The following is a 552,386-nucleotide window of genomic DNA, read 5'->3' on the forward strand; positions in this document are numbered from 1 at the left end:
TTTCAGGATGTGCTGCTTCCTGGGATGAATAGACATAACTGTGTTAAACTGTAGTTAACTGCATTTCCTTTTTTAAATTGTGCCAGATCAATAAGGCATCTAAACGTGAATTAACTCTTTCTGGTCTCTCTCTGCTTTAGCATGTACTGCACACTAATAGAATTCTTCCTATCAAGTTCAAAGTAGCAGGACTTTAAAATGTTTTATTAAACAAACAAACAAAAAAATACACAAAGGAAGTACCTGGAAATGTTTTAAATTTTACATTAAAAAAATACTCTGAAGAACAGAAAACACAAATTGATTAATATAAAGCTTTATGTGCCATTCTGATTTCCATCTCAATTAAGAGACCAAAATACATACTAAAGGTCCTTTTTCCTGTGGCAGAAGGCTTCCATCCTGTGCACCAGATAAAACACTTCATTCTGGCCCTGTGAGAGTTGGAGGGAGATCTGTTACCAAAATGGAAGGTCAGAATGTCAGAACTATGGGTGTATTTTCCATGAATTATTGACCAAGATTTTTTTTTCCAGTAACAGGATAAATGCCTTCAGAAAAAAATAAAAAAGAAAAAAAAAAAAAAAAACAAAAACAAAAAAAAAAAAAAAAAAAAAAAAGAAAAAACGAAAAAAGAAAAACAAACAAACCAACAAACAAAAACCCAACAAACCACTATTACAGAAAGAAGTTTTGAGCTTTATTTTCCCTGTGTGTGCTAGATGGAGGAGAAGAAGGGTGCCATTTCATTGTTTATTTTAAGAAAAGGGGTTTTTATATAAAGATAGAGATCCGTTATTACCCTGGTCACTGACCATACCAAAGTAAGAGCAGTTAGGAAATGTGGTTTTTTTTCCATTTCAAGTTAAAAATCAATAATTCCTATACTGCATTTAATCTGTATGCACTGACTTACATGCTCAGAGCTCAACAGTGCCAGTTTTCCTTCTGTATCCATGGAATGCATCTCCTGTTCCAGTTTTATTGTGTCTTATCTTTCCTCTTTGCACCGAAGAAAACCGTGACAATCAGAGTTTTCCGCCACGCACACCTCAGGTCTCACTCACAGCATTCACCATAAGCCCAGGGCAGCTATTCCTGACAACTACTTTCAGTGTCCAACAACATACTTTGTCTTTTTGCTCATTGCCTTTCCCACATTTATGTTTTCTTTGTGCACAGCCAGTGCCTCAAAAGAGCACATAAGACAGTGTATGGTTTGGGGATGCAGGGGGGCAGGAAGGGGTGTGTGCCAACTCAAAGTACGTTCTACTCTTTGTTTAAAACAAAAACCTGGGGAAAATAAGCTTAGTCTTCTGGTTGCTTGATAATATAATCCCCATGAGCAGACTTTTTCCCATCTGGATTAGAAAGACGAGAGTAGCCAAAGCTTGCCTGTTTACAAAAAAATAGGGTGCAATAGATACTACTTGGACAGTACATAATCATTTAAAACATTAGTAATAATAGATAATAGCCTATAAATTTCTGTGACATGAATGCCAAAAGCATTTTCTTGAAGCAGAAAATTTAGGTCCTAAAAGTTTTTGGTATTTTCATGTTTCTTCTATTTTTTCTCCATTATAAAGTAGATCAAAGAGTTTGATCAGAAAAAAAAATTACTCTAATTTCTGATTTTTGTATTAAAGTAATATATAGTTGGTGGCATCTTAGTATATAGCAAAGTATTCATACCAGGATATGAAGTGAATTAACATTTGAGCAGAGAATCAGAACATACTGTTTTTTGCCAAATATTTTTGTTCTGCAAATGAAACTAATTTAGTTAAGTCTTTTTAAGTACTGATGTTCCTTCATAAAAGAAAATATTGACCAGCTCTAAATATTGACAGATAAATCGAGTTGGGTAGATTGTTTGGTAGATTGAGTGGTGGATTCACTGACCTTCAAATCTACCATGTTTTGCAATGTATATTCAATTGCCTTACAGCAACATGCTTTTCTTTATTCTCTGTCAAGCCATACCTGACATAATGTGTGCTCAATCATCAAACAAAATTATGATTATTTCCATGGAGTATGGCAAGCAGGTGGGAGAGGAGGAGAGAAGTAAAGGTTATTTTAATTTAGTTCTCTGTTGCTTCCTAACTTGCTTAGCTCACCACAAATTCATCACTACACAGCTCAGCTATTCCTGATACGCTGCCTTCAAAAATGTATTATTTATGGATGCAGACATGTATTAACTCAGATGTCTGGAATGATTCCACGACAGAGATTCAAAAGGAGTATTACACATTCTCTACAATTTGTAGTACTCTTTTCTTAAGCTGATGAAGCAATTAAAGTTAAATGCACCCTGGTCTCTGTTGTTGCACATCTATGTTCAGAAGATACTATTTCACATCATTGCCTTTCTAAAACAGAGATCTCTGTCACTGCAGTAAGAGCATATAAGGGAACAAGGATAGCTACTGCAGAAGGAAAAGGCAGTCAGCATGATGCACAAGGAAAAGTTAATAGTGAAAACAGAACTGGTCTACCACATCTGCATTCAACAGCTCCCTAAAACAAAGTACTATTGGATTACATTTTCTCACTTGGGTGTTTGTGTGAAATTCTAGAGCCTTCTTTAAAGGATTAAATAGGATAAGAGTGTTCTCCATGATAATAAACATTAAATCCATTGACTGACTGACTGACAGACGGTGATCCTGTTTGTGTGTGTATGTGCACCGTTGCATGTGGTGGCCCCTGTAGGCTTGAGTGATTCGACTGCATTTCTGGCAGAGCCTATTATTCTGCATGCACACAGCCAAACACATTAAATATTTATCACATTGGAGCAGAGGGATGCTGCAAATGTGAAGTGCTGGTAACAATCTCGTCCAAGCATCTTCCTAATAAAGTGCAGATGTGATTTCAAAATGAACGGATGTCCAGAACACACGCATGCGCACACATGTGCATGCACACAAAATACACTGTGGCTTATTTATGTTATGCCTCTTATTGATTATTACCAGATGGGAGGGCAAAGCAATAGCTGACAGATTAACCATATGGATCTGCTTTAATTTACCCTGAGTTATAGGTTTGCAATTCTCTCTTCTCACTTTTTGGCTCAGAAACCTACAGTTTGCTAAGTGGGAAAAAATGTAAACTTACTGTAAGGAGCACATTTCCATTATAAGCCTCTTAATGTCACTCTCAGGGGCAGAGCTATCTTTCTCTACAAGAACTGCAGTTCCAGCACCATTTCCTAAAGCCACAGTCAGTACCATGAGCAGGAGATTTTGTTGCAGACTGATGAACAAAAGTGTTTCAATACTGATGAGCCTTGCAGACAATTGATCCTAACTGAAGAAGCTTTGTTTAAGATTCTGCTTTTCACAAAGCTGTTTCAGCAAGCTTCATATAACATTCCTACAAAAAAAATCCAGAGATGGCAGTCAAGGCATCGTTCTATTCTGAAAACTGGGAGACCTCAGCAAATGTTTTGAGCTTCAAAGCTTCAGCTCTGGAGACTTTCTATATACTTAGTCTTCCTACAAGAGTCAGGTACAGCAGGAGCTGTTTTTCATATCTAATGAAAACGCAGTCTCCCAACCCGTGACCTTCTGAGACTCGTGCATTATGCATTAGAAGGCTGGAGTGTAAATGGATACTTCAGAGAAGCTTAAGGGAAAAAAAAACAGTCTAATTGATGAAAAAAGCTTTTTGGTCTGTATGCTAAAAGTAGATTTAAAGCAATGTATTTTCAGTACAGTTTAACCTTTAATTTCTACTGTTTTGATTTTACAGTCACCTCTATCCCAGTTCCAAGGACAGAGGGCAAACAACCCTCTACGGCTCATAAGTTTTACTTATATATATACCGTTTTAGTTTTCTGTCATTTCTGCTTTTCAAATCCATCTCTTATGCCTACTGCCAAACAAGTTGCTGCAGACTTTTCAGTTCTCTCTAAATCCATAAATGAGCTCTAAAAACAGTGTCATGGGCATCAGAGAAACAACATACAGGGTCAAGACGCAAACTAGAAAATCAGCTCTAGAGAGAAATGTGTACCATGCTTCAACGTCTTATTTATATCTTCTGATGGTTACAGACAGATTCCAACCTTTTTGACACTAAAAGCCATGAATCCTTTCTTTCAGTACTTGAGTCAAGAAAAACTGTGATAGCCAGAATTTGCAATTAGTTAGAGTTTTGTCCCTCAGTTTTGCGACTCCTTCTGTGCAATCTTGGACAGCTGGAGGGTTTTATTCTATTTTCTTATCCCTAAAATGGGAATAAACACTAATTCATGCACAACAATTGCTAGGAGAATTAGAAAAGCATTTTCAAACTGATAGTTAAAAGCTATGCTCCATCTACTCTGCCTGGACATAATTCTAAAACCACAAAAAAGCTGAGAACATTGCACCCTATCTGGTAAACTATTCTCAGTTGAAAATTTAATAGCCTGCTGGAACAAATAGCAAAAGCCCTGCTGATTTTAACACACTTAGGATTTCACCCCACTAAACAAATTTCCTAATGGAAGTCATGCACTTCAAACATTTGCAGAGTAAAGCCATATATATTCAGTTTCAGAAAGGTATTTTGTAATTCGTGCGTGACTGATTCTTTAAAAAAAATAAAATAAAATGTCAGTGTTCTGTGGAAATTGTACAAAACATGGGAGTTGGCCTTAAGATCATGCTATTTGTAAAATCCTATTTTTAAATTCAGTAGCTGATAGAACAAAGAATTAATTTTCTCTTGTAATTTTTGATAAAAGCTAATGGCTTAACACTACAACTCATACAATCAATGTCCAAAGACACACTTTAGAAAACTTTTGTAGTATTTTCCCTTCCTCAGCACAAGAGTTCAATTTACTCTTACACTGTTGGTCACCTACCAAGGCTGTGGCAAAAGCAGTTTAGGAATCTATAGCTCTCAAATACCAGCTCTGTGCATTAGCAGATAAAGCACGGTTTCCTTTTTATGCACATGCTGCTCTGATGGGAGGTGAGACTGAAGCCATCTTACAAAAACTATTATTTCACCATAAATGAAGGAATATTACAGATGCTTCCCTGAAGGTGAACAACAAAGAGTAATATATGAGAGCTTCTCTTGACAGTGGAAGCTCTGTATGAGACGACTTGTGTGCCCAGGACTGTTTACACCTCTATGGAGAAACAAGATGACATCCTGGTGATACAACGTTGGTCATTTACTCAGTGACAAAACTCTTCATTACTGGAGCATGTTGGCCCTTATTTCTAAATGGTCTCCCTGGAGCCACACTGGCAGAAGCTTGGAAAGGAGCAGAGCTGCACTGAGCTCCTTCGGTTTCAGCCTAAAGCTAATGCATTGTGCATTACCTCTAAACCTCCACAGTTAGTGGAGCAATTAATAGAATGCAATGAGAGGTTATTTAGATTCAATCAGTGCTGTAACACAGAGGAGGAAAAAGAGACTCAGGTTGGTATATTAAATACAGGCAAAAGTGCACACTGGACACATTGGGTTAAAATCATCCAACTGCAGCCATAAAGTACAGGCATGCACCAAATGCCGCCTTCCAACAGAAGACAGAAAGTTTACTTGTTTTAGAAAGCAGCTTGGAGGACAATCTCAGGAAAGGGTATGACAGGGTAGATTTTTTTCAGCTCTATGAATGCATAAATCCAAACATTCACACCGTAAATGTGTGTTTCAAACTGCTTTCACCAAACCAGAAAAAAACTCAACCAACCCTTGACAGAGAGCTTTGCTTTTAATTTTCCATCTGTATTTCAGCTCAGAGTTTCAGGCATACCTATTCAATGTTAGGTAAATCATCATCAGAACACCTGAGTGGGATTTAAATGACAATGTGGGTGCAAGTCCCTCCAGTACAGACAGGGGCTATGTTATTTGCTTACATTTGAGATGCCACATGCAGTGTACTACACAAATGTTCAGATCACTGTTGTGTTGATAGAGCCCCTGAGTGTAGCTCAAATATGCTCAGCAGCTCTGCTGGGTTTCTTGATTTAGCTGTTCCTATATCAGGAGATCATAATATCACTTCTGACATCAAGCAAACATGCCACTTACACATCCATGTACCCATGTTTATTAAAAACATAAGGATGCCTCCATCCATAAAACTATGTAAGAAACTTCAGCTGTATCAGTTATATTGGTTAAATAGGTGTACTATTTTACTATGATTTGTAAAAATCCTTGTGACACTGCCTAAAGTCCTGGGTTTGTGTTCTGACACATGTGTGACAACAGATTAAAACTAGATTACCCAGGTGTCCTTCTGCACCTTCCTGACAGATGCTGCTAGCCAGTGAAATGGACCTAAATCAAAGTTGTGGGCTATAACCCCTTCAACTGTCTAGTTTTAATCCATTGCCACAAATCTGCTGGATACCATAGAAGCAGTTATATTGTCCAAAAGTGCTTTTGTCAGTATAGCTCATTTCACACATTGAACCACTGTAAACTATGCTAGCCCTAGCACTTTTTTGCTAGTATAACTCTGATTCCATTAGTAGGGTTTTATTGGAAAGTTATCCAGTAAAGCTATCTGTAAAGCCAGGTCTTTCATTAGGAACGAAACTGCTAACAAGTTTGACATTTAAATCACCATTACTAGCCAGCTGAGTTATCTTGCTGAAATGAATGGGCTATCTGGACCTCTCAGAAATACTGCTGCAAGCTCTTTGCTCTCTCCCCTATGATTCAAGTTCCTGATGGTTTGTTTTGGTTTTGGTTTTGGTCGGGTTTTTGGTGGGGTTTGTTTGTTTGTTTGTTTGTTTTTGTGGTTTTTTGGGTTTGTTTTGGTTTTGGGTTTTTTTTGTTGTTTGTTTTGGTTTGGTTTTGTTGTTTTTTTTTTTTTGGTTTGGTTTGGTTTGGTTTGGTTTTTTGCAAGCAGAACCCATAAAAATATCATTATTTTTCAAAATTCAGAGCATTAAGCCAATTAAGCCATTGATTCAAAATTGTGCCCAACGTGATCTGCTATCATTTTCAGGCCTTCTCCAAGCACTTTCTGGCAACAGGGGAAAAACCCGTAGGTTACCTGGAAAGCTACCAGGCTCCTGCTTTGCCCAAGAAAATAACAGCAAGAACAATCTTGCTGTTAATATTCAGCTTCTTTCCTATGTGACTCTGGGCAAATATTTTTATTTTATTTGCTGCTGCTTTCCTCTCTGGTGAAAGGGTCTATCTCTCTGCCTCTTACCAGCCTGCTGTGATGGACCTTGCAGGTCACTGCATGAGTAGGGAGAGCAACATTCCTCTTTCAAATGCTTTAAGAAAACAAAATGTAACAATTTACTCAAGAGGTCAAGAGACCGCTACCAAAACCAAATCTGTAAATACATCAGTTGTGCTCTTTCTGGCTGCTGCCCTACTGAATTGAATCTTTTTGGTTGAATTCTGCAGAAGTCCTGTTGTGACAGCCATAGGAACTCTCAGCTAAGATTTTGGCTACATGATGGAAGAGGCAATGATGCAGATGTTGACATGGATCAGAAAAAAATGTACCACGGCAGCTCCTGAGAAAGTAGCAAACTGCATTTGAAAGCCTGTGAAAGAAGCAAGCTGCACACTGAAATAAAGACATTTGATCATCCAAGAAACATGGCCCTGACTCATCCAAGGGTGCTCTGGGACAGCCCCAAGCTGTACTCAAGTCACGTGATGGCGCTGCTGCTAGTCAAAAATCAGGACAGCTCTATTTGCCTTGGGTTAACTGCTTCACATGTCCCTTGCCTACAAGTGATCTCATGTAGCTGTTCATTAGGATGTCAACTTCACACAAAAAAACAAAGCAAGAAACGATTACAGAAAGTAAAAACGCACAGGTTTAAGGATTTGATGGGAGGAAAGGCAAAATACACGGACTTCATAGGTAATAAATATCCTGGTTTCTTCAGAAAATTACTTGTTAATTCAATAGGCTGTTACAGTATAAAGGTAATTTCAGATTATGAAAAATCTTGAAAAATCAGTGGTTATTAAATGTAGGCAGCAGAATAGTGCTCTTGATTTTGTACATGAAAGGAGAAAAAAAAGACACAGAAGAAGGTTTGACATTGTTCTTCCATGGACTCTAACACAGCCCAGAATTACAGTCCCATTTCACCTGCTTTATGCTTCAAAGGGTTATGCCTGTGAAAGGAGGCAAGCCCGTCCCACATTTTTCCCTGTTTGCTTTCATCATCTGCAGTGTGCTCGTTCAGGGGCTGCCTAGTGCTGTGTAATTGATGGATATCCACACTCTGGAGCATCATAGCCTGGTAAGTAACAGCTGGGAAGAAAGAGATCCTTGTTAAATAAGTAGAACCAGAATTAGAAGGTAAGGATTTTAACTAAAGCTAGGTCTTCTGATGCATATTTCTGACAGCTCTTTCACTTGCACTAAATGCTTCAAGATGGACAAAAATCTGCATTATTTAAGACAGCTGGTTTTCTTTCTCCATCAAGTGTTTCTGAAGCTGCATTTTTACAGTGTGAAAGCTACTATGCTAACTTGGTGCCAGATATTGGAAAATTACTTGCTAGAACAAACAAATGAAACCAAAAAACACACTATTTTCATTTGCCGCCTTTATTTTTACAGGACACTGCAAAGATTCTTGAAGGTTAGAGAAAAAGGTGGCAGGAACATTTTCTAAGGGAGATAAACATAGATATAATTTTTCAGAGTTATGAGAGCTGCAGAGAGCAAAAACATCCACAAGGCCAGTCATAAAGCAGAGTAAGGTAGAAATGCAGAAAACAGGTCAGGCTTGCTATAGGGTCTCAAGGGAAAATGAGGAACACTATTAAGCTTTACCCTTTGGGTTCGTGTAGCTGCCAAAGATTAGGTGTTTGCTGAGTTTCACCCACACGTGGCCAGACAACATTTGGCAGTTTCACTTTAAGATGGCTTGTATTCAAATTTAGAGCCAAATATAGTGACATTCTCGTATCAGATTCAAGAGCTCAGTCCCTCCTCAGAGGGTGAAGAATTGGGGTAAAACACTGCAAGCCCACAGGTATTAAATCAAAGGAAATAAAAACTCTTTGGCAGATTTTTTCCTCTTTCTTTTTTCTACATTTTTTGTCTTCCTTTTCTTCTTTCAAATCTACTGTACTGGTTCTGTATGATACACAGATCAGACTGACTTAAGAATTTCACAGAGATGGCACTTGACGTAACACTGAGATATTTGTGCTTATCTCTCTGGGCACAGTTCTGCACTCCCTCCTGCCTATTCCACTCCAGTGACTCTGCTTGCAGAGCTCTCCATACAGCATGTATGGCTGGGTTGGTCAGCAATAAGTGTTTCGGTCACAGAGGTTTTGAAACGCATGGGAGAAAAACATCATGGTAAATTTGGGCATTTGCACCACAGGACTAATCCAAAAGAAAAATCCTGTCAGGTAACTCTGATAATCAGGCCAGTTTTAATCTCCTTGTCTTCCTTCTTCATCTACACTTTCACTGAGAAGAGTCACTAACCAGCTGAGTGAGTGGATGGGTGGTGGTATGGAAAAAGTGGTAACTCAGCTTGCTAATGACTTGAACTGCTCAACTTAATGACAGATTTTGGCAGGTTCTGAAAATCATGATAGTAGTTACTGTCCCATGTTGTATTGCTTCCATCTAAGCTTCCTGGAATACATTAAATTACCCATTTTTAAAATAATATTATTTTTTCATGTACTACTTGGAACAAAAAAATAGAGGATAAACTTTTCTTTCACTTTCTACCAAGCCAATGATATAAGTAGTTTATTAAGCAACACTGAGGGCATAAATCACATTTTGGTTTTGTCTACTTCCTTTTCATAGATTTATGGGAAGCTAGGAGTTGAACATTCATTAATATATCTTTTCTTTTCGAACAGAAAAGATTTTTATCAACTGCATTGAATGTCTTTTGATGGCAATAATTACACTAAGAACAATGTAAATAAATGAGAAAAAGATCATTTCACTTCCCATTGGAAATAAGAGACCGTATTAATGCAAAGATGATACTGAAAACAATTGTGAATGGATAATAAAAACTTCTGTTTACTTACATAGACAGTATTTAAGCCTAGAACAAAATTTATTGTGCAGTAATTGTAAAGTGTTCTTCAAAATACTTCATAAATGTTAGAATTCATATCCTAAAGCAGTCTATGGTTCTTCATTTCTTTTTTTCAAATTATTCAATTTAGGAAGTCACTTTAGAATAAGACTTTACAGGCTGCTAAGAAAATAGCATATACTTATTCATGTATATAGAGGAAGTGAACATAAAAGATACTACTGGCTGTCCAAAGCTCCAGCCTTCCACCTGCTGAGATTTAGATCGGACTAAACCACATTCTCTGTTTGTGTGGCTGTGTTTTCAGTGCTAAGAGTTCTTAGAAAAGGGGCCATCACTCTGAGTTTCCAAGAGTCACTTGGTCCACTTAACAAATCTTGTCTTCAGCATGCAGAAGCAGCAGAGTTTATCATGACTAGTGAAATTATAATTCATTATCAAGTGCTCCAACAGAATCCATTCACCCAGAGAATAATAGAAAAGTTTATATTAGAAAGGACCTAAAAAGATCAGCTACTCCAATGCCCCCAGCTATGAGCAGGAACACCTTCCACTAGACCAGGTTGCTCAGAGACCTGTCAAACCTGACCACAAATATTTCCAGTGATGGAGCATCCACCACCTCTCTGGGAAACCTGTTCTAGTGTTTCACCCCCCATCTTGGAAAAAAAATTATCTTATATCTAGTCTATATTCACCATGACCCCCACTGGTGCCCCATGTGCTAAGGACCAGCCTAAGGCATTTAATACCATGTTTTGTTCCTAAGGAAGAGTTCTGCTGGGAACAGGCAAAGTCACCAAGAATAAGTTACTCCTCCAGATTCATTGAGTCTGTTCTAAAGAAACCTGGGATAAACCAGCATGGGTGGCTGAACCATCTGCTGTTGGGCCTAGAGGCAATCTTGAGAAATTGAGGCTATGAATTCTCATCAAGAATCACCACACTCTCTGGTGTCCAGAAAACCATTTCAGAGACAGTTTTAGATCAGAGGCTGCAAGCAGAAAAATACTCACACCATAAATCTCAAATGGTATTAAGTAGCTCAAATATTTATTAAGATTCTCAGGTGAGAATCATAAACTGTGTTGAGCATTATGAAAACATTGAACGCAGTACTTGTAGTACTAAAGGTAACTAACTTTTAAGTTACTTTGAACAAGCCTTTGTTAACTAAAATGACTACAATATTGGCACACCCCTAGGTTTCAAGAAAGTAAGTACCCATTTGACAATCCACTGAGTAACTCACAGTATCCGTGCTAGCAAGAGCAATAGCACTCCAATGTCCAGCTGGGATTTTATTTACAAATATAAAGTTGGAAGTAAGTGTTGATAAAAACAGAATGTCAAATACTGTCAAAAATATTATTTTCATGTCGGCCCAGTGAAAAAACTGTTTCTTGGTTTTGACCAAGTGTTACTTTTTTTCATGTCACCATTAAAGCAGGAAATTCTCAAGAAATATAAAAGTACACATTGCAGACAAACCCTTCTGAAACTAATACTTCAAGGTCTCACAGAAATCTCTCTATATACTGCACTTACGCTGCTATTTTTGTTCTTCTTGCTTCTTCCCTTTAATTTTTTCAAACTTTCCTTCTTGAAGCAACTTTCCATAGTAACACATTCTCTGCCCATCATTCACCACCTACCTTCCTAAAATAATTAAGAGAAAAAATATGTCTAATTTGCTGCAATCTTGTATGAATTATTTTCTAATGAAGAGTACAATAAATAAATAAAAAAATAAAGCAAATGATGATTTTAACGGGTTTTTTTTTGTTTGGTTGGGGTTTGTTTTGTTTTGTTTTGTTTTGCTTTGTTTTTTTAAAGACTCAAAGAATGTGTGTTTGTTTTGAGGGTTTTTTTTTTAATTCTCCAGGTCACTATAACTTTTGTTGCCACAGACTCCAGGACTGTGACAGCATTTTTAAAAAGCACCTTCTAAACAAGTTAAAATCATGCCATACAGCAAACTGAAATACAGCAATGAATCATATCTCCCATGGGTATAAATCTGCAAAATTTCTTTTGGGTTAGTTTTTTTATACTGATCTGCTGAGAAAGTGGTGGTGGGGAGGGCTTAATCCCCTTCTGCATCATTCTTCCCTTCTGCTACTCTCCTATCCTCTTATCATCCCTTTTTGACTGGTAAGACTTAAAGTCAGAAATATTTTCAGGAAGTTTTCATAATGCTGGTGACACTTCAAGCATGCTAGAGGGAGTCAAGAGAGAGAGAGAGATTAGCTAAGTAACTATATTTGTCCACATTAGCTTAAAAAGCAATTAGCTCCTGTAACAGGAGACCCAACAGATTGGTGCCTAGCAAGAGTATATATGACTAATTCTGTGTGACTGTGTCAAGAAGAGCAGTTTGCCCACCACAGAAGCTACCGTGTTGCTATATAAGCAATCCATTTTGAATTCACATTTTTAAACTTGCAGCTGCTCTCAACATTTAGGGATATTTATTTTTTTCGTTTTCTGCTTCCTTTTTTCTATAATTAATTTTGACAATTCCGTCCCTCCTACTCAGCCCAGTGCAAAGCAATGCAGTGGAAAAAGCATTGTACTTCCACCAAGTAAATGAGTAGTTGTATACTTTCGTGTCTTTCTAACCCTTCTCCTCTTCCTCCTCCCCCAGGAAGGCCCAGATCCAAGATATAATAGAGGATGAAACCAGAAGATTCACTCTCCTAGAAAAAAAAAAAAAAAACAAAACAAAACACCTCCAGTGTCACTCCAGCAACAGCAACATCTGGCTTTGTGCTAACATTTTTCTCACATCCTTCCCACCCCTAGATTCTCCCTGGTGTAAAGTGACCATCCTAGATAGATGCATTTGACAGTTTCTCCTGTAATGTAAGCCATTACTTTGGGCTGTAAGATTGGCTAAAAGGAAAATTATTTTGCATGTGGTCCAAACCAGGCCACATCTGAGCTTACTTTACAATAGTACTTGTTCTGATGTGATTGCTTCTTGATTCAGTGGTATCTGATATTGTGGCAACACTGAGAAATCACCAAAGGCCTTGACAGTTTGTTCTTGTAGGTTTCCTGGCCTCTGGTCCTTAGGAGGAGGGAGATGGAGGATGAGTGAAATCCTGCACAGCTTCAGGTTGCACAGCTCTGCAGCAGCCCAACCACACACAGCTGTTAAGTTAAACATCTTTATCCTCCTTCCCTCTGGGCCACATTACTTAGGTCTGAAGTCACACATTTTGTATCAGCTATACATTACCTTTCTGGAGACAACCTTAGAACACAGATCCATGACTTTCCACCTAACTGAGGCTGGACAAAATTACACATCTCCTCTTCTTCAGCTTCCTTTTCAGTAATGCTATAAAATATTTTCAAGTCTTCAGTTCAACCAAGTGAAAAACACTTGAGGCAAGGCCTAAGCTAGTGATTATTAAGTTTCCCTGTAACACAGCTGATAGGTTTCTCACAAGCTTAATTGTATTTCTTTCTTTTTTTTTTTTTTTTTAATAGTACAGGAAAACTCCTGCTGTAACCTGACACATATTAAGGGAGTGCAGGAATTGATAAACAATACAAAGACTAAAGATCAATTGCTTTGAGAACAACTGATGAGATCATTTACTTATGAAATAGCAGCCTTGACAACAAGGATCGAGTGTCCCTGAGCTGGTTCCTGAAGTGTAACCATACCAGGTAATTAATATCAGTCCTGAGAGAGGCTAAGATTTCTGTTCAAATCACATTTCTTTCTTCTATCTATGAGCTTTTCTGCAGGCTCGAGGCACAGTGGAGCAGAACAACAGAGAGTGCAGTCACTATACAAGCTTCATTGTCTGCAGAACATGCTGCTACCTAGTAGTAAAAAAGGCAAGAAAGAGACTGCTAGAGGGTCACTTAGAAACAAAACAAAACAAAACAAACAAAAAAACAACAGGAAAAAAAAAACCAACAGAAAAAAAAAAAACAACCCACATTAAAAAAGAATCCAGAGCTGAAGAACTGGATATGCTTGCTATTATGATTTGGCTCAGAAAACAGAGCACTTTCCAGGGCCATTTCCAGCCTTTGCAAGAGACTGTGCTCTCTGGAACACAGACCAGAGCAGGCTGAGTGGGCTTGCCATGCCCTGTCACACTCTTCACAACAATTTTGCCTTTTTTAGCATTTACTTTTCTGAAAGGAAGGGTAAAAAGAAGTGTCCTAAACACTTCAAAAATATAGAAAATGCCAACCCAAAACAGCAAAAGTAATTAAAACCTAAGGCCAGCTTAAAAACTATGTTGGAAGTCATACAGCTGCAGCCTTCAAAGGCTTACTTTTTTCTGGAGAGGGGTGGAGAAGAGAGCTTTGATTTAAAAACCACCACCACCACCACAATGGATCATTTGATCTTTTGGTTCCTCCTGTTTTATTTTAATTAATGTTTCAAAGTAACGATTTAAAGTCAATCCAGCTTTATTATAGGTTCATTGCAGGATTAAGAGAGATTTGAAACCAAGCCCAATACAGTCAGCAGAGATGAGCTCAAAATGGCCACTCAGCAAATAAAAGGCGTAACATGCTGGTAGTGTTTTGAGCAATCGGCCAATAAAATCAGGCAGCATTTATAAATACTGTGTCATTTTTTCCCCCTGGCAATGAAAATCTTTTAAACTCTCAGTTAATAGGCTATTGTACCACTTGTGAAACATTTCTTTTCTTTTTCTTAAGAGAGCATTCATTCATTTTATGTTACTAATAAATAGAATCCTGCACATATGTGCATCAATACTGTCATTACCCAAGCTAAATGCAATGTGTTAGCAACATCATACCATTTGAATACACACTTTTTCCAGATTTTCAGGTTCATAAACATCAAGATTTTCTAGTTAAAGAGGGTGTCAAGGCTCTAAAATACTCATGACTGCACACTCCTCTACATGGACCATGTACAGGACGCAGAAGGAGCAAGGCTTGTGAACACAATGAGCTTATATTAAATCTTGCAGAAGCAGACATCTTTCTAACTCTTCCAGACAGATTGCATCCAGTTGACAGCCTGCCTTGGTGATGTTAGAACTTTGTCTAGGAACTTATTATTATTTAATATGGATTAGATGCCAACCCATTTATTTCACTCCCCATTAAAAGAGCAGTAAATCTGAGATCTTTTATGAAAAAGCGTTTTGTTTGTCACAGGTATGAAAAATGCCCCTTTCTCCCTTCCAGAGGTAATGTTATCGAAGTGAAAATGCTGAACTCCTCAGATCACACCTATAGTACAACTTCTGTTCGGTGCTTCTGGCTTTTGCTGGTTTTGAGAAGACAGGGGAGAGACAAGTCCAAAATTCACATGTGGTGTAATACCTTGGAAAGGATTATCCCCTTTCCGCCATTTCTTTAATGGACGTGTGGGAAAAGAGGAATTGCCCTGTGTGAGAGCTGGATCCAATGGTAAGGGGTATTATCAGGAAAGAGTGTGTGGCACAACAGTGTGGGCACTGGGGCTGCTGGGCAGGAGGTCCACGATGCGCCCTCATGGCTCATAATTCCTCTGCTTCATTTGGCACAACTACTTCCCTCTGGTTCAAATGGACAACACTTCACAGCTGTGGATGTATTTCCCTCATTCACTTTTCCCCTGAGAGTGTGCCTACAGAGGCTGTCGGGGGCCCTCGTTACATTAGTGCTGCTACTAAAGCAAGACAGTACTTACAGAAATGTATTTCAATCCTGAGTCCTCCAGACATGCTTTGGCTACTTTTGTCCACTTAATGAGAATATAATCTAGGGCCCAGCTGGTGTAAGTCAGCACAGAAGCAATGAGCCTAAGGAAACAGTGCCAATTTACCTCAGTGAGGATCTGGCCCAGGGGATTCATAATGGATGGAGTTGTCTAGTCAAGAAGAGGCTGGAACAGCTCGAGATGACTGCATTTCTCCCCCACTTTCACAGTTCAGACTGCTTCTGCCAAATGGTACGAGCAGCTGGACATCTCTTTCAAATCCATATTTAATTCCCTAAAGCTGCATTGAAATGAAGAATCTTACTCACAAGAAAAGAAAAAAAAAATCAATATTTTGCACTGCTTTAGCTTCAAATTTTAATGAATGAGGAAGGTGCTGTTGTAGTGTAAGAAGAAATCATAATCAGTCTCAAGGCTGAGAAAAACAAGAAACAAAAAGCATTTTAAAGCATTTCTTTTTTTATTGCTTATGACATAAATGTATTTATTAAACTAATTAAACACCTTTTTTACTCAAGAGTGAACAGTAGCAGGAAAGAATTGCAGTCTAAGAATTGAAATGATTGTGCAAATTAAATGAGACAATATGAGTTATTGTCATTCATGATATCACCATCCACAGACAGAGATACTATAAATATATCAAACTGCTTGAATTGGGATCAGACTATTACTAAGATTAATCTTTTTACTTGCATTTTCTCTTTCACCAAAAAGCTAAACAAATTTCAAACCAGTGAATTACTATAGTTGGATCTGGATGGATAATAGAGGTAATTTCAATTCTGATAGAAATTTCCTTTTTCACCTTCTTAATTTAAGCAGAAGAAAGTCCTCTTCAATACTGTTTGGTGCTAAAAAATTAATCAAACAGACCTGAGATGCATGTCAACAAAGGGAATGGAATATAGGAATGGAATAAAGATGTCAGGTAGTGCTATTGATTTTGTTGGGTCTATCTAAATTGTATGAGGGTAGATCATATTAGGGAGTGGAACAGAATCCATGTAATGTAGTGTCTTAGATTATATTTATAAATTCTAGTCTTAAGAATCTGTTTTGAGGTCTCTCAAGTTGAATTCTCACTCTTGTTAAAAAGGGCATTGTAATGGTATGCCCCACTGGATTTTGTTTACAAACTTGAAATAAACCAACCTGAAACCCTCAGGTTTCACTGCACTGGATTAAAGAAGTCTGGTTTAGGATGTAGATATTTCCAAAATTTTTGTTAGCACTAAGTACAACATTCCATCAAATTGACCTCTGATCTTTTCTAATGGGTCACATTTTAAAATTAACATCTCTACATCTTTTTAATTTTCATCGATAGTCTAGATCAGAATAATAAATTTGACACCCTACACAACATGGATGTAAGCTTCCACCTGAGACTGTAAAAAAACATTCAGACTTATTTTACAGATGGATCAAACCCGAAAAGCCCAAAAAACCCAAAAACCAAATATAAGATTATATGAATCTCAATTCCTCTTTTTGACAGTTTAAAGCTTGAAAGTGATATTTTTCCTCTTAAACCAGTAGTTCATGTCTAGAAATAAACAGGGAAATAGTTTTTCAGAGAAAGAGGCTCTATTTCTCAATCAGATGCAATTACACTGATATTTTCTGCAGTGAAACAGCATCACTTCAAACTTCACCAGTAAATAAATTGAAGGTGCTTTCTGTTATTTGGAAATAACTTCTACTAAAAGCTATGATATATAGGGTACACATACCTTATATACAGCCTATTTTTGAGCAAATGTGCCTGGGCATGTATTTCAGAACTTGCATTTTCCTGGTATACAAGGGATTCCTAATAGGGCCAGAGCTGGTGTGGTTTTGAAAGGTAAAACTGCCTAACCATGAGGCAATGAGAAACCAGATTACCTGCTTGACACAGCTTCAAGGACGATGTGCATGCTCTGTTCCAAATCAAACTTCAAAAGAATACCATAATCAAACAAACTGCACATATGAGGTATCCAAGGACAGCACAACAAAGGCTGCTTTACAGGGACAGAAAGAAAGAAAGGACTGGGAAGCAATATAGTCAACCCTCATGGGAAAAAGGATGTAAACTCATAAAGGAACTGAAAATTGAGGCATCCAAGTGTATTTGAACAAGGTAAAAAAAGTGGGGTGAGTCTTTAATTAATTGTGTAATTGAAAATTCTGTACACCTCCAGACTCATATGGACCAATCAGCTGTTCTTCTGAATGTTTTCTTCACACTTTAGAAAAAAGAGGAAAGTCAGACCTGTGAGTGACTTGTGTAGTAATCCAGTAACTGCAAATTCTGAAGATATCCCACCTCTGGTGACTATTCACACCAATAGAAAAACAGACTTTTTCCATTACTGTGAGTGGGATAAGATCCCTGATAGAGATCTAGAGGATCTAGCCTTGCAAAGCAAGCATACTTTTCTATAAGTCAATTTTGGGGGGGGGGGGGGGGGAAATCTAGAAAGCAACATCCAGCTGCATCCAAAACCTATTTTGATTGTTGGTTGAGTCTAAGAAAATCCAATTTGGAGGAGTGTTGGGTATTCCCTGTGTATAACTGAGGCTGGTGCAACGAGCATGAATAAACATGCTGGTTTTTCAAACCTAAGCATCTCAGTCAAACCAGATAAAACAACACCAAGAGTTTGAAAACTGCCCCTTCAGAATGAAGATGTGTGGGTGTGGGTCAGATGTGTTTGATGCAGGCCTGATACAGCACAGGAATGAGCAATATCCTGCTTCCTTCAACACCGTCAAGGAGCTAGAGATTGTTTCCCTGCTCACAGCTTCAATTCTTCCAGCCAAAAAGTTGTCCACAGAGGGGGACAACTCTCAGGGGACTGCTCCAAGGCTGTGCTTGGCCAGCTGTGCATCTGCTTTTCTTTCTTTATGTTCTCCCTTGAGGGATTTACTGTTGTTGTTGTTGTTGTAATTTTCTCTCTGACTCCATATTCCACCACTCAACAGCCCTGTGCCAGTCCACCCTATACATAGTCCTGGAAGGTGTTTGATACATTTTTAGTTTGGAGACTAGTTCCTCGCCATAAAGCAATTTAAATTTTTGCACTCACTGTGGTATTTATGTCTACCTACTTCTGTCTGCTTGAAGCCTTGATGCTGCTTGGGGTGGGGATGTACAGGGCATTTAGCAAGCACTTGCACAGGCTCCTCCCAGACTGCAGGATGCTGAGCAGGCACAGCAGCTCCCTCAGACCCCTGGGAGCTGCCTCTGCAACCAACGTGAAGCTCCCTGGCCAACTCTAATTGCATTCAGAGCAGTCACAAAGATTGCACACATATGATCCTTAGAGTTCTGCAGCTTAACACTCTATCTGTAAAGCAGCAGTCTCATATCTGAACCTTCCAAAGGTTGTGGGACAGTAACTTAAATAATGTTTGTGAAGTACACAGAAATCTTATTATCAGCAGTAGAGCCCACGCAGAAATTAATAATTGTTTACTCAGAACAGGCTTAGGTCTGAATATTCAACAAACAAAGGGCATTTGAACACTGAAGGCTAATGATAAAGGAAAAAAGATACGGCCACTTCCTCACCATCTCATACACTGAGGCACAAAGAACAAAGTCCCAAGTGATTAATAGTTGAAACACCTGCTATATCATATATGTGCAGGGATAAATTCTAGACTGAATACATACTATGTTCTTAAAATTCTTTTCTGTTCTTTTTTCTTAAATTATCTTACTTCCACACTATATAAATTTTGCAAATATTGCTTTAAATGCAATGCAAATAGTACTTGCGAAATATATTTTGCAAAATCAGCTGCTTACTAATGGGGTATGATGAATTTCACCAGCCAGACTGTCAACCAGTAGTCCAAAACTTGCAGACACCCTTTTGCAGGAAAGTCTTACAAGTGCCAGATAGTCGTATTACATTTCCTACATTTGCATAGTTAAGACGGAACATAACCATTTGATAATCTCAATAAGAATAGACGAGCTCAATGAAGAAGAGAAACAGCAAGAAAATGTCAGTGTCTGAGGGAGAAATTAGGGGAGAACACTGCAGGAGGATTGGGGATACAAAATAAGCCAGCAAACCAGAAAGTCAATTTTTTTCTCTTCCTCTGCCAGCTGCATGCCAGCTCTAATGAGAGGTGCAGCTAAGTAGTCCTGCCAGCCCTCCAGGTTGGAGACAGCTATGATGACAAGGAATGCGAGGAATGAAGCACTGCTGCTGCTGTTACATCTGTTTTAAAATCTGACATCAGCCTCTCTTCAAAGCTAACTAGCCCAGCAATTTTTGCAGCTATTAACAGAACACACTTGGTATTATTGAACTCAAGGTGCAGGAAGAACCAGACTCAAAATCATCCGGTTTCACAGCTGGATTGTTGGTATTTTACCCTTTAAGATTTTGCCGTCCATATCTTTTGATAGAGGTGGTTGGTTTGTTTTTTTTTTTTAATTATTCCAGGTCATTAAAAAGGGTAGAAAACAACAACTGTGAGAATGGTCTCCAAATATGTAAGAAAATTTTGAAGATTTGGCCTCCATAAAAGATATCAAAAATTTAAAAGAATGAAGACAAAAGTGGGAAATGAATGGCTGCAACTGGGAGTCCCCGGCTCCGAGTGCCTGTCGCTAGCAGCACATTATGCCATAACAAAAACAACCCAGCAAACTGGAAATTCCTCCTGCTGTGCACAAATGAAGCCAGAAATTACTGTCCCTGCTGCCTGTACAGAAAACATCAACCTCCATGTGATGCTTCACAAGCTGGGTATGTTTTGGTTATCTCTAGACAACAGAGAATGAGCAGCAATTTTCATGATTTAGCAGCACACTTAGGCACAAGGTGGTTTCATTTTCATTCTGATGTGGATCCTGTTAAAAGATCTTTTTGAAACCACAGGAGGATCTAAGATAGCCAGCGAGAAAAAAATAATTTTTTTTTTTTTTTTAGATTCCAGACAGAAAATGACTGAATGCCACTCACTGACATACTGCAAAAAACTAAGGCAAATTACCTTTGTTATAATGCTCTTTTCCCCATCAGTTGTTCCTGTTTTACCCAGAGGTAAAACCCTCTGTTTTAGAGGCAGAATGCTGCCTTTCTGGTCAGCAATTCTACAACTTCCCAGTGTGTACATTTGCGTGAACAACTGTTATTGACATAACTGCAAAATACTACATCTCTTCTTACAATGTAATTAGGCATTAGGCATGATAAGAGTATTATTGCTGAAAATTTATTGCCTTCCAGCATAGTTGCCACAAGTAATGTTATTGAACTCTCATATTAGCTGATTGTATAAGGTGCAACAGCAAGCTTTATGTTTTGTATAGGATCCACAAAGAGTTAAACACAAAATTTAGACTATTGAGCAGAAATTGCTACTGCAGTGTTACTTACTCTGTGATTTAGTGTCAGACCATAACCTAGAAGAGAAGTTTCGAAGATTTTTTTCCTTGATCTAATTAGAAAGTAGACAGTTTTCAACATCTGGCAAGATTGCTCCCCAAACGAATTTCAAATAGAACCAAAAGAATGCCTGACTGTAGAAACAAATGGAGACATTGCCATTCTTTTTTAATCAAGTTAGAGGGTGTATCTTAAGGGACAACAGAAGAAGCTTAAATGAAGAAAACCAAAAAAAGACAGTTAAAAATTACCAGGATTAAAATGATTTTAACCCTAAAACTATAAAGGAACTCAAGCAAACTGCTGGGGGAAAAAATTGTAATCTCTCTCCTATCATTCCTTTCATCAAAGGAGTGAGAAGTCGAAAACAGGGTGTCAATTTTTTTTAGGAATTTTCACAAGGGAGCTGCAGACTTCTAACTCTGGCCTTATCTATGTTGGGAAAATTAGTAGAAATTATAGTAAATAACAGAAATAGTACATATGTGAATAAGGATTATGTATTTGGGAAAAAAATAACAGGAGTTTTCACATGGTTCTGCCTAGCAAATTTATGGGAGCTCTTCACAGGGTCAACAAGTACATTCAGCTGATACAAACTACCTGGCTTTCTAAAGGTGCGCTTTTTAACAGTGTCCCTTAGCACATTTTCAGAAAACTAATTAGTTGGGGCATTGCGTGGTAAATACCTCATTAAAAGTCAGCAAACATAATATAAATAGAACACAACAAGATCATTAAGACTGAGAAAAATCTTATGTTGATGCTGCTCCATACAATGATAATCAACCAGAGAAAGGATGTGAGCATCAGGTCGAAAACATCTGCGGATGATATGGACTAGGAATAGTCCATAAAAATAGGAGAGAATGGGGATGAAAGAGTGCAGAGGTGCATTGGACACTGCATAATAAACAGACAGTTTTAGTTCAGTAGAGAAAAATGTAAAGGAATGTAAATAAATGCACAAGGGCAAGAAAAATCCTAAATTTGTATACAAAATCATGGGTTCTGAGCTGATTATTAAGAACAAAACATTCCACTGTAAGGAAACAGGGCTCCCTACATATTAAGCTCTGCAATTCTGTTTCTGCATTTTAAAAAGGACACAGCAGAACCAGAATAAAAGCATGAAAAAAATAATTAGAAGTGTGAAAGGGCTTCAATAGAGGTAATGACTAAGTAGAGTAAGACTCTCATCTGGCTCAGAGGGAATCCTGAGGAATTAAGATAAGGGTCTCTAAAACCACAGGCAGCAGGAAGAGGAAACATAAAGATCAACCATTCATATTTTCTTTTAACTTAAGTACTAAATGTCATTGAAAACATTGTAAGAGCTCACTTCAAGACAGAGGTAGTGCTTCACTTAGATATTGTTAACTATTGGAATTCCTTGACAGAACAGTTTGTGGACCCAGAGTTTACCTGTCTTGAAGAGAATATTAGTCAAGCTCATATGAGGGAAATCCCTCAATAATGACTATCTGTCCAGAAACCACATCTAGCTCATCTCTTTTTCAGGATACTCAAGGGGGGAAAGTGTCTTTCCCCCTGACACCTGGTCTGACAACCTGGAAGTTGGTAATAAACAAATTTGCCTGAGAGTTCTCTCCAGAGACCAGCACCAGCCAAAAAATAATGTCTTTGGAGAGCAGCAGGAGAGTTAGAAAGATTTTGAGATATATAATACTTTGGGACTGAGGCAAGGATGTTAGAAATCTGGACTTATTACAGAATAAGCTGAAAAAATTCATTAACTCTGGCAATACTAGAATTTTCTATGGAGTGAAGGGAGAAACATCACCACATGCTCGTCCTGTCCTTATATTTCTAGCTGTAGATATCTACCAGTGGATATAGCAAAAAGAACCAGACACAACTTTGGTCTGACCTGCTACAGGTCTTTTGTTTGATCTGAACTCTGTTTTTATGGCATGCTGCAGGCGGGCAGGCAGTGGCATGGCTTAAAGCACATCTCCCTACTCCTGTGAGTTTGACTGCTGGGCTCAGGGCCAGCTTAGAGAGAGCACAGCTTCTGACTTTGAAAGCTGCTGTGAAGAAAATTAGAAGAAGCTCCAGCAGATACTGCCTCTTCTTCCCTTGGGAACTGCTTTTAGCCGTGTAGTTGCCCTTCTCCTCTGCTGAGCTAGGTTGCAGCTGTGTTACAGCCACATCTGCCCTGGGCCATGTACCCCACTGATCAGTGTTCCTGCTCCTGGCCCAAAGGCTGACTGCCACTGCACCCCAGGACCTGTCTTGTCACCGTGGCTTCACGTGGCTCCCAGCTCTCCCAGCCTTTTCTCTGCTTAGCTGCCTGGGCATGGTGGATCTGCACCCAGCCAGGGATGGCACAGCCTCTGCAGCCTCGGGGCAGCTACCATGCCTTGCCCATAGCCCATGGCCCCTGATGTACCCCAGCACAGAGCAGCAGTGCAGAAGTTTGGTCAGTATCTCCTGTTAATATCTACCCTGGATCAGAAGAACACATAATAAAACTGGAGGAATTTGAACAGCCAGGAAAACTGCGACAACATCTTTCATCCTTAAAAGAAATATCTCCTAGCACGCTGTCACAATTCAGAAGAGCTTCATTTATGTAAAGATATCTACTGTGAAATTCCATTGATTGCATAATACAACATTTCCTTTTGGAATTGGCAGCTAAAATATATAAAGCCTTTTATTGTAGGAGACTTGTGTCCAAAGTTAGTATAGAGGAAAAGTGGAAAGAAAGCTAAATACAGGCTGTTCTCTTCTTCTTTGCAGTGCTTTTAGAATAATGTTCCTCATTCCTGTGCATTTCTTCCTCCTGAAGCACTGTGAGAAATAACTGGAACTATCTGCTCTAGTAGGATAGCAAAATTGTAAAGCTCTGGCTCTGAACACAAGTGTAAAAGTACATTGAAGAAGAAAAAAGAGAGAAAGGAGAAAAACCCTCAACTGACATTTTGCTTTCTGCTTGGTTTATAGCAGTACTTATTTCTCTAGATAATTTAATGGATTTCATTTTAAAATACTACAATTTTCAAAATGTTGGATCCTTCCTTCTGGTTTGCATACCAGTAGAGTTCATTTCTTTGATTTTTTTTTCCATATTTATGAAAATTTGAATTTTTCTTTTTAGTTTTATCGTGGGAATCTAAACTCATTTAGTCAGCTGACTCCAGGAACCAAGGTTTTAAAGGTAGAACATCAAACACTGACCAATTAGCAAGAAAGCTCTAAGAGTTGGCAACAATTACAACTGCAAGGACTCTTTGTTTTAGCTCTTAAAGTTTTAAAGTTTGGAATTAGTATAGTTCTATCATCCATAGTATGATGGAAACAGTAGAAGGCTTTTGATACTCTCTCCCAAAACCTCTCATTTTCAAACCAGGATTCCCATAAAATAGTGCCAAAAAAAACAACAAAAAGGGCTTTTATGCAAAATACCTGTTACAGGCACGTGTACTTTAATCCTGATCAGGCATTTCACATTTCTTACCTTCCCCACCCCTTTTGCTCATTTGTTTAATTGTCTCTTACCATTAGGTTTTTTCATGGCTTGGTAACACATGTTGCTAGCATTCAGCCAGTGAGTCTTGAGTTCAAGAATTTTTCTTTACAGATGATTTAAAAGTATTAATTCTGTGAAGTCAGGTCTGCATATATTATAAAGATTGGAAGTTAAAAATAGACACGAACAGCTTCCACTTTCCTCAAAAATATCTTTTGAGTTCAAGAAAGAAAAAAAAAAAAAAAAAGAGTGACGATTAGGAAGAGAATTAGAGAAGAAGACAAAGTTCAGAATAGGCTTAATTTTAATATCTGGTATCACTAGAACTAATTCCATATGAATCCTATCAAAACCAGAATGAGATTTCAGGTAAAGCTTTGTGAAATAAAATTACGTATGTAATTATGATAAATTACACAAAAGGAAAAACAAAGGTTTGTACTAGTAAACCTTGCTCTCCTTCAGGTATTACTGCAGATCAGAGCTAGGACATGTCTGGGCTCAGGAGAAGCTGCTGCTGCTGACCCAGATGAGTAACACAGGTTCCTTTCCAGATACATTTAGATGAGAGTTCACCTTTAGTAGCAACTTTCTGGTTTTGCCTTTAGTCTTCTGTTGCTAAGTAATATTTGGCTATTTCCTTCATCCTGCCTCTTGGGTTCAAGTGAAAAGGATAGGCTCAGCCTCTCCCAAGCATAACTGTGAAAAGTGTTTAGCAACCAAGGTTTCCTTGTCATTGCCCTGCAAGAAAAAATTCAGATACCTGATTTTCCATTTACAATGCCAAAAGCGAAACATTATGCCCTCATATAGTCTCTCTCACTCACTATCTTTTAAACCTCATATTAACAAGACTAAAAATTTCTTTCCAAAGAAGCCTTGGAGCATTTTGGCTGGCTCACATAGGGGCTGATTTCTTCACATGTAACAGAAATACCGTAGTAATCAATCCACTAAGGGAGAAAAATTAAATATTCCCCCAGCTATTCAACTTCTAAAGGATTCCAGCAGTTTCTGAATTTAATTACTGACAAGTTTAGATATGCTGGGAGATTCCAGGGCTGATTTTATGCACTTTCCCTTGAACCTCTCTTGTCAGACTTTCTCACAGTTCTTCATAAATGAAGGCCTCAATTGTTTAGACTAAATTGGAACACTGTGTTTATGTCCATAGAGCATAATACTAAACATAAACAAAATCACATGAAAATTCTTGGTATGAGAAAAGAAGACCTATCTCCAGTGTAACTGTTTTATCAAAGAACACATAATTTATCTTAACATCCAGAAAACAATATTGCTATTTAAATCCAAACAAATTATACTGCAATGTAAAAGAACATACAGATTTATTCTCAATAAAGCAAGTGAGCACTGATTTTTTTCCACCAAGTATTCAGACAAGTTACTGTGGTTCAAATATGTTCAATACTAACCCAAAATTCGAGACCACTGCTGAGGCTCAATTGCACAGAGCAAAGACCACTGAGGAAACTTGCACAAAGTCAGCTATACCAGTGCATGTATTTTCCAAGCTGAGGGGTGTTTGTGTGGACACAGGACCTTTGAATTTGAAATCAGAGTTCCCAGCTACACAGACATGGCAGCTCTTGGCTTATGACTACTGTAGCCTGAAGTCAAATAAATTGTTCAAAGACAGTGTAGCTGCACATTCATGCTCAGCTACAAAGGTCACATGTTTGAGATGCAGAGATCCAAGAAAAAGTGAACAAGAGTTTGTGGTTAGAAAGCAAGTTCTTGAAAATACTTTGTCTTTACATTCATAGCAGAATACTCTGAGTAGAGTCATTTCCCTTTTATTGTTATTAAAAATACCTTGTAATGAAACACCAGAAGTTTCTTAAAATTAAAAAGTAAGATTTTAAAATATTCTCTTTACCAGAAAAAATTTACATTTCTCTTCACTCTTTCCAATATCATTATAGAGCAGTCCTCTTTATTCTTTTCCTTGTACTAAAGTAAAAATACCAAGGAAGGGAAGATCACAACTAAACACATACTCAACTGTAAAAAACTGCAAGAATCAAAGACTGATTTCCTGATGTCTTCTACATTCATCCTTCCAGTCTTACTAAAGTTGTGGTCCGCACACCACCAGCAATTACATTTGTGGTCCACTGGTGTTTGAAATTCCAACAAGCGACAATGGCACTCAGGAATCACAGAAAGGTGAGGTTGGATGTGTTTATCTTAGATACTTGTTAACTTACTCTGTCTGGTTAATAAATTGTCAGCAATCACATTATTACCAGTGAGTTACTGAAAATGCTAGGAATAAGTGCAAAAATTTATGTAGCTTGAACATAGGAAGACTTAAAGGTGTTACCCTTTGCTAATGCCTATAGTGACATTTTCATTACCAAGAGGTCTAAATGGATGTCTCTCAATGTCACTTGTGACTTGAACCAAACCATAATTAAACCGGTACTTTCAACTCTGAAGAATCAATGAAGCATGCAGACACACACCACAAGAGAGAAACCAAACCATGGCTGTATTTTGGGGCATTTTTTCAAGATTCTTGACATACCTACTATGGGTTTATTACAAGGAAACAAACAACTGAATACAAAGGGATTTTTTGTTGTAAGAGTAAAACTCAGATCATTTACACTTCCTACATTCCCATGCATGAGAACTCATAAATCATTGCTGTACTTTCAAAGACCCACATTTTCAGCCTATGACACTGTGTCTTACCCTCAGCACCAAATACACCCATGAATCTATTTGGAGGCATTGGAAACACACTTAGCATGTGTAAGCATGTTTCAGATTTAATGAACAGTGAAATATTAAGTGACAATGACAACACTTCAACACAGTTTACAAACTGGTATTCAGGAATGTACATGCACTGTAAGAGCAGTGCTATATTTATTAATTGAAACAAAAATAAACAGCCTTAGTATGTACTTCCCCACACAAAAACACCTCATTGATGGCCTTACTTAATGTTCTGTAACACCATATTTAGAACACAGCAAGCAGCAGAGGACTATTCTGCAGAGGCAGGTCCTCTCAGGAACTAAAATAGATGCAAAAGGAATTTATTTTAGCTAGATCTTACCTTGCACCAGAACTCGTTCTCTGTCGGCAGGAAACAAAGATTAAGTTTCAGTTTATTTGTGAAGCTAAACTGCCTTCAGCATGAAGACCTGAGCAGGAGAGCTGACTCAAATTGAATGGAAAATCACCATTTCACTAGTAACTGTTAGCTAGCTGGATTCTCAGACACATCCTAAGATGAGTTTAATTTTTTAACAGCATTAAAATTCAACCAGTATATGGCATGACCTCTCTTCACTGTGATGTGCTAATGAGGCAAGAAAAAATAGGAGCTTCTCCCCACAGACTCTCATCACGCAGATTCCTTGGCTAGGTTTGAGGCCACCAGGTACCCTCTCATAAAAAGGACTTTAAACAGGTGTTATCATCATGAGGATAGAGCCAGACCAGAAGATGAAGTATCTTCACTTGAAATACATTAATTTTCTATAAAGGAGGTGTAAAATTGAGAGAACGGGAGTTGGTGAAGGTCACTGAGGTGAAAGTGGAAAAATACCTCAAGATAAAAGAAATCCAGTTGTTAAAGTTAAGAACTAGTGAATGAAAAAAAATATACTATATAGATGAAAAAAACGCACAGTCAAATGAAAGAGTTAACAAAAGATTTGAAAAAGGGAACTACGAAAGTATTTCCTACTGGGGATAGCTGGGAAGGATATTATTCTAACTCAGAGAAACATTATTATGCTCTCTTCATTTTTTTTCAACCCAGCATAAGAAAAACCACTGGATGTTTGCATTGTCCATCTAAATAGAGGAAACCCCAAAGAAAAATAAGAGAACCAATTAGAATATTCTTTAGGGGGAATCCAAATTACCATGGCTAGTGGTTCAGCATATACAGCAAAGAACAAGGTAGAATTGTTTCCTAAAACAAAAGAGTTTGGAACTCTGTATGATCTCAATTTTGAAGCTGCAACTAGGAGATCTGATCTATCTAGCATTTTGACTACTTTCAGCAGCTATTTTCTTTAGTAGATGGCTTCTCATGGACTGTCACATAGGGGGTACCAGACAAGAACCGAGCACAATACAGCCTAAGAGATAGTGCACTGGGATTTTATTGTAAAACCTCTATACCCGAGCTTACAGCAACAAATGAAAATCATTAAAATGTTGCATGAAAATGAGGTGGAACTCTCCAGTAGGCACGTACTGCAGGATATCTCAGTTAAAGAACTGGGAATGGGCATTTCCAAAGACTACAGAAAAAGAGGTGTTTGTACACACACCAACTAAAGTTTCCTTTTATAACACAAAAGCAAGAAACAGAGACAGGAAGGAAATCACAGGGAATAGCTTGAGTAATAGCCAAAATGCAGTTTCAGGTCTGTGTAAATGTCAAGGTAGAGGAAAGAGAGCGTGGACATCTCAGACAGAGGGGAAAAAATCAATTCTCCAATCAAATGAAATTTTGTAGGAAAGAGAGAAAAAGAAAGAGAAGGGAACAAGCACTTCCTTATTTTTCTCCCAAAAGTTATTCTTTCCATCTGTAAAAATAAAACTCAGAGTCGCAGCAGTGCCAGTAGACAAACTGCGAAGATTGGCTGAAAGAGCAAAAGTGTAATATGATAACTAAAATGCAAGGCATAGGAAGAAGAATATTCAGAGTAAAAAGTGGTCAGATAGAGAGCAATAGCAGATTTAAATTTTATAGTTTTTTATCTTTCAGGTTGACCAAAGGTTGAAAAAGGTTGACCAAAACATTAGAACAAAGAAGGAGGAAGAAACACTAACAAATACCTTTTCTTCCATTTTCACTGAAAGTAATGAAGACCAAAGAATATTAAATTACTGCCAAAGGCAAGAATTAATGCAAATAGGAGAACTATTTTTAAAGGAACATAAATAATATTAGAAAGAAGCACAGTGTGAAACCTCTCAGGTATCAGAGACAGGGAGTGCAGCAGATTCATTAATTTCCTGGGTTCCTTTTAATCTGTGCTTATAAAACACTATTTTAAAATTTCCAATTCTGGAAGTTTTAAAATTCCATTTTTAAATTTTCCAGTTCTGAACTCTTTTGCATACAGAGTTTTTCAGATGCCAGGAAAAAAATCTAACCTCAAAAATCAGAGCATCATCTCTCATAAGAAACTTTTATTTTCCCACAACCAGAAAAATGAAGCCTTACTGCAAGGTAAGAGAAAGAGAAATTAGTAACTGTAAAGTGAATATGTATCACGTGACTGTGGTGGCTCTGGTGCTGCCTTCAGTAATAAACAGGACACATAGAAACAGCCATTCCTACAAGATCAGTCCATGTGTGCTGCACAGAAACATCATCCAGAGAAATTCTTGCAGAGTGCTGGCGTGGGAGTCCTGTGCTCAATGTATCTTTCTGATTCTGCATCCTTGTCCAATATATAGCTGCTGGCATGCTGAGGCAAAATCTAAATATGGAAAAGAGTTAAATGGGAAGTACTAGAAATAAGATTTAAAATGAAGGCAGAAGATGTCTTGTACTAGATCTGCCTTTTAGACTTTCAGGGTTTAGCTTTCAGCACAGCTCAGAAGCTGTAGGACACTGGAAAATCCTTCTCAGGTCCATTCAAACCATAATCAACAAATATGATCATGAAGAATATGATGCAATTTATGCTGCTTCTCAGTAACCATGGTTGATATCAGAGCCAGACTACACAAGTAGTTTTAAAGTCTAATTTGAGTAATAGATTTTTGACAATGTGCTCTTTGGATTAACAGTGAATGTTAAAGCATTCATTCAGTATGCCTAAAGTTTCATCATTCTTACACAGGCATATGTAGAGCTTTTTGTCCCCTGAACTGTCATTTCACTATGTGATCCAAATGGTTTCCTTGCAGTGATCCACTGTGTGATCCACTAGGTTTCTAAATTATATCAAAAGATTTAGAAAATGAGGGTGAGTTTTCACACTACTTTCAGTACTGAAGAAGGAGGTTGACAACCTGAGATGAACATTTGGGCAATCTACACATTTGACCTAAATTAGGAGCTGTTTCTGACAGCTGGCAGAAAGTCTGAAGAAGCTGAAACCTTTTCATTTCAAAAGATTTGAAATACAAGTGGAAAAAACCCTATGTTTCCTTGAATAGGAATTTACATGTCTTCTTTTCTTTACAAGTATAAACTTAGAAATTGCCCAAGTACTAGGAACACAGGAGATGCTTAAATCAGGACTTGAAGCCTCTGAGAAAAAAATAATGACAAGAATAATCTGGAAGGCTTTTTTTTTTCCCTTTTTTTTTTTCTTTTTTTTTTCCTTTTTTTTTTTTAATTTAATTTTATTTTATTTTCTCCCTGAATTACTGTAGGTAGATTTTTTAACCTAACAATCCCCTTTAGTTTTTGAAAGACATTCTTCTTGCTTGCTCTTTTTTGAAAATTCAGGTCAAGACCAATGAAGAAGACTGTATAGATGGCTACATTTACTTTGGAAAAAAAGAGATGGAGTTAACAAGAAATTGCACAGAAAATCCTACTGCGAAGTTCAGATGGCACGTGGGCACTTTCACAGTCTTGGCTACTTACAGATTTCCTCAGTGAAGAAACCAGATTGAGGCCCACCATAGGTTTCCTAACATGATGCATTTCTGTGATTTGAGAAGGCTGACCCTGACACCACTGGAATGGCTGCCCTGCAGAAACAAACCATGCCCAATTAAAGATCCAGGCCTGGCGATTTTTAAGGCAAAAGATCAAAAGATGTAATCCTTTCCTGGAAAAAGGGAGTACAAGCTCTTTTGTCAATTAATGTGAGGAATAATTGACCTTAAAAGCCTAGAAATTAGTTATAGAACCACTGACTGCCAAGTTTAATTACGAGTGGAACAAACATTATGTGGTGGGAAAGAGGAGTTTCCTTTTCTGCTGCCTCTCCTTTCATACAAGCACCAACCAATGAAATCAGAATATGACGCAAAGTTTTTCTACATTCTCTTTTTTGCCAGTAAAAGGTAACATATTCATACATCATTTAGAACAAACACGGGGTAGAGATTTTCCACTCCAAACAGAAATTCTTAAATCTTTTGTAAGCACATCCAAAAGTTAAAATAAAAACACCCTGAAAGATTCTTTTCCCAGAAAGGGCACACAGTGGTTTCTCCTACTACCATGAAGTGAAAGGCTGAATTGTGTCTCCACATGAAACTAGTCCCAGAACACTACATCTCTTCCCCTGCTTCTCCTCAGCAAGAAAAAGAATGTATTAAACTTTCTCCAACACCTCTGGTGAAGTATGCTCATTTACATCTAGGTGTCCCATCCTGATCTCTTTTACCTTATCTTGCTGTCCCAATAAGAGTTATTCCAATGCCCAATAACCGTAGCACCTCAGAAATTCTGGTGGTGGCTGAAATGGGATAAATGGTCTTTTCTGAACCTTATATAATAAAGAAAGAAATTGTCAATGAGTCATGTCTGACTGACCATAATTTGATATCATACAGATATGAAGTTACTTTTGCCATTAATAGCAATTGAGCATCCCCAGGAAAATGAAAGCTGCTATGGGAAAGTAAGGATCACAGGACTCATGTGTCTTTTTCATCTTTGGCTGATATGTTCCAAGTCATATGGCTTTGTAAATTCTTACTGATCTCCATCAACATGTCTCTTTGATGTTTAAAGTCTCAGCTGGAGTCACATTTGTAAGCCAATAACTCCTTTCAAAATATTTATGTCCTTTGATTGAAAGTTCAAAACAGGGCAAGATTCACTTTGCATAATCACTTTGAGCAAGCACAGTGTTTCTTTTACAACAATTTGAGGGGCAGGCATGTTGTGTATTTTAAGACACTATACCTCATGCAAATTTTAGCACCCGTGCCAAAGAACTATAACCTTTTAGTGAAAGATAAAAATGTGCTCAGTTCTATTCACAGTAAGCCAGTTTTGCTGTACTGAAATCAGCTTCAGTGATCTGTAAGTTTTCCATGGCAAGAATCAAACTATAGTAACATTCTGAAAATGGTAATCGTGTACATACTTTACTGTGGCACCAATCTATACAAAAACTACCTATGAAAAAATACAGTGGAAAGAGACGGTGATTAAGTCAGTAGGGTTCATCAGCCTTAATCTCACAGAATTTAATAAATAATGACATCCTTCTCCAGAATTTTTAAGCCATATGTGCTTTCTCTAGTAGGAAACAAAATGGCGGGTTTCAGTTTCTAGAGCTCTCTGCAGAATGCAGATTTTACGTGTATCACCACAGGATTTGCTTTGCAAGACTTTTAGATTTATGATTCCAGTGCCCTTCTGCTTCCTAGGTATACTTGGCAAGATGCTGAAGCCCCCAACAGGATGTCAGTACTTTGGCTAGATGATCCAGAGAGGGTGTGAGACAGATAGAGAGGAGGAGTAGTGCCTTCATTTCTCGTCTATTTGCGTAGCTAGTTCTGTCTGGGCTGCAGGGCTCCAACCAGCTGCTACACAAGAGATGGCAATTGCCACATAGAAAGACACACTCCAAATCATTCCATAACCCACATTCCAGATACCCCTGCTCTCAAAGCCAGAGTCAAACAGAGGATTATATTAAACATTGGTGTCAGTTTCAACCTCTTTGCAGCTGAGCCCAAGAGGTGCTGCTGTCTTCCCTCTCTCATTTGCATTCGCCCATCTGTTCATGCTTCATTTCCTGACAGCCCTCACAAATTATTACACTCCTTTCTCGGTCCTCCTCCATCTCCTTCTCCCATTACAGCCTCTGTCACTGCCTTCTCACTTGCAGCCTTTACAGACTGCCACAATCCTTCCTCCTTCCCCAGCTTCAGCCACCACAAGTCCTTCCCTCCCTTGCTCTGCCTTGCCTCCCCCCGTCAGCAGCTGTGCCAGGGCCCAAAGCTTCCTGAACCTGATGACTTTATGACAAATCTGTACAAATGCAGCAAAAATGTGCTGGCCTATAAGCCTTTCATGACAGTACATTACAGTTTCATCTCTCACTAAACATACATATAACCTTGAAAACAGTGGTATAGATAAAAGATGTGTCACTTTAATGAGATGTATTTTTACTTAATATTTCAGTTATTCTTTCATGCATTGCAAAACAAGAGAAATATTTAGGTATTCTCCCAACCCCAGAAATTTTGCAGAAAATTCTGGTGAATTTGTGGCTAGGCTATTTGAGGAACATGGGAAATTACCAATTATCTTTCAATATGTTCAGTTTTTTACATCTGAAAACAGTCTACCACACACAAAAAAATAATGGAACATGGCTGCTTAATAAAATAAATCCCTCCACATTGTCCTCCCCATATGAAATCCATTAAAAGGCAAGCAGAAAATGCCTAGGCATTTTAGATGATCCAACAGAGAGCATCATGACCACTGAGGTGCCAGAGCAGGTCCAGACGTACTACAGAGACTGCTTTATGTTGAAACCACCACCTACTCTTACAAGGGGCTACCTTAGAGCTCTGCCCAGGGTATTGAGGATTTACTATGCCATACTACAAGGCAGAGCTTTTTAAAAAGCTTTTAGAGCTTTTTGGTTTTTTTCTTTTTAAGAGAAAACTGAGCTGACAATTACAATGCTGTGGTTCTTACATCTTATATGCTTTAATCCAACTGCAGCAATCCACAGAGAAATCCACTTTTCAGGACCTGCTTCTGCTTCTCTTCTGTTGCGTCCACATTCTTAATGTTTCTAGAGAAATGGAAAGACACAAACCCTCTGAAGCCAATGGGCAATTTTGTCCATAAAATAATGAGGCAGAAGAGAATTTCATGAGGATGTACGAGATGTACTTGTCTTTGCTAGAGAATGGCAGAGAGATGTGTGAGTCAAGTCAATTTTGTGAGGAAAATTAAAATTTAGAAAGAATTGCTGTCATGCAAACTGCCCCTGCTTTATTTCAGGAGGGCTCGTTTTTATCTTGTGAGTGATCATACAAGAAGGGCCAGTGGATTGTTGCTCTATGGAAGAGGTTGCAAAAACACAGAAAAGAAATGTCTCTGCTTAAGAAATTTCTTTCTTCTGTGATCTGAAGCATCATCCCTGGTCTTCAGACGTCTAAAGATTCTCAGGAAAAATTCATCAGCTTATGATATAGGGGTCCACTCCATACCAGGATTTTTACTGCTCACCAAAGAAGGTTGATAATCACTGCTCTAGAACCCTTTACAAGCAGGTTTTGTCTGCATGGTTGCATTCTGCCAGAATAGCAATACAAGAGGAATTAAACACATTTTCACAGCTTGTACTGTACTGCCCTATAGCTATGTGTCACTTTTCTTACCTAATTTTAGCAAACCCTGGCTTCAGATAGGGTCCAATGAGAGTGTGCAGAACCACCCACATAGAACTCCAGAAAGTTTGCTGGGATTTCCCACGCTGAATCAGGAACAGAAAATGTATCTGATGTGCACAGCTGGTTGTATTTATACTCCTCTGACAAATCACACATTTGGGGATTTTGGTGTCACAGAAGTTACGCAACTCTCTTTGCTATATATTAGGTGTCAAGGAAGAAAAATTGTACTGGATTGTAGAAATAAGATGGCATAAGCATCTACACTGAAAGCACAAAACCAGATCCATTGTCATAGGATGGCCTTGAATTATGCCCTCAAAAATTAATTCTACTTTGACATCTTGAATTTTTTCGTTGATTCCAAGTGAGGAGAAGGGGACTAACATGCATGACATAATTTGACTATGAATGCCCAAAAAAGAATTTCCTATGGCTATTTAATTTGTATGCAGTCTTGCATAGGTTTATTTTTATATCTGTGACATCTTTATTTTCTGCTGCCTCTTCCTAAAAACAATAAGCCCTTCCTGTTCTTTAGCAGGGCATTGTAAGTAAACAATTCTCCTTTTGGTTTTAAAATTATATTTTGCAGAAGAAACATTTGTCCTACATAACATTCAGTAAATTAAAGAGGATTTTAAATGGGAAATACATCTGTGTATAATATATTGCAAAAGTTTATGACTTCCTACATACTGACTTCTCTACTATTTTACTGTTGTGGGTCACAAGCCATTCTGGAGTGATCAAGAAGTCAGAAACTTTTCAAGTGCCATATTGTCAAAGAAAATTACAGCAGGAATCTGATGGTGTATGGAGATTTAGACCTTCACCACTTCCCAAGCTCCTCTTCCACATTGTCCAAAATGGACAGATTTTCAAAAGAGCTCAAACACAGTAGTAGACCATCTTGAAGACCTGACCCAAAACTTATAAAAATCTTGAGAGCTTAAAAAACTGAGCATCAGAAACCTGGAAATCCCGACTCTATCTAGTACCTGACCTAATATCCTAGGCTATCTCTTTTTTGGAAGTTTTCAAAATCACTTGAAAATCTCAAGGAAAATGTTGAAACTGTTTCTGCACAAGCCTTACTCCAGCTATATGGAATCCTTATAATAGAGAAAATCAAATAGATTTAGCCAAACTTTTAGCCAAATAGCTGTTTGTGAATTACATTTCTTTAGAGTATTTCTACTTCCTGCATCCTCACCACCACCCACTCAGCCTCATCCTTCTATTCTTCCACTTGCATCATTCCTCAGCTAAACTACATACTGATCCTTCTCATTTTCAGCCCACATTTCAGTAAGTATAAGTCCTGTACTCATGTATTCTCTCAGATTTTACCAACTATCATTATAGTCTTTAATTTCCATCTATCAGGCATGAAAGGGACAGTTCTGCTTGGTTGGATATGGTGAGAAAGAACTATTTGCTCTTCACCTTCCACTGTCCTTTCTGCCTATGTGGAAGTGGACAGACATCTCTGATCCATGCTTTGTGCTTGTTACAAATGCTGTCCGTTTTTTCCACTTTGAATACCTGCAGGTTTTCTGTGCAGAAAGAGACATGAAGGCAGCTCTGTGCTTAGAAGAGAGACAGAGGGTTATGCGACCACTGGAGATCAGTTTTGTTCTGAATTAGAAAAGCCTGATAGAGAGACAGCCTGTGAGCAGGCAAAGACAGGTTGAGAGAGCCAAGCAGGCTGTTGATCTACAGAAGCAATTATCAGAATGACTTTGTGAAGCACATAGAGCAAACAGAACATGCATGGGAACGGAAATCAGGCAGTGAGCCTGGATGAGAAGACAAGATGCTCTCTGGCGAATTCCACAGGTTTGTGGCCAGGGGTTGTCAGCACAGATGCAGACCAGAGGTGACAATGCAGACACTAGCCATGGAAACCTGACCTTCTAGTGTTGCTATCAAAATCACGGTGAGTTTTTGCTAACTACTGGAAAACAACTTCTGAAAGAGCCATGCTCTCTAATGCCAGCCAGCCTGAGCAGGGGGTGAGTCCTGGCAACATATCAGGAATTCAGACTTACTGTTTTTACCTATCTGTGACTTTTCAGCACAAAAATCCAACTTAACGTATCTGTCATGACTTATCACAACATACTCTGTGAAAACATACCAACAATACAACAATAGTCAGTCAGCACTGCTATTTTATCAAGAACTTCTTTCAAACATTGGTGAGGTGGGAAAAGGGAAAGGAGAGCTGCAATAAACTGATACATTTGGATCCTTTATTTTATTTTTGCTTTAATTATATTCATCAGCTTTTTACCTTTTCCAGTTTTGTCCTTAAAGCATAACTTCCCTGGTACATGTTATCACCTACTGTGGTGTGGAGTCTAAAAGCTTTTGCAGAGTTAAAAGTCACAAACATGTGCAAGCCTAGAGCACACAAGTTAAAACTAGAGGGTTGTATGGGTAAAAAAATGAAACATGAAGATATATGTAAGAAGGACACACACTGTTTGAACAGCTCTTGCCTCTTTTCTGTTCATAATTTCTGAAGGTCCACCAAACGGCATGTGGTTTACTAACACAAAAGTAGAATTTCCACATCCATGTCACAGCTTAAAGAAAATGATCCAGCTTCAGTTCTATTGAATCCAACTTCATTTTGCCATAGAAGCCAACAGACTGAGAAGAGGACCTGCCCATTAGACTTCCACTATATAAGTAACTCAGACTGAGCTTAGCCTCTGGCACTGAAGATGTCAAGTGGCACAGTGTGACTCATCTCAAATGGTGAGGCTTTCCCTCTCCAACACACAGCTGAATACCTTCACCCATTTTACTTGTCAGGAAAAGACCTCAGCATATGGTCCTCCCCAAACCATGCCATGGGTCAAACAGGGACATGGACACATCTATGCATTACCAAAGGCCAGTGCCTGACCTCAGTACTGTTTAGGGGATGAGCATGTAGCCTGGCACTACTTTTACAGAAGGGCAACAGGAGCCCACCTGAAATGAGACACAAATGAGGCAATACAAGAATTAGTAAAAACTCATTTGGCTCAATTTTAAGAAAAACAGCTGTGAGACCAGGGATGTTATTTTCATTATTTGTTCCTGTGACAGGCTCCTGTCATCATCTTCCCACACGTACCAAGTTTCCAAAATAGACAAAAAACCCCAAACCCACCAGTCATAAATGCAAAAAGTGTCACATACGTTGCAGAGAGTGTATTTTTCCTATGAAAAATGTTTTGCCTGATACAACAAACTTCTTTCCTCAAAGAGATTCTGTTGCCTTTCCCCTGTTAAATGAAAGTAAAATGGGGCCAAATAGAAGAAAAAAACACACAAAAATTAATGAAAAACCTATTAAGGTCATTTTTCTTTCAGACTTCTACAAAGTCCAATATAAAGTTGTTATTTGTCATTGAATACCTGCATCCAGTAGGCCACTCACTTTCACACAGCATGGAGCTCTTGAATGTTGAACTCAACAATTCCCAAAACTTTCCCCATTAATTTCAACTGATGAAAATAATTTGAAGTTGTGGATGTCCCATTTCTGGAAGTATTCAAGACCACACTGAATGAGGCCCTGAGCAACCTGGCCTAGAGGAAGGTGTCCCTGTCCATGGCAGAGAAGTGGAAACTAGACAATATTAAAGGTTCCTTCCAATCCAAACCATTCTATGATTCTATTCTTTGACTGTATCAAAATAAATGTATCAAGGAGAGCAAACCACCCTGGGATAAGTCTGGAATGAGCTTGTAAAGCCTGCACACTACTGTAAAACCTAGGTAATCTATATAATGGTGTTATCTAAGAGGTAAACTCTTAAAGCAGCTGAAGATTTCAAGGGGAACAAAACAGAGGAAATAGTTCAGGGGACAAAGTTTAAAGATTTCTGTTGGTTTAAGCAGCACCTTTTTATCTGCAGCTTCTCATTTAGAGTCAATGCTCAGAAAATGTTCTCATGTTGTCACTCCATTTCATACACAGTGAACCTGGTTTCAATTAGTATCCTCTCTTAGGTTTAGGCAGTAGTTTTACTAAACAAAACAGTGATCTTGTCTTTAAAAGTTCCATTAAGGAGCAGAATCTATGAAAGGAAAAGGTAATGGCCTTTGTACCAGGAAAACATACTTTGGAAATTTGCATTTAAAATGGATTGGGCTAAAAGCCTTCTGGTGCTGGGGAATCATCCCATTTTCCATATGTAGTAGAGTAACTACTGTTACCTATTGTTCAACTGGTAAAACTGCTGTTCCACTTTTTCCAGGGATAAGGCAACACCTTCTTTTCCACACCAATTTCATCACATGTGCCAGATCCCAAGGAAGGAACAGGAATATATATGAGTCCTACACTAAAGAACAAAATATAAATATACATTGCAAGAAAAGCTGTCAGGAGGAGGAGCAAAAAGGTGGCTAAAAGCATAAAACTTCAAACCTGCAGGAAAATGTCCTGAGGGTGAGACAGATTTGATAAGCATGGGGCATGGAGCTGATGGGACAAAGATACCACAATACAAAACGGTGAGAGATTCAGAAAAGAGCCAGGGGGATAAGGAACAAGTGACTAGAGGCCAGACACAGAGTGAAAAGATGGACAGGACAGAAAGGTGAGAGTAACATTGACAGAACAGCGTAGAGTTCTTCCTCAGGATAAAATGCTCATCTTCGTGAGAGTGTTGAAGATCTTACATGTGAAGGAAGGAAAAAAAAACCATAAACTAAAACGTGAACCTGTTTTGCCTATCTTTGCTTGTGCTTGTGGACAATTACAGGAAATTTGAAGTGATCTTACAGACAACAAAAATAATAAGTTGAGAGACAATATAGTGTAGTGCCTCAGCACGTAGGCATTTAAAGAGAGAATTCAGAGAACTACTCAAACAAAGGAAAACAACAAATTTCTTCATGACTCCAGAAAGTAGGGAAAGGAAAAAAAAAAAATACCACAAGAGGGGCAGATTGGTACAGTTGTTATGGGTGAAGGGTGTCTTATACTTTAGTGACATCCCACTACATCAGCAGCAGGCAGGGATAAATCTTGATGCTCCTGAGCATTTTAATTCATTAAAAAATCCTGTTACATGAAAGAATCCTTTTTGCATAAATCAAGAACCATCAGTGCAGAACAGTGGGTCAGAGTTTTGGCAAACTACACAAAGATGACTGATTCATGCAATTACCAAACTGTACAGGCTGAACTAATTGGTGATAGAATAATGGCAGGACAAAAATTCAGGCACTCAAATGTGAATGCTTAGAGATCCCATTAACTCTACAGAGAATCAGAGATGTGGACAGCTAGTGAACAAACCCATATTCAAATAGAGAACACAAACAAAGCAGTCACAAAGGTATTTAAGGAGGCAGAGAAAGGAAAGCATGAAAATGTACTGAAAATCCAGCAAAGAAAGACATATAAATACAAAGCAGAAGAGATTAAGAAAATCTGAAGATCAATGTTTATTGGGGGGTAAAAAAGATATTCATGAAATTCCCTTTACATAGGACCACATTCAAAAATTCTGACAAGTCATTATGCAAAAGATGGCAGACAAGAAAATAATGTCCCCATAATGAAAAAGAAATCAGTGACTCAGAGATCTTTGCATGTATGTGACATCAGTGAAGTGAAAAGAGGAAAAAAATAAATGGACTGTGAAGTTCAGACTAACACCAGATGCAAAGACAGAGCAGCAGAACACGGTAAGAAAGAGAATGCAAATGAACAATGGGCATCAATGTGTGTGAAAGGTACAAAGACCTCTTCAGAAGTGTACATAAAGAGACAGAAAAATAGCAGAACCAAATTTTTGACTCTCTGATAATATAATAACAATACCATGAGGCCAAGATAAAGTTTCACTTTAACTACTTCTAATATCAAGTTAGAGGTAGATAAAGTGAAACTTCAGGTAGTACATATATTAGGAAGACATTTAGCAAAAATAAGAGAGCTATTACCCATGCACATTAAACCTAAATTACAGGTGATTCCTGTGAGACACACACCAATGAAAACCACATTCTATGTGGCCAACACCCTACTGCATGTATGCAATGAAGGAATGGACTTTTGAGGCAAGACAGGAACTGAGATGCTTAGAGACAATAAATTACCAAGTATCCACTCTTAAGACAATAAAAAAAGTCAATATCTCTTTTTATTTGTTTCAGTATCAGATTCAATAGCAAAATTTCAGGAAGTGACATATGATAGGTGTCAGAAAGCCAAACACATACATTAAAAATCAAAAGAAATAAAATAGCTAAGATAATAACACTTCACAATTAAAGAACTTAAGATATACTAAAGCAAAACTCTTCACAATAAGATCAGTACAGGCTACTAAGTGAGAACAGCTATCTGTTTTGCAGTTGCCACCATAGATAATGACTTGTGCATGTTACACAGTGCAGAAATTCTGCTCTTTCACTTGGAAGCTCAGAAAGCATGCAGGAATGAGCAGAACTCAGTGATGTACCACAGGGCAAAAAGATGATGCTAGAGCAGAGGAGTGTCTGAGCACCCCAGCCTCTGAGAGAAAAGGAGCGGAGCCAATATAAGGAGACTATGGGGAGTGCACAACCTCCAAACCTAGTGGTGGGGATACTTGGAAGAAAAAAGACAGTGCTGAAAATAGGCAGAGATCAAAATCAGTCATTTTTACTTATAACATGAAACAGTAAATCATGCCTTTTATCACTTTCTCCTACATGACAGTCATCTGTGATTACACACCCAGACAGGAGTCTTTGTATCCACATTTGTAGTGGAAGAACATAGAAAAGGCATGACCCAGGGAACAACAGCAGCCGGCTTGAGAGCTGGCATCCCTGTGAGGGCTGTTGTGGCAACCCCACCAGCAGTGGGAGCTGAGAGGAGACATGGTTCCTGTTATGAGCTGTCCTTCAAGATTAGAGTAACCCAGGTTCATGTTAAAAGATCCCTTGGGGCATATTAGAGTGAAATGACACTGAATGATTGATGTTTATATATAAATATATATATGCACATACAGAGTTTACCTTGCCCAGCCATGAGCCATTGCCCCAATGAGTCAGACCACTCTTGGGTCCATATCCCAGGCTATAGTCTTGGCCCAATCCCAATCCTCAGGGAGGTCCCCAGTGCCAGGGCTGTGGCTGGCCCAGTGCCTCCAGATGCCCAGTTCCTGTCTGGAGAGCCTGCTTCTCTGCTGTCACCACCTGGGGAGCCCCTGCCATTCCAAACACTGATCCCCAGGGAGCCACCACTGGTAAGGTGCTTGGGCCACCATTTAGGCAAAGAAAATCTTATAGGTCCTGCATCCAGGTACCCACCAGGTTTTCCATGCTGGCAAGTCAAGCAGTGAGGACACAGCCTGGAGCCCTCACACACAGTAGCCCAACTGCTGAGGTGTCATCCTCAACCCCATTCATGAGGGGTGGAAACGAAGCAGAAGGACAGTTTTAACTATATGGAGGTGGACTGTAAGGCCTGTTTTATTTACCACTATCAGTGAAAGTCCATTATATGCCACACAGGTGGGGAAAGTTCAAGCTCTGTGTTCAAGGAGAGGGAACTATTCAGGTAAAGTTTCAATACTCATGACTACAAATCATTTTTAAGGACTGGTGCCTGTTACTCAGTCTGCAATGTTAGGAATTTAATGCATGGTACACAACACAGGTAGTGCTTACCAAGTTATGCAAAGCAGTCTTACACCACAAAATAAATAGCAACTAAGAGCATGAGATCTTTTGCCAGCAAGTACTTTCTGTCCTTCCAAAACACTATAAAAAGTAAGGCTAAGGGAATGTTCTACCACGCTGCCAGGGTAAGGGGATAGAAAGAGCCTAGTAACAAATCCTCTAGAGCAAACATGAATACACCTTCACATTTGTTGTGTTGGACACTTGAAGAGCAGCCTCACTTGTCTCTCCTAACAGCAGGATTTCACAAAAGCCAAATGCGTAGTATTTTCCCCCGATATTCTCTTATCATAATATCCTCACTAATGAGAGCAGAAAATCTCCTAAGAGATGAGAGCCATTCTGAAAATAGACAAGAGACAAGGACCATATAGAAGCCAACAGTGGAATTCATCTTCCTTAATTGTGGGCATACAGAAGTTACGCATCCTCTACACTACTTGCTTACTCTGCTCTTAGTTATAAACAACTATCTCTGGATGAGGTAACTCTCCTGGAGGCCCCTATTTCTTCCAAGTGATTTCAGGGGAAACCTTATAGCTAGTTTAGAGTACAGACTGGACTTTTTCAAAATAAAGAATCAGCAAAATCCAATTTTCCCAATGCCTGTCAGAAGAGCAAGCTAATTAAAATTCATTATCTACTTCCAAGGTGAAAAAACAAAAATTTGCAATATCATAGAATGGCCAAGGTTGGAAGGGACCTCTGGAGGTGACCTGGTCCAGCCCCTTCTCAAGCAGATTGCCCAGGATCATGTGGTCTTGTAATCCCTCCAAGGATGGAGACTCTACCTCCTCTCTGTGAAACCAGTGACACTCTCAATCACCCTCTCAGTAAAGAGGTGTTTCCTGACTTTCAGGTGAAAACATCATATGACATCTTTCTTGTATTACAAGAGATAATCATAAAAAACTTGGGCCAACACCTTTGTGACAAACTCCCTGTAACAAATAATAGTCTTGATGAAACAGGTTAGTATATGATCAAGCCTCAATTTTTTTTCTTTGCTGCCTACTGCACCAATGTATCACAGCTGATTGTTTGAAATGCTTGAGGCAACTTGTGGAGTTCATGGGGAGTTCATGCCATAGTAATTTATAAGACTGATTATGAAAGACATTCTGCACTGAGCAAGAAGAGGTTGAGTAAAACAGGACAAATGGCCTGATTAAAGACAACAAGTAAAACCAGAGCAAACTCTCAGGGAAGGGAAAGAGACCACATTTACTATACACGTTCTGTAAGAGAAAGAATTTGATGGCAAGTGAAGGTGGGTCACTTTGAAAGGAAAAGCAGTATATTTATATTCACAAAGTCTTCTATATGAGGCAACCCAGTATTAAATTTGTATTTTCACTGGCAAACGAGACTGCAACATGATGGAGAAGAATAGTAGGAAAAGAGAATAGTAGGATTTAAGGTGTTTCTCTGAAATTCACTTTCATTTAGTCTTTAGCAATAAGAAGGAACATCTTCAGAAAGTCACGATTAAGAAAGGGATCCAGATCTACAAACTAATAAAACACACTCAATACCTTGGAAACTGTCATCTCTGTAAGACTACTGGTAGGCCACTTCTCAGGAAATATATTTCCAAACAAGTCACCAAGTTTCAAAGGCTTGATGGAATACTTTCACTTAATTTTGTACAGAAATGAGATCTTTCTGAAAATGGGCCCATAAATTCCAGGTATGACTTTTTTCCCATTAGCAAAAAACTCTGCTTTTAGGAGTGCACAGATGCACTCCTGAAACACTTCTGCTTTACAAGTCCATCTTGACAACCTATACAGCAGAAGCACATGGCTTAGCACATGGCTGTAATGGTCAGCTTGAGTGATACTCAGGTAGAGATCAGGTCAGTACCAGGACAGCTCTTCTTTTGCTGTTTATGAAGTCCTTTGTCAAAAAGCAGATGACAGCTGTTAGATTGCAACTTTTTTTAAAAAACCAAACATTTAAACACAAATTGGATATCAAAGAACTCTAGCAACAGAAAATAGGCCCCACAATTTAAGGAGGACAACGAAACTGATGAAAGGAATGGAAATAATGTCTTCTGAGGAGCAGCCAAGGACTTTGGGGTTATGTGGTTTGAATAGAAAGAAGGAGGCTGAGTGGTGAAGTCATTGATCTCTACAGGTTCCTGAGGAGGGGAAGGGGAGAGGAAGGTGCTGAGCTCTTTTCCCTGGTATCCAGTGATAGGACTTATGGGAAAGGTTCAAAGCCATGCCAGAGGAGGTACGGTTTTGGACATAAGGAAGCATTTTTATTTTACAGAGAAAGTGGTCAAGCACAGGAGCAGACTTCCTAGAGAGGTGGTTGATGCCCCAAGTCTGTCAGTGTTGAAGAGGCTTTTTGACAATGCCCTTAATAATATGCTTTAACTTTTGATCAGCCCTGAAATGGTCAAGCAGCCAGACAAGATGAGCATTATAGATCACTCACAACCTAAAATATTTTATTATGTTCTATTCTATTCTAAAAAAAGCATTCTTCAGACAGTCCACCAGTCTGATATGAATAGAACATGAGACAAAAAGCAATAGATGACAAAATAAATTTAACATACCCTAGCACAAGATGAAGCAAGTACAAAGCAGTAGCCAGTCCTCAAAAGAAAGACTTGATATTTTTTACAGCATCTTGCTAAATAAACAAAGGCTTTGTACCAAAACAGAAGATATGATTCTCCAATAAAAACTATAAAACTCTCATGGTTTAGGAAGCATATTCCCCAATCTAGTAATCTAGTGTTCCTCCCCAGTTTCATGTTTCCCTGAAAACACTCCAAACCATGCGCTGCTCATTAACTTCCTCTCCCCTCTCTCTGCAAAGAGCTGGAGAGGAGAATTGGAGGAGCAAAAGTTAAATATGACTTGTGGATATAGGAAAAAATTTACTAGAAACAAGATAAGAAATGAACAGTTACAACAATATTAATGACAGAATGTACAAGAGAGGTGAACAAGTCACACACAAGAGCTCAACATGCAGAATCTGCCACTACCCTGACCACTCACCCTTGTGACCTGGGTTAATTGGTCCCAGAGTCAAGAAGAACACATGTATTCTGTGGAGTGGCACGAGGTTGATCATAAATCTTAATCTAGTTGGACTTGACAGTTCTGTAATAGAATTTAATACAAAGAATCTGTATCTTTCAGCTCAGCACTTCCTGAAATTTTCCCAAATGTGGAAGCAAAACCAAAATAAAATAAAATATGCATGCAGTAGGACAGAAGATATCCATAGGAAAATCTCATTCTCAGTTCAATTATAAAAGTGGAAGCAAAGCATGGAGATGCTGAAGACTAAGACTAATGTAATGAGAAAATAGCTTTTATCGGAGACAAAAAAGGCAATTAAAATGTTTACAGTCACAGCATTTTGCTTTTCATTGGCTGCATGAGAAGCCAATATTTATTCAAATAGCAGGGATAAGCCAATTCCACAGCTTCAAAGAAGTACGAGTGAGCAAATTCAAATAATACCATAGAAACAGCTCTATGATCACTTCAGTTAAAGAAAATTGGATCCCCCTGAATCACTACGTGAACACTCAAGGTATTGACACAGAAATCCTAAAACAGATAGAACTGGGTTTAATGCATTGCTTTCGTTTTTTTTTCCTGTAGTCATTATCTAATTAGGGATGGGATAAGTGTGTTTCCTCACCTTTCTACACTGCACTTTCCATTCCTGCCAGATTTCCCAGTAATTGATTCAAACTTGCTTCAGCCCTGAATTGTTATCAGTTACAGCCTGGTGCAATTCTGGTTTAAGTTCATAATAATCTAATATACTTTTGCAACACCAGTCATCATCACTATTCAATGTAAAGGGTAAAAGGAAAAATGTCAAGGTTATTGTTTCTGGCAAAAAGGAACTTATATATTTTTTTAAAGTTTTTAATCTCTCTCAAGATTAGATGAACTCACATGGGCTGGCAAGGAGATGTGCAACATCAGAAATCAGGGGTTCAAAACTGGAGGCAATCTGCAGGGGTCAGCAAAGAACAAATGTCAGACAGTCACATTTAAACACAAGTACACTGCAGCCAACTTCTGTGTTATTTATGGAATTCGCCTTTCACCTGCATGCCTCAGTGATCACAGCACCTTCCCTTTCCTCCTGTAGGAACCATGATAAGATGAGGTAACTCACTCACTTCTGCCTAACTGAAGAGTCTGCCAAAAAAAGATCTGACCAGGGCTGACACATGTAGCCAATGTGCCATCTCACAGCAGATGACTCAGCTGAACAGATGCTCATGATTGATTGGGTGCTTCATATACCAAAGTCAACAAAAGACAAGATCAATGAGAAAATAAAACAAAACCTGAGATCAGCTAAAAGTTGTACTTCATGACAAAACCCAGAAGTCTTAAGATGTGCATCCAGCCTGGAAAGAAAGCCCTTTGCTCATTCAGCATAACCACTTAATTTTGAAAGAGATTTAGTTTGATTGTGTGTGTCAATATCCTGGTCCTTAAATTTCCTGGCTTGAAATGGGTCTCCCAATTCTATGTAGGAATCTCTTTATTAGTAGCGCTATAAAGAGTGTGATTATTGTCTCTGCATTGCAAATCAAAACCTCATGTTTATTGTGACATTACAATGCTAAAATCTTTGACTTCTGAAACCCATGTCTTTCATTCAAATTAGTGATTCTCTCTACTCAATAGGTCAAAAAAATCTTACTCACAAAGAAAATTTAGATACCTGAAGAGAGATGAAGGTGTTCTCTAAATTAAATTAAATTACACTGATTTTATTTCTTGTCATGACTACAGGAGTTTAGAAGTACCCTTAGAAGAAGAGTCTTAAGATTTCTCTCCTTTGTAAAATTTTGACTGTATTTACTGCATAGCTGTGGCTGCAACTAAGAAATATTATTTCACCAATAGATATTTTTACTTATAAGCAAGTCAAGAACTAAAAAATAGGTCTTTTATAAATGCCCAAACATTACACATATTAAAACCATTTTTTATTCTTAGAAATTCAATATACACTGATTAAAAGTTTGGGAGTTCAGTTTTATTTTACTTTCTTGGCATTTCTAAAACTGATTTAGGAACGTCAAAAACCCTACCAAAATCTATCAAGTAACTAATATAAATGAAGAAAGGAAAATTACTAAATATTCTATTTGGATGCATAGCCAGCAGATATTATAGTCCCCTCTCTAAATAAAAGTTTAATATTCTATTGATAATACAGAGATTTTTTTTGCTTTCAAAATTTAAGCGATCCTATGACTGTTACACAATGTTAAACACACACATTTCCAGCTCCAGTAGAAGGATAAAATCTAGGAGAGCAGGATAATAACATTCAAGGATCCAAGATTTTGTTCAAGCAGTTCCAAAGAGCAATCATCTATTGCCCATTTTCCCTTTCTTTGAGCAAATTTTTAAAAGCTAAAAAATGAAGATGACATTTACAAGACACAGCAACAGCCATTTACAAAACAAACAAAAATTCCTGTTGTTAAAAATAAAAGAGACTTCACATTATAGATTTGCATTTCTAAGATATAAGAATATATTGTGCAGGATTTGTTACTGTCTTGATCCAGCTTTTATAACCATGCGGTCTGGGATCCTCATGATATCCTAATATTTACAGGATTCTCATAACATATGCCCAAATGGAAGCCCCTAAAATTTATTGCTTCCTTCCATATTAAATTATTTTATCTTAGCTGGTTTTTGATGGTCTGGTGGCCTTTTGAGAGAAGTTCCTGCAGAAAAAAATCCAGCAAAAGCACACGCTCTAATATGAAGTACAGTAACTATGTACAAAACATTTCTTACTTAGAAACAGGAAGCACTAGCAGAGAGGCAACATTTCACCTGATTCCAGCTGCTTGAAGAACTGTTCATGGTGAAGGAGAGTTTAATTTCTTACAGAACTGTTCTCTCTTCTTTGTCCCCAACTCTTCCCCAAGGTACCACCACAAACTGAAATTTCTCCCATTTCTTCCAAGTGGGGACATGATGGAAAACAGAACATGAGGTTTGGAGAATATGGATTATTACCTGCCTGTCAATGACCAGCTGCCCTTGGTGTTTTGATTGTGCAAGCTCATGCTCTCAAAATATGAAATTCAAACTCTTCTCTATATTCTCATGAATGCCTACCATGAGTAGGTGAAAGAGTTTGTTTACAACTCCTCTTCATGGCCTGTAGCAAATGTGTGTGACAGATTAGCAGAGCAATGATTCTTCTGCTAGGAGAAATGACTTCCCTCTTTTCAGACCACCTGTGTCATCTGGAAACAAAGCCATAACTAAATACAGACTATAAGTAACCAAAATTTGTGTTTTTCAAATGAGCTGGTGAACCAAAACAGTTTTATAGAGTTTGAGATTAAAAGAAGGTAGAAAATGTAAGAGATATTTTTTCCCAAAAATATTTTTTCCCAAAAAATATTTTTTCCCAAAAAAATATTTTTTCCCAAAAAATATTTCTATTATGTAGCAAAAAATCAAGACAAAACATTTTCCTTGAATCTATCTAGGACCATTGTCTGAGTATTACTTCAGAATGAAGAAAGAATTTGCAAATTTCATTCTTTTTCAGTACAGAAGTATGGTTCTGTTCCTGCTGGCTCACATGGTACATCTGCAAAGGTATTGGGGGACAGAATAAACCAAGCACAATCCATCCTGTTACTTGTTCATTTAAAAATCAAAGAAATACTGACTCATAGAAGGACAGAAAAATTAAATCTCAGCTAACAGAACACTGAGACCTTTGTCAGTCTGCTTGAGCAACTGAAGACCACTAGAAATACTTCTATTAATTTTTTTAAAAAATATTTTCCACAGGTAAATGATAACAACAGTTAATTACCTCCAAGATATTTGGAAAACAAAATTTGCACTGCAGTTCCACATATTAAAACTTAACATAGGAAGCACAATCCAACTGATGTAATTTTACAAGGAGGACAAGTATGTTGGAAAGCAAAATAAATTCTCAAATAAATTTTGGAATGAAATAGTTGTTTGACTTCACCCATTAGTTTCAAGGCATCTGCATTTCGATCAATCAGTGTTCCTGAGGGCTCATCAAAGACAGAAATACCTTCCAGAAGTTAAAATGGGAACCTGGGAGAAGTGAGAATTTGTTGGCCCACAAACACACTTAAAACAGCTATGATTGGCCAGCATTATTATGAAAATAAATAAAATAAAATTAAACAGATTTTTACCTAATTTACATCAAATTTGGCAGAGAAGATTGTGGTTTTCATCTTGGAACACAGTACTAGGCACCAGGTGAAATTTTCTGTCTCAGGCTGAGTGGGAGGTGAGATAAGCTTTTAAACTGATCATTAATTCAGAGAGTTCTTGCAAATCACAGACACCCATGAAACTGAGGCCTACTTTGAATTCACAGAAAATACTTCATCACAGAAAAATTAGAAAATATGACAATGTAGAACAGCACCAAATACCACAAACACGATTAAATTTCTTGTTCTGTTTAGCAATGTCCTCTAAGAAAATAACAGTAACAACAGAACTGTTGAACTGTTACAGAGAGATAGAAAAATCCCAGGATAATTCTTGGGACAAGTCAGGTGTTTCTCTTCTCTTTGTCAAAAAAAAGTACTTAAGTACTTTTCAGGCTGATACAGTATTCTAATTTTAGCAGCATTATTTTCCTATCAGAGTGTGAACATATTGATGAGAATATTTTAAACACAAAATATTCTTCATGTTGTAATATCCAGTTAGGAGTAAAACGTCTAAGCTAATTCCAAAGAACTACTGTTTATGATGGTGTTTTGGTAATTGCTACACATTGGAATGCTTAACTCTTAGCAGAGAAGGAGACTCCTGAGTACCGTATTTGACTTTAATCTGCTGCAAGAGTTCATTAAAAAGACTGCTGCCTGTAGACATGGCTAATAAAAATGAGTTTACATCTGATAAGGCTGTTGAATGTAGAACTTTATCCCACCTATATCTTGTTCACATTGAATTTATAGATATTTGCATATATGTACCTTGCACAGATCTATTTACTTGTATATGAAATTAATCTGTTCACACATGAACTGGGTGGCAGAAATTCCTCCCATTCTGTTTTCTTAAAATGCAACAAATACTAAAATAATTCAGAGGAAAAAAATAAGAACTTACAGAAATCTGAAAATATAAGTATGTATTAGTCTGGAGATTTTCCTCTCTTCAAAGCCAGGACTAAAGTATTTTTTTCTATCTTTTCTATAATAAGATTTTCTAACAATTACTGACAATGTCTTCCAACTTTTATCTGTTTATATTGAAGCATTTCTCATTCTTGTTTTTCAGAAGTAAATAAGTGATGCCCTCAGAAATTAAACAATATGGCAGAACCACCATGGTAGATCTTTTAAATGATATTTTTTAGGGCTCCTCTGTTCTTTTGAGCAGGAACTTCACATAGATTACTTCGAATAATTTTTTTTTCTGTTCTGAATGTCCACTCAAAGTAGTAGATAGGCCCTGAATGTTTCCATTTGTTTCTGCTCAGTGGTTTGATAGCTAAACCTATAAAACTCTATCCTCTCTGCTCAGATGTCTACAAAGCCTGAGGGACAAACAGGACTTTCCGTGGAATTGCATCTGCCATGGCACAGCACCAGCTGCAGTGGCAGAGCAGCTCAGTGGCTGTTCTAAAAAGACCCAGGAAACAGAGTGATGGAAGAAGCAGACTATCTTAGAGCAAATAAGAAAAGCAGGAAGTGAGATGCAAAACCACAAGAGATGCTGGAGGTGTGTGAGACAATGTGACAAGAAAGTAAACGAGCAGTAAGGAGTTGCAGAGCTGAGAGATAAAAGCAAGATTATTCCTCAGCACTGAGTATTTTCTGTGACACTCAACATACCACTAAGCTAAACGTTATTCCCACTACAGATGATCAGTGCACAGTCTTTTAAATGTCCATTTGCAAACTGATTTTCTCCACTCCCAGACTCCGAAGTGAAGTAGTGCAAAGTCCTCTGTAACTACTGAGGGCCATGAGAGCTGTATTCTGAGCAGAGAAGCTGCTTTCAGGGAAGCAGCTGCCTAACTTCCATGACTTCATTTGTCTGGGAACTGGAAATCTAAACATCCTTTTTTTGAGTTGGTTTTTTTTTTGGGTTTTTGTGTTGTTTTTTTTTTTTTTTTTTTGGCGGGGGTGGGGGGGTGTTGGGAGTTTTGGTTGGTTGGTTGGTTGGTTGTTTAAACGTTGAAGTTGTTGTTCCAAAAAAATAAGATCTTGTCCTCAGTTCCATCTGTCAAATGGCCCAGACTTTATATCTAGGACTGGTCTCCAGGTGTGCTGTATATTTTTCCAAATCTTTTTCACAAGTCTTGTTAGTAAGTAATCTGTTCTCAGAAAGTGTTAAAATGCAACCGCAAGGAAGAGATGAAGATCTTGATCACACAAGGTTTTCTGAATCAGCAGTGAGATCCCTTGAAAACACTGTACAGGCTACCACCCTGAAAGTCCTTACTGTTATAATGTGTTGTTTTGCTCTTTCACAGTATGGAGGGCACATAGTATGATATTCACCAGCTGCTTTTATTTGAGAAATGGATGCTATAATCACAGTATCAGTTTACTCATTTTTATAACAATTTTCCATCTCACTTGCTTTACAGTCTGATGTGACTGGATATGCTAGAAGAAAATATTCCTCCTTTGCTTGTCAGCTTTGTTTTATCGAAAGAAAAAAAAAAAAAAAAAAAAAAAAAAAAAAAAAAAAAAAAAAGGGAACCTTGCTCTGACTTAGCCTACAACTGCTGACCTTTATGCTATATATCATTAAAAAAAAAATCCCAATAAAGTGGAAATTTTCTCTGTGACTTCATCACATCCATAAAAAGTCCATAGAAGAATGGTAAATATGATGAATTAATTAGATATATAATTATCACTTCATCTGCTGATACTGCAATCCTGGCAGGAGGGAAGAGGAAAAGAATAAATCACTGGATATCAGACTTTCAGCTGGCAGCCTTTCCCTACAGAGAAGACACTCTATCTCTAGTTCCCACCACAGGACCTTTGCCCAGAGCCTAAGCCATACAAGTGAACCCCTTTGTCCTACACCATCCTCCTTCTCTGGAACCCCAGAGTCACTTGTTTTGTAGTAAACAGCTGTTTGGAGAAGCAGAAATCCAGGCAGGTAGCTTATAAAAAGAGCACTGACTTTGGCAAAATTCTTCAGCTAAAGTAGAAACTTTATTTAATTGATTTTGGGGTTTGCTTTTATCTCTGTATAATAGAGACCTATCTAACTATAATAAAGAGCTATCTGATTATATCACTGCAGTCAGAACACAATAAATCTAATATCAGGAAGCACTATAGCAAAAGCCTCTCAAAGCTTTCTCAAACCCTTCCTGAAACACTATTCAATCAACTAAAGTATTATTGTAACTTACCCTTCAAAGTAAAAACACTTCCTCTTCTAATCTCAGTAAGAAAATACGTGAGCTTCATTATGAAACAATTAGCAATTGACTTAAAGATGGAAGCTGCTAGCTGAAAAAGTGTACAACGATTGCAATGGGCTTAACTGAATAAAGTAACAGGTTTTGAGTGATAGTGTGAGATATTTGCAGGTTATAATGCTGATATTGCATTTAATGGCTGTGTACTTCCCTATAGATTCTCCTAATTTAAATCTGAGCAGACTTATATACTCCTTAATTTTCTGTTTATCCTGAGCCATTTGCCTCTGACTAGGTGTTTGACACCATCCATAACCCTCTTTCTCAGCCCTACATATTCCTATTTTTATATGCCTAATTTCAGACATCTAAATATTTCCTCTGTTGTATATTAATCATCCAATAGAAAGGACTCCAAGTGGTCTAATTAATCCAGAATATCAAAGCTATCACGTCAGAGAGACACATCATAATACAGAACTTTTTTTCATATGATAGTTCCTGGAGATAAAATCATTAGTTAAGAAGAATGTGATCTTATGTGGATATTCCTCTCTACTTCCAAAGTCATTAGTGTTCATGTAAAACTAATGTCTCTTCATACCCACTTCTATACTTTTTCCTTATTATTATAATGGTGTTGACACATGTTTCCATGTGCTTGTCAAGATAAGAGGTTACCTCTGATTATTTGAAAGCTTCACTTAATTGATTTTCTGATACATAGCTAAATTCTCTTCTGGCTCAAACAAGAACAGCAGCCCTGTATTTGATCCAGGCATTTAGAGGGCATTTTCAGCAGAGTTTATTGGTCAAATTCAGCTTTCAGTTGCCATAAATTGCAAGAGACTTAATTGATTTCTGCTAATGTATTTTAGAGTTGCACTTGTACATTTGGGGGCCAAATTTAGGCCAAGGGCAGTAAGGACTGCAGCCACAAAACAAATGTGACAGAGAAGTAGTATTTAAATTCAGCAGTTTAAGGGCAGGTAATAAGCAGAACAAGGCAACACCAGGCTGGGTAACTGACCTGTCAAAAAAGCAACCACAGGTAGTTTGACCCCAGCTCTGAGTTTCTGGCATTACATAGTGTATTAAGCTGTTAGAGAGATTTTTGTGTTGTACCTGCAGCATTGGTATATCCCAAGTTATAAGATTATAAAAAAACCCCACTGATTGACCAGTCACCTACTGCTGCTAATATTTTTTCAAATTAACTCCAAACAGCTCCCTTTCTAAAAGAGAGCTTACCACTTTCCCATGGTGTCATTTACAAAACAGCATGAAAACAACAGCCTCCAGGTGCTGTGAATTTCAAGCTGTTCCCTGTGAGATAAGTGCCATCAAGATTCCCTCATTTAGTTTTGGCAATCCCATATTTAACCACGCTGTTGAGCATACTGAAAGAAAAATCTTAAGGGTTTTTTTTTTTTCAGTATTCATGTGAGTGTTGCTAGAGAGATTACAGAATGATTATTTTTCAAATTTCCTTTGAAGTACACTTGTTCTTTGGTCTCTTTTCTTACACAAGAGCTGTTTCTCGGTTGTGTTTTAACCTTAGCTGAGAGCAAGAAAGGGCCTTTCACAGTTGCACACCAAGAGTACAGAATTTCTAAGACTGAGATACTTTGAAGCTGGTTTCAGATTCTAAAGGGTACCGCAGTATGGTCAAAACAAGGAAAGATAATCCTGTGCTTGAAAAACATACTCAAATATAGTTTTATAGCTACAGACCCTGAGTTTAACGTGACATATTTTAAATTCACAATCATCTTTTGGGATCCCACTCTGCATGAATTTCTGTTTTCTTCTTGAATTAAATAGAAACAAATACCAATGAGCCATGTAGAATCAAAACCCTATGCTTTTCTATTCATAATTGTAACAATGATCTTACCAAAATCTCAACACAATGCTCACTCAGTTTACTGGAGACTGATCATAGTTGTTTGACCTTGGCTGGATTCCAGGTACCCACCAAAGTCACTCCATCACCTGCCTCTACAACTGAACAGGGGAGAGAAAATATAGCAAAAGACTCATGAGCTGGGATAAGGAGAAGGAGAGATCACTCACCAGTTACTGTCATGAGCAAATCAGACTTCACTTGGGGAAATTAATTGAATTTATTTCCAACCAAAATCAGTGCAGGGTAACAAGAAGTAAAAAAAAAAATATTAAAAACATCTTCCCCCAACTCCTCCCTTCTTTTCAGGTTCTGCCACCTCCACCCGAGCAGCACAAGACAGAGAATGGGAGTTAGAGTCAGTTCATCACAGGTTGTTTCTGCTGCTGCTCAGGGAGGGATATTCTTCCCCCCAGTCCAGTGTGAGGTCCTTCCCTTGGGAGACAGTTCTTCATGAACTGGTTCAGTGTGGGTCCCTTTCCATGGGTCTGCAGGTCCCTCCCAGAACCCTGCTCCATCACAGTCTTCCCACAGTCTTCCCTTCTGTCAGGCATCCACCTGCTCGAGCATGAGTGCCCTCCATGGGCTGCAGGTGGATCTCTGCACCTCTGTTGGCCCCTAAGGTCTGCAGGAGCACAGCTGCTTCACCATGGGCTGCATCATGGGCTGCAGGGAATCTGAGCTCCAGTGCCTGAAGCACCTTCTCCTCTCCTTCTGCACTGACCTTTGTGCCTGCAGAGCTGTCCCTCTACATATTCTCACTCCTCTCTGGCTACAATTTCTTCTTCACAAAAACCTCTCTTTTCATCCTTAAATCTGCTATCACCAAGGTGCTACTGCTGTAGCTGATTGTCTCAGCTTTGGCCAGGGACAGGTCTGTCCTGGAGCCAGCTGGCAGTGCCACTGTCAGACATGGAAGAACTTCCTGGCAGCTTCTAACACAAACCACCTCTGTAGCCCCCACTGCCAAAACCTGGCTGAGTAAATCCAACACACTGATGGAGAGTAGCAGTGAGCACAGAGCTCTTGGTGAAGCCATCTGCCTTTGGGTCAGTAAAAAGGGAGAACTTTTGGGAGAATGGGGGATAAGCCAAGACCAAAAGGTGGTCCCATTAGTGGCCATGTCCTTGATGAAGGGAAACCAGACTGTGGCACCTCAGAAGGACGAGGTATGACAGAGAGGTCCCATCAGAGGCCCAGTGATCATCGAATAAATGCAGATGGGTGACTTCAGTCAAGTAAGGGATCATTCCATGAAATCATAACAATTCAAAATAATCACCAGTGAAACAGCTCAGGAAAGACCTTAAATGAGGTCTTTCAGAAATGAGGGCTATCTGAATCATGAGAAAAGTCCCAAGGCAGGCTAGGCAGACACAGCCATGGCTAACAGTGCCCTCAGATGTCATACAGCAGCAAAAATAAGGAATGTTTTGGATATTATGCATATGCTATGATTTTTGTATTTGGCTAAGTGTTACTTAAGTCAGAATTTAGTCCTCCATTCCAGGTCCAAATATTATTTTCATGCACAAATCCTAAGTCCTGAAAGCTACCATTCGCAGATATTTGAGAGAAGTGTTTAATCTACAGATGGATTAAGTAAGAACAGATGGAGTTTAGTCCGTAAACTAAAAACACTTCAAAAGTTTACCCCTTTATACTGAATGTACTCTTGCAACCGCCTGTAACAGTGATATCTCTTGCACATTAAACTTAGTATGTAAAATGAAATTACTTGATCACAAAAAGTCTGCTTTTAGCAGGTAGAAAAATGTCCTGTACCTCATGTTTCTGAGCCAGTAAAACTGGTGAAACCCAGTAAAAGATATCTCAGCTAAAGAGCTGCCATTGAGAGCTTCCTCATTCCTTCTTTATAAACTGTGCCCAGTTGAAGCATCATTTCCAAAAAGTACTCCAATTAGGTTTGGTAAAGTTTCCAAGTCACATTTCTGTGGGATGAGGAAGTCCAGCATAATGACTCTGAAACAGACACAGCACATCCATTGAGCTATGAATGCTGCTTCCTCTCCTGCTTTTCTTTGACCACTATTCATTTATTCAGTAAAAAATGCGCTAGTAACTAGTATTAGCAACTGCTGTGCTTTCACAGTTTGTCACTCCATGGCTCCAGAGATGAAAATCCCCTTTCTCCTTTCACACTGGGTAAGGAAACCTTCTGGTGTCTGTCTCCTGGTGACTTGGGGTTGTTCTGTAAAGCCCAGATACATCTGAGAAGTTGTTTCAGTGGCTTCAGTCCCTGCACATTGAGATGGTGGTTGCCATACGCTCCTGTACATGAAGGACACAGAAGCAGCTGCCCTGCTGCTGTCCAAACCATCATATATCACCCATAGATATCTGCAAACTCTTTTGTTTTCTGTATAAATGTCCACATGTCACTTACCCTTGATCTAGTACAGAACTTCCACTAACTGTATGTGGTTTTATGTGTATGACCTAATGATTTTATTATATATTTATCGTATCAGTTATTTATTAGTATTTATAGTTTTCACCTGGGAGAAGTGTTGATATTCTTAGTTTTATTCAGCCTCTTTAAATAAATGTAATTCAAATGTTTCTGAGCATCAAGCAGGGGTGATTCATCTGCAGTAGTATAAGTCACTGTGGTTCCCCAGAAAGTGAACAGCAGGGGAGCTATGCATCCATCCCTAGGCTTTCCCAGTCTCATACTGTACATTAAATTTCCTAAACAATTTAAAAACACAGGACTGGGATTTAGAGTAACACAGTCATGCTTCCCTTGCTACCAGAAGCATGAGAAAAGGACAAAGGACAGAGCAGAGAGAAAATATGGGTGCACGAAGCCAGCTATGTCTTAAGCTGACATGGTTAAATTCACAAGTATGAGCTAAGATCCAATGCTCTTCCTAAATGAAATCTGATTTAATCAACTTGATTAAAATTCCTGATTTGGAAATGGTTTGAGGTAAAAGAAAGCAAGGCAGTAAACCCAGCCTGGAGGAATGTCTCATCCTCACAGTGGTCTGGCAGGTTGCTTCCTGGGGATAGAAGACATAAGCCAGAACTACAGTTCAGGCTTGTGAAATGGAAAATGGAAGGGAGAAACTAGATAGCTTCATAGAAAGTTTCAATCTTAAAATAGAGTTGTTTTAAGCAAGCAATATCCTGCATAGAGTCTCTGTGTTTGCATTTATTTCTGCTTCCAAGACTTCTCTGCTGCCCGCCACAGGAGATCTGTATGAACACGATTGCTAAGGGCTGTAATTTAAAACCCAGAACAATGCATTAATAAATCTGACAAAGAACACAATGAGCACAAGTCAGACTTGGGAACTGCAGCAAATGCTGGAAAGCTGATGTGGCTACAAAAACTTTGTCTCATGACTGCCTGGATTGCTTTTATATGAGTCACCCGACCTCAGAATGTGGTCCTGCAAGGGCTGAGCTTTCCGATTTCCCTTATTAGGGGTTTATTGTTTCTCAGGTTTCATGCTGCAGGGCTGTCATTCCAGAAAATGACAATGGATCTTATGGAAGCATCCCCCAAGGGTGGCTAGTGATTCCTTTTGAGCGCTGTGATAAAATTGCATAAATATTTTGGTTACTAGATGAGCAGAATGTTAATGTAGTGACTACACTTTCAGAACCCTCTAATGTGGTATCAAGAAAACATAGAATACATTTATGATCATATTTTCACTACATATTAAACTTGTCTGCATCAGTACAGTAAAATAGGTCCACAGAACCAAATCACTGTAAAATGGTTGAACTAAAACCAGAAAAACAATATACTGACATAAGAATACAAATTTATTGAGGAACATGAGGATATCACACTTGCTAATAATGGACAAAAAATATCCCTTCAGAATATCAGTTCTACCACTGAATTCAAATCCTATCTTACTCAAATGCTGTGTCGTCAGACTGCAGATTTCAGCCTATATCACGAGATTTGGATTCTGAAGCCTGCCTAGATCCAGATCTGGGAATTCAATTCTAATCCATCTCAACTTATTACCAACTTCATACCTACTTTTCTCCCACAGAGCCCAAGACTATATTTTCTTTACCATCAGAAAGGAAATGTTCTCTTTGACAATTTCAGTCTTATTTCAATAGCTTTTAGCTATTGAAATCTGCAAGTCTGCATTTTAAGCTTCATTTTAATTTCTATAGGTATTTAAGCAGCTCCCCTACTCTTGTTTTTAAAATAAAAACTATTATCCATTTCTGACTTGCAAAGAGATCTACTGCAGGGGAAGCAGGCTTTGGCATGGAAGTGACTACAATTCAGAGGCCAAAATTTTTATTAAATGCTCTTTCACATTTTTTTTTTCCATTTCTAGGGCAGATAAACTACGAATCAAATCTTTAATTTGAGTGATTGATATTCCAACTTATACCTTCTTTGCTTTGATCTTTCAGTCCTACCACAGAGCAAATTTGGCCTCATATTTAAAACTTGGAAAATCCCATGGTTATAACGTCTGCTTTTTCTCACTTCTCATTCTAAAAGAGTAGACTTTTTTGTGGTTCCTTTGAGAAGTGTAGCCCAGCATCTCCCTTGAACTTAGTTTTCTCTGTGTATTTAGACAACTAAAGACCATGCTTCAAAATTTCTCTTATTATTAGTTTGCAGCAAATCACATGGTAGAGATGTTAATAAATTTGAAAAAATTGAGCATGCATTCAAAAAAATTGTAAGTGTGCATGACTTTTAAGTACCTGCTAAAGTCTAATTAAGCTCATGCCTGAAGTCAAATCCACCTAAGTATTTGCTGAACAGAGCCCTTTTGGATCAGATCCAACGCACATTGCAGCCAGTCAAAAATTCCCATTGACTTCAGTCGGCTCCCAGCCGATTCCTGGGAGGTATTGTGTGTGTGAAGTTCAGCACTTCTGCCAAACTTCAGTTCTTGCTCTGACATGTGTTCCTTAGCTTTTTTATACAGTCTCCTCTCAGCAGAAAAATGTAAAATGTTAAGGCCTCCCTGAAAGGTCAGAGGAGTTTTTTCAACACTGCTTTAAATGCACTCTGTTTAAAACTGAGGCATTTAAAAACCATTCCTTTCATCCTATGGGAAAAATAAAAGTAAATAATTTCAGGTCTAACATATAATCTTGAGTCTGATAAATGTCATTGCAGCTTTATAATTTTGAGGTTACATTAGTATTTTTATACAAATATTCAGGATATCCATTACAATTACCGTATACATGTATAAAGATAAAATGCAAACTCACATTAATGTACATAATCACAATTTTATAATAGTTTAAATAGTTAACAAAATATTTTTTTTCCAGAATTACAACTTTCAGAGGTTTATATTCTGTGGGAAATTTTAAAATAGAAATATTTTCAGTTCAGTTTAAAACCAAATTTCTAACTGTTCAATTTTTCATAGAAGAAAAACTTGGGTTTTTTTCTGTTGACACTTTCTAGAGTATTTCAGATGATATAACCTTCTATACTTACTTCTCCTGCAGCCTTTTCCTAGTAAACATGGAAATCCACTTTTCAACATCCTCCTTTATTAAAAATACTTCTTCATTATGTATACAACCAGTACCAGAATACAAAACTCAACTTGCACAAATGAACTTTCCAAGAGCACAATGCATCAGACATTTATCTTAAATGGGAACTCGTCGTTAATCACAGTGTAGTTCAGACTTGGAGATTTGTACTGTGACTATTCTGTTAATTAGTGAGTACCAGCACACATGGCACTTTCATTTGGCTTGCCTGTTTGAAGCAACTCAGAAACACTAATAAATTCCTTCTAAAAAAGCCTTGAGGTTAAATAAATGTACTTTGTGTACAATATGACAAGCTAAGCTAAATTCAGCAGAGGAGAGTTCTGTTTTTTGGGAACTGTGTTAATTTTGTAGCAGCTTCATTAAATATAAAAATTGAGGCTAAAATCTTAAGAAGTCTTAAGACCAATGGATGTATGAAGTCTAATAAGCTGCACTAGTCCAATGCAGCTGGACAACCTGTCCGTTGAATTTGAAATTGAATAACAAGAATGGAAGAGAAAAGGAAGGAAGGAAGGAAGGAAGGAAGGAAGGAAGGAAGGAAGGAAGGAAGGAAGGAAGGAAGGAAGGAAGGAAGGAAGGAAGGAAAGGAAGAAGAAAGAAAGAAAGAAAGAAAGAAAAAAAAGGAAGAAAGAAAGGAAAGAAAAAGGAAGAAAGAAAGAAAGAAAGGAAGAAAGAAAGAAAGGAAGATAGAAAGGAAGAAAGAAAGAAAGAAAGAAAGAAAGAAAGAAAGAAAGAAAGAAAGAAAGAAAGAAAGAAAGAAAGAAAGAATCTGAAGTTTCTCCAAGGGAATTTATTTCTCTTTTTCTGGGCCTGAGTAGTCACTACTGGCTTTGGATTGGCCTTTCACCATAGCAAGGGTTCAAAATGTGTTTGTCCTGTAAAGAAAAAATTTAAATCATTGCCTGTCATCTTCTTCAAACATTTTTTCTCCTCCGGCTTCTCTGCCTGCTTGTTATTTATAACAGTGACTCTTCCAGGTTGAAGAGAAAATCAGAGAAAATGGTAATTTGAAAAATCAGCCGTTGATACAACTCTGAACTTATCCTCTTCCACACCAAAATCAGAGGTGGTGTAAGTAATTCTTGCAGAGTTCTGCACAAGCCAATGCCTTGTTCTGCAAGGACCTTGTTCTTCACTCATTACTAGTCAAAGCAAAAATTCCCTCACTTTCATTCAGAACAAGATTAGGAAATATATTCTCTTTTCTTTCTTTTTTTTAACATGTGAAGCAGTACTCGGTAGGATAAACACAGATAAAGTAGGGAGGTTACTGGAACAAGCAAGTGCAGTGACTTCTTTTACTCAATAACAAAAACAGATTAATTGGGAACTTTGTTCCCCAAATAGAAGGAGGTCATATTCTTTCTGTCAAGATTTCAAAGTGTTTAAAAAACAAGCAAGCAAACAAACAAAAAAGCAAAACCAAAACCAAAGAGAAATAAGAAAGCCTTTAAAACAAATAAATCGGATCACCACTGTGAGCCCTGCAGCATGGGGAAAGTGGGATGCTGCTATGTAAGAGGAAAAGCGTAGATAATTTTTTTTTTATCATACTTGATGGATTCTTTAAAAGAAACAATGGTTAGGAGAGCTACAGAGTAAAGCAAAAGTCCACAACACAGACTCTATACTTACAATATGTCAGCAGTGTCTACCTGCAGAAGATCATAGAACTATTGCAAAGGGAGAAGTGCCAAAAAACTTCTGAGTCTATAAGTAAAGAGAGAAAATGAATAGGAGAAAGCAGAGGAAGCCTCCACCCTTCATGCTTTCCTGACCTCTTAAGTTTAGGTAGTGTTTTTAAATCCTCTCACTGACTGTTTCCCTGGTGCTTCTCTGGCAACTTACCTCTCTCACAGACTAGTTAAACCAACAGACAGTAATTTATACTTCTGTAATTCACATAATGACTCTTCATTGTCCCAGGATAATCCGAAACATTTTCTTTCTTAGCGGAGCATTAGCTTATGTTGTACAGATATCTACATAAAGGCAGCTTAACAAAATACTCAGTTGGAGCAGCATTGTACACAGAGGTTTAATAAATCTCTATACTTTCAGATAATTTAATAGAGCTGATATTATTACAAATACATGAAAGCATAAGCCCTTAAGCTTTGTGTCTCGCCAGCATTATTTCTCACCCTGTTTTATCAGTAGCTATACTGGTGGTACAGCACAGCAGACACATCACCTTTTTTCCTCCTCAGATGACACTACCTAGCCAGAGAAGAATACTTGGCTGCAAGTCCCCTGGACTCTGAGAGGCAAGGGAGGTGAGAGGAAAAGTGGGCTACATGAGAAACTAGAACATGTCTGATTCCAGAACAGCAGTTAATAATGAAAAGCATAAAAATCTTCTCCAGGAGGAGACTGTGTTGTTTTAAGTTTTATTTTCCAAAATCAAAGTGAATTAGGCTGTCATTGTGTAATGCACACTACTTCTTTACCTGCTGTATTACTGCTAGGCAGCTGAAGTCCAAAGTAGGGCTTTGATTACTTTAGACTGATTTCAAGCCTTGTCTTAGAGTGAGACCATTTTTTAACCTTCTATGTTATTTTTTGCTTCATAAAGAGTAGAGAATACATTTAAAAATATCTTCAGAATGCTTCAGACTCTAAAATTTTAAAAATAAGCCGATCTTCTAAATATAATATGTATTAATAAAGCAGCTGCTAAGTGCTGCACAATAAGAAATAAATAATAATAAAAATGTTTTCTCTCCCTGGCTTTCCACTGCCTGCTTCAAGACTCCAGCACCTCTTGGGAGGTGTTCTGATTATACTCCTAGGCAGTTGCTTTAAAACTAAGCAAATTGAGGGGAGAAAATTCTGAAAAATTGTTTTGTCTTTGTCCCAAGGTAGAAAAATATCTTACTAAACATAAGGTCATGATAGAGTCGGCATATCTGTGATTGTCTGGGTTACCAGCCATAGCATGTGGCTACACTTCACTGTACAAAATGACTGGGCCTACTGCAACACCCATATGTAATGGGTATACAAACACTGCCATTTATCTTCCAAAGAGAAATCAACATATGAAACATACCTTGTAGTCCATGAGTGGAAAATGCTAAAGTGCATGTTTTATAATTTCATTCATTTAATGAACAGAAACAGCATCACTTTTGAACAGTTAGTGCAGATAATGAGCATTATGAGCCACTGCAATCATTGTGATACCAAATACCTTACACTTAGGAGAAATTTGGAATACTTCCCTAAAAGAAAATTATGAGAACTAGAAATATTGAAATTTTCCAGAGGAGGAGAAAAATAATTAAACCACAGGGTTATTTCATCTCTCTCAGATCTTTGTTAACCACATCAGGAAGAGAAAAAGGAGCTGTCTTCTCTTCATTAACTATGTTTAGCCTTGATACAATGGCTCAAGGAACATGGCTCTCCCCTTAGTTATTCAGTAACTTCTCACGACGATTCCAATTGTACAGTCTGTAAGAAACTCATATTTCTTATTTGTAAAAGATAAAGCTGTTCAATAAAGATTAGGGACTTCGTGGGAGTAGTATAAATAGGGACAGGCAAGTATGAAAGCACTTCATGCCTGCCTGTATCTGAAAAGTGATAAAACAGTGGAGAAAACCTACACGGTAACAGCATAAGCCATCCACTGTTTCAGATACCAGGTGAGAGGAATCTTTGGGAACCACCCATGAATAAACAGTATAGACCTTGCAGAAGGGCATGGCTGATTGTTCAGCAATTCCAGATTTTTCTTAAAGATATATCTTGCCTACATGCAGGTGCGCCTATTGAACGAATTTTTCCTTTTATTTTAAATTTCATTCTGGTAGCTTTTATAATTATTTTAACAGCATAATTTTTCTGACAGCGTAATTTTCCTGACTAAAATCATGGGATGTTGAATGTGTAGTCTGGTCCATAAGTTCACTGAAATTTGGAAGAATTTGACAAACTAAGACAGGAAGCATGGGGGACACAAGAAATCTGTGTCAGTCTCCAAAAAATCTTCATAAAAAATCCAGAAGTTTCTGCAGATATTTTGTCTGAAGCTTTGGTGTTGATAGATGCCAGAAGTCAAGGCAAAGCTCAGAGGGAGAAGAACCCACGGAGTTTTCAACTGGAAAGAGTTTGAAACAATCCTCAAAATTGTTAGTTCCTGGGTTTTAAATGGACTGAATTACTCTGACGCATATGGCTGAGTCACTTATGAGCAGCTTCTTGTGCCCAAACGTGGCTGTGTGGAGATGCACGAGGACTCAAGAGAGTCTGACCTAGCTTCAGTTTCTAATCTGGTTGCTCCCTCCCCACAACAAAAATGAAAGGCTTAGAAAATAATTTTCAGGATAAAAAGAGAGAATTTAAAATTTTGTGGTTTCCCCTGTGCCTATCCCAACTCTGAATTAACTCAATGCTAGTATATCTATGCACAGGGCAGCACAAAGGAAAAAGCACAGAACAGCAATGATTGCTCAGCAGTCAGCACTGTACATGAGGCAGGGATTTTCCAGGTCATTTTTATCCAGTTCATCACTACAATTTGCTGGACCAATTCTGCTCAATCAGCAAAAGTACTTCTTAAAAGAAAGCCTCGCCCAGTTCTGCACAGGCAGCAGTCTAAGGGTTCGCAGGGTTACTGGCACTTTTCATCGGAGATCCATTGTGAATTGCATTTTTAAATAATACACACAAAGATTAGAAAATTCTCACTACTGCTGGACATGTCCATATTCCCAAGGGGATTTATAATGACTGATGATTTTGGCCAGTTGAAATAGCAACATTGTCCTTGCCTATGTCTCAGCAGGCTGAGACATGAAGCGAAGAATGTGTGTGGAGGCTTGTGACCAAAACACATGCTGTTGTTTCTCCTTTGAGGAGTGATTAATGTACACAAAAACAAAAAGTAAACAGTTTTGCCTATTGATGGCCTGGTGGAGAAAAGAATGGCTGGAATGAAATTATGTAAGGGGTGGCGGGGTGAGGGGGGGGGAAGTGAAGTAAAATTGAGAAATATTTCATTGCAGGCACTCAGACAACACTCCAAAAATCCACGTAAGAGTACCTTGTACTGCCCTGAGTCCTGCTGAAGGCAATGCAGAATGAATTATTATCCCATGAAAGCAGATACAGTCTAACTTTTATTCAGATGAAGGAAAATAGTACTTACTGGGACAACCTTTGGTAATCACGGAACCATAGAAAACTTGAAAGACTTTGACTTTCAAAGTCTTTTAGGGCTTTCCATTCCCTTGCCCTAAGGGAGAAGCAACCATATGCATGTAAATCCTGTCAAAGAGTTCTTCTTGCCATCCTTCAGCTCCCTCAAGGTGGTTCCACAGCCTCCCTGGATAATTTACTGTTCTCCAAGCCAAGTGTCTTCAGCAGGAGCTGGTGCAGCTACATCCCAGGAGGAGAGAAGAGCAGCTGGAGGGCAGACAGAGTCAGGGAGCCCTGGTGGGCAGCTCTTCTCACCTTCGTGGTCAGCCTAGGCCTGGCAGCACACAAGACTTACAGAGAAGCTGCTCATAAAATGGTCTCCACTGGTTAATAAGACGAATTTTTTTTTTTTTTAAGAAAAATACTAAAACACTACACAACTGCCTGTATAGTGATAAAACGGGAGAAAATCCATGTGGTACCAGGTTAAAGCATGTGATGGTTTTGGGTACCAGGTGAGCTGGTACCTTTTTGTTTTGTACATGGTTCAAGGTTGTACATGAAGCCTTTTCAGAAGCACAGGAGCTCTCTGGAAGGCATATGATACGTATCATGCTCCTTTTAAACAGGTACTTTGGCCACTTTAGGAAAATCTGGCCTATTAAATAAAGTATGTATTGGGGAAAAGAAAGAGATCCTTGGTGGAAAGTTTAGTCTGAAAGAGGAAGTAGTTATCAACATGGGAGGGTTGGAGTGAAAGGAAAATTAACATCAGTGTATGCCTTTCACTGCGCCTTCTCATGAAGGAAAATCCCTCTTCTTTCTTTTTTCATAGTATGGCTAACCTGCAACACATGCTATCTAGACTAGACTGCCAGCTTGTGTATTGCCTCCACATTCATTTAAAGAGTTGCTCTGAAAATCATTATCCTTGCCTTTAGCACTGATTGCAAACTTCTGCTGACATCCCCTGATGACTGACTCCTTCCCAGATGATTGTGTGACCTTGTAACGCCTTTTCAGTCAGCTTCTCTATCTACACATACCCTGTCACAGACTTGCCCCAGATAGATTGATTCTTACTTTCAATGTCATCAAAGTAATTCTGAGATTTTAAAACTGGACATCAAGGTATAAAATCAATGGAAACAACCATTCACATAAAAGTTGCTCCCTTCAAAAATCCATATCTATGGTGAAGCATTATGACTAGAATTGTCTGCAATCAGATCTGATTAACACTACCATTGGATCTGTCAGTATCTCATGACACTATCGCGAAAACAGGAAATTCACTGAATATTAGCTCAGATCACTGTATGGTATTGTCGTCACAGCTTCCATCCCCTTCTCTCATCTTTATTGGAAACACCGCAAGTATTCAGGGCTCTAAAGAGGAACTTGAACTTCACTGACACCAGAGTTCATTACACTCCTATATCCTGCTGTATAAAGGTTTTGCTCATATTGCTGAAAAATTTTATGGAGTAAACCAAAACATATTTCATTGCATTTGTCATCTAAAATCAGTCTCAGGAATTTAAAAACTTTCTGCCAAACTAGATGCTCCTCCAATCATTACCACTTTTGCTTTTGCTTAGAAGTGATATTTGTTCTTGTGGTAGCTACATTTTTATACTCAGCTTCCTCCTCTACAATACTGTATGAGACCCCATTCCTAAGGTGCTGATCTTCTCAGGACACAGCCCATGTCTTTATCAACTCAGTTTTATCATGAAGTTAAATATCACTTTTATGTTCATACCAGCGCTCAGGCTTTCAAACTCTTCCACTCTCTGCACATCTTGATCAAGGAACTGAATAGCTTTTTTCCAAGTTTTCAAACTTTCAGCTGAGAGAAGCACCCTCCAGCTCAGCACGATAGAATATATCAGCCACCTTTACTTTTGGGGAACTTGGAAAGGAAGGAAACAACACACAATAAAACCCTCTGAAATCTTTTCCCAGGCCCTGCCATTGGTACATACACATCAAAGCCAGAGGTAGCAAGCACAGGTGGAACCCAGTACCACAGAGCTAGTGTGAATGTTAAAGATTCATCTGATAGTTTGGGTCATCGCCTTTTTAGATCTCCATTAATGTAGGCATCTTGGTCCTGGCAGATTAAACAAGAAAAATTGGTATAGAATTGGGTCAGGTACAGCTAGAAAAAGTGGCAGTGTAGTGAAAAGTCTGGTCCAACATGTGTGATACAGCTAAGACTAGAACACCAAGATGCAGTGAAAGACAAAATTCAGGCCTAAGATAATTGCAGCATGACGCACCAGTTTAAATTTAACACTTACCAGGAAGTATAAACCACTTCTCCCCACTAGCATTTATTTTTATCTTTGTTTAATTTTCACGTGTGCATGTAGAAATATGCTAATCCTTATGTTGTCCCCTATGACTACCAGAAACACTCTGAATCATTCATTAAAACTGACTACCTAAAGTCTTAAATAAACCCTTTAAATGTGCTATTTCAGAACTTGTATTACTTTCCTAATTGGTATTCATACACTGTTTCAATTCAAATCCAAATCTGTCTGTTATTAGCTTATCACTAAAGTTAACAGTTTAATTCACTTGTATCTGACCATTCAGTGCTACATAATATAATGTGACATTCTATTGCTAATGCTTTTTTTTAGTCTGTATGAAATAACTGAAATAAAGTGATTTTCATACAGTTCAGTGGACCTAAATCAATAATTTTGTCAGCTGGTTATCTGCCCTTCCATGTTCCAGGTTTTCTTTACTTAGCCTGCAATGTGTGGCCAGACATCATTAGAATGACCATTTACCATCCATCAACAGTTATATTATAAAAGTATGATTTTATGAATATATCCTTGAAAAACTATCAAAAAATTATCAGAAAGCTATTCAAAATTTATTCCAGATAAAATGGTGGGAAATATTTCTAGGTAGTTTTAGAGCTTTACTGGGAAATGTTACTGAAGTTTTAACGGGATTGAAATTTTCTTTTGCAATGTAGTCATTATGAGATACTGTTGTTTGCCTTTAAAAAAAATGCTAGCTTAGGAAAGCTGTCTTTTATTTAAAAATAAAATAATGAAGTGCAGCTGACAAAGTTCAGATAATTGGACAGAGCAGCAGAGCTTAAACCAACAATGTATTCAGCATACTGACATGTGATTTCTTTTGAAATCTCTGTAGGGTCTTTTGGCTTACAGTGAGCCATTGCAGAATCCTGGACTATTGCAGAATAAAGCCTTTCCTCTTTCAGGCATGCACTAATTTCCAATAACACAATTAATTTTTTAATTTCTCCTTTCTACCAGATCAATTAATATTCTACTTGGTAAGCATAGAAGCTTTTGCCACCTCAGTCCAGAATCCTGCTAGTAACTCCAGAACCCTATAAAAATTTCAAATCCAGAAAAATGTGACTTGTGGAGCATCAGTAGGGACTGTCATTGCTGCACACTATTCTCATTAAGGCATAACAAACCTATCACTGGTAGAGAGCCAATAAAACAAGGATGGGGAAAATGGGTGCTAAATGAGAGCCACTGGAACAGACAGAACAAAAGACCAGCAGCTGTCCTCCTGCCACACCGGGACACCTCTAGTAGCCCTGCTTCTCAAGGGTGTGTGTAGCCTGTGATTAAAACATCTGCTATTCAAGTTTAAGGCTTGAAGAACTAACTGTAAAATTTTAAAGACCATTTTGTGGCTAGGAAACTTACAGTCTTGCTGCTATGAGATTTGCCCTGTTCCCAAAGTGAAAAGACCAGCTAGGGGCCAACCTTGTTTCTGAACAGGATGGAACTGAATGAAGTATAAAAAATTATTATATTAATTTTCTATTTCCTAGAGTGAACAGCTCTGTTTCTGTCCTTGAATTGACCCCAGTACAATTTGTTTGATTCTCAAGAGAGACCGAATGTCAAACTTTACAAAAGTGTTACAAATTTACTGGCCAGCTGAACCAGCAGTGATATTTAGCAAGCTATGCATTTTGCAGCACCTGATGACATTACAAAAAACAGATTGATAGGACTTATAGGAAGATTTGACACTCACCTCAGCAGGAATATCCTGTAAAGCCTTTAAATGTTTGCTGAGTAAGTGAAATAAACTTGTAACTCCATCAAATCTGCATCTTACTTGACTGAACAGTCTCAAAAAAAAAAAAATCTTCATCAAGCCAAGACATCAAGAAATTAAGTTAGCCTCCTGATGCAATAGGAGGTTCAAAGAGATGTCAGACCTAAATTGTGGAAGGAAGACAAGCTAAAGATAGAGACAGTACATTTGAACAGCCATGAGAGTAAGAGCTCGACTCAATATTATTGCCTAAAAGAGGGACAAGAATCCTGAGAAGTTGAAATGACTTGGTAGCCCTGTGGTGGCCAGCTAGCATACAATAGTGTTGTCTCCAGGAAACAAAAGGATTGTGTAATGTGTTGTATGTCCCAACTTCTGTAGCCATGTTTCAAAACATCCAGTCCTTTCCTCTCCTCCCCAACAACAACAACAAAACAAAACAAAACAAAACAAAACAAAAAAACCAAAAAAAAAAAAAAAAAAAAAAAAAAAAAAAAAAAAAAAAAACCAACACTCCTTCTCCTTACCTAACTCTATAGCCAGATCTTGACTCCACCATGATAAATGCAGCAAGCAAAGCTCTGCCAGTCATGAAGAAGATACTTGTTCATAGCAGTGATGGAAAAAACATTGCTGGCTATGTTTCTCCCATGGCTGGAATTCCATGTTTTCTAAATCTGACCACTTTACAGCTGATACGCATTCATGTTGCATGAAATATGGTAGGGAGGTTAAATATAAAACAGGATGTAAAAGTTTCATATGTACATAAATAATTAAATGGAAGGCAGAAAGTCAACCAAATCACAGTGAAGATAAATGTCAAGAGTTTAATGCAGAACGAAAATATGTATTGATAAATAAAAACAGAAAACCACCTGATTAGCATCTCAAAAATCTTTGAAAAGAACCTTAAATACTATGAATTACATTCAATGAGACAATAGTGAAAGCATGGCAGATGTACTAAAGAAATGTATTGTAAGGAAATCCTTTCTTGTAGCAGTGGCAACAAATCTGAGGCACTTCTCTTAGACAGTCCCTTATTAGGTAAAATAAGGATAAATTCACAGAAATGTGATGTAGTGATAAGAAACTCCTGAAGGAAGACTGAGGACTTGATGCACACACTGATTCAGTACACTTGCACAAAGCTGGAGTTCATGGTGGTCTGGAAAAGGCAATGGTCAGGGGAGACAGAGACCAGACAGAACTCCTTGTTCAATGCTGAGACAAAGGAAGCGCCAGCCAAAATTCAGAAGCCACTGACAGTTTAGATACTGGCAGGCACATAGACATGTGCCTGGAAATGCCACCACAGAGGACACTAACTGTAATGTTTTGTTGTACTGCTTCTTCAAGGAGGTGCCTATCCTGTACAGACACAGAAGTGTATGGAACCAACTACAGGGCAAGTAGAGGCATTGCTTCTAAGAAGCCATCTCATTATGAATAACTTAACGTAACTTTAGGGGTTTTCCCATCCCCAAAATACTACAAAAATAAAAAAAAATAAATATATAAAAATAGTAGCAGGAACAGTTCAAACACAGTTTAAAAAAGAAGAAAAAAAAAGAGAAGAGAAGAGAAGAGAAGAGAAGAGAAGAGAAGAGAAGAGAAGAGAAGAGAAGAGAAGAGAAGAGAAGAGAAGAGAAGAGAAGAGAAGAGAAGAGAAGAGAAAAGAAAAAAAAAGAAAAGAAAAGAAAAAGAATAGAAAAGAAAAGAAAAAAGAAAAGAAAAGCAAAGAAAAGAAAAGAAAATAAAAGAAAAAGAAAAGAAAAGAAAAGAAAAGAAAATAAAAGAAAAGAAAAGAAAAGAAAAGAAAAGAAAAGAAAAGAAAAGAAAAAGAAAAGAAAAGAAAAGAAAAGAAAAGAAAAGAAAAGAAAAGAAAAGAAAGAAAAAGGAGAGTGCAGGTAAAGTTGCTGTACATTTAAAGGCATCTGAGCTTCTCTGCTGTGCAAGTTCCATCAAAGTATGAGCAAAGTCAGTGGCACTGACCTTCCAATTGTTGAAGGGAAAGCAACAGATTCATGACAGTTTCCAGGGCAAAACAAGGGAGACCTTGCAAACATGTCTCTGTGGGGGCTCTAAACAATAGCAAAGGTTCTTTCCCAGGGTTGAATTTCTCTTTTCCTTTGGCACACTTTCACAAAAGGGTTGGGTCCTTTGAGGTTATCTACAATGTTCTTACGCTCAGAGCATTAACATGCCTGTTAGCTCTGTACCCTCAGCATACTTTTACTGTTATTAAAGAGTGATTATAATGCAGGAAAAATTAGTATCTTGGAGATGAGACACTGGACTGAAGAAAAGCAAGCCTCTAGGCTCTCACCTATTCTCATGGCTCTTCAGGCAAGCAACATGCATCACATTTCTGTTAACTATATATGTTTAGTTCATAAGCTCTTTGAACAAAGATTATTTCTTTTCTTCTGTATGTAGGTGTAGAATAGCTGCATCTTGGAGCAGTAGCCTTGGCTAGAATGCCTTTTACCATCAGTTATACACTAAGAAATGTATTAACTATGAAAAAACTATTTTGCAGGCCTCTCTAATAATAAAAGTACTTAAAGCATCATATGGCAAGGTTCTTTTTTTTATCTTTTGAGACTACTGAAGACTTTTAAGCACATCAATCTTTGGCTGGGCTGACTCTCAGTTTCCCAAACACAAGTGCATATGTCTTTGACCATATGCTATTGATTTCCAGCCATGTGGGGCACAATATTTCTTTGCAGTACTGACACTGTTGGAACGAAACTGCAACCAGCAAGAAGGTTGTGAGAACCTCAGCGTGTGTGTTCAGACTTTGCTGTCCTCAGCTGCAGAGGCTGCTGGGTTTGGATACAGCTCTGGAGCGCAGGCGTATTTTTAATTACACCAAAGAATTAAAGTAAGACTGCATTCAGCTTCACATTAAGGATGTAAAAGCTTCATGGTAGTGCAAGATTCATCGAGGTGAATGACCTGATCTAAACCCAACTGATGTTCCTGACTTTTCCAGTAAGCTTCTCCCAGGTGCACAGCTGCATAACAGTATTGCCAGCATGGTATAGAAAGTTTGTACTTCTGAAAAAAATTAGGATTAATATCATGCAAGTCTGTAGAGTGAATCATCCTCACTGCATGAAGAGAAAGTGTTTGAAATAATTTATACCATTTTAAAACACCATTTTCCTTATTTACTAAATACAAGTCTGCTCATCCCTTCGGTATGTGTACCAGCTGTGTTTCTATTTACCACTGCCCACTTCTTTCAGAACTTCTGCTCTGCCTAAAAGTTTACTAATAGGCAGGCAAAACATGCTGCTTTAACTGGTTTTGTGAATCCTGGGCTCTGCACTGAAATCGTTGTCCATATCCACCAATGACACCACTCAGCAGAAAGTGCGATTACTCAGCTGTTCTATTGAATGAAAAAAAAAAAACCAAATAGGCAAAAGTAATGAAAAATGTTTATGCAGGGTGAAACTCTACTCAGCTACACAGTGTTATCCATATTTGAAATACACAGGACAGGCCTTTTGTGCCAGCGGTGGTTAATCTCCTACGCAATAGTAATGGGGAAAAGAACCAAGTGTATCAGCACTAGAAATACTTTAATTGGACTAGGATTAAATTTAATTGCCTCATTTTAAAAGATCAGTTTATCAAATCCATTGTCTTAGTCCCAGTTAAAAGTCAGCATGCCTCTAGCTCTTGATAATAGCAAGAGAGTATTTTCTTTTCACATGTTAAGGCAGGCAAAAGCCATTTCTACTTTGACTGGGATAAAACATAAATGTGATGTGCTTGGCCATTTCTTCCAACCTCACCAAAGAACACTAGTGGCTGTTGGAGAGTGACTATTTATAGGAAAGTAAACAGCTCCAGATGTAATACTTCTTCTCTAAGAACATCCTTTGCCTAGTTCTCAAGGGGTGAAAGTGAAGATTTAATCAGTCTTTACACTTATATATTTTTTAAATTATTTAACTTTTATTACTGTTGCACCATTTATACAATTACATATAATTTCAATGCATCCATTGTACATTTTGTTTTTTTCATTTGTTTTCCAATGAGTGTGTGTTGGTGTCTGTGACACAGAATGGAAGAGAAACTGGAACTGCAATGAACGCAGACTTTTTCATTTCCACTGACCAATAAACAGAACTACAGGTGCACCCAACCACGGACATGCATTAACTCGTCATGAGAAATCTAGGTAGGCTAAGTAGGATGAGAATGCTTTTTACTCCCAAAAAATATTTGGAGAGGAAGAATTGGAGGATTGGCATTGAGAAATATGTGGACAGCTAAGTGGGTTTTGTCTGAAAGTTGGCATTCATCCACTGCATAAAAAAAATATCAAAATAAGAAAGGCTGTAAATAAAAAAAAAAAAAAACACAGAAAATACTGCTTTCATAAAGATCTGATTGCCTTGGCACAAACCTAGTGGGCAGAATCAAACGCATCACTCCCAAACCCCATTACAGAACAAAAAGAAGATTTTGATACACTGGTGGAGTGCATTTACAGCAGTTCAGATACAAAAGATGTGCTGTACTTTCAGACATCCATTTATTTATTTATTCATTTATTTTAATCCAAGACTTGTGTCAAGTTGGCAGAAAGTATATTAGATATTTCCCCACAAAAATACTATTTGGATTCTCCCCCCTCCCTCCCTCCCAACTTGATGGGACATCCTTTTCATTTTTTCTCTCTGTTTTGTTTTTTTTTTTTTCTCCTTCTTTTCTGGGCAATACATATTTGCTATTTCAGATCTGAAACGAGTTAGTATAGCTGAAAAAATAAAAAAAAGACACAGGTTGTTTTAAGTGGTTGTTTCAACAGGCTGTCCATTTTAATCTTGCACTGCTATGGTTTGATCCGAATTAGCCGCTGGAACTTCAGAAGGTTTCGCTTCCTCTGGAGGGGCTGCAGGGTCCGAGGCCTTAGCAGTCGAACTAGGCGCTGCTGTTGCCGCGGGCTCCTTGGAAGAAGGCGCAGCCTCGTTGCTGCTAGGTTTTGAGTCTGAAGCTGGGGCCACTTCACTTTTAGTTTCTTGGGCTGCAGGCGTCGCGGGAGCCTCAGTCTTTTTGGCTTCCCCTTCCTCTTTGCTCTTGTCATCTGCTTTACTGGGAGCTGTGGCTTCTGAAGGCTGGGAAGCTTTTGCATCGGTGCTAGGCTCAGAGGGTTTGGGTGCTTCGCTACTGGCAGCAGGAGCAGAGGCAGCAGTCGGCTCCTCTTGCTTGGGTGCCTGTTCGGTGTTCTTCTGTGGCTCTACTTTTGCATCGACAACAGCCTCTGACTTCTCAGGTTCTGTTTTCTGGGTTTCTTCCTGGGTCACTGTTTTCTCCTTCTCCCCTTCTTTTTCTTCCGTCTTATTGGCAGTGACCTGAGTATCCTTTTCTCCCTTCTCCTCCTTGTTGTTCTCCTTCACTTCTGTGGTCTCTGTGGTTTTCTGGGCATCCTCAGCCTCCTTTGGAGTCTCCTCTTCCTCAGTTGCTGCTCCTTCAGCCTTCTTGTCTTTGTCTTTAGCTTTTTCATCATTGACACTGTATCCCTTCTTCTTCTTGCTCAGTTTGCCTCCCATGTTGGAGCTCTGTAACAGAAAAGAGAAAGGGTTCATTACCCAAAGCCCAGAATTTGTCACTGAGAGAATCAACAGAGTGCAAAGGAAAAATTGATTCTGGCTCCTGGAAAGGAGACCACGTGAGCTTTGGTAAGATGTTGCCAGCTGAATGTACCAATGCTGCAGAGTACCACTGCCACTGAGCTTATGTCCTGCTCAGCCCTGCAGAATTTCAGTCAGCAAACACCCTTCTGCCACATCCCCTTACAAACAGCCCTCCAAACACCTCTGACCCTGGCTACAGCTCAGCAAGAAGAAAGGGGACAGAGTAGCAAGAAGTAGCAAGATGATGGAGGACTAACATAGAACCACAATCTTTTGTGGCCTGAGAAAGAGTGGAAGTAGAAAAAGGAAATATTTATATTTAGATTATGAATGAACTGAATTTGACTGCCAGTCGTGGCACCCACCTCTGGTTAACACAAAGTCCACCATCACTTTAGCAAAGGCTCTGAACCACTTTCACTGAGGTTTGTTTCATTAAGGTTTGGAAAAATCAATGGAAGCCTAGAGTCAGTGAGAAGGCTAATGCAGAAGATGGCATCTACACCCTACACCTCACAGCCTGCTACCTTCCCAGCCAGTTTCCCTTGGATATACAGGCTCTGTAGAGGGCTGATGGTCCCAGGGACCATGAGCATGTGCTTCCCTCACCCAGAGCGAGGTGGGCACCCACATCTGGCTGCCCCAGAAGCAGGAACAGCTCCCATGCAGAGTCCCACCCAGCCTTGCAGCTTCCACAGGGATTGCCCGCCCAAAGCCTTGCATTCCCACACTCAGCAGGATGGGAGACACAGAGCCTGAAGCACAGCAAGATTCTGACCATTCCATAAGACAAAAGAAACAAGTACAGGTACTTCTGACCACAAGTTTACACGTGGCACGTGACATGATGCAATAAAAAATGGGAGAAGAGAGGGGCATATTTGTAGCCTCTGCTCCCAGATTTCAAGCATGACAAGCAGTGAAGTACATTGCTCAGCTATTTAAAAGAAGTTGACCACATGCATAACCATATCAGTATTTATATAGCCTTTATGTGGGAGTCTCAACTAAGAATATACAAATTTTTTCACAGTACTTCGAAGCAAACTTTGTCTACGAAAACAGAAGGAGACACAGACATTGGGCCATTAATGAAAACAAAAACCTCTATGAATGGAGAAAAAATTACATTTCTAGTATTAAAGGAAATATTTAATTCATGATTAATGAAAGGTTAAGAAAAAATATTTCTGTGTTTCCTACTGTCTGAAAATAGGAGAAGGTTACTTTTTTCAAAGAACTGTCAAACAAATATTTAATGTAAGAACCTTTCCAAGGGAGATGAATCATTCTAATTTTCTGTTTTGCACAGGTAGATATAATTATAGGCTGTATATATTTCACACCCTTGCTAAAACTGTGAATACAAATCAGTAAAAATTTATAGGATTTCTCATAGCAGGCTGAATATAAAGTAATATTATGTACAGCTAAGAACTAGCTGCCTCTCAGTTGATTATCTGCTACCACAGATATAAGCCCCAGGCAGAGCCCAACAGCCAAATATCCACCGCTCTTGGGCAAAACTCAGATATTATGGTCAGCAGAGATCTTTCTGACTTCAGCTTTCAAAAAGAGTAAGAATTTGCAAATGCTGTTGAAACGTTATCACACAGCCCTGCAAAATGGTAATGTGATGTTACTGAAACACCGCTTTATTGTCTGAAATTTTACAGGAACAGCAATAAAAGGATTAACTTCCACAGAGTCATAGCTGAGCAATCTAATCTCTACCTTCATGGCAGAGTTATCAGGTTTTTAGGTATTTAGGGCAGGCTGGGGACATTAGTTTGTTATCTGACAAATGTATAGCCTTCTTGATTACTCCATAACTATTGCCCTGATGCTTGTTTATGTGCAGTTACAACCAAATAGTTTGAAAGGGCTTTTGCAAGTCACTTGGATTGGAGATTTATATTGAAGCCATATGTGCATCCCAATTTGTAATCCCTAATTAAGCCTTTATTTGTTTTCCAGCAAAGCCCAGGTACAGTGAGCCTAATTTAATTTGTCATGTCTTCTCTATTTTTCAAGATTTTGCAGTTTCATGGAGAGTAGTAACAAATCACAATTTATATTTCCCTCCACAACAATCTTTTGTCCTCAGATACAGTTGGATACAGAATGTCCATGCCGAAGGACCTTTAAAGAGTAGAGAAATATGCAAATGTGCTCCCAAACTAAGAAAAGAAGCATGCACTGTCTTTGCTTGGAGGTACACTGTGAAATCTCTGTGTCTCAACTGGCATCACAGCCAGCTGGCTCAAGATATTGGAGCAGAAGATGGGGAAGAGGTTTAGAGACTACCATTATGGTCCATTAGCAAATATTTACACTTACAAATGGACTGTCATTTTCCAGCATAGTTTCAACTACTTTGTAACAGAAAAAATTCACTCTTTGGGACACAGAATCTCCTATCTCCCTGTTAAAAAGATGCCTAGATCATCATGATAACAGCTGTGCCAGGCTATGATGCAAAAGCAGAGCAATCATTGAGGTCATCATCCAGGTAGTAATGTTACAATGTCCCTTTTTCCCTAGATCTGATTTACAAACATTCCTCCTGTCCCCAGACTTCTGATAACACATCTAGCCCTCCCTATAACCTTTTTCAGAAACAGCCCCACATGCTCCACGTCTTCAAATAGATGCTGGTCTCATCCCTGTCCAAGCCTGAAGCACAGCTCTGAACCATCCAGTGCAGAGTCCAATGGTGTGGCAGACACAGAGCAGGCCCTAAAAAGTATTTTAGAACTACAACCAGCTATACCTGCAAGAAGACCAGCATGTGGACCAATCCACCTAAGCATCTCTGTGATTGTGCTGGATGCTGCTGTGGGGATAATCCTGGTACTAAACGAAAGTGAATGTCAGTGAAATGTCTCCCAAGCGATGCAAAGTGCAAAAAGTCATTGAGATCCCAATTCATACAGTGTTAAATCCGCTCTGTGTTACTACCTACATGTGAACACTTCAAGGAGTACAGACATCTTTCCCACGCCCTCACCAAAGGACTAAATTATGAAAAAAGATAAAGGATGGCCAGCCACTTTTTGCCTCCCTCTGTCCCAGTGAGACTGGCTCCTGGCTTCACTGCTCAGCCTCTCCCCCTCCCTAATCCCATAATCATTGCATTCGCCTTGTGAATGATGGACCCAGAACCAAAGTTTGCGTACAACTATTGACCAATCTTTACAGGCTGAACCCTAGTATGCCTCCAGTTATTTGCACTTCCACTGACAGATACGGGTATTGAGCTAGCTTGAGCAGCTGCCAGGTGAACATAATGCTCTTTGTAGCAACCACATTCCAAATGACGATCCTTGAAAATTTTGGTGCTGAGCACCATTCCTATAAAATGGCACAGCATCTGATGGCTGTGCCTTCTTACTGCTGGAAAGAAAGGGGTCTAGGGAGAGACAGGCCAGAAGCTGATTTTATATAAGAAGTTGCAATGTATCAGTAATTTTCAGGGAACTTCGGTGAACAATTTTGCCAAGCAGTACTTTGGAAGAGTGAGGTAAAATGTAACACTTGGAAGCTACAATAGACTTTGTCTGCTTCCCAGGCTGCTCAGTATTCTTTGTATTGCTCTTCTTATGGAAAAAGAAACCGATCCAGAGATCACTGTGCCTCACTGTTGAAGAGCTACTCCTTGCAACAGGAGCAAGGATTTCTTCAGTTTCTAGAAGCTGTTACACCTTTTGCCCATCCTGAAGTTTCCATTCCCCTGCAGGGAGCAGGAACAGAACCAGAGAGTTTGCATAGTTATCTTTCTTATTGTATAGTAGAAATAATCTCTGGAGTGGATTCTTTAGGATAAAAAAATATCAGGTGTACAGGTCACTCAGAGAATGTTAAGCATTTCAAAATTTGTGATAATCAGGACTAAAAAATTCAATGTCCATAAGACCATAATGCAAGAAGAAGAAGAACTCATGAAACTTTTCCAATTTTCCATCAGAAGATTCATAGACATGAGTCCGTGGAACATGAGCAGCACATGTTTGTGCAGTTTGTAAAAAGAATTATTATTTGGAACTTTCATACTTCAAATTGTACTTCTATACTGAAAAAGTTCCTCCAATTTGACTCTTACTACCTCTTTTGTCAGTAAAGGTTTGCCTGCCTGATTAGTTTTATGTGCTCATAAACCTCTAAACTTCTAAACATTTCCTTTAGCATAGGCTTTCACACGCCATTTGAGAGTCTGACTATTGCAAGAACGGGCTTGCTACCACCCTCCCTCACAGTCCTGCGAGCAGGGCAACAGGAAAGGACAAACACACACAGATTGCACCTGATGTTACCTCAGTCTGATTGCCAGAGCTAAACTTCCAAAGCTCCTGTTCCACTGCATGCAAAGCCTGGGGAGTTCAGTCCATTGCCAGAAAAACCAGTTCAGGAAGACAATAGGAACCTCCTGAAATTCCAGTGCCTCCAGCACAGGGCAGGCACCAGCAGCGGGTCAGGCCAAAGTAGCCTTTGCACAAGCCTGTTCCCAGGCATGAGTTATCTCACTGCCTGCAGACAAGTGCTGTAAAACGCACATCCCTCACAAGGCAGAGTTTCAACACTCCAAATCAAATTAAATACCGGTCCCAGAAACTGCCCTGCCCCCCAGGTGCTGAAAAGAAATAGAAAGATCTTGAAGAAACCATTACATCTCTGTACCTCATTGATTCATCCTATACCTTCATTAAGAAAAAAAAATTTTAAAAAAAATAAAAAGGATGGGGGTAAGTTTAAATTAAGGGACACTTATGGGAACTGAAAGAAACAAGGGGTATGTAAATGCTGGTTTTGAAAGATTTTCTGAAATTTTTATGAAACAAAACCCCAAAAGTTACTACTTCTCAAAATATGCAGTAGAATTTCATGCTCCCATTACACATACACACACACACTCAGAGACATTCCTATCCTTTCCAGGTCAATCAGTTTTCCAGGTTAATGTTGGAAAATGTCTGTTTGCATACCCTTAGATAGATTTAGATTTGCTAGCCTTGCCAGCCTTGCCTTTTAGCAACAAAGCCATGTTTTTCTGTTCTTTCTCCATTATCTTCACTCATCTTCCTTTTTTTCTGATTTTACTTGGAATTAACAGAACAGAAATGCTAGGTCTTGTGCAGGTTCAAGCCTCTTCAAACCTTCAAACCTTTTCCCTCTTTTCTTTCTCTTCCCTTCCCTTTCCTATGCTCTTGCTCTGTGTTATGCTTCAGAGCAGTGATGGGAACCAGCTCTTCTACAGTCAGACAGGCTGTTGAGAGGGAGGCAGAAGGAAACACACCCTTGCCCACTTCTTCCTTCAGAGGAGATGCTGGGCACAAAGCTGTGCCAGGGGAGGCCAAGCACATCATGGAAATCTGCACCTGAAGGGCTGTGAGTGTCACCTGCACACCTGCACAGACCCCAGAGCAGCAAGGTGCTCTGACATGAAGTGAACGGACCAAAAAAAAAATTGCCCGGTTGCTCCTTAGCACCATACAACGTTGTGTGTTTTTTGCTGTGAGACACAATAACAAACTAGGAACATCTCAGCTTGGCACTTGAGCTGTTTTCTTCATAGACCACAGATAATTTTTAATGCCTCCCTCAATATGTGCACAGCCTTGTAACCACTGCATCTCCTTTCCTTTTTCCAAAGCCTTGTGAATCTCAAGAGTTAGAAAAGGAATATAGAGTAACAGTGAATGCTTAAAACACAGAAATTATGCTCACTTGATTTTCTAATACTAATCTTAAAAGAAGCTAATTTCAATTTTGCGACCTATTTGTTTTCTTTTAAAATGCAGACAATAAAGGATTTCTAGGAAGTAATGCTGCCAAGATTAAGTGCTTAATTCTCAGCCAGATTTAAGTTCTAGTTTTCTCTGGTGAGCAGTGGAATACATTTAATGCAAATTTATTAAAAAAGAAAGGAACTTCAATTTTTAAATTACTTTAATTTTCCCAAGTACATGTACACCATGCAAAAATGGGAAGCATGATTTCTAATATGAGCCATTTTATTAATATATCTAAGTTATTATTGTTGATATCAGACTTCAATTATGAGAGTTATAATAATTTAAGCACACTGAAGGCTGATATAAAATTATCTGTGTCCATTTAAGATCTTGTACATGAAAAACTGCTTCATTTGAGAAGCATAACTGCTATTAATACAGCAAGTTATCAGAAAAGTTAACAACCACATGACAATTTTTTGAGAGTAAATTAAAAAATTGTACCTGAAATACTGCTAAGATCTATGTGATTGTGGTCAGAGCTGTGTATTAATTAATCAATTAGAAACCAAATTTTCTGAGAACAGATGAAGGGTGGTGGTCAGCAGTTTCATAATAGGTAAAGGTTTTGCCAGAATTATTAATTCAAAGAGCATCAACCTGAAACCACAAATAGACATTCACATGTGTAATCCACCATTACAACCCATGTGTAAAAAAAGGTAGCTAGCTAGGCAGAATTCCTGAATAAAAGTAAAATTTGTCCATTATTTGATCAAAGAGTGATGAAGATTTTATGGGCTACTTTGGAAGCCAACGTTGGACACTCTGGACTTGCATCCTCCTGACTTGGAGGGCCCTACAGACAAAGAACCTGGATGCACAACAGTGACTGAAGATCCACTACTCAGCCTGACTGTACTTAGACACCAACACTGCCTTTGCTGTAGGAGAGTCTGTGGGAACCAGCAGAAGACAGCAGAGCCTCATGGAGTGTGTGTGTGTGCCACTCCATGGGAGAGCCACTTCAGTGAAGTACTGACCTGCGTGCTGCAGCCACCCTGGAGGAGCAGGTTCCCAAATATGATACACCTCATTTCCACAGTACACAAGTAGCCTCTCCAGCCACAGAGGATCTTGCAGAAAACACGAGCTGAAATCACAGGCCATTCTTGCTTTCTTGAACCAATGAGCAGCACGGAAGAAATGCTCTGCTGTGCTCAAGTTCCCTACTCAGCCCAGGCAAGGCTGTGCTTTGTAGGCAGAGATAGCATATTTTATTAGACCACCTAACAGGGATAGAGATAACAGCACCCCTATTCTCCTCAGACAATTTTCTACAACGGACACATTTTTGTGTTTTCTTCATTACTTTCCTATTGCTGGTTTCAAAGCAGAATTGCAGTGTTTTGCCACGTGTGGGCTTTTTTCACTGATCCAACACTTTGCCCAGCAGTGCAGATACAACTTCCAGCACGTTCAGTTTCATCCCTGGCAGCAAATCCAAGGCTGTTTTGCATTGTGTATAACAAAAACAAGTCGTATTAGAAACTGAGCAAAACAGAATCAGCATAAAACATTTACTTTTTACAGTGCAGTGGATGTATTGCTCAGCTTTGCATTCAGCTCATCTGATCCTCTGATTGTTTAAATCAAAAATGCTGCCATCAATTTCTATTTATTTGCCTCATCTGCTCCATTCTCTCTACCAGTTTTCTTACAGATTCAAGACTCATTCAAAGCATTTCTCCTATATTCAGATTAACTGCATATGTTCTTTTTGTTGAATAATAAAAGCAACTTGCAGACACGCTCATGCAAGCACACACATGCAGCCAAAAGTCAGCCTGCCCCAGAGTGAGATCTTAATCACGCTATTGTTAGGCACACGGTTGGAAGAGGAAACTCTGCTGTAAACACCTGCTTTGCAGAGACTGAAATTAACCTTACAAGAACACCTCTTATAGAAACAGCTTGCAGGATTCAAATAACCGGGAAGGCTAAGCCAAGATGTATAAGCATACGCTCTCTCCTTTCTAAATTGCCACATCATTTTGGGGTTTGCTCATGTGTCCTCAACCGCCAGTTTAATAAATGCTTTGCACTAGTCAGTTTTCTAACCTGTATCCTAGAATCAAGTGCCTTAATAGGAAATTATGCAAATTTCAGAGGTGGTTATAACCCATATCTTTGAAGATGTTTAAGTCCCAGGACAAGCAACACTGAGGGAGAGGTGAGATTCCACACATATTATTCCAATTATGGCCAGCCACTTTTTGCCCCCCTCAAATACCTAAGACACCACCACCATGTATAATTACAAAACCACATAAGGTGATAAAAGCCTAGATAATGGGATTATTTCCTTTTAAATCATGTTATGCTTGAATTCTGTCCCTCCTGTGCATTCCCTACCGTGGATCTCAACACCACAAATATGCCTGGCTTGTAGACCCAGGAGCAGTTCTTGCTTTGGGAACGTCACCTCCAAAGGCTACATTAAAAATGTAACAGGCAAATGCTAGCAAGCAATGAAAACATTATTCTCCTCCACTCTAGAGTCCTACTGAGCAGCAGTGGTGGGAAGACCTCATTCATGGAGGGATTTCACACTGGAAAATGGGAGCAAGCTTAACACCTATAGCTTATAGTTTTCTAGCCTCTTCCTGAACGAAGAACAAACAGTTTGGGGGAAAAGAGTTGAAACTCATACTTTCTGTACTAAAAAAAAGAAATTATCCTATCACCCTAATTGACATGTTTTCTTCAATAGCAAAAGTTCTTGGCTACTGTTTATATAAGTAGTAAACTTACCTGTTATTTCTTAAAATAGTCATGGAGAGCCACATTCACATTTTGAATAAGGCTTTTGGGTATTTAACTAGGGAACTCTCGCTGGAGAAAGTTATTTATGGGGATCTTTATTTACATTTTATTTGTCTAACATTCCACGCTCAAAAACACCTCTATTACTTTAATGCCCATTTAAATGGTCAAACTAGTTTTATTAAAACTTGAAAGAGTCCTTAGAATATAAATTACAGTATGCTGTAAAAAATAGATGCATTAGCTTCAAAATCTAGGAACTACCAGTTTTGCTTTGAAAATGGATTCACCAAGTCATTGCTAAATTCTTCCTCATTTTTGTTCTCCATCTCATGGTGCTGCTCACTGAAAAAAGCAATGGCTGCAAAAACACATTCTTTAACCCTGCCTGTAAGAAAGCATTCTATACCTAGGAACAGAATTTTAACACACAGCTCAGACCTATGATGGGTCATGGCAATCCTTAGACTATTTAATTTCCTTCTGTTTGCATGACACCTTCATCACAAGGAATGAAACCCCATTTACAATTATAAACCCAATCCAGTTCTCAGTTTTGTTTTTCATTTTTAAATATGAGGCACATGGACTGCAACACATGACTCCACAATTGCACCACTGAAAGGAGGAAAACAGGGAACCAAGACCAACCACCAAAGAATTAATGCAGCACCTGCTGCTGCTGTGAGTATCGTGGTGCTCATGAGAGCACTGCAAGCTCTTCCTTCCAAAGTACACAGGATTTAATTTACCCAGCAAAACAAAAACATAGCAATTTGAATGAAGTACTTATTGTTGACTCCTTTATTCCATAACATAACTATTTAAGTATTTTAAGATTTAGTATTTAGTTAACGCATTCTGTCTGCTTCTATCTGTTTTAACTCTATATTAAGCTGCAGGAATAACTTTTCTTTCTTTTTCCTCAAAAGGAAATGATTGCACATCTACTTGACACTCTTGGATGTACCACATTTTTTGGGTTTAGACATTAGAAGAGACTGGCTGATTTTAAAAGAACACTGACAGATCTTTTCTCCCAAAGAGCATGCATCTACTTCAGTCACTGATGATGTGCCTACCCTCCCAAAAACCTCAGCCCTGAACACAGCAACAGCATTCCTCACAAATTAAGATATATGCAAGAATTACAGGATAGAACCAATTTCATCCTCCACTTAATACACAATTGCTAATGAGAGTTAAATTAGTAATTGAAACATTATTCCAAAAATACCTGTACGTCTAACATGGCAGTAGAAAGCTGAGCATGCTTACATCTTTAGGATTGTGTTACACATCATGCCTCTGGTGGAATTTAACCTCCTGCAAGCAACCAGCATAAAGCCTACTCACCACCTCAGCAGCACTTACAGGGTATTCTACACCAACTCCCTGAAGAGCTGCTGCATTTCCCCTTGAAATAAAAACTTCTGACTATCAGTCCTGCGTAAAAAGTTTCATTTTAAACAAAAAATGTTGTACTGAAGTGAACACTTTCAAGTCAAGTCATGCCTTGCATAACACCAAAACTACCTATAATTAAACCTGTGAGACTTTGGGCCAAATTACAAGTATTTCTCACGTTGCTAAGAAAAATTCTTCCTCGTGATCACAGTATCAGTGTCAGCAGCTTATCAGCTCTCAGCTTCTCACAGCTCTGTTGTAACAACGTCTTCTAGTAAAGACATGCTCAAAAGAAATCAGGAAAATGGAAGACTGAATGCTGAACACCTTGGAAAACTTTCTGTATTTGTGTTTCTGAGCACTCATTTGTGCCATATACATTTTCTACCAGACTGCAGCTTGGTCTATTATATTAAATTTTTCACTTCGGTCTCTCTCACTTCCTGGTTCTCACACTAGCACAATATGTGTTTGTTTTGGTTTTTTTTTTTTTAAACCAGCATACATTAAGACAAAAGCAAATCTCATATTCTAGACTTTCTTTTTTGATCTTATTTAGAATGCATGTTTAGTACTGCATTTTGACTTTTTTCTTTCCCCTCTCTTTTTAAACAAAACTTCACATTGAAGCTGCTTTACCAGTTTCACTTTAGTCACTTGGGGAGGTTTATCAAAATAACATGGAATGAGTACTCAAAAATCACTGAAAGAAAAGAGCATTAACCAGTCTCATCTCTCCATCTTTTCCAGTGCTACTCATTTGCACTCCTCTAATAGCTGTCAAAAACACCAAGACATCTTATGCAACCTTCAATTAAGACTTGCAATATTCTCCAAATTCTGAGAAATGAGAGCTGTATTTCCTGATGCAGATGGAGAATCACAGGTATGTATCAATGAGCACTGTCAGTGGAGCCCTTTACACTCCTTCATAATGGTCATAAGGTAAAGCGTATTCTGTATATGCCAAAGGGTTGAGAGGACAGAACCACAGTTTGCTTTTTTGATTTCAGTGGTACAACTGTGGGAACTGCAGAATAAAACCAACATCTGTTAGAGAGTTCCACCTCCTGATCCAACAGAATAATTGTCAGCTTTAAAAAATTTGCTTTAAAAACTTAAAGTGTTTCTAATCACCCCACAGTAAGAGCCATGGCAGGCTATACCATGGGACGCTTTTAAGCCATTAGACGCCAGCTCGGATTCAAGACTCCCAGGCCCAGACTGATTGCCTAAATTTCATTCTGAAATCTTCACTGACTGTACTTTCTCTTTTCTTTTTGCTTGTTTTGGTTCAGGTTATATTGGGATGCCTGATCATCTCTGCTAGGGGGAAGGTTACGTAAGACCGGAGGCTAGCAAGTCCATTTGGCAAGATATGAAGTGAGCAGCTACTGCAATCCATGAATTCCACTAAGAGATTTATGTTCAAACCAGGAGAGGCAGAAATCCAATTTAATAATTACTCACCCAGTACCATTCCAAGATACCAACTACCCAAAAAGAAGAACAAACATTGCAGCAGCAATGAAAACTAAAAATCAGGAAAGATGATCAGATGATATCTTCTCAATAAAATAGCTTGGTTTATGTTTCCATTTAAGTATCAGTAGGAAATATGTCCATAAGAACTATCAAATGAAAGCAAAAATAACTTTGCAGGGATGGCTGTGGAGTTGGATGCAGTCCCTTTTCCACCCACCTCCTCACCTGAGCATTAACTTGTCTTTTATGTCAATGAATTTAGTTAATACCTAATATGGCCACAATTTAATTTTAGCAGTTCAGAATCCATACCAACTGTCTGATGATACAGCTCTTAGATAGACTTCCATCAAGGCTGTATGTAGGTCAGTTTGCAGTTTTGGTCACCTCATACCATATAACAGAAAAAAAGCTTACTTTCCAATGCCCACATGCTTTTTATAGAGAATTCTTACAGTCATTCCTTCAGCCTAAGAAGATTTCAGCCCATGGCTATGCGAAAAATTATTTATTCTAACCAAAGAAGGTAAGCAGACATCAATATAAAGTATAACTGAGCTATTTCAGGATTTAAATGAGAGAAGTCTATCAAAGCAATGGAAACCTCAGAAATATGGAAAATTGGTTTTCATTTTTCAAGACAGAGCCATAAATAAAAAGAAAAATACCACTAGAAAGGTTCTACTAGCTGTTTCAGTACTCATATATTTTTGTAGTAGCCCATGTTTCAAACGACCACTGCAGTTCCATTTCTCTGTCCTCCATACTAACAGATACATGGAACCCCTCTGTGCCCAGGAAGCCCATGTTGAAGGAGTAAGAGGATATAAACTCATTTTAAATCCACTAACAGAACACAGCTGCTACAACTCCCAACAGTAACTGGCTTTTCCAGAGGCCTTTCATAATCAGTTCTCCTGGCTGGTAAGGTAGCAGTGGTCAGACTGGCCAACATTTCAGTTTGGGGATTTTTCCCTTTCTGCTCTAGCAGGTCAGCAGGTGAGAGAGGGTCCCTGCATTTCCCTGTGGGACCTCATCAAGAATGTGAACTGAGTTAGTGCCTCTGCCCTGCTGCCTCAGCTCTGGCTCCCTGAATTTGGCAATTCATTTCCTTGGGCGTTGTGGAGAGAGAGCTGCACTTCATAAACACTGAGATGTTGGCTGTCAGGAGCCAAGAGGCATTTAGCTCTGCAAGAAATCATGTTCACAGTTCTGCTAACTGCAGCTTTCTGGGTAATCCCCCCAATATGCACAAGCTGAGCACTAAATTCACACATCCCAAACATAGAGGCTGGGTTGAAATATGATTCAAGTGCACAGAAGTCTCTTATCCATATTTGGAAATATTACTTTCAAAGGTCTCATGCTATATCAAAAAATGCTAAGCGAGCCAGTTTCAAGAAATACGTCACAAGTAACATGTAACTATTTTAAGGCTATTTGCAACCCCAAATATATTCATTTAAGTCTCTTAATCTACCACAAACTCTTACTTTCTGTATTTCTTTTCTTTTTAATCACAGGTAACTGGTAAGCAATACCACAGGTAAGATTATTCTATGATTTAAACATAAACCAAAATAAAATCTTTTTTTTTTTTTTTTTTTTTTTCCAGAAATGGCCAATTTCCCTGTCTATTTTCAGCTCAGCAATTCTTCACTATAAGTGGACAAATCTTCTATTCAAGTATTTACTAGCTCTTGCTACACAGTGATCAAAAAAAAAAAAAAGTTTTCAAATTCTACTCTGTGTGAATATATGAGTCTAAAAAGTTTAGATTCTTTTATGTTGTTTGACAATGACTGCAAACTTTCCTCATGTCACAAAGTGCTCCTCAGAGAATCTGACATAAGCCACTTCATTCCAAAACAGAAATCATATACAGAAGGAATTACTCTCCTTGCTCAGGACGACTTATATAAATAAGGCAAAATGACAACACCACCCCATCACATTTTCCCTAAAATCACAACATGCTGATTTACAGTAGGAGGCATCTGATTCTCAAGGTGAAATTGTAGAGCGTGGGACAATATTCTTTGGTTTAAGCCTCTGAGACTTGTCACAGTAGAAAAGTGTACCATGGTAAAAATGACAGAGGAGATTTCCCTTTCAAAGCAGACACATACCACTGCACTAAAACTTTAACACATCACAAAGTCATAAGACTACCTCTCTCCCTCTTTCTATTTTCAGGATCCACAGCAGCCTGGGGTAAGAGGAGGCAAGAACCCAAAACCCACTCAATTTTTCCAAGTTGCTCTTGTGTGGAAGGCCATCTAATTTGCATCCCAACTTCTCCACTTGCAAAATGGGATAATACCCCTTTTCATCCTCAGAAAAGCTCTGCCTGATGCCAACAGGTGCTCTAACGGCTTGGAGATATTTCTCTGTGTCGTAAAAAGCAAGCCCATCCCATATGACTCCTTCCCCCCAATTCACAGTTAGAGAAGGCTGTTTTTCTGCATATTGGCACTGCACTGAACTGCTCTCTCTGAAGTTTCCCACTGTATACCACATATGAGAACAGCATAATAAGCAAGTCACCCATGGTGATTTTACAGTACTGCGTGAATACTGCAATAGGCAGTTGTAAAGCATCTCTGACCAATTTCAGGTATTGCTGAAAAATCCTTCTGGAACCAAGCTCCTTCACATTTATGCCTCTAGGCTGAGAACATCTGTGCATGGACATTTTGATTTATAGTTCCAAATATGCACATTTCGCTCAGTTTCGGTTGACTTGCTGAGAAGGATTTTTTCTCAAGCTAAGAAAGCTCAGGTGTATCCAGCTGGATGAAGATGAAGCTACTGCTTGGCAGCCATCTTAGGGCTTTACTGAAGACAGATGTAAGAGAACAAAGTCATTTTTTATTAAACAGAAAATTCTGAATGCTTGAAAAACAACCATAAGCCCTTTTTAATCTGCTTTCATTAAGTTTCTGGGCATTGGACACATTCTGCTCACTGCTACATTTATTTTATCTTTATCAATTAGATGCATGTCTCTGTTAAAACGACATCCCTTTAAGGAATGATTATTCAAATTTGAACAGATGCATGCAAGAGGAAGTTCTAAATTGGTTCACTAACTTTCCAAGACCTTTTTAAAGATTACACAAGTTTGAAAATTCTGTGTTATATTTGTCACATTCTGCAGAAGCTTCCTTTCCTACCCACAGATCTGAGCTGTAGAGATTACATTATTACAGTCGTAGAAAGTCATGAAAATCGGAAGTGTCTTCCTTTAAAGTGTGGTTAAGCATCAAGTAGGCACTGCTGGAGATGATATTCAACAGAGCAGGATATGAAAGGATCATCAGAAAGAAATAGCAGAAATTAGGGATCTGAATGTGCCTACAAATTTAGGTGCACTCCCCTCTATCGTGGCACTCAAACTAGTTTCTATTCTGGAATTTCAGAAGACTTGGTGAGTAAATCAAGATCAGCAGTACAAATCTGAGCAGGTCAGTATCAAGGGAGTGAAGAAGAGGTCCCCGCAGCTCTCAGTTCCTAGTACCAGCAGTGAGGGATAGACAGACTGGCAAAGCACTGCAGGCCGGGCTCAGAGTCACAGATTGAATTTGTACACCTCTAACTTTGTACATTTTAATTTGGTGGGGTTTTTTCATTATGAATAGATTATGTCGCACTGAGGGACATGGTTTAGTGCTGAACTTTGCAGTGCTGAGTTGGACTCAATGATCTTAGAAGTCATTTCCAGCTTACATGTTTCTATGAGTCTGTTTCTACAGGTTATGTCAGAACATTTACATTACATATAAACACAAGTGTTCCGAAAACATACTTTCCATGTAAAAAGTCCAAAAGTTACAAAAGAAGAAAGAAAAAAATCAAGAGGGCTCTTTTTTTCCTTTAAAACTAAAAGAAAACTACTTTCATTATCATATTTGTCAAAGACCAGTCAGGAAAATATTCATGTGTGCCAAAAAACATTAGAGATTCTAGCCTGAGAAAGAAGAGAGGTTAAAGTAAATAAATAATATGGGATCATAACCAAGTGACACTCAGCTTCAAATTTACTCAGTTTCTATGAACTCTTGTATTTGTAAGTTGACAGCTCATAGTTTTATCATAAACTCAAAGCATTTGGATTTCTTTCAAAGCATCAGCTCTTGTACTCATTACAAAAATACTTTAGATTTCACTTCTAATCTTGGATTAAGCAAGAAAGTCTTGAAAGATTCCTAAACCATAAAGCAATTTTTGTCTCATGCTTTCTTACAACATCATCCATTTTAAATGTGCGTGCCTGGGAATACTGCATGCTTGCAAGGAAGCTATGTAAAACATCCATTTTAAAAATGGATGTCAAATTGTTTCAGTCATTCATACCTGTTAGGCTGGTATTGAGGTATGTTCAAGGAACACCAGAGTCCTTTAAATTTATTTTTAAATTTGTGCGAGTGTTCTTAGAGTGCCTTGTTCTGGCAAGTTAACTGCACGTACTCAGAATCCAAGATATGCAGCACCATTTGAAACATACCTAATAAAGAACTGTATAAGAAGGCCATAGAGTAAACCAAAGAACTGAAGATGGAAAGTAGAGAACTGAATCTCTGGTGACTAGCATGTCAGGAGTATGGAGATAGGAGTCTGTCAAAGTCAGCACAGGCAGAGAAAGAAGATATCTCTGGCATTTTTCCATTTCAAACCTATATATGAAATCCAAAATTGCCCTAAAAATATTAAATTAACTTTACAAAGTCGAGCAAAAAGTTGTCATCTACAAGTTGTCATCTATAGTGAATCACTGTAGGACAACCTATGCCATTAACTCTCCAGCTACAGAGTGTTCTGACATAAATTCCTTTGCTCCTTTGCATGTAACCGATATTTTTATTTTTGGTGCTCTTGACTGGTTTTCCAGCTGGAACACTATAACAATAATTGGATTTTATTTATTTTATTAAGAAAATTCAATTGATGCACAAATTAAAACATAGGAATTTTACCTGGCCATTTCAGCTTTCGGTCTATAAGGCCCTTTCAACTGTTTTTCCTGGATATTTTTTAACACCATTTTTGTATCTTATTTTTAGCAACTAGGAAATAACTACTTGCTATCAGAAAGATTAGAAGAGCAGTTCTTAAACCCATTCAGAGTAATGTGGTAATTAAGATATAAATCAGTGTGTCATTTCAGTATTACTGAAGAGATGGGGGCTTCCTCACATCTTTTTAAGTTCCAGATTTTATTTGCAAGAGATACATTTTTAAAATTCAGTTGAGTGGTCTTGAGAGTTTTTCCTTATGATCTTTTCCTCAAAGATAACTATAGATAACAGTGTAAAGCAAGAACTCAGTCTTGAAAAAAATGTCATCATCATTAAGAATACTTTTATAGTTGGACTTAATTACAAAATAATGCTTAGAAATGTCAAAAAAAGTAATCTGCAATGTATGTCTGTAATTCAGTACCCAAATAAGTATTAAAAAAACTAAGTTGTATATTTAGGAAAGTGGAATTTAGCTGGGATCTTTGATCACATCTCCAACATTTACTAGTACAAATTTCTTTCAGTAAAAAAATCAATAAGAAATAGAAAGATTCCAGCACTGTTCGTTTGTTCTATGAATGAAGTTAGAAGCTGGAGCAAAGAGTACTTAACCAGAGGCTCTGAAGCCAGTTGGCTTTGTTGAACCCAAAGTTCAACAATTTTTTTCAAAAATCAAATGTTTCAGATGCAGCCCAACTGTATGACATCTACAGTTACTCCAATGCAGTGCTCAGTTGCCAGAAATATGCTCATAGTAGCAAACAGCAGCTGGAAAACATTAGTCTCAATGGAAAACCTGGATGAATATCAGTATCTGCAAGCTAATAGCCAGAGAAAAGAAATATTGCAGCTATACATGACCACTTGCCTATACAGATTGAAAGCAATAGAGTCTCTTCTCAACTGAGCATCACTCTCCCCAGATCACTTTAATGACTTTCAAACAGGGTTTAGAAAGCTAGTGGAAGCAAATTTTTTACGTTTGCAAGATACACCAGCATTTCTCTGCTGTAAATTTCTGAGATTGTCAGCCTCCCCTTGACTGGCACCTCAGCACGATGCTGAGTAGCAGAACGCACCATGGAGACTATGAAAGCTCAGCACGTGGAATTAAGCAATGTGGAACAAAAGACTCAAAGCTCAGCTGCAAAAACATTCAACAATTAATTAAATATTTAACTACAGAAGGATGAAATTAAAAGCCAGAGTTTCCATTAGCCCTCTGTTACTCTACCATGGACTTACGTCCAAGAAAATATAAAGGCTTGTCATCTCTCATGTGACATGATCAACCACTTTACAGCTCTGTTAATAAGTAGACAGGAGGAGAGCGCAACAGGAGAACAACTTTGTGCACGTACCCATTTTTTCTATTAAAAGAGAGAGACATTAGAGCCTGATTGCAATTAAATTTGCCAGGAAACAAAGTCTGGAGTTTGTAAAGAGGTAATAAGATCTGAGAAAAGAGTGGTTTTTCCCTTTCCATCGGTACTGGAAAGGTAGAGGAAACAAAAAAATAAAAAGGAGTAAATGTCAAAGGTTAGCACTCCCTATTCCCATTCAGATGTGGGGACTTCATTGCACCTGTCAGTCTGCACTTATTTTGAATCAATGGTTACCCACAGAAAACAGCAATGCATCATTTATTTTCCCTTTCACACCTCATATGGGAATCTTGCAGCTCTGGAAAAGTCCATGCTCCACTGCTGATCTTGCTCAGTTTTGAGAGAGCATTAGCACTCCGGGGCTCTGTGCAAATTTAAGCACTATGGGATGAATAAAAAATCACAGCCTGAAACAATGATGTCTACATGAAGACACTTCCATAGAATTATTGTATGAACACCTCCAAGCAATACTTCTGTTCTTGGAGCATGATATTGCTGGGAGGTTTCTGTAGCACTAAGGAGACACATTCCTTTCAGATATTAGTATAACTTTGGTAGTATAGGTTCATGGAGGTTAATATTCCTGTTCATCTAAATCCTCCTAAATTTTCAACTGTACTTCAAATCCAAAAAGAAAATAAAATATACACTATCCCACCAAATTTTTCCCCTTGAGAAGACACAGGACTTTGCATCTCATCTGGATTAGTATCATGAGGTCACACTGCAAAGGAGACCTAGAAGCCTGAACAACCCATAGTTGGCTAATGCATCCCATGACAATGGGATATAACATTTGTTAAATATTTCTTTCATTCCAGACTGGTTTAACTCTTTTCTACAGCAGTGTTTCAGATCTCAAAATTATTAAGGTATTAGGGCACTAATCTGGACATTGTAAGCATAGTTACCAAGGAAAGCTCTTATGTAGAATCTGCAAGTTAGAGGTACAGAGGAAAGTTAAACCACGGATTTAAACCAAGACTACTAGCTAGAACATAAGGTACTGAAGCATGAGGTATGATTGTAATTCAGAAAACTAAGTTACTCGATGATATTCTCCATACTGAGCATGGTCTAACAGAAAATGTTTAGCAAACAATCACAGGAAAAGGTTACTAAACTGGTCCTTATGCTTTTCTGATAATTCAAATGTTGTATAAGTATTTGACAAATGGCAGACATCTCTGCAGCCCTCAGGATTAACAGTCATTTTAGGATGCCACTGATTATTTTTGAGGTCAATATGTGTAAATGTTAAAGAGTGAAACTGCTTTTACATCCAACAGCATTTGCAAAAGAAGGAGAAAGGACAAAAGGGTGACCCTTTCCCCTCAGAACATTTCTGAAGAAGGGATGTCTTTTATCTGCTTTTAATTGGATACTGGAAAATGGCAGGTCACCATTTTCTCACTGTCTTTCCTCTGTTTTTTTACCATGTTCCTCAATGCAAAAATATCCAGCAAATTATTCTAGCATGCAAGGTAGTTTGGACTGTCACACAGAGAAGGCAAGATGTCTTGTCTTCTAAACAAAAAGCCCAAATCTGCTTGAAAACAGGGTCAGTATGGTTCATATATCAGCTTTTTATTCTCTTTTTTGTCCCTCTCCTCCCCTCCCTCCCAGAGTAGAAGTGTGCATCATTCTCTGTTACCATGACAGAGCACCTCAGCTTCAAGCTGTCCTGTGCATGTTCAGCACAGGATGTGCCCCATTTTCCTTTTCCTGACACCATTTAACATCTTCCTGCTTCCTCTGCATTGGCATGTAGCAAAAGATCCCATGAAAAGCTGGAATTGCCAGAAGTAATGCAAACTTTTACTCTGGGAGGGAGGGGAGGAGAGAGACATAAGAGAGAATAAAAAGCTGATATGTAAGAAATCTATCCTTCACATGTTCAAAAAGAGCAAGAATATGCTAACACAAGATGAGCCTTCATCTCTTTTTCCATGGGATCTTTGCAAACAAAATGTTCTCCCCACTCTTCTAAGTGGAAGTTAGATACACTAGCTGTCGTACACAGGTGTAAGGTGATGCCCTGGACTAGATAAGAAAGGTACAGCATTAGCAAAACACCAAAACAAAACAGCAAATCAGCAAAGAACAAAAGCTCTCTCAGACCAGTAGTAGCAACTCTGGCAATGGAGCTTGGCATCTGTTTGGACACAAGGCTGGCTCACCCAAGTGCCTGGTGTCGTCAAGGAAGTGGCACAGTTTGAATGCACAAGGATAAGCCCAGCAAGGCATCAAGTGAAATATCAGCAAAGTGTCGAGAGAAAAGTGCTCTACATAACCCATTCTTGGTAAAGGGCTCTTCAGCGCACTTGGGCTGAGATGTAGGGCTGACCCAGGAACCTGAACAATCCACATTTGCCATAACATTTAGGAGAAAAGGGGCATGAAATTGTTAAATGGTTTGACAAAATCCTCGCTTCCAATTTAATCTGGAGCAGATAGAAAATAGTAGAGTTACTTAGCAACATAATTTTTTTTCTAAGACATAGATTAAATTAGGGACAATAATCTACATCTCTAAAACTACTTTTATAATTGTTCACATTGCTGTAGTTGCATAAACTTCATTTATATGCTGGAAGTGATTTCTGTGCATGTTTTCTGTGAGAAGCAGGGATAATAAACAACAGTCTTCTGTTCTTCACTGTCACCTTATGCTGTATGTCACATTTTGGTCTGTACAGTACTTTTCATAATTTACCCTTCCCTTTTACTTGCAGTGCCCCTTCACTTTTATAAAACACAGCTGTCAAGATCCTCAGTAACAAAGAAATTCCCAAATTCTCTCACTCTCAAGCATCTTCCTGTCTATTACACTGCTTACAACATCAGAGTGGTATTGTGTGGAACAAGGCTGCCTTAAGAGTATAGCTGCTACTATCTATTGGCACAGGACACTTTAAAATGAGAATGTAGTAAGAGACAGAGTTCAAGAATTGTGCACCCAGTCCAGCTGGAGAACATACAAACATCTTACAACTGTCTCATTAAATGAGTTCAGGGAAAGGGCATTGCTAAAAATGAAGAACAAATGTCTTGATTTACAGATCTACAGAGCATTTGCTGCAGTACATTAAACAGCAACAGAAGTTGTTTTTAATTTGGCCTCTTTCTCTGAGAAGCACATAATGACACCACATCACTGCTGCTAAGGAAGAGCCCAGAAACAACATGTACAGTGTAAGTCATCTGTGCTATCTTTTATTTAAAGCCCATACCAGTGGAAGGTGATCACGGCAGAATGGTTATGTACAAAATATTGCTGCAGTTACTAAAATTGGGACCTTCAATCCTTGCCCTCCCTTTGTGACCAATGCCTGTCCAACAGCCAGGAGATGCTCTCAATGGCCACTAAGTTCCATATAAGCAGTTGGATAGAGGATCAGAGACTGCACATTCATATTTTCACAGTAGGGGCATACAAATCAGAAGACTGATTTACCATTTACCAGCAATAACCAGCTGGTCCATAGCAATTGTACTGGTTGCTGAATAAAGGCAGTTTGCTGTCTACAGTGTGCACAGACCTCTGTGAAAGAGCTCTGTGTCAGGGCAATTGCTTCTGAACTGCTACTCCACTCTTCCCAAAAATGCCTAAGCAACTTCCCACACATGTTTTATTTCTCTGTTACTGCAAAAAGCCGGGCAGCACAGGGCACATAGCCCAGATCCCACTTGGATGGATGTAAAGTATTGTCAAATGCATCTGCCATGGTGAAACCAGGTCAATATGTTCATGGCTAATTTAAAAGTGAGCTGCTTGGATTTGGGATTTTGGGCGAGGAGCAGCTGCTCATTTCTTTTAGGCACAGCATTAGTTAACTTTCTGCAGCTAAGCAGACTATCAGAAAAAGACTCGCAGGATTATAAGGATCATGTATCCATGGTGATTTTAATAAGAAATCTTACTTGCAGTAGAATAGATAGAAGCAAGAAACAGAATCAGGCTTCACAGATGATTTATTTTAGTTCATCTCCTAGGAAGTAGAATGTTACTGGTCTGATTTGAAGCCAAAAATTGTAAGACTGGATCAAGTTCCTGAGGTTCAAACTCAACTATATTCTGCTCTCAAAAACCAGGACACTGTGGCTGTCTTTAATCTTGAATATACCAGTTCTCTTGGGTAAATTGCTTATAATGTACTAAGCCAAGTTTTGACAGAATCATGCTGCGAACATTAATTTCATCAACATAAGTATCTTACTTTAACTGCCCTGTTTCTTCTCCTGCAGCTTTCTGACAGAGCAATATTTATGGTGCTTCTGTTCCTTCCCAAGGGCACTAACATTTTGGAGTGCTCAGGTAAAGTAGCCTAATATAGATATACCAAATTTTGTTAATTTCTCAGCCAGGAAGGAGCAGGAGTTTTGCTGGATATGTCAGGATTCTGTGTAGGAAAAAAAAAAACCCACCACTAAACAGTTACAACTCTCATTACTTATACTTAAATTACAGTATTATAACTCTTTTCAGCTGACTGCAACATTTGTTGAAATAAGTATGTTGTTACTGTTTGTTTTGACAAGCCTGTCTATCAAGCATTTTTAAAATGCTCACTACCACTCTATTCCCCGAGATCCAGCAGTACCTGAACATCTCGACTTGCAATATCCATGGAATTCTGTGACTGAGCTGTCCAAATACAGGTGTGTCCTGAGCAGTGAAGCTATTCATGATGCTGTTCTATATCCATTTGGCTTCCCCTTTTGTCTACAGGTATATTTTACCCAGTGTCCTTGCTCAGTCAAAAAAGTAAGATTTGATAGAAAGACTGGTAAGAATACAGAGAAAAGAGACCTGTTTGCATTGAGACTGACTCTGTAGGAGGGAGATGCCATGGTTAGAATTTTAGGCCTGAATGAGCTAAGACTGGAATAGAAATTATGTTAAGACATCTGAAAAAAGGACTCTGACAAATGGCAAACCAGCAATGAAATGTTTGCATTCCTTTTGCAAGGTCCAATAGCTCTGTTCCCATAGCTACTGTATGTTGAGATGGATGATGTAGCTACAGCAACAGAGCCAACATCCATGTTCAGTGTAAAATTCCTAAGTCATTACTTAATCCTTCTTTTACCTCCCTGCAAACTTCTTAAAGAGGAAAAAAATAGGATTATCTTGTTCTTTGAATGAATTAAAACTTTGCTAAAAATATTAGAATTAAAAGGCCCACTGCAGAAAACTGGTTGCTAGAACATGCCTCCCTGACACAAATTGCCTCATCCCATGATTCCCCTCTCCCACTGACTGAAGCCCGCTGCTTTTTTGCTAAGAGAGAGCTTTCTCTGCCTTCCTCAATGGGTGATGTTTGGCAGTCTGCAGCTCCTCCAGGTCCCACTATATTCAACTGCAGCACACAATCACTTATAAGCCAGTCCTTCCATTGGGTATATTTGGTTGTTTCTTATCTACCACCACCCACTATGATTTTGAAGATAAACTCAGAAATTACGTACTTTTTCATAGGAATTATTTGCTTCCACTTAACAGTGCTAGTTCCCGACATAAAAAGGGAAACATTACATCAAGCACAGAAAGTGTTGTTTAAAGCACAGTCTTTTCATCTTCAGCATGTTGTTTGCCATGTGATTGCCAAGTGGATAACGTTTGGCAAGCCATTGGGCATATTTTGTTAGATGTATGTACAACCAAACAGAAAATAGTTTAAAGTTTAATCCAGTATAATGATTTTCAAGCCTCACCAAAGACAAGGAGTCTCATCTAGGGGGATTTATAGTGGGTCCTTAAGAGGAATAGACAGCACAAGCCTTGATTTCCTAAGGATCCCATACAAAAATATGCCTTAACATTATAAAATACCAATGTGAAAATACCAAAAGAGCCAGCACCCTGAGCTCTACCTAATTTTGCTTCAACGTCCTATTTAAAACTGGGGTTTTTTCTGAGCTACATAATCTTAGTCAAGTGGTCAGTCTTTGCTAGAACTCTAAAAGGATTAAGCAACACTTAAGCCCTGATTTAGCATAAATTAATCTGTAACTGTTGATTAGAAAAGCACTAAAGCAGTTTTATGTTAAAGTCAAGCTTAGAATATTCTGAATTAGAAAAAAAATCCTCACTGTTTAGAAATAATCTCACAAGAGTCCATAAGGCAACAGATTCTCAGTGTAAATATTTAAACTTTTAATAACAAGATGTTTAGGCAAGCTCATAAATCCATGTGTGGCATAACTACCCAACATCTACACTGACGTTGCTAATTTTGGTTTGTGTGGACAGAAGCAAGGCTCAAGTAAATACTGCAGACCATTTTTTTTCCATACCCTGTCTTTCTGCCAGGTCAGAATTGCTAAGCTTTTCAGAGACATTCAGTTAATGTCAGAATAAGGTTTTTTCCTGTTTGAAAAGGTACAGCACAGGTAGCTCAAATGCAAAGTTATTCCTTCAGCAAGTGTTATTAGTCAACAGTTTTCCATTAAAAAAAAAAAAAAAAAAAAAAAAGTGGAAAAAAATAATACAAACACAGCCCAAGCTTCAGCATTTTCAGGGGAGAAGATAGATGACCACACCACTTCTCAGGTTCTGAGAAATGACCATTTGTAGATGAGGCTGGTGTGCTTTTTTTCCCTCCTCCCCAGCATTACAACATTTCTTTCCCACACCCCGGGGCACAGCTTCTGAAAGAGGAAAGTTTCACAACAGGCTCCAGCACACCACACACCGGCCTGGGACGGCAGAAATGATGCAGGAAGCGAAACTACCATAAGTTCACAAGTTTTCTAACATACAGCTGAATACAGATACCATCTAGCTGGAAGGAAAGAAAAAACGTAGAGCTGATTGAGTTCATGCAATGCAATGAGAGACAGAAATACTCAGAGCAAAGAATTTATGGGGTTTTAAAGCACTTCACAGGTGGCCAGACTGGTTGATATTCTGCATGTATTATATTTTGTAAAGATAATTTACAAATAATATTTCTCCTTTTTTGTTGTTGTTTTCTTGACAAACTGTATGAGCTTTGGGCAGTCTAACAAAATGAGAACCTTGTAGGTCACCAGGTCATCACTAACCCTGAATACCTTTGAAGTTCTGCAGTAAAACTCATTTAAACATCTAAAGCCAGCTATCAGGTTCTCAATATCCACAAATTTAGGATGATTGTGGGCTCTGAACTAATTAGCAACAGAAGTGGAGATAGGCTGCTCCATAGATCTGTGTACAAGCAGGCATTCAGGCATGATTGGAATTTCAACCATAACCAGGAATGGCTTCCTACGGCACAGAAGTATTTGCCACCATCCTGAAAGAAACAGTTCTGAGGCCAAAAGAAAAATTAGGAGATCATCAACATCTTCTTTCAACATTTGAGATTTTACCTGCATACCACAGTAGAGTGAAATATGTCTGGGACAAGCCTAAGCAAGGAGAAAAGAGGATTCAGAGGGCATTCTGCTGCTCCAGACCTAAACACAAACAGGTTTTCACCTCAATTTTAACATCAGATTCTCTAAGAATCAATGATCTTGATGACCAGGACTTCTTCAAGCTGTGTCTATTCTATGAAACCAACAACTACACATAATAAGGAACTGGGTCTACCTCATCTGGATTTGGCTTGTTTTATTGCCTTAAAAAAAATTTACACAAAGAATCCCCATAGGATAGAAGGCAAGCCACAGTTCCAGAGAAAGCTCAGGTTCCTTCCTGCACACCAGCCACTGCAAGGGGATAGACAGGAATTCCAAATGAATATAACCTTCTCAGTATAGTGACAAAACCTATAAAAGTGAAGTGCAAAACAATTTGCTTTGGGATTGCCCTGGACACGCCAAAAGAAACGAGTATCACTTCTTCCCAAAGGAGAGATGGAAATAATTGCAATAAATTGGATTTCAATGCCAGAATATCAGTATGGAGACTAACAACAGGGAAAAAATTGTAAACTGTCAGTATCCTCAAAACTCCACACTTACCAAGATATTAGCTTTGTGTAATATAAAACAAATTTAGAGAAAGAAATCCTCCAAATTCAAGAGAACTTAAAGTGCCACTCTCTCATAGAGGCACCAGCCTTATTATTAAAAGCAGTTGTGGTATGTATTCCCCTGTAACAATAAAAATGCCAGATCCAGGATAACATTTCTTCTGTTCTTCATTAAATTTATTCCTTAAATTTTACACATTCATTCTTGGCATATGGTTTGAAGGTGTCCCACCTATCTGAATTACACATTCTGGTGTGTTCAGCATTTCTCACAGGAGTGCAGTGGACTCTTATTGCAGCAACAGAGACTCAGCACAATGATCTGAATGAAAAAGAAAGTAACACCTTACAGACCCAGTCAACACTATGGCTTCCATCCTGCATTTATTTTAAGAAATGCAGTAACTTACAGAAATGCAGTCCACCTGTGGCAGGAGAAAGGTGTTTTACACACAAGAACGTCAGAGCCACAGTATTATTTGATAAATATTTTCACAGCTTCTCAAGCAAGCAACTCGCATCTGTTCAGTGTGTCAAAAATGAAGCTTACATAAATGGAAATGAAAATTCAAGTATAAAAGCAGGTGATCTGCACCCATCCAGTAAAACTAGCAAGAGAATTAGTCAATATTCTGGTAAGGAATCTGCAAGTGAGAGAGGCAGCATGGGGGATCATCCCAGAGGCCATCCCAGTAGCTGTGACATAGCTCTAAAAAAGTTCGCAATTTTAAATGATTCAGCCTTCTAGTGTCTTCAATAAAGAAAAGTAAAATTTCAAAAGCACAACAGTTATATGGATAATATTTATTCAGTATTATTTTAAAGGAATCAGCCATGTTGTCATGACAAAAAAAGAACTTTATTCAGACATCTCCATTTTATTTATTATTCTTTTTGTGAGCACCAACAGATTAGAATAGAAAGCCCTTAAAGAGTCAAATGGATGCAAATAAAAGCTGTTTACAGTGAGTGAACTGAAGCAACTGCAGGAAAATTTGTTATTACACAGTGTTGACAGTGGTAGCCATGAGGTGTTCCAGGAATGGAAAGGAAAAGAATTAGGAGTTGCTGATATGGGTAAAGTCATCCATGTATAAGAATGTATTCCAAAAGGAAAGATGAAAAATTGAAATTGCTCATTAGAGAGTGAAAAACATCCTAATGGCAGTGGGAAAAGATCATAACAGATCTAGAAACTGTCAAGAGATGGCTAGTCTGATACACTTTTTATGCTTAATCGGTATTTTCAAGGTAAAAGCTAGAGAGCTTCATGCAGCAGAGCAGGGCTGAGCAAATTCAGGTCTCCCCACAGGTCTGTGAAACTGTGTTATGTAAGTTCTTTCCATTCTACATACCTCAATTATTCACTACTTCCAACATACCAAGCCCACAGGAAATTTTCTCTGTATCCAAATGAATGTGGTTGCCAGCTAAAAGTATTTTCTCCAGCAAAGGAAGTAATCCAGAGATAGAGACTTTTGCTTTGAGATACTCATTTGCACCTCCCACTTGTTGGGGGAGGTCGTGGGGGGTATAAACTATCACAGAGAATTTCTTAACCCATGAGAGGATTTCAGCTCAGTGCAGCCAAAGATGTGGCTGATGATCAAGGAGGAACAAAACAAGCTCCTTGCTCACAGATATGCTGCACTGGTGCATTAAGTGTGTGCCTCCTGGGCTCCACTCATTCCTATAGCCCACAGTGGAAAAGCTGATCCCATAAAACTTAAGCCACGTAAGAGAGGATTTAAAATAAACCAAAGGTAAGGAAGGACCAGTATTTTTCGAGATGCTGCAAATACACAAAAGAATGCCTGCCAGCTGGCAGGCTGGTGACCACACAGCCTGCCAGAATAAACTATCCTGTGCCCTGGCGCAAGGTTTTGGCAAGCTTTGCAATGTCTATTGGAAGTATATTTCCCGTGAGCCTTGGCAGCACTGGGCAGTCTCTCACCTAATCTGCATCCTGTGTTCACTCAGAGAGAGGGGATGAAGGAGAACAGATGAGCACAAAAGAGAAGCCCATGGTCAGTCAGGGGTCTGGGACTACCTTGGAGCATGTGGGAGGAAAAGAAGTAGAACTTAAATGGGAACTGACTCCAAGTAAAGCCCTAAGATCCAAAGACATGCAGAATTTGGGAGAAGGTAGAAGAAATTGCACAAGAGGGATTCTTAACGGCAGAGATGCCTGTGCCAATAGTTCACTAGAGAGGGTTCAGCACAATAAAGCAATGTATTTGAAAGAAGCAGTTTCTGTGAGAAGGAATTGTGACAAATTGTAAGGGCAATCTCCACAGAGCAGAAACACAGAAGCCCCAGACAGGGGAAAATCACCCTGTTAAGGGATAAGAAGAGATGAAGTTCTAGCCTGAGAGCCCCTAGGGTGAGTACAATCTTACCTACTTTCTTTGGGTTTGGAAACTAGAAGGTGGAGAGGCTCAAAGGGAAAGAAGACACAAGAGGAAGCAAACTGTTCAAGGTAGCAAGGCAATCCTTGATTCATACAAACAAATTCTGGTCTGTGAGAAAAAGTGCCTGTGCCTGCTTGCTGCCTTACAAAGATTCATGAGGTCCTGGAAACAGCTAGATTGTGTCTGGCACTGAACTCCATGGTTAAAACCATGGAGTTTCATACAATCAAGCTTCTCTCTACCAAGCCTTTCTCATCTGTGTTTTTTTCTTTCCCATTATATGAGCTAATGAAGAATTGTCCATTATGCTGGTCCAGTTCCAAAGCAGTTGTCCAAGAGGAACAGAGGTGAAACAATCTCCAGTATAGCAAAAAACCACACATATTGGCAGACAGCAATGGATTAAATACAAGCAAAGGGTTCATCTGTTTTTCCATTCACTCTAGTATTTAATTCTATTAATGTTATTTTAAATAAAGAGAGCTCTCACTCACTATTGTAAGGGAAAAATTTTTTGAAGTAATTCCAGGATATTTTCATTCTGCTTCTCCTTCTTTTTTTTTTTTTTTTTTTTTTTTTTTTTTTTTTTTTTTTTTTTTTTTTTTTTTTTTCTCTCTCACTCGAATGGGAAATCCTCACACACACAAACACACACCTCAATCTTAAGAAAATATGTAAATTCTTTTATGTCCTCAAGGACCTGGCAAACAGGAAGATTTTTCAAGCAGAGAAACGGCCAGGCAGAAACTTTTAGGTTTATGGACATAAAGGCCAGTGACATAAGCCACATACACTCTGTATCACAACTGCACAGTGTGATACAGTGGGTCAGTGACTTGATTACATAAATAATGGAAAATAAGAGATCAAACAATTCCCAACCAATTAATTAATAAATTCCCAGCCAATCTATTAATAAAATAAAGTCTTATTGTGTAGGAAAAATCAGGAATTGGCAGAAGATAATCTAGGGAGGTTCTGGGCTTAAATGACAGCACAAACCCAAATTTAAAGTTACTAGCTCCAGTAAAGTTGACTTAAATCAATTTTCATTTTCTAAAACTTTTTGAAATATGTTCAGCTTCACTTAACACTTGGTATTTAGGATTCTGGCTATTACAAAGAGGAAAAACAGTAACTTAAAAAACTTGTTTCTGACTCACACTTCTCATCTTTGCTTCAAAGAAACCCTCAGATCATTTTCATTGCTGTCATATCTGAGTTATAATAAACATGTCCAAAAATGATCAGCTAATTATCTTCAGTGGGTAATTAGGAGTACTGATGAACGTGACTTTGCCCACCAATGGCAGATGGCAAGGCTTCTCATTTAGGCATTTAAGTTTGCTTCCTAAATACTTGGCAAGAACTGCAACACAACGTTTTCAATTTTTGTAAAATCTACAGAACAGAGCAAAATCTTTTATGTAACAATGATGTGTTTCAGAGCACTAGGCCTTTGGTGCGAGGACCTTCACAGATGATGAATCAAGGCTTCAAAATACCATCTAACCCAGGCATGTAACTGAATTCAAATACCTGCTAACCACAGCTAAGTTACAATCCCCTTGTGACACCCAGTCACACTGAAGGCATAAAAAGAAGCAACAAAAAGGTAGGAGTTAAAACATCTTCTATAACAATTAGTTGAATATTTTAACCAGATGGTTTGTAATGATTTATTGCTTAGCCTAGACAATTCAACAAAAAAGTCAGGGTTTTATTTGCGGTCTAAGAAACTAAATTTCAGGTGTCAATACATAGCTATCTTCAGATGTAGGTAACGTGACACACTTTTCCTAGAAGAATGGTAAGAGAATTGCAAATTGCCACCACACCTTGTCAGAGGGAATCTTTAAATAGCACCTACAAGATACCCTGTGCAGTCTTGAAGTCTTCCATAATTCTTAAGGTAGCAGCCAGTTGAAAAACAAACATACTCTCATCTTTGTTTGATTCTTGATGTGCATGATATCTTTTTTTAGGATACTTTATGTGTTACTCTGTGCAAAAAATTGAGCTATTTGTCTGAAATAGAAATTCTCTGTAGAGTGAAAAAAGTTTTCATTTTTAATTTTCTTTTAAGATGATGTGAGGAAATTATTTCTGTAGCAGTACAAGTTACATGTACAGTTGAAATGGAAAATAGAAGCATTGCTCCAAGAGAAAGAGGAAACTGCCTCAGAATATACTTAATGAATTTTCCATGCATTGCTTCATCTGACCAGTTGCATTACTCACACCATACAACATGCACTGCACCTTCTCACCTCCCAAAACTGCACATATTTTAGACAAAAAAAAAAAAAATTAAACCCATCCAAAGTTAAGAAATTGCAAGCCCCTGAAAGTGATTAATGAGTCTTATCAATCACACTCGTAGCAGTGCTAAATTTGGAGAATATCTTGCTCTGAGCTTAAATAGATATTAGTGAGGGATTTGTCTTTGACATTCAGAGTTATTTTTTTATTTCTCTGCTGGAGTACTTCATAGCAGAAGTATCTGTACAAAAATTGTACTTGTTAGCTGGGACAATGCACACAAGCCAGTTGTTGAGGCCAACAATACCCCTGAAGCAATGCTTCAGCGCTAGACTGCGGAAATAGCAGAGCAACCCAAATGAACCCAGAATTTCAAGGCAGAGCTCTTTATATCCCTCTAATTGGGTGGACACATCAATCCTTGTTAGAGCACCTCAGTGATTCATTTGTTGTTTACTGAGGCATGTGCTGGAAGAGTCCACTGGCATGCCTTTAAGGGTCACAGAGAAGCCTCTTCCATTGAAATTAAAAATCTAGTTGTCTTTAGCAGCTTTTTAATAAACAGGATTTCCATTTGACCCACATTAAAAGCTTGCTTTGTTGAGATTTAGAAAGAAATGTTTGTCCTCGCAAAAGAGCAGAGGGAGCTGTTAATATTCAGATTAGATTTTTGCAGTGATTATGTATTATTAGCACTTGAGTTTCAAATCAAAATTCATATAGCTCCTTCCTCGTCTCAAGAAGTTCTTCTCAAAAAGTCACCTTTCTTCCTCTCAGAGGTAGCAGCTTTTATACCTACTGGAGTCTTCTTAACAAACAGCTCTTCAATCAGACATGCTAATGCAGGTGAGGAGCTGGAGTGCTCCAAGGCTTCATCAGGCACAGGCTCGCACAAGACCGCCTGCAGTGCCAAGGCATGCTGCCTGCCTCTAACACCAGCTACACCAGGTGCTGGTGGCCATGTGGCAACCTAAAGCACAGCCTGGGCCAATGTTTTGAGCATCTGCAGGGCTGCTTGCAACCTTTCTGCAGATTTCTGAGCCCTGTTGCTGCCATGCAGCTCTGGCATGTACCTTGAGCTAACTCAAAACCCCTGGTGGATCACAGAGACATCCCAGCAGCACCAGCAGTGTAGATGTGCGAAAAACCTCACAGGCAAAAGAAGAAGGAAGCAGGTTTTGATGCAGCAGCACAGTCGTGCAGCTTGCCCAGCAGGACCATTGGGTAATCTCTCAGACACTGCTCCTCAGATCCCAAATGCTGGGAAGATTCCCCACCAAGAAGCCACGTGCCATTGCCTGGGGATGGTCAGGTCAGAAAGCTTTGTGAGAACACAGCTCCACTCCAAGTCAAAACCTGCTGTTTTTTCAGTCTGTTCTCCTTGACTGCTTTTAGTATTTATATTAGGGATGATATGCTGGCCATACATTTGTTATATAAGTTACATCACAGTTTGTAGAAGCTTCATTCTTTCACTCAATGTGAGTTTGCTTTACAGAAGCAAAATCACTAGAAAACAGAGGTCAGTGTACTGCACCCTTTATCAGAGGGAACACTGGTGTGCTTTAACCTGCATTTATGCTGACTAACTGTGCTGAAAGAATGATACTGGACCCATTAACACTTGTAGGATGGATTCAGTCTCTGTAGTGCCATTCATATGTATAAGTGTGCAAATGTAAGGCAGCAGGATCTCCATCATTACTGTCATCTCTCATGTTGCCATTTGGTAATTACTCAGCTTTTTAAGACTGAAGAGGGTCTGTTAGATTTTACAAGCATTTCTGAAAAGCTGCATGTGCAAAAAGAAATTTTATAATGCAAGATAAAACTGCCATGATTACCAATGATATTTATAGGTTACTTTTGTTCAATTTAATTCAGTTGAAAAGAATGGAACAAGGGCACTTACTCCAGGCAAAGCAATACTGAAACTGGTACTGAAACATCCAGTTGGAAGGCAGAACTCCGGACACAGAGAAGTATAACATACTGGTGTCCAGGCTAGTGGGAAAGCAGTAGGGCAAAATGCATGTGAAATTCTACAGGAGGTGGTTAAAATTCTCAGAAGGATAAAATTAGCTCCCACAGAGCTTCCTCATGAATGTGGCTATGGTGCTGCTGTGAACAGAGCCAACTCCTGCACTTCTAAAGCTACCAAACACATGATGGACAGACTCCCACTTTTATGGCTGCAATATAAACAAGCAGAAAGCTGTAGATCTGATGGATGAGGCTGGTCCAATTACTCTCTACTTCCAGATAAAATCAGAAAATGCATTTACTTGCAGTTAGTTTCTCAAAAATCCCATCAATAGGCCTTTCTTTTTACTGCATTGCCTGAGGACATGGTAGAAAAGACTTCTCCGTGAGTTTCGGTAGGCAGGAAGTGTCCAATGAGTTACTGCATGAAAAGACAATATGATTGCTGGGCTCACCTCATAAAACACAGCTTTACACAAGAATAGCACACTTACCTTGCTGTCCTGACAAACTGTCTCATTTTTGGCTAACAGTGCTAACTTCCTCTCCCTTGAGCAAGTGGTACCGTTTTCCTGCAGCCAAATGGCTGACACAGTAGACATAAATACAAAACCCCTGCACAAAACGAAGGGCAGATTTACAGCTGTTTCATAAATACGCTAAGTGAGAAATCATAAATTATGCTGAGCAGCTTTCCACAGGATAAGACATTTCAGAAAAAGTGCTAAGTTCCTGTTTATGATAAAAAGGATTTCTTAAACCAGCACTAGTGTAGCAATTTGTTATGTGCAACATGTTTTGATTGCTGCTTTACTGAACTAATTCTATCAAGGAGTAGAGCCTGTAGTCTGAACGACCTGTTTTGTAGTGAGAATCAAGAATTACAGATGAAACTGTCAAGCTAAAATACCCTTTACCTTTTGACGCAAACTCTAAGTGACTCTTATGTTAAACAAAAAACCCAAACAAAAACCCCACAACTCCTTTGAAGAGATCATAAATATATATATTTGTAATTAAAATAGAGGCCTTTGATTAAAACTCGTGGAAATCCCCCCAAACTCCCTCCAAGCAGCATTAAGCAAACATTAAGAAACTTGAAAGTATGAACCCAAGTTTCCAGTTCAACATAACAGTTTTATAATAACAACCTACTCACTATTTTAATTACTCAAATCAAAAGGCAACGTGAAATGAGAATTTAGTGAGCCTTCTGCAACTCTACTGCAATGACAGGATCACAATATCCATTGAATGGATCTCCTGGCCAAGATACCAAAATGTCAAATGGTCAGAGGCATCCCTTCAGTCACCATACCAGTTTACTCACACCTGAGTTTTACACAACAATCTTCACTCAGATGTAAACAAAAGGATTGCATGATAAACCATAAGCGTTATTGCTTGCTTTAACAGGAAACTACTTCAAAAGACCAAAAAAAAAGAAAAAAAGAAAAAGCAAGCTTAAGATTTAAGTCAGTCTTCATTTACACAAAATAATGATGCAAGAGATGCAGATGGTCATTAAAGGTCACAGTTTGAGTTAACTCAGTTCTGATTTCCCTCACTGGACCTCCCTTGCAAGACCTACAGTGGTCTTTGGGCATATTTAGCCCTTCATGACTGAAGTAATTCACTTACTATATTTTAAAACAAATGCACTTTATTGGAAGACTTCACAATTGGGTTTAAAGGACAATTATTTTTCAAATTTCATAATGTGATGTTTCCATGTTCTAGTCATTAGATGAATCATCTTACAAATGAGGGTTTAGATGAAAAGCATGCTTAGATGAATAGCATTAAAAATTTTACAATCTTGAAATGAAGGTGTATTTAGGTGATAGACCTCAGCCAAATGAAGTAGTTTGCTGTCAAGTGGGACAGCCACTGCCAGCTCCTCTTCCCTTGCAGCTGGTCTGGCTCTAAGCTGAGCCTTGTGTGAGGTGATTCAGTTCACTGAGCTGTGAGGAAAGGAGCCCAGCCAGAAGAAAAACAAAACAAACAGGGGAGAGCATGAAGCCAGCCCACCCCATGGAGCTGCTGGTTCAGGTCAGCTGTCATACCTGCACCCTTGGAGCAGAAGTATCTAACACCATAGACGGGATTAGTTCTCAAATAAGGAAAAAACCCACAGATATTGTAATGTAAATTTTAAATTTTTGCACTATGTTTTTCATCTTCAATGTAAAGTAATGGGACCAGCTCTTTGATTCATGCCAGGCATTTAATTGGCAATTGGGGACTTGAACATCTTCCCAGTAACTCCTACAAATAAAATACTGCAAAACAGCATAAGGAGAACATATTTAATTATTAACTCAAACAAAGACATCTTCTTTATAGTAGAAAGATATGGTAAAAACCTGTTACAGTCCTCCAAAAGATTGGTGTTTATGGCACTTTTATATAAGCTTTCACAGTCCAACAGGCAAAAAATTAGCTGCTCTTTGCTTAAAGAGGGTCACTTTTTCTGTAAAAGAGCATGTTTCAATTCTCCCGTGCCGATTTTGAACCTGAGCTTTCAACACCTCAGTGAGGGCTCAGACCAGAGACATTCTCTTGCCAGCTGATACTTGGTATAGCAGAGAGTAGACAGCTCTATCAGCAGAGGCTGAGCCTGACCCAGCCAAAACAAGATTACAGTCTGCTGAATGTTTTATTGGAGACAAGACTAATACCCCAGCTGAAGTCAGCAAGAGCAAGGGTTGGTATCCTGACTGTCCATCTTGTATATGTCTTTCTTTAATTAACACTAACAAGTCCATAGGCTTTGTGCCATATTAGGTTTTAAACCTTGAAACTCTTATGAATTATACTCTTTATTAAGTGGCTAGTTACCTTACAGTAGAAAATGAAAATGCTTTTACTATCATAGAATGATTTGAGTCAAAAGAGATGTTAAAGATGAGATGATGATCTAGTTCCAAACCCCCTGCCAGGGGCAAGGACACCTTCTACTAAACCAAGGGCTGGGGCATCCACAGCTTCTCTGGATAGCCTGTTCCAGTGCCTCACCTCCCTCACAGCAAAGAATTTCTTCCTAATATCTAAACTTAATCTACCCTTTTAGTTTAAAGCCATTCCCCCTTGTCCTATCCCAAAGTATCCTTCTAAAGAGCCCCTCTTCTGCTTTCTTATAGGCCACTTCAAGTAGAGAAAAGATGCTCTAAGGTCTTCCTGTAGCCTCCTCTTCTCCAGCCTGAACAACCCCAACCTTCTCAGCTTGCCCTCACAGCAGAGGATGTTGCACATAGTAGTCTCAAAAACATACTCTAGCCCTGAAATACAAACTTGAGTGTTGATTTTAAAACGCCTGTTTATTTTTCTTGGCCTGTCTGCTCGGTAGAAAAGGTTTTTGTAAGAGTGACTCATTGTGTCAACCATATCTGACTGATACCTGTGAGATATTTCTCTATGACAAATCAAACCAGCTCTGAGTTTAAGCATTGGCATGCACATAACACTTAAAGACAAAAACTGTTTTCTAGGATTCATCAACCTGTAAATGAAGCTCCAACTGTTCCAACTGTTGTTTTCAGTCCTTCATCTTGCTTACCTGTTGCTCGCCCTTCAGAGCTCCATAAGGCAGCTGATGAAACAGGCTTGATTGGATTACCAGTGAACAATTTTAACGAAAACCAGATTAACCACCAAAACACAGCTGAAGGCAGCTCTGATGCAGGATGCTGACTCAAACCCAGGAGAAGCAGTGAAATCCCCACAACCACTCTAACCCACAGCCCTCATTCAGTAGCTCCCACACAGAGATGTCCTGCAGAGAAGAGTGCACTGCCTCTGAATACACTACTATACGCTCCCTACATACCATAGTACATGCTACTGCATAGTAGCACACACTTGCAGAACCTGGTTTATCCAGGGCACACTCCTTTTCCTCACTGCCACAATTACTAGGTGTGCTCTTTCTCATGTACAGGCCCATGAACTGGAAAAAAAAAAAAAAAAAAAAACCAACAACATTCCATTTTGCAGTACTTTGTGTCAGTTTAGAAGAGCTTATTAATATTAATAAGACCTAATGCCAGGGATTTTGTTTCCAATCAAAATAATTCTAACCTAAGGCATGTTTTTTTCTGACCTATCTTCTCAACATGAAAACTGCACTTCTACACACACTTACCTTGCACAGATTAAAAAGATAATGCTTCTTCCTCCCCAGGCAGTAGAAAACTTGCCTTCAACATCGATACTATTCAAATTAATCTACCACTGGTTTCTCAAAGGAAGCAAGGAGAAAGGCAGACAAGCAGATGGATGACAGAACACTGAGATTTAATGTTCTGGTAAATATTTTTGCATTATGACTGCAAACACAAGCAACTATCTATATCTATATCTATATCTATATCTATATCTATATCTATATCTATATCTATCTATATATCTATATATCTATATCTATATCTATATATCTATATAACTATATATCTATCTATATATCATAACATCAATCCCAATCAGTGCTGCCCACTCAACCATCCAAATTACAGTGAAATTCTAGTGGCTCACAGCTCTGACTTTATTAGTGCAACTCAATTAGATTCAAATCAGATACTCACTGATCAACATGAATAAAACCAGAACCAAGCCCACCACTCTAGTTCTGCTCCTAAACATGCCTCGCTCTTGAAAAAGTTCATTTTCAAAAGTGCCAACATGCTGCTGTGCACTACTTGACATCCACACATTGCTAAATCATCTAACAGTTAGCAGCTAAACGAAGGTGAGCATTCCCTTATCTCTAATAATACCAAGACATGGGCAGCTAGCCAAGAATCTGGTACATTAAACAGAAAAACAGAGGCAAAATCTGCAAGTGCCTCTTGAGAGTACACTATTTCCAGTAAGCACATACAGAAGCTAAATACCTCTTAGGTTGCCCCAGGTAGGAAAATTGATTGACTGATTGATTGATTGATTGATTGATTTCAAATATAGAGTCCAAAGTAGCATGGATAGCCCCTGATACTGAACCAGGAAATTCGACAGTAGCTGCCCACCTGCACACAAAAGATAAATTGCACAAAGATATTTGTTCAGCTAAATACTTTTTTTATTCAAAAGCATTTATGAATACACCAAGAATTTCTTTAGAAATTATATAAATTTCCAAGCTCTTGTTATTACACCATTAAATTTCAGTCACCATATGTTGAAAACATGTGAATAGCCTTCTCCACTCATCTGTGGAACAATCCAGAAAACGTTTCTGCAGCCTACAGATTAAGCAGCAAAAGACATCCTAGTGTCATACCAATCAGAAATATGCAACTGACTCAGATGCAGTCACAAAACTTCATTCTGGGCTTGAAGAGTAAAATTTTCAAACATACACACATGATTACTTATCACTGTCTTGAAATAAAACTTAGGAATTGAAAAGCCTCAATCATTTTTGTAAGCTTTACTCCCCTTCTTGCACATCAGTTCCAACTTGAAGAATAGCCTCAAATTTAAAGCCCATTTAAAGAATTCTGTCAAAAGTGCTATGAGAAATCTCCATTTAGCAACCTATGCTGTTCAGCATCAATAAACTAGACTCTTGCCAGCTCTAGGAAAGCCTTATTTGTGTGTTGATTTCCAGTGTATACCATGCCCATAAAGCATCTTATCAGAGGGTTTGTCTTTGGATCCCAATACTAACAGAGCTCAGACACACTGCAAAAATCGGTACACCTGGGAAGGATTTTGTTTCACCTGAACTTATTTTCTGCACTCAAGAACTGGCTCACTCCAAAGGTTCCCCATGTCTCTGATCACACAAACCACAAGACTGAAAGATACCTCAAGAGAAGTCAAGATATTTCCTCTCCTTGCCCCAAGGCAGAATGAGTCACATTTAAGCAATCTCCCAATGGTTATTTCTTACCTAGTCTTAAAATAATCATTTGCCTCTTCCCACTGCAGGACACCAGTGTTCATTTCTCCCTTTCATAGGTCCTGTTTGATCAGTTTTAATGTTTACATGTGCATCCACTTGAGCAGTAGCTCTCTTTTATGAGGCATATGACCCATGAAAGTAGCATCTTTGAATGTTCAAAGCAAGATACAAAAAAGGAAATTCCTCAATGTCCATTTTAGGATAGTTAAAAGGCAATTTATTCTATTCTGGTTCTAAACATTTAACTAAGGAATGGACCTCTGTTAGCCTTGTTTTCCCTTTCTTGTCAGCAAAATCTTTATGGTAATTCTGACCACATATTCCCAACAACTACCAAATACTGTCTTTATAAGAAGTTATTCCACAGTCAAGAATTTTTTACTATGATTTATTAATTAAAAATTATTTAAATAATTTAAACTCAGCTTACTGATCATCTGTCATCTGTTACAGAGCAAAGAGACACTCTTTTCCTCATGCAATCCAAAATTATCTACATGAACAATGGAAATCTCATTTCTCGTGTACAACCCGGGTACGACTAGCAAGTTACTTGTTGGTCCTTAGTGACAGAACACAGAAAGATGACTTCTTGTTTCCATGAAAGTCTTTAAAATGACTGTAAGCTGTGAGACCTATTGCTAAGATTAAAAAATATTCCACTGCGTTAGTTAAGATGAACTCTCTCTATTTTTTATTTCATATGAAGGTATGTGAAATTCCTGGCTGTGACTCTGTAACTTTGAAATACAGTCTCTTAGGAACCGTGAGCAGATTTAACCACAAATAGCTAAATGCGCCTAGATACATGAAGTTTTATTTAACTATCTCCCTAGCTAATTAGATCAGGGGACCAGGATCATATGGCTAGATTAATTAAGATAAAACAGGGCATCTGTAATAATTAAGTCATCTCTTTGGTCTTCTTTCCAGAGCAGGAAGTCAATGAACATCACTAGTGCAGCAGCCCATGACTTCCAACCACAGATGTAGTCTCACCAAAGCCACTGTTTTTGCAAGACAGCCCTGAAGGCTCCCTTGGACAGTCTGATTTTATTTGTTTGCTTTAAGAAGACCAGAGGAGTTCCTTCCCAAGTGGAATCCCTAAGGCTGATCAGAGATGAGGTTTCCAAAGACGGCAGGGTGAGACAGGCAAGAGATTCAAGTCAGGAACTTGAAGCTTAGAAAAAAAAAATATTAAAATACTGAGGACCAGGTAGTAGACCCATAGCCAAATTCCAAGGGTGTTGAAAAGGAAGCGCAGGACTAGGGAGGACTCTGCTTTTTCATTCTAATGCACAAAACTTCCACGTACTTGAAACAAGCATTAGTATTCAAAACTTGAAAGGGCTTGTGGGCGGACGTCAGGCTGTGAATAAACCTTATATTTATCTATTATTTTGGCTCTATCAACACTGTAAGTTTTCTCTGTGTACGGAGTCAGTTAACTGAGATGACTAGCTGTAATACTAATGAAAATAATATCCTTTGAGGGATTTTTTTGGGGAGCAAAATGTACAGCAGATGATCCAAATCAATACCTTTCAATTCCCTGACCCCCTACTTGGGGACCCTCTACAAAGACCAAAAACTATTTTGTGTCTTCACTATTTTGTGTAGCTACAAACTTGTCCCTCAGAAGAAAAGACATATATATCTGTCATCATGAAGTCACTTGATGGCAACATCCACAGTGTAGACAGCAGTCACATTGTCATCTCTATCATTTATGGATGTTATGCTTTATTTAGACACAATCAAAATCTAGAGCAATTAGAAGTGGATCCAAAGAATGGTTCTCTATAAAAGAAGCCCAGGCCAGTATGACTGTGACAGCTACTGGCCTTTATGCAATATGCAACCCAGCACAGCCACAGCTTGACAGACAAGCTTTGTCTTTCATAATAGCAAATGTTTCCCCTAAAACTGTGTTCTGGAAGGTTTTTCAACTCACTAATGCAGTCTAATTATGAGCTTGCAGCAATTTAATTTTCTACAGGAATCAAACAAATCTAGTTCTTCTTGAAAAAAAGACTGACAGTTCAAGCTATCACAGAAGGTTTTGGTTTGTTGGTGGATTTTTTTTTTTTTTTTTAGTTTAGTCAAGAGTCGCTTTTGTTTAAAACTAAAACAATGTGTAAAAACGAAAAATTCTCTCCCCTTTCAGTCAGCAGAGGAAATCACATTAATATTTCTTCAGATGGTAAGAAGTTTAAAACTGTTGAATGCTTTCATCTGGCAGAGCTCCAAGTTTTCCATATTGTTACAGGATTTGCATGAAACTTTGTTTAAGACCAAGTTCTCATGTTGATATGATCTCACTTTAGTGAACATCTAGATTTGGGAGCCATATGCATGCAAACCACTGGGGTCTGTTAGCATGAGTTATGGAGTTTAAAATTAAAGTTTTACAAGACGTGGTTCTGGACTCATACCTCTGCTCATTACATATGAATGCCAGCACACAATTAAGTTGATGACATATTTCTTCCTGTGTTCTGCATGTCTGCTTATGCACACATGTTACCGTGTGATTATCAAGGTGTTCCTTGAAATAGGCTGAGTTAGTTCATGGATGAAAATATGGACTTCTAGAAAGGATAAGCAAGGGAAATGGCTACATAGCCACCATGCTAATTTAATTTAAATGCAGATAAGTAAGCTACAGTAACATGGCAAGGAAGGGCACAGAGCCAAAGGTAGATGAAAAATTATTTTGAAGACAACAAAAAAAATTTTAATGGGATACATTTACAAATATGGACAGAGAAAATACAGTATATCCCAACAGGTTAGAATCCAGTTTCTAACATGAAGCATTTAAAACAGCTTCTTCAGTCAGGAGAAAACGTGCCAAAGAACTTGTTTTTTAAGTAGAAGGGAAATAAAAGCTACTGAGATAAATATTTCTGTTCTCAGCTGGTAAATTTACTGTCATTGTTCCACAGAAAACTCCTGGACAGACATTTTCTTTTGAACCATGAATCTGTCAGTGCAGAATCTCCTTTGCTCTCTATCACCTCCGTGTTTCAGATGGTGAGGCACTCGGATGTTCCTCACAGGGTCAATGGCTGTGAGAGCATGCAACGCCAGCTCATTTCCCTCAACACCATACTCCATATATCAACTCCAACTCAGAACACACATGGCAAGTATTTAAAGACACAGTATTTATCCTGCTTCAAGCATTCGTCGTCTGTTAACTGATATGTTTGCTCTGCTCCATAATGTCTTGGTAACAGCGACATTCCAAGAAGTGTTTGCAAAAACACCTGTAGGTGATTTGCAGTCCAGTTTGAACCCTTGGTAACAGAAGGTGCCTCAGCAGTGAAGGCCACTTTCAATACATCGTGGCCCAGTGGATTGTCAATACAGTGTGCTGTTCAGTCAGGAAATGAGACACCATAAGGAGTGCCATATTCCTATTGCTAGCAGCACCAACAATTTCTTCATGAATCTGTCAGTCACTGACTCATCCACAGAAGAGGATGACAGCTGAACTTTTAGTGACCTAATAATCATTCTAGTGCTTATAAAAAAATACTGTAATATTAGTTTTCTTGTGCTCTGTTGAGGCTTCTACTCACTATTACACGAACAGGAAAAGAGTGCACTCCGGTGAACTATCATATTTCTGTGCACATGGTAGTTCTTACTTAGCTTGGCTCTAAAAGCTAATTCATTAAGGTAATGTCATCCATTCAAGGCAACTGGATGGGAAGGATGGGCCACTATGCAGAAAGCTGAAATGCAGAAAGCTAGGTATCACTAGGGAAACTAGCACTGAATAAATCATTAAAATGCAGAATACTGGTCGAACATCAGATGGCTACAAGCAGCTTAAAAGGTTTCTGCTGGTACCTCTTCACTGGAGGATGGGTTTTTTTGAGATTAATATCTCCAACAGTAGGAAATGAGAAAAGGGAACAGCATACAGAAGCAGAGAATGGATAAATTCCTCTTACTAAAATTCTCTCCTGTGAGTAATACCAGATCCTTCAGAAAAAAAGATATCTTCAAGGACAACTTGTCACTCTCCTTGAACTCTCACATCCTACACGCAGCATTGTAGAGCTATCAGAAAGCTCTTAGCTATGATTGCTGGAGTTGCACAAAGCATGTGTGGACTGCAAACAAGGAAAGGTTTTCCACATTTCCATATTTGCTTTGTTCTGCTAATTTAAGAATTACAGGCTTAGGGGCTATCCTGAGCAGTCAGGTACCCTACAGAAGCCTCACATGCTCCTAGTGAAAGCTCCAAGTGAAATAAAGTTACCAACCAACAGTACTCTCCTACATCTCAAGCAAGGTGTGGAATGGAAGAGCCTGGAAAATCTGGACTGATTTTTAATTTTATCTTCTGGAGAACTTCCATCTCCCTTGCTTTTTGCAAGGCCTGTAGATCTGAAAAGCAAAGCAGTGGCCAACACACATCTTTCACCCTCTCTTCAGCGACACCAGCTATTCACAGTACGAACTATACATTCACTGGAGCAGGGTTTACATGCAGGGCTGAGTGAGGCTGCTGGAGGAAAATGAGCCTCACTATCTCAGCATATCTAGTTAAGAAATGTTGGATACAGCAGCTAGCACATCTTCCCCATTTGCTTTAGATTTCTGGGGACAGCAAGAAACCTAGAACTGCTTTCACCAGCTCAGATCTCCCTGAATTTGCCTCCTCCCACCAGATCTGCAAAATTAGCAGCAAAAGTCAATCATGCACTTACCAGCACTGGCCAAAATACAGCAACTTTGTGTTACTGGAAACTCTGTGTATGAAAGGGAAATGTAGAAATAATCTGAACACCTCATCCAGTGGTGACAGGTTTCACCCTGTCCTTTTCCAGACTCTTAATTTTATACCACCTCTACCCTGTTTTTGTTTTTGTTTTCGTTCTCTGCTAATGACGCGCTTCACTGCCTTGAGGAAGGATGATTACAGGAAGCTGATGTAGCAATTCTCTGGCTCCAGTCTATCTCAGACAAGCACATACCAAAGAATTTCTCATGGTGTAACTCCTCCATGTTGACTATGTTTGTAATTGGGTTTTCATTGCTTTCTACATCCCGATTCGTGCACATTTGGCATGTGTTTTTCTAAGGTATGAAGATGAGAGACAGTTGCATCAGTTCTATATAATTTTGATCATTCTTTGTTTTGTCTTTGTTTCATTTCTTCTCCATAGTTCAGCAATCATCTTAAATTTGTCTAGCAGATGCACATCTACTTCATCCTAAAAGAGTTAACCACAGAAAGATGAAATTTTGAATTTGAGCCCCTCCATCACCAACCAATCACACAAGAAAAATAGTAACAGCAGCAACTAAATTCAAAAACTATATGCAGGCTCTGTCCTTCTGCAGAGGTTATGTGCTGCATCCATCGAGTATTTTAAAGACTATTGAAACAGGAGATAGCCAGCAGCCCTGATTTCACTGTTCATACAGAACTGGCTTCCATTTGTCACGCAAAGTCATGATGGGATAGATTTCTGTCTTTAAAATCAATCCTTGGGAAACTTTGTCATTACAGATACTAGGCTTTTGCCTGAAGGAAAAGGCTATGCTTCGGCAGTGCATTCATATCCTCGTCATGCCAAGACATCAGTAGTATTACAATCACCATCGTGATATCATCCATCAAGGTTGGTAGCTAAGGCCCAGTCTTACTATACATTCAGTGTTGTATCCTTTGTAAGGACAGTAAGTCTCTAATCAAAATGAAGATCCTGCCACCAGTCCTATGGTTTACATGTAGTACCAGGTCATGCTGCCCTGAACAACTGGTAAGGCAGTGTACACAAAATAAAATCTTTTGAAAAGGCATTCAAATTCCTAAAGGTTAAAAAAACAGTCCCTGGATCAGCAGATCATAATCATATGTGGCACCACTTACCAGGCTAAAATCTAAACTATGTAACATGTGACTAAAAAGCATGTGGCTTTCCCAATGCTATCGCACTGGTGGGGTACTTGGCAGTATATACCCAACAAGTCAGGCAACTATACAGACTGCTTCATTCCTATTCTGCAGAAGACAATAACAAACACATCAAAAGAGATCAGTCTGTGATTTATATCCTAAGACAGAAGGTTTTTATTAATAAAACTGTTTCCTCAGAGTTAAATTCCATTAACCGTACTTAAGACGGAATTACTACACATCTTGCTCCCAGGCAAAACCTGACCATTCCACATGTGTTACAAATCAGTATCTCTTCACATTTATTGGTGTGCAGAAGAAAGTCAAAGGATTTATTTTCCGATTCTGGCAAGTCAGGAATCTTTCATGTTTGAGGAATCACATTGCTATCAATCTATTTCTATTTTAAATTTATGAATTTTCATACCAAGTAACCAATAGATACATTTTTATGTTAATCACATTTCTCCATCTTGAAGTAAGAAGCTTAGGTGGCATCACTTTTAGGGAAGAGAACTGAGAGATACAAGATATTGTAAGGAAAACTTTAAAGTCCATTCTGCGCAAGGTTCCCCCCCCTTCTTCCCCCTGCATATTTTTTTAATCTTGAAAGCATTTCCTACTAATGCATGAAGCCCCCATTATGCTGCATATGGTTTCTGTTATCAAGTCTATAATGCTTTCAGAATTTCTTTGATTTCTCTGGTTGTTACCTCATTCTTTTCATTCCTGATTGACACAGAAGAAGCAACCCAAGTCATTCCTAAGGATCTTTCTTTAATCAGTCTCCATACTTCTGTAGCATACCTCAAAATGATTTGTCTTTATTATCCTTGCATGAATGAAGGTAAAGCCTTGAATACTGGTTGATTATTATACTCTTCATTACATTTTGGAAGATCACCCGGTTTTCTTACTTGAAGAACTAGATTTTACTCATTAAATTAACACTGCACCCGTGGACACTACACTTACACCTACACACTTTAATCAAGACCCGGAATTTGTGCACAAATATGTACAAAAAAAACACTGCAGAATACTCTTCATAGAGATGGGACAAAAAAAAATAATTAAAAAATTAAAATTCTTGTTTTCAAAATTTTCAAAATGCAAGATCAGCTTTCCATGGCAGATTTCCAAATAATTACTAGCTCAATGTTAGCCAAGTGTCTGAAAATGTAACCAGACAGAACTCTCCCAAAATTTAATGGGAAGGCCTGCTTCTACTCTGCAACAAGCTCATTTTTCCTACCCTGCTCAGTGTGTGCCATTGGGCCATGGGTGGGTGCTGGCACAAGGGAAGAATTTACCATTGTTCAGGAGGAAGCCGCCGTGTACGCAGGAGGTTCTGCTGAAGGACTTCATGGTTCACTGCATGGGACAAAGCTACCAGTGGAACACAGCACAAACAGAAGAAGCTTCACTTGGAAAATACAATTTATTCCACAGACTTGATTTTGAAAGATCCGAACACTTAAGGACTGGAGACAGCTTTAGACATGGCTCAGAAATCATGGAGGTTGCATACCCTGTAGTCTTAGGGTAAGGATATGCACCAAAGGTGTTCCACTCTTTGAAATAAATCAACTTTGTATCACCACGTTGCTTCAGAGGGTGCTGCATTTCAAATGCAAAGACGTATGGAAGAGGGTGGGGGAGAAAGAAAATATTACACCAGATCATTGCTTCTGGCAATAACTTGAACAGTGATTTTACCATTTTTACCTTTTTAATGTTGATTTTAACTGAATACTATATACTCAGAGGTTCAAATCAACAGAAAAATACTGTTGCATGATTGCATTTTGGCAGCTACATACGATTTCCCTGTATTACACAACCAGCTATTTCATACATGAAGCATACAAGAATAGGCAGAACCACCATAAATTTCCCAACATTTTGTGTTTATTCTGTCCGCAGATCACAGTTAGTGCTCCCTGGCTAAACTGAAACAGCCAGACAAAAAGAAAATAACCACTGCATAGAATGCACTAGCAAGGGAGATCACAAAACAAAGCTTCTCCCTCACATGAAGTTCTGTGAGACAATGAGCAGACAGCAAGTGCAAAAAACCTTTGGCCATGTCCTTGCTTCTTCTTTTTTCCTCACCCCTAAAGGTTGCCTAGAATTCTCAGAAACACCTTGAATACAAAAGGATTGTGTGGGACAAGGCATCTCCCCTGGAGACAGCAGTAGCAGCAGATGCTGCATCTTCTTTCAGTGTGGCACTCCCACTCCAGACTCTCCATGGCTTAATGGGAACATCTACGCAGGGCAAAAAATCCTTCAGCGTTTGAAGCCTGGCCACCAGTTTAGGTGGTGCCTGGCAAGCATCTGGCAAGCAGAGAGGGGACATTTAGGCATATTTTAGGGCTCTGATGGCTTCTTCAGAAGAGATTTTAATTGGAAACACTGGAAATATTAAGTAATTGCTACGCAAGGGGCCTTGGGGTGTATGTTTTCTAGCGAATGTTCATCACCCTCGAGGGGAAGCAATAAAATCCACTGCCGTTGCCTGCTTAGCAGCCCACCGGCAATATTCTTTTGTCAGCTTTAACTCCAGCCTGACTAACAAACCAGTTTTCTTCTGTTGAGAAACTGTCATTAGCTTACAAAATTATCCATTTCAAACAGGCTTAAGCATGCTCCCTCTAAAGAGAGATATATATCCGAATTTTGGACAAGAGCTGAGAAAGACGAGTGGTGAAGAAGGAACAGGCACCAATGCCAGCATCGAGACGCAACAATTCGAACAAAAGAGATCTCAAGATGTCGCACTAACACGCACGCACACAATCTTTCTCTTGATAGATTGCTTCCCCTCGGCAGAGGGAGATGCTCCAGGAGACCGCCCGCCCGGGCACGCAGAGCACGCGTGTCTCCTGGACGGAACCCGGCAGGGAGCACGTCCCTGCGGCGTGCCTGCTGCGCGGGGCTGCCTCCTGCGGCACCCGCTTCGCCCTCTCCGCTCCAAGGGACCCAGGAAGGGCCCCGGGCTGCTGCGGAGGGACCCCCGCCCCCCACGGCCGCTGCGAGCCCGGGGCGGGGGACTCGCCTGCCGCCGACCGACACCCGCTGCGGGCGGGGAGGGGGCGGCCAGCACGGCCGGCCCTTTCCCCTTCCCAAATGCCAAATTTTGTGTCGGTGAGGGGGATGAGGGGGAACACGGGCGGGGGCGCACGGGTCCCCTCCGTCATCGCGCACAGTAAGAGACGCCAAAGCGAAGCCAGGCGCAGCCGGAGCAGGAAGGGTGCGGGCGCACCGCTGGGTCACGCCGATGAACCCGCGCTGGGGCTGGCGGCTCGGGGGAAGCGCCCGCGGGTCGCGGCGCAGCGCGGAGCCTTTGTTCCGCCGCCGGCCCGTCCGCGCCGCCTTCGCGCATGCGCCGGCCACAGACAAAGGCGCGGGCAGGGCGGCGGGGGCTTCCCGCATCCCCCTCCACTCCTCATCCCCCACCGCTCCGTATCCCCCCGCCACTCCGCATCCCCTTCCGCTCCGCATCCTCCTCCGCCCCGCATCCCCCTCCACTCCTCATCCCCCACCGCTCCGTATCCCCCCGCCAGTCCACATCCCCCCGCCGCCCCGCATCCCCCTCCTCTGCGCATCCCCCCGCGCGGCGCCCACCCGGCGTGGCAGGAGGTGGGGTGTCCCGGGGGTGTGCGCGTGTCCGCCTCCCTTTCCCCCGCGTGAGCCGCCACGCCCAGCTTCCCTGCGGGAGCCGCGTTTAAAAGACACGCGTGTGCGTGGGGGAGAGGCGACACGGCGGGTCGGGAGGGGAAAGAAAACGGTCGAGAGCATTTGTAGCTTTCTTTGGTGGAGGGAAAACGGGAAGCCAGAGGGCTGGTGGGGACCTGTGGAAAGTGGGGGCCGCAGTCGGTGAATATTCATAGAATAAGCGCATCGGGGCGTAGCGCGGCGGGCGGCAGCGGCGGTCCCTGTCGTGTTTGACGGCGGGTCCGTAGCCCCTGCTCGGGCAGCCGAGCCCCCGGAGCCTCGGCGTGTACTGCCCCGCCGGGAGCGGCGCTTCAAACCCACCGGCGCGTCCGCGCCTCCACGCGCACGCGTGACCGCGGAGGCAGCGCCGCTTCCGCGCCTCCCGCCGGGGACGATCGCGTTGTCGCCGTCCACAATGGGCAAGAGCCGCTTCCCCGCTGCTCGCCCGCCCCGACGCCCCCCGCACCCCGCGGAGCCCCCCAGCAGCCGCCCGGCCCCCGCGATCTCCCTGCAGCACCGCCGCCCCCCGCCCAGCCGCCCTGCCATCTTCCTGGCGCCGTGCGTGCTCTTCTCCCAGTGCTTCCTTTCATGGAGAGCTTGGGGCATCTTCCTTTTTTTTTTTTTTTCCTTTTTTTTCCCTTTTTTTTTTCTTTTTATTTTAGATTAATATTACTATATAAGCAGACTCCCTTTGGAAACGGGCTAAAAGCACAGAAAAGAAATCGGGCATAAACCACTATTATTCCCACCACACCCACCGCTACCCCCACCCTTGCCCAAGAGAGCCTTCCCGGGCATTTAAATCTCACGGAATCGCCTTCGGTCCGTTGTGTGCCTCGATCCCGCTCCCAGGTGGTCCCCTCTCGAGGAATCGAGCTCCTCGCAGCGATATTCCTAAAATGTGCCCTGGGCAGGCGCCTCCCGGGCTGCTCCGCTCTCTCTGCTCTTACCGATTCACACGCACATCTCCTCTCCCCACAATCGAGACACAACGGAAGGGGGGGGGGGAAATGATAAAAATGGCAAAACTCTCGCGGGCTGCTGTGTAAATGACATAAGTGAGACACACCGCGTCTTACCTTAATGTGATTTTCTTCTGTCCCTGTCGGTGTGTTTGTGTGCTGGGGTGTCACAAAGAGAGTCCCAGGTAGCCCAGAGCCCCCTCGCCTCGCTCGGAGCGCTGTGGCTCTCGCCCGCTCGCTCGCCGGGACTGGAGTGCCTAGTGCCTGCTGGAGCACTGCCGCCGCTACCGCGGCTGCTGCCTCTGCATTTCTCACTCTCTCCCCCTCCCTCTTTCCCTCCCTCCCCCCTTCCCTGTGACAGTCTGTGGGCAGTTCAAAAGCCACACGCTTTATTTATTTATTTTCGGTGCTGGCGGGCGGGGGATGCGCTGCGCGGCGCTGGCGCTTAGGGGGCGCACGGACCCCAGGTTTAAATATCAGCCGTGCAGGGTGCGGCGGGGGGGGCCACATCGCGGGGCCGCGAACGCACCTTGCAGCATTGCCCCCCCCACCCCCAACCCCTCAAAAAAAAGGGAAGAGAGCTGCCAACCTCCCTGCCCCGAGGAGAGCGGGCGCGGGGCACACACACGCCGGGGTGCGGGGCGCTCCGCGACCCTCCGCGCACCGCCCGAGCCGCGGATGGTCGCGGATGCCATTGCGCACCATGGGGCGGAGGGTCCGTCCCCGGCGGAGCTGGGATACTGCGCGGCGGAGGGAGCGGGCGAGCCGGCATCCTACACCTGCAGCCTTCTCGGGGAGCGGGAAAGCTGCTTGCACGGCGGAGAGGGGCGGCACGGGCGGAAGAGACTAAAAATTCCCGGGCCTGGATGCTCTTGGTACGCTTAAGGAGAGGGTCTGCCGGTTAAACACAAAAGGCAGCAAAAGAGAGGGAAGCAACACATTTCTCAGGAGAATGGATCTCTCCCGGGCGCTCCTGCAGCTGAAGAGCTGGCCTGAACGTCGCTGGGGCTTCAGGACTGGTACCCCTCCATCTCTCCCCCTGTTCCAAAGCACCCCTGAGGCCGCCGCCCGCACTTTCCCACCGCCCTCTTTTTACAGCCCGGCTGTGGCGGGGCCCGGGGGTGCCCTGCTCGTTGCTCCGCGCCCGCTCCGCGCTGCGGGAGCCCGGCGGCGGCGGGCGGTGCGCGGGGCTGAGGCGCCCTCTGCTCCCCGAGCGGCGGCCGGGCAGGGATGGGCTGGGCTGGGCTGGGCCGGGTGACCGGCCCCGGGACCCGCAGCCCGGGAATGCCGGTGGAGCGGAGCCGCTGGGAACGGACGGCGGTGGCACGTCTTGGGGAGACATCTGGCTCAAGGGGCGCGATCCGGCTACGCCGGGGCTTCAAAGCCAACAGCACCATCTTTCAGCAAGAACAATGGAAGCTGTTTCCCATTTATCTGGGGACAAGGACCGAGTGAGAGACGTGTAGTAGGGAGCCTCGTGATAAGGTTAAGTCCGATTTGCATTTTCGATGGATATGGAGCGAAAGGGGAGCAGGGCATGTGGAGAGGGAGGGCGCGGTCGCCAGGGTGTTCTGAGGGCCGTGGCGTGCCGTGTGATGTGCGGTGCGAGGAGTCGCGCTTCCCGGACATTCCCGTGAAGGAAAACTATCGGGCAATAAAATGCATTTTAGTTTGTGTTTCACACACCGCACCCTGCAACCTGTAGGTGTGCCGAGCATCCACCCAGCCGCTGCCGGGGCGGGGAGCCGGCAGAAACGCCAGAGGAGAGGCTCAGAGATGACCTGGCAGCGCGGCGGGAGCCCCCGCTGTCCCCCCGCGGTCACACAAAAGCCCCGGGCGTGAAAGGATGAAAGGAGGAGTACGGATACAGCCGGTTCACCGGGCAGGGACAGTTCCTCATATTTTCGTGAAAGGGTCCGCAAGCCAATCTTTTCCTCATATATTTATTTTATGGGGTTTTACTTTCCTAGTTCTCCTTCGTATCTCCGCATTTTCCCGGTGGTTTAACCCTCGCTCTGCAGCCGCCGGGGCGCAGAGCTCTCCATGCCACACCTGCCCCGATGCAGCATCCCACTCTCCCGGGGCGCGGTGCGGGCTGGCTGCGCCCTGCGGCAGCTGGGGGAGGGAGACAGGGAGGGAGGGCAGGCGGGACCCTTTCCCCCCGCGCCCCCGGCCGCGATATCTCTGCGCTCACGGTGACGGGCTCGGGGGGGGCGGCTGCAGCGCAAGGGCGAGGCATGCAGCAGTCAGCGTTAAGTCGGGCAGTCGAGGAAAAAGAAGAAAGGGAAAGGGGACACGCCCTGACACGTCCTCGGCCGTCGGAGAAGGAGGTAGCTGCTCCCCGCGGAGGCGAGGCGCGTCCCGCCCCCGCGCTGCATCCCGTAGCCCGGGGGAGCAGGGAGCCGCCCGCTTTCCCGGGAGCATCCCCGGAGAGGCAGCGGTAACGCCGGCGCCTGCCCGGCGATGGCGTGCTGCAAGGTCAAGGGAGAAAATCCCTCTCCTCAATTTCATTTCAAAGCCAGGAGTATTTGTGAGCCAGGGCTGGCGAGAAGTGGGTCCAAAATTTAGCTATGGAGTAAAGCAGAGGCGGGCAGAGCACAGCAGCATGTCCGCGGGCTCAGTGAGGGGCCGAGGGCCTGGGCAGAGCTGAACTCAGGGTGGGGCTCTGGGCCGGGACCATCAAGGCTAACAGCTCCCATGAGGCCATGACATTCAGACTGTCGACATTGTCTTGTAAAATTGCCCAATCACCACACTACTAGTGTGAAGTAATATTAGAGGGAATGAAAGAGGCTGTTATTTAAATTTCTGTTTAAATGTGGGCTTAGGCAATGAATGCTCACCTGCATGAAATCAAGCACTATCAGACTTTTGTAGCTGAATTACAGGTTACACAGAGTTCACAATATATCTCAGAAAGAAAAGTGTTCTGAGTCATTTGCTTGGAAAAGCCTGTACAACTGAAAATGGCACAGAAATAGTCATTGCTACTATCAGCTTTTAAGGGGTTTTGATCCTTTTACTGTTTTCAGCAGCTAGAGGGCTGAGAGGGTAACCACAGTTTACCAGCTAGTATTCTTTTAAATATACACCTACACGCTAAGTTATGTATCTCAGAACAGCCAAATTCAAAATTCGTCAAATGCTCATTTCAGTTACTTAGCTGCATCAAGGTAAGATACATATCTGAATGTCTTGTTTCATAAAAGTGATACTGTTAGGCAAATGGGTATTCTAAACAGCCTTTGAATATCTTTGTCTTAACTAGGGGTGTGTAAAGTATCCTCTCCTTTTTCTTCTGAAATGAAAGACGGAATCTGGAAGAAAGAAAAAGTGCAGAACAGAGACACCTGCAAAAAGCTGAATAATCAGGTCTGTTGTGGAAACAGGCAAGTCTAGGCCCTTTTGTGTGATTAACAGCTGCTTTTCTGAAATCCACACTGTTACTCTGCTTTGACAAATACCCACCCTCAAGCTACCTCCGTCTTCTTAGCCAGGTCCTTCTGACACTTCTTGCCACTTACTGTATCTCAGTGTTCTTCCCTCCAGTTTCAACGTTTCAGGCACAGCCTTGTTCAGCCCTGTCTCTCTTACAGGTGTCACCTGCTGTCATATTTCCATCTTTTCCAGACGGAAACAAGGCCAATCCTAAATACTCTTTCCTCATTTTTAATATCTATTATTTGTTTTTCCAGTTAATAATCAAGCCTTTGTTCTGTGATTGTATTAGGTCTGACAAGAGTCACAAACCACGTCTCTTAGCCCAGCATTTGCACAAGTCCAAAATACTCACAAGCCCACCTCCCATCTCTTTACACCCCTCTGCCTCTATCCCTGTCACACACAAACACATTTTTGTGTCTCATCACTCTTTGCACTTTTTCCTCAGAAGAAGCTAGGATCAGTAAGGAGTACCTATGCTGGGATGACTGGGGAGATTTCCATTTCACTCCATAGGAAGAGAGAGATGACCAGCAAACAAGAAAAGAGAAATAATAATAAACAAACCCCTCAAGTTAAAACCCTCACCTGTGCCCCTCTTTCGGCCTTTCAAATGAATCCCGCCTTCCTCGCACTTACAATCACAACAAAACAGAAGCAAGTCCAGGCTCCTCGCAGCGCAGAGGGCTTCCCAAACCTGTCATCTCCGGCTGCAGCTGCAGGAGCAGCCGGCCTCCCCCGGCCTCCAGCTGCTGACCTGTGCTCTGCTATTCCCGAGCTTACACCACAAGAGGGAGCATTCTGTTCAGTTTATTGGCAGAACCTGGTTTTCCCGGTACCCAGGCGAAGAGAACAACAGCAGTTTCCCGTATGTAGCGATTTTCCCGAGCCCGTTTAAACCATAAGCATTTTCGTAATAATAGAGAGGTTTTTTTCTTTCACCATGCTATGCAAATTTTAAGTATTTATTAAGATTATTATTCATGTAAGGTGAATTTTATAGTGAATATCTAAACTGTAATTACAATTTAATTCCCTGTTGATTCTCTTGCTTATAGAGTCATTTATTCTGGGGCAAATGTAAGATGCTATAGTAAGACATATCTAAAATTTTCTATTTGCAGTGGATATAATTCTCCTCTTCTATATAACTACTGGCTGCATAAATTACAAAAATTGACTGCAATGGCATAGGCAGACACAAGGTATTTCATAAATTTGCAGGCAAAGCACATAAAATAAAGAGCTTTGATCAAATCCCAAAACAACAACTTTGATAAGTCACTACTGGAACACCTCAATCCAAATTTAAGTCCTGACTCTTATGCAAGCCTCTGATAATAATTGTAACCTGGACAACCCAAAGTCCTATGGTGATAGGTGTATCTGAGTTTAGTTTTACTACACTGTTCTATTTATACCGTAAGAAGTGGTGCTTCATGCCTATAGCCAGGTAGGGATATGTGGGTTGTGAACCCTGCTTTACCCCAACGTTTCTGGCTTCAGCTCAATCTATAACACAAAGCATATGTGCCTCCCAGGAGGTCCTGCACTAGCCATCGATTTTAAAAGGCTTCTCTACTCCACTGAAGTCTGCATACAAGTTTTTCCAAAGATGGATATATTTGCTGTTCTGACAATACAATTATCTGGGTTATTTCTGTCTCTTACCCCAGTTACCCTAAAGAGTTAGTTACTTATGTGCAAAAGATGAAAATGTGTTCAACTACCATAAGCTTCCCTTATGATTTATTCATGCCAGACTTCTCCATGACCTTCTATAGGTTAGATCTCAGACTTTTTGCTGCATTTTCACTGGCAAGTTTCACTGAAGAAATAGCTGAATAAGGTATTCACTGTTTGGCTTCTATGACCACAAAAATGCCTTTCAGTTAACAGCTGGAGTGACCATATCAGTATCTTGATAGTGATCAGAATTGGCTTCTATTGTAGTATTTTATTCTCTTCTCATTCAGCTACAAGAATGTCAGTAATGCAGGAGCGAATGCACACCTGACTGGATGATCAAACTGATATGACAGCTGCCTACGATGTACCTCCTAAAAGGCAGGAGAAGTGAGTGCACAGAAAAGAGTGTCAAACACCCTCAGAGAAGCAAAACATAATTCTTTGTTCCAGTACTTGGTGTTCTGATTGCTGCAATCAAAAGTGCTTACATACTTTACTTATTGAACTAAAACATTATACTGTTTGAAACACAAATTTTTGGATTCCTGCCTTGAGAGAGAACTCCAGCACCATGACACCAAAGGTGCTGTTAGCCCTCACTGCCCCTGCCAAGCTTCCTCTGGGACTTCCCCCACCCCTGCCCATGACCTAGCTCAGCCCAAGCCATCAGTCCCTGTCCCAGCTACACCACTTTTGTCCTTGATCCCATCCCTGTCTCTGACCCAATCTTCTACTTCTTCTCACCAAAACTTCTGGATGGAACTTGGGCCTAGTTTATCTCCTTATCTTCCCCCTCTCTCAGCTCCTGTTTCCTTCCTCCCTTGTGGATTAGCCCTGTGCTTGCTGCTCTGCAATATCCAGTTTGTCACAGGGGCCTGCTGGCACCTCGATTGGCTGTGTAAAGACAGCACAACATGCAGTTCCTTGAGGGAACTCGACTGAAGTAATTTGGTTTACCTGGTGTACTGCTCCCTGGTGAAGCCACTCATGACAATGCTACCACAGCTCAGCTTTTGGATTCAGGCTGGGTCACATGGGGCCACTTGAGGATCACCTACATCTGTACTTTTGCAAACACAGTCTTGTAATTGAAACTCTCCTAACAGTGCCTGTATTACCCCAGAGTCAAAGCAGAGAAAGGAAAAGATGGACAAATTTTTCTGACAGGAGCAAATACTCCTGAGAGCCAGCTGTTGTTGCCACTGTTGACATCTGTTGACACCACTCCCATCCTGGAAGCTGACTCTGGGAAACCTTGGGGACTTATTGTAGGAAATAAACTTATAGGCTCATTTGGTTTTCTTTCTACTGTCTCCCTACTGCATATAAACTTATTTTGTGTACCTTGCCTGTCCTTTCCTGCCCTCTCACAATGAAGGGTATCTCTAGATCAGGAATTGACTGAAATTAGGTGTTCTGGGAATCTATGCTGACTGAAGTGGGGATGGAAAAGAGTTTAAACCTCCATAAATGACAGCAGCTCTAGTCCTATACCTATACAGCCACCTTTCTCAGTCCCCTTTATTCCTTCAACTTGGAGGAACTAGATTTAAAGCTGTTTCTTTATTGTGCTATTTGTGCCAAGAGCAAGCTGAAAATAGCTTGTGAAGTGTCAAACAACTACAGTTGAGGAGGCTAAAGCTAAAAAAATTTGTAAATGCTGAGACTGAAGTGGCTCCCCCAGAAAAAGGTTCAGATTGTACTTATGCCTCTAACCCATTATTCCTTGAATAACAAGTCCATAGAATTGTGGAGAACACTCCTGTGTGCAAAAAAACCTCCTCTGCTTCTAATCAAGAGCCAGTTGTGGAGATTTATCTGAACTCAAAATGTTTGCAGAAGATGGTCACACAAAGGACCCAGTGCTTCAGACTACCAAAAGCAAGTGTGAGCAGCTACGTGGTAAGTTCTGCACCTCACACCTAGAGGAGCTGTCTTTTCATACCAGAGACATTCTCAGAGCATGGGCCTTCCATTCAGCCACAGGGTTCTCCATGTTGGAGCAAGACAGGCTGTCTGCTTCCTGAATGCTTCTTTGAAATACTACACTAGGCTGATATTTTTATTTTCACATTTTTACGTGCCAAGTTTAGTTATAGGAGAGGATGGGTGAAAGTACTTGAGCTTTAAATAAGCCTTGTAATGTGCACTGCCAGCTGTTTGTAGCTGAATGACAGAGGGTCTGTAGCCAGGCTGTACCTTTTGCCTTTATTGGGTGAATTTTGTGGATGCTACAAATGAAAGACCATATGGGGATTCTTGACATATGGTAGGATCAAGGTTGTCACAGTACATAAATCTAATGCTTACTTACACAAAATAGTTCAAGCTTTACTGAAAAACTTTTGAAGCAGAAAGATGAAGGCCAGTGGGATCTATGGAGATGCAGAAGCTGATAACTGACTGTACCCCAGCACAGAATAATCAGACACTGCCTGCTTTATCAGCCACAGTTTGTTGACCAGTGTAACTGGACAACTTCATGTAGTAGAAGCAGATGCTGCTTTTGTTTGCCCAGCAGCTCCTATTTGTTTAGGGATTGGTAGCAGCCTTGGTGACAGGCAGGGCTGCTGTTGTCACCACACTGCCATTCTGTCCTTCACTGAAGATCACTTGATTTCAGTCACAACTACTCAGACCATGCAAACAACACCTTCAGCGTCTATTTAGGGAGTTAAAAAGCTGATAACTTTCTGATGGGACAAGGAGGGCATTATCTTTTCTCATCAAAATCACTAGAAGATGCCTCACTGCTGGTAGGTCTGACACAAAACTCAGAGGACAAGTCACCTGTTGGAATGGAAAGTTATAATTTTCTGCAAGTATTTTCCAAATGTTCTTCCTGGAACACCATCATTTTCCAAAATGGTAAAAGTCCCAAGCACTTTCCAGAAGAGCTGTGACCAGCAGACCTTACAGTCTAGACCTCCTCAACATTGGATTTCTGTGAAGAGGAATATGGTTTTACTTCTGGTCAGTCAAGTTCACAGATTGCAGCTTGCATTGACTCCATCTGCTCTTTGGTCTTAAGCAAATTTGTGTGTTTTAATTCATCAGTAAGGATAACAAGGCTAATATCACACCTGGAGGTAAGTGCCAGTTTAGTAAATGTGCCACAGGTTCTGTGAGCTCCATAATCTTGAGGCTGAGCTGTTAACAAGCAAAGGTTACTACTCAAATCATTAAAGGGTTTTTGCTCCAAATATGATAGCCACCGCATTATCAGGAGGGCTTTTAGGCAACTATTTGTTTGAACTGAGAAAGAGAACTGGGAAATGAGAGCACAAAACAGTGGCCAGTGAACAGTGAATTATTAGATTTTATGAGATATTTTAGCTCTTCTTTGTACTCTCCCTCTCTACTGTCTCCACTTCCTACCCTTACAAATCAGCACTTTGGCTCCTTGGCCCGAGTAGGGGTTTATACCATTTTTCACCAATGCAAAGGGAATGTAAGGGATCTACAGGAATTCATAATGTAAGTAAAATCGAGTCGAAATGGACTGAAAATCAAGTCACAGCCATCTTGCTTTTCAGTCTTCCATCTGTGCAGTCTGTCCTGTTGCAGTGTGGGGCCACTTTTCCCGGCCATACACACACCCGTGGACTGTAGGTCCTAAGCAAGGCAAGTGGAGCAGTAAGGCCATGGTGCTGGCCAGGCTCCTCAGCTGTGTGAGGATCACGAACAGCAAAACATGGCTGATGCCCCTGTAGTGGGGATAAAAGAGCCTAAGAGGCAACAAGGCCAGATTTAGAGGAGGTGTATCCCTCTGTTGTATTGGGAGCTGTGATGTTGGCTCAGTCACCTCCTGCTGCTTGTCCAAACAGCCAGATGACTGAAACTATGCACCAGGGAGGAAATACTGCTGCCAGAACTGCACCTAGAGCAGATGATTTCCTCATTGCAGAAGAGAACAAGGGTACTGGAGGGGTTATCAGGTCAGTTCAGGAAGAAGCTAACCTATACACAATTTTTGGCATGGAAGCTGCCAATACTAAGAATAAAAATCCTTACTGTTGCACACAGAAAGAAAAGCTGACCACAGCATTTTGGGCCAGTCATATTCTGAGAGAATATTGGTTTTCAAGAGCAGCTGTAACAGGCTTACTTTTGAGGATTTCATGGTGAATTTGCAGTGATGTGTAATGGATGCATAGGCATGTGCATATTCTGGAGCTCCAGTCTTGTTCAGTCTACAGTCTACATCTGGTTTTCTTGTTCTGCCACTTCTACTCAATGTCTGTTTATTTTGTGTGCTGAAGTTCGTCACATAACAAAGCAAATCCTCTTACATTATTTCTTTGCATATTATTTTTTAAAATCTTGTTTTTAAGAAAAAGTATATCCTAGCCTAACTAATTAGGCCTCTGAGCACAGGTGAAATCAAATAGCAGAGGACAAAATATAAGCTTTCCCATGTTGCTTTCTCAACCACATTTTTCTATCTATAGAAGCAAATATTTGCTAGCCTTCTCTATAGCATTTTGGGAATTCTGAGATTTTGAAATTATTTGCAGAAATTACCGGTTAGAGAGTAGGCTTTTCTCATGGAGGAACAAGCCTGTAGCCAGCAATTTATTTTACAGCCATGAAGCCATTTAGTCACAAAAGCCACAAGATGCCCCAATCAGACAAAGAAATAGGAAGCTTGAAGGAAGGATGACTTTTCCTCCTGTTCCCAGTAACCACTGACGTTTTTAAAACTCCTTTCAGCACAAAATGCAAAGGCACTTGAAGCTGGTACAGCTCATTCCCAACACCATACGATGAATGACAGATACTGAAGGTTTGCCTCCATTTCCAGCCTTCTGCTGAAGATAGAACAAGATTTACCTCAGTAAATAGCAGGAATGTTGAGTTCATTGCAAGGTCGTTGGCCTGTAAGAAATCATGGGAATAATATACTACAATCTCCTGCACTGTTACGAAACAAAGGCTGAACCAGACTGTTTTTTCCACAGTATGCTAAAGTTGATATTGTAAACAGAAATTATGTGTCAGCAGTTTGACTACAGGTTGCTTTCCATTTGATTGCTTAATTATCAATTTCTGGATTTATGTACAATCCAATTTTATTGATTACTGAGACCTTTCAAAATAAAGTGCTTGAATATAATATTTCCTCTTCTCTCACCAAACAAACAACTCTAAAAAATATCTGCTTTGAGATAAAGGGAGGAAAAAGGCCATAATCTGAAATTAGTTCCTCACCAATAAGTTTTCTCTGACAATCTGAATTGTATATCCTTCCCTGATAGACAGCCCAATAGCAAAATAAACTCCTTGAAATGCCAGATTTCAAGATTGGAAACGGATCACAGCATATTACAAGGCCTTTTTTGAGGAGTTATGTAGTTCCATTTTCCACTTCAGGGCAATCATTAATGCTATATTAGGCCTGTCATGGCTTCATTTGGAGAAGTCTTGAAAATCTCTGAAGTTCAAGAATCTACAACATTTTTCATAGCTTCTTCCAGCGTTGCTTTACTATCTTGGTGAATAATGTTTTCCTAATGTCTTATTTGAATCTCCCAAGTCACAAATTGTGGCCCTTACTCTTGTCTGCTTTGTGCTTGGTACTGTAAAAAGAGATCTGACTTCGTCATCTTCATGACTTCACTTTGTGTAGTTATAGGCCATAATCTCCCTGTTGTCTCTTCCTTACAAAACCAAACAAGCCCAGCTCCTTAAATTTTACTTCACAGCTCATGTCTTCTGTGTCCCTTGCCACCTTGGTAACCTTCTGCAAGACCATCTCCCTCGTGAAGTGTGTCCCAGAGCCAGACGTGTTAGTCCAGCTGTGGTCTCACAAGCAGCAGATTAAAGCAAGGAGATCCCTTGATCTGCTAGCCATGCACCCCTAAGAAAACCCTTAACCATTTGTTTTATTCATGATGGGAGCACACAATTGTCATATGTTCAGCCTGGCATTCACTGTCACACCAAATAACACCTGTAATCCCAGATCTTTGTCAGTGAGGCTGCTGTTCTTCCACGCAGTTCCCTGCTAGTGATACATTGGGTTATTCTGGTTATTCTGCCCCAGGTTTACTTGTCCATTTTGTTTACTGAGCCCATTTTCTCAGGTCCCTGTGAACCTGTGAAGAACTTTGAAGTTCTGCCATTTGAGGTGTCAGAAGCTGCCCCTTAACTTAGCATCATCCACCAATTTGTGGAGGGTGTGTGCATCATCAAGCCTGTGGGTAATACGGATTGTAGTGTTACCCTCTGACGAGCTGCACTAGTTAGCAGTCAGACCTCAAGCCATTGAATCCTTTGAGCCCAAATTTCTACTCTAGTCAAGTCCAAATATCCTGAGCTGCTAGGTGAGATTTGGGTTACAGTAGGAAGTGATGTCAAATTCCTTACAAAAGTCAGATTTTTTATTTATATAATTTATATTATACCCATCAATATTTTATTATTTATATTATACCCATCAATCTCTCCTTGCCTTCATAGTCAGTCATTTTGTCAGAGAAGGTAAATGGCTAGCAAAGGAGGATTAAACCTTTGGAACCGTTGCCTAGCCCTCATTGCCTTCTTGTCCCTGGGTTTGGAAACGTCCAGAGGACACAGTCCTCAGCTACCACTCCTGATTGTTATTATTTTCTATGGACAGAGGCACCACAATCACATCAGCCATCTCTGTCAGCATCCACCTTTTCCCATGAACTGAATATTTCTTCTAATGTGTTGTGCCCCCCTACTCACCATCTCTTTCCAAATATATGCTATATATAAGAGTACACACAGGGCTCTGGGAACAGGTTTTGTCTGTGAAGCAGAAAGGATTTATTACTTCAGTACTTCAGTCATTTCCATGTTTGTTACTAGATCCTCTCCTCATTCACCTACTGACCTGCCTTTTCTCTGAGCTTCCTTTTCCAGCTGATGTTCCTGCGACCTCTCATATTGCCCTTTCTGACTGGCCAGTTTTAGCTCCAGACCCACTTTCTGTTTTGACCATCCTGATGTTGTCTCTATAACATTTGTCCTAATGCATTGCTCAGCAATATTGTTACACACGTACTTAATTTTCTTTATTTGTTCCCACTTCTTGCGCACTCCTTTTTTGTGTGTGTTTTAGTTCATTGAGAAATTCCTGACTTAGCCAAACAAGCCTTCTGCCAGAATTCCCAGTCTTCCTGTCTAACAGGATGGTTTGTTCCTGAGCTCTCAAGAAGTTTTCTTTAAAAATTAGCCAGCTTTCCTGGGCATTTTTCCACTCCATGGCTGCTTCCCAGGGCACTCTGCCTAGCAATTCCCTAAAAATAAGCTGAAGTCTGCTTTCCTGAAATACAAAATCCTAACCTTGCTGCTTTCCTTCCCAGCCCTCCTTCAGATGCTGAGCTCAATCATGCTGTGGCTACTGCAGCCCAAGCTGCCAACCATGACCGCATTTTCCACTAGCTCTTGGCAGTTTGAGAACAATAGGCCTGGTAGAGCTCAACCTGTGGTTAAGCCTCTAATGTTTGTATTGTGAAATTATCACCAACGCAGTTTAGGGATTTCCTGGAATGTTGCCATCTTGTTGGCATCTAGAAGGTTGAAAAGCACAAGGATGAGAGCATATAACCAAGAAACCTTTACTAATCATTTTAGAAAGCTCATCTTCTATGTCTTCTTCTTCAGGTAGTTCTTACAGACTCAGTGTACCCTCCTCCTGGGCTCTTGACATAGAGACATGCTCAGTGAGCATGTCCTCCAGCTTCATGCTTGAAACACTGGACAGTCTGCCTCTTAATAAGTCTCCCTTCTCTTCTTCCTTGCTTGTCCCCTCTTTTCCCCTGCTCATCCTTCCTGCAAAGCATGCCTCTACTCCTGTCTGATCATGGCCTTTCAGTTACTGTTCAGCAGGAATTTATGCTATACAAGGGGGGAATACAGTATCGGCATTCAAGTTGTCCAACCTTGAAGCCTGTTTCTAGCTAGCTACCTGTTCACTTTCACAAGTTATGCAAAACCTGCTGTGTTAAATGCTCCATGTTTTGGAGTGAATAGAATTCTACAAGCTGTCCCTCTTACCCTTCTGCACCCGGTGGTAGATGTCATAGTGATCTGACAGTTCTTCCCTGTGACACAGACAAGGTGTGAAATTAGTCACCAGACAAGCCCCAGAACTCAGACTCACACCTGCATTTGCACCCTTGAAAATGCAAGAATGGTTAAAATAACTTTGTCTACGATGACTGTGATATTACAGTTATGCTGCACATAAGAACATTCAGTCTGAGGAAGAGAAGAAAGAGAACTTGCTCTCAACTTCAAAGTAGTCAGCACATTCCTTTAGCTCAGGAAACTCTCATAAAAATGTAAATATATCCTATTTCCTATTGTATTCAGTAGTGCCTATATACATACAGCAATACAATTCACGGCAATCTTTAATAGAGCTCCAGCCAAGCTAAATGCTTTTGAAATGCTAATGAACACAGTGAAGCAATTCTTCATAACTCAAAACACTGCCATGCACTCAATAAAAAGAAAGCATCAGTAGGAAAGGCTATCTGTCCCCCTTCACATGGGAAACACTGTACAGCTTGGGTCTGTGGAGCTTTTGAGTGAGAATCCAGAGCCATCTTCAAGCACTCACGTGGATTTCATTATATTCCTGATTATTTATAAAGCAGCTATTTTAAAATGTGTTTCAGCTACAAATAAGGAAAATTATACTTGCATCCCATGTAATAAGCTGTAAGTAAGACTGTATTTGGCTTGTGTATGCCTCTTGAATTTCTGATGCCAAACAACTTTCCTTACCAGTGGACTCAGGAATGCAGCATCCTAATGGAAAAGGTACAAATATATGTGTGAATACGCAGATGCCCCCCAAAATATTTAGGATCACTAATGTCAATGAAAAGGCATTTTAGATTATTTTGGATTTGTTGCCTCAATCTTAGGGTGAATGCCAGTTTTGGAGAATTCAGGTTTTCTGCATTTGCTATTTGCTGACAAAAGAACTTTCTGGACTTTAGGCCACAGGACAGTCTTGACAGTGCCACTGTTGATGTTCTTTGTGAATGAAGGTATGGAAAATAAAATGTTTGCAAACAGAAATGCAAAATTGAAACTTCTTTCCCCCATCCCCTTCCCAGCCTTGAACCTATCAGGCAGTTTTATCCAATGGTGACAACAGAAATCTCACATGAAAAGCTAGCATGTGTTCATTTCTGGAGGGACTCCAGTTTTGTTCCACTTTAGGAAAAGGTTTTAATGTCAACTTGCACCTCAAGAACATCAGAAAGTATTGATATGAGCACTCTGAATGCCTTGGATTTAGGAAAATGTTTGGGCACATCTTTAGACAGACAATTGAGTCAGGAGGCAAAAAGTTATTAAAGGCACATTAAAAAGGTTTCTCTTAAGGCACATGTACATAGCAAATCAGCATCTCACATAAATGAGACCAGATGTGCTGTGCAGATGTTGGATGGTCTGATTTTACTGCACACGTGCTTTGCAGTTGCTGTGCGCGCATGCAGCACAACATGTGTGTGTGTGGTAGACGCTGGACATCAGCCACAGGGATCTGGAAAACAAACTTCCACTTGTTACAGTAACTTCAATTGCTCACAGAGTTCCTTGTTTCCTTGCACAAAGCTGTTTCTCTTGATACTTTAAATCTAGCAAGGCCAGCAGGAGGATCACTTCCTTCAAACACTGTGAAGCTCTGTAGTGCAAAATTCTCATAGTTTCCCAATTGGCTCCTGCCTTTTAGAAGTGATCACAGAGCAACACAAGCTTGTGTGCTACAAGTATCACCCACTGCTGTCAAAGGAGTTCAAGGCAATGTAGTTTTAAGTCCAGGATGGTGGGTAGTCTTCCTAGAATCTTGGCTTTCTGCAGTGTGTGAACCCTCTCCAGTAGTCTTAAGTAAAATAAATTATTTGTAATGTGTCTGGTCCGTGCTTTGAAAAAGCAGACATAGCTTTCAAACTGCTTCCCTAGGAATAAGCTGAGCCACACTGTTTGCTGCAGCAGTGTGTCCTGCTCCATTAGAAACTGGGGATCTACCCAGTTGATTTAATGTTGGTGACAAATACCCTTGGAGACAGTTGATCACCACCATTCTATGCAGCAGGCATTCCTAGAAATAGCATTATCAGAAAGCTTAATGTTTCTGCACATCTACCAATCAAAAAAATCAAGGAAGATCCCCTTAGGGTTAGTTTTGATCAGTGGGGAACGACTAATTTCAACTATTTATATTTTGAATAAACTTTTGAAGGAGTAGAATGTTTAATTCATCCTTCAGTTCTACAGAAATAGGAGATTTAATAAGAATCAGACTCTCAGAGCATGAAAACAGACATTTTTTAACAATTAAAATTATTTAGTCTTTCCTAAAATGATTGCTGGCACTGCTGTGGGAAGTGCATTTTATGCTACAGGAACATGGTGTTTATAGTCAGTCCTTCAACATCTTTATAATTTCAACCCAGCTAACAATCACCAGAACTAAACAAGATCCGAGCAAGGTCATACCAGTGCTCTCACAGGTCTATTTGGGAAGCGTAAAATATCTGAGATTTCTCAATTGCATTTAAAAATTGGAACACAGAATGTTATTTTTGTTGACATTTGTTGGGCTTGTAGTGAACAAATAGGCTAGAAGGATACTAACAGGAAATTCTGTTCAGAAGATAAGCAGCTGCTAGCCCCCAAAGCTTTAAAAAGTTCATAAGGGCCAAAAAATTTTCTTTCTGTGCCGATTTTAATGAATAGTCAGCATTCCACACCAGCCAAAGGAAATGCTTTGGGGACAGTTTTTACAGAGGCAATCAAATCTTGTGTTTGTGTGAAGAAGGACAGAGCTTGCCGTTTGTTTGTGAAATAACAGTTTCAAAGGTTATGCTTTCACCACAAAAATCTTGAACTATTTTCATTCTAAAATGCTTGAGAACTAGCTATTTTGTAACTTACTGATTAGTTTCTGGAAAGAGTCTTAGTCCAGAACATGTCATTGTTTTCACTTTGGAAACCTTCATGATTTTAAAGCAGCTTTCTTGAAAAGTGTTCTGATCTAGCTTATGATCATTCACAAGCAGCTAACAGATAATTGCTTCAGTATTTTGGTCTTTTGTTTGTGACCCATAGATGATACAGCTTTCAAGTAAACCTCAAAAGGAAAGAATAAAAAAGCATATCAGTAGTAGACTGCATGATCCATTAGTGAGATCTTAAAATGGGTATGTCTTCAGCAAATTTCTCAAGGCTATGTGGTAAGACATCTTCAGCTGATGTAGATGACATAACCTCATTTATTACTTCTCTGCTTATTTATATCAGTCAAAGCTTCAGACCTTGTGAGTCACTGTTAACTTGAAATTCTGTTTCTTTGGAAGTATTTCCCCTCGGAAAAGTGGTGTTGGATTTTCATATATGAAATGTGTTCAAGAACTGTCCTTGATAGCAAAGAAGTGATAAATTTAACTTTAGACAGTATCATTTAATATGAAATTGTGAAATAAAGATGAAATGCAACAAGTTAATGCAGGTCCGGCATGATCTATTTGTAGATGGGTGGTGATATTTTAGAGCCCTGAATTCCTTCCAATGGAAAAAACAGGCTGTAAGGAGCTTGGCATTCATGAAATCTTAATCCAAAAGGTAATAAGCCATCCTGGTTGCAGGGAGATCAACATAATAACTTCAAACCTTTCAGAAGGCCAATGACAAAAAACATGGTAGGCCTTCAGTAAAATTGCTCTTTGATTGTTTTCAACATACAAGAAGAGAAATTATAAAATTTATGTTCTGCTAAAATTTTGGTAATCTGACAATGGGATCTGACAGCCTAGATAACAAAAAATACGTACATAATGCAGCATTAATTGCTTTCACAAACGGTATTATTAATAAACTGAGAATTTTCTCAGGGCTTACAGAATGAAGGGACAGAGGACCACACAGCTGCTCTGACCATGTCACATTCAAGCTGCTTCTGAGCCATGGCCATTCCAAATTGACATGCACTTGAGTATTCAGCTGGCTTGGACTAGAATGGATTCAATAGGTCTAACCATTTTCTCTGATTTCCCTATCAGTAATGCTGCCTCAGAAGGTGCAGGTATAAGTAATTTTGGAAATGACAATGTAAAAAGGGAATAAAAAAATTTCAGGAACACCTTGGTTTTTCAACAAACCAAATTATAGGGTGTTTTTCCTCTGTATGTAGCACATTGTTTTGTTAACAATGTCCAGAGTGCACAGAAGTAGAAACAAATTGTGACATTGTTCCTGCCTGCACATTTGAAAATATATTTACTCTGGAAAAAGTTGAATGATTTTATTTTCTTCTTCTCTGTTGCTTTTTCTCTTTCTTTTTTTTTTAATATAAAGTGTTCTTTTCAAAACAGAAATAGATGTTTCAGTTTTGTTCAAGCTTGAAATCTTGAATTTTATTGGAAGAGAGGATGGTCTTTGAATTTTGTTGTGTTTATGTGCATGTGCATTTCATTATTGTGTATTTATATAGAAAAGCTTGTATAAAATTTCACTAATTAAAATTCACTGCATTGCTTTATAAATATATTTAAATGTCTAGTCTACAGGAAGCTTGTATTTCACCTGGATCACATTTTAAATTAGTCATCTATAGTTTTGAATCAAGATTGAACCACTGCACATACCTCACTGAGCTCAGACAGAAATGACACCCTTTACTTCATGCCTTTTCTCCTGACCTGGGCTTTTGTGCTGCTTTCACTGCTTTCCTCCAAGTCACTACTTGGGTAAACTGAAGTTGCTGCCTTCCCATTGCTAAAAGCAGCCCTCTGCTTTAGCTGAATGCTAGCACATGGCATCTTCTTACAGTACTCTCACTGGATTAACTCGGTAGGTTCTTGTGCTTTTTATTTATAATATCATTTTCATTTGTGTCACTACATAAAAAGTGTTGAGGGGTTTTGTCTGTATTAGCGAAAAAGATAAACTTCCCAAAGGCTGCCGTGGAAGTCGTAAGAATCCCACTTTGTTCAGTGTGAAAATCCAGTCTGGCCTGTCCCTGGGGCCCAAACACAAAACTGAGCATATCACACTTGGCTGAGGTGCTGTCTGAGGCTGCCTGTCACTGCTGTTCCAGAAAATGCTCAAATTCAGCTTTCCAAGCTGTCCTTCAAGTTCATCCAAACAGCTGCCAGGAAGCTTTTTAAAGCAATGGCAAGTCTGAGATTTGCTGAGACAGAAGGAGAAGGCAGCTGGTTTTAGTCATCAGAAATCATCTGAATGTGCCCAGGTTTTGTGTGCTAGGTGTAGAGAGGCAAACCACCACAGGAACAGGGAGCAGTGGCTGGTACAGAGACATTAGTGCTTGCTTTTCTGTTCCTGGGCACAGTTAACTGAGCTCAGTCCATCTTTCTTCACAGAGGGAATCCAGAATTTGAAGTGGCATGCTTCAGTCTACACTGAAATACTCAGAGACAAGTCAGTTTTCCCTCTCATTCATTTAGTTATTCCTTCTCAAAAACCAGTCTGGCATTTTGTAGGGTAAATTTTCACTTCAGTATGGCATCATCCATGTCACTACTCCACGGACAGTCGCTGAGCTAACCCACACCATGCCACATCCTCAACCCTCATTTCTCAGCCAACCTTGGTAAGTACAGTTATCCAGAGGATGCCATTTGCTCCAGCTCATGAATAAACTTCTGCATAAACATTCTGCATCCACTTTTCAAGTCAATGCCAAAAGATTTCTTTTTCCCCTTCTCTACTCCTAAGTATTTGGTTACACACAAACAAACGCTGATGTTTTGTTGTTTGCAGACCACTTTTACTTGCAACTTCGAAATTCCTTCTTGTGTTATCCATACAAATGTGTGGTGTCCATTCATGTGGAATTAGAATAGGAAAGCTGTTGTAGCTGTGAGGCTCTTTGTAATGTAGTTAGAAATCCAGCTGCTCTCCTGCCTCCCTAACCCTTTTCCCATTGCTCATAATTCAAATTCCTTTTGGCTTCAATTTTCCACACTCAACCTCAGCCCAAAAGTGATTACATTTGACATCTGAACAAAATCTGTTGAGCCATTTTTGAATGATTCAAGTGTGAAAAACCTCTGCCAAATGCTCTGACCATATATAAATAGAGGAAAAATTTAGAGGTGTTTTTTTTTTTTTTTTTTTTTAATAATTTGTAGAGGTCAGTAAAGAAAGTTTCTCAAGTCTTGTCAGAAGGGGAAGTTTAGAATGGGAAATTTTGTCACCTTGTATAGCAGCAGCTTCCTAACCCAGCCTCACATCTCCTACTTTTCCCCAGTTCTACAGCCACACACTGACATTTTACCCATAAGTGCACATGGGCACACAAGTCAAGGGCTTTATTCCATTGGTACTTTCTGTGCTGACAGCAGCATAATTCAGGTTTCCTCTCTGCTTGATGGAAGTTTACCACTGTGCTAAAAAGGGAAGCCCAAAGCAACAAACTGCTTTCTGTTCCAACTGAACTTTGTTCATACAAACAAAGTATCTGAAGGGAAGACAGGGCAAGGACACTACCTGGCAAAGCCTCTCTCGCAAGGACAATCTAGAGCCCCTGGAGATCAAGAGGAGATGCTTGATGGCTAAAGACAGGAAAAAATCTTACTTATCTCAAAAACAAGAAATGCCAAAAGGTCAACCCAAAGAACTACAGGCTAATATGTCCCACATTAATGGTCTCTGGGGGAGTAATTAAGCATGGATTTTCTCAGTGTGAATCAGGCCTGACCCACCTGATTGCCTGCTATGATCAGGGTCTCTGTTTCTGGACAAAGGCATAACGCTGCATGTCACTTATCTTGACTTCACTAAGACTTTCAGCACAGCCTTGCATAATATTCTTGCATCCAAGTTAGAATGTTATGGTTTGGATGAATGGGCAACTATCCATCTAAAAACCTGTCCATGGGTAGGATAAGGGTAGAGGTCAGTGGGTCATATTTTATTTGGACGCTGGTAACAAATGGAATATTCTGGGTCTTTTCCAGCAACCTGTCCTGCTTCACAGCTTTCTCAATGGCCTGACTGTTCTTTCATCCAGCTGGGAAATAACACCAAATTTGGGGGCAATTTTTGACACATTCAAGGTATAGAATTTAAGGGTGTAATCCATAGGGAGCTAGACAGGTTGGAGAAATGGGACAGGAGGAATCAGCTGAATTCATCAACTTGAATACCAAGTGCTGTCCCTGGACAGGAAAGACAACGTGGTGTAAGGATCCTGGATGGTGCCTGCCTGACTGGGAGCAGCTCTGCAAGAAGGGACCTGGCACTTTGGCTGGCACAAGCTGGGTGGACAGCCAGCTGCACCCTGGGCTGTGTCAATGGCCAGGACATCGAGGGGAGGGTTCATCCTTCTCTTCTCAGCATGTCTTAAAGCACATCTCAAATGCTGCACCCACTTTTGACTTCCCTATACAAGAACAACATTAACAAACAGAGTGAGTTCAGTGGAGGACACCAAGCTGCCCAGGGTCTGGCCTTGTGGGAGAAACTGAAGGTTCAGGGCTTGTTCAGCCTAGAGAAGAGATGGCTTTGAGGGGATCTAGCAGTAGCCTGCCTGTACCTGCAATGAGAGAATCAAGCAAATGAATCCAGTCTCTTCAAAGCAGAGTGTGAGAGGACATGCACAATGAGCATAATATGGAACAAGAGATGTTCAGGATAGAAAATGGACCAGAAACAATTTTGTTTTGAACTCTGAAGACAGTTAAGCACTGAAACAGGTTGCCCAGAGAGGATATAGTGTCTCTCTCTATCCCTGGAGAATTTCAGGACCACACTAAATAATAAAGCCTTGTACAATTTGGTCTGATCTTACAGATGACCCTGCTTGTAACAGAAGATGGAAATACAGATCTCCTGAGATCCTCCCAGCCTGAATTATCCTATGATCCTGCGTTTTATTAAAGAGTAAATGTAGTCTTTTCTCCTAAGTCTGATGATACAAATCTGTTCTGCAGCCTGAGGGTAGCAGTACTGTGGCCAATATTGTGTCAGGAGGCAGAGAAAGAAACCATGAGAACACATTGTCTGCAGAGTGGTGTGTGCTCAGCACCTGCCTTTGCCTTTAGTCCCTCCTACAATCCCACATGCGGCATTTGGAGCCTTTTTCAATTTTATGTCTGAAAATCATTACAGAAAATTATTTTGTAATCAGCTAACAAGCTCTGTTAATTCCATGTGTAAGTATAAGGTCCAGCTACTGGGAACCTGGAGTATGCATATTGAAATTTGTTTCAAGAAGAGTAATTTGTTATTTCTAGCAAATTATTTCTAAGACACCTTCCCCTCGAGATCAGAAGGCCCAAAGCAGATTTAGCCAAATTCAGCGATACAGCTCTCCCTTTTTTCCCTAAAGTCAGCAGGTAACCATATTAGTCTAAGAATCAAAATGGGAATTCTAGGATATGAAACATTAGCTATCATAAAACATGAGGGCCACTATTATTCTTATATTTGAATATTTAAAAAATTAATATGCAAGCATATGATCATTTTCCAGACTCATTCCGAAGCTAAGTTAAGTAATTGGGTTTTCCCATCCACTGCCAGCTGGCACTGAGTCAGACTTAATGTGCAGTAGTGGAAATAACGCTGGTAGGTTTGAGTCATATTTCAGTCATGACAATAGATCAGCTTGTATTAGAGAAGCAGTGGACAGAGTTGTAAAGAAGGTTAATTCCCAGGCATATAAATTGGAAATGGATAATGAAAGACTGTAATAATGAAGGGTTGTGAGACAGTAAAAGGAAACCAAAGTTGCTAGATGAGCTAGTGAATGTCATATCAGAGATAGTTAGAACCTAACGTGAATAAATGTCTGGAAACAACAATGTAAAGAAAAGCTATGATCAAAAGGTATCAGGACAAGATCTTTTCCAAAAGCTTAAGTCCCAAACTGGAGACTAAGTAAGAATTTAGATGGCTAACCAAGAAGACTAAGCACTTAAGAATTCAGGAATAGTGCTGGATCAATGGTCTCATCTTCAAAATGTGGTCTGCAAAAAATTATTTCATCAAAATTATTCATTTCTATATTTGCATGTAGAAGCAACAAAACTGCTAAGTGTAGCAGAAAGCCATATACAATATGCAGTAAGTTTGACTACTCTCATGCAGTCCAAAACATTATTGACTCATAGTGGCGGTAGGTGGTGTCATTACAAGGTATTAGTCTTACCTACTTTTCCATAACCCAAGAACATCACAGGACAATTAACAGAGTGATAAAATTTCTGCAGCTGTGATAGCAATTTCTTTTCTTTTAGTTCTTTTTGAGTTATCCTGTATTTAAACGTAAGATTTTTTTTTTTAATAAAAACAAGAAAAGTGAAAAAATTAATTACCTGAATGCACTAGCAAGTGAAATATATTATTTGTATTTGCATCTGACTATTAAAAGAGGCTCTGAAAAGAACCTGCTTTGTCCTATAGGTCCCCCTCATTATCAGTAGAGCCATGGTGTAACAATGAACACAAAGATACTAAAAAATAATACAACTGATAGAACAAAACCCTAACAAGCAAGACTGTATTGCTTTGGAGTGTGTTCTTGTCAGACCTGTTTAAATACTTCTTAAATAGGAATTTTGACTTGGAAAGTGGGACTTACATCCACGATTTGAAGTCTGAAAACCATGGCTAGGAATGACAAGAGTAGATTCAGTCTGTTTAGTGTATTTAAGACTACAGAACTTAATCATTGTCCTGTGATATATAAATGAATGCCACTGTAACAGGACTTGTTAACAAAATTGGAAGAAGAGTAATTGGATATATTTTGCTTATTGTCAGAATACGTACTGATCATTTTCTGATGTTGTTCCTGACCCTGGTTTTGTTATGTTTTCTTCAGCACTGGAATAGGGCTGAGCTAGGAGCAACTCCACAGAAAATCAGTTTCACCTGAAATCATCAAAAACAGTCACTCAACTTGTCAATACCTATGGCTTCAGTTACCACAAGAGGGAACAAGAAGGGAATGAATGCTGCAGAGCTACTGTCATTTATTACTTAGCTTCACTTACAGAATTTACTTATCACTCATGTAAATGTGATATTAAAAGAAAAATGTTTCCTCCTCGGCATAAAACCTTAAGGCAACTTACTGGCAAGAAAAAATTTAAGTTTAGATTTTTGAAAGGAAAATGGCTAGCATTTTGAAAAAAAAAATAAAAAGAAAGACCTTGTGGACATTACTGGAAAGCATAACACTATCCAGTTTATGTTAAGGCTAATAGAGTAGGTATTCATAGACCAGTGCATAAAAAGGTATGGCTGATAAATAGAATTCCTTGTACAAATACTGTAAGAGGGAGGATGACAGTTCATGCTATCTGGAGGGATGCAGCATTCCCCAAAAGCTGAAGTACTGTTCTTTAAATTGCTTATCCCCATTTGCTCTCCCTGTTTTCTCTAAATGGCCGAGTTGGTTTTGTCCCTAGTACAGAAGGTTGAACCGCCTTGTTCACCAGGAAGGAAAAGTATCTCACAATTCTAAATGAGATGGCTGGCCTACACTGCAGTCTGTGCAGAAAGTGGCTTCAGATTAGGATTTCACCTTTCAGTTGCCCACAGGTTCTTCAGTTAAGTTATCTGCCAGTGAGACCCACAGTGAACTAAGTGCATTAGCAAGGTTGCTGGGATTGAGCTCATGCCATTCCTGTGCTCCTCACATCCTCTTACACCAATTTGTTTCCAGATGCAGAGATAGAAACACAGGGATGCTCAGCCAGGTAAATGTGCAGTGGTCTTAAGGCTATAGCCATTTTAGGTGTGAAGGAATGCATATCTACATCCTTACTCACATGTTGGTTTACATGAGCAGTTTCTTTAAGTAAAGACAAAAATAATGTAAACTTTAGTGGGAATATAATTTTGAAGGCTGTCAAATGAAAGGATAATTTATACTGAATAAGTGTTTTCCTAGAAAATATGTTTACTTGTCTAGAAGTGTTGTGGGTGCCAAAACCTAATTTTTAAAAGACAACTGACTCTGCAGGAAAGCAGAAAGACTGGAAGGACTGAAGTCAGGCCATGCACTTCCCTTAAACTACTACAATGATTGACTCAAATGTCTTGTTAGTTTAAGAGCATGCCGTATACTGTTTATGTTTTAAGAAAACATGGGCTATGTTGATTTACTGCTCTCTAGGTCTCTCCTTTAAGCAAAAATACAGACTCCAGACAAATTCAATAGAAGGGAAAAAAAAAAAAAGAAACACAAAATAAATGAACCCACACAAAATTCATAATTCTAGAGTTAGAGGACATTATACTCAAGCAAGTAGCAGTATTCAGTTTCCTAGTTTCGCCATCTGCTTTTCAACTTCACTCCCTATGTGCTAAGCTAGAAGTTTCAGAAGGGCAGAGGGTCACCATTACTTCAAATAATTGGTATTTTAAATATGTCAGAAATACCATGAGTGCTGGCAGGAAGCCATTAGATACAGACAAGGAAGCAAAATTTGTCTTCTCAGATTTATAATGAAAAGTCCATGCATTACACTAAATCCCGGCAAAGGAAGAATCTTTAGGGATCAGTTCAGTTCCCCAGAGTTTTACATTTTCATCAGACTATTCCTCTGCCTCGAGTATTTTAAATAGCTGCTTGTGCAAGAGAATTCATAACCTAGGGGAACGGAGCTCACACTGCATGAACTATGGTTTCACACTTTTGAGAACAAACATGAACTTAAATCCTTACATTCAAATGGCATTTGCACTGGGTTTTCATTTTCTTTTGTTTTTTTTCTTAAATTCTGTTAATCTTGTCATTCTCCCAGTTAGTAGCACAAAATTTTCCTTTAGCTTCATGAGCACAAAGTCTTCAATTTTGTCTGATTGTTAAGATACAATCTTAAAACCTTTAGCCATTGTATCACAGAGTGCGACTAAGTCTCTGAAGTCAAATATGCCACACCAAGATACTTTTCCACAAAGAGCTTAGAATTCAAAGGGAAATCAAGCTAAGCCTTTCAAAATGCAGTGCAGCCCAAGTGAGCCCAGTTAAGGAGAGACATGCAAAAGCAGGTCTTGTTTAACAAATATATTTCTTCACTCAGGCACTTCTGTGTGGTTTCTAATATCGCTTGACTGAAGAAAATAGAAAATGCACCCATTTAGTCTGAAGTGAAAATTCTACAAACATGAATGAGAGTCATACCCTCTCCACCAAGTCACATCTATTTTGTTTTACTCTGGGGTGATCCCATCTAGTCCAGTTGAAGGGAGGGGGAGAATTTAGCAGCAAGAACTTTCTAAAATTCCACACGACTTCTACCAGTCATTTTTAATTCACTGCTTCTTTCATGAAAATGGTACTTATTAGGTAAAATTTCATTTACCACATAAAATTAATTTGAACTAATAATGCTTAGACAGTTCTTAGAAATGTGATATTAGTGTTGGCAGAGTTTCCTCTATTGTCTGCCATGTTCTCTAAAATTATGCCAAGCCACAAGCTAGGTCATCATTGCTTATATAGAGTCAAGCAAAGCTAGCTAGCAATAGTATGCTTTTGGCAATTTTGGATTTGCTATTTTAAAGCTCCTTTGCCTGGAGCTATCTAGTCTCAAGGGTTACAAAAGGAATCCTAGACTTTCCGATACAGCATCCCAGACAAGGATGTATCCTGACTTTTCAGTAATTGAGAATAGCCACAGGATTAGACCACTATTTGATACTGTGTTTGGATAAGACCCTCAATTTAGATGTTATTCATATCAGATGTTTATTTTAAAGTGAGGTATATTTAGGGTTTTAGTAGCTCAAGCCAGATTCCACGTCAACTTTCTCCGTGCTATACATAGCCACCATCTGGCACAAGTGCCTCAACACAACCCCCCAAGGTTCCAAATGGTGTCTCTCTGGGACACCAGTGGAGCTTAACACAGCTCCAAGCAGGTGCAAGTTCATCTGGAGCTGCAGCTCAGCCTCTGCAGGACTAACACTAGAACAGACCACAGCTTGGCCAGTACCTGACGTTGAGGCTTGCGTCAGATGAAGCTCAGATATTTGTTCTCTGTTCACCAGCATTTGCCTAAACTATGGACTGAAAAGCTTCAAACTGGCTGCCATCTGATATGAATGAGCCTGCTGGGCCTGTTTTCTAACATCACAGTGCTGAGTCAGCTTACTCTTGAGCAGGGGTTTGCCCATCAGGTCTCTAGAGAAACAGCCAGGTGTACGAGAACTGTTACAAGAATACAGAAGAAGAGAACAAACTTCAGGTAGAGGAAAATATGTCATGGTGGGAAACTTAGTATTCATTTTTTTCATTGCTGGTATCTCAGATTGATAGAGTGTATTGGATGAACCCTTTAGGTGAGGTTGCTGATACTCAAAAGCTCAGACCTTCAGCTCTTAGCATTATCTTTAGACCACTCTTGAATACATGCAGCTGCAGCTCTGACATTAATTAGTGGTACCAAATATTTTATGCAACCATCAAAGATTAACTGTATATGCAAAATACACAACAGTCTGCACGAATATGCTTGAACTATCATTATACTTTTTTGCAAAATCCACGATGGAGTGCCCTTAAAAAAGTATACATTAGCTGTTTCTATTTCACATAGGGCAGCAACTTCCAGCCAGACCCCACAGAACAATGACTTAATTGGGCTATTAGGTAGTCAGCCCACATGACCATATTTACCACATTTTCTCACTCTGTTGAAAGGATAACTAATTAGAAGCATCCCATCTAAACATATTAGGAAAGAGCTGAACACAACACCTGCTGTGCATAGTTTGTGTGCTGCATACAAAAACAGTGCAGAATTGCACACTGGAGAAAGTCAACGTGTAGCTAATGAGTGACTCTGCCACTGCAAAGAAACAAAGCTTTTGGCGTCTCACAAATACTGAGGAAAGTGAAGGTTAACTGTTTAGGGATTATTTATTTTGTGCTAAAAGCCAAAACAATAGCTTTCTTTTTGATTTGTGTTCTGCTTTACATTGTGATGCAAAACTGAAAAAAAGGAATTAGAGGGATAAACCTGTGTGATATGCTTAGAGAAACACTTGCAAGGGGCCTGGCTTCTGCAGGTGTAACAGTTCTGCAGGGTTATACCAGGGATACGGCCAGATGAACAGCTAATACCTGGAAAAGAGTGCATCAGCACACTCATGTTGTGAGGCATTCCCAGAATACTTTTCCATTCTTTAGCAATTTGCAGTTTATTGGCTTCCAGAAGCAGATGTTGCAGGATTTGTATGTGATGGCCTTTGATGGATACATATCCAGGAATGCTTGGCTGCTTTTTGAATGCATGTACACCATCAGTGCCCACAGCACTCCTTGGCACGGGATTTCTTGCAACCATTTAGTTTTACATTGGATGAGGAGATACTTCCTTTTCCTTTTATTTGCAGTCTCCCTACTTCTAGTCTGGCATGCTGACTAATTCTTCTCTTGGGAGAACAAACAGCCAATACAACCTCACCATCTCCAGGGCACTGGATTTTTAGGATGCACTCTTTCTCCCTTTCCCAAACTGCAGTGTCCTGGTCTTAGTGGGGAAGATCTTCCACACCTTAACAGATTTTACTAGACCTCTTCTAATTTTGTTTCATCCTTTTTGTGTTGAAGGTGCAGAACTGCCCATCACATCTATTATGGGGGTGTGCCATGGAAGTATTCAGGGACATACTGATATAATGCCTTCTACATCTTTGCCTGTAACTTTCTACACCATCCTTGCTTTCTGAAAGCTACTAATGTATCCACACATTAATGAGTAAATCTTTACTTGTGTGTTATAATAGTTTGTTCAGAATCCATCAGTTAATATTTAAATTGGGAGCATGTATTTTCATGAACACTACTTAATACTGAACTAAAATTCTATTTCAACCTTCATTTGAAATTCTAGTCACTAAGTCCAGTAAGGGCTACCTGCAATTCATTCTTCCTATCGTCTAAAAACTGACATAATTTGAGGATTTTCTGTCCTTGCTGCTTGTGCCCTTCCAATTTCTTTATGACTCTGCTGAATGACCTATCTTATCACATCAGCCTTATCACATTTCACCATAATGTGATGCTGATGTCCCTCTCCATAACTAAAACCAATCCATAACTAAAACTAACTCTATCCTTGTATATTAGCTATTTCATTATCTACAGAGTTATCTTCCCTTGTATGCAAGGCCACCTCCTTTCCTTAAGAGCTCTCTGGAAATCCGGGAAGACTAAATCAGACTGCACCTTCAAAAGTTACAAGAGATTTCTGAGACGCGACTTCCTTTACAAAAACATTGATCCTTTGAAGTGTGTCATTTATCCATGTGTTGGTTATATAAAGTAGCTCTGCATCAACAGCCAACTCACTGATCGAGTTTCCTGAAACACCCCCCCACCCGGAATTTCTTCTTGTGAAATCATCAAGGAAGTTTATCCAAATGATTTTAACCTGTTAGGAAGAATCTGTATGCCAGCCCAAACATGAAGATATTTATAGGTTTCTTGCTGAAATCCTCTACAGATTATATCAGGAAAATCATACACTAGCATGCAAAGTCTTCTACATTGTACTTCATTAACTCAGAGTCGTAGTATAAGCAGGAGGAAAGAATTAAGAAAAAGCTGACAGTAAGGGGACAAAAGACCCTCAGAGCCCAACCTCAGGCTCAAGAGAGTCTGTCTTTATCTACAGCAGTGATTACAGAACATATGTAATATATATATAGGTATATTCCTGCAGAATCAGTATTTTCTAAAAGAGTATATAAGCTGGAGATGATAACTCCTATGTTATCTCACTTTCTCACTCTGAGGAAAAGAAATCATTTATGCTTGAGCCACATGGGTATCCTGTGATGCCCAAGAGAGGATGCAAGGCTCCAGAAAGAAGTAACTTCGTGATAAACAGATATATTTCATCTCATATTACTAGTTTAATATGAGAAAACAAAGTACTGAGGATGTATTTTCAGAGATCACAAGATCCCACCACTTCTGATCAGGTGGTATTTCAGATGCTTCAGTACCCTATGAATTGGGCTTTGTGAACATTTGCAAAAATGCTAACCAAAGACTATAAGGTCTTTTCTGGGCACCCTGGTTTGAAAACAGAATTATTGTGTGTCTACACTTTTCTTAAAGCACAGTGATTTTGAGATTTTTTTCCTTATTGCTTAAATATTTCAATTAGAGCATTAATTGTTGTCACTGACAACTGGAAATATGGCAACATTAAATTACGCTTTCTATTATCTCAGACTCATTACAAGCCCATAAGTGTGATTACAATTTGAAGAGAGACATACATTTTGCAATTCACGTTAATCAGAATACTGCTGCAAAAACTGAATGTCAGGTGACTTCAGTGCTGCAGGGGTAGTTGATCAATGGGGCATAACTACATAAACTGTGGTATGTAACTAATGCATAACTAACTTTCACCTTTCAGTCGGGATTACAGTGGGCAATGGAAGCTTTAACATTGGCAAGGTCTTTGCTGCACTCCTCTGATTGGAACGTTGGAACAACGAATATGTGTCATGGTTGTTCTGGGAATTAATATGGTTAAGGACAAACTGCAAATGTAAAAAAATTTCCAGGCAATCTAAATGTGTCATTTTACTGTTATTGTTACCCACTGGCTTCTCATGCTCCTCACTGAAACAAAGCTGTGCCTATTCATCTTGCAAATTTCAGTGAAAATATCAGAAATAAGAAGAAAAATAATTCTTTTATAGCAGTGATTTTCTAAAACAGGTTTAAAATCTTCCTGAAAAATCTGAAAACATCTCTGGAGTTACTGCCAGAGAACTGGATGATACATACACAGGGTTTACATCACATGTATGCAGAAGCTTCTCTTACTTTGGGTCTGGCCACAGTTCAACTAATTCTGATAAGGCATCTCTTTGAACAAGCAAATGGAAAACAAATCCATCAAATTCTATTAAGGAAAAAGACATGGCTTCCTTCTCCGTGAGTCTCAGCCACAAAATGATCGAGACTGGGAGAGCATTTAGAAGATGTGTCATTACATAATGGCCCCACTCTTGTATTTCCCCTCCGTCTGCTGTGGGTTATTGGTTTTCCCATAAGCACTGTAACAAGTGTCCTCAGAATAAAAGGGAAGGTAGAGAAACACCAAAAGGGAGAGGTACAGGCAGCAATCTCAAGAAAAAACACAAGTGAAACCACACAAGATAAGTGTTAAAAGGATGGAGTGAAGGACTAAAGAATCAAAAATGCAAAGTAGCCAGAGGAGGTGCTTAGCTGGGATGTCTAACAGCGCCCAATGCTCCAGAAAACGTATGAGGAAGCAGTGGATTCTGGCAGGGTATTCTACTCAGAGACACAACAGAAAAAGAGAGCAGAAACAGGATCTACATTTGCTGAGGTGTCCCTTTGTCATGCTACTTTTTAAGACTGCAGTGGGTGGTCAGTTCAGTTTGGACAAGCAGAACATGAATAAGGATGCCAGGTACCAAAATCGAGTGCGAAAGTGCAGCCAAACCTTTGGCAACAGGGTTTGGAGTCAAAAGAAAGGCTGGGGTATTTGATACATTCAGTATACTCCCTTTCCCACGAATTGGTAACACAGCCATGCCCATAACTCTGCAGTTGAGTTTTCAACTCCTCTGATCTGTAGAATAACATATATCAAACTTGGATCATATTCTAACACCCCCAGTCACAAGTCCAATGAGAAAGCTTTGGGTATAACCTTGAAAAAAATGTAATGTTCTGTACTATATAGGAGAGTATCCAGGCAGAGAAAAGAGAATAAAGCTGTTCTGAAAGCTTGGTTACAGCACATTAGGAAATGCAGAGGGTGTATAATTGGTGTATAAGATGTGACATTTAGGATATTTTTGCCACTTGTGAAGCTAACTGAAAGTTTCTGTGGCTGGGCAGCCAGTTAAAATTATTTAAATTAAAATTCTTCCTGTTATGGTACTCCTATGTCCCTCAGGAATGGTGATAGTTGTTTCATTACTCATTTTAGAGCACATCTGGATATCATGACAAAAAATTGAAATGGTAGGTACTATTTTATTCCAGTTCTTTGTTATTGAACATGATTATAACACCAAAAGATCTAAATACTTCTTACTGTACTATAGAGCTTTCTCTTCATTATTTGAAAGTGGCAATACTATCGCACTTTATTTTTAGAAATAGGACTGCATTTGTTTAAGTTTTGTCTGTTTAGTCTCCTTTATTCTGACTCCAAAATTCTTCCTGGTTTTGGTAATACGTGTCTCCATTCACATGACAACACTATGAGAAACAATAAAAAGTTGTATCTTAGGAACTCTGCCATATATGGATGACATTTTAGCTGTGCCCTTGGATGCACGTGGTAGAAATAATTGCTTCTTCAGCATATTGGTGAGAAATGCTTTCAGCTGGTTGGTGGCTGAAGCTCAGTCTTAATTTGAGCCTCTACATTTTAATTTAACATAGCTTTTCTAATAGGCTGGAAAGAATAGCTAAAATAATACTGCCTCTCCAACAATGACAGCCAAAGGTGTCATTTTCATGAAATGACATAAAATGGAGAGGAATTAAAATTAAAACTAAGTCTGAGTAGCTGCAAACATTGCAAGTGTTGGGAGTTCAGAATCCCAATTCAGCATGATATTGAATGTATGAGTTGGGATAAAACCATTGGAGAACCACATCAATCTAGAGATCAACCCTCATATTTCTCCTTTTGCCAAACCAAGACCAGGTTCCCATTGTCTCTGCCTTCAAATGTGAATCCTGGTATATATGTTACTGCAGCTGTGGTGTGTCTCTCACTTGGAAGCCTGGTCCCTTGTTCCCTATATCCAGGGTGCAGAGGAGCAGATGTGTGAGATGGGAGCTGTGCAGCCATTAGACCATATGATCATTCTCAGCCAGTGGCTCATATGAGCTCACTTTCCTTCTCCACATGAATAAAGAGTGCTTTGTTTGTACTGCAGAATCAAAGACTACATGCAGGCAGTTCCCATGGTATAGTGGGACTGCAGAAACTTGGCAGGAGGAGAAGCCAGTGCCAAATATGCTGTGTGGCTCCAACCAGCCTGCACCCTGTTTTGCATCCCACAACCACCCACTGTTGCAGACCAGGAAAACTAGTGAGAATTTTCTTTCAAAGCAGAAGTCCATGGAAAGGAGCCCAACTGTACCTGTCTGCTGTATGGGGGCCTAATCAGTAAGGAAAAAAAAAGCCAACAAATAAAACCAACCAACCTGGAAAAGAGCCCAACATCCCCACACAGCCTTCCTCCTCCAGGTTCTGCCATCCTGCTGCTCTTCTCTGCCAGCCACATTGCCCTGCCTTCACATCTATCTTTTGTCTCCTAGGCTCACCTCCATTTCTCTTTGCTAAGACAGGGAATTAAAATCTCTCTTTCTGGCCAGTGCCTGACACATGCTGCTGTTGCCAAGAGAGAGAAGCCCTTTTCAAACACTGCTCCTTCTTTTCTCTGTGCAAACACAGCACTTAATTGATTTTGCAAACAGTTCAGTCTGCTTTTCTGAGGTTTATAGCAGAGTGTAAAGTTTGCACTTTGCACTAAAACTTAGTGGGGAAAAAAACAAAAAAAAATTGATCATACTCAGGCCTTGAAGAGTTTCCACACTGAATGGCGAGAGCAGCATGTGCTGACAGGAGCAAGCATTGCCAGCTGTGTGTGTTGAAAGATGAGGAGATGTCCCATGCTAGAGAGCAGGGAGTGTTTCTCTTCCCAAGGATGTACTTGTGTGTTGGTAAGTAGCAGCTTCTGTTAAAAGAAAACATATTACCAAAGTCCATGATCCTAACTGGGAGTAGGGACTGTTACCGATCATCCCTGAGTGCCAAAACCTTCTAAAGTGCTTGATACGAGCTGCCACATGTGGGTAGGACAAGACTGTAGAGTCTGAAATCATGGACCCATATTTTAAGGCAGAAGCTTGGGAGTTTTTAGGCTAACGAAATTTTTATAGAAATCCCTTGGCAGAGGCTTTGGAGACTGACTTTCTAAAGATGGAGAGACTGTCAGTTTTTCTTCACGATAGAAATTAAAGGCAGGGTACACATTAGTTTGAGAGAAGCTTGGATATCCTGAACCAATCCCTTAGTTTGTTTTTCTGCTTCTCAGCTCCAAGTGCAGTTGCATTTCATCACTTACTTCCACATGGCTGCATAATGATTCCACACAGATTTGTATCCTCTGAGAAGAAGTACCTAGTACTTGTCTTTAAATGAGAAACGGATAGAAAAATTCTGTTGCACAGAGTCTGCATGGACTACCTCAATCAGGTAAATTCAAAGTTTATAAGCCCGAAGAAGAATTAGAGAATCTTTAATACATATGTTTTATTCCTTTTAAGTGAATGTCTTGATACTGTGGATTGCAGATAGGTATTTCAGTTCTTCTTGTGGATTATTTCATTAAAACTGAGTGAACAGAGGACATCTGATACCAAGTTTTCAGAACAATAAGGCACTGAACGCTTTAGCATGTAACTGAAGTTTAAAGATGTAAAAGGCATTAATGTTTACATTTTCTCTTTTCTTTCTATAATTATCCCTAGTTGGGAACATTAACTGATGATACATTGAAGTGAAAACAAGCTTGGTTTACAGAAGGCCTGTCCTTGCCCCTCATAACATTACTTCTTCTTGCATACACTTCTGGGATATTTACAAAGTATATAGTTTTAACAACAAGGCAAACCTTTGTCCAGAAGGTTTATAGTGGTGCCAGGTTCCCCATCCTTTCCTCTTTGATTTGAAACTATATTTCTTTGTGTATTAGTTTAGAGACAACAGGATACTGCATCATTACCTTCCCTGAAGGAAGCTTCTTTTATATTTCTGAAGCAGCCATGACTACCACCTCCCAGTAAACTGCTGCAACCAGCTCCTAATTGCCTTTCTTTAATAATAAATAAAACATATGATGTCTTTTTAACTTTTAAATTTGACATAGCCAGTGGATTTAGCATCACACTATCTGTGTGAGGTTACAAAAATACAGTTAAGGAAATTTGTATTTGGAAATCTCTGCCTTTTTGACTAAACTAGCAATGTACCATGCCCATTTTATGAATGGCAAAAAAATGGAAATTAATGTTGATGACACTGGTTTGTTCTTTCCAGCATAGTGCACATTCTGTTCCTGGCTCTTGAAGGTCCCATCACAAATGCTCCTGTACTGCAGCAGTGATAGATCCCTACTTCCTCCAAACTTTGTATTATCACATATGTGAGAAAGAAATGACACATTATATAACATTTTCTTATAATATATGTGTAGGCAACCATTTCTTGGCAAATATTCCCAGTTAGGACTGTAATTATATTCCCCAAAGGTTAAGGCCAAAATCAATTATTAATTACATAAAGATCAAAATGTAGAAATTTTAATTTTTTTATATATTTCTATTATGGTATATTGTACCATGTAACTACCTATTTTATAGTGCTTTCTTACTGAAGATGTAATAATTAGTATTCAACTCATAATTTTTTAAATTGACAAGTCCATGGTTTTCAGCATGTGAGAATTACTAGAAACTAATTAAAATTACATCAAATTTTCTACTGTAGCTGAATTCACTGTGTACTTGAAGAAGTAAGAATTTGATGCCATGTCTGTGGCAGAAACCTCAGTAGTTACTCTTAGGACAAGCAGTGACTAAAGAAGCTTTTGGGATGGGCACAAGTCCCTGCTGATGTACACATGGGTTTGGCTTGGTCAGCCAGACCTGGTTTGCAGAAATGTTTGGGCTGCAAAGCCCTAAAACTGGGCACTCTGCTGCTCATGTTTGAAACAGGGGATGATTACATGTTTCCTGTGCCCAAACAGGGTTAAAACCTGCAGAGGGACTGAGTCTAGATCAGTTTATAAAAGTACAGAAGAAGACTCAAACCTATAAGTCTCCTTCCCCTCCACTACTTGGCACAGCTGAGCACTAATAGTTCTGTCACAGCTCCTACAGCACCTTTGCAGTGGACTTTCCTTTTCCATTCTTCTGAGATTCTTATATCTCAGAAGTCAGGTGTAGCACCGCCAAGAACCTCCTCCTGCAGGAAGAGACCTGTTGAAGAATTACTATTGAGCATGGCTGAAGAGCAGCATACATATACAGCTTAGCAAGAGGGATACCACGCAAAAGCTTTAAAGAAGACTTTGGCTTTACTGGGGTGCCCGGAGGCAGCAGATTTTTTGAATGTGTATTTTTGGATGTTGCTGGTTTTCCCTGTTGCTCTTTGCTCAGTAAGGTTGTGTTCATGTCCAGGTCTGACATACCTTCCCAAGGGGCCAGCGGGCTGAGAGCTGGCAACTGAGTGTTTAGCAAAAACCTTTGGCAATTAAGTCTGATTTCTCTTACTCCTATGCAGCACAGAGAAAGTCCTTTTTTCCTCTGGAGTGTAAGCAAAGAACATCCAATTTAATCTTGTTTGATTTCTTTTTAGTTTATAGTGCTGCATAGATTCACAGAACATGCGGAGTTGGAAGGGATCCTCAGGACCTGTGCAAGGGTGAAGAATTGTCAACCCAAGAATCACAGCATGTGCCTGAAAGTGTTATCCAAACATATCCTGAACTCAGACAAGCTTGATGCTATGAAGACTTCCCAAGCAAGTAATCCTCTTCCCTGAAGCTATAGCACACAGATAATTGAGGGAAACAGCCCCAAGAGATGTAAATATCTTTAAAAATAGTCATGGAAAATCTTAAAATTAAACCATTTCCTTTTCAATTTGAACAAAATGTTTTCTTCAATCTGAAATCTCTCTTTTGGACAAATTCTTGCAACTTCCAGATCTATCAAAAATGTTGCCCCTGAGCACCATAATAAAAATCCACTGCTCAGGGCAAGATTAGGTAGCTGAAATGGGAGATACACTGAACCACTGTGATGATAAAAGGAAATGTCTTGTCTCTTTCCTACCCCAGGAAGTATAAATATCAAGTATTAATTGATATTAATACTTCAGGTGACCGTACACCTAAACAGTCAGCATGTAAAGCAGAAGAGATGCTAAAATAGCCAGAGATGGCTTTGGTTTACATTTTCTTACTTTGCTTCTATGTACTTATCTTTTGGTCTGACTGCACCAGCATGCACATGAAATGAGATCCTAGGCACTGTTATGGAAGCTAAGTAGAATACTAAACACCTGTTTCCATCACTGCTCATCCACACAGAGAAGAGATGAATGAATATTTTCCTAGAGAATGAAATAAAGTCATAAAGCAGAGCAAATCCCCGGAGCACAGCAGCACTTGCAGCATAATAAATAACAACATCATTACAGATGATCCTGTTGTTCCAGGTGTAAAGATTCCACATGACATTGCAGAAAGAAAGTGAGAGGGAGAAATGGATTTTTCTCCTATTGTGAACAAATTCCCCATCTGCTTTGCTGCTTCCAGATCAGGAGAGATTCCTCACCCTTTTCCTGATAATTTAGCTGCTGCAGGAAGCCTGCAGTGTTATCCTGTAGCCTGTCCTTCATGTGTGCTTCTCCAAAGAACGAGATGGCACAGGAGAGCAGGAGGCCAACAACAGTTCCTATGGCATCATTTCTCCAAGAAATCCTTTCCTCACCAAACAAGGTGAGGTTCATTTTCAGTCCATTTTTGCCATTTATCTGTCATGCACAGCACAAGGAATGTATCATGTTGTTTTTTACAAACAAGACTGGCACTAAGGCAGGTAAGCAGGCTTTACAGAAGACCCTCAAGTAAGCTCAGCTGGTTAGAGTGCTGTGATAATAATGCAAAGGTTGTGGGTTCAATCCCTATTCACTTCAAAGCTGGACTTGAAACCTTATGGGTGCCTTCCAAGTCAAAAAATTGTGTGATTCTATGTCATCAGTGTAGGTAGGTCTTAGTTTATCTTAATACAGACTGTGAAAATAGCTACTAACCATAAATGCAACAATGGAGATTAAAGAATGGATAAACTGTTTAGTCTGAAAATGCATGAGCTGGAGACTTCCAAGGTCTCTGAGGATGCAAGTGTCAGGAAAAAAATGCCAAACATCTTGAGCTCAAAGGTAGAGTAACTTCTGCCTAACAGGATGACTCCTTGCTGAGCCTCAGGGGAGGCAGGGCTGCCTCCCTTTGTACACCCCTGGGAGATGAAATGTTTGACACTGGAGTGCTGTGCACAGCATCTGCACAGAGCTAAAGGCTGATGGAGCTGTTTACATGGAGTGAAAAGGTTATGTGGAAATCAAGTTCAAATTTAAAAAAATTAAAAAGTCATGCAATATTGTGTTGGCCCTCACGTTCTGGGTGGCTCAGGTGTTAGACTTGAAGATCAGGGAGCTGTGTGAGAACTCTGTTTTCCAGCACACATTTAATGGTTAGAAGGACAAGTTTAAAAAGTGAGTTTCATTGGACATTTCTACATTGCATTTGCTCTGTTACCTGGTCTTGTTCAGTGGAATGGGAGACATCTGATTTTTATGTGCTGATCTGGGTGGAAATGAGGTCATCCCACAATGTCTGATACCTTTACTAACATGTTGGGAATGTGTGCTCCAGCCATACCATTCCTCCAAGAGAATAATACAAGTTTCACAGGTATGAGCAGAGCCAAATGAGCCAAGGGCTATTTGTTAGTCATGCTCATGTGAGAAGAAAGTCATAGGAGAAGTGTAGACAAGCACTATCACTCTAGTTATCATAGCAGTGCATTGGGTTTGAGACAGAATTTGACCTCATTCCAGTACATGGAAACTGGAGAGTTCAAGCAGGTCATAAATTGAATGTTTTAGTACCTACTGTAGCTCTCAGCAAGGGAAGAAAGTAACCTCTTTTTCAGTAGCATTTTGTGCTGAATAAATCCCGGTGTTTGTCCACCAGTTCCTTTGGGTAATTGGGCTGGGCAAGGAATAGCCAATGTCCCTGAACTGATTGTTAGCCTGAAATTTGCACTGGGAAATATTTGGAGACGTACAGCCCAGAACTGAACAGCTTTAAGGTTACACCAGGAATGCCAGCCTTCCAGTATATATTCATTTATAGAATATTAATGTATAGAAACAAGATGAAATGAAAGGGATGAAAATGTTTTACTCTTTGGTTACTAGGTCTCAAACCCTCAGGCCTATAAAAGATATCCTTAGGCAGAATCAGGTCAGTGCTATGGCCTCAAAGCCCTGAATGTCTCTGCCCAGCCTCTCCTGTGGTTACAGCCACACTACCTACCCATGGCTCAGGAACTCAACCCTGCCTGAGGCACACACACCTTGTCTGAGCTATGCCAGAGGAGTCCTGGTCTCCAGCCCTGCTTCATGGATGGAAGACCTATGCTACAACCTCATGTCCACTCCTGACTTTGTCTTTGCCCCTTTTTGCTCCAGAATGCTTCTCCTGGATGGACCCTGAGTTGGCTCATCTGTTGCTTTTCTTGTGGCTGCTGATGGACCCTGACATCAACCTGATGTGTTCAGATCTTGTGAGACAGGCACCAAGCAGAACCCCAGCTTCTCCTCTCTTGTGAAGCAGCCCCAGTTTCACTGCTTCCTGGCATTCTTGGATCATGTTTTGAGATTAAACAGCTCTGGGCTTGTATATAACAGCCCCTCAGCAATGTAAAATAACAGTAAGAAGTAAAAGTGAGCCTTAAGACCATGAGCATTAAGACCTTTTTTGCTAAGCAGAAAATTACCTACATTTTAAAAGCATTGTGTTATGTGTTCTTTCATAAACAAACTCCTCATTTGAAGATTTTTTCATAAGTCTTTCATTTCTAGTTATTTATCCTATGGGATTTTCCCAGTAAATTTATGCACATGCAACAATAACATCCGAAAGTTGTATATGTCATCCTGGCACAACAAAATCATGCCAGATTAAGCTGTCTCTGTTCAACCCATGCTTGACACTTCCTATTGTCACTGGGCCAAGCAAACAGCTGAGGTGTTGGTGTGTGCACTTCATATGTACTGTTCCATTTTTTCCTGTCTCTATAAATTCAACATTTAAATTCTCAGATATGGCTTCTTAACAGAATAAATTGTTCCTGTTGCGTTTTCAGTAAAGGATAAGGGAGAGACTTTAATAATTCAAAGGTTTCTGTTGCTTTCAGAGTTTTAAGGTGTGTTTTCTGATATTTTCCAAAAGGTCAAAGGCATGTTTTTACTGACAGTGAAAGATTTCACCTTTGGATGTTATGACTGCACTTTACATGAAGTGAGCAATAAAAATCTGACAGTCAATGCACTTTTAGAACATTTGTGTCAATTGAGTGGTTCTCCTGCAGATGATTCTTTTGTCTGTATCTACTAATCATGTGGCCAAGGGAACTTTTTTCATCAAAATGTGAAACACCTCAGGGAGAATAGCAGCCTCAGGCTGACCTTCATCAATGTTTTCCAAGGACTTCTGCTACAAGAAAAAATATTCTAATACATTTTCAGAGTAGCCCTAAGAACATGTGGTTAGGCTTTTCTAGTAGGATGGGAGTGCAGAGAACCAGCATTTTGTCTGCTGGTTTGTGTCCTACATATTTACTTACCTCTAGCATCCATCTGAAAGACAACCAACTAGTTAAAAATTGATTCTTCTATGGAGACACAAAAGATTAGCTTTAAAAAATAAAAATTGAATTATTTCTTGCAGTCTGGAGCATCTTCTCTGTAGCACTAACTTACTGCAAATTGAGAATGCACTCAATTTTTTTTAAAACAGGTAATGTAACCTAAGGATAAAGTAATCTTTAATGTGGCGTACCCACGAGAGCCTAGGCATCCAAACATGTAATCTCAGTTCACAGCCATGAATTTGGGATCATGACCTGGCAGAGAACACAAAAATCTCTGCAGCCATGGTTCAGCTGGGTATTAAAAACCCCAATAAATTCTCTGGATCATCTTTAGCAAAAAGTGAAGAAAGTAAATCCCAACTTAGGGTTGGGGTAGCTGTAGGATGTTGACAAACTGTGGGAGCCAAAACCATTAGAAGTTGGTCTGTTGACTTTATCCAAGTCTAATTAGGTTAGAAATCTTGAAAGATTTGGGTTCCTTGCAAGATTTTCAGTAATATGTGATTTTTGGCTTGGGAGGAAATACCATGAGAACAGTCTTTTCATGGACATCAAAGTAGTAAACTTTGGTTGGAGCCAACCACACAGAACATGATGAAGTGTTTGCCAAGAGGGAACTGGAAAAGTTTAAAAACTTCAAACATTTCAGGCAGAAAAATAGTGATGAAATGGAAGCATCAGGGACAACTCAAACTGGTTTGTGTATTACTTATGTGTGTTTCCTTTCCTCTTAAGGTGATGGCAAGGTTCCTGTTGTCTTTGTTGTGCTTTGAATTGTATCTTTAGCTTAGTTCCAGTACAGTTGTTTATTATAAATACTTCCAGTGAAAATTTTGAGGAAAAATGTATTCAACCCGTGCTTTTCTTCTGTAACACTTTTACATCGTCATCTCCTTCTCATACTTAATTTCTTCAGAGCTGTCTTGAGCATCTGATCACTTACTCATGAGCGCAGCCATATCCCTAAAGTCATTACCAGGCTTTCTTTGGGCTTAGCTGCACCACTCTGCCAAAAAATATCATGGATCTCCATTTTAGCTTATAATGACAGTTTTTGAAGGGAACCAATAATTCTTTGTAGAGTGGGGATGTATTGGTGGCATATTACAGTGAGGTTTCCCTGAGCTTCTAACAAGGCCTCAGCTGGACTACCTTTTATACTGTTTGTCTTGCATATTAGAAGTCTGTTGCTTAATATAGTATGTGATGGGCAAAAAAAGTATTGCTTCCGAGAGCTTACTGCTGATCAACAGTATGAAGTGACTAAACTAAGAAATAATGGTGCATGGAGGTTCAGTCTTTTAGATAGCAGTCCATTTGGCTGAGAGATCTGAGAATGCAAAAACATAGAACTTTAGAAACTGTTTGCAAATTATCTTGCGAACAAAGTTATTTTCAGACAAACACCTTTTGTCTCTGTTATAAATGTGAAAAGTGCTATTTATTATTTTGGCCAAATGAGGATAACTGGAATTAAGAGAAGGTTGAAATATTCTTGGAAAAAAATATCTAGCCTGAAGTACATTGCAATTTTAATCTATATCAATTCACTTTATTTTGAACTATGCTGTTGAAATAAGGATCATCATTAGCTTCTCTAAGATTATACACATACAAACACCAAGCTCTGCTTCCCTGGATATACTTATCTACTAAAGAAAAAACAGTACTTCTAACAGCAAAGTGAGATATATTTCCATCCAATCTATTCAGTATAGAAAAAAAAAGCATAAAATATCAATTACATCAAAACTGAATCAGTGGGAAAAAAAAATCTGGTTTAGAACAATATTACAGTATATCAGCCATGATCAGGTGTTTAAAGCACTGGGTAGATGGTATGTATGCTTTTATAAGGCCACATAGTTTTCAACTCCTTCTCTTATCTACTGATACCAGATTGTTTTAGGTTTGGGCTTATTTTATGAAAATATTTTACATTTCAAAGTGCTTGGGGGAGGGAGATTTTTTTTTTTTTTTTTTTTTTTTGACTCATCTTCAGAAGTCTTTCTGAAGTTATGGAAATTAGATAAAGGTCAGTAGAGGAAACCAAAATATTGCCAAAATGATAAGTCACAAAGTATCATCCTGTGCTTTCTGTCATTCTGTCAGCTCAAGCCTACCATGACTGTTCAACTTAACAGTGATAATTTATTTCCTCAGCTCCTGAAAATGTGTCCCGTTTAATTCCCTAAGAGTCTAAGCCACAAGTGGTTACACTGTCTTCAGCCAGTTGTGGCCCTATTCACCCTCCAAGTCTTTGAAATATTCCAGTCAAATTTACCACAGATGAAAACATGTACAATAACTACTGTAAGCTTCATAAAAAGAGCAACTCAAAAGTTTCTACTTGGATAACTGTAATTTCTTTTTGTTTGTTTGTTTGTTTCCTTACAAGATATCAGGAACCTCACCCAGAAGGAATGCTCAGAGCTGAGAGGACTATGTGCTCACCTGTAGGAAACCAGACTCCATTTGTGATCACAGCCTACTGATTCCTAAGATGCTCTGCAACATCTAGCAGTGGGTGTCCTCTTTTCTGGGTCATATATATCTCACTAGTCCCATAAGGCAAGAAAACAAAGAAACAAGCAATGAAGCCAGGGGGCAATACCCGTTCACTTCTTGAGTAAGATCTAGCAAAGAACAAGCAATACAGCTGAGGAGAGTTTCTTTTCCTGCCCAGGAGAACTACAGTCATCATCCTGTGTCCTCTTAAATCTATACAAAATGGATTAAAAGGCTTGGATTTTCAGACATTTAACACTTACTTCAAAATAATGTGAGCAAGGAGGTGAATTGTACACTTTTTAAAACTGTAAAACATTTCTCTTCTCACCAAAAGTATTTTCATTTTGTAAGAGGTTACTTGATGTGTTAATTCACATAGCAGCAGAATCATCAGAGGCAGAGGACTCTGCCTTAACCTTTTCCTCCTTCTTTTTTTTTTTTTTTTTTTCTTTTTTTTTTTTTTTTTTTTTTTTTTTTTTTTTTCCCCAAAGTATGAAAGCTTTCTAATTTTGGCTTTAGCAGGATAGCTTCCCCTACAATCCTAACACAAAAATAGTTTTCATCACTGTGCAGTCCAATACAAACAGCCCTAGAAAACACCTTCCAGGCTTCCAGCAGCCACTTGATATCCTCTTTGGATAACTGTTTGGCTGCAGTAGGGATAAAGAGAACCTATGAATCTGTCACTTACTTGTTTGAATTTTGCAATTGTACCTTCATTCAGTGCAAGTTATATTAGACTTACTTCAAAATGAAGATAGTGGTCTACATGTTACTTACGCAAGCACGCTTTCCACTCTCCTCCTTTCTTCCAGTGCTATGCAATTTTTACCTAGGGTATCCTGGATTTTTCTTTTCCTTTTAGCTCCACAAAATTAACATACCCTTCAATGATATTATAGTCCCTGTCTAAGCATAAATCCAACCATTCTTGAACTGAGTGGGAATTTATATCCAAGTTTTGGTTTTGAATGAAACCAAAATCTTACACAACAATCCAGTTGTCAGGAATAAAGTTAAAATCAGCTAGGCACCAAGGTCATAGATCATTAGAGTGCTTTCTATTAGCTCTATATGTGTTACATTGTAAACAGGGAGGTTTTTTCCATCTATTTCCTTTCTCATGACATTTTTTGCAGTGTTGTAGCCCTAGTGGCAGTTAATAAAAGGGAAATAAACATCGGTAAGAATCTGAAGTTTCATAACTCTTAAATCAAATTAACTACTGCAGTCAAGAATTAATCAATTGCCTTTCTCCTTTGTATGATTCAAGCCAGAAGCTGTGATTTAAGTTTTCTGTAATTTAGCTTGCTTTTTTTTTTTTTTGTACAAAGCCTTTAGAAAGACATAAAATTAGCACATAATAAAATGAAGTGCTGAATTAATGCCATTGAGAAAAAGAGCCATAACACACTCATACATATTATGTCTTATGCTGAAGAGAAATAAAACTCCAACTGTTCATGCCTAAAAATGAATGCTAAATACTTTTATTTTATATAGTTACATTAGAGGATTTGGACAAAGATGTTGGAGCTGTTACTACCCTTGGAGGCAAATTATTTTTTACCACAAAACCAGCTAGAAGTCATCAGAGGTAAAAATCTGGAAATTAGTTGTAATGGGGAAGAGGATGACCTTTTAATACGATCCTTCTCTTGGGTGCTATATCAAGAAATGCTGATCACCCTTTAGATCAGGTCTGATAGCTCATTAGCAAAATATTTCATACCAAATTTGGTGTTAGGCCTGAGAAGGAGAACAGAAGAGATTTAGAAAACTCAGTGGATGTGCAGTTATACTGGGGAAATCAATCACCTCCAGAACACCAGCTGGAGTAGGGGCTGAGACAGACAGCTGCTACCCAGCTCCCATTACACTTGATGTCAGGTTGCTGTAAGGTATGTTTAAATTCAAGAGTCTGTCACCTGCCCTCAATTTAACAACTAATCTTTCACCTGCTGAAATATTAAGAACAGGCTTTGGTGGTTTTAATTGTCACATCATTCCCAGCTAGCTGGATCTGCTGTCAGTGATTCCTAGCTCTTCTATAATATAAAGCACTTGTTTTTTTTGCAATATTCACTAGTGATTGGTGGAAGAACAAACATCAAGATGTTGGTGTGGTCCTGGGGATGTCTGAGAGAAATCTTTTTGACTACCTTAGAACTGGCAGTTGTGCAAACCTGATGATCACAGTTTCAGTTGGCCAGCAGAGACAAGCACTGTCCTCCAAAAACTTCAACCAACCTTATATCTACAAGGATTCCAATCCTACATGGGAAAAAGTGACTTGTCAGGAACTTCAGAAAATAAAGGAAAGTAACTACAAGTTACTAAGTTCCACAAAATGAGGTAGGCTTCATTTTAATTTCTGCTAAAGATGGCTATATTTTAACCTTGGATGAACATTTATTTGCACCAGGAAGTCAAGCATGCTGCACTCTAGGGAGTTCACATAAATTCAATATTGTGGACAAGAAGCCAGTCTCAGTGTCAGAGTCCAGATAAATTTGGTTTTGTAATATCTGCCTTTTTGTATGTTTGTGGGGAAATGGTCAACAATGGGATGTGGCAAGGACTTAATTCTCTATGTCTGGTTTCATGCTGCCAAACCACAATGCAGAAGGCTCTTCTGTTTTGGTATGGCAGGTGAAGTTAATAAAGAGGTGTTAGGCAATATTGTCAAGTGTTGGCAAGTACATCCATGTAGGTTTGAATAAGGTGAATTATAAAAAATGTAAGGATTAGGAAGTTTTCAACTTTGGTAATCACACACGTATCGGCTTTGATAATTTCACATAGTAGCCCAAAAGCAAAAGGTTTGATTCTTGACCTCATTAGTACAGGCAGCAGGCTGAACATGGACTTCAGTTGTTCCTGAGTTATTTCTTCCTGATGCACTGAGATGCACTCATCCTCCCAGGAATGTTTTGCCCATGTGCTTCTGTGACTTAGAAACCTTTTCAATGAAGAACAGGTCTCCTGTCCATGGTTTTTTGGCCTGAATTATGTTCTTTTGTGTCACAGACCAACAAAAATGTTTATGGCCAGAATCATCAGCACTGCCACAAGTCCCTCAGCAGTATTTGTGGCAAATCAGTGAGACACCAAGTGTCATACTGCAGGCTCTGGGCAGCCTGTCAATCACTGTAAGACAAACAAGTTTAAATACTGGAGCTCTGCCAAACACAGTGCTTCAATAAGAAACTTAAATGCGTATGTTTTGGCATGTCAATCATGACAGTCACTCCAAAACTGTACAAATTGGGAAAAAAGTAGTGGAAAGGAATCTTTTCTTCTGAGATCTGAAGTATAGCACAGACAATATAAGAGGTATCAGCTAGCATTTATACTACACTACTATGCTGTGGGGAGACTTAGAAAGAAGCTATGGAAGACTTGCAACAGTCTATTTTGTAAGGACTAAGCTGGAACTAGACTGGGATGTAAGTCATAACACTGTCACCCCTGAGTAAATTTGCTCACATGAACATGAACTTGCCCATCAACAAAGATGATTCAACCACTTGCTTTCTCTTTCAGGAAATAAAGAGAGTAATTAAGTAGTCCTGGGCTGTGGAAGTTCACAGAGTCTCAGCTGCATAATTTGTCAGCTCCTATTGCAGAAATACTCACACAATCACTGAGGCATTGGTTAGGGTCAACATCTAGATGTCAGCCAGTCCATTCTTCTGTTCAAAACAAGAATTATCATTATTCCTAGTTCATTATATCTCTCATTAGCTATCATTGACTTTAAGCAAAAGTAGAGCAATGGGTTTACTTAGCTGAATATTGAAAAGAAGACAAGTCCACCCTCTCTCTACCTAGCTTCTTTCAGTGTTGCACTGCCCTGCTTGTAAAGAAATTTATCCTAATATCCCATCTGAAAATTTAAAGTCAGAACACATGTTCCTTGCCCCTCGTTAGGTTCTCTGATACTACCATGAGAAGTCTGTGTTTTCCCTGTAATATCTGTAATATCAAATTTGTGGGCAACACTAAGCTGGGTCAGAGTGTTGATCTGCTGGAGGGTAGGAAGGGCCTGGACAGGCTGGATCAATGGGCCAAGGCCAATAGCATGAAGCTCAACAAGGCAGGGTGCCAAATCCCACATTTTGGCCACAGCCTTTTGCAATGACACAGGCTGGGGATAGAATGGCTGGAAAGCTGCCCCATTGAAAAGGACCTGGGTGTGCTTGTTGACAGTAGCTGAATGTGATCCAGCTGGCCAAGAAGGCCAATGGCATCCTGGCCTGTATCAGCAATATGGGGCCAGCAGAACCAGGGCAGTGACCATCCCTCTCTACTTGGCATTGGTGAGGTTCACACCTTGAGTTCTGTGTCCAGCTCTGAGCCCCTCAATTTGGAAGAACATTGAAGTGCTGGAGCAGAGAAGGGCAAGAGAGTTGGTGAAGAGTCTGGAGCATACATCCTATGAGGAGCAGGGATTGTCTAGACTGGAGAAAAGGAGGCTCAGGAGAAACTTTATAACTCTCTACAACTCCCTGAAAGGAGGTTGTAGCAATTGCCTGTAGAAGATTGCCTGGCATCTTCTCCCAGGCAACAACTGACAGGATGAGAGGACAGAGTCTTAAGCCGCACCAGGGGAGGTTTAGCTTGGACATCAGGAAGCAATTCTTCAAAGAAAGTGTGATTAGATATTGGAATGGGCTTCCCAGAGAGGTGGTAGAGTCCCTGGAGGTGTTTAAGGAAAGACTGGATGTGGCACTTAAAGCCATGGTTTCGTTAATATGGTGGTGTTAGATCATAGGTTGGATTCAATGTTGTCAGAGGTCTTTTCCAACCTAATAGATTCTTTAATTCTGTGATTCTCTCACCTCTTTGTGTAGCTGTAGTCTGCTACTCAATTCCTCTTTAGCCCTTCCTTTGCCAGATGAAGAAGTACAGCACCCTCAGGTTTTCCTCGAAGCTCATGTGATTTATGTCCCTGCCCATCTTTGACAGGTTCTTTATAGACCCTCTCCAAATTTTAACATCTCTCTTGAAGTGTATGTGGGTTCCCAAAAGTATACACAGTAGACCAGCTATGCTCCACTCCTCCAGCAACAGATTAAGCACAGAATAACCTCCCTTGATCTGCTGTGTTTCCTCTAAGGTAGCCCTTAGTGGCTTGCTTTGATCGTGATGGGAGCACATGGTTGGCACATGTTCAGCCTGGCATCAACTTCACTGATTGTTTAAAGGGATGTGTTATATCTGAATGCTTACAGTTAATCCTAAGCTCTTTTCCTGCTTTGCAAGGTAAAAGATTTCTCTCATGAATGGACTGGACCATAGGTGAATAACACTAAGTGAAGCAGGTGACATGTAATAGTCACCAGATGGCTTCTGCCCACATGGGGTTTTTTTAGAGGACTGTCCTGTGCTGCTTTCTTGCAAGCTGATCTACTTTAGCTCCTCAGAAAACAGCTGTGGCAGTTCTTAAGAACTGTTTACTGATTGAAATAATGTAATATTATTAGAAACATTTATAAGTATTGAAAACATAACAATGCTGAATGATCTAGCATCTTCATGGAACAGCTGAGATGCTAATACCATACTCTGAGATACGTTTTACAGCTGTAAACTGTGATTAAAAGAGTGGGGGGAAATGAGCACAACAGTGGGAATTGTTCCAAGGGCAGTGATAAAGATCTCCTTCCTCATCTGGAATTGCCCTTTAAGCCCTAGACTCTTAATCAGCAGCAAAAGGAAGCAAAAGCTTCCTTCCCTGACTAGACCTGATTCCAACAAAGATGTGAGAGTGTCTTTCACAAAATGCTCCCGTCACAATCTGTGTAAGAGGTGCTTTAAAAATAAAAATTAAAATAGCTTGATCGTTTGCTTCCTTCAGTTGTTAGACTAAATAATAAGGGACCAGCACCCTTTCTGATGGTCACTTTCATGAATACAAAGCTGCTCCTGGTTCACTGAGATAAAGCACTTCAGCAGTGTGTGTTCTGCTTCTCCAGATACAGTTTATCTTGTTTAGATGATGACATTTATGCAAGTAATCTACATCCAAAAAGTAAAATAAAATCATCTTTATAGGGAAAAAAGTACCTAAAGTTTGCTGGGAGATGATTGTATTCTTCAGATCTTCCCTTCAGTAGAAAAGTTTTCCAATTTCAGATCTGACAGGGAATAAGGACTGTTGTCCTAAAGTGTATTTCACATTGTGTCATGTAAAGAGCATAAATTTCTGTCTTACTAGCTCAGGACAGAGAAACACAGGACAGACTGAAAAGCAGAGGCACATCTGTACCTCATTATTATGAAAGAGCTTCTGGCCTTTCCAGTGCTAACATAGCCCAAAGACAGTGAAACACAACGGAATAATGGTGACTAGGCCTGAAGAATGATGAACACATATGGAAATGGGCTTTATGAAAGGAGCAAAGGAAGACTGACAGGAACTGGGGTCAGAAATAGCAGCAAAAGGTAGTCAGCTGCTGAGGCAGAATACCCTCTGTGTTTTCAGTGTGTGGCTTGGCAGGTTGCTTGAATACTCTGCTTTGCTTGAACAGAGCAATGGAAAAATAGCTACATGGTAGTATTTAAGTGTTTAAAGAGCATCCCTGCGTCTATATTGAAGGTAACTTCTATTCCAGGCATAGATAAGAATTTGGATACTTTCAAAGAGTCCCATTAACCAGTTTTGTAAATCATTAAGTGACTAGTGTGGTAAATTACTGGAGAAAGTCTTCCATTGTGTATGCCAAGAGGAAAGCTCTTGTGTTTTATACAGGATAATCATTATTCTAAATATAATGAGTCAGGCTGTAGATCTGTCATGGAGAGCTTTAAACTCATAGCAAAAAGCCATAATTCACAGCACTTACAATTTGGAATATTTACTTAGGATTGCATGTGGCTGTGGCTTTATAGAGAATAGGAAATGTCACTAAATCTGCTTAGTCAAACTGATTGTATTGTAGTAAGTGTTACTCCCACATTTCTTTTCCCTTTTCCCAGCACATTCTCAGCTCAGAACTAGAGCCCTGAATCTGCCTTTCCCTAAAGAAAAACATCTTTTCCTTTTGTTTGCCTCTCCTTGCTGCTTTTATGACCTCAGGCAGCTTCAGAAATCTGCCCCACAGAACACAAAAGAGCTATAGTTTCTGGTGTATGACTGATGAAATAGGCATGTAGGCATGTCTGTAAGAGTTGGGGAATGGAGCTGCAACATACTCCAAGTGCTTCTCTCTGGGGCACAGTTGAATATTATGCTAAATTAAGTTTGCTGACAAGTACCTCAGACCAGTCTATGAAACCTCTTTTCCTGTTCAGGTTTGCAAGCTTTGATGTTCTTATCTGTAGTACTTTCAAAATGCAAAGGCTACCCAGAGAAGTTCAACATCTGAAGTTAAGTGTGAATTTAAACCAGTATAAATACTCCCTTTTTATTTGAACCATTCCCATGGTCCTCAGTGTAGTTATCTTGATCTTGCAAATAGAGGTGAAATTTGTGGATTTGCACAGTCTGCGTTTTTGTTCCAAATAAGTTGTCTTAGTTTGCAGCTGATATTCATTTTAAGTGCTGAAGAAAGCACTTTACTTAAATATTAATTGGAGTGAGTCCAAAAAATATGTTTCAACTACCAGAAAAGCTGACAGTTTAAATTCCTGACCCAATTAAAACTTTTAAAATTAAGCATGTTGGTCAGTGTAATATGGTAATTTTCCTTGCCATGTTGTGTAAGATGCTTTAAGCAGGCTGTGCTGTTCAGCCTAGGCAGAGTATAGACAGAGTATGCATAACTCCAAGAAAACATCTCCCATCTGTTTGTGGGGTTTTTTTGCCCTGCAGCTTTAAACCAACTCCCAAATGACAGAAATGGGATGTTTGACAGGCATTAGGAGTTTGTATGGAATGAGCAGAGAAATAATGAGTGAGCATGACTGTTTTCAGCTGGAAACTAGAAGCTGAAGGGTATACAGGTGGCTGTGAGATATCCTTTGTTGCCTTCTCATGCAAATTGGATCAATAGGAAAGAGCTGATAGTAGGGCTCCAAAGGGCAGTGGTTCCAGTGAGTACAGGAACAGGGCTGACAGTGATGCCTCCCTACACAAGGGTAGTGTTGTTGCTGTGGGGTTTAATCTGAGTTAGATGCATGAATACAGATGTCACTAGGAAAGAATTTAAAATGCTCAGGTTGCCAGAGGTTGTGAAAGAAATTAACAAGGGGTGATAATGTGATTGGTCACATGTTTGTTCTCAAAGTATTTTTTCCCAAGAAAGCATTAGCCTGGGTCATTCATGCTGCGCAGAGTGGAGGGTGCCCATGATGGTTTTGACTACCCAATGTTCAATATCATGCAGCGCTCAATTCAGAGTAATAATCATGAATTATGGGGGTTCTTATCCACGTATCCAATTACCATTCATTAGCTTTGGGTTTGGGAAGGGGTTTATATGAAAATAGAAGCATATACAAGTGAATGTGTGCCTGCAGGGTGCCACAGTTTGTCCTTGCCTTTTGAAATTTTAAGAAAAAAGTATGAAATTACCACTTTCTCCACAGAGGCTGATGCATTGCACAGACATCACTGGGTGACCACAGAGCCAGGCTGCAGATATAGAAATGAAGGGGAAGGTTAGCTCCTAGATTTCATTTTTAATGATTGGATTCTAAATTAAATTTAGAGGGCCTTGTTTATCACAGGCTCTTCTGACACCGTCAAAGAATCAGTAAACTGCTACAGACAGTAGCTTGGTAGCTAGGGTTTTATATAAGCTCCAGTTTAACAAATGCTTCTGTTTTTCAAATACAATTGTGATTGAACTTCTTTGGGATATTTGCCTAAGGAGAAGTGGCTTTTGAGCATCAGCTTAAATATTGTTGTTTCTATGACCAATGCCACAGAAAAAGACAGAGTTTTGTTGATAGAAATTCAGTAAACTGGAAAAGATTGAGGGGAGAAGAATAAAGAGGAGAATATGGGGTATCAACAGGGGTCAGAGAGGGGAGAGAGGATAGTAAAGAGAAGAACGAGGAGTGGTGAGGGTGTGGACAGACAGCAACAGAAAATGTCCAGAAAAAGTAGGATTAGAAGGGATTGGATTCAACTATCTGAAAAGGTTCAGCAAAAGTCACATGCGTCTCCTTCAGTGATCTACCTAAGCAGAGAGGAGCAGTCTACTGTGGTTACTGTTGCCTCAAATGATAGAGGTCTGTGCCATGATATTAAAAACCCAGCTCTGTTGATAGACATTGCTAGAATTGTCTTTTATAAAATCTGGAAAATTGTCTTTTATAAGATCTGGAAAATTACTGCCTGTGAAAATATTAAGACTTTAAAATCAAACTCTTTTCAACCATGCCAAAAATAGGTACCTGAAATGTTTAAGTCGATTGTCTGTAACTTACATTATCATACTTTCTAAGCAGAGCATAGTATGTCTTTTTTTCCCTCCCCCTCACTGTCTTCACGGTTTTGAGTTACATTATGTCACCTTTCACGACTCTCAGGGGTTTGTTCAATATATTGAGAAGTATTAATAATACATTTTGGAGGTACTGCAAGTATTTTTAGAGGACTACTGATTTCTTATTCTGTAACACAAATCTGAGCCAAATTTCTCTACTGAATAATATCTTGAATTGAACCACAAAAAGACATTATCTGTTTAAAATAAACTGGAATTACTCTGTTTTCTTGAGAGGATTCTTCCCTGAGAGAGCTTTAAAAAAGGAAAGTCATTCATAAAAAAAAGTAAATGCATCTCATTAAATGACTCTTTCAGAAGTTAATTTGATGTTTTCAAACTCCCATGTTCTGCAGGCGTATCAAAAGATCTAGAGAGCTTGTAGGGATTTAGTAAAGTACCAGCTTAAAAATGAGCTAAAGAATGCTTAATGTCTCAGCTTTCTCACTGATTAATGTGTATTTTTAGTGTCTCCCTGTCTTTTAACTAATTAAAACAATGTATTAAAGCTGTATATGGTTGACATTCACCAAATAACATGTGAAACATATTAAAGTTAATTAAAGGGGAATTGCTGATTAATAGTTTATGAATGACAAAAGGATACCACTCTTACTTGTATAAATTACTTTTTAACTTGAAGGCTGCTAATGTTGCTAACATTGTTGAATGCCTGCAACAAAGTTTTTAGTACCTCTGACTTTCATTAGTACAAAATCCTTGAGTGGTTCTTAATCACTTTGCCAATTTTTAAGCAGCTTTGAGACACCAAGAGAAATTACTCCTTTTAAACCCAATAAGTCCTGACCTGTAGTTCTTAACCCATCCCTCCTTAGACACAGCCAGTGTCTAATTTTTAATGGGTGTACATGCAAGTTCTAATTTCAAATTAGGCATCCCTAATTAGAATAGTTTCAACTTCCACCATCAGTCTCACCCCCACCATCACCACCCCAGGGGTACACAGCCTCAAAAAGGGGAAATATGGAAAATTAGGAATTTGTTATATTGAACCTAAAGTGAGTAAATCTTTGCAGGAAAAGAAGGTTAGTGTAGAACTGCATACTGAAAACCCAGCAGTGCACCACCTGTTAAGAAGGCTTGAATAAGGGTGAAAAGGAAGCAAGCATGTCTAATCAAAACAATAAGTAGATTATTAGAATAAGAAGACATCTTTCAAAAAGACAGAATTGTATCCAAACAAGGAAAAGACAAAGGATTTTAAACTCTGGCAGATTAATTGTATAAATGCAATAGTGCATGTCAAAACAGAGCTCAAGGAACAATGAGCTAAAAGGATCAAATGAATATTAAATTTTTTTTCAGACATATGAAGAGCAGGAAGCATCCTAGAGAGGCTGCAGAGCCAAATGGTGTTCATGGCATTGAAGGAGCACTGAGGGGGAAGAACACTGCTGAGAAGCCAAATACATTCTTTACTTAAGCTTTCATTGTGAACTAAATTGGAGATCCATGTTAGATCCCTTTGGAGGGAGAAGATGTTCCTCATAGAGTACTTCTGATTTAAGTGGTTAGAGAGGTCAAGGAAACTGACTATGGAAATACTAACTAATGATGGGCTTCAAGAGAAGACAAGGATGAAATTAATGAATTGGTAATGTGTAATGGTATTGTGTAGCCACTCTCTTTAAAACTATTTTGGTACATGATGACTAGAATGATGGCAGATATCATATCAGACTTTAAAACAGGTTCCAGAGGGAAGAAAGGAAACCACACGTCTGTAGCACAAGATTTAAACCAAACAAGTTGACAAAACTCTGAGAAATAATTTAATTGATAGACATGTGAATATATGTGATTGATGTGGGAAGATTCATAATTAGTTTATAATTAGTTCATAATTGGTTCATAATTAGTCAAGCCAGTCTCCTTCAAAAGCTCTTCGAAATCCAGAGTCATGGGGTAAGACATGGATCAGCTGTGAGATGCGATGCAAGGGGTGAAGGGAAATGTTAATTACAGCCTTTCAGAAAAGTCACCAAAGTCTGTGGGTGTCCATGCTCAAATCTGTGCTACCTAAATGACAGAGGAAGGAGAAGACAAGGAAGATGTTGAGTAGGAAGTGAAAGGATTTACAGAGGATTTATGTTCTTTATGATAGTAAGGATGAACACAACAATGAAGAAGAATAGCATACCTTTCTGGAACTAGTGACAGGACAATAGAATGTTAGATGAATTTCAATGCAGGTAAAGCTAAGGTGAAAGGATTCCCTTTTGCATAAATAATGGATTCTGCACTGACCAGTGACATTCAGGAGTGAAGCCTTTGGATTATGAATGGCAATTCAATGGAAAATGCACAATTCAATCCCTATACAATAGAGTTCAAAAAAAGACAAAATAAGAGTTAGGTATGATTTAAAAAGAAATGAAGGGCAAATCATTAACATTATTTTGCATGCATAAATGCATTGTTCCCCCTCAGCATTAATACTGCATGAAATTCTGCTTCCCTTATCATTAAAAGAAACCCCGAAAAACTCAAGAAAACACATAAAATCATAGAATAGGCTGAGTTGGAAGGGACTCATCAGGATAACCAAGTCCAGCTCCTGGCTCTGAGAAGGACATTTCAAGAGTCACATCATGTACCTGAGAGCATTGTCCTAACACTTCTTGAACTCTGTCAGGCTTGATGCTGTGAACACTTCTCTGGGGAGTGTGTTCCAGTGCTCAACCCTCCTCTGGGTGAAAAACCTCTTCCTAATATCTAATCTAATCCTCCTTTGATTCAGCTTCATGCTTTTTCCTCAAGTCTGTCACTGGTCATGCGAGTGAAGAAATTAGTGCCTGCCCCTTCTCTTCCCTACATGAGAAAGTTGCAGACAGCAATGAGGTCCCCCCTCAGTCTCCTCCAGGCTGAACAGACCAAGTGCCTTCAGCCATTCCTCATATGACTTCCCCTTAAAGTCCTTCATCACCTTCATTGCCCTGCTTTAGACCCTCTCTTAAGAGCCTCTTGTCTTTTTTGTATTGTGGTGCTCAAAACCTTATACTGTCCTCAAGGTAGGAAAAAAAAAGAAAAAAAGTTTGACCAAAACTGGAAAACTTTTTCAAAGAAGATAAACAAAGATGATTGAGTACATGCCAGAACCATAGCCAGTGTAGGATTTCCTGATTTGAAAAATAATGGGTTTATAAGGCACTGTGATAGAGGTCTTCAGAATCATGCATTGAATAGACAAAATGGCAAAAATTGCAAGCTCCCTGTATTTTGCAGTGTATGGCAGGCTTCTAGTCAGAACTGAATCCAAAGCAATTGGAAGAAGGCAGGGTTTGGCACAGCTGGTGGCAGAGTTGAAGAACTTTCCAAAGAATGTTGTGGATACTTAAATTTTGTGTGAGTTGAAAAGGATAACTTGGAAAAAAGATCTATTTAGGGTTTTTAAATGGACTAATCATGTTAGGCCTAGACTATGTAGATCTAAAAATATGTGATGGTTAGGAGAGTATTTGAGATAAGTCTTGTGCCTTATGCTCACTCTTCACTGGCATCTGTTTATTGCCATTGTTGAAGACAGGTTATGAAAAAGGAAATTGGTCTGTATTGGAGTCTCAATGAGCATGCCTCACTGTAGGCTTTCCACTGGGATTATTCTGGGAGGATAAAATATATTGTTGTGATAAACCTCACTTGTTAGGAGACTTGAATGAATGATCTGTGCTGCTGAAACAAATTTAATCTGTGGTTTAGGAAGGACAGTCTTAAAACTAGAGAATCATCCAGGCAATGTGCTTTATTGTGGTCCAGGCTGCCTAGGGTTTGAAAGAGTTAGATGTGCTTAGTAGTCCAAAATAAAAATGGTACTCATTATTTAACTCTTGCATAATGCTTACCATGGCCAAACTCACCATCATTCTCCAGTCACAGGTGAAATTGGATCAACTGCATGGTGACAGACAACTTTATTTGATTCAGGATTTGATTAAGAACATAAGGAGAAACAACACTGATTCATACTAGAAGCCCATCTAATATTTTGCCTATGAGAGAAGCTAACAGAGAAAGGCATAAGGGATACCTTCCTTAAGTATCTAGATCTGCCCTTAGGCAACTTCCTATACGGAAACTGCTCCATGTGTTTTCCTTTCTCCACATCTCTTCCACTTCTCCTGCATATATTTTGAATGATAATTGATCTGTATAAAGTATTTTACGTGTAGGGGTACATTTAGCAGGATTATATAAACACAGGATTCTATATAGTTTCATGATATCTTCTGCCTTGTTCTCCATTCCTTACTCAGAATTTCCTAATATGTGTTTGGTTTTGTGATTGCTGTTGGACACAAAGTCAAAGCTTTTTGGAAAGTATAACTCCTAGATCTTGTTACTTCATGGAAACATTGATTTCAGATCCTATAGTAATGAGTGTACAAATTTAGGATTATTCTAAATTTATCTGAATTTCATCTGCTATTTTATGACCTAGTAAACCTCATAACAACTTTCAGCATGACATTTCTCTTCATTGTCCTCAACAAATTGACTTATAATGCAATTTTCTTGTCTTATCCTTTGTGTGTCTCTTCACAGCGACTTGCAATGAAAGATACCTCCAAAGAGAATACGTTTGGAGTCCTGCTTTATTTAATTTAGCCCTGACTCTGCTGTTAATCCCATGCTTTCATAGTGGACTCTGTCAGAGGTATTTCCTCTCCGGACATTATGCTATGAAACAATGAGCACACATGTAATGTAAAACAATTCCATTTATCATTGGTTTCATGCTATGCTTTTCTACAGCAGATAAGCAAATGCTCTGAAATAGTTTCTTTGTGGGAACTCAAGGGCTATGTAACTTAGAGTTATTAAGATTCTGACTGCTGTATTAAGGAAGGAAAAGCTTCAATGGAAACCTGAGGCATTTTCTACCAAAGTTAAATACATTTTATAACAGCATTGTTGGCCAAACCCCTTCAGGATCACAATGCAATCAAAATTAACTGGGTGCTGCTCAATACTGTGTTTCTCAGTGCATGATAACATGCCATTGTAGTGAACTATGAGAAGAAAACAGCATTTAATGTGTTTGTTACTCTACTCCATAAACTTTTATGCTAAATGGCATTTGACACCATTGGAGGAAAATTAAACACTGGTGCTAAGCAAAACCCAACACAGAATGAAACTGAGACTAATATATAGTTAAAATATTGTCTCAAATGTTTGGCATATTAGCCACAGCCTCAAGGCAGCCCAAACTTATTGAAACGAGCTACAATCCCCTACAATCCCCCCACTGACAATATTGATTAGGTGAATTCTTGGTAAAAGGGGTCTAGGGTGTAAAACATGTCAAACACCAACCTGGTAAAAAAAGTTCAAAACTTATTCTCTTTTACAACACAATTTCTTACTGTCAGACCAAACTGGCATAGATTTGTGCAGGAAGGGGACTGGGAATATGTGGCTAGAGAAAAAAGGGGGCACCTGTAGCAGCTGACATTCTGTAATTTCTCCCTCTCTGTGTATATATGCCTTCTTTTCTTATGTTCTTGCCTTATCCTACATGATTGCAGAAGTGTTTTTACTTTGGCGCTTTGCTTCCTTTTGCCATTAATTTGAAATCAACAGGAGATAGTGCTGTTATCTATCAACAAAATAAGAAATTAAGTCTAATAAATTAGGTTTTCTGACAAAGCAGTTTTTAAAATTTGTGTCTAAGTAAGGGGCAAATACTGTACTTTTCCATTTGTAAAAATTAAAGAATTTAATTAGCTTTGATATATTTTCCTTTTTGCTACTCACTTTTTGTAAGAATCATATAATATTAATTTTAGAGAATAGTAATTACCAGGGGGCTAGCAGTCCCATTTTGGTGGTTCTGCATTGCAAAGGTATCACTTGCAGGTAATGGGAGAGAAATTTCACTTGTGAAACTGCATTCTCAGACCAGTCATGATGTATAAGAAATAAAAGAACAGGTCTACCACAGTTAAAAGCCAAGTTTAACTGTAGCCAGAGCTGAAACACAATCCCATCTGTTTCATTCTTCCTCTGTTAAACTTTTTGAATTTTTTATAAATAACTAAAAACAGCACAGGCAAAAATTAATTCAGATGATTCATTAAACGGTCACACTGTTTAGCTTCATTTTTTTGTGGGCTATAGAACTTTTCTTGTCTGTAAATTCTGCCTGGCCTTAAATCCTGAGATCACAGGCATTGTGAAACTGTAAAACAGAAGATTTTCATTAAAGGTGACTGCTTAACTGTTGTGTCATGAACAATTAAAGAATTCAGGAAAAAGGTTTGTGCAGAAATTCTCATAGCAAGCATAGTAAAGACTGGCTTCTTTCATCAATCCATGCAAGATAAATGTAATCCCTGTTGAAAAAAAAAAACAAACTACAGGCTTGACATCAAAAAGGGAAACTAAAGAAAGTATAGTTTCACAGTCAGTGGGAGAATTGTCATTTCTATTTATCTTCTGCTTATGTTTTTTGGTATCACATTGGATGAATGGTTCACTTTATAGAGAATTATACATGGTAGTGGGACGATGATAGAATCACAAAATGTTTTGTGTTGGACAGGACTCTAAAGATCATTAAGTTGCAACCCAACTGCAATGAATCAACACATCTGCTATACCAAATTGCTCAAAGCCCCCTCCAGCCTGGATAGTCTCAGTCTCATCTGTTTCTCTATCCTCGTTCTTTTCACTTGTTGCTCCATTTTCCTCTCCTTTATATGAATCTACTTGAGGTCTTGCTTTGAAAAGCCTCTCTTGTTCCTAGTCCTTGTCCTCATGCTCTCCATTCCCTAAGCAGCAGTGTCCCAGCCTCCCAGTCTGGGTTCAGCAGCACTCCCTCAGGACTGCCCACCATGCTTTGACCCACAGGAGGAGAATACTACATTGAACTCATTTGTTAAGTACTGGAATGTACTTGCTGATGAACAAAACATACCTAAGGCAAGTTGTGCTTCACTGACCTGAAAGAGGTTTTCCATAAAGAAGTCCCATGTTCCTTACAACTCACTGATAACAGAATCCGAGTTCCTGCAGTGAACCAGGCAGGATGCGCTGTGGTCAGCCTGGAGCTATGAGGCTGCATTCCCTCTTGCAGCTGTCCAGCTGGCAGGAGAGTCAGCCTCAGCTTCTCTCCTTGGGGACCTCATTTTCAATCAGTTACTAAGCCTGAGGAAAGAAAACATTAATAGAAGTCTGTTCACATATACTACTTTAAAACTTTCTTTTTTAAAAGTAGTTAGTTTTCCTTCTTAAAACTCCCACACATAAAAGTAATATTGCTTACTAAAAAAAAAATGCAGTTTGGTTGTCTTTTGCCACGTGAGAGTGAATAACCCTTATTACCTGATAAACTCTAGAAGAAATTTAAGATTTAATTTTCTTCCTATAAAGGATGGTTGATTTTCTACATCCTAGGAATGGTGCTATTTACATAGTTTACAGTGGGGGTGCCACTGTACCACAGTTTTTGAATAGAGCCCCTTTTCAGAACTGCTGCCCATCTGATAGGTGCAAAATGAAACAAGGGAAATTCTCTCTCCTCCAAACTGTCTGTGCAGCCTCCTGACTTCATATACGAAAATTTCTCCTTTGCCATATGTAGTTTTAAAGAGATGGATGTAAGGAACGTGAAGAGACTCAAGCAGGCCTGTATGGATTAAACCTGGTAAGCAAGACTGGATTTTGCCTAGTCAGGAGTCACTGTTTTCTGCACTGTTTAGCAGAGGCCACGTAAAGTTTCTCAACAAGCAATTTCCATCCAGCATGATAATTTATGTAAACTGTAACATACTGTAAAACACTGCATTCTGAAAGGAAAACAATCTCTCTGCTTAAACAGTATAAACAGCCAAACTTATTTCAAAGCTTATACCTAATTTGTGGTGTGAACTTCATATCTGGCCACTGAATTTTGGAAGTCTTTTCTTTTGTGACCTCTCTATCAAATCTTCATCACAACATTTGTGACTCTTAACCTTGAAGCAAATAAGCAAACACAGAGCTCATATTTTTTATTCCTCTAACTTCTTTGTTTGACCCCTGTTTTTTCACCCTTAGCAACTTCTTCCAGTGCTCAGGATTTTTGTGTCATCAGTCTTAATTTAACCCGTAAATTCCAACCAGGAAATTTTTTTAAGTGTTGCCATGTATTAACACTACTGTTTAAAGTCAAATGTTCACTATTAGAATAAATTGTTGCACAACCCAACAATAATTCTAATACTAGTGTTTTGTTATTAGCCTAAATAAATATTCTGAGCGGTTTTTCCAAGCTTGCCACAACAGTTTAGGCTTTTTTTTTTTTTAGCAGTGGTCTTATATGATTTTTGGTCCAAGGACTTTCATAATGCTAAATTAAATATATATATGAACTTTACCTCCAAACCTGAAGTCAGTGAGATTGAGGAAGACATTTATTTACATAACACCCAGGAAGTAAAAGAAGAACCAGTGCTTCCCTATAGTTATGTCTTGGTCCTTTTCAACATTGATAAATCATATTTACTCAAGTTCCATATTGGAACTTCTAATGATGGCAATTTTTTTAGTTTTTTGCATTGAAGCCTTTTAGAGGTCAAAGTACATCATGACCTGAGGGTGAGGGAAGTGTATTCTTAACCATATATTTTGTAAAATGGTAGCATTTTGTGAAGTTTCCATAAACTGTAATTTGCGCTTGCATTATGAAGTTAAGGTTAAAATTACTCACTAGAGCATTTGTTTTACTAAAACTGACAAGAAGTATTTTAGATATGACATTACTTTTGACATGTTAACAGCAGAATATACTCCAGCATTTTTTCTCACCTAGTTATTGGATACAGATCCTATAAATCATTTACCAACTGGTGATAGCATAGGTGAGTTGTCTTTTTGATAGGAAAGTTTACTCAAATGCCATTTATATCAGAGAATTATTGGGAAGACCATAAGCCACGAACTCCAGCTGCTGAGCATGTGCCTACCTCTAGGTCTGTAAAAGTTTACGAATGCTTTGTTCCTCCAGTCCTGTTCTTGTAAAGTTCTTACTCAAAATTTGAATGATACAAGGAAAAGCACAATTCATTTATGCCTTCTCAGGGCTCCTTTGTGACAGGCTGTCTATGCTGAAGCCACTTCTCTGGAGACAGTAGAATATAGACCTGACTGAACTACCTGTAAACTGGTTAGTATGGCATGTGAGTAGCACAGCAGTGTAGGACTGCACTAGGCAGAAAATGCAATAGTTGTTCCATTACTGGGATAGCTTTGCAAGTGCATGTTTCAACATGGGTCACATCTTGTAGCTTGTTGGCCAGGCTAGCACAGGAGGTTGCAGCAGTATTCCCAGTGAAGATGTCCTCTTTGATTTTTGAGTTGAGCAATTCCAAGTCTAAAACTGTTGTGTGTCAAGTCCACTGATACTGACCACAGGGCCAATGCCATCACCAGGCCCTGAAGTATGGTGTAAGGAGCCATATAAAAGCTTGGGCAGACTGATATAGCCAAACAATGCAGTGAAGCAGCTGTGGGAGCAACGTAACTCCTCTGGAGTGGCACAGACAGGAAGCAAAACAAGCCTGTCTCTTGAACATGAAGCCTCTTGAACCTCAAACACAGAAAAGCTCTGACCATAAGCACTGCTTCCTATTCTGGACACTGCTTCTAGGATAAGCATGCCAAACTCCATCATGCACTTCCATGCCCTAGGAGAGCTTTTGTACAAAAATTCCAGTTCCCTCAGCCCATGCCTTGCATTAGCTTAAAGGCATAAAAATCACAAATATAAATTTACTGCAGATACTTGTCAAGTATAATAGAAGAACATCTTGTCAGACATTTCCCATTTCCCATAGTAAAGGAAATCAGATACAATATGAACTTCTTATCTACCTTCTGCAAAACTTCATCATAAATGCTTTTTTGTCATGTTGCCCTAATAGTCTTAAATAGTCTTAACATTCACTCCTTTAAATGTTTTTAAGCCTTCCAGTTGCATAGCATTCTTTTTGAGAGAGGATGACCAGGTCAGGTTGCACCCCCAGTTAAAGGAGAACTGACTCTGGCTGTATTTGCCCTGTCCCCTGCCCATCTGCCTTTTATTTAGCTTTACACCACTGGTCTGTCATCACAGACTGTCATCACGGTGTCCTTGAAGCACAAGTGGCAGCCAGCTGCCCTTCCTGCCATAATTTACAAAGCTGCAGGCAGGAGTCTGGCTGTGGAAGCTGCATGGGAAGGGCAGCCCTACAGGACAGAGATAGCTGAGTTTCAGCTAGAACATTAGAGGGGGAAAGCTCTTGTTTCCCAAAACTAGTTCAGGAGGTGGTTTCTGGAGGCAGTGGGGCTGTGGTAGCATCAGGCAGCAAAGTATGCCCTATGAAGTGCTGCAATGATTATTCTTGTATATCTCGCCCTTGCAGAACCCTTGAGGCACGTGTGAGTAGTGTAAATTTTGCCTATCAGTCAGTACTATAATTAATTTCTCAGCTTGTTGTCCATTCACTTACTGATGCCATCTCAAATTTTCTTACACCTCTTTTCCTGACTTTCACATAACATGAAAAATGATGCTATCCTTTCCTTGTTTTCTCCTATCTGCTGACACAGTGATACTAAGCACTGAAGCAGACTGCCTAGGGAAATTCTGGAGTCACCATACCTGAAGGCATTAAAAGATGTGTAAATGTGGCACTTGGGGATATGATTTAGTGGTGGGCTTGGCAGTGCTGGGTTAACATTGCGCTGGCTGATCTTAAAGGTCCTTTCCAAACTAAATGATTCTATGATTCATGACAGAGCTCTACTGCAAAATGGCCACATTCAGGAATCAGAAACAGGGCCAGACTACAAAAAAAGGGGTTTAGAAATATTGCCCAGACATGCAGAGGTGGGATTAAGAAAGCCAAAACTCCACTTGAACTGGCAAGGCCATCAAGGGCAAGACAAAGAGCTTCAGCCTCTGCATAAGCAAAAGAAGGCCAAACAAGATGTGGGCTCACTGCTAAGCAGGGTTCTTGATTTCATGGCTGCAAAGATGGAAAATTAACAGATTGCTTCTATATCCAGAATTATAAAAATAAATCTTAACCCATTAAATCTCAATAATATACATAATGAAGAAGTCCTTTAAGACTGGATAACTGTATATTCACTTGCCAACATATGGCACATGTTTTTAGCACATGACTCTTTCCTGACTGAAACTTAAATTCTTAAGGTCACACAGCTTATATTACTAACATTTGGTAAATCTTGTTTTATCATCAAGGATAGGCAAAGTGATAGGTGTTTTTAAAGACACCTCTTTTCTAGAAATGAAAGAATAAAATATATTTTCAAATTAAGTATTGCATGTTTTTATTACTACAGAAAAAAAGCTTGAGAACTTAAAAAAATGTGACGAGTAGCAAGCTAAAAAAAAAAGAGCCCAAATTATTACTCAGTTCTTGAAAGATAAGCTCATCACCTGGATTTTGAGGATCAAATGAATATTTTTGATTAATAGTTTGCCCGATACAAAGCTGGATTATATCAATGGACAAGCTCTCATTAGCTGTTGCGACATCTGCTGCAAAAGGAAAATTACAAAGTAAAAGTATCTTTGCTAAGGCACCATTAAGAACTGGTCTGTCGAAATGTTTTCTGATTTCCTTTTGGTATTAGGCAACATGTCATGTTTGTTGTTATGACTTCAACATAATGAAGTATAAAATATCTGCATGTGCTGCAACAAAAAGTATAATTTCATTCCTCGTAATGAGGTAGAACTGACAATTATTGTGAGATGCAAGGAAGCTTTAGTTCCTTTTAAATACAAAATAACTGCTTCATGGCACTGTGTCCCAAGGCAAGGACAGAAAATTCAAGTGTTAGAGGTAGTAGAAGATAGACCACTGGAGTCCTAGTTCTGCATCATAAATACAGTAATCCCTTCTGGGCTGCTTAAAAAAAATAGAAGAGTGCTTTGACATTTAGAAAGCTAATGTTTGAAGAGCTGCTGATCTAAAAAAACCATCAGTGATTTATTGCCACAGTTCTGTTAACCGATGAATTTGTAATGTGTTGGTTAATGAGAAAAATAGACTTAACCATCCTCCCATCCCCAGCCAGTGTTGCAGGAGGTTAACATCCCCCATCCTTTGATGGTTTACAGCAGCAGTTCATGCAGAATTGGGTGACTAACAGTATGGAGCAGATCCAGACTCAATGGACATGATGCACATTTCCTTCAACCTCTACAGCTCTTTGCCAGCACACTTCAATTATGATTTGCATCATCACTGCAAGTCCTGTCTTTCGTGTTTCCTGAATAAAAACAGTCATTGTTTGACACGTGTACAAAGGGCTGGAAACAAGTCCTCTATTATTTTTAATATTGTTTTGGTGAGAATGAGAGTAGCCTTGTTTATCCAGTAAGAGATTTAATTTGCAAAACAAGACTGGAACCTTTCTTCTGACTCACCTGTTTTGCACTGCGTATCTCCCATCTTAAGTGTTTCCTTTGCATTCCCTTTATAAATACCATCTGTTCTAAATAAAAAGTAAGTCAGGATGCTGTGTTTATATTCAAGTACTTTAGTGCATGTAGATACTACCATATGGTTTTATTTAATTTCTAAAAGGAAATTCCTTCAAGGTCCACCTGTGCAACAGCTGACTAGGAAACCTGCAAAGCTATTACAGTTCCCAAATAAGTTACTTCCTGCCCAGATTTCCATATAGAAGTCTTCCAAACCTTCAGAGAGGGTGTGCTTTTGACCAGTAGCTGATTTTCCAGTGTCTCCCAGCTTATCCACTTAATAAAACCCCAAACAAAGAAGCCAAAACCAAACCCCAAAACTGAAATGATGTCATAGGTATCAGAAGATGTATATGAGGGAGGAAGTTCTTCAGACTGGGACCTTCTTTTCATGGCATCATTGGCTAGAACAGCAGGACTGTGCCTGACATCAGAAGTCCTGGGAATTACTCCTATACAAATGAGGAGGTGGGCAAAGAAAAACAGTATCAAGTGAAATGTATAGTTTAAATATTGCCTGAACTGTTCAATATGCAGATGTAGAAGAGAACTTATCAAAGGTCAGAAAAAAATTATAGTAATCTCAGTGCAGGAGAATATTTTAAGCTAACTTTGTGTTTGCCCAGGTTCAGAGGCCTGGGAGCCAGATGAACTTTTGGTGTGACTCCATATAGCCACAGGGCTAGAACTGGGTGGGAATGTTTTACCTATACCACACTAGTTTGTGTGTTAAGAACTGTTTGAAATCCACCAAGATGATGAAGGAAGTTGTTTCAGAATAGCTAATGTGTCTGGGTGATCCTCTAGGCCACTTAGGGTAACTCCTAGTTCCGGTGTCTTCAATTATACCAGAATATGTTACCCCCTCAGGGTGACTGTTCTTGGAAAGAGTGGATTGGGCAGGACATTTCTATTTCTCCCATTTAAAGCTTTTTTGTGTCATTCATTAAATCTTTTGGAAAGCCCAGTCGTGAGGTCTGTAACTTGGGGCAGTGGAAACTAATGTTCAGGTCCTTGCTCCATAGAACATGATGAAAACCATCAGAAGTCTCTAATATTGCAGTATTAGAGATTGGGAAACCTGCTCAGCTTTCACCGTAGTCTGGTGTCTGTGTCGTGGAGCTGAATCAAACCAAGGAGTAATTTAAACATCAGCCTGGCTGATCAGCTATTTTAATGTCTATAACTTGGATCAAAAGTCTCCCCAAATGAAATTTCCATCAATATTAATACATTCCCACAATCTTTTCTAATCATTGGTATCTTCTGTCAGGTTGGTTGGAGAATTCCCCATCATCTATACTGGATGTTAACAATGGTGTGGTGTAAAAATAGCCAAAGACTCAAAAATAGCTGAGAATAAGAAGAGTTTAAGAGAAAGAGATGTGCTAGTTCTGGACCTGCTGACAGGGAGATCTAGCAGAGGATCACAACTGCAGCTTTTCACTTTTACCTTCCCTGTAAGGTGTACCTAGCACAAGGAAATGCAGGAAACAGCACAGTATAACCTTAAGAGAAGGATATGATGGCATGGAGATCAGAAAGCAATTATATGATAACAACTTGGTCAATGTGAAAAGTAATAGTAGGAAACCTATGTTCAGAATAATTTCACTTATGCCAAAAGATAATAAAATGCCTAGAAAGTCACTGCCAAAGAAAACTGAGAAATAGAAAGGTTTTCCAGAGGGAGAAGTCAGAGCTAGTTTAATTGTTAAGCTATTCATAAATTACTTTATGCAAGACAGAATAATCAATATTATCAGTGATGTTTATTTACCTTATCAGAATAATAATATTTTGTGTAGCTCAGGATAGGTTTGCATTATTAATAACACAGTAATAGAAGAGATACTTTCCTAGACATTGCCAAGCTGTATTTTGACCTGCTGCTGCCTTCAAATCTTCTTTGAAAAACAGACTCTGAATTTACATAAGAAAACCTTCCCTGTTTTATAGTAGGGGTTTGTTACTTGTTGTTTTCTTAAATAATATTCTAGTTTTTGAGCAAACTTTCTGTTCAGTCAATTACTAAACTTACATATGAATCATTGCTGTAAATCTCTATTATTATAAACCTCTCACAATACATCATTTTGTATTAATACTTATCTGGCATGTGCATATTTAAAAATTCAACTTATCTTTAAAAAAAATACATTGTTATGACAGCTTAAATTTTGGGAGATGGGTTCACTGAACTATTCTGATTCCCTGGTGATTAATATTTGTGATTTTTCTTGTTAGTTATTGTTCAGCTGTTCACTATTTACAAAAAAATAATTTTTTTCGTGAATGGCAAAGTATTGGTGGGTGATGAATGTACTCCTGTTCATACAGTATCATAACCAAGACACTTCCAAGTATTAGAAACCATAGCCATTTTACAGGTCTTTCTGGAATATTAGGTGTCTCATTTTATAATCCCATTTATCAGATAATTTTAACAGGGCAGGCTGAATACCTAATCCAAATTGAATTATTCTCTAAGATATGAGTCCGGGATGTCTGGGTTACATGTCCCTTTTTGTCAAATCACTAAACCCCTTTGTGTGCCACTGTTTCCTTAAAGTGGAAATAGCATGTGGAGTGTTAAAGAACATTTAATATTAGAAAGGGCCTTGATATCCTTGCATAAAAGATACCATAGAAAATTATAAACCTTAGACTCGTAGGTTCTTATCCATGCAGACTTTATTTTTGAAATTGCTATAAAGTTCCAGTTAACTGTGCATATGAATAGGTTTCAGTATGTTCTGCAAACTGAAAACAAAAATTCTAAATCTTCTTGAATACATGGGCTTTAGCCAAGCTTATACCAAACTTGCTTTTGAATTAAAAGGAGTTTGAATTAAAATTTATTTTAATTAAAGGGATTTTTTTTTCCAGATATATGGCTAGAGATGCTGAGATAAGTGAACTGATGTTAGGCACTGGGAAGCCCATGTAAATTAGCCCAGACAAAGAGCCCCAGGGGTGAGCTCACACAGTTTCCCACAGCTCAGAGTGCATTCTTGCAGTGTGCACAGGCAGGTATTTGGTGAGCTGCTTGCAGAGATGATCTTGCTGGGCCACCACTGGAATTTAATTCCTGGTGTTGCCAGTGGGGTTTGTGGAAATGGGGATGAGTGCTGTCTCTTTCAATTCCTGCCTTCAAGCCATTTTGTTACAGTTAATTTAAAATCTTAGCTGATTTTAGGGAGGATTTGCAACAAAGCTGTTCTGAAAAATGCTGAGATATGCATTTCATACCACTGAAAATCACCTTATTTTTACAAGCCATACTCCAGTATGTTAGTTGTAAACCAATAAAAGTGCCTTATATCACCATTAAGCTTTAATTTAAATTCGGACAAGCTTTTAGGAAATATGAGAGGTATGAAAACAACAACAAGCAACTTTAATATCAAGGATAATGGAGACTGCAAAATGTTGATACCTTCAACTGCTGACCTAGAGAACAAGCTGAGATCAAGAAGCTGAAAGAGCAAGGGAGATGGAAGCTCTATCAAAACCATTTATGAAAATACATTCATCATATCATGCATAAAATATCTAAATTATTGCAACAGTTTTATTTCCTCATGGGCCAAATCCTGTTGCTATTTTCACAATAAAGAAAAAAAAAGTGTTTACCTGAATGGGAATAGTAGGACTACTGCATTCTCATGGGGAAATGAGAAGAATGCAGAAACATAAATTCTGGTTATGCACATGGATGTAAATTTGATGGTGAGTGGAACTCACTTTCCCATGTTCTTCTTTACCATTTGGTATCTGGTGAATATTATTCAAGCCTTTATAACCCTAGAAAAATGTAGGTAGAATTATTAATTGTTAGGAAATAATCTCTCATGATTTTGAATTGATCTATTTCCAAGCAGGTCAAGTCCAGAGTTGGTTAGCTAATATAAATGTAGATTATTGCCCCCAAACCAGTTTCTTTTCCTAGTGTTTTTTGCTAAAATGATGCACTATAAATAATTCAGAGAATTTGCAAGAACATGAAGTGAATTTTGACCTCCCAAGAGTGAATTTAAATTTGCTCCTAGCATGAATAAGAAAACAATTAAATTAATAGCAAGAAAATCACATTCCCTAATTTCAAGTGGGATCTGGACTTTATTATCCCACATAGCAGATGAGCTGCCTCAACCACCAAACTGTTCGTTCTTCTGGCATGCCTTCCTCATTTCCAGCAATACTTTATTCTGGACTGAAAATATAATTAAACACCTTACATTTTTTTCTTTTGTCAGTATTTTAGAAAAACCAATTTGTCCAAATAAAAATTCTGAAGCTGTTTGCAAGTTTCAAATCTGCTGAAGAGGATTGAAGTAAATCTCTCTTTTAAACCTTTTGGTTACAATATACCTTGGTTGTGCCTTTGTCCCTGTCTTGGTTTAGGTATCTGCTAGGGAAGATTGGAATTTCTCTTGGAATGTAAGCCTCTCTCCTCTGCTTCTCCAAATTATTATAAATTTGCAATTAAAAGGCTGTCAGGCAAAGATTGGGGAATAGGTATAGCAGTTCTTTACTAGGGATATTAAAAATACAAATGTTGTAGTACAGAAGAATAAGCAAGCAAACAAACAAATAAGAAGTCCTAGAAAACTCTGAAAGAGTCAGAAATACAACCTGATGCCCTGTTGGTCAGGGTGTTGGAAACAGTCCAAAGAGTAAGCCCTCCTGGAGTGGCAGATGTGGTCCTGCTGGAAGCAGTGATGATCCCTTGGAGCCAAGTGTCCAGAGATGGGGCCAGTTTTCTTTTGGGAGTCCCGTGGGAACATTGGATGTCTGGTGACATTTTTTGCTCCTTTTAGGGAGGAGATTTGGTTCCTCCTCCGTGGGTAGAGCATCTTACAATAGTATGATGTAATGTGACATGTCATTGGTGATCTTTAATGGCCCATTAACAGAAGATATTCCCATGGGGGTAGTGGAAGAATGAACAAAGATAAACAACACTGACTCATCTGAGCAGAGATAAGCAACACGGCTCCACCCAGTTTTTAACAGCTGGCTTCTAATCAGAGAAGGCACTTACCCCCTCCCTAACAGATAAAGAAATCAGAGAAGGCACTTACCCCCTCCCTAACAGATAAAGAAAAATCTCCCCAACTGGGTTTCGGCCACCACTTGGTAACTTATGGGGAAAAATTCTTTAGAGTCAAAAAGAGACAAATCTAACCCCCAACAGTCCCAAATGAGCTTTTTTTTTTTTTTTTTCACATTGCCATAGGAGATCTCCTGTTGCTCACCAGTGCCTGGGAGAAGAGCTTGGGTTGGGGGGAGTAGAAGATACTTAACTTGTCCCACCCTCATCCTGCTCCTGGACATGGATTGAGTCAGTTGGATCCAACTCTCTGTATCCTCCTGAGCAGACTTCAGAAGCAGAGTAGCTGAGCTTTCAGGTGACTTTGGGTACAACCTGATGGCTACTTGATTTTTTGTGCTTAATGCCAATCTTCTAGCACTTCTTTTCTCTTCAGAAAAAGCAGCAGAAATACTGGCAGAAGAGGCAAGCCTGGGGAGGAAAGGTAGTCTGTGGGCACTTGGAACAGCCCCACTCCTGAGCCTGTAGGGCAGGGAAAACACTGTGAGCAATACCAGACCTACCTTAGGGAAACTTGACAAGGAGAGAGGCTTTTTCCACTCCCTTCCCATCTGTGAGCCCCTCATATCAGCCTCTCATGTCAGCCCATAGCATAATATCAAGGGACAAAATGTATGAACAGAGAGTTGAGAAAGTCCTTCATCTTCCCTATGTTACTGGAAAACTCAGAAAGCAACACTGCAAACCTGCAGCCCCTGTTGAAATGGAAGAAAAATATTAAGAAAAGGGGATTGTCATTAATAATTTTCAAACTCTGATTAATTACCTGATTTTAATTTTGAGGTTAACGTGCTAAATTTTAGAAAGATCTGCAAGAGATAAGTAACACCAGAAGAAACATGGGAGATTATTAATGGATGCCCATTATCTGCTTGCCTCATTTTTCAGAGAAATTTTCCAGATGTTGCAGTAGCTGCACATCAGCTTGAAAAGTTCTTAAATTAATATCATGCTGATTTATTATTACTTGATCTTTCCATTTTTGCTTATTACTGTTGCTAGTGTAGTTTTGTACTTTCTTTCTACAGAGGATACCCTAGACTCATTTTTCAAATGCAATCCTTTTGCTTGCTTCAACAGTAATAGATCTCAAATAATAGATCTCTTTTTTGAGATAAACACTGATTTCTGCTTTAGAACTTTGGTCTACCTGTAACTGCAAAATAGTGAATCTGAAACATGTAGAGCCCTTGTATTCACACATAAATAATAGGGTGTTTGATTACTCAGTCAGCATGCAGTAAATGCTGCAATTTAAGCAATATGGGTAATCTGGTTTTTACCTCTGTACCATCTTCACTGCTGTAATTTCGCGTGGAAGTATTTATAGTGGATAAATTAATAGCAAATTGGATCTTTCCTATCTAATATTTCATAAATGTTGATGCAGATATTCCTCAATTGTCCTAGAAGCTCTTAGTCTGATTACTAGCTCCACTAGCTAGAGAGGAGAGGATTATTATTTATGGGTTTAGTGCAGGGGGAAACCCCAGTTGCCAGTCTCCTCAACACAAAATCCTAGCACAGCTAATCCAGTGGGGGTTGGGATAACTGTCTTACTGCATTTCCAGCTGGGGTCTCTCTATAAAATTACAAAATCAGCAACTGTGTTTGCTATAAACAGCCACTATATAAGCAGTGTAACAGTTACTGTTCCTTTTTTGCCTTCACATTTGTGAGAGTTCCAGGGCAAGCTTCTCCCAAAAGGACTTTATAAGAAATTTGATCTTTGAAAACTTTTTATGTTGAGAAATGTTTTATGGTGTATTGAAAATAAATTTTTAATATAATGATTTTTCTTCCCATTTATGTAAACAAAAGCTTTTTTGAAAAATAGACTTGATGGCTAGGAAACCTTGAGAAACGGAGCTTGGTAGTGATCCAAACTGGACTTCTAGCAACATATCTGCTTTTAGATGTACAGAAGAATTGGACAAACTCTCATCAGCATCCCAGAAGTATCATTTATATGTAAGATGGACTTTGCATGAAGTTTTTAGTACTTTTTTTCCCTCAGTTTTCCTCAATTTTTGTACAAGAGAAAACTGAATACATAGGAACAGGGGTTTTGTTTGAGCTGAAACATTAACAAAGACTAGAAGAGATACCTTCTACCATGTGAGTTTTACCTTTTTTTTTTTTATTATTTTTCCAGCACAGACCACCTAGATACCCTAAACTTGGTGTTTGCTGGTGCTGCTCTACACATCTGGCAGAGAAGTCTGCCGAAGGAGGCTCGTTACCGTGTGATGACAAAATTAAAGCCTGCACAAATGGAGAAAATTAAGGTTGCCGAGGTTACCTTAAGGCATTTCCTGTCTGCTCCGTGCTTCGCCCTGCAGGCAAATTGTTTGCTCATTTGGATATGGCATCTGTATGTACGTAAGCTCCGGGACTTTCAAATTGCAAACAGAACTATGTCCTAAAGTGAAAGGTCCCAAAGATAATTCTGCTGCTCTTTTTCCATGCAACAGTTCCACAGCTGTTCTCAGCACGGATGAGGGGCTGGTGCTGCAGAAAACAGCTGCCTGGGGAAACTTGGTCTGTCAAGATCATTCAATAAAGGATTAGGGCCTGTTAGTGAAGGAAGTTGTTTTTCTCTGCCTTTCGTTACTCAGGATGACTTAAAGGAAAAGAGTATCTGCAAAAATCTTAGTTCTTACAGGTTTGTCAGAGACACTTTTGCATGCAAGGTAATCTTTCCTTTGAGGATCCAAATACATAAATGAATGCAGGGACACAGCATTGAAGACCTAATCCTTTCACAAGTTTACTAAGTCCCACAGGAGCCAAGTGTGCCTGGCAGTGGGCCAGTAGACCTTTTTAGTGAGTTGCTTAAGGTCAAGAGGAAAATCACTGACAAACACTCATGCAGAATTGAGGTGCACATATCCCACATCTCAGAGGCATGTTTCATTTTGGTAATGTGGATACACTGTTAGGGTTAGGCAGCTCAAAAAGCACAGTAGGTCTCCGATCTTGATAAAAATGCATGCATTATGCTCAGTTAGACATGTTGTAAATTATATTAAAACAATGTGTAACATTCAACATGGACATAACACTCTGCAGTGTCATAGCAAAGTGAAGATTATAGCTGCACACTATGAACAACTTAAAATTGCTTTCAGTACAAATTTTTATGATGACCTGAAGATCATTTTTGCTATTCATGTATATTTTAGGTATCTTTGCAGTTCTTGAAGTCAGTAAGTTCAAGGAAGCCTTACAGATTATTTTCCCAACATACACACTTTTAAATGTTACCATAATTTGCATTTAGTGCAGTGGCCTGGCACACTGGCCACTGTCAAGAGGGTTTGCCTTGTCTATGCCAGTTCATGATCCTTTTTGACAGATGCAGTTTCCACATTTTCCCCCAATATTTTTCTCTTGAAGTAATAGGATAAACATTGTATTAAAGAAAAAGAAAAGTCCCTATAACAACCATTTTGGTAGGAGCTTTTTTATTGCATTTTCTGATTTTAGGTAGTTATTTTAATAATATGTCTTGGGTTTATATATCAGACATCAACAACATCCTTTCAAAAAATTTGAATCTTCAAAACCCCTGAATCTTAAAATTTTTTTTCTTCATTGTTACAAATGCTCAAGAAAAACTGGACTATGATTCATTTTTAAATTTTCTATTGACATAAATGGGATTGTTCTTGTGTTCAACACCAAATTTATATATATTCTGAAAAAAATCAAATATTAAAAATTAATATGGCTTTTTTTGTAATGATTTATTTTCCCCTGACCAAGTACACTTCAAAGGAGCTAATAGACTGAAATTAGGTTGTACCCTCCTGCCCATTTATGTTCTTTCTTCTAAAAAATGTTGGCATATAATCTGGTGGTGAAGAAGGTGCACTATCAGTATGGGGGAATCATCTGAGCTTTGCTAATCCACTTTGACCAAGGTGATACATCCAGCAAGCCATTTGCTTTATGAATGTTTCTGGTCTCCAAAAGTGCTTACTGTGAAAGGTGAAAATCAGGTAGATGTAGTTTCCATTTTAAAATGGGAGTCTGCAGGTTTTTTAAATACTTTTTCATATCAGACTTCAAAATGGGGTCCTTCTGGTCTGCAGGGACTTTCCCCACTGCCTAATTACTGCTAATGACACCAAAACATAGCCAATGTCATGAGCATTATTTCACTCTGAGAAATCCTAGACTTGCAAGCACGGACTTTGATGATGTGCAGTGTCCCTGCACTAATTACAAGGGAATTTCAAGAAAATTTTAATTCAGTCCTTGGCTATGGTCACACACAGCTGTCATACTTCTGCACCTGTACAATCTGCATTCTAGTGCCAAATTCTGCAAGTCCTGGCTTTTTGCAGCTCTGAATTCCGGGTTTTATTTGCTAGCTATTTGGTTTATTTAACCCTTGCTAGCTATTAGAATTACTTAACATTTTCAATATCACCTGATCAGCAACATTTTCAGAAAGCTTTATATTGCTTATAATTGAAAAAGGTACTGGCACCCATTAATTTTAGTAATATATAAGGAAGATGAAAACTTGTATTTAGATGTTAGATGCACATGTAAACATCCATGCCCAGTGTGTTCCTTTGATGGTATCTTTTATAAAGACCATTTGTGCTAGAAAAGACAATCTTAAACTTCTTTTTCAGATCTGTGTCTGTTTACCCCATTGCATACATCATTGCACTTCATCTGTGCACCATGAGATTCTAAACCATGACACATGTGTTCCAGCAAACTAGAATATTTATAGACACCAAACATAAAGCTAGCTGTCATCTAGCCATAAGGAAAAGCAGTAAATATCTGATCTGGGAATGGGTCAGTGGGTATTTCATTGTCCTCGAGACAGATCAATAATAGCTTGTTTGCTGTATCTCTTGTCATCTTCCCTGGACTCGACGGCGTGCTTTATTGACCTTAATAACTACTGTAATACATCCAGTAGAAATGAAAAAACCCTCTTCTCTGTAATGAAAATCTGATAGCTTATCCGTCAAGCTGTCCTATGCAAAGAGCTACGTCCATTCTGCCCCATCCCCCAGGAAATTGCCATTAGATATGTCATAAGATTATGAACTACCACGGAATTTTATATGCGGTTCATCTTGTGCATTCTCTGTACAGTGGTATTTCTCCCAATCTCAGTTTTATCTTCAATAAATTGAATCCTGTTTCTTTCTGTCTTTTATTTTTATGACTTCTTCAGCTGAAGGAATTTTTCGTCAGGGAAAAGGAAAGCAAATGAAAGAAAAGTAGGGCCATAATGTACCTCACCACTATTCTGTTTAAAGAAAATTAAGATTACTACACGTGTTCAGAGACTAAATCCCCCATTGTCATTGCATAACTTTCAGCCCAGTAAACAGCTCTGAAGTGTAGATTTTCCATCACTGTATAACTAAAGTTCTTAAAACTAGCAATTTTCAAAGGTCTTTCAAAACATAGTTTACCTTCAGAATTATTTGGACTCCAAACCATTAGGTAAGAGTATGGTGGTACCAGTTTTGAGATGTGAATGTTTAAGGGCTATTTCAGAATTTCCATACTGCAGTATTTTCTTCATTTCACTCTACTTCTGAAGAATGAGAGACTGTTTGCTGGTTTTATCTAAAGTTTTTACTTGCAGGTTTTAAAGATCTGATGTTATTCAACTGTCACTAATTGGATGACCTATTCATGCCTGCAGGCCTCACTCTCACTGCCATCCCTGTGGACTGTGATGATCCCAACCAAGCACAGCTTTAGCACAGCTAAAGAGACACCAGCTGTTTCACAACCTACCTATGTGCTTATGTGCTGCTATCAGGAATATTCAGTACTGGTGCTGACCCTTCGTGGCAGGCTTCCAGGCAAAAAATAAGATTATATTTAGAAGCTGGATTGCATCTGGTTAACTGAAAAAGCTTCATGAATACTTTAATTTTGAAAGATTTCAAAAGCTGGAAACTGCCAGCAGTTGAGTCAAAAAAAGGTTTGCTAATTTTCATTTGTCCATTGCATGGCATCCAAGTTTGAGTGAGGGCAATCAGCCATAATTTGCCTTTTTTGGCTGCTGTTTTAACATGGTGAGCATAAAGACTGACCACAAAAAATGTCATGAGATTACTGTACCAGCAGCACTGATGCTGTTCTGTCAGCATTTCAAATTTTGCTACTGAGAAACATATAGATGAGTCTAAAGCTGAGGTCAAAGCAATTTGACAATAAACTTCTACAAAATGAAAACAATATTCTCTTTGTTGGCCTGTTTCTCTAGATGGGAATGCTTCAGTCTCCATTCTGTTTCCTACTGGCTCTTTTTTTTGGAATCTCAATTCTGCCTTTGTGAATTTTTTAGGAATAGTGTAAGACTAGAAGAAGAAAACCTCATGAATGGATCTGATGTATTTTGGACAAAAGATATTGGGGGAGGACTACAGAGCAAGAAGTGGTCACTGTGACTGTCCTGGTCATGCCACCCATTGTACGGTCTGGGTAAGTTAAGGTCACTCAGAAAAAAAATCTCCCACTCCCCCAGAGCCAAAAAGATACTCATTTTGACTGACATTTTTAAAGCAGTAGAGACATCTTAATTAGAAACCACCTTGATGTGTATGAACTGGGAAGTCTCACATCAAATCTGTGTTCTTACAGATTGAACCAATCCTTTGCTGTGCCAACATTGCATCACGCTTTGCAGTAACACTGCTCTGCCAAATGGCACAGGTGAGGCACAGCTCTCAGAGCTCAGACAAGTGCAGAAGAACATCAGAAGGACCCCAGGGTGTACTGAACAAAGCCTTCCTCTTCAGGGGTTACAGTTTGCAGCACAGAGTTCTGGCATGGCTTAGCCACAGGTGGAAGACTTACAGATTTGCCCTCTCCATGCAGCAGCATGTGGTAATGGGCAACTGCAGATTGAGGCCTGAGCAGCATTTACTCCACTCAAACTGGAGCTGCTTTCCGACTGCATCATTGTTCAGAGTGCTGTCCAACTACTTGAATGTTATTTTTCTGTAAATCCCAGCACATTTCCAATAGACCGTGGAAGTAACTTGCAATTAGATAAAAATAACATTGGGCGTATTTCATAAACATTGTTATCAACTTTCAATGTTTAAAACAGGAAGGATTTGAAAATTACTATTTAAAATAGCTCACACATCACTTCATGTTCCTGGGTTTTATTGCTGCAGAGTAGCTGTGTGTTTTAAGGACCACTTTACAAAGAGTTCTGTCCCTTTGGTGCAGTTTAGTGACAGCTAAAGCACAAGCTCATCTTCAGGCAGCTGAGACATCACAGCAGCCCTGACATGTAGCATGAAGGGAATATGTGATCTGCTGACTGCTGCCACTCATGCACAGGAAGGAATGCATGAGTCTGTGCCTTAGACAGAGCTCCAGGCAGTTCCAAAAGCCCACTCACATGGCAATAATTTGGAAACAAAAGGTACCTGGTAGCAACAGAAACAAAGAGGCAGAGGTGAATAAGAGAGGAATGAGAAAAAAAACCCCTGGGAGTGCTTCAGCAGGTTCCTAGCTTTTTGAGCATCTTGAGGGCATCTTTTCACTGCATGCATAACTAACTTGCTCAACAGAACCCTGCCCAGACTTTTCAAACTGCATTACCACTTTACATCTAAGTATGGAAACCTCATTGGTTTTAAATTTCCTCAGCTTTGGGGCTTCTATAAAACACACAGACTGCTAAAAATAATTAACTGCAAAATTAAAAATACATACTTTCTCTATAGGAATAGTTATGGATTGCTACCTTGCTGTGGTCAGGCCAAGTGTCAGGAAAACATACAATGACAATTCTGCAATTCTGACTAAAATGCACTGACAATGATAATCTTTTACCATCTTACCACTGGGAAGGTCCATGTCTGACATGTCATGTGCTTAGTGCAGCATGAAGGCAAAACAGGTCTTACAATTTCTACTTCAAGAAAGGTCCTGGTAAACATCTAGAACAATGGTAGAAGAAGGTGACTTCCAGTATGATGTTAGAATTATTTATCTCTTTTCCCTAAAAGCAGATGTTTTCCACAGCAGTAATCCTGACACCTGAGTAATAGGAAGAGTTGAATTTTTAACCAGGCTAAAACACCTAAGTGTAAACACAGCGCTGCATCAGACATGTGCAGCCCTTTAATCTATCATCTCTTACGAACAACTAGAAAAAGAACAACTGAAAGTGTGTTAGTGTTGTGCAAAGAGAAGACATGGCAATTTTCATTATAGAGAGGCTCTGAAGGCAGTCAAAATGGATGAGAAGAAATCAACCTGACTGGCTCTTGGCTGGCTCCTTTAACTCTCTTCCTCACAGCTCCACCACAGTCGTGGTCTCTCTGTGTCCATAGCTGGCAAAGCCCTGCTTTCTGGGACACGATGAATAGGTGAGTTGCCAAACCAATCACTGATCTGACTGAGTGGAAAAAAAGAACAGTACTCAAAGGCTGATGAAATCCTGATTGTTCCCTGTTAGAAAACCTCACTAGCAGCTGGATAACCTCACAAGATGGTAACTTGTTCCATTTTAGAGAGCCCTACTTAAGTGCTTTGCTACACTGTTTCTTGGTATTGAAGCACATGACAGTTGAATCTGGAAACTTCTTTACACTGAGAGAAGGGAAGAGCTTCTCCAGTTCTAGGAGGAGTGGCTCAGGATGGGTCCCAAGCCACAAGCACTTCCGTCATTCAGTGAGTCAGTATCCTCTGAGGATGACATTAATAAAAAGCAAAACATACAACCCTAATTTAGCACACATTTGGTTCTTAACAAAACCAAGCTCCATCTTTTGATGTTTATTTTTTAATGTTGACTTCTTCCCTGAGAAGAGATTCACCTATTTTTTTGAAGGTAAGAGGAAACCTTCTCCTGATGCTTCTAGGCAAAAGCTGATTCACTAAATGTACCTACAAAGTTGATCTACTTGTCTCGAATTTCAACTAGTAAAGCTTATTCAGGTCAGTCATTAGCAAAAGCTGCCCTGAATTCAGCCAGGCAGTTTTATTTTAGTCAGGACAAAATACACCTCAGATTTGTTGCTACCAAGAAATTTAGTATAGATTGGAATATAAAGACTCTCTCTCCAGCCCCGACAGAGTTCTTCTGCCACATTAGCCTTCAGCTGATGAACATTGGCTGCAGAGTGTTACCTGTGCACAGAGCAAGGGTGTGATCTTCTACATTTTTTACACTGATAACTGTGACTGGGAGGAATGGCACTATTCTGCTCACCCTCCAGATGATTTCCCTCCATCTGACTTGATTCTGCTGGGATTGTCCTACAAATATATCAGTTTTGGCTTCCTCTCTGAAGAGATTTACACTTGATTTTGAAGTCTTTAAACTCGAAGGAGAATTTGTGCTAGATGCAGAAGGTGTTAGTTGTGTTGCAGCGCTTCATAAAAGGGTTAAGAATGCTTCTGAGAAAAAAAAAAAAAAAACCCAAACCAAACCAAACCAACCAACAAACAAACAAAAAAACTCTAGCAAAAATTCAGTAGTTTTCCAACAGAAATATTACCAACATAACTGGAGGGCAGATCCCACATACACCACACTGTTGTACTCAAACCTCTGCCCAAAAATACAAAGGAAAAAAAAAATCTTTCCAGTTGTGGAATTCTGAACCACTTGGGGGTGGGGAGGGGAAGGGGGAAAACCATTCATTGGTTAATATATTCCACTTTATCCTATTTGTAGCAGCTGGGCAAAAAAGGCAAAAAGGAGCAAAGTTCTGGTAGTGCACACAGACAGGTGTCCCATGTTCCAAGAAAGAATTTGCAAAGATCCAAATGCAACTTATTTCCCAGTTTCTGGTTGAAAGCCCATTGGAATTAGGTGGCTTGATACTGTCAGGTTGTTGAAAAACATCATATTTGCTACCTTGTTTGTTAGTCAAATGTTAACAACTGTATTCATGGAATTGTTTTCTACTTCATTTTTTGTTTACAGCTTCCTGCTGCATCCTGTGCAAATCCTGTAATTCATTGACTAAGAAAAGAATTGCATTGCTACAGTTTTATGGGTGTTAGGGGACTGGTAAATGGTAAAACGGGATAAGAATCAAGGGAAACAGAAGATGAAGTCTCACATATCCTTTTAACCAGCCTGGTACTTAACATGACTACCATGTCTTTCCAGTCTACTGGAATTCTCATATGTGGCAAGTAAACAGAAACACCAAATGCTGCTACAGGCAGACTGCATGCCAAGAATGTAACTAGCACTGAACCCCCAACTTCCTCTAACATCTCACACTGGAGTGCTCAGTTTCTGTGTACACAAAACAAAGGTTTTCCTATTTCTAAATAGGGGCCTAAGCTACCTCAGCAGCCTTTGATTCTATTCTGGGACAACAGACTGATGTAAGCCAGGAACTTTGCTTTTGTTTATCACAAAGAAATGGCACGTTTATTCACTTGAACACATTCAGTAAATAGGCAAATCTATATAGTTATAATTTGACTGAGACCTAAAGACATCTTAAAATTATGCACAATAATATACTAAAACAAAACAAGTGTATTTGGGCGACAATTTAGCTACCAAAATTGGACCTACCACATTAGTTGCAATACCAGAGAAGGTTTTGAGATAATTTCAGAGTTGAAATTCATTAAATTTTAAGTGTGATTATAAAAAGATACAGTCATCACATTTCATTTTTGTATTACTAAATACTGTTTTTAACAAACTTCTAAAGAACATTCTCTTCTATAATGTGTAGGTTCTCAGTACTTTGAGTGTCTCACTAAGACTGTGTGGTTGTCATTTAAGCCCTCACAGACTTTGTGGGAAACTCTGTCTCCTTTGAAATGAATATTTAGCTCTGTGCTATGATGAGATTCCTTGATTTCAAACACAGGAAGGAATCTAGGGGCAAAGGGGAAGAATATTTCTTACCATAGCAGACACATGGAAAGAAACTTTTAACAGAAGAGCACTGATGGAAAGTATCAATTATCCCTCAGGCTGATAAAGCCTTAAATATGCGAAACAGATAAACTTTCTCCCAGGCACAAGAGACTGTGAAGGTCGTTCCTCCTGGCTCTTTGAAGCTGTGACCTGGTCCAAGGAACAAATGCTAGCAGCAATGCAGATAGAGCACCCTTGTTCCTCTACTTCTCCATGTCGCAACAGTATTTGTTTGCAAGGTATTTATTTATATGAACCTGTCAGGTAATTGATCAGAATCAAAACTTTTTCCAAAACAAGTTTTCGTTTTAAGAAAACAAACACAAAACCAGAACCCAAACCAAAAGAAAATTTGGATCAGTTGTTCCATCCTGCATTTGCTACATCAATCCACAGAGAAAAACCAGCTATGCTACACAAGTAAGGAGTGCAGGAAAATAAGAGCACATCTGTAGAGTGAAATATTGTGTTGAGGGTGCATTGCCCATCCTAGGTGCACTTCAGAGGCTGCATTTCAGACAAGCACTAATGTGGTCCTATATCCTGATCCTTTTTTGCCAAGACCATTTCTGGGCCATATCTTTTAGCTTAATTTTCCACAGAGGGCAAGCAGGTGCAATACTCTGGAACTGCTCCCCAACAGGAATCCAAGCATGAGAAGTGGGAGATACCTGGAAAATAATTTGTAAGGCGCCAAGCTACAGCACTCGGGTAGGCTTACCCTTCACATGTCACAGATGAGGAAGTAATAAATGGTGGGGAGAGAGCATGGGCATGGTTTAAACTGGCCTGACACCACAAGTGAGCAGGCAGCCTTTGATTTAAATTTGCTGGCTGAACAGTGCCAATTCCTTAAGGTATGACTGGCCCTTGCTGAGCTTTGATGCCCTTTTACTAAAGATTTTTCCTTCCAGTGGCAAGGAAAGTGTAGGTGTTGCTTGTCTGCCTCAGCAGAACAAGGCTGACCTACTTTATACTGCTAGGGGAAGTGCTTTGAACTAACCTGGCTTACCTTGCACTGAGGCAGCAAAAGGTACCCTTGTGGGCTCCCCTCTGGGCCCTGCTCTGTGGGCAGTGACCTACAGAGAGGTGCTGAGATGTTTTGCACAGGTCTGACTACCTGATAAATGAACATGTCATAAACTGTGACTTCAGGGTTTGCAACTACAAGTTGCCTTCATACACTTGTCTTCATACAGGCTTCCTGGGTGAAGGCAAGGAAAATGTGCTCATGATCTTATTCAGAAGGAGAAAAGCTTTCATTTCTATTTATGCTTTTTCTTATGTTGTACTACTGTCATTAGCCCTTAACTGATTCCAAGTTTTTGATAGTTTTTGTCTGTCATGTCACTGTTTTTCTTCCAGTGGGTTCTTTATGTCATAAACCAATACTCTCGTACAATACAGGTCTCTCTTTGTTGACCTCTTCTGTAAAAACTATATTCCAAGCTAATAACCAGAATTTAAATTAATAGGTTGCAAGTGAGATTGCAAGAGAAGACCAACTGGATTAAATGATGCTGGTGATAACTAAGTGCAGCAGCAATCTTAAACAAGATGAAGGGTCAGTGAAGCTCAGAACAGCAGGACTGAGCTGCACAAAGGCAATAGGCTACCACCATGAGCAGTAGTGCTGCTTGAGGGGCCCAGAAGGAAGCAGGTCACTTCATGATACAAAGGATGGAGGGAAGAGGCAGACGAAGGGTTGTAAGCCCTGAAGAGAAAGGCTCTGCAAAGGGGCTGAGCAGAATGCAGGAAATCTGTAAAACATGCAGAGTTAGACAGCTGTCTGTCTTCATATGTATGCTGCCACATGTTGAATGAGGAGATGGCTCTTTGACTTTGGGAAAAAAGTTTGGAGTCTGTGAAATCATATATTGAAATCTTGTAATAGAGAACATTTTCTTACATGGAAATTAAAACTTAGAATCTTCCAGGTGGAGGTTCTGTTCAGAAACTGACTATATCCACACATACTTAATGGCCTTCACCAGACCCTAAGCTGGTAGTGCTAAATATGCTGTCATATGGCAATCCAGCTCCACAGTAACAGTTCTGGATCCATACATCCCAAATAAGAAATAGGCATTCCTCAAACCTGGCATGAGGAAAACTGTATGCCAGCAGTCTGCCTGTACACTGCCACCCATTACAGAAACATTTGTCAATGCCCAATATCTTGTCTACAAAATGTTGGTTAGCTAAAACCTGACAGCAGCTGACAAGTGCAATAGCAGCCCCAGAGTGGCGATAAAACTCCTCTTTTGGAGTAAGTTTAAAGAAACAGAAATTCTCATCAGAATTATAGACCATAAGCAAGCCCGCTCAAAAATTGCGTGCTGCAAACAAAGACACCAAGGGGAACAATCTGAGAGCAGATTTTACAGATAATACTGGACGAAATGAGGCCTTGAGCCATGAACAAAGAAACACACTGCCTCATTTTGGTGAGAAGAGAATGTTAATTTAGGCTTCTTTTAATCAATATGATTGAATTAACTGAATATATAATTTAATTCTTTGACTGAAATCAATCCACAGAAGGGACAGTAGTGCTGTGGGTAGGGCAGATAACCGACTTCAGTGCCCTCAGCAGGGAAAAGAAAACTCCTCCAGAGGGTGATAAAGCTTCCGTGCAATAAACCTGACAGGCACGCAAAAGCTAAAATCACTCAGTTCACTGATACCACTGTGGAAAAATGGCAACTAAACATAAGATAAGTTAAGAAAGAGCAAAGCATCATGTATGTGCAATGAAAATTCATCAGCCTTTCCAAAAAATCATTGAATATAAAGCTTTTAGCATTAAGATGTCTCCCACAGATCTTGTGCTAAGGTTTGGGCAACAGGATGAGTCTTTGCTTATTGCAAAGAGAGCAGGATTTGTGAAATGCATAGAAACCATCACCATGGACAAGACAAGGACTTGCTACAGCCCAACCTGTTTGGTTTCAAACACATTTACCTTTACAACCCTGAGGGCACTGCCAGTCCTGGCCATTCCTGCCTGCTCCCAAGGGCTCCCCCTACCTCCCCATGGCCCAATGCCCTTGGCTGGGTGGAGGGATGGGTCCTGAATGTCAGGCTCTGCCATTATCCACCCAGGGTGCCCCCAAGTTTCTCAGCCCCAGGACCCACCAAACCTCATGTGGCCCTGATGGTTTTTGTAGATGAAAGCTGGGGGAAAAGTTACTTTTTAAAAGGGACATCTAGAATTTGACCAAAGTACTGAACAAGTTAACTGCTGAGATGTAATCATGTCTACAAACTCTGTAATATATGCAATAAATCTTTTAAAAGGCCCTAAAAATCTGGTCTATGGAAATTCCCTGTGAAGAAACACAGCTCAGGTGAAGCATATGATTTATAGATAACTGGGCTTTAGTCAGTAAGTTGGCTCTGCCTCTGGAGCAGAAATAGAAATCTGCATGTAATGGGATAGAGCTGTTGATAGATACAGGAGCAATTTAAATCTGTTTTAAAAGCCCAGGGTCTTACAAAAGCTCCAGCTGCTAAGAATACTTTGGGATCTAAGGAAGGAAGAGATGTCTGTTTTTGTCAGACATTTTGGTCATTAGCAACTACGGGGGGAGGGAAAAAATGCCAGAAAGACTGGGTGAAAATGAGTCCTGGCCCATGTAATGAAGCAAATGTAAAACTGAGGGGTACTAAAATACCCTAACAGAGCAGTTGAGAGTAAAGCCAACCTAGCAAATGCCAAAGCTGTGCTGCACGGAGCAAGAGAGAGGCTGGAGCAAGGGAAGGGGCCCGAGGACCTGATGCCCCACCACCTGCACGGGGTGGGAGGGGTGTAAGATCTTCACAGCCTGTGAGATGTCTCATCAGGGAGGTGGAACTGAGTTTTTGGTCCATTCCTGGTCCTCACCCGAGCTGAAAGCTGAGCCGGCATGCATGTGAGCAGCTTCAAAGGGACATAATTTACCTTAGGCACACAATCAGGGAAGGAATTTCTACCGATTAAAAGAAAGTCAGAGCTGTGCAGAACTGGCCAAGTCTCCAGATGTTCACAGAGCTTTCTACACTGTGTCCGTGGGGTTTTCCAAATTCCAAAACAATTGCATAAAATGAATAAGAGATTAGTTTGGGGTCATTTTCAGAGCGGGAAAAGGAAGCACCATGTTTTAAACCCCCTTTCTCATGGAACACAGATGCTAGTGCTAACAAACTGTGAGCAGAACTTACACAAAAAGACATAGAAGCAGAAAAGGAAAAGCTTGTTGGTGTGACTGTTCCCCTCTGCTCCCAAAACCCCTTTTCCTAGATCCTTCTTGCAACTTTTCAGTAATTCTAAATCTTAACAAAGTCTTAGGAGTTTAACAACCCTTTTGCAACGCTTCCTCACCACAAGAGAATACTCAGTCTTTCTGCTATGTATTTTTAGGTTGCATAAAACTGATCCTATTCTATTGGTAATGTTTTCTTGTAATTTACTGAAATTATCATTGAAAAAAACACAGGCCACTTTTATTCAAGGTTCAAAGTTTTCATTAATTCCTACGCCAGCTGTGTTCCACAGACCCAAGTACAATGCAGTAGCCAGACGTGCACGCTACATTTCAATAACATGGTGTCTAATGAAGTATTCAATCAGAAGCCAAAATAATTTAACAAATACCTCCAATCTGACTCAGCCCTTGCCAAACTAAGGCTTATATGTGAGAGGAAAATTTCTGGCACAGTGACTGTGGAAAAAAAACCTGTTTCCCTCGAGTAACTTAGGAAGTGCAGTAGTCTGGAATAGAGTTACAGATCTCCCACACTAGAATTTATTCCTTAGCCTAAATCATTATTTTTCTGTAGATTCTAACTTTTGTGTGAGCTGATACCACATAGTCAGGTGAACTCAGGTGAAATCCTTTGCAAATCTTGAGTTTCAGAGCAATCATAGGAAGGTAAACCTATTTACCTGGGAGTAGAGGTTAAGGAGGTGACAAGAGAAGTGAACAGTCCAGCAGTCCAGTCCCCAGGATGCTGCAGTGTGTCCAGCAGGATGTCTCCCAGCTGGGCTTGGCAAGCTGCAACAGGGATGCTGCCCAAAGGGCTCTGTGCGGTGTTACCAGCGAGCTGGGAAGTGTTTCTGCCTTTTCTGCCAGAAGCCACTGTCACTGGCCATGGGAAGGTCAGCTGGGGAGAGCTGCTGGTCTCTAGGAGCTGCCCACGTCCAAGGCAGTTGCTCTCTGCCTGAAAACTTCACCCCACCTTGTTTCTGTGTGATGGGACAGGCAGCCACAGCCCTCACATAGGCTGTAACAGGTATGTGTTTGGCAGAAAGTCCCCCTTGTGTTGGTTTGTCCCAGTGCTAACCTTGGCGGCACATCCATTTTCATGGATGTCACTGTGTGAATCTCCAAGACCAGCACAACCCCATTTTGGACATGACCTATCTCAAGGACAAACTTATTCAGATTTTCTTCTTTTTTTGACACAAAGGTGAAACTAGAAAGTTTTTCCTTGTGTCGTGTATGTATTTCTGAACTTGCTTTTTTAGTGGTGTTTGTGCTCTATGTGTTGGCCATTGAGAGTTGCAGACTCATGATTATTTCTACTACCAAGGGCTGGTCTCCCATACCTCTGCTCACATTCTCAAGCTCCCAAACCAATATGAGGGTTCTGCCTGTGGCACAAAATCAGAACACTGTATTTGCTTTCTTTATGGCTATGACTTATTTTTGCTACATTTCTTTCGGCAATGTGAAATAAATAGGCCCATATCTGCAAGATTTGATTCTCCTTTGCTGCGTTTCTTGGGCTGTTAGTTACTACAGATATGAACAAGGTACGTCTCCAAAACCTGAACACTTCAAAGCTGCTTTGCAGGAACGTAAAGGACTGTAAAACTATGTAAATGAGGGCTATCTTCATTAACAGCGATGTCTCAGTGAGTGGCTGCTGCAAAGGAACACGGATAAGGCTGAGGAGAGCTCGTACACAAGTTGGTACATATTTATCCAAGGACTGCCCGTCCGCAGCAGAACCCTGCAGGTACGTATTCTTTAGCCTCCTCGGGCAGCACGTCTCGCCGGATGGCGGAGCTTTGCGCGGCTCTGTGCTGTCGGACACGGGAGCGCAGCCGCCCCCAGACCGGGGCGAGCCCCCGCTGCCCTTCCAGAGCCCGCGCTCCTTTCACTCCGCAGTCCCACGCGGGTCCGCGCCCCGAGCAGCCGGACACGCGTCTCCAGGACCGCGGGGACGACGTACCAGGGGCAGCGCCGGGCCGGGCCGGGACGAGCGGGGAGCCGGCGGCGCTGCCCGCACTCGGGCCGGGGCGGGGCGGGGGCGCGGCTGAGCTCGGCGCCGGGAGCGGCGCGGCCCCGGCTCCGCCTCTGCTCCTGCCCCGCCTGAACGGGACGGGGCGGCCCAGGGCAGGAGCGTGCGGCGGCGGGAGCTTTCCTTGTGCTCCTGCTCCTCCTCCCCCGCGTCACCCCCGCTGCCGGCTCCCCGCGGCGGCTATGCGCTGCCGGGACCGCCCGGCCGAGCGGCGCTGAGGGCGCGGGCGGACAAAGGCTGCGGCTGCTGCCGGCGCTGGGGCGCGATGGAGCGGCGCGGCGGCTGAGGCGGCTCGGTGGGGCGAGCCGGGCCGGGCCGGGCCGGACGAGATCGGCACATGGTGCGCGGCTGGTGCCCGGCGCTGCGCACCCGCGGGCGGGCCGAGGGGCCACCATGGACAACTTCTTGGCGGAGGTGAGCGCGGGCCGGTGGGATCTTCCTCCTCCTCCTCCTCCTCCTCCTCCTTCTCCAACGTGGGGTCGCTTTGTGGGGCAGGATACCGGCGGCAAAGCAGCGAGAAGCTCACGGAAAGTGTTCGTTCCCTCGGGTAGTTCGGTTTGCAGAGTGTTCACGGGAGCAGCGCCCGGGGAGCGGGAGGCAGGCGGAGACGGAGGGAGCTGCGCCCCCCAAATTCCCGACCTCTGTGGCCGGGGCCGATCGCGGAGCCGCCGAGCCGGAGCGGTGCTGCCGCGGGCTGTCCGCGGGCGCTCGGCGCTGGCTGGGGCCGATCGGAGCCGGGGGATGGAGGCTCCGCTGCCGCGCTCGGCCCCCCAGCCCCGCTCCGGCCCGCGCTTCCCGCTGGGCTGCCTCTGAAACCGTGCCGGGGTGCGAGTGAGCGGGGAATCCCTCTCCGGGGGTGCCCTGTGGGAAAGCCGGGGAGCGCGCTTTGTCCGCCTTGCACGGGCACGAGAGGCTGCCAACGAGTGGAGGCTTCAGAGGCAGGGATGCCGCTGGGCACTCTTTTTTAAAGGTTTGTTTATTGAAGGTATGTTACTAAGTACAGATGAAATCTTTCATACGAAATGCAAAGGATGGAGGCTGAAGTCCTGGAAGTCGTATGAGCTTTACCGTGGTCTTGTGGATCTTGACGGTTTCAGTGTGTCGGCTGAGGAAACCAAATCAAAGGTGCTTTGCTCAGGATATTTGACATCCTCCGAACCTGGGTCCTCTTCTGCTCCAAGCTAGCTGAATTTTGTGCAACAGTATTTTACTGGATCAGTTTATCCCGCCTGGTGTCCACACAGCCTTAAGGAGCTGAAGTGTGCAGGATCAGTGTCTTCTCTGTGTGTGTGCCTGTGGTTTGCTGGCGAAGCCCATGACTGGGTTGTGACTTCTGGTGACTGCCTGCACACTTGCTTTAATTGCACCTCTTGCCGAAGCAGTTGCAGTGTCAGGGCTGTAAATACAGGCCAGGCATCTGTTTCACAGGGCTGTGATTAATCTGCAAAACTGTCCTTTGCCCTCATGAAACAACGTCCCTCGTGTTCTTGGTGCTGCTGTTGGTGCTTCCACAAGAAGAATAGGTGATCTGTTTACCGAAATAGTAATTAGTCAAATAAAAGAAGGTCATACGCTTTATTGCTTGTTGCCTTTTCATTTGTCAGACAACAAAAGTTCTGTCAAGTGCAATAAGAAGGAAGAAATGCAGGATTAGCTTTGATGAAGTCTGAGTTAAGTAGTAATACTGCTTTTTTTTTTCTTCTTCTTTTTTTAGAGGATGCAGCCCTCACCTTTCAAAAGCTTGTAAGCCGTGAGCAATATGGTAGTATTAACCTAGCTTTGCAAAATTAGTCTGAAGAGTCATTCGCCCCAACACAAAGCAGTGTGCCCTACATAAAGGTGAAGAAGAGTTTTCATGGTTTTGACTCTCCTATTAGGCAAAATTACTTGCTTCAGGGAAAATACAAGTAAATTTTGCCAGTCTGTGTTAGCATTTCAGCATATATTTATGTTAATCTGTGGTTGCTTCATGTGGACTTTGATGTTTCTTAAGAACTTTGACTCCCTTTCAACATGTTGATATTACTTTAAAAGATCAGTAAATATAGCACCTTGACTTTAATCTGCATCCAAAGTCCCACCCACAAGTATAAACATTTTCCTTCCCTTACTCTGGAGCAGAGCATATGTAAATGGAAAATAGAGAGCATGAGGCACAATAGCAGAAATGCACTGAGTCTGACCCAGCTACCACAGAAGAATGTCTGTTGAAGGCACTGGATTGAGCCACTAGGTAATTTAATTTGTGCGAGGCAGACATCCTGCAGCTGCTCTTTACAAAAATATTTGCTGACTTATCTAAGGGAATTACTGTTCTCGTTAAAATAAGTTATAGTGTGAGGAAGAAGGAGGAAGCTGGATGAAAGGCACAGGTGAAAAGCCCAATGTGCTCTGCTCTTCCTTGTCTGTGATGTAAGCCTGCTGATACAATTATATATTTTGGGAGAAAAGCTGATAGTAGGAAGGCTAAATACTGGCACTTCAGAGGTGTCATTCCTCAGCATTACCAAGAAACTCCTGTTCATCACACTGGAGGCAGAAGTGTCTTCAGTATGGCTGCTGCACAAAATATTTTACAACTTAAAGGTGTTAGTAGGAGAAAACCAAAACCCTGCAATATTATTTCTTCCCTATTTTTCCATAGATAGATGCTAAAACATAACATGCCTCAGTGATGCTTACTGAAAGAAAATGAAGCAACTGTATGAGACACCTCTGGAGAGCAGGAGGTGCATCAGATGGGAGGTACTCCTGTTGGGACTTGCTGCCCTAAGTGAGGTGTGGGATAACACCAGGCTCCTGCCAATCATCTGATGCTGCCATCATTTGTGACTTAGCAGCTCTTTGACTTCTCCATCTTTCTGCCCAGTTTCCTTTCTTTGCTCTTTCTTAGTATTCTTAGCTTTTGTTGTTAAAGGACAACAAGTGGTTGTACTTGTCTCCTGGGAAGCCTTGATTTTCATCCCTGTGTCAATTTTCTACCATGACCAATTTAAAGAAAACCCCCATGTCTCTTAAGTGAAGAATTAGGATAGAAGAGTTTGTCCTGTAACTTACTCCCCAACATGCTTTAATTGCTGCAAGGTATTAATGTAATACCAAAGTTGCATTCTAAATACAGAGGAAAAGTGTTTTCTGAGACTTTTTTAAAGGCTTTTGATTGGTCTATGCTACCTTACGGTCTTTGAAGGAAAGTTGGAGGTGGAATTTTAATATTTTTTGTTTGTTTTTGTAGTCTTATTTGCTTATCTAAAGTATTAAAACCTGTAGGAATCTTGTATGGGTATGTGCAATAGAGCCATTTGGCTGTGTTGCTTAAAACAGCCTGAAAAAATTGTTCCCATATGTTTTACCAACAGCCACAGTGCTCTCAAGGGAACAGGCTCCTGTGGTAGCTGAGGTCAGACTGTTTTCCAGTGAGAATGCTTCCCTGCTAAAAGGGGATGTATGCCATGAGGGAAGGAAGAAAGTAATTTCCAGATGAGGCAGAGGACAAGGAGAGAGGAGCTCAAACTGCCCCTTCAGCATCTAAAGTTCCCAAGCAGGGCTTATCAGGGCAGCAGGGGAAGAGGATGCAGAAGTCAGGTTTATCTTCTTCCTTTTACATGAGAGTCACTTTGACCAGTACATGTGGGATGTTGCACTGAACTGTAGTTGCTGTCCTTGTTACAGAAGAAATGTCTATTCGCTCACCCAGCAGATTCAGAAAGGCTTGATGTTGGGAGAAACTTCTGTAGGTCATCTTGTCCAAACCTGCCCTCCAAGCTGGTGCTGAGCCCCTGGGGAACTAACTTGCAGCACAGTGTGCATAGTGGTGGCTGCAGAGATGGGTTGGATTTAAAGGATTCTCCCCACCCTTGCAACTGTGGAAATTGAGGAGAAGGGGCGAGAATAACTGTGTCCTGCCTTCTGTGTAGCATGTTGGGTAGATGATGCTGAAGGAGATCACTATAAAAGCATCATCATCATGGACGCCTTGCTGATGTTTCTCCAACACTGCACAAGAGTTTATTTGGAACTGCAGGGTACTCTCGGTGTGTCCTTTGGGGCACAGCAGATACTCTGTGTCTACCATGCTTTTATTTTTAGCATTACCACTGGTACCTCCAGTTTGGAATGGTTTCCTTCATCTCTGCTGCCCACAGTTGCACATACTTGCTTGTGTACCCTGTTTTAAGGTGAGGGCTCCCAGCATGTGTTCTGAGGGGGCGAGTGTTGAACCTCCCTCTGTGGGAAGATATGGGACAAAAATTTCGCTTCCGGAAGCTGTCGGAGGAGATACCTGCTTGAGCATGGAAACTCTTAATTCATTTACACAGCTTGCAGCAAGCTTTTCCTTGGTGCTCACTTGTTGCAATGTTTGGCAGATCACACACTCACAGCACTGAGTCCTTTGAGGGGTTCTGCAGACAGGTGGCCTTGGCACCACCAAGGTTATTCCCCTAAAGAGAAAACCTGGTGATAAAAATAAATACTTGCATTGATATGCGTGGATTCTGGCTGTGCTGTGCAGCACAGTGTATGCATTTGGGATGACCTTTGAAGTCTCCCCAGTTTTAATTTACAAGTGTTTTGATGATAACACAAGCAGGGGTTGATTGTTCAAGCTTTTGGTATTAGTATGTGTAGCTTACACCAGCAAAACCCTCCTTTAGGCTGGTGGGGCAAAATCATCATCCCGTGAGTGATGGCCTCAAAGGTGTTTCTGGAGACCTTCTGAGCACCAAAACCATGCCAAGCAGAAACAGTGGCTCCTTTGGCTGTTGACATTGGCTGCGTTCTCCGAAGTGTCTGAGCTGTGACTTCTCATATTTAGGGTGTTTTTGAAAGCTGATGGTTGTTTTGTCTACAGTTATTTTTAGGTTAATTAGGGAGCACTGTGTTTTGAATAGAAGGTGTTTCAATGGGGCTTAGCACTACCTTATCAAGCCAGAAAGATAAACGTTTTTTTCAGTTTTATTTTGCCAAGCTGGAAATCACATTCAGCTCATCAGTATCATGTAATGGTTACTGCCCACCGCAGATATTTCACATGTGCCTTTCATAAGACAAATTTGTGCAACTGAAACATTGTCGTTGCTGGGCTGGAGCCTAGCAACCCTCCTGGCACAGCACATATTGTAAAATGACACGAAAATTCTCTTAAAGCTGCAAAATACATAAGTTTTGAAGTTGGCAATAGAGGCTCTACATTCTGCAGGGTCTGCTTGTGGTTTTTTGGGTATGTTAAGTCAGTCTCCAACCAAAGAAAAGCTGTGAAACCCACTATTACAGAAGACTTGGCTGCTTCTGAGTCTGGGGCTTTTTTTACCTTCTGGTGACACCTCACTGAAATGTTAACTTTTTTTTTTTGTCTTTTCCCTAATTGAAGGTTTGTGTTAGCACCTTGTGTGTAAGCTATTTTGCTCTAACAAGATGTTATTCTTTATACATGCTTTCATATGGCAAGTACTGTGTATGGGTGATATTGATGGTTCTGAACCCCTTCAGCTTTTTCTTGTGTTTCAGAGCTGTCACACAGCCTGCTGGCTAGTAAGAGGGAATAGTTTTTGAAAGCATGGCTAGTCCCAACTTATTTTTGAGGCCAAGTGGCACTGGCTTTTATCAGAAACATTCCACATTTTTTCCCATGATTCTGTGATGGCAGGAGAGGACAACTTTGGGGGAGAGAGGGAGGCAAAGAGGAAGAGTAGCTTGAGCTTTTATTGTCATGTTGGGAGTTTAGTGCACTTGTCCAATGAGTAACCTGAGAAACCTTGGAACCTTTCAGTGCTGTTGTTGCCCCAGTGTTCCTCAACAGACAGAAGGAAAAGTTTGGGGGCCCTTATCAATAATTATGCATGGTTGTACCACAGTGGGCTTCTGCTCTGGTGATTTCAGCTGAGTCTTCATTTTCAGCATGGTAAGACCAATATAATCCCATGAATCTGTTTTTTGACTTTAGAAAATAGCTGAAGAAAAACTGGTAGGTCCCTGGCTCTGTGCCCTGGAGCATATGTGTGAATATCTATATACAGTGTCACTGTGCTAACCAAGCCCTAGTGAGTGAATAATGTGCCTCCTTCTTTTTTTCTTTCAATATGGATTGTTAATATTGGTGGTACTTTAAAAAAAAAAATCTAGAAAGACAGATGCTTTTTTATGTCCCTTGGATGGGTGCAGACCCAGTGAAAGGTGCAGCAGCCTCCAGCCAAGAGCAGGAGCAGGAGCTCCATCCCTGGAGCATCCGGCATGTTGACTGCAGTGCAGTGGCAGTTCTGAAGGGAACCGTGTCCTCTGGGTAGTTTGATCTCACCAACCTTTTTGGCTGCAGGGCCAGTATTTTTCCTTAGTGAATCACTGTCTCCAGATGTGGTCAGAGGCAGGAAGATAGTTTTGGGTGGAGTACGGGTAGAAGGGCAGGAGGTAAAAGTCACTCTGAATTAAGACTTTTGCTGAGGGGGAAAAAAAAAAAATCAGGCTTAAGTCACTAGTTGTGACAACTTTACAAGTTTTGAGATGTGACCTCAAATCCTGCTAGATTGATTATGACTTCAGGCTTGTATCAGAGGGTCATGGCTCAGGCATTCTTGTTTCTCTTGGTTTTTCCTGGTATTTATCATTATGTGACATTTTAAACCATTAGTGAGACATAAATGAGGATGATTTGATGTTGGGACCATAGCTAATGGTAAATTACTGGGTTTAGGTATTATTGGTTCAAGTTTTGAATGGTGGCTTTTTTTTTTCCCTCTCTAATTATTTAAGATTTTCAAAGATGTCCTATGTCTGAAATATGAGCATTATCCATTGGCCATATTTTCTGTAATGCAACTTTGTTCTGGACAGCCCCCTGATTAAGAAAGGTTAAGTGGATTATCCTTTTCTTAAAAAGTCTGTTAAGTAGCTCAAACACTCCATTCTCATAAAGGCAGAACTTTTCAAAGTTTGAATTCAGAAGGGGAACTGGTATTGACTACGCTCCAGATCTGTCTTGTGAAATAAACTATATCCATGCTGAAGAAGAAACTACAGCTTTGCTATGTGGAAAATACAAGCATTATATTGGGGAAATATACAGGGAAATATTCATTAGGAGAGAAGAAATGAGTAAAGATCACTTGCATTTCTAAATGCTCCTGTAAGAAGAAGGGGGATGTTGGGGGAGAATATAGTGTCCACTTCTAGACTCATTTCTGCAGAGCTAGTGATTAACACTGTCATCTCAGGTGGGTTCAAGTATCATTTATGCTTGTTTCTGGTATCCTGAGCCAGGACAGCCAGTGTAGGGATGCCAGGCAGCTTTTCTGGAAGGTCTTGTTCTGTGGGCACTGTGACTGGATGGACACTTTCCCATTGCAGACCAGTGACTGACTGGGGAAGGCTGCTGGGTTGATTCAGCTGTAAATGCGTCATAGCCGTGCTTGTTTTACTCATAAATGTAAATACTTGCTCTCTATTTAGCTGCTGTTTTCCTTTGGGCCAAGTGACCTTTTTTCAGTCCAGCCTGTGAAAGCCTTCTTATTTGCTATAAAGTTTAGGGCGTTGGGGTTTTTTTTTTTTCATTGAAATTGCAAACGTGAGTGATGTTGGAGTAACTTAATAATATATGGGGTTTTTTTGTTGAACAGGTTACTAGGAACAGACACAATTTTGGTTCACATTGAAAGCATGGCAGAAATTGGGGTGTGTTCAGTTTTGCTGGCCAAAGTTAACATTTCTATTTTCTATAGGCTCTTCTGTAGAAGGGTTTAACATAAAACTTCTGTATGAGATCTTGTAGTTTCTTCTAATGAGCAGTTGTGCTTAAGTATATTTTCACCAAACGGTAGCCACAGTCAGTAACTGGAAAAAAAACAAGGCACACTTCAGCCCTTTTAAGGCTTTGAGGAAAACTCTGTAGTTAACCCTGGTGTATGGAAGGAAGTCTTCAAAAGTGAAAGGAACTGGTCACTTGTAGGGTTTGCTAAACTTGCATTGAAAATTCAGATGCAATACACCTTAACCTGGATTTCTTATGTGTTTCAGTGACCCTGTCTCCAGTGGGTAAATGTAAGCATATTGGAGCAGAGCCTAAGTGTGGGAGTCAGTGTAATACCTTTTACTCCTTCTAGGATTAATGGCATACTGCAGGAAAACTTTCTAGAGGATAGACTTGTGTCCACTGTCCTGCCAGACTTCTGAGTTTATTAGGCTTCCTGTATTTGTATTTTAATACATTGTAGCAGATACATACATTGCATGCATTATTAACTATTGTATGTATTAATTGTTTCAGTGGGGCATGTTGCCTGATTTGTGGTATCAGACCTTTTTTTGAGAGTATGTCGTCTTCATCTTGCAGCAAGCCTCGCTAGGCTTTTTAACTTAATATTAAGCTAAGGTGAATGTTCAATAAATCAATGTTCTTTTAAATCCATCTCTTAGATGGATTAAATGTTTCTATGACATTTTCGATGGGTTCAGTTCTGGTTTATTCCAAATGAGGGAAGGAGGAAGAAAGAGAGGGTAGCTCAGCAGCAGATTTCAGGGACCAAGCTGTGCCTTCACACAGGATCCTGGCTAGTGGCATGCTCAGACTGAAGGGCTGTGTTAGAGGACTCAGGAAATAAAAGATTTACCGTCCTTTGATGTATTAGTATTGCCTTTTCCTATATATTCTTGGGAAACTATTCATAATCCTTTATTACAGGTCAGTGGTACAAGAGTGTGAATACAAGTCTCTTTTGTTTTGGAGAATGCCCTTTAGGGCATTGCTGTAAGGATTCCTTAGCAGAGGGAAATGTTTGGTTGCTGCTTTTCCCCCTGGGGGGGCAAAACTCTATTCTCACTCTGAGCAGGTTTTTACCCAGGGGCATTTTATCATGGCACATCTGGCTCTATACTGGGGTTGTCATTAAAATTTTGAGGGTCTTCTGGGTTGTGTTCTTAACTTCCTGGCATGGCAATGCTGGCAGAGTGGCTCCCTGATGCCCAAGTCTGCTATCATTTCAAAGTCAGGATTGATTAGGGTGTCTGTAGGATAACCTCAGGTAGAGACTTGAGGCTCAAGGGTTGCTGAGTACCAGCTGTCAGCTGGAATTACAAAGCAGAGTATTACTGAAAGTTGTCATCAGAGTGAACACCCCAAATCCCTTGGCCCTCTTTCAGAAGGCTTTAGAAAATGACTTTTGATTAACTTTCCAGCATCTGGAGAAAACATTTCTGTAGTTCTTGAAATGATTGTGAACTGTGAAAGTGGTGCTAATGGCAAAGCTTTGTGTGGTTTTGGTGTCGTGTGCTGCCTGTGGATCTTGCTGAGAGAAGTGCAGGATTTCTCTGAAAAGTTCTCACGCCTTCTCTTTTGCATTCAGCCAAACTGGCCCTGGGTTTGGGGACAGGAGATAAGAAAGGTTTATTCCTTGTTTTAAAAAAGTATTGATGTTTATAGCATTATCGGAAATGGATTATTTGTTCTTATTTTAGTTGCTGTTGTTTAGAGTGACATTAAAATGTTTTCTCAGATTAAATTAAATATATTCTAAGAGAATGGAATTGTTTTTCTTATGAAGTTGTTTATCTTGAGGAGAAGTCAAATCCTTTTGTTTAATGTACTCATCTGATTACAGAGCCAGTGGACATCATTTCTATTTGACCATTTAGGTGGATCAAACCCAGCTTTGTGTCTTGGTTAGGTTATATTTTTATTTGCTTCAGAAAGGAGCCAAGTTGGCGGGACACGAGTCACGTCAGGAGTCACACTGGAGTTCACATGAGGACAAGGAGTAGATGCCCATTCTGTAGGTCAGACTTCTTGCTCTGTTGGCCATCTTCTTGGACCTCTTCCCCTTATTAAATATAGGCTGGATTTGTGATTAGGGTTTATCCCCTCATTACAGCTTTCTGGTGATGGGTACGATGAATAGGTTTGTTTGGTGTGTCCAATCAATTAGTATATTCCCCAGAAGAAAATAAGAGCAGCGTTTACAGCAGGGCTTTGAAGGGTGGCATTTCCTGCTGCCTTTCAGGCTGTGTACCAGGAGGAGTGTCCCATGAAGTGAGCTCTTTGTTCTTTTAACTCCAGTCGGATTCTGCTGTGTGATACTTGATAAGCTATTTCAAGGAATAAACATATGCAGCAAATCTTTGCTAGAAAATGTAATTTGTGCAGCAGTCCCTTTCTTCCCTTCTTACAATAACATTTCTAATAACTTGCACACCAAATCTGAGATGTTTTTACAGATGATAGATGGGATTTTGGTGTTTTCAGAGCATTTAAGGCAAAAGGCTGATTCTCTGTTTTGTGTTAGTTTTAAGAGTCTCTGCTCCCAATTTCTGTTCCTATCACACCATTTCTGCCATAATTTTGCCTTGGTGATCCAGTACCTTAAATGACTAGGACTCTGGTGCGGTAGTTAACACCCCAGATTTCTTTTGTACAGAAGCCCATGAATAAGCTTAATTGCAGTGTGATGAAATAGTTGTATTAAACTTTTACTGTCTAGTTACACCTTTGTCAGTAGGATGGTTTGTACTGTGCAGTTAAGGTGGAGATGCCATCAGTACCTGGTGGAGGACAGAAAGTGGTACGGAAATCTCTGGATTTTCTTATGAGCATCCAGTGATCCTTTGCTGGTGGCTTGTTCTTGACAGTCCTTACTGTGAGAAAAAGGAAAACACTGAGTCATGGAATCCTTTTCCTTCAGTCAGGGATTCAGCAGTTGCTGTGTTCCAGGTGCTTCTGGAGTCAGGCAAATAAAGGCTGTAATTCTGAATTTTGATTTCTTGAACTTGTGTGCCACTTACAGAAACACTTCTTTATATTGCTTGGAAGCATTTGATTTGAAAAGTGCACAGTCGCTTTATGCAGTCAGAGAGGCCACAAAAGCTTTGCTGTTTTCCTGGGATTTTTTTCTCTTTTCCTGCTGGAAGGCATCAGAGGTTTTGGTAGGCAGTATGAGCTGTGACTGCCCAAGAGCACAGGGATGTGCCTCCCACTCTGCCTGTAGACATTAGGCAAGAAGAGTGGCTGCACATAAATTAGTGGTTAAATTGAAGGGACAAGAAAGGCTTAAGGCAGCAAGGACCAGACACCTGCAGCAACAGATCATGGGTCACACTGCTGCTGGGATGGCCCTAGGGACTCCTGGGGACGTGAAGGAGAGGAGCTAGCATCAGGGTCTGAGCAGATGCAGATGCTTTAGCAGGATGGCTCCTCACCCTTTAAAATGCATGAATTAAGGTAGTTTTTTTTTTTTTTTTTTTGCTTTGTAGCTCCTTTCAAATGTCTAGAATAATCTTCTGTTGCTGTCCTCTAACCAGCTGGAGTTTTCCTATCCGTAGGTTTTGAGTGTGTATTTGCTGGTTGGGTCTTTGATATTATAGAATCATTGAATATCCTAAGTTGGAAGAGACCAGACCCTCAAGAATCATTGAAATCCAGCTCCTGGGCCTGCACAAGACACCCCAAGAATCACACCATATGTCTGAAAGCATTGTCCAAATGCTTCTTGATCTGTGTCAGGCCTGGTGCTGTGGCCACTTCCCTGGGGAGCCTTTTCCAGTGCCCAGCTACCCTCTGGGTGAAGAAACCTGTTCCTGATATCCAACCTAGACCTCCACTGACACAGTTCCATGTCATTCCCTCGGGTCCTGTCACTGGGCACCAGAGAGAAGTCTGCCTCTCTTGTTTTCCCTCAGAAGGACATTGTAGACAGTGATGAGGTCTCCCCTTACTCTCCTCTTCTCCAGGCTGAACAGACTGAGTTACCTCAACTGCCCCTGGTACAGCTTCTCCTCCAGACTCTTCACCATCTTTGTGGCTCTCCTTTGGATGCTGTTTAGTGGCTTTATACCTTTATATCATGGCACTCAAAACTGCACACAGGACTTGAGGTGGGGCTGCCCCAGTGCAGAGCAGAGCAGGACAATCCCCTCCCTTGCCCGGCTGGCCATGCTGGGCCTGATGCCCCCAGGACAGGGCTGGCCCTCCTGGCTGCCAGGGCACTGCAGACTCTTACCCAACTTTCCATCAACCAGGACCCTCAGGTCCCTTTCCATAGTGCTGCTCTCCAGCTTCTCGTTCCCCAGCCTGCACATACATTCCGGGCTGCCCCATCTCAGGTGCAGAATCCAGCACTTTCCCATGTTGAACTTCATATGCTTGGCGATTGCCCAGCCTTCTGATTTGTCAGGGTCTCTCTGCAGGACCTGTCTTCCTGTGAGGGAGTTAACAGCTCCTTGCATTGTAAATGCCAAAATTTCAGGAAATCTTGCGTTTTATAGCAGTCTTTTTAAATATATATATATTTTTTTTCCTAGTGGTATTGAGCAATGATGTGCTTCTACATAGTAGAAGCATTGGTACAGGCATATTGAAGAAATCTGGGTTTTTTCTCAAGAAAGCTGCTATAACATATGTTGCAAAAAATAGGACTTTGGCACTTGTTAGTAGTGCTTCATGGGTGGCAAAAATTATTGTAATAAAATTTTCCCTTTGCGGGGAACTGAAGTTCCTACTTTTTGTTAATATGTGATCATCTTTTCCACTCATTCTGTTCCAGACACTCTACCAGAGGAATTAATAGTCAGCAAGTGGCTCTTTCTCTCCAGAAGTCCAGTTGTGTTATTACCACTAGTTTTTCAGGAAGGAGCTGGATTTTTTATCAGATCTTTGTAACTGTTAGAAAAGGGAAACATTTCAAGAGTTCTCTGACACTTGGCAAAATGCTTTGCTGCTGGGGCTACTGGAGGTAGTCTGTACCTGAGACCATTGGGATGTTTGCTCTTTACATCTTTGCTTGTGGAAGGGTCTGAGACCACCGGGAAGTAAGGATGCTCCTGGTGTGTGCTTTGAAAAAGAAAAGGTTGTGTTAGTAAGCTCAAAGGTATGACTCTCTAAGGTGCTGGTTCCTTTGTGGGTGTGTGTATTTATTTAGCCTGCTGATATTTTATTGTACTCCAGCCGCAATGCTGTGCTGTTCCTTCCTTTCCAATGGAAAGGAAAGGCGTGGGGGAAGAGAATACCTGGAATTGTTTGCTGATGTAGATCTAAACAGGATGTTTGTGCCTTCTGTCACCCTGTTGTTTCTTACTAATGCTGATGTTACCTATGATTCTTGTACATTGCATGTATGTTTTTACATTTCTTCAGTTTAGGTAAATAATTTGGCACAACTGCTTTGACTGCACAGGAAGAAATATATGGTAAGGAATTGCTTCAAGGTTATTTACAAGCAAAAAGAAATTGATTAGTTTGTGTATATTCTTCTTCTTTCTGACCTTTGTAGTTGGAATTAACTGGAGCAGTTAAAAAAAAATAAATTGCTGTTTGTTTATTTTTCCCAGTGACCTGGGCAGCTTGCTCACAGCTCAAAAGCCATATTGAGCAAGAATAACAAAAATATCTGAATTGCTGAAAGCTTAAATTCCCTGATGGAAAGGTGGTTTGTTTAGGAGAAAAAATAAGGTCAGAAGTAGTAGCCATTAGTGGCTATAAATAAAGTTACTCATTTAAGCCCTCAGATGGATAAAAGAGAGAAGTTGTTCCAGTTTTTCATCTTTACCATGTGGCAAAAAGTAAGGTATGCCATGCCCTGCCTTTTTTCAGATGGCTTTAAAAATAGCTCCACTTGTGCTGTTTTCTGCTCAAAGGAAAGTTTTCAAGCATACTTGGATAAGTGACGAAAGCTGTTTGGCCCCAGTCTGAAATAAATACACGAGTTTATGAATCATTTCACTTTTAGTAAGTAGTGTTTCCTGCAGGGGAGTGTCTATTCTGTCAGTACATTTACAGTTCTGATAAAACTCTGAATTTTGTTTTTAACCCAAATCGGTGATCATGTGAGCAATATGGAAATGGTGCAGGGAGTAGCTGATGTCTACTTGTGGGTCAATTGGCCTTGTCTTTCGAGAAATGAAACATGGTGTGCAACCTCGTGAAGAAGCAGACTGATTTTCTTCCTTTGGGACAGCAGCCATGGAAGTGAGGAGGAGGAAACAAACCAGCCTGAAGTAGCAATGCATTGAGACTGCCCTGCGGACCCTGGCAGAGTCTTCAAGACTCCAGGGGCTCCCTGTGGAGTCTGGGAACCACTTCTGACAGATGGCTGGCTTTCCTAGGCTCCAGGTGTTGGGATTAACCTTACCCAGAAGGGCACCAAGTGCAGTCTGGGTCTTTCTGTGTCTTTAGTGCACTGTGTACAGTGCTGAACCCACAAATTACACTTTTAGTTTAAAAGTCTTTGTTTAAGAAGCAACTCCCTTCTATGCTTAGCTGTGTTTTGGCCCAATTAAGTGAAGGATTTTGGGGCTTGCCTGAATAGCGGAGTAATAATTAACCTCTCTTTGACTTAGTGGTGCAGAACTAGAACGTTCATCTTCAGAGCTAGATTTCTCCTGCCTTGGTGTTGGCTGAATGAGCAGTGACACGTGTCATATCCTCTTTCCCCTTTAATGCCAGCTGTGTTTGTGGACATGTTACATGTGTCAAGCTCCACTGGAAATGGAGATGCAATGCTCTTGGGCTTATCCTGAGTCCAAAGCTTAGCACTGAGTGTCCTACTCATTGTGGCTCCCAGCTCCGTGTGCATTTTGTCCAGCAGCTCTTCCGAGGCTGAGGGGGCTGTTAGGAAGGTTTCTCCTGAGCCACAGGGGATGCAGGTGAGCAGCCTGTTCCCAGTCTGTGAGTTTTGCTTCTCTTGAGAGTAGATTTGGCAGTTCCCAAACGAGTGGCTGCAAATAGTGGTTTCTGACTGGGCAGGAGCGGGAAGCTGCTGTGTAAGCAAAGGCTTGTGGGTGGGTAAGTTTAAAGGCACAGAAGAGTTTTAGGGTTTTGGTGATGTATAGCTAAGCTATGTGATCATGTCTAAAGATAATGAACCCAAAACAAGCAGTGGGAGTTAGTGTTGAGACTGGGGTTACTAAAATTTGGCGCCTCAACCTGCATAGTACCGAGTTGTGTAATTTTTTCCATGGAAGTTTAGCTCCTGATTTGCTCTACTTAAAATAAGCAAAGACATGGTAATCCGAGAATGAATATGGGATACAGTTCCATCTGAATAAGAGCAGAGTCCTGAGGTGTTTAAAATAAAGCGTTTTCTGAAATACCTCCTATTTTTCACTTCTAGCTGAGTGCAAGTCGCTTGGCTCCTTACACATCATAATCCAAGCTTGCTGTGGGAGAATGAATGAACATTTAGAGAGAGATGTCCCTAACTGTGACAGGGAAGGTTGAGCTAGGTGATCTTTAAAGGTCCCTTCCAACATAAACCAGTCTATGACTGTGAACACTGCATCTATTGGGACTCAGGAAACTCCCAAAAATCCGCTTAACGGTAGCCAGGAAAAAGAGATTAAAACCCAGGAGGTAACTGCTGCTGATCTTGGTGCAAGCTGTATTGAAATAGCGGTGACCATGGTCCAAGCACAGCTTCTGCAGATCTTCAGTGCACACTGCAGGGCCCCTCTGCGTTGCTGTAGCTCCCATGTGGGCAGCAGCGGGTGGCACAGCCCAGAGTGGCCTCTGCAGCCGTGTCCAGTGTCCATCCTGTCAGGGGCGAGGGCAGGAAGCCTCTGCCACAATCACGTCTCTGTGCTCTTCACACAAAGACGTGGCTTTGGTAGCAGATGACTTGTCTAACTTAACCAGTGCTTGTTAACCCATCTCAGGATCATTGTTACATTGATTTGTACATTGACCGTAGAGCTGCTTTTGTTGCAGACACGTGCTTGGAAAGACAGAAATCAGTTTTTCATTTCTACTTAATTTCTTTTAATGAAGCCACCAAGCTGTCTCCTTACCTATACAGGGCATGGCAGGTATTGAGGGAAGAACATTCGCTTCAGTGCCTTTTGTAGGGAAGATGTTCAAAACTGACCCACAAGATCCATAGGAGATTTTTTTTGTTTTTTAGGAAACCGTCCTTAAGCGACTGCTGTCTTTGAAAGACGACAAATACTGCTGCCATATTGGCACACAGAAGGCCAAGTTCAATGATGTTTACTTTAAATCATCAGAAAGGAAGCAGAGCAGTGGATGAAGTGGGGAGTAAAGAAGTGGGTGCCTTGTAGTTCCTACCTCTGCCAATGCAACAGAATTGCCTCAGGGCTGGATAGGGGTAATTACACGTCAGCCTTTGTCTTTCAGGCGCCAGATGGTATCATGAGAGCTGCTGTTAGGAGCAAAAAGTCCCAACTTGGGAACATGGTGTAGAAAATAGACTTAAAGAAGAATTGGGCATTGCTCTTTTCTCCAAATGAGCAGGAAGAAGTTTCATGTGACATTCATTATGCATTATTGTGTAAAGTAGTAACTGAGTTTCACAGGGCAAGCAGTGCTCCACACCTGTGGTGCAGCAGGTCCGTGTTACTCATGCAGCTGCCTTGGGAACAGCGGGTGTGGATGTGTGTGCACTTGGGATGATCCATCACCAGCCCATGCTCAGTCTTGAGTATTCAAGAATCAACTTGCTGGGGAAAATTTCTGCTGGAAGCTTTTTATTTTGCAAGAGAAGAACCACTGAACGAGTCACATATTTTATTTCTGTAAACATGTCCATAAATATTTTTTTTTGACACAAAATAAATGGATACAGTTTTATCTGAGGGAAAGACTTGTACAGCATATTAGGCTAAAAAAACCCAAACAAGCTTCTTGCAAGATGGCTGAAGTTGTGTATTACTGCTGGAAGTTGGATGTTTGAGGTGGGTCTTAATGTGATCTGGAGGAATGAAAATGGAGCAAGTGTCTCTTCACAGTAGCTATAGGCCTAGATTCTGTAGTTCTATAAAAATGGAATCTTGCTTATGTGAACTTGAGGTGTGGATTTAACTCCTGTGAGAGGAGAATGTCATGAAACCATGTGTATATCTGAAAATATACACGGAAGTTCTGAAGGCCACATTTGTGCATAAACAAATAGGCTCGTGTCTCTCTGAAGATGAAAGGCAGCTGAAAACGTGACCAAAACAATGTCATGTCAGCGCTCTCTTCAGAAGATCTATGTTCAGTGATCATATGCTGCCAGAATTGAGCTGTGCTCATCTTACGAGTAAGCAGCTGGAATTATGGTGAAATTACAGCAATTTCTTCAAAATAAAGACAAGTTGGTACTTGAAACAACAGTGAAATTGTAGGAAGAGTGGCTCATGAGGATTGGGGGAAGGTGACATCATGTGAATGCTGTCATGAGATTTGAATTATTTAAATTGCATTGCTGCATGTGCCTAAGTGCTGCAGCCCTCAACAAAAGCTTCACTCTGCTTTTGTCCTGATTGTCCAGTTACTACAGCATTTTTCTTTTCCAGTGTGTTTTTCCCTTTCCCTGGGTGGAGAGGTGTAGTGTATAAATAATGCTCTTGCCCTCCCTGGGAGTTTGCACCCATGCAAACAAAACCAGATATGCTGCTTGTGCTAAGCAGGGGGCCAAGTCCTGGGTAACTTGCTTGGAGGAGGAGCAGCAGGCACATAGTCCCTGCGGCTTGCAATATTTTCCACTGCACACGTGAAAATGGTATGGAGCTCTGAGGACTCAAAATTAATTTCCTTGGAGGTGAGGAAATCTCTGCTCCTGCCTGCAGAATGAAGTATTTCATATGCTGCATCGTGGGTTAGAGGTAGGATGTGTGGTAAGCAGGAAGTTATTGCTCCACTTTGAGATGATGATTTATGACTTCTTTGAAAGGAAAAAAGGTTATTTTTAAGGCCATGTCTTTTAGACCAGCCAAGTGAAAGCTTGGAGGAAGCTAATACAGAGCTGGCAGTGTAGGAGCACATTGCTACTGCAACATTTATTTGGAGTAAAGCTGAAGCAACGTTTCATGTTTCCTACTTCTTTGAGTTCAGGAGTGATGAAGAGCCACCAGCTTCAGCAGAACTGTCTTGTGAGGCTGTGTGTTTTGGTAATCATGAGCAGGATGCTTCTCAGTTGTTTTGCCACTGAGATGAGTGATAACAGACTGTTGTGTTTGTTTTTTGAAGAGAAAATATACAATTTTGATTAAAGCAGTATGAATAATTAGTCCCATGCTTGAAAACATTCACTTTTTTTGAAATGACATTTCTGAAAGTAATTCAGAAGGGATGAGTACCCCTCCAGGTTACCCAGTTGGAGCAGTTTTCTGGGAGGAGGTCTGGGCTGAGGAAGCAATCATTCATTCTTGGGTTTCTGTCACATTCATATCGGCTAAAATCAAGCACGTGCTCTTTCTGACTAAGGAGGCTTTCCTGAATCCTCTTCTGTTCTATGCTAATTAGCCAAATGTGTTTCTCTTTGCAAAATTCCATGCTTCAGCATTTGTGGAAAAGTTTTTGGGTTTTTTTTTTTCAGTAGTGTTTAGGTAATTTTATTTTACCTAAGAGTTCTTAAAAAATAAAATAAAAAAAAAAAAAGACAAAAGCCATCACATCACCCAAACAGAACAAATTTGTTCTGGTGTTTCGGCTGTGGTGGGTTTTTTTGTTTGTTTTGTTTTGTTTTTTGGTGGTTTTTATGACAGCATAGTAATATGAGGAATGACTTTATTATTAGCATGAAAAGTAGTAAAAGATACTGGCTGGGTATAGGCAGAGGAAGGCATTTATATTTGTTTTATACTTACATTCTTTTGTTCCATAAAAATCTGATTATGAGCATGTACAATTAAATATGTTTTAATAGCACTGTGTGAAGCAGTCATGGAAAATTCCCACTTTGAGCTTCTGCAGGCCTGCTATGAAGCCCATTTGCTTCAAGTTTTATTTGGATTATTACTTCTTCTTTTAGTGCTTTGGGTTTGTTTAGGGTTTTGTTTTGTTTAATTTGAGAATAAGCACCTCTCTGGGCAGGGAAGAATCAGTAATACTACATTTTGAATGCTGCACTTGCTTTTTAATTTAGGCACACTGATAATTTGACTTGAAATTATTGTGCAGTCAGCTTCTTTATAGATAATTTAAAGCATCATTCTTGTGATGGAAAGCTTGCAGGGCCCTCCCAGGTCTCACAGACTGGGTAACTGCACCACGCTGTGGGAAGCAGATGTTTATGGCATTGTCTGGGCTGACGCTTACAGAGTAGTTGGTTGATTTAATTCGAAAGTTGACAGAGGAGTTGATCTGATGTATTTATTTGCAAAGTAAAATGAATTTCCATGTAAACGTTCCTGCTGCTGAGTAGACACACTTTCAGAGGTAACCGAGGAGAAAAGTCATGGTTCCCTGGGCTTTAGGGTCATTGAGGGTTGCTTGTGAGAACCTGCTGTCCAGTGTGTTGACTCATAGCTTCCAGCGTACCTTTTGGGTGGCAGGGTGAGGGAGGAAGCTGGGAGATGCAGAGCAGGGATGTGTAAATCTACTGGAGCAGCTACCTTGTAGGAGAAAATTATGTTTTTGTCAGACTTAAAGTTGCTCTATGATCTGTGTGTGTTGTCTATCTGTTGCCTGATAGCAGTATCTATCTACAAATACCAGTAAGGAGATGGTAGTAGGGTGGGGTTTGTCTCTTCTCAAAAGTAACAAATGATGGGACAAGAGGAAACAGCCCGTCCTTGCACCAGGGTGGGTCTAGATTGGATATGAGCAAAAATTTTTTCACCATGAGTGTTCTCAAGCTTTGAATCAGGATGCCAAGGGAGGTGATGGAATCACCATACCTGGAGGTATTTAGAATAGGTGTAGACATGACACTTAGGGATGTGCTTGAGTGATCAATGATCTTAGATGTCTTTCTCAACCTAAATGATTCTGTGATTTTATGTTAGTCTGTGGGTAGTCTGAGGTGTTGGATGATGTGTACTGAAATATGACTACTTCTTGAAGACAAGATGTGTAGAGTGGAAAGAGGAGCTCGCTCTTGGCTATGGTCTTGTTAGCTCTTGCTAGCCTGTTGGTACATGCTGAGCTCACCACAAAGATACTTCTGCTTCACATGCAAATCATGTGTCACACCCCCTACATCTCTGCTGTCACCAGCCTAAAAGTCTGCTGAATTTCAGTTTTGGGTGTCATAGAATCATAGAATTGTCTGGGTTGGAATGGACCTTAAAAACCATTTAGTTACAACCCTCCTCTGCATCCCTACCCTGGGCAGAGACACCTTGCACTAGACCAGGTTGCTGGAAGTCCCATCCAGGCTGTGCTTTGAACACTTCCAGGCAGGGGCCATCCACAGGTTCTCTGGGCAACCTCACAGTAAAGAGTTTCTTCCTTATATTTAATGTAAACATATCCTTTCAGTTTAAAGCCCTTCCTCCTTGTGCTTACTCTACATGCTCTCTCAAAAAGTCTTTCTCGAGCTTGTAGGCCCACTTTAGGTACTGAAAGACCATAAAAAGGTTTCCCTGGAGCCTTGTCTTCTCCAGCCTAAACAACCCCAACTCTCTGTGTTTGTAGGAGAGTTGCTCCATACCCCCAGGCATCCTCGTGGCCTTTCTTTGTCTCATATATCTCTGTCTCAAAGCAGCTGTGTTCTTGCCAGTCCTTCCTCTGGTCCCACATCAGTTTTTATAATACGGGGCGGCACAGCTTTGCACAGCTGGCACATGCAGGTTCTTCCAGGCTGGGGAAAACGTGACTGTCAGTGACAGCTGGTGGGTGTTTGTGTGAAGGAAACAGGATCTCCTTCCTGGTTGAGTTTGGCATCTCGGCCCAAGTATCCACATCAGTTAGTAAAGAGTGTGCTCTTACTTCAGACCTGACCCTGGAGAAATGGGGGGAAAAAATTCTGCCTCTCTGCTGCAGCAATGCTTCACTGCTCTCTTGAGCTAATCCCCTTACTAATGGGAAGGGCTTAGGTGCAAGGAGTTCCCACCTTGATATATGAACAGTGCATCTCTGGGAGATTACAGTGCATAGTCAAAATCATTTGATTTTGACTGAGGAGATCCTTTGCCTGCTGACAGGCATGTAACTGTTGAACCCTGGTTTAATAATGCTTTAGCACACTGCGTGTAGTAAACTAGAAGAGAGTCTGAACCCAGATGTATTTCCTTTCTCCTGGTTATCTCTGACATAAATGCCTGTTTTGTCGGGGGTAGTGCTTTAAATCACTTCTCTTTGGTTAAGCTCTTCTAATTGCTTTGTGGTTTAGTTTTGGATTAAATCTTCAACAACCTGCTGTACAGTAAAACATGCATGTGTGCAAAAAAAAAAAAAATTACAGAAGCAACTTCTCTGTTTCTGCTTCTCCTGCTCCTGCCATAATTACCACTGCTGAGGTAGTAATTTTTCCTTTTGACAATTACCAGCTCTTGTAAACATGCATTGAAGAAAGAAAAAAATTGAATGCTAGAGGCCTACAGCAGATGTCTGTCCTTGTCATGGAAACAAGGATGCAGAATGGGAATGCGTCAGGTCTCTTAGGTGTGCCTGGAAATGAGGAAACGTGACACACCTTTCTGTTGAAAGGTGGAGTGCAGATTTGAAGCTTCTTTGGAAAGGTGCTGCAAGCCATGAGGAAAAGCGTGTCACTGCACATTCAAGGAACCTGTGAGCTGCTTTGTGTGACTGCCTTGGGGGTTTGTCTATAGATGTGAGATGGCACAATATGCAGTTACAGGGTTTGTCCAGTGTATGATGTGCAAGTGTCTGTGACAGGAGGAGAGAGGGTTTGCTCATGTAAAATACATGCTCTGTTTCTGTGTTTCCTACTAGAGGTGTTCCCTTCTGTCAGTTCGGTAGTGAATGAACTTAAAAGCAGTAATTTTTTTAATGCAATATGTTGGGAAAATGCCAGTAAAAGCAATAATGACTTGCCATAATGACTTCGCTGACTTGCCCTGTAGATGTTTCATTTTCTAGTTGCACAAATGCATAAGAATCGAAACAGATACCCTAAGAAGGGTAGCATTACTGCAAGGAAATGTATCTGGTCAGGGAGAAGTGGAGTAAGCAAAAAAGCAGGAGATTGCTTTCAGAGGGTTGTGACCTTGGGTGGCTGAATATAATGAATGCAGTGTTTCAGGCTGCCTTTTTACCTTGCAACTGCGGCATACCATTGCTATTCATCAGCAGTGACCAGGCTCTGCAGCAGGGAGCATTGCAAAGCCTCCATCACCTTGTTCCCAGGAGAAGTTTGATGTTGATAAAAAGCAAAAGTGTTCCAAGTGCATGCAGGAAACATGCCGTCTTTTATCTGAACTTTGTAGGTTTCTAACTTTACCCACTGTGTAAAGTTAATTTCTACCTCTTCCTTCAATATGGATCCCAAACTCTCTTTTATACTAAGTCGCACCTTCTGCCTGTGTTACAGCGGTGTGAAATGCCACCTGTGCAGCCTGCTTTGGCGTCACGTTGCCTCTGGGAAAGCAGAGATTAGCCCTGATTGACAGTCTTCTGCTTTACTGTGCAACAGCTGAGAAGGAGACCAGGCTGGGATTTAATTTCTCTTCCACTACTGCCAACTGATTTTCCTTGTTCTGTGTGTTGGCCAAGTGAATTAGGTGTTTTCAACTGCCTGTTGTAATTTATTTTTCTTTAAAAACATGTGGTCAGAGGTTTGAGAAGTAACTCATAATCAGCTATTCCATATTTACTGACGCCTTTGTGTTTGTTTTATGGTTGGTAGGTTAGATCCTGTTTATAAACTATTTACAAACAATAAAATAGTTTATAAACTATTTACAAACAATGATTTTTGAATTTAATAACAAGTTATTTAGGTTATAGGCTTCTATCCTTTGCAGGTTGACACATTCTCTTCATATTTCAAGAGAAAACTGAAAAACATTGAAAGACAACAGTGATCAAATACTGTGTTTTACATCTTTGTTCGTGGCTGAGTTCTAAAATTTGTCGGGGAATCTTTTCTGAGTTCCTGAACCCAGGAAGGAAGAGAAGAACGTAATCGTATGAGAAGGGGATGGGAAGAGCTAGCAGTTCTCTTATCTTCTCCTCCAGGCCCAAAAGAAGTGTCTACCAAAGTCTCAGGGAGCATTTCCTCACAGGCATCCCAAAATACTGATCAGGATACATAGGACAAAAAAAAAAAAAAAGATGATATAGGAAAGTAGAAGGACATTATTCAGGATTGTAGACAGGTGCAATAATTTCAGAGAGTCTTCTTAGTATCCTTTTCTCAGATTCTGGGAATGTGAATTAATTCTAAAATAAATGGAAAGTGAAATAAACTTTTTTTTTCTTATGTGTGTAGACTTGTGGGTCTCTTCACAGGTGTGCTGGGGAGTCTGAGGGTCACCCTTCAACTCTTTTCCCAACACTCCCTCTCTTCTAAAAATAGAGAAAAACTAAAGTTCCCATAACTCTCCAGCAAAGAACCTTTTCTGTGTAGAAGTACAATACCCATTAGTTAGTGTGTTACAAATGCTTTCATACGCTGCTGGGATCTAACTAAAGCACTGCTGCCTGCCTGCTTTTGTTTTTTTAGATGTGCATTTCATTGCTGCATTCAAGGCAGTGGGCTCCAGAAAGTCAGAGAGCAAAAGGCATCAGATATTACACACCAAAAAAAGTGCACATGTCCTTCTGAGTTACAAAACCTTTCCCGCAGTGAGGCTGGTCACGCATGTTCTGTGTGAGGAGCCAGACTGAGCTCAGGCAGTGCTCAGCAAGCACAGCAATGTACCTCTGCATCCCCCAGGCTCCCCATAAGCATCCGCTGTGCTTGCCAGCCTTTCTGCCTCGGGTGCATGGGAATAAGCCACTGCTCTGCCCTCTAATGATAAAGTGTGCCATTACGTTTTGCTTAATTGGTTGTGTTTTCATCAGGTGATCTCCAGACAGGCAATTTGGAGTTGCTCAGTGATTGTTGTGGTTTGCAGTGTACAAATTAGTGTGGGAAGTTGCTAACATTAGCCTTCCAGTTTAGGACTTTAGTGGCAGTGTCAGCTCTTTCAGCGTTCATCCGAATTGCAAAAGGCAAGGAGGGAGAGCATGGAAGGACACTGTTGCCTGCCATTCGCTGGGACACCATGCTCTGGCAAAGATGTCATTTCATTTCCCAAACCTGCTTCTAGAAGCCAGGCAGCACAGGTGGGCTTCAGATGTAGAGGAGTATGATTCCCTTCCTCCTTACCACCTGTATTTTTAGTATTTTTATTTATTTGATTTTTAAGGATGATTACGTCCTGGGAATGTAGTAGTGGTTCCCCATCACCTCAAGTTGTTTCATAACCCGTGTTGGACCCGTTCTGTGTGATGCTGCAAGCCTGATAAAGTCTGCCCAAGGCTTGATAATGTCTGCCCAAGCTTCCGGAATGTGCCTCAGTGCTGCTGCTGCCCGCTTGCTGCAGGCCAGAAATCCACGTTTTTCTGGCTAGGCGTAGATATGATGTGTTTAATCTGCAGCAGACTTCTCTGGGCTCCCATTCCTGCCTTTTGAGCTGTGGTGAGCTGCCTTGTGCCCATCCTGAGGGACCACACGTGTGTGGGGCAGGCTGCTGGCTGCCCAAGTGTCTCATCTCTTGGAGCTGGTGTTGTGAAGAGGTGCTTGTCCTGAATCCAGGATATTGCCCCTGAGTTTTAGCAGAGCATATAAGCAGGATGGAGCAGGGGCTGCTGGTGGAAGCTAATCAGGGAGTCACTGTGGCTCTTGGGAATGGAGAACCTGAGCTCCAACTGCTGAGGTCTGGGCAGCCCGGACCTCTCAACTGCTTGTGGTCAAAGTGTAGCTGGGATTTGTTTCTCACTGAGGGGTCAGACCAGTCAGATGGGCTTCAGAAAAGCAAGCCTGAAATGCTTGTTGAAAAGGCTACTGTTCAGGTGCAACAGTACATCCTAATTTACCAACTGTTTTTCATCTGTTTCTCCTTATTCTACAGATTTTTACCTATATGCAGGGTCCTGTGGACATCTGAAGGACATCATAGATTGGCAAAGAGGCAAAGAGTTCTGGTGTTTCTAGGGCAAACCCCATATAGCTTGCCAAAATTTGATTTAAAAAAAAAAGAAAACTAAAAACAATCAAAACAGAACAAAACAAAACAAAACAAAAAAAAAAAAAAGAAAAAAAAGAAAAAAAAAAAAACCACACTGCCAAAAAAACCCAAAAAAACACCCCAACTGAAGCATAAACTAGCCAAGTAAAGAAATAGTTCTGTGTAAAATACATACTTCTAATATTGTGTCTCTGTGGCAAGAGAGAGATATGTAGTGATCATATTGTGAAAGCAAAGCTGCCAGGTGAAATGAAGCATATTGAACCATCAATTGTAAATTCAATGTGAGCGGATCAATACAGCTTGGCAAAAGAACTTATGACCTGACATTTAAAATTCTTCTATTTTCAATAATCAGTGTTTGGATTAATAAAAGAATGAAGGAACTATGATCCATTATTCTGTTTTCTCACTCCTTTTCACACTTACTTTCTTAGCCTTGGAATGAAATCTTGCTAAGTCTTACAGCACCAGAGTATGCCCTGTGTCTCTATAAAATCCTAAGTTTTAATTTCAAGCAAGTATGGAGTTTGGAAGAAGAAAGGCGGGAAAATACCCCAAACTATTTACAAAAAATGTGGGCTAGGGGGGTCAGTTTGTTTTTGTCTTATAGCTATGATCTTATAGCTGTTTTTTGCAACAATTGAATCTGGAAATACTTTCCTTGCTTGCCCATCCCTACTTCAACTCATTAAAATTGTTTATGTGTAAACTGCTATTTTTGAGTTACAAGGAGACATAAACAAAATACAAAAAAATATCTCTAATGTTTTCAGACCTGTAAAAGAATCATGAAAACTGACAATATGGAGCATAAAACTAAAGTGGAACCTTTTGTGCTTCGATGTCAGTAAATTGAAGTGAAAGCTGTAGTATTATTTTTGGGAATACCTTTTAAGTATGCTTGTTACCTTGCACAGTCTGCTGTTTAATACGGATTCATTTTTTCACACCAGAATGCCACTTGAGTAAAGATATGCTTTCCTGGATTTGCCTGCTTCTTTGGCATGATAGGAAAAAAGAAATAGGCAGTGCTGAGCTGCCTAGAAGCCAGGAATAGCCCTTACCTTGCTAAATGCAATTCCTTCTGCTTGCTTTTAGGCGCAACACTGACACTGTATCAGTGATGCTTCTTGAAGCAAGGCGGCTTTGACTAATACTACCAGAATAAAAGCAGATAGCTAACAAAGACTTTTCAAAGGTAGAAGGTGTATATTGATCAGAAATTTCATCTGCTTTGCAAATTCAAATCAGGCTGAATCGTTATAATGCCCCTCTAGACAAGGCATACCCATGCCTGTGTAGCCCAACTAACATCTGTAGAAAAACTAGTACTACTATGTAGTTGTTTCATACTGGATATCTTCAAAAATTTCCATATCCAGGTACATAGAGAACAATGTTACAAACTCAACAGCACTTGACTAATGAACCTAATGAAAAGTCTAATGTCTCATGAAAGTTAATGGTAAATGCTTCTCTTCAGAACCAATGTGCCAAAACAAATGCTTTTTCTTTTTCCACTTCATCAGCTTTGAAGTATTCAATGAAGATGTTCCTCCTTAAGAAAATGTTTTGAAATGAGACTGAACATGTATTTTTGCAAGCAGAAGTTCACATTTTGGAAAGAAGAGTCTCCTTGGCCTTTACAGACAGTCAATGAGAAGCATCTCTCAAATTCAGTCTCAAGCTAAACCTTGATCCAGAATGGTTGGTCTCTCCCATGCCCTGTGGCTGGTGTTGGCTTGCCTGGTCTTTGCTTTGTCCAGACAGGAGAGGCAAGAGGAAGGTGAAAAAAATTGCTTGGATGTTTTGCAAAACTTGTGAAAAGTGGTTTTTGAGACCATTAGCCACCTGTGGCAGATGACTTTTAAGTTTTAAGGGCAAAGTTTCTGAAGAATGGCAAAACTGTGTGTCTGAGCCCCAGCAAAGAGGGTAGTGAAGAAATTTCTACCATTGTTTTGCCCGATGGATCTTTGAAACCTAAGTCCCAAGAGGGCAGCTTAAGCAGGGAATGAGAAGTGAGTGCTAGCATGACTTCTCATGTGTATGGATTTAAAAATCCTTCTCCCCCTTGATGTGAGTTTAGAAGCATGGCATGTAGCATAAGCAAAACATTGGCAAGATGGCAGCTTTGGACTGGGGACTGCCAGGCCCAACCAGGCATGGTGGATGAGCTACAGGCATTTTGGCAGGCTGTTCTTTTCCCTGAGTCACTGGTAGAGCTGCACAGCAGTGTAAGAGCTGACTAGATGATATGGCAAAGAGTATGTAAGCAGAAGCTAGTGGTGATTGAAGTTGTCTTGTCTGGGCAGTCGTGCAGGGACTACTTATTCCTGCTGGCTGAATTGCTGAAGGCTTTGGTGAACCATTCTTAGTGGAGTCTCTCCCTTCCCCTGCGGCTTTCTTGCACACTGTCCTTCCTTGGTTCTGCATTCCTTAAATACCTGTTGGAATTTCTGGGTTTGGCTTTGTTGTTAGGATTTTTTTTTTTTTTTTTGTTCATGTGTTTTCACATTTCTGGTCATGACTACAATTAATTAAAAAATGAGTTTCTGACAAAAATAGAAGTGCTTGACAACACCATGCTGTCACCAAAGACAGAGCTGCAACTCCTGTTGAATTCTGTGGGTGCAGCACTAGAGCTTGTTTGATTCTCAGGGTAAATTTTAAGGGTTTTTTTTTGAGTGTATTGTATATTCCTCTTCAAGAACTAAAATAAGGGGAGAAAATTACATGCTACTTTTAAGATGACCACCAGGATGTCTGTCATTTGCCTGGCCATTGCTACCCCATACCCCCATGTAGACTCTGAGGGAAAGATGTACAGTGGTGCCAAGCTCTTTTGCCCATGTGCTCCCTGCATCTCCCTGCTGTCATCAGTAGCTGTCTCCTCTTCCTTCTCCTCACCCACGGTTTTCTTTTTGAATTACCTATCTGCATGAGTTTTAACAGATTAAAATCCTGCCTCCTCCTTCCAAGCTAAGATAGAGGGGTGAGAGTGGTGGAGGCAGTGCCATAAATCAGGCAAGTCTGTGATACCTGATGATGATGATGTTAAGTGGGACTTGGAACCGTAGATCCAGCAGATAGAGAGAAGTTGCTGTATGTGTTTCCCTGCTTCATTTTTGCAGCTCTGTTTGTGATCAGTTGCCAAGTAGTACTTGGAGCAATGATTTTTAATATCAGAATTCATTAGAAATGCTACTGTCTCGACTGCACAGAAACTGATATTTCTTTACCTTGCATTTGCAGGCATTAGAACAGGCTGTTGTCTGCCAGCAGCCTGTCTAACTTGACCACAATAAATAATGGCAGTAGGTTTTCCAAACCCCTGCGCTGTCATGTTTTTGCAGCCATGATGCTGGAGTATGGGTTAAGCAGTCTTGAATGTGAAAAAAAGTATTTTGCAAAACTTGTCAAAACAAGTATGCTGAATCTCTCATGAAAGTCATTACTCAGACTGTACCAGTACCAGTAACTCTTCCAAAAAGACTTGACAGTATCTTCTTGCTGGTTTTGCTTTTGAGTGCGTGATAAAGTTGCTTCTTCCTAACCATGTGGAAATCTGCTGTCCTCAAGAGCTGACAACCACATCTTCAGACACTCTAGCAGAGAAGTGAAATTGCTTTTTGATGGAATTGCCTTTTGGCTTTTGACTGAGGTTTATTAGTGATGAGTGTCTTCACACTCAACAGCAGAAGATGAGGAGGAACATACTTGTCCGCCTGCATATGTTGAGAGTATTGTCTGTGTTCTGTTTGTGTTGGGTATAATTGAAAGATAAAAAATTTTGGTGCTGTTATTTGTTGATTTTTTAAAAATTTATGTAGAAAATACTATCTTATGTGGAGCAATGGTTTATAAAAAGTGCTGCTGCCTTCAAAGGGCTGAGGAAGGTACAAAATTATTCTGATTCCCTTTCAAGTCAGTAATAATATGTGTTTTAAACTAGTTTCTTTTTTTCAAAGTCATACCATCACTAGCTCTGTGCTATCTCCAGTTACTGAAACAGGAGGAGATGGAGCCTGTTCAAGGTTAATCAGCAGATGTTGTGCAGACCTCAGGAGCAGGAGAGCTGATGCTTTGATCTGATGTGGGAGATTGACATACAGCAGAAACATCTCATTTCCAAGGACATTTTGCTCTGCAGGAAACTAACCCCCTTGAACTGGCCTTATATCCCATGGAAACATCTTCATGGCTTTGTTCTGCTTTAAAACAGGAAAGAGAATAGGATTGTTGAAAAGATAGAACTAAATTTGTTGAGAGGAAGGTGTTAGCATTTTACCCGAGTATTTTCTGAGGAAATTGTGAATACTATAGTGAGTGTTTGAAAAGAAATTTTAGTGCATTAAGCTCGATTAAGTATATGCCTTGATTTATGAAATTGAGTTTAAGGAACTGAAATTTAGATTGCATTTTCAAATAAACTTGCAAAGTTGTGCTGTCTGTCACTATGTACAGGGCTCAATTACTCCTTCTCTGTAACTCTGTCCATCGCTTTCCACCCTATCTTCCCTGAATAAACACTGCTGATTCCTGACTGTTAGCAGAGAGGGGTAGCCTGGCTGTTGAGGGATGGAGCCTGTTGGTGTCCCTGTCTCAGAGCAATTTCTGGAGAGTGTTTATTTATTTCCTTTCTGTACATCGTGTGACAGTAGTAATCACAGACCTTTATAGTAGTTCCCACATTCAGCCACCAGGGATGACCAGCTCTTCTGGAAGCCTTTTGTTGGTGGAAAGCAGCACCAGGGAAGTCAAGCAGTGCAAAGGAGGGCATCCTGGACCAACATTCTGAATTAAAGAACAATACACCAGACAAATGGCCATTACTGCTTGTTTCCCTGGACTTAGATATGGAAGAACGGGTCTGGTTTTCTGCTCAAGAGGCTGAATGATTCATATTTGTAAAGTCAGTGAGAGATATTCAGCTTCCAGTGAACTTTCCACTGAGTAGTCTGGCCAGGCACTTAATATGGTTTTGGGTACCTATATTTAACTGTTGTCAGTAGCCAAAGCCAACAGGGAAGGGTGAGTGTTCAGAACAATAACTGACTATTAATATGAAATTAGGAAAATTGTATTTTTCTTGATGATTTCTTTCTTTTTGTGGACTCTCCTTAATTATTGTCAGTTTGTGACTTAGGAAAGAGAAGGAATGAAGATAAATGTGGTTTTGGTTACCTTTTGTATTAAAAAGCTGTATCCCGCTTGACCTAGTTAATAACAGCTCTTCCTGTCCCTCAGACTTTGTGTTTGGAGCCAAGCTACTGAGGTGCATAAACAAAAGGTTCTCTAAATACATATTGACTGTTGTTCCTTTCACTTTGCCAAGCCTCAATAATGATGTGCTTTTTGAATGCAGATGCAGCATAAGCTACATTCATTGCCTTAACTTATAGCAGTTTTAACTGTTTTGAATCAACTACATTGATGTGTGGACTGGATTTCACATTATAAAGTGTGAATGACTAGTGTTTGCACTGAGATGAGAACACAGTCGTTATACAGTATCTGCTTTTTCTTATGTAGATATATATATGATATATATGTATATAAAATGTAATTAGTGTGCAGTTATTGTATTCAGCATACAGCATGGATGCATATAAAATCTAAATTGTTAATTAGAGTTTAGCAATGAATGCTCCACCATTTTACTTAATTGAGATAAAGATCTTCATTAATTTTGTCATTTTCAGCATAGGTATCCAACAGAAAGTAAAAAATTAATGGATTTTTGTCATCTCACAAATAGAATAATGAGGAAGACAAGAAGTAGTGTTTGCATTTTCAGCATCAAAATCTGTGAGGTGGAAAGACCCTGGACTTCTCCAGGTGGTCTTGCAGCTGTGAGGTTTGAAAAGCTACTTGCTTCCAGTTTTGCAGTCAGGAGAAATTTATTTGCCACGGAAATGATGGCATACGGCTGTTCTTCTACAAACACTATTCCAAGTATTTTTACGACTTTACTTAATGGAAATAAAAAACACTGGGCTGTAGTTAGTGCTCCATGGCTTTCTTTGCCCTCTTACCACAGGATGGTGGCTTTTCAGGAAGCTCTGGAGTAACCCAAGACACCAGGCTTCTCCCTGCAAAAGAGGTGGAGGTCAGTGCAGCCACATTGGGAGGATTCCTTCCTCAGGTGTATGCCAAGTGTTGTCCATAAATTAAGGAGTGGTGAAGATTTTGTCACTGGTGCATGCCTAATGCACTGCAGAGGGATGGCAGCTGGGTCGGTGTCCATAGCTTGTGTAGTTGGCAAGGTATCTCTTGCCAAGACCGCTTTGTTTTGCCCTCACCCAGAGGGGAAAGCCCACGGACAGCAGTCCATTGTAGAGCTACCTTGCCAGGGAACATGTTGTATTTGCATTCCAGATGCCTCCGGCTTTGTGCGCTGCATTGTTCCTGACTCCTTTGAATAGCAGCTATTGACCCCTAACAATGTACATTTGTTTAAATCAACCCCTTTCCCTGCTTTAAAAAGCTTATTATAGCACTAGCCCAACCAAGGGAAGGCTTCTGTGCAGGCCCCTTCTTTTCCCCTTCATAGCCAGAAAAAAACTTTGCAGCATTAATTATTTAATTTCAAGATGGAAAACATTCTTCTCCTTCTGAGAGGCGATTTTGAATGCTGAGGTCTTGGCAAATTTTGTTGTGGCTTAATGTTTACAAGCTTTTCATTGCTCTTGAAAGCATAAACTTCACATTGCTTGAGCTTCTGAGATGCTGGCAAATAATAAACCAGTGGAATAACAGGAGTTTGGTTGTCCTGAAACACTTGAAGAACTTGACTGCATTTTGGCAGAAAGGTTTTTTTTCTCTTTTTGCGTGCATTTAAGTGTGTTGAGTTCACATAGAAGGAGATGGTGGAGTCTGACCAGGACAGAACATTAGTGCCCAGCAGCAGGCTGGCAAAAGTATTTCTGGGGTTGGGAGGCATAGGCTGGGACCAAATTCTCTTTGCTGCTTGGGGTGACAGTAATACATGCATCTGCTCCTCAAGCCTCCAGGTCTCCAGGGCCTGATGCTCACAGTAGCCACCATCATTAAATCACTTGCAATTTGTGAACCCAACTATGACTCTTTGCTGTGGGGGGAAGCTTAGCTCTGCTTTGCTCCTGTGGGGTTATTAGGTCGAGGCAGAAAAGACCAGAGAAATAAACAATTTTCTGAGAGCTGCACAGCCTTGTAGTCCTTTCATTTTATGCCATAATAATCCCACTAATAACAGCATAATATTCAAACATGGGACAGTGGTTGTCTGATTGAGTGGGATAGTTTAATGAGCTGAGGATTCTTTCTTCTGATGTCCTGTGTTAAGTCAGGAGTATTTCATCTCATGAGGTTTCTGTAGACATTTCTGTTGAACATGTTGGTAAAATGTTGCCTGCAAGTTGATGAAGGTGATCCTACCCCTCTGCTCAGCCCTGGTGAGCTGTGAGCTGGAGTGCTGTCTCCAGTTGTGTGCTCCCCAGTGCAGGAGAGACATGGATAGACTGGATAGGGTCTAACAAAGGACCAGAAAGATCATGAAGGGTCTCCTTGGACTACAAGCTGAGAGAGCTGGAATTCTTAAGCCTGGATGAGGCTCAGGGGGAATCTCACCAGTGTGTGTAAATACCTGGAGGGAAGATAAAAGAGGAGGGAGCCAGACTCTTCTTGGTGATGCTCAGTGACAGGCTCAGAGGCAGTGGGCACAGGCTGAAGCACAGAAGGCTCACACTGAACATCAGGAAACACTTTCTACTGTGGGAGTAACTTGAGTGCTTTCACAGCCAGCTCTATGTGAGCCTTCTTGAACCCCTGGGCTAGAGGCTCTCCAGAGGTTCCTGTCAATTTAAGCCTTCTGTGATGCAGGAATGAAGTGAGGTCACTGAGGACCTGCAGTAATCCCAGGCAAAACTCAGCTCATTTTGCTTTCATTGTATGGCATGGTGTAGCATGGGTGCATCATCACATCATCTCTCTTGCTGTGCACTCATACTTAAGGGCTTTATACCCATTTCACAGTGAATTAAGTGGGCTCTGCATCATTCAACCCACAGGGGTTGGCAGACAGCTGCAAGCCTCAGGTTTTCACTCTTGGGCACTCTTGGGGACAGCGAGCTGATGGCAGCACCTGCATTAATGTGAAAAAACCCTTTGTCTCTACGTGGTGGTTGTGGTAGATATTCTTTAGTACTAAATGTGTAGCCTTCAAAGTTGTCATTGTTCCTGTGTCTGTACCTGAGGGGCACAGGACATTTCTGTTGCTGGCTCTGGTGCAGAGATAGCAGAGGAAGTCCAAGAGCAATGCCCTCACATCTGCCTTCCTTCCTCTGGGAAGTGCAGGATGAGAGGTACCCTTGGACCAGTCAGCATGGGGATGTTTGTGGTGTTCAAGAGAATAAAAACAGTGCCCTGGGTTTTGTGATGACCAGAGTTTGATGTAGACCCAGGAGAGTGGGTGGAAGTGTTCCAGCTGCTGTTACTGGATTTGGAATTTAAAGTTCAAGTCCTATCCATTGCTTTTACCACTTCTGGGGAACTGTCTCCCCACTGATTTCCAGTCCCCTGCTCCCCCCTGCCCACCTCAGGTACTGGCACTCTCCTTTCCATTTCCATCTACCCTAGCTCTGCACGTTTGAGTTGATAAGCCTTGCATTTGAAGTGCTTCAGCATTGTTGTGAACCTAGAAACCATCTGACTCGAGGTTTTGGAAGTAAAAGGGCAAACATTCCACAGGCATCTGAAGTACTGAAAATGGAAAGCAGTTTGTGAAAAGAGGCAAAAAATAAAGAGGGATGCTCTTGCCTCGTCCTCCCTTATTCTCAGTGCTAGATATTTCTCTTTTCTTAATGCATCTGCCAGCCAGGTGGGAGATACAGCATTAAGCTCCACCTGCTCTACCAGACTGCCTTAGATGTCTCACTGATAGTGTCTCCAATGCCTCTGTAGCAAATACCAGTTCTTTGTAACCTTGCTTGCTACTAGTTGGTCTTTTTTTTGTTGTTGTTGTTTTTAATCCTCTGCATTTTTGTGCAGCTAGGAGAGGATAACCATGTAGAAGTAGTTTAAAAAACAGGTGAAAGATAGAAATGCTGGGAGTGTCTGACTGAGGCTGAAAATAAACAGGTAGGAAGCCAGCTGGCTTTGGGGCGTATCTTCTAAACTGTGTGTAAATTCAAACACTGTTCTGTAGTTTTACATGTGCTAGCATGAGGCACATGACTCAGAGAATCAGAGGATTGGCTCCAGCTGCTCTTGCCGTCATTTAGGAACTCGTAAAAAAAAAAAAAAAAAAAAAAAAAGCACTTCAGTGTAGTTCTCCTGTGTTTACTGATTGAGCACAAACCAACAAATACTTGCTATGAGATTATTTTATTTTCTTTCACTTGCTTATATGAGTTTTGGTTTCTCTTTCTCTCATATTCCTTGATAAGTATTTACAGAGAAAAATAGTGAGTAGAATTATTTTTTCAGTTTTTCTGTTATGTCATCTATAACTCTGGTTTTTTTTATTGCAGGGGTCTCGGGTCTGGCTGCGAGAAAATAATCAGCATTATCCCAGCACTGTTCATTCCTGTGCAGAAGGAGTTGTTGTATTCAGGACAGACTATGGTCAGGTATGGGCATTGCTCCTCTATGTTTTGTCTTTTTCACAACTCTGTAAAAAATAAGATTTCACAGAATCACAGAATGGGTCAGGTTGAAGGGACCCCAATGAGCCATCTGGTACCACCTCCCTGCTCAAGCAGGGTCATCTTAGAGCACGTGACAGAGGATTGTGTCCAGATGGTTCTTGAATATCTCCAGCAAGGAAAAGTCCACCACCTCTCTGGACAACCTGTTCCAGTGCTTGGTCACCTTTTACCTGCAGTAAAGAAATGTCTACTTGTGTTTAGGGGGAACTTACTGTACATCTTTTTGTGGAGGGCATAGTGGGAAACTAAAAGGTTTGTGAATAAAATATTCATTTTGTATGACCTGAATGTGCAACTTGGTTTTAGTAGTTCTTTCTGCTGCCTCTCCAGTCAGTTGCTATGATTGTGTCTGACAAAGCTGAAGTAATGCTGCTGGGTGTGAGAGGAGAGCCTTGTTCCATATAGGTTGGTGATTGTGTAGTTAACTGGAGGAAGGTGGCCTCTCCAAGATTATATTTTCTTACAGTGACAGAAAGTTGGGCTGGCACATGGCCAAAAAAATAAAAGCATGTCTTTTAGAAGCAGGGAAGCCTTGCTTTCTTTCCATGCCTTCCTCCAGGCAAGAAAGGAACCAGACAGAATTGCAAAGTGTCTTTTGATGGGCAAGATGTAATGTACTCATGATTAAATAGCTGCTGTGCTGGCACTGTGGGATGAAAATGATGGAGTGACCACATCAGTGAAGAAGGGATGAGTTGTGCATGTCATCTGTCTGGACTTCTCTAAGGCCTTTGACATGGAACCCCACAACATCCTTCCCTCTGAATTGGAGAGATATGGATTGGATGGATGAACTCTTTGGTGGATGAGGAATTGTTTGGATGGTTGCATCCAGACAGTGGTGGTCAGGAGCTGAACTGGTGACAACGATGTCCCTTGGGGTTCTGGACTGGGACTAGAACAGTTTAATGCCTTCATCAGTGGCATTGGCAGTAGGATAGGGCACAGCCTCAGCAAGTTTGCAGATGAGTGCTGCAGCTGACGAGCCTGAAGGATGGAATGTGATCCAGAGGGACCTCGACAAGCTTGAGAAGTGGGCACATGCATATACTTCATGAAGTTCTATGAGGTCAAGTACAAGGGCCATGCATTTGGGTTGGGGCATCCCCTGGTATCCATACAGATTGATTGAGAACAGCCCTGCCAAGAGGGATTTCAGGGTGCTGGTGGATGGAAAGCTGGACATTAGTTGGCAGTATGTGGACAGCCCAGGAAACCAAGTGTACCTTGGGTTGTATCAAAAGCAGCATTGCCAGTAGGTCAGGGGAGGGAATTCTGCCCCTCTACTCCACTCTCATGAGACCTCACCTGGAGTGCTGTATGCACCTCTGAGACCTGAAGCACAGAAAGGTCATCAGCCTTTTGGAGCCATGGAGGAAGGCCATGGAAAAGATCAAAGGGATGGAATGCCTCTCTTATGAGGTCAGGCTGAGAAACTTGAGCTTGTTCAGCATGGAGAAGAGAAGGCTCCATGAGGACCTTATAGCACCTTCCAGTACCAAAAGAGGACCTACAAGAAATCTGGGGACAAACCTTTTAGCAGGCCCTGTTGCAGTAGGACAATGGGTAGTTGTTTTAAACTAAAAGAGGGTAGATTTAGACAAGATTAGGGAAGAAATTCTTTATTTTGAGGGTTGCGAAGCACTGGAACATACTGCCCAGAGAAGCTGTGGATACCTGAAAGACTTCAAGGTCAGGTTGAATGGGGTTTTGAGCAACTTGGCCTAGCAGAAGGTATTCCCCCTTGTGGCAGGGGGATTGGACTAGATGACCTTTACAGGTCTCTTCCAGTCCAGCTGTGATTCTATGATTCTGTCATTCTTTTCTCTTGCACCGAGTTACTGATGACCCAGACACATATGGTATGGGGGAAGACATCCACAAAATTGGACTGAGAAGAACAAGTACCACTGGGTACAAAGCCTCCTCTCAGAGAAACAAGAAAGCCACTTGTGTGCTGGTGTGTTCTCTGTTGGGTTGCATGTAAAACTTTCAAGGTTCTCAGATTTGGGATGTTGCATATTTTGACTTTTCTTACTGAAATTTGAAGTCCAGCTAAGTGTAAAGGCTGAAACTGTCTCCTCTGTTGGTTTTTTCGAGCAAAAATAGAAGGCTCCATCCCATGAACGCATCACTGCATTTGAGCTGCAGTGTAGAAAGGCTGCTGTGTGTGTTGTTACACTAACATCCTTTAGGAAATGTCGTCTTAAGCACATCTTTCATCTTAAACACAAGCCCTCTCCAGCTCCTAGTAGGAGTGACCCACATGCTTACACGGGAGACTACCTGTAATTTTCACAGGGTTTTGTAACTGGATGTGTAGCCATAAAGACCCTGACTTTGAGAAGTATTTTGAGCTACAAAATCCTTATACTAAGGGAATCAGAAATGCCCCTGTAAAAGGGACAGCTTGCTTTGGTGTCCTAGAAAAGAATGGGAGAGCTCTAGTACTGACATCCACCAGCAGGTAAGTTGCTTGTTAATGGTGTTCTGTGTGTGTGTTGTGTGTGATATTACTGCCTTTCTGTGGTGTCCATAGTGCGAGCTGAAACTTCAGGTAATATGGAAAAAGTCCCTTGTCTTTACTGTGATGTCATCCAATTGATTATATTTGCTTAGAAAACCCTGGTGTTATAAACATCACTGGGCAAAAAAATTGCCTTCTTAGTTTGGATGTGTTTGTGTTAAAACCAGGTGGTGCAAAATGAGAAGGACATAGGGGTCAGCCTTCAGACCTGTCATGTGGCATTCCACCTCCTCAATGGGTCTGACCTGGCAGCTGCACAGCCAGAGGCATAGCAGAAATTCACTGCATTTGATAACTGTAATAATTTTTAGGGCTTATGGTTTCAGGAGTGGACTTAGTGTGTAAAAGGACTGTGCCAGCTGACATGGGTCAGTTAATATCTTTCCCCCATTGCTTTTCCTGGTGTTCTTTTAGACCATCCTGCCCTTGCTGTTTGGTTACCTATGGGCTGCAAAAGGTTGCAGGCAGATGAAATGGAACTGAGATAATCCTTAACTTATCTCTCTCTGTTTGGCAACCCCTGAAATGTTCAATATCACTTTGGAGAACCAGAGAGGGGAAGCAAGGAGTGAGGTTGCAGAAATATGGAGTGATGATGCTTTTTGAAGCATGGTTGGTGTATCGATTCCCACATCATTTTGACAGCTGGAGCTCATGTTCAAGCCTAATGACAAACTGATGAAAGCATTGGGACCTTAGCAAAGCACAGCATTGTTATTCATCTGCTCTGATTCAGTAGCTTCTACAAGACCTTCCCCTTTTCACCTTTCCACTGAGCATTTTGCATGTCTTCTGAAGACATGATTGGCAGGGCAGTGGGACTGGGAAGGTGTATTGCTGGAGTTGGTTTCGGATTTTACTTTTTAAAGTCTGGGCTTCAAATCTTTGGCAGATTGCAGAATTATAAAAATTTTGTAGCACAGAACTTTACTTCTTAGTTTCTTCTTTCTGTTCTTCTGTGAGTGGCAGGAATTAATTTGCCACAAAAACCTGTCGCAGCATACAGTTGTATGCTGAAGGAGTGGTTGTAGGGAATCATACTCAGTGTGAAAGTAGAATTATGTAATGATGTTTTAACAAGCTGAATAGCTATTTCTTGAATAGCACGTGGTGATATAATTCCTTCACGAGTGTTCTTGTATTTATTGCCTGAATGTTGCAGTTAAGTAGTTCATTTGCTAATTATCATTAAAGACAACTGTGATACTGTCATCTGAGTACTGTCATCCTCTGTGTAAGATGGTTGTAAAACCAGCTGATTTGATGGTCTGTGAGTAATATCTGATGCATGAGATATGGTACACTAAAATGGGGAATATGACATTGTAAGTTTGGATTTCCCTGAGCAAATAGCTATGAAAAATTCTTAGCTCTTTATAAAAGAAGAAAAATGTGGCACTGTGTGGGTGTAGATGAAAGCCTCATTAAATACAAGGAGGGGAAGAGTACGTCAGGCCTGTGTTTCAGCACCCTGGCTCAAGATAAAGGAGTGGGAGATGAAAGGTGTGACCTCCCTCTTAGCACGTGCTCATGATGCTGAGCTGCAGCTGGCTCTGGAGTAGCTCTCCAAAGCTTCCTGCAGGCTTGCCTTCAGAACAGAGAGTCTGCAGTCACTGGAAACGCTACGATGCACAGACAATTCATATTGTAAATATGTTTTCCTTTATATGCACAAACCTTGTGCTTTCCAGAAGAGAAGATGCTGCAGTCACTTGCTAGCTGGTGGTTGGGTCAGTTGTGTTGTTTGCTTTTTGTTCCACTGTTGTGCAGAGAGCTGGTGAAGGGCTCTGCCCTGGATGTTTTAGAAACTTCATGTCTATGCCTGTACTGTATTAATACAGCATATTCATACTTACTATGAATATATTAAGTATGTCAGTGAAGTCTATGAACACTTAGAATTAAAAAAGTAGGTCCTAATCTTTCTTTGTGTGTTTGGATACATATTCATATATAAGATGACATTAAAGTTACTGCTTTTTTATTTTTTTTAATGTTTGAGGATCTTTTTGTTACATCTGTTTTTAGGGTTAAAAATGATTTATTCCTTCAAAGTTTTATTTACAGTAAAGCAGGCGTTTCCTCATTGTCTTACTGTATTTTTAATGAAGTTGTATGAGCTTATAAAGTACTCAAGTGGATGTTTAAATAAAATCCTAAAAGCTCTGCTGTCATTCTGTGCTTTGTTTGAAATTACTTACTTGTGTATGTTCAGTAATCAGTGGTTCTATTGAGAAAAAACTTTCCATTTTCTCTCCTTTTTCTTTTTTCTTCTGACTACTGTGAACTTTACTTTATTTCAGTTCAAAGAGGACTGCATTGTGCTCCTGACTTGTACAGACACATGTGAAACTGTCTGCAGTGAGAGCATAGATAGCAAATTAAAAAAGCTGGGGGAGAGTGAAATCTTTCAGAAGAGCCGGGTCGTGTTGTGTGGCATTGATTTCAAGAACATTTTTCTAGTCTCCTAAACCGGGCTCTCTACTTTTTCTTCCATTTGTGCATCCAAATACAAAAAAGTAAAATAAAAGCAATGCCAATAAATATATAGTTAGCATCTAAGGACTCTTTTTTTAATGCAATCATAGCTGTTGGTGTAAGTAGCACTGTGTTTAAGCGTTTGAGAATTGAGGACTTCCAGAACAGCACCTACAAACACACATTTTTAATAACATCATTCCTTCGCAAGGGAAGAATTGTATATATGTAAGACATAACTAATGTATGTGTGTGTAGGGGAAATCTTATCTGAACAAACTCATCCAAGGAGAAGTAAAAGTTGAATCAGTTGCTGCAAACTGTCCTTATTAGACCAACATTAAAATTTCAGGATACTTAATTACATACCTACTGAGCTGACTGAGAGAAACTTTTACATCAAATGTTATAAATAGAAGCAGCTGAGTGATAATATCCAAAAAATGTAGGCTCTTTAAGAACAGATGTCATATTTCACCAGTAAAGACTTTGTCAGTTAAACCAGCTTTCAGTGAATTTTCTTCACAAAGAAGTTCTTCACAGCATGGTGTTATGTCAGCAAACAGAGTAGAGCTTGGTATCCTTAGTTTCAAATCAGAGGCACCTGTAAATGGTTTGGGCAGCAACAAAAGTGTATTTTCCTGTGTGTTTAACTTATTGCATGCAGCTCTTCTGTGGCATTTCTGCATCTCAGGAATTGGAAGGCTACAGATGTTCCTTGTTAAACACAGCTCAAGTATGTTTTCCATGGAGGTTTTCAATTTTTTTTTTTTTTTTTTTTTTTTTTTTTTTCTTTTTCTTTTTTTCTTTTCTTTTTTTTTTTTCTTTCTTTCTGGGTTGAAGGCTGTGAGAGTTTCTCATCGTGACCTCATTCAGAAGTTGTAGACTTGGGCTTTGTTTGAGGTTTGGGGTTTGTTATTTCTGTTTTGGTTAGTCTGGGGAGGGGGGTCCTTTTGTTTGACTTTTGAGTTAGCAGTAGGATTATGTTGAAGTTACTGTGTGGTTATACCAGGAGAGCTCATGTTTTCCTCACTTTTGGTATAAAATTAAAAAGAAGGTCCCAAACCTGCAGGTAGTGGCTAAGCATTTCTCATAAGGACTCTTTTTCTTTGCCTTGTGTCCTTTCTCACCCTTACTTGGGACTCTCTTGTGCTAGCCTTTGCTGTTATGAGGAGCCCTTTTGAACAAGAGTCTTCCGTTCATATTCACAGGGCATGAATAACACCACTGAAGTGACTTGGCTTAAGTTACTCAAGTCAGTGGGACTGTTTATCAGTAAATGCTGTGTTTGGCTGCATCCATAGTTCATAGGATCAAGCATTGGAGAAGTAAATCCTTCTGGACAAGTATTTTCTTAGCTAGCATTGAAAATTGTCATGTTTGCTTCTAGCTCTTCCACATGAGGGCCCGAAAATATTTCCAAACAGTGTTTTTTGGACATTTCCCTGAATTCAGTATCTATTGCCCTTCAAATGCACATTTGCAAGGGAGCATTTTAAAGAAGCTCTTTGTGAGCTCTCTTGTATATACAGCCTCTTAAGAAAATAGACAAATATATGCAGTGGGCTTTGGTCTTGGCTGCTTTTAGAGTTAAATGAATCCATCTCTTTTTGCAAGCCTTATTTATGAAGACTTTCATGCTTTTTAATTTAATGGTGCATATGAAGGATAGTGACTACTGATTCCAGACATTGGGTGGGTAGCTCCTGTTTTGGGCGGCAGATCCCCTGCCTTTGGGGCTCAGGGTCAATGCCAAATTCAGCAGCTTTACAGCAGGAAATCAGATTCCATCTGTCTAAACATTGTAAAGTTCATTTTATCCTCCAGTTAGTTATATTTGGCTTACTTGTAATAATTCTACTGATTAGAATACTTTAAAAATCTTGGTGCTGTGGCTATTAGTATGCTAATTTCTTGCGGGGTTTTTTGTGCTTTGGGTCTTTTTTATTGTTGTTGTTTTTAAGCGAGATGTGTGGGAGTTTGGGGTTTGGCGAATGGTGTGGGGTTGGGGAGGGCCAGAAGTCAGCCAGAGCGCCTTTTAGTACTCAAGATTTATCTTCTGTGGAGAAGTGTTTACATCTTTATGTTGGATGTCAAAGTTCAGCGACTCTCGCTGCAAGCATCTGTTGGCGCGCCCGTAGACGGAGCTCGTGACAGATGTGCGCCGGCAGCTTCCTCCGGGAGCATCCGCAGGGAGTCTGGCCTCCCCGCCTCACACAACTGCACTTGGCTGTCCCAGGGGCCCTTTGGTACCCCAGCCTGTGGGGCATCTCCTAGGAGGAGCTGCCAGGAGGGCTGGCTGTGCCTGCCTCAACCGTGCTTGCTCCATCCAGGGAAGAGCAGAACAGTGCCAAGCGACGTGGCAGGGGCTGCACGTGTCCCAGAGGCCCACTGAACCGTGCCACCCCAGCCCTCCTGTGAAGCATTTAATGGAGTGTAACTGCAATGCACAAAAGCCTCCCCGTGCCTGGGAAGGATTTAATGCAACTGCAGCGAACGTTTTCCTTAATGGAAAGGCTGCTTCTAAACCCCAAGCATTACTTGTCAGGACTGTGTTTGAGCACTGGTTTGAGTGGAAGCGCTTGCAAATTGAACAAGTGTTTCAGGTTTTTTCCATGTGTGCCATCTTCTTTTACTTTTTAAGTACTTGCTAATTGGAAAAATCATTATTTGGGTCTCTTAAATTCTCCAGCATGGAAATATTCAAAAGGCATTTAACTATGTTAAAGGAAGCAATATCTATATCAGAGAACATTTTTCTGCCCCTAAGTCAGGAGCTAATTCAGCTTGTCTTTTTATCCCTTTATATCAAGAGCGATATTTTTGAATAACTGCCATTCTCTGAATATTTGTTAAAGGGTAATAAGGAAAAGCCTCTTTTTGTGTGTACTTTTCCCTGAACTGTGTGTCTGTTACATAAAATATACAGAGCAAGTTATGAATTACTTCTTGGATATGTTGCACATGTTCTGTCCTTACTTTTTTCCTGTTACTTGCCTTTCTGCCAAAACCACTATCATTTTGATTGATTTCAGGAAGGGGAAAGTTTTAATCCTGAAGTGAGATATTTTTAAAGAAAGGCTGAACTGTAAAAAAAAAAAAAAAACAAAAAACCAAACAACAAAACAAAACAAAAAAAAACCCAAAAAAACCTACAAAAAAACGCCCCAAAACCAAAAAACCCCAAAAAACCACCACCCTAAAAACCATCCCTAAAAACCATCTCAACTGCAAGACCCGGGTGATTGTATTTTCCCTGCAAAATGAACTTTCGGGCTACCAGTGCATGGCCAGTTTTGGTCAGAAGTCAGGGAGTTTGCATGTGAGCAGTCAGGAGATTACTAATGCACAAATGATGGGGGCAGAAGGGCTGAGCAATGACCATAAATAACTCCTTTAATGTTGGATTTTCAAGCGTTTTGTTCTCTGCTGCCTAAACATGATGGTAGTGTTTGCTCTAACTTTACTGAAATTAATTTGTTTGGCATTAGTGTGGCCGTTGTTAAGTGTTTTCCTAACAATATAAATTAAACCTGTATGAACAAAAGCATTTATTTGTGAGCAGAGTTGTTTTATGCTTTTTGTAAGACCTGACTGAGAGCAGTCAGCATCTGAAGCACTGACAAAGAGGTACTTTCTGCATTCCTCCAGTTTGCTGTGGCCACGTAATGGAGTTGTGGCTACGTAAACAGTAGAGATGTCAGTCTTCCCTCTTGCTTTTTCCAAACAAAATCCAAACCATCTGTCTTTTTTGGTGCCTTTATTATGCTTGTACTAAAGATAGCAAAACTGCTTTGTTTTAAGATTAAAGCAGATGTACACAGGCTGCCATATTAATTTCTTTTGTAGAGGGAACACAGTTCAGCTGTTCACAAAACATGGGAAGGAATTCAGGCAGCATCGTGCCAAAAAACAACGACAACAATGAATCTGTAGCTCCGTGATGAACAAGCTTGTCACTTCGGTTGTTCCCCTCTTCCTAAATTCCCTTGGATGTGAGGCTGGTCTCATTGTTCAGCATTGTTGGTGTTTTTAGGAACATATGGTTTAGGTTAAGCACAATTATGTGCAGGGATATTTTGCTCTGCAACACGGCATTGCTCAGTGTTGCTCTGGTGAGGCTTTGTACCTTACAGTGCAGATAAATGGTGGGTGGACCCAGAGATTTTTACTTGGAGAGGATGAGTTGGGCAAAACACAAGTGACCTAGACTGCCCTATTTTTTAATGTATAGATTTTTTATTTTCATATTATTTTCATTTTTTTAATAAAAAAGTCAAATGACTGGATAGTTCTGGACAGGATTCTACACAGTGATGGCTTCTGAGAAAATGCTGGTGTGTGTGCCAGCACCATTTTAAAAAGTTGATAGTGGTGAGCAGAGGCCACCATCTCTCTCTCCTTTACAGTCAGCCCCTGGAAGCCACTGTTTGGCAGAGCCATGTCCCACCCCCATCCCACTTCTCCATCAGGGACTGAGGACTGCACTTAAGGGTGTGAGTTGTGAAAAAAATCTCTTTTTTTTCATTGCTATTTCAAGACATTTGAATAGTTTAAGAAGTGTATCCATTGGGCAGGTGTTTGGTGTATTGCATTAGATGTGCTGGTGATCCCAGCCCATGGGCTGGACAGCAGGTGTGGCAAGGTGGGGTGATGAAGCTGTAGGAAGGGAGACTGTGTCCACTGGGCAGCTCTTCTGGGGAAGGCTGCTTCTGTAGATGGAAAGCTCTTTTGATCTTTGCCCTATCCTGTGGCCACTCAAGCAGTTCCTGAAATCTGTTGCTTCTGTGTGCCAGAGAAATCACAAAGGAGGATCTTCTGCAGCTCCATGTACCCTTCACTATACAAGCTAACTAAATCTGAGCAGCCAGACTGGTGTTTCAATGGCAGATCACTTTCCAAGCTTGATGTTTAAAATACTGTTTGGAAGATGAAGTACTTCTTGCAGAGCTTCAGGTTCTTTTAGCAGGCAACACAGGAGCATCCCTTCGTGATGTGTCATTGCACCTTGAGGAGCCTCATGACATTTGTATTCTTGAGCATTTCAAAGTGACTTGTTTGAAAACGTCAAGTGTTCTCATGAGAACACTCTCAGAGCAAGATTTCCCCTAAAGCATTTCTGCAGTGTGATAATAAACTCTTTCAATGTTAGCTGCAAAAGGAACTTTAAGCGCTCTTTCATAGTGGTGCTTTTATTTATGCTAAACCAGGGGAAGAAAATGTTAGTGTAGATCATGTGCCTCCTCCTCATCCAGCACTCTTTATTTTGTAAAACAAGCCAGGTCCTGTTTAGCATACACATGGTGAAGCTGAGAGACGACTGAAGGAGATTTATCTACCCAAACTGATTAACCAAGTACAGTCACAAAATGTACATGGAGAAAACCCCTCTGTATTGCAAAGTCGTACCCTGGAGAGTTCAGAAATGCTGCAAGGGCATTTTTTGCTCTGTAGAAAAAGCAGTGTGATGCCCCTCTTACAGTTAGGTGATTGTGGCTCACATTGGAGAGGAGAGGGACCAGTACCAGAGAGAGCAGTGTCAGTCGTCTCTAAGCAGCTTCTGGGTGTTCTGGAGTTAAAAGGATGTGTACATATGAGGATAGAAGTAAAGGGTGCTTTTTCAAAGCACACTAGTAGTCTTCCAGTGTTGGAATTCTGGAATCCAACATGAAGAAAAGAAAAGAAAACCAAGAGTCCTTGTTCATTTTTTTATGTTTGTTTGAGGGCCTTTTTTTGTGCCTCCTACCTGCCCTTTGTTCTCTCTTCCATGCATGGGCTCCTGTGCTTTTACTTGTTTGGTATCTCCAAGCTTCTGCGTCAGATACAGTTCCCATTCATCATTCATCCTGCTCATTCATCCCTGCAGCCCTGCTCCCTGCTTTCCTCTCTGGCAGGAGAACACGAGCACGGCGCACCAGGGCACGGGGCAGGCTGGGCTGGCAGCTCCTGGGGCTGGGAGCACGGGGTCTGTCTGGGTGGGACCCCTGCCCTCCCCAGCCATAGCAGGGCAGCAGGGGGACCTCACAGTAAACCCAGCAAACCTCAGCAAGGCACAGAGGCTCCCGTCGCCTCTTTGGCTCACCAGGAGCACAAGGCTCAGATGACTTCTCGCCCTCGGTTCGCAGGCGTTGGTCAGGGGCAGTGCGAACAGCAGCGTGGTGGAGCTGCCAGGGGAAGCTCCAGGAGAGCATGCCAAGGGCAGGAGGCCTTTCCCAAGGTGTTTGGCTGCTAAATGTGTGAGGCTCTACTGAAGGCTTGCTGCATGATTTTTCTCGGGTGATTTGTAACTTTGTAGAGCCGATGACTTTTACAGGAAAGATAAAATCTTGCCTCTTGGATACAGTTGTTTGATTTTTAAATTAAACTTGCCTCTCCAAAGAATGGCCTGGTAGAATGGTCATGTATCAAATCACCAGAGTTATTGTAGGCCTGAATGACACGAGAGTATTGTTTTGCTTGTGATGATAAAATAAGCTACTTAGAAAAACATGCATTACTAGTGTACCTGCCACTTAATACTTTGTCCAAAGCTTTCCACATGTAGCAGAATTGGGAAACACATTTGGGAAGTAAGCAATCTTAATAGGTAGAAGTGACACAAGCCTATAATGAAAATAATTACATGCATTTTACTGCTGATTATTTATCTCTTGAAAGCGTGTTTTTTCACTAGCATCAGCAAGACGTTCTAATTAAAAGTAAATAATAAATACATTCCATTATTAATGCTGCTTTCAGGCAGGCATTTAATAGACATTGAAATCTGATGGTCGGACTTCATTTGCTTTATCAGTGCATCATTACTGTCTTAAATGCAATTACAGAGAGCTTCTGTCACCACAAGATTTGCCCAGAAAATGTAAAGTCTGACAAGGATACTTCAAGGTCTGCTAGGCATTTGAGATACGTTAATGTTTTTCACATGTCTTCAGTGTGGGGGGAAGAGAGGGCAGTATTACTGCGTGATCAGGAAAGCAAAGGGAGCGTGACAAAGGCTTGGTAAGTCCAGCACACAAGTATGTATTTCTAGGAAGAATGTGATCACTGCACTGAGTTTGTACATGAACAAAACCCTTGATGTGGGTACAGGCTGCAGCCAGCAAAGGCTGTGCAGAAGGTGAACAGGAGGCCAAGGAGCATAAGGCTGGGGGGGGGTTCATTTTTTCTTAAGCAGTACCCTTGGTTTTCTTCTGGGTTGTTTTTTCTGGGCGTTTTTTAAAATGCTTGCCCTACATTCCCTGTGTGTGACTGTGTTAACAGATCAGACCAGACACTTCTGTGAATATTCAATTACTCCAAATTGGTTGCTGATCTGTGTTAATCCCAAGCATGCTGACAGTGTATGTATCAAATGCATTTGTTCACATTTTAGAAATGAGCAGACCTATTGCAATGCATGCGATGTCTTAATGCCCCTAATAGGCTGATACAGCTCTTCTGTAAAGTATTGTCATATGTTGTATAGATGGTAAATGCAGAAACGTGTGTGTAGGTGCTCACACAGCTATATATCGTGTACTGTTTCCTAAAATCAATGGTCTTCGAATGTGTTTACTCTGCATCACATGCAGGTCTATATCTGTAGAAAAAATGGTGGACAGCAGTAGCCTACAGGCGTTTTCTAAGTGAAGGCTTGATTTTTCAGTTACAGCATCATGCTGAAACTAGATTAAAGCCAAAACCTGAGGCCTTGGCTAAAGAAAACAGTCAGGTAGAGTAGTATTCCACTTGTGGTATTGATAAGCTCCACAGATGCACTTTGAAAAGTCCTTGAATGTCGCTCCTTGAGTCAGTGCTGTTTGACTATGAAATCCTTAAATCTGACTCTCCACAAGCTGAAACAGTGTACTGTACATTATGTCCTCAGAGCAGATTAGGCAGCTTGAAATCCACAAAGATTCAGACACAACAGAGATTCAGAGCTGTGGAAGCTGCTCTTGAGTCATGCATTTTTTGCATAACTTCTAACTTGTGTACAATGTGATGCACTTATCAGTTTTAGTGTGGACGCTATGTAAATGCTAAGCAGCTTATCACATGTGGTTCAAGGTTGCAGTTACAAGCAGTGCTTCCTCTATTTATGTATGAAAAGGGAAAGAAATACCTTAGTAGAAGTGAGCAATTGAATAGCAAACTAGGGACAAGCATTACCATACTGACACTTGTAAAGCAAACTCACCTTTTAAATGATAGCAATAGCAAACAGTAGCCAATTCTCTTTTGTTGAGAAATTTCTAAAGAGACAGACTAATTTTTATAATGGAAGATGAAATTAACTCATAAGGAAGATGTTGGAACCTGGTTCCAGGCTTTTTCAACACTGGTGAGTGGTATCTTGAGCTGTTAGGACTCATGAATTAATAGTGCCAGACTTTGCCATGTGAAAGGGAATCCAGTCAGCCTCTTTCCCTTACACAGCACAGGCTTTATCTCTGTTTTTAATTTGCATTTGGGATTATGTGTCAGTGATCAAAATACACCAGTGGAAGTGTTACTCTGAAGACAGTATCCTGTCACCTCCATAGTAGTTCAGGTATGGAGGGATGTAAAGCAGCAGGTCCTGCATTTGCAGCAGGACCCAATGGAAGCAGGTGAGTTACTGGCTGAGGTGACCCTTCTCCTCCCAATCTTAGCTTTTGCTTTTCTTCTTGGCAGGCATAAGGGGCAATCAAGCACCAGTTGCATAAGGAGAAATAGCTATCCTCTGTATTTCCAGCCTTACATACCAGTCCAAAATACTCTTGCCTTTAGGAAGAGTTTGTAAGATGATGGAAAAGTGGAACAAAAATCTGGATGCTAAGCTAGTAGTTTCATCTATTCCTGTAATTAAGTTCTGAGCACTTGCAGCTTTGTTGAATCTCTGTTTTATTTGAAGCTAATTTAGTTTCCAATCTGGCAGGAGCTGTCCCCTTAATGTCAGTTTTTTCCTTACCCTCCTTGGCACAGTGCACGCTTTCCAGAGACCAGTGTGTTATTTCAGTCTGGTGAAGGCACCCCCGCTATCCTGATGTAGTTTTTGAATTATACAGCTACCAGCATGCACATCCCCAGGGTGAGTAACAGCTCTTTGCAGTGCATGTGTAAATATTTACATCCATTTCCCTCCCACTTGGTAAAGCACTCCATTTTTGTACAGTACAAAGTGCTTTGTATACAGAAAAAAACACATTGTTTAGTTGGTCGGGTTTGTTTTGAGGGGGCGTTATGTTTATTTAACAGAAGGCCAAACGAGTTGCAGCACGCGTTTTCTGGGGTAGTCCTGCTTTCATCCAGTTTCACAGCTGGGCTGGCAGATTTATGATGAGGTGAGGGACTTCTTCAAGGTCAGATGGTGAATCAGTGGTTGGGGGAGAACCTCGGGTCTTGCTGACTCCAGCGCTTTATTTAAAAGTTCCAGCACATGGATCTGGCTTTGCAAATTAATGCAGAAAGTAAACCAAACTTATCCTCAGCCCCACAATTAATTTCAATAAACAAATTTTGTGGGGTTTGTTATGCTTATTTAGAAAGAGCTTGATGGGTACTGATAGGCTCAGACCTGTCCTTGCAGTAGCGGGGAATTCTGGAAATTATTGTGGTGATTTCTTTTCACTCTTTGAAAAGGTTTGAATGCTTAAACCCACACATTTAATGCAAGTAGATGTATTCATCAGCTACTGCTGTTTTATCTCTGTTGTAGAGCAGTAACACATGAAGATCCTTATGCATTTGTTACACCACTGTACCAAGTAGGGCGTAAAAGCAAAAGTGACAAACCTGTAGTGCTGGAACCATTGGAAGGTTTGGGTTGGCATCTCTCTGTGTTGCAGTCAGGTGTGGTGAGCTGCAGCAGTGAGGACGTCTGGGGCTCTTACAGCCAGCCCCAGCAGCAGCTGTACTTGTAAGGAGCAAGTGCCTCCCTGGCATTTTGCTTTACAGGAGCATGCAGTATGGCCATACATGTCATCAGAGGACCAGCTCTTGCTGCCCTGGACTTGCAAGAGAGATGTTCATTAAGTTTAGAGGTCTCTCCAGGTTTTTTGTTCTTGTGATTTAAACTTTTTCCAACATTTATATAGGTGGCAGTTTCTGCCTGTTGTCTTCAGCCAAGGGCACCACAGGATGCTTGGTGTGACTGAGGCGAGTTTGCGAATACTATTTGCTAAATTTCCAGTTATGAAATTTAAGAAGCGATCTGCATTTCTGTTAGACAAAAAAATTACAAGCCTACCACTGGAGAAACAATTAGTGTCTGTGTCAGCACAGGTTTGCCAACAGCAGAGCATCTTGCTACATTGTCCTGACACGTCTGCTGAGTTTGGAGTCACCCAGAGTGGTGGGGCTTCCATGATTTGTCAGCATTAATTCCAACTTCCTTTATGCTGTTTCATCTTAATTCTTGCTTGGCTATCTGTGTCTGAACGTGCAAGGCCTTGTGAATAAAGTCTGGAAAATGCAGCAACAAAATTATTTTTTTAACTGTTTTGGTTTAGATTATTTACTTTCTCAGTAAGCTCAGTATTTTGAACAGGCATGTGTTTTTAGTTAATTTTCTCATCAAAATGTGCTGTTGCCAACTTCAGGTCTTAAAACTTTCTTTTGTTGTGTATTGACTGCAGTAGTCCTGGGGCACTTCTTTGTGCTTTTATTTTTTGTCTTCTACATATGGATGCAAATGGATATAATCAATTCAGTTCTTTTATGATAACTGAGTTTTGGCCTTGATTTGAATTCCTCTTATCACTTGTGTGTGCATGCAAAAATTAGAGTATGTCAGGGAAGTAAGATGTGCTCTCACTATCAGATGCAAGGCAAAAATAAAATCTCCAGCTTTATGCATTTAATAGTAAATTAATAGAGATCTTATCATTCGTTAGAGATATACATTACTAACCTCAGCTGAAAACATGATGTGTGGTAGGAAATCAAGCTAATACTTGCTCCATCCATTAAAAGGAGCAAGCACAGCAAGAGGCCAGGATAATGAGATGAGAATAAAGGGAGCAATGAATTTTACTATAGTTTTGAAAGCTCATTATTGAACAAGAGGTTTGTGAAGAGGCTTGGAAGAAAAGCCAGCTCTTGCTGTTGGAGTACAAATGGAGTTTGAACTTTCTCTTAAAAGAAAGATCTTGCATCTGTTTCAAGTGTGTTGAACTACATGGTAGTGGTAAGTGTCTTGAGTTGGTTTCTGAACTCATAGAAAATTTAGTTTCTGGGTGTATAAATTTAGTATTAGAAGGTCTGTTATTCACTTCGTGGTTTGTGTTTGAAAATAGGTCTGTGGGTCAAAAAGAAAAACAAACCCAAACCACCCTCCAACGGCTCTCTTTGTTTTTCTATTTTGTTTGAGAATAATTGCAACTTTTTTATTGTAAATAGTCTGAAACAGGTCTGTAACCATGGGAACATAATCATTTTTCTTAATATAAAATTCTAACAAACACACCCCATTACACTTTCCAGCTCCCAGTAAGTTTAGCAGCCATATGTGCAGCAGTTCTTTGGGCAGTACCTGCACTGATTTTCACTTGTGTGCATTTGGTTTAGCCAGAGATCCTGTTGTCATTCCTGCAGGGCAGATGAAGCCTGAGGTTGGCGAGGTGAGCATCCAGCGGGGTGAAAGCTGTCTATCTGATGTGAGCACAGTGTGTGGTCAATGGAGTAACCAGAATCTGCACTCCTGGCAGCCTCTTCCCACTGGAAATAAACATTTACTGGTTGCTGATCTTCGCCCAGTGATCTTGCGGGAGTGCTTGCCCGAACTTGTCTCAGCAGTGTTATCTTCTGAGATCTTTAGGCAAGATGGTAGTGTCTTACTAACATTTAAAACTCCTTTCTGTTTCGGGAACATGTCCTGTGCCCTTCCTACATGGCATATTTTGTGCCTTGACAGCTTGAATTGTGGAATCTCTGTTTCCTGTCAGTATCCCATGCAAAGGATCTGCCTGTGGTGTTGTGCTCCAAGGGGAGTTGTGCTCCACTGGTTCTAAGCATCTTTCAGAGATCACTGAGTTGACAAGGCTTTGCATGCTAACTCACATTTTGCACCACTGTTTAGAAATAAGATTGTCTTTCACTCCTTCTTTTCTTCTCAGCACTTTTTCTTTCTAGGAAGTGGACTGTACAAAGTTAAAATAAAAGCCTCTGTGTGGGCACCGCCACCACTGTAACTTCAGCTGATGTAGCAGAGTGGTTTCACTGTAGTGGTGCAGTTGTATGAGAGGAAAGACATGCTTGCAATTAAGTGCTGATTTTCTGGGGGCAAAGCTGTTCTCAGTTCCTTTGCAACTGGGCAGAAAAATTTCCTTTTTGTCCAAGGACCCCAGGCCAGTCAGCATGGTTTGTGTCTCAAATGCACATGGAAAAGGGTCACGTGATTGGAGAAATAGCTGATACAGCTCTGTTGGAAGGGATTTAAGTTCAAGTTGCTGGCATTATAGTAGAGGGAAGGACCTTTGGACTGCTGGAGCCCATAGCACTAAGGGAATAATTTTTGAGTTTTATTGCTTGTGTGCATGTTTTAATTGGATTGAACTGTGCCCCAAGGGGCCTGGAAAAACATTTTGGCAGATGTGCTAGCACTTCCCCGACTGTGTGGGCAGCCTGCTAACCCTGGAACAAGTAACCCCGATAGCCCCACGAGCAAAAGAAAATGCACTGTAAAAGCACCATCAGTGTAATCATGGTGAGGTCAAGGGAAAACCTCCTATCTGTGATTCACAGGATGCATCAGCAGGATCTGGTGTAGACCTGTCCTAAGGGGAGAAGCCTCTGGTGCTGAGAAGTGAGTTTGTGTGGAGACCAAACTTGCTCTCTGCTGGCAGCCTGGCGTGTCTGGGTGCTTGAGTTACCTTGCAGGAGCAGGAGCAGGCAGAGGGGATCCAAATCAGTGCTGCTTCAACTTCATTATTGACGTTATCCCTTTTGATGAGTTGTGTGCCGGCATGTGCTCTCTTTGGCTTGTCCTCTCCAGAAGTGCATCCTGATAGTCCAGGTTGAACCTTCCCCTCACCAACAGGCTTCCTCTGCCAGGACCTGGGCTGCAAGTACTGCTTCCCTGCCTGGGAACATGGAGCAGTGTTTATGGGCAGTCTCGTGGTAGGGTGGAGGTTCTGTCTTTTTGTGCAACATCTGATAAGGGCACCTATTTTGGCCTTGGTCAGATCAGTTAAATCAAATCCTATTAAAAATGATAATTGAAATCAGGTGCTCTAATTTAGATAGTGGTATGAACCTGTATAGCTTGCTTTTAGTGATGCTGAATTTCTTTCCAGCAACTGTTGAATATTTGATATTAAGATTTTGTGCTTAACTTCCAGCACCTGAGCTGGAGCCTTTTCAAGCCATTTCCTTCACTGAAAATTTCAGCTACAATGAAACTTAATTTGGTGCTTTGGAAACTCGCATTTATGCCTATGCAGTTTTAGCATGTGGTCATTCTCTTGGTATGCTCCTGTGGGATGTTTTCTCTTCCCAACAGCTTAGTAGTATTTTTGCAGAGAAGCACAAGATTGTGTATTTTCTGTTGAATCTGCAAAGCATGCTTGTAAGTGTAGTATCAGCAAATTTTGTTGGTTTGACTGAACTTTTTCAGATGAGTGAAGTCCAGAATTGACAATTTCCAATATAGCAGTAGTTTTAGGTTCTTTAAAGTAATACTTAATTTCTAAATTTTAATTCAAGTTTAATTTTTAAACCACACTAGAAAAAAAATAGGATTTTCTTTTATTTACCTGTCTTGAGCTAAATGAAGTATTGGGTGCCTGTGTGGATGTAACAATGTTGGAGGCCTTTGTGGGCTTTGCCTTGTTAGCTGTGTCTTGTTTGTCAGAGCGTATGCTGATAAAACATGTATGAAGATACCAGTATAAATATTTCTACTTGAAGTCACACTAATAAAATGCACTTTTTTTCCCTTCTTCACCTCTGTGTTCTAACTGTGGCAAGCAAAATAGTTACTCTAAGGCCCAAGTCTGACCTTCAATCCAGAACACTTGACTTTTGACAAGACATACTGTCTTTTTTAGAGTCCAACTGTGCTGCACATGGTGGTGCAGTGGGAACCAGTCTTGCCCTGCTGTGTCCACAGCATACTTGCTCATTTGTTGCTTCATGAAACATCTTTATTGCCGAGTCTGTGTTTCCTTGATTGCCTCGATATTAAGCAGAAGTACATCCACACTTGAACTTGGGTATTAGGTAGTACCTCTGTCCTACCTTCGTGGAACTGCCCAGATGTTTCTGTCCTATGGTCTTTACTTTCCACACCAGTGAAAGTGGATTTCCCTGCATGATGTAAAATGTAAATGATACATGTTGGTGCCATGGGCTCCATGACTCTTGGATGAGGACAATTGAAGTTGGGTATCACACAGAACATCACTAAACTCAGGCTTTAAAAATCAGATGGGCAAGAGTTTGGAGCCATTAATCCTGCACAAGAACTGCCTGTAGGGAAGTTTCCTATGTACTAGTTTAAGTTAATATTGTGAACAGCAAAAATCTATATCCAAATGGATGGTAGTGAATGCAAGATACTTCAGGGGGAAGGAAAGAGATTTGCAGTATTTCAGGACTCAGGCTTTACTAAATAAAACTGAATTTTGGTATTTCTAAGTTTTCCTATGTTACACAGCTTCTCACATCAAAATATCATAATGGTCTCTTTAGCTTCATAATCTTTGGCTTTAGGATTGAAACATGCTCTTGTTTCTAGAAACTTCTCATTTAATCTGCCAGACTAAAGCTATTTGCAAAAAATCATGGCATTGTCAGACCAGGAGAGAGCTTGTGTGGAACTAAGTCACTGGATTTAACCAGAAAGCAGAAGCCTAGACTCAGTTCTGAAGCATACACAAGATGGAACAGATGAGAAAAATAATAAAATAATAGAATCATTTTTGTTAGAAAAGACCACGAAGATCATTGAGTGCAACTGTTAACCCAACACTGCCATTGCTTGAGTCACATTAGGTCAATACTCTCAGGGAGAAGAGGCATTAGCTCAGGTAGCTAAATTAAATAGTTCTTTAATGCATCCTTTGTCTTCTAATCTGATGCTGTTTGTTCTGTAGGAGGATTTTTCAGTGTTGTAGCTTGTATACTGTACTGCAGGAGGTTCAGGCAAGTGTACCCATTAGCCTGTAAGTTACATGGAAAAAAAAACAATCAGACCAACTCTGTCTGCATTTTTCTTCTACATCCTTTGCAGCAGGACTTGCCTTCTTTGTAATGACAAGGAGAAAAAAAAAGAGAAAATGAGAGAAACTAAAGTCCTTGCTCGTCTTGCAATCCACCAGAAATCATAATGAACAACATAAGGAACTTGGCAGACTATTGTAAATTTATGGTGAATAATTCTATCATTTAGAGGGATAGGGACTGGGATGTAAAAAGCCAGACAGCCCATACAATCCCCAGTGTCCATCAGTGCAGGGCATTAGGACTCACATCTGCCTGGGCTTATCTGCCATCAGGTCAGCTCTCTCCCGGGTGGACATACAACTTCGTTCCCTCTTCTCCAAGCCTGTTTCACATCCAGGCCTATGCACTGAAAGTGTCTGCTACAAAAGGAGCAACTGATTGGTGTCCTAACAGGAAGATTGCACCCTCGATGTGATTGTGTATCTATAAGCTGAACCTATCTTGGGAGGTGAGAGGAGTCAAATCTTTAGAGGAAGAAACATTGAAAAGGCAGCCTTTTGTCACTAGTAGGGATCTCTAAAGTTGAATTTTAAGATGTGTATTTATCAGAAAGCACAGTAAAATAAACGTCTTTGAGTACCGAGAGTAGCCTGCGAAGGTAAGTAGAGGGCAACATTATTCACCAGTATACAAGATTGCCATGTCCATGTATCTCTCTCACAACCTTTCTTCCAATGCAAGCAATAAAAAAATGTGGTCCAATTTTAATCTGTCTATTCTAATTGGTTTTTAGTGACATGTTAAAGTAATCTCAAAGTATTTCATGTTGGACTTCTGGCTAACCCTCATTTTAAAAAATATAAACTGGAGCTTTTACAGCTTCATGTGCTTGAGGTTTGTCAAAGTAAATTCAAAAACAAACAGCAGTATCCTTACAAAGACAGAAAAGTACTGGTGTGTTTTTCTTTGCAGAAACAGTGAGGGTTTTTCTTTCCAGAGCTATAAACATTATGGTTATGTGTAAAGCTACCAAGTAATTCTCTGAATATAAGACATCTTTGTTGTCTGTCTCCATAATTCTGACACAACTACTGAAGTAGTAGTGTCCTTATTTGGGGTGGAAAAAATAGTGCTGTGAATTACTCTTTGCTGGTATCATGGGAACCAGTTGCAATTGGGCTTCTCCAGCATACACATACATGCTATCTGGTATGTGATTCAGCTGTGGTTTTCAAATGTAAGCACAGCCAAGCTGTGGAAAATAAAATCGCGCACACACCTTTTAATAAGGAGAGCCACCTTCATGTGTGTTTAGTTTGCCCTTTTGCTTCTTGTAGGGAAGGAGTTTTATGGTTCAAATGCAAACCAGCCAGTTTATATGCAGATTTTATGGGAGTAACATATAGAACAGTCTCTCAAACTTTTACAGCCAAGAGCAACTTCTTTCCCTTATCTGTATATAGTGCACGTTCTCACACATAAAGCAATGTCTGTGCCATGCAATAAGACTTACGACATGGCTTTGAAAAGTATTGCATCTCTCAACCACTCCAGCTGCTTGTATCTGTGGATTCATGCCCTGCAGTGAATGATTGGTGCTCCTGTCTCCTCACCAAGTTCTAGCAGTGCCACTTGTTCTTTTCTTCAAGGAAGCCTACCACAGGAGTATGACCAAGACAACCTATATTCAAACCTTCAGTCATTCCTTTTTTTAAAAAAAATACGATTTTTATGTAACATCCACAAGCTTTTCTCAAGTGCAATGAAAGGAGATTTTTGCCTGCACAATAACAGAAAATGAGTAGTATAATATGCAATATTATCTCTATGGATGTAAGAAAGGGGAACTTGTAGAGACTCTTAAGACAGAAAGAAGAAAAGGTCTTTTAAGCTGTTCTGTGAATTCTTGGGCTCCTGGGCCTGGTATATTTGTCCATGTTCCTTGTAATATTACCAAGCAAAAGAATGTAATATTGTTTTTCCTCCAAACTAGACATATTAAAATTTAGAAGTGTTTTCATATTTGTACTTAAAAAAACATCTCCAAGAGGTCTTTGTACTAGACACTGTAAAACTTTATAGCAAAGAGGTAGCATTTTTTGCTAAAAAGTTTCAGTCAAAGAAAGGGCCCACTCTGGCATTCCTAACAATGTATTCTTTATTTGAGTAATAATCAAATTTGCTTGTATGCATTTGAGAGAGCCTAAGTAATTGGTGCCTGACGGTGTAATCAGTCTGAGTAATTCTCCTGCAGCAGCCCAGGAGTGCACTGTGCAACTTCAGTGCAAGTTAGAAGGTGACTCTGCTGCTTGTAAATAAGTAATTCTTTTTTTCACTTTTTTTTTTTCCAAGATTTTGAACTAGAGGATAAATATGCATTTGTGCCATTTCCCTTATTTCTGTACCTTTTCAGAACAAGATACAGTAGGGTTTATTTCTTTATTTATTTTAATGAATGCATCGCCTTGTTTTTCTTTTTTTTGTTGTTGTTTTTCTTTTTTTCTGCTGCCTCCATCTCTCTTCACTGTGGTTTCATGATTGGACCATTGTGCAATATTCAGCTGGCTTTGTTGATCTTAAATCAAAGCAGTTGTTGGGAAGGGGAGGCCTGCAAAACTTCAGTCAGGCAGCGTTCCCCTCCCTAAATGTAAATGAAAATATCATAAATGACCTGTCAGGGGCATTCTGACCCCTCTGACTGAGCAAAGGCTGGCATGTGGCTGCAGAAAGAACTCTCCAACTCCAGCTACACGTGGGTCTGAGGGATCTCACTTGACAGGGCCAGTTGGGCTCTCGGGGCGTGGATCTGGGTTTCATGTTTGTAATGAAAAAGGCTTAACTGCCTTGGCTGCTATCTTAAGATATGTGCAGCTTGGTTTCATGCTTGTCCAAACCTGTTTTGTTCTTCCTGGCAACAGACTTTCCTCTTGCTTCAGCTCACAGTGCCGGGAAGGGCGGGGGGATGGAGAGCCAGTCCCCATTTCGCGGGTTTGGGACGTTTGGGATTTCCTTGCTGAACACTGTTGGGGCTCTCCAGGACAGGTCAGCCTAACATGTTGGCGGGCACCTTGTGAGGAGAGCCCTGAGAGTCTTGAAGCTTTTAGCTTTGCCGTGTGGCTCAGCTATCAAGGGGCCTGGGTAACTTTTAAGGAATTCCTTGTTGAAGAGGACAAAACAAAGCCCTGCTGCAACTTGCTGGCTGACCAGTCGTAATGCTCACTGACCCACAGTGCTTCTCCTGGAGCTGTCAGTGGTCATCTGCTGGAGACTGCTGCTGTTGTCTAAGCACTCTGGTCCTGGAGAAAAGTAAGATTCCAAGGTCAGACTATACTCCATGGAAATGTAAAATAAGATGGCTTTGTGCTTTTTTGAAAATAACGTTCATGACAATTTTTGGTGTTGAAATCTCCTTGATTAGTTAACCTATCAGAACATATTATTAAGAAAATCCCAAATTTTTGCTTACCGTATAGAAATTCAAAATTATTCCAGCTTTTTCCTCCCTTCTCCCACCTTTCACCTGTCACTTACTATTTTTGCCAAGTCTCTTGAGCAGCAGTAGGAGCAGAGGGACCTTCTGCCCTCTGCAGTGACCCGTGGTTGTCTGCTGGTAGGGAGGCAAGGTCCCTTGCTCCTTCCCTCTGCAGACACAGAGCCTTTTGTCACGGTCCTGCTAGCAGGGCATGTGAGAGCAGTGCCTCTCAGGAGGGATTATTGCATATTATTATTGCAGACTTGGGCAGCCAACCCTGCAGTAATCAGACACTGGCAGGTTGCTAGCCACAGGAGCAGCACTGTGGGCCGGGTTCAGTGTCTGAGCCTCTGAGAAGAGGGGTCACTGGGGTGCAGAGCTGAAGCTGATTTTCCCTTTATCTCTGGCAAAGCCAGTAAATCCATGCCTGCTGCATGAAGCTTTCTGCCGTGGCCTCTTACCCCTGTTGGCACTGCCACGGGTTGTGGTGAGCTTCACAACGGGGAGATCAGCAGGAAAGCTGAGTGAATGATCAATCCCTTCCTAGACTCAGGCTAGTTCTATACGTGGACTGTCATGTGCCTCTGGACCACATGTGGTGGGGTTTTGTTAACACACGTGGGTAGGAGGAAGCTGTACTCACACTGTGTGAAGCCAGCTGAGATTCAGTTCCAGCCTAGACTATGAGACAGGGCTAGAGCTGCTTCTGTCCCAAGATGGTGCTGCTCCAGCAATAATTATGAACAGCACTGGCTGATTCTAAGTGTGGATAAACCACCTGCACTTACTTTTTTTATTTGACAATGCTTCCATACTAGCAAAAATACAAGTTGTTGATATTTAGGGTGCCTTGTCAGGCAGGGGAAATTTTGCTGTTGTGGGACCCAGCGCTAACTTGGGTAGGTTAAAAGGCAGCTTTGGACACCTGCTGAGAGCTGGTCTGTCGCTGCCTACAGTGTAATTACAAATACCTCTGCATGTCAGAACCAGGCACATGAGTAAGGAGAGGTCACCTCCTCCTGCGGTTGTTTAAGGGCACCTTCCATTATCTTAGGTCAGAACTGGAAAAAATCCCAGTTGCTGTTCAGCTGAATTAATGGCTGTAGTGACAGAGGGAGGGGCCTTGCTGTTTCTCCCCAGATAGCATTTTCCTGAAAGCCTGATGAATTGTTTTCAGACCAGCACACATGGTAAAAGTCAACTTTGAAATGACATAGCCTTCTTGACTAGGCTGCTATAGAAACTACTGTGTGCTTAGGTTTAGGGAAAATGCCCAATGTTTCATGTTCACCTGCTCATAATTCTGCTTTGAGCAGTCTCCATTGAGTGTTATGGCTCATCATGTCCATATTTGTTTTCATGGACAGATGTTCTTAGGAGCTTACTGTATTAAGGGCTTCGATTCCACCCTTTCCCACCTCCTTTCCTCTCTCTCCTCCCTGCGGTGTAAGTTACCATTGTACACCTGCAAGTTTCGGGGGGAGGGAAGCTGAGTAGATGGTTACCTTGTTTAAAGGGCCGCTTTGAGCTGTAGATGAAATATGCCCTTGGCTGTCTTCCTAGCAGTACAGCTGTGTCAAAACCTCTCACCGCAGGCAACCTGCAGGAACAGCAGGTAGTAAATGCTGGCTTAATGAAAAGCCCCTCTGATCCTTTAAAGATGAGAAAAGTGTTAGTGAGGGGCTGATGTTCACACCAGGGTTGTGCCCAGTTCCTATTTTCTGGCCTTGAGAAACAGTAAGTGGTGCCAGGGTGTGGGCTGGAGTGTGGTGTGCCAGTAAAGGGGAGAGGTTGGTTAGTGTTTACAAGGCAATTAGGGATACTGTAGAAATGCCATTTTGTAATAGTGTAGAAAAAAAGATTAAAAGTTAACTTTAAAAAGAAATATAAAAGGGCTTTTGCTGTCATCTAAAGCAAATAATTCATGCTTCAATTTGGACTTAGGCTTTCACAAGAGGAAATTACATGAAGTGTGAGTGCGAGGGGTCAGGTTAGATATTAGGGGTAGAATCTTCACCCAGAGGGTGGTTGGGCACTTGAACAGGCTTCCCAGGGAAATGGTCATGGCAGCAAGCCTGACAGAGTTCAAAGGAGCATCTGGACAATGCTGTTAGTCACAAGGTTTAATTTTAGGTAGTTCTGCAAGGAGCAGGGAGCTGGACTCCATGATCCTTGAGGGCCCCTTTCAACTTGAGGTAGTCTATGATCTGTGATCTCTGCAAACTCATAGAGCTTTGTACCATCTCTCATTTAGATTTTTATTCTTGTAACATAAAGAGAAAACCTCTAAAACATTTTCTTTTAACAGGCAAATATTAGAGTAGACCCTGGATCAATCCACTGGAGTGGATTCAAAAGGACTTGAAAATTAATCCCTCAAAGATAATGTCAAGCTCTACCAGTTCACTCTCATGTCAATCTCTTGCCTATTCTGCTTCTCTGGAAACATGTCAATACGTAAATATCTAAAAGCTGTTTCTTTAAATTAAGGCAGGAAGGTCCTATAGGAGCAGGCACATTGCTGTTGTGAACAAAAGGTTGTTTGATTAAAAAGCTGAGTACAATCAAATATTGTTGCTATGAGGCATACAGTACTTAACACAAGCAAAAATCAAGCCAAGATTTGGAGAAATTTAAAAAAAAAATAACTGAGGGAAACAAATTGAGAGTTTTATGTTAAAAGTTGTCAGGAGATTGCATGTTCATGGACTTCCTTTATACGTATGCAAGCTGTCGTGTCTTTAATTCACAGCTTTAAAAATAGTCAGTGCAGAGGGTTTTTTACCCTCAGCACTAATGCCTGGTTTCATGACTAATGCCTGTCAGTATCCTATTCTTACTCTATATTATTTTATTGCCCCAATGTATTTAGGGTGTCTCACATAACATTTATACTCCAGTTTCAAGTAGAGCATTAATTTGTTGTCTGACAACAATTTTGTGTTTCCTTTGACATTTAGATCCTCCCTTGGGTGTGGGCAGAACAGACAGGGAACCAGTTGACTGACAGCTGGACTGAGGTGGACCTCTGCCAGTGTTTCAGGGACTGGAGACTTCGAATTCAAAATTAAATGCATTTGCGGGTCGGAAAGCAAGTTCTTGTCTTGACAGCTGGGACAGGGTGGTTCCAGAGGGACAGATCTCCCTGTGGGGAGGTGATGGGCAGGAGAGGGCACCAGGAGGGAAACTAGGACCATAATAGCAAGAGGCAGAGATGGGGGGGAGGGAGGAGAAATGACTGGAAATAAGGGAGGTTTTGCAAAAGGAATGCAAAGGTGGAGTTGGAGGTGGAAAGCCCTGGAGGAGAAGCATGCTTTGCACTGTTGCCAGTGGTGTAAGACCTGCAGTAGAAGAAAGTGTGAGTGAACTGGGTCTGGGAGGCTCTGCTTGAGCCTCTGTGGGTGGTGGCTTTCATGATGGATGTAGTTGAGGGTTGTAAGACCTTGCAGTCTTCCCTGGCTGGTGTATTGCTGTGGGAGTGCACTGGATCATGCTGCCAGCAGCCAAGTGCAGTCTGTGCTGGCTCTTCTCCAGCCTGGCTCCTGGCCATGTTGGTTGTCTCATGGTTGGCATGAGGGTGGCCCTGGCCCTGGAGCCTGCTGGGGTGCTCCTGCACATCTGCCAGCTCCTGGCACCCAGCCAGTACCTGGTTAGAGAGCCATGAGCTGGAGCAAAACTTTCAGTGCCTGTCTGCATCTGACCAGAGCTGAGGGGTTGGTTGCTGCCTGGTAGGAGGGATGAAGGAAACCTAAGTGGTAAATTGTCTCAGCACAAGGAAATTTGCTGTGAAGACCATCCATTTCCGTGCAAAAACCTTTCTTCTGGGTCTGTTTTCTTTTTATTCCCTCCCAGTCCTCTGCAGCAGCAGCCTGGCAGGGAGAGGAGCATCCCAGCCCGGTGGCTGTGTTCCCCCTGTGCAGGGGGACCAGCTTGCACTGGGTTGATGCAAGGACCTTTCATCCATTACAGCTGGTGTTGTGGCAGAGTTTCCTTGTTTTTAGCAATAATACAGTGGTGATAGATGCCAGAAATTTTCCTGATGAGAGATTCCTACCAGGCAACTGTGCCTGGCAGCAGCGCCCTAGGTAGCTCCTGATCCCATTTGCAGGTAGGACAATTCCTGCAGGATTTGGGCACATTGGCACTCACAAGCTATGGAGGCTACTCCAGCAGCCCAGGCAGGGTCAGTTCATGTGAAGTGTTGGCTTGAGAAGAATGTAGAGGGATGAAGACAAAAGGCTCACAGTAACATTGCTCAGGTTTTGTTTGGAATCATGGAGAGCATAACTGGAGCATCGCCTTCTTTGGTGAGCCTTCATTTGGGACAAGGCTTGCTCTGCAGGGATGTTCCTCTAGAGCTCCAGCTCCCATAGAAACATTGCCTCTGCTTTCACTGCTGTGGAGTGTACACAGGCTGCTCCTATTCTAGTCTTGGAGACAGTCCAGTCAGCTATCTGCAGGGCTTTTTCCTTTTTTATTTTGTTCTTGGAAAAAAGACTTATTGAGATTAATTGCTTTGTGTCTCAAAAAAGCTGGTATAATTTGTAGGCTGCTTATTGACCATAGTTGTTTCACTTCTTGATAGTGGGGCATATTATTCAAATTCAGCTTTGTTCATTCAATTGCAAATAGTCATTGTTTATTTCTGTGAATCACAGAATAAATACAAATTTGAAACTGAAAATTTCACTTGAGCAGTAAGTAATGTTGAGAGGAAAGCTAATGCTTTCAGTGCTTGGCATTGTCCATAGACGCACTTTTCCATTGTGTTGAAAATGGTGGATAAAGGGTGAGAGTTTTTAGTATTTTGGTCTTCTTCCTGTGGAGACCATCAGTTTTCACTCTCTTGTCCTCTGAGCTAGTTAAGGTGATGTGCACTGAAAGCAAAAGGAGTGATTGCCATTACATCTGTTCACTGGTTGCTCCTTACACTAATGCTGATCTGGGAGTGCCTTTGGTGGGGAGTCCCAAGACAGATGGAGACTGAAGCCATGGTGAACATGGGCCAAGACCTTCTGTTTCTGTGCTAGAAGACAGGGTCTGCTCTCTGCCTCCTCTCGCAGTGACGTGCAGGTCAGAGCCTCCTCCATGGATTTCGGTGTGGCCAGAGCTGGTCAGACCTTGCTGCTGGCTGGCTGCCTGTCGGGGAGCTGGAGACACATGTCCTGTGTCCTGCCCTAGACTGCTTCACTCACTCCAGCATTGTGGGAAAGCTTGGGCAGTTCTCTCACTTCTTTGTTCACAAGCAGAAAGGAGCACTTTTGCACAGTGAAGAAGGTGCTGGTGATGTGTGAGGGATGTTGCATATTTTCTGTAGTACTGCAATAGCAGTATTTATAGGTGTGCTTCTTAAACTTTGAGCTTTGTGGTGTCCATAGGTGCTGTAAGTTATACAAGATCACTTGGAAATAAAGTTATGGATGCACTTTTTTGGGTTTTTTTCCTTATAAGAATTATATGGACTGCCTAGAGGCTTAGCTTACAGTAGTGTAATCTAGGTAAAATGGATGTGTTTAGTTCAAATTAAGTGTCTTAATTGTCTTCGTAGGGAAGCCCAATGGAAGGGTCATAAGTGCTGAACTTGTAATTAGATACTTGTTCATACTTGATGGCAGAGCTTGTCTGTGAATGGAAGTGGTTCAGATAGTGAAGTAAACTTGAAATATGTCTTGTGGAATGGATGCTACGTGGGAAGTGTCGATCAGACAAGATTGTTGACAGTGGTCAGCACCGAGAGGAAGAACAAAGAGGCACAATTTAGTGGGTCGCTGAGCTCTGCTGTAGCCCTGACCAGGGCTGTCATCCTGGCAGCATGTTTCTCCTCACTGTGGAGCTTGGAAGCAGAAAGGGATATTCTGTGTGGGTGTGAGAACCTGAAAGTTGTAGTAGGAAAACCATTGGGGGAGGTGCTGCAAGTCGCTGCTGGTGCTGCCACTGCTGGAAGCTAGGGAGAGGATGAGGAAGGCTTCAGGGCAGGCTCCCAGCACCTGAACCTGGGAGCAGCTACGGGTAGAGGTGTCCCAGGCCACAAAGAGTCTGAGAAGTGATATGAAATGGGGACTGAGAGGAAGGGTTTGAAAGGGGATTGATTGATGGGACAAAGTACAAAGACTGAAAATGGCAGGAACCAAAGTGGGCAGAGGGTAAGGATAAAATGTAGGATTACCACAACTTACAGGGTGTGTGTTACTCAACTGGTTGGGTAGGTACAGTGATGTGCAAAGTGGTCATTTAGACATATTCTGTTAGAGATCAAAATTCATATCTGTCAGGTAAGGGAGACCAGGGAGTGCAATGTTTTCCCACCACAAAAGGGGAAGAACTTTACAAAACAGGTGGGAAATAGGCTGATTCTCAATTGATGTGTGTATGGGATAGTTGCTTGAATAAAAGGTGAGAAAGTCACAGATAGCAGATTGGTAATATTTTTTCCTGACATCAATAAATGTTTTACATAAAAATATTTCATTTTCTTCCATATTTTCATAGGTAAGAAACTTCATTGTGGAGTTTTCTGGTTACTTTGGTTGAGATTAAATTACATTAGGTCCTGGTACATCTTGTTGTCTGAAAGATTATTTTGGAACAACAAAATGGGTGTCTGAGGTCAACTGTTACAGAAAAATAGTAAATTACTGAATAAAAACATTATGTGGGTTGTACTCTTGTAATGATTAGCTGTCAAATTTTACAGTATCAATAGTTCTGCTTTACATTTGATCTTAAATTACTTTGGATTTATAAGAGAGCACCCTTATTCTGTATTTTAAGTATCTAATTAGACAGTAGATCTCTCCAGGAAAAAAGGGTAAAATACTACATTCTTATTTTTGTTTTTAATCTCTGGGTCCTTGGACTTACCATGATTTATTTTTCTCCCTGGAACGCTGCATTCCACAGCTTGTAATGGCCTCCTTTTTCTGCTTGGACTCATCTAGAAAGACATTTTCTAAGATTTATTGCATTCTTTTAACTTCTTAACACAAGGGGAACACAAATGATGATCCTCAGTTCAGACCAACAGCAGAGAATGAAAAAGGAATATTTTTAAGTGGATGTTTCTCTGTACAGTCCTGTGTGTTTTGCTGGTCTGTGTTCATCTCTGCTGTGAGGTCAGTGACAATAGGCAAAAAAGATGCCTCAGAAAACAGAGGGCACTGATGTCGTGAAAGTATGAGCCAAGTCCTCTGGATCTACTCTTGAGTCATGGATTTTCATCACAGTAGCCATTGGGATTAATGCTGTGAAGAGTTCACATAGGACAGTCCATGGGACAGTAAAAGGAACGCTGTGGGCTTTACTTTTTGAGTCAATTAGTTTTGCTTTCTAGTGCTTTTGGACTGCCCAGATGCTCTAGCAGCTGGTTTTCTAGTATCACAGGAATTGCTAAAAAAATTGTGGTTGTTTGCTTGTATATTTTTACTTTATAAACCTGTCTCTCAGGTGGCTTCTATACAGTAGCTCTTTGTTTTCACTTTTCCTGTTGTACTGAATTTTATGTTTACCATATTTTTACATTATCCTTCTGGTTATATGGATTTGAGCAATTCAATTTAAATTGAGTGTGTGACAAAATTCTAATATTTCTGGTTTATGTGTTTGGATATCAGGATTATCTTCTGTAAGGCCCTGCAGTTTATAGCGTAGACCTAGGGTTGATTAAAAAAAAAAAAAAAAAATGTGCAGGAAGGAGCAGCCGAGGAGGGTTGGTTGCTCCATGTCTGTTACCCCTACCAATAAACCCTCTCAATTTATTGGAACAAGACTGACAACAGGGATAGGTTAAGCTGCATAACCATGCCCAAGCAGGCAGTGCTTGGCATCAGTCAGGCAGCACCACGTTCAGCATGTGTTATTAATGTATGGCAGTGACCAAATGCCATTGCTGCCCATGTGGTGGGTAATGGGTCACTGTGTAGAAGAGGTTGTTTTAAAATGCTTGCAATATGTGGACTCTTCAGTAGGTGACCTTGCACATTTTCAGAGAGCAGTTTCAGTGATGATCTAGCTTGTGTCAGGGCTTCCAAGGTGCATATGAGCCTACTTCTGCCTTTAACTAAAAATCTCACAGAAATCTTGCTAAAACAATAAAGGTTGTAATTCAAATACCAACTTGTTGATCAGGAAACTTTTGGAGTAGCTTCTGCCTTCTTCCCATCCAATATGGGTCATCAGCACCAGACCAAAACCTCGCCTCCTTGTGAAAAACACCCTGAGAGATTCAGTTGTGTGTGGGCTCTGTGCAGGCTGGAAATCCCAAGTATGACTTGTAGCTTTTCCAAGAACTGGAGATTGTGGGGTTTTTTTGATGTACATAAGCACTTAATTCAGTATTCTCTTAAACTCACTTGACTCAGCTGTTGTGAAATCTCTTGATGCCATTTGATGATCTGATTGAAGCAGGGATTTTTTTATATTTGGCATCATGTCACAAAATGGTACCATAAGAGAGAAAGCATGTTGTTGAGAGCCTACTTCAATATACTTTGCTTGTGTTAATAATTTGTATTACAAATTACATCTTTTGTTAAACATAATTTCCATTAGATCTTGAGCTTAGGGGTATTTTTTCAATGCACAAAATTACTTTGACATTGTTTTGTGGTATTTCCCTTAAATGGAAGGCTTGAAAGACAACTTATTTTTCCCCACATGCCAGATAATTAGTGCAGCATAGCATTGGTCCTCTGGCTTTTTAGGCCACTTCTTTATTTGAGTCCCACAGCACTAGTAAGCTGTGGTAGAGACAGCAGGGCAATTTTGAAGAGTTCGCCTTTCTCAGTGAAATGCACTTGACTGTTGTTAGGCTGAGTTTGCTGCTTTGTTTTATATTTCTTAAGCTTGTTCCTTTTTGTCATTGTTCTTTGCATTGGTCTATCTTATCTCAACCTCTAATTTTCATTTTCAGAATAACAACTAGAGTTCTTATTTTGCATGCTGTCTCTTTAAGGTTTAATTTAGAGTTTTCCATTTATTCAGCATGTTTGTTATCTTGAAGCATTTATATCTAGAAAGGAAAGAAGTTTTTGCTGAATTCTCATTTAGGCTTGTCTTAAATCTTATTCTAGTTTCCTGCATATTTCACTTGACCTTCCAGAAATGTTGGGAGGGTCCTTGAGGATGGATGTTCCTGCACTCTGACAACAGGGTCTTCTTGAAGTTCAGGAGCCAACTTCGTTGTCTTCCTGTTCTTTGTGCTGATCCTGCAGAATGGCTCTGGGTTCCTATTTCCTGAAGATTTCAAGTGCTGTAATATTTCATAACATGATCTTCTAGTTAGTAATGATAAAGTTCAAGGTAGTTTTTCCACATCCTTATCCTAATAAAGTCGTGATTCAAGATTAAATAAAACACAGCAGGCCTTTCAGAGCTTGAGGGGCAGGGTTGCAGAAAGCCCATTTTATGGAGATGAAGTCTGTACATGTGATCCTGCAGCCCTCTCTCATGGCTTTGATCTTGCTAGATGATTTTGATCAAGTGTTACAGTGGGTTTAAGAAAGCTGAGGGATACATCGTTCTGGCAAAAATTAAAAATAAAGGAAAAGTAGCTACCCAGTTTTCAAGTAGAGGTCCTTCTCCTTTTTTTATTTGGGTGGCACCCATTATTAGAAGTTGGTGTGGTTTTTAGCCAAGTGATGCACAGTCCTGTTTCTGAATCAGCTCACAGAACAATTTTCTCACCCAAACAAGAAGGCGGTGTGTGGCAGAGATGGAAGTATTAGAACAACTAGAGTGAAGAAGAGAAGATAGTGAGTTTGAGTGGGAAGGGTGAATCTGCAGAGACCATCTTCTGTAGTGCTGCCACATGCAAGGCATTTGTCATGTTGTTTTTCTTAGTGTTTGTCTGTGAATTCTTTACATTAATAAATGTGCTAAATGATGTACAGGGTGCTCTGCCTACCCTACTAACCTGTGCACCACTCATCAAAGGATAGACATCACAAATATGGAGATTATCCTCCTAGAAGTGATACTTTGCTTCCTTTCCATGTTCACATGAGATGCACTCACAGGATATGTGTCAGCCCTTTTTGGTTTCCTAATTCTCTCACTGAATCTGTTTTTCTGTATCCAGGATGATACATAACCTCTGTTAAGTTGCTTACTTTTCTAAGATTTGCTCTCCTTATATCCCTTTTATTTCCAAATCCTTCAGCTTGTGGTATTTTTGTTCTGCAGTATGACCTTTGAGTTTTCCCTTATGGTTCTTCTGACTAGGAACTGTGTAACAGTCTGTAACTTTTGAGATGTAATTATCTCAAATTCCACTTACAGTTTGTGTGGTTAGTCTTGGGACTACTAACACTGTTTTCAGCCCCCAAAAGTTTTGCTGTCAGTTGATGCTCTTCACATTCATTCTGTGTATTAGATGTTCTGTCTGGACCACATGCTCCTACAAGTGGCTGCTTTTTCCATCTTGGCAGAGTCCCTCTGCCCTATATAAATCCTTGTCCTGTCATCTTTATGGTTCTTCACAACAAACTAAGGCTCTCATCTCTCCACGTCTGTCTTTTTCCTTCAGCCAGAGATTATACCCAGGGTGCCCCAAACCTGTTGGAACTTGCTGACGGTTTGCTCACATATCCTGTTGATGTCAGTGACACCTCCCTGCTCCTGTAAGAAATTTCTTTCCCGGATCTCCTTTCTTCCCCAGCCTTCCTTCAGTATGCTTTGTGCTGGTGCAGGTGCTGCTGTACCAATCTATAAAGGTGTGATGGCCTGTGCCAGCATTTATGTTTAGGATACTGTTTTAATGAGGAAATGTCTTCAGGCTGTACTTCTCTGTCAGCTCTTAGGATATCCAAATACAGAGCTTCAGTGTTCAGTGTGATCTGCCTTCAACCTCTTGCTTCCTTCTTCAGCCTCTCTTTGTCACTTGTCTCAGCAGGACAGACAACATCACTGTTTGTCTGGATGGCCTCCTACATAATATCAATTGTTTGGTCTTTCATTGCCAGGAACATACCTGCGGTTTTATGGTGAAAATCCTCTGAGGGGTTTCCTCCTCCTGTGCAGAGGTGGCCCCTGAGGCACAGCATGACCCCCAGCCTGCAGCAGCATTCCTGCAGTGCTGCTGGTGCTTGGCTGACAGTTATGGCTCTGCTTCTGTTGGCTTCATAAATATTATTTTAAACGATTTTGGAAGAGTTTGGGTTTTTTCTGATGTTCCCTGTTAGTGTTTCCACAAAGTATTTGCATTAATTCCATGCTTTGACCTCTAAACAGTGAAATGGCACCATTAGCAGGGACAAGTATTGCCTGAGGAGCACTGGCTGTGCCAATGTGGGCATATGTCTATACGGATGAGGTGCCAAGATGTAAATTTGCAGGAAATGGGATGGTGAATTCAAAATCAATTGTTTTGTAGTCTTTATAGATGTTATTAGTATTCATAAAAGTTTAACTATATTGAGGATGTGTACATCTTCTTGCATATTTGAGATAGTTTTGCAGAAGATACATATAGAAGTGTTTTCCAGCCGAGTATTTGAATTCTTTTTAGCGCTTCTACTGTTTGTTAAGAACTGGCTTCAGAAATTAGTCCCAAAAGGCAATTAAGAAATCTGTTGGCTTATTCATTTCTCAATATCTGCTGTACAAAGAACTTAGAGTGCTACTCGCATTTAGAGTAATGACTGTTTCCTGACAGGAGAGTTGAATGGAAACATTTAAGTGGATTTCAGATCAAACATATGAACACTTGCAGCCTATTAGAGCATTAATTTTAATTTGCTGTTTTGCAGAGTCAAACATTTCCTTCTAGAGCAGTTTGAGTGTAAGCAGGTTTTACTGTAAGAGGCAGTTTATTGTTTGGTTTGTTTCGTATATTTAGGAATGGTTATTGTTTGGCGCTTATTTTTTTCTTGATAAAGTCTAACAGTAATCCAGTGTGAAACAAGATTGCATTTGCCCTCAAACAGAAAAAGCCCTTACAGTGCTCAGCGCACTGTTAGTATGTTCGAGTTTCTCATGGCCCGTGTAGGTATTTGGGGCTTCAATCAGTGTTAGAGAAGCTTTAGAGGAAGGTATCCCTGCCAGGTTATTATATTTTGCAAGTCTGGACACTGATAAGCTGGATAGGGGATATGAATGGGAATGAAAGCTCCATTCTCAGACAGGAGTTTTTGAATGTGTCCTCTGATTAATGTTGGTTTTGTTTCCCTTCTTTCAGGTATTCACTTACAAACAGAGCACAATCACACACCAAAAAGTAACACCTATGCATCAGACAAGCACAGAGAGTGTGGAAGACATGGCAGCACTCATAGATCTCCATGAAGGCTCCATTATGCACAACTTATTCCAGCGATATCAGCAAGATAAAATATATGTAAGTTTTTTCTAAACTTAAGATATCTATCCAGAGGGAAGGGTTTTGAACGTCTCAGCGCTGTGTGTGTTTTGCTGTTCTGTGCTATCTCCTCTCCTAATGCTTTCCAGCCCCTTGTGTATCCACATAGAGCTGAAGCATGTCTCATATAGTGATTTCTCACCCACAATGATGGAAGGAGAAGGTAGCTCAGGCTGGACATGCAATCCCTTTAAAATCTTGAAAAACTGGCATGTTATGTACACATCTACAGTTTCAGTGACAGGGTTGTGTAAGGGACTCTCCTTTGCCTCTTCTCCTTTGCCTCAATATCTGCTGTGTATGTCACCAGAGAGGATGTGATGGAACTTAGTCTGTCACTGCCATTTGAGATCCTGTCAGGCCAAGATCCAATTCTGATCAGCTTTCCCTCTTGCATTGTAGTAGGAAGGTTGTTAGGAAAGAAGCATAGGCTTGTCAAGCTGAGCATTTGTGCTGTTAAATAAAGATAGTTGGAGTTTGGGGTCTGTGAGAACAGACAGCTGTTTATCAGTTTCCAAAACTAGGAATTAGTCCACATAGAATTGCTTTTTAAGTCTGTAAAGAAAATTTTTATGATTAGATTTACCTGCCCCTTCAAAATTTTCATTAATCTTGAAGTGACTAAATACAAATATTTCCTGTGTCTGGAACTGCACTAAATATGAGAAAGATACAAAGAACATTAGCAGCTGCTACAGGTTTCAAAATTGCATTTTTCAGTGGTTCAGAAGTTGACCATTTTGGTTTGGATTTTTTCATTAATAATTGCAGAACACAATTTTTGTTTCATCACATGTCTGGGTCCTTGATTTGACCATATACATGCTATATTTCAAGCTTCATCTACTGAGTTTGGCTTATTTATTTAAATATTGACATATCTAAGTGAAAAGATAGACTTACCCTGTATTTAAGGTTTGATAAAAACAAAGAAAGGGCACAATGAAATAATATTCCTTTGCACTTAACCTGAAAGTGTCTAGCATGGGGAATCCTCAATATTGATGCAGTTATCTTTACATAAGTCGTTATGGATTTTTTTTTTTCTCAAAACAAATGAACTGTTATACCTCTCAGAAAAATCAGCAAACAAAAGATGAATAGTATAAATGAACAATCCTGCATGTTTGAGGAAAAAAAAATGTACTTGATAAAAGTTTGATTTTCCATCAGTGTTGTTAGATTAGCGCATGGTCCTCAGTGTGAGTCAAAATCGTTTCATGATGTGCAGTCACATAGAGGACATGCCCCCTTTTAAAAAACCCTGGGGGTATGAGTGTGAGTTTTTGCTGAGGCATAGAACAGCCTTGTTCTGAAGAGACATGTCCTAGCTTCTTCCTTAGCTTGTCAAGGCAAGTTTAGGGTGTTCTAATCCTTGGTGCTTAGTGCGGTGTACGTTTCTAGACAAACAGGTTTGTGTGCTGTTCATGATGACAGATCTGCAGTTGCTACTGACTGTGCATTTTCCCTTCAGTTTTGCTAATTTAACTGCTTACTCTTTTGAGTCCACCTGAAAAATTATTGAAAAGGTGGTTGGAGAAAAAACTTGTGTTTTGAAATGCATATGAAAACCTCTCTGTTGCCCTGTATGTGTGACCAGGACCTGACTATAGAAGCATCTTCTTTTCTCCAGCCTCATTGGTACCCCACTCCTACTGCAGCAACAGTAGTGTTGTAGCAGAAAAGAGCTTCAGGAGCAAAAACATCACCAAAAGCTGATTAAACAGCTTGAGTAATTTACTGAAAGTTCATAATTATAGGAACATGTATTTTTGAATGGCGTGTTGTAATTGCAGAAGGAGGTCTGTCATTTAAAGCCAAATTTTCTTTACTGTATTGAGGAATTCAATGATATTTTAATGTTTAATGTTAAAAAAAACCCCAAAAAACCAAAAAAAAAAACCCAAACAAACAAAAAACAAACAAACAAACAACCTGAAGATGCATTAAACTTACCTTTGTTGAAGGTTACTTTGCAGCTGATCATTCAACCTTGCTCAGTCATTCTGCTTTGGGACCAAACTAGTTCTAGTACAGGATAAGAAAAAACATTGGAGTTTATGCCAGCAGCCATCAAAACTTTCCAGATTATGCATTTGTCTTCTCCCTTGACCAGGAATTGCTTCATCATTGTAATTCACACATTGTCTCTTGTATCTGCCTCATCACCTTGGCTGTTATCTGCCCCTGGTGCATTAGGGATAAATTGGGAAGGCATGTACCACTCTCTGCCATGGGCTTTGGGACTGATCATCCCATTGAAAGACTTCTTACCATCCCCAGATACAAATCACTATCTAATTGCTCTCTTCTGGCTTTTAGCTTACAGATCCCTTTTTACTTCAGTTCTGTGCACCTCCTTGTCCACATCCTGAGTAGGAGAAAGAGAAAAGCTGTATGCTGTCATTTTTTGGGTTCTATGCTTGTTGTATTACAAATATATTAGTGTGGTTCTTGACCATGGTGGTGTTTTGTTAGTTTTCTCAGTGGCATTGAGACCAGAAAGCACCTTTTTACCTTCACAAAGAATACACTTAGTTGGGATTTAAGTTTTGGGGCTTGCTTGTTCACACACACGTGAAAACTATATCAAGTGCAATATAAGTAATTGTAGTGTAAAGAGTATATAATTTCAAAAGTACAGGACAATTAAAGGGAAATTTAAACAGTTACTTTCTCAGAAATATAGTTATTTATGCAGATTATCCACTGTTAACTTGTGTGTTTTTCTGTATTTGAAGAGCTGTTTCTCCAGCAATGAGCATTTAAATAAATATCTTCAGATGTTTGAGCTCAATTTAATATTCTGTGATTTATTAACATTTTTGTCTCACATACTCATACCCGTGTTCCTAAACTTTTCACTACTTCCTGATTTATACTATGTTATTTGCTGTGGATGCCAAGTTTTGTCAAACATGTCAGTGACTTTATTTGCTGCTGCCAATAACTGCAGCTATAAAGGGCCAGCAGAAGTTATTCTATGTTTCCTGATATCTCTTGGAGAGGGAAGAATATTGACTTAGATTACAGATTATGTTCATAATGCGAATGATGCCTGGCTCTAAACGTAATGAGTTGAGGCTCTCAGATGAATCTGTGCTGTTTGCAAGAAGGTGAATGACAAAATGTTGTTCTTGTCTATGTGCAACCATCTTTTTGTATCAGTGTCAAGTCTGTTAACATCTTGTGATATGTTTCGTGTGAATTTCCATTAAAGAGTGTGTGCTTTCCCTTTTTGGCCTGTGAGAAGCATAGGATTTACAAGTCTTTTTTGGATTTTTCCAGGCAGGCTGGTACTGTCTGGTGTTTATTCAGGCTTTGTGATTAATACTGCATTTATCTGAAAGTTTGATTCTGTGCTATCACCACGTTTGTTGTCCAGAAAAGGACAAAATTGAGGATGGCAGTGATCAAACTTTGCACAGGTTTTCATTGCTGTTTCATCTCCCATGTTGATCTTATTGGGAACAACAGTGGATGATCCAGCTGTGGACATCAGCAGACAAGGTTTAATGCTCATCTTTGAATACTCAGATTAGCTTGCATGCTAGACTGGTATAAGGCAAAATATGGAAAGATAAACACTGGTGCTAAAAATGGAAGGTGCCCACATTTGAAAACAGAGCCTTTTGTGAAGGCACTTGGGGTATTTGGTCACCTCTGAAGCGAGGCCTTCACAGGGCACATGCTGTGGAGAGGCCAAGTGCTGTGGCAGCCACTCTTGTCAATGTTCAAAGGCAAATTGTTCCCAAGCTGTTGATTCTGGTTTACTTTTAGTTAAGTACACACTGTGGAGCAGACTGGCTCAGCCTTGGGGAGAATGCCATAAACCACACGGCGTGGATTGTGCTGTGAGTCGCACAAATTATGGTGTTTGGGCTGGCTCTGGGATGAGTTACAGTTGTTTTGTCTCTGCCAGTGGTTGGTTATTCGTGCAGGTGAGCAAATTTCAGAAGAGCAGAGCAGAGGATGAGAGAGAAGCTTTTCCTGAGGTGAGAGGTAGTTTGGAAATAACCTCAGTATATATTGTGGAGGTCACTGTAGAGGCTTTCAGTGTCATATCCGCCCTCATTTGTGTGAGTTTGAGCAATAAACAAGTTTCAAAAGAACTTTTGATTAGCTTTTCCCTTTTGAATTAAGTTAAGAAGTGCTGGATAGGCCCTTTCCCCTTTGAAGTGGTGATGCTGATTTGGCACGTGCCTGTCTTGTTTGGGTGGAGGATGTGCACCATGCTCAGAGTGGCATTCTGCTTGGGCTGCAGTGCGACAGTCCCTTGGTCACTCTCCTCTCATGAGGGGGAGGGTGACCTCCAGGTTGTCCAACAGTTGGGTGTGGTGTCCAGGAAGGGTGACGGACAGCACAACCTATTTTTATTCACTCTCAAATTAGGGCTGCAGCTCGCCTGCCAATAATTATAACCATCTGTTGTGTTTGCTTGCATATGTATGAAAAGTTCTGTACCAGCCACGTCGACATGTAGTGCTGTACCAGCCACATCCACATCAGAGGGAGGATGATGGTAATTAGGAGCTCAGTTTTCATGGCTAGTGTCCCTTCTCTCTTCAGCTGAAGCAACAAACATAGAATAACTTGGATGAAAAAGCAACGTTTACCCAATTTTTAAAAAAGGTGTTAAACTAGAAAAGTTGTCTCTTCACTGACAAGGTTGTTGGAGAGCTCCTAGTCACTTCATTGTACAGAATGCTCAGTTCTATTGGCTCTTAAAAGGTATTTTCAGTTATTTATGCATTGATTTTTAAATCTATTAGTGTTTATTTACTTAAGCAGCATGTTCAGTTGTAATTTGTTAAGCTTGCAGTAATTAGATAATTTATCTCCCTCGAAGTCATGAGGGCTCCCAGAGGCAACTAGTTGATGTTTGTGCAGTATTAATCAATAATCACCACAGGGGCTTTTTGAAATTCTCTTTGCAGACACAGACACTTTAGTTTCTAGGTCAGTTGCTCTCTATGACTTGTTTTTCTGGATTTTTGGATATTTGGGTTTTTCCCAGTACAGTAAAACCACTTTTGCATCCAGCACAGTTGCTTTCAAGTGTGCTATAATAGTCAGCAGAATAGTCAGTTACAGTGAGAAAATAGTGGGACACACTAAAGTCATGGTTGATGTAGTGCAGACATAATTCATACACTTGGATAGCACTCCTGCTCAGATGTCCTCTAACACGGACACAAGTTGTAGGGGAAGGCAGAGAAACAAAGGAAGGTCAATAGAAGCTAATAGAATCATTGGGGTTGGAAAGGACCTACAATGTCTTCAAGGCCAGCCTTTGACTGAATAGCACCATAAATACCCCTAAACTATAATCTTAAAGTGTTTATTAGTAGAGACAAAACCTCATGACTGGTTTCTTAAATGGAAGAAGTTGGACACACTCTGTGTGGAAACTGATCCTAAAAATAATGTATATCATGGACTCCTACAATGTCCTGGACAGCTCAACAGCCTTGGTCTTTGGCCTGTCATGTGCCTTGTTATAAATAATTGTGGGCCATGGACTTAAAAAACCCAGACAATGGTACACAGAAACTGTGTCATTAATTAGTACTATATGAACGTAGTACATGTCCCTAGAACAATTGCACTAGCCCCTAGAACTACGTTTATCCTGGTCTCGTCTGCAATCCAGCTGTGGTTGCACAGTTCCTCTCCAGAGGCATCCAATGCTGTAGAGCAGTCCCAGGTAGCCAGTCTGCCGGATCTGCTCTGTGGTCGCTGAGGAGACTGCTGTTTATTTAATTACTCTGCTTTTACAGAAAAAAAGAAATCTTAAAAGTATGCTGATGAATCACGGTGTTTTTCACGCCTTCCTGTGCTACTGAGAAGATGGGGAAAATTCTTGCCACCTGCTCTTTCCCTGAAAGTGTGGAGAGCAGAGAATGCTGTTGCTAAGAATGCATGACAAATGTCTATACATAGCTGCTTACCTCCATAATTAGAATGTTATGCTTGCACACATCAGATAATGTTTTCAAAATGCGGTTCAAAGTGAGTTCCTGTCTCCAAGCATTAATTACAGCTTCCATTTCACATCTGTTACTAGAGAGCAGCAGACAAAGATCTATAAAAACACAGCAGGCTTTTAATTGGAAATCTAGTGAAATTTATTACTGGTGATTGTTATTTCTAAAGGCTGGTCAGTTATATAGATCAACAATTGTCTACCACAGGCAAATTATCATTATTTTTTATTTGGTTTTTTTGGTTGTTTTTGGTTTTTTTTTTTTAATGTGTGTTAATGGAGAAACATAGCTGTAATGATATGAGAAGTAAACCAATGTCATCAGTTGGTTAACCAACCTAGCTTCTGACTTCCTCCATTCTGCATGACTTGTGGAACTGCTAATGATTATAACAACAACAACAATAAAGAGTGTTTGTCTGAACTTTGTCCTCACAAAGTTCTCAACTGAAAATCCTGGGGATTTTAAAGGTGCATATTTTCTGATCTCAGGAAGTATTTCAGCCTGAGGTGTTGTGATCAATGTGATACCGTTAAAAGAAATGAAAGGAGTGTGTCCCTCAGTGCACTGCCATGTATACCACAGCTACGCAAACACTTGGCAGTGTGTGCAGTGGCTACATGTGTGCAATGCCTATACCAACACATAAATTTATATTATGGTTTGCAGCACATTAGGTGTTGCTGGTAACTTGCTGGGTGTACACGCTGCAGTAAGGATCTTACCTGCTAGCGTCAGTGGGCTGTTTCAGTAAGATGGAGAGGGTGAAGAGGTCAAGGTTTTATTAAAACATGAAAGCTTGCTCTTTTATTCTGCTCTATACCAGTATTTTTTATCTCACTTGGTTAGTTGGTTGGTAGGGGAATAAATAATAGATGGACTGGCAACAGGGTCGGTTTCTGTCTGTTGACTTCCATGAATTGTCTATTTGTAATACAAAACTCTAAGCTGTATTTTGTGGTAACTTCATATAGAAAACTGCAAAGTAGAAATCTGTCATCATGTGCAGATTCTGTCATTGGTGATGGTATATATTGCTAATGTCTTCCCAGATTTGAAGGCTAGTATTTGTGTTGTTTTCTCCATACCTTTATTGCATGTCACTGCTAACTCTGTGAGCCAAGAACAGAAAGCAGACCAACATGCAGAATCAAAAGAAAAATTATCAGTCACTTGCACAAATGCCAACAGCAGCTTAGTGCTGTTTGGTCAGAGCTTTTGCAAACAGTGCTGAGTGCTTCTGCATGCGCTGTTGCCTCTCTTGGAGGTAAGCTTTGGCCCCTTTCTGTAAGGTCTGTTGTGCCCAGACCAGCAAAGTCATTGAGAGGAGGGCAGGAATTTGAGCTCCCAAACTTAGGACGCCTACCTGTCACCAGCACATGATTTCTTTATATGAGTTAGGCTTTTACTGTAAAGCGAGCTGTAAAGTGAGCTGCACAAAATTTACTGCTTGTGCCGCAGGATTCAACTGTCTTAAACACATATCCCAGCAGTTTAATACTAGAAAGGCTGCAAACAACCCATTCAAGTTGGGAGTGAATTAACTTACTTTTATAGCTATTGTTTATCTGTGTAAATGGATTATTGATTCATAGCCAGGCTGTTATTTTTATTTGAAAAGAGGTGGTCCCTTTCACGCAAGCAGTTTCAGCTTTTTCCCTTTGATGTTTGTCAGTCTCTCCTTTTAAAAGCAAATGGAATCCAAAAGTTCCATTTAGCAGATTTTTGACAGTTAATTCCACTTGCCATCTCAGTTCTGGTTTCTCGACTGACGGCTATTTGGCAGCAGTTCAGTGCCATCCAGCTAACTACCTGGCATAGACTTAGATTTCAGTTATGCTGGCTTTTAACTTCTCTTTTCATGCTCTGTTGAAGAATAATTCCTGTACTTCCTGCTTTCCTCCTTAAAAACGCCCTTTCTATAGAAGAAGTCTTCAAATCTTAAAGAGCCACGGAAGTTATGGAAATCTGGATGTCAGTATGTAAAATACTTGCAGGCAGAATTAAGCAGATCTGCAAAGCTTTATATAAAAATATTTTGCCGATGTTTTAGAGACACTGCTCTTTGGTTCATCGTTTTAGCAGCATCTTGGTTTTCCTTTGTGTGTATTTTCTCTGAAAAACCCCTTCATCTCTCCAGTATGAATGTATAGGAAGGAAGAAGACCATTTTTTTCTTTTCCTTGCTGGAGGGTAAATTAGACCTTCAGACAGTTTTGAAAGACTCATTTGAGTGTTGTGCAATAACAAAGCAGGAGGAAGAACTAGTGTGTGGCCACAGGCCATTTGAAATGAAGTGATAAGCCATGGGATCTCTGCTTTTTGTGAGGCCTTTTTTTGCTTTGAGCTAGAGCTCGCCTGGTTAAAACTGTGCACGCAGATTGCTGCAGTCTCATGTGCAAACTTATTTTCACATGCTGCATTGCAGCCCATGAAAATAACAAAAATCAATGTCTTGTTCTGATCAATCATGTTTGTGTTCAGGAGGTCACCACCTCTGTCTGCTAGGCAATGGTGAAGAGAGAAATTCTTCAGTAATTGTTTACATGAAAACTGTACAAAAGATCATTATTCTGACCCAGTAGATAGCACTGCTGCATGGTAGACATTGCATTGTATTAGTCAGCAAGAAAAGTTACAGTAAAAACAAAGAGACTAGGTCCTTTTTATACAGGAGAAAAACTGCCAGAATAAACCTGTGAATATCTTAAAGAAGTAAAAATGTCTATCTGTGATGTCTGTGTTATTATTTGCTGGTTTGGTTTTTACCTGTCCTGTAACAGTGCTCTTTTATCAACCTTTCTTTATATTGGTTTCATACTTCCTAAGTGGATTGGTTTTTATGTGGATTCAGGATAACACTTGTAATCCCCAGCCACATGGAATAATCTGTCCAGAAGGAGAAAATTAGGAGAAAAAGAAGATGAGATTAAGCTGTGAGTGTATGTCTTAACCAGGTGGAGACGTCTTTGCTATCTCTGAGCCTTCTGTGGAAGCAGAAAGGTGTCTGCATCCATGCTGTTTTGGGTATTTACACTGGCAACTAAGGTGACCAAAACCCGTTTTTTAACCCTTAAGAAACAGGCCTAGACAGTTTCATTTAGCTTCCTAGGACAAGGACTCAATGAATGTGCAAGACTGAAGCTGTAGGGAGCAGAAGGATTCTCTTAGTGTAGAAGTTAAGGTAGCTGGGTTACAGAGTACAGCTTTTTCATGAGGAGATAGCACAACCTTTGTGCTTGGAAGGGCTTGGGAACAGGACGATGTTGCTTAATACTGTTGCACCTAGAGAAGCTTAAGGTCACATTAGCTGGTTTGAATGGTCAACATAACAGACAAGGCTGCATCTAAGAGAGTGTCCAAGTTACCTCTGATCATCTGAAATCACATTTTAAAGTCATCCAAAACTATCTCAAAATCTTCTTGGAAGTATGCTGGTGGAACCAAGCATAAAGCCTGGCTTTGAAAAGGCCTTGGTCTGTTATGCCTGGGATCCGATCTGTGCTCAGCACAGAAGGAGAAAAGCCTGGCAGGGAAGTGGTTGGTAGGAGAGGCTACTGCAGTGTCCATCATGGACTGAAGGACATGGTTTGAAAGTGCAGCTGGGGCAGTGTGAGAAGACACTTTCTAAAAACAGTGACAAGGAGAACATGTGAGAAGGTGGGTCTTGGCTGTAGGTAGCTGATCTTTCTAATGACATTCTGTGTCATGTCCTGGTTCCCTGATAAAAGTCCTCTCCTATGGGTGCTGCCTCTTGTATTTGGAGTGTGGCCTCTGTATTTACAAACAGCTCATTTTGCAGTTAATCCTACCGCTGACCTTAAGAAGAAAAAAGGACAGTTTAGGGATGATAATGTTGAGTGCATTGACAAGGAACACAGATATAGAGAATAGCAAAGCTGATGTAAATTTGGGTGTTTGGAAGTTCACCATGAGTCACCAGACATGGTGAGGACTGCAGGAGCCCAAGCATGTAAAGATGATTATAGAGTATGGCATTTCCATCTTAGAAATGGCTTGATTGGTTGAAAACATTTAAAACATGTAATCTTAAAAAACATTTAAAATTGTAGTTTAGTACTTCACTTTGATTATAGTTTTTAGGAAAGAAGCATTGCTTTAGACATGAGACAACTAGATTCTGTCCACTGAAATTAGTGTGGACTAGCTGAAAGACAGGGTATACTTACCACAGTGAGGATAAATCGAGATCCTACCATGAATAAGGGCATTAATTACCATCCCCTTTATGGCATACCTTCACCCCTTCTGCCTCCCCTAAAAAGCACACCAAAATGTGACCCAGCCCTCTTTCTCCTTGTACTGATGATGTGTGTGTGGTAGACATTTCGTTGTCTTTGCCACGGAATAAACTCAGCCCTGAGTACCATCAATCTTTTCACCTGAGAGAGCTCTGAATCACAAAGGCCATAGCTGCAGTGTGGAGCAAATTCTTCTGTTCCCTAGTTTTTCATCCTGACACCTTAAAATTTGGTGTTGAATACATAATGAAGTTTGATGGCTATTTTGTGGTCTTTTAAAAGTTGCCTGCCACTGCATGTTCTGTGAAAACACTGCTTTTGTTATTTGGTAATGTTTCAGTAGCCATGGTGATGATTTAAAGGTAAGTGAGATGCAGAGGTTGTGTGGAATGGTGATAAAAATCTTTTCCCATGCCTTTTGTAAAAGTAACATAGAGGTAGCTTTGAGGTGAGCCAGTTGTAGTGCAGTTTAATTTGAAATTTCCCATATATTAAGGGTAAGCCCAGAAAGTAATACTGTGGAATAAATCAGCAGCTTGATAGCAATACCCCGTTTTTAAAAAAATACTTTTACTTTTCAGACACAAAATCAGTTCCTTGAGGAACTCCAGGAAAGTCAGGAGTTGTTCAAAAATTATCCAGAAACGTATTTTTTGAAGCATGAGTAAACATCTTTTTCTTTCTGTAATAACCTAGATTTTTCATGTTCTAAAGCAGAAAGGCTTGAAAGTGCTCTTAAGAGAGCTGGACAAAGTCCCGTTTCTCAATGTTAATGTATGTATCTGTAACAAAACTTCTTAATTTCTGTATTTGATCTATTCCAGCACCTCTAGTTCCAAGCTGTGAAGAATATTTCGATTTTTGGTGGTAGTAAAGAAACACACTGATAGAAAGAAATAGAGTAATGCAGTCTTCTTGTGCCTGTTTTAATAGTTCAAGCAGTTTTGGTTTCTGTTGAGGTTGTTGGTCAAAGATTTAGTTCATGAGCAGTGCATAATGCCCTTCAACAGAGTCCTCCTGTGCTTCTGCCTTCTCTCTCCCACTCTCCCTGTAACATGAGATGTGGAAGGCCTAAAAGAAGTGTGTGTCCTTCCCTGCTTCCCTTTTTATATTTTTTTATGTATGAAAGCAGGAAGACTGGGATGTCTCAGGTGCTAGAAATCTGTGAAGTACAGAGGGACACCTTGATGCAGAGGGTGAAAGGTCATGAGAAAAGCAGTGTAGAATAAGTTTAATTACATTACAGGGGAAAAGCGAGCTTGGTTAGAACACAGATACCATAAAGGATCCTCAGAAACAGAAAAGTTATTGTGGAGAAATTTTGACATAAAAAGGAAGAAGTGGAAGGTGTATGGTTGCTAGATAGGGAACAAACCTCAGAGGATATACCCCAAAAATCTAAAAAGCATCTGTGAAGGGGAAAAGATGAAAAGCAAGGTGGCTCTGGTGTATTCAGTATGTTTGGTTTATAGGACTAATGAAGTGGTCTTCCATTAGGGCAGTTTTCTTTTTCATTGCTTTTTCATTATAGAGAATCTGAAAAAAACTTGAGGGGAAAATTTCTTACTGTACTTTTTTTCTCTTTTAGTGTGAAAGCCTTTTCTACATGAGAAAGTAAGACATTTCAAAGTGTATTTTGTTCATACATTGCAAACTTTTTTCTTGTAATTCTAAGTGAAAAATGCACTGAAGTGCATTTGGATCAATAAAATTTGTATGCCATTTGGATTTGTTTGGCGTCAAACTAAAAAAAATTGATTGTGTCTTTAGTAAAAAAAATCCAAACACCCTCTCATGTTAGACAGAACTACTCTGACTATGTTTACTTTTGCTAGAGTATTTCTGTGGGCATCAGCAGTGTTTCTGAGCTCTTGTTAAAGAACAAATTGTTTTTCAGTGTTTGAAGAACAGTGGGATGATTTCAAGACAGAGGCTCAAAGCTAATTGCTATCACAAGGCAACAAGCAAAACAAAAAGCGTTCAAAGAACTGATGAAAAATCTCTTCCTTTCTGAAGTACATTTTTTATTTTGTCTTGCCTTACTCAATGTCCAGCTGAGAAGACTGGATTGGAATTTCTAATTTTAAAAGTTCTTGTAGAGGATCAGCAAACAATCTTGTTTTTTCTTTTTGCTTAAAGGGGGAGCAGGATTGTCTGTGGCTTGTGAGCTGAAGTGTTTTAAGAGATGAATTAACAATGTAAAATTCCAGTAAAAGTTTGAAAGTGCAAAAGGAACCCAACCTTTAATGCAGCAGTCAAAGTGCTGCACTGGGATTCAGGCTGAGTAATTCAACTTTCATTTATTCTTTGGTTTAAATAAATATATTAGCTGTGATCTGATAACAAGTTGTTGCTGGTTTAGTGTGTACCAAAGTAGTGAAGAATTTGTGTGTGTTTCTGTCTGAAGCATTGCGTCAGTCATATAACAGAGAATAGTAAACTGCCCTATTCATTGCCATGGATTTAAGGGGTCAGACTTCTAACAGGAGTTCTCACAGTATATCACTGAAAAAACTCTCAAACTATTTCAGCTGGAAATCTTCAGAATTCCCCTGTCTGCTTGCTAGTGCTCTTGCAGCATTTCTCCTATTCATAATTGCTTTGAAATGCTTTCATTAAAATAAGCAATTACTAACTTTCAGATTTAGATTAGAAACTGCAAAGAACAAAATGAAAATTTAGATTGCTGTCTTACAAGCAAAGTGGAAGTGACATTCTTATGTGAAAATATCTTTTCTGAAATTTCACCTGCTTTGTGATGTTGGCGTAATATAGTACTTTAGAGACCTTCCTTCTGATTCTGACCCATTTAATTTGCCATATGATATGATGTCTGGTGCAGAAATAGTTTTCAGGAGACAGCACCTGTCCACTGAGCAGTGCTGCATTATTTGTGTATTTTTACAGCGGTTTAACCTGCTGCTAAGATGCATTTGCCAAACCAGAAGGTGTGCCCTAAAGAAAAGGGTTGTGTTGTGTGGCTGTTCAGGGTCTCTCCAAGGAGGGCAAGTGGAGGAGCCTACAGGAAAGATTGGGAGGGACTTTTTACAGGGGCATGCACTGACAGGACAAAGGGGAGTGGCTTCAAACTGAAAGGGGGTATGTTTAGGTTAGATATTAGGAAGAAGTTCTTCCCTGTGAGGATTGGGACAGTGGAACTATTTGTGTAGAGAAATTGTGGATGCCCCATCCCTGGAAGCGTTAAAGGCCACATTGGATGGGGCACTGAACAATCTGTTCCATGAGTCTATGAAATTGGGAGCATTCTTCATGGGAGTACATGTATCCTTCCCCCCTCTCCCAACTTTGTGGCTCTTAGCAGTGTCCAGGGTAGTGTCTAGGATCTACTGCTTGTAGAATACTGCTACTAGTAAGACCTTGTGATGGGTACTGAATGAGATAAGTCATAAGCCTGGAAGTTATGTAGGAAATGATTCTTGCAGCAGCAGATCTTGCTGCAGTTGAGTATGCCAGACACAATTTAAAAAGACTTCTCGAAGATATGTCTTTTGATGTGAACTTTTAAAATAATTGGCATAGTTTTTAATAACAGTGCTGCTTCAGCCCATTGATACTTTGCTGAACTGCCTTGGATAAAGGCAGAGCTTTTGCTTGGGCCAGCTAACTCCTTAGCCCATTCAGACTAAGCTGATTGGGGCTACCCCTGAGTTGGACTGCGACACCTGGTAGATGATAAATGGGATAAACACTGTATGTCTGAGTAAAATACGCTTTTTTCATGATCTTGCCCTGGGACAAGGAAGTTGTTTTTTGAAGTCCTGAGTTTGTTCTATCACGTGCCATTATAATTTGGTGGCAGTTTATCCATGCATTTAACTTGTCCCGCAAAGAGGTTATACATACTTAAAGCACCAGAAGACTGGAACAACAAAAGCTACACCTTTGTCAGTAGAAGTTGTGGCTCTTCACATTTTTTGCTGAAAGAAAAAAATAGAGAGAAGGAATTTTTAAAATATTGACACGTCCTAAGCATTACTCCATGAGGTGATATAGAAATTGTGTTCACCAGTGTGATTCCTGCTGTTCACCCAGGTTCTTTTATTGCCGTAATACAGTGCCCATCTCTCTATTATACCTTACTGAATTACAAGGCAATGAAGCCAGCTCACTTTATTTAATAAACTTTTATAATTCACAGTTAATGACTAATATTCTGGCAGTCTTTTTGTCACTTTAAAAAAATTGTGCTTAAATCATGTGAAGGACTGCCCCATTTTGAATGAGTGTGTGCAGAAGTGGACTGCTGTCACCTCATCTGATATTTACTGTTTAGAAGAGAAGCAAGAAAAGTCACAATATGTAGCCCATGGTGATGCAGTTTTGCCAGTGCTTTATCATGGAGGTATTTTTCTGTCAGGTACTTAATCTTGCAGAAGCTATAGAGTTGATTATTTACTTATGAAGCTAGATGGTGTCAAGTTTCATGGGGATTTTTTTATTTACATCTTTGCCGTGGCATCTGTTGTAATGGCTTGCCTCAAGTAATTCTTTACCAAAGACTTCAGCCAGACTTTAATAAGGGAAAGAGGAAGATCTGTAGTAGTCTCTTTTATTGGTCATACTTGCACTGCAGTCATGTAATTAACAAAGAAGCCCCTTTAAATTTTTCCTTGTGCAATCTGTGCTGAAATATGTATCAAACAGAGGAAGTTTTTTTTTTTCAGAGCCTTCCTTGTTACTTATTACTTATTTAAGAATCCAAGAGGGGATGATCCCAGGAAATTAAGCTGTTGTCTCAGTGCTGTAATTGCCCTGCCATATGATCTCCTGTTGAAATGGTATCTTTCCTCTAGATGAAATCTTCTGAGCTGTTGCACAGCATGGGAGGGTGGGGGGGCAGGGGGGGTGGTGTTATAAAACACACGGATTGAAAATTCACCACTCTGTAAAAGGTACTAGAGTTACAGTGAGGAGGGATATTCCCCTTACTGCTAATAAAATTGTCATGATTTCAAGGACACCACTGCAGCTCCCTTAGCAAAAGCTCAGAGCTGCAATTTGTGTCGGGCCTGATGGAGGGTGAACAGGTGGATAATGGGGACTGTAACAGCAGGGTAACAGTGAGAAAGGAGAGCTGATACACAGAGATAATTGCATGTTAATTAAGGAGAAAAAGAGGGAGGCAGGTACATGCAGGCTCTAAATGCTGCAAAAGAGACTGATAGAGGGGAAAGGAAGGTGTGGGGGAACTGATGGTCCCTTTGTCTTAGTGAATGCCCCGTGGTGGCTTAGAGAAGGAGGATTCAGGAGGAGCGTGTGGGGCTGCCTTTCGGTGGTTTGCAAGATGCTGCTGCTGCCCGTATCCATCCGTCTCTGATAAAGGGTGCTGAAGAGATGAGGAGAGCCCCAGTCCTGCTGTCAGCTTCACAGCTGGTCCCTGTCAGCAGCGAGAGGGTTGACTGCTGGTGAGACATCTCTCTGTACATGGGGGCTGTGTTACAGGGCTGGAGACTGCCCAGCCTGGCTCTTCAGCAGTCCAGAGCAGGGCTGTGGAAGCCAGGTGTAAGCTTCCTGCCTGGAACTGCAGAATGGGTGTTGAACAAAATGAAATGGGTATTGCAGCAGTAACACTGCACATGCCATACATTGTATCAATTAATTTCACATGCCTCAGAAACTCTGGAGATAACATGCTTAATGTTATCTCCTGCCTCACTTAATGTGATTTTATTAGAAAAATATATTGAAGTGAATAGAGGGTGAGGGAGAAATTGAACAGCATTGTGAACAGAGTGTTGCAAATGATCAGGTTACCACAGCCTAATGAGTTAAGGCAACGGGAATGGGCATAAGCTGCTACCTGGGTGGTTTTAGCTGATGTGCTCTCTAATTGCAGTGGGATGAAATTAATGACTTGCTAGCTGCTGTTCTGCATCCAACTAATATTAAAAATGTTGCAGAAACCCAGTGTTTCTGGAGCATCTCCCACTTCACACGCTTTTCTTAGAGACTGCTATTCTAAATATAATGGTCCTAGTGTCTACCATAATGGCTGATACTTCTGTTTTAAAAGTGAGTAGCAGAGAAGGACTTGGATACTCTTCTGGAGTATGGAAATACAGACTTTTCCACCATTACTTTGGGCTCAGACAGGTTTTTAGTAAGTTCAGCAAGTCCCTAAGGACACATGAGAAGCAGCTGTAGGCCAGCGCTGATAGGCATTACCATGCAGCTGTAAGCAGCGTTAAGACAGGGATTTGTACAGTCAATAAACTCAGTCCTACAGGTGGGGTACGCCTGAGAACATGACAGAGGTGGGAACTGCTTTCCCCCTTTTGTGGGAACAACTTCCCCCTTTTGTTGCTTTTCTTGAAAGGAAGAAATCAAGGAAACTTGCTGGCCACCTTTCTCCACAGGATTGTTACAGCTTTGCAAACGTGTGCCTTTTTGTCTATCATTTGCAAAGAGCGCTGATCTGTGTGACTGTCGGCTTATACATGTGATCCACATGTGATTATACATGTGATGACAGTTCTGGGGGGTGCTGTGTGCTTGCAGACCTACATTGGCTCCATCGTGGCCTCGGTGAACCCCTACAAGAGCATCCCGGGGCTGTACGACGGCGCGGCGGTGGAGCGCTACAGCCGGCACCACATGGGGGAGATGGCGCCGCACATCTTCGCCGTGGCCAACGAGTGCTACCGCTGCCTCTGGAAACGCCACGACAACCAGTGTATCCTCATCAGGTGAGTGCTGGTCTTGGGTGTCCCTGAGGGTGAGCCTTTCAAGAAGCATTCTTTTCTTTTCCTAAAGCAAGCGGGCTTTTAAAGCTGCACGGTTTCAAGAGAGCTCTGAGCTTGTTTTGTGTCGTTCATTCTATGCACCTCTAACAAAAGGTTAATTTTTAAATGCATCTTGCAGTTATATTTAGTAAAAAAAATCAATTATATTTTTGTGCCTTTTTTGGCCTTCACACGCAAAATGTTACCGTGTTTTCCCGCTAATTTAAACATCTCTGTGCAGCTCAGGAGTTTGTCACCACAAGACCCTGATTTCCTGTATGGAGAGGAAAAGAAAAATTAACCTGCCAGTTCTTGAGATATGCAGTAAATAACAATAGCAAAAGAGAAACCCCTCCACATTTCAACCACTTAATTCTGCCTGATTAGTCTTCCCTGCTTAATCTTGTTGTGCTTTAATTTAATGGTGGCTTAATAGCTTCCCGTTTGAACCACTGTGTCGCTGGTATTCAGGATCTGGCTGTGGCCGAGTGTGCGTTAGGGAGCAGTTGGCATTTCAATAGCTTTTCACTGCTTTCAGCTCCTCCTTCCTTCTGGCTCCAGAAGAGCTGAAAACGCAGCCAGCCCTTTTCCCATTCCCTATCCTGCCAGCTCAGCTGTGTTGGCTCACACACAGGCAGGGAGACCAGTGTCTGGCCTGCCAGATAGAGAGGGGCAGGTCACTGCAGCATGGCACCAGCCACCAGGCTCCGGGCAGGGAGTGATGCTCAGGGGAGTAAGAGACCTTGTGTTTGCCCTCCCTCTCCTCTCTCGCCTTCACAACATTTTTGTGATTAGGCCTGCTTGCTGTCACCTTCTTGCACCATGAAGTTACACGTGTAGAGCTCTTCAGGCACAAGCTGACATGATTTGCACTGTCTCCTGACCTCCCCAGGAGTCCTTGTGGTGGCTGTAGGACTGGCTGCTGCACAGGGCAGATGGTGGGACAGAGAGGGGTTGAGGCAGAGTGAGAGCAGCAGCACCCTTTGCAATAGGCAGTTTCGGCTGTCATTTCAGATTATGGGCCAAGTTGCAAGGCTTCATGGATAAGAGGAGGATTTGGTGTGTGTAGTTCAGCACCCAAGCTGTTGTTAAAAATGTGGATTACCTGCAACACAGCCAGGCCTGTTTGAAACTTTCTGCAGCCTCTCAGGTCACAGTGCCCACCTGGCCTCGCCTCCAGGCAGGTTCTGCTTTGTAGTGACACAAAGCCGAAAAAGTGTGGTTTTTCAGATTTCTTTAGCTATATTTCTCCTTCTTATTATTTCTCCTTCTTATTCTCCTTACTTAATACATAGTTCTGTACATATAAAGTTGAGTTCAGGTAAGAGTCGAAGCAAAAATGAAATTCACAGAGGTCTTTGTCATGTGACAGTAGCTAGCCTGGAGTCATTATTTTGTGTTTTATTGCCAGGCAGTTACTTGTGAACAGCCTGTGTACACAAATTTAGGGACCAAAACAATTTCTGGTGGCCATTGGTATTTCTGCCGTTCTGTACTAGCCTCAGTATTTTACCTTTCATTCCAGCTCCTCATAAGCTGCCAAGAGGAAAGCAGGTTATGTCCTAAAATGGACATAAGCAGGAGTCTGTGATGTTCCAGGGGAGTCTTCAGCACTCTCTGCTCTCTAAACCATGTGCTTTGGTACAGATAAGCCATAATATGGAGAAGTTTTGTATTAGGAGTCCTTTTAAAATTGTTTACTTTGGTCATGAATTGAAACAGTGATTTGTGTAAGTTCTGTGTTTCAGATAAGTGTCAAAATACAACTGTATAAGGGTATGTTGTTACTGCAGAAATTGAGGGAATATGCAATTCAAATAAAAAAAATTAAATCTGCAAAATCTGCTTTCCTAAAAGAGCATTATCTGCTCTATCTGGGAAGGACTCAGAATAGGATTTTTTTTAATTACTGACAGTTTCCGTGGCCTTTCTACAGCTTGGGAAAGTCCCTGTTGTCGCATACCTGGTTTAGGGCATAGGAAGTGGAGGTGTAACAGTGTGCTTGGCAAATTCTGCATCCTGGTCATTCCTGCATATTTTACTGGCTTAGAATTAGACGTTGCAATAAGTCATTGTACTGTCACTGTGACTTTCTTGGTTACTACTGGCATTTGAAAAAGAAAATAGCCAAGTGGAGCTCTTTAGTGTTTGAATTCAAATATTCTGGTCTTTAATTTCATGTAAGGGATGCTAAAGAGGAAAACTCTGTTGCATGTTGATAACACATTTAAAACAAGGGAATTATTCAAGTAGGTCTCACATTCTGATGGGCAGTTTGAGCTGCTCTTGACCTTGGGATCGCAGCACTTGCTAGCAAATTGTAACAGCCCCACAAAGGAAGGCACTTGGAATGCTTTCTGATGATCCTCTGGACTTGAAGTGCCCCCTGCTGGTCCCCAGAATTAGCTCAGCTTTGGTTTGGAGCTGCTTTCTTCAGGCTTTGGGTTCAAAAACCTGTGAAAAAGCTCCTAGTGTTTTGAAATATTAATATTGGGATTTTTTTTGGCTGGGGTAGGGTGAGAGGGTGAATTGCAGAACGCAAATTAGAAAACCTCAGAATATAATTTAAATGTAAGGCCATTTTTTCCAATATAATGAGCCAGATCAGAGGTGAAGAGGAAGGAAATATAGAAAAGATGATAAATTGAATCCCCCAAAGATGCTTATTAATTGGTGTGTGCAAAAAGCATTAATTCATGATAATGCTGCATTAAAAGGACTTAGCAACCTAAAATGTCAACACAACTGCATGCTGAAGAAGCTGTACACAACTGGTCTATTAGAATATATACATAGTTGTGAAATGATGTTTTAACTCTCCCAGGCTAAAAAACTAGAGTTTTTCTATAGACAAAACAATGCATCAGTGAATTCTCAGTTTCATGAGAACTCTCAGTTTCAGTTGGTCTGAACCATTACTGCAGGGTCCAGTTTCATTTAAAGCAGGTGGGGAAAAAAGCCCGCCATGTTAAAAACATCTGATTTTTCAGCTAGGTGCCTCAGGAACAAGAAGGAAGTCCTTCTAATTTGAGCCCTAGGCAAACAGCTTGTCCTGGTGTAAAAAAGGGGCTGAGATCTCCCATGATTAGCTGAAGTTCACAAGTTGAGACTAAGTTCAGATCTCCATGCGTTTATTACAAGAATAGGAAAATATCTTTAGGTTTGGTTTGGGATTTTTTGGCTGCTCTGTTTAAGGTGATCTAGCCTGTGCAGAAGCAAACACAAGCTCTGCTCTCAGATAAAATTGCAGTTGATGCACATCAGAGCATTCTCAAAGACGTGTAAAGGGAGCTGCAGCCATTGCTCTGTATGACGCTGAAGTCAGTGCCGTGAGTGGGAAATCACTGTCTGATACCAGTATGTTCTCTCTGTTGCTATGTGATGGCCTGGAACTTTTTGTTGTTGTTTTTCAGCTTGAGCATCAATACAAACCAAACCCTTTATGTGGTACCCAGACCTGTGATGGGTGTGATGTCCATGTGAGACTGACACACCAAAGTTCGCATGTGCCTTTGATGAAGTATATTTGCTGAAGGGGCCTGCTTTGTCTGTGTGTCTTGGGGTTTTAAAGGCAGCAGACTGTAAGGCCCCAAAAACCTCACTTGATGAGACTCTTAAAAGGGCTTACGGTTGTTCATGTGCTCAGATGCACAGGAGAAATGCTGACAAGATGTTCTCAAGGGGTCAAAACAACAGAAAGCTTTACTGGCAACTTTAGAAAATCAGAGGACTTTGCAAAGGTTTAGAGCAGCATTCCATCAACATAAAACACTGTTCAAAGCATTAACTTAGCCCTTTAATTTTGCAAACTCTAAGCTCATCTGATTTTAAGTTACACAAAACTCTGAGAAGAGAATTAGAGGAAGAAAGAGAAAGTGAGAAAGGCAGAAAAAATACAGAAAAGAACAAGTATGGCTACCACTTCTGTTCAGCTGATAGAAATTCCAAGAGAAGGTAGGGTCAAGACATGTGCTGGCCTCCTGTCTCAGTCCAAGTACCCTTTGGCTTTCCTGGGTGCTTCCCCCATGTGGGGCTCCTGGTCATTTGGCCCTCAGGAGCCGAGTTGGGGCTCCAGAGGTGCTCATGGAGCAGTGCCTTTGTTGTGCCAGTGTTTAGCAGGCACTACAGACTGTTCTATCTCTTCCCCAGAACAGGGAAATGATTTAGTGTGTTACATCCTTCAGAGTGAGGAGTCTCTCTCAGTGACCCCTTCTTATACTGTGGCAGTCATGAGTCCAGGCTGCTGTGTCCTTGGCTCTGCATAGAACAAGTCATGGAGAAAGTCTAAAGATCTAAGTGGGGGCCTTCTGGCCTGCTGTCAGACTTAATATGTTCACAGTCCTGAATGTGATGATGTGGAACAAGCTGGGCACTTAAACTCATGGGCTGGAAAGGTTGCTTAGAAAAATTCACCCTTTTACTGACCTTGTAGGCGAAAGCTTTCTAAGGACTCTGAAAGATTGATCTCGTGTAACTGTAAAAAAGAATGGAATGGAGTGGTTACTGCTAAATGAGTAGAGAACATGATGTAAATCCATCTTTTGGACTTTGTGGACCTGAAGGTGGTTCAGAGGAAAATTTTAAAAAGTAATAAAAGTGTAACATGGGAAATGGCTAATGGAGACAAGCATCATGAATCTGGGGCTCTAACCATCAAGTCATGCAACAGCAGAAAGAGCACCAGGATGAATTGTTGGTTTCTCCTTCCACCATGAGAACTGAGAGGTATCGAAAGAAGCTGGAAAAGGAGGTCTGTCTGAAAACACAGGAACATTTGACTTTTAAGGGAGTATGACTAAAAACCCATAGAAGGTAAATATATATTGTGGGTTACAAGACACGTAAAATACAGGCGTAGATCAGGAAGCCTCTGAACAGCAAATAACTGGAAGCTGGAAGAACAAAGAAGAGAAGTAATCATATATCTTCCATGGGTGTCTCCAATTGGCAGCTGTCAGAATAGGACACTGGGCAGGTTCAGAACTGAACCGGTTCTGAGTCTCTTCTGTTTTAAGAAAAAAAAAAACAAAAGCATGTAATTGTGCATAACACCACAGCTGTACCAGAGAGAGAGAGGTGCAGGAGGTGTTTTTCTATCAGCTTTGAATACCTCACTTGTAAAATGGCTTTCAATTACAGTGGGGTAACTTTCAGCTTCCACAGAACTACATGTTCTCCAGATCAAGGGACAGTGGGTGGGGGCAGAGGAAGGATAGTATTAGTGGAAGAGGTGATGTCCTCAATGTCACACTGTGCCTGCTGTTGTGCTGCATGCATGGCTCAGAGGGAGAGAATTAGGCAGGAAGAGGTATGTATCACTTAATGATTTATTTCACTAGACAAGAATAATGCAAGGGTTTGTGAAGCTCTCTCAAAACTACTAGTGGAAATGGTTTTTTGTGGTGAGGATTGAATGCAGGAATATTAAGGATTTGCTTCTTGGGCAGAAGAGATAAGTGAGTGAGGGCCTGCAAAGAAAAAGGGAAGCAATATTGTCCTGGTTTAGGGCAAGTTTGGAGGGAAACTTCCAAGGAGGTCTCTCTAGAAAGCAGATTCAAACAGCCCTTCCCCAAACTGGTTTGGGAAAAGATTTCCTTGGAGAAAAGTAGAAAAAAACCCTATTTATTTAACAAGCAAAGTATTTACAAGCATAAAGATTAATAATATTAAACAATAAAACCTCTCACTGTTTTGAAGAGATGGCAAATTGAGAAAGTCCTTGTCGTGGGATGTAGCTTGGCTCTCTCAGTCTCTTATCCATCCATCCTGTGCTGGAATGCAGCATCCCAGGCCCTTGTGGGCCACAGGTGTGAGCTCCTGGTGTTTTGCTGGGTTTTCAGTCCAGAGCAGGCTGATCAGTTCCAAGAAAAAGAAAAGCCACACTCTGGGGAAATTCTCTGCCTCAGCTAAAAAAAACTAACTAAAAGCAAAGGAGAGCTCTCTCCCACTGTCCATGCTGCAGACAACACAGTCGAGGAGGAGAATGTGTGGGAGTGAGTGCTGTCTCTGAAAACAAGCTGCACACGTCTTTTTCCCCCTTCACTCTTGGAACCAGTCTTAAGGTGCAGAACTCAATATCCAGCACAAACAGAATGGGTGACTGGGGATACAAGCATCATAAAGTCACCCTAGGACAAATACTGAAAAGGCCAGACGTCAAGGGTAGAATTACATAAAAAACACTAGAGAATTTGTTTGATGTGGTATAAATATAATGGATGAATCACACTTGCTGGAACATATTGGCGGTTATGAAGATGTCTCATTATGTTTCCTGAATGTCTCTTCCCTAATTTTATTGTTGACATTCATTTGCAGGAAAATGTCATGCTGGTTTTTCTGGGCGGTACCTTTCTTCTTTGTTGTTTACTAGAAAGCATCTTTGTTTGTTTACTTTGTTGTAACCTAAAATCAGTAGGGTCATTACTCAGCAATGGCACAACAAAAGACTCAGTTGTGCTCCGTCAAAGTCAGTGACAAATTTCCCACTTGCTACAATGGAAGAGGTGAAGTTTTGGGAGTAAACTGGAATGAGGTGCAGCTGAATTAGGAGCTAGGCCACAGCTTAGGATACAATGCTATGACTGTAGATGGAGAGTAAGCAAACTAGACAAACTTTACCCACAAGTTTTATTTCTTAATGGCTCACAGTGTGTGTGTTTAGACTACATAATTGAAGGAAAAGGGTATTGGGGAGATGAGCCAAATCTAAGCTTTCCCTTTTTAGAGTGCTGGTTTTGAAGAGAAACTGAGTGTATTGCCTTCTGTTTGTATCAGCAGGGTTTCTTATTAATAGTTTGTTTTTAAAATGTCAGTTTAGCATTATCAAATAGCTTTGTTCTCCTGTGGGTGGTGATAAGAGGTTTTATATCTCTGATGGTAATGAGAAGTGGAAATTGTGCATTTTGAACTCAGATAAATCTGGTTTTTTTTCCAATAGGTATATAAAAGGTTTGTTTAAAGAGTATGCAGCTCTATAAGAATTTCAATATTAATTATACAAGTTGCCTTTATGTGCTAGAATGTGCATTGATGTCTCTTAACTTCCTCCTCACAGCAGGGCACCTTCATTAGCTAGATTGCTGATTGCAATGTGTCCCAAACTTTCCCATCTTAATTCTTAGTTTGGTCTTTATCCCTGACCATTGCCATGCCTTTGTTGTGACTTTGTTTTAATAATGGTGGAAGTGTTGGATGATTGTTTGCATTCAGAGAGCTCTTTGTTGCCTCCTAGGTATGTGTACCATAGACAGTCAGTGCCTTGAGATGCTGTCTGAGCAGTGGTAAGAAGCCTAAGGATAGCTTGTGTTTTTCCCTGGATGTCGTATGCAGGGAATAGCATTTGACCATCACTTCTAATCACCCCAGTCCTCCTGACCTCTGGTAATATAGGGTTTAGATGGCCAGCCAGAGGGCTTCTTCACTGGCTGCTGTGCAAACCATTTCCTCCTCTTCTTTCAGTGGTGAAAGTGGTGCTGGAAAGACAGAGAGCACTAAGCTGATTCTCAAGTTCCTGTCTGCAATGAGCCAACATTCGCTGGAGCTGTCGTCCAGAGAGAAGACCTCCTGTGTGGAGCAAGCTATTCTTGAGAGCAGGTATTGGATCTTTCAGTACATGGGTGGTTTTTTTCAGAAGACATAAGCCTTGACATTGAAATAAGAGCTTGCAATGTAATCAAATATGTGTGTGTGTTTACTGAACAGTAAAATGTATACTGAAGAAAGGGAAATACTCCATTAAACAAGATTACCTGCCTGCTCCAGAGAGTTGTGAGCATGGTGGTATCTCTTCGTGAAGGAAAAATATGTAGAGTTTTGAAATGAATGAAACTTTAATGGTGGCTTTCATTTTTGTTAGGGCTGAATTCAGATAGTCAGAGTAAGGGAAATGGTTGATGGGAGGGAGAAGCCTTTGGTTCAGTTTGTGTAGCCTGAGGATACGTTAGAACAAGATGCAGCGTGGTGAGGATCAAGTGCTCAAGTGGTAAAAGCATGCTGAGGAGAGGGAGGATAAGGAGAACTGATAAGACAGATGAGTAAATGTATCAGATAAATTGGACACAATCTACGCAAGCAAAAAAGAAATCTTGGTGTTCAGGTGAAATGACACAGTTCTAAACTATTTAAAAACAAAGGCAATTTGAGATGCTATTACTTTTGTTTATCTTGCTTCATCTCTGCTGTACGTGCTGTATCTTGATGTAGTTTAGTTGTTTTGGGGTTTTTTTATTGCCCTAGGACAAGGACTTCTTACATCTGTCTAGCAATTTGCATGAGCTGAGATTTTTTATTTCTATCATTTGAGTACTGCAGTGAGAGTTGTGTGCATCTTTTGAGCTTTTACAAAAGAAGTAGCAAGTAGCAGCTACTACTCTGCAGCTGCAGAGTAGTTCAGTGTGATTTATCTTCCTATTGCATGAATACTTACATCTTCTGCTAGGAAACTGAGATGCCCATTGCTAAATGGAGGGCAATGCTGGGATGTAGGCTGCTGCTGAGAGGAGTGTCAGAGGGGAGCTTGTCAGAGTGCTGCTCCTTTCACCAGCCCCATGTGAAGCTGTTGGCATGCTGGTCACATGTTAACACTTCTGTCATTCTCTATCTTCACAGTCCAATTATGGAAGCTTTTGGCAATGCAAAGACTGTTTACAACAACAACTCAAGTCGCTTTGGGAAGTTTATTCAGCTGAACATCTGTCAGAAAGGAAACATTCAGGGAGGAAGAATTATGGATTGTATCCTCGTTTGGTGATTTGACCCCTATTTGTGGGAAGCCCCCGCGTACCTCCTTGATGGAGGACTGGAGAAGATCTGGCTTGCCTTTTTCTGTCCTTTCACCTCATCCTGAAATATATGCAGTTAAATTGAGCTGATGTAGGTGGGAAAGGGAAGCAGCAACAACAGATTCACAGATGCACACATGCTTTTGTGTCAGCATGGGGTGTATGGGCGGTATTTGGAGGACCAACATATTTTGTATTTCTACCACTAGCATGACATGGCTCATGTGCATTTCCCATGTAATGAGCTAAAAGACCCTCAGGAGTCCTCTTGAATAACTTGAGTTGTCAGCCATTTCCCTCATTACTTTATCCAAAGATAAGCTGCTTACTTCTCTGGAAAAGTACTTGAAAGAGCAGAGCTGCTCAATTTCTGCAGTGTGAGTCTGGGTGGGTTAAATCCTTGGATTTGTCCTGCATTTGGCAAAATCAGAACTGGGAGCCAATTCCACCAGAGCACCGGAGGTGTCAGGATCAGAAACATTCCAAGGGGATCCTATCTGCTGTTTTAAACATAAACTGCTTTTTCAGTGGGAAAAATTTAATTTTCGACGTTGTTTCCAAGCTTTAGGGGAAAAAAAATCGAAGGAAAACAGATGTTATTTAAAATGCAGAGTCTGCCTAGTCCAGATTTGATGGGATGGAAGAGAAAGTTTTGAAACACTGATATTAGAACTGCTACAGTATTATCTTATCTTTGTTGCTACTTTATTTTTCTTGTTGTAGGTGTATTGTATGAAAGGGGCTTAGTGTGTTGTAAGAAAAGACCATAATAGTCTTCCTATTGTCTCAAATGAAAGAAGAAAGATTATAAAAATTTCTGCATTAATTGGTTTTTACTTTATTCCTTGACTGAAGCTTTTTTTTGCCGGCTCCAGATTTATTGGAAAAAGTAAGTTGATGTTTGCTTTTCCTTAGTTAATTGTGTTTCATTTTTGTCTGAAAATGTGAATAAAAAATTAGTCTTTAAAAATGATCACTTAAGTGGAAACTATTTTTTACTTCGACAGAATCGTGTAGTAAGACAAAACCCCGGGGAAAGAAATTATCATATATTCTATGCTCTGCTGGCAGGGATAGAAGAGAAAGAGAAAGGTGAGTGACACAGCACAAGTCACACAACTGCAGTGTTTTTCTGCTAGCAGTCGGCAGTGGTGACAGCAGTGCAGAATTTAACGGCAGAAACCCACTAACGCAAGCTGAGAAACACGTTATTTATTCAGCTGGGATTCAGTGAGTGTGAATTTGAGCTCAACTTGATAAAGGAACCCACTTAGCTGAAGAATGTCACTGAGCTGATGGTAGTTTTCCTCTCAGCTTCTGCTGTGGCCTTGGGAAAATTGCTTGGGGACAAACATGCCTCATTGTGTTCAAACTGAATATTTTTGCTGGTACCAAATAACTCCACAGCAACAAAGATAAATAATTCTGGTCGCTCTAATCCTTTCTCATAAAGAATAAATCCACTGAACAAAAGAAATTACATTTGTATATGTGCAAAATTGCCTAAAGTTGTCTCAGCATCCCCCTGTGGGCTCGCTGTCTTTGCATGCTAAAAAGTGGAGTTAACTCTATTATGCAGCTAAATAAAACAAAAGACAGCAAAATAACCCCCATCTGATTTTAATATGGAACCTTGTCTTAATATGGAATTTATATATGTAATATAATATATATGGAGCATTGCCATAATTGCTGAGTGGATGAATTGTGAGCTGTTTAACTCTGACACAGTAACATGTGAGGACTTTTGTTTTGGTATTTCTTTGCACTCATCCTGTTTTCTCTCATTAGATGCTTTTTACTTATCTGTACCTGAGAACTACCACTACCTGAACCAGTCTGGATGTATAGCAGATAAGACAATCAGTGACAAGGATTCTTTCAAGGAAGTCATTGTGAGTTGCTTCCCTAGTTCTTTTGCTTTAACAGTGCTGGAAGTTCAGGTGTGTGGGGCCCACTGACAGAGCAGGGCACAAAGCCTTTCTGTGCTTTCCTCCATGTGCAGCTCTCTCATTGAGGCATTAATCTTACAGGGACTTATATTTTCTTAAAATGCTTCACTGTCATTTTGAGCATGCCTTTATCTTTCCTCCAGTGTTTAATTTTTTTCAAAATGTGCTGTAATTTAGCAAAATGCTTATGTTTTGAAATTAAAATACTGTTGGGAAGTCAGTAAAACTTTTACATGCCTTTCTCTGCATTGTTTTATATTACAGCTATATCTATATCTCTGTCTATATCTATATCACTGTTTTTCAATGTGAAAGCTTTGCCCAAATCATGTGGCATCTACTGGTTGGAGTCTGCAGTGCAGCACACAGGGAGCAAAGCACCTCTGACTCTTTAAGATGCAGCGGGGAAATCCACTTGTGTGGAGTAACTTACACAAAAGAGTTATGAGAACATAAACACAGATTAAAAATATGGGTCCTGATGGAATCTCTCAGAATGGCTTTGTATCTTACATCCACAGCAATTAGTCCGTACTGACCATGCTAATTGGGTACTGTAGCATTGAGGTGATGTGTGTTAGATTTTAAAAATCAGATAAAACATTTGGTTTTATGACCTCCTCCAAAATGTTTTTGCTTAGCTATGTTAATCTTTTTTGTCCAATTGATGAACTAATGTGTAGTGGATGCAGCAGATTTTTTCAGCATGAAAATCCCTCATCTTGTATGGCAGAAGGAAGTGTTGGAAATGTTGGTAACTTACCTATATTGTAGTCACATGCTGAAGTGATTAACATGATATTTAATCTGTGCTAATTGTCCCAGGGTAGGCAGACCATGAAATCAGCTGGATGGGTGATGTTTGCCTGCTGCCTGCAGCATGGGCAGGCTGGGAGCAGGGGCTGCCAGGCTGTATTCTCAGAGCAGGAGGTGGGCAGAGACCCCTGCAGCTCACCCTCACCCGTCTTTTCCTGTTATAGTCATCTCCATTGACTGCTTTTATTGCACTGTAAGTCTTGGAAATGTTACTTAAGGGGAGCTTTTTTTGTAGGAGACAGGGAGAGACAGCAGAGTGAGCATGGAGATGAACTCATAGCACTGCTGCCCTTTTGCTGTGACAGGTCTTCTTTACAAATTAAACCTACAGCAATTATCTCTACCCTGCTTTGAACTGTGGGATGAGTCTGAGGCTTTTCCATTTGTAATGGATGATTTATGAAAGATAAAATGTGTCATCCATCAAACAGCTGCAGTGACTATAACATGATGAGTCTGACTGTACAGATACAAAACTGACCTGGTCTCAGACAGGCTCATATTACACTCAAATTTGAAAGGTTTGATCATTTCAAGGGGCCTTCTGTGTCGAAGGATGTGTTCCTCATGTTTTAGTGTTTCTTTTAATATTTTACTATTTGCTCTTCTCCGCATTTGTGTAGTTGAGCCTTGATTGTTGCTACAGTGTCTATTCATAAATTCGACACTTTTTATATAGAAACCTTTCTTACTCAGTTTTGCTGGAAGTTGTCAGACCACACTTGGTAAGGTGCATGTTTGGGCATAAAAATGATCAAATCTTACATGCTGCTGTTTCCTCCCCCATGCCTTGTTACCCACAAGGCCAATAGGCAAATTTTGGTAAAAACATGTAGGAGGTAATCAATTAAGAATTCAAATTAGAATAATTGCATCTGGTGTACAACTCAGTGGGTCTTTCCAATATTTATACAATTTTAATGATGAATTTGAAAGCAAATTACGACATCATTACAGCATCAAAATGAAATTTCTTGAAAGCAGAGTGATACTACATGTTCCAAGATGTCCCAGTGATGCCTTAGAGTGTATTCACTTTTGGATGAAACCCAAAGCTCTCTTTTAGTCCTGACTTGCTTTTCTAAGGCCTCCCATTTTTGAGTCTGTGTGCGTGTTATTGAACAAGCACACATGTCATTCCAGACTGCAATGGAAGTGATGGAGTTCAGCAGGGAGGAAGTACGAGAAGTTCTGAGGCTCTTGGCTGGCATTTTGCATCTGGGAAACATTGAGTTCATCACTGCTGGCGGGGCACAAGTGTCCTTTAAAACAGGTGAGAAGGCTGTGCATCCAAATCTGAATGTTCCTTGGAGTTCTGAAAGCCTCTATCATTGTTATTATATCTCAACATAGCAAGGTCAAGCAATGAAAGGGTTTTAATGTTTTTTAACATCTGTAAATGTTGATTAAAATGCTACTTTGGGAGGATGGAGTTTGACAGATAAGGCAGAGTAGTCTGCTGCTGGATGCTGGGTCTTAATATGAGAAGACCTTGGGCGCATATTTGTTCCATTAACAGTAATGAAATTCTATTTTAATCTAATTCCTTCTTCAAAGAATTCTCAAGTTGATAAAACATAAGTGTTCAAATACATTCCCTAACCACGAACTCCACTGAAAGTATCTTTCTTAAGGGCTTTTGATGTTTGAATTACATATCCAAAAGAATGTGCTGGTGTGTCTAGAAATTGAGCTGGTGGGCATTTTAAATGTTTGTTTAAACATGGCATTAGAGAGTAGCATCAGGTACTGCTTTATATACCACATTATAGCAAAACTGAAAATTAAAGTATTCATGGAAGAGAAATTGCACTGGTTTATCCTCATCATCCCAAGCAAAGCAGAAACACATTCATGTGGACAAGGAATTAATTACTGTTTGTATCTGGAAAAATGTGTTAGGGTAAGCAGCAGGTTATTTGTTTTCTTGACATGTAATATTAAGAGGAAAATTAAATATTTGTGACTTACTTGTGTTGTATTTCTACTGCTAATTTCCTTCAGTTGTACATATTTATGCCTTTTCATGAGCAGCAAAACAGTATCCTAGAATTTCTAGTTGAGTTTTCATGTCTAAACCCTGTCATTTTAGGAACATCTTAAATGGTGGTGGTAGAAATAGTTATAATAATAATAATTATGGTAGAAAACTAAATTTGTCTTATACATTTAAGGACATCTTGGTATTTTTTTTTTCTCTTTTGCCAGCCCTGGGTAGATCTGCTGAGTTACTGGGGTTGGACTCCACACAGCTAACAGAAGCATTGACTCAGAGGTCGATGATACTCAGGGGAGAAGAAATCCTAACACCTCTTAGTATACAACAGGTAAAGGCATCCTAATTTTGACATGTTTTTCAGGGTGTTTGAAAGATGTCTTGGTCTTCAAGTCCATAGAAATCATTGATCACTCAAGGAAAGAAGCTTAACTCATGCATCAGAATTGTCATCAAAAGTACTATGTAGTTTTTTCGGGAAGGGTATAATCTCTTTAGATTCCATCCTATTATTCTGGCCAGGGCTTATAGCTTGTCTCTTGTTATTCTAATGGAGCCTGATTACTTCCCATTTTTTTTCAGATTCTAAACATGTAGGCTGATTTTTTTTTTCCACTATGGACACTTGTGTCAGGAGGGTGTTTTTTCAAAATTTTCAGGAGAAATACTTTTATAATTTATAAGAAGAGAACTAGAAATAGGTATGCATAAGATGTGTGCATAACATGTCTCATGTTTCCCTCTGAAAAAGGGTGAATTAAGGTATTATTTCCTACACTTTTCTCCCTGTCCTCCATACCTGAAGTTTATCATTTACTAGTTTCTGAATGCTTTATCCCTGAAATGTAATTCTAAAGCCACATAGATGTGCAGCTGTTATAAGTTAAACTGTTAAAGCTCAAATCATGATGACAGGACATTATAAGTGTTAATACAATTGCTGCCAAGCTGTGTAGGAATAGGAAGCTGCTTGCATTAAACATTGTCTTGTGCTGTGCTAAGAACACTGACCAGCAGAGTCTGGTCAGTTCTGTCACGGGGTGGTTGATGTGTTGTGTATTCCCTCTTTTACTCAGGCAATAGACAGCAGAGATTCTATGGCTATGGCACTTTATTCTCAATGTTTTGCATGGGTCATTAAGAAAATCAATAGCAGAATCAGGAGCAAGGAAGACTTCAAGACTATTGGAATTTTGGACATATTTGGATTTGAAAACTTTGAGGTAGGTTGTTTCAAAATCTTATTCAAGTGGATTGTCTGTTATTTATGCTTTATTGCTTCACATATTTTTGTCATCTTCTCTGGAACTTGATTTTTAAACATGTTATTACCTAACCCATTCCCTTGTTTGCAGAGTAAAATATTTGAGGTGTATGCATTTTTGAAAATTTCTTGTCTCTTTAGGTAAACCGTTTTGAGCAGTTCAACATTAACTATGCAAATGAGAAGCTTCAGGAGTATTTCAACAAGCACATCTTTTCCTTGGAGCAACTGGAATACAGCAGGTAAGAGAGAGGGGAGAAACTTGAAAGAATTTTGACAATATCATGTTCACTTGAAGTTAGTGTTTTGACAATATCATGTTCACTTAGTTTCCTTAGTTTCCTTTGAAAGTCTCTGTCTGGAGCTGTGTATTTTATAAAAGCAAGCTGATTTTGCTATAATTTGCAAGATAAGTACATCAGCTTCTCCTATTTCTACAACTAAAATAATTTCAATAAGAAGGCCCTCTTTATTTTCCTTAGGGAAGGACTAATTTGGGAGGATATTGATTGGACAGACAATGGGGAGTGCCTGGATCTTATTGAAAAGGTAAGAAAGAATTTTGATACTGTTACCTATTTTTAGTTTTTTGTTCTGAAGTAAAATGTCTTTAAAACAGTTATCGACAAAAAGAACAAGTGAAGAGAATGGTGGATCTTGCACCATTTGTTTAAGTAGCAAACTTTTAATCAGATCATTTTCATGTATGGCTATGTTAAAAGATCATATTGTGAGCTCTTTTCCTTGCAGCAGCTTTTCTCTGTGTGTGATTATACACAAAAGCAATATTTGGAGATGATTAAAAAGGATCATTTGATCCGTGCTCAGTCTTGCCATCAGTGCAGGCAGGCTCTGTGAGTTTATCTCCACGGCAGGGTGTGTGACTGCAGAGGTTCAGACGAGCACAGAAGTGAGTGGCAGTGGGCAGGGGATCCAGCTGGCAGGACGTGACTGCAGTCAGGGCAGTGTGGCTTTTCAGGAACTGCTCTGAGCCCTTGGGAAGTGGCTTATTAAAGCATGCACCTGGAGAACTGTGTTTTTCTGAGAGGCCATATCAACCTGGAGCTTGCTGGACACATTAATGAGCTGTGGGGTAGCTTGCTTTGTTTACCAACCCTTCTAGCATGAGAAGTAGGGAACATCAAAGGAAATTACACAGAGGCATATGTAAAGCAAAGGGAGGTTGTGCTTCATGCAGATTGAAGTTAAACTGCACATCTTTTGCTCTGCCCCTGGGCACTCTGGGTGCCAAAAGTTTGCATTGGTTCAACAGTTGGGTGGATAATTATATGGAAGAAACTTTTCTGAAAGGCTGTTTTACTCAAACTCCTCAGATTCCTGATCATTGGAGATCTTGGAGGCTGGGAATATATTCTGGAGCAATGTCATTGTATGCATTTAAAAACTTCCTCCATCAGCAGAACTGATTCTTCCAGTAGCTTCTTTTTCTTTATTTTGCCCACAGATCGTATGCTCTATATTTCAAAAGTAGCCTTGCCAGAAAAACAGGATTACAGTCACCTTCAAGAGTGGGGTTTTGTTGTATATGGTTGATTTTGTGCCTCTCTGCACACCGCAGCTTCAAGGGCTTTGTGATTTTTCCAAACTGGGACAAAGCTGGGTCCGTCCATGTACTAATTCGTCTGCCTCTTCTTGCTGTTCTAGAAACTGGGACTACTGGCACTCATCAATGAGGAGAGCCATTTTCCTCAAGCCACTGACTCCACATTACTGGAGAAGTTGAATGCCCAGCATGCTGTATGTGACGCTTTGCTGATATTTGCTGTGCAAATTATGTAGGATCTCTTTGCTTCAGTAGAAATTTGTGGTTCAAACATATGGGTGCATAGTTCTAGAGGCTTTTTTGGATGTGATCCTACTTCTGTAGCAATCTGTATACTTTGCTGTCAAGGCTGAGTTGGTTACTGGAAGAGCATATCCTTGTTGCTATTGACTTAAAGGTTTCTGTTGTGGTGAATAAGTCAAATTCTACTCTTAACAAGAGAGCTCTGTCAACCTCCAGTAGCTCAGATTATTTAGATCTTCAATTTCTCTTGATGTAATAAAGCATTCACCTTGACACCATTTACTGAAAGTTTGCTGTTTCCTCTATCCAGATTAATATTACCTTTATTTGTGATACTGGAATTATTTTGCACAGTTTCTGGGATGCAAGCATATCCACCAATCTTAGTAACTGCCAGTTTAAGACAGAGCCTTCTCTTTCATAATGCCTTTTATAGATGGTTCTGCCAGATGGGGTTCAGGTTTAGTATAATGCCTTTTTATGTGCTATAAATCTGTTATTACTGCATTTGAAGCAGCCCAGACTAACAAATCCTATTATCATCAGTTGCTTGTTTGCTGTTGGAGCACTAATCTTCCAGGGAGTTTACTGGAAGACAATGGTCTGTTTAGGTGTGGGTTAAGAGGATAATGTGACAACCCCCTCCAAATATTTTTCTCTCTCTTTTTTTTTTTTTCTCTCTCCAATTAGAACAATCCTTTTTATGTAAAACCAAGGGTTGCTGTTCACAACTTTGGAGTGAAGCACTACGCTGGGGAGGTAATTTCTTTATTTGCTGAAATTATTCCAAGCAGAACTTTCATTAGCTTAATTTTGCCCCAAGGCTGCTCAAAATTAACTAAAGCACTCTGTTCCCTCAGCACTTTTTACAGCACTGCTCTTGTGAGAGGTGCCTGACTGTTTGGCTTGTTGTTTGAACCAGCGCTGTTTCCTTCTAGGTCCAGTATGATGTCAGGGGGATCTTGGAGAAGAACAGAGATACTTTTAGAGATGATCTCCTGAACTTGTTACGTGAAAGCAGGTAAGTTTCTACAATTTTTAAGGACATGATACTAAGGGGTGTTATATCAACTAATTCTGCCAGGATTGAGCACCTAATTCTTCTGGGGTTTGGGTATGTTAGATGTTGCATAGCAGCAGACATTGACAGACCTGAAATGAGCATAGAATGAAACAGAGGTGAACATATCATACCACAGAAATGAGCATATCAGAGTTGCCTGTAAGCAGATCTGCCTGTAATTGCTTCTGACAAAGCTGGGTTTACCTACATTGTATTGTTGTTGCTGTTCAGTCCAGAGGGTTCCTAGAGAACTGACTTGCTGCTCTGGAATGAGTAAGGATGCTGGAAGGTGGTCATGGTTTTTAACTGTTCCGGAGTGCCTCATAGGCAGCATGCATGTGTGGTTTTTTTACTCATGTTTGTATTTCTTGGCATTCTCTGACTGGTTGAACACTTGCTGTCGGACACTACCACAGTTCAGACTGCCATGTAGTCATTGCTTCAAGGGGGGAACTTCTGTTAAGATTTATCTTAAAAGTCTGAGCTTGGATGCCTTTAGTACCTGTATGTCTCATGTCATTCTGCAGTGTAAGGTCTTAGGGTCCTTATAGTGGTGCCATGTGAGCTGTGGTGGTACCACATCCCTTTTTGTGGGTGTTTGGTTGAGACTCCAGGACACCCAGAGGAATGGCAGAAGAAGAGAGAGCTGAGCCTGGATGTTGCTGTCTCATCTGCTACCCTCCCCTATCCCATCCAGTCATCCTGCCTTGCTGTGCGAGTTGCTTGTTTGTAAATCCCTTAAGCCCTTCTGTGCAGGGGAAACTGTTATTAAGCAAATCTTAACATTCTCTATGTTATTTGTTCTGGATTTATGACATTTCTGATATAACATCTGTCAATTGAAGTATCTAGGTAAAAAGAATAAATGAGTTAAACTTGGCTGGGCCTGGTTTTGCTTTTGCACCAATATCTATGTGGAGCTTGAATTAAAATATCTGTGTTTCTGCAGAAATGCTAAGAGGAGAGTACCCAACCAATAGGATAGAAAACAGCATGCACAGCTGTTAGCTGAGGCTTGCATGAGTGGCTGTTTTGTGTTATGTCCCTAACCGAGCTGGGAGTGTTGTTTTTTAGTCTTTTTTTCAGGTACAATTCCGGTTGCAGTCAGCTGGAGTTTTGGTTGAGTGAGTGGAGTAAAATGCAGTAAAGCCTCTAGGACTTAACACTTCATTTCCCTAATGATGTGTTTGCAGTGGAGAAGAAAGAACCCCTTTGTTTTGTTGGGGGTTTTTGTATTGTTTTTTTCTCCCCTGGATAAATTCTGCAAAGGCAAAATCTACTGTTTGTTAAAGATTGTGAAAAATATCAATAAGTATGTTTATGATGGAGGAGCTTCTTGCTAAGTGTTTTCTTTGCATTCTACAGTCATGGATCTCAACAGATTAAGATACCCCTTAGAAATACTGTTTTCCTTTCCCATTTCAGTCTTGATTTCATCTATGATCTATTTGAACACGTTTCAAGTCGCAACAATCAGGACACTCTTAAATGCGGAAGCAAGCACCGAAAACCCACTGTCAGTCTCCAGTTCAAGGTTAGTTAATGTGTTGTCTCTGCTCTGTAGCTAATCAGTAATAGACAGACCCTGGTCAGTGAAGAACAGGTGCAGACTGAAAAAGGCAAAACTTGAGCATGAAACCATTGCTGTCTCTTCTGTGACATTGCCCTTGCTGATTAACTGATTGACTGTCCTGGCTGGCTTCAAGTAGACACTAACCTTTCCATCACACCATTCCCACAAAACTCCTGTTGCATTCCCGACTTGCCTGTTTGTTATTTTAAAGCTCATCTGTGAAGTTGGTCTCTCTTGTCCTGGTTTGTCTTTATAATCTAAATCTAGCCACAAAATCCCACAAAGCCTTACAGCAGTGCCTGTATGCTAAGGAAAATAAGTGCTGAATAAATACCTCATTAAGGTGTTGCCTTGCTTTAACTTAAAGTTTGGAAGGCATTTTTGTTAAACACCTTTTTATGAGGCTTTATAGACTCTCATCAAAAATGGCACCAAATTGAAATCTACCATAAAGTCTATCTGCAAATTATTTAAAAGAGAAAGATTGGCATGAAACATCTCCTAAATTGCATGAGTACAAGTCTGGATTAGTTGCCTTTCATTTTGTTTGAATTAATATACATTTGCAGAGTTCATTCACTTTTTTTAAAAAAGAGCAGACTAGAACTGCTTAAGGGCAGATTTTATCCTAATAGACTATTGCTAAGTGTTGGACAGAACAGCAAGGAGTGTATGCTGGGGCACACGCAATGTCTTTTATTAAAAAACCACTGATGTTGTATTTTCAGGACAGCCTGCTTTGTGCTACCATAACTCATCTCAGAAGTATCCATTTCTTGTCATGAGATGGTGTTATTTACTGATTCTCTGGGGTAGCAGAAGGTACTGTTTCCACTTGGTCGTTTGTATATGTGCAAAGTAGCCCTTTAAGATGTTAACGTTACAAAAAACCGACCATTTTTTTCACTCATTTAGTAAGGTAGAACAATGCGTAGTATTCCTTCTGTTCTCTGTCAGGGGCCCTGGAAAGCATAAAGGTGATAAAACATGAAATCAAAACATTATTGCCTCTTATCTAATGCTGCAGTAACTGACCATTAACCAGCTGGGCTGCTTTGAAAGAGGTTGACCTTCACATCATGCCTTCCCCAGAGAATGAGGTTGGGTGTTTTTTGCGTGTTTTAAAGCCTTACTGGGATTAGTCCATCTTATTTCAACTGCAGATAAGAACTTTGCCTTCACAGTTTTATTCTCATGATAAATTGGTTGACTCTTCTTTTCATTTGATGACCTGCCTAATGCAGGCCTGGGGGTGCACACAGAATAACAGAGTTTAGATACCATCTGTTTCAGCCTGTTGATTACAGCAGGGCAAGCTCCAGATTAGCTCATCACCTGACAGTGACTTAGAAGCTTGCAGCACTGTGCAGAATCTGGCTGGATGTACCACAGGTGAAAGTGAAAATAGTTTAAATCATTTTTGTTTAGACTGACCCAACTTTTCCAATCTCTAAGTGGGAGGCTGGATTGAGAGAATTGTCCACATGTGTAATGTTCACACGGGTTTAATATGAATGAAGCCTTTACTTTTCAAAGCTGTAAATGTTTGTCTTTACACAGAGATTTTTCATCTTTGTGTGTTTTGTTCTATATTTGCTACCCAGCTCTCTGGTCCGTAGGCTGGCAAAGGCAAGCGAACCGAAAACTACCATTTATGTTCCCAGTTATTTCACTGTTTGCTCACTTTGCCCTGCACCAGCTCCTGTGCACAGCCATAGCTCTGCCTGCTGCGTTTATCACTGCAGGTTCAATCACCAAGTAAATGCTTGGTCTGCAGATTAAAGCAAGAATTTGTTATAATAGACTGACATTGACAGTTTTGCTCCAAGACATATGGCAGGACACACAGTATTGCTCCTTTAAAATGTGCACTTTCTGCCTCCTTGGCAGCCTGCTCTGTATTCTCTCTGCTGCCTGGCACAAAGGGCCACCTTTGAGGGGTGTGACTTTACCATTGCTAACTTTGTGGGCTCTTTAGAGCCTGGGCTCCTCTCCTGTGCAATCGTTTGTATCTCTGTAAAGTAAATGCAAGACTTCAGTTTAAAAAGGTTCATCATACTTAATGATACAGAATGAGGCAAGTTGGAATAAGATACGGAACGATGGCTCAGGCGGGAAAGGGGCGGATGTGTAATTAAAGTAATAATCATAAAAGGACTGAGGGATTTTGTGATTTTTATCTCCAGGCTGTGGTTCAGGCAACTGATAATCTAATGTGCATTGGATCATTTGGAGTTCTAAAGCTAGGAAAAAACCTGTTTTCTTCAGGGAAGATGGAAAATGAGTGGGTTTGGGGTGGTTGAAATGAAAAGAGGAAATATGAGTTGGTGGATTTTGCCATAGAACCCTTATCCTTCCTTTTGACTTGCTCAAGTTTAGCTGTTTAGGAATGTGGATCCTAAGTCTTTAGCAGTCATTTGAAAGGTCCCGGGAGCAACCATTTGGTGTTTTCTTCATATCAATCTGTGAATCTTGTTCATTGTAAAACAGTGATGCCAGTTTTGATCAGAGGAGCCGGTGGGAGAAGCGAACACACTCGTATTGACCCCGTCTGTTGGGAAGCAGGAGCTTCCATGGTGCAGTAACTCCTGGTGTGCACCACTAGGTGCTGCAGTTAGATGCTGTCTGCAGTGCTGAGCTGCAGGAGCTCTTCTCCGGGGTTATGTTGCTGTACAAAAATCCAGCTTGTGAAGTACTATCTACTCTCTTCCTGTGTTTCAGGAATCACTTCATTCTTTAATGGCAATGCTGAGTTCTTCAAATCCTTTCTTTGTTCGGTGCATCAAACCCAACGTGCAGAAGGTAAGATTTTAAATGGTGTCCATCTTTTCTGTTCATCTCAAGCATAATCTTTTGCTGCCTGTCTGGTTATTTACCACTGTGTGAAGCAGAGGGTAGCATTCTTCACTGATTTTATAGAAGGCTCTGCAAGAGGAAGGCACTGGGAAGGGCTTTTGATTAATCAATCAAAAATATTTTTTTGCACATGGCCTATGCACCTCTTTAATAGTCATTACTCACAACTCTGATAAATTACTGGCTCTAAGGAAGGTGGTAAACAGAAGGTAGAAGGCTGCACTTCCTGTGTGACAACTCTGTGAGGGAGAAGAACTCTTTTGAGGGGGAGAGAAAATATCAAAATCTCAAAGTTTGTTTTAAGTCACTAGGGGCAGTGATTCAGATGTATATAGAAAAACTGGGGTGAATGACTCTGTTGTCAGACTCTTAGTCTTTCAATTTATGAAGATACCTAGAATTTTACATGCTGGGTGTTCTGTTTTGTTTCAGAATTTTGTTCTTAAAACAGGCTTGGAGACTAAGGCTTACAATATCAATTTTTTCTTTTGAGTTACAGATAATGAAAGGCAGTGTCAAGATTTGCCTAAATATGTTGGAGGGCTCTCTATAAATGAAGTGGTAAGGGTAGAGTAGTCATTGAAATTAATATTGTTAGCCTGGTTCTGATATCCTGGGGTTTTGCACATCTGTTTTGGGCATAATAGACTGTTATTCAGGTATGGTCTGCTTTGTCAAAGCTACAACAGGCAGAGGTGCTAGTGAATCTGATTCATGGTTTTCACATGGCAACTCACAGATGGTGACTTCACTATAAATCCATATTTTCCATTTTTCTGGGCTGTCTATTTTATTGGTATGCTAACAAAACAAATGTGTGGATTTCACTGTAGGTTTTAATGCTACCTGGGCAGCACATCCTTGACTTCACATGTTTTCAGTTGCTGACTGTTAACTCTGCTTTTGCGCTGCTATTTGTGATATGCCAAATAACATGCAGATTTGGGGCACCTTTGCTAGAGGGAGCAGCCTGGGAGCAAATAAAAACAACTTTCTATGTCTTGAGGTGTTTGGTGCTCTGAGGTGTGAAGCCACCAGGCAGCTGAACCCACATGGATGACAGAGCCCTGGCAAGTAGGTGGGATTTGTGAGCCTGCGTGTTTAGCAAAGTCCCTGATCACAGAAGGAAGGCAGTTTTGAAAAATTTGTTTGCTTTCCTGCTCCTGTTTCTGTCTGGAAGCCCCATGACCCTTATATAGAAGGATTTTGGTAACAAACTCACAGGTTTTCCTTATCTGTCCTTTCATACTTGACTAGTAAGGCTCATCTTTACAGTAGCAAAGTTACAAGGATTTGCTGTGATTGATGCAAGAACCAGGCACTAGTTGCATTTCCAGTTCTTCCAGTATTTTCCCACTAAAATGCTCCATCCCTGACAAATTTAGCATGTGTTACTGTATCTGCACATATATTTTACTACTACTAAAATACATTTCTCATAGAATTAGCAGCTGTGTGAGGAGAAGCAGCTTGAGACAGTCTCTGGGGACCACCTCTAACTGCAGGAGTCAATGCAGGAACAGACTGGAAATTTATGTAGGCAATCCATTTCAATGTACATGTAAAATCTCACTGAAATCTTATGCAAAGATGGTTGTACTTGTTTTCCATTTGCCTTTATTTGATTGCAAATTTAACTTGAATCAATGGCTTTACTAAATAAGAAATGCTGTTTGAAGAGCAAGAGTAAGGTGTCACAGAGCCTCTGTTACAGCTGACTCAGTAGAAGACTTGACTGAAAATGAGAAGGAAAGCCACATGTTTAATGCTTCTTGATGGCATGCTTTGCTCAGGGGAGTGTTACCAAAATGCACCTTTGGGATTCACTGTTGGAAGTTTTGTCTGCTGTACACTGCTCTCATGGAATGCCCCCCGCTCCATGTTGAACAGACACAGTGATTTTTAGTGCTGACCTTGTGACACTGTTGGTGTCTCTCCTTCTGCAGCAGTGCAGGTACTGGAGCAGACACAAAAGCAGTGGCTTTGTGCAGCAATGGCTGCTGTGTACCTTTGCTGCATTCTGTAGGGACACTTCCCATTAAGCAGTTTGTAGTTTATCCTCTCATACAACATGTTGCTTCTTTTCAGTTAGACAGAGGGAAATAAGGTGACTCAGTTTGCTCAGCTGTGAACCAGCATGGCTCAGAGACACAGGAGCTGTGCGTGGACTACCAGGGATCATCACATACATGACTCATTGTGCAGGGCTGGTTAGAAAAAAAGCTGCTTGAAAGATTCAGATAAGCTAGTGAAGTGGAGTAAACTTTGATCAAAAGAAAGTAAAAGTCTTCACTGAGCATTTTCCTCTGTGTTTTCCATCTGCAGTCGTGGTGACATGGAATGATAGATGTCACTTGGAAGATACTTCAACTGTGCTTGCCAAATACTTAAGTATGTGGAAGAAAGGGGTGTTTTACTGCTTTTTTTGAAATACATAGCATTAAAGGAGAGCTGGACCAGAGAAATGCATCAAGGAGAGAGCTGAAGTTGTGTTATTGGGAGCAAAGCCTATCCATGACTTGTTTCTGTCTGGATTGGGTACAAATAAGGGACACACCTATTGGTGAACATCCTTTGTAACTGGAGAGGAGGAGCTAGGGGAACTCAAGAAGTGTGTTTGAATTCTGTAGGTGAATGAAGTTAAGCAAACAGAAGCTAAGCTCAAGCCTTTGAAAAGCAGAATGTATAGCAAACTACTTTCTCTGCTGTTCTAGATACTGAAGCGTATTCATATTGGTAGCAGATGTGATAATTTACAGTAATTATTTCATTGTTTTAATTTTTCAAAAGTTCAATTTTTAAATACGTTGCAGTTGCAAGCAAAAACAATTCAACATAAGCAGTAAAGCAAAAAGAATTCAGCATAAGCAGTAAACCACTGGACATTTACATATGAAAGGAAGTTCTGCACTCATTAGTGCAATTTCCTAAAGGGAGCGCATGAAGTACGTGACCTTTTGTCACAAGACATTTCGGCAGGCAGGCCTCAGACAGAAGGACAGAGGACCCATTAATCTTTGGGAGACCCCAGAACAATCAGTGTATCTGTTTTCACAGTTCCCAGTGTGTTTGGAGCTATCCATAACATGGAAACTTTTCCACTTGGTATGCTTTATGAGTGTTTTCTGCTAATGAAGTGTCTTTCTCTTCAGCTCCGCTTATCTTCACTGCAGCTGGCAGAACTATGTATCATTTCATCCCTTTGAACTTTAGCACATCTTTCTCTGCTTCTTGGTTTCATGTTTCTTTTTCTGTTTCCTGTTCTATTTGATCATAAGTCCTCTCTGCAACCTTGCCTTTTCTGATGTCTGTCTCCTTTTCTTCATGTACCTTAAATTGAAAAACAAACACCACCACAAAAAAAAAAAAAAAAAAAAAAAAAAAAAAAAAAAAAAAAAAAAAAAAAAGAAGACTGTCTTTTTAAAATAAGCTGCAGCTCTTGATACAGTCATAAGCTGAATGTTTCTTATGTTTCTTCCAGCTTGCAGCTATTAATAAAGTTGCTAAGCCTTGGTGCTATTCAGGAGACAGATCAGAGTAAATTTAAGATCTGAACTTCCCATTCAAGCTGTTTCAGAGGCAGAAGTTTTCCTGTTGCCCAGAAGCAGCCAGCCTTGGACAGCTTGGCTCAAGGGCTTTCTCAGGTTCTCTTTTCCATTTAGGCTATTTCTTGAAAATATACTGGCATAATCTCCAGTGGCACGATACTGGTATGATCATAGCAAGTGGGCCCACCTCCAGCATCTGCAGGGCTTCAGCTGTGCTGATCTCTCAAAACCTCAGTTATTGCAGCTTATTTTTATAATCCCCTGTTCTTGAGACTTCAACAAGTTCAGATGAGGCTGTTCTCTTCTGCACATAAATAGGTGCATGCACTTCTCTTTTGTTACAGATCTAAGGCAAATTTGGTCCTGATAGACAAAATCCTGGCTTAATTATCGTTCACATGAAGTATTTGATGTAGACAAAAATTTCACTTTTGAAATTGTTTTTGTAAGAAACTTGTGTTGGTGTGTGCCACTAGACAACAAGATTGCAGGGTCTCTACTCACATCCCTGTCTGCTCATTTATTGTCTGTCTCATTCCTCCATTGTGATGGTCTCATCACTGTCAAGATTAAAGCTGCCTTCTCTCAGACCTTGTGATCTCTAAAGAAACAATTCTGTTTCTCTTCATGTTTTTACATTAAATATTTTTTAATCTTAAAATTTAATTAGGTCAGGTAAATAAGTGAGACAAAATTAAACCTATATTGTAAACCTCCTGCAGGGTAGGGACTATAGGGAGCAACAGGAAAAATTAAACTGGTAATACCTTAGCAGTTCAAAGGAAGACTGGTAGAAAAAAGTCTGTAATCAATTCTGTGAGATCTGCTGCTTAGAGTCCTATCGTATGCCATATACATTCTGGGAAAATTAGTATCAAGGCAATAGGATTGTTAACATTGCTTCTGGGGACAGAGCCATTTGAAGGGATCAAGGGATGGCTGTTGGCACCTGCAGTGTATTTTGAGGCATAGGTCATTAATGACCATGAGACACCCTGGAATAGTAAGCAGTTTGTCCTCTAATATGACACAAGATAGAAACCTATTTTGCTTGGCGCCTGAATTAAAGTCGTGTTCTTAAAATAGCTCTGAATCATTACAAATGTAAGTATAACATGAAACCAGCCTAAAGACCAGGTAGAAGTACAGCTCAGGAATGCAGTGCAAAAGGAAAAGTGATAGCAGAGCTTGACCCCATCTGCAAGGGTGATTGTGTGCAGGGTGTGGAGCAGGTACAAGTGCAGGGAGCGCAGTAGGTGAGCTGGTTGTCAGGCTGGAATTGCAGTATTGTCATATTAAGACTTGACTGTATGAATTACTGAGTTTGCCTTCCGGGGAGATTTTTTTTTTTTTTTTTTTTTTTTTTTTTTTTTTTTTTTTTTTTTTTAAGAAATATGGATAAGAGGAGTGCAAGTCTAATGGTACTGCATAGGGAAGAGCACTGACACAACCTTGAAAGATTCAGGGAGAGAAATTCTGAACTTCAAGGGTATTCTGCTGTACCTGAATCATAGGATTGCAAAGCATCGGGATAACTTTAGTTTCAGAAGTCTGTATTTTAAAAAATTATCCTTAATAAGGTGGTCTCGTTCCAAGCATTGGCTTTATACAGGAACATTAAGCAGACTCTGTGTGTCCTTGCAGGGAAGCAGATGCCTTTGTATGTTTTTTAAGATGCTGAGCCCAGCAGTTAAAAGCCAAAAAGTGTTAGGCCCTAAATGGAGGTGTCTGTATGGTTTAGTCAGTTGCCAAGCCCTGGGGTTGCTCTTCTGCAGCAAAGCTGCAGTGGTGTCTGGTACTGGGAGCTAGCAGATCACAGGATAAATTTGACTTGCTGTCCATAAGAAAAAGATAACAGATGGCCTGATCACATTAATAGTTACTCTGTCATACTTTGAAAGCAGAGGAAATAGATAATATAGCCCAGGTGGAGGTGCTGGGTGTGTGTAGGGCTATCTGTGGAAAGTTAAGGTCTAACAGTATTCATTTACAGCTGTGTAAGGAACTCATATATTAGAGATCCTTATTGCCTTTTTTGAAAGGCTCTTTTTAATCTCAGTTGTTCATCATAAATACTTGGTTTAAGAAGGCTTTTTGGCTGCCAGTTACTGCTGTCATTGCTTCTGGAGGCAGCAGAGCCACAGGCTCTGAGCACAGATTGCTCTTGCTTGGGCAGCTCGGGTCAGACTCGGGGAGCTGCTGCTCAGACTCATGATTCGGGAGGAGAGCAGCCCCTTTCCAAAAACACAGCAAGTTGGCCTGCTCTCGCAGGTCAGCAAGTGCATGGGGCCAACTGCAAACTATTTATCCTCCTTAGCCTTTAACTGGTTCATAAGGCTTTATTATTCATAACCAGGAAGGCGCAGTCAGAAGGTGTGGTGTGTGCCTGGCCAACGACACTTAATTCAGCTACCTGGATCTCGTCGCCTTGGGTTTTGCAGAATTACATAGCTTCAAATCAGGACTTGTGGAGTACGTCCCAGCTGCATCATTTTCTGACACATCACTTGAATAATTAGGTCAGGCGCTAGAAGACTCCTTCCTTAGGTAAAAGTGATAAGGAGAGTGGGTGTGAGGAAAGCAATCGCTCCTGCTCGCAGAGTGCTGGCAGTGATGTTACGTGGGAATCTGAATCCCTGTCTGAAAGAACAAGGTGTTTCATGCTACATGTAAGCCTTGCCTCTGCTGTGTCCTCTCTGAAAGATCACTCCCATCACTGCTGTGGTGCAGCCTCTTGCTTATGCTGCCTGAAAGCCACTGGGTTGTCCCTTTGTCCCCGTCTCAGAGTGTCCCCGCTTGCTGGGCTGAAGTAGGTCATTCCACTCTCCAGGCAGTCACTCAGACAAGGCATGTTCTTCTTCATCAAGGTTTGTTGTTTGCTAAGCAGGGCTGACGAGGCATTCCTTTGCTAAGTGTATTAGGGTTTGTCTTTCAGTGACCGTGGTTAAGGAGTTTAAAATTGAGCTGTCTAAGGCTAAGGCACAGAGAGCTGAGATGGGATGCTGCAGGCGAGGGAGCAAACATTCTGCTGTAAAGGTTGCACCCAACTCCGGGCAGAGCAGGCAAACAAGAGTTTTGCATGTTTGGCAGCACGTACCATTTGGTAGGACTCTGTCCACAAGTGGTAGGAGCAATTTCTGGATCTTGGATAGTAGCTGTGGCAGTATGTATGCAGGATGGAGGGACACATGGGGAGCAATTGCTGCTTCAGGAGGGACTTGAATGGGGGAGGCCCAGATGGCAAAGTACCAGAACAATTCTGTGGAAAAATCAAATTACTGGGGATGGGATATTTTTAATGTGCAATGTTTGCTGTATAGTTCAGTGTAATATCTAGAAGTGAGAAAGATTTTGACTGCTTCAGCAATTGATCTGCCAGCAGCAGAGGATCTTACTGCCTACAGCTGACTTCAAGGCACTACAACAATTCTTGCATGTTGTGCCACCTGATGGATTTTTTTTTTTTTTTTTTTTTTTTTTTGTGGCTTATGAATTCCTTTATATGTGGTTATGTAGCATGAACAGGCAATCGTGGAACTTGATCCCGAGTCTGAAGTATTTGCTTTTTATAAATACCAGCAAAGAACTTGGCTTTTCATCCTTCTTGTGTGCTCTACCAGGCATTTGAATTGCAAACATTGTCATGCAAATGTATGCGTTGAAAAACTGTGTACTTCATCAAGCTCTGGAAGTTTTCTTCTTTAACTACTAAAAAAAAAGCCCCCCCATTTCTAAATGGCAATTTACATTCAAATCCTGTTTGCTGTGTTCTCATGGTAACTACTCCAGGGGAACATGCACAGTCCATGATAAATAGACATCCCTAGAGCTCCAAAAACAGCGCTGGGGTACAGAGCATTGTTCTTTAGCAAAAACTTTAAAGTTCACAAATCTCTTCCTTGCTAAACTACGTCTTAGGGCATATTGTGCATTTTATCTCTTAAGGTTTAGGACTTTTTTGGCTGTGAAATGTATTTACATTCTTGCTGCCTATAAGGTGAGATTAGCCCTCATGTCCTGTTAGTCAGGAATATCTTCAGTAGTTGCTGAAGAGCCAGCCCTCGCTAGGCTTGACTTCCTTTGAGTAGCAGCAGGAATGAATTAAGCAAGTACAGCCAAAGATATCACATGAAAGACTTGAAATACCAGTGAGCTGAAGAAAGCTCTGTTCTGTGTGTGTCTGTGTGTGTGTGTGTGTGTGTGTGCATAGCTGCAACTGCTAAAGATTCAGTTTTTCACGATGGACGAACGCTGAAGGGGGAAAACGTCTTAAAAGGTAAGGGGTTTAATTCATGCTGATTTTTAAATTATTTTAATCTTGCATACTTGAAGCTGCAGTGGACTTGTAGAAAAAGAATAGAAAGTGCCTGGAGTTTGCCTGAGCAAACTGTACTGCAAATGTTTCTGTGCTTGTATTTTATTTTAAAGAGGGTAAATGCACCCAGAATCAAGTTTATGAAAAAAACCCTGAATTTACTGGTCTAATCATATTTTCAAATGCCAGGAGAGCTTTGCTGCCAAGCAATCTGCTTTAATAAATCACACTTTGTTTGAAAGTTAAAGGGGTGATTGTTTGCAGAGCTGGGAAAAAGTCGGCAGAAGTAGAGCTGTGTGTGCAGAGGGGGGAAGACCTGTGTTGTAGTGATGGGCTGTTTTCTGGAGAAAGATCTTTTCTGTGGATCAGTCTATAGTGTAGATTCAGGAAAATTAATCAGCTATGTAAAGTTAAGGATTATAGTAGTCCTGCCATTTATTAAGGCATAAGGCATGTATTTTTGCATTGATTGCATTATGAGAAGGTAATACTAGGGACAAGTGTATTTGGGGTGGGGGGGAATCAAGCAAGGTATCTTCAGAACCCAGAAGTTTAAATTAATTTTGTAGTTTTACTGGAGAAACTTTGATGGGGCACACTTGAAACAGTAATTCTTTTGCCATAGAAATACAGGAAATGGAATATGCCTGGAAAAAAATCATTACAAGTAGTAATGGAAAGGACAGTGTAGCAGTTGGTATATTTTGGCCTTCTTTGCTGTGTCAGCTCTCCCTTCTACCCCCAGTGAAATAACCCTCTAACACAGCAGGTAAAATAGTGCTGTTCCCCACTGGTTGCCTTTGCTTCTGGGATCTGCACTTTGTGCCTTGCTTTCTCCCTTAAAGTGCTTCTCTCTGCAAACATTAGAATTCAGCCACAGGGTAGAAAATTAGGATAAAATTGCTTGAGAGAACCTGTTCTGAAGGGAATGGGTTTGATCCTGCATCATTGAAGTCTATGGGAGTTTTATTCTGGTCTCAAGAAGTGCAGCCCTAGATTTGCCTTGCAAATCCGGATGGAGGGTATATGATCTGATAAAGTGCCTATGGGACCAGGAAACAGTGTTGCCATAACTTGTAGTTGTTCGTCTCTCACTGCTGTTAAATGATGTCCTTTTAAACTCCAAGTGGTAGCAGTGGTAGTAGGTCGAAAGGTAGCTGGTCTTGTTGTATGCACATTGATGATATGTATTCAGTATTTCTTTTGCTAAATCTTCTTCGTTTCAAAAAAGATAAGATGTATTTTGTTTCTTGTTTGTTGGCTTATTTAAAAAATGTATTTACAAGCTGTAACATAAATGAAAGCTTAACAACAGTGATTATAACATAACAGATTACTGAAAGTTAGAGTGCTGTCCCACCTATTCACACATCTTTGTCAAAGCTACCCTCAGAACACAAAATCTGAAGAGCAGAAGTTAATGTTGTTTAAGAGTAGAACTTGGATCAGTTACTAAACCTTTTTCTCTGTGACTGTATCTATCTGTTTATGTACATACATATATGTGAGTTTTCTTAATGTAGTCACAGGATGCAGCAAAGACTTCGAGGGGGGAAAGCTCACTATGATGCATTTGTAAGGACTAAGTACATTGAGAACATCTGGTGCCACCTCATCAGATGAAACATTAAACACAAAATGCTTTCTGAAAGCACATCAAAGAGTTTTTATCTTTGTTGTCTTACACTCAGAATTTGCCATTTCTGGTGGGTTTAAGCAGTTCATAAACCTCAGTAGTAAGGCAGGTCCATTCCTAACACTGTCGTTAGAAGTCAGATTGTGGTTTCAGTTGTATGAAGTGGAATGTAGTAGCTTTAAAGTCCATGTTTGAGGACATCATCAGAGCTGCAAGGGTGTTCAGTCTAACCTACAGGAAGTTTTTGGCTGACACATGATGAGGTTTGAGGTTGCTCTTGTTGGTTTGTCTCCTCCACATTCCTGATGTGTATTCCCTCTTCAGGCAACAGAGAGCTGGGCAGCTGGTACTGCTTACAGGAGCTTTGCTGGGGAGGTGATAGCAGCTCTATTCCTTAGGCTTTGTGGGCAGTATTAGTTTTTGGTCCCAAGCACGAGGCAAGCATGCTCAGCTCAGGTCTGTGAAGTTGCTGTTTGCCAAGAAGCCCATTGCACCATGCAAATGATTTGGGACAAGTTTTTGTTTCGGTAGCCACCTTGGATTGTTGTATGCACCTGTGGGCATTATACAATATCTAGTGTAGAGAAGGCACGTTTGTCACCAAACTCAGAGTGCTGTGTTCTGTTTCCACTGTTGACATGATGTAATCGATCATGGCATTTCTGAACTCTCTATAGATCTAGAAATCCCTTAAGTACGTGGCAAGTAGGTGCTTTGGAGGAGTCTCCAAACCTTTATTAATGAAGCAGAGATAATGTAGATGGGTTGAGAGAAGACAGCCACTTTCAGAAGCCAGATAAATGCCAAATCATCTGTGATACTGGCTTTGTCAAGTGAACGCTGCCCCAGATTCAGCATGATGAAGATAAGTAGGTCCATCTGCAGCTTGCCAAACACACAATTTGTTCATACTTCATACTTAGCCAAAAAGAAACAGTGACCAGCCTCATGAATTACAAGTCATATTTCAAAGGGAGAAATGGTGAGTTTTATTAGAAGTGGTGTGGCACTTAAATTAGCTTCAAGGAAGTTTTTAATGTAGGCAAACAATTTGCATGTCAAATAAAATTGCTTTTAGGAAAGCTGATTTTATCTCAAGTGTCCCCTTCTGAGTCAAACATTAAGGGTTATGTTGGGTTGTATACTTAAGCCAGCCTAGGAATTTCTCAGGGAAGAAATGGCTGTTCAGCCATCTAAAATTGCATTTCCCTGTGACCCCTGGCATGCACAGCATAGCACATCTCAAATCAGGCTGGTTCTTACAGGGCATGTACATCTCATTGGCCTCAATGAGCTCTGAGCACACATGCAAATGCTTTGCTTAAGTTATTACTGGTTTGATGCTGCTTTGGCCAGCAGGTAACAGAGCACCTGGAGCCACAATACCTCTCCACCTGGAGTCACAATTCATCTGTGAAGGGGAGAGATGTTTGTGCAGCTCCCTTACAGTGCATGTCCAGCCTAAAGTCACAGATACTTGTGCAGAGAAGACTTGTGACATCCATTGCTTCCAGTCGTGTGTGTTCCATGCAGCTGGCCAGTTCCTGGAGAAGGAGTGCTGGTAAGGCAGCAGTGAAAGTGCACTGAACCAGTCATGGAGTCTCAACAATTTGTTTTCACCATGATCAGAAAATATGGAAGAGGGATAGAAAAAAATCCACTTCTAGGATAAGAAAAGGCATATTCTTATTTGAATATGACACAACAGATTGTAAGGCCATAAGTAAGAGCAGGAGTTTTCTCCACAAAATCCTCTTAAAAATGGATAGAGTCAACCAAATGTGTGGTTCATGGAACTAAGTGGGGATGGAACTAAACCTTATTGAAACAAAGGGCTGTTCACCAGCATCCATGGCTGTGAATTCTGCAGGCTTGGAGGAGATGAGCAGTGGCATCACAATTAAGTCACTCAGAAAGCCAGTTGAATGTTAAATTAGTTAGATACTGATGTACTGTTATCATTTATTATAATTCTTTCTTTCTCTCACTCTTTAGATATGTATGTGTAGATAAACCAGTTAATAGTTACTTTGATAACTGTATTATTTTTAAGGAGGTTTACTGCCATTCGTTTTGGATAACCCTGCACCATGCTAGTAAAGCAAAGTGAATTTACTCTCTAGTTAACTCCTACTTCACAGTTGCATAGGAATTGGAACAAAAAAAGTCACATTAATGCTTGTCACCTGTTGCAATGAGGAGACAGTGGTAGGGGTTTTTTTTTTCTCAACTGAATGTAATTAATATCAATGCAGATGACACAAGAGCTTCCTGCTCCTGTGAAAAAGCCTGCAGAGGAACTTCCTGTTCTGGCCCAAGGTGATGTTGACTCACCTGTGTGTGGCCTCTGTGGCAGCATGGAGAGCTGTGATCCAAGCAGCTCCTCCATCTCACGTTTATATGAGATGTTTATGTGTTTATATGAAAAATGAAGAAATCAGTAAAGAGGCTTTTTGTTTGACTTACACTGGAAATTTCAAAATTGCCAGAAATATCTAATTTGATTTTGATGTAGTTCTCAGAAGCATCAAAGAACTGAAGGAGGAGACTCTCAAACTCTCAGTGGGAGCATGGGATAGGGCTGTTGTGTTATAACAAAGCTGTCCAAGGAGAACATATTTATTGCCTTTTTCTGTGAAACTTATGTATGCAAGAATGAACAGCTGCCTTCTTTTTCTGCTCCTGCCCTGCAAACACACTCCTATCCACATTTCACTAGTCTTGTCTCTTCTCTAGTCAGTTGCAGATCTGCAAAGCAAGTCCTGAGAATATAATGTAAAAGTGTATAGGAATAAAAGAACAGCAGCTCGGAGGACCAAATTCTAAGAAAAATGTCAGAATGAGACTGACACTTTCTGAGATGTACTGAGATGTAAGATGTAATAGTAAACACATCAGTTACATGGGATTGAGCTGGGCTGTTCATGTGGGTCATAACACAGTTCTTGCTGTCAGCTAGGTAGACATCTGTGCTGGTTAGACTTAAACATGGTCTTAAATGTAGTGTTACAGGGTTCCTGATACTTAAAGGAGTTCTCCAGACCACACACTGCAAGTCTGCTGGAGCCCAGCTCTTGAACAGCACCCCCAGTACCCTGGGCTCCCTCAGGCTGAAACGAGCCTTTGGAAATGATCCAAATCAGCCAGAGCCATGTGCAGCCCACTGGGGCATTTTTGGTGCAGAGAGGCTCCTGTGCTGGGCACTGTGGCAAGGGCCAGTGCAGGGAGTTAGTTGGGAGGCAGGGATGCTTGCAGGGCTGGGTAGCAGAGCGCAGAGGGAACTGTGAATGGAGCCCTGTGCCGGGTGGGAATAATCTGCCCTTTCAGTGCTGCCCGACCCCCGGTGTCCTAGCAACACAAAGCTGCTCGGCTGAATATTCCGTGGCGTTCCTCATTTGCACATATCTGATACTGGCTGTGATTTAAGCCTGGCTGATTTCCCATTATGGCTTTCGAACAACAGGCTTGGTACAGGAAGGAGAGGAGAAAGGGCTGCTTAGGAGAAAATGTTATAAAACCACGTACTTTTTCTCGGCAGAGGAATGGCTCTGAGATGTTTCTTTGCTTGAGAAGGCACGGAGCAGGAGTCTGAGCATTACGTCAACCTTGTGCTTTGTAGGCATCCTGTATGGAGGGAATGAACTGAAGGCAGGGGCAAAATGCATTGGAGAAACTGCTGGAAAGAGGGGACTTCTTAACGTTTCTTGAATCTGATTTTAATTTTTTTGGCTGTGAAGTTGCTGGCCCTTGGGGCCTTACAACAAGCAGGATCTTCCACATTAAAATCAACTAAAGCAAACTCACACTTTTGTTATTCTAAATATTGTCCTTTGCAGAGATGTACACACAATCATGTCATACAGCTGAGCAGCACAGGTTTGCTCACAAATCACTGGAGTGACTTGTGAAATAGCAGCGAGTTTTAAGTATTCTCTTTATTAAGTATTTATTTATTAAGTATTCTCTCTCTCTCTCTCTTTTTTTTTTTTTTTTTTTTTTTTTTTTTTTTTTTTTTTTTTTTTGAGGCTGGAAGCCTCAAGATAGAAGACTATCAGGATGTAAATGACATTTTGGTATGGAGTCTAAAGAGATCGTGTGTGATGCGATCTAGAGAAGCCCATGACTGAAGCTAAGAATAAAGTCAGATTTGGATTCAGAATCCTCTTCTACTCTTGTGCTTTAGGAGTTGATGTCCCTTGTCCCCCTGTGGAATGCAGTATTACTGCCCTCCATCCATTTCTTCTTCCACCTTCTCCTTTTCACTTGACCTGCAGTGAGGAAGAGGCAATAACCCTATATCCTCTCTTCCCCTGCATGCAGCTGTAGTCTGAAAAGTGGTTGCTCAGTTTTGTGTCACCAGGGAGAGCAAAGAAAATTGTGATAATGTGGATCAAAGTTATCTGCAATGCCATTTGAGGATGTACTCAAGTGTACATGCTGAAGTGACCCTGTGTTAGCAGATCAGTGAGGACTGGCTTCTTGGAGGGTTTCAAGGGTGAGATTACTTGTAGTAACAGTACGCCAGGTACTAGAAACACACAGGATTAGATTCTTACATAGATTGCTACAAGGTTTTACAGCCGAGTCAGGCTTTGGCTGTGCAAGAGGAAATTGATCTTAAACATGTACTCTCAAGTATTTGCATTCTAGTCTTCTATTCCATGATGAAACTTTGTATGTTTGGGGAATACATGCTTGATACCATGCACCATTATCTAAAGAAATCATGTTAGAGGGACCATGGTGAAACGTATTTTACTGCTTTTAAGTGTTAAGTAATGTATTTATATGCCAAGCCTGCCAGTAAATTATCAAATAACAAAAAAAAATCTTGTAAGGTATTGATTAAAAGTCTGTCATGGAGGAGAAACAGTACAGTGGAAAAATTAAAACACAAAACAAAACCAAAAAACCCACACCAAAAGAAAAAGAAGGGTGAGGTCTCAGTCTGTATAAGTTATTTGATGACATGGAGGGTCAGGGTTTCTCGCTGCAGCTGATCTGTGTGCAGCCTCAGCAGATGTGGTGTGTGCACAAGTCTTGGTAACCCATAATGAACAATGGAGATGTTGGTGTTGGTCGTCTTGACATGGGGTTGGTAAGGAAGGATGGCTGTCCCTGCAATTAGTACCTCACAGCATGTTTCTTCATGGTAGGTCTGTGTCTCAGGCAGCCTGATTGATTTTTTTCAGAAGCCTGCTGACTACTCACAATGTGGGGAGAATGAGGCCAGATTGGGGTTTAGTCTGCAGGGACTGGAGGCTTTAGTAAGGACGACCTCAGATGAAATGGCAGCAGATTACACACAGGTGGAAAGGAGGGTCCATGAAATGTTCCAGCTGGGGTCCGTGCTGCGAGTCACACCTTCTGTCAGTGTGCTGAGACCCTGCCAGCAAGGCTTCAAACCTTAAATCCCTCTTTCCCAAATGCTTTTAATTGCCTGTCTCACATGGATGGTCCTGCAGTTCTGGGACAAACAGCCCATGGGACTTGCTGTGCATTTCAATGGAGGCCCTGAATAATGTATTCAAACAAGGGCTCACTTCAGCTGAAAGTTTAAGCAATCACTTACAGAGCTGTAAATATGTCCTTAGAAAACTTTGGTATCTGCAGCGTTGAAGCCTGTGCCTTTAACAATCTGTTCCTATTCCATGAAATTGTAACCAGTGTGTAAGAAAAAAGTCATTCTGAGTAGCTAGCATTCCCCTGGGTCCATAGGAGAGAGGTAGCAAATCCTGGCTTCCTTTAGAAGAAATTATGGATACCTTTAAAAAGGAAGCTTCACAAAGAGGCTGTTGTGTATTTACTCAGGGTTAGCTTTTAGTCCATGCAAACCAAACAGAAAGATTGAAATGCAAGAGTACGGGGACAATAACTAATAAAAGGTATATTTAAGAGCCCTGCAATTGTGATTTGATTGTTGTTGATGAAAGCATTGAAATCTCAGCAAACCAGTCAGAATCATTTGAACATCTTTTCCCCATCAAAGCAGTGGCTTCTGGCTCTTCTCTTCGCCGATATAGTCAAGCAGGACCTGAAAAACGACCAGAGCATCCTTGTGGATGGATCTAATTCAACAGTGTCTTGACCTCATTGAAATCTTTAAACACTAGTGCAAATAGTCAGTGTAGCAATGTACTGCCTCATAGCTCTTAAATGGGCTGCAGTCTTAAAAATGTCCTTGGGATGCCCTTGCTTGTAAAGTAAGCTGGGTGACAGGCTGAATATAAATACAAAAGCATTTCCACATTCATTTATTGAGTCTCCTGCTTTGACTGTTTTGCTAGAGTCGAAGACCTCTAAAATTAGAGTGTTCTTTCTATGCAGTACTATTTTTAGCTCAGGAAACTCTAACCTGTGGCATGAGAGTGGCTAATTTTGCAGTCTGTCTCTTATCTGAAGTACTCAGGGCTGGAAGATGAGTGATGCAGGTCAGATGCTGTAGTAGGAGTTGAAGTGATCAGCTAATGGTGTAAATGACTGCTGCTGGTAAGTGCAGTGCTTTCATGTTCAGACCTGTAGAGACTGTAAAAAGAGCCAGCATGTCATTACTGAGCTTGCAGTGAAATCTGGCATGGAGTTTGCAGCGGAACTTTTTTGAGACACAAGGGTTGTTGCAATATACCCATGTTCTTTTTCTAGGAAGTTGTTGCCAGCAGTGTTAGTCATTTTTAAAGGCTTTTTATGGATTTTTGGAGTGGGTGTGTGGAATAAGGCCAGGAGAACTTTGGACATGTGAAACACTTACTGTTATTTCAGGTTTATTCCTGAAATATTTATTCCTTGACTTGCCCGTCAGTAGAAATCCCAAATAAAAAATAGCTGTGGCATGTTCTTTGTTTTTATTGTCCTGTATTTTTATGGTATTTATCTGGATACAAGTACTCTGGGACAGTAAGGGAATGTCTTCCAAAACAAAGCAGGCATCAAACTTGTCTGTGTTTCAGCCCAGACCTGTTCCAATTGGAGCTGGCTGTATGCTATAGAAAAATGTAGAGGGTTTCTTCCTTTGAAACAGGCTTCTTTCTAGGTGACTGAGGCCTGATGCTCCAGGTCCTTGGGCAGGACATGCACAGGTTTTAATGCTCCTTGTGCTGGAAGCACATAAATTCTGAGGTTGAAAAGCTGTTGAATAAATGGTTGTCATCAAAGCTGATGGTGCAAATGACTGAAGAAATGATGACTAGAAATGCAGAGGGTGAAATGATTTGTTGGAGCTAGGGGGATGACACACACAGCAGTGCAGCTGCAGTCTCCAGGTTTGACAGGCCTTATCCCTGCCTGTTCTGGTGTCATAAAACATTTTCCCATTGCAGGCGAGGGCATTTGCCTTTCACTTCTTTCAGGTTAGTGGCTTGAATCCTTGACACCAGTAAAAGCTCCCAAGCAGTACATTTGGGTGAGAATCACTGAGCATAATTTGGTTTAAAAAAAGCAAGCAATGAGCATGCAGAATTCTTCATATCAGTTCAGCTGGATTATAAATATTAGAAATTAAATTAGTCATATTTTTCAAACTCATCTGTGAGGAAAGCCTGGAGCTTGTTTTGACTCATGGAGCTGTTGACTGAAATCAGAAGACAACAGGGACCATTTCATAAACATATAGCTTAGTAAGTCTTGCTATTTCTGAGAAAATATATACATTTGTATGTTCAGGCTGCTGTAATTCATCATTATTGTGCCTGTACTCTGGTGAGGCAGCCAGGAGTTCAGGGAAGAAGAAGGATTTCCACAGGGTGAAGTCAGGTATACTCTGTGTTTCAGCAGATGATGGGTTTCTGTGCAAATGATGCACAGAATGAATAAGTGTTGTGTTCTCTGTCTTATTCAGACCTTGGGATCTTCACTAAGGGTACTGTCCAAGGAAAGGGGATGGTGTTTTTTTCTTAAAGCCCAGTCAGGCTGTAATCTGAAGAACTATTTTATTATTAAAATTATGTGTAGGTGTTAGATGTCTGTCCTAATGGCTGCTTCTAATTGTGATTTCAGGCAGAAGCTTTGCCCTTTGGGAGACTCACTACAGATCAGAGCAAGCATTTAGCAGCTTGGGGAACCAAAGTCTCGCCAGTTGAGACTCCAGGTCATATTAAAGTCTTGGCTTTGGTGCTGTCTGGTGCAAATTCAGTGGGGACTTTTGGATCCAGGAAATCATGAATTACAAGTTGTGTCTGCACCACAAAAAAAAAAAAAAAAAAAAAAGCACCCTTATCATGTGGAACAGACCTGGCTTGTAGTTATTAATTTCACATTGATATTGCTCAATGCCTTAACATGACTTGACTGGCACAATTCTAGCTATTGTCCAGTGATTTTTGTGTGCTGGAGTGGTTCAGCACTGCCATTCCATGATAAAAGTGAAATATCTATTGAAAATTTAGTTGATTGTATCTCAGAGATAATTTTAGAAGCTGTCAGTTGATTTTCTTTTCTGTTGCCTTCCCTTTTGTAAATTTGATCTTACTTTGCAGGAGTCTGAGTTTTAGAAATGACTTCAGATTTTTACTGTGGAAGATGTACTGTTTTAAAACCAGTCATGGGTCTGTTGCCTACCCAAAGTTTTCCTAGAATACAATTGCTTCCCAAGTGTTCATTTGTGAACCAAGTCAAGCTTTAATAGCAGTACTGGTAGAAATTCAGCAGACCCCAGAGGTGAGTCCTGTCCTGTGTTACTTTGGTATCAATGGGAAAGTTCACTGCTTCCCATAGGAAGTCTGAAGGAGCACCAGTAAAGAGGGAAAGCTGATCACCAGCTGCACAGGTGATTGGAGATTTGATCTCTTTGCAGAGAGATTTGATACTGTTGCAGGTTTAACTCACTGCTGCACCAAGCAATGTTCAAGTGGAGATGGTTGTCACTGTCTGAGAAGTGTCTGCACTTCAGTAATGGGATATGTGCAGTTCTTGCACTCCGGTTCACTAAAGGCACCCACAATTGATTTCTTTAATTGTGAGGAGTCCTGCTGGAAGTTATGCTTGAGGTTATCCCTGCTGTGTGTGTAGGAAAAACATGAGAGATGAATCCAGCACATCTCTTGTCACCAACCCTTGGTTTACTCAAAGCAGCCACACTTGTAGATGTAATTCCAATGATATGTCAGGAGGATTTGACCCTTCAATTTAATGCCTCGTGTCTGTGAGTAATTAAAAATAGCAAGTAATGTAAAGTGATGGAGTAGGCATTTCAAGTGGGTGATTAAAGTTGCAGTGGTCTCCATGTTGTCCTGTGTTGATAACATGCTAACATCTCTTGCAATATTTAATATGTTTGGGGGCTTTTTAATGCAAGTGTTTGAAGTTGGGTATCTATGTGAGATTTCCACCTTTTGGTGACAGGGCAGGGCTGTTTCAAACTTCTGTAGTTGTAGGGAAAATGTTACCAGAATGTTTCTTCTTCCTCTGTGACTCCAGGTTTTTTTAAACAGTAACACGAGCTTTCAGGCCAGGTGTGGTGCTGACTTTTGTCTCCTTAAGTGCCTGGAGGTGGCAATAAAAGGGTTAGGTGGTACAGCAGCCATCTGTCTGTCTCTCAAAGCAGGAGCTGCTCCCTTGCAGGGGAGAGGCTGCCTAGTGAGAGAGGCATCTGTCATGTCACCAGCATTTTGCCAGGTGGTGTATCCCCACTCCCATCCGTGCATCTTCCTCTCCACCTCACACCGAAATATACAGTTGTGTTTGCAAGTCTTGAGAAAAATGTCACCTTTTGAGCCAGCAAGTTTGGGTAGGGTAAAAGGACTAAGTTTTGAGTGTTAAAGAAAAAAAAAATATCTGTGACTGCATGTGGCAAGCATCAGCCTTGAGTTACACAAAGTAATTACAATTTCTGTGTGTACATGTGTGTCCATTCCCTGCCACCTGCACAGAAAGAGGCAGGCATGGACATGCAAAGGGCAGCTTTGCCAGCCTGGTTCCCTGACAGTTGGATGCCACACAGTGGGCACGTACAGGAAACCCTGTTGGCCATGACAATATCGATACCCTCACTGAAAGCATTCATGCTGCGTGTTCACTGAAATACAGAGATTTTTCTCCTGCTGACAAAATCCAAATGAAACATATTGTTGAGGAAGACGAGTTTGCTCACATCTTTCACAGAGAAGTTTTCTCCCTCTGGTGTCACCACTATCACACAGCGTTCTGTTTAATGAATAAAGGCACTGATGGAAAAGGTTATACTGGATAGTTAAAGTGAACTTTTGAGTCTGTGCTTTCCTGAAGGTACTTTTTTTATAAAAAGTTAAAATTTGGGTGTGTAATCTATTTGTTAAGTTGAATTTATTTTTTAAGTTAAAATTTGGGGGAGTAATTTGTTTGCTAAATTGAACAAGAGGCATGATTGAAGCCAATTAATAAATACCAAGACTGTGCTCTGACTGACAGTTTCCCAAGGCTTGATCTTGCTGTCATTTCTGTCAGCTGAAGAACTTCAGATCTTTATGTGAACCATTGACTATATCTGTGAGATCCTACCCCCTGACCTTGCAAAATAATGAACACTGTGCTCCAGCTCTGCAAATGGCTGTGGAGGAGGGTCAGCTGATGGGTTAAAGTGGAAGATGATAATTCATGCTGATGAATTAAATTGTGTGTTTACATGTGGTGGCATTTCCGTATGGGGGCTGCCTGTGTTTTGCCAGGCAGCAATTAATGCTGTCTTGAGCAGCTTTGCATGGCTCTGTCTGGGTTACCTCAAACCATGGTGAAAACACAGGTGACTTGGGGGTGCTTTCAGATGGGATGAAGTCATTCCTGAGGTTCCCAATGGCAGAACCATACTGAGCAGTATTCACAGCTTTTCATAACTGAGTGGCTGTGGGGTTATCTGTTTTCTGAATGGAAAATAATGCTGAAAGAACCACAGGCAAACTAAGGGAAACTTACTTCAGATAAGCAGGAGTGATCTGTTTACAGGAGAGAATATTTCTACTGTTCAGAATAGCAACGATTAGAAACTCTTTTAAATACAGCTTATTTAAATTTGAGGTACCACTGGCAAACTTTCATCCTTATTCATAGCAGGTAATTGTCAATGCACAAAAATTGAATATTTTCTGCCCTTCTGGTTTTGTTTTTTATTAAATCCATATGGCTTGTATTTGTGTATCTTCAACATTTGGGATCCTCTACAGGGTGTTTAAATTCAATTGCTGAAGAAACAAAATAGTCAAGCGTATAGCTGTTGACCTGTTAGCTGCCTGTGCTTCTTTCTGTTGTTTCTGCCTACACAGCAATAGCTTACAAATACACATGAAATGGAAAGAGACAGTTGATTAGATTAAATGGCTGTAAATGCTCTGTCTATGGAAATGATATTCTGTAATTACCCCATGATTTCCATTCTGTAGATATTTTTATATGCTCAAAACTGCTAATAACCTTGTAACACATTGTGTATCTAGTTATTAGGCTTGGTGCATTTCAGATTCATATGATTTGCCCTTCTTTATTTCCCCTGACATCTCTAACCATTGCTATTAAAACTGTTGTTTTGAACCTGCTCATTTCAGATGCCAGACCAGTTTGATCAGACAGTGGTGCTTAACCAGCTGCGCTATTCTGGGATGCTGGAGACGGTCAGGATTCGCAGGGCTGGTTTCCCAGTCCGGAGGCCCTTCCAAGACTTTTATAAAAGGTAAACACACTGACTTGTGGACTTCAAGTGTAAGTCATGGGTACCAAGTCAGTAGTCCCATGTAGATGAATAAAAGTAAAAAGAATCATATGGCAAAAATAGAACTTAATCTCTTAAATGAAGCAATAAATATTTTTTGGTTGCCAGGTATAAAGTCCTCATGAGAAACTTAACTCTCCCTGAAGATTTAAATGAGAAATGTGCTGTTTTACTTCGTCTGTATGACAACACAAGCACTGAATGGCAGCTTGGAAAAAATAAGGTAAAATAATCTGACTGTGCATATTGTGGTGCTGGTGGATATACAAAGCTGAGGGGACAGGATTTAGACTGCACAGCTGCAGACATGTAGTTCTAATGGTAATTACTTCTGGCCTTTAAAGAAGCTGCACATGCCTGTTGGTGCTCTTGAAACTCTTAAAGCAGCAATTAATGGTTGTGCTGAGGAATTTGCTGTCTAAGGCACTTAGAAACTGACTTGTGATTTCAGTCACAGAGAAAGGGCCCACCTGAATTTTCTGTCACTGCTCACAAGTGGTAGCACTGGTGATGGTCAGACCTTAAAATCTGGTATTTGGATTTTTTCCATTTCCAGAAGTATGGAACATGTGGGGTAACACTTTTGTTCTGCAGTGAGCTCCACTCATACTAGTAAACTGACCTAACCAATATCTCTTCAGTGGCAGAAATCAGGGGGAAGAATTTTAGCCAGTGTTCACTTGGCAGAATTGAGCTCCAAGTGTGTTTGCCATCCTAGTCTGAGGGTCTTTTACAGAGGTACGTTAGACCTTGATATGCGTTCTACCAGACAACCTGAATTTTGCCCACTTTTTTTTTCTTTAAAGAAAAAAAAATCAAATTACTTTAGAATACATTAAAGAATCAAATTTTAATTTGAGAAATAAAACAAGCCAGGTGTTTTTACGTTCTCATTTTGCAAGTTTGATTGTAGACAACAGCTTGTGATTTGTGCTCTTGGATTTCAGCAGATGATGTGAAAGCATTGCAGATTCAGGAGAGGATTCACCATTTCAGGATTTGAGATCTCCAAAATACTAATTTTTTTTAAAAATGCTTTTTAGTGTCATAAGGTAGCAAATACAGTTTGTAAAATCTAGTTGATTTCTGTAGCAAATGCTCTTCCCTTCCCCCTGTTCTACTCAGAGCTGCATGGTTTGGAAGGGTTTCTTCTCTTCCTCTGTATGCTTAGGGACTCTTAGATTTGCATTGGGGAAGTTGTTTTAATCATCTTAAAGTTACTGTAAGAAAGAAGAAAAAATCTGAAATATTCTGATGGCAGTTGATGTCATCCTCCATCCCATTTTTGTAGCCAATGGCTTACAAATAGCACAGTGGTAGCATTTGGCTGCAGAGCTGGGCTGTGCATCCCATTCTATTTCAGATCTAGCATATGAACAGTATTTATGCATGGACCCTGGAGAGTGCTTTGGCATCTTAGGGACACATGTTTATCAGAAATTGTTTGTGAGACTGCATAAACAGGAGAAGAGCACAAGAGGACACTGCTTTCAGACTGATCATGGGATGAGGCACTATCCTGCCCCTATATTATTTTAAAGGGATAAAAATGACATTGCAATGATTTGCCTTCGGTGTGATTTTTTTTTCTTTGTCTTTTACATCTCAAGCTCCAATGCACCTGGTCAGGAAAAGGCATTAGCCTCAGCATAATATCTGCTTACCATCCATTTTTGTTCCAGAAGTGGCTGAATGCTTTTCTGAAGAATTTTCTTGTGTTTTTGAAAGCCTGTGTATAGAGCAAAGAAAGATTGCCCACTGAATGAAAGATTACCCACTGAATGAAAGAAAAGACTTTTTTCCATGAGGGAAAACTTCATATAGAAAGAGTTGCCCAGGGCAGCTCTGACGCTGGGATTTCGAGCTGTCTGTGGGACATTTTCCATTCCTGTTTCTTGGGTAATTTGTGCTAGAAAGTCCCTTTCTAGCTTTGTTCAAAACTCGCAACTGTGCCTCTCCTTGAGAGTGCTGCTTTGGCTTTGATGGGCTTTTTTTCATGTAAACACAGAAGAAAAATCAGCTTCTTTTGCGTGTGAACACCCCTAAAAGTTCCCCAAGGTTGGTTTTTTTGGGGGGAGGGAGGGATTTTTTGGTTGGGTTTTGAGGGTTTTTTTCACATCAAGAGAAAACACCCAGCACTTTAAAGATGTGTTCCTGCTTTTAGGTGTCTTTGCAGCCCTCCTCCCTTAGCAGAGCCCACCTCGTCCATGAGCTTTCCTCATCCCCACATTGTGGTGTGCAGCCTGGCTCTCATCCCACATAATCCAAGTGTCACTGAACTGGCTATTTCCAGTTGCCCATGTGTTAGGCAGCAGCATGCCAGGCTGTTGTCACCCAGAGCTGACACCAGCATACTTGGCCTTTAAAAAAGAAAAGTTGAGAAGAGCTGGAAAAAGCGCTGACAGCAGATAGCTCACCACTGTGTGAGTGCGTGGTAAAGAGCAGATGTCAAGGCAGGTGGAAGAGGCAAGCTGCCTCCCCCATGCCCCTTCTTGCCTGGAGAAGCAGTTTTACTCATTTAAGGCAAAATAGGCTGTGTTAGCCCAGTTTATGTCATTGCCATGTGCTAAAGCTGCCTGTGAGAGGCACTAGGCAGGTGCAGGTCAGTGCAGATCCAGGGCAGTGCTGGGAGGAGAGCCTGGGAAGCATTCTGTCTGTGGGAGGATGGCTGGCTCTGGTGGGGTGTCTGGCCCCAGCAGCTCTCTCCATGTAACAGCAGGAAAACACAGTCGAGTTGATGGGAACATGAAGGCACTCTCATTTCTGCCACCCTCTGCAGTCCTGTAGCAATGTCTTTGGAAGCAGCAGGCCTTGTAAGGGGTTGTGCAGCCTGATGTGCCTGTGAAAAAAATAAATTATCCACGTGGATTTCTGCACATCTGATGAGAAAGGTCATGCTAAGCCCTGCAGGTTCTTTTGCTTGTGCTACTTCGGTGGGAAAGGCTGTTTAATGAATCCAGTAATTGCATTTGGAAAAATCCTGTTGCTAATTAAAAGTTACAATAGAGTAATCTGACCCTTCCCACCAAAATCCAAAGTTAGAGGATCATCTGCCGGTGTTTTCTTTTAAGCGGATTACATTCTGGTTTTGTCTTTTCAGCTGAGGAAATAGTACATTTTTCTCTGAATTCAAAGCTGAGGCTTGCTGGTTGGGCTGATCTGGCTCTTTTTTAAATATGATGCTCACCAAAATTTGTTAAGCCAGAAGTTTTCTTATGTAGGTGTTTCTCCGGGAGTCCTTAGAACACAAGCTGGAGAAACAGCGAGAAGTGGAAGTCACCAAGGCAGCAATGATCATCCGAGCACACATCTTGGGTTATGCAGCCCGGTAAGTGACTGCATGAGTAAGGATTTGAAATAAATGGATGAGTTGTCAAGAAGTTAAATCCTTCTGACCCACCCAATTCTCAATTTCTCGTAGGGGCCAGGCATTCAAATCCTGTAAGTGGCTTTTGAAAATAGCAGCTGAAAATATCCATGAACAATGCAAAGTTTGAATTGTTTTAATATAATGAATAGGACAATACAGAAATTTGGAGGTCAGCCAGTATCCATCTGATTGCATTAGAGCCATGATAGGAACTCCAGTTGGATGGCACCTACTGGGGCTGCCCCAAGTCACCAGCTGAGATCTATCTTTGCCTCTTCATGGCAAGAAAACAGAAGGAAAATAAAACTAATACATTTGGCTCTTGGTGAACCAAGACAATTTGTTACTGATTAATGTTAATGTTTACCTGGCTTCATGCATTATGTGTTAGAGGGAGTTGGGCATCCCATCTATTTATTTCTCTGCTTTTTCTACAAGTCAGTTGAGGACAGTTTAAGGAAGCTTGTTTGCATAATGAGGTAATTTCTTTTCATGTACTCATTAGTCTTGTTCATATATTTTGACCAGTATATTACGTAAAAACAATATCCCTTTTTTAATGCCAACTATCTTCCTATGCATGGTCTTTCTTTTCAGACATGTGGGATGACTATATATATGCTTTCTCTGCGTGTGGGCACACACATAGAACTGGGTTTTTAGCATCTCCTTTGCAGGGACATAAGAACTTGTAAGATGTGCATTTCCTTAATGAAGACACACACAGTGCTGTCATGAAATTAGAGAATCTTGCTTCTCAAAGGGAGAAGAATGTGAACAGTGAGGGAACTATCACAGAGCTGGAACTATCATGGGCTCGCTATTGCAGGTCACCATGGCAAGATCCCTCACAACTGTTTCATTACAAATTTGTTTCCTTTTTTTCCTCCCCCCAGAAAGCGGTATAGAAAGGTTCTCTACTATGTGGTTGTGATACAGAAGAACTACAGAGCGTTCAGTGGTAGGAAGAAGTTCCTGTGCCTAAGGAAAGCAGCCACAGTCCTTCAGAAGCAGTGGCGAGGCCAGCTTGCTCGGCGTCTTTACAGGGAGCGACTGGAGGAGAAGCGGAGACAAGAGGAGGAGAGAAGAAAAGAGGAGGAAGAAAGGTGCAGTCTCTAGCTTACATCACTCTCCTGCCTGTGCCATTTTAGGTGTTGGTCTGAAAGCCTTTATTTCAGGCTATTCTTGAACAAGTGATTTTGGAAACCTTTGCTGCTTTTGCTAAAAGAGGCATATAGTAATCATGGTAGTTTCATATTCACAAACATATTCGTTGTGATTTTATTTTTGGCTGTCTTTTCCAGGTGGCAGATGATCTCTGTAAGCTGAGCTATTGCCATAGCAAAGGAATGTGATGAGCTTGTGTTGAGCTTGATTGACTGACTTTTCTCTTCACTCTCTTTTAGGGAAAGACAAAGGCAAGAAGCAGAGCGTCTTGCCCAGCAGGTAAATGATATTCTTAATGCTTTTAGCCATGCTGTTTATTTGAGTATCTCAACCCAGCAATTAAAAAAATAAAAGGTACCTGTAGCATTAAAACTAAACTAATTACAGGAGCTGGCAGATAAAGGCAGAGGAAACTCAATATAGTTTGCATGGAAATTTCCTTCACCTGATGCTTCATTTAATTTCTGGCAAAGATTGAATTTTCTGCACATACTTGGACTTCCTCTGCTCAGCTATCTCTGAGCAAATGTAATCATGCTTTAATTTTTTTCTTTTTCTTTCCTTTTAATTTATTGCTGATATGAAGATAGGGCTCCTTTTAAATTAATGAGCATGGTGGAGTATAGAGCTTTAAAAATAAATTTTCAAAAAGAAGCTTACGTTTAGGGGCCTAACTTGATTTTATTTTGTTTCGTTTTATTTTTATGCAGGCTGAAGAAGAGAGAAAGAAGCAGGAACTGGCTGCCATTCAGAAAGCTCAGAAGGAGGCAGAGCTGAAGCGGGAAGTGGAGAAGCAGAAAGAAAGCAGGCAGGTGGAAGAAATCCTGCGTCTGGAAAAAGAAATCGAAGACCTTCAGCGCGTGAAGAAGCAGCAGGAGCTGTCCTTGACTGAGGCTTCATTACAGAGGCTGCAGCAGCGTCGGGATGAGGAGCTCCGCCGGCTTGAGGATGAGGCATGTCGAGCAGCCCAGGAGTTCCTGGAATCCCTGAACTTTGATGAGATTGACGAATGCGTCCGAAACATTGAGAGGTCTCTCTCTGTGGGCAGTGGGTATCCTGCTGAGCTGGCTGAACAGACTGGAAATGCCTGCAGTGAAAAGCCCAATTTTAACTTCAGCCAGCCATATCCTGAGGAGGAGGTAGATGAGGGCTTTGAAGCCGATGATGATGCATTTAAGGATTCGCCCAACCCAAGTGAGCATGGCCACTCTGATCAAAGGACCAGTGGCATCAGAACAAGCGATGATTCCTCAGAAGAGGATCCTTATATGAATGATACCGTGGTGCCAGCAATTCCTGCTGCCAGCGACGCCATGGTCATCCCTCCTGCCCATGACACAGTGAGTCTCCACAACTCTTCAAGCGGTGAATCCACCTACTGCATGCCAGAAAATGTATCCTGCAGACCCCCAAATTCTGTGGAACTTATTTCTCCTGATGGAGACTACGATTACGACCAGGACGACTACGAAGACGGTGCTATCACTTCTGGCAGCAGCGTGACCTTCTCCAACTCGCACAGCAGCCAGTGGTCACCAGACTACCGGTGTTCGGTGGGGACCTACAACAGCTCTGGAGCATACCGCTTCAGCTCTGAGGGAGCTCAGTCCTCTGTAAGTAGCAGTGGTTTTATTATCTAATAATTGGTAATAATTGCTTTCTGATTTTTTTTTCCCCTGCTGTGCAGCTGTAGACTCACTGTAACTGTTCTTAGAAAACACTGTGTAGCTTGATTTGCTCAGAGAGCCCATGGAAATAGTGGTCTGTTGCCATCTAGATGCCACAGGGGTGAGTGCATTAGAGTCAGAGGCAGCTCAGATGCTGTTTGCAGTCGTGGGCTTCTGCACAGGTGTGGTTTTAACTGCTTTAATGCAGCACTGTGTGTTACTTGGTGAGGAGCTCAGTGCACAGCAAAGTTCTTTGTACATGTGTTTGAAGTTGAGGTACCAGGTTGGGGAATTGATCTCAGAAAAACCAAATTTAGTTACGCATGCACGTTGCAAGATACTGAAGAAGAAGATGCTTGCAGAAGTCCCTGGCATGCCAGGTATATTTTGAGGTTATTTAGAGAGTAAAGTTCATGCAATGAAAAATGTTTAAATTATTGAGGCAGACACACATTCTGCAGAGAAAATTTTCAGTGCTGTTCACTGAGTATGCTGTGGGGTTTCCTTCTACAAGTATTTTGGAAAGTATATGATTTCCTCTACCACTCACCCAGTGTTTCTGTGAGACTGTCTGCTTGGGAAAGTGAAAAGGTATTTCAGGAACACCGACTTGTTTAGAAGGAAAATTTCAATGATATCATATCCACTACATTGGAGGCAATGATAAGCAGTCCAAGGAGCCAATTGTGGGTGGTGGGATAAGCTGACAGTTTTTGTCTGAGAAAAAACACTTTCAGTGTCTCTGTTGTGGTGCATTTCTGCTGCATGATTCTGGATGTGTGTCAGATACAGAACAGAAATTCAGACTTTCTGGAGTGAGGGAAAGCTAGTATCACAGTCTGTGCAATGTTTCTTTTTTAATACTTTTTTAAGCTGTTCCCCACAGCACTTCAGTGATAGGGGCACGTAGCACGAGGTAGCTTACCCTGACCATACCCTTGCAAAGGGATAACTTTCCTGAGCTCTACAAAGCTTTTACACAGATTTGTGTAATTAAACAGTTCAAGCTGCCACTTACTACAATAAACTGGGTGGAAACCAATGTGCAATCATGTCCTTCCAATACGTGATAAAATGCTTTAGCTAGAGCCTTCTAAACCAACTTGATCTAAACTCTTTCCTGAGAGATTATGACCTTTCTTTCCTTTCTTGCATAGTTTGAAGACAGTGAAGAAGATTTTGACTCCAGGTTTGATACAGATGATGAGCTTTCCTACCGGAGGGATTCAGTCTATAGCTGTGTCAGTCTGCCCTACTTTCACAGTTTTCTGTACATGAAAGGTACTGGATTAATCAGAATTTGCTAAATAGACAACATAACCAGAAATATTTATTGTATAATACACTCCAATTCCTGTAGAGTTAAGCTATATTCTTATTTTTCAAAACATTGCAACACAGACAGCATTCTACACTGCAGACCAATTTTGCTGACCTTAGTCAAATTTCACTTTGGATCTGGAAGACATGAAGGAGGTTATATGTAGCAAAGGGGTGTGAGAGACTCTGAAAGAATATACACAGGAGTTTGCTGCTTAAAATTCTTGGGTTTATCTTCTGATGATTGATAGCAAATTGTACTCTTGCTGAATCCTTGTATGATTTCATCACTATAGTATACTTTATGTTCCTGGAATAGGAACAGTCGTGAGTGTACACACCACAACATTTGTGTGAAAAATAATGCAGATGTCAGTAGCATGGCTTTTACTTTCTGACATAGCTAGCAGTCTCTGTGGGATGACAGGAGCACATCAATTTGGTTAAAGTTTTTATGACCATGCTGTAACTCCAGTGCCAGGTGCATTGCCTGCTTTATGGCCACACTTTGGTGTGGCTGAGCTCACACTGGTGTATTTCCTACTCTAAACACAGCTTTGTCGGGTTTTGTGATTTTGAGTTAAATATCGTTACCTCATCGTTACCTGCAGAGAGGAAAGATCTTAACACTAATTTTTTTTAGATTATCACTTCAATACATTGAAAGCTATCTTAAAGATCAGATTCTCATGTGCAGCAAAGCTTTCCAGTAATTTATTATTATAGATATGTATATGTGCATGTAATTATATGTATGTTACATATATTTTTGTCATACAGAAACCTACTACCATTTATAATTTAAGGGTATTTAGATGGACAGCATTGTTGGTGGCCATAAGGATATGCAAAACTGAGGTTTTGTGGCTTACAGCAGAGACTCAGTTTAACTGCAGTGTTGTTGGTCAGCACCTTCCAGTTTTGGTGATGTTCACAGCATCTGGTTTATGATATAGCTGTTTGTTTTAACTGCATGTAAACCCACATTTGTCTCTCTTGCCAGGTGGCTTAATCAACACATGGAAGCGACGCTGGTGTGTCCTGAAAGATGAGACCTTCCTGTGGTTTCGTTCTAAGCAGGAAGCACTTAAGCAGGGTTGGCTTCACAAAAAGGGGGGTGGATCATCTACACTTTCCAGAAGGAACTGGAAGAAAAGATGGTTTGTTCTCAGACAGTCCAGGTTGATGTACTTTGAAAACGACAGTGAAGAAAAGCTAAAGGGTGCCATGGATGTCCGAACTGCCAAGTAGGTTTACGTGGTTTTATGTTAGCCATGGTTCCTTCTAAGTAGTACTTGGGGCTCAGTCTGGGAAGAAATTGAGTGCCCTGCCTACAAATTGTGTGAATGCAAGCAGGAGAGTGTGTGTGGTGAAGTTAGTGAAAGCAAGTGTTGTCCTTAGCTGGCTCTCTCTTAAGTCAAGAGAGAGCTCCAGAGCTAAGCCAGTGCCAAATACTTCAGAAAATGCTGCTGTAATGAACCCATCTATGCTTTCTCCCAGACTAGAGGCCCTACTTAGTCTGCAGTGATTCCCAAGGCAATTTGGGGCATGTTGCCAAGTAGCTTCAGGCAAACCCAGAATGAAGAGGGTGGAATTAATAGGCCCCAAGTAAACTGAAGTTCGCATGGGTCAAAGCTGAATCTTCTGTATGTATTTAGATTTTTTTTTCATGCTTTAAATAATTGTGGTAGTGTAGAAAAGTCTTTAAAATGCATATATTCATTTAAAAACTAAGATTACTAAACCTAATAACTTATGCCTTGTTAACTGAAGTTCCTTAAGCCTAAGAATTTTACACTTCCTGAAGCATGCAGAAGAAAAAGTTTTCTACTGGATGGTACTTTTCCTTCTAAACAATTTAGGATTATCTACCTAATTTAAAAATTAGAATGTGCTAACATTAGTTGTCTCTTTTCTCTATAAAGTGTACCTAAACTTTCATGCAAAGTAGAGAGAAACAGAAATGGTTAGTAACACCCAATTCCAGTCTGTGCCTTGTAATCTGCAACTATCCAATTTGTTTGTTATATTAACAGAGAGCTTAAACAACATTGAAATCTTTGATTAATCTTTTCTTTGGCAGTCCTGGCTTCAGCCTGATTTCAAGTAGGACAGAAAAGAGTTTCAGTGAGAATCCTGACTTGCTCCTGAAAAACCAATGGGCTGTTGGCAGTCAAGTAAATCTCTGAATAAAAGCTGAAGAACCTACCATATTTTTTGTTAAGACTAGATTTGACTCTGTCTCATGTACCATAGCATTTATTTAGCATGTTTTTCTAATATGTTCAATCAATCATTCTTTTTTTTTTGTTACCTCATTGCTTCATTTTCTGTGCCCTATAGACATTCTTTGCTGCACATACCTTTAAAATGGTCAGACAAAGGTTACTGAACCTCTTTTGAACTGTAGGTTCAATCAATGATTATTTGTGTATAAATTAGCTAAAAGAAAAGGTACATGTATTTAAAGAACTGTGTTTCATAAGAAATAAACAATAGCTTTTCTAGATAGTGTTAATATTTACTGAGTGCATTCCAACCTATAGTGCAACTCACATATTTCACCACTCTCTATTAGGGACCCTGTCCAATTTAAGAAGTCTCAGGCTGATTCACTTAGAACACAGAACAGGGAGGTATTCTACTGGACAATGTTACTGAGAGGAAAGGAATCAGACAGTACAAAATAACAGTTTTTGTATTGATAGCAGATAGATCATCCTCATGAGTCTGATATGCAGAGCTTGCATATATTTTTACAGAACAGAGATTTATGAGAATAGTAGAGCTGATAAGGAAATATAGACAATTAAAGAAATAGTAAGCTTCAGAAAAATACAGCAAAACTGCAAAAAGGAAATAAAGTTTAGTTCTTAAGCTACAGGGAAATCTAATGTCATACTTCAATTATTGCTAAAAATCTTCACAGTTATTTTTTATCAATACTTAAAACTAAAAATTAGAAATATGTAATTTTTCAGCAGATGAGTGCTCAGTTTTATCTGGAAGTGGTGTTTGGAATTGTCTTTATGCTGACTCACAACAACACAGAATCACTAATCCAATTTTGTTTGCTTTCAGTTTTCAATCTTTAACAGTTTTCGTTTTAGCACTCCAAAAATCACTTGGTTATGCCATCATTCAGAAATATATCCATTTCTTAACTCAGTTATCTATGCCTCACTTGGGGTTTGAGAATGCTTTGATTTTTCTTTAGTTCTTGGTAAAACGGGAACAGAATGGTCACTTCGGTGACCATTCATAGCAGTTTGAATATTTGTACTATGCAAGCAGAAAACACAGCTTTAGTTTGGCAAACTAATACTGGGTCTGATAAATCACGTTGTGAGTCTTACAAACAAACCTGATCACTTTGTTTTAAGTATGAGTAGTTTGTGAGCTCCTCAGCAGAACAGAATTTTCAGAATGTTGATAATCTGTAATGCTCAGTCGTGGTGTTGTCCTTTCTTTCAGAGAAATTGTTGATAATACAGGCAAAGAAAATGGTATTGATCTAATAATGAGTGATAGGACCTACCACTTAATTGCTGAATCTCCTGAAGATGCAAGGTATGAAAATCATTGGGCCTGTCTTCTTTTCCTTTTCTTTTCCTGTTTAACCTCTATGCCATTTTGTCTTCGGCTTGTCACTGATTTGTTTCACTACTGTCACAAAATATTCAGGCTGTGTTAAACACGTTGCATTTAACACACTTTTTGAAAGGCTTGCTGAGGAGAAAACCTTGTGGTGGACAATTACTGGGAAGAGTCAGATTGCCAATGAAAATTTACCTAGAATTTGGCTGTTACCCATGTGTTACTAGCAGCTTTCTGAAATACAGTTTGCCTGTAGAGAGGCAGTCGTTAGCCACTGATGCTTGGCTTATGGATTTCTCTGCTGTGTTTAGCTGCATTGATCAAATCAATATTTGAGACCCTGTAGTCTGCCTGTAATGAAGCACTTTTTTCTTAGGGGTGGGATCTGTTTGTTTAAGCAGAACATAAATTTTTTTCAGATAGAAGTTGTAATGCAGTCACTGTATTTTACAGCAAAAGCATATTGATGTAAGAGGAGTGTGTAAGAGATTATTTCCCTTTCTGCATATTTTAAAAGGGTCTTGCTTTTGTTGCTAAAGGATCCATATCTAACCATGGGGGAGGCAGGTGGGTGAGGAGCAAGTCTGACTTGTCAGGTCAGTTGTAGAGCATCTTTTAAAAAATCCCCATGCTACAGTTCGTGCAAGATAATAATATGCTTGCCTATAAAAATCAAGCATTTAAATAAAGTTAACTTAGTAATCAGAGCTTATTACCCATTGCCTTGCTGCCCCAAGGCCAGAATACAGTGTGCCTTTGTCAACATCACCTCAGCTACCTTGCTCAGAAGCCTCCAAAGTTCTTTTGTGTTCTGTTCTTTGCAAAGGTAGAATGCCTTCCTTTATCACAGGACCCTGAGTACAGATGTAAATGTAGCAATGCAAAATCCCTCCCCATGTTTTCAGGTATCCTTAAAGTTATCCATGAAATAACTTAGGAGCTTTCTAGCAGTTACTGTTAAGATTCTTTTGGGATGTAAGCATATTTTAAAATGAAGGCTTAGCTAAAGTCTCTTCTGCCAGACTTGTGTACATGCCCTAGGGACCAATAAGCAATTATCAGCACACAGACTTGTCTGTTGCCATGCATCTCCTTCATTTCTTTCTTAAAGGTGGAGGAGGAGACACTATACACTCTTGTTGTGTACAGTATGAATAACAAACTATCCAGATTATATTACCTTTTGCCAGTGTATTTCCTGATTCTTTTTTCTCACTCATCTCAGAAGACCTAATGAGGACATGTGTAAGGATTTGCAGACAGGCTTAAGTCAAAGCCTTGTTAACAAAGCATTTTGAAAAGTGAAGTATGAATCATCAGGCTCTGTTTGGTCCACATTTGCTATTGAAAAAAAATTTTGTACCTGGGCTAGATCAGGATCTGAGGTTGCTTTTTGTTCAAATAAAGGAAAAAACCAAGAAAAACGTGGCACAGGCCCCCAGAAGAGGAGTTACTATTATTGAAGAAGTAATGCTTCAGTGGGCAGCCACTGCTGAGGGTTTGTTCCTTTCAAATCCCTAGCCTTTTTCCTATTTCTGTGTTCTGGGACTCAGCTGAAAACAAAGGAGGTCCTGAGAGGGAAGAAAGCAAAAATAAAGTCTGCCTTTGTCTTCTGCAAAGTGCCATGATCCATTTCATTTTCATTTTTCACACAAAGATTAAATGAAATCAGGAAAACTCTGAATTGTTCTTTAAAATCCACCAATGAATTATCACTTGATGTGTATACAGTGCTATGAAGTGGTTTTCTTTCTTTTTTTCTTTTTGTATTGAAATAGAAGTTTCACTTTAAATACATTTGCAATTCCTGAGCCCAGAAAGGAAAGTTGAATTGGAAAGTTGAATTTAATTTGTGGGAATTTTCTGGTAGGCGAGGCTTAGTTTTCTTCAGTTTCTTTACTTCAGTTCCAGCTTTTCTTCAGCTGCTGGTTCCTCCTCTCTAGATGACAGCTTCTCTCTTTTTTTTTTTTTTTGTGGCATTGCCTTACAGCCAGCAAAGTGTTAAGCACAGCCTCTCTGTGGGTGTCTCTGAGTCTTAAAAAAGAATCAGAACTAAATATGTTCTCATCTGCTTTATGGTCTGGCACTCTCAATATTTTTCTTCACTGCTTGCACTGTTTCTAATAAAAGCATGAGCCAATAAAAAGAACTTAAGATATGGCAGGGATGGTACTGTTTGACAGCCTACACATTTTTTTTCAAGCTATTTTGGCAGTTTGGTTTCCAGAAATCTACATTTTGGGGGAACAGTTGGCTTCTGAATGCTGGAGTTAAGGAGGCAGCTCTTCAGTGTCCTACACAAAACTTCCATGACTAAAAGCAATCACAGAAAAGATAACTTCATATTTAAGTCCAGTAGTTGTGCAGTAGGTTGAGTGTCTGCTCAACCCTGTGGTGGCAGACGAGACTCCGCAGGAAAGTGAGGAGTCTGTTTTAAAGGCTGAGCTTTTGAGCCCTTTGAAAACTTGGCCCCAGGTGGTTTTCATTAGAGCGGCCAATTCATATCTCAAAGAATGGCATTCAGGAACCTGTTGAACAGGCCAAGCTCTGCCCTTAGATCTCAGTGGGATTCCTTAGAGCAGTTGAGCTTTATCATATACAAGTGCCAGAAGGATAGAGGTTTCCCAGAAGCAGAAGGTGTGGTTGGAATTAAATCCATTTGCAATTGCTGCTCAGGACTAGGGGCTGAAGCACTGGAAACCTCTCTGCCACTTTTCCTGTTGTGGATATATACATTTCCACTGGAGTGGCACAAATTTGTTCATCCTTCCAGCAGCTGGATTTTTCAGTGCTCTGTAGAGAACAAAAAATTGTAGAGGTATTTGCTTGTTTTTTTTTTTTTTTTTCTTTTTTTCCTCTCAGTTGTGTTTCTGCAAAGAACTCAATGGACTTGGGTGGTCTTTGCAGAAGTGTCACTGTAAGAAATTACTACCAGTCATGCTATCAATGCAGCACAATTTATATTCTGAAGGTTGGAATCCCCATTAAAGGCTTTGTGTGTAGCTAGCAATGTACCCCAGATGAAACATGTGGAATGTGTTATAAAAGCTCTCCAAGCATTCAGATGTTTCAGTGTCCTTACAGCAGTTTTTCAGAGATGCCACGTAATGTACAAATACTTTTTGTCAGAGAGAAGGGTATGACACCAGCTTGGCTGGGAGATCTGGAGGGGCTTGCTTGCGCCCAGTGTTACCTGAACTGACATAAAGCCTTGCTGCTTTTATGCCTGTTGACAAAAGGAATCTTAAGCAATTTCAAAAACCTGCAGAACCTGCTAGATCTCTGCAGAACAAAGGTGACAGAAGGCTTGTGCAGAGCCAAAATTTTACTTACACTGCTGCCTTTCTCTCCCCAGCCAGTGGTTCAGTGTACTGAGTCAAGTCCATGCGTCCACAGAGCAGGAGATCCGGGAGATGCATGATGAGCAGGCAAATCCACAGAATGCTGTGGTAAGTCTAAATTGGAAGAACTTTTCAAACCAAATGTTCTTAGAAAACAGGGGCACTGTGGTCACCAAAGCTTCTGAGAGTCACAACATACTGTGTTTAAATGTGGTGGTAGCTATGACACTGGCTAGACACTTCTATGTCTTTGGTCCTGTAGCTGTACAAAGAGACAGTGTGACTTCTGACTCCTCTCCCATCATTCACCTTGATGAAAAATGACTGTTGGGTTTGGGGGTGTTTTTTTCTGGTCCTCTTCCCTATCACATTGCAGTGAATGCTTGATTTTGAAATTTTGCAAATGTACTGTTAATGAGTAAATTAAAAACCGAGGAGTTAAAAATCTGAGATTTCTCTGATCCTGCATTTATCATTCTGTACAACATACATTGGTAATTAATAGAATACATTTGGAACCTAATATCAAGCAAATGAAAACAAAAATTTCTGCTTAATGGCTTGAGAAGTTTGCTTTGAGAGGATGCCATTTATATTGGGATGGTAGTTTTCAGTGAAAAATTCAAGCATGTTTGGAAGCATAGGAAAGAGCAGTTTTTGAGCTGCCTCCATCCTTACTACAAATAATCTATTACTAGATCTATTTATCGAAGTCTCTTAGTTTTCCTCTCAGCAGTTTTAATGTTTAAGAGAAACTGATGCCCAAACCTGCAGTTCATTTTGCTTGACCAAAGCTGCTGTTTCTTTCTCTTGTCTCTCAGAAGAGTACTGTGAGTAATGTAATAGTGAATGTCTTCCTCATTTTCTGGTTGGATATTTGTTTATAGGGTACACTCGATGTAGGACTAATTGATTCTGTCTGTGCTGCTGACAATCCAGACAGGTAAGTCAGAACTGCGCCTGGTGACTTTCTTGTTCTTCTGTCTCTATCCAAAATCAGACACTTCATACTTTAGTCTCTATACTCTACTGGCCAACCATGTATTAAAGTGATTCACTATTGCCTCCCATTTCATAGCACTAAACACCACATGTTAAAACATGGAATAGGAATGAATGGTGCTTTTGGGGGAGGCTTTCTGTGACACTGCTTCCTACCTGAACTCTCAGCTCCTAAAGTGATCCAAAACTGGAAGATTAAATATTTCTTTCATTTATACAAGTAATGCTCCTGAAAAAAAGAATAGCTTATTTCTGAGTTCTTATGTAATGTACTAGGCAGAAAAATTCATAATAATTTATTTTGCTGTTCAGCATCTCCTTCATGAATGTTGTATTCTTCAGGGATGAAAATTATTTCCCCAGAATAAAAATGTCTTATAACAAAGAAGACCGCGCAGCATGAAAACAACAAAAATATTTGGGTTATTCTTAGTTCTTGAACTACTAACTAATGGTGTTTAGGGAAATAAAAAGCAATCTGGGTTCAGACTACGACTGGTTTATAAGGTTACTGGATGTAGGTGTTATTTGAACTGTGGGGACTCAATCCAGTTTCTCCTCATTGTGTACATGTGTAAAACAGCTGGTTTTAAGTTAGTGCTTTGTTCTTGGCCTGCCAAAACACTTGTATCACAAGTAATAGTGAATTTATAAGCCCAGGTTTCCTAAACAATACAACAGAAATATCCAGAGCTTCCACAGTTTTAAATTAGCCTGTCTTCTGCATTAAGTTAATGCAATAAGTTAAGCATTTATCTTGTAAACATTTTTCACTTGGATTTTTTTAGTCTTGGAGGGGGGGATTTTATGTTATGTTTTGGGGGTTTGCTCCAGATGAAAAAATGAATGGTAAAGGGTTAAAGCAAGTATTGTAGGCTGAGGAACCTGCCTGTCTGATCCAGAGAGCCATCAGCACGCTTCTCTTGGGCTAGTTCTTCATGCTTCAGTGAATCCTGGTGTAGGATTGGGTAAAAGCCAGACTCTCATTAAAAATAGATTGCATTCTCTGTGAATTGGGTTGCACTGCATTAAAAATAAAAGAATTCATGTTCACCCGCTGCTTTACTATAGACCTTTGTATACTGTAGTTTGTTTTAGTTAATGTAGCTACTGACTGAAGCAGACACTCTAAATAGATCTCACCCTGAAACAGTTCTGATTCACATGCAAAGCTGATTAAAGTTTGGAAGTTTTTCTCACCACAGATTTATTTTGAGATATGACAAGTCGCAATTTAATGTGAACTTTCCCACCATTCATAGCCATGCATTTTGGTGCGAATGTAACATAACAGAGTCTTTTCAAATGCTTAATATTTTTCTTTAGGTGATAACTAAATAATGCATTAGAGGTAGAAAATATTTGTCTGGATAGAAAATGCAAACAATGAACAGTTTTTATAGTTATGGGCGGTGAGATAAACAGTATGTATGCTGATTATAAAGGTTGTTTCAATTGTCATTTATTTTCATAGACCCAATTCATTTGTGATCATCACTGCTAATCGTGTTCTTCACTGTAATGCTGACACTCCTGAAGAGATGCATCACTGGATAACCCTGCTCCAGAGGTCAAAGGGGGACACTAGAGTGGAGGGACAAGAATTCATTGTGAGGGGTAAGAACTGAGTGGAGCAGTAAAAAGTAAATAACATCTGTTATGCTTTGAAGAGATTGTTCCCACAATACAATGTGGGTAATATGCCAACATGATTAGTGTTGCAGCCTCATCTTTGTGTGGGGGACTTCACTCATAAATTAAAACAACTGAAATTATATTCCTTGCTGTGCCATGTAAGAAAAAACTGTAATGACAAATTATTTTTTTTGTAAGTTGACAAGGTAATTCTTCTAGTGAAACACCAAAATTGAAAGGTTTTCATATTAATTTTATCTTTATAATTTCATTGTTTGAGAATTTTACTCTGTTGTTTCATATGTGAGCTTATCAATTCACACGTTATCGTTGCTGTTGGAAGTATACAACTAACTTTTAGCAACCTACTTTTGTCCAACTCCATTCAAGAAAAAGAAGGGTGATTCAAATTGTGTCCTTAACAGGGTGGCTACACAAAGAAGTAAAGAACAACCCAAAGATGTCCTCATTAAAACTAAAGAAGCGTTGGTTTGTTTTGACGCACAATTCTTTGGATTACTACAAGAGTTCAGAGAAAAATGCTTTGAAATTGGGTACACTGGTCCTGAACAGCCTCTGCTCAGTGGTCCCACCTGATGAAAAAATCTTCAAAGAGACAGGTAATTGTTTGCTCCTATTCAAGTAAGCCTTCTATCCTTTTAGCTAGTAATGCAAGAAACAATGCATAAGGATATTCTAAATGGATTATTATGGGTGCAGTTCCATGAACAAATCCGGTTCCCAAGTCACTGAGGTGTTTTACAGGGAAATACTGGGTGAAAAACAAAGGTAATGTACAGAGGAGTAAAATTTGTTTTCACCAGCATTCAAATTCTCACAGACTGACACTGCTGCCCAAGTTAGTGTAAACACTTACCTTACACATCAAAGACCAGGGGAAAGACATGGGTAGCACTCTCCTCATACATTATTTTTATGTGCTGAGGAACTATGAGGGCCAACACTGGAGCTGGTATAGGGAGATGCAGAGTAAGAGTGCAGTTTGTGGTAACCTACATACTACACCTGAATCAGCTCCACTGTGCACTTTCAGAACTGGTTTTCAACTCAGGAGCGTCTGTTTGCAAATGAGAAGCGACTGTTGACAGTCCTGTATTATCTCATTGGGGTCACTGACACTTCAAAGAGGCTTTCACTAGTGAAAAGATGAAACACATTTCCTTTTACTGAATCTCTTTCATAAAAAGCCTATACACTGATGCAGAGAGAGAATTTGAACTGAAATGCTCTTCCTGTCATAGTTTCCACTTCATTGGTGTAAAGTTAAAGACAGAGTTTGTGCGTTATGCCAGTTTGTACGTGTGCCACGGACTATGAAAGGCTCTGGCATACAAAGCAAGTCTGTCTCAGATTTTCCTGATAGAGACAGAACTGGAGAAGTAGGGCCCACAAGCTACAAGAGCCTAAGAGTATTCCACAGTATTAACAGTGTTGTCTTACAGTGATTTTTACTAAGATTACTGGGTAAAACGGGGCTGCATGATGCAGAGTTGTAGTCTGAGGTTACTCCTAGGCTTCTTTAAAGGAGAAAATCTCCTTTAATACCACAATATCTGTATTATGATACTTGATAACTCACACAACTTTAGTTCCTGAAGGACTGCCAGCATGATCCAGGGTCCAGCACTCGGTGTCTGCTGGGCTGCAGCTTTTATGATGACCAGTTTCGCTGTTGTGCCAGGTTACTGGAACGTGACCGTGTACGGACGCAAACACTGTTACCGTCTCTATACGAAATTGCTTAATGAGGCGACCCGCTGGTCAAGTGCCATCCAAAACGTGATTGACACAAAGGCACCCATTGATACTCCAACTCAGCAGCTCATTCAGGATATTAAGGTAGGCACAAGCTGGATGGTGTGGGGTAAGAAAGAATGGTTCCTTAAATCTTTGTTTGGGTTTTGCTGTATTGGGCAATGATGCAGAAAATTACATTTTAATTACACAGTGACATGGACTAAAATTGTGAAACCTGAATGTATTCTCTGACCTGATAAAGGAATTTCTGTCTAAACAGTAGAAGAGCAAACTTTGAAGTGCAGCTTGCAGGGCAAGAGGGATAACTTTTTTCCATTAAAACAGTAACAAGTTTTACTGGTTTGTGTAACCTGACAGACATGGCTACACCTGGCACTAGAGCACTTTGTGCAGGTCCATGAGTTAGCAGACATGTTTGGCTCAGTCCACAGTGAACAGCACACCAGAATGTGAACTAAACAAACTAAACAGCTCTTCTGACCTTTTTTTTTTTTTTTTATTTATTTTTTTTATTTTGGTCATTATGATCCTTTTCCTTTTATAAGATAGCATAGGCTAAGCATCTCATATCTCTGTGATGAGAAAAACATTCAATTAATACTTACTGTTTTATGATCTCATTAGACAGTGCATGCACAGCCAGAGAATGTCTTTCTGGAGCTTTTTGCTAATGTGCATTTATGAGAGAGGATGATGATTCTCACAAGAGATCAAAGAAATAGGCAAGAGGGGAGAACTGCTACTGACCTTTTCCCTTAGAGAGTGCCACCTGTTCTCTCATGGAAAAGAGGTATTAAGTTCTCAGCTCCAAGATTTTGAATGCTGTTCTTCAGAGCAGGAGAAATATATGGAACTCAGGACTGATAGAACATCATCACACATCTCAAACTGAGCCTAAGAAGAGCTGTAAGAGCTGTATTTGGATGTCAGAGTGGGTGTACCAGGTTTGCAGCAGCACTTTGGACTATTTTGTTTGGTAGCTTGTGCCATTTCTAACTGAAAGGCCTATTAGTTATGCTGGAGAAATACTTTTAAATAAAACTTGAATACAGATGTCGTACTTCCCATTATGAATTACTGGAGCAAAAATGAGTATAAAATGAAAAGACACTGCAAAAATTGTTATGACACTTCATTTTGGTGTCCTGCAGCTCTGCTGTAGTTTGGTTTTTTTACTGCACAGATAAAGCAACCCTATCGAAGGCTTGAGGTTAGCAGGTACTGAGCATTCATAGTGCACAGCGTGCCATGGCAGCCACAGCACTCACAGCTGGATTTCACACCAAATAATGTTGGTAACACTTGATTGCTCAGTTTTTATAATCAACCTAAGAGCACAAAGCATTGCATTATTCTTAAAGCTGGACCTCAAATCCTGGTTTTTTCTTACCCCAATAGGAAAACTGCCTGAATGCTGATGTGGTTGAACAGATTTATAAGAGGAATCCTATTCTCCGTTACACTCATCACCCATTGCATTCACCATTACTGCCACTGCCATATGGGGACATCAACCTAAACTGTAAGTTTTCCAGTAATAGAACCAGTTTTCCTTATGAAAGGCTAAACCAGAGGATGGAAAGTCTACAGTGAAGTAATGGTGACAAAATACATGTTTTTAATACAAATAGACAAGTTTCCCTGTTCTCTTTTGAGAATAGCAGTTTGCCAACACAGAGTCATGGGGTTGTGGTGTTCCTGCAAAAGTGTTACAGAAGGGAAGGTCGCCATTGTTTTCAGCAATACAGCTAAGAAGACTGGGTTTGAAAAGTCTTGCACTGAAATAAGCAACTAAACCTGATTCACTCAAGTCTCCTTGAATCATATCCTCCTCCTCAAATTATTGTTGCATCCTACCCCATGCAACAGCAACCACAGCTTCCAACTGACAGGTGTATGCTTTATCACATGGGATAGAAAGCCTTATTTATAGGAAATGACATTTATGAGTGCACATAAGTGTAATTTATGCTTTGTTTTAGTCCCTGAAATTAATAATCTTTTTTAATCTTCTTGATTCAAACACTAATTTAGAAGTCTCTTTTGAATGAATGGTTCAGAGCTATTGGTGATTGTGAACTTGGTGTCCTTATAAAGGATTTGGTTACCTTAATTTGCAACTGCATATTAAACAAGATATTACTCAGACCACAAGTTTCATCCTTGGGAGGAGGGTGGTAGGTTAATGTGGAGTGTGATATGGCACTTCAGTAGTGTGACTCGCTCTGAAAGAAAATCTCTCTTTCACAAGAAATAATCAATCAAGATACAGCTTTTCAGTTATTAAATTTGGAACAAATCTCAATAGCAAATTAGCTCATAAAATGAGTTTTTATCATACATTTGAAATGGAAAATATAGATTCTAGTATCCTGCATAACAAGGGTCACAGAGTAGCATTAAGCAATTTCCACATCAAGCCTGAGTGCTTTTTCTTTCAAATCTCAGTCTAAGCACATTTCTCTCAATATTTCTTTTGCAGTGCTGAAAGACAAAGGCTACACAACTCTGCAGGATGAAGCCATCAAGATATTTAATTCTTTACAGCAGCTGGAGTCTATGTCTGATCCCATCCCTATAATCCAAGGTGTCCTCCAAACAGGACATGATTTGCGACCTCTCCGAGATGAGCTCTACTGTCAGCTCATCAAGCAAACCAATAAAGTGCCTAACCCTGGGAGCGTGGGGAACCTCTACAGTTGGCAAATACTCACCTGCATGAGTTGCACATTTCTGCCCAGTCGCAGCATCCTCAAATATCTCAAGTTTCATCTCAAAAGGTGGGAACCTTTGATCTGATAAAGCACCACAACTTGTTAACAGGGTTTAGATATGTAGAAGTGAGAATTAAAGATGTATTCACTTAGCAAACTGCCTATGTCAAACAGTGAATCTAAAAAGAAAATGTTACAGGAAAAGTGTGCGTGAGTTGGTCTGGATGGAATTTGAAGAATCAAGCAAAATGCCACAAAGTTGAATGCACAGATTGTTTGGCAAAAGGGGCACTGTAAACTTACATGTTTTTCAGCCCATATCCCCAGGTCCCATTCTCAATTGTCCAAACCAACCTGTTGAAACTTCTTCATCCTGCTTACCTTAATTTTATGAGATACGCATCATGCACATAAAAGAACAGGATCGTATTAAAACGTGTATTTGAGGTACAAACCTATGATTGGAAATCTGTTTTTAAATTATTAGTAAATATTAAATAATAATAAATCACTGTTGACAGTTCAGCATTAACCAGAATGTGGAGTTCCTCTTGCTGTGTTGCAATGAAAGAATGCAGAGTGTGTCATTAGCAAAGTTAGTCCACCAGCAGACTCAGTAATTTAAAAGCTTTGTCTGTACTTGGAATGTGTCAATTAAATAGTGTACTAGATACAGAAATACTCTCAGGGGAAAAAAAAAATCTCAAATTAGAAAACTTCGCAGACTGGCAGCTTAAAATAATGTAACTTTTGTCTCACAGGGTTCGTGACCAGTTTCCAGGAACTGAAATGGAGAAATACGCACTTTTTACTTACGAATCTCTGAAGAAAACCAAATGCAGAGAGTTTGTGCCATCGCGAGATGAAATTGAAGCACTGATTGCCAGGCAGGAGATGACATCCACAGTTTATTGCCATGGTGGGGGCTCCTGTAAGATAACAATCAACTCACACACTACAGCTGGAGAGGTGAGAAGTGGTGACAGAATGTCTTTGGAACAAAGTCAGTGTGTCCCTTTACATGCCAGTCCCAAGCAGCAGTAGTGTTACACTTGGAAGCACTGGGGCTTTCTCTGCCAGTCTCTCCTTTCTGGGAAAGAAAAGCTTCCAGTGCTGTCCCTCCCCTCAGTGTGTTCTGGAGAAATCCCTGTGATTAAAACTGTCTTTGTGCTGCAGAGGATTTCCCAACTATAGTTCCTTCTTACAGGAAGAATTACAGGAAAGACTAAGCAACTAAGGAGAGAGCATTATTGGAGGAACTTTAGTAGACATTGGTGTGTATGAGAGCCAAGATGCTTCCTAAAGAAGGAGCTCTTGCTGAGCTGGTGAAATATAGGGGGTTATATCTGGCCAGGAGATAGCATGTACATATTCTGAAAGAATGAAAAATCACAGTGGAATTTGACAACAATTAATAATGCTGATGAGGACACGTTAATAATGTTTTTAGCCTAATGTAAAACCTAACTATTTTTTTTTTCTGAATATCTGTCTTACTCTGTGGTACTCTTTTTCCATGCTACAGTTTTTTCATGTTCTCTTTTTCATTAGGTGGTTGAAAAGTTAATTCGTGGCTTGGCCATGGAGGATAGCAGAAATATGTTTGCTTTGTTCGAATACAACGGAACTACTGATAAAGCAATTGAAAGCAGAACCATTGTAGCTGATGTCTTGGCAAAGTTTGAAAAGTGAGTGTACCTCTCCTTCTCTCTTCACTCTAATAAGTAGCAATTAAAAAAATTTCCAGTGTCAGTAATGCTGAATTTTCTCTTTGACTTGCTTGTTTGTGATGATGCAGCTGAATTAGACACGTGGCGATTTCTCGAACAAAAAGATCTCTTTTTCAGTTTTCTTAAAGGACTTAATAGCCACCTATCCACTTGTGTTAGTTTTCCTCTGTCCTGACACCAGTAGAGTAGTATTTCTCATCACTATTTCCACATTTTCTTTTCCACTACTACAAATTATTCCACCATTACTGGCAATGTGGCTGTCACAACTGAGCTCCAGGCAGTCAATGCCATTCCGACTGCTATCAACTTCACATGGAAGTCACCACAGTACAGCTCACAACATTTCTCTTACCAGTAAAATTGAAACCACTCATAAGATGTAAGAAAATGTAATACAAGTTTAAAACCTGTTTGTCATCCTTACTTTTTATGCATGGCAGTCAGCCCCCTTTATCCACATAAAAACAGAGAAAAAAGGAATGTTTTATAACAGGACAATAATGTGACTTTTATTAACATCTGACTTATCTAAAAATCGACATTTATTAAGAGAATATGGGTTAGAAACCATTTATTTGAGAACTGAGTCAACATTTGTCCTTGATTTTGCTGTAGGCTCTAAATACACAGAAACACATAGAGCAAAGTGTTCTTCAGCTGATGCCTTGCTTAGATTCCACAGGTGGCAATTGAGAAGAGTTTGATTTCACAGATCTGGTCTCTCTCCATCTTAACGATGCAGGCTTGCTGCCACTGCTGAAGCTGGGGAGATGCACTGGAAGTTCTACTTCAAGCTCTACTGCTTCCTGGACACAGAAAACGTCCCAAAAGATAGCGTGGAATTTGCCTTTATGTTTGAGCAGGTAAGGAATAAAGGTTCTGTTTTGAGGCACTTTTAAGAGGAGGAAAAAAAGCAAGAGATGTAGGCAGCACAGAGAGAGTTTTGATTTTGCTTCTGTTCAACTAAATGCACTACTACTCAAGCATCAAGAGCAAAGGATGCTTTTCAGTGGTCAAAATAGGCCTATCCTGACATAAGTGAAGCATGTCTTTCTCTAGTTTTATGTTTCTTACTTCTGCATTACTTGTCAATTGCTTTCTGTGTAGTGGTAGAAAAATAGATAACTGGATCTAAGCAGCATAAAAAAGAATAATATTTGCTTTTAATTTTCCTCTTAAACCATTTTCTGAAGAAATTCTAAGAAATAAAAAAAGTGTCACTGGCAACAAATTAATTCATAAGAGACACCTGCTGGCAACTGTACAGAACTAATTGAGCAGTAGCTTTTTATCGTTTAAAAAACTGATCATTTCATAGGTACCATAGTATAATAGTCCAGTCTCAGCAATAACAATAAGACAGCTATGATGAACAGAAATCCCCTTAGTGAACATGCTGAGCTCAGAATGAGGCTACACTGCAAAAAATAAATTGATTAAAAAGTTAAATTGATTTCTAATGAAAATTAAATGCATCAGCAGCTGGATTTCTGTTATATCAATCCATGTAGTTACTCAGAAACTCACTGATGGCATTTATTACTGTTGATTGATCTTCTCCTGTTCTATTATATTGCAAATGATGAAAAATTCTTCCAGTAGTCAGCTTCCTCTAGTGGGCACTAGACTGATCAAATTTCTATATAGAGTTAAGATTTCTGGCTCTTTGCAACACCAAGACACTGACATTCTGTTGGTAAGCAAGACTGCTGTGATCAAGGACTGACGTACCTCAATTTCCATACATATGAAGGGTTTTCCCCTTCTACATCTTCCCTGTAATGGAGTATTTCTTCCTTGTTCAGTTTAGGTTTTAAGGCACTATATTACATCACAAGTCTACTAAAAGTCTCCTTCCAGAGCCTACAACTGTAGCTCAGTCCAGAACTGTTTATTGTTGGCTGAAGGATCTGGGCGATAGGTTGCCTTGGTTGGGCTTAGAAATACGGCCATTCTGTCTGTCTGTTGTTAACTCCAGGGGAGTCATCTGGTATCTCTGTTTGGGATGAACTTCAAATGGCAAGAAGAAAATCTATGAGAACTCTGCATACAATCTGCTGCGTTACATTTTTGGCTTAAGAGGCAGATTCAGGCAGTTTTCTGTATGAACAGCTAAGACAAGCACATTTGCTGAAGCAGATTGTTTTCATGGAGCATTCTGTGCTGACTGCTCCTTAGCCAAATACTTTATGCCTTGCCAAAACCAGTAGCATTTGTTAGAAAGCATGACATTCAGTCCCTACCAGCAGTATTACCACAATAACTTGAAGAGGTAACATTACATTCTAACATCAATTCTATTCTGTTTTTTCTAATTATCTGCTTTTGATGTCAGTCATGAATTTTTTTCAGACAGTTATGAAAATTCCATTCTGTCATCAGTTTTAACTCTGCAGTCTCCATTATTTTAAAGTCTGAATCCTTTAATAACCATAAGGTGCTGAAGAAAATCTTTTCGTTCTTCTTCCTCATTAAAATACTGTCTTTCCATTTCTAAAAGACAGCTCTTTCTTCTGCATGTGTACAATCTCAGGTAAACCATTTTTCATATTTAAAGGCACACTTTGTACACCTAAACAAACTAGTTGTTACTTAGCTGTGAATTATCTCTGTGTGTTTACTAAACTTGCAATTCCTGGATCTCCAGATGCGATGCGTGTTTGTTTCCTCTACTCCTGTCTTATGAAAGAAAGCGCTTAGCTGCTGCACATTTTCACAGGTTTGAATGAGTGTGCAGAGAGCTGGGATTTTGAAGAGTCTTCTTGGCTCAGAATCTCATCCCTGATGCTGCAGAACCCTGTAATATGCAAATGTTGTTCTAACTTGATTTGGGATCCATTGAAGATGTATTGTTTCCCCTCAGTAAAATTACAAAGCTGTCCTAGAGCTTGGCTGGTTTGGCTAGAAACATCAGTTTCCACAGCCAGATTACTGACAGCAGTAAACAAAACTGGAGACCTGTTTCTTCGTAATGCCCCTGAACATAGATGGCTTCTTCTCACTTAGATATTTAGATCCTGTTTTCTCCCCTTTACATTTTATTTTCCTTTTTCATAGTTCAGTTACTCTTAGATATGGGAGTTCACTAAAAGCTGTCCTAGTAATAGTGATTCCCATTTGGCAGGTTCCTCAGTTGCCTTGCAGTTCTTCTGGTAAACCTAGTCTTATCCAGCTTAAATTTGCCAAGAGATTTACCCCATTTGATTTATTTGATGGATCATTTATTTCAGGTCCTGGGTTTGCCTGGGAGTAAATCTACTCCCCTTGTTTTTCAGATTTCTTTCAAAGGCTGCTTTATAAAAAAACGACCTTTTTTCCCCTTGATAGGCTCATGAAGCAGTGATTAAAGGACATTATCCTGCTCCTGAGGAAACCCTCCAGGTCCTTGCAGCTTTGCGTCTTCAGTACCTTCAGGGAGATTACACTGTGCACACTACCATACCAGAACTGGAGGAAGTCTATCCCTTGCAAAAGCTGAAGTCTAGGATTACACAGTCGACCAAAACATTTACTGCATCAGAGAAGGCCGAGAAGAAACGAGCCAGCTTTCTTGAAGGAACACTGCGGAGGAGTTTCCGCAGTGGCTCTGTCAGCAAACAGAAGGTTGAGGAGGATCAGATGTTAGACATGTGGGTCAAAGAGGAAATCTCAGCTTCCAGGACTAGTATTATTGACAAATGGAAAAAACTCCAGAGGATGAATCAGGAGCAGGCCATGGCAAAGTACATGGCTTTGATTAAGGAATGGCCTGGCTATGGTTCAACACTCTTTGACGTAGAGGTAAGACCATATGAACATTCAAACTACAGCTTATACTGTATAGGTGATGATTTCATTCCAGAGCAGTGAAACCATAAATACAGTATCACAATGCTCAGACAGCTGATGTAATAAACTTTGAGCTATTAAAAGCCTACTCCCATTGGCAAGCACTGTAGCTATTTAAATCCACCAGTTAGCCATAAAACAGAGGGACAGAATACTGTTCTGACAGGTTGCAAACAAGTATAAGAAATATTAAAGGCTCCATTTAAAGAGGGACAAGAAATATGCACTTTTTAACAAATGGTTACAGACAAAAACATCAACAGTAAGAAGTGTTGTGTGGTTCCCGCTGTTTCCCTTGCTGTTAATTTACTTTTTTTCTTCTCTAGTGTAAAGAAGGGGGATTCCCACAGGAGTTGTGGCTTGGAGTCAGTGCTGATGCAGTTTCTGTCTACAAGCGTGGGGAAGGAAGGCCTCTGGAGGTGTTCCAGTATGAACATATCTTGTCATTTGGTGCTCCACTTGCCAACACCTACAAGATCGTGGTGGATGAAAGAGAACTGCTTTTTGAAACTAGCGAGGTAAGAGCACGGTAGTTTTGTTTATTGTGGTCTTCCTGTTCTGATAGCCAGGACACTTAGTAATTCAAGTAACGGCTGCAAATGTTAGAGATTTGTTCAAGATCCCTGTAAAGCTCAAGGGAAGACAGAATGACATGGATAGAAGTGCTGAGTATTTTTATTTGTTTAGCTGCAAAAGGGTTTTGTTGAAAGCTTGACAGTTTTATATTGTTAGTGTCCAAAGAAATTCATTCATATACTGTTACCTTACTAAGAACTGTGCTCTTCATGCTGTTGGCAGGTGGTTGACATTGCGAAGCTGATGAAAGCTTACATCAGTATGATCGTGAAAAAACGCTACAGCACCTCTCGATCCGTGAGCAGTCATGGAAGTCAGGGCAGCTCCAGGTGAAAACAAAACCAGTTCTACTGTGCCCTAAATAGAATATATCACTCCTTGGCCTCAGAACGACCTGGGGACGTTGATCACCTTCGTTGACAAGCTAATCAAGAACCAGAGTTTCAATGGAAAATACCTTCAAACTATGTTTTAGAAAGACTACAGGGAGCAGGGGAAAATCAGCTGAAATAGTCACATACTAGAACTGCTGGCTCAATCAAAACTTTCCAAAGCATCATTATCTTCAGTTGATGTAACAAATGCCTTAAGACTTGATCCACTGCAATATAAGCAGTAATAAGTGCCTTACAATATTAAGCCTAACTTGTATTGACCTAAAGTTGCTGATAAAAGTCAAGAGGATTTCCTTTGTCCTTTCAGAACTCTGAAAACAAAGTTATATTCATCCATTCTGCACTAATCTATTGGCCTGTATACAGGTGGGAAGGGGGAGGGAAGAAGAGCAAGGTATATTTTTTTGGAGCGCTGCTGGCAGCTTTCCTGATGGACGCCAACACTTTGTTTCCCCTTGCTTCCATGGATGTGCACACTGTGCACGTGTGTTTGAGCTGTCAGTAAAATTTGACAAATTTTATTCTGTATTTCACAAGTCTTTTGAAGCAAAGGGAATAAGTATGTGCAATGGTGTAAACAGTCTTTCTGTACATTTTAATAGTTCAGAGTTATAGTTGTTACAATTGTATGGTTACTTTATAAGCAGTTTTATTAACAAGTAATTCCAAAATTTTCATACATTGATTTTACTTTTGCAAATATATATTACCATATAAGTAGCAGAAGTCTGCATTCTGTATCTGCTGTATGATAAAGAGAGATGTAGCTGAGAATATTTATAGACTACCCTAATACAGAAATACAGTTACCAGTTCAATTCTCCATAATGTCAGCTTAAGTTTTTAATATTAATTTTTTCTTTGAAAGACATCACTGTTTTATACTTCTGGCTGGACTCCTCAACCCAGACTGACTGCCAAAGGCCAGAGCCCTTCAGAGTTGAATAGAGAAGGCAACCTTTTACAATGCAACTGCTTTAATACAGAGTTCTCTATTTTACCTGGTTGCCTGATGAAGGTTCTTGACAGTACCCTGTAAATAAATTGGGGAATATCAGCTAATAATAATTTGATTTTGGACTTTTATTTTTGTACAGAAATACTGTAATATAAGGCAAAACCTTGTTCAAAGGTATCTTTTTGTCCACAGAAAAAAAAAAAAAAAAAAAAAAAGAAACCTGAAAAAAACTTACTGTTGTTTAAAACCTCAGCCTTTAAGGAATCATGCCTACTTACTGGGGAAAAAAAAGTCCAGCAATAAAGAAAATATGTGTAATGGGCTCTGTTTCTACTTCCTACTGAGTCAGACTTGCAAGAAAACTCTAATTTCCTGTCTTCTCAGGAGGCAAACCTACAGCACAGGCTACATAGGTGTCTGCGTGTGCGTGTGTGTGCTTTTGCTTGGAAAGGTGCGTGTGTTTTGTGCTGTTTTGGAGCAGGTGCCCGTGTCCATTCAATGTGTCTTTGCATGACATAGAGGGAAGGACTGCATAGCAATTCCATGCCACACAGAATGTGCAAGTGAAGCTTTTGCTATTTATGTAGCCCTGATGAAAGATGGCTTGTTTTAATTAGCCAGCCCCATCATGGCAGTGCAGCATGCACTGCCCTCATACTGTACATAGCCTTTGTAGACTACAAGGCTTGCTCTGAGAAATCCTCCACCCTCCTCCCACTGCCAGATACTTCCAGTCACTCCATCTGTGACACCACCCTTCAGTCCCTAAAGGCTTGCTAAATCACACTACTAATATATTATACCCACCCTCCCAGAAAAGGTTAACTTACTTTAAGGATGACAAGAAGAATGAAAGAAACTATAACTTCAGTATGTTAGTTACACACACAGAATATCTGAGGTTGACTTTTCTTTTTTTAATTTTTCTCATACGCAAGTTGTTTAGAAAGAATTTAGCTGCTCCTGGAAAGGCATCTTGGAATGGCACAATTTATATATTTCAGCCAGCACAGCAAAAAAGTTCAATTTTGCCTGTGCATAAACATGCTCAGAGAAGTCCCTGCACATCAGCATAATCAGTAATTGGCTAACAGTCCAGGAATACACAAGGTGACAGTCTTGTACAGGGTCACAGTCTTGAGAAGCAGACAACACTACCTGATTCATGTGCCTCCTGACTGACTTCTGGATGCTCTCAACCATTTGGAGGGATGCTTGCTCTCGGTCAGTACACAGAAGTGCCTGTCACTACATCACTGTAATTAAGAGCTGAGCTTCATTCATGCCAAGTCTATCAACCTGCTGTGCAAATCTTAGTCCTCAGTTACTGAGGCAAAGAGAAAAAATTCATAGTTGTCAATGCTCAACAGAATGAATGCACAGATTATCAAAATGAACACCTGAGTTTGGAAGTGGAAAGCTTGTCCATGCACTTGGAACAGACCCCAGTTGTTGAACTGTCACTCATTCCCCTCTGGAAGATGGTAGTTACCCCAGGTGGTTACACCAACTCTCAAAATCCCTCTGGGAGCTCATAGTGGGTTCCCAAGCCTTGGACTGCACCTGGTGGAATACAGCCTCACTGAGGAGAGCCCTGGAGCCCACCAGCCAGGCACCCTGCAAGAGCACAAGGCTGGGCAAGAAACCGTGCAGTCAGGCCTGGGAACAGTGTCAGCTGCAATGGAAATAAAATTGTATAGCTTCATCTTAGTATGCCCTTAAATCATAAAATTGCAGAATGGTTTGGGTTGGAAGGGACCTTAATGATCATTTAGTTCCAATCCCTTTGTTGTGGGCAGGGACACCTTCCACTAGATCAGGTTGCTCAGGGCTCCATCCAATCTGGCCTTGAACACTTCCAGATATGGGGCATCCACAGCTTCTCTGGGCAGCCTGTGCCAGTGCCTCACCACCCTCACAGTAAAGAATTTCTAATATCTAATCTAAACCTGCCCTCTCTCAATTTGAAGCAATTTCCCCTTGCTCTGTCATTACATGCCCTTATAAAAATTCCTGCTTCAGCTCTCTTGCAGTCCCCTTTAGGTACTGAGGCTGCTCTAAAGCCTCCCTGGAGCCTTTACTAGTTAGAACGACCTCAACTCTTCCAGTCTGTCTTCATAAAAAAGGTGCTCCATCCCTCTAATCATCTTTGTGGCTCTCCTCTGGACTGAACTGGCCGTGCCTCAATTCCTCCTACATCTTCAGGCTTCTGTCTAGCACTTTCCCTCTGCCTCATAATACAATACAACCATTTGTCTGGGTGCCAGAATTCTTAATAAACTTAATTACAGAAGCTATGCAGAGGAAATTGCTTCACCCCAGAAGTGTTGCATCAGAAAGCTGGGTTTCAAGCCCTACATTTCTGAGGCATTACATGTACTCACAGGTCTGCACCAGCTCAAATGCCCCACACAGGCATGGTACAGCACTGCCAGTCATGCTGGCCCAAGTCCATTTTACAGAAACATGGCCAGAACAGTGTCTGCTTTTTCAATGCTGGCAGACTCTCTCACAGCACATGCACTTCACATCGTTTACGACTCTGTGAAGTAAGTACAAAAGGGTACCAACCACATATGACAGCACTGTCCTGAATAAAACTAATTCTTTGTGGAGCCCAGCCCTAGAAAGTCACTGCATTTCACTCCACAACCTCGCATAACATCACAACAGACACAAGGCCTTTGGTGCAATACAAAAACTCCCCGTGTCACAACAGCCTTGGGAAGCCAGCAGAAGAGGGCAGCAGCGATCCAAGAAGTGAACTATACACAGAGCGGTTCCACCTGTACTATGAATTTACCTCGTCTTTATCAAGAAGTTGGGGTAGCAGAGGCCACAGGGAGGGAGTCTTCTCATTGTTCTCGCTCTCCACCTGTCACAAACAACTGTGTCAGGTCACTCAAAGAATCACCAGCTAAAAGGTACCAGCAAAAGCAGGTTTAATATTAAAGTGAAAGCATGACAAAATTTGTTTATAAAGGTTTGCCCTACTGCTTACTAGATGGCTAAAGCGCACAGAGAAAAATTGGACTAAAATCTAAAATCAATCAATCTAAATCTAAAATCTACCAAAAGCAACTTACTTGGGGGCTGGGGATGAAAAAAGGGTAAGAATGGGAAAGGATAAGAATAAAAAGGAATGAGGGAGACCCCCCTATTATTGAGTCACAAGGTTCAGAGTGGACCCCTTTGACAAACTTAGTCCCAGAAGTGACCAGTGGTTTAGGCCTAAATGTTTAAACCACACTTCAACTTAACAGCATTTACTTGATAGCCTAATTCAATTTAACAAAACAATTTAACAAAAGATTCTACAGAATTTACTACAAGCATGACAGTAACTCACAGGCTTAACTTACTTACTAATCTAACATATTTAAGAATCTAAAAGACCAATATTCAAAGTATATTTTCTATGGCATATTCACACTTGCATGCACACAGACGTAAAGGAGTATGTACCTGGGAAAATTTCCTCTTGAGTTCAGCTCATGTTGGATGCCTCTGCATCTTTTCAAGGGGCAAAGGGTTGAACCTCAAGCAGTGGGGGTATCACCCAAGGTCTGTCACAGGCTCTAAGTACAGCAAATTTGAGAGTTCACTGACCCTGAGAGGCCCCACTCAGAAGGAGGCTGCTGATTGCAACCCACTGTGGTCCTGGAGAGTTCACAAGGTCTCACTTAAGACTGATGCTTATAGGGTTGCAAGAGAGCTGGCTTAAATGATAGTAATTTTCCATCCTGGCAGCAATTCAGGCCAGTAATTTCTTTGAAAGTTTGATAATAAAAACACTGTTCCACTTCAGTTGTTTTTCAGGCAAGAAAAATAATTTTCTAAGGGTGTTTGTTAAAAAGCAGCAGACAGCCCAAGTTCCTGGGAACAGTGTTTCTGATGAGCTCAAGAGGAATTTAGTCCCGGTGTTATTTCCTTTTTCTGGCATAAAATTTCATTTTTCCTTTGCTCCCTGACACCCACACAGACTTCTTTCGGCAGACAGGAATCCAGCTCCTGATATTACCAGCTGACCAACAATAAGAGGGACAGGAACCGGGAGAGGGCCAGACTTGCCAAACGTTTAGGAAAGGGGAGAACTATAGTAACCTATCTACTAGCAAAAAGAGGCTTAAGAGGGGACACTTCAATGAAACACAAGCAGACAAAACCTCAACCACTAGACAGGACTATGGGGTATCCCTCTGCGCCCCCACTGGGATATGAAATACTTCTGTTAAGTGCCTGTACACCAACACAGTCGTGGAAACAGCAGGAGAAGCAAGAGCTCTGTGTGCAGTGACAAGGCTTCGACCTCACTGCAGTTACAGGGATGTGGTGGGAGAGTTCCCACAGTGGAATGTTGCCATGAAGGGCTACACACTGTTTAGGAGAGACAGACCAGGCAGGCACGGTGGTGCAGTTGCCCTCTCTGTGAAGCAACCCTTGGAATGTGTTGAGTTCTGTCTCAGGGTGGATGATGAGCAAGTCAGGAGCTTATGGGTCAGGATAAAAGGGCAGACAAGTAAGGCTGACACTCTATGGGTGTTTGCTCCACGCTGCCTGACCGGGAGGACAAAGTGGGTTAGGCCTTCTACAGGCAATTACAGCAGCCTCAAAGTCACAGGCTCTTGTTCATGTAGAGGACTTCAACCACCCTGGAATCTGCTACACAGCAGAGTACAGGCTGGTGGATCCTGGAAATCAGTGATTTCTCCCTGCCACGGATAGTGGAGGATCCACAAGAAATTGTGTGCTGCTCACAAACAGGGAAAGCCTTGTTGGAGATGTGAGGGTTGGGTGCAGCCTTGGCTGTAATTGCCATGAGATTGTGGGGTTGTAACAGGTGAGGAGGAAGAAGGGCAGCAAGTAGGATTCCAACCATGGACTTCAGAAGAGCTAACTTTAGCCACTTCAGCGACTTTCTTGGAAGAACCCCATAGGAACAGGCCTTGCAGGGAAGAGTGGTCCAAGAGAGCTGGTCAATATTCTGGAGGATCACTTCCTCCAGGCTCAAGAACAATGCATCCTGATAAGCAAGAAATCAGGCAAAGGGAGCAACACACCTGTTGGATTAAAAAAGAACTGCTGTCATTACTTATATGCATATTTCCCATATGCATACATCGAAAATATACACGAGATGGAAGCATGATGGTCAGGCCACTTTGAATATAGAGAGGTTGTCAGAGTAAGCAGAAATTAGACAAGCAAAGTCAAGTCCCATCTGGAATTAAATCTGGCCAAGGATGTCAAGGAAAAGAAGGGCTTTTACAAATACATCAATAACAAAAGGAAACTAAAGGAGAATGTGGAACTGTTACTAAATGGAAGGGGTCACTTGCTGAATGCCTTCTTTGTATCAGTCTTCACTGACAAGATCAGCCCTCAGGGATCTCTGACCCTGGAGAGAAGGGCAAATGAACATCAGAAGGAAGACCTTCCCTTAGTCAAGGAGGATTTGGTCAGAGAACACCTAGACAAACTTGAGACCCACAAGCCCATAGGCCTCGATGAGATGCATCTATGAATTCTCAGAGAGCAGGTGAGAGATCATAGCAAGGCTGCTAATGACCACCTTTGAAAGTTCATGGAGATCAGGAGAGGTGCCTGAGGGCTGAAAGCAAGCAAACATCACCCCAGTCTTAAAAAAGGGCAAGAAGGAGGACTCAGCCTCACTTCACTCCACAGAAAGGTGATGGCGTGCCTGGTTCTGAAGTGGCAAAACAAAGCTGGGAGAAGTGGCCAATACAGAAATGGACAAAGAACTGTCTAAAATTCAGCAAGGGCAAATGCAGAGTCCTGCCCCTGAGGAAGAAAACCTTATGCACCAGGACAGGCTGGGACCTGACCTGCTGGAAAGCAGCTCTGTGGAGAAGGACCTGAGAGTCCTGATGAACAACAAATTGTCCATGAGCCAACAGTGTGTCTTTATGGCCAAGAAGGCCAATGTGATTCTGGGATGCATTAGGAAGAGCCTTGCCAGCAGGTCAAGGGAGGTGATCCTGCCACTCTGCTCAGCTCCAGTGAGGCCACATCTGGAATGCTGTGTGCAGTTCTGGGCTCCTCAGTATGAGACATGGAGCTCCTGAAGCAGACCCAGCAGAGGGTGAAAAAGATGATTACAGGACCGGAACATCCCTGTTATAAGGAAGGCAGAGGGAACTCGACCTGTTCAGCCTTCAGAAGAGAACTGAGGTGGAGTCTTATCAATGTTAATAAGCACCTGAAGGGAGAGTGTCAAGAGGATGGAGTCAGACTCTTGTAAGTGCCAAGCAGCAGGACACAGGGCAGAAACTGATGTACAGGAAGTTCCACCTGAACATGAGGAAGGACTTTTTTACTGTGCAGGTGTCTGAGAACTGGGGCAGATTGCCCAGAGAGGTTGTGGAGTCTCTCTTACTGGAGATATTCAAGAATTGTCTGGACACAATCCTGTGGCATGTGCTCTAGGGAACAGGGATGACCCTGCTTGAGCAGGGAGATTGGACCAGATGACTCACTGTGGTCCCTTCTAACATGATCCATTCTGGAAAACATCCTCTCATTTGAATGCATTAGAATTAAAAAACAATAGGTTCTGATGAAATTCCATCTTCAAGTCCTGTTTTCTCAATCATAAGGAAGGCTCTTGCATGCACTCTGCACAATTCCATATAAAGGAGACTATCTATTCTGCATTCTGAAAGACATTTCCCTTTTTTCTTACACCCTACATTCTGAGAGAGTATCTCCCCATCCATACTACCACATTCAGATGTCTAGATACAGTGCCAATATCTAGTTTACCTAGCCATTTCTCTCACTAGGAACTTCTCAGTTTACTAAAGCTAATATTGCACCTAATGTTTTTACTTAGATCACTCTTTCTACAAATAAAGCCAAAATGTCCAAACTTGCTGATTCACAGTGATTTTGATTCTTTCTCAACAATGACAACTCCTGTATGAGCTAGCCTGTTTCATAACCTCCAAACAAATGCTAGACTCAGGTTGCTGGCCTGCTTGGCCTGCTCTCACGCAAAGCTGACCGAAGAGCGGAGCTAAACCTATAAAGTCATTATCGATTCTCCACCACATACAATCAAACAGGTAATGCCATCTAAGAGATTACAGTAATTAGCTCCAAAATTAGATCCATGAAAATCGATTATTCTTACTGATCTTCTACACAGCATGATTACACAGACAAGAAGATCAGCATAGTTTGGTGTTAAACACCTATAAATTGTTGCATAAATATTTTATGAGATTTCTGTACAGTACTATATCTGTGCTAAAAAAACTTGTTTTAAGTGGCTTAACTGGCTTTGACCATAGCTGTTGAGCCCTACATTTTCTTCTTCAAACTCTCTTGTCCCAAGTCCTAAACAGTCACATCAGAAATACTATTCTTTCTAATAACTTAAGATTTATAAATATTTATGATTGCTAAAATAAGTGTATATAATTGCTACATTATCTTAATTCTATAAAACCTGGATTCAAAAAAGAACAACACTGCATTTGAGCATGGAATATTTACTATTGTCCTTGCACACTGTGACCAAACAAAAACCAATATCTGATATGGGAGATATTAGAGCTTCCTGATCATGATCTCTGTTACAGAAAACATAAAATTGAAGCATCATTCTTCCATACATTAATTCATTGTTGAGTTCTACTCTTAAAGGTTTGAGTTCACAGGCATTAAGAAGCATAACCTCTAGCAGTGAGGGAAAAAATGGCAAATACTAGCATTTTTTAATAAGAAGCAGCATCGATACTCATATATTTTCATCCCTTGCGTTAAATTTTTCATCTTATGCCACCTGGTGTTATGCACCTTGTATTGGGTTTGCATGGCAAGGTTCTTGTAGTGGCAATGGGAAGAAGGAGGGGAACTACAGGGATGACTTCTGTGAAAAGCGGCCAGAAGATTTCCCTATGTCTGCAGAGCCAATGTCTGCCAGTTCCAACACAGACCTGCTGTTGGCCAAGGCCAAGTGCATCAGTGATGCTACATCAGTACCTCTGGGATAATATATGTAAGAAGGGGAAAAAAACTGCTGTGCAACAGCAAGTGGGAGACAGGAAAGAGAATATGTGGGAGAAACAACATTGCTGACACCAAGGTCAGTGAAGAAGGAAGGGAGGAGGTGGTCCAGTCACTGCAGCAGAGATTCTCGTGCAGCCCATGGTGCAGCCCATGGTGGGGTAGCTGTCCCTCTGCAGCCCATGAAGGTCCAGTGATCCAGAGATCCACCTGCAGCCCACGGAAGACCCCACAATGGAGCAGGTGGCTGCCCAAATGAGGCAGTGACCTTGTGGGAAACTCACAATGGAGCAGCTTTAGTGGCAGGACTTGTGATTCCACAGAGGACCCTCACTGGAGCAACCTGTTCCTGAAGGACTGCACCACATGAAGGGACCCTATGCTGGAGCAGGGGAAGAATGTAAGGAATCCTCCCCCTGAGGAGGAAGGAGCAGCAGAGACAACATGTGATGAACTCACTGCAGCCCCCATTCCCTGTTCCCCTGCACCACTGTGGGGAAGAGAAGGATGAGAAATCAGGAGTAAAGTTAAGCCTGGGAAGAAGGGAAGCATGGGGGGAAGTTGTTTGGAAAGCATTTTTAATATCTGGTTTTATTTTTCATTCTTTGATTGGTAATTAAACTAATTTCTCAGTGCTGAGTCTGTTTTGCCTATGACAGTAACTCGTGAGTGATCTCTCCCTGTCCTTATCTTAACTGCTGAGTCTTTCATTATATTTTCTCTCCCCTGCCTAGTTGAGGATGGGAATTATGGAGTGGCTATGTGGGCATCTGGCACAAAGCCATGGTCAAGCTACCACACAGTTTTAGTTTACAAGGTCAGTCAGGTCCCATGTATTCCAACTGCCCAACAGATAAATATTTCAGTGGAATACAAGAGTATTTTGAAATTCACCAACTTGTACATACAATACTTTAAAGACATGCAACAGTCCTAATTGTATTTTGCATATCACAGGACAACACTTAAAGCACTCCTGTTCCATAGTTAAATATTATATTACAGTTAAATAAAAGAACAAAGAGCTTGGGATGCAGTTTCAAACTACTGCCTGCCAATTATTAATTGGAGAGTTATTCTAAACTTCAACAGTAACTAGGAAAGATATCAGAGTTTACTGAAAAGACACAGGAGAAATTCCATGCATGAAGCTTCAGGACAAAATGGGATTAACAAAAAGTGCATGGTACTTATGTCACTTATGACACCAGTCTTTAAAGAGTTTTGAGGGATCTAGGCAACTAAAGACTTTTAATGTTAACTATTCAATATTATAATAAAACATGTAATGAGTGGACACCTGAAGAAACACGATCTATTGAGAAGAGACAGACATAGGTTCTGATTAATAAAGCTCTGCTCTAGAAGCCTGCTGAAGTTCTCTGACAGATCTCTGAATGAGGGCAGTACAGTTTGTCTGGATTTCAAAAAGGGTTTTGGCAAAATTCATCACCAAAGGCTTAAAAAGGAAGCTATGTATCCACATAAGAAGTGCTGATGTGGATAAATAATTGGCTAGAAGATAGGGAACAGACAGTAAGAGCAAACAATTCATTATAAACAAAGGAAGAAGATAATTCCTGAGGTTTGGGAGAGGCTCTAAGATCTTCAACCTATTGAATAGTGAACTGGAAAATGATGAAGAGCAAGCTTAGTGTTTAGTCAAGATATAAAGTTATTCAGGAAAGTCAGGATAAGGGCAGACTAAAAAAAACCTGCATGACTTTACAAAACTGAATAGTTGTCCAATGAAATGGCAAAAAAATTCCAAGTAGAAAAAGTGAGGCGAGTGAGGTGAGGTGAGAGGAGGGAAGCCAAATACCAGAATGAGCTGTTCAGCAGGCTGTGAGGTGAACATTAGCAGTTAGTTTAGTTACAGAAAACAAAACAAAACAAAACAAACAAACAAACAAAAAAAAAAAAACAAAAAAAACCAAAACAAAACAAAAAAACCACCAGTCCTTAGAAATTATTACAAAAGCAAACCATGGCACAATGTTATGAAACTACTCAAATCTATGATCTGTTCCCACTTAAAACAAATGCAGAGATGATGTGACTAGAATCACACCACAAAGTTATTTCTTGTTGAAAAATCTTATTTCAGTTATAGAACTGAAAAAAAAATCAGGAAAAATGTAGATGGATGTTCAAAGTCATACCTTATTAAGAGTGACTATGACACAACTCTTCAGCCTCAAAGCAGAGAAAATTAAGGAAGTGCCATGGGTGTGACTGGGCTAAGAGTCAATAATCCCACACTAATTACAGGCCACCAATAGGAGAAGGGAAGCAATTTTCCCCCTCCTTCTACCATTTGTGAGACCACATAAGGAACATTTTGTCCAGTTTGGGACAACCCAAGACAAGACAGATGTTGACATACTGGAAGGAGTGTGGAGGGCCCCTGGGAGGTCAGTGGCACACAGCTGATGGCCCAGAAGGAAAGGCTGGGAGAGTCAGGTTCACTCTGGAGGACAGAGGCTAACAGGGATCTACTTACACAGTACCTGATGGGTGATTATAGAATGGATAGGGACAGAGCCCTTCCCTATGAGGTGCAGAACCAAATTAGAGGAATTGGGTGAAATAAGAAATTTTGAATAGATAATAAGAAAATATTCTTCACAATGAATGTGGCCAAATGTTCAAAAGGGTTGCCCAGAGTGCATTGTAGAATCTCCAGCCCTCAGAGATGATCAGAGCTAATCTGAGCATGACATAGAGCAACATATCACAGCCAAGTAACAGCGTACTGTGTATGTGGGGAGAAAGGTCAGACCAAATTTCTTACAGGGGTTCCTTCCAAACTAAACTAGTCTGTGATCCTGTGATGAAATGAATGGAAATGAGCCTAAACAAAAAAGAAAAAGGAAGGAAATTAATTCCATTTCGAGTTGGAATCCTCAGCTGAATTCAACACTCACTCTATGATGACATCAGCATTTTCAAACATATTTCAGAAGCATTAGAATGCTTTTATATTTTAAACTCCTTTGAAGCAACCACTTACAAAGCTTTCTCCTTGGTTTTCATCCATCATTTACACTGTAGTCCCTAGCACCAGACCTGTAGTCCCTAACCTAATTATGTGCATTACAGCTCACACCTCCAACTGCTCATTGGTTGATAGTCCTAGTTTTTCCCATCCCAAACTCAAACTGCACACAAACCTTTTAAACCCTGGCAGGCAAAACATCAAAGTACAGGAAGATCAAAGCCAGAAAACCTATTTACTACTATTTTTTTTCTGAAAAAGACATCCAAACTTTCAATGGCTGGGAATGAAGCATCCATTTCTTCTCTTACAATAATGTTTATACCAGAGTGTTTTCAGAAAAATCATTCATATAAACCAAGCTCAGGAAAAATCAACAGTGAAAAAAGGAGAACTGGCATGCATCAAGCATTCTTCTTTTCCATTAGCTAAATTACAAAACTTGTTCTGGAAGAGCTTTTAATCAATTCCTGTTCATATCCTTCATAGTATATGACAGGAAATCAGAAGAGTAATCTAGAATGGATTTGAGTTTGATCAAAATCCAAGAGTTCCCTTATTTGTAGTCTACCCTTTCCACTGAAACCTCACCTCATCCTCCTCCCAACCTCCCAGATTCCACTCCCCCTTTTCTGAGGAGAGGAGGGAATTTTTGAACAACAGTGACTGAAGGGAGTGTCACAGAGAGTAAAAAAACTGGGGCAGGAGGAACATACAATCATCCTCAAATGTTTAAAAAAAGAAGTGGAATATTGGTAAGGGAGGATTGCCTCAAACCTGCCATGGTTGTAATCGTTAGGGAAGTGGGATTACATTCTCATTATCCTACAGCTGGTTAAAGCCAAATTTTAGCATTTTAACTCCAGTGTGCTTTCTGAGTCTTATTATCCCATGGTCACTTTAAAAGTGCATGAGGAACATCTGACTCCTTCCCAGGCTTACCTATTAACTGTTTGGAGTCAGCTAGATTGGGAGGCTGGACAGGACCGCCCACATTGCTGAAATAACTGAATGCTAGCAAGGGAAAGCAAATTGCCGCTGGCTAAGCTGGGCATGGTTTTTGCAAGTTTTGGGCAGTGTTCAATAAAGCAGCAGCTTGGCATCCTGTAATGACCTGAAAAAAGGGTGAGTATAGGAGAAACGCTCTCATTTGTGCCCATCTCTCTACCTCCTTTTCCTTGCAAAAAGGCTGGTTTTACTCTTGTGGACTATTAAGATTTCCTGTTATGATTCCCTCTGCTGCCTCCGTCAAAACCAGGGAAGCAAACCACTACCCCTCAGCCTAGGAAAGCATGAGATGCCCAAGTGACAGCGGGAGGAGTGCTCATGAACTGTGAGCAGCTGTTTGCACATATCGGAGACAGCTGCCTGCTTTCCAGCACACGGAGAACACCCTCTTTTGACCAAGTCTTTTTAGGACAAATTTTTATTCATCAGCACAAAACTGAAGCAAGGGAACAAAGTCTTTCTCCAGCCTTGCTGCAACAACTTCCCTTTCTTTCTCATGTGTGTTTCAGGTTACCAGAGAAGCCTGTCTCTTAACTTTTTCTCTCTCAGACTTTCAGAGACAACACTTAATCACATTGAAGCTGGGCTTATTATTCAGGAAGGTCTGCCTGGCTCTGGGTTTTTAGACATAAGAGCATAGAAATATAACTAATTAGCATAAAAATAAAATGTCCTTTAGAAAAACGTTAATTGTCTATGTAGAATAACACTCTTGATGTTTCCTCTCAGGTGCTACAGAGAGTATGTGGAATAAGAAAAATAAAATAACTCCCTTCCAAGGCTATTTGGGGAAAACACACAGAAGACTTGCAATCCACAGCCAATGTTAACTTAATGCTGTAATTTATTTAGTCTTCTTTTACCTCAGAGAAAGAAAGAAAGAAAAAAAAAAAAAAAAAAAAAAGACACGTTGACCTTCAAGTGAGACTCCTTTTCCCATCAAAAAAACTCCATTCTAACGGAGTAACTCGAGCTTGAAACACTCTCAATTCCCAATTCAAAATTATTATTCTTGCTCTTGCAATAAAAATTATTTTATTTTACACACTTTATCATGTGAAACACCTTCAACAATTCCAATTTTTGGCCCTTGCTATTCAGCAACAGATGCTCAAGTGACAATTCTCAACAGGCATGCTCCCCAGAATTCAGATTCCCAGCAGTCACATCAGCTATTATGCACATCCTCAGCTTGAACATAGTGCCACACTTTCATCTGGAGCCTGGGGCTGGCCAGATAGGTAGTAGTGAGGATGACAGGACAGCACGGTATCAATTTTAAGTATGTTTCTTGGATATTTAAGATGCAGATGTAAGGCATCAAATTCCCATAGGCTCCGCTGTGGTATTTATTAGAAGCTTCCAACATTGTAACAACAGCAACTTACCTCCATATGATTTTTTTAGGATTTTTGAGGATGTTATCACAGAATTATGGAACCACAGAATGTCAAGGTGTTTGACTAGACCTTAAAGACACCTAGTGTCACCTCCTCTGCCATGGGCAGGGATACCTCCCACTGGACCAAGCTGCTCAAGGCTTTATTCAGCCTGGCTTTGAATGCTGCCAAGGACGGAGCATCCACAACGTCCTGGGCAACCTCTTCCAGTGTCTACCCATCTGCACAGTAAAGAATCTATTCTTTATGTCCAACCTAAATTTCCCCTCTTTCAATTTGAACCCATTACCCCGTGTCCTATCAGCAGTCCTATCAGTCCTAGCCCTTGTAGTTCCTGACAGAGGCCTTCTCCAGCTTCCCTGCAGGCTCCTTTGAGGTACAGGAAGGTTGCTATGAGGTCTGCACACCATCTCCTCTTATCCAGGCTGAACAGCCCTAACTTCCCCAGCCTGTCTTCGCAGGGGAGCCGCTCCAGTCTCTTATTATCAACTTGGTGGCCCTCCTCTGGACGTGCTCCAACTGCGCTTGGCTGTGGCACACAGACGCGAGGCTGAGATGGAGGACAAATCTCACCGGCAACACATTCCGGTGGGCTTCACCTTCCCAAATCCAGAAATCAACTGGCTTTCCCAGCTTTCCCCCGGCAGGGAGCCGGAATGCCAACGCCGGTCTCTCCGGCCGCGCAGGGCAAGCCCGGCCAGGGGCGGCGGCCTCGGGCCCGGCGCCTCCCCGGCCCGTCCCCCGGGCTCTGCCCCGCGGCACCTGCGCGGAGGCGGGCGCGGGGTAACGCGGGGGCAGCGCCGCGCTCCGCCCCGGGCCCGCCTCTGCCGCCCCGGCCCGGCCTCAGCTCCGGCTCCGCCAGGCCCAGCCCGCGGCCGCCCCGAGCCATGGCGAGCGCGGCGGTGCCCGCGCAGCCCCGCCAAGAGCAGGCCCCGCAGGAGCGCGGGGACACGGAGCCGACGGAGGCGTCAGGCGGGGCCGGGGCGGCGGCGGTGCTGGGAGAGACCGGGCTGGCCCTGGGCTGCTGCATCGCGGCGGCGCTGAGCTGGGAGCGGCCCCTCCGCAGCCTGGGCGGCTTCGTCTTCGCCAACCTGCTCTTCTGGTGAGCGGCCGGGCCGGGGTGGGCGCCGGGGCCGGGACCGCCCCCCGGGATGGGAAAGCCCCCGCCCGGCCCGGGCGTCTCCTGCCCCCGCCCCGCGCTTCCCTCGGGCCCCGGCAGCGCCGTGGGCCCCCTGCCCTCCTCTGCCCACCGCCCCTGGCGGGGAGCTGACCCGCGCCCCCGCGGAGGGAAGGTGCCCCTTCTCGCTTCACCTGCGCCGCGGCATTCCCTGTCCCCAGCGCCGCTCCGGGTCCGGCCGCGGCCCTCGCCCTGAGCGCATCTGCTTGGCCCGGTTCTTTCGCCGTCGGTTTCTGCCCCAGCCTCGCACACACACACCCCACGCACCCCTTCTACCCCCATATCCCGCAGCATGGTGCGTGATGATGATGAGGAGGAGTCTCAGATGGAAGCTGAGCAGGGCGGCTGCAGGACACCCCGCCGAGAACTCGCATTTGTCACAGCCGAGATGAGCCGCGGGCCCGCCTTTCTGTGCGGTTTTGAAACCTGCTGAAATCAGGTCCCGAGCCCATTGGCAGTGCTGTGCTGATGCCCTGGTCCGGTACTTTAGAGTTCACTTTGGGTATATGTGCTTTTCCAAATTGGTGGCCTACTTAGTGGAGTCTGTGAAGTGGGCACAGCCGGAATGTTACTGCAGTGCACCAGTTCTCTTTCAGGACTAAGCTTTTTGTAGTCAAGAGACAGTTTAGTTGAATAAACCCCAGAGATTAACATAGGGATGTGTTCATTGTTGTGTTTGTCATGTCTCTTCTGTTCATTTTTGTAGGAAAAAAAGTTGTCTTTTTATGTGAAACTTCAGGGCTTGACCGTGATCTTAGGTTTTGCCAATGCCTATGATTTTTGCTTTCTGATCTGATAAGTTGTTGTACACCTGCTTGATCAGGTAGAGCGATTTATAAATTAGTGCACTGTCTAATAATACTGCAGAGGCTCTTGCGACTGACTGGTGTTTCCTTTGCTGTGGCTAGAACTGCCTGCTTTCCTCTTAAGCAAATAAGAGGTAAACAAGCAGTGCAGTTGATTAATAGCAAACTCCTCTTGGTTCTCTACAACCCTAACACTGTGATGTTTAAACATGAGATCCAGGTTATAGAAAGAAAACTTTCTGGAGCTTTGTGCTGCACAAGAAAATCTCTGCAAATATTTTCAAAATCATTTTATCCTCTTTGATCCCAGGAGCAGAGTGTGCGTGACGTCTAATTTAGGTTGACTTTTATTATCCGTCTTGCTCTTAGGTATCCATGGTAAATCCTTTCATTGAGAAAGTTACATGGTTTTGCTCTCATTTTCTGCATACTTCAGGGGTCGCTTGTTCTTTCAGCCATTTGGAAGAGTCATAATGCTTTATATTGCTTTTCAGCGGGGCTCTGATAAAATTTTCAAGGACAACATGTATTTCCATGTCTCGAGGAATAGTAACTGCTGGGCAATCCGTTGGCTATTATTTTGCCAGGTTTGATCAAAAGCAAGGTACACAATGCCTGCATATTCAATGCCTGTAGGAGGTCTCCTTTGGTAGTCTTACTGGCATCTTGGTATGTGACCAGTATTTGAAGTTATTTTATCAAAATTCGTAGCTCACTCTACTCTGTGACTTTCAACATGAGTCAAAACAGCAAAAGTCAGGGCGCAGAGTGCTCATTTTAATTTGGTATTGTACCTCAGAAGGAAACTTGCTGTGCTAGTGCCAGGGAGTTTTGAGAGGTGTAGACAAACTAGGAAATATGTAGAAGCAGGAATGATGACCAGTAAACTTCTGTGGTTTGAGAACATCAAGAAAGATCTCATTAGCAAACCCATGAAATCTGACACTTTGAAAATTAAACAGACATTTAAATCTAAGGTCACATTTCCCTGTTTGGTATTTCCCTGTTTGGTATTGGAATCAGTGAGTGTTTACAGCACAGTGTGTTTGCTGCTTCTCCTTTTCTTGTTTGAGATCCAGCTGGTCAGCCTGGTTTGTGATGACTCAGTCACTACGCCTTCAGGACTGGCAACAAGTGTCCACCCCTGCTGCCTGTGAAGTCTCTCCTAACAGGGCTTCCTGCTGGCTGGAGCCTGTCGGTAGAAGGAACATTTCCTAGTTGCTGTTTCATGTGCCTCTTCTCCCTTTGTTGTGTTCCTACAAGTATCCCTGCCCCACAGGGAGACTCCCAGTGCCTCCAGCCTCTAATCAGGATATCTTGGAGTTGAAAAGTCTGTATTGCTGGATGGGAGGCTTCTCCTACTATAGCAGCAACAGCTTTGGTGGAAGAGGGAGAAAGGGGAGGTGAGGTTTAATTTTACAGTTTTCTGAGTTTTGGAAAAACTACACCACGTCCCCCCTTCCATCCATTTAATTTTGTTGGGACTGTTTTCCTCACAGTTTAGTTCTTGTATGTACACCCATCAAAATACTTCATGTGTAAACTGTTTCAGTTGAAGCTACTGAGAATGAACTGTTTTTCTGGTGTCCCAGGATCTATTTTTATTTTTAATATATTTCATTATGGCCTCTTTTGTGTTAAAAATCTCTTAGCCATTGTTCAGTATATAAATGCACTTTTGATGGCTACTACTAAGATATTGTTCTTGTAAATACAAGAAATTTACTAACTTAATTTAATCCTGATTTCTTTGACTTTTGGTGGACTCTATTTAATAAGAAAGTAGTAAAAGTAGACACAAATCTGGCTACTAAAAGAGCATTTTTCAGTTACCATTTTTTCACCATGAACAGCTTTAAGCCTCTTGCCCCAAATATACCTGACTGAAAATCTTTAAAATTAATAAGGGTTAAATATATATATTATTTTGCACCTAACCATCTGAAATATGATTTAGATTCTTTTGCTATTTATAGATTGCAGATTAAAGTAAAAAATAACACAGGAAAACAAGATTGGTTTTTTACTGCTTTACACCCATTGTGCTGAAGAAGTGAGGGATTGGCCCAGGAACAGAGAAACTCTGGTGCTAGAAGTTCACTCCAGATGTTCTAAGTTTTAGGCTGTTGACTAATAACTTTCAGTCTTAGGTTTAATCTTAGCTAAATATTAACATATAGTCCTAGATTTTTAAGCTAACATTCTATCCTAATTATTTATTGTCTGTGTGCATAGAATAGAAGGAATAGTGGCAGCTTTCTGTTCTCCCAGTCTGTAATTCTAAATTGCAACAAGGTCAGAGGAACAAGTTTATTTTCAGTAATTCTGTAGTGGTCATGTGTTTTGTAGTTTGCAGATATCTTTTTCAGATATGTGTTTTCTATCTGCAGGTAAATATTTCAAACTTAAGTACATTCATGTCTACAAGGTCATCCCTATACACACCAGTTGCATCTGTTCACCAATTGCCCAATTCCCTGATTTCCCTAGGATTTTTTTGTGAAGGAAGGCATCAGAAACACTAAGATGTAATAAATCTTTTTTCTTTTCTCGTCTCCTTGTGGAACGAATTTATTAAAGTACCCTATTTGCTATTCTCTTCACCAGCCCGAATCCACATTTTTCTTGAGGATTTTAATATATCTTCTGACCTCAGACCATGTTCCTGAAGGTCTGTTTTTAACAATGTTACATGATGTTATAGTGCTGGCTCAACAAAGTAACTGATCAACTGTGTAAAATGCAAGTATCAGTTCTTGATTTAGACAGGTGTGCAGGCCTGATTTGCCATTAAAAATAGTCTTTTGTCACCGTCCATACTCATATTCTTTTGTCTTTGTTTGGTCTCAGACCTAGTGAATATTTCCATTGTCTGGGAGAAACAAGAGAGAAAACAATATTGCTGATATCTAAATTGCTATGTACATTGCATTAGGTAAAGATTGTGTATTTTCCAGACAGAATATCTAATTACTCTTTAAATGTTAATAACAAAACACACAAGTCAGAGCTTACAGGCTTGGTGTGTTTTGTTTTTAAGTATCCAGTTTGTTATAGGAGTTGTTAGTGAAGTGTTTGTTTTGTTTTAAAGTATCCAGTTCCCCTTAAGATTTGTTTCTTAAGTGTTTCTTACTTGAAATCTCTGCTTGGCAATGATAAAGTATACCATGAAGAGATCTCAAAGTACTTTTCATTCATTCAGTTTTCTTTCTGTGTAAGAAAGCAATACTAAGCTAAGCACTTCTTTCATGTATTTGCACACAATTTGTAAATGCTACTACTATACCTCAATGCTTGCCTATAAAGTGAGATTTGTGCTCATTTAGAGAGCGGTGTGCATGCACAATGTATGCTTGCATTTTTATTCTTTGTTACAAGAAAGAAACTGATTAAGACAGGCAGCAGCCCCATTTTATATATTTATGGACTGTACATTTTTGTTCACTATTGGCGCTGACTGTGGCTGTCAATGGAAATGTTGTCTAGGGGTACTATTCAAACAGGACATTCTTGGAGACAAAATGTCAAATTAGGTGAGAACTGGAATAAAAAGAACCTTTCAAATCAAAACATGAAGTAAAATACATGAAAATTAGGTGAGCTGGAATAAGGCAGGGTATTGATATTCTGAGGCCAATTTGTAGTAGGTTGGTCCTCAGATCACTTAATTAAATTTGTAATATCTTCCAACCAAAAGAACATATATGGATTTTTCCTTATAGCACCCAGATGTTAAATATGGTTTTGAATGTGGGAAGTTTTGGCCTTTGGCTGCCTTTGTTACAGGAAATCTTAGAGCTACATTCATAGCTGTTTTGGGATTACTTTCCCAAAATCCAAAGTATCAAGATAGCACACAAGCAAATACTCCTGCCTTAAATTCTAATAAGAGTTTATGTCTCTGATCACTGAAGTAGGAATAGCAGAGTAGGTTAAGTATTGATATTATTTTTTGGTAGTGGTAATACATTCATTATCAGAAAAGAGAAGAAAAAAAATTCTGGCATAGACAGTCTTGAAATTCACTGAGCATTCATGTGAATGGGTTTCTTATATGGTTGCTAGTTTGTTTCTTCTAGTCTGATAGTCCTGACTTATTTAATTTGCTGCCTTTTGCTAAGAATTTGTAACTTACTGGTATTGAGATTTATTTTATTATACCTAGCTATAGTACAGCAAATTGCTGATATTTCTTCAAGCTTAAAAAAATGTTTGTGGTTTGTTGTTTTTTCGCTTCCTAGAAGGTGGAATTCTAAAATACTCTTCCTCAAATAAAGCCAAAATTCCAACCTCAGCACAAAAAGTTGTGATACAATTTTAGGGTCTACTTGTTTTTACCCAGGCAGTTTTAGGCTTATGTTCACTTTTCCAATACAAATGATGAAAACTTTTCAAGGCTTTGGAGGTAGAAAAGTGGAACAGAAAGTTAAATTCATTTGATTTAGTTAGCAAAAATAATTAAAAGCCATTAACAGCTTTTTAGTGACAGTTTGCATACTTTTGGCTGAGAGATTAGTTTACAGGAATGAAAATTGGCGTTGTTTAAGAGCCAGACAATGTTACATAAAAACCTGGAGAGTTGACAGCATTTTTCAACCAATAAGATGAAATCAGAATCAGTCAGAAAAGAAATCAAGTGGGGTAATTGAGGAAAAGTGAGCATTTCTGAACAATTCAAGATCAAATCCAGGATGAAAACTTTATGGAAGATGGAAATCCAGAACAAAGGAGAATAGAAGTGAATCGCAGCATGGCTTGTGTTTATTCTGTCTTGCTGAAATATACATGTGCTGTGTCAAGTTGTTTCAAGAGACAAATTATAATTTATTTGTCTATTGCTTCAAAATAATGAGACCTTTCAAATAGTAAGTAGAATTTTGAGAACAATGGACGTTTTAGGGGGATATGCTATGCTCCATGGTAGATGTTACAGGACTAATGAGAGCATTAAAGAAAAGGAGATTTAGGGCAGCACGGTAGAGGTGCTACAGCTCAAACTGCTGCTACTGTATGAGAAAATGGGATTAAGATTTCTTCTGTACTTTGCCAGAGCACAGGTTAATTAAGGTCATCTGGGCATTTGTCTGCAAAAACAAAGGAAGCAAGGTTATTTGATCTTATGTGTTTAAATCAAAATAATTTTAACTTCCATGGAAATATCATACCCTGTTTTCACTGATGTAACAGTAGAATTTGATGTCATGATCGACTCAGAAGGTGTGTAATTCAGGTCGTTTAAACTTTCTCCTTCTCAGTTGTTTTTTATGTGCCTGTCTGAACGCAACAGGTTACGGTAAATCTGATCCAAAAGCACAGATACTGAAACATGATTCTGACTGCTGCATTCCTCAAGAGGTTTCCTTGCAAACAGTGTGAGATAATTTTGCAATGTGAAATTATTAACTTAATCCTATTTCCCAGACCAGCAATATACTTCCAAATGTACCAGTTTATAAGCACATTTATCTTTGGGGATTAAATGCAAAGCATTGGAATGATTTTTCTAGGTTTTTTTTCCGTGGAGACTTACACTATTTTTTGTTTAATTTAGACTTATTTTTAAGTTTAAGAGCTGGTTTCTTGAGTTGAGGTAGAGAAAATACACAATTTGAATTCCTATCCTATGTGTTAAATTAGCATTGTCCAGCTGTCTTTGCTTTTGCCCTGAAACCTGTGCAGAGACCTTCCAGAGAACTTACCTTTTACAGATGGCTGTCCAGATAACAGTAATTTAAATTTCTGTGCGTCTGTTTCTTAGGACAAGAGGTTTATTTATTATTCAAAAATTTTTTTCCCTAGTAAGTTCTAGAAGGTTTTCTAAAAAGAAACCTGGTTTGGTCTGTGCTTTCTGGCGGAATAAATACAATTTTATTCTTTTCAATGAAACCTGACAAATAAGCTCTTTGAACAAAAGGTTGATGCCTGAGTTTTCTTTGTCTTAACAAAGAAAGAATAGTAATAAAAAGGATGCAAGTTTTAGGATAATAAGCATGCCTTTTCTGCTTGAGCGTTATTTTTGTTTATTTTTATGCACCTAGTGATAGAATTTTTAGATTTCTGGGTGCTATCCAATGGAACACTTTGCTAACTGGCACATAGATTACAAATCAACTGCTTTTCACTCCTTCATTTTACTCTGTTCAAAATAGCTCGAATACCTAAGGTTTTGGATAAAACTCAGAGAAAAACTTGAAGTGAAAAATGGTGCTTCTTTCTAATTTATGTCTTTTTGGAAGGTTTTTCTCCACTAAATTAGATGTGATCTAAAACATTTTTAATGTCATGTTTTTAAGAAGCATTCTATTACAACATTTTTCAGGTTTTCAGTTAAACAGATATGCAGCTTTTTAAGTTCAAGATGTCAGGCACCCAGAGTGCTGGTGTGCATATTTTATATTTTAATTAACATTAAGATGTGGAGTAAATGCTTTTTAATTTTTTTTTCACCAAATTGTGCTTTTTGGAAGGGTGGGGAAGTTTTTTAGACTGAATTTAAGTCTTTGTTCCTTCTAAAATCTTTGACAGCACATACACAGATTTTTTTTACATATAATTCCCTCTCTTCAGCACAGAGTCTGCTGTAACAGTTTTTTGTATTTTTCAGACATGCAGGTTGACAGTTAAATATCATATAAATATAATAATATTGTACCAAATTCTAGTTTATAAAGAAATTCTACAAAAAAAGGATGTGCATAATTTACTCTGCCTTAAGTGAAAATCTACACTTTTTGTGTAGGAATTGGGAAGGGATTTTTGCACTACAAGTCTTGAATAGTTATCTAAATACTTTTGGCTCAGACCAGGTATCATGGTTTTGGCTGGGCTGGAGTTATTTTTATTCCTGGTACAGTGTTGCAGTGCTGTATTTTTGATTCAGTATGAGAACAAGGTTGATATCAAACTGATCTTTGAGTTGTTGCTGAGCAGTGCTTACCCTAAGTCAAGAACTTTCCAGTTTTCCATGATCTGTCAGCGAGCAGGTGCACAAGAAGCCAGGAAGGAGCATAGCCAGGCCAGCTGAACTGAACTGGCCAGAGGGATATTCCAAACTACCATGTGTCATGCCCAGTACACAACCTGGGAGGAGCTGGCCAGAAGCTGCCCATCCCTCATCAGGTTGGGCTGAGCACTGGCCAGCAGGTGATGAGCACTGGTAATGTGCATCACCAGTCTTTCTTGGATTTTATTTCTCTCTCTTTTTGTTGCATCACATTTCATTTATTATTATTGTTACTCTTACTAACTTCGTTTCAATTATTAAAGTGTTCTTAAGCCCCAGCTTTTACTTCTTTCCATTCTTCTTCCCACCTCACCAGAGCAGGAGAAAAGTGAGCAACCTTAATTGCCAACTAGGGTTATACCACAAGATGTACTGAAGGAACAATAGGAAAAAGGCTGGATTATTGAGTTTTGACTTCCAATGTTTTTGAATGCTCAAGTCTTGGATTTCCATATTTGTAGATACAGCATTTTGATATTTACAGAGGCTAAATATGAAAATAATTTATGTAGAAGAGCAATTCACATAAAAGTGGTAAATGTAATAGACATGAAAAGCAAGATTCACAAACCTGCTTTGGAATGGTTTTTCAGTTAGGAGAGTTTAAGCATTAAATTACCTGTAAATAAGATAGATTTGAATATAGTTTTTTTCTTCTTGGTTCACAGGAGGGCAAGCAAAATTATTGACCCAGTGATCAGTAAGGGCACGAGACTTCTGATGCTGCCTTTACCATGTATTTCGAAAATGTTGTTCAGGCAGTGCACTTCATGCTGTAATTGGAAGAAAACAATCCCTCTTCCCCTTCCCCAGAGCTCTTGCTTGAGACAGTCACCAGAATTTATTGCAACCAGAGAGGTGTTGATTGCTCCAGCCGTAAGCATGGAAAGAATGGCCTATATTCAGCTCCAAGCAGGAAACAGTTACCACCAGGAAACAGCTATTACCACATCTTTTCCTTACCCAAAGGGCTTCACTGTAGGTGCTCATCTGAAACAGTGTTGGGTGGTCCCCTGTAAGAGCAAAGTACACATAGCTTTGAAATTAGCAGTTCGGTATTCTCAAAATGCACTAGAAATAATTCCTATCCACAGGGGAGGGCCATTTTCTATGTGGTTTATGTCATAGGCCAGTCTTGCTTCTCAGTGTCTGATTGGAAGAAGATCAACTCTGGCTGAAAAGTGTCAGTTGATTGTCACCTAAGCATTTCATGAGGATACAGTTGCATTCCAACCTGTTCTCTTTAGAACTCCACAGAATTACTCTGAAGAGTTTGGCCTCTGGTTTTAAGATGGAAATATGCGTTTGTGGAGCACAGAACTAAAGTCCACAAGTCACTCATGCAGCCAGTAAATGTGTTGTAAAGGCTTATGGTGAAGCAAAGCTCCATGCTCACATCTGTGTTATAGACAGCTTTCATTTATTTATGTGGTTATCTCTGGAATTCATCTAAAGATAGATGGTTATTAACAATGTACTTGCTAAGGGTTTCCAGAAATTACTAGCACTGGCTGCTGATAGTCTAAATAATTTAATTTTTGATTAAATGTTTTCTTACATTTTATGTTTACAAAGTGCAACACATTCATAGTTCTAGAATGTGTTGCAAAAACCCAAAACCTTAACAGCTGATACGAAAGAATCAAATTGATTTATTTAACATTTGAAATAAGGTGGTAGGTCTGTGCCTTCCTTGTATCTCGTGATACAATTAAAAATAGCTTTTGTCATACCCTGTAAGTTTTTATTATGTTTACTGACTGTAATATTGTATGATACTATTAACCTTCAAAAATTCTTAACTGGCTTATGACACCTGAATAACTTCGTACAATCCGGTTTGTACAGTAAATTGTCCCAGGTGCTCTGGGACAGTTCTAGTGCACTGTGAGAGACCTGCTTTTTGATACAACAAGTTGACGGTATTGACATATGGCCATCCCATAACTGGATGAAAGAACCGGACAAAAGTCGAGAAGGAGAAGTTACCTTAAGCTACTTTTCTATCTTTAGGTTCACCATCATGCAGCTGAAGAATTTCCACTTTTAATAGTGGAAGTTGTCAAGTTTTGATTCTTACTTGTGCAGTTTAGAATCCTTTCGCTACAGCTGCAGTATAACCAGGCCCTGAAACAGGAACCTTCAAGTTCTAAGGTCTGCATCTTACTGAAAAATATTTGCCAACCACTTATAATAGCCTAAAAGAGTCACAGAATGAAAATACTATTCAAGTTGGTAGGGGCTTCATGAGGTCTCTAGTACGATTTGCAACTCAAAATTAAATCAGTACTTAGTTCAGATCAGATTGCTAAGGGTTTTGTCTTCACAGCCAACAAAGTTGGAAATTCCACAACCTTTGTGGACAACCACTGCTTAATTATCCATTGATATCGGTCCTATTGTATTTCACAAAAATAGCTTCTCAGTCTTCCACAGCGGAGTTCAGTGGCAGGCTTGGCTCCATCACACTTACATTCTTCCTACATAGAAGAAGGTAGGTTGGAAGGACAGTTGGAGATCAGCTAGTCTGGCTTGCTCCAGTGAGCTCCAGTTGGAGCCCATTGCTCGGGTTCTCACACAATTAAGCTTTTGAGAGGCCTGCTCCATAGTGGTGTGCCACCTGCTTAGCACCTCCAGTAGCTCTTCCACTTGAGTGCTCTGACCAGAGGACATCCATGACAGCGAGGCCACTGTTGCCATCAGTGCAGGGGCAGGCATTTCTTGCAGCTTCAAGGCTACGTGGCCATATCCACCCCTGGGGCTGTGTCTGAGTGAGGGCCTCTCCTCTGCAGGGAGTGCCTGTTTCAGCCAGTCACAGGGACTGAGTCCTGGGCACCTCATGACTGGGTTTTTTTGCAGTCCTGCACTGCCTACAGCAGAATTTCTTGTGCCCTTGTTGTGCAAGCTGTCCTGTTAACTGCTGAAGTGGATATGTGGAGTGCATAATTCTGTACTTTGTTTTAACCTTTGCTTTCTTTACCCCCCATTCCCTTTAAAAAACATTCACAAAATACTGCAGAATTCAACCATCTTAGTTATGTCTCTAGTAATGGTTTTTACTTTCATACCACTTGAGAAGAAATTAAACAGTTTGAGCTTAAATCTGTTTTGTTTATTGCTTAAAAAAGAGAGTGTGTTCAGTAAGCTTCTCTCACATAGCATTCTTCTACAAAACAGGAGTGCAGTACATGAAGATGTCATTCAGGAGCTTTTCATTCTTGTCAGATACGTGTGTTAGAAATGCTTAAGAGTAAACTCTGTTATTTTTCTTTAAAAAGAAGGGGGGAAAATGCCCTAATCACAGAAACTGTTAGTCTGGTTGCTATGCATCATGTTGATAATTCCTAGAAGAATTTTGAATCCTGACAGTGATAGCATAGTAAATGTTTTTTCAGATCCCAACATGCAGAACTAACCTTTTGATATGCTTATGATAGATATATGCCAAAAAAGTATGAGGAGACCTTATCAGCTTTTCACCTGAAGGGCTTCAAGGACACAGATCTTTGCCATATGGCTTACAAACAGTTTTCTAATCTGTGTTGCTCTGGCACCTGAGGGCTGACACAAGCTGGCTGTGAGTAAATTTACAAGGCATGGTCTTTTGTGCAAACATCACAGTCTAGGTAAAGAGCTAATAATGTTAAAGCATGAGAAAGTTCAGTCAGCACAATTCCAAGTTCTTTAAATAAGTGAAGAATCCTTGTTTGGTGACTACATTAGCTGCTTCAAGTAGATTACAGTTTTTTTCCTCAAACATTGGAGCAGAGAGACTTGCAGTATCGAGAAGGTGGAAGCATCTTTCAGCGAGGATGCTACCTTGTTAATCCTTGTTTGCTAATCCTAGTCCGCATTAGTGCAATTGTTTTTAACAGCAGGTGACAGCTGTGATTGCAGTGAAACTAACAGTATGGTTTAGTTGAGAGCATAAAGTAGGTCAAACATGTTCTGTGTATTCTTTGAAAGATATACTAAGCCTTCTTAGTAAGCATCTGATCTTTTCTTGAAAAGCTAGTAAAATGTGTGTATACGTAGACACATGCACACACTTGTATATAAATTTTGGTATTGATGTATGTATTTGAGACCATCAAAGAGTGGCCAATGGCAATTGCTCTGTCGGGGCGTATAAACATTCGTGCACAAGCACCATGAAGACCTTAATAGAACAGATATGGTATTAAGCCCAAACAATTTAAAGGTCTGCATTTCTTACAAACTTCTGCTTCCTAGAGGTTGCATGAAAAACTATTCATTTGATTTTTTTATACAGCATCAGATCTCTCCCCCCAGCCCATTATCAATAAAGTAAGTAGGCTAAACAAAGTCTTCTTTGCAGTGGAAAGAACACTTAACACTAAAACACAAAGATTTTTAATGCTGAATAATATTACCAAGAAAAATAGTAGAACAACATGATTCATTATTACGAGTTTTGATTTATTGAGCTATGATTGGGCAGTTTTGATATAGGTTGCCATGTAAAATTTTTTCTCTACACTTCTCTGTTGGTTTCCTTGAGCTGGCTGAAGTATATAAAGGTGCTGATGTTATATATTTATTTTATAGAATAGTCTTATAATTCAAATTCTCTATAGATATAAAACCCCTTTATATTTGGATAAAACCTTTAGAGTGAGCTTATGTGTTTGCATTGGAATTCCTGTACTAGTCTGCTCAGGGTGATTGGTGTTACGAGTTAGTGTTAAATGTGAAAATTAGCGGCCAGGACATTTTCTTTAATGCAGTCTTTCTTTTTGAGGTTTTTAAATACTACTGATGCAGTTTGCTACTACAGCGGCATGTTCTGAGCTTGTTAGAAATATTGTGAAGTCAATTGTCTTTCTAAAAAATCCAAGTGTGCTGCTGACAGGGTGTCTCTTGGCTTCCTGCACTGGCCATGTTTGCCACTATTTTCACTCCCCTTTCCCCTCTTTCTTGCAGAAAAGCTCTGCAGCAGAAACAGGATAGCCAGCTGCCCTGTTTTCAAATTGAGGTTTCTTGACAACATCCCAGCTTTATATAATTTTGTTTCTGTTAGTATTCTCATTTGATCCACTGCTCTGGACTGTGGCTTCTTACTGGGTTTGGCTAACTTCAAATTTTAAAGTCAATTGCTTTTACTTAGAAAAATTAACTTGTTCACTATTTCTATTCAGGCCTCTGATTTAAAGTGCTCAAAACCAGTTGTTAAAATACTTCAACATTTTTATTTAGTTAGTTGAATTTTAATTCTTTTTACCTCACACCCTCTTTTGGTGAGTTAGGATATTTGCCAGTAAAACAGATAGAAGAGCTAATCTCCAAACACACCTGGATAGCAAAGTCAGCAGTGCATGAGATTATAATTCATACTTTCTGAGTCGAGGTCTGTTTGACTTGACTAGATATGTTCTAAAAATTATGTAATTAAAAACAAAATTCATGAAAGCTTGTTATGAAGACAAGTTCTAGTGTTATGCTCAGATGTTACCTCACCTTTGTGTTTGAAAGAAAGATTTGTATAAAAGTCTTGCTTAAACATAGGCTCTAGGAAACAAAATAAAATTTTTAACCTTTTCTTTGTGCATTGTGCCAAGACAATTAATTTTAATGAAGCCACAGTTAATTTAAAAGTAGTATCTTCTATGCAATAATTAAAATATTTTTTCTTTATTTTCCTCTGTGCTTAAATAAAAGTATGGACAAAAATCTACTACAAACTCAGTGTTTACTCTTTGTATCTTTAAATGCCATGCTTGGAGCTCTCAATATTTTCTTCTCATGAAAATGTGGGGAAAATCTGAAATCAATTATTGCAATCTGAATCTATTTCTTCCTATTTATTTTCAGTATTAGTAGCAGCTGTCAATTTTTGCATTCTTCCAATGAATTTTAAAGTATTCAACTTTTATTTCTTCTTGACATTTTAGGTTTGTTGCATTGACCCCTTGGAGAGTGTATCATCTGACTTCCCTTATAATACTTGGGGTGTTAATTCTTCAGATAATGAAGGATTTGGTATTCTCAAAGATAAAGGGTAAGTGTACTGATAGAGTTCCATGCTTAAACACCTGCAATTTGGAGCATGGTAGTTCATTCCTAAGGCCATGCCAATATTATGATTATTGTAAAAGCATCAGCTAATTTTAGAGAGTGACAGTAGGTCTGTGATGGTCTTTTGCTATTTTCAATGAAGTTTTGCTATCTTTTTTAGGAAGGAGATTTCTTTTAGCATTTAGATGAGTGTAGTTCTTATGAGTGGACAGTCATTTTTGTTTCTTAACTGCTAGGTCTGAAAATGCATTCTTTGCTAAAATACAAGCTTTTCCTAAACATTCTTCTTTCCTAAACATACTTCTTCTGATATTAATCATGTAATATTTGAAAATTCAGGGACCACACATGTAAATCAGTGAAATTTGTAAATAGATAGGGAAATCACCTATCTTAACACAGTATGTTCTTTTTACTTTGTGTAGCATTTAGTTTCCAGTGTGTATAAAATCTTATGTGAATACAACCAATTTTGAAAGGGATTTTGAGTTTGTTGACTGATGTAGTGTTTTGGTTTTTATGGGTTTTTTTCCCAATTCCTGTCCTGTATTTCATTACCATGTTGAAAATTCTTTGACAAAATGCTCATCCTAAATTTTAATTTTCATTGCTGTGAAGTTTTTTTTTTTCAAGATCCTTATTTTGCCTTTTGTTTGTTGTTAAATCTCATGCAAAGTTTGAAAAACCATCTAAACATAGTGCAAAAGCAGGAAATGGGTGTCAGAGAAGCATGGTATTCCTCTGTGATGTACTAACACCTCATTTCTGACTGCCAAAGCCCATTGTTCCCTGCTAAGTTACAGCAGGTATTTGCTACCTTTTCTGAAGTATCATTTACTGTCATTCCCCTTTCTGGGAGTCTTGGTTACCATTATGTTTCCTGCTTAAGCCCAGAGGCCAACTTATAAAGCTAAGCAGAATTTGATTTTTTTTAAGCTTTGTGCTGTATAAATCACCACAAACATCAAACACCTTGCTAGCTGGAAGGCAATGATTTAGGTAAATTCTCTCCTACCTGTAATTAATATTTTTTGTAGTGACCAAATCCAAGATTTACCACTCTCATGTTCGCGTGATTATTTAACCATTCATTTTAGAGATGAGGCTAGGAAGACCTCTGTTTCCTAGCCTATAGAATAATTTTTTACTGTAGTAAACTAATTTATTTTACTATCGCCTTTGATGCCATTGTAGACAGATTTCAGGAAAAATCGGGCTCTCTAAGTAATACTGCAGGAGTCTAGTAGTAATTAATAGAAATCAATGAAGTGCCACACCAAAAAGCAGAAAAAATTCTTCTCAGTATAACACATCTGTGTAGCTGCTTCACACTTCCAGCCAGCCACTAGATGGCAAGACTATTACAGATTCATGGGGAATGTGGAGTGGTTGTCAGTGTATAGAAGTAAAGGGAATGTTGATGTAAAAGTTGTGTTGAGTATCATCTTCATGACACCCTTCCGTGTAGAAATGTAGCCATAGAAGATCTGGACTTTTTCCATTTATGATTTTAACTGTATGTTAAGTTTACAGAAAGGAATTAAAAAATGGTTACTGTAAGATACTATAGATTTCCTGTTTGACTGATACAGAGAATTCCTTGGTCATTTTGTCCCAATTCTGAACATGCTCTATGAATAAAAATAAAAATTCTTTCTGATTTAGTGCATTGTGTTTCATCTTACATTCCTACAATTGCAGGTGCGCAGCTTTGGAGGACCATCACTGGCAAGTAGGTATTTTATTTTTAATGCATAGTTGTTACTTTTTATAGTTTGCCTGGATTTTTTTAAAATTCTGTTTTCCTCTAATAAATTGCTGAATTATTTTGATCTTAAAATATTTTCTGAGTTTACTACTGCTTGTTGATAATTTTTAATAAATTCTTCTGATTTGAGTTAAAGTATAGAGTAATGTATCAGAATATTTCTACAAATGCTTTTTCTTGCACTATGATTACCACGTTTTATGGGAATTAATGCTTTCTTTGAAAAGCAGAATAATACTTTGGTAAAAGAGGTAGCTTCTGGAACTTCATTATACCAGTGCTGCTGACTAGAAGTAGGTAAGCTTGCTGGGGTTTCTCTTCTAATCAACACAAGTAATTGATCATTATAATTGCCAATAAATATTAGTTGATATCCATACAAATAGAAATTAATAATTTTGAAGCTTGTTGATGTGCCTTTGACCTGTCTTAGGCAGGTGTTTATGTCGTATTAGTGTAGAGTATATAATTTATTTAATTTGTTGGCAGTTGTCCTGGTTCCAGGCAGGACAAGGTTAATTTTTGCAGTACCCAGAAGGGGCATGGCCAGGACCCAGAGGTCATTCTCTACCACACATCCTCTATTTTCCAGGGATGGGGGAAGGAGTTCCTTCCAGGTCACATAGTGTGGCAGCACAGTCAGGTGTGGCCAGAGGTCTATGCATGGCATGTGAATCATTCACCTGGCATGCACACTCTGATATTGTTGCTGTTACTGTTTGTTGTTCTTTCTCGTTGCTGTTTCCCGTAAACTGTTTTTATTTCAATCCGTGATCTTTATCTTTTATATCTCCAGTTCTCCTGTCCAGCCCTCCTCAGGGGAAGGGGTAATGAGGGAGTGAACAAGCAGTGTATGGTTTGGAGTGTTTCAGTGGGAACACTGAATTGAGGAACATCATTCCTTAACCACAGCAGCAGTATAATCAGTGTCTAAACGATTTGCAGACATATATTTTCAGAAGAAAAGGTTGCATATTTAAGGCATTATTCTTCTAAACAGACCACCAGGATTTATTATATATCTGACATAATTTGAAATCATATCCACTGCTACACTATTGCATTATAGCCTGACACTGAAGAAACAGTAACGCAGAGTTGAAAAAGGGAAGATGTCAGGTTTTGTTCTCTTTCTAGAGACAGATACCAGTGTCGTAGCAGTTACAGAAACAGTTCAGATGTGCAGCTCCTGTTTCGTTTCATACCTCTAAACTTCCACAGGTATGAAATCTCTTCAGACTTTCCTAGAAGCATGAAATGGAGCGATATGGAAACGATGACAGCTTAGTTCATGAACTGAGCAAAGTAAAATGCTTCTTTTACCATAGCTGATGCTACTTCTTGTATCTGCGTAGAGTGGCAGTGCTTCAAAAATGTTAATTGTGAAGCTATTGCTGTGGCACAGTAGATTAGTGGGATTTATGTTTAATTTCTTCCATAAAATTTACTGTCTTTTGAGGTTTGGAATCTGACTTTACCTGTCTGTTTACACTTTGGGAGAGGAAGGCAAAGAAAGTAAAATTTCCTGTGAAGTGAAAGGAAACATAGGTTTTTGACTGCCTTTTGTTTCCATGAAAAATAATTCTGCAGTCTGATACATTTTTTTTTCCTCTTATTCCCCAGTTTGTCAGGTCCCCAAACCAGAACAGTTGATTTTAATGAAGACTATAAATAGTACTTTAAATTTCTTGGATTCAGGTTTTCAGTTTTCAGAATCCTGGATTTGATTTGCTGTTCTGTGGGGAGACAATGCAGAGAATGGAAAAGAGAATTTGATGAGCTCACCATATCTCATGCCCTTGGGTAATATAATACAAGCATTGTATGTGTCCATCTAGCCCAGCATCTTCTCTCTGAAGGGATCCAGCCAGGAGAAGCATGACCTTAGGTAATGTCCTGCATTAAAGCAGGATAAGCTTGCAAGGTTCTCCTGGTGTGCTTTCCCTGCTGCTTCCAGTTGAACTTTAGCCCCACCCCAAGCTCTTCTAGGTGGACCTTCCCTGAATTTGTCTTGTTGCTTTTGTTACAAACTTCTGCTGTTGGCAGCATCCTGTAGCACAGAGATCCACAGCTGAACCCCATGCTTTGTGAGCAGTCTTCTGTTTGCTTACCGCTCTATAATAGTTTGCAAGCTTTTCCTACATTTTTTCATGGAAGAAATACTGAGCAATTACTCTCTATTAGTATTCTCCTGCAAGCTGTGACTTTTATAAACTTCTGTCCTGTCCTGTTCTCTTCAGTTCACAACTGCTTAATTGTTCCTAAAATACAGGTTATCTGAGTTTTGATGTCTTCATTGTGCTTTTCTCCATTTTTCTTCCATTTCTGTCCTCCTTTATACTGGGGGGACAGAATTACAAATAGCATTCAGAGAGATCTTTGGACTATATATTGTCCCTTTCTTCATAATAAATCCCAAAATGTCATAGGGGTTTTTTTTTTAACCTCTACTGAGCCCTGAGATGATGTTTTCATGGATATATAATCATTTCAAAGTAATGTCCTGAGTAGTAAAGATCAGTTTATAGCCCATGTGACTTTAAGAGCTTTTGTAGTTTTTTTCTCTTTGAATTTCATTCACATTTCATCTGCCTTTTTGCAAGAAATCATGTGATACTTGATGGAATTCTGCTGTTTCTTGCAACCGATCACTGCCTTTACCAGAATAATTCCTCTCATTTCTCATGGCTTCTCAGGCTCCATAAAAGCACTTGATGAGAGACTTTGTTGAAAGCCTTCTCAAGAAATCCAGGTGATTTTTTGTGGACATCAGTGTTCATCTGAAAGCAGGTTCACTTTTTGAAAGGACAGAAGGTTTGTGATATGATGTCCTTTACAGCTTACTTTAGGATAGGCATGCATGTCCTTTGTTAGTTTTCATGACAGTTTGCACAGAGCAGAGATGAGTGTTTAGTGGTTTGCATTTCTCTGGCTCTTGTGTACCTTCCCTAAAAATAGATATTGCTTTAGACACTTCACAGTCCTCTGCCTTAAGGCAGCTTTAAGAGATGCTGTTTAACATAAATGAAATTTCAGCTGTTGCACTCAACCTTTCATTTATAGCTTTTATACATTCACATAAAGACTTTGCATTTGTTTGCAGCGTGGGTGGGTTTTTCTTTTTCTGAATGCTAATATAAATCTGCCTGTTGATTGTTTTGAAACTGAAAGAACTGCTGTAAGATGTTGAGGCTGCATGCATGGTTCTTTTTCATTTTACTCAAAATTAAATATGAAAAACTATTTTCATGTTATCATATATGACCAAGACATGCCAAGTGTATCCAGCAGAGAATCACCTGCTCTAAAGTAACTTATAGAGAAAAAATGTGGCAAACCTGTGATACTTTTAGGGAGAGACAATGCCTATTCTAGTAAATGCCCATTCTAATAAATTAAGTATTTTTATGATTTTTCTTTGACATCATGGCCCTACAGCCCCAGATCCATAGTTTGTAACTGCCTTAAAGTCCATGCAGAATGGCTGTGTGCAGGCAGGAAAGGATTTATGGTCTGTGCCAACTTTGAGACTCCTTTGGATTGTTTTGGCAAGTGCTAGTTGGCATCTGCCAGAAATGTGCTAAGAGCTATTTTAGTGGTTTAACTGCAGAACTGACCAATTGTAATGCGTGACAGAATTGCCACACATAGTTTGGTTTGTCAAAACAGATGTAAATAGAAAGTACAAAAAATTATCTGAATAGACTCATTTCCTGCCCTACCTTTTTGTTATATGATTCTGGTTTTGAAAATTAGTATCAGTCAGTCACTATCACAGTAGGATGTTTCATGAATGGTGGCACCGATTTCTGGTGAGTTCTATAGTGAAATGGTAAACTCTTGGTAGCTGGAGGGTGAATTACTGCTTGTGGCTGTTTTGAAACTTGCATTTTTTCAACATTCATGTGCATTGTGTATTTTGTTTGATGCATGTATATTCAAAGTATTAGAGATTGAAGTACTTCAATGAAAATGCTGTTAATTCATGTCACTTGTTTTTGGTCCTCCTTCATCTTTGTTGAGCACTGCTGACTAGTCAAAGCAAGCATAGCCTCACTTTTTAATTGCCATAAATTAAATGCAAAATGCTTGCTGTCTCACATGTAAAATATGTCTATGTAAGAAGACCTGTGATTGTATTTCTAATGGAATCATTTAGGACTATTTTAAGTTTAAAATTTCAAACTGAATATAAATTGAAACTTCCTTATGGAAGTAGCACTTTTTTTTTTTTTTTTTTTTTTTAATCTGGTTCTCTTTCTAAGGAACTATTGTCCCAGTATCTTGTCTTTTTTTAAAAATGAACAGCTGTTAAAGGTGTACTGTGCAAAAGGTCACTTGTTAAATTATTCTTCCTTATTATAAAGCTGTATTTTTTTTCTATCCTAGTGAGATTTCTTTGAAATCTGGTGCTTCTCTAGTCAGTAGATGTATTAGAATATCCATAGGAATTGCAGCACACCTTCACTTCTTGAATGGTCAAACTTAAGAAGGTCAAATTAATACTAAAGCAAAATTATTCTTTTATAGCAAGCCTAAAAACCCTTAGTTGCAGCCTGAGAAGGGGCTAAGCAGCAGTCCTTTTAAGTGGCCATCAGAGAGTGACTGAACAGAATAAGCCAGAAGGAAAGGTATTAATGCTCTGAAGACCAGCAGCTCTGCATAGCTTGTTGTCAGTCCCCTGTTATGTTTTATCATTTTCTCAAATCAAAGCTACTGACTTCTGAGAAGAGCCTTGTCTGACCAGTCGTGGCTGCCTACTGCACTAATAGCCGCTTCAGCCACCCAGACTGCAGTAGGTGTGCAGTACTTATTGTATTATTATACATTGAATGTTTTGCATACAATTCTTTGTGCTACAAAAATAAATCCTGAAAGGGTTCTCCTGGCCTTGGAGGTTAAAAGAAAGTTTTTTTTATTCTCAAAGCACATGGTCTCCTCTGCTTGCAAGAGGAGGGAAAAGTAAGCAAGTGCAGCACCATGAGCAGCATGTCACATCCACTGCTGCTCATATAATCAGGTCAGTGATGATTTGGAATTCCGTAAGAGAAAACAGTAACATTTACAAGAGAAAAAGGACACTTCTTGGTTGAAGCTTTTAACTGGCAGCTGTCTTTATTGAAGCACTTTAGGACTTGGTGTTGAAAACCAGGGGTTAATATTGAAGCGCTCTTGAAGCTCTGTAGTTAGCTAACAGAGATATTTCTGAAATAATAGCCTGCACTGATAGGAGGTTACAAACAGACACACAGAGGTTATTTTCTAAGCCCAGGACATTCCTGTTCCTCACCACCTCCCTCCTTCAGTCCCTTCTTTGTGAATTCCTTTTATGAGAGTTAGTAGTGGTGATACTTGTGGACTCCCAGAGCCATTAAAGTTGCTGCCCACTTCAGGCGAGTGTTACTGTTTGGTAGGTAACAACATCCATTACTGGGTCAGCTGATGTGACAGAACAGCTTCAAATTCAGGTCTTAGCTTTTCCAGACTTGAATTCATCTTTTGAGCTACACTGATTTCACACTTGCATCAGCCCAGCTCATAGACATTTGCATGCATTACAATAGTCAGTGTGTTCTGAAGAACAATATTCTGTGCTAGCACCATTCAGAGCTTGACAGACTTCACGTAATGCATGGCTATTTGGCTTCTTTCCAAGAAGAAGCAGCAAAAGTCTTTTTAACCTAATCATAACTCCATAATGCACTTGTGCAAAATTATTCCTAATATGTCACTGAGAGCAATGAAAAAAGTCTTCATATATATGAGAGAGTTGCTCCTTTCATCTAATTACCATGCTTTGTTTATTATGTCAGAGACTTTACATGCCTCTGATTTGCATATGTTATACCTTCTGGGTTTGCTTAAGACAATCTGCAAGTCATGTGCCTAAATATTTCTGACGTAGTCTGCTTAATCTAATTTCATGGTCAATGGAGAAAGATTTTAAATACTTCATGAGATATATATCCTGATCTATCTCTTCCCAAACAAATGTCTGTAGGCTGGTCAGGTATATTGCATCTTAATGGTGACTGTTTGTTTCCCTTGTATATATACATGAAGCCTACGGTGGTGAGACAAGTGAGGGCATTTACAACCCTTGTGTCATTGCTCCCTGTTGATTTGAAGGCCTGTCTGTTTTGGAGATGCCACTCACTGCTGCTTCTGGCTACAAAAAGAAGCTGATTCTTGCCACAACACATGGGAATACCAATCTACAGCAGTAACAACTGCAGGGCACTGAGACTTGATTTATTTACCTCTTAGTGTCCATAAATTTCTCTGAAATGAGTCTCAGGCACCTTATGATTGTTTATTCAGATCACTCTTGAGACACCAAGGATTATGTTGCTGTACTGTATCTCAAAATAAAAGTCCTGTCCTTCAGGGTGTTGCAAAGAGATTTCTTTGCAGATGAGTGGATTAGGAGTAATAAGAGGTCTTCTTCCATTAGGAACTCCAACAAGATCAAGGCTGTAGCAGAAGTGTTTCTGTTCTACCCTTGTTAATCCATTTCCTTGATGTTATAGATAGGAACAAATGTAAGCCAAGGGCAGTCATGTGGGCCAGTCAGTACCAAAACACGGCACCATCAGTTCCAGTTTGTTGCGCAGTCTCTTTGTCTTGCTTTGGTCATCCAGACTGGATCCATTCCTCACATAGCCCTACACAACTGCATGAAATCTGGTAACAGACTGAACAAAATGCTTCCTTGTGGACCTACAGCAAGGCAGAGGGCAGAATATAGTATAACAGATAAATAGATACAGATAGGCTCCAGAGAGCAAATAATTACTTCTTCAGTGATTTCTATGTAATCCAAAGGGATCTTCAGTACTCAGACTTCCAGCCTTGGTATTTCGTAGTGGTTGTTGTTCTGTTCATTTCGGCTCATACATTCATATGAGTTTGTGTTGGAAGATATATATGGCTGGATTACATACCTCAAACAATTCTGCTTCAAATATGGTTCCCTCAAATGTTCTTAATATATAAGAGCTGTTTCAGTCCTTCAGGAATTGGATGCAAATTGTGAAAAGCAAATGGAAATTGAATTTTATTTGCAGCTTAAACCTGTACTTTTTCAGTAGCCACTGTACTGTTCAAATACCAGATTGTAATTGTCCTTTGTTTTATGTAATGTGTTGCCACAACTCAGATAGGCAGCAGTATGTGTGTGGGGCTTTCTAAAGGCACTTTACACATGAATTGTCAAATCTTCTGCAGATTGCAGAAAGAATTATCTACACTGCAAAAATCTCTCAGTGCTTCTTCTTTTTTTTTTTTTTTTTTTTTTTTTTTTTTTTTTTTTTTTTTTTTTAAATATTGTGGGACCTTATTCCTGCTTTCTGGCTAGTTATTTCCAAATAGTTCGCTAACTTTCGAAGTAATGTATTCTGCTGGGTTTGTTTGTTTTATAATGATACATGATAAATCAACATACTGGTAAAGTTTCTTCATACAGGAGCAAAAACTAATACTCCAGTGGATATGCTGTAACTTTGGCAAAAGTGTCACACAGTCTGTTTAATAAAAAACGAAAAATAAAATAATTTTAATAAAATTTAATATTTTTTTAATAAAAAAATAAATAAAAACTGTTTAATACCTTTTTCTATATAGTTACAGGAAAAGGTTGGTGGTTGGTTGGTTCTTTTATGTTTGTTTGTTTAAGGGGAGGGGAAATGAGGGATGTTGCACAGCATTTGTAGGTATCATGTATCTCACTGGTAGAAATAGTTGGCTTGTTACTTTTCTTATATTTTCCAGAAATAATATGTAGTGCATATAACCAATTTCTTCTCCCATTGAGGGGCTTGCAGACTTTTGAAGTCAGGCCTACTTTCTGTGGTTCTCTAGTAATTTGGTTATAACTAGCTCAGTTCTGATTCAGCCATCACAAGGCATTTTCCTCTCTTCCTTGTCACCAGAAACTCAACTCACGTTTTATTGTAGAGGGTGCACAGAAGAGATGAGGGGAAAATGTTGGAATTGTCCCATTCCTTTACAATTAGCAAACAAATACTGCATTCCTCTTTCTGTAAGCCTTACTTACCTTAAGCTATTAGCTATTAGCTAAGCATAAAGGCCGAACATTATCTTGGCTGCAAGAAAAGCAACTTCTGAAGAAGTAAGGGCAGGAACAGAAGACCAGAAGAATTGTACTGGGGCAGCTTTAGCTGTTTTATACAAGGATATATTCTAACCCAGTTATGTGTTCAGAAACTGTCATTATTTGTGTGTGAGTATCTGTATTGCTCTGAGCATGATGCTCCAACTGAGCAATATCAGTAAACACTTACCAGTATCATGTAAAAGACATGACTTGTGCTGTGTATGGTAAATGTCTTGTAAATGCATTTCAGGCATAGATTTTTTTTAAGACTTGTAAACAACTCAAGTAGAAACATTTTCCTTTTCCACTACACTTCTTGTTTAACAAGTTGTTCCTATTTTGTATTTATGCACCTGGCTTCTCAAATATAGCATGTTCCTGATGAGTTCTGTAGTTGATTTTGTGCCATTTCCCAGTCTGAGCTCCTACAGATTTTGAGTCCTAATTCTGTCCTTTGCAGTGTCTGCCACTCCTCCTGGGATATTGCAACTCACTCATCTGAAGGATAAAGGCAAATACTGAACAAAAATGTTAAGGACATACCAGTCCCATATAACCAGGCACATCTAATACCCTCCCCTTACCCTTTGGTATAGCTTTTCAATTAAGTGTGAAGTTATGGGGATTGCATATATGCTGTATTTTTGCAGTTTGCTTTTAAGTGTCATACAGCAGAATTTCAAAAGCATTGTATCGGTTGAGATATATGCTTCCATTTTTTCTTCTTACACAGGACAGGCTGTGTACTTTTTAAAAAGAAAAGTGTATTCATTTTACATTTATACTGAATAATCCTTCTTGATTCCTTTAACAGCTTCTTAGCTTTGTTACTAACTTGCTCAGTATCTTTCTAAAATCCAAGTGAGAGCAGTTGATCTAAAATTGCTTGGATAGCCCTTTTTGTTCCCTAGTTCTATTTCATAAACTGTAATTCCTACAGAAAGGTATTTTACCTCTACTTATTTGTCCCGCAGTCCTGTCCTTTCCTCTACCCCACAGGCTAGTTGTAATCAAAATTATCCAGAATTATTTTAAATTTTTAGTTCTATTTAGAGAGCTCTGAAAGTATCCTGTATTTTTTATTTTGGAGTTGCAGTACTGACATACTGAGGAATCAACTGGAAGACTACTGTTGTGTACCTCTGGGAAATGTTTTTCTTCTGTTCCAGTAACAAAAGTGTTCTTACACAAATATTTAATCAAAATTTTAAGATTGAAAAGAACACCTCACATCGTCTGATTTGACAGTTGTTTTTTGGTCTTGCTAATCTCACAAACAGGTGATTTCAGTTATAATTTCTAAGCATATTGTTTGAAAGCTTTTTAGGGGGTGGGTGAGTTCTGTTTGTATCTTCTCAGGGAAAAAGAAGTACTATTCCTTTATTAAACCAGAAGTATTAATTTCATTAAAGAACTCAAGGCAAATTCAAGTGGAAGCTTCAAAAAAGATCCTTATGCCTAGCACTGTGGTTGGACTGGATGATCTTGAAAGCCTTTTCCAACCTAAATGATTCTGTGATTTTAACAGTTTGCCTCCATGGTGGAAAAAAAAGTTCATCTGGGTACTGTGAAATGTGTATTCTTAGTATATTTAAATAAACTAAGTTTGAAATACTTCTTTTTAAAATGTTTTAATATTTTGTTCAAATGAAGTCATTTAATCCATGATTAAATATGTGAAATAAATACCTGATATAAGCACAATCTGTGCAAACTGCAGAGTGTACTGCATCCTGTGCAAAAGTGGCTCAATGATTAGTTTCCTTTGTTACACATCAGTAAAAATTAGGTGCTACACTGAGTTGGAAAATGTGGTCATAGTCTGTGGTGATGGGAGGATAGATATACAGCCTTTGTTTGTCATTTTTTGTTTAAACATAGGGCATTTTTTCTTCAGCAGTTTTCAACACATAGTAAAGCCAGCTCTAGTCCATGTTTGACATTCTGAAGTATGGAGCTGCAGTCACTGTTCAGTTATTTGTGAGAGTTTTGCTTCTGGATCCACTCTGTCTAAAATGCAGTTCTGTTAAAGCTGTCTGTGAGCACAGGCAGGTGGATTTGCCCCTTGTGCACAGCCTAAGAGCTGCTAATTCTGAGATGACCCAGTTCTGACATGTTCACTGGCATGTCATGTGCCACCCGTATTGTCATCACTGAGGAAAAACTGCAACCTCCTCACTGCTGCCTGCCATCGTCTCAGCTTTCTCACATCTTTTTTTTTTTTTTTTTTTTTTTTTTTTTTTTTTTTTTTTCACTGTGTTTGTTGTAGTGGTAGAATGTTTATTTTGATCACAGCACTAACCAAACACTAGGTAGAAGATACGCAGAATTTAAGGTATTTGGTTTTTTTTTTTTTAATTTCAGCTTTTTTTCTAGCAGTTTCAAATTAAAAGGACTTCGTAAAGCTGATGAAGTTGAAGGGAAAGTTATAAAGCAAATACAGAAAATTGCACAGAGGGTGGTGAGGGGACAAATGAACCAGAGATTCACAAGGAGAAAATTGCTAAAACAGTGTTACTCTGAAGCTCTCCTGTGCCACTCATCCCTTTCTCAGCTTTGTGCTTTCTCAGTAAGCAGTGCTTAGATCTACTCTTCCATCTTAGACAAGAGCAAGTATGGCAGCTGCTGCATTTGAATTTATAGACTTATACGGTGTGGTTGCCTGCTGTTTGGCAAGTTTTCCCAGCTTTCAGCAAGGGAGTTTGGAAGTGTCCTTCACTTTTTAATACTTTCATATTTCTTACTTATACAGCAATATTGACACCAGTATTTTTAACCAACTGAGCTAAATCTTTAAAAATCTTAATTACAGGAAAACAAATCATACTATCTTCCGTTTTGAGATGCGGGCCACACTTTGGTTATACAATGAAAGCTACAAGCTTCTCTTAAAATACTTGCCTAATCCCATCTTCATGGGTTGACTTATGTTGTGAACACCTCTGAAGAGAAAATCTAGCTGAAAAACTGCAGAGGAATTGTACTGTTACCATCCATCTCAGATTACTTTTTCTGTTTTCAGGGACCCATTGTGAAGCAAGCAATTAATCTTGTTGTGGGGTGGAACACTCCCACAGAGAGTATCAAATGAATTAAAAGGGGCTATATCTGGTTACCTCCTGAATCAAATGAAATTATGTTTTCTGGCTATTCTTGAGCAGGTCAGCTTTTTCATGCTAACCATAGCATCTATTATTCTTTCCCTATTTTTTTTTTCCAAAGCTGCTTGGAAATTGTCAGTACTGGCAGGCACACTTACGTATTGTGGTCAATTCTGAATATTGCTGCACTTTCAGTATAAATACTTTGCTTTGGTTTTGTTTTCATTTGGTTTGGGTTTTTAAAACTTGTTTCTATTTACAAATTGTTATTATAAATAGAATGTTTCAGCAGCAAGGTGTTGAAGGATACACTCTTAATTTGGCTGCCAGCCTAAATGGCATTACAGGAAAACCTGTCCAGGGATGTGATTGATGGACATCCTGTCAATAAGAAAGTGAAACTTGGAATCGAGTGTATGTGGTAGAAAGTGACAAAGACCCTTCTTATCTTAAATAAAAATTTTTCCATTTGAAGGATCCAAGAGGCTTGGACATAGTCTTACAAAATGTCAGCCAAAAAGTAATGTCATGTACTTCAACTCACGTGTTGAACTTACTAGGTTTAAGTTACAAGAACTGCCTCTTGAAGGGTGGCAACAGCCTTCCCAACTGGCTCAGACAGGGAAAGGAGATGGATTGGATTCAGTCACATAATTTTTAACAGAACAACTGGTCACTGCCTCTGTCAGATCTCACCCTGAATATTTATCCTAATCCATAAAGATTTATGAAGAAAGATTCCATATTCTGGGATTTTCTAATTTTTGGTTGAACTCCATATGTCTTGAAATTTGTGGTTGTGACTGTGCAGAAGGAGCTTCATATCAATACAATAGAACTGACACTGTTATTGACTGGAGCGCAATCTTTAATTCCTTATTTGCAAGTGGAGTTACTGTATGCCAAGGCTTTGCAGACAGCACGAACTGGAATAAGTCAATTCCTTGTAAAGGACATCTGTTTTCTAGGGCAATCCACTGAGTTAGCAAGGCTATCTCTTCTAGTTCAAAGACTTCAAAGAGCTTAGGTAGACTTAGTAAGATGTCTAGACAGTCGGACCTTAGCTGCACGTTGTTGTAAGTTTGAATTTGTTAACAGTCAATAGTACTTTTTTAGAGTACCAAGGCGCAAAGCCTTGCTAAACAGAACAGAAACCTGACATACAGTTGAGACATCCTTTTTCTAACTTTTTAGGCTTACACCATAAAATAAATGTAACTACTGCCTAGTCCAGAAGCAGTCTGATTGCTACAGAGCTGCTGGATATGTTTGCCCACCTCGGAGATTTGTTTTGCTTGCAAATGTGATGTTGCTATTTTTTCACATTTTTTCTGTATTTTAAAATGTACATTATTATATCCATCAAATTGCATCAAATTAGTGCCTAAACTAGCAGAATATTGTTGCAACAAGTACCAGACAGATCACAAAGAAAGGATGACTGCATTTTTGATGAGCGTAAGAGTGTGAATGGAACAACAGACCTCAAATTGCTCATCAGGAGAGAAGCTCACAAAGCTGACCTTTTCAAAGGATAGAGAGTAAATTTAAGTGAAAAGAGTAATGTTAAAATGGTCATGTCCTGTGTGCTGTGTTTGTTCCAGTGCACATGTAATATTCTTGCCATCAGTGTTTTTATTCTATTCTTACCACTTTCCATTTTAACAGTTGAACAACTGTGAGAGATAACTTGCAATCCTGAAGTCATTTGACTTGTCATCTTAAAGGGTATTTATAAACTATAACATTCAGAGAGCTCCCAGTGTTACCTTAAATAGAGAGACTCCTTTTAGGATTAAAAAGAAAATTGGACTAATTCATTTTGGAATGGCTTTTCTTAAATATAAGTCTAATAATGGTTGATTAAAAACTCCATAAAAATGGGTAGCAAGCTTAACCATATTCTGTATTTTTATATTATCACTAAATCCTGCGTGAAAAGCTAATGGAATGGCTTATGCTGAGGATGTGAAAAAGATGTTTTTCTCCTGCAAATACAAATAGCTTTTATCCTCTTAATATTGGCCAATATTAACTGTTTCCTGTAGGCAGAAATGCTGCTTTTGCTATTTTTTTTTAGAAGAGTAGGGTATGTTCCGGACAAACCACAAAAGAAAAGTGCTGGTCTCCCAACAGCCTATTGAGTTAACTTCTGTCAAGTTTTCAAATTCTAAGCAATTTTTAAAGGATAATGGAAATCTGAAGATAAGAAGAAAGAAAAAGAAGCAAGCAATTTTGATTAATTTGAGAACTTGATAGAAAAAGCAAGAAACATTTGTGATTAATGAAACAAGGTATTTAGAAATATATACTAGTTATTGATATAGAGGGAACGGGACATCCTTGCTTAGAATATTTAGAATGGGATAGTCAAGAGAAAGATCAGAAGTAGAGTAGTTGGGTACTTTCTGTAGTAGTCAGGTTTTGACCTTTAATTGCATCTCGTTTGCTAAATGCAAGCATTAGATTACAAAACACATGATGGAAATAATTTATAGGGTACACAAGAACATATAGTTTTAGTTGGAGGTTTTTTTCTGTTGTTTTTTTTAATGCTGCAGACATCTGGGTGGTTGTAACATGTGAGGGTGTGCTTCCCAGCCCAGCCTCTGATTAGTCACTAATTTAGTAAGGAATGTCCTGGCATGGTTTTGTTGAACCATGTGAGCCTATCAGCAGAGTAACATACTATATTCTTTTAGGTGTTTCAACATACAGTTGAGTAAAACAGCTCAGCTGGTCTGAAACAAACTCTGTGGTATTGCTTCCTAGTCTCCTTTTCCTCACTTATTTCTTACTGACATGTTGCATGTTTACTTACTAAAGTATATTTCGTGTTTTAAACATTTTAAATTAATATTTCAAATGTTTTATAGTCTAAACAACACTGAAGATAAATTCTAGACAACTATAAGTATTTTTTTTTTTGCACTAAAGAAAACAGAAAGTAACATATGCTCATATTCTGCGTGTTCTGCAAGTTTCCACACTCAATGAATACAGATGATCAGACATATTAAGGTAACCTGTTTAATTAAAATTTTCAGAGATAAATATTTCCTGTAGCACAAAACCACATTCTCCCAAGTCAACCTGTATCCTATGGCCACAGCAGCATATGACACACATTTCCTTTCTCTTAGATTTTCCCTGGCTCCTCTTTCAGAAGTTCAGCGTTTTTTTACCAAGTGCTTGGATTAGGAGTATGATTAATAGATCACTGATGTAGTTGTAGCCATTGAGGTTACTGTAGGTCAGTTCACAGAGAGAGGTAGTGCTTAGGAGAATTTCACAGTAAATAAATAAATATCGGCTATTAGTGCTGGATCTATTCTGACAAATGTACATACTCATAAGAGATTTGAAAAGGCAGTGAATAGTGGGATGGCCTGGTACCAAATTATTCGAGAAAATTGAGACAAGGATCAACTATGAAGGATTTCAGAAGATCCTTACAGGGTTCTCTCAGTAAAATAGCATCTGAAATTCAGTATAGATAACTGTGAAGTTATGAAGAAATACCAGTACTGAATTCACATATAAAATAATAATGTCTGAATGTGAGTGTAGCCACTCATGAATAAGATGTGGTCTCACAAAATTAGCATTGAACAGCAGACTGAATCTACCATTAAGCATCAGTAAAAAAGACATGCAGGGAAAAAGCAGTGACAATCATATGCCACTCTTGTAAATCTATTGTATGTCCAAATCCTGAATACTCTGTGCCGGACTGATCTGCTACCTTCCAGAAAACAGTACAGGAGAAAAAATAATCCAGAGCACAGCAACAAGGTAGATCAAATACACAGAGCTATTTCCTTATGAAGAACAAGTAAATGAGGTAGGACTTTTGAAAAGAGAAAATTAATAATTAAGGAGAAATACAGTAGAGGTCTCTCAAAATACCACACAGAACTTACTTTTGGAATGAGGAGGGCATCAAAATAGCAGGCAGAAAGCTGAGGAGAAATAAAAATATATAATAAGTTTCAGAAATCCTTGACACATGATTGTTGTGAATATTTGAACTATAGATGGATTTTAAATATAAATCACAGGACTTTTTTAATTGAAAAGTAATCAAAGGCTTTTAAATTAAAAAAAATGACCACCTCTGACTTTGGAAGTCGCCAAGCTTCAGACAGTTGGAAGCTCTGTTGTATTTTATGGAGCTATCATTATGTATTTTCTCATATTTTTATTCTGTTGGTTAGGTATCCCCAGGTATTCAGTTTTGACAGTCATTAAAGACAGGGCACAGGACTAGATGGGCCTTTGGCAGACGCAGTCTAGCTGGTCTTGGTAATACAAGCACTGACTTTTTATTCAGTTAAGTGACACAGAAAGACTGAAATAAATGTAACTATTTATATCTGCATTTGTATATAAATTGTATATAAACGTTAAACTCTGAGAAATCCGAGAAGGGCACGTGAGATAGCTGTTGCTCAATTTTAGATGGAGTGTCTGTTGCTACCACCACATTCCAAGGAAGTTGCAAGGTCAGTGTGTACCTTAACATTGCACATTTCTGCATGTAGGCATGAGATCAGAGTAATATAATTAATCAGAGCAACAATATCTGAGGTTTGCATGTCTGATCTTTAAAAAAATACTGTTCTAAACATGTCTCGCTTGCCTTAGAACACAAACTGAGATGTGTCTGAACAATTACTGCATGAAGTTCTCATGTCAGGGCTGTACAGAAACAAACAGTTTCCATTGTGTTCACCATACTCAGACAATTTTCTTAGAATGTTTACCGTGACAACTTCTGTCCTAACTGATTAGCTAATCAGATATAATTTTTTATAAGTGAAGTCTCAAAGTGTTGGAATTCAGCTGGAAACTCAATGTGATGATACACAGAAATAGAAGTTTCTGAAAACGACGCATAAGTAGAAGGTTTTTGCTAAAGTTTCAAATACTTTGCTCAAAATCCTTGCAGATGTACCTTGGAGAATACTTATTTCTTCAATCAGTAATCAAACCCAAAACATGTTGAAGAGGTGGGTTTGGTTGGTTGGTTGGTTGGGTTTTTTTGTTTGGTTTGGTTTGGTTTTTTGGTTTCTTTTTTTAACAAATAATTTTACTGGAAATTATCTTTTGGGGCTTTCTTAGTCACTGAAAGGAGGTGGAAAGCAGTGCAGGTTACCTCAAAATCAGTTGAAAAATTATGTATTTAAAGTGCTCTGAATGTTTCCCAAAAAAATATTTTGGGAGTTGGGGGCTTTTTGGTGGGTTTATTTTGGGGTTTTTTTAGATTTAGTTTTGTTTGGGGTTTTTTGTGGTTTGTTTGTCGGGTTTTTAATATGAAAAAAACACCTCACTGAATTAAAGTAAAAGTCTGAGTAGAGAGGGTTTTTTCCCACCCTCCTACTTCCCTTCTTTATAGGAACATCTATAGGGACATCCAGGGAGATGGGTTCAATGATCTTTATTCAAGATTCTAAATGGAACATCAAAAGCTGTGATAAAATATTGCGCGTTTTACAGACCTATAGATATGTATGAATTTATATATAAGTAACTTCTAAATTGAAAGCTTAATTTTTCAATCTTCTAGCCACAAATTGTACTTTCAAAATGTACTTCGTACAGCTTAATAAAAAGATGCTTTATACATCTTTTGATGTCCATTTAAAAATGAGGGAAAAGGAAGTTTTAGCAATGATAAGGATGGCTGTCATGCTGTACAATACAAATGGTTTATACTTGTGTTCTAAACCACCTTATGAAATGCACTGAATTTAAGCAAAAAGTAACAGTAAAGGAGTAGGGACTGGCAAATTTGTCTTTGGGACAAAAGCCTAGCTAACTGAAGTTAGTTTTGTCATCCCAGCAGTTCTGTCAGCCCCTCAGCAGAATGTCATGTCTCCTGTCATCCTCTCCGGGCAGAGTGAAGGTTATCAGCTGCTCTGCCCTTCTGGCTGAGTGCTCTGGCAGCGCTCGCCTGGCCAGCTCGGGGGATTCCTCTCAGTCACAACTCAGCAGGTGCCCTTGCTGACAAATGGGTTAAGCTGCGGGTCCTCATTGATCATCCTCCTTCATCCAAACCCTTCTTGACTCCTGCTGGCCCAGGCGCCATTTGACTGTAGTTTTTTGGGCGTAGGTGTGGCTGTGGGAGAACGCTGAGTTCTCTCATGCAGTCTTGGCTGCCCTTTTGCCTTTTCTGTGGAGCTGTGTGGTGTTACATTGGCCTACTATTGCTTTAAATTTGCAGATGTTTCACGGAGGGCTGGATATTAAAAGTGCAGAATGGTTTGGTTTGACAAGTATTCACTTTAGAGAAGCTCTGTGAAGAAATTGGTTTACCCAGTCACTTCAGGATAGGTAGCTTTGTTTTAATCAGTGCACTCAGAATTAACCATCTTACCCAGCTTCTAATTGTCTATGTGTATTAATTGCCATTGTGTGAAACACACTGTTGCTTTGTATAATGTATTTCTTCCTGCTGCTTCTCATTATTTACTATCTTACCCTTCTGTGTTGTCACAAGTGATACTATGTAGAACTATTTTCTTTAAGTTTTGGTGTTAGCATTTAAGTTTGTCTGCTTTCTCTCTTCAGTGGTAGTGCTATAATGTCAGGTCAAAATGTAATATGAACTGTTAGTTCTTCTGTATGTTTTTTTTGAACCAGCTGGTTGATCAGTGTACACAAATACATGCCTTCCAAAGTGGCATGCACTTTGACATTTTCTCCCTGAATTTAATTTGTAAATAATTTAATTTTGCTTATATAAGGGTAATGTTACTGGTTTTCTTATAGTATATCAGAATTGCTAACTTGCTGTTAAAAGTGTTGGAGTTGGAAAGTAGCACACAGATGTAGCATACAGATTACCTGTTTCTCCATCACATGAAATTATGGCCTTGAAACTGAGTCATGTTAGTAACAATTTAATAATCTTTTCTTTTGCTGCAGTTTTACAAGCTACCACACTGAGACTGAAGAAAGACAATTGTAATGAAAAAAAGCTCTTTAAAGGGAGAGATATGATTGTAATTTTACCATTGGACATGTAAACACTGGAGAGTTCATATCTTGTCACATAGTAAGCAAACAAATAGATAGGTTGATGTTAGTAAGTTGATAAATTTGCAGTCATTTAGTCATCTGTCTCACTTCACTACACAGGCATTGAAAAAGGCTTAAGGAATCAAAATGAATCATACCTACTATGAAAATGTTTGGGTAGCAATTCTGAATATTAATCAAAACGTTGCCTCTTTGTGCTGGGACAGAAGAATAGGGTCGGTGTCAATGAAAATGATGAATGATATACAACTGTGTGCTGTGCTTACACTATAATGCACTTGGAAGTCCTGCAGTTATTCATCCTTAAGCTTCTGAGGTCTAATTCAGAACTGGTGACCTGGACTTGGATCTAGTTATGGTTTGCAATTGCATTAATCTCTCTCTGGAGGGATTTTCTTATGCTGCACCAAAGAAGAAATTACATGATTAGGTGGAAAACTGGTTCCTATCCTCACATTCGTAGGATGATTGCAGCATTGAAGTAATGATAGGTCATCTAAGCAAACTGTGAGGATACCAGCAACATCTTTTAGACATAGGTGCTCTCAGTATGTGGTCTGAGTATCTTGCTGTATGGTCTGCCTTTCACATAGTTCATCTTTTTGTCAGTAGGAAAAGAAAACAACTGCTGAGAAGAAACAGATTCAGAGCGCTACAAACCAGGAGACAGGGAATGGACAGATGGGCAGGTTTCAGAATCTTGAGTAGCATGTATGCCTAGGGAACAAAAATGCGTTTTAATGTGACTTGACTGAATTACAGATCATGAGATGAACTCGTGCCTTTGTAGAAATTTGGTATAATAAATCACATAATTTCATGAAACAATATGTAAAAAGGCTTCTTGAAAATTTTGAAAAAATACTGTTATCTTTAGAAATGGTTGAGATCATTGCTAGGTGGGTTTGGGTTTTTTGTTTAGTCCTTTTTTTTTTTTTTTTTATTTTTTTACCTCCAAATATTTGTTTCTTTTATAGCTGTTTAACAAGATTCCATGGCAAAAAAGTCACAGAGCAGTTGAGATTTTCACCCTTAGTGGTAAGATCTACCTTCCTGTCTCCAGCTCCTCTCTGTTTGTCACACAAATCCAGCATGATCTGTCATATTTGTGAAGAGCAAGATTTGTTAACTTCATGTGACTGAAATGTAATAATCTGCTTCCAAAACTGCAGTTGAAGTGTCTCTTACTTCCTTTAACTCCTCTTTCTGCTTGTGTTTGAAACTTGGAAATAGTGTCATGCACCAGGGAACATTATTATGCGTGCTTTGTGGGAAACACTAAAACCTCATAGAGACAGTTCCTTGTTACTGATACAAATCAGGTTTTGGTGTCTGTTGATAGTCAGTTTGCCTTCATACTCAATTTTTTATGATTCCCTAAAAATACATATTCATGTGCTTTGTTCTGCCCAGTGAATATTTCTTGCATGTGGTATCTTGTTTAGCTTTCTGAATGTTGCACTACTTCTTTTTTGTCAAAACGGAATGCTGTTTGTTTGGGGTGTTTTTTTGGAAAATGCAGCTTGTGATCTTAAAAATGTTTAAAAATTAATTATTTCATCCAGGTACAAACAAGAATCCTGCATGATATGCAGAATTCCATGAAGAAAGAAAAATTTTCTTGAACACTTCTTTTCTTTGCTTTTTTGCTTTTACTGGTCTTTGACTGCTGAAAAAAAGATTTTTTTTTTGTTTTGTTTTGTTTTGTTTTGTTTTGTTTTTTTTTTTTCCCAATCCTGAACCTTGGTACAGCTAAATACCAAATTATGTTTTGTTTGTAGTAGATGCCTTCATTTTTTTAGCACACTGCTTACTGCTTGTGGTTACACCTGGTGTAATACCCCAGCAAAGAGCTGATTGTGTTCAGTAGGTTCAGTCTGAGGTTTTTTAATTGATGCTTGAATGAAAGGTTTCCTCTCTATTAAAATCAGCCTCCTCTGTATATTTAACAGTGTATGAAGAGACATCAAAGTTAAATAGATGTAAGTATTTGCAGTTTGAATCTAGCTTTACACAGAAAGAATTGAGAAAGGAAACTTTTAGCAAATTTTGGTTGAAAATAGGGGGAAATTTGGCATGCCCTTCAAATTGATGAAATATGATAAAACATTTACTTTCTTGTGTGTGTGCTTATAAACATATAAATGTATGCATGCCTGCATACACTCACACAAATGTGATGATTTTCTTCAGTTTCCTATATTGGAAAAGAGGGGGAATAGTCCATTTTGTGGGAATTCATGTATGTTAATAATATGATTTTTTTTCAATAGCACTAAAAGTCATTTCACATTAATTTTTATCCTAAACATGTCTTTGACAATGATGGTAATTTTCAAACCCATCCTTTGGCTGAAGATAGCTTCACTATAAACAATCTGCCTAAAGTAGAATGCTATATTTTTCTATTCATTCTGGAAATGCAAACTAAACTAGATGTTCTTTTGGGAGTGGTATTATATATATATATATATATATATATATATATATATATATATGTATTTTTTTATGTCAATTGAGGGTTTTTAGGGTGTCTTTAAGCATACAATAGGGAGTTCATTATTTTTTCATTCACACTATTGGAAGTGAGACTCATTCATAGCTGAATAATTAGAACAGAGTTATACACTGAAAGCGCTGTGTTTCCTTTTAGGTGAGGAGAGACACAGAAGGCAGCAGTGGCTGTGAGTAGTTCTGGAGTTGGTTGTCCAGTTAAAACATACCATCGGCTGATTAATTAAAGTCTTTGAAAGCTTGCAGCCTGGGTGATACACACCACCTACCTCCTAAAACCCTTGACCATCATTGCTATCTATCTGAGTGTGTAAAACAGTGTATGTGACACAATTTCCAATCCTTCTAGCTTTTCAATGAGGCTGCTTCTTTGTCTCTGGCAAGAACATAGCTTTTATTTCCCTTCTTTTGCTGAAGACTTCTGCAGTCTTTGCTGCCTGCCTGTAAAAGAAAATTTTTACATAGATGTCCATACTATTTGGGGAAAAGGCCATTTATTTGATAATTATGATACATTTGCAGTCCAAGTCTGTACTCAGCAAGAGAAAAACTGGTAATATTCCCTGATCAAGCAATATGTCAGACTGGCATCTGATCTGCATGCCAGCACATCTTTTGGGGTGTCTTCATACCTGACAGTAAAGGGCTGTTACTCAACAGCTCTCAAGGAAGTTTTCAGAAAGGTCTAGAAGAGGTCAGCTTAGTTGAAAACAGGATAATGGAGAGAAGCAGAAGTAAGAATAATACATTCCTAAAGTTGTCCAAGTAACATAAAGAAGATCAGGTAGTAATGACAGCCAACAGAAAATGAGGAACAACTTAGAAAAGAGGTCAAAATGTGTAAATAATAGTATCTTCTCACTGGGAATAACTGTATTTCTGGTCTCTCCTACCTTAAATTGATTATGGTAAACACAGGAAGAATTTGCAAAGGAATAGTGAGAATGTTTGAGGGCATGCAAGAGCTTACACATGTGATACAGGTAGGCAAAATAAGGCTTTTAAAGCTGAATGAGCTGACCAAGAGGAGGACATTGTAGATAGAATCTTCTTCCTTTTAATTACAAAACCAAGGGCTTCCATGTTCCTTTCAGAATAATAGCACAAGGAGAAGTAATTCATTGTAAGGGGCAAGGGATTATTCTTTCTGTTGAAGAACCAACAGAGCTAAGGAGAGGGAAAATTTCAGAAAAGGCTGCAAGAAGTGAGAGAGACACAGCAAGGCTGGAATGTAGCAGCTCAGACAAAGAAGTTGCTCAGAGAAGCGTGGATTAGTCATGTGAATTGAGACCTCAAAAGTGGCAAGAAGGAACTTAGAAGGACAGAGAAGGGTGACTCAATTCCAGTGCAGTTAATGCAGTGCTTAGCTGCAACTAAGCAAGGAAATAAGAAACTCCTTGAAAAATAACACGGGTGGGAAAAGACTTTCTCATTCTGTCATTTCTAGTCACTTTGAGTTTTCTGTATTGGAAAAGTTTAAAACTGACTTTTAGCAATGATAAAAAAATGGTTGTAAACAGCTTCATCTTTCAATTGTGCAGTCCTATCAAAAACTATAATGGTCTGCAGAAACAATAAATCACTGTGAAAAGCTAAAGAGAGTTAACTGTCATCTGCCTCTTCCAGTATAAGACTTCTGGGAAGCCAGCTGAAGTGCCTAGATCAGAGCAAACAATATTGGGTGGGGCTTGGCTGGTTTTGTGTTCCCAAACAGTTAAGCTGCAGATGCCCTTGCCACAAGATGTTACAGGTGTTATCACAGGATGGAAAGCCACTCAGCTAAAAAATAGGCATCACTGCTGGCACAAATCTCCACAAGCTGGAGTCTGGAAGACCATCTGTAGAAGGCAGCAATGTATTTTTGCTTTGGCTGTTCCTTTTGGACACAGTAGAAGATGCCAAAGCCCTTTGACCTGATTCAGTACAGTACAGTACTTCTGTTCACCTCCTGCTGTTCCACCCAAGTGTTTTGGAGAGGTCATTCCATCTCATGACGCTATGAAATAATCTGGAACTTGATCTGCTGGAAACCTCCAGATGGGCCAATAGAAATTCTTATTCCCTTGGGTGCAGAAGAATTTAGAGTGATCAAAAAAATGAGATGGTTTTTCTACATAGTCTTCTTTGTGATACCAAGCAAAATACTTCAGTGTGATTGCAGTTCCACTAATTATGCACTCATGCTGTTCTCAAGTATGATTTTCAAAAGTGATGAGCAGTGATACCAGTAGAAACTAGTCTGAGTATTGAAGTATTTTATAAATGCTCTAATTCCAAGCTAACAGGTCCTTGACATTTTAGATAGGTGCTCATTTAGTAGACAGTTTTGAACCTAATCTTTCCAGATCTTCCTTATGAAAAAGTAAAGCTGATACTATCCTCCTTGCCTCAGTGATGGCTGGGTAGAGTTGTAAGGAATTGTAAAAGTAAACCATTTTTCTGCTGTAGCGATAACCTCTGTGTGCAGACTGTGACCAAGAAATAGTCCAAAGCTGCACTTGAAGAGTTTAGAGTACATCAAATTCCAAGGCTGAAATACAAAAATACAGGGATACACATGATACTGAAAGCTTTTCAGCTTCTGCGTGTGATCATCAAATGCATTAAAACAGAGTATTCACAAAAAGGCATTTTACATAGCAAATGTATGTGGTTGCATAAGAGTATATTGCAGTGCAGGGAAACTAAAGCAACCCAAGTTGCATAAGGGGTTCAGTTTTATTTGCTTTCATTTTTGATGCTACATTTCAATTTTGAATGATTCTCCTACATGTTTGCAGATTTCAGTTATTTCCTTTGCTTCATTTCCTAATTAGAAGACCTCACAACTTTGATCTTAAGATGAAACTGTTACACAGAATCCTTTCATTAATTGAGATTTTTGAATTTAGCAGATCTGTTGTTTCAGTGTAAGCTTGAAGAAATTCAACTCTTAGTTATTTCATCTATAACTGTCAGAAGTAAGAAAAGAAAAAGGAAAGAAAAGAAAAAAATGTTCCATTGGAATCTGCAGGTAGCGGTGACCATGGAAAATCTCAGTTGTAGGCAGGACATTTATTAATGCTTATTTTTATATTGCATTGCATAATTTAGTCAGAGGACTTTACTCTTGTTTTTTTTACATCTTACTAGTCCTTTTGAAGAAATTTAGATAAAAAAGTTAAAATTTAAGCTAAAAGTTAAGCAGCTTTTGAGATAATGCATCAGATTAATTATGTATTAATTGCAATGTACCTTATATAGCTTAGCAAATCAAAGATACACGACATACTTTTTTTCATGGTTTTTTTTTGTTTTGTTTTGTTTTGTTTTGTTTTGTTTTTTTTAATTTACTTTTAACATGTGACATCCCCAGGGCAATTCTCACTGTCTCATGCAGGACAGGCATGTGCAAATCTTGCTGGGTTCCTTCCTAGGGAAGGAGATATCTGATGTGAAGATCTCTGGATGTAATGTGGATTTGAAAATATATTAATATTAAATATATAGTAAATATTAAGTATATTAAGTATATTAAGAAGAACAGGTCAACTTGTTCAAGGAAGGAGGGAAGCTGTGTGAAGGAGCAGTGCTGAGCCATGTGCTGAACGACAGACATACAGGATCCTTGGAGTCTTGGACTGTGTGACAAAGCTTCACCAGCACAGATAAGGTTGTGGGGGTGTTGAAAATTAATAGAGACATAGCTGGTGTAGCTGGAGTGACAGAATCCTTGTCATGCATGCAGCAATAGGAGGAAATGCCATAGGAGGAAATCCATATTCAATTCACCATCACAGAAGCAATCAAAGTATTTTGGCAGAAAGCCTCCTCCTGCCAGCATACTTTAGTTTTTGAGGACTGTTTCAGCACAGTGTTCTGGTATTCCCATCTAAGATTAGTTGTGGCAGATGAGCTTGGAATCAGAACTTACAAGCAATGCAATTAATCATTACTGAAAACTTGTCTTCCTATTTGAAATAATTACTAAACTTTTGTCGATTTTTTTTCATCTGTGAACATAGTCATTGGAGAATAATTTGGCTTCTTCTTACAGCTTGTGACTGACACTTTGCAGGGAGGGGAAAAAAAGGATCTTTTTATCGTTTATAGTTTTAAGAGTACACTCTTTGCTCACATATTTTCAAGCCTTTAAATTCATTGAAGTTTGAGTGATTTAGCTTCTCATCATTTCTGTTACTGCTTACACCTCGAGAAAAATGGGACATATTGAGGAAATTTTCCAGTAGAAGCAGAAAAATAAAAGTACTAAGTGGGTGGAGATTCTCCCTCACATGACCAGAAGGAAAACAAACTGTTTGGCTTTTTACTGTGCTTGCTACTAAACACCCTGTCATAGTGTGTGAGGTGAGTCACGACTTGTTTATTTATAGCCACGGCCAATCAAAGCCGACCGCTCTGAACTTCATTCAAGACCAGCAGCACTTAGGATGTCTTGTAAACATTTGCTCTCTGAGCAAGGAGCATTCTTCCTGGCAGCAAGCAGCGCAGGTGCCTGGCTGGTGGCTCCTAAAACACAAAACAGACTAGAAGAACGATCATTGCCTGGATTATCTAGATTGGTAGAGAGACACTGAGAATTCCCTTTTACATCTGAAATGCCAGACAGTGAGGATCTGGGACAAGATGACAGGTACCGTACTTTGCTTGTGCTGGCCCTCCCGTGCAGTGCAGCAGGGACTGAGGCTTCATGTAATTAATCTGTGTGTGCTCCTGAGTGCTCAGCCTGAGATCAGTTTTCTCTGCGTTGTAACCAATCTTCTGCTTCTTGAGCGCTCTGCCTCTACTGCAAACCTTCTCAGGAGTGTGAGAAGTGTGAGTCTTAATGTCTGATAGAGGGTAGGGTAAATGGAACAGCTCTGAGGGACTTCTTAATCTGAAGCTGAAGGGAAGAAAATACTGTGTGGTTTCTACCTGGTCACTTTTTCCTTCAAAGCCTCAATATGTCAGGCATGGAAATAGTTTAGTTGGAGCCATGCTACTAGCAGAACACTAACTCATTTCTGTGAGATTGGGCTCTGTGTCCCTCTGAGGTATGCCTGTCTTTCTGAAGTTCAGCTTTGATTTTAATTAGCTGATAAAATCAACAGTCAGGACAAAAAAACCTGTAATTGGATCCAAAACTTGATAACAATTTTAAAAATACTGTTTTCTCAAATATGATCCAGCACATTCCTATGAAATAAATGCCCTCATTAAATTTAGTCAAATAGTTTTTAAAATAGGTATTTGAAAAGTAGATGTTCTTGATGTTTGGCTATGGCAGAGTTTATAATCTAGATTTCTTAAAGTCCACATGGTTTTTCCATAGTCTTGATGCTAATCAAAATGTTAACTCTAAAATGTTAATGAAATATTTAATGTTGTAAAAAGTCTTTATCATGTATGTAGAAATATATGCCTTTTTTTTTAGAAGTTAGTGAACAAAATGCTAGAACACAGAGGCAAATCTAAGAAACTAGCAACTACAGGGATCAGAATCAGGCATTTCATTATGGCTTTAGGTTTGCTTTCTTCTAGTTAAATTTAAATCTGAGCATTTATGTGGCTGTTTTATCCAGTATGTTTGTCAGTGTCTTGTGAGGTGAAATACAGAAGATAGTACTGGTTATCTGCTGGGGAGCAGCACATTCAAGCACAGTCCCTCAGCTGGATGACCGTGGGTGGATGGATCTCCAGGGGCAATTGGGTCTCTGCAGGGGTGGGGTCACCTACACATTTCCGTTTGCAGGGATATCTGGGCTGTGCCCTATATATATGTGGCACAGATTACAATTAATTGTAGTTGCAGGTAGCATTTTTGCTTCTCTTAAGGAAATCTTGACTCATTACTGATAACTACCAAAGTGTTAATTGCTATTCTTTAAAAAATGTTTGGCAAGGTCTTCACTTTGTTCAGTTGTTTATTTTTCAATAAAGAAAAACGGAAATATGTGTGACCACTTAAAGAAAGTTTTCAGCTTTGTAATAATATGTAATTTATTTTGTTCACAATTCTTTCTCTATAAAGGCTTGCAGCAAGCTTTGGCAGCTAAACAGAAGGCCTAAGACTCTAAGACCTCTTTTTCTATCAAAGCTGGGAGTTTTTGTTTTGGAAAAAAAAAAGATGAGCTTTTCTAAAGCAGTAACCTGAAAAAACATAACAGAGTCTTTTCTCTGCCCATTTATCATTTTTGAAGCTACCATTAGATTAACTGGCTCTGATGCTCATCCCTCATCCTTTTGTGTCTTCGCTATTGAGCAAAAAAGCTTGAGAAAGTAGTTTAATCAAAAGGTTCCAAATTTTTTTTCCTGAAATTAATTTGCCTTTTTGTCTTGGTCATAACAAATAGGATTTAACTGGAGAACATTGCTAAAGTGCTAATGAGGTTTGGTGGAGGTCAGAATATTTTGGTCCAAGTTAAACAAGAGGGAATAGAAGGAGGACCTGTGGGAGTATACAGGAGCAATTAATCCTAAAATTGCAAAGGAAGAAATTGTAATGTAAATATACAGATAATGGTGTCATTTTAAGGACATACTGAATCAAAGCTTCAGTTTGTATGCATTTAAAAGGAGAGCAATAGTATTTTTGTGGAAAGTGGAGAAGGAGCTTTGATCCCTGATTGGTTTCAATGCACTGCCCTCCTTGTGGGCTCTTCTCAGATGCAAATACTTCTTACATCCTCTCTCCTCTCAAGTTCATGTCCTACTTCAGAAAACATGTAATACTGTGTCACAAGTGTATTTCATGAACATTGTTACATCATAGTTAAATATGTGGCATTGGTCAATACTCTGTTAGTCATATTGCAAATGAAAATGAAAAATAAGCAAAGGAACAGATGCGGAAATACTTCTTAGTAAGGCTAGCCAAAAAGCAAAGAGTGATGAAGAGCAGGTACCTACTCATATCTTTTGTTTTGGTTTGGTTTGTTTTGGCACATGATCATGAGTGGTAACAGTGAAGAACAGTGAGGAAATATGTGGCCACTGGTAGAGGATTGAAAACCATTTAGCATAAGGAAATATTTTCCTCAGTAATTCTTTATCATCAGGTCCACTATAGTTTTGGTGTAAGACTGTAATTTTTTTTTTAATTGACAATTTGTGAGGAATCTGATGATAGTCAAGAATGTGTAAATGACACTGCGAATATCAGTCCTGAAGTGGTGGAAACACATGGCTTTAGGAGTAATGCATCAGAGTAGTAAGTGATACTTGTACAAAATACATTAAAACCCATGGAAAAGAGTCAAAATGAAGTTATGCACAGAAAAAGTCATCTTGTTACGTAACACAGAAAGTAATTTAAAAAAATATTCTTTGGAACTTGAAAATACAGTTTTCCTTAATTTTTTTGTGCAGCTGTTCTGTACTTCCTAGCTTTTGGACTTTGAAAGGCCTTGAGCTAGGAATATCCCAGCTGAAGAATGTGGAGGCTGTGAAGGAGGAAAAGCAATTGGTTTAGTGAAAAAGCACTAAAAGAGTTGTCTTTGCAAGAGAAAAATAATTCTAAAAGAATTGCTTCCAGCAGCTGGGCAGATCTGTTTAAAGTTCTGCAAATGGAAATTTATGGTCATACTGCTTAGTAAGGAGTTTCCTTACTTTTTTGAACAAATATATCTCTTTTGTGTTTGTAACAGTTGCAAATGGAACGCTGGCCTGAAAGATCCCAGCCCTTGGACTATCTTGGTAAAAGGACAATAGCACATAGTAAATAGCATTGTAGTCTTTGCTAAAGAGAAAGCAAGACAATAATAGTATTTACATGGCACTGAAACACTCAGTTTTCATGTAAAGAGAAATTTTAAAAAATCTTAATGACTACGTCATGAATTGGGACTAATGGCACGTGACTGTCAGACCGTGCTTTGCATGACCTCGAACTGCAGCAGTAGCTGGTGTTCTCCTCAGGGCAGCTGGGCAGGAGTAGAACAGGTCAGAGGAAGGGTTTCCTGTGAGAGCTGACCTACCAGTCTGCTCACCACAGTCTGCCGAGAGGAGCTCAACAATGAAATGCTGGAGTGTATTTTGTTTGTCCTAGCAGGACATTCAGCCAAAAGTGACAACATTTTAATACTGTCTGCTGTACTGAGGAACTTGTATAATGGAATCACCTTCAAAAAAAGCTGGAATTAACCAGTTCATATTTGGTCAGCTGAAGAAATACAATGCAACTCCTTATTAAGACTTCATAAGATGACTGATTTATTATACCTGAATAGAAGAGATGAACACATACCCTCCAAAATAAAATCTTGTTAGTAATAAGTAATTTTTTTTTTGTTCAAGCAATCTGTTGGACAAGATGAATTCCCCTATCTCTTTGCAGAACACTTCAGTGTATTTTTATAAGAATAAGTTTGCCTTCATTTTCAGAAAGCTTTGTTCTCGATTAGTAATATAAGCAAAAAAACTACCTTAATTTATTGGATTGATGTTGTTTAGCAGGACACCAATGGTAAAATGTTCGTGTGTCAGTTGAAGAGAAGAAAATGTAGTCATGGCTTTAGTTTAACACTCTGTGCATGGAGTATATAGAGTCAGGGATGAAAGGTTGATCGTCTGTCACATGGCCCCACCAGTCTGCTATGCAGTCCATTGAGAAAGGCACTTCCAGCCTCATCAAATGCTGATGATTTAAACATATTTCTTGTACAGTAATATTACCAAAAAAGTCATCTTGGTCAGGAAATGAAAGGGGAAAGGTGTGAAATAAGATACTTTTTCAGCTTTTTATTCCACACCGTCCCTTGGAATAAAACCAAAACAGGTACAGCAAATTAGACTGATCCACTGTTAATAAAAAACACAAAATTGAAGTGTCAGATGGAAATAACACAAAATTGAAATATCTCCATTGTCAGATGGAGATATATGAGGCCAGGAAGAAAGCACTTTAAGAGTTTGAGAAGCAATGTTGCACAGTACTAACACAAATAATTTAGTTCTTATAAACAGGGTATTTGAACTACTGGAGGTATGATAATTAAAGGAGATTTTTGGATTTGGAAATGTTAGCTACTCTTTAGGGTTGATAACTACATTCTCCAGCCTCAATTTAAAAACAAGATCTGTCTCTGTATCCTTGAGATTCCAAGGGTGCCAAAGCCTCAACATTGAAGGGATGGTCAAATGTGATCAGTTAAAGGATGTCAGTGACAGTACTACATACACACTACGAACATTAGTTAGTGAGCCTAAATCTGTGCAGCACCTCTGGATTAGCAATGGGGAAAAGGGTGCATATGAATATCTACAGGCTGAAGAGATTTCTGTTAGGAAAGCTTCGTAATATTTGGAGCAAAAACTTTGTAGATTAAAATTCTCCCTGGAGTATATTTGTAGATGCTTCCTGGTTTTGCTTTTTCTTTTGTGGAAGTCTTTGATGCAAGGATGATTTTACATGGTATTTCAGTGATTCATTTAAATTGCAGGTGTTGTTGACTTGGTCATGGCCACATGACACAAATACAATTATTTTATAAGTATACTTAACCATTGCATAGGATCCAAAAGTGGCACAGGATAGAGCCCAGTTCTACATAGTCACCTTTAAAATTAGCCACATAGGTCATTAGGATGCTGTGCTGTGAGTTTAGTAGTGCTGGCCATTCTGTCTTTCCACATAGTGCACATAGCATTCACAAATGTGTTACATTGTGTGTCTATAAGGCTAATCAATAGTGCATTGTGTTCCACCACAGTTCAATAGTAGCTTTTAGAGGTTTTCCCATTGGCACTTTAATATACTTAACTGTACAATTTCATTTTAACATTGCTTTATATTTTGGAAAGAGAAAGGGATATTATTTTCATTTTCAGTATATATCCTCCTGAAATTTCTATGTTAAAAAAACAAAACAAAACCAAAAAAACTACACAAACATTTTTAGTCTGGATACTATTTCAAATCCCTTATCTCTGTACCTTGATAATTTAGAAGAATGATTTCAAAATCTACTTTTTTATATAGATCTTGAGGTATAAAATGTTTGCCTCAGAGAAAAACTGTATCATTATAATCACTCCCTTCTGCACTGTGGTGACTTCCTCGTTACAGCAGAAAGCTGTGAAAGCTCTAAAAAGGTAGACCTACTTGACTGGGGTTTGCTAACAGTTTACACGCTGGATTTAATTTGTTCATAAGTTTCATTATGAACTCCTGGTTGCCTATTTGTCCTTTGATATCCAGATCCCTTACAGTTGCACCATTCTATAAGTTCTATATATTAATTACCTTTTTAAAAGCTACCAAACAGCCAAACTACCAAATAGCCATATTACCTATATTTTGATTTACTTTGGGAATGTGACTTTTGGTTCTTCCACCTTCTAAGTAACCCTGAAAATTACAGAGTGCACAGGCTTCAAATGTGTGTGGTTAGAGTTGGGAAATCAAGAGGGTTTAGAAGCTCTGTAATTACTAACTCTGTGCTTATGTGGGTGCAGTCCTTCTGATGCAGCACATCGTGGTGTTCTCCTGTCACTGCTGCAGTTCTGAGTAGCGTGTCTGCATGAAGATACATAGAAAATGGCGTACGCGTAATTTAAAAAAATCCAGCACATCACGAAGAGATCTTTAAACCAGTAACATGAGATCTGCTGACCTTTCTGAGAGAAATGTGATGGGGCTTTGCTTGAACAGATGTCTAGCTACGAAATGGGAGCATGACACCATCAGTCATTTTTAGTGAACGTAATGCCACTGACTCCTCTAGCCAGGGTTTGTGACTGTGATCAGTGGAAGCGTCTGGGTGGTAGAGTGTTTTGGGTAGCTGTTTCTTACAATTACTAGGCAACAGTTTATATATTTGCTCAGTTATAGAAATGATGCAATAGGCAGTCAGAAGGATGTGAGTAATTTATTTTTTCTGAACACTCTCAACCTATTGACAGTAGTTTTAGAATGGAAGTGTAGCATTGTATATCAAACTAAGGATTACTGATGGGAGCATAAAATGTTATTCTTTCTAAATGATCCATAAAAGCCTTTGAAAGTATTCAGAGTTGGCTGCTTACCCCCAAAGGAGCATCCAGACAGCAGTCCCCAAAGCTGTTCTGGCAGGAAGTACAGGGTTCACATCTAAGTAATGTATTAAGGTACTCACAGTACCTTAATTAACTCCACTAATATTATGCTGAAATAGATTTATATTCTTGGTTGACTTACAACATAGTCAGGCACGCCACAATAATCATCTACATCACTTCTTCCCTTTTTATCTTAATGTGACCATTGGAAAATTAATTTCTCTGGAGTATGCATCATTATGTTCCTGTTTCCTTTTGATCTAATGCAGGCTTAACAGTTACCTTTGTTTTTGCAGGCCATGACATAACCTCTCTGTATTTGTGCACATATATTATATGTTGTACATGCAACTATATAATGTACCACCTTTTTTTCTCACTCCCCCTTCACCAGGATCTGTTGCTTCCCCCTTGTTCCAACCCTCTTGACTGTGGGTAACATTTATTTTAGTTGGGTAAAAAGACAGAAAGCTAGACATCACCAAGGCTGGTAGTTGTTGGGAGGTGTGAACACGAAGAGGCAGCATGTGCATCCGGTAGTCACACTGAAGATCAGCAAGCTGACTTTCTTAAAACTCTGATTGTCTAAGATCAAAATAAGGCTTCAAAATAGTCCCTGATGTTCCTTGCAAAATAGAAAATTTTAGATATTGTAGAGCTGATAAAGGTGTTTTAGGATTTCTTGTGGCCCGGAAGCAACTGCCAAGTACTCTTTCATGGAGCTCAGTAGTGGGTTTGCAAAGTTTTGAAGCAAATTTCACCTGTACTCTCCACTTCTCTTTGTTATCTTCTTGTCTATGCACCACGTGTGGACCACAGGGCCAAAGCATATAGCAATATATTTTATCTGTACTGCAGCTCATGCTTTCAACAACTTGGTTAGTGAAAGCATCACTATCACCAAGCAAGGCAACTATAGATAACTTTTCCTGCAAATATGCCCTTTTTATTAATAATTTACATTTTTTAAATTGTTACTAGTTATCCCATTGTGCCTTGTTACAGCTCCTTCTTTTTAATCTATGTTATCTCTATATTACTGGTTAGCATATATGAAAAAAGTTTCCATTTTTATTGTACGTTATGCTTTCACCTGTCCCCCCTCTGTTTTTGCTATTAGTTTAAAATTACTAAAGTGAGTATCTACAGTTGTCCTAGGTATTTCAAAGCTCTAATTTGATAGCAGGCATCAGGCCTGTTCATTTTTGCTTTATGCTCCCACAAAGTTCTACTTTGATTGTCAACAATTTTAAATAAAGGGTAGGAGTAAAAGTCTGTGGAAGGATTTTGTTATTCAGAGCACTGTCTTAATAATAGTTTTCAGTACTGTAATAAAGGGGCAGCTCTTAAAATACTTACTATTAATGATGTAGAATGGTTTACAGAAGCTGGAAGCAGTTTCTTTAGGGGGAGTAGCATATCCATAAAAATTGCTGTTCCCGTAGGCCAAAACCCTTGTATAATACTTCTCAGAAGCTGCTAATGACCAGAAATGATGGAAATTGAAATCTCTGCTGTGGGTGGGATGCAGACAGAAAGTTCTGTGTAACATTGCTCATCCCTCCAGCTGGCTTCCTGCAGTGATCTCTGTGAGTTATGTTATGATTTTATTTGCATCCTCTGTCACGGGCAAATATCTGTGTTTAGTGCCTTGTGTGGCTGGGAAACTGCAAAAGTCACCTAGTCCAAAACGCAGGGCCCTTAGCCTATGCATTTCAGGTGTGCTGTTTTAAATAGTTCATTGGGGGCTTTTTCCCTCCAAGGGCAGGGAAGAAACCTCACCTCACCTGACTGTTTTGTAATGTGAGAGGAATGACTCTACAACACCATAGCACTAGAATGCAGTCAGGAATAGGGCAGTAGTTTTGGGGTTTGGACTATAACCAGCCTTACCCCGTGGCTGAAGCCGCTGTTCGATGCAAGTGGCGGTGCCGCGGGCAGCCTGGCTGTGCCCCGCCGGGCGCTGTGCCTGTGTCCCTGCTGTGTCCCCCCCGTGTTCCCGCTGTGTCCCCGCTGTGTCCCTCCCGTGTCCCCGCTGTGTCCCCCCCGTGTCCACGCTGTGTCCCCCATCCCCTCCCGTCCCTGGCTGCTCCCTGCGCGGCTCTGCCACCCCCTCGTGGCGAACGAGGACAGCCGGGAGGCAGGGAAGGGTCTCCGCGGAGCTTTTTTGACCGAAATTGTGCTTTTTTACAAAAAGGAGGCTGCGGAGACCGTATGTAGCTGACAGGAGTGGGGAGTTTGGTCTGACCGTCTGTGTGTCCCCTTATGGCTGTGTACCGACCAGTGTACAGTCATTTTTTCGCAATGTAGATTTTTAGTTATGTTGTAATTCAATCTATCTGTGACAAAATGTTTACTATTAATGCAGTGATGGATTAGACATGTAGTGGGTTTTATATCTCAGCGAAATGACCAGAACTGCTCATGGCTGGCTTGCACTCAACTGTGGTTAAAAATGTGTGTACTCAGCAGTGTGTTATGCTAAAAAGTAACTCAATAAAGCTGGAATTTACTTCAGCTTCTCAGTGTTTGCATGGTGGTTTGTCCTTTCTTTGTACCAGTTTAACTTGACATTGACTGGCCTGTGTATGTTTTTATTATTTGTTGTTGTTTTGAAAAACAGCTTTGTTGTAGATGCTCTGTTTACTCCACAGGTATATGATGTGACCATTTAAGCTCAATGTTGGATAAACTAATCAGCCCCAATTGTGATGGACATATTTGCTATCCCATAGTTTTCCAAAAATTCTTTTGTACAGGTTTTTTGGGGGAGGTTATTTTATTAAAAGTACTGAGCAGTCATAAGATAGGCATTAGAAACAGTCCTTTCAATAGAACAGAAAACCTAAAATTCAGTAGGAAAATAAATGTAAACAGCAAGACTTCAAGAGCAATTTCTTTTTTTCTAGCAATTTAATCATCATATTTTGCAGAATAAGATAAGAAAAGAAAAACCACCAGGATTATATGCATAAAATGAAATGTATTAATATGTGTGGCCATCTTGTGGCAATGAAAAGTACAGTGGTATATTTTTTAAAGAAAAAATAATCTTAAAAAACAAGTTTGGGGTCAGTTGCTTGATTTAGATGACAACAGTGCCTTGAACTCAATGTCTTCATATGACCAGAATGAATAAGCAGTAATTTTTGTATGGACTGAAAACTGCTACTACTGAACAGATCTACTATTTTTTTTCTTAAAAAGATCAAATTAGCTCAATATAAAATATGAAGAAACAAGCACAGGTGTCTCTAGCAGAGCAACAGCCGTTGGATTGCCAGATGCTAAGGCTTTACATGATGTTTTCATCCAGTTTCAAATCCCATATGAGCTGTAAACAAAGTTGGGTATTTTTGTTTGTTTTACTCAGCTGGAAAGTCACCGATTCCAGTCAAGACTACAGACTCAGAATAAATCAGTGCATTTCAGAAACACTGATGAATTTATTTGTATTTCTTCAAGAAATGTCCCACTTTAAGGAACAAAACCCTGGCAAGGTAAGCACTCCTCAGTAAGATTAACAGTTCTATATGATTTAATAAAAAGGCAAGATAGATTTAGAAAAAATAAAACGAGTGATCAAGCAAAAAAACCCCAAAACATAAAATTTACATTCTGACACATTCAGTCATGAGTTTCTGCCCTTTTTTTTTTTTTTTTTTTTTTTTGCTATGAAGAATATGAGTAGGTAGTCAGTGAGGAAAGCTGTTCAGAGGAAAGCTTACAGCAATACAGTCCGTCCCCTTACAGCTGTTGGAACTTCATGAGTTATTCCATGGACTTTTTTAAAGAAAATTTAAAACACCGCAATTTCATAAAACCTTTAAAAGCAAAGAAGTAAATAGGCATGTTCCTAAACATAAACATGAGGGTTTTTTCTCAAATAACTGTACTTTTCAGGAATAGCTGCATGAAGAGAGTTCCTCATACTTTATTGTGGCAATTTTGCTTCTATACACTAATAGTAGATGCTTTTCCCTTTTTTTTTTTTTTTTTTTACTCGAAAGACTGAGCTAGAGAACCCAGTTCATGAAGAGACAAGAAAGAGTAAGGCTTTTTTTTTCCTCCAAGTTGTTAAAGTCAAAAGTGAAGCAGGGTTTTTTTCCAAAGAGAAATATAAATAACATAAATGTATATTATGATAATAATAGATTACATTTTTATATTTGTGTTTTTAAATACAAGTTAAAAGAATACTAAAAGGCTTTTTCTTGTCTTTTAATATTGCTAATTTTGCCAGAAAGTCTTTCCTGAAAACAGGCCACTCAGAATTAGCAAATAGAAAGTATGTAGAACCACACTCAAATATTAGCAGTTTAGACTGAAAATACAAATGAGCAACGAGATGAAAAAGTGAAAATTATAGAAGAATGGAAATTATCTAGAAAAATGAATTAATTATATAAAGAGCAGTGGTATGTTTGGACAATAAAGTCATATTTAAAAGAAATAATTTTATAGTGAAGTAAGGAAATGTGCTATGACTAATGTGGTAACATGACAGTAACTGTGTTAAGAGATATCTAATACTAGTTTAGAAAAGATAATTTCAACAGCATGTTTACCCTTCTTTTCCCTGACCTCATTTGCTAAGCCATGTCATTATTTTACTGCTATAATTAGAAGCAAATTAGGGAGTAATGCTGTGTGCAAAATTTCTTTGAATTAACCATTTTATTGCAATTCAGTTCCAAAAGCAAATGGATCCTTTCTGCCAACTTTCAACAGATCAGTTGAGCACTGTGCAGTTGTGAAAGATGCACTGTTATGTCTCAGTCACCACAAAGGCCAAACCTCAAATTTTATATTGAAAATTCAGCTCAGTCCTGTCATTAACAGGGGTGCTAGAGCAGCCAGCAACCGTCAAGAGATTGCTTGCCAGCATATGAAAGAAAACAGTTTCACAAAGTAACACAACAAGGGAGAGAGCTGTAGCTGGAGGAAGGATGTTTTGCTTTTGTAAGCATGCAGCAAGCATGCATTGTAATATTGCAATTAGTGAGTTGGGGTTTTTCCTGCATATAAATTGTCCCGTCTATTTTCATGCAATGAGGGTATAATTTCTAGTAATTTTGGCAATAAACATGAGCTTGTTAAAGCTTTACAGTAAATGAATAAAAATAGCATGCTTTTAGAAGAGCAGATGCATCCTAATTATCCAAAATGGACTGTTTGATGCTTATTTTCACCAGAAGTATTAAAAGTAATTCCAAGTTTTAAAAAACAAACTTCAGTTTTGCACCGTATTCTAGATTTCATTAGCATGCAACACCTGTCTTTTGCAAAATGATCTCATCATTTAAGTGGAAGTGTTAATGGTGAATTTTAATGTCTTTGCCAGTTTTGCCTACTCGTCTGCAGCATATGTACATTTTTCACTGTCTTGGGAAGTTACATTCCTGGAGTTGTCCTCTCCTATGTCTTGTGTAAGTATGGTCTCTTGGAAAAGAGTCATGATTTGTGTATGTCTGTACCGTTCATCATTTGGTCCCTGTATAGGGACTGACTTATTTATTTATTTGTTTATTTATTTATATGCCTGTTTACACACTCCTGCTAGTTTGCAGAAGACATCAATCTCTGTGGTGCATTTGTCAAGTCTGAGGGACAGGATGCCATCCAGAGGGACCTGGACAAGCTCAAGAAATGGGCTCATGAGAACCTCATGAGGTTTAACAAGGCCAAGTGCAAGGCGCTGCTCCTGGGTCAGGATAAACCCTGGTATCAACCCAGGCTGGGGGATGAACAGATCCAGAGGAGCCCTGCCCAGAAGGACTTAGGGCTGCTGTAGAGGCTGGACATGACCCAGCAATGTGCATTCACAGCCCAGAAAATAAAACGTGTCCTGGGCTGCATTCAAAGCAGTGTGGGCAGCAGAGGAGGGAGGGGATTCTGCCTCTCTACTCTGCTCTGGTGAGACCCCACTTGGAGTCCTGAGGGTCCCCAGCACAGGAGTGGCATGGACCTGCTGAGTCCAAAGGAGGGATGATGTGGAGGTTATCAGAGGGCCCTAGCACCTCTTGTAATGAAGACAGGCTGAGCACGTTGGGGATGTTCAGCCTGGAGAACACTCTGGGGAGAGGCCTTTCAGTTCCTAAAGAGGGCATACAAGAAAGCTAGGAACAAACATTTGAGCAGTGCCCATTGCAATAGCACAAGAGGTAATGGTTTTAAACTGAAGGAGGGTCAATTTAGGTTAGATATAAGGAAGAAATTTTTTACTATTTTATCATATGGAAGTCAGCTTACAAGTTTTTTCAGTGTGTTGATTCTGGTGCAATATTGCATAGTCATGTTTGTCAAGTTGAGATATCAAAATCAGGCTAAGTCAAGGTAATGATAAATGTTGTAATGACCAGAAATTGTGTGATACTGATAGTAAAAAATATGTCAGTTGATATGAATATAATGGTATAGTCTGTGATGAGTAGGAATGGCTCCTGAAAACTGGATTTTACCTTAGAAGTGTCTGGCATGGGCATTTCACAGTGCATGTTTATGTAAAACTAACTGTATTATGTAAAATTAGTAGTTATCTTATGCAAAGGTATTGTTTAAGCTTTATTGAGTAACTTCTTGTACAGCAGTGTTTCAATACAATTTTTTTCTCTGTCTTCGTTTTTATCACAGTATTGTGTGCCTTTTTATGTCCCTTCCTTAAGTGCAATGAATTTGGACAGAAACTGTGCAGCAAAATAAAGACTGTTCTGATGAAACTAGATTTTGGAGTAGTGGAATATATCAACCAGAAGAAAAAAGAGAGATCTGGTGAGTAGTTTATTATAGTCCCATATATTATTAAATAATATTATTGTATTTCTCTATGCAGAGCATTTTATTCACTTTGCAGAAAGTTTGGTTTGTCCTGAGAAGCCAGCTGTAGTGATTTTTCTTGCTTTGAACCTGGCTACTGTTGTATGTGACAATGTATGTCAAATGACATATGGGTATGATAAAAAAGAAATTATTACTTCAAGGAAAGAAACACGTCAAGCTCTTTGTATGTGATTAGATGTACTGCTTATAAGTTTTCAGTAAAAAAACTATTTGCTGTAAGCTTGCAATGCTTATCTCTTTAGATAAGGCAAACTTGCCCAGCAGAGAGACTCACTCTCAAGAGTCTCAAAATAAGTACATAACAAAATTTTCAGTAACAGACCAAACTCTGTTCTACCTTGTTTTCACTCCCTCCAGCAAAAACAATTTATTTTCTTCTCCAAATACTCCCAAAGCATATAAAAATTGCCACAGGATAGCAGATACAAATTAATCCAGGTTTCTGCTTGGAAAGGGGAAATACTGGAAACTTTTAGATTTTAAGCAATAAAGCTATTTCAAGGAAAATCTGTATATGAACAGTGTTAGTTTGTCTTTTGTGTGTGTTCCAGTTTTGGTAATTAAACATTTGTAGTGTAGTCACACTACTTGCAGGTAGCTTACTCTTTTTGATTACTGCTACATCAGTAGATTTAATATCTGGTTTAAAACATGGCATTTCTTGTAACCATTACACAATTCATTATACCATGTGCTACTCTAGACCCAAGGAGAACCACCATGTGTCTTTTCCCCTTCTCTTACATACAGTGTAATAGTAACTGGAAATATGGAATAATGTGTTGGAAATTTTCTTTCATGCATTCTACTTGTTCAGTTTTTAAGTGAACCTGGCAGAGAAAAAGGTCAGACTATAGTTTAATAAACTTCATAAGGCAGCACTGAGAAAATGGTTGAAGCTAGATGTGTTCTTTCTTGCATCTCATCCTCCAGTTTAATTTAACCCAGACAAGTTCCCTACCTTGCTTTGCCCCTTGGGTTTACTACATGGGCTCACAAACCTGGACTCACAAAAAGAGAGGCAAGAACAAGTTTCAGGAAGAAGCAACCAACACTATGACTGTGATTTTCATTTTATATTGGTTTATAAGATTCTCAGACAGAGGAGGCAAAATTTGTATCTCTGCTTATCTGTAAAGAGCAATATTCTACCAGACTTCAGAGGACGTTGTGTATGCATATTTACATATGACTGTGAATGCAGCGTTGCTGGGTGTTGGTAGAAGAAGGGGTTTGTGAATGAAGATTACATGCAATTATCAAGAAAATTGTATTTTACCAGCAGTGTACTCTAAAAGGGAGATATTTATTGCCAGGGCAGATGACATTCTAGTGAGCAACAGAGACTCCTGAAGGAAGTACAGTGCAGGTAAATACATCTACTGGAATGTATTCAGAATAACATTCTTTCTCCCACTTTGGTTGCTGTATTTTGATAAGCAGCTAGTCTCCCAGTCAGGCTTGTTTCCCTGGTAGCATAGCACATAAATGATGCACTGTGTCAGCAGGTGGAAGGTTATTGTGCTACACAAGTTGCGTGACAGAGAACACACACTGAACCTGGAAATTCGTTGTCATGAGTAGGATAAAAATATATCTTTTTTCTTTCAGAAACAGCAAAAACAAAACCCACAGAAGATGACAGTGAATTAGACATATCAGCTCTGTGTCCTAAGGTGACTTTTTTTCTGTCAGCCCTGTTTTGCTTTTAAAATCTATATAGATAATGGGGGGCTCTCTAGATTGCTGTCTCTGTTCTTCTGTGGAAGACTTTGACCTCCCCCAGGAGGCTGTGTTACTGAACTAAGCAGTAGACTTTAGAAATGATTCAGAGTCTCCACCTTTAGCCTTATACTAATTAACCTACTGCATTTATGACTTCTGGCCTTCAAGGTAATGGTTTTATTGACGTACTGAGCTAAGAATGTGTTTATTTTGTATTGGCTGTAGAATGATTACATTAATATTTAAAAGCAAAGATGGTTACTTTTATTTCCAACAGTGAAATTGCAGTTGATTTTTATCAAATTAAAATACAAAAGGGAAGCATTAATAGAAAACCTACATAATTCGTTGGATATTTTTGTAATCACTTGTCTAATAATTTCCAGTGATGGTGCAAATAGGTATAATAAGTATAAAATCTTTCTAGATATGTATAAGAACACTCAAATTTCTCATTTTTCTCTTAGTATTCTAAATGGCTGTATGGCAAAGGTTTTTCTGTTATAATCAGAATACCAGTTGATATTTAAAATAATCTTAATAGAAATTATTATGGAATATTTGATCAGTAGTGTATAAAGCCTGACTTTGACAGCAATTGCTTTGGAGGTGGTTTTGTGCTGGGGGAAAAATGAAACCCCAAAAATATATCCCATGGGATAAAAATTTGTAGCCAACATAACTAAATATTGTTCAATAAATTGGTAAAGGATAATTTTTTTTTGTTCAGCTAGTTTTTGATGATCTTGGGCTGGTTTTTCTCATCCAAGTTTATTATTTTTGTTGCATTATGCATATTTTGTGTTTTCAGGCTCATTTTCATTACAGTAGTGCTTAACATTGTGCTTTCATTACAGTAAGATTGCTTTCAGAATGAATAACGGGAATTTTCTATGCTTCTTTCATGTAGTACAGCCTTCAGTTATTACAAAGAGCGATGCTTCACTTCTAAGCATTGTATAGTATTTTCATGTTTCTTCAATTAAGGCTTAAATAGCAGGTGATTTATGTTGCTATGAAATACAAGAAATAATTTTTTTCAGTATCTAAGCATTGGCTTTCTGTAGTGTGATTTTTTTTTAAATCTAAGAATGCTATGTATGGGTGTGTTTTCTCTGTAGGTTAGTCCTGCAATTGTTGCCAAAGAGCTGTCAGTGTCTGACACAGATGTCTCAGAAGTATCCTGGACCGATAATGGGACCTTTAACTTATCCGAGGGATATTCTCCACAGACAGACACATCTGACGGTATGTAACAGCTTCATCTATATCATCAGTGCATTCCAGACATGCAAGTTACCTCAAAATGATTAGACAATTTGAGGACAGAAGGGTTTGGGGTTGTTACTTTTCTCTCTGAAACGAATTTAAGGTTAATCTTAGTGTTTTGTATAGTTTTGGATGCATCTTGTGTAAGAATTGTCCTCATCTTAAAAACGTTAAAGTTCATCAGCAAGTGTCTAAACAAGTAATGCTGGGTAAAACCAACACATTCAATAAGTGCCAGATGTAGCACTCTCTTCTACTAAACTTTTTTAAGCAAGTAAACCTTTTAAAATTATTACCAGTGCTTTTGTGGGTAAGCTAGGCAAATAAAAGCTGAGGAACAAACACTGACTTGTTAAACAGCCAATTAAAGAAAGTATTATTAGGTTTTACTATTAGAAATGAAGACAGCCAGCAATGAGCCTATGAAGACTTAGACTCAGAAAAGATTCTCAAGAACTTGATTTGATCTTGACCAAAAAAGTTCTTACTTTTTACAGACCAAGCTATCAGTAAACACTTTGCTGGAATAAAGATTAAGGACAACAGTAGTTTGGTACAATCTCACCTGAGGATCTGTTGCTCTGCTCATCTTGCATTTCTCCTAGGAAAAGTTCCCTGTAAATGACAAGCAGTATGATACTACAGGCCAAATTAATACATTCAGTTATTCTCCTAATATTTCAAGTTGTAAATAAACCGCATCATATATATGACCACAGAACTGTAAGTTGTAAAAAGCAATTGTCATTCATCTCATCTATCTTCCTATCCAAAGCAGGTTCAAAGCTCTTCTTTAAAGCTTTTTGAAGTTTCTCAGGGCTGTGACCACTTGAATTCTGAACACCTCTAGTGGTAGATATTCAGCAACTTCCCTGGAAAGCTTTTTCCAATATTTGCTTACCCTCATGAGGAAAAGGTTTTTTTCTTATTGTGAGTCAAAATTTCCCATGTTCCAGTTTGTGTCAGTTTACTCTGATCCTTTCACTGTGCGCTTTCTAGAAGAGTCAGACCCATCTTCTCTCTACCTTCCCATTCAGTAGTTAAACGGAATTCCCTCTTTGCCACCTTCTCTTAGGACCGAATGAGGCCCATTTTCTCAGCATCTACATACATCCTGTTCTCTAGCCCCTAAAAAATCATGCTGGCCCTCCAGGTGATTCAGTCTTGTATGCCGTTGTCTGTCTAGAACTGGAGAGGTCAAAATTGGGCAATGTACTTCAGTGTTACTCTCAGCTGCTGAATAGAGGAGGAAAAATCCCTTCCATTGATTTTCTGCCTTCAATTTAGCTACTACAGCTCAGTGTGTGGTTGGCCTTCCTTGCTGCAAGGGCATACCACTGACTTTCTGTCCTCAGATCTTCTTCTGGAAAGCTGCTTTCTGTCTTGTTGCCCCCAGCCTGCACTTCTGCACAGGTTATTCCATCCCAGATGAAAGACTTCACATTTGCTTTTCTTAAATGTCATGATGTTCCTTTCCAGCCTGTTCCTTTCTCCAGCCTGTTGAGGTCCCTTTGAAGGCATCCTAACTTCCAGAATATCAAATACACCTGCCCCACAGCAATTTCTTTCTGCCCATGAACTTGCAGAGTGCACTCTAGCCTGTCATCGAAATCATTAATAAAATCCTTGAACAGTGCTGGTTTCAATCCCTGTGACCGACACCAATAACCAGCCTCCAGCTGCACCTTGTGTCGCTGAAGAAGCCTTCGACCCCTGCAGCCCGGCCACTTTTCCACCCACCTTACAGTTCCCTTACCCTGCTTGCTCACCAGCTTGGCTGCAAGGATCATGTGGGAAACTCCAGTCAAAGCCTTGCTAAGTGAAAAATAACAACATCCACTCTTCTTCCCCATGGAGCATTTCAGCAAATGGAACATACACAAGAGTCCAAGGCCAAATGGGATGCATCTGAGGACTGCCTCATCTCCTGTCGAAGCTCTGTGCATTCAAGCAGCACTCTGCATGCAGCACAACCCTTCCTCCTCACCTTCCCAGCCTGTCTTTCCTAAAGAAAATGGAAAAAAATTACATACAATTTTTAGGATTTATTTCCTTAACCTTTATGAATGCTCCTACAAAAACAAGCTCCTATTGCTTGTTTTCATAGAAAGTAAGTTCAAACTGATTACTTTTTACGTTCTCATTCAAATACTTGAGGAAAGTATTCACTTGTCCTTATTTAGGCTTCTTCCACAGGCCATGTACTCCATGGTATGTTTTACACATTTCTAATAACAAATACTGTGTCATTCATCATTTAATGTGTCATTCAAAACCTAATGTTTGATTATATCCTTCTTTTTTATCCTCTTGAAAACATGAAACAATTCTGATCATTTTGAGGGTTTCCATTTTCTGTTTCCTTTTTAATACAACCATTGGCCAAGAAAGGAAAAAGAAATTAGGCTTTATATTGGTTTTATATTTTTATTTTAAAAGATTTTTTTTTTATTCCACATGCATGTTGAAAGCTTGTAACACATCCTGATATGTTTACATATTTGTAGTCTATATATATTGTGAAGAAAAGTAAATGTTAGGATGTCATGTGGTTGGTATACTTAGAAATAGCTGTGCTAAAAAATTGCATGGGTTGTTTCATTACAGATAGATACCTAAAAAAGTTAGCTGTAAGAAGTTACTTTGTTCAGATAGTTAGGTTGATACCAGTTGATTTTTGGGGCTAGATTTAGATGTATTCAGAGCAACACTTGCTACCTGCATTTTTTACATGTGGCTGCCTTTTTGGGAAACCTTTTGTGAGTGCTAACACCGTTTCCTTCTGTTAACCCTGTAACAGACTTTGACCGACCCAGTGATCATGAAGAAGCTTTCGCTAGAGATCTTTTAGAGTTTCCCTCTTTGGAAAACGGCGCCGGCACAAACGATGATGATGACTCAAGCATCGGTTTGCCCACCCAGCAAAAACGAAGGAAAGAGCAAACAAATGTCAAGGTGGATCACGCTTCCAGAACAAATAAAGAGAGACCATCCACTGCAGGGTTGTCCTTGCCTTTGAGCAGTGACCAAACCTTTAATTTAATGAGTGGAATTGCTGGCAATGTCATCACGGCTGCAGTGTCTGCTGCCATCAAAGACCAGCTGCAGTCTCTACAGCAAGCTCCCTCACAGGCAGCGCCCAGTTTGAGCGAGGAGACAGACACAGAAGAAGCTGATGATTTTGAACTGCTTGACCAGTCTGAGCTAGAGCAGATTGAGAAAGAATTGGGACTTTCACAAGGTCAAGAAGCAGAATCCCAGGAAAAGAAAAAGTCTTCAGGCTTCCTTTCAAATCTGCTTGGAAGTCATTAGCCTGGAAGTTACACCTGGCAACACAGAAGAAATTAAACATAAAATACAAAAAAAATTACCATTAAAAAAAAAAAAAAAAAAAAAAAGAAAGAAAAAAAAAAAAAGAAAAAAAAGAAGAAGAAGAAAATTCTGAGCTGTAAGCTTTAACTGTCCCTTTAGATGTGTTGTAATAATTTCCCTTATGCAGAGTGAATTAACTGGATAAATATCAGCTAATACTGATAGTTTAATGTTTCTGGTAGTTATACCTCAATGTAATAGCATGGAAATGAATTATCTATCCACTGGTTGGTTGCAGATGCGTGGTGGAAGTCAGTTGTTCAAAACAGTTGGGGGAGAGGTTTCTTTTTATCTTTTTGCCAACATGTATTTTGGGGTCCTGAGCCAAATTTTCAATATCAGCAGTCTATTTACTCCAGTTTTCCAATCATGTAATAAAATTAATGACTTGTATTGTGTGGGCAAGTTATCAGAGGGCTGTAGTGAGATTAACTGCATCTCACCTCCTTCAATCCTACCAAAAAGTATGGATCCCTGCAGTTAGCATTACATGTAGTGCATCTACTATATATGAAACACATTCACTGGCACAACTTGAGTCTAAGTATGTGTGCAACACTATAAAAACCCCTAGATTTCATACTTAAAACCTTTGGATTATTTTGGATATGGTGATGCATTTCCAAGTTTTTTGCTGTTATAGGCTTGTAGAGTTGTAAAGTGGCATGTTATATGACTGACCACCTGCTGTGTTCCGTGATGGAGTCTGGTCCTTGGCAGTATTGCCCATGTAAAGTCAGCCAATGAATCTTTATGTTTAAAAGTTAATATTGTGTAAACCGAACAACCTTTTTGGGAGCAGGTGAGGGTAGTTATTGTTTGGGGTAGAGATTAAAGATTTTAAAAAAAAGCATAAAGGCTTTTTATGTGCCACTTCCTTAATTTGAGATTCTGTAGGTTTTGGTTTGGCTTTTTTACCCATGATAGCTGCTTCCACTTGGTAAAAAAGTTGTATTGCAAGCTGCTTATTTTAAGATACTTAGATGCATTTGTTGAGGTCAGTTGCTAGAGAAGACACTCAGAATCTTCTTCATGGCATGTAGTTTAATACAAAAAAAGAACTTGCTTAAATTATTTGCCAGTTTAAAGTCCACACATGCTGAGTGAGTGGCATGGGATCTCAAGCAGATAACTTATTTTTCTAGGGCTTTTTTGTTCACCTGTGACAAAACAGAATTGCAATACCAAGCAATAGTAATCCAAGAAACAGGAAGAAATAAAGCTAGGATTTTTTTATGTGATGCAAACCATTAGCAAAGTTGAGGGACCATGTCAGCTGCTACGACTACTCAAGTAAATTTCCATTTGCTGGCATTTGAAGAGGTAAATACTGTCATCTAGGACCCTCAAAAAGTACAGCAACAGATGATAAAAATCTTCCACTAACATATATGTGTAGGTAAACCTGTGTTTGAAATCAACTTCATTTTGTATTTTTTTTTTCCTTTTGAGGTGGAAAAATAGGCAGATGGCCAAAAAGAGTATAGTAAAAGGAAGGATACTGAGATTTTTTTGACATTAGTTTTATTGTTGCTTGTGCTTTTTGTGTCAGTAACTCATATTGACTGTGTTTGCTGTCCTTTACCAGTAAAAGGGTAAGCCTGTGCCTTCATTATCAAATACATTAGGAAATAAGTGGATGCTGGGTATAGATGCAGCTTTCAAAATTACAATATCACAACACCTGAGTTTCTGGAAATCATTAGAAAACATGGCCCACATCACTTCCACAGCATTAGTTGCTAAGTTTCTTCTTTTGTGTTCACCGGCCTGTTGTTCTCATTTGGAAAAAAAACAAGCAAAAAAATCAAATACCCAACCAAAATTTTAAAAAGGCCTATGCTGAAAAATGAGTGAGTTTAAAAAGTTCTCAGATGACTTAAAAGCCTAATTTCCTTGCAGCATGTTTAGGACAATCGGTACAGTTAAAAGAGTACAAATCTAAGTTGCTTATGAAGCTTTGTAGGACGCCCAAACAACTGTGTGCTTCCTTGTCCAGGAGTACTGCTGCCAGAAAAGGAAACAGGCTGCGGGACAGGGAGAGGCAGCAGGGAGGGAGCAGTCCTTCACAGGCGTTTCTGGAGCAGATTGGCAGGACAGACTAGCTGGCTGTCAATGGTGGCATTGTAACAGCGTGCACTTTATTGTTGTTTTATGAAAAATGCTTGTGGTTATGAAAGTATGTAACACAGGGGCACTCTTCTAGAATAATAGATTAGATCAGAAAGAAAAGCAGTTGGAGGAGTTTCTCAGACTTTTTGTTAATTACCCAATTTCTGGTTTCAAGATAGGTAAATAGATTGATTTTTTCTCCCGTATGAGTCTTTTTTTTTTTTTTTTTTTTTTTCTCCCTAGAAAGGAAAAAACAACCAAAACTTGAACAAGTAAATCATTTAAGTTAGGGACATAGTTGCTTATGTGAATGTCTTTAGAATTTTTTTTTCTGCTGTCATGGTAGTCAATTACATTCTAGCCCCTAAATACTGTGTAATGGGAAGGATGTAATTCTATAACATTTCATATTCTTCCTCAGGTAGTGCAAGATGTCTTATTTTCTGCAGGAAAATCCTTTCCCTTCCACACAACCCCATGTAAGAAACACTTCACTTGGACACAATACATTCCACTGCCAGCAGTTTGCCAGGAAAACACAAAGAAAATGTTTTCCTCCTTTGTAGATCCCTTCCACACTGCCCTCAGCTGGAAATCTCTTGAGAAAACTTCATTTTGCTATGTTACAGCAGCAGCCATGAAATAGCAGTTCCTTTAAAATTCCTGTCACAGTGGTCCACAGCATCTTTCCTACCGAGCATTGTCATCACCTTCCCATCCTTCAAACTGAATGTATGGGCAGGAAGACAGGCAAGGGGGTATAAGGCAGTACATAGCTTTGAAACATGCAGTTTTTCCATGGAAAGCCTGCACGAGTGTGATTTCCAGTTGAAAGGCACATGGGCAGCGTAGAGGCCATAGTGTGAGCCGATGCCGTGGGGTAACTGTGTGATCCTGCCCTGGGATCAGTACTGCTTGTGTTGTGTGTGTGTTCATACCTGGCAGTAAAGGGCTCTCTGTCTTGTGCCTTGCAGTGGCTTTTTCACATTCTGATGGAAGAAAAGGATGTATGCCAGGGCAGGGATGCAGGTCACTTTCCCACTCAGAAAATTTCCCCTTGTGCCATTACATATAAGTGACAGGATCACAGGGGGCCTTAGGTGTGTCAAATCCAGTGCAAAACCACCCGTTTCCACCACACAGGGTTTCCATGGCTATGTACCACACACCTGCTGACCATTCTTCTGTTTGTTAATGGAGAAAAATACTATTCTATGCAGAGAAGTTTAAATAATTGTAACCCAAAGTAACTGGATCTGAAGAGATACTCGTTCTACTTGTTCTGTGTTCGTTCTGCACTTTTTCCAGGCTGTCCCAGCCTTGTGAACAAATCCCTGTAGTCTCCACGTCTGTTCTCAGCACATGAGCGGCGTCACAGTCTGTGAGTAATCCCCACCCGGGCAACCAGAAACTGGAGAATTACAAAATGTCCGTATTTAAGTATTCTGCAGCACTTTACCTGCCTGATCACTGTTTTGTAAACATGGAACTATTATATTGATTGTTTTAATAAATATGTGTTAGTTTTTATCTTTCATCATCTCATTGTGTGTTTGCTCCCAGAAATGGGAAAAACCCTGTAACAACAAAGCGGGTGACCTTATCACTACAGCTGCCTGAGACAAGGTTCTCGCCAGGTGGGGTTCGGCCTCTTGCCCCAGGTAACCAGTGACAGGACAAGAACACGGTCATAAGCTGCAACAGGGAAGGTTTAGCTCGGCCATTAGGAAGAATTTCTTCACAGAAAGGGTCGCTCGATACTAGAATGGGCTGCCCCGGGACGTGGCGGAGTCACGGTCCCTGGAGTGTCTCAGGAAAGACTGGATGTGGCACTCAGTGCCATGGTCTAGTTGACAAGGCGGTGTTCGGCCATAGATTGGGCTCGATGACCCAAGACATCTTTTCCAAGCTAACTGACCCTGTGAAAACAACCAAAGAAACAAAACGACACCCCCCCACCAGCCGCACCCCGGCACGGCCCCTCAGGCGCCGCTCCCGCCCCTCCCCGCTCCCTTCCGGGCGCCGCCCTGCCCCGCGCCCTCCGGCCGCCAGGGGGCGCGCGGCCCGCTCCCGCCGGACACCGCGCGGCGCTTCCTGCCCGCGCGCCCCGCCCCGCGCCCGGCGCTGCGGGATCCGGCGGCCGCGGGTGCGTGTCCCGGGACTGAGGGGCGGCGTGGGATGGGATGGGATAGGATGGCCCGGGATGGGATGGCCCGGCCCGGCCCGGCCCGGCCCGGCCCGGCCCGGCCCGGCCCGGCCCGGCCCGGCCCGGCGAGGGTGGCGGAGGGCAGGCGGCGGCGGCGTGTCCCGGCCGAACCGGCTGCGCTCCCTTGGGATGCAGGCTCCGTGTGAGCCCGGCCTGGTGCACGCCTGGCCTCGTGGCCCGCGGCTGCCGTCTGTGCCCCGTCTTATCTCTTGCTTTTATTTTCATTCGTATTTATTTATCTATAGGTTTTGCCCGACTTTTTGTTGCCCGTGTTGTAAACGCCTGCCTTGTCCACGGCTCAGTTTAAATCCAGGCGAAGACAACTAAAAATCAGCCGTAATAAAGAGCCTCAGGGGAGGTCGCGATTTGTCCGGAAGGGCTTGGCTGTGCTGCGGCCTTGTGAGTGCCTGGAGTTTCCTTTTCCTCAGCCCCACACAAGGTAGGATTCGGGGCTTCGCTCCTGTGGCTTAAAACGGGGCGAGGGGGGAGGAGGGAATGCAGGCGGCTTGTGGGAAGATGTGTAATTGCACGGGATTTCCCTGTTTTGTGTACTTTGAGTTGTAAACACATCTCCACCCAGACTGTTCTGACGTAGTTAGTCAGAGGTGAAGGTTTATGGCTTTAGTTTCTGTTACAGCCCTTGCCTTCTGAGCTGCTGTCATTGGGGTGGGGTGGAGCGGGAGGAGGCTGGGTGTTTTTAAATGCCCCGGTGGTAATGTAGCGTTTGGCTTCTGTCTGTCCGTCATGGACCAGAACAGAGTGTTCTGCCTCAGGGTCCCGCAAGGAGTTGTCACTAACAGGCAGCGGGGCTCTGGGTCCGTGGTTTATGGCGGAGGTTGGGACTTCAGCGGGGAGAGGGGCAGGGAGCGCTGCAGGCACCAGGGGAACGCAGAACGCCTCAGGGATTACTTGGGGTCTCTCAGTGGGTGGAGAACACGTTTTTCTCTGAAACGCGAAAAGCATCTGATAAGATACTTACAGTACTCCAGATAAAATAATATGGCCTTTATTTTCTGCATCCCCCTGTCACTGTAGCACAAGCAGTAATAAGCCCAGTGGTTACAGAGAATCAGCGTTTCATAATGTGTATTTTGACTTTGCAAGGTTATGATTTCTGCCACTGCTTCTCCCCGTTAGTAGTTTCAGGGAGGGGCTGCTCTTTCTCCCTGCTTTCAGACCACCTCATCGTGATGTATTATTTCTTTTTTCTCCAGATTAAGCCATAATTTTTCTAAATCAATTAAAAGATGAGGCACTTTCTGTGATCTCCAGATTACGATTTTTTTGCTCTTTGCTTTTGGCGTGTTCAAGAGATTCCATCAACTTTGTTTAAAAAAAAAAAAAGAGCTAAGTTTCATTAAGCACTGAGAAGGAAGGAAATGTATGGGTTTGGAAAGGACAGCACCAGTGGCAGGTCACTGCTCTGCAGTTGTCCAGTTCCAGCCCCAGTAACATGGCTCAGCAGGGTGGTGGGAAGTGAGGGGAGGCCAGGATTAGTGGCTTCAAGTGCTAGATCTAGGAATGACTGACTGCATCTCCAGATGAGCAGCTTGACAGGGTACAGTGTTGTCAACACTACATGCACTGCTCCAAAGTAGCTAAGAAGGCTTTATTTTTAAATGCAGTAACTTCTTTTTTTTGCCATTTGAGAAGGTTGTGGAAAACAGAAAATAGGCCTGTAATCAGGTTTTCCCTTTTTACCCTTATTTCTGAGGAATCATCATCTCCTCCAAAGTCTTACAGTTGGCAGAACACAAGCTTGTTAAGAACATTCAGGCACTGATCTTCAGTGAAAAGTGAAAACTTTTTTAAATACTGTTGCTGTGACTGGGGGCCCTCTCCTGCATCCCAGTCCCAACAGGCACAGCAGGTTCTGCATCCAGAGCTGGGATGCTCAGCTGCTGCTGTGGTACAAGTAAACTCAGTCTTTTGTTTATGCTTCCTCTCTTGCTCCACTGATGCTGGTGTTTAATAAATTTAATTTTTTGCAAGAACTATGTGTCTACACTGCCTTTAAAGAAGGTTGTCAGGAAGTTGCGGTGGGGATCTTTTGTGTCTGTTACTTAACTTTTTTAGCACAATTTTATTTTTTTCCCACTTTCTAGTAATGGCCACGTACACTTGCATCACTTGCCGTGTGGCTTTCAAGGATGGCGACATTCAGCGTGCCCATTACAAAACCGACTGGCACAGGTACAACCTGAAGCGTAAAGTTGCTGACATGCCTCCTGTCACTGCTGAGAATTTCCAAGAGAGAGTCCTGGCGCAGAGAGCAGTAGTAGAGGAGCAGAACAAAATCACTGCCACTTACTGCACGGTGTGCAGCAAGAGGTTCTCCACCTTCAATGCCTATGAGAATCACCTGAAGTCCAAGAAGCACCTGGAGCTGGAGAAGAAAGCTGTCCAAGCTGTCAGCAAGAAGGTGAAAATACTAAATGAGAAGAATCTGGAAAAGGGGCTGGCCCCAGAGAGTGTAAATAAAGATGAAATGAACACAGCTATTCAGCAAGCCATCAGAGCCCAGCCATCTTCATCTCCAAAGAAGACACCTCTACTTCCTAGTAATGCCAGTAGCTCTCCCATTTCCAGGGAAAGTGCCAGCTTGTCCCAGAGGAGAGAACGACCAGAAATACCTCCACGGCTGCAGTGGTTTGAACAGCAGGAAAGGAAACTGGCCAAGCAACAAGCAGAGGAAGAAGAGCATAATGAAGAAGAGGATAATGAAGAAGGTAAGGCGGTAAACACACTGACGGAAGATAGCTTGGGCTATGCTGTGGTTTGAGCAAAAGCTTCCTCCTACTTCTGTAGCAGCGCAGCATTTTCCATTATAAAAGATCTTGCTGTTGATTACATTCTCAGTTTAATAAAGAAGTTAAGGTTGGCCCATGTTTGCAGTCAAGGATTCTGGGTTAGTGTCTGAACTGCCAGTTGTTCAGCCTACAGACAGACACTAATGCATGTAAAGATTGAATATAAATAGTCACTAGTGTGAGCACTATTTCCCACATAAAATGTCAAGGGAAGTTTTTGTTAAAGAAGGCTAAAACTACTTCTGAAAAATAAATGGACAAAATTGCAGTTATGATCATTTGCTATTGTCCCAACTCATTTCCTGATCTGTTGAAGGGAGGTGGTTGGTTTTGTTTCCCTCTGCCTCCCAAGACCAGAGGAGAAAATTTGCTCTTTAACCTGACTGTGTGGTATCACTTCTCAGCATATTGATGTCTGTGTTGAAATGGGTTTATGAGTTGCCACCCCAGTGGCCTTTTCCTGTGAATACAGCTCTGTGTTGGAGGTCAGCCTGGAAAGCAGACAGCTGAAAAGATCAGAGCTTCAGAATTTCCAGAAAAGGGTTATTTTTAACCTGGATCTTTTCAGTGCTGTAGTTGCTGGTGCAACTCCGAACACATGTATTGGAGCAGTTGAATGGGGTGACTGAGCTGTAGCCAGGGGACAGGTATGAATGAGGTGGAACTCCATTCCAGCTTCTGAAACCCGTGTGTCACATTACTGCAGCTGTTACAGCAGTTTTGTGCTCTTGAAATTTCTGTTGCAGTTCAGTGAATCTGTTCTACATGAGAAGAAACTTTTACCTCTGAACATACATCATAACACCTAAAGAGGAAGCCGGCTTGTGCTTGTCTGGTGTTAATGTGTTAGCCATAAACTGTATTGCAAAAAATCTCTGTAGGTTTCTGAATGTTTCTGTGTGTGAACAGGAGTGTGTTTTCCCTCACTGCTGGAAATGAGTATTTTCCTGATGTTACCAGAGTTGTCTTGTTTTCAATGAGCCATGCTTGTGTTCTTGCCCTGTGGTGAATTAAAGGCCTAGAAACAGCAGTTAAGTGTTAATAGTTGAAAAAATGGAGGGGAAAAAGTATCAGATCAGCCAACAGTTTTTGTGAGCAATCTTGTGCGTTTGCTGTGCATCTTAAAAAGAAATGTATTTTACTGGCAATGGTAAATTCTTGCACCTGGAAGTGACTGTGTAGTACTTAGCTGTAAGAACAAAAAATACAATATGTTCTGTGATGGCTTTTTCTAACTTACTTGGGACTTATTTTGCTTGGGAAAAGTATAAAATAATTACCTTTTTTAAAACTTCTTTTAAAAGACTGGGAAGATATGGATTCTGATGAAGACATTGTCTCCGATGAAGAGATGGAAGGTGTGGAAGAAGAGGACGAACAACAGGCAGAGGCTGAAAGCATTCCTGCTGTTGGGGCCATTCCAGTCACAGACTGCTTGTTCTGTCCCCATCACTCAAGATCTCTCACAAAAAACGTGGCACATATGACAAAAGTCCACAGCTTCTTTATTCCAGACATAGAGTACCTTGTGGATCTCAGAGGACTAATCAAGTATCTTGGTATGACAGAATTTTATCTTTTTTTCTTTGTATAATTATATTCTGATAGTGCTTATTTTCATTTGGATATGACACCAGATGTTTTCGTTTGGGTTGCTTGTTTTTTTTCTGAGTGCTGTCAGTATGTTGATCATGAGCAGGGACACAGGCTTTCCAGGCAGACTAAGAGAAAACCTGGGTGAGCAGACATGGTCATGTACCCTGTAGGTCTCACATAGTTTACTGATGTTGAGAAAGTTGTTCAGATAACATGAAATTTTGGACAAAATTCTGTGGCTAAGGCATGCATATGAACTGTGTTGTCCTACCAGTGAGTCACAAGTATTTGTCTCTTTGGTTTGCAATGCTTGTGAGAGAGCTAAAAGCTAGGAAAAAATGTATCATCCTTCAAGTCTAAAAATAATGATGAATATAAAATAATTTTGGAGTATTCAATAGAAAAACATATTGGAAGTGTGAAATTTGTTATTGGGAATACTGGATGACCCATAGCTTGTCATAAGAGATCTTTAAATGGCTAGACTTGTCCCTGATGGGGTGATATGGTCAAGGCATAGGAACGGCAGGGCTGTCCTGGAAATTAAGGGCTCGAGGCTCCGCTTAAGTCTCTCTGCCTGCAAGATGGAAGGCTTTGTCACAGGAATGTTAATTACTGATAGGGAGATTTGTTCAGACCAATAGAAGTGCCAATATTTTCTGCAGGAGAGAAAGTTGGCGTTGGGAAAATCTGCATCTGGTGCAATGAAAAGGGGAAATCCTTCTACTCTACGGAAGCGGTCCAGGCTCATATGAATGATAAAAGCCACTGCAAACTCTTCACAGATGGAGATGCTGCCTTGGAATTTGCAGATTTCTATGATTTTAGGTGAGGTTATTTCTTTTTGAGTGGGACACAGGTGTGGGACAGACAAAAGGACAGTTAAACATTACATTAGAAACTACTATTCATTGTTAAAATTTAGTGATGTTTCAAGTTCCAGTATTTTGCATTGGTGATTCCCCACTTTTTTAGGTAATTGTTACAAGAAGATTGGTTGTCTTCTTCCGTGATGGTTATTACCAGTCCTACATCAAAGTACATTTTGAGTTCTGTTTTGTATGTTAACTGTTACTGAATTGAGATTTTGGTGCACCAGCAAGGCCATAAAAGATCATAACTGTCTTTCCCATTACCTTTTAAACAGATTGTGGACTTAACACTTACTGTGGGTTTCTTACATAAATTTTATTGTTTAGCTGCAGTTGAACAGGACTGCTGTGATTTAGAGGCCTCTTGATGAGCTTCCTGCAACTTATCCTAAGCTGTGTTCAGAAATTTTGGTCAGAAATATTACGGTGACAGGTGGAGCTTCTGGGAGCGCTCATTCGGTGGCTGTGCAGAGCTGGTGACCTACACTGTGGTGGCTTTTCACCATAAGTCATTGTTAAGTATGCAGCAGCAGAACTGTGCTGAGTTGCAGAACAGGGTTGAGGAAGGGGGTTCCTTGTCTCCAGGCTCTGATCAGGGCAGGGTTCTGCTGTTAGGAGCTCTCAGGCAAAGGCAGGTGTGAAACATGACAATATTTGTGCCGTGCATGGTGGTTCTTTTGTACAGTGGGTCTGGATAGCTGTGGCTGCTCACTGTGTTTAAACCATGTATTGCTGCTCTTCCACAGGAGCAGTTACCCTGATCATGAGGATGGGAAAGATGTGGAGAGTCCTGGAAAGCACCTGGCAGAGAAGGAGTTGGATTATGATGATGACACTATGGAGCTGATCCTTCCATCAGGTGGGCACATGGTTTGTGTTACATCTTACTTTCCCTGCACCTCCCGTATCTGCCTCCAGTACCTGCAGCACAGGCCACTCTGTTTTCCCCCGGGAATGGAGTCATGTCCTCATCTTCCATTATTTTCGCTGCCAAGTAGTTCAGCTTCTTCAGCTCTGGTGGGTATGTGGACTGGGACAGTGGGTTGCTTTGCCCATTTTACTTCTTCATTATCATGTTGTATACTCTAACAAGAGCTTCCATATTTATTTGAATGCAACTTGGAGAGGCCATAATTTAGGTTATCTTGTGTAGTGGGGTGTTTTTTGTAGAGTGCCAGCTCCTACCTAATTCAGTAAACCAGTTCAGTAAATTAAATTTTTAAATAACTTTTCTCTAGTTTAGCATTTGGCACTCTCACTTGGTGTTCTTTGTTTGTTTGGTGGTTTTATATGAGGGCACCTCAGCCCTTTAATTTTTAGAAGTGCTGTCAACTCTGCAGTTACACAAGTTTTCCTGAATGTCTGCAAGTGGCTTTACTGCTTACTTGAAACAGCATTGCCTCTCTGCTCATTCCACTAGTTAAAATTTTTTCTGATAACTGCCTGTTTGTTATCTGAGCCAAGGCCCGCTTGAACAGCAGCACATTTTGTGTTTTTTCTTCAAGCAGCTCTTACAGTAATTTTATTGAGTTCCTATTTTTAAGGTTCTGCACCCTTTAAACAGGTATCTCAGCAGAGGGGTTTTCCATAGTTTTCACAGTGTGCTTGAGTACTCATTTCAGGAGCTGTTCCATGATGGATAATAAGATGTCCCCTCCCATGGACAGGTGCCAGAGTGGGTCACCGTTCCCTGATGAGGTACTACAAGCAGCGTTTTGGAGTGACCAGAGCCGTGGCTGTTGCCAAGAACAGGAAAGCTGTGGGTCGGGTGCTGCAGCAGTACCGAGCCTTGGGCTGGACTGGGCAGACAGGTGAGTCACAGTGGGAGGAGGCTCTGGGATGTCAGCACTCTGCAGTTCCAGAGGTCGACTTTGCTTTACATGTGGGGTTTATGCAGTAGTTTGTTTTCCACTCTGTTCATTTTAATTCCCAACATCCAAGCAGATATAGGAAGTTTGTTTTTAAAATTCAGTGTGACTCATGTGCGAGCTTTTCATTCCATTGTTTGTGATACTTGGTGACTTACTGAGATTTCTTGGTTTCTGCCTGTCCAAGCAACTACTCTTGCTATTTAATAATACAGCATAAGTCATGCTTTGACAAAATACTTTTCCAGTTGAGGAACAGTGTAGTGGTCTATATTCACTTTTGAAACATAAGAATCTTGCTTGGAATGCAAAACAACTATTTGTCTTAATCACAGTAATAGGTATTTGTAGAGGGAGCTGGGCTTTCCCCAGAGAAAAGTGGAAAGAAGAGTGCCAGTATGGGAAGGAAAACCTATAGATAGCTGCTGAAGTACGTGGGTAGGTCAGCTGGTTTGCATACAAGGTGTAAGTGAGGTGACAGACATTGATTTATCTCTCTTCCTTCTCTCTCCCTGCAGGGGCCATCTCTGCTCAGCAGCGTGACATGCAGTACCTGCAGAGGATAAAGTCAAAGTGGATGCTCAAGACAGGAATGAGTAACAATGCTACAAAGCAGATGCATTTCCGGATGCAAGTTAGATTCTGAGTTCCGAAGAAAACTGCCTACAACTGGTTATGGGAAAGGGGGAATTAATGGTTTTAGGGTTGCGGATTCACTTATTAAAATGGACTTGGTGTACCTATCAAATGCTGATGTGTTTGCTGGTGTGCCTTCTTCTGTAAAAAGAACGGCAAGGAACTTGTGTCTTCTGAAATAATGATGGGCCTAACTTAATAAAATATCTTCAGTGGAACATGTGGCAGAGTAGTCATGGCTATGACTGAAGGTGCATGCATAGTCTTGCTGCCCATTGCTGTGCAGCCCATTTCTGGGGAGCAGTTGATATTGTCATTTGTCTGAATATCTTCAGTTTCCAATTCTGCTAACTGGTTGAAGTCAAGAGGAGATCCTAGATCTAAATGCTTCATATGGAGTGTATTGAATGTTTCCAGTTGTGGTGCCAGACATACTAGCTGGGCTCTATTTTGGAGTTCTAGCTGGCACTATTGAGGTGAAAATTTGAGAGCAGAGTTTCATGGAAGGTTACGTAATAATTGTTTGAAGAAATGCACTGATGGAAAACATAACTCCAGGATTTAATGCTGTCCTCAGAATTAGGCCAGCTGTACTTGCCTAATGCTCCAGCTCAGGGCTGGATTAATAATCTGCAGTGTTGTTGTTTTAAATTGAATGTAATGAATTTTCATTTCCTAAAAACTGCTCAGAGTTATCCCAACATTTAGATGAATATAAATCAAAATTTGGCATTTCCTGCTTAAAACTCTGAAGATACTGTGGACAACTGTTTGTTGTTCCCACTCAGTACTGGTGTTTGGTTATCATCATGCAGTGTGACCCAAGACACGTATTGGCTGGAATAGGCAAGCTCTCTCACTTTAGCAGGTGAACTGTGGCAGGCTGGTGCAGAGAAAACCTGTGTGTTCAAGAGCTGAGGCAGCAGTGGTGTGTTGGTCCTGCTGGTGTGGATGTTACAGATTTCCATGACTTTACCTGTTCTGACCTCCCTGTAAGGAGACGGGCACCTTCAGAGACGTGAGCTGGTTCCTGACGCCCCGACTGGCAGTGTGCTGGGCACTGAGTGTGTGCCACGGGAGCACGGCTGTTCCCTGGTCTGTCACTTCACTGGGGAGACAGCTGGCTGCAGCCAGGTTTCACTTCTGCATTTAGGATTGCTCTGGGTTCCTGAGGAATGCCTTTCACTGGTGTGATTTTGATACAAGTTTTCCTTCTTGTGAGTGATGTGTGTGTGATATCACTGAGAATAGTAGGGAAAGACTTTGTCTGTTAACACTGTATTTTGACTTAAAGTAGTTCTCTTAGTCTTCTTAAGAGGTGAGTTCAGAAGAAGCAGCACCATTGTCATGTCAGCACTTCTGGGAGAGCAAGGTATTTATGGGATTCTTAGGAAAGTGATAATTGCATAGTGAAGGTGAATGCTGTGTAGGGGGTTTGGTTTTGTGGATTTGTCTGTGGTTTTTGCTCATTAGTGGTTTTTTGTTTCTTTAGTGAAAGTTCTACTGGCTTGGAAGTTTTTTTGCTATTCCTGCATTTACTGAAGCAGTAATGGAGGCTACAGGTTTGGCAACAGCATTTAGTAAGTAAACTGGCTAATACATTTAGAAAAGGTGCAGATCGGAGTGAAGGAAAAACGGAAGCAGAGAGAATTTTCAAGAAGGGTTGTGTTCACATCCAAAACCTTAAACTAAGGTTGGATTTATTGAGTAGCTCCTTTTTCCTAACAAGGTAGAGTTACTGCTGTTGTATATCCCTACTGGATCTGGTGCACATTTGAGTTTATTGTAGAGGGTTCGCTCTGGGTTATTCACTCTGAAAGTTAGAGGTAGGACACCTGGTCTCAGCCATGTGACTCAAACAATGTGAATCTTCAGACCCCATATCCCTTACTACAGTCACGACCTGGCCCAGCCTGTGACTGTGGTATGGATTTCTAGCACTGAGGGTATACCCTACTTGTATTTGACAAATCTCACCGTCTGGCCATTGGGAGTGCTCATGTCTTCTTCTTTGGAGAATTACCATCAAAGGATCTTATGTTTATGGGTAAGTTAGATTGTCTTTACACCTAGGACAAAAAAATGCCAAAAAAATTACAGAAATAGAAAGGTTAAGAGTTACTAACCTGAATATTGAAACTTGCAGAGCTGGCTTTGAATACCACAACAGGTCACCAGTGAGAATCAGAGCAGTATGCAGTCTTGAGCTTTTGGAAAACGCTCATGGAATATACAAAACTTAAATTTAACAGTAAAGAATTATTCTGGAAGAGTCTTGGGAATAACCTAGTACAATTGCTTAAATCTTAGTGGTTAAGTGTTTAAAGAGTCTCGGCAGTGAAGGCAGAAATACAAGGAAATAATTGATCCATTGACAAATTATTTTGCAGCCATAAGGTTCAGGTTGAAGGTGCATGAAGTTTGCCACTCTCCTCAACATGAAAGGGAATCAAAGACAACTCCTGTTCTCTGTGCAGATTTACTCAAAGAAGCCTGCTTTTTATGAAGAGATGGGGATTGCCTGAATTTCCTGAACAGTCTAGTTCAGAAAAAATGCTGGTAAGTAAACACGAAAATTGTTATTGATTTTGCAGGTCACAGGGAAGCAGAAGGAAGTAATTGGTATAATTTGCACTCATGATTCAGTTGCTTGCTGCAGTTTAAGTCAGAAGAAAAGGGGAGAGAGGTATGGGAACCTATTGGTATTTTTCAGGAAGCGTTGTAATACTCAGGTGAAAAGGGCTGCCTTGGAACACCAGCAGAGGGCGTAGGAAAGCCTTTCCCAGAATTATGTTTGCTATGAAAATAAATAAAGCCTAGTAAGAGCACATTCATGCAGAACAGTGGTAGGGTGAGACTGCAGAGCTCACCACTGCCATGAGTCAAGATTAGCACCAGGCTTCTGAGATGAATTGTTACTAATATCTTTATGTAGGTCCTGGGAGGCTACTGCATGTGTGTTGCTGGCACAGGATGTCTGGAGCAAGCGTATGGGGAATGTCAGCAGGGTTCATCAACAGTGCTACAGTCTGCACAGCTTTTAGGTAATTCCAACTATGTCAAAGTATTTGAGAGTATATTTATTAAACACACTTCTTAGTCTTTTGTCTTTTACCTTCCTGTGCCAGGGATAGCTGAGGGCTATTTTTTGTTTCTTAAGAGAATTCCAAATTACATTTGTTCCTGTCAGGGAGCTGTGTTTCCAGCTGTGATCTAGCCTTGCACTTGTGCTCCCCTGCTCTAACCTTGCATTTTCTAGCTCTTACAATGAGTAGACTCGAGGCTGTCTTTGGGTACAGTGGGTACTCTGGAGCAAGAATTTCCTGGTATGATTTGAATTCAGTGGGCATGCTGTTCCCAGAGCAGGAGATCATCCCTTCTCAAGGCAGTGCATTCATTGTAGGAAAGGCTGGTACGGAGCATAGCAAAGGTGCCTCATTTTGGACGAGGTTGGGGTTCTGCCTTCCTGTCCATCCATTAACAACTGGGTATTGAAGTGATCCCAGTGCTGCATCAAGCACTGCAGAATGAAGCAGAAGAATAAAAGAGCTGGTGAAGATGGTGGAGCACATCTGATGTCTCCTTTCAGAAGTAGTTCTTCTGTTTTGTACACTAGTTACCCAAAAACATGCTACTAGAGGGAAAAAGCATGTACCTGTTATGTGGAAGAGGCTAGGAATGAGAGAGAAGCATATCGATGTAGTGTGGCAGAGACACAGGAGACTCAGAAATGTAAAACAGATTAACAGCTAATTATGCTGAAGCTACAAGTCAAGTATTTAAGCAGCCCCTTTAAGAGTCCACTATTGATCCCTGATTAATTTCTTCAAGGCAAAGGGTGGCATGCAAAGGTGTTGGGCTGTGGCCCAGCTCACAGCTGATGCTTGAGGGGCGTCTCAGGGAGATTCTCCACTGCAGCTCTTAGGAGTTACTTTTGATCTGTTAAAACTGAGGCATCCTGTGCTAATGGCTTCATCTGCTCAGGGACTCCAGTGGGTTTATACTATTATGACCTACGGTGGATGGAAGGTTATAAATAAGCTTTAGGACACATCTGACTGAAAAGTAAAAATACATCTTAATGTTTAATTGCTTTAATCCAACAGTCTGCCATGCTGCAGTTGCAGAATAGCAGTCACCAGACTATCATCAAATCCCCAGCAGCTGGCAAAGCCTGGATATTTAAAATTGCCATCTAAAGCCACTTCTGACCCAAAGGAAATTTCTGTAGTCTCTCACTGCATCTCAAACTGTGTGAGATGCAGCAGCCAGACAGTTCAGGAGCCATAGAAGTGGTGACAGGACACCTGTAACTGGTTTTGTGTTAAGGATTTCTGCACATCTAGTGTACCAGACTAAAAGGCAGAGTGATAAATCCCAGCTGGGCCAGGAAGGGAATCAGAATCACTCCGAAAGTGCTTCCCAGTGTAAAGTTATGAGACTCTTCCTAAAAGCAAAAAGCAATCCATGCGTTACCAAGCGTGTATGTCTTCATACAGTTCTCTGATGCAAGGAAAAGGCACTGAGATGTATTTTCTATCATTCCTTACACTTGTTGTCTTGGAATCTTTTTCTTTTTTTTTTACTTACTGTATTTCCAGTACTTTAGTTTACTGTATTCATATTTGCCAGCGATTTACAGTGATAAATTCCATTACCTTTCATGTGGAAGTAAGAGGCTTGCTCCTCCTGCTTCGTGTTAATAGGCAAAAGGGAATGTATACCAGGACTCAGGAGAACTGCATGTTCATATCAGATAACCTCATATCTTAATATTCCTTTCCTGAAGGATCTTCAGGAAACAGGTCTGGGTAGGAATGACTGGCAATCAATAACCGGAATAACAGACTTAGCAGCAGCAAATGCTGTTGATTACAGAAGGGGAAAAGGAAAATCTTGACATTTTGTATGAGCTTTAGAGGCCACAAAGAATAACCTGATGTTTTACAAAAGATAACACTTCTCCTTGGAACACTTTTTTGTTTATTCTGCCAGCTCAATGAGAACTTTAGTATTTAAAGCGTGCCAGGAAGACCCAGACAGAAGTTTACAAAACTGATTGGCTCAGGAAATAGTCACAAGACCAACAGAAGTAAACCAAGGACTTCAGATGTGTAAGAGCAGTGCGGCAGGATAACATGTTAGCTCTGGCAACATTTTCCAGCAAGCTGGGCTGGAAGGAGTCTTCCTGAGCATTCTCCCTATGTCACATAGGCTGCAGTGCTCCAGAGCTTTTGGCCTCTGCAGCACACTCACATCAGGTTTTGCAGCACGTGGAGGTGCAGCCCTCAACACCAGCTGAAGCCTGAGTGTGCTGTCAGTGCCTCAGCTTTGTCTTGTTTTTGTGGTTCTTTTAAGTTAGAAAAGAAGGCATGCTTGTAAATCTCAGGGCCAGTTTGCCTTGCATTTCTCCACCTCAACCAAATCCCTCCATGCAAAAACAATTTCACATTTCCTACCCTTGCCAATGCCTATTAATGGTTTGCAAGATTCATACAGTCATCTTCATATATGTTGGCTTCTCTTTTTCTGACTTGGGTACCTTTCCACCCTTAAATTTCTGCACTTTACAGACATGAGAGCAGCCTGGCTTTGCTAGGCAAGATCTGCATTTGGTCTTTCACTGTTCTGCTGCACTATCACTAATGCCTTAACAGGTAGGGCAGCTGTGTGTTTGCTCAGGATATATGCACTGAAAACCTTGATAAAATATTCACTGTAGTGTTCCAAAATCCAGATATTTTCTGACGTCTTTCATAGGAGCAGTCCTGCCTAGTTTACTTAATTCCTTGCAATCATGGTGTTTCAGTAGATCCTGCCATTCAAGCTGCCATATTTTAACTAAACTATACTATGCAGGCTTTCAAAATATGGCATTTCAAAACGAAGAAATGTTTCAAGGGTTTTTTTCCCATTAAGTGCTAAGCTTAGTGGGAAACTGATTACCAACTGATACTACCTTAAACTGGCCATAGGGCAGCAATAAGCCCAGACTTATTTTACTGTAATAATGTGTTAAATTGATCCCACATCCAAGTAAATGACTGGTAAATGGCATTGTCTTTCTTCATCTTCAGTACAGGACATGGCAGTTGCCTCTGCTTTCCTGCCAGTGGAAGATTCATTGTTCCATAGAGAAGGGAAGAGTGAGTGACCTATGAAGAGTGGAGCTATGCCCATCACCCTTGGATATTTGAGACTTTGCCAACAGGTGTCAGTAGAAGCCCCATAATTCATCGTAGAGTCTGTCTTGGTTTCCTTCCTTCTCTGCTGAACTCAGCCGTGCCTGACATAGCTGCACGAGAGAACACATTGTGCTTAGGTTTGTCCTTGACTCTTTGCCACCTAAAGTCATCGTGGTTCTTTCTGCAACAGTTCCTGACAGAAAAATGGCTTTTTATAGAAGAGAGGAGGAGCAGTACAATCATGGCACAGTACCATAGCCATTTACAGAGCACAGAGAGGGTTAGGTGGCTCTGCTGTGCCCACACAGTTCTCTAAAAGGAACCATTAGGAATTATTCAGCAGGCTCTAATGCAACATCTTGCCTTGCCCCAGGTCTAGGCACTTGTCTTGGGTTGTAATCTGAAGCAGAGTTCTCTCCTGAGGGCAGATGCTTTTCAGATAGCTGACCAGAACTGACTTGAAGGTTTGAGTGCTTGCAGGAGAGTGCCCGCTTCTTAATTAATAGACCAGCTGTTCAAATTCTTGTTACTAGGCAGCTAAATATAGAAATCAGCCAGATGCCTTTGAAGTTTTATTTTAAATGACTTGGTCTTTTGGCCCCATGAATCATCCATTTTTTTCTGAATTGTGGCATGGCTCCAAGAAGCAATCCCAGCACAGCCATTAAGAATAGCTGAGGTACTTTGGGCAGGATTACAGCAAAAGCTGTACGTGCATTCTGAAGTTACTCAGGGTCAGGAATCAGTGCCAGAAGCTGCAGTCAGCCCACCTTGAACATTTATCATGTCCCAACAGTGAGATCACTCGGACTCAGAAGGTCACGAAGCATTGAATCATTTGGAAATCCACCTGTTCTTTCCATGCTTAGATACCCTTGCACTGTATTCTTGTTTTGCTGCTGTTCCTCTTGTTCCTGGGTCATCTCAAGCTGGCTAGGAGCTCAAAGGGCTCAGTAGAGTAGCCCCAAATCCATGCTTTGTTCCTTGACACCAGCCCTCAATTAGGAGTTTGAGCTCTGAGTAAGTAAAGCGAAGGAAGCAACTTAGTAACTTTAGCAAACAACCAAAGGAACTCTGATAGCAAAATAACTTTTTACATTTTTTTCTTCATGCAGTTTGTGTCAGCAGGAGCAGATCACAGCTCCCATGCTCCCCTAAGCGAGGCATTCCAGCATGAAGGCTCCTGAGCTTCCAAGCCCATTTATATGCCTATCTGTGACAGCAGCAGATAGTAACGGCAAATCAGTCAAGCAGAGAGAATAAATAAATCCTCTGTAATTCTGTATAATATTTTACTGGCTCACTGATTGTGGGGAAATAATTCCCCTCTGACTGGCTAGGTTGTTGGATGTCCAGTGGCAAATGCAAGAATTAGCAATGCCTAGGACTTAAGGTCATACAAATGCATTAGGTCATATGTCAGGAGCATCCAGGTAAACTGTACCCCACCTGCCCACATGGTCAATAGCTCTTAGGAGCAGTTTTACCATAGGCCTTTCAAACCTTCACACAAAAAACAATGTCATAAGTGATTGCCTTGATGTACTTAATCAGATCTCTCTCAGTGTTTTTGTGTAAAAACATGAGAGCAGTTTCTGGGGCTTTCTTCCCTCCTTAGCATTCCATTCCCACTAAGACTTTGCACCTTTAATAAACCTTTGCTGCTCAGGGTTTTACTGTATACCAGTTATATCTTAATGCTTGTGGGGTCTTCTTGTGTGACCAAGGCATGCATTCCTATTAGATATTATCTCAAAGGATTCTCACCTTGAGAATTCTGAATATATGCACATTGATCTTTCCTGTTTTAATTCATTAGTCACCTAAAAGCACCTCTCAAGGTTATCAGAATGAAAAATGAAATATGCAGCACAGCTTAAAGGGTCTGGAGAAAAAGAATAGAGTACAATGATAAGGGGAAAAGGTTTTGTACAGTCCGAGACCTCTGCATACTGAATGTGTAAAAGTTTGCAGCCTGCAGTAAAGTAATCTCAATGGACTTTTAGAGCATAATATTTACAGAGTATTCACTTAATGTTTTAAAAGTCTATCAAAGAAGTCAGTGAGCTATTCTTACAAACTAATAAAATGCTTCAGAAAAATATTAAATATTGCCACTTCAGCATTTTACAGATATACATTTGTGACTGGTTCTCAAGTAGATGTAATTTTTTATTTTTTTTAGTTGTGTGCACAGGGCTTTTGCTTTTTCCTCTTTACTGTGCTACAATTAATGATTTTTTTGAGCCATTGAAGACTAAACTGGAATTCCTTCATTAATGCAACAGCATCAGTTTATGAATGACTACCCTGCAGTTTTTGAAAAGCCATCTTACTCCTTGTCCAAGGTGATGGTGCTGCAAAAAGCCTCAGCATTCCTGCACATCTGTTCATCTTCCTCTCTGACATGCCCTATCTGGAGTACAAATACAGATCAAGGTTACAGCAAGAAAGAGGTAAATGTATGCACCACAGTCTCTTTTACAGCATGGAGAGCCACACAACATTGGGGATATTCTCCCACAAAACTTAGCTTTTTGTAAGGGCTCTGATTCCAGGTGATGTTTTGGCATAACTTAATTTGCATTATTTACAAACACGATTTAAGTTGTTTCATTTCTTTGGCGAACATGGGATGTGTTAATCTGATTGCTTTCTTCTTCCTGCTGTCTGATGTCAGCATGTCCTGAATTTTGATACTAAAATACAGAGAAATGCTGTTGATTCAGTCATCAGATCAGCCCCCTGGGTGGTGATCTCTAAGCTTCCTTCCAGCAATGTCTCCTATCCAGTCACTTGTGGAAGACACTCATCTTTGCAAGGACACAGCACATTCAGAATGGATTCAAACAGGACAAACCACTGGATGTGGTTTTTTCTGTCTTTGGAGACAGAACTTGCTATCTTACACAGGAAGTTTGTTGCAGTCTTGACCAGAGGTGTAGAACTTTAAAGATAGTACACCAGCCTGATCGAAAATGCAAACTGTTATCCACATCCAATAGCAAACGCACAAATTGCCTTGGAGTCAAATATGGCCCACACTAGCCACAAGAGGACAAGGCAGGCTCTTACTTCTTGTGTTACAGTTGCTCTAGTACATCCATTAAAAAGCAAAACCATTTCTGATGCAGGGATAAGTTGCCTCCGGAAGGAAACCATCACTATGTGAACCTCAGCCAGCTGACTGGAAGCAGCACACTCCAGCTACCGGCAGTGTAAGAGCTCCTGTGCTGTACCCTGACAGCTTTCACCACAATCCAGCTTTTATCACAGCCTGTTACACTGCAGTGTCTGCCTGAGAGGGGAAATGCTGTCTCTTGCAGCCCTGGGGAAAACCTGATGCCTCCTGTGGAGTTAAGGGGCTTGCATAGGAGATCCCACCTCTGCTTCCCACCTGGCATGTGCATTGAGAGTCCAGCAGAGGCTGTGACCTAAAACTCAATCTGTTTGGTCTCAGTTCTTTGTGCTGAAAGGAGAAAAGAACAGAACTGATCTCCCTGAACCTGTGCTTGGAGACAGCACTGAGTCATGAGCAAATGTTTTGAGAAGGGAAATTTTTCCCTCAGAGCCATGAGGTAAGCAGGTTAAAAAACCAAGAGAGAATGGGGCAAAAGATGCAAAAAAACAATCACAGCTGGAAAATAACAAGTCTGAACACTGTGGTAAGGACCACTTCACCTTTATTCATCCAAGGCAATTGCATTTCTGCCTAGCAGAGAGACACAGCCAAGATTTCTGTCCATTCACTCTGCCTGTTGTAGCTCCACTTACAGACCAAGCTATTTGCCACCATAACAGAGAACCAGTCTTTGATAAATAGTGTCACTACGGGTGTTTCAGGAAACATGGACACCATGGCAAACAATGCTGTCAGGACTCCTGAAGACACAGTCTGCCCTCTGTTCCCTCTGCTTTCACTAGGCTATTCACCCTGGAACTTCTTCCAGCTTTCTCTTGCTTGGGTAATGAACTGGGCAGATGGCATGTGGGGGGCATGTGGATGAAGAGTTTCACATTTGTTAGGAGCAGCCTTGTTGCCTTTCCCTGAGCTGGTACTTCACTCTAGCTGAATGCTTCTAATGTTAGCTCAGGCACCATATGGGTGGGAAGCGTGGAGTCTTCCTGCAGGGACCTGGAGGAACATGCCTTAGGTGGCTCATGTGTTCCCTCTGGCACCTGCTCTGTGGGCCCCTCCACAGCCATGAGCTCTCTCCCCACTGCTGCCCCCGCACTCTCCTGCTTTCATGCACTGTGTCTCCATCTGCCCCCCTCCACTTCTGCTCCTATGGCCCATCCACAGCCACACTTCATCTCCAGCTCAGTGACCAGCTCCCAGGATTTTCAGCCAGGAGAAAACAAGGGTTAGCCTTTGCATTCCAAGCAGAGTTGCGTGCAGGGTCAGAGAAATAACAAACTGGACCTTGTGGCTCAAATTCAAGTCATAAATTCTGTGTAACCTTAAAGAAAATGGCAGCCTCTGTTCAGCACACCTTTCCAGCCTCCCAACTGAAATGCAACAGCTTCTAAGTTTGGTTCACAGCTTCCCTTTTCACTTTTATATCTCCTTTAATAGTCATCTACTCTGATTAAGTAGGGGTCCCTAGCATCACTGTGTGAGATGTAGATAGCTCAGTAGCACAGCATATGCTGATTTACCTAGGCCTGTGTTTTATTTGGCTCCTAATGGCAGGAACCCAAATCATCAGCATACAGAGCTCTATTTACAGTATTCATGACCTGGACTTTTTATCTCACTTGGAGCCACATTCAGTAAGTTAACCTTAAAATGGTCTCTACTGAGAAGATATAGCCTTGTTAGTCAAAATCTTTTTTGCATATTATTAGCTTGGTTAAACAACCTTAAAGAAATTAATGACTGAATGGAGGAGCAGTATGCAGAACATCAGTAGTGATGCTAATCCAGCTGATAAGCACAAATTATTTGTGAATGGGAATTGTGCTAAATACTTGATCAAAACAGGCAGAATATTGTGAAAGCCCAGATGTTCCCTTTTGCCAGTGCCATTTCATTTTTACAGCAGTTGCTGTTGTTGACTGTATCTTCTTTGACCTGGGCAGATAGGAAGGCTCCATACTCAGCTGTAGAGCTTTGTCCACTACCTAAACTTTTCCTCTGCATCATTTCTAGAAATATAGGGCACTTTTTGGGTGGAGTGGGAACCAAGAAGTACTGGAGAAATTACTCCATCCAGCACAGGACTTTGTTGTGTTTAGGATCTACACGAAGTCCCCTCAACTCCACTGAAAAGTTTCCTCATCTGTGGTCTGGGCTGAAGTCAAGAACAAAAGCCCAAAAACATTTTGCAGCACTTCAGCAGTATTTTGCTTACTGATGGCTGCTTTGGCAGGTAAACATCCCTGGGAGAGTAACAGATAACAAGGAGTGGCAAGAGAGATGATCATTGGGCAATGGGGCCAAATTCATTGGAAGGATCATCCTCACATAGTGAATTACATGTGATGTGCATTTATGTGGAAAGTCTGTTTTTCACAAGTCCACCAGCTTAATATGCAATTGGAGGCATGCCACAGCAAGGGAGAGCAATATTATTTTTCTTGCTTTAGTCTACTTTAAAGTGCATTGGTAATGCATCTTAAATTATGAGTCCAAACTAGGTTTTGATTGTTTTCCTTTTAATGGGAAGAACTCCATGCTCTTGTCTTAATGTAGTAATTCATCCTGTTGAACTTTGCATGTTTTGAAAAAACATCACTGCAGTACTGGAAGATATTCAATCCTTTCAAAAGAGAGACTACAAAAGATTGCTTTCATCTTCCTCACATCACTGTAGAAACTAATAAACGTTGATATTGCACAGACCAAACGTGCACCTGGTGCATTTCCCTGTCTTGGTGGTGCTGGGCTCAAGATGTGTACTGGCAATAGCAGCTCTGTAGCACCTTCTCCACCCCTGCCCCCCCAATCATATTTTTAAATTAGGAGAAAGTTGCAAGAACCCTTTTAAGTATTTTCATGCATAGTTGGATTAACTTCTTTCCTTATACAGGACACTGAAAAAAAGAGCCATGAAGAACAGAAGAGGCTCCAATGCCACAGAAGCAGATTGTCATAGGAATTATGAATCTTATCTCAGTCCTTGCTGTATGGAATATCAAGTTCTCCCCTACAGCAAAACGTGGCAAACCCAACCCTCATATGCCTCCTCCAGTGGGGACTTTTAGGGTGCGTATGAATTGTATTTTTAAGCTTCTCTGCAGAGAAGCAAGAGCTTTTATTAACTATTCCTCACTCCCTGCTGCCCCTAAGATAATTTTCTTACTACAGTCTGCTTGAAGGTGCTTTGGTATTGCACCTTGAATCATGCATCTAAAATTCAGGTTTTGATTGTTTTTAGTGGGAAGAACTCCACGCTCTCATCATAATGGACTAATCTGTCTGCGCACATAACTGCAGTGCTAGACTTGCAGGTTACCCAGGTAACGTCCTCTGTTGACATGGGGCAAGTGGTGGACTTCGTCCATCTGGATTTTTCCAAGGTTTTCAATACAGTTTCCCACAGCTGCCTCCTGTGGTGTGCCGTCTGGTGGGTGGCGAAGCCTCTTGATGGGCTGCATGCAGAGAGGAATGGGAAAGAGCTTATTTTCAGACTGGCAGGCTGTCACACATGGTGTCCCCCAGGGATGAATACAGGCCTCAACAGTGTTTATTATCCTCAAAGATGATCTGGAAGATGCGATCAAGTGTATTCTGATGAAGTCTGACAATGAAAGCAAACTGAGACGGGAAGCGGACACTTCCAGAGAGGCACACTGCAGGAAGACGTGGATAGGCTGAAAGAATGGCCTGATAAGAACCTTATGAAATTCAACAAGGACAAGAGTAAGATCTTGCACCTGGGAGAAATAATCCAAGGGTGCAACACAGGCTAGGATCTAGCTGACTAGGGAGCAGCTCAGTGGAAATGGACCTGGGAGTCTTGGTGAACAACTTCAGCATGAGTGAGCAGTGTGCTGCTGAAGCAAAGCAAGACCATGTGATGCTGAGTTGCATCGATAAGAACACCACCAGCAGAGATAAAGAAGTCATTGTCTTACTCTTCTCAGTGCTTGTCAGGCCACACTTGGAATACTGGCTTTGGTCCTCACTATGCAATAAGATGTGGACAGGATGGAGAGCAACTAGAGAAGGGCCACAGGTGCCATATGAGGAAAGGCTGAGAGCTGGGTTCATTCAGCCTTGAGAAAAGAAGGCTCAGGGAAGACTTTATCACCATGTTCCAATATTTACAGGGTGGCTACAAAGAAGATAAAGACTCTTTTTACAAGTAGTCATACAGAACACCCAAAAGATAATGGCTGTAAGTCACTCCTGGGGAGATTCCAATTTGACACAAACATTTTTCATGATGAGAACATTCAACCATTGGAATAATCCCCCTAGGAAAGCTGTGGATTCCCCAGCATTGCACACTTTTAAGATCCAGCTGGACAGGGTGCTGGGCTGTCTTGTCTAGACCGTGCTTTTGCCAAAAAAGTTTGGACCAAGTGATCCTTGAGGTCCCTTCCAACCTGGTATTTTATGATTCTGAAAGATACTGATGTTTTCCTGGAGCTGAAACCGTGCATGAATCTTCAGCTTCAAGGAGCAGCTAAAGAACAGCCCCTACTTTCTTCTCTTCCTGCCCCCATTCCCTCCCAAAGCTCTAACAGCTGACTGCATCAGTTTTGCCAGCTTTCCTCCTCAGTCCTAAAGTTTATAACTGGAAATGGCATTATTTCTAAGGTGAGGACAGACTCCACAAGACATTGAAGAATTAATGGAAAACCTTTTAAAAGCCTCAAGGCTTTAAACTCTGGCAGCACTGCTCTGTGGGTACCACAAAAAAGCTGAGCAGTTGTTTGTATAAACAACATGCAATCTTTGTATATGAGTTCAACTTGTTTTTCCTTATCCTACTCCCAAGTTAGCATTGCCAAATTCTCACTAACCTTCCTTCCCTAGTGTCCCACGAGCCTTGAGCATCATTAGACTCCAGTTGTCTTTGACTTCAGCTTCTGAAGTGTACTTCATACACTTGTTTTGTTTTTAAGAAAGTGAGTTCCCCTGTAGATGCTCAGCCCTTCCCCTACCACAATAGTTTAGGTGGTATCCTGTAAGCAGGTTACATCTCCATGGACAATTTTTCGGAGGTTTCTAAGGCTAGTTTTCTAAGGCAAACTGCTTGTGCTAGACTACAGCACCTGTGTTGCTTCCTGCTGTGTCCTGTTTGAGACTCCTGCACATGAAGGCAAAGACAGTCATTTAGTTCACACTCTGTAATGCAGACCAGACCTGTGAGTCTGGTTCCTCCTTCTCTTGCTCAGCACCTTACCTCAGTATCCAAAGTCTGTTTTAGAAGCAGCTGAATAATGATAGCCTTAGACAGAGGACTGGGGTGTTCCATCCTCCCTTGTCTGACTGTGGTGGAGTTGAGCTTTCAGGTTCCTTCATAAAGCTGGGGCAATTGTTTTCATCCAGTGCTCTGTTTTTTGAGTCTGTCCTCCGACCTGGCTTTACTCAATGAGGTTGGCTGTAGAATTAGTGTCTTACAAACAAACCATGCACATTCTCCTCTGCTGAGTTTTTCTTCAGCTCCCCATCTCCTCAGAGCAGTAAATTACAGCATTTCTTTCTGGGAGTCCTCAGTAAGAAACAACTGGATTTGTTCAGACCTGTCTTACCTGGACAATGGCTTTTACATGTTATCCTTGATTTTCCAGCTCACTAGGAACAAGACAATATCTGTACTGGGTTTTATGAAAAGGCACTGAGTCTATTATCCTGTTTCCAACAGCAGCCACAATGCTGTGGAAAATCCGCTTGAATAAATGGTCCGTAGAGCCAGTAAAGGCAAAAGGAGACTTTATGAAGAGTCTGTGAACCTAGCCATTTTCAATTAGCCCTCCTCATGTATCCTTGACAGTCATATCTCTTTTAATAGCAGCACTGAAGATGCATTCCTGCCTATTTCCTTTAGCATCTCTCCATGGTCAGTGAGTTTGTCCTTGAGCCTACCGATCCAGCATGCCTCCAAAAGCTGCCTGTAATGAGTTCCAGAGGTGCTGGGAATAACCTCCCCATCTCCAGTCTGAAAGTCCAGCCTTTGTAAGTGTCTTTTTACAAAGGCAGGTGCTTATTCACTTGACTTTTTACTAAACCTTCTCCAGCTTTGCTCCCTTTCTTTAGATGCAGTGAACAGGACAGTAGACTGTACTTAAGATCATTGTGGTTATGCAAAATTTTTTTAGGGCCAAAATGCTTGTTCTTTCATGATGATTCCCCACATTTTGTTGGCTAAATGTGCAGCAGTCAGTGAAAAACAGTTCCAGGAACTGTCAGTGGTAACTCCAAAGCCCCTCTTGAGTTATAACTGCAGTCTCAAAGTTCAGCATCATGTACATTTAGTATTAGATTATTTTTCCCTCCAAAATGCATAACATACATTTTCTGATCCTGAAGCTCATCTATCCCCACTTCCACCACACAGACACACATTTTTACATGTTCCTTGTCATCAGGTGCTGGAAAGATTCCAACTACCTCCACCATTGTGAAGATTTCAGTGTTCCTTTTCCAGGGAACTGATAGGACATTGAAAACGACTGATCTCAGGGCTGGTTCTTAGGTGAGCCCTTCAGCAGTCCACATCCTAAGAAGTCACCATTAAGCCAATCAGCTGCTTTCTATCCTTTAAATCCAAAGAAGGGGGTTTTCTTCATTACACCCTTAAATAGCATCCACATGGAAGATTATAAAACAGTTTTTTAAAACCTAGGTGAGTGAGGCTGACTGGATCTCCTGTACTCATGTGCTTATTGACACCCTCACAGATGCCCAGAAGGTTGGACCAGAGGTTTTCCATTATGGAAGCTTTGCTGGTTCTTCCCCAGCTGGTTGTGTTCCTGTGTTCTGAGAACCTATTTTATAAAGCTGAGTCCTTCTTACCAGGGGTGAGAGGGAGGGTCTGTGGTTCCCAGAATCTCCTCTGAGCTTTACTTTGGCATGGGATCAACCCTGGCAGACATGTCTACATGCTGCTGTGGTGTTGCAGCCACATTTCCATTGGGTTGGGAGCAGATGTCTTCCCATCATCTTCATCAACAAAAAGAAAAAAGATATAGAAGTGTGCTTCTCTGCCATGACTTTTATTGCTGAATGTCCTTTCTACACCTTGGTCATCCAACCATCTCACAATTCCTACTGTTTCCCACCTTTGTGTATTTACATAACATTCCTGCTGTCAGAAAAAGCATCCATTCCAAAGTGCTCCTCTAGTTCTTATTTTGCCCTCTTAATTTCTTGTTTACAGTTGACCGAAATTGCTTTATGGCCATTCTTGTTCTTATTTGAGCATTACCATTTTTAAGTTTTGGCTTCTGTTAACATATAGTGCATCCCTTCTTTACAGATTATTCCTGTCTCCTCATCTTAACAGGCATAAATCCCTCCTTTCTACCCAAAGACTCATCCACATACTGGCACTCAGGACCTCTATTTGCCTTCATGGTTTCTCACAAGAAACTAGAAGTATTCTGAAAAAGTCAGGATAGATGTCTTGGACTACAGTCTTGTTCTTAATAGCAGATCTTATCCTAAGCTTACCATCCTACCCTTCCCTACCATTTGGTGCCAACATTCCTACACACCTGGGGTCTCATTCTTGTAACCTCAAGTACCCTCCCTAGGCATCAAACTTGGCTGCCTTGGTGCCCAGCAAGCAAGCGTCCATGCTGCCCTCTCAGCCACCACAATCCCAGCTTCTTGTTTTCAGTCAGAAACCCACTACCACCACCTCCTTCCTGTTCTTGAAGGTCCCCTTTACCAATGGATTGTATTTGGTGCGTTGTGGGGGTGGGCGAAGCCCCAGCTGCTTTGCCCTGGAGAGGGCTAAGCTGAGGAGTTAACAAAGAATTTCGCAACTTCATTCAGAGCCCCTAAGGCAAAAGACAAACTTTTTAGTTACGGTGACCTGTTCGGAGACCTATAATTTCCTTTGGGATTTTATGTAGATTTGTTACAATTGATTGGTTTTGTACTCTTTTTTTCTCACCCTGGTGTCCCATAAAAACCCCTGGGTTTCCTCTGGTTCACAGAGGTATTTCGTCCCTGGACCCCTTTCGTTGGTACCTTTGCAATAAAGTACCACCTGCGGAAATTCCATACAAAACCTCTCTCTCATTACGGTCGGCTAAAAGAGGGGCTAACTCATAAGGGCATGAGCTGAAAGCACTGAGCTGAAATCACTGAGCTGAAAAATCACTGCTCTGCCCTCCTGCTGAGAAGCCCCTCTGCCAGCTGAGGAGCGCCCTGAGCCCCCAAGGAGCTGTTTCTAGCGAGACATCTTTTAGGGTGGCTGTAGCTCACTGGGTCCCAAGCGGCGGACCCCCCGACCAGCTGAAATAGTGCAGGAGAACACTAATATGATCTGGAAGTCATATCTCATCAGTCACAAGGTGCTTTGCTTCCACCAGGACACTGGTCTTCCTGGAAAAAATTCTAAACATCCTGATGAGACCAGAGGTGTGCAGGAGAATGAAGAGAGAGCATCTTTATCTGTCCTACAATTAACAAACAATTCCCAGACCACCCAGTTTTTCCTGTCCTGGTGAAGAGAGCTGACTCTTTTCAAATAAAGGGCTCTGTGCAGGCTTTCTGGTTTGGATGGAAACACAGTGGTGGTTCTCTTCACCATTACATGTTCTTAGTGAGGACAGCTCAACAGCACTTGGGGCCTACCCCAGAAGTTTTATTTCACTGACACAGTACATACAAAGTACTCTTTGACTAATACTTTATTAGATACTTTTCCTGTGGTCGTTGTCCTTGATATCCTGCTCTTGCAGAGGAGTCTTGGCAGGAGTTTTGGGGTCTTTTTAGTACAACTATAGATTTTAGAGAAGTTAATCTGGCAAATAAAATAAGGAATAATAGTAGATGGGCTTCATAGACTGTGCAATGAAAAGATGTTCTTGCACTTTATAAGTGTTTTAATAGTATGGAGCTTCTTATTTTCCTTTCTTTAAAGAATTCTGAGTTCTCATCTGATAACAAAGCAATGTTTGATCCTCTCTGTGCATTCATCACCATGGTACCAAAGTGCCTTACAGAGAAAAAGGCAGGTGCTTGGCAGTCTTTTCCTTGAGACTTTCAACAGAACTAGCCCCTGAAGGATTTTGACAGTTTGCCTGTGTCAACCTATTAGTATTATTAGTATTACATTGGCATATATGCATCAGTGAAACAAACCCAAGGATTTCTGAGTCTCCTGGATGCCATTATAACAGATGGCTGGGAATAGGAAAACAGCCCAGAAAGCATTTCTGCATGCAGTAGTGCTGCTAGTTGAAACAAACCTGAAACTGTTTGCTCACCCTGAAGACATTATCAGATGCTTTAGTGGATGGAACTATCACTGATAACGTGGCCGAGTTACTGAAGCACTAAATTATTGGCAGTTTCAGAGATAGGTTTCAAATGTCTTAGGTTGAGCTTGTTACTGAAGAGATTAGCATGAACCTATTGCAGTCTCCCTGAGACTGCCCATCATCCTTGAGGGAACAAGTTCATTTGGGCTGACAGACAGGACACTCAGCAATGAGTGAAAGTACACATTTACATTCATGAAATTCAGTAACAACAGACCAGAAATGGAGCCTCCAACAACAGATAGGAACACTTTTTAATCAAAAATAACTTTTCTAGTTCTCTTTCTCCTTTACCACATCTTCCTACCCTCCACCCACACCCTCTGCCAGCTTTTCCACCCCAGTGCCTTCTGAGGTAATGTGCAATCAGTACATAGAATTTATGTAACTCATCCCATTCTGCTTATTCTAGTTGATGGCAGATGCATGTAACAACTGCATTCAAAGAGAGGATTCTGTAATTTATTTTCTGAAAGAACATTTTCTTTCTGCTTTGTGCTTATCTGGCTGAAGGTGGACCTTGAGTTTATAAATATTTTTATTTATCATTGTCCTCCCCTTTCCACCCTACAGCTGTTTCTTTCCTCCCAGAAGCCACAGTGCAGATCAAATGCCACAAGATTAAATTTAATGACAGCTCAGTTTCCAGAAGAAGGTGAATATACTGATCTGGTGGAAACAACAATTAGTCAGGCAAGAAATATGCACGTGTTTATCTGCAAGGTACCTTTTTTAGTTAAGCAACATCAACACAGATCTAAGCAGATGCAAGGCGACAAATACTGTGCATAAAGTTAAACAACTGATCTGCTATGAAACCAGATCTGCTATGAAATATAGTGAGAAAAGAATTAGGAAAACAGAAAATCATCATCTTAAATTTTCAAAAGACTCTTTAAAACCTTGGCACCATGTCAGGCAGTGTGTGGTATATATCACAGATATCTCTGTTGCATCTCATGAACGTGTCTGAAGGTTTCATTTTTCCACATGCCATTTTGTAACAGCTGGCATGTTGGGTTTTTTCTTTATTTCTCCCTTACTAATACAAAATTCTTGAGTGGGTTGGCTGTGAATTCCCATCTTTCTAAGCAGAAAGCATCCAATTCTGCTTTTTTTCCCCACATTTTGAAGAGCTAGACATGAGACACAATGGGAAGCTGAGCTGAGAGAACTAATTTCTGCATCTGATGAGGATCTGAGTTACAGTGAATCTGGGTGGTCCTGTGCAGGGATGAACATCATCAATATGCCTTCATTAAATGCTGTTTCTCCTTTTGTGAAAGGAAAGAAAACCCTAGATTTATGGTCACAAAATTTATTCTTGATCTCAGGACACTGAGAATCAGGCATTTCCATTCTCTCCATGCCTACCAACAAAGAGGTAGACACAGAAACTGGGCAGAAAAACAGTGAGGTTCTAGCAGAGACAGGTTTCTAGCAGAATTCCTAACAAATTCCAGTGAAATAATCTGCAGAAATTATTTCCATCTGAAAGAATAGGCATCATATCTGTCTCTGAGCACACCTAGCTGGACTTGTTTATGGTCTAGCAGCTCTTAATTGTCTCCCATCCCTGCCACTACCTTGCAAATAACAGCATATCTCTTCTTTTTATTAATTTGTCAATAATTTTGTTCTTGTTGCAGCTCTGTGAGCACTGTGCAAATGATGGAAATCAGACTGGATGTCCCAACCTTAGCTGAATAAAGACTTACAGGGGAAAAGTGAAGATGGTATATTGGATTCAGTGGAGACATACAAGCTTGGCACTACCTCAGGTGGAGCAGTTGTAAAAACCAGCATTTCATATCCTGAGGAAGAAGTTACAAGTACATTAACTGATCCAAAATACTAAGGAATGAAACCAATACTTGGAAAGGGTGGGATGGAGAGAAGAAGGGAACCTGCTCCAATACCCAGACTAGATTCACTTTGACAAGTGCTAATCTGGTGAGTAGTAAACACAATCATATTTCCAAAGAAGAATTTTAAAAGGTCAGTGAACATCACAGAAATGTAAGCTTCTTGGTTACTTAGAAACAGGGCTCAGTGATTCAGAGACATTTCTTAAACCAATCTTTGCTTTATACAATCCCTTCAATGCAGGTATTAGAAGAATGATTCAGTCTGTCTGACACAGACTATCAAGCTCTGTACTTACCCCCGTTCCTCTCCATCTCCTTCATTTCCTTCTCTGAAGCAATGTTATTTGTGAGTCCTGGATTGGATCCCAGCCAGGAATATCTGAAAATGCAGTCTCATATTGCCTAAATCCATAAAGAGGAAACTATTCAGACAACTGATGCACCTTCAGGGCAGAACATTAAATTGATCCTTTGGCAAGGAACACCGTGTGTAACTTTACACACCAATTCCCATAAATACTACAAAGATTATCAGCCAAAGCATAGATTATCTTGAGCTGTGGTTGTCTTTTAGGAGAAGCTATGAGAACAGCTTGTACTGTATGCAGGTACTTGTCCAGTCTATATGTCCCCCCCTGCCCACCACCCCAAAATCTCTGCCTTGAGAAGAGCTGGTGACAATGGCTCATCATGTGTAGCCAAGGTGACTGTTTTACTGGAGCATGGCCAATCATCCAGTGGAAATGGCACTGTTGGGTAGTCAGAAGGGAATGGCTCAGATATTCTCTTGGTATAATTGAATGGAAGGAAAGAAGCTGTTACTTCCTATGTCTCCATTATTTTCTTCTAAGTGTTGAAAGATCTCAGGGTAAGTTGTGAGGGGTCTTTCTGGGGTGGACAGAAAATGGATGTCCTTCTTGTATTTTCTCAGCTGAGGGAGTAGCTTCCACTGGAACACTGTATGTTCCAGCTCCCCTTTTTCAGTCCCTACAGGCTTTCAGTCAGCTTGCATCTCTGGTTCAGCTGGGTGTACATGCAGAATTGCATATGTATTCCCACACACATTCCAAGTCTGAGTTACATTTTGAAGTACAGACCAAACTAGGCCATTTTCTGAGTTGTCTCCATCATTCTGCAGAAAGTTACTGTTCCCAAAGCATTTTGCTTGGAATTTATATGTAGTGTATACAAGCTTTGAAAAGAGCATTTTCCATACTTCTTTAAAGAAAGTCTTAAAAAATTAGCATATAATTAGTACCTTTATTTTGTTAGTATCTTTTCCTGAAAACCCTTCCAGCTGACGCTCTGCATGATTTCATGGAATGAGAGTTTTCCTCTCTGAGAAATACAAACACAACTATTCAGGTTTTTCAGCATTAAATTTATGACCATCTATTCTAGTACACATTTTTGCTTCTTGGCCCCTCTTTGGTAATGAGTTACCTGTTACACAATAGAGTAGTGTTAAGAAATTCACTCCGATGAAACATTCTTTGTAATCAGGATGAGTTAAGTGTTTGGTTTAACTCTGGATGCAGGGTACATTTTTGGATGTGCTTGGCTATTTTTTTGCTTGTTTTTAAGTTATTTACCAGGCAACAATGATGCGCAATGTCATCATCCATAACAACATCTGCTGATATTCAAACACTCCTCTCAGCAGATGCCTCCAAACTGGTATTTGGGGGCATAGCTTCGGTGAAATTCTTAAGATTCAATGATTTGAGAAGGCAGTAAAATGGGTTTCCTCAGTTCATGTGCATCTCTCTCATGTGCATCGCTCTACTCCAAGAGATGTGGAGATTTAGATCAAATTCAGCATGGCAAGTGACATTCTCGTGATCAGGAATCTAGCTGGCACATTACAGAATCCTTCAATACAGGCTTTCAGTTTTGAGTGGGTTGGTGGTATCTACATTTTCAAATTCCTGCTGGCATTTGAAATCAGGAATACTATTGCTCTGAAATTCCACCTCCAGGGAGTTACCAGATTTCTCCACAAGTACAGCATGAAGGACGAGGACGCCTCTCCTATTCAGACTCATTCATCCTTCCTTAACACAAGGCTCTGAAGGAGTTAAATCTTCTGTCTACTAAAGATTGTGGTCTTGCCAATCTTTTCTTTTTTTTTTCTTTTTTTTAAGGTGCCAGACATAAAAATAAAGAAGATGTATCAGCACACTTCCTTAGAAGCTGAGCTTCCTGATTAAGAATAAATGCAGGATATACAGTGTATTTCATGCTGAAATGCATTCCCTTCTAGAATTTCACAAATACAATTAGCCATTAGCAAGATCTCCATACACATGGAGGACTCAAGATCAGGAAATAATAGAAACAGCCACATACTGCTAAAATGTGGAGAGGGAGAAAACCACAAAACAAGAGCCAACTGTTGTGTTAGTATTGTCCTGATACTGCTCTACGTTTGTCCCTAGTCAGGCTGAGAAGAGGGAATGAGTTAAGGACACCAAACAGAATAAAATTCCAGGAAGGCAAAAACAATGAGAAAGAAAAAATTCTAGGCAGGGACATATTATTCTCCTAAAATATATTCTGGTTTCTCCATTGATACTTATCTCATCAGTCTTACTTTGCCTGATTGAGGAACGTGAGTAGATTTCCTACCAACAAGGCTGAGTGACCTCATTTCCAGAAAGGCACAGAGAATCTCTGGTCCTCTGTGTTTTGACAGAAGGAATATTAAGCTAAAATATATCACCTTCAGAGGGAATGAGTGATCATGTTGTAAAATGCCCAGCAGGAGCTACAATTCAATGTGTTTGTACTCTTTATCACCTTGCAGTGGTGATGGCTGATCCTGGAATGATGCATTTCACCAGTTTAGTCTAGGGTACCTATATGTCACTGCTTTTTAGGAGCACCTGAAACGTGACAGGAAATTCTTTCATCTTTTTGATGTCCAAGTACTAAAATTACCAGTGACAAACCTCGAGCACTCAAGTGTGAAAACGAATTTGAAAGTTCCCTACATTTGATGCTTCTTGGGGCCACCTCAATGTACAGGAACCTGTTCTATTTTTTTCTTTTTCCGTGCAGCTTTTTACTTACTGGGTGTGGGAAGGACTTCTATTGGATTTGTAAGTGCAGCATGTACACAACTAACTGATTCTACTCTCTGCTTCTTTACACCTGGCTGCTACCAGGTTTAAGATACTCTTTAGTGCTTGGGGTTAGCTTATGGCTACCTGAATCTGGTTCTTTGAGGGAAGTCTTCTCTGTGTACTTTTTACATTCTGTTGAGTAAATTGCAATGTTTTCCATTCTAATGTCTTATACAAATAATCATTGTATCTTCCAGCAGTACTTGCAGGTATTTCTGACACCCTGGTGAGAAGACCGGTTCTGTGGTCAGGGCTGAAATGGGTAGAGACATGTTGGATTTGTGATTCTGGAGGTAGCATCATACCTTGTACTGAGTATTGTAAAAGGAAAGATACAGATTGATGTCCAGAACATCTTGTGAAGCATCCACTCTGCCTATTTCAGGTTCAAAGTGGATAGTTTCAGAGGAGCTCCTGATATACAAATAAATGTGTACAACTCTCCCTTCCTGAATGACAAACATCTCTCCACATACTTCAGAGTATTTTTAAAATCAGGATTTAATTTTATTGTCAGTGTTTTAGTGCTACAGCTGGTTCTTATGCCTGGTGCTTTTTTCTTCTCCCACTGGGTCTAATTTCCTCAAAACAGAAACAAATCATATAACTCTCTCCATGGTCATGCTGCAAAGATGCTGTCATAATTATTTCTGTCTTCTTTTGTACAAGCCATGTTAAACAGTGGCTATTATAAGGTTTTTCAATTTAGACTTAATTGGCAATCTGAAGCCTACCAGTTTTTTGCCATTCATCATAATGACTTTAAAATGTACTCTGCCTAAATTCTGGATCTAGTAAATCAGGAACAGAGGATAGCTCTAGGAAAAATAAAGAAGCCTAAGGGCGAAAGTAAAACATCTAGGTGGAACCTGCTTGAGATCCAGCTAGGTTCCTATGTTGAGGCAAGGATGGGAAGTTTATTCTCCAGTAATAAATTGCAATGCTCCATTCTGAAAAAATCTCTGGTGGACAGATGAGCTGAAGTGATATATTAAATGTTTGGGAGAGTTTCTGGCACGTATTGAGAATGGACACAAAAACATGTTGCTAAGCAGGACCAAAAGTAACCGTATGTTCTCAATGTGTCTTTTCTCTCTGCTTGCCTTGGTGAATGGGATTATCTGTTTTCACATCCAAGTTACACTCGCGAGAGTATTTGTATGAGCTGAGCTAGAAAGGCTCTGTACAGGCTAGTAGTGCCATGCCAATACTCGCTAGAAAAAAACATTAAACAGGATACTGATTCCTGTCTGAAATATCTTTTTCTGAACTGGGTCTGAGTTTTGGTTTTTGTGGTTTTTTTTTGTTTTTTTTCTTCAGAATTGTCCCTTCCTTGCTTTTCTGTCTCCTTCCAGAAATGCTGTGCTTGCCATGCTGGTTCCTACTTGGATCACAAGCCTCTGTTAATTTTCATTCTGATGCTCTCTCCATAAAATTAAATGCAGGGCTCAAGGCTACTATGTAAAGAGATCATGTTTGCATCTTGAATGGACACGTTGTCTTCTTTAAATGTTCATGATATTGTATAAACATGCATAGCACTAAAATTTCCCACCTCTCCTCTTCCTCCCAAGATCATTACATACTAGTCTAGAGAAAGATACATTTTTCTAAAATTTACAGTTATAACTGAAGTTTACTTCAATACTTTATTTGTCCTGATCTCTACTTGGCCTATTTAATCGATCCTAACATCAGCTGGTTTTGAGAATTTCTGAAATAAATATATATAAAAAATACATATAATTTTTAAACATTTCACTATATGACCTCCAGGCTCAGACCCTTATTTACAGACTCTTTATTCACCTCTTTTTGGCAAGCAGGTTTTGCATTAGTTTGCTCAAAACCTGAAAGTGGCATCAAGGATTAGAGAAATCTAAAATTCATCATCTACAGCTCCTCAAATGTGAATTTAATATCAGAGAAAGCTGACAGTATTATTGCTGCCAGGATATATGGCTCTGAAACCATTTAGCAGGGCCACAATGAATTTGATTTATATCTGAAAAGGATACCTATTGACAAAAATGCGTCAGCCCATTTCTCAAGGGAAAATCAAAACCATTCTTTTCCAGGATTTGCATGCAGAGGTTTGGAAAACATTTATTTCACAAACAAAACCATGCATATTGCTTCCTCTGTGCTGCACTTATCAACTCAGTATTCTAATAGATTTAACAAGAGGCACCAGTAAAACCATATTTGACCAGATCAAATTATTTATAATGAATGCTTACAAACTAGATTAATTTAGTCTAATTCTTCTTAAAGTGACTGGTTTCCCTATGGGGGTGTTTCACCCATTGCTAACCATGAAAAAGCCACCTTTGAGTGACCAGCTCTGTCAGAGGTCACATCCAGAGAGAGCTGTCCATTACACTGCTTCCTACTTCCTCCTATTGCTCTTGGAGTAGTTGCAGAAAAATACTTGAGATTTTATTATCTGAACTATGGGATCAGTTATAATTAATATGAAATTGCTTGTTTCCTGGCAGGATGATGCCACGTCTCAGGATGTGGGTAAACTGATCATGATGATGGTCTCTCCTTTTAGGTGAGGAAAACTTACTTGGAAGAAAAGCTGAGGAAGCCACACACGCTTTTATTTCTTCAGTAAATTGTGGCAATTTAAAGCCAAGTAGCATAGACAGTTACAAATCTTAAACTAATAGTATTTATTTTCCTTTCTAGAATACACAGTCCCTCTACAAAACATTGCTCTGAGAAAAAATATTAGACATCTGCTAAGCTGTGCTTAACAGAAGTATTTATGTTACTCTTAGACTGAATTAAGCAGGGTGGCATATAGCAAATACATAGAAATTGTCATCTGATTTACTAATTTTCACCATCACTGCAGTTATTCTCCTAATCTTACATACTGAAATTGAACTGCTTTAGCAGAGGCCCTAACATTGTCTCTTAAGCTTTTAGAAGTTACTCTTGTACATTTCAGAGAGCATGTTTACATACTCAATTTTTAGACAGATACATGGATATAGATTCCTGTCTGTACGTTTGTAGATAAAAGTATTATTTTGCATTTTAAAGAAACCAGATGGGAAAAAAAGAATGTAATAAAAGAGGACCCAATTTCTTTCTCCATTTAAGGAACCATGGTCAGGATCTAAGGAGCTGTAATATGGGGAAGGATAACTACTGATCAAAGCAGCTGCAAAATTACACGTAAGCCAGGGAACACAGTTTCAAGGACTCTGCTATCTTTCATCTTTTTTTATCCTCTCTGGATAAGGTGAGGAGTATCCAAAAGGGCATATTCTAAAGAGTGTACCCTCAGCCAGTTTGCTGATGGCACAAACTGGGAAGAGTGGCTGACACACCCAGAGGGCTGTGTTGCCATCCAGAGGGATCTGGGCAGGCTGGAGAAATGGGCTAATGGGAACATCATGAAGTTCAACAAGGGGAAGTATAAAGTCCTGCACCTGGGAAGGAGCAGCCCCAGGCACCAATATATGCTGGGGGATGCCCAGCTGAAAAGATGCTTTGCAGAACAGGACCTGGGTGAAACACAAGCCAGCAGTGTGTCCTTGCCACTGGGCCGGCTAATGGTATCCTTGGCTGCATCAGGAAAAGTGCTGCCAGCAGGTCCAGGGAAGTGACTGCCCTTTCTGCTTAGCACTGGGAAGGCCTTGCCTTGTGTGCTCTGTCCAGGTCTGGGGATCCTCAGTACAAGAGGCCCTCAGACATTGTGAAGAGAATCTAATGAAGGGCCACAAATATGACAGAGGGACTGGACTATCTCTCCATAAGGAAAAGATGAGAGAGCTATGGCTGCTCAGCTTGGAAAAGAGAAGGCTCAGGGGGATTTTATGAATGTGGTAAGTATCCAAAGGGAGGATGCAAAGAGCCAGACTCTTCTTCAGGGGTGCCCAGTGAGAGAACCAGAGGCAAGGGGGGTGTATACTCAAATACAGGAGGTTCCCTCTGAACATCAAGAAACACTTTTTCACTGTGAGAGTGACCAAGCACCGGCACAGATTGTTCAGGAGGGTTGTGGAGTCTTCATTCTTGGAGATACTCAAAAGCTGTTTGGACATCATCCTGGGCAACCAGCTCTGGGGGTCACTTGCTTGAGCAGCAGAGTCTTGACCAAAGGACCTCCAGAGGACATTTTCAACCTCAGCCACTGAGTGACTCAGTGAGAATCCCAGGGCAGGCTGACACAGTTACGATTCCAAAACAGTCTCTTGCTTTCCATCTCACTTGAGCAAGTGAATTCTGCTTAAGGGCCCATCAAGGGAGGCAGAATGGGAGGGAAGAGGAGATCTAAGACTGCAGGGACATCTATGTCCTCTAGATACTAAATCACCTGGTTCTTGGAGTGAGAATGAAAAGTGTAGGAGCCTGTGAACAGTCAAAAATACTGCCAACAGCTCTAAAGGGAGACAAAAAGAACTGGATAGACCCTGTCCACAAGGACTACTGAGAAATATTTTCTCATGTGGGTGGTTTCATGAGATCAGATGCTGTTGCAGAATTTCTTAGAGTTCTTAGAGAGAGAGGACATGATTTATTGGGGTTTGAGCAGTTCCAGACTGGGCCTTTTGGCCTGCAAGGGCTGTGAGTCTCCAGGGCTCACAGGGCCTGCAGGCCACAGTGGCGCAGTAAAAAATTCACTAGGAATTCACTTAAGGTGTCCCAGGGGATAGTGGGTTTCTAAATGTAGTTTTATAACATTAACAACTTAGCCACATTAAGACTAAGATAAATAAGGCTTGCTTGCATTCTTTGTATACCCTGTAATTGTAAACTATGTTGTGAATCTATGTAACTCGCTGTCAGTAAACAGTAGAGCGGAGAACGATATGGTAGCCCAGTAGGTTGGGACATGTCATTGCTCTGTCCAGCCTCCTATTAATTAATTAATCCTATCCCTTGCAAGAAGATGCCACTTCTCTGCCTCCTCTGTGACTTCCCAAACAGCACTGTCTGAATGCTTGAGTGATCTCCTGGGGCTCACTGCCTTCAGACTGGCTATTTCTTCATTATATTGACTATGAAAGCATTAAAGGAAGCAACAAGTGCCACAGATAAGAAAGACTTGTGGCTCATGCTGTAGAAGCAGCACTAGAGAAGGTGGAACAGGTCATAAAATCATAAAACTTAAACACAAGATGAGGGAGATATAAGATTTTTTTATTATTATTCAAAAGCCCCCAGTGTTTGCCCAGGCAAATCCTTCATATTCATCTGAAACCATATTTAACTACAGATTTCAAAGGGTCAGTGGTACAGGAGTTTAAAGAAAAAGATCCTGCAAACATATGAGAAGAGCTTTTTCAGTGAGATGATTAAGAGGATTAAATTGAGGAGAAATAGAAGGTTTTTTAATTTTGCTACAGATTTTCTGTAGCAGATGCTCTTCATCTTGTTCTGCTCAGGTTGGGCTTAGATACCTGATTTGATCTTCATCACCATGATAATTTCCACTTATCCTACAAATGGGAGAAAACTTCCGAGGCAAAAGACTTATGAATGAAGAGCTCAGACCAAGCTTACCTCAGTCCTTGCTGCCTGTGTGAAATACTGCCAGGCCAGAATGGTAGCTTTTAAATCCAAATGTGTCAAATCCACAAATGTGTCAAATGGGAAGAGCTCACCCTTGCACTTTGACATACCAACATCTATAGTTCAACTGGGACAAAATTTGACAGTAGAGCATTTTTCTAGCATTAATAACTGTTGTAGCTTGGTGTAACATGAGATGATATTGCTAGTCATAATATGAAAGTTCCACAAGTCTTTCTCTAACTGGCAGAAAAGAAAACATGAAAGGTTTTTCAGCCCATGAATTTTGGGGGAGGAGTGAAAAGAATTGGAGAGGGCCTATGAACTGACTTGGGCAATTACAAGATTAAATGGAGACACATGTCTTGGTCCTGTATAGATTTTATCGGTGTACAGAATAGCCCATCAGACTGCATTTTCCACATTTTCACCAATTTTACACATCTTTTTGCAATTAACACATGGTTCAAAGACTGAAATAAAAAATCATTGATACTTTATGTTTATGTCATCTGGCATTCAGCCATAATTTCTCCCTGAATTATTTGATGTTGTCAGCATTTGACAACAGCAGTCTTCAAAGGGTTAGTCCTGCAGCTGTTGTGTAAAGCAGACCCTGCAGACTCTTACATGGATAGTGCTGGTTCAGTCAGATGATGATTAACAAGGAGAGCTGATCCAAAACAATTGAAGTAATGTAATGTCTTTTTAATGATTTCATGCTGCTAGGGTGAAATACCTGATTTTGTGGTGTAATGCCTAAGAGATGGGTGTCCATCCAATACCACAAGATCTCCAGCACTCTGCCCAGCCATGTTACACATGTGTAGGAAAACCTCTTCTACCTATAAGGGACCCTTCCACAAAACTAGTGTCTAAGGATGCAGGAACAATGAAAGGTGCAATTTTTCTTAATGTCAGAAGCACCAGGATTTTCAGTGTATATTACCTTGGAGAAATTCTATATTGATACCAAATCTTGATTATAGTTTTTCTAATAAAGTTAGGTTTTTTACCAATTATAGTGATCCAGGTGATCTTATATTCCTAAGCCTGTTGAGTCATATTTTTTTCCATCAGCATTTAAAAAATCATGAAAATTAAACCAAAGAGGAGTATTGTTAGAAAAGCATCTACTCATTGAAGCAGTGGCAAAATTTAGCTTTTTAAAAAGAAATAAAGATTTTTTTATGCATTATTGAATGTTATTATAATTATTATAACACCGTATTCTTACCAGCAGGAAACAATTTCTGGAATGTAAAATTTTGATATTATGATAGTGGTTTGTTAGCACTTAGCTAAAAGTTATTGTAAGTATAACCAGGACCAGTCCTACATCTGCCAAATATTGTCATAATTCAAGGTTTATGAAAATAAATTGAGTGATATCAGCCTCTGGCAAAGCATTACTGATGTGAATGTCTGCCTCACATCGTCTGGCACAGCAGCAAAACACCGGGCTGAGGCTCAGCTGAAAGTCCATTGTACAGCTCTGCTGAAATTACTTGCAAGAAGTGATAATGTGCAGTTGCACAGTCACTGTTTTGTACACCAGCTTAGCATTGTGAAACAGGGCATTTCCAGGGGATGCATAGAAGTATTTGTGCAATTGTGAGACACATTGTTTAGGCTTAATCTAGATGTACAATGAAGCCAAAGTACAAAACATGCAAAGAGATCCTTTTAGATGTGGCAAACCGATGTGTTGTGAGCAAAAGCTATGGCTGGCTACACTGCAGGTACTGCTCTCTGTAGCTGATGGAAGGCTTCCAGCCATACAGACTCTGCTGTGTCATGTGGCAAGTAGTGCTTACATCACCTCAAAGACTGGTGCTGACAATGTGGGGCAGGTATACAAGGTGAACTCCTCAGGAGTAACCCCATTCTCTATAAGGATGAGCCGTGGGTGATATCTTTCCTGTCCCATATGTCTGGTTTCCTTTGCAAAGACCCGGGAGTGCAGGCAGGAAGGCAGCTGCAGCTTAGAACAGTAACACCTCGATCTGAACAAACACTGGACCAAGAACTGTGAGACAACGGTAAAAAATGCAAACAGTGAGATGGAAAAAATAGGGCTAATTTTAGCTGATGCTAAGACATTTGCCATCAGGTGTGCACTTAGGTTTCTTGAAAGGTTGAACAAAAACAACACAAAGATGTTCTCTCCTTGTCAGTCTGGAGTACATAACAGCAACTCCAGTGCTTCTGCCTAAGGTAAGTCATGCCTCTGTTACCCACTGTGTATGAGAAAGTTTAAATTACTTCAGTAAAAGTATTGGGTAGAAGGTTTAAAATTAAACAAAAAGAAATACTTTTTTACACATGACTACACTGTAGATTTCAATAATGCTGCTTGGTGTCAGCTTAAGACTACAAGCAGGTCGATGTGAGCCTTGGAAAATCCATGAGTGCATTAGAAGCTGTCAGCTCTAGAAACCCTTAAAGAGACCTTGAACAGCTCATAGAAATTGGGAAACAGCAACAGAGGCATATACAGTGACTTTGCATTAGTCCATATTTCTCTTGTTTTTATGGTTAGAGTCAGAGCATTGAGTTAATGAGCCTTTAAGAGTGTCTGAGATGTATTTGTTCACATCTTTGAGTATCAAAGCAGACGTTTAAAATGGATGTCTAGAGGTTACCATAGTCAGTGTTTTACCTGTATACTTTCAGCATGCTTTTTTTTCCTAGTTTGTTATTTAGAAACTCAGTTAAGGGTAATGTCACTTGCCTGAGAGGCATTTAGAATCTTTATTCTCAGCCTTACCAGGAAAGATTTCCCAGAGAGCTAATTTGCAGTACCTTGCTGCAGAGTATCACTTGAATACTGCTGGACCTTCATAGAACCCATAAAACAAACACTCACACTGACTGTGCACCTCAGTAGTCTCTTTGTCTCTCCTTCCAGTGTGGGTTGTGACTGTTCTGTTCTAGACTCATCGACATCATGTGTTTTAATTTTCTAAGATGAATGTCATGACCACCACCATCAAAAGCCTTTCTAAAGTAAAATAATACAATAGAAATTGCTTCTCCTTTGTCTGCAGCATCTGTTACCCATTATGGAATAAAAGTGGATTATTCTGATATAATCTCTTCTCAAACATTCACACACAAAATTACATTGTTTTTTACTTTCTGTGTGTTATCCTCCAGGTAGTCTGATAGTTACTTGTTCCACTACTTCTGTTTCCAGAAACAGAAGCTTTGCTAATTGGCTGCATTTTCTTTCAGTCTTTTTAAAGCTCACAACATGTTTACTCTTCCCATTGGATGAAATGCCACTTATTATCCATGTATGGTTGAAAGTGTTTTTTAATAGCTCTGAAATTTCCTCAGCCAGTTTAAGATGTGTCCTAGGACATAAAGGTGCCATCCTTGCCTCAGCACTGACCACTCCACTAACCAAGCTAATTAATAGTAGTAAGTCAATCAGCTGTCTGATGATGGGGAAGGTCAATGGAGCCACACTGAGTTTCATTTACCCATGGACTGAGGAATATCAAACAGAGGGTACTTTGGAAATGCCATCATTGCACCTTTAACTTTCAAAATGTGCACCCTGCTGTTCCGATCATCTGTGCTCTATGCAACATCTGTAGTTCTAAGTGATTCTTTCCATATGATGAAAATTCTGGAAATTGACAGGCTAATTTGTACAACCAGAATGTCCCCATATAAATAAGATTACACTAGGATCTTGGGGGCAAGGGGAATTTGCAATGCCATATGTTTTAATTTCTATGCCAAAGAAAATTTTTTAATCCACTGCAATTATATGTACTTTGCCCAGGAAAATTATACTCTTGATATCTTATTCTCTCTGCTGCATTTCTGAACTTCTCAGACAATGAGAATTCTTGCCTGTACTTGAATAAAATTTCATCTATTGTGTTAGTCTCCATCCTTGCTTACTTGATTACTTAGCATGCTACAAAAACAGGATTTTGTAGTGTTTGCTCCTTACCAACATTTGCCTAAGAGGATAATGCCAATTTCAAATTTGGGGTGATTTTTGGTATATTTTTTTGGTAGAGACAATCATAGTTTTGTTGTCTCTTAAATAATTTCTGTAAGGAAAGAAAAAAGAACAGGACAGACACACCAGCTGGTTGCAAACAGTATTTGAGTTATAATAATGAACTGTGAAGATGCAAGGTAGGGATTGTGAGACTGTTTGGACTGAGCATGTTAGATATAGGAGGACAACCCTTTGATTCCGTCAAGTTCTCACTGAAAGCCCCCTCCTGATAGCTGAGCAGATGTCTGCAGATATTTGACTATTAGATTTGAAAGGGAATTGAAACTGACTACTGAACTCTACAAGTACTGAGCATAACATAATTTTGGACACTGTCAGTGTACCTATTAAAAATCTGAAAGTATTGTTGAAGTCAATGTAGGATTTGTGATTTATTTTTCATCAAGCACGCTGGTGAAGAAGTCTTCACAAAGTCAGTTTTGATAGTGAGTGAAAAAGCATTTGAAAACTATTAAGATGATTGAAACCCCATGTAAATCATTGCTTTGAAAAGCTTTCTCTCCCCCTGAACACCTTCAGAAACTCCTCAGCTTGAAAGAATTATTTGGTCAACTTGTTTCCAAACCCTATTTCTTTTTTTCAGTGTAGCTGCACCTACAATAAGCTCAAGCAGAGTGAAATGAACTGGCATTTCAGATTAATGTCAACATCTGTGTGAAAATACTTCCCATCATTGTATAGCACTATTAGCTATATCTAGTTTATTTGGATAGCTGCATTTAGTACTGCAGACTTCTTTTCATTGCAGCTGCAGGCTATTAACCTAGAACATGACCTCTTTTAGTTATTACTTACGGCAGTAATTGTAGCGATACAGATTACAATGAAGATCCCTTGAGAAAAAGTACAGAAATTATGTCACTAGAATTTTTCATGTCCTGTAGTGAAGCCAGTGTTTTAATGAAAAAAAAAAAGGGCAGAAATAAGATGGAAACACTTAGGTAAAGGAATCTCATTTTTTGTATTGACTTCTCTCTTAAGTATCAAAGATGAGATTAAAGGAGCAGTGTGTGGGGTCAATAAGAAGAGCAAAGTCATATTAGAATGGTTTAGGAAAGCAAATCAAATGCTTTAGGGCACAAGCTGAACACCCCTGTGACTCGGATTTGAACATAAATTTCAGGTAGGTTTGACTCAGTATGGAAATAGGCCATGTGAACTTGCTTTGAAAGTTAATTACAGACCATTGCAGGAGGCAGGACATATAATCATATCCTTGATCTTTTCTGGCTTGTTGAGACCTATGTTCCCATGAACATCTGAAGTTACCGTGGGCTTCTGTTAATTTTCTTGCCTCTGAATCCCCTAGAGATTTTTATGCTGCAGTTTCATGTTTATTCAGAACACAATATCAAATTTGATAAAAACTTAATAATGGCATTCAATTGGACAAGCAAATATGCAGGACTTTTTGCTTGGTTGGTTGGTATCAAAGGTACTAGTGAATATACATGGGCATGAGGAGATAAATTACATAAATAGGCAGAATGATCAGTTACTTGGACTGCTGAACTTTGTTCCCAGGACCTACAGCTTTAAAGTGCTAATTAATGTTAGCTGATAACTTAGCTTATGTGTATCAGCTGTGTAACATTGCACATTGGGTATGCTTTGCAAGGGAACATTTTGTATTAACCATGGTAAAACTCCTTTTCTCTGTGATTCAGAGGAACATGATCCAGACATAAAAAGACAAAAATCACTGAATATTACTTTTCACTTTGGACAAAATCATCTAACCCCACTCTCTGAATGATTCATTCCTATTATCAAGAGACAATTGGGAATATGTATTATAAATAAAAGACAGACCAATTTCAAAAGAGGTAATACTATCAGGAGAAGCATCTATGAGAAGAAAATAGATACAGGGATGAAATTTAAGGTAATATATTCAAAAATCTTTCTTCAGATTTTAATTAAACACCCAGATTTATCTTTCAAGTAGTGCTATTCTCCCAGCACTTGGCTAAAAAGAGCTAAGAGTCTCTGGGACATGCAGAATTTGAAAAGTTCACAGCTAGTCATGGAAGATTTAGAAAGGCTGCCCTATTTTACCTGAAGACAGACACAACCACCCATGCATATTCATGCATTTTAATTCAATAAAAAGGTAGCAATTAGTTTATACTATGCACAATTTCAGGATGCTCACCTTCCTCTCTTGCGTGTAAAAGGCACATACTTACAGTAAATGATGAAAAAAGCCTTTTAGTTAATCCTGAGGCATCCTACAGATTGATTGCTCTGTAAGTACCCCTCATCTACTACAGCAGGTGGAAAAAACCAAACAGCCATCCATTGTATAAAACGTCCCTCCTGTGCCATGCCTCCATAAATATATAACCCAGGCAGAGCAGCACATGGCAGCCTTTCAAACCGGTGAGAAAGGGTACCCATTTCTTTAGTGTATGCTGGCCAAAAGCCACTTTCTTTCCTGCAATGGAGAAGGTTGGGGAAAGAACAGTTTTCTAGTGAATTCTGCATCTTCTGCACCACATGATTTGCTATTTTCAAAATAGTTAGGATGGCTCCCTGAGAAGAGACGCCCTGCAGGGTCCTTTTACCCTTGGCAGCACAGTTCTTCAAGATGCCACACTGCTATTTGTGGCTTCCTACCACAGCTGCACATCAAATATACAAAGTAGCAGCCAGGCACGCTTTGGCAGCAGGAATAAAATTATAATGTGAGGACTAGAAGAGAAGTTATTTGTTTTTTATTGTTCTGGTAAGAAATTAGTAATCAAATGTACAGAAGAAAGTAATTGCTTGCTGTTCTAAGCAATTGTTTCAGAAAGAAGAGTTTGTTACCACGAGAACAAGGGTCAAGTTCACTAATTGTATATTCATGGTTAGCAGGAGGCTTAATCTAGGAAAATTTTGCAGTTGTATCCAGGATCTGCTCATCCAATTTGGCGTTTTCCATGTATCTGTTTCTCTGCCATCACCGCCCCAAATGAGAGAGGCAGAAGAGGGAACAAAACAGAATGGAGTGGAAATGCTTTAGTTCTTGAGAAGTCTAGGAAAAAAGTGAGAGGCTGAGATGTACTTAAATGCAGTCTGACTTTGCCCCACTCCTATTTCTGACCGATTAAGATTTTATGTAGTTGCGTACACATTGGTTCCATTTTGAATGCCCTTATGTACCCTGCCTGATCTCCAGATGCTACCCTAGAAAGGCACGGGTTTCCTACAGGTCCTGCGGCATATCTGGAAGCTCAGTGTGAATGCAGTCATAGCTTACATCCAGAGGATACAGATTTCAGATGAGCACACTTAAAGTTTTCACTGAAGTGTCTGCCAGTGAGGCTGAAGCTACTCCTGCCCCAGTGTCTCCACTCTCCAACATAACACAGGCAAGTTATATTTTGCAGTTTTAACAGTCAGGGCCTATTCAAACTGGTTGCAGGACAATCCCACAGTTTATCTCTTTCCTGCAGCTGTTCTTCAACAGGGTCACATGGTCAATAGCACATGCCTTCATCTCTACAGGAGATTTTATTCAACCAAGTGTTCAGGTTCAAGTTTGCAGTAAGCTCAGTGGCCTTGCAAACTCTAAATGTGAAGCTAGATCTGATAACGGAACACTCATCCCCAGCATGCCTTCCTGTAGTGAACATGGTGTGCAATGAAGGAAGCAGGTATCCCATGGATTTGTGCTCAACCCTTTGTGTACTTGCTCTGTTGGGATGTCATGTCAATGAAAGACACATTGCCACAGGCCAGCCCTGGATTTTACTGCACTGTAGGCATTTCTATGGTTCTCTTTTCTGTCTCTGCTCTGTCCTACCTTGCTTGGAAGGTATCACAGAGCCATAAATAAAGAATCTTTCCTGAAAACTATCCTTCAGCTTGCATAAACCCCTACTCAACACCCATCTCCAGGAACCACCTAGCAAGGTACAGAAAATCCCATGTTTCCTTTACTATCAATTTCAGACCTTGAGTAAACATTCATGAGCTTCCACCAACCATTTTTTTTTCCTTTCCCACACCAGATAACATGGTCTTGCATTACCTCGTCTTTTTGCAAGAATCTTCAGAGGGAGAAAATTAACTAAAAAATCCCTAAATAAGCAACTTAGACAACATCTCAGCCATCTGGCAGGAATCTGGCATCAGTGAGAATGGAGTATTTACTGTTTCCCCTTTAAGAAGCACAAAAGATGTCAATTCTGGTTTATATGACTTTCCAAAACAAGTCTTTCTGAAATAAGATTATTTAATTAGGAAATACAGTGGATTTTGTAAGAACTAGAAGATCCTCTTAAGTGATGTATCGCCTTCCTAATCTAATCCAATGTGGCCTGTGGTGATTTTTATATATTTTTCCACAATTTTTTCACAAGAAGGAGAACTTTGGCTCCCAATACACATGGATGATCTCATAAGATAGGTTGGTGGGTTTTTTTTTTAATTATTTTTATTTTTTTAAATTCTTTTCTGGGAAGGCTGGGGGGGTAGAAAGATATAGAGGACAAGAGATTATTTCATAGAAAAGCACTCAACTGTAACCTTGAAATTATAAAGTCTATCTCCAGCTCTTCTATTGAATGTCACTAATATTTTGGAACTTTTAAGAAGAAAAGTCTCATATCTGCAGGATCTGTTCTCTTTTTTAGGCGTTAAATAGCAGATAAGTGACAACTTCCACAGGTCACTTCTGGCAGAACTGGAAAGCTCTCAGTCCAACCAGAGGAAAATCTGTCAGCTTGCAATTTTTCTGCCACAGTTTCTCAGAAAATGCTAGGTTAGGTAATTCTTTAAGTTACTCTGATTCATCTTAGCTGTGACACATTCTATGGCTGAGACCACACAGGCTGCAACAACTGCTGCTGCATCAAGGGAGGAGGATTTGGTCTTTTTTTCAAATAACAGGAGCTTGTATTTTTAATTTTTAATTGAGACTAATTCCTTGAAGACAAAACAGACCTACCTGTGGTGTGAGAAATAACCAGAGCAGTGCTTCTTCAGGCAGGAATGAACATCTCAGACCTGAGTGGATGCCCTTTTCCTTTCAGCACGTAAATAGCAGTAAAGTATGTCAGCAAAATACTTAGTTGCCCTTTGTGGTGTGGTTTATCAAGCAAAGTTTTCATTCTCCCTAAATGGGTATCTTGACTTGAGTTTTGACATCATGGTGTAAGTATGACAAGTTCCAGTTCCCACCGTCACAAAGTCTCTGTTGTGAAGTTCTCACCCTGCCCTGTGTGTACTGAGGAGCTGGACCACACCAGGGTTCAGCTCACAGTGGGATCCCCCAGAAGGTGTTTCCATAGAAGAAGGTGCATTTCAGTGCCTTGCTACAAACATTGGACAGTTTTCAGTTTTTCAAGTTGTCAGACATAGGCTGGAGGCATATTGACTAGACTAAAGGACAATTATAGATTTGGGAAGCAGTTACATTATTTTTGATGCCTTACCACTACTTCTCAAGGTTTGATGTTGACTGTACTGCATATTATAGATGTCTGTACTGCATATTACAGTCATTCTGATGCTTATAGACAAGGAAATACAAAGAAAGGGTTTTTTTAAAAAAAAAGGTGGAGTTTTTTTTGTTAACATATGAAAAAGGATTTGTACAGCTGATACTAAAATGAATTGACTTTGGCCTTGTACAGTAGCTTTTGCTCATATAACATCTAATGGAAAAGCTAATTGATGTTCTGTCATTTCTGTTTCAATTAACCGAACTCACTGATGCCACCCTCTAGAATTCCTGACAGCTGATCTATTTCCAAAATAAACCAAGTAGCTAATTTTATTTGCAAACAAAGATTACCTCATTCTGGAATCCATGCTAAGCCTTTTTTCCATCCTCATCAACTGGTACAAGAGAAAATGTTAAGAAAATGCTTTCAAACAGTTAAAGATCAAAAGGGAGACTATACGTCACAGGAAGATCATGGCTGAGAAAAATTAATCACAGGTAGTTTCAAATATTTTAAAAATATATCAGCACCTTTGATAAAAACCAGTGTACTGGCAATTAAGACAGGAATTCCAGCAAAAAAGCATCGCAATTATGGTTAGTATGATAGTATTTCAAGAAGAAATATGTATTAAAATAAAAATTCAGAACTTTTGTATCATCATCCCAGTAAGCCTCTGAAACCATGCTGAAATAATTAGTGAAAGAAAGGAAAATAAAGCCAACCATCATTTCTTGGACAATGCAAATGAAAAACCCTACAGAGATCTGTCAGGGCACCACAGGCTCCTGTTCCAGGAGTGCTGAGAGGTCTCCAGCTGTGTGATGGTAGGATCTGGCAGTGAGGGCATCCCTCAGGCACTGGGGCAGCTACAGTCCCAGGGCGAGTCTGGCACTGGCCTGGCATGGTGGGAGCTGGCTCAGGTCAGGGCCAAACAGCAGAAGCTCAGCTTTAAAGCAGCTCCCACAAAAAGGGGCTGTGGCTGCCCCAGCATCCCCAACCACAGAAGAAAGAGGATGCTTTCATATTTCCAAAAATTTCCATGTTTCCTCCGTGATGGGGAAATGCACTCAGAGCCCCAATATGTATGGAAGTTTGAGAAATGCCTCAGTCTTCTGCTGAGACTGGATGCTTCTGCCTATGTAGGGATGTATCAATGTTGAGCAATACTGGGTTGGATAGGAAACTAGGTATGCATTTCCAAAAATGCAAGAGAGCAGTGTGAAAATAAAGATTTTCGTTGGGGAAGTGGTTTCTGCCTGCATGAGATTTGAATTGGTTGACATAACTGTAAAATCTTCTTCTGAAGGATGAGTGCGTGTGTTCATACCAAAAATCAGGGACGCTCAGTGAACCTGCAACTAACCCACTGTCACTAGCACGACTATTAACCATCTGCAGGGATCTTTTAGTGGAATAAATCTGGACATGGAAATGTGGCAAATGGCCTTATTACTGAGGAGCGTGTTTTATGTTGCATTAAACATGCAAAATGTATTTAAAATTAAACATCTGCTTACAGCCAAAATGCCTTATTTTTGTTTACAGGTGAAGTCCACCAACCTGAATTTCATTGTGAAAGGGGTGTACATATGGCATTCAGCAAATAGAATGGTGTGCCTGTATTACTATTTAAGTAACTTTCTACTTTACTTTCTACTATCTCATTGGCATTTTGTTTTGAATGCAATACACTGGCAATTACTCACTTTGCTCCTTTATTAATATTTTAGGACTATATCATCTTGTTTTCCTCAGAGGTACAGGAACTGGCAAAAAGGAAGAAACTCATCATTGAGCTGTTTTGTTCCTCTATTTACGGTACAGGTCAGGGTGTTACGGAAATTTTTTTAGAAAATAAAGAAGAGTGGTGTTTGGCTTTTCAATGTGCAGTAACACAGTGCTTCCATTCCTGTAACCCATTGAGTAGTTTGTTAGCTGCACACCTTGTTCCTGTGTAACCTCTTTTGTACACAAAAGCTTGCATGAAGTGTTTATCTTGATACATAATTTAAAAACCCCCCAAAACAACCAAAAAGTATCTGTATATTCTGTTTATTCCCTAAACATCTCTCCTCCATTCATTCAAACCTTCCCCGTATTTTTTTGTTCCTGGATGTTCTACCTACAGCTGATCCTCCTCAGGTAAAAGAATTGGTATGACTTACGAATGTTATTTAATTTGGAGGAAAATATTGCACTGTGCTGAGCTGGTATAGTGGAGAAAAGAATATACCTGGAGCAGAACAGAGGTAAACAGAGGTGCAACAAGTTCTGTTCCCTCAGGGTTTGTACTTCTTCTGCCTGTTCCATTGCCTGCTGGAAATGCCATTCATTTCACTGTCTCCACAATCTTATTACTTTGTTGTTATTTTTATCCGTATCACTGTTCCTTATTATTCATCTTGTTATAATGCCTAGATACTTCTGCCACGATCAAGACTGTACAAATATGGCCTGAATCTGCCAGTAAAATGTCACATATTATAATGGAAGAGGTAGGAACAAGAACAGACAAAGCGAACATTATTGTTTCAGTTTTTAAGCCAAACTAAGGGAGATGTTCTCGCATCTGGGAGTGCTGTTTTGAATGTCCAACTGTTCCCAAAAGAGATGGCAGATGTGACAGCCACAGTCCTCTGGAGGCTGTTGGACACACGTCTGGGAATGCAAAGAGTAGCCTGTGTTTAGGCAACCAGATGCCTCTGTTCAGCCCACTTGAGGTCACTTGCTCAAGGTTGTCCAAGAAATGCATATGAAAGCTGTGCTTCAATGTAAATCTCATAAGCTTCAGTTCACTGTCCTAATCATAAATTAATTCTTCCTGGTTTCAGCTTCTCTCTTTTTTCTTTCTCCCAACCACCTACACTACTGCTGTTATGAAGTGAATTATGCTTTCTTGCTTTAAATTTTTCCTCTTTCTGTTTCAATCTTTGGATTTTGGCTCCAGTCCTCCTCTCTCGCTCAGCAGAAGGCTGAACACTGCTTCGGTTGGAGGCTGTGTTACAGAATGTTCTCCACCCCTTCTGCTCTTTTGTTGGCATCTCCTCCCACCCCCAGCATGCCAAACAATTCCAATGCTCTCTGAAGCGCAGGAATCAATAATCTTTGTAATTTTGTTTTAGCCACCGTGCCAGTAGCTGTTGGTAGACAGGCAAACAGGTGATGTATTGAAAAACTCACGTCTGTGAAATACCCACTCACAATCAGCTCTCCAACATAATTACATATGTGTGAAAAAAATGATTCTGATTCATGTCAGATGTCTTTCCTTTTAAGAGTCATGTTATATATTTATTTCAGGCAAGATTAGGTAGAAAAGATTGACCTTCTTAAAGCAGTCTATTATTCTCTACAGTCACATCTTTCTGTCTTTTTCTGTCACTAAGAAGTCATTCCATTTCTGTGTTGACATTTTTATCTTCTTTTTATAGCCGTTCCAAAAGCCATGTCACTTACTGAACTTTTGCTGACAAACAAAAGGAAGAGAGAGAAAAATGGCATAAACCTCCACATACAGCAAAGGGCAAGGGCATGCTGTATTACTCAGATATGGTTGAGTAACATTTTAGTATTCATTTCTTGCTTCACTTCTTTAGTTCCACTGTCTTTTCCTTCTGGTTTTGCTTTAGTTCTCTTCTACCCAGTATTTTTGACTCATCTGTTTGTTCTGACACTATTTTCCCCCGTCATTTTTTGTGATTACTTCTTCTTTCTGTAGAAATAATCTATTTGATTAGTTCTGTCTTCACTTTTGTTTAGCCTCTCTGGCAACCCCTTCAGGTATTACATTGCTATGACAAAAACTATATGCAGAGAATTTCCTAATTCCACAGCATCTGCTATTCATCAAAATCTCCATCGATGTGCCATTTTTTTTGCTTTACCTTATCAAATCTGGACAAAACCATGTTATTTACCTATTTAACAACCACCTTGCGAACAAGTGTAATTTTAGGATTGTAGCATCTTGTTCTAAGGCCAAGCTAAATGGCCACCACTGATTTAGCTAATCTAGAGCTGCCAGAAAAATAGATTTTCATGAGAGTCAGAATTAGTGGCTGATGAGAAAAGTCATAATGATACTTCTTATTCCACTATGAGAAGTCAGCCTCTGAATGCACATTTTTTTACAGCAATACTGTAAATAGCATTGATGTTCCTTGCCCTTAATATATCTGTTGCATGGCCTCCATAATAGACACAGACTCTAGAGGGACTGAAATTGCTTTAACAGCACTTTGCCCCAACTGGTTTGAATGTCACTCTCCTGCAATATGGGTCTGATGCTTTTCTGCCAACAGCACATTGCTGAGCTGGTCTCTAGCCAGGCCGAAAGGTCGGACCAGGTGGTTGGAATATCCTCTGCAAGCCTCTCTGAAGAGCTTGAGAGCTGTGCTGTGAGATCGTGGGCTGAGGAGTGCTGCTTTGGTTCTGTGTGCTGCTTCGGTGTTCTGATAAATATCCACACCAAGAAAGCCACTACTATCACAACACAGCCAGTGAAGGCACTGGCTGAGCTCATCAAGTACTCCCTCATCTTGAGACTACATATAAGTGGCCAATGAGGAAGGCGTGTGATTTCATCACACTTTGGATCTAAATGAGGCTATGGAAAAGCATATGGCTTCGCAATTGTTGGGGGTTTTTTTGTTTTGTTTTGGGGGTGGTTTTTTTAGGTTTTATTTCTCTCTCCTTCCCTGCGCAGACAGTTGCTGTCATCTTCACGAGATCAAATGTGCACTGGTGTCATACTTGATGCTGAAATTCACACCTACTTTCCTCCAGCAGCCCCAGCCAAACTTTAAAGAATTTCTAACTGCCGAGGATTTTTTTAGAAGGTATTTGATCGTGATGCTTTTAGCAGATTTAATTTTGAAAATGAGGTGATGTAATGAATTAAAGAAAAAAGAAAAAAACAAAACTGCCACCGAAGACTGGGAGAGCTACCGTTTCACACCCAAAGAACAACTGTTGAATATTCGTTCTGCAACCTCCTGCAGCCAAAACCCCGATAAAGCAGAAAGATCCGTAGGCGTCCCCTGAAGGGCCGCATCCTGCGGCGCTGGCGGCCCGTGGTTGAGGAGCCCCCTGGGCGCCGGGATCAGGGCCGGGAGGTGGCCGCGAGGGGAAGGAAAGGCAGCGCCCGCGGGGCGGGGCAGGGGCCGCGGCCGCCGGGGGGAAGCCGGCGCTGAGGGCAGGAACGCCGCGGGGCAGGCGGCAGAGCAGGCAGGGATTTTCGTCCCGGAAAGGGGCAGGGGTTTCGCCCGGCTGGGCAGGCGCCAGGGCGCCGGGGAGGGCGGCGGCTCCCCCGGAGCGGTGCGGGGGCGGCGGTGCCCGGTGCCGGACCCGCGCCCGCCTCCCTCCCTGTCTCCCTCCCTCCCTCTCTCTCTCTCCCTCTCTCTCTCTCCCTCTCTCCCTGCCTCTCTCCCTCCCTCCCTCTCTCCCTCTCCCTCTCTCCCTCCCTCTCTCCCTGCCTCCCTCCCGCCGTCCCCCCGCGCGTGCCGCCCGCCCCGCCCCGCCGCCCGCGGCCCCGCGCGCCGCCGCTCGCACAGCGCCGGGCCGTGAGGGAGCGGCCGAGCCGGGTCACCTTCGCGGCCGCCCGCAGCCATCCGCCGCTCCGGGCCGTCCCCGCCCCGGGGGACCGGGCGCCCCGGGGCATGAACTGCGCCTCGGGGAGCGTCGTGCTCCCTGCCGGGGAGCCGCCGCCAGCCGCCGCCGCCCCGCTGGAGCTGCCGGCCGGGGCGGGGGAGGCGAGCGGGGACACCCCCGAGGAGGGAGAGGGCCGGAGGAGCGGCTCGGAGAGCGGGGCCGCCGGCGGCGACAAGCCCGAGACGCGCTCGGTGTGCAGCAGCAGCGAGAGCGGCAGCGGCGGCCACGCCGGCGGGGCCGGCCCCATCTGCAAGATCTGCTTCCAGGGCCCCGAGCAGGTGAGCGGCGGCGCCGGGGGCGGGCGGCCGGCACCCCGCGCACCTTCGCGCCCTCCGCTCCGGGGCCGAGCCCTGTCCCTGGTGCTGATCTCTCCCCGGCGAGAATCGCCCTCCCGCCTGTGCGAGCCGCGGCTGCCGCTGTGCCGGCTGGTCGTGGCAAACGCCTGGGGCGAGCCTGAGCCGGCGCAGGGCTTTGGGAGAATCCAGGGATTTTGCCGTGTCTGGCTCGCACGCTGGGTGTCCTCTGGCGCTCGCGCTTCCTGGTTCACCTCTGAGGGACTCTACACAACACGAATTTCTCAGGTTCCTGTTAGACTTTAAAATGAGAGTGTTAGCTTACAGGTAATGCTGAGAGGACCTCCAAGTGTCATCACTGTCGTGACATTATGGGGCATAATGTCAGCAATGGAACTGTAACTAGCATTTTGTTGCTTGTCTTGGAGTTGGAAAGAAAAGAATAGCTGATTTATATAATACAGAAACTACTGTGGGAAGCGCCTAGTTAAATTATTTAAGGTCCTGCCTGACAGCTGGCTAGCTGGACAACACAGAGCCGTGCTCCAAAAGCAAGGTTCTCTTGGAATTGTGACGTCACACATTTCTTTCTGAGGGATGACTGCAAATATCTGTTGGAGGAATGTATGCAACCACTTCTGGTACCTTTGGAGGTATTTGAAAAGGCTCGTGGTGCTGTTGTTTAATGCATGGTAATATATAAGTTGTTTCACATAAGTTTGTGAACATGTGTAGACAGCTTTCTGGCTTTTCTCAGCAGAAGGAGCTAGGTATTTTTTAGACATTTTTGAGTATTTCATAGCCAAAAACACATGCTTTTTCACATAGTGAAACTGAGACCAGGTTGTTGTTACAAGACCCCTAAATATTTTGGTATTGAGTGTACATGTACATGAAAGGTTCCTTTAAAGTTGATGTTTCTGTATTGCCTTTCCAGGGTGAATTGTTAAACCCTTGTCGCTGCGATGGCTCAGTACGATACACGCATCAGCTTTGCCTGTTAAAGTGGATAAGTGAAAGAGGGTCATGGACCTGTGAACTCTGCTGTTACAGATACCATGTTATAGCCATTAAAATGAAAAAGCCTTGTCAGGTAATCCGTTCTTTAAAAAAAAAAAAAACATGTATTTTCAGACTTTTTTTTTTAAACAAAATGATTCTTACTTTTACTTCCAAGGTTTCTGGAAAATACAGCAGAAGATCCTATATGCCTCACCAGCTAGCACTTCCACCCACTTGAAGTTGGTTTTTAAGACCAGTTACGTATTAAAAGGTGTAGTGATTTGGTTCTGTTATGTTCTTCTAGTTTTTAGCTTGCTGTGGAAATGGTCTTTAGAGGCTGGTAAATTCTGTAAGTAGTTAAATCATGCTGAGATGTGACAGAGAACTTGGAATTCCCAGATTCACTTTCTAAACTTTAAACATGTCTTCACTGTTTTTTAAAGACTCGCTCAAAGGTTGATTTTGTTCTTTCTTCAAGCTTAGGGTCCAGAGGGGAGAGGCAGAGAAAGCTTCTGTTGTTTGTATATTTGTCTTCTGTAAAAATGTAGGAGGTGACTTTTCAGTCTTGGCACAATTCAGAGCAGTAGAACACTCTGAAAGTTCTGTCCACCAGTAGCTGTTTCAGAAGCTGAAATGTGCAGGTACTTTTTCCACAGCTCCATTTCAGTGACATCATGTTTCAGAAACATGAACTGGAAGTTAAGAGCATTGTAGTGGTAGCATGTTCAGGGAGAGGTGGGGGGAGAAACTCAAAGCTCCAGCAGATCTCTTAGGGAAGCCTTAATACCACTTTGCATATCAGAATTCTTTAGAGGTTTTAAATTCCATCCTGGAAATTGTATTTTATAACATCTGAGGAACACATTTAGTAAGATAATTGTATCTTTTTTTTAGTTTTGATCCTAAGAACTCAGAGATGATGAAACTCTCAAAGGCCAGAGCACTCAGGTCATTTTTCTGTGCCTGTGTTTGATTGGAGTTTTACAGAAAAGACATGGTTGGATGGTAATGGCAGTTGTGTGAACGTGATAAGCATTCCTTGTATACAGAATATCTGGAGTATTTGCTTACAGCTGTTCAGATTAGGGGCAAGTACTTACAGAACCAATGGACTTCAATTTTTTTTCCTTTATAAGTCTTCCAAGGAAAAATTTGGTAAAATTTCCTGGAGAGAAGCTTTATGATGTAATAAAATAAAAGATTTGTAAAACACTCCAGAAAATTAAGGTGCTAGATTTTGATTCTACACAAACATGGTTTGATCCTTTGGGCTTTTTTTAACCTTTTAAAAATCTTTATTTCTTGCATATCCATAGCAATCTCATCCTTTTCTTAGCCAAGATTACAATAGCAATAGTTTGCAATTAGAGTATCTGAAAATAGTTGTTAGACAGCAAAGACATGACACAGTGTCGTGCAAAGAAGCATCTAGTACTATTTGAGATGTTCCAAGGTAGCCTAAGTAAATAAACAGAATAGCAGATATGACAGAACTTATGAGGGACTCTGGAACTGCAGGTGGAGGCCAAGTGGATATTAAAGGACATGTGAAATGTCATTAGATACCTATCAGTGGACAGCAGAATCAAGCTCAAGCTTGAAGAACAAGTATTCAGTTTCTGTGAAGAAGAGAAGCAAAGAGGAGTCAGTAGATGACACAGTAGGCAACAAAGTTTGGCCAAGCTTACAAGGGAAGTAAAAAGAAACTGAAGAGACAGAAGTTAAACGTCATTCACTGCATGAGTTGTCACTTTTTTTTTTTTTTCTTTCTTTCTTTTTTTGGGGGAAGGAGGAAGAAAAGAACCCAGATTCATGTTTCCCATTCAATAGCTTAATACTTGATTTTTCCTTATCTCAACTTCCATTTTTTAGGTAAGTCATTTAAGTCTGTCCTTTCTTTCTTGACAAAATAGCATACAAAAAGATTTCATGGAGTTGCAACTCAAATAGTAAGTTAGACATACAATCCTGAGGTCAATTCCTGACACCCATAGATCATCCAAGCCCTTTGAGGGAACACAGCAGTACCTTTCTCAGTCTCCTATGCAGAATATTCCTCTTGTAGTAACAGAATCTAAAAGGAAGTTTCAAACTGCAGTTATCTGTGTAAGGGGAATCACTGTTAAAATGCCCTCACTCCTCTCCCGTATTCTTGACTGGATTAGTATTGGCTGTTTTTAACAACTGTCTTGGCTTAAACTTTTGGACAGGTCCTGAGTCGTTTTCTACACTACACAAAAGCTTTTTTTATGGTGACTTTTTGGTTAGTTTTGGCAAGAAGCTAAGGGTGAGACCATTTCCATACAGAAGGAATTTTAAACATCTTCAGCTGAAGTAGTCAATGTACTTAAAAGTTCCCTAAAAAGCAGGACTTTAGCATTATATTATTTACAAAATTTGGAGAAGAGTAGTTTACTCTCTGAACATCCAGTAATCTGCCTCAGTCCATCTTCCCAGGATTCTCTCTACCAGTCTTTTACTTATTAGAACTTTGTAGGCCATTTTCTAGGAGACAAAACTGGTGCTATTTACAAAACCAGCTTTTTTCAGGTAAATGCAGATTTACACCAGGTCTGTGCAAACCTGTTGTATTGACGCTGAGGTCTACGCAGATTTACACCAGCTTTTCATGTTTGCTTTCACCTCATGTATTTAAGGAATGTAACAATGTGTAGGGACTTAAAAAGGAAGAGATTTTTCCATGTTTTCATTCAGAATACTGGAACAGATGTAAATATTCCACTTAATTTCTAACGTGTTCTGTGGTTTCTGTTGCTCCATGGAAGGCAAAGTAAATCCAAGGGATGCCTCTTTTGGGGCAGTACATTCAAGAAACAGAATATTTCTATTCCGATAGAAAGTCTTCCAGTGTCATGGTTCCAGTTCCAGTTTCAGTAACTACTACATAATTCACTCTTAAGAATCTAATCCTCGAAACGCATAGATTTTATTATAGGAATAAACTTAAAAAAAAAACAAACCCAAAAACCAAAAAGCAACTAATTAACCCAATGGCTGACAGTGGAAGATGAACATACAAACAAGTTGATGATATTTGATATGTTATAACAGAGATTTGGAATTTCTCAGTATCCTTCTTAGGATCATATCAAAAAGACATATTTAACCTTGCTCTAGTCCATTAGTGAAAGCAGATGTTCATGTTGTTGGACTTGCTCTATTGACAGGGTGGAATTTAATCCAGTAATAGGCAGGGCTATGTTAATAACTAGAAAATTCCCTTCTTCCCCTTCAAACTATAATGAGGGGATCTGGAACAAATACTGCTTTGGGCAGGGATTTTTTGAAGGTTTTTTTGAAAAGACTTAAAAATGAGAGAGAAACTTCAAATGTATGACTTGGAAATTGAACCCATTTAGAATTATATTTGACAGTAACAAAAAGAAAAAAGAGACACAAAAATGAATATTTTTTATTGGTTTGTTAAGGTTATAATCTGTACAGATTTCCTTCCTAAAGGAAAAATATTCCTAAAAAAAAAATAAAGTATTTTGTTTTTATTCGTGCTATCTAATTTTTATGATGTTAGGAGATTAGTTCACTTGCACTTAAGTATGAACGTGTATTGAACAGTGTCAGTGCTCTTTAGTGATAAGAATATTTAGAAATAATGATTTAGAAGATTTAGAAAGATTTAGAAATAATGTTTAAAAGTGGAATAGAATCATGAGAGAATAGAATGTGGAATAGAATCATGGTTGAGAATATTTAGCACTTTGGTGCTAAAACCTATCACTTCTATAAGTGAGCAGTAAAGATATTTAGATAGTAGCCTTTTCTAGACTGTTGGCATAGTCTGTCATAAAATAACGTTACGTTAGCTGTTTAATAAATACTGTTCACTGAAACATTATATTCTGCTACTTTAGTGAAATGGACCTATTCCCAAAGCAATGCAGTAGATGGATGTGCTAATTTAAAACCTAACTGTGTGGCAGTTCAACACCTTTTCTGATATCAGAAAAATCACAACAATTATTTTAAAAAGTAAATGTTTACTTGTTAGGCTTAATTTCTTAAAATAGAAAACAATTAAGGTGGTACTTTTCAAAAGTTAAGGTTTCACTTTTCCAAATTTTGTTAATGTGTGTACTATTCACTCATTTGAGAAAGCTCATTGGTGTCAACCAGATCAGCACGAGCAAAACTGTGTAGCGGATGCAGGTATGTGAATGCATATTACATTTAAAAGTGCAAAAGTCAAGTTCTTCAGATACTTCAGTATGGAGGCCAGTGTCCAGGAAGAATTCTGTAGTAAATGTTGAGTAAAAGTTTTTGCTTATGACTATGCTCAGCTGGATGACAACATTAAATTCTTCTAGGCATAACTAAGAAGGGGAAAGGGAAAAGGCTAAAATCTCCAATTATGCATTCTGAACTGCACAATATACCAAGAACAATTATTACTGTCTCTCCCTGTACTGAAGATCCAGAAGGATACATTGTGCTATTCCATATGTCAGTGGACAAAAAAGAACAAAAAGGATTGTTCCAATATTGGACAAGGAAGTTTGAACAAGAGATAAGGGACAAATCTATGGTACACTAGCTCTGGTATCAAGCCCCCTGGTAGACTAGCCATTTCTAATTATAACTGAGTTTTTGGCATCTCAAATGGGATGTGTTTTAAGAGGCCTTTTGAAAAGAAAATAATGAAGTTTTGCAAGCACCCTTTGAATGTGAAGGCACTGTGCAGAGGCTGTTGGAAAGTAAAACACTTGGCTGAGATAGGTATCATGAACTGAATGGAAGTGAGATTCAATGCCTGAGTAGTCATTAGAAGGTAATTAATATGTCAATAAATGCCCGGAAGGACTTAAAAAGATCAAATCAAGTCTTTAATTTCATGTGATGGAGAAGAGAGTCCATAATAGAGGAGAAAGAAGGCCAGTAACATGATCAAAGTAGTGGAATAAACAGAATTGTACTTGAAGCAATTTTGTACTTGCTGAGAAAATTGGTTTTGTCATGAGCTTAAAAACTGTGTTACAGTAATTAAGACATAAGACAAAAGTTATGATGAGAAATTAATTTTTTATGTATGAATAGTCTTAGGTATGCTGCATACAAAGCACATGCAAGTTTTAAAAATAATGAGAAGAGGAGGATCCAAATATATATTTAAATTTAAGATTATTCCTGGTAAATCTAAGATCATTTCAAGAACAAATTCATGTATTGGAGAGACAAATCTATACTGCTTGAGGAAGGCTGGGACAGGAAAATCCTAGAGATTTTACTGAATGGTAAAATCTGTACAAAAAGTGGTAGAAGCAGACTAATACTTTAGTTTTGATAGTTTAGTTTTAGTTTTTAGGAGCGAGAAATCTGAAACAGAAAAGTAGATTTCAGTCATCAATATAGATATAGTATCTGTACTTCTCACACTTTTTTTTTTTTTTTTTTTTTTTTTTTTTTTTTTTTTGTAAGCATCTGCTTTTGGCCAGTTCTAGGGAGAATTTACTAGACAAGATAGACCTTTTAATCTGATGCACTCACAGTCATCTAAGTGGCTGCACTGTATGGATGGTGATTATGACCAGTTCTAAGTAGCATGCTTAATAAGTGTAGAAACAAAAGGATAACAGAGCTGTTGGAGAGAGCAGTTGAGGATTTTTTCTGTGGTGGGAAAGGCAAAATGTATTTTCTGTCCTCTGTCTACTTTCTGTTAAAGATCTGAAGGTAAAAGAGACTGAAAAGAGATTTGGGTAACTAAGTGTCAGTGGTGCAGAGTACAGAAAAAGAGGGTAAAAATATCATCACCAACTTAAAAAACAGAAATGCAAAAAATGGAAGGCATCAGAGAGAAAATTCTGATGAGATAGTTAGAAATGGCTAGTCTACCAGGGGGCATGGTACCAGAGCTAGTGTACCATAGATTTGTCCCTTATCTCTTGTTCAAACTTCCTTGTCCAATATGAATTTCATGTTGTGTTTTCTTTGTTTTCTTGTAATTAATACATGGAGAGACATGGAAATAAAAGGTGTAGAAAACTGGCAAATAAAGGCAGCAAAAAGTTGTGGAGATAAAAGTCAGTTTAGCTTGAGAAAAACATTTGGTAGGCCATCCAGGTGAGAAAGCACATCTTTCACATAGCAAATGAGCAGGCCACTGGTGCACTGTTAGCACACTAGGAGCTGAATATTTGGCTGTTAGCATACAGAGCTCAAGGAGTGCAAAGTGGACATTACAGTGGAAAGGAGGAAAAAAGTCCTAGAAGCTTTAGAAAAATGGATATAGTTGATAATTAATGACAGGTGAGAGAGAACAGGGGATGGAAGAATATCATAAGTAACAATGATTTGAAAGTCATGAAATAATGAAGAATTGTAAGTGAACAAAGGAACTGATTCTATTACCACAGTGATAGTTGTGTAGGGATAGAGAAGAACTAGTAACAAAATACTAGATATTGACTACAAATACCGAAGCGTATTTGTAAGTTATGAGAAGAAATTAAATTTATCTTAGGAGGCCAGAGCAGACGTCAAATGGGAGCTGAAGCCATCAGGAAGGAATATGGGTGATTACAGAGAAAGCCAAGCAGTTTAGCAGTTCTGTCAGACTTCTAAGTATATCCTAAGGTAATCAAGTAGAATACAAAATTTAAAAAAGGGAGCATACTTTAAAAAAAGAACAGTATTAAAAGTATGTGGGTGTGTGCCCCTCATATGATACTCTTTTATTTTCTGTAGCTTCTTAAAAAAACAATTTCTTTCTGTTTTTATTTTGTGAGATATGCAGACTGTGCTCAAGGCAGTTTGACTGCTAGAATAGTGTGAGAAAGCAGTGCAATGTAAACTGTGAATGGTACTTGGAAGTAATTTTTTAATTACAAGTGTCATCCTGATCTAGTTGTAAGACATATAATATAGATTTAAAGAGGCAAGGCATTATCTTTACTTTATTAAATAGTGGGTTAACTACTTCAAGGAAAGTACTTATTTTTCCAAGGAAAAAGGAAAAAAACTCATTGCCTTCTGGATGCTTGCACCAAACAGAAATTTGATTAATAACTGATGCTTTTCTGGTATCTGTCAAATTTATGGAAAAGACCTTTTTTCAAGGAAAAAGACCTACATCTTGTAGAAATGCATTCATGGGTGCATCATGGCTCTCTACAGCTACCTGAAAGGAGGCTGTGTGAGGTGGGTTTGGCCTCTACTCCGAAGTGAAGAACAAGCAATAGGACAAGAAGAAATGGCCTCAAGTTGTGCCTGGGGAGGTTTTGATTGGACATTAGCAAAAATTGCCTCATTGAAAGGGTGGTCAGGCATTGAAACAGGCCGCCCAGGGAAGTTGTGAAATCACCATATCTGGAAGTATTCAAAAGGCGTGCAGATGTGGCACTTGGGAATATGGTTTAGTGCTGAATGGAATTATGCTAGGTCAATTGTTGGACTTGATGATCTTAGAAATCTTTTGCAACTTTAAAATTCTATGATCCTATTTCTGGGATTTCAAAATTCTCTACTTCAGCCTGTCCTTTCCTTTCTATAGCCTTGGTTAAAAATCTAGAAAATATGTGAAATTGCTGGTTGTGCTATGGAAATGTGCCTACTTCAGAGTTTCTTCACTGAGAATCGATGCCATGTACTTGACTGTGTTCAGAAATTTGTGGAAAATCTATTGTACATTCAGTAGGAATAATTCATGGCTGTTGGAATTTTAAAAGCTTATCTTTCCCCTGGGCCTTTCCCTCCTGCTTTTGGAGATGTCAGTGATACAATTGGGTGACCCTAGCCCCAGCAATTAAACCTACAAGATCTAAGGACTTCAGTCTTCTAGTCTAGATTGGTTTAGAATACAAAGCAGTTTCAATAGTTTAAGTATTCCCAGATGTCTTGGTGAGACAAGTGAGTCTTTGTCTTCATTGCGCAAATCTCATGCGTCAGATCCTTAAGATAAACTTCAAAATTCTTCCTTCCTTGTTTAGGTTCAGAGACACAGGCTTCCAACCTGTTTACTTTAAAATCATCTAGAATTCCTGCACTGCTATATCCTCCAATCCTGCATGAGCATATCTGAAGTGTGGATAAGGAGCAAAGTCTTTGTCCCAGTGTCACTCTCTGTTTTCATCACCACTTCTCTAGGCAACCTGTTCCAGTGTCTCACCACTCTCACTGCAAAGAATTTTTTCCTAATATCTGATCTAAACCTACGCTGTTTTAATTTAAAGTTGCTGAACTTCATCCTCTCATTACACTCCCTGATAGAGACTCCCTCCCTGTCTTTCCTGCTGTCCCTCTTGTAGGGGAAGTGAGTTTTGTAGAATATGTTTTATGAAAAGAAAAAGAAAATTACTTTAGAAAGCTAACTTATTTACAAAATCAAATTCACGCCCAAATTTGCATGCTTCCAAAGGGACAGTTAATTTGCGCATATCATGTTTATTTTCATCACTAAAGGAAAAGCGCTTTAAGAAAAATTCTGTATGTGCTGGAAGACAGCAATCCGACTGTTGAGACTGTGGCCATCAGCATCTCTGAAGGATGTGAATCCAAAGTCACAGCTACTTAGCTTCCTGCTGGAGGATTCCACCACTGGACTTGGTTATCTTGTTGGTTGAGGGTCCAGGCTGCTTCATTTTGGTGGACCATAAGCAGGCATTCACAAAATGCCATTTTAAAAGCTATTTTATTAGAAAGTTGCTTAAGCTTGTTTTCACAGTCACAAAAAAAAATAACCTTTCTTCTTCATTCCAAGTTCACTGACTAGAGAAATGATGCATTCTTTCAATCTCTCTTCTCCCTTAGAATCCTCTCTGAATTAAAGCCAACAAGAACAGTTGTCTTCAGTATAGCATAGGAAAAAACTGTCTGGTGTCAGTATACTGGCCATTTTAATGATTTTTTTTTTTGGTCTAGCCTATGATAGTCAGTATTCTGTAATTCAGAGTTGGATACTGGATAAATTAGGAAGTCAGCCAGGCCTGACTGGGCAAACCTACCTGAAGAAGAGTATTAGGTCCTCTCTTTACCACATGTCTGAGCCATTTAGCTCTTTGAGTGCTTTGAGCCATGAGATCTTACATCACCTGTATCACAGTCCTGAGACATTCCATTAGCTCTGTCTGCAGTCACCATTCTTAGATGCTCTGCACTTTCTCAGCTCACAGGCTTGATGTTTCCCAGAGTCTAATGAGTAAGCGAGAAATCCATCTGAGATGAAGAAACCTTATCTGCTTTTTTGTTAGATGTCATCCATGTAAGAATGATTTGTCCACAAACTCTGGATATCAAGAAATTTTTGTCTGACTACAGTGGCAGAACCAGGGCCTTTTGAAGATCTACTTCCCTGTTTCTGTCCATTCAGAGATGAAAAATAATTCTAGAATCATAGAATAGTTTGGGTTGAAAGAGACCTTAAGGACCCTGTAGTTCCAATTGTCCCTGTCATGGGCAGGGATGCCACCTGGTAGATGAGGTTGCTTAGAATATCATCTAACCTGCCCTTCAAGCTGTTGCAGTGCTTCACCACCCTCTGAATAAAGAACTTCCTAATTTCTTCCTTTTTTTTCAAGTGAGTAGCATGTTATTTCAAGGCTTTTATCTTACAGGACCACTAAGGTGTTTTTCTAAAAGTGTCCCCAAACTAGTTTAATCAGAGCTCAAGCATTACTGTAAATAAGAGTAGGGAATCCAGAAACGGTGCTGCCTGTAAGGTAGAACAATCTTATGAGCTTCTGTTCTGAAAAGAAGAGCAATAACTCCATCATATGTAACTAGTGAATGTAAAGAGGGGACTATTGTCTAGAAACAACAAAATGTGACTGTGTTTATAGTCATAAACTTAAAAAATTACAATTGCAGAATAGTAAGTGGTTCTTCCATAAGTGTGTTTTCCATATGAACAGCATGTACTTATATATATACTTTTCTTTTTTTGTGCTTTTTGGTATTTGAGAGAAACTGATGGTATTCTTATTTTATGTCTGTGTTTGTGCTGCAAGAGATTGTAGGTAGGTTATGTGTAAGTCATATAAGCACCATGAAGCCAAGAACAATTTATAGCTTGAGAATTTTCAAACACAGTGATATGAATGGATATTACAGTTTTTGGTATTGCAGCCATTGCTTCTTGCAGCACTATGATTGCTGATGCATGGTGCAACAAGTCAGACAGCTGGAAATTTTCAAAAGCATATTGTGCAATTTAATTGAATTACACCAAGAGATTTCAGACATATTCATGATATGGTTAGAGAGAAATAGAGAGTTTCTGGTATAGTGTATACTGTAGAGGCAACTATTATCTTTTTTAACAGAGCTATAATATTAGATGATACATAGTATTTAAATTTCCACTTTCTGTAATTAAACACTACAGTTTATATGTTCTTATAAAAATGGAATCTTAGTCTATATGTTCTTATAAAAATGGAATCTAAGTAAGTGAGTAATCAAAAACATGGCTACCCAAACTCTTAGAAAAAGTTCTGTACTGATTCAAACAACAGCACCTGTTAGTGTGTAGTTGTGATTATTTAGCAGTACCTGAAAAAACTTTTTCAATGGACTGTTAAAATTTTGCGGTTTAATATATATTTAAACAACTATATAATAAAAATATTAATAATCATTAAAACATGAATAAATTATACTAATTTTTATAAATGTAATATGCATATTTTTAAAGCCTTCTAGTTATACATAATGTGTGATATATAAAACAATCAATAAATTACTTAATTCTTCCATGAGGCCAAATTTTCAGACAGTGTGTTATTTACCACATTCATTTTACAGTCTAAAATTTTATAATTATGACTAACTAGTCTTTAAGTGAAGATCTATTGCTAATTTAAATTACTACAAAATCAATCTAATTGATTTATTAATCTAAGAAATTACATTCAAATTGACTTATGAAGCAGACTCTGCCAGATTTCATACAGTCCAGAACCCAGAATTGTCTTCTTCATGATTACATGCCAGCATACAATAGCTTGGTATTCTTACCACCCTGCCTCTAACCTTTGTCCAAGATACACATTATCTTACTTCAGGATTAGACAAGGCAACAACCCGAACCCAGAATATGTTTCTTGAGGCCAATATTTGTACTCAGCTGATTTCTGGTGAGGTTGTATCCTTCACTGCTGAAACATGTCATTGCCATATAGCAACAGAAAGAAAACTGAATAGGGAAAGTGCATCTTCCTAACTAAAGGTGAGGAGTTGCTTTGTTCCAGACCTATTGTTCAACTACTTTGACTGATGTTGCTGCAGGATGCAGGAAGTCCAGTGACAATGCAGGGTGATGTTACTTCATTGCATGCCTTTGGATTCATACAGTGTCTAGAAGCAGATAGTGGGAAGCAATAATTATGATGTACTTTAAACAAAATTATGCTTTACAACTAAACTGTGCTTATCCAGTCCAATGTGTTTGTGCATCTACATTCTGAGAGTCCTATTCCAGTCTTCTTTCAGTGAACTGGAAACTTTGAACTCTAAAATTCCAATTACATGGAATTTCTTTCACTTTCACATAATTTCTATGGTTCTTTTCCATTAAAGCCTTTCCATGGCTTCTTTTTCTGCATCTAGAGCCAAATGAAATATGCCAGTGTCAGAAATAGTTCCTAACGTTTTCTTTGTACCATACTAAAATCATTTCCCTACTTATCCCTATGGAGATGATGTGAATAGAGTAATCAATTTCATTTGCTTTCCCTTTGGTTCAGTGAACATCTATGTATTGTATGGGAACTGGATGTTTTCCAATAAATTACTTGGAAGAAGTTCTACTATTGAATATCCCGAATAACACAGAAATCGCAGTTATTAAAATAGTATCCTTAGAGACAAAAGTTTAAAACCTTTCTTTAACTAAGGTGAACAATGGCTTTGAGGCAAGGTTCTCATAAGACAGTGGACCAACCATTAAGGTGTGGAATATTCTCAGATAAACTCTCTGTGTTTCCTTTTGCATGGGTTGTAAAAATTATTTATACATGCATAGAGTTAAAAAGACAGAGAAAGACTAGCCAGCACTTTCGGAAAGTCAAGCTAGCAAATGAAATGTGAGTTTCAGTAAAGGAGCCAGAATTAATACTTGAGTACTTCCCACATGACAGAAAAGAAGGCATCCACAGAAATGATCAAGCACAGATGATCCCTCTGTATAGTGACTAGTGTCCAGGGTATATTTGTGGAAGATGCTTGCTCTGACCCTCCATGCTGAGCAATTTTTTTACATACATTTGGTGAGTGCATCAATGTCATGAACTGCACAATCTTAGCCTCATGCTCAGCATTTTCTTTAAATTTAAAAGTTGTCAACAGTTTTAGCTAGAATTTACAGACAGTTCTTTTCCCAGGAGAAAAGAAAAAAAGCAACTCCAGAGCCCTTTCTGGTACTGTTGATTCGTGTTCAAAAAGCAGAATACAAAACTGTATAGGCAAAAGGTAGTTAACCCTCCTGAGTGACTATATGGCATGAAATTAATACTTCCTTCATATCACTCATTTATAAGCTTGCTGAGGTTTACTTCCTTGGTGCAGTTATAATGAATGTTTTTTCTCTCAGTGTTCTTCCAGGAATGTGGATCTGACCGTAACAGGACAGTCTATGTTTGAGCTAAGCTTTCAGCTGAATTTTGCATATCATCTTTAGGTTTCAGAGACTGCGACAACCATGGCAGGCTTTAATTTCCTCCAGTCATTAATATTTAATTTTCAGATAATGCTACCAAAAGTACAGTCGGTTGCAATGAAATTCGGTATTTCCAATACATCTGCAACAGTAATTGAACAGTTCCTACTTTATAGTATTCCTACTATTTATTCATATAGAATGGTAATTTAATTTTCACCAAATATATACTTCCATGGAATGTGCAAAATACCGATGAGCTAAGCCACTAAGCTAAACTTAGTTAGTTGAGTCTCATAGGAGTTAAAATTTAACTTGGGAATAATTTACTTAACTGTACATGTTTTTCATTTCCTCCAGGAACCCTCCTAGACTGTTTCCTCTTTGCTTTGTTGTATATCAGAAGATATCTGTTCTTGTTTGTTGAAGTCCCTCATGAGAGCAAGGTCTAGCAAACATGAGACTTCTCCCAGCTTCCCACAAAATACTTCATCTGTACCTTCATCCTCCTTGGATAGCCTGTAACAAGCTCCCACCAGGATGTCTGCCTCATCATCCTTCCCCCTGAATCTTTACCCATAACCACTCAACTATCAGTATCATCATTAGGCTCTGGACAATCATAACGCTCCTAACATTCAGGGCTACCTTGCCAGCTCTCTTTCCTTGCCTATCCCTTCTGAAGATTTTGCAGCCATCGATTGCAGCATCCCAGTTGTGCAAATCATCCCACCATGTTTCCATGATGCCACAGTTTTCCTGCTGCCCAATGGCTTCCAGCTCCTCCTGTTTGTTGCCCATGCTGCCTGCATTGGTGTGGATGCACTTCAGTGGGGCTATTGATCCCACCGCCTTTTTGGGAAGAGAAGCCCTAATTCCTGTATGACCATTTTCAGGCATTTCTGTGCTTTCTTAATGTATCAGTAACTTGTGCTGTTGCTGACACAGATCTTCAGCCCTGCCTCTATTAAGATGGTAGACCAAAGGACCTTCATAGCACTCTGCCCCTCCAACACTGATCTCTAGCAAGCATGGCCTTATCCATTTTCCCTTCAAGTTTAGTTTAAAGCTCTTTCAGTGAGCCCTGAAAACTCCTGAGCAAAGATCCTTTTCCTGCTTTACAATAGGGGTACTCAGTCTGTCACCAGTAGGCTCAATGTCATGTAAATTGACCCATGGTTAAAAACCCCAAGATTCTGCAGGGAGGGAGTTGCAGAGATTTGCCTGCTGCACTCGGTAGGAACTTGTCACCATTTGTCCCCTGTTTTAGGTCACTGCATTCTGTTGGACAGAGGATAGGGAATCCTCCATATCATGCATTCTGTCTGCCCTTTTGGGCCTGTCCCAGGGAAGGTAGTTGAACTCTTTCTTTACTCCAATATTCCTCAACCTACTTGCCTGCTCCTAGAGCTCCAGCACACCTCCCAAAGGGACACCCACTGCTGCTGGCCCCAACTGGTGCTAGAGCAGGGCACACTCTGCAGCCTGACACCAGGGTGTCAGCATATTTGCACTGGAGCTCTGCTTGGGCAGCTGCCATGCTGGTCACACAGTCTTTCTTAATTCGTTTCGTTTTTTGGCCATCAGCAAAAAATAGACCCTGATAATTTCTCAGAGAAAGAACAATGTAAGACTAATGCCACAGCTCTGTTTGTGGTCTCAGATCCCGATTCTAACATGATTTTAAAAATCAAAAGACAAAAGGCTGAACTGTTCTGCTTAGTAAGTAGTAAGATTTTGAAAGGTGAATGTAATAGAATGTGAAGGTTTTGTACGTTGACTAGAATATCCAGGCTTCTGCATACCCAGAAATTCCAGATGCAGCCATTGTAGGTGTAGATGTTCAGTCAGTTGTATGCATGCAGTAAGTCAACACTTCCAGGAAATGTCAACTAAATTGTCTGAGTGGTACACAGATGGACAGGATCTGCACAGTAAATGTTATGTTTTCAGAATGTCCCAAGTAAAATACTGGTGCAGCCTTCCAAGCTGACGGAAAAATTACGTACAGCCCAAACTGTCTGTATTGATGAGCTCTCTGTCAGATGAAAAGATAATGGGCATCATGACTCCAGGCACTCTGTGTGTTAATAATGTATCAAAATAGGCAGCTTTTAATGGTGTGCCGCAATTTTTGTGACATTAATTCTTTTAAGAAAAAGTCATAAAAATAGAAGCCTATAGCTAAAAATGACATTTTTATGTCTATGTGTGTGTACTCAAAACTATGCTTTTTCTGTCCAGCCTGGTCAGTAAGTTAATTATCTTTGTATACTGAATCATTTGGTCAGTGTGTGCTTACTGCAAAACGTCTTACTATATAATCACATAGATGACCAACAAGATAAAGTAAGGAACAACCATTTCAAAAATGATTTGTTGGACTTAATTTAGTGTGTTCTTTTGCTTCTTTATGAATTTTATTCATATCTATGCAGATTACAAATCCTATAATGGATAATGAATGACAGTAGGAAAAACTTCTTCTTGTGAGACTTGGTCTGAACAATTAGAGCAATCTAACAAAAGGTTTTTGTGGTTCTATATTTGGTATGCCTTCAGGTTAATCATGTTATGTTACAATAGGTCACAGCCAGGCATTATTGTTATTGTTATGTAAAATATTAATTCCAGAATGAGTGAAGGGATCGAGAGGTTTCCATCAGCAGTGCCCATAACAAACTGTTTCTGAGAGAATACAGTGTGGTGACCCCATAACAGCTCTTTGGCTTAAGGGATTTTGGTGGATTATGAATTGGTGCAGCTGAAGCTGATACACATTTGGGTAGCCATAAGGAAATTTCATATGTTCTTTTATTGAGGATGTAGTTATATATTGTTTCTTTGCAGACGTTTTTAATGCAAAGTATTCTAAGTTCAAGTACAGTACCAGTACTTTTTAGGTCACTTTTCTGCCATGTATTATACCATAATCAATGGGCTTTTACTAGGCATTATTAAAACAAGGCCAAGTTAATATTGATTTATCTCAAAGATGACTGACCTTTGAATATTTTATCCATCTTTATGTTAGTAAGGACATGCACATAACTGCATTAACTTTATTCTTTAACAATTAGTCCATTAAAGCAATATGTTTCCTTCAGCTTCTGAAAGTCTCAACCTCAAAAATAAGGAATTATTTCCTTATATTTGTATTTTCTTTTGACAGAAACCTTAGAAGAAAAGAGAAGCAATGTTTCTGGGGTCAGAATTTGAACTCTAGAGTACCGTTAATGTACTATACTCCCAAATGATTTATCAGAGGAAGACTAGTGGTAAATAAAAATTTAAAAGAACCAAACATAATGAAGTGTCAGTAGAAGTAAAAATGAGAAAGTTTTCAAGGGCAGACAGTATTACATTAAAATCAGAAGCAATAATTATATTTTGTTTAAAATACCACTTTCAAAGGAAATTTTTGCTGTCATTGTAAATTAAAATAAATTGCTTTTTTTTTCATGGGCAACTGAGATTGCATGTTACATCATAACACTACAGATATGGTGGGAAGGAATATGAAGTGGGATTATATTTTATAGAAATTTAAATGAGGTTTTTAAAAATTACTATATCTGAATCCTACAGTGTTATTATAGTTATCTAGATACAAAATATTTCACATTTTAATTTCTAGTTATTAAGCAAAAATTACAATCTTTCTCATAATATTTATTTCTTAGGGTCTTGTACTTTACAGAAGATGATGCTAAAATACTGTCCAGATCTTTTTTAACTTGGCTTAGCTAAATAGTTAGCTAAAGTAACTATCACTGATTGTGGAATGTATAGTCAGCAGATAGCAAAAACAAATTAGGAAGTCATAATATTATTTACAGTCATGAGCAATTAAAATTCTTGAGGCAAGCTATATGAAGAAAATGAGAAAAACTATAGTGGAAATAATGGATTTAAATCACGACACTAAAATGTGATCATTCAATTTACAATGTTAGATAATTCAATCTGTTACATTCTGAATGCAATTTCTCAACATTAACTATCACTGAATTATTTTTTACTATATAATTTTTGTGACCTCGTAAGCCATTAATTTGACATTAAAAGGTGAAGTGATTATAAAATAACAGTGAATGCAGTAAGGAAGATTGCATTTGAGAAATCAAAGTTTAACTGATTTTGATGCTGTAAAAACAATCTTACTCTTAAAAAGAGCTTTCTTTTTTCTGGGTTTCTTTCAGTTGTATTCTCACACGTGTTAGCTGTGCTATGAGTGAGACTTCAGGCACAAGCAAGTGGTGTGACCTCAACTCCAGTTCCTCTTCACAAGCCTTGTTATGAAATGCAAAGCAACCCAACAATACAGTCCTGTGCAGTTCATCTCATTGTCTAATGCTGGCCATGTTTAAGAAAGGACTGAAGATTCCAAGCCTATCCACTAGTGAATAACATTGTAACTACAGAATTCCACCTTCCTTATGTGAAAAATATACCTGTCCCAGTAACATCTGCTCACTTTTTTATAATTTGTACCCAAGCTCAGTCAAATTTATGGGAAAAGAAACCAAGACACTCATTTCCCAAGAGGCAATCTCAGACCGTTAAACAAAACAAAACAAAACAAAAACAACCTTAAAACTTACTGGAGAGGGGCAAGGGCAAGGAGGAGAAAATTTCATTTTGGGTAAGTTAACCATCAGGAATATCCATAGTCTTCCTGCAATTAGCAGTAAGGACCAACATAGATAGGAGATGGAGTCCCCAAGCTCATCACATGTCGGAACTGAACAGCAATCCACCCCAACCCATCCCTCCTAGGGTGCTGGATTCCTATGGCAGACTGCCCACCAGAAGGAGGCACATTAGCAGTTTCACATAAATTTTCTAGGCCACTTAAATGTCCCTTGTCTTACACACACAGTCCTTCCTCACCCATCTACTATGGAATGTCATCAATATGGTTAACTTACAAATTACAGTAATAGGGAGGAAAATATCCTAAATTTTTTTAATTTCTTGATTATTGCTGACCTTCATACTGAAGAAGGTAGAGGACTAAAATTTCTTTCATAGAACAAAGACAGTGAAAATACCACAAAGGTTAAAGTAGTTGGATAATAGAAGAAAACATTCAAGCCTATTTTGGGGTTCATGGGGTTTTTTAAATTGTTTTGATGGGGGTTTTGGTTTGTTGGTTTTGTTTTCAGGTTTTTGGGTTTTTTCGGAGGTGTTTTGTTTGTTTGTTTGGTTTGGTTTTTTGGTGGGTTTTTTTAACTCTGATTTTTAAAGGCAGGAGAGTTAGGAACCACACCCTCTGGAATGGCTGTGCTTTTTCTCAGTACTCAGTAACTAGTAATTTGATAGTGTGCTAATATACTGAATATTTGGAATTACTGACTTTATTGAGGTTGAGAGATTCAATTGCTTGCCTTCTTGACAGATCAGGAGAAGAGCAAAATAACAAGAATACATTCTTTAGAAGAGTCTAGGAAGAGTTGAGGATCATATCTATGTTTCTTAGAACTTTTTAAGGTCAAGTTTTTCTAGAAATAAAGAATTGGGAAAACCCAACAAAAAGCCCTCATGAAATGGGTGGTAGGAATGGTTGACACTGAGGAAGAGACACTGGGATTCAGGCAACACAAGAATAGGGGATAAGCTTTGTACTAGACTGCATGCTATATTATTTATCCCAAATGTTTGGATTGCTTTTCCTTTTGTTCATTGCTGTCTTTGACGATTAACTATGAGCAATCTTAGTTAAAAAAATGTAAGTAAGTAAGAATGTGAGTTTAGGAACTTCTGCATTGCTGAAATTCCAGTGTGACAGATCTGCTGTTAATTTCATTTATATAAGACTTTTCAATTTATTGTGAGCTTCTGTGAATTTGACAGTGTAATATTTTGTGACAGTTAAAGCTTTACTTCATGTAAATGGACTTTGATTTCAGGCATTCCAAAGAAATTTAATACAGGTCTGTCTCACACTGATAAGGAACAAAGATAGACATACATAACCAACAGCATTTTTGACAGTTTCTGCCAAGTCACACTATGTAGCTTCAGCTGAGAAATGAAAAATAATTTTGTTTAAACATTACCCTATGGAGTCTAAAGAGTGTTGAATGAATTTCAGTCCTGAACTTCCAATTCTGTGAACTGAGTCATGAAGGGCTCACACCGTTCTGTCATGCATCATTTGTTAATGACTTTCTTTGACCTTTATAAAAAGACTTGACAAAAGAAATGAGTATCCATTGTTGTTTTACCATAAAAAGGTAATATTTAGTATGAATAGTCCCCATTCCAAACCCTCAAGTTCCATGAAAAAGCTAGTATGCATTTAATCAGTTCATTATAAATGGATAGTATTTCAAGGTGGACAATTTACAAATTGTTATACATCTATCTTTTTGTACTGTTATATTCAGAAGGTTGCAAGGAGAGAAGGAATGCAGCACTAATTGTGCTGCACAATTTATATTAGGCTACAGTAGAAAAGTTAATGGGAAAGCTGAAAGAGAAGAAAGGGACAGAGGACCTATTGCTCACCTAGGCTCTTCACAGTGCTACTTAATGGGAAAAAAGTGTAAGTGAAACAAAAGAGGATCAGAATGATCATAAGAAAAAGTGGTTTTGAAGAAAAACTTTTTTCAACCTGAGTACAGTCAAGAAATGGAGCTGGTTGCACAGAGAGGCTGAACAGCCTTCATACTTGGGAGTTTTCAAGGTGTTACAGAATAAACCCCTGAGCAACTTGGTCTGATCTCATCCTTGATCATGTTTTGAGCAGAAGGTTGAACCAAAGGGGTCCCACAGCCCCTTGCAACCTGAATTATTATTTTATTATTACAGTATTATTTATTATTACAGATTATACAGTACTGGGTACCCAACAGCTGTAAAAAAGAGAAGGCTTTAGAAAAGTAATCGGTAAAAGGAGAAATTATTGCCAGATGGGAAAAGAGGCAAGAAAACCCTTATTGCAGTAGCTTTCTCTACTTGATCCCTATTGCAACTATAGAAGGAGGCAGGTACTTCCAAAATTTGGAACGGGAAAGATGGCTGTCTACAAAGTCTTTACACCAGCCCTGGAAGAAGTGATGGGGCTGGAGTGGGGAGTCTACCAAAGTAATTTAGATAATTATGTCCAAGAAAAGCAGTATATGCTAAGAGTAATCTAGAATAATTAATTCCTTATGCTGTGTTTTGTTTTTGTGACTCTTGTAACAGAATTGTATTTCTCTTATCTTGACAGAAGTCAGTAGACACACTCATATTTAGATCTTGTCACACCATAAAACCAGAGTCATCTCACATATGGAAGACATAGTCTTCCCTGAAGACATGGACACAATTGGGGTGCACTGAAAATAATTGTTTGTGCTATCTATATTCAGGGCTTCTCCTGAGTTTTTGTGTTGCTTCCACACTAGGTTGCAGGAGTATTTTTGTGCTGTTAACACTGGTTTATGCAGAGAAAGACAACTCCCTTGGTATGTCTGGAACTTCTTTGACGAGAAGCCTGAAAGTGGAAAATGGCTTCACACTTCAGGAAGGAGGGATGGAAAGGAAACCTGTCACACTAACATAACACATATTTGAAAAAGTCTTCTTCCTTTTTTATTCTGTTCATTGCCCTCCAAAGATGAAAGACTGAGTTCCATTCATAAGACTTAGTATTTTTTTGCCTACATATTCAAAACAGAAGTAGAATGATTAACTCTTCAGAAGTTCACAGCTAGATCGTATTGATAATGACACTGAAGGAAATGGGGAAGCAACTACTAGCTTCACTTTAACAGTGAAATAGGTAAAAAGATATATAAAATATCAGTATCAAGAATATTAGTAAATTCCTATGAAGATATGTGTAAATATTAAAATAATTTCTGATTTCAGGAGAAAAGGTGGAGTTGAATGTGCAACCATGGACAATAACATTTTTATCTTATACAACTTTGTTTCTCTTTTAGTGGCAAAGCATTACTATAACACTGGTTGAGAAAGTGCAGATGGTTGCTGTAATCCTAGGATCTCTGTTCTTAGTAGCAAGTGTGACTTGGCTTCTATGGTCAGCCTTCAGCCCTTATGCAGTATGGCAAAGAAAGGACATCCTTTTTCAAATCTGCTATGGAATGTATGGTTTTATGGATCTAGTATGCATAGGTAAGCTCAAAATCTTTAAACAGCACAGACTGTGGTTTAAGACTGTGACTATTACTATTTTTCTAATTGGTCACTCTAATTGATCACTCCAGTTCTTTGCAGATTCATTCTCAGCTGATACCTTTGGGAAGTGCTGCTTTTTACAGTGTTGCAAGTATCGAAGGGAGAAAAGAATCAAAGAAGCTTTACTCTCAGATTCATCAGGGTATTCCCAAAATATTAGTGGTGAGAGCAGGATGAGTTTAAATTTCTTGATAAAACAATTAGCAAAGTTCAGAGAGTTTAACAGATGAGAATATAAAAGACATTGCAAAAATAATTAGTAAAATTACACACTGACAGTTTGAATTAGATTGTACGATCATGAAGCATGTAAGAAGCCCTTGAAGATGTCATCAAACTGCACACCCAAAATTAGGTTGCACAGATTTATATAGGTCACTGTGCTAGAAATGGAGAAGAGAGAAGGCAGGCATGAGTTCTTTGCACATCATAAACAATTATGAAACACTCACACAGAGCTAACTATAGTAACTTGCTTTACTATTAAAAAGTCTCAAGTCATTTAGCTGAAATCTTGTAAAAGAAAATACATCATATTGCAACACTGTATGGACCACTTTTAAAATTTCTGAAAATACACTGGAATATTTAAATAGAAATCCCTTTAGTATTTGGTAAAACAACCTGAAGTGATTGTTAAAATATTTATGATTATTTGGAGAGAAAATTTATATTAAACAGTACATAATTATATAACTTAGATAATTAAATTTACATAATTAGTAATAATGATTTAAATTAAACCACATTCAAAGAATTTTAATTGCAAGAAAATTCAGAAGTCAAATGCCATCTGATGTTTGCATTGACATTTCTGAGACAGAAATGTTAACTGAATCTTATATACAAGAATTAGGACAGTGCTGAATTCTGCTTTGTAAGGAATAAAGAAACAGAATGATTCCTAATATCAAGAGTTCTGCTTCAACTGTAAAGCCACATCATCTTTTATTGAAACCATCCCATTACTGTAAAAGTATTTATATTTCAGCTACATCAGCAGTTTTGTTCATTTTGTCATTTTTTTAGAGAAGCCTGCTCTGGAATATTTTGTAACACAGGCTTTCTTCTGTTAACCCAAATGTCAGACAGAAAAGTGAGCACAATCTCATACTTTGGACAAGTGCTCATCTTTTAAATTAATAAGAGGACTCAGCTGCAGATCCTCTTGGATGCTGATTTCTGAATATCACCTCTTCCAGCTAAACGCCCAATATTGAGGGCTTTGCTTTTGTTTAAAAATACACTAAAGGAAGATAAAATGTGCTTCAGGCATTCCAAGCATTTTATTTATATGGTTTGTTTGGGGTTTTTTCCCCCCAGTAAAAAAAAACAAAAAACAAAAACCAAAAAACCACAACTTTTGTATACATCAGCTACCATTATAACCAAATAACCAGTTACTTCAGATTATTTTCAGTTTTTCCATTCGTTTTACCATTAAAGCATCTAAACCAGATTAAATTCAAAATCAGTCAAAACATGTATGGGTGATCAGAGATCAGAGATACTGTATTTATCCATAGAAGTACATATTTGTAAGGTGACCTTCCACAGATTAGTACATGCAGCTCTTTAGCTGCCTTTCAAGCCAGCTAGGCTCAAGCCACCACTGAAGTGGAAGCTGCTGAACAAATCTCACATGGAGCTTGTGGCTCAACTACACCCTGCAGGAGCAAAGCAAACACACAGATAAACTGACTTGTCTGTCATTTAATATATACATATTTTATAGAACTATCATAAATAATATATGAAAATCTAAATGTAAAAGTGACTAAAATATATTTGGACACTATTTTGTAGCTACAAAATTCACTGCAGGTATGACTTAGAAGTTTACTAGACTATCTAAAAATTCAGAAAGCTGTATAAAAGAGGTTTGGTAATTCAGGATTTTTGATAATTTAGATTCATTCAGACCCACTTATTTTGCATATAATTACAAGTAATTTGCATTCCTTTAGCTTGCAAGATCAGGACTTCTTGTAACTCTTAAAAGTATTCATTAACATAGTCAACCTTATTCAATTTCATTTTCTTCTTTCATGATAAAGTGAGGAGTTTAGATTGATAATTTTAATTTAAAATTTTCAAACAAAATTCTCTAATAGATAAATGTAATTATTACTTATAAATTATTTTTAAAACTCCAAACACTTTCCATTTGCTGAGGACTTCCCAAGGCATTAACTTACGATTTTACCATTATGTATAACTCTTATATAATAAAGCTTGTAACGCTTACAACCAGCTACAGCTCTCACTTAGGATCTCCTCTCCTTTCATTTGTGTTTAGTCATCCATGGCATTCTCTTAGTTTTGAACAGGATTCACAGGGAATGAATACCTCTACTGCCACTGTAATCTCTCTTTATTTCAATGAAAAATTTATGCAGACATGCAGGTTTTCCTGTGCACCACGTATTTAAGATAATGCTTGAGATACTGGTGATATGACCAAGATTTATTCCATCTGTCTTCAGTTATGCCTCCCTACACCTTTGCAGAAACAATGCAAATACCTTTGGTTGTTTGTGAAGTGTAGATATCTTCACACAAAAAGTCTGAAGCACTTTTTGAAATGTTTTGCTATAGTTTTTAAAAGCAGTTTACCTAAAGGCGCTGATGTGTTTTTATGACATCTTTGAAAATGTGCACATAACAATTAGTTTACTCAATGATTGACTTATATATCATATGTAGCACGGCATTCACTTTCTTCAGTGAATTACACCTAATTTGTATTTTACTTCTTTGTTTTTACTTTTCAACGAAAGAAAAATCCCAAATATTACAGGTCACCAGAATAATATGTTCTGTTCATTCTAATGTACATGTTTTATTGGCATCCACTGTTCTCTTTCTTCTAGTCTGAATTTTTCCAGAATTCTTCCTGACAAATAGGATCATTTTTACTTATCAGTGTTGTTTTTAACCCTGCAAGTCATTACCTTGTACTTTTCTGCATCCAAGCTGAGAGTAAAGCTGTTCTCTTTGAAATTTGCTATTGGTAGAAGTTTTCCTAAAGCAAACCTTGAACACTCTGATCAAGCAGAACTACAGCCTGTGAAACTCAGAGCTATTCTAGTGACAGTGCTAGGATCAGACCATCCACGTAGGGATTACCAAAGGGAGTGAGTTCATGAAAGGAATGAATTATATAAATCCCTTACCTACTCACTGAAGGACAGTATATCAAGCCTTTGCCAATTCTACTTTCTAAACCCAGCAATTAGTTTCCATAACAGATAAGCTGTAGCATTTTATATATTTTTCAGTGGAAAATATTTTAAACTGCTGGTCATAAATGATTCTAACATGAACAAAACCTCTGACAAATAGTAACAGCTGACTTACAATCCCAGAACAAAGTGCTGCTCTCCTTTTCCAGCAGTGAAAAGTAGTTGTTACATTGCACTTAGACATATGACTGGTGCCAGTAGTACTGCAGCAAGGGAGTAAGAGATGAGAGCCAGAGCAAGGTGTGAATTTCCCTCTGCAAGCCTCTTTCTTCCCTGCTAAGGAACTTGACACCTTGCAACAGTCCTGTAACTCCTTGGTTGTAAAAACGAACAGGCTGTAGTTATTTACAGTGAACACATCTAGCTGCACCTTATATGTCTTTACTTGGAAAATCTTTTTTTCTCTAGATCTAATTCTCAATAATTCATAAAGAATTATATTACTATTTTTAGCGTGGCTACATTTCACTTTAATGCTGGAAACAGTTGATTGCTTTATATATATATATATATGTGGGCCCTGGAATAGTTTTAAGACATGACATTTTGTCCAGAGGTAAAGTCTGTTTCTGAAAATGATCTTTTATTCCTGGATAAAATCTTGTGATGTTTCTATGAGGACCATTCCTAAATTATTATATATAAAATTACTGTGATAAATAAGATAAAGTTGTAACTTAATACCACCAAATATGAATGCTATAAGACAAGTTGACTGCTTGTAAAGACATTAAGTAGTAAAAAATTCAAATATCTTGTGAGTCCTGGTAAGAAAAACTTTGAATACAGTGAAAGAATAGAACTTGGCAAAACATAAGAAAAGAAAATAAGATTCTTCATAATCCTATTGGCTGGATCCCACTGCAATCCCTCCATCTTAGAGATAATACCTAAGAGTAAAGTCTTCTTAGGACCATATGACATTTAGATTGGTCCATCATCCAAAAACTCTCTTCCTTGTAAATATTAATTGGACAGAACACCTGAACAGCCAACAGTAGTGAATTGTAATACTTCATGAGATCATCTGAGTCAAACAAATATTTTTTCCCCTACAAGTATTTGGAATAAATCCATATTCTTTGTTCGTTTGGGATTTGTTCTTGTTTTCTCTTTCATAGCTACATTCATTGCTGTGGAACCCTTAAGAAAAAGGCAATTATTTGTCATTTTCTTACAGCTCCACTTCAGTGACTAACTACTTGTATTTTGAGCATCGGAACTCCTCTGGACCTGAAAAATCTATAGCATTTAAAACTTACCTGGAGTTCTTCTTGTTTGTGGTCTTGGAACTTCTTGTTGGTGGCAAGAAGTTCCTCACCCCTCCCCCAGTTCTTTTGCCTCTTCTACGTAGGTATTTTTCAATCTATACCTCTATGAAGAAGGGAGCTAAAACTTTTTATGAGAGGAATTATGAAAGTGCTCCTTTTCTCCTTCAACACTGCCAAATCTGACAACTTTATGCCAAGGCTTGCAATATTTGATCCTTTGCTTTTTAGCTCTTTTAAAGTATATGAGACTGACAGCTTCCACTATAAAGAAAATTTCTCATCCTTGCCAATGTTTAAAAACATAATTTCAATATATCCTGAAAGCTCTAAGACAGTAAAAGAGAGCTCCCTGAAAGAAGTCGTCCTACAACTTCTTCTGTTGTAATTTTGGAAAGATATTTTGACTGTTTAAATGTACTTCATGTACCTCAGTGGTCCTTTCTCAAATACTTCCTTCTCTGTTCTGAAATATGTTGTTCAGGTTCTAGTGGAGTGCAGACATGTATCTTTACTTTGGAATAAATAGGTTCTTTTAACTTTGCTTCATCACAGGCTTGAGAGAAATTGGACGAAATAATGCTGTGTTCCAGGAACAGGTTGAGGAATATTATTCTCATCTCCTTTATAAACTTAATAGGAAATCCAAAAGAACAAGAAAGGGTGAATCTTTGTCACAGCTGTAAAACCATGGCTAGTTTGGTTTGTAGATTCTGTATGGAATCAAATGCATTTATTCTTTTTTATGTAAACAATGCAGTCTTGAAGGTACATTTATGTATTGACTAAATCATTATTATTATGCTAAATTTTAAAGAGGTTACTTTATCTATATCTGAGAAGGTAAAGGTAAAACTTGCAATCAAGAAAAAATCCACTAAAACAGCTTTGCTGTTAAAAAATACATTTAGAATATTTACTATTTAATTAAGTTTGGTTTGTGCTACTTTTGCTGTATTGGATGCTTCAATGAATTCTAGGCAACTTGAAAGCTTTAGAGATGCTTCATTCACTATCATGGCCTTCAGAAAGAAGTCTTTATGTTTATCTTTCAGTGTTATAATCTTTAAAAATGTGCTAGAGTAGGGGTTGCTATCTGCCAATCATTGCACTTGAATGTGAGGTTTGCTGTTCATGTAAATATTTTTATCACCCTTTCTGCTTGTGTCATCTTTCTGTGAGCTTCTCCTTTCTGATATCAGTTAATCGTGCTAAAGGACCTCAGACACTTAAATCACAATTTTCTTGTGTAGAAACAGGTGATTTACAATCTCTTGGGCTCAAGGATACCACAGATCATATTACAAATGTGGCTATGTATTGGAAAATTTTAGGCAAGAAGCACACTGGACAAAAGATGTTTTTGACTAGACAGGTTGCTGTCTTCCCAAAGCAGGGAGCCAGAGAAAACAGGTGGTGTTGCTCAGAACTGTGTAAGAGTCCTCAACCAGGCTCACTGAGGAAAAAAATAGTTAGAGGACAGAAGCCTTGTGTGTCTTCCCAGCAGATCCATATTTGAAATACTCACATAGAAAGATTATAAATACATACATACATACAAAATGTTAGGAGCTGAGCTTTCTTCAAATAAGTTGCTTGAACCCATACAATAGGCATAAATATTAGCTACATGGAAATTCTTAAACAGATTGGTCTCTTGGGGACTACAGAAATTCTTGACGGACCTTTTAAAAGATTTCTGGGTCTCAAGAAAAAGATAATTTGCAACTTTTTTTCTATTGAGTACTGAAGAGAAAGAAGAGTCTATCATCCTTACCATGCTCACTGTTGTTAATAATAACATTTAATTTCTTCTTGTTCTAAAGAAGGCAAGACAGGAAAGTCATTATACTTACAGCTGTTTCATAAATCTTCTGTGCTCTTAAGTTGAACTGGGAATATGGAAGCAGTTAAATTTGTCTGTATCTGTACTGAATTCTACAAAACACTCTTAAACAAATTTAGGACTATTCTGTTCATAACAGAAGGTCTAACCTACTGAAAGGTCTACTTAAACCAGTAAAAATCTCAGTAAATAAATAGTACTTACCATAAACAAGGGCAGCACTAGCATAAACAGTCAATATCCAAATCTGCCAGTTTTGCATTGGTTTACTTAAATCTGAATAATTTAGTTAGGCATGCTCAGATTATTCCAGTATTGGTTATGCTGAGCTTTCATTCAGAATAACTTTGTTTCCTCTGCATGTTCCTGACTCCCAAACAAATGAATAACTGGTTAAATTGTATATGTACAATTTGTTTGAATTCTTAATGTTATGAGTAATTTAATTGCATCTGGAAGTTGCCAGAGTCATTAAAATGTGTTAAATCTCTATTTGCTCTCAAAATGGTATCCACTAGCGTTTTTTATAAATCTTTTTTTTCCCTCTTACTTTCAGGACTGATAGTCCATGAAGGTGCATCTGTTTATCGAGTCTTTAAGCGCTGGAGGGCTGTGAACTTACACTGGGATGTGTTAAATTATGATAAAGCCACGGACATAGAAGAGAGCAATCGAGGAGAATCCTCAGCAGGGAGGACATTGTGGCTGCCACTGACTGCATTTAGAAACAGAAGTTTAGTTCATCCAACACAGTTAACCTCACCGAGATTGCAGTGTGGCTATGTGTTGTTACACCTGTTCAACCGCATGAGACCTCAGGAGGATTCATCAGAGGATAACTGCTCTGGGGAAGTAGTGATGAGAGTGACCTCAGTGTAAAGATTGTGCTCACTGTGCTACACAGATAAGGATAACGTGCCCTGGTGTTACAGGACTTCAGAATGTAGTTAAGATGAATGGTGAAACCATTAACACTTGAAAAAATATATACACGTCTTTTTTTTAAATTTAATGTTTTTTATATGATCAGATAAAACACAAATACATTTTTCTGGGGGAAAAAATGTCTCTTGCTTTTTATATAGTCTGATTTATTGAATCTTTTCTCAATTTGTACCTGAGATGTATGTAACATAGCTTAACTCTTAGGTCTTTGAATGATGAGGAAACTCATTTTTAAGTAAAAAGATATATTTAAATGTATTTTCTTAAACTCTGGCTTTAATCCACTACTGTTATTTTTTTCCACTTTCATGAGGATTAAATGGGACAACATTCTTCCAAAAAGAATAAGAATGTTGACATAAGTCAAATACTCTTCATTTTCTGTCTTTATTTTGCTGTTGTTTGAAGCTTGATTCAGGTGTGTGAAAATAATTGAGGGATATATTGTCCTTTGCATTTAAGCAAGAAGTCCAGTGGATGTTCTACAAAACCTAAAGGAAGATGGGAAGTATTTTCTTTTAGCTCTCCCAGATGTCCATGCAAGTATGACACAGACAGGAGAAGAGGCTTGCACTGCCTCTTGAGTCTCTTAAGATCTGCAGAGTGCGACTGCTGTGCCTGTGCACAGAAGTGACATTACCTTCTGAGCAGTACTGCTGGAATTAGCAACGTGTGAATTTTTAGTACCATTCTAATTATAGGTCATTAACATCCCTTTTTTTAAACAAAATGTTAAAAAAGAAGAAGAAGAAATGTGCATTGCAACTTCTGGAGTAATAAATCCTGATAGAAACTGAAGTATAAATAATACCGAACCTTAATTTTGCCAGGGAACAAACCATGAATAGATAGATCAATGCTGTGAGGTTTACTTCTCTTGTTTCTTTTTCATGGCAAAAATTCTAATAGAATTTAATCAAACGGAAATAATTTTCAACTTAATAATATCTGTTGAAGATTGAGATAGAAAAGTAAGGCTGAAATTACTCTGAGAGCACTAGCTTACTCAAAACATTTTTGTAGAATTGTAGAATATGCTGATTTGGAATGGACCCATCAGGAGCATCAAGTCAAACTCCTGGCCCTACACAGAACACCCCAAGAGTCACTCTGTATGCCTGGGAGCATTGTCCAAACACTTCTTGAATTGTCAGGCTGGTGCTGTGACCACTTCCCTGGGGAGTTGTTCCAGTGCTCAGTTCACCTCTGGTGAAAAATCTTTTCCCCACACTCAGTCTAAACCTCCCTTGACTCAGCTTGGGCCATTTCCTTGAATCCTGTCCCTGGTCATGAGAGTGAAGCAGTACCCACCTGTCATGGTTTCATTCCAGCCAGCAGCCAAGCACCAGGCAGCCACTCACTCAGTCCCCCACCAGTGGGACATGGGAGAGAATCAGAAGGGTGAAAGCCAGAAAACCCATGGGTTGAGGTAAAGATAGTTTATAAGGGAAAGCAAAAGCCACACACACAAATTGAAATAGGGAATTCATTCACCACTTCTCATGGGCAGGAAGGTGTTCAGCCATCTCTATGAGAGATGGCTCATCATACATAGTGGTTAACTGGAAAAAAAAAAGTCATCACTCCAAACATCCCACCCTTTAATCCTTCTTCTCCCCACTTTATATACTGCACATGATGTCACATGGTTTGGAACATGTCTTTGGGCAGTTTGGGTCACCTGTCCCAGCTGTGTCTCCTCCCAGACTCCTAACAACCCTCACCCTCCTGACCAGCAGGGTGGTATAGGAAGCAGAAGAAGTCTTGGCTCTGTGTGAACCCTGCTCAGTCATAACGGAAACATCTCTCTCAACATCTATTATCAACCCTGTGCTCAGCACAAATCCAAAACACAGTCTGTACTGTGAAGACATTTAATTCTACACCAGCCAAACCCAGCACATTCCACCCCTTATTCCATAGCATTTTCATCATGCCAGGTGCCTCACTATTCAATACAGTTGCAGTAACCACCACCTTAACCAACACACTGCCCCTCTGCTTCCCCTCACGCCAATGTTGGAACAATGGTGAGGCCTCCCTTCAGTGTCTTCCCCAGGCTGAACAGACCAAATGAGCTCGGTTGCTCCTTGCGCAACTTCCCATCCAGACCATTCACCATCCTTGTGACCCTTCTTTAGGCCTCTCTTGGACACCCTCTAATAGTTTAAAGTCTTTATTGCATTGTGGCACCCAAAACTGCCCCCAGCACTGGAGGTGAGGCTGCCCCAGCTCAGAGCAGAGGGGACAATCCCCTCCCTTGCCCGGCTGGCCATGCTGGACCTGATGCCTCCTCAGGACGGGGTTGTCCTTCCTGGCTGCCAGGGCACTGCTGGCTCAGATTCAACTTGCCATCAACCAGGATCCCCAGGGCCCTTCCTGCAGCACTGATTTCCATCATCTCATTTCCCAGTCTATACACACATCCAAGGTTGCCTCATCTAAAGTGCAGAATCCAGCACTTGATCATGTTGAACTTCACGTGGTTGAGGATTGACCATCTGTCTAATTTTTTGAAGTCTCTCTGCAGGGTCTCCCTGCCACCAGGAGATCAACATCTCCTCCCAGTTTAGTGTAATCAGCAAACATATTTAGTGTTCTTTTGAGTTCTGTGTCCAAGCCGTGAATGAAGAGGGTCAAGAGAACTGGGTCAAGGATTGATGTTGGATTGAACTTGTGTGACTCTCAGATCTCCACCCAGATTCCCTATCACCCTTCTCAACAGAAGAGAGAGGGAAAATAAAATGAAAAATCTTGTGAGCTAAGACAAAGACAAGGGCATCACTAACCATCTACTGGCTCAAGCAAAAGAAGAGACAGCACAGGGAAAATTATGTTAATTTATTCCCAATTAAATTCAAGCTGGGTGTTGAGAAACAAAGATAAAACATAAACCACCTTCCATCCACCTACCCCTTCTCTTCCCATGCTCAGCTCCAATCCTTCACTCTCAACTCTTCTATCTTCTTCCCACTGGGCTGCAGGGGGATGAGGAATGGAGGTTGCAGTCAGTCAGTTCCTGTCTGCTGCTCCTTTTTCCTTCTCACACCTCTACTCCAGCCTTGGGCTTCTCCATGAGTTTCAGTCTTTCAGTATCAACCTGCTCCAGCTCTCTATGGACTCTCCATGGGCTACAGTTCCTTCAAGACATGTCTGCCAGGGGCTGCAGCATGGATGTCTGCTGCACCACAGTCTCTCCGGGGTTTACAGGGAAGTACCTGCTCCACTAGGACCTTTCCAGGGTCATAAGGCAATCTCTGCTTGGGACGGACTGTGTTTGGTATGGGGCAGTCCCAGCCTTTCCTCACAGAGGTCACCTCTTCAGTTCCCATCCTCACCCCTGGGGACCTGTACCCAGTACACAGATAAACATTTTTCTGTTATCCAGTGGCTGAAAATTTTTATTTTGTGCTGAGGAGTTCTGAGGCTGGAAAATTCCCTCTCATGAATCAACAGGATGGTGCTGAAATCAGTGCATGCCTTCCTTTTATAAGAGGTTTACGTGCCAAGACCAGACACATGAGGCCTCTGTAACTACACTTGGAAGGGAGATAGAAATAATTTAAGCATTGCTGCTTAAAAGCTTCTTGCATATTCATAAGCATTTATCCAGTGAACTCTACACAGGGCCCAGCATTCTGTGTTACAGTCTCACAAGCTCAAAGTTACATTTAATAAATCTACAGATGCCTTACTGCTCTCAAACCAAATCATGTGAAAAGCAGTGCATAAGCCATGAACAAAGAAACGCTATCTCAAAAACCCCAATTTATCTCCTGCGTGTCAAATTACTACAATTCGACAGGCAATCTCCTTGAGAAATGAAGGGAGTTGACTTCTAGGTTATCTTTAAACAATTTCCCAAAGGAGGAATTTTGGGAGAAATAAAAGATGAAACTATTACTTGGGAAACCTGCTCTATCACTGGGAAATACTTGTTCTTAATTACTACTTAAATGAAGGCTGCTTTCCCAGAAGGACCACAGCTTCACTTGGCCAAATTGAGATCACAGTTAGTATCTCAAAAAGCACTTGCAATACCAGAATAATAAAGTATGCTATGATCAATCTACTTTTGTTTCACACCTTTTAGGTACTTGTGATCTCTGGGATTTAAAGAATGTTTAAGAGGTCTTTTACAGGATCCTAAAAACAAAATTAGGAACTATATGAAAATATGTTATTGTAAAGAAATCTTTTTTATTCTCATCCAAATGAATAAGGTGAAAAACTATAGTGACCAGAAAAAAAATCAATGTAATTTAGATGTAATTTAAGAGAGGACAGGACTTCTGTGTACAAATATTTGAAAGATACCTAGGTCTAAAACACTTAACAACTTCTGAGTGAAAAAAAAAATGGTCCAACTAAGATAAATGAAAATCGCTTTTAAGAGAAATGTTTATGGCAAATATCACAAAAGCCTCTTCAATGGTAGAACTCAACATTAATTTGTATGGCACAATAATTTCGTATATGACTGATTTATGTATTTCCATATGTAGAAAACAACATCAGGAAATTATAAACAGAAACAGGATTAGTATAGGCAAGATGCAGTTGTTAAAAAATAATGGAATTGTGTTGTCCTGCAAAATATTTTCAGCAGTAAGAGTGCTAGTGCTGGATTGAACATTTTTTCATTGACCTTGTATTTGGATTTGTGCAGTACTTGCAATGCTGTAATCACCTACATGCCAGAAGATGGATTAAAATGAAAACAGGTGCATAGAGAGGATATTAGGATGAGAAAGGAGCAGGGACTCTATTCCAGTCACTACAGGGGGGGAGGAGGGGTGTGCAGAGAATTAGAAGATCCTGGCTTGTTGTGCTTAACAAAAGTCGAGAGTAAATGTTATTGTTCTCAGTTAATACTTTGCAGAATAAAATTTATTTTAGGCAAAGGACAAGCCTAAGACAGCAAAAGAACTCAAGGACACAAATAGATCAGAAATAAATTTAGCTAGAAGTTCAAGGTAGTTTTAAAATATTCATGAATCACAGACAACAATTCAAGCTGGAAGGACCCATGGGAGGACATCTAATCCAAGTGGCAGAGTCAGCTCTGAGGTCAGACCAGGTTGCTCAGGGCTTTAAGCCATCATGTCTTAAAACTCTTCAAGGATGGAAATTGCACAGCCTCTATCAGCAACCAGCTCTCGCTTTTGACTGTTCCCAGAGTAGTATTTCCTTCTATCCCATATTTTCTCCTGTTACAGCTTACACCCACTGTCTCTCATTCTCCCACAAAACCCCACTGGGAAGATGGTGGCTCTGCCTTCTTGACAATCCCCGCTGGGTCCTGGCTGACTGCTGTTGGGCCACCCCAGAAGCCATCTATCCCTTCTCAAGGCTGAAAAGATTCCTGATTCCTCAGCCTCCCCAAACAGGGCAAGTGCTTCCGCTGAATTTGTTCAGTTGCTTCATGTCTTTCATGTACTGGGCTGCTCAGGGCTCTGCAAAGCATTAGAAGATGAAAGAACTTGGTGGTGAAGACAAAGGCTGTCTTCAGCCTTTGTTTGGATTTTATTTATTAAAATTAGAAAAGACGTTTTGGTCCTTTACACATCCAGGAATTTCTCAGGTGGCTACTAACATTCCCCCTAGATTTAAGAAGAGATATTTATAATGCACTGTAGAGTGCAACCACAGTCTCTGTTAAAGGTGATGCATACATTAAAGGCAGTCACATGGCAAACAAATAAAAAGAAACACTAGGAAGCAGGCCTCTGAGAAGCATAACACCTTTCAAAGATCACCTGCAGATAACAGGAAAAAGCCAATCATTAGCATAATTTCCTCCTGCTGTGGCCAGTCAGCTATCCTGCAGGCTTGTAGAAACCCATTAACATCCTCCTGCTTAATGAGTTCTCTCCTGGCAGACCAAAGCTCTCCCTTCCCCTGGAGCCTCCTCATGTACAAATTCTAGCTGAATTTGACCCTGACATGTCACAATTTGCTCCCTTTAGAAGCAGTGGGCTCGAGGGCCTGTCCTCTGAACAACAGAAGACCTCTCAGCTGACCAGAAATTTATAAAAGCCTCATGAAATGGCATTTTCAGCAGGAAGCAGCTGGCTGGAGCCAACTGCAGAACTTGTTTTAACACCTGACCAAGTAAACTGTACTGAACTAGATCCTTTCTTGCAAGCCCATCTGAATGGCAGAATTTGGGATCAGTCATGGGCAGAGACCAGAAATGGCACCAAGGTCACCAGAAGAGGAAGAGTTAAGGTCAGTGAAAGGGGCTTGGACCATGATGGCATGGTGACCCAAAAGGCTTTCTTCAGTGTCCACTGCTCCTTCCTAGCCCAAAATCTCACTGTCTTACACATGAAGCTGGAAAAGCAACAGCCAAACTTCTGAAAGCAAAAATTACATTGAATAATTTATCCAAAGGTCCTGTGTTTTAGGCCTGATCAGCACTAGTTCTTGAGGAAAGAATACTTCTTCCCTGTTATGACCTGCCACCAGAAGGCATGAGTAACTCAAGTTCTTGTTAATAGATCCCTTGGGGCAGATTAGTGTGACATGACACTGAGTGCTCAGTGTTTATAAATAAATAAGTAAATATATATATGTTTATTTTAGAACAATTTGGTTGCAATGGAAAGAAGGTATGTAGCCCTTTTGGTTGTTATTATCTATAGTAATATAGCATATAAAAGTCCAGACACCACACAGGAACCCCAGTAAGAAAGGCAGTTTCACCATCAGGCACCTACTCCTCTGTGTAGGTGCACAGACACACTTGGATTTGTTTTTCTAATGCAACTGGTCAAAACAAATAGTAGCTTGATCTGGTCCAGGGACAGAAATCCAATGTCACCTGCATTTCTCCTGTCCAGAAGCGTCCCTGAATAAAACTCTTTCATGTCTCTAATAAAGAAGGCAATTAAATCCAGAAAAGGCACAGATAATTTTAGTATAATATGTTTTGTGCACTATGCCCCTGATCTACTGGACAAGGACATCTATCATCCAGGCACATTCTGGCTCCCTCTGCATTCACCTTCTCATCAGCACACTTTGTTCATCTTGTCGCAGGCATGGAGAAATGTAGGAGGAAAGTTACTTGTGACCAGATTCTTGGAGAGAGAAACTGTCCTCTGGCCAGTCCCACTGTCTTGTGCTGCCCTCCAGCCTCAGTAGCAGCAGTGAGGAGCTGTGATGGCTGCAGTGCTGTGTCCTTTCACTGCTGCACTCCCTGAACTCAAAACCAGCCCTCCCTCAGGAGAGGGACTGCATGCAAAGCCCAGTCCTCCAGCTGTTGCTGGATCTGACCGAGCCACTGATACCAGCCAGAGCCAGGCATGCTCTGCAAGGAAGGATGTACTGAGCTCCCTGGCAGTGGACAGACTGCTTTCTTACCCCAATAGTGACTTCAAGCCTAAGGATGCCCAGACATTCCCTCACTCTCTCCATGAACAGGCCAGCAAGGTAATAGTGTGAATCAACTGGTTGAAGAAATCACAGCTAAAGGCCAAAGGCTCTTGAGTCGAGTTGGTAAGTGGCCAAGGTGGCACAGAGAAAACAAAACTATTGATAGAAAGGACAGAAGCAAACAGGAACTTAGGCTTTCACCCTGCCTCTAGTGAGGACTTTTCACCCACTTTGCTCCTCTGTGCCTGGATTCCCCTCACCCTTTATGTAGTTAGATGAGACATTAGATTCTTAGATATTTTTATTTTCATATACAGCATCCTCTTTCTGCATACACAGCACATCACCAGGGGCCTCTGCTCCTCAGCAGGACCTTTTAAGGCCTACCAAAAGGAACATAATGTAATGTGATATGGCAGCATCCTCACTCAAAACTGTCAGGATAATACTAAACTTGCACTAAATATGAATCCAGAATTTATTTTGTGCTGGCTTGAATACGACTGATTTGATAAATAAAGATAGAGTATAGAAAAATATACGCAGATTCAGTAATACAGATTTTCAGTAATACAGATTCACAGTTTTGAGGGAAACATTAGAACATTCATTCATCTATAGAAGCTGTGGTTCTAATTTAACTGCCATCATTTTGATTGAGAGGGAACTTAAAAAGAAATTATAAAGTCAGTCATTGAGATTTTGGGGATTGATTTAGTAAGGAGAAAACCCCAAATATTTTTATAGAGCCCTTCCTTATAAAAGTAAGGCGTATTTCTGAAGAAATGATCATCTAGGTCTTACAAAGAAACTGTAGACCCTGTTGAATTTTAGCTTTGGCTAGCTTGGGCCTCTCTGCTTACATGAAGTCTTTTTCAAACTGAGCTGCCATTTGCTCTTTCTGATTTTTGGTTTTTTTCCTTTTGTCCTGTTCAATTCAAATTCTCAAGTGGTTTCACAATGACGGAACAGTTCTACTCAGCCAAAGTGGAAGACAGCCAAAACAGCCAGATGAAGAGATTTTCAGATGAGCTGGGGGAAATGCATTATGCTGAAGGTACATCATTATTTTCAGTAGCATTGAAAGTGGAACAGGCAGTAGGTGATTATTAGTCATAGAAAGATTAGCACTTTGGCTCCTCTGTGCAACCTTTCTTCCTCTGCTTTGGTTTCTCTGAAGCCACACTTGCTCTGGGCTATCAGTCTTGGACTAATGTTGTACCTACTGTCTCAGCATCAGCAGTGATGGAGGTTTCCTCTGCAAAGTTAAAGCCAGAGATGCTCCTGTTATACAGAAGCAATCAATAGTGCTATTTAACCCAGAACACTGAGGATGCTGCAGCACACACAGCAAAAGTATGCCATGATTACATTTTTTTTTCCACTCATATTAAAAAAGAAAAAAAAAAAAAAAAAAGACTAGCTGGGGCTGGAAGGGACCTTAAAGATCATCCAGTTCCAATCCCACTGCCATGGACAGGGACACATTTCACTAGGTTGCTCAGAGCCTCATCCAACCTGGCCTTGAACACTCCTGGGGATGGGGTATCCACGTTTTTTCTGGGAAATCCATGGACACTTACAGTCTAATCTTTCCTTGGTTTCATCTGCAAGTTATATGAGTCAGTCTTGATAGTATCTGGAAAAAGAAATACAGAAACTCACTCCTAGGACCCTGAACTCAGAGCCAAACCTTGATTATAAGAAAAGAAGAACAAGAGCATGTTATGAAAAATTCCCATGTGCAGATCCACCAGCTGGCTTTTTTTTTTTTTTTTTTTTTAAGGAAACTAAAAAATTGAGAGCCTTAAATGGTGGCATGTGACAAAAAGGGAAAAAGTGAATTTCAGTAGCGACAGCCAGGGCACAACTCTGGCTTATTTAATCCAGATAAGGCTCCTGTGAGGATTACTTATAAAAAAACATGTAAGAGTCAGAGAGAGCATCAGTTGACCTTGCTGCAATGAACTTGGACCTTAACAACATTTACCAAGCAACAATTGCAAAAAATCCAACCACCCATATATGACCTACTTTGGGACAGTGAAATACTTGTGCTACATCTGCTATGCAATGATTTTTAGGTTGTTTGAACTCACATTAAATCTCTAGAATTCAACATTATTAGACATAGATTTTAATTGGTGTTCTGGTACTGAAAGTCTATTCTTTTTTCATGCACAGTGGTCAGAGTCTGATTCATCCTGATGGAGCTCACATTTCACTAGAGGAAGAGACAAACTAGCAGGCAGCAATGGATGACAGTGTGATAAGAGATGCGCTGTGTCCTTCCTTCCCTGTCACCATGAACAGTTTCAAACAGACCTGTGAACTCCAGGTAGTGTAGAGAGGAGTTTTGCTACTGATGACAGGAGAATGGCAGGAGCACAAAGGAGCTCCATTCAGTAATGTTATTTCTGAATCAAAGCTCAAGCTTTGCAGTCTGCAAGCAGATCAAGTTACCTGATGACTAAGGGGTCCCTCATGAAATCTGCACGAGGTTCCCAGTGTACATGCCCACATTTGTTTATCCCTGAAATCTGAAAAAGAACCTAACATCAATAAACCACAATATCTTATACATGCCACAGCCATTTTGTCTAAAAAGAAGAATTCTATCATTATTGGCAGTGACAAAACCCATAGAAGCAGCACAGAGAAGCAGTACTGGGTGAGGTGGTCCATAAAGTAAAGCATATGTGTGCTAAGCTGCTGCATGATACAGGGGCTGGAACCTATTGTAGATTTAGACTTCCTCAAATCACAGCAGGATTGTCTCAGATAAGACATAGAATTAATTCTCATAATCAAGAAGAGAGGATAAGTTTTATTTTTTTTTCCCCAGGTGATGCTTCTGGATGACAACAGTGTCTGATCTCTCCATTATGAGAATGAAGCAATAAATAATGACGCAAAGACCTGTAAAACTGCAGCTCCCCTCTCCCCTATATTCCTAATTTCTGTTGCATTTCAGAAGTAGGCAAAGCGATATCTAATTTGTCCAATAGGTGTTTTCTCCTCTAGAGCTGGACATAAATGAATTTGGATTAATAAGAAAGCCTACTATCTAAAGTGCATGCAGTTTGTTCTTAAAAAAAATAGATATATATTGAATTTTGCTGTTGTGCAATGCCCTCTTCACATTAGGTTAATTAAGCTGGTACTGTTAGTTGCACAGGGATGAGATGTTTTGTGCCCTGAATAAGCAGGGCTGGAGGACCTGGGCCTTATATCTTCTTGGGATGATCAGTTAGAGATGAAAAATCACAAAGGCAGTGAGTGTTTGTCTGCTGTGACTGAGCTTAGTTTGACAGCTGGCCAGCCTAATGCTAAATGTGCTAATCACGATAAAGGCAGGGTAATTAATCAGAGCACAGCAAGGACATGCTCATTAACAGTGCTGAAAGCAAGCAGAGGAAACCTTCCCACGTTACAATACATACTCCTCTTCCCTAGAGAGCTTTCGGGATACCTATTATGGAAATGTTTACTTCGGTCATGCCGAGAGGGAAATGGTGCAGTGACACTGCTGATGGTGATGAGGTCTTACAAGGGAAGCCAGCAGTTATCCTACACAGGGACATCAGCAAAAGGATTTCCTACCTTCCCTGTGATGGGTCTCATAAGAAAACAAAGCAGAAAAGAATACACAGTATAATTCAGAAACTGGCCTGCTTCTAACAAGGGAAGACCTTCTCCTATTACAGTCAGAATAAATTGCATATGGTTAAAAATTAGAAGAAAATTTTTGGTCAGATGCAATAATCCATGGAGTAAAAAGGATTACTGTTAAGGCACAAGAGATTACTGCTAATACTTCAGGTAAAAAGCTCCCACTTTTTTATATCAACCATGGCTGCTTACCAGGTTTTAATTTTTATTTTTGGTAGAAATACATTATCTACTATAAGGAATAAAAATCCTTTGTTGAAACAAAGGCCTGGAAATTCTCTCTTCGGTATCCATCTCTTGAGTAAGTCACCAAATGTGCTCAGAGGAATATCTGGGTGGAAACTCAAGATGTGCTGCAGCCCTTCACACAGCCCCCAGAGCAAACCCTGGGTTGGTCCCTCGGTGTACATGTGGAACCCTGTCCCAAGAACTGGATGGGAAGGAGGAGCAGCACAGCTTTCTGGAACAGGGGCAGGGAGTCTGCCTGAGTGTTGAGGGCTGGCTCTACTCAGCTGGCACAGCACTGGTTAAGAGAGGATGTGGTTTGAAAGCTGGACACTCTGTGTATAAACAGATGTGCCAGCTCTGGATTTAACTGCCTTTGGACTCCAACCTGACAGGTTTGTTGTTTTTCTGACAAAAAAAGTCTGAGACAGAGCAAACTGCAGGACTGCTTCCTGTTTCACCCAGAGTCAGTGGACCTTGGGCTCCTACTAAACCATTTGCCAAGCTATAGGAGGATTTCCATGTGAAGAGATCACTGGATTCCTAGCCTCTAAGGCCCAAAGGAATAATTTTCACAAGACAGGTGGGTATCCTGTAAATCTTGGACTGCAAAATGCAGAACAAGTGTGGGGACCTTGAACAAAATGTTCTCTCTTTTATCAATGAGGAACTGAGCTTGGATCTTCTGCAGGAAAAGACAAATCCCATTAGGACCATACAACAATAATGGTAATAGATGGGACTCCTCATTAGCTGATGAGAGGAATAAAAGATAACAGCTATGGAATGGAAGTCACTGTCCCCAGAAATAAACCAACATTGTTTTCATAATGGCAGAAGATACTCCAGCTACCAGCAAGCTACATTTCTCCTTTTCTGAACAGAGGGTTTGCACTTAGCCATATGTTAACTCAGAGGATGACAGCTCACAGAAAAATTGCATGAGGTAGTTAAAAAACAGTAACAGGGAAGTGCCTGCTGGATTGTTATGAAGAATTGCTGTGAGAAAATGTTCATCCTGCTAGGCATTTCCAGGAGGATCAACGTTCAGCTGCTCTCCCATTGTAAAACTACCTAGGAATGCCAGCTGCCACCTTTGCTAAGTGGTGTTGGAACAGATTCAGCCATGGCAGGGCTCATGTACAGAAATGATGTTCCTTCTCACAGGTACAACACCAAAAGCTTGTGCTTTGCATATATGGCAACAGCAAACTTTAAAAAAAAACCCAGAAAAGAAGACTGGGGATGCAGATGGAAAGGAAGAACAAGAACAGAAGCATTCTTAGTTTGCTCTCACACATGAAATGCTCAGATAACCTGCATAAGTACCGGTTCCAGGCAAGCCCTAAAGATGTAGTTACTTTTAACATCACAGAAAAGAAAATCCTTACCCCACCAGCACCACTGCTGCAGTCAGGCTTGCTCTGCTCACTACTGGAACATGCACTCAACGCTAGTTTTCCCAGTGGGATTTGTAGGCAAATAGTTTTAGCCCAATTAGTGATTCACAGTGCATTTGGAGGAGAACCCTGGGGCTTTCCTCTTTGTTCCAGAAGGTAAGATCCCCTGGGCAGGGATGGATGCGGGTCCTTTCCCGCAGATGGAGCCCTTGCCCCAGCCAGCAGTCTCAGCTCCTTGGCTAAGTCTGGCCCGGGGAATTCCGGGCTGCAGCACAGGCGGGTTTCAGCTGCTCCTTCTCTCGGTTTTATCAGACTGGGATTTTATTTTCACTCCGGGACATTTGCATTAAATTAGCTGGTTTTATTAGCCAGTTCCAGGAGAAGCCAAGATGGTGGGGAACTGTAGAGAGGGCCATTCAGTACTAGCCTAATAGGGGATCAGGATCACAGGGGGAATTGAAAGAAGTATGAAGGCAGAGTTGTCAAGTAATTGTTGTTAGTGGTGCGCTTTTTTTTTTTTTTTTTTTTTTTTTTTTTTTTTTTTTTTTTTTTTTTTTTTTTTCCCCCCAGAAAAAAGCCTCCATTCTGCAGGAGCTTGTAAAATCTGACAGTAGTTTGATCCCTTTTCCTATTGTTGCCTACTGAAAATCAGCCCCTAATCATGCTGCAAGACTCATTTATGGATAACTTGGTACTTGCCCAGGTGAGAGGAGTGGGGTGTGTATGACATTCATGCAAGAGGGAAAACTGAGCGGTTGAGTCCAGCCAGCCGTGATTCCTGGAAAAAGCAAACACAAACCTGCTAATGAATTTTTCCCTAAAATACCCCAGAATTCAAATTTTGTTTTATCCTCAATTAGGAAAAAACAAATTTTAAAAGTGCTCACAGAGTAGAGCTATACATCCAAATGAATCACACTAAACCCAGTAAAATGATCCATGCTGATGAACTCCAAATGTTTTATTTGGAAGCTGGTATATTTTCATTGAATTGTTTTTAAGTGGTTTTTGTTCAAAGAGTGAATGAACACATTTTTTGGGGGGAAGTTGGTCAGGCTGGTCAGGAGACGGGTCAGATTTGGAAGGAAGGGAACATAACACAAATTTTATCCAAGCCCAAATGAAAACTTCAGCATTTAAAAAAAGTTTTAAAATAATTTCAAAAATATTTTGGTTCTGTGTCAGTGAAACCGATCTAATTTCACAATTCATGAAGAATTAAAAAGTTTCATCTGAAAAAAAAGATTTTTTCAAGAACAAACCCAGAAATATTTTTGATCCCAAAACACCACATTTCTTGGCTGCCAGTGCTGCAGAAAACTAGATTATAGTACTGAGACAGATGTTATCAATAATAGTAGGCCAAGAAGTAACTACGTCTCAGTACAAGATTATCCTCAGTATTCTGATTCTCGTCAGACTATGAAAGAGCACAAGAACCTTCCAGGGAAATCCAGAGCAGTGACATTAGGTAATGTCACTACTCAGAGAAAATGATGAGGTTAAATGCATGTACTGAATGCGCTGCTTTCCCACTGGGTGAGCAATGAAATATGAGCCTCCACAAGTCTAAAACTTTGTATGATGCTTCAAAAAAGTTTAATTATTTATGTTACAGAACCACAAACTTCCTCAATTTGGAACTCAGCCTCCCAGGTTCTCACCTATACCTCGTCTTGAGTGCATCTGACAAAACCCACGTACTCCCTTCCTTGAAAAGCCAAAGAATTCCAGTGAACCACTGTACGCCCTCTGCAGCAGAGGAAAGTTGTTCAGACTGCAAGGATCTGCTCAAGGACCACTGTCTCCAGACAGCAGGTCTTTAGAAGAAAGTCTTGCCTTCAGAGGAACTGCTTTCCTCAGCAAGACACAGGCAGCAGAATGTCCTCAGAGCAATTTTGCAAGATAGAAGAACCATGAAGAGTCTAACCATCAATATTGCCGTGAACACTTAGGTGCCATGAAACCAGAATAATACTTACATCTATCATATTTGCTATTCGGCACTTGTGTAAGCCAGAATATTAAATATAAAGTATCTTTTCATAGCTGATAAAATTTCTCTTAGTGATTTATGAGAATGGAGTCTGATATGTACCAGCGCTTTTAACCTAACACTGTTGTGACAATATGTAGCTTTATTTAGGGTAATATCTATTACTTAAGTAAAATATAAATTTAATCACATTGCTCATGAAGAGAATTTAATCTTATTAGAAAGGATGAGGAAGGAAAGACAAGAAATTTGCTCTGCAGAATAAACAAATTAACACCTTGTTTTTGCAGAATAAACCAGGATAATCTTTCTTCATGATATGAAGATAGAAAAGGCACTTCTACCTCTTATTTTAATAGGCAGTGTTGGTTAGCAACAAGAGCTGATACTGCCTTCAATGAGTATCCCAAACACTGCAAGTCAGCAGAAACATTTATCATTTTCACATGAATTGTTCAACTTGGGTAATGATCCAGGATGACTCTTCTGCAGTAAAACATTCATGCACAAAAGTAAATTAAGTTCATGCTGTCATCAGCTGCCAGATTTTTCCACACAAACCAGTCTTTACTTGCAAAGGCTATCAACTCTCTTAGCTACCAGGAAAAAAAAGAAATTATTTGGGGGATAACACTTGGAGGATAACTTTCAGCATTTATTAGTGTGAAATCACGGAAAGCAAGGCTCTAGCTCCTCTTTTATATATGCAGTTAATGCTTTATAGTAAAATCTTCCTAGTTAGGTCTTTTGAGTCAAAACTTAAAAAAAAAGAAAAAAAATATATTAAAAAAAGTAAAGATTTCTGAGACACCTTCAGGGCATCTCCTAGGTGGACAGAAAACTTTAAATCAAAATGAAGCAGGTAGGGTGTAAAAGCCACCACAGAAGTAGGGAAAATGAGGTAGGAAAACAGATCAACAAAGCAAAAATACCTAGGGAAAAAAACAATAGACAGAATAAAAAAACTATTTAATAGCAAATTATTTCATACTGAAAAACAGGCAGCAGTGTAAATTGCCATTACCTGGTAGAACATCATGCAGGATAACACGTGCAAACCCTTAAAGGTAAGCTTATATCCGAGTGTGCTGCAAACAGATATTATGCAGCTGCTGGAACCTGTGCTGCACTCCCCACTTCAAGAACTCACTTCAGGTGTTCTTCCCCCCTCCCTCTGACCGCCACTCACCTGGGATGTGCAGACGAGGAAAGAGAGGAAGGAGGGGACACAAAGAACTCCCACAGTTTGCTGTGTGGACATCCCCAGCCATGGGATGAGGTAGGGCTGTCCCAGAGCCTGGGCTGCAGGTGTTGCCTGACCCCATCCCAAGGCACACCGAGCTGCATACCATCCCCAGCACGGGGCTGCACAGGAGCCTGGTGGTGGCCACCAAGTGCAGCTGGCTCTGGGTTGCTTCCCACAGCCCTCGGGCCCAGAATGAGGGGCTGTTCCTCCAGCAGAACCAAAAGAAGAGCAGGGTTATATCCTCACAACTGTTTTAGGTATCAAGATGTTCTCAGTGATTTCTAGACTGTGACTCTACATCCCTGCTCCTTCAGCTGGGGGTGAAACCAGTGCCACAGCTTGAGATGACTTTACCTTTCAAATCCCAGAGAGCTTCAGCAAAGCCCAGGCAGTAAAGAGCTAAGATGTCGCAAATCTTTTCTTTTTTTCTTTTACTTTTGAACATCAAAAACATTTTGGTTTTGAAAAGGAAGTCCAAATTTGTCCTTTCTTCAAGAACAAGTATTTGCACAAAAACTGCAGCAGGTAACAATACAAAATGATCATATCCTCACATGACAGTAATTTCTATGCTTGCCTGCATAGTCAATAATTTGTGGTTTTTTTTTTTTTTGTGTGTTTGTGGCCCAGCCTGTCTGACATTAACCGCAAACATTTTCCCGGTAAGTTTCAGAAGCATCTTTGCCCAAGGAAGAGAACTAAAGACATTTGAGACGCCTGATGGCATCTGCCTGGCCTCCCCCTGCCAGTGCAAAAGGACACAAATTTTCCCCAGGGACTGTCATCCCAACCAGCCTTCTGTGGATGTCAGATACCCTTGTACATCTCTAATGGCATCCAGTACCTCTGTTTTGTCAATTAAATTAAGCCGCTAGTGTAACACTTTTCCCAAGACTCTGGCCTTCACTAATGTAAATAAAGAATTAATGTAAACCTGCAAATGTGTCACGGATCCAGAAATGTGTAGATTGCTTCACAGTGACAAGTCTCCCTGCAAACAGCTGCTCTGCACTGATATGATTTTCCCCAATATGAGTCTTCATTTACATTAATCTGTAAATGTATTACTGGCAGAACACCTTATTAAAAAAAGAAAGGCAGGCTGAGATTATACAACAAGAAGTAGCCATCGGTGACCCTAAGGAAGAATCAGAATATCAAGTAATAAATATTCAGTTAAATATTAGTGGTATTTTTTCTACCTTTTTTTTTTCATGCACTAAATGGGCAAATTAAGCAAAGTTCATAAACACATGAAGCACTGCCACCCTGTAGGCAAATTCTGTGGAGGAAATTAAGTGAAGCCCAGGAGTTTCAAATAGTGTCTCAGTACTCCAAGGTCAGCACAGTAATTCTATTCTGTATGCACTTTCTTTCATTTTCTTGGTATACCAAGGGTGACTTCTTATTCAAAGCAAGAACTTGATCCTCTCATACTGCCATAGTTTCCTATTTTTCTCCATGTTTCCCAAAAAATTTATTAAAGAAAGACTTATGTTCTCCAGCACTCAAGTCTTGGTTCCGTTGTGCATTTACATGGGCACATTTGGGGTATTTGTCTGAAAACCTGAGTGTACCTTGACATTCAGCCATGAGGAGAATGCACTAATTTTTTCCAATCTTGGCAAGACGAGCACACTTAAATCTAAACAACTTAGTCATATTATGAAAGCTGAGACCCTTGCAAATTTATATTCCTCGCTATGTTTGGGTATTTGTGTGGGCCCAGGGCCAGAGGTAGGCAAAGGGTTTGAAGGAGCAGAGAAGGGAGTCTGTGTTGCTGATTTGGAGATAATTTCTGCCTCCTCCAGATGAGCCTGGGAAACATGAGCTGGCACTTGGTGACAGTAGTTTCTCTCAAGTGTATAGTCATTGGTTGTGTCCTGAATTCTAGGCATCTAAGGGAGATTTAATTCTGATGCCAAACATCACAGCCAGTTTGACCTGAGTGGTCAATTGCCCTGATACAGCTGCTTGTGTCTGACACATGGCAGACCTTGCTAAAAATTAATAAAGGGAAGCAGGAATGTTTATTCTTTGACTGAGCAGAGGCTCTGGGCAAATTCTGGTCTTGACTACAAAGATATAGTCTTAGAGAAATCAAGAGGTTTCTTGATTTCCAGAATTCTCCCTGTAGATGAAAGGAATAAGAGAGACCTGGAAATTCTGTGTCTCTGTGACCAGCTTCCCAAATTGCAGGAGGTGGAAATAGCACAAAATGCTTTACTTCCCCTTGCTCTCTCTTCAAAATACAAACATGGTCTCATTGCAGCCCGCAGCAAAAGGGATTAAATATGCAGAGTACCAAGCCCTCAGCAAAATTTCAAGTGCCTACTTCCATGACAGTCAATAGATGAGACTCTTAGCTCCTGAGTGGATTGAGTTTTCTAGTCTGAAACACAAGGATTTCAGAAAAGAGGGTGATGAAAATACTTGATTTGGAGAACCTTGAGCAACTCTGAATAAAGGCATTGCAAACAACAAATGAGTATGTGCTCTATGTCACGGGTCTGCTGAGACAGATACCAAAATATGAAAACAGCTGCTGACAAAAAGGTCCATGTAGCTGAACAGTCTGGCTGACTGTAGCCAAAACCAGACGCCTAGAGAAGCACAAGAATAGAGCAAGAGTATTTTCCCAGCACAGCCTGCCAGGCTCCAAGACTTGGTGCCTCAGGCATTTCCTGAGCCAGAGGTTGTCTGTTGTATTTAATAGCTGCACACACGCTTTTCCTCCACAAACTCGTCCAGTCTCTTCCTAAACGATGTGAACATTTAGCATCCACAACATTCTGTGGCAGGGGTCTGAGGCTTCAACAAATGCCAAACAAAGAACCACTCTAATCTGCTATGGATCTCTTACCTACTGGTTTCACCTGATGCCCAAACTTTTTTCCCCATTATTATTCATGGTAAACGTTCAGCCCCTTCATCCATTCAGCCATCCATGATTACATGACCTTTGTCATGTGTGTCACATCTTGCCACAGTTAACTCTTTTCCAGACAAAGCATCCTAGCCCACACTGTGATGCCAGACACAGAAACCATTCTCAAAAAAATTTTGGTGCCCCCAGCTCCACAGCTGGGGGCTGTGGTGACAGGTCCCCCTTGTATTTATTAACCCTTTGGATTTCTCGTAGAAAAGCTGTGTTGGTTCTTTCCTACAGCCTCCTTTATCCATGTGCTCACTTCATATAATCTTTATGATAACTTCAATTTACCCTTCACCTTCACAGTACCACATCTGACTCCCACAGGAGAAAATATCTTATAAGCAGGAGATTACACATTACCACTTGCAGTTCAACTTTCAGCCTTGAATTCCTTTGCTCACTTTACTGGGAATTTTGATGCAATTATTCCTTGCTTTTTCTCATTTTTTGGCAAGGAAAGAGGCTGCTTTGTCATGCTCTTAAATCTAAGCTGCCAGAGATTTATGAACTCCAAAGTTGAGACTGCAAGGCCATCTTGTGTCTTCATCAATTTGCCTTACAAAAAAAGTAGACCAATGTTAAGAAATCAGATATCCCTCTGGTCTGAAGATAAGCCAGTCTCAGTGTTATTGGAGGAAGTTCTCCTACAAAGGGTAAATAGCAAGCAACTCTAAAAGGCCACTACTTAAAAAAACCCAAACCAACAAAAAAACCCACTCTTCCCTTCTCATTTAAAAAAAAAATAAATTTAAGAGCCTGGAGTCTCTCTTAAATTGTCTCTGTGTTGCATCTTCAACAACCTCCCCTTAGCTTATCAGGACACGGTCACCTTGGCCTTGTCACAGCTCCCCTTACTGCTCCTGAGCAGTCCCTGCTCTGTGTAAACTCTTCAGGGAAAAATCTGTCCAGGCTGGATGCCAGGAAAGCCCCTTCTGCAAAATGCACTTTTCTAGAAGGAGTTCCTGACCCCTTTCTTGGGTTTCTGTTCTGGGTTTATGACAGGGCTTCAATAGTCCCTGCAGTATGGATACCTCACCAAGCAGACTTTCCTCTTGTAACTCCAGCCTTTTAGGAATGGCATTGGAGTGACCTGTGTGCCAAACACCTGACTGAGGCCCGGCATGCTTCAGGGTACTCCAGAGTCTCTCCTGACTGGCCAGAGCTTCCGTACCTCTCCAGCCTGGATCCACAGGGAAGGATGGCATTTCTCTTTCCTTTTCACTGGTGGGATGGTGACAGTGGTGTTGCTGTTTAAGACTGCAGGTCCCTCTGCACACACAACCATATGAATGCCCCAGCAGCAAGAATGTACTGCTGCTAAGCATTTGCCAGGTCTTCCATTGCATGCCAGACTGTTTCAAGCAGATACACTTCTGGCATATTCTTCTCCACCCTGTGAGATCAAGTGACCCTGCATGGCTCTCTGATTACTGCTAAATGCTAGGCACTTGCTTGCTTGCTTGGACTTTCCTCTGGAAAATGCAGCAGGTGCGACTACAGTGGCACCACTGCTCTCCTGCCCATGTGAAGGGAGTGCTATTTGTGGTGAGCAAATCTCAAGGAAAGAAAAAGTGAGAGGCAGCCACATTTCAGTGGGAACAACAGCAGAGATTCAGGTTTCAGCACTGAGAGAAGCTGTCAGCCCAACTGGGGAGGTGTCAGCAGCAGAAATGATACTCTTGGCCAGTTCCCACTAAGAGGTGGCCATTGGGATGGCTCCGCATCATGTCAGCTGCTGAGAGAGAGGGAGGTTGTTGCAGCTTAAAAAGCAAAAACCAAAAGTTCACAATTCACAATCACTTGGGGCATAGATACAGATTTC

At 40.1% G+C, this 552,386-nt stretch overlaps 5 protein-coding genes and 2 long non-coding RNA genes across 9 annotated transcripts; 6 read left to right on the forward strand and 1 right to left on the reverse strand.

Moving 5' to 3' along the window:
* Positions 1 to 73,745: 73,745 nt before the first annotated feature.
* BASP1 (brain abundant membrane attached signal protein 1) lies at positions 73,746 to 124,763 on the reverse strand. Of its 3 annotated transcripts, none has more exons than XM_066326319.1 (2): positions 124,567 to 124,763; positions 73,746 to 75,385 (listed from the first exon to the last, which is right to left on the reverse strand). In XM_066326319.1, exon 2 carries the CDS (start codon positions 75,374 to 75,376, stop codon positions 74,645 to 74,647), a length of 732 nt encoding a protein of 243 aa, XP_066182416.1. In that variant the 5' UTR covers positions 75,377 to 75,385; positions 124,567 to 124,763; the 3' UTR covers positions 73,746 to 74,644. The 3 variants fall into 3 exon arrangements, with proteins under 3 accessions (XP_066182416.1, XP_066182423.1, XP_066182432.1); XM_066326326.1 differs by lacking the exon at positions 124,567 to 124,763 and adding an exon at positions 124,297 to 124,519; XM_066326335.1 differs by lacking the exon at positions 124,567 to 124,763 and adding an exon at positions 118,572 to 118,595.
* Positions 124,764 to 210,608: 85,845 nt separating this feature from the next.
* MYO10 (myosin X) lies at positions 210,609 to 370,899 on the forward strand. The gene is given in 44 exon segments (XM_066326351.1): positions 210,609 to 211,028; positions 211,031 to 211,111; positions 211,113 to 211,159; positions 211,161 to 211,266; positions 245,196 to 245,294; positions 281,148 to 281,306; positions 298,095 to 298,282; positions 305,780 to 305,914; positions 306,929 to 307,053; positions 307,977 to 307,990; positions 308,109 to 308,193; positions 308,893 to 308,996; positions 311,013 to 311,142; positions 312,078 to 312,196; positions 312,942 to 313,088; positions 313,271 to 313,371; positions 313,612 to 313,678; positions 314,795 to 314,887; positions 315,627 to 315,695; positions 315,875 to 315,957; positions 317,425 to 317,533; positions 320,294 to 320,374; positions 341,435 to 341,559; positions 341,707 to 341,821; positions 344,820 to 344,926; positions 345,865 to 346,074; positions 346,375 to 346,414; positions 346,846 to 347,748; positions 348,960 to 349,083; positions 350,126 to 350,369; positions 352,597 to 352,692; positions 356,075 to 356,168; positions 356,948 to 357,003; positions 358,537 to 358,679; positions 359,123 to 359,317; positions 360,400 to 360,557; positions 361,875 to 361,998; positions 362,959 to 363,256; positions 363,952 to 364,159; positions 364,742 to 364,878; positions 365,666 to 365,786; positions 368,251 to 368,703; positions 369,078 to 369,269; positions 369,550 to 370,899. Coding segments are annotated over 44 exon segments (6,816 nt in total). The 3' UTR covers positions 369,661 to 370,899.
* A 13,773-nt stretch (positions 370,900 to 384,672) lies between these two features.
* Positions 384,673 to 449,551, forward strand: RETREG1 (reticulophagy regulator 1). The gene is given in 12 exon segments (XM_066326364.1): positions 384,673 to 384,744; positions 384,746 to 384,851; positions 384,854 to 384,973; positions 384,976 to 385,219; positions 399,016 to 399,122; positions 400,841 to 400,871; positions 436,072 to 436,198; positions 438,043 to 438,127; positions 439,332 to 439,469; positions 441,150 to 441,214; positions 442,385 to 442,511; positions 445,333 to 449,551. Coding segments are annotated over 12 exon segments (1,734 nt in total). The 3' UTR covers positions 445,845 to 449,551.
* A 592-nt stretch (positions 449,552 to 450,143) lies between these two features.
* Positions 450,144 to 458,116, forward strand: ZNF622 (zinc finger protein 622). Its single transcript, XM_066326375.1, has 8 exons — positions 450,144 to 450,162; positions 450,468 to 450,661; positions 452,328 to 452,951; positions 454,337 to 454,591; positions 455,294 to 455,456; positions 456,247 to 456,359; positions 457,168 to 457,311; positions 457,887 to 458,116. Exons 3-8 carry the CDS (start codon positions 452,330 to 452,332, stop codon positions 458,012 to 458,014), a joined length of 1,425 nt encoding a protein of 474 aa, XP_066182472.1. The 5' UTR covers positions 450,144 to 450,162; positions 450,468 to 450,661; positions 452,328 to 452,329; the 3' UTR covers positions 458,015 to 458,116.
* A 1,970-nt stretch (positions 458,117 to 460,086) lies between these two features.
* Positions 460,087 to 467,599, forward strand: LOC136365693 (uncharacterized). The gene is made up of 3 exons (XR_010744389.1): positions 460,087 to 460,563; positions 466,437 to 466,645; positions 467,324 to 467,599. It is a non-coding gene; the product is annotated as an uncharacterized lncRNA (long non-coding RNA).
* Positions 467,600 to 478,399: 10,800 nt separating this feature from the next.
* LOC136368408 (uncharacterized) lies at positions 478,400 to 480,742 on the forward strand. The gene is made up of 2 exons (XR_010744846.1): positions 478,400 to 478,592; positions 480,652 to 480,742. It is a non-coding gene; the product is annotated as an uncharacterized lncRNA (long non-coding RNA).
* Positions 480,743 to 502,304: 21,562 nt separating this feature from the next.
* On the forward strand, positions 502,305 to 532,030 carry MARCHF11 (membrane associated ring-CH-type finger 11). Its single transcript, XM_066330718.1, has 4 exons — positions 502,305 to 502,574; positions 503,527 to 503,682; positions 524,151 to 524,343; positions 531,322 to 532,030. The coding sequence occupies exons 1-4, from the start codon at positions 502,305 to 502,307 to the stop codon at positions 531,642 to 531,644; spliced, it is 942 nt and encodes a 313-aa protein (XP_066186815.1). The 3' UTR covers positions 531,645 to 532,030.
* The last annotated feature ends 20,356 nt before the right edge of the window (positions 532,031 to 552,386 follow it).

This window comes from Sylvia atricapilla, chromosome 1 (genome assembly GCF_009819655.1).
Source record: "Sylvia atricapilla isolate bSylAtr1 chromosome 1, bSylAtr1.pri, whole genome shotgun sequence".
Lineage (NCBI taxonomy): Eukaryota > Metazoa > Chordata > Aves > Passeriformes > Sylviidae > Sylvia > Sylvia atricapilla.

Coding starts and splice junctions, on each gene's coding strand:
- BASP1 (XM_066326319.1), bottom strand. CDS start 75,376: ATGGGAGGCAAACTGAGCAAGAAGAAGAAGGGATACAGTGTCAATGAT.
- ZNF622 (XM_066326375.1), top strand. CDS start 452,330: ATGGCCACGTACACTTGCATCACTTGCCGTGTGGCTTTCAAGGATGGC. Junction 452,952..454,336: donor AGAAGAGGATAATGAAGAAG/GTAAGGCGGTAA, acceptor TTCTTTTAAAAG/ACTGGGAAGATATGGATTCT. Junction 457,312..457,886: donor GGGCTGGACTGGGCAGACAG/GTGAGTCACAGT, acceptor CTCTCCCTGCAG/GGGCCATCTCTGCTCAGCAG.
- MARCHF11 (XM_066330718.1), top strand. CDS start 502,305: ATGAACTGCGCCTCGGGGAGCGTCGTGCTCCCTGCCGGGGAGCCGCCG. Junction 503,683..524,150: donor AAATGAAAAAGCCTTGTCAG/GTAATCCGTTCT, acceptor TTTCTCTTTTAG/TGGCAAAGCATTACTATAAC. Junction 524,344..531,321: donor TATGGATCTAGTATGCATAG/GTAAGCTCAAAA, acceptor TCTTACTTTCAG/GACTGATAGTCCATGAAGGT.